A 487,587-nucleotide genomic window follows, 5' to 3' on the forward strand; every position below is an offset into this window, starting at 1 on the left:
ATCTGAGACCTCACAACACCGCTCCCGGATGGGCTCGAACCTCCAACCTTTCAGTTAACAGCCGAACGCGCTAACCATTGAGCCACGGAAGCTCAGAAATTCAAGGGTTGTCAGGTATTGTGGAAAAACTTTGACTTTTTACGTTACATTTGAGATCTCACAACACCGCTCCCGGGTGGGCTCGAACGACCAACCTTTCGGTTAACAGCCGAACGCGCTAACCATTGACCCACGGAAGCTCAGAAATTAAATGGTTGTCAGGTATTGTGGAAAAACTTTGACTTTTTACGTCACATCTGAGACCTCACAACACCGCTCTCGGATGGGCTCGAACCACCAACCATTCGGTTAACAGCCGAACGCACTAAGCATTGCGCCACGGAAAATTAGAATTTAAAATGTTTTCATGTATTGTGGAAAAACTTTGGCTTTTTACGTTCCTTCTGAGATCTCACAACACCGCTCCCGGGTGGGCTCGAACGACCAACCTTTCGGTTAACAGATGAACGCGAACACCGTTGCGCAACGGAAGCCCAAAAATTATATCGTCGTCAGGTATTGTGGAAAAACTTTGACTTTTTACGTCACATCTGAGACCTCACAACACCGCTCCCGGATGGGCTCGAACCTCCAACCTTCCAGTTAACAGCCGAACGCGCTAACCATTGAGCCACGGAAGCTCAGAAATTCAATGGTTGTCAGGTATTGTGGAAAAACTTTGACTTTTTACGTCACATCTGAGACCTCACAACACCGCTCCCGGATGGGCTCGAACAACCAACCTTTCGGTTAACAGCCGAACGCACTAAGCATTGCGCCACGGAAGCTTAGAATTTAAAATGTTGTCAGGTATTGTGGAAAAACTTTGACTTTTTACGTTACATTTGATATCTCACAACACCGCTCCCGGGTGGGCTCGAACGACCAACCTTTCGATTAACAGCCGAACGCCATAACCATTGAGCCACGGAAGCTCAGAAATTAAATGGTTGTCAGGTATTGTGGAAAAACTTTGACTTTTTACGTCACATCTGAGACCTCACAACACCGCTCCCGGATGGGCTCGAACCACCAACCATTCGGTTAACAGCCGAACGCACTAAGCATTGCGCCACGGAAAATTAGGATTTAAAATGTTTTCATGTATTGTGGAAAACTTATGACTTTTTACGCTACATCTGAGACCCCACAACACCGCTCCCGGGTGGGCCCGAACCACCAACCTTTCGGTTAACAGATGAACGCGATAACCGTTGCGTAACGGAAGCCCAAAAATTATATCGTCGTCAGGTATTGTGGAAAAACTTTGACTTTTTACGTCACATCTGAGACCTCAACACCGCTCCCAGATGGGCTCGAACCACCAACCATTCGGTTAACAGCCGAACGCACTAAGCATTGCGCCACGGAAAATTAGGATTTAAAATGTTTTCATGTATTGTGGAAAACTTATGACTTTTTACGCTACATCTGAGACCCCACAACACCGCTCCCGGGTGGGCCCGAACCACCAACCTTTCGGTTAACAGATGAACGCGATAACCGTTGCGTAACGGAAGCCCAAAAATTATATCGTCGTCAGGTATTGTGGAAAAACTGACTTTTTACGTCACATCTGAGACCTCACAACACCGCTCCCGGATGGGCTCGAACCACCAACCTTTCGGTTAACAGCCGAACGCACTAAGCATTGCGCCACGGAAGCTTAGAATTTAAAATGTTGTCAGGTATTGTGGAAAAACTTTGACTTTTTACGTTACATTTGATATCTCACAACACCGCTCCCGGGTGGGCTCGAACGACCAACCTTTCGGTTAACAGATGAACGCGATAACCGTTGCGTAACGGAAGCCCAAAAATTATATCGTCGTCAGGTATTGTGGAAAAACTTTGACTTTTTACGTCACATCTGAGACCTCAACACCGCTCCCAGATGGGCTCGAACCACCAACCATTCGGTTAACAGCCGAACGCACTAAGCATTGCGCCACGGAAAATTAGGATTTAAAATGTTTTCATGTATTGTGGAAAACTTATGACTTTTTACGCTACATCTGAGACCCCACAACACCGCTCCCGGGTGGGCCCGAACCACCAACCTTTCGGTTAACAGATGAACGCGATAACCGTTGCGTAACGGAAGCCCAAAAATTATATCGTCGTCAGGTATTGTGGAAAAACTGACTTTTTACGTCACATCTGAGACCTCACAACACCGCTCCCGGATGGGCTCGAACCACCAACCTTTCGGTTAACAGCCGAACACACTAAGCATTGCGCCACGGAAGCTTAGAATTTAAAATGTTGTCAGGTATTGTGGAAAAACTTTGACTTTTTACGTTACATTTGATATCTCACAACACCGCTCCCGGGTGGGCTCGAACGACCAACCTTTCGATTAACAGCCGAACGCGCTAACCATTGAGCCACGGAAGCTCAGAAATTAAATGGTTGTCAGGTATTGTGGAAAAACTTTGACTTTTTACGTCACATCTGAGACCTCACAACACCGCTCCCAGATGGGCTCGAACCACCAACCATTCGGTTAACAGCCGAACGCACTAAGCATTGCGCCACGGAAAATTAGGATTTAAAATGTTTTCATGTATTGTGGAAAACTTATGACTTTTTACGCTACATCTGAGACCCCACAACACCGCTCCCGGGTGGGCCCGAACCACCAACCTTTCGGTTAACAGATGAACGCGATAACCGTTGCGTAACGGAAGCCCAAAAATTATATCGTCGTCAGGTATTGTGGAAAAACTGACTTTTTACGTCACATCTGAGACCTCACAACACCGCTCCCGGATGGGCTCGAACCACCAACCTTTCGGTTAACAGCCGAACACACTAAGCATTGCGCCACGGAAGCTTAGAATTTAAAATGTTGTCAGGTATTGTGGAAAAACTTTGACTTTTTACGTTACATTTGATATCTCACAACACCGCTCCCGGGTGGGCTCGAACGACCAACCTTTCGATTAACAGCCGAACGCGCTAACCATTGAGCCACGGAAGCTCAGAAATTAAATGGTTGTCAGGTATTGTGGAAAAACTTTGACTTTTTACGTCACATCTGAGACCTCACAACACCGCTCCCAGATGGGCTCGAACCACCAACCATTCGGTTAACAGCCGAACGCACTAAGCATTGCGCCACGGAAAATTAGGATTTAAAATGTTTTCATGTATTGTGGAAAACTTATGACTTTTTACGCTACATCTGAGACCCCACAACACCGCTCCCGGGTGGGCCCGAACCACCAACCTTTCGGTTAACAGATGAACGCGATAACCGTTGCGTAACGGAAGCCCAAAAATTATATCGTCGTCAGGTATTGTGGAAAAACTGACTTTTTACGTCACATCTGAGACCTCACAACACCGCTCCCGGATGGGCTCGAACCACCAACCTTTCGGTTAACAGCCGAACACACTAAGCATTGCGCCACGGAAGCTTAGAATTTAAAATGTTGTCAGGTATTGTGGAAAAACTTTGACTTTTTACGTTACATTTGATATCTCACAACACCGCTCCCGGGTGGGCTCGAACGACCAACCTTTCGGTTAACAGATGAACGCGATAACCGTTGCGTAACGGAAGCCCAAAAATTATATCGTCGTCAGGTATTGTGGAAAAACTTTGACTTTTTACGTCACATCTGAGACCTCAACACCGCTCCCAGATGGGCTCGAACCACCAACCATTCGGTTAACAGCCGAACGCACTAAGCATTGCGCCACGGAAAATTAGGATTTAAAATGTTTTCATGTATTGTGGAAAACTTATGACTTTTTACGCTACATCTGAGACCCCACAACACCGCTCCCGGGTGGGCCCGAACCACCAACCTTTCGGTTAACAGATGAACGCGATAACCGTTGCGTAACGGAAGCCCAAAAATTATATCGTCGTCAGGTATTGTGGAAAAACTGACTTTTTACGTCACATCTGAGACCTCACAACACCGCTCCCGGATGGGCTCGAACCACCAACCTTTCGGTTAACAGCCGAACACACTAAGCATTGCGCCACGGAAGCTTAGAATTTAAAATGTTGTCAGGTATTGTGGAAAAACTTTGACTTTTTACGTTACATTTGATATCTCACAACACCGCTCCCGGGTGGGCTCGAACGACCAACCTTTCGGTTAACAGATGAACGCGATAACCGTTGCGTAACGGAAGCCCAAAAATTATATCGTCGTCAGGTATTGTGGAAAAACTTTGACTTTTTACGTCACATCTGAGACCTCAACACCGCTCAAAGATGGGCTCGAACCACCAACCATTCGGTTAACAGCCGAACGCACTAAGCATTGCGCCACGGAAAATTAGGATTTAAAATGTTTTCATGTATTGTGGAAAACTTATGACTTTTTACGCTACATCTGAGACCCCACAACACCGCTCCCGGGTGGGCCCGAACCACCAACCTTTCGGTTAACAGATGAACGCGATAACCGTTGCGTAACGGAAGCCCAAAAATTATATCGTCGTCAGGTATTGTGGAAAAACTGACTTTTTACGTCACATCTGAGACCTCACAACACCGCTCCCGGATGGGCTCGAACCACCAACCTTTCGGTTAACAGCCGAACACACTAAGCATTGCGCCACGGAAGCTTAGAATTTAAAATGTTGTCAGGTATTGTGGAAAAACTTTGACTTTTTACGTTACATTTGATATCTCACAACACCGCTCCCGGGTGGGCTCGAACGACCAACCTTTCGATTAACAGCCGAACGCGCTAACCATTGAGCCACGGAAGCTCAGAAATTAAATGGTTGTCAGGTATTGTGGAAAAACTTTGACTTTTTACGCTACATCTGAGACCCCACAACACCGCTCCCGGGTGGGCCCGAACCACCAACCTTTCGGTTAACAGATGAACGCGATAACCGTTGCGTAACGGAAGCCCAAAAATTATATCGTCGTCAGGTATTGTGGAAAAACTTTGACTTTTTACGTCACATCCGAGACCTCAACACCGCTCCCAGATGGGCTCGAACCACCAACCTTTCAGTTAACAGCCGAACGCGATAACCATTGAGCCAAGGAAGCTCAGAAATTCAATGGTTGTCAGGTATTGTGGAAAAACTTTGACTTTTTACGTCACATCTGAGAACTCACAACACCGCTCCCGTATGGGCTCGAACCACCAACCTTTCGGTTAACAGCCGAACGCGCTAACCATTGCGCCACGGAATCCCAAAAATTAAATGGCCGTCAGGTATTGTGGAAAAACTTTGACTTTTTACGTTACATTTGATATCTCACAACACCGCTCCCGGGTGGTCTCGAACGACCAACCTTTCGGTTAACAGCCGAACGCGCTAACCATTGAGCCACGGAAGCTCAGAAATTAAATGGTTGTCAGGTATTGTGGAAAAACTTTGACTTTTTACGTCACATCTGAGACCTCACAACACCGCTCCCGGATGGGCTCGAACCACCAACCATTCGGTTAACAGCCGAACGCACTAAGCATTGCGCCACGGAAAATTAGAATTTAAAATGTTTTCATGTATTGTGGAAAAACTTTGGCTTTTTACGTTCCTTCTGAGATCTCACAACACCGCTCCCGGGTGGGCCCGAACCACCAACCTTTCGGTTAAAAGATGAACGCGATAACCGTTGCGCAACGGAAGCCCAATAATTATATCGTCGTCAGGTATTGTGGAAAATCTTTGACTTTTTACGTCACATCTGAGACCTCACAACACCGCTCCCGGATGGGCTCGAACCACCAACCTTTCAGTTAACAGCCGAACGCGCTAACCATTGAGCCACGGAAGCTCAGAAATTCAATGGTTGTCAGGTATTGTGGAAAAACTTTGTCTTTTTACGTCACATCTGAGACCTCACAACACCGCTCCCGTATGGGCTCGAACCACCAACCTTTCGGTTAACAGCCGAACGCGCTAACCATTGCGCCACGGAAGCAAAAAAATTAAATGGCCGTCAGGTATTGTGGAAAAACTTTGACTTTTTAAGTCACATATGAGACTCCACAACACCGCTCCGGGATGGGCTCGAACCACCAACCTTTCGGTTACCAGCCGAACGCACTAAGCATTGCGCCATGGAAGCTTAGAATTTAAAATGTTGTCAGGTATTGTGGAAAAACTTTGGCTTTTTACGTTCCTGAGATCTCACAACACCGCTCCCGGGTGGCCCGAACCACCAACCTTTCGGTTAACAGATGAACGCGATAACCGTTGCGCAACGGAAGCCCAAAAATTATATCGTCGTCAGGTATTGTGGAAAAACTTCGACTTTTTACGTCACATCTGAGACCTCACAACACCGCTCCCGGATGGGCTCGAACCTCCAACCTTTCAGTTAACAGCCGAACGCGCTAACCATTGAGCCACGGAAGCTCAGAAATTCAAGGGTTGTCAGGTATTGTGGAAAAACTTTGACTTTTTACGTTACATTTGAGATCTCACAACACCGCTCCCGGGTGGGCTCGAACGACCAACCTTTCGGTTAACAGCCGAACGCGCTAACCATTGACCCACGGAAGCTCAGAAATTAAATGGTTGTCAGGTATTGTGGAAAAACTTTGACTTTTTACGTCACATCTGAGACCTCACAACACCGCTCTCGGATGGGCTCGAACCACCAACCATTCGGTTAACAGCCGAACGCACTAAGCATTGCGCCACGGAAAATTAGAATTTAAAATGTTTTCATGTATTGTGGAAAAACTTTGGCTTTTTACGTTCCTTCTGAGATCTCACAACACCGCTCCCGGGTGGGCCCGAACCACCAACCTTTCGGTTAAAAGATGAACGCGATAACCGTTGCGCAACGGAAGCCCAATAATTATATCGTCGTCAGGTATTGTGGAAAATCTTTGACTTTTTACGTCACATCTGAGACCTCACAACACCGCTCCCGGATGGGCTCGAACCACCAACCTTTCAGTTAACAGCCGAACGCGCTAACCATTGAGCCACGGAAGCTCAGAAATTCAATGGTTGTCAGGTATTGTGGAAAAACTTTGTCTTTTTACGTCACATCTGAGACCTCACAACACCGCTCCCGTATGGGCTCGAACCACCAACCTTTCGGTTAACAGCCGAACGCGCTAACCATTGCGCCACGGAAGCCCAAAAATTAAATGGCCGTCAGGTATTGTGGAAAAACTTTGACTTTTTAAGTCACATATGAGACTCCACAACACCGCTCCGGGATGGGCTCGAACCACCAACCTTTCGGTTACCAGCCGAACGCACTAAGCATTGCGCCATGGAAGCTTAGAATTTAAAATGTTGTCAGGTATTGTGGAAAAACTTTGGCTTTTTACGTTCCTGAGATCTCACAACACCGCTCCCGGGTGGCCCGAACCACCAACCTTTCGGTTAACAGATGAACGCGATAACCGTTGCGCAACGGAAGCCCAAAAATTATATCGTCGTCAGGTATTGTGGAAAAACTTCGACTTTTTACGTCACATCTGAGACCTCACAACACCGCTCCCGGATGGGCTCGAACCTCCAACCTTTCAGTTAACAGCCGAACGCGCTAACCATTGAGCCACGGAAGCTCAGAAATTCAAGGGTTGTCAGGTATTGTGGAAAAACTTTGACTTTTTACGTTACATTTGAGATCTCACAACACCGCTCCCGGGTGGGCTCGAACGACCAACCTTTCGGTTAACAGCCGAACGCGCTAACCATTGACCCACGGAAGCTCAGAAATTAAATGGTTGTCAGGTATTGTGGAAAAACTTTGACTTTTTACTACACATCTGAGACCTCACAACACCGCTCTCGGATGGGCTCGAACCACCAACTATTCGGTTAACAGCCGAACGCACTAAGCATTGCGCCACGGAAGCTTAGAATTTAAAATGTTGTCAGGTATTGTGGAAAAACTTTTATATTCTGGGTTACAGCTGACACCTCACAACACCGCTCCCAGATGGGCTCGAAGCTCCAGACTTTCAGTTCACAGCCGAACGCGCTAACCATTGAGCCACGGAAGCTCAGAAATTCAATGGTTGTCAGGTATTGTGGAAAAACTTTGACTTTTTACGTTACATTTGAGATCTCACAACACCGCTCCCGGGTGGGCTCGAACGACCAACCTTTCTGTTAACAGCCGAACGCGCTAACCATTGACCCACGGAAGCTCAGAAATTAAATGGTTGTCAGGTATTGTGGAAAAACTTTGACTTTTTACGTCACATCTGAGACCTCACAACACCGCTCTCGGATGGGCTCGAACCACCAACCATTCGGTTAACAGCCGAACGCACTAAGCATTGCGCCACGGAAAATTAGAATTTAAAATGTTGTCATGTATTGTGGAAAACTTATGACTTTTTACGCTACATCTGAGACCCCACAACACCTCTCCCGGGTGGGCCCGAACCACCAACCTTTCGGTTAACAGCCGATTGCGCTAACCATTGCGCCACGGAAGCCCAAAAAAAATGTTCGTCAGGTATTGTGGAAAAATTTTGACTTTTTACGTCACATATGAGACTCCACAACACCGCTCCGGGATGGGCTCGAACCACCAACCTTTCGGTTAACAGCCGAATGCGCTAACCATTGCGCCACGGAAGCCCAAATAATAAATGTTCGTCAGGTATTGTGGGAAAACTTTGACTTTTTACGTCACATCTGAGGCCTCACAACACCGCTCCCGGGTGGGCTCGAACCACCGACCTTTCGGTTAACAGCCGAACGCACTAAGCATTGCGCCATGGAAGCTTAGAATTTAAAATGTTGTCAGGTATTGTGGAAAAACTTTGGCTTTTTACGTTCCTTCTGAGATCTCACAACACCACTCCCGGGTGGGCCTGAACCACCAACCTTTCGGTTAACAGATGAGCGCGATAACCGTTGCGCAACGGAAGCCCAATAATTATATCGTCGTCAGGTATTGTGGAAAAACTTTGACTTTTTACGTCACATCTGAGACCTCACAACACCGCTCCCGGATGGGCTCGAACCACCAACCTTTCAGTTAACAGCCGAACGCGCTAACCATTGAGCCACGGAAGCTCAGAAATTCAATGGTTGTCAGGTATTGTGGAAAAACTTTGTCTTTTTACGTCACATCTGAGACCTCACAACACCGCTCCCGTATGGGCTCGAACCACCAACCTTTCGTTTAACAGCCGAACGCGCTAAACATTGCGCCACGGAAGCCCAAAAATTAAATGGCCGTCAGGTATTGTGGAAAAACTTTGACTTTTTACGTCACATATGAGACTCCACAACACCGCTCCGGGATGGGCTCGAACCACCAACCTTTCGGTTAACAGCCGAACGCACTAAGCATTGCGCCATGGAAGCTTAGAATTTAAAATGTTGTCAGGTATTGAGGAAAAACTTTGGCTTTTTACGTTCCTGAGATCTCACAACACCGCTCCCGGGTGGCCCGAACCACCAACCTTTCGGTTAACAGATGAACGCGATAACCGTTGCGCAACGGAAGCCCAAAAATTATATCGTCGTCAGGTATTGTGGAAAAACTTCGACTTTTTACGTCACATCTGAGACCTCACAACACCGCTCCCGGATGGGTCGAACCTCCAACCTTTCAGTTAACAGCTGAACGCGCAAACCATTGCGCCACGGAAGCCCAAAAATTAAATGTTCGTCAGGTATTGTGGAAAAACTCTGACTTTTTACGTTACAACTGATACCTCACAACACCGCTTCCAGGTGGGCTCGAACCACCAACCTTTCGGTTAACAGATGAACGCGATAACCGTTGCGCAACGGAATCCCAAAAATTATATCGTCGTCAGGTATTGTGGAAAAACTTTGACTTTTTACGTCACATCTGAGACTTCACAACACCGCTCCCGGGTGGGTTCGAACCACCAACCTATTGGTTAACAGCCGAACGCGCTAACCATTGAGGCACGGAAGCTCAGAAATTCAATGGTTGTCAGGTATTGTGGAAAACTTTGACTTTTTACGTCACATCTGAGACCTCACAACACCGCTCCCGGATGGGCTCGAACCACCAACCATTCGGTTAACAGCCGAACGCACTAAGCATTGCGCCACGGAAAATTAGAATTCAAAATGTTTTCATGTATTGTGGAAAACTTATGACTTTTTACGCTACATCTGAGACCCCACAACACCGCTCCCGGGTGGGCCCGAACCACCAACCTTTCGGTTAACAGATGAACGCGATAACCGTTGCGTAACGGAAGCCCAAAAATTATATCGTCGCCAGGTATTGTGGAAAAACTTCGACTTTTTACGTCACATCTGAGACCTCAACACCGCTCCCAGATGGGCTCGAACCACCAACCTTTCAGTTAACAGCCGAACGCGCTAACCATTGAGCCAAGGAAGCTCAGAAATTCAATGGTTGTCAGGTATTGTGGAAAAACTTTGACTTTTAACGTCACATCTGAGAACTCACAACACCGCTCCCGTATGGGCTCGAACCACCAACCTTTCGGTTAACAGCCGAACGCGCTAACCATTGCGCCACGGAAGCCCAAAAATTAAATGTCCGTCAGGTATTGTGGAAAAACTTTGACTTTTTACGTCACATCTGAGGCCTCACAACACCGCTCCCGGGTGGGCTCGAACGACCAACCTTTCGGTTAACAGCCGAACGCGCTAACCATTGACCCACGGAAGCTCAGAAATTAAATGGTTGTCAGGTATTGTGGGAAAACTTTGACTTTTTACGTCACATCTGAGACCTCACAACACCGCTCTCGGATGGGCTCGAACCACCAACCATTCGGTTAACAGCCGAACGCACTAAGCATTGCGCCACGGAAAATTAGAATTTAAAATGTTGTCATGTATTGTGGAAAACTTATGACTTTTTACGCTACATCTGAGACCCCACAACACATCTCCCGGGTGGGCCCGAACCACCAACCTTTCGGTTAACAGCCGATTGCGCTAACCATTGCGCCACGGAAGCCCAAAAAAAAATGTTCGTCAGGTATTGTGGAAAAATTTTGACTTTTTACGTCACATATGAGACTCCACAACACCGCTCCGGGATGGGCTCGAACCACCAACCTTTCGGTTAACAGCCGAATGCGCTAACCATTGCGCCACGGAAGCCCAAAAAAAAATGTTCGTCAGGTATTGTGGGAAAACTTTGACTTTTTACGTCACATCTGAGGCCTCACAACACCGCTCCCGGGTGGGCTCGAAACACCGACCTTTCGGTTAACAGCCGAACGCACTAAGCATTGCGCCATGGAAGCTTAGAATTTAAAATGTTGTCAGGTATTGGGGAAAAATTTTGGCTTTTTACGTTCGTTCTGAGATCTCACAACACCGCTCCCGGGTGGCCCGAACCACCAACCTTTCGGTTAACAGATGAACGCGATAACCGTTGCGCAACGTAATCCCAAAAATTATATCGTCGTCAGGTATTGTGGAAAAACTTCGACTTTTTACGTCACATCTGAGACCTCACAACACCGCTCCCGGATGGGCTCGAACCTCCAACCTTTCAGTTAACAGCCGAACGCGCTAACCATTGCGCCACGGAAGCTTAGAATTTAAAATGTTGTCAGGTATTGTGGAAAAACTTTGACTTTTTACGTTACATTTGATATCTCACAACACCGCTCCCGGGTGGGCTCGAACGACCAACCTTTCGGTTAACAGCCGAACGCGCTAACCATTGAGCCACGGAAGCTCAGAAATTAAATGGTTGTCAGGTATTGTGGAAAAACTTTGACTTTTTACGTCACATCTGAGACCTCACAACACCGCTCCCGGATGGGCTCGAACCACCAACCTTTCGGTTAACAGATGAACGCGATAACCGTTGCGCAACGGAAGCCCAAAAATTATATCGTCGTCAGGTATTGTGGAAAAACTTTGACTTTTTACGTCACATCTGAGACCTCACAACACCGCTCCCGGACGGGCTCGAACCTCCAACCTTTCAGTTAACAGCCGAACGCGCTAACCATTGAGCCACGGAAGTTCAGAAATTCAATGGTTGTCAGGTATTGTGGAAAAACTTTGACTTTTTACGTCACATCTGAGACCTCACAACACCGCTCCCGGATGGGCTCGAACCACCAACCTTTCGGTTAACAGCCGAACGCACTAAGCATTGCGCCACGGAAGCTTAGAATTTAAAATGTTGTCAGGTATTGTGGAAAAACTTTGACTTTTTACGTTACATTTGATATCTCACAACACCGCTCCCGGGTGGGCTCGAACGACCAACCTTTCGGTTAACAGCCGAACGCGCTAACCATTGAGCCACGGAAGCTCAGAAATTAAATGGTTGTCAGGTATTGTGGAAAAACTTTGACTTTTTACGTCACATCTGAGACCTCACAACACCGCTCCCGGATGGGCTCGAACCACCAACCTTTCGGTTAACAGCCGAACGTGCTAACCATTGCGCCAAGGAAGCCCAAAAATTAAATGGCCGTCAGGTACTGTGGAAAAACTTTGACTTTTTACGTCACATATGAGACTCCACAACACCGCTCCGGGATGGGCTCGAACCACCAACCTTTCGGTTAACAGCCGAATGCGCTAACCATTGCGCCACGGAAGCCCAAAAAATAAATGTTCGTCAGGTATTGTGGGAAAACTTTGGCTTTTTACGTTCCTTCTGAGATCTCACAACACCGCTCCCGGGTGGCCCGAACCACCAACCTTTCGGTTAACAGATGAACGCGATAACCGTTGCGCAACGTAATCCCAAAAATTATATCGTCGTCAGGTATTGTGGAAAAACTTCGACTTTTTACGTCACATCTGAGACCTCACAACACCGCTCCCGGATGGGCTCGAACCTCCAACCTTTCAGTTAACAGCCGAACGCGCTAACCATTGCGCCACGGAAGCTTAGAATTTAAAATGTTGTCAGGTATTGTGGAAAAACTTTGACTTTTTACGTTACATTTGATATCTCACAACACCGCTCCCGGGTGGGCTCGAACGACCAACCTTTCGGTTAACAGCCGAACGCGCTAACCATTGAGCCACGGAAGCTCAGAAATTAAATGGTTGTCAGGTATTGTGGAAAAACTTTGACTTTTTACGTCACATCTGAGACCTCACAACACCGCTCCCGGATGGGCTCGAACCACCAACCTTTCGGTTAACAGATGAACGCGATAACCGTTGCGCAACGGAAGCCCAAAAATTATATCGTCGTCAGGTATTGTGGAAAAACTTTGACTTTTTACGTCACATCTGAGACCTCACAACACCGCTCCCGGACGGGCTCGAACCTCCAACCTTTCAGTTAACAGCCGAACGCGCTAACCATTGAGCCACGGAAGTTCAGAAATTCAATGGTTGTCAGGTATTGTGGAAAAACTTTGACTTTTTACGTCACATCTGAGACCTCACAACACCGCTCCCGGATGGGCTCGAACCACCAACCTTTCGGTTAACAGCCGAACGCACTAAGCATTGCGCCACGGAAGCTTAGAATTTACAACGTTGTCAGGTATTGTGGAAAAACTTTGACTTTTTACGTCACATCTGAGACCTCACAACACCGCTCCCGGATGGGCTCGAACCACCAACCTTTCGGTTAACAGCCGAACGCACTAAGCATTGCGCCACGGAAGCTTAGAATTTAAAATGTTGTCAGGTATTGTGGAAAAACTTTGACTTTTTACGTTACATTTGATATCTCACAACACCGCTCCCGGGTGGGCTCGAACGACCAACCTTTCGGTTAACAGCCGAACGCGCTAACCATTGAGCCACGGAAGCTCAGAAATTAAATGGTTGTCAGGTATTGTGGAAAAACTTTGACTTTTTACGTCACATCTGAGACCTCACAACACCGCTCCCGGATGGGCTCGAACCACCAACCTTTCGGTTAACAGCCGAACGTGCTAACCATTGCGCCAAGGAAGCCCAAAAATTAAATGGCCGTCAGGTACTGTGGAAAAACTTTGACTTTTTACGTCACATATGAGACTCCACACCACCGCTCCGGGATGGGCTCGAACCACCAACCTTTCGGTTAACAGCCGAATGCGCTAACCATTGCGCCACGGAAGCCCAAAAAATAAATGTTCGTCAGGTATTGTGGGAAAACTTTGGCTTTTTACGTTCCTTCTGAGATCTCACAACACCGCTCCCGGGTGGCCCGAACCACCAACCTTTCGGTTAACAGATGAACGCGATAACCGTTGCGCAACGGAAGCCCAAAAATTATATCGTCGTCAGGTATTGTGGAAAAACTTTGACTTTTTACGTCACATCTGAGACCTCACAACACCGCTCCCGGATGGGCTCGAACCTCCAACCTTTCAGTTAACAGCCGAACGCGCTAACCATTGAGCCACGGAAGCTCAGAAATTAAATGGTTGTCAGGTATGGTGGGAAAACTTTGAATTTTTAAGTCACATCTGAGACCTCACAACACCGCTTCCGGACGGGCTCGAACCACCAACCTTTCGGTTAACAGCCGAAAGCACTAAGCATTGTGCCACGGAAAATTAGAATTTAAAATGTTGTCATGTATTGTGGACGTATATGTGACGTAAAAAGTCAAAGTTTTTCCACAATACCTGACGGCCATTTAATTTTTGGGCTTCCGTGGCGCAATGGTTAGCGCGTTCGGCTTTTAAACGAATGGTTGGTGGTTCGAGCCCATCCGGGAACGGTGTTGTGAGGTCTCAGATGTGACGTAAAAAGTCAAAGTTTTTCCACAATACCTGACAACCATTGAATTTCTGAGCTTCCGTGGCTCAATGGTTAGCGCGTTCGGCTGTTAACTGAAAGGTTGGAGGTTCGAGCCCATCCGGGAGCGGTGTTGTGAAGTCTCAGATGTGACGTAAAAAGTCAAAGTTTTTCCACAATACCTGACGACGATATAATTTTTGGGATTCCGTTGCGCAACGGTTATCGCGTTCATCTGTTAACCGAAAGGTTGGTGGTTCGAGCCCACCTGGAAGCGGTGTTGTGAGGTATCAGTTGTAACGTAAAAAGTCAGAGTTTTTCCACAATACCTGACGAACATTTAATTTTTGGGCTTCCGTGGCGCAATGGTTTGCGCGTTCAGCTGTTAACCGAAAGTTTCGTGGTTCGAGCCCACCCGGGATAGGTGTTGTGGGGTCTCAGATCTACCGTGAAAAGTCATAACTTTTCCACAATACCTGACAACCATTTAATTTCTGAGCTTCAGTGGCTCAATGGTTGGCCCGTTCGGCTGTTGGCCAATAGGTTGGTGGTTCGAGCCCACTCGGGAGAGGTGTTGTGGGGTCTCAGATGTAGCGTGAAAAGTCATAACTTTTCCACAATACCTAACAACTATTTAATTTCTGAGCTTCCGTGGCTCAATGGTTGGCGCGTTCAGCTGTTAACCGAAAGTTTGGTGGTTCGAGCCCACCCGGGATAGGTGTTGTGGGGTCTCAGATCTACCGTGAAAAGTCATAACTTTTCCACAATACCTGACAACCATTTAATTTCTGAGCTTCAGTGGCTCAATGGTTGGCCCGTTCGGCTGTTGGCCAATAGGTTGGTGGTTCGAGCCCACCCGGGAGAGGTGATGTGGGGTCTCAGATGTAGCGTGAAAAGTCATAACTTTTTCACAATACCTGAAAAACATTTAATTTCTGAGTTTCCGTGGCTCAATGGTTAGCGCGTTCGGCTGTTAACCAATAGGTTGGTGGTTTGAACCCACCCGGGAGCGGTGTTGTGAGGTCTCTGATGTGACGTAAAAAGTCAAAGTTTTTCCAAAATACCTGACGACCATATCATTTTTGGGCTTCCGTGTGGCAATGGTTAGCGCGCTCAGCTGTTATTCAAAAGGTTGGTGGTTCGAGCCCACCTTGGTGCGGTGTTGTGAGGTATCAGTTGTAACGTAAAAAGTCAGAGTTTTTCCACAATACCTGACGAACATTTAATTTTTGGGCTTCCGTGGCGCAATGGTTAGCGCGTACAGCTGTTAACCAAAAGGTTCGTGGTTCGAGCCCACCCGGGATAGGTGTTGTGGGGTCTCAGATCTACCGTGAAAAGTCATAACCTTTCCACAATACCTGACAACCTTTTAATTTCTGAGCTTCCGTGGCGCAATGGTTAGCGCGTTCGTCTGTTAACCAATAGGGTGGTGGTTCGAGCCCACCCGGGAGAGGTGTTGTGGGGTCTCAGATGTAGCGTGAAAAGTCATAACTTTTCCACATTACCTAACAACTATTTATTTTCTGAGCTTCCGTGGCTCAATGGTTGGCGTGTTCGGCTGTTGACCAATAGGTTGGTGGTTCGAGCCCACCCGGGAGAGGTGTTGTGGGGTCTCAGATGTAGCGTAAAAAGTCAAAACTTTTCCACAATACGTGACAACCATTTAATTTCTGAGCTTCCGTGGCGCAATGGTTAGCGCGTTCAGCTGTTAACCGAAAGGTTGGTGTTTCGAGCCCACCCGGGAGAGATGTTGTGGGGTCTCAGATGTAGCGTGAACAGTCATAACTTTTCCACAATACCTGACAACCATTTAATTTCTGAGCTTCCGTAGCTCAATGGTTAGCGCGTTCGGCTGTTATCCAATAGGTTGGTGGTTCGAGCCCACGCGCTAACCATTGCGCCACGGAAGCCCAAAAATTAAATGTTCGTCAGGTATTGTGGAAAAACTCTGACCTTTTACGTTACATCTGAGACCTCACAACACCGCTCCCAGGTGGGCTCGAACCACCAACCTTTTGAATAACAGCTGAGCGCGCTAACCATTGCGCCACGGAAGCCCAAAAATGATATGGTCGTCAGGTATTGTGGAAAAACTTTGACTTTTTACGTCACATCAGAGCCCTCACAACACCGCTCCCGGGTGGGCTCGAACCACCAACCTATTGGTTAACAGCCGAACGCGCTAACCATTGAGCCACGGAAACTCAAAAAAATGTTTTTCAGGTATTGTGGAAAAGTTATGACTTTTCACGGTACATCTGAGACCCCACAACACCTCTCCCGGGTGGGCTCGAACCACCAACCTATTGGTTAACAGACGAACGCGCTAACCATTGAGCCACGGAAACTCAGAAATTAAATGTTTTTCAGGTATTGTGGAAAAGTTATGACTTTTCACGGTAGATCTGAGACCCCACAACACCTATCCCGGGTGGGCTCGAACCACCAACCTTTCGGTTAACAGCTGAACGCGCTAACCATTGCGCCACGGAAGCCCAAAAATTAAATGGTCGTCAGGTATTGTGGAAAAACTCTGACTTTTTACGTTACATCTGATACCTCACAACACCGCTCCCAGGTGGGCTCGAACCACCAACCTTTTGAATAAGAGCTGACTGCGCTAACCATTGCCACACGGAAGCCCAAAAATGATATGGTCGTCAGGTATTGTGGAAAAACTTTGACTTTTTACGTCACATCAGAGACCTCACAACACCGCTCCCGGATGGTTTCGTACCACCAACCTTTCGGTTAACAGCCGAACGCGCTAACCATTGCGCCACGGAAGCCCAAAAATTAAATGGTCGTCAGGTATTGTGGAAAAACTTTGGCTTTTTATGTTACATTTGAGATCCCAAAACACCGCTCCCGGGTGGGCTCGAACCACCAACCTATTGGTTTACAGCCGAACGCGCAAACCATTGAGCCACGGAAACTCAGAAATTAAATGTTTTTCAGGTATTGTGGAAAAGTTATGACTTTTCACGCTACATCTGAGACCCCACAACACCTCTCCCGGGTGGGCTCGAACCACCAACCTATTGGTTAACAGCCGAACGCGCTAACCATTGAGCCACGGAAACTCAGAAATCAAATGTTTTTCAGGTATTGTGGAAAAGTTATGACTTTTCACGGTACATCTGAGACCCCACAACACCTCTCCCGGGTGGGCTCGAACCACCAACCTATTGGTTAACAGACGAACGCGCTAACCATTGAGCCACGGAAACTCAGAAATTAAATGTTTTTCAGGTATTGTGGAAAAACTTTGGCTTTTTATGTTACATTTGAGATCCCAAAACACCGCTCCCGGGTGGGCTCGAACCACCAACCTATTGGTTTACAGCCGAACGCGCAAACCATTGAGCCACGGAAACTCAGAAATTAAATGTTTTTCAGGTATTGTGGAAAAGTTATGACTTTTCACGCTACATCTGAGACCCCACAACACCTCTCGCGGGTGGGCTCGAACCACCAACCTATTGGTCAACAGCCGAACGCGCAAACCATTGAGCCACGGAAACTCAGAAATTAAATGTTTTTCAGGTATTGTGGAAAAGTTATGACTTTTCACGCTACATCTGAGACCCCACAACACCTCTCCCGGGTGGGCTCGAACCACCAACCTATTGGTTAACAGCCGAACGCGCTAACCATTGAGCCACGGAAACTCAGAAATCAAATGTTTTTCAGGTATTGTGGAAAAGTTATGACTTTTCACGGTACATCTGAGACCCCACAACACCTCTCCCGGGTGGGCTCGAACCACCAACCTATTGGTTAACAGACGAACGCGCTAACCATTGAGCCACGGAAACTCAGAAATTAAATGTTTTTCAGGTATTGTGGAAAAACTTTGGCTTTTTATGTTACATTTGAGATCCCAAAACACCGCTCCCGGGTGGGCTCGAACCACCAACCTATTGGTTTACAGCCGAACGCGCAAACCATTGAGCCACGGAAACTCAGAAATTAAATGTTTTTCAGGTATTGTGGAAAAGTTATGACTTTTCACGCTACATCTGAGACCCCACAACACCTCTCGCGGGTGGGCTCGAACCACCAACCTATTGGTCAACAGCCGAACGCGCAAACCATTGAGCCACGGAAACTCAGAAATTAAATGTTTTTCAGGTATTGTGGAAAAGTTATGACTTTTCACGGTACATCTGAGACCCCACAACACCTCTCGCGGGTGGGCTCGAACCACCAACCTATTGGTCAACAGCCGAACGCGCCAACCATTGAGCCACGGAAACTCAGAAATTAAATGTTTTTCAGGTATTGTGGAAAAGTTATGACTTTTCACGCTACATCTGAGACCCCACAACACCTCTCGCGGGTGGGCTCGAACCACCAACCTATTGGTTAACAGACGAACGCGCTAACCATTGAGCCACGGAAACTCAGAAATTAAATGTTTTTCAGGTATTGTGGAAAAACTTTGGCTTTTTATGTTACATTTGAGATCCCAAAACACCGCTCCCGGGTGGGCTCGAACCACCAACCTATTGGTTTACAGCCGAACGCGCAAACCATTGAGCCACGGAAACTCAGAAATTAAATGTTTTTCAGGTATTGTGGAAAAGTTATGACTTTTCACGCTACATCTGAGACCCCACAACGCCTCTCGCGGGTGGGCTCGAACCACCAACCTATTGGTCAACAGCCGAACGCGCCAACCATTGAGCCACGGAAACTCAGAAATTAAATGTTTTTCAGGTATTGTGGAAAAGTTATGACTTTTCACGCTACATCTGAGACCCCACAACATCTCTCCCGGGTGGGCTCGAAACACCAACCTTTCGGTTAACAGCTGAACGCGCTAAACATTGCGCCACGGAAGCTCAGAAATTAAATGGTTGTCACATATTGTGGAAAAGCTTTGACTTTTTACGTTACATTTGAGACCTCACAACACGGTTCCCAGGTGTACTCGAACCACCAACCTTTTGAATAACAGCTGAACGCGCAAACCATTGCGCCACGGAAGCTCAAAAATGATATGGTCGTCAGGTATTGTGGAAAAACTTTGACTTTTTACGTCACATCAGAGACCTCCCAAGTACTGACTGCGCTCGACGCTGCTTAACTTCGGTGATCGGACGAGAACCGGTGTTTTCAGAGTGATATGGCCGTTGCCGAGAGTGCTAGTTAATAATTCGAATTTAAATTAAGTGAGACAAATTAACCTTCATCTTTTAAAACATTAACAAAAAGAAAATATGTTTGCTTTTTTCATATCTATTGGAATTTAAAAGAGGAAAAAAAAGTGATAATGCCAACGGCACGCAGTGTTCCTAAGTGGTCACCCTCCCAAGTACTGACTGCGCTCGACGCTGCTAAACTTCTGTGATCGGACGAGAACCGGTGTTTTCAGCGTGATATGGCCGTTGCCGAGAGTGCTAGATAATAATTTGAATTTAATTAACCTTCATCTTTATAAAACAATAACAAAAAGATGATATGTTTGGTTTTTTCATATCTGGTGGAATTTAAAAGAGGAAACAAAAAGGAAAAAGCCAACGGCACGCAGTGTTCCCAAGTACTGACTGCGCTCGACGCTGCTTAACTATGGTGATCGGACGAGAAACGGTGTTTTCAGTGTGATATGGCTGTTGCCAAGAGTGCTAGTTAATAATTCGAATTTAAATTAAGTGAGACAAATTAACCTTCATCTTTTTAAAACAATAACAAAAAAAAAATATGTTTGCTTTTTTCATATCTATTGGAATTTAAAAGAGAAAAAAAGTGAAAAACCTAACGGCACGCAGTGTTCCTAAGTGGTCTCCCTCCCAAGTACTGACTGCGCCCGACGCTGCTTAACTTCGGTGATCGGTCGAGAAACGGTGTATTCTGCGTGATATGGCCGTTGCCGAGAGTGCTAGTTAATAATTTGAATTTATTTAACCTTCATCTTTATAAAACTAAAACAAAAAGAAGATATGTTTGCTTTTTTCATATCTGGTGGAATTTTATAGAGGAGGAAAAATGGAAAAAGCCAACGGCACGCTGTGTTACCAAGTACTGACTGCGCTCGACGCTGCTTAACTATGGTGATCGGACGAGAAACGGGGTTTTCAGTGTGATATGGCCGTTGCCAAGAGTGCTAGTTAATAATTCGAATTTAAATTAAGTGAGACAAATTAACCTTCATCTTTTTAAACAATAACAAAATGAAGATATGTTTGGTTTTTTCATATCTATTGGAATTTAAAAGAGAAAAAAAGTGAAAAACCTAACGGCACGCAGTGTTCCTAAGTGGTCTCCCTCCCAAGTACTGACTGCGCCCGACGCTGCTTAACTTCGGTGATCGGTCGAGAAACGGTGTATTCTGCGTGATATGGCCGTTGCCAAGAGTGCTAGTTAATAATTTGAATTTATTTAACCTTCATCTTTATAAAACTAAAACAAAAAGAAGATATGTTTGCTTTTTTCATATCTGGTGGAATTTTAAAGAGGAAAAAAAATGGAAAAAGCCAACGGCACGCTGTGTTACCAAGTACTGACTGCGCTCGACGCTGCTTAACTATGGTGATCGGACGAGAAACGGTGTTTTCAGTGTGATATGGCCGTTGCCAAGAGTGCTAGTTAATAATTCGAATTTAAATTAAGTGAGACAAATTAACCTTCATCTTTTTAAACAATAACAAAATGAAGATATGTTTGGTTTTTTCATATCTGGTGGAATTTAAAAAGGAAACAAAAGAAAAAGCCAACGGCACGCACTGTTCCCAAGCACTGACTGCGCTCGACGCTGCTTAACTTCGGTGATCAGACGAGAACCGGTGTTTTTAGCATGATATGGCCGTTGCCGAGAGTGCTAGTTAATAATTCGAATTTAAATTAAGTGAAACAAATTAACCTTCATCTTTTTAAAACAATAACAAAAAGATAATATGTTTGCTTTTTTCATATCTATTGGAATTTAAAAGAGGAAAAAAAAGTCAAAAACCAAAGGAACACAGTGCTCCTAAGTGATCTCCCTCCCAAGTACTGCCTGCACTCGACGCTGCTCAACTTCGGTGATCGGACGAGAAACGGTGTATTCAGAGTTATATGGCCGTTGCCGAGAGTGCTAGTTAATTTGAATTTAATTAACCTTCATCTTTATAAAACAATAACAAAAAGAAGATATGTTTGCTTTTTTCATATCTGGTGGAATTTTAAAGAGGAAACAAAAAGGAAAAAGCCAACGGCACGCTGTGTTACCAAGTACTGACTGCGCTCGACGCTGCTTAACTATGGTGATCGGACGAGAAACGGTGTTTTCAGTGTGATATGGCTGTTGCCAAGAGTGCTAGTTAATAATTCGAATTTAAATTAAGTGAGACAAATTAACCTTCATCTTTTTAAAACAATAACAAAAAGAAAATATGTTTGCTTTTTCATATCTATTGGAATTTAAAAGAGAAAAAAAAGTGAAAAAGCTAACGGCACGCAGTGTTCCTAAGTGGTCTCCCTCCCAAGTACTGACTGCGCCCGACGCTGCTTAACTTCGGTGATCGGACGAGAAACGGTGTATTCAGCGTGATATGGCCGTTGCCGAGAGTGCTAGTTAATAATTTGAATTTATTTAACCTTCATCTTTATAAAACAATAACAAAAAGATGATATGTTTGGTTTTTTCATATCTGGTGGAATTTAAAAGAGGAAACAAAAAGGAAAAAGCCAACGGCACGCAGTGTTCCCAAGTACCGACTGCGCTCGACGCTGCTTAACTTCGGTGATCGGACGAGAACCGGTGTTTTCAGAGTGATATGGCCGTTGCCGAGAGTGCTAGTTAATAATTCGAATTTAAATTAAGTGAGACAAATTAACCATCATCTTTTTAAAACAATAACAAAAAGAAAATATGTTTGCTTTTTTCATATCTATTGGAATTTAAAAGACAAAAAAAGTGAAAAAGCTAACGGAACGCAGTGTTCCTAAGTGGTCTCCCTCCCAAGTACTGACTGCGCCCGACGCTGCTTAACTTCGGTGATCGGACTAGAAACGGTGTATTCAGCGTGATATGGCCGTTGCCGAGAGTGCTAGTTAATAATTTGAATTTTTTAACCTTCATCTTTATAAAACAATAACAAAAAGAAGATATGTTTGCTTTTTTCATATCTGGTGGAATTTGAAAGAGGAAACAAAAAGGAAAAAGCCTACGGCACGCTGTGTTACCAAGTACTGACTGCGCTCGACGCTGCTTAACTATGGTGATCGGACGAGAAACGGTGTTTTCAGTGTGATATGGCTGTTGCCAAGAGTGCTAGTTAATAATTCGAATTTAAATTAAGTGAGACAAATTAACCTTCATCTTTTTAAAACAATAACAAAAAAAAATATGTTTGCTTTTTTCATATCTATTGGAATTTAAAAGAGAAAAAAAGTGAAAAACCTAACGGCACGCAGTGTTCCTAAGTGGTCTCCCTCCCAAGTACTGACTGCGCCCGACGCTGCTTAACTTCGGTGATCGGTCGAGAAACGGTGTATTCTGCGTGATATGGCCGTTGCCGAGAGTGCTAGTTAATAATTTGAATTTATTTAACCTTCATCTTTATAAAACTAAAACAAAAAGAAGATATGTTTGCTTTTTTCATATCTGGTGGAATTTTAAAGAGGAAAAAAAATGGAAAAAGCCAACGGCACGCTGTGTTACCAAGTACTGACTGCGCTCGACGCTGCTTAACTATGGTGATCGGACGAGAAACGGTGTTTTCAGTGTGATATGGCCGTTGCCAAGAGTGCTAGTTAATAATTCGTATTTAAATTAAGTGAGACAAATTAACCTTCATCTTTTTAAACAATAACAAAATGAAGATATGTTTGGTTTTTTCATATCTGGTGGAATTTAAAAGAGGAAACAAAAGAAAAAGCCAACGGCACGCACTGTTCCCAAGCACTGACTGCGCTCGACGCTGCTTAACTTCGGTGATCGGACGAGAACCGGTGTTTTTAGCATGATATGGCCGTTGCCGAGAGTGCTAGTTAATAATTCGAATTTAAATTAAGTGAAACAAATTAACCTTCATCTTTTTAAAACAATAACAAAAAGATAATATGTTTGCTTTTTTCATATCTATTGGAATTTAAAAGAGGAAAGAAAAGTCAAAAACCAAAGGAACACAATGCTCCTAAGTGGTGTCCCTCCCAAGTACTGACTGCACTCGACGCTGCTCAACTTCGGTGATCGGACGAGAAACGGTGTATTCAGAGTTATATGGCCGTTGCCGAGAGTGCTAGTTAATTTGAATTTAATTAACCTTCATCTTTATAAAACAATAACAAAAAGAAGATATGTTTGGTTTTTTCATATCTGGTGGAATTTAAAAGAGGAAACAAAAGAAAAAGCCAACGGCACGCACTGTTCCCAAGCACTGACTGCGCTCGACGCTGCTTAACTTCGGTGATCGGACGAGAACCGGGGTTTTCAGCGTGATATGGCTTTTTTCATATCTATTGGAATTTAAAAGAGAAAAAAAAAGTGAAAAAGCTAACGGCACGCAGTGTTCCTAAGTGGTCTCCCTCCCAAGTACTGACTGCGCTCGACGCTGCTTAACTTCGGTAATCGGACGAGAAACGGTGTATTCAGCGTAGAAATCGCTGAACGCGCTAACCATTGCGCCACGGAAGCCCAAAAATTAAATGTTCGTCAGGTATTGTGGAAAGACTCTGACTTTTTACGTTACATATGAGACTTCACAACACCGCTCACGGGTGGGCTTGAACCACCAACCTTTCGGTTAACAGATGAACGTGCTAGCCATTGCGCCACGGAAGCCTAAAAATTAAATGTCGTCAGGTATTGTTGAAAAACTTCGTCTTTTGAAGTTACATTTGAGACCTCACAACACCGCTCCCAGGTGGGCTCGAACCACCAACCTTTCGATTAACAGCCGAACGCGCTAACCATTGAGCCACAGAAGCTCAGAAATTAAATGGTTGTCAGGTCTTGTGGAAAACTTATGACTTTTTACGCTACATCTTAGACCCCACAACACCTCTCCCGGGTGGGCTGGAACCACCAACCTTTCGGTTAACAGCCGAATGCGCTAACCATTGCGCCACGGAAGCCCAAAAAATAAATGTTCGTCAGGTATTGTGGGAAAACTTTGACTTTTTACGTCACATCTGAGGCCTCACAACACCGCTCCCGGGTGGGTTCGAACCACCGACCTTTCGGTTAACAGCCGAACGCACTAAGCATTGCGCCATGAAAGCTTAGAATTTAAAATGTTGTCAGGTATTGTGGAAAAACTTTGACTTTTTACGTTACATTTGATATCTCATAACACCGCTCCCGGGTGGGCTCGAACCACCAACCATTCGGTTAACAGCCGAACGCACTAAGCATTGCGCCACGGAAAATTAGAATTTAAAATGTTTTCATGTATTGTGGAAAACTTATGACTTTTTACGCTACATCTGAGATCTCACAACACCGCTCCCGGGTGGGCCCGAACCACCAACCTTTCGGTTAACAGATGAACGCGATAACCGTTGCGCAACGGAAGCCCAAAAATTATTATATAAAAAAGACTTGGTTTGCCCAAGCCTTAAAAACAAAACGATAAGAGTTTTTCCAGTTGTCTGAAGCGCGGATATTATTTTTTTTCTATTGAATTTTAAGGACAATCCGTATTTTACTACTCTTTAGAATTTAATTCAATCGCCTGATTTTACTGCTAATGGATTAGTTTCCTATAAATTAATTGAAATAAAAAATTACTTATCTCAGATTTTTCAACAACAATTCCATTTTCCGGAAACATTTTATCATGAAATTTTCTCTTTTCAATGAAGAACGTACTTTAATTTTCAAATAATACTCTCATTAATAATGTATTATATGCGGTCTTTTCGAATACAAAAGGGGGCTGTTATCACCTTTCTTATATTTGATAAAGGGGTTCGTTTCCTCTTTCAGCACAGTCACAATTATTGAACTGTGTATATCAGTACTTGTGGGGAAGATTTTAGAAGTGTTGGTTGAGTTGCTATTTAGTTGACAACATTATGAAAACTTGATGTGTTTAAAACCTTTTGAAAGGAAAATTCTCGGAAATTTAAAAAAAAGAGTCAATTTGATTAAATTTACACGATATCCCTCAAAATAATAAATGCATGATAAAAAGTATCAGGAAAATGGAATTGTTGTTGAAAAATCTGAGATAAGTAATTTTTTATTTCAATTAATTTATAGGAAACTAATCCATTAGCAGTAAAATCAGGCGATTGAATTAAATTCTAAAGAGTAGTAAAATACGGATTGTCCTTAAAATTCAATAGAAAAAAAATAATATCCGCGCTTCAGACAACTGGAAAAACTCTTATCGTTTTGTTTTTAAGGCTTGGGCAAACCAAGTCTTTTTTATATAATATCTGTTCCTTCAGCCTTAATTTGTATTAATCCATTATAAAAATAATAATATGCTTGTCAAACTTCATTAATTCGATGTTCCAGTAAGATGTTCGTGAGCATATTGGCTCACTCCAAGTGCCTCTCATTATTTTATGGGAAAGATTAAAATTTTAAATTATTTGGCAGGGGAGTGTAAATTAATTCACCATAGATAGGCGGGTGGTAACTTATTTCATATAAAAAGGCGGTTGGTGACTCAATTAAGTTTAGTTGACCTTTTTGTATAGATTTAAAAAAAAAAGTTATTTCTAAACCACGCGCCAGCACGCGCACATTTCATTGAAAGTTTGTTATTTAAGAATTTCCTAAGATTCTTCATCAAAAATAGACAACGAGCTTTCCAAGACTCGAACCTGCAATGTTTTGCTTCGAATGCAAACGCGTTATCCATTACGCCACAAGCCCGTACTTCATAACAATAAAATTATCCAAGCATAGTATTTATAGGATTATTTCATTTATGTTGAATAAAAGATCTGTAAAAATAAACACCGATCTTGCCAGGACTCGAACCTGCAATCTTCTGCTCCAGAGGCAGACGCGTTATCCTATGCGCCACAAACCCGATAAAGGCTGAACAAAATGCTATGCAAACAGTGTAATATATGTAACGGTTTTACCATGATTTATAAATTAATTAAAATAAAATACTTAGACTTAATTGTTCTTAATCAAACTTCAGAAGTTCAACATTCTATAAATGCTTAATAATTCAAAAGTGTTCCGAACCTTAACTTCGCAGTAGATTCTGAGTTATTCGATGGAGTGGACCACCAAAAATCCCATACTTTTTCTATGGGACGCTAAGCCTAAAATCTGTGAATTATTTCTTTAACATTACGGGAGGGTGTGGGTTCTTATCTAGAAGGGCCTACCGGCCCTCTAGAATATCGTCGTCAGGTATTGTGGAAAAACTGACTTTTTACGTTACATTTGATATCTCACAACACCGCTCCCGGGTGGGCTCGAACGACCAACCTTTCGGTTAACAGCCGAACGCGCTAACCATTGCGCCACGGAAGCCCAAAAAATAAATGTTCGTCAGGTATTGTGGGAAAACTTTGACTTTTTACGTCACATCTGAGGCCTCACAACACCGCTCCCGGGTGGGCTCGAACCACCAACCATTCGGTTAACAGCCGAACGCACTAAGCATTGCGCCACGGAAAATTAGAATTTAAAATGTTTTCATGTATTGTGGAAAACTTATGACTTTTTACGCTACATCTGAGATCTCACAACACCGCTCCCGGGTGGGCCCGAACCACCAACCTTTCGGTTAACAGATGAACGCGATAACCGTTGCGCAACGGAAGCCCAAAAATTATATCGTCGTCAGGTATTGTGGAAAAACTTTGACTTTTTACGTTACATTTGATATCTCACAACACCGCTCCCGGGTGGGCTCGAACGACCAACCTTTCGGTTAACAGCCGAACGCGCTAACCATTGCGCCACGGAAGCCCAAAAAATAAATGTTCGTCAGGTATTGTGGGAAAACTTTGACTTTTTACGTCACATCTGAGGCCTCACAACACCGCTCCCGGGTGGGCTCGAACCACCGACCTTTCGGTTAACAGCCGAACGCACTAAGCATTGCGCCATGGAAGCTTAGAATTTAAAATGTTGTCAGGTATTGTGGAAAAACTTTGGCTTTTTACGTTCCTTCTGAGATCTCACAACACCGCTCCCGGGTGGCCCGAACCACCAACCTTTCGGTTAAAAGATGAACGCGATAACCGTTGCGCAACGGAAGCCCAAAAATTAAATGGTTTTCAGGTATTGTGGAAAAACTTTGACTTTTTACGTCACATCTGAGACCTCACAACACCGCTCCCGGATGGGCTCGAACCTCCAACCTTTCAGTTGACAGCCGAACGCGCTAACCATTGAGCCACGGAAGTTCCGAAATTCAATGGTTGTCAGGTATTGTGGAAAAACTTTGACTTTTTACGTCACATCTGAGACCTCACAACACCGCTCCCGGATGGGCTCGAACCACCAACCTTTCGGTTAACAGCCGAACGCACTAAGCATTGCGCCACGGAAGCTTAGAATTTATAACGTTGTCAGGTATTGTGGAAAAACTTTGACTTTTTACGTTACATTTGATATCTCACAACACCGCTCCCGGGTGGGCTCGAACGACCAACCTTTCGGTTAACAGCCGAACGCGCTAACCATTGAGCCACGGAAGCTCAGAAATTAAATGGTTTTCAGGTATGGTGGGAAAACTTTGACTTTTTAAGTCACATCTGAGACCTCACAACACCGCTCCCGGATGGGCTCGAACCACCAACCTTTCGGTTAACAGCCGAAAGCACTAAGCATTGCGCCACGGAAAATTAGAATTTAAAATGTTGTCATGTATTGTGGACGTATATGTGACGTAAAAAGTCAAAGTTTTTCCACATTACCTGACGGCCATTTAATTTTTGGGCTTCCGTGGCGCAATGGTTAGCGCGTTCGGCTGTTAAACGAAAGGTTGGTGGTTCGAGCCCATACGGGAGCGGTGTTGTGAGGTCTCAGATATGACGTAAAAAGACAAAGTTTTTCCACAATACCTGACAACCATTGAATTTCTGAGCTTCCGTGGCCCAATGGTTAGCGCGTTCGGCTGTTAACTGAAAGGTTGGTGGTTCGAGCCCATCCGGGAGCGGTGTTGTGAGGTCTCAGATGTGACGTAAAAAGTCAAAGTTTTTCCACAATACCTGACGACGATATAATTTTTGGGCTTCCGTTGCGCAACGGTTATCGCGTTCATCTGTTAACCGAAAGGTTGGTGGTTCGGGCCCACCCGGGAGCGGTGTTGTGAGATCTCAGAAGGAACGTAAAAAGCCAAAGTTTTTCTACAATACCTGACAACATTTTAAATTTTAAGCTTCCATGGCGCAATGGTTAGCGAGTTCGGCTGTTAACCGAAAGGTTGGTGGTTCGAGCCCATACGGGAGCGGTGTTGTGAGTTCTCAGATGTGACGTAAATCCAAAGTTTTTCCACAATACCTGACAACCATTGAATTTCTGAGCTTCCTTGGCTCAATGGTTAGCGCGTTCGGCTGTTAACTGAAAGGTTGGTGGTTCGAGCCCATCTGGGAGCGGTGTTGAGGTCTCAGATGTGACGTAAAAAGTCAAAGTTTTTCCACAATACCTGACGACGATATAATTTTTGGGCTTCCGTTACGCAACGGTTATCGCGTTCATCTGTTAACCGAAAGGTTGGTGGTTCGGGCCCACCCGGGAGCGGTGTTGTGAGGTCTCAGATGTGACGTAAAAAGTCAAAGTTTTTCCACAATACCTGACAACCATTTAATTTCTGAGCTTCCGTGGCTCAATGGTTAGCGCGTTCGGCTGTTAACCGAAAGGTTGGTCGTTCGTGCCCACCCGGGAGCGGTGTTGTGAGGTCTCTGATGTGACGTAAAAAGTCAAAGTTTTTCCACAATACCTGACGACCATATCATTTTTGGGCTTCCGTGTGGCAATGGTTAGCGCGCTCAGCTGTTATTCAAAAGGTTGGTGGTTCGAGCCCACCTGGGAGCGGTGTTGTGAGGCATCAGATGTAACGTAAAAAGTCAGAGTTTTTCCACAATACCTCACGAACATTTAATTTTTGGGCTTCCGTGGCGCAATGGTTAGCGCGTTCAGTTAATAACCGAAAGGTTGGTGGTTCGAGCTCACCCGGGAGAGGTGTTGTGGGGTCTCAGATGTAGCGTGAAAAGTCATAACTTTTCCACAATACCTAACAACTATTTAATTTCTGAGTTTCCGTGGCTCAATGGTTGGCGCGTTCGGCTGTTGACCAATAGGTTGGTGGTTCGGGCCCACCCGGGAGAGGTGTTGTGGGGTCTCAGATGTAGCGTGAAAAGTCATAACTTTTCCACAATACCTGAAAAACATTTAATTTCTGAGTTTCCGTGGCTCAATGGTTTGCGCGTTCGGCTGTTGACCAATAGGTTGGTGGTTCGAGCCCACCCGGGAGCGGTGTTTTGGGATCTCAAATGTAACATAAAAAGCCAAAGTTTTTCCACAATACCTGACGACCATTTAATTTTTGGGCTTCCGTGGCGCAATGGTTAGCGCGTTCGGCTGTTAACCGAAACGTTGGTGGTACGAAACCATCCGGGAGCGGTGTTGTGAGGTCTCTGATGTGACGTAAAAAGTCAAAGTTTTCCCACAATACCTGACGACCATATCATTTTTGGGCTTCCGTGTGGCAATGGTTAGCGCGCTCAGCTGTTATTCAAAAGGTTGGTGGTTCGAGCCCACCTGGGAGCGGTGTTGTGAGGTATCAGATGTAACGTAAAAAGTCAGAGTTTTTCCACAATACCTGACGAACATTTAATTTTTGGGCTTCCGTGGCGCAATGGTTAGCGCGTTCAGCGTCTCAGATGTAGCGTACAAAGTCATAAGTTTTCCACAATACATGACAACATTTTAAATTCTAATTTTCCTTAATGCAATGCTTAGTGTGTTCGGCTGTTAACCGAAAGGTTGGTGGTTCGAGCCCTTCTTGGAGCGGTGTTGTGTGGTCTCAGATGTGACGTAAAAAGTCAAAGTTTTTCCACAATACCTGACAACCCTATAATTTCTGAGCTTCCGTGGCTCAATGATTAGCGCGGTCGGCTGTTAACCGAAAGGTTGGTCGTTCGAGCCCACCCGGGAGCGGTGTTGTGAGATCTCAAATGTAACGTAAAAAGTAAAAGTTTTTCCACAATACCTGACAACATTTTAAATTCTAAGCTTCCATGGCGCAATGGTTAGCGCATTCGGCTGTTAACCGAAAGGTTGGTGGTTCGAGCCCACCCGGGAGAGGTGTTGTGGGGTCTCAGATGTAGCGTGAAAAGTCATAAGTTTTCCACAATACCTGAAAAACATTTAATTTCTGAGTTTCCGTGGCTCAATGGTTTGCGCGTTCGGCTGTAAACCAATAGGTTGGTGGTTCGAGCCCACCCGGGAGCGGTGTTTTGGGATCTCAAATGTAACATAAAAAGCCAAAGTTTTTCCACAATACCTGACGACCATTTAATTTTTGGGCTTCCGTGGCGCAATGGTTAGCGCGTTCGGCTGTTAACCGAAAGGTTGGTGGTACGAAACCATCCGGAAGCGGTGTTGTGAGGTCTCTGATGTGACGTAAAAAGTCAAAGTTTTCCCACAATACCTGACGACCATATCATTTTTGGGCTTCCGTGTGGCAATGGTTAGCGCGCTCAGCTGTTATTCAAAAGTTTGGTGGTTCGAGCCCACCTGGGAGCGGTGTTGTGAGGTATCAGATGTAACGTAAAAAGTCAGAGTTTTTCCACAATACCTGACGAACATTTAATTTTTGGGCTTCCGTGGCGCAATGGTTAGCGCGTTCAGCGTCTCAGATGTAGCGTACAAAGTCATAAGTTTTCCACAATACATGACAACATTTTAAATTCTAATTTTCCTTAATGCAATGCTTAGTGTGTTCGGCTGTTAACCGAAAGGTTGGTGGTTCGAGCCCTTCTTGGAGCGGTGTTGTGTGGTCTCAGATGTGACGTAAAAAGTCAAAGTTTTTCCACAATACCTGACAACCCTATAATTTCTGAGCTTCCGTGGCTCAATGATTAGCGCGGTCGGCTGTTAACCGAAAGGTTGGTCGTTCGAGCCCACCCGGGAGCGGTGTTGTGAGATCTCAAATGTAACGTAAAAAGTAAAAGTTTTTCCACAATACCTGACAACATTTTAAATTCTAAGCTTCCATGGCGCAATGGTTAGCGCATTCGGCTGTTAACCGAAAGGTTGGTGGTTCGAGCCCACCCGGGAGAGGTGTTGTGGGGTCTCAGATGTAGCGTGAAAAGTCATAAGTTTTCCACAATACCTGAAAAACATTTAATTTCTGAGTTTCCGTGGCTCAATGGTTTGCGCGTTCGGCTGTAAACCAATAGGTTGGTGGTTCGAGCCCACCCGGGAGCGGTGTTTTGGGATCTCAAATGTAACATAAAAAGCCAAAGTTTTTCCACAATACCTGACGACCATTTAATTTTTGGGCTTCCGTGGCGCAATGGTTAGCGCGTTCGGCTGTTAACCGAAAGGTTGGTGGTACGAAACCATCCGGAAGCGGTGTTGTGAGGTCTCTGATGTGACGTAAAAAGTCAAAGTTTTCCCACAATACCTGACGACCATATCATTTTTGGGCTTCCGTGTGGCAATGGTTAGCGCGCTCAGCTGTTATTCAAAAGTTTGGTGGTTCGAGCCCACCTGGGAGCGGTGTTGTGAGGTATCAGATGTAACGTAAAAAGTCAGAGTTTTTCCACAATACCTGACGAACATTTAATTTTTGGGCCTCCGTGGCGCAATGGTTAGCGCGTTCAGCGTCTCAGATGTAGCGTACAAAGTCATAAGTTTTCCACAATACATGACAACATTTTAAATTCTAATTTTCCTTAATGCAATGCTTAGTGTGTTCGGCTGTTAACCGAAAGGTTGGTGGTTCGAGCCCATCCGGGAGCGGTGTTGTGTGGTCTCAGATGTGACGTAAAAAGTCAAAGTTTTTCCACAATACCTGACAACCCTATAATTTCTGAGCTTCCGTGGCTCAATGATTAGCGCGGTCGGCTGTTAACCGAAAGGTTAATCGTTCGAGCCCACCCGGGAGCGGTGTTGTGAGATCTCAAATGTAACGTAAAAAGTCAAAGTTTTTCCACAATACCTGACAACATTTTAAATTCTAAGCTTCCGTGGCGCAATGCTTAGTGCGTTCGGCTGTTAACCGAAAGGTTGGTGGTTCGAGCCCATCCGGGAGCGGTGTTGTGAGGTCTCAGATGTGACGTGAAAAGTAAAAGTTTTTCCACAATACCTGACAACATTTTAAATTCTAAGCTTCCATGGCGCAATGGTTAGCGCATTCGGCTGTTAACCGAAAGGTTGGTGGTTCGAGCCCATCCCGGAGCGGTTTTGTGGAGTCTCAGACGTGACGTAAAAAGTCAAAGTTTTTCCACAATACCTATTGGATGTGGAACATATTGGACTATAACCTACTCAAAGGACATCCCCGTATCTCTAGTAGAACCTGAGTTATGGCATGTTTTTGAACATTTCGCTTAATTACTCGGCCCATGCTTGTCGTAGCACTAAGTTTATAGTATGGATGGATGGGCGGACAAATTGGATTATAACACACTCAAAGGACATCCCTGTATCTCTTGTAGAACCAGAGGGTAAACGAGTGCGAGAGGGTGGGTTAGCTAAACGAGTGCGACAGGGTGGGGTTAGCTAAACGTGTGCGACAGGGAGGGTTAGCTAAACGAGTGCGACAGGGTGGGTTAGCTAAACGAGTGCGACAGGGTGGGTTAGCTAAACGAGTGCGACAGAGTGGGTTAGCTAAACGAGTGCGACAGGGTGGGTTAGCTAAACGAATGCGACAGGGTGGGTTAGCTAAACGAGTGCGACAGGGTAGGTTAGCTAAACGAGTGCGACAGGGTGGGTTAGCTAAACGAATGCGACAGGGTGGGTTAGCTAAACGAGTGCGACAGGGTGGGTTTAGCCAAACGAGAGAGCCATGTTTGTCGTAGCCGTAAGCTTTTATTAAGGGTGGATGGGGGACAAATTGGACTATAACATACTCAAATGACATCCCCGTATCTCTAGTAAAACCAGAGTTATGGCATGTTTTTGAACATTTCGCTTAATTACTCGGCCCATGCTTGTCGTAGCACTTAGTTTATAGTATGGTTGGATGGGCGGACAAATTGGATTATAACACACTCAAAGGACATCCCTGTATCTCTTGTAAAACCAGAGGGTAAACGAGTGCGAGAGGGTGGGTTAGCTAAACGAGTGCGACAGGGTGGGGTTAGCTAAACGTGTGCGACAGGGTTGGTTAGCTAAACGAGTGCCACAGGGTGGGTTAGCTAAACGAGTGCGACAGGGTGGGTTAGCTAAACGAGTGCGACAGGGTGGGTTAGCTAAACGAGTGCGACAGGGTGGGTTAGCTAAACGAGTGCGACAGGGTGGGTTAGCTAAACGAGTGCGACAGGGTTGGTTAGCTAAACGAGTGCCACATTGTGGGTTAGCTAAACAAGTGCGACAGGGTGGGTTAGCTAAACGAGTGCGACAGGGTTGGTTAGCTAAACGAGTGCGACAGGGTTGGTTAGCTAAACGAGTGCGACAGGGTGGGTTAGCTAATCGAGTGCGACAGGGTGGGTTAGCTAAACGAGTGCGACAGGGTGGGTTAGCTAAACGAGTGCCACAGGGTGGGTTAGCTAAACGAGTGCGACAGGGTGGGTTAGCTAAACGAGTGCGACAGGGTGGGTTAGCTAAACGAGTGCGACAGGGTGGGTTAGCTAAACGAGTGCGACAGAGTGGGTTAGCTAAACGAGTGCGACAGGGTGGGTTAGCTAAACGAGTGCGACAGGGTGGGTTAGCTAAACGAGTGCGACAGGGTGGGTTAGCTAAACGAGTGCGACAGGGTGGGTTAGCTAAACGAGTGCGACAGGGTGGGTTTAGCCAAACGAGAGAGCCATGTTTGTCGTAGCCGTAAGCTTTTATTAAGGGTGGATGGGGGACAAATTGGACTATAACATACTCAAATGACATCCCCGTATCTCTAGTAAAACCAGAGTTATGGCATGTTTTTGAACATTTCGCTTAATTACTCGGCCCATGCTTGTCGTAGCACTTAGTTTATAGTATGGTTGGATGGGCGGACAAATTGGATTATAACACACTCAAAGGACATCCCTGTATCTCTTGTAGAACCAGAGGGTAAACGAGTGCGAGAGGGTGGGTTAGCTAAACGAGTGCGACAGGGTGGGGTTAGCTAAACGTGTGCGACAGGGTTGGTTAGCTAAACGAGTGCCACAGGGTGGGTTAGCTAAACGAGTGCGACAGGGTGGGTTAGCTAAACGAGTGCGACAGGGTGGGTTAGCTATACGAGTGCGACAGGGTGGGTTAGCTAAACGAGTGCGACAGGGTGGGTTAGCTAAACGAGTGCGACAGGGTTGGTTAGCTAAACGAGTGCGACAGGGTTGGTTAGCTAAACGAGTGTCACTGGGTGGGTTAGCTAAACAAGTGCGACATTGTGGGTTAGCTAAACGAGTGCGACAGGGTGGGTTAGCTAAACGAGTGCGACAGGGTGGGTTAGCTAAACGAGTGCGACAGGGTGGGTTTAGCCAAACGAGAGAGCCATGTTTGTCGTAGCCGTAAGCTTTTATTAAGGGTGGATGGGGGACAAATTGGACTATAACATACTCAAATGACATCCCCGTATCTCTAGTAAAACCAAAGTTACGAGCCTCCAAAATAAAGTGTAATGTTAATCCTATGGAGTGTATGTTCACGAACATTTTGCTTAATTACTCGGCCCTGATTTCCCTGAATTTTCCCTGAGGTTTTTGTCAACTATTTATTTCCCTGATTTTTCCAGATTTTCCCGGTTTTCCAGGTTTGTATGAGCCCTGATTCGAAATAAATTTATATTTTTGTTGTGGCTCGTTTTGTGAAGGAAAAATAGGGCAGATTTCAGAAGAATGCTTCGACTAGTGTAGAAGTTGCAGGTGAGTTCTCCTTGTTTGTCATTCAATGGTACTAATTACGTTGTTAGTTTATAATATTGAATATCGGTAATGGTATGGAAATGGTTCTCTGCTATATTTGATTTCGGTAATGGTTGGAAATGAGATAACGTTTCTTAATCGGGAATGGGAATGGTTGGTATTTGGAAACCACGGATCGGTAACGTATGGGGAGGTTGATGAAATCTATGGGTGGAATTGGTAAACAAAAATTTGAACAAGAGTGGTATGGAAATGGTAACGTTTGAAACTGAAATGCAGCTCTCTAAACCTTAGAGTATATCGTAGTGGTATCTATGCTCCTTGGTTTTCCGTTCCAAAACTTCCGTTGGCTGGGATCTCCGTCGAAAAGAAAAATGGCGATATGGTGGACGTAGAAACACGTTGCAATTCTTATATTAAAGATACTGGGAATAAATTTGTCCAAATCGTTTTAATTTAACCACGGAATTCTCACTCACACATATCACAACAAAACATCATTGACGATCGTTTAAATGTTTTGTAGAAAACTAGAAACCCCGACTAAAAGCCAACTTCTTAGCCAAGGCTTAATTTACACCGTTCCGACAGGAGCAGACGTGAGCCATTTTCGCTCCCAAAATCACAAGATAAAAATAGTTCTAAACCGGATGTGTGTAAGTTAATGCGCGTGGGCGCTAAAAAATGGGGTAACTATTTCTTTGGGAGTTAAGCGGTGTATGAATCCGCTGAGCTTTACGGCGAAAATTTGTTGTTACGGGCTTTTTAACCAGTTTCGTACTTCGGGTTATTATGAACTCGTGGTGGGACAAAGTTCAACTCCGGTACTAGCAAACGCAAAAACTAAACGCTAGTTCAGCATAACCAAAAACTAAACAGAAATTCGTTTACTGATCATAAACAAAACTACTAAAACATAGCACCAGCGATAGCGATTAAATGAAATCCAAAACTTATTTACTTGAAAAGTATTAATGTTCATCAAAATAATATCAAAAATAAACATAAGCAAATTATCATCTTAAAAACAGATCAAGAGCAGCGCTATCCAGTTAACTGTAACCTAAACTAAAGTCCACACGAATAATCAATCATTATATGGACTAACAAGATTATGATACTTTACGAAATCATTTTTTAAAAAAATAGACTCTAGTCTTTAAACATATTAACCACAATACATAAAAAGAATAGAACAAAACACAAAATTTACAGAGCGCTCTAAATTAACTTCGAAGTGAATTCACATTAATCCATTTACTTTTTAATAACCCTACGCGTAACTAGATCTCTAGGTCGTAGTACTCTACTATCACTAAGATCATCACGATCATCCTGATCGTCATTATCGAATGGTTTAATTTCATTGTTTCCTATTAAACCTATACTGGTAAGGTGACTATCATTTTTCCGTTTAGTCGGTACCGAAATTTTGTCACCATTACCCGAATGCGTACTGTCAGCCTCGTAACCCTGCGCAAGGGCTGATACTGCCAGCCTTTGTCTTTCGACGTACGGTTTTAGCTCTGAAACATGATATGTTCCAGGCAATTCTTTGCCATTTGGGTGAGCCAACCTGTACGTTAGTTTTGATAACTTTTTCGAAATTTTAAAGGGACCTTCGTACTTATCCGCTAATTTCTTACTAAAGTCATCCGCAGCGCTGGATAAAAAATGTGTTTTACGTAACACAAAATTTCCATCCTGGAACTCGAAATCACGATGACTTCGGTCATAGTACGCTTTTTGCTTTTGTTGAGCAATTTTAATGCGGTCTTTAGCCTTTTCAACAGCTTCCTCCACTACCGAAGCTACTCTGAGACCATAAAAACTCTCAGTCTCAGGCACTAAATATTCTTCCGGATTTTTATCTTTCAGAACGCTACTGGCCGTTCTCAGTTCGCGACCAAACATCAAGAACGCAGGGGTGTATCCTGTCGTCTCTTGACGAGCGGTCCTAATAGCCATGGCGAACTGGGAAATGCCTTTGTCCTAATCTTTGTGATTATCCTCTACATAGGATACTACCATAGTTCCTATGATTCTATTAAACCTTTCTGTTAGGTTACCCTGAGATGAATATAAAGACGTATAGCGTTGTTTGACCTGCAACGTCTCGAAAACCTTTTTGAAAATACGAGAAACAAACTGTCGGCCATTGTCGCTTACTACGCAGGTGGGCAATCCAAATCGCGTAAAAATGTCACCGATAAGATGACGCTCAATAGGCTTAGTAGTAGCGGGCCTTAACGGGAATATCGCCACCCATTTGGTTAAGGTGTCTGACACCACTTATCATTTTCTAAATATTGAAAAATCGCGCTCATTTCTTTGTCGTTACGCTGTGCTTGTATAATGTCGTCGCGGTCAAACTTGACTAATACCGGGCTAGAATGAGGGGTGCTAGATGTTATTGCACTAAGAATACCTATATCACAGTCGGAGTTACGCGTTAATTGTTCAACCCTATTTAGGATCCTTAATTGTTCAACTACCGCTGAAGTTTCGGTATGCTCGTCTTGTTCCGGTACCCGCGAGAGGTCGTCAGCTACAACACTATCTTTGCCGGGTATATGGTTTACGGTGAAATCAAAAGCTTGTAGCCTTGCGTTCCACCTGGCAAATTTGCCGGTGGGGTCTCGCGCGCGGTAAAGCCAGCGTATTGCACTGTGATCGGTAAAAACTTCAAATTTTGACCCTTTATGTATGGGCGGAACTTCTCTACTGCCCAGACGACAGCTAAACATTCCCGCTCAGTCGTGGAATATTTTCTTTCCGTGTCGCTAAGTGAGCGGCTAGCGAATTGGACGAAGTGTCGCTTTCCCTTTATTTTCTGCGACAGCACTGCTTCCAATCCAAGGTAGGAAGCGTCCGTGTGTAGTATGAAGGGCTGTGTATAGTCCGTTGAACTTAACACTGAGGCCGACGACAATTCTTTCTTCAAGGTATAAAGGTACGTCCGCACTAGGCGTAAATTTTCGCTCGCCACGCTACGTACGCTACGCTCGCCACGCACGCATTGTTACGTAAAAAGTCAGTGTTTTTCCACAATACCTGACGAACATTTAATTTTTGGGCTTCTGTGGCGCAATGGTTAGCGCGTTCAGCTGTTAACCGAAAGGTTGGTGGTTCGAGCCCACCCGGGAGAGGTGTTGTGGGGTCTCAGATGTAGCGTGAAAAGTCATAACTTTTCTACAATAACTGACAACCATTTAATTTCTGAGCTTCCGTGGCTCAAAGGTTAGCGCGTTCGGCTGTTAACCGAAAGGTTGGTGGTACGAGCCCGTCCGGGAGCGGTGTTGTGAGGTGTCAGATGTAACCCAAAATATAAATGTTATTCCACAATACCTGAAGACCACTTAATTTTTGGGCTTCCGTTGCGCAATGGATTGCGCGTTCGGCTGTTAACAGAAAGGTTGGTGGTTCGAGCACACCCGGGAGCGGTGCTGTGAGGTCTCAGATGTTACGTAAAAAGTCAGTGTTTTTCCACAATACCTGACGAACATTTAATTTTTGGGCTTCCGTTGCGCAATGGTTATCGCGTTCAGCTGTTAACCGAAAGGTTGGTGGTTCGAGCCGACCCGGGAGCGGTGTTGTGAGGTCTCACATGTAACGTAAAAAGTCAGTGTTTTTGCACAATACCTGACGAACGTTTAATTTTTGGGCTTCCGTGGCGCAATGGTTAGCGCGTATAGCTGTTAACCGAAAGGTTGGTGGTTCGAGCCCACCCGGGATAGATGTTGTGGGGTCTCAGATGTAGCGTAAAAAGGCATAAGTTTTCCACAATACCTGACAAACATTTAATTTCTGAGCTTCCGTGACTCAATGGTTAGCGCGTTCGGCTGTTAACCGAAAAGTTGGTGGTTCGAGCCCACCCGGGAGCGGTGTTGTGAGAAATCAAATGTAACGTAAAAAGCCAAAGTTTTTCAACAATACTTGACGACCATTTAATTTTTGGGCTTCCTTGGTGCAATGGTTAGCGCGTTCGGCTGTTAACCGAAAGGTTGTTAGTTCGAGCCCATCCGGGAGCGGTGTTGTGAGGTCTCAGATGTAACGTAAAAATTCAGGGTTTTTCCACAATACCAGGCGAACATTTAATATTTGGGCTTCCGTTGCGCAATGGTTATCGCGTTCGGCTGTTAACCGAAAGGTTGGTGGTTCGAGCCCACCCGGGAACGGTGTTGTGAGGTCTCAGATGTAACGTGAAAAGTCAGTGTTTTTGCACAATAAATGACGAACGTTTAATTTTTGGGCTTCCGTGGCGCAATGGTTAGCGCGTATAGCTGTTAACCGAAAGGTTTTTGGTTCGAGCCCACCCGGGATAGATGTTGTGGGGTCTCAGATGTAGCGTAAAAAGGCATAAGTTTTCCACAATACCTGACAAACATTTAATTTCTGAGCTTCCGTGACTCAATGGTTAGCGCGTTCGGCTGTTAACCGAAAAGTTGGTGGTTCGAGCCCACCCGGGAGCGGTGTTGTGAGAAATCAAATGTAACGTAAAAAGCCAAAGTTTTTCAACAATACTTGACGACCATTTAATTTTTGGGCTTCCTTGGTGCAATGGTTAGCGTGTTCGGCTGTTAAACGAAAGGTTGTTAGTTCGAGCCCATCCGGGAGCGGTGTTGTGAGGTCTCAGATGTAACGTAAAAATTCAGGGTTTTTCCACAATACCAGGCGAACATTTAATATTTGGGCTTCCGTTGCGCAATGGTTATCGCGTTCGGCTGTTAACCGAAAGGTTGGTGGTTCGAGCCCACCCGGGAGCGGTGTTGTGAGGTCTCAGATGTAACGTAAAAAGTCAGTGTTTTTGCACAATACCTGACGAACGTTTAATTTTTGGGCTTCCGTGGCGCAATGGTTAGCGCGTTCGGCTGTTAACCGAAAGGTTGGTGGTTCGAGCCCACCCGGGAGAGATGTTGTGGGGTCTCAGATGTAGCGTAAAAAGTCATAAGTTTTCCACAATACCTGACAATTATTTATTTTCTGAGCTTCCGTGGCTCAATGGTTAGCGCGTTCGGATGTTAACCGAAAAGTTGGTGGTTCGAGCCCACCCGGGAGCGGTGTTGTGAGATATCTAATGTAACGTAAAAAGCCAAAGTTTTTCAACAATACTTGACGACCATTTAATTTTTGGGCTTCCGTGGTGCAATGGTTAGCGCGTTCGGCTGTTAACGGAAAGGTTGTTAGTTCGAGCCCATCCGGGAGTGGTGTTGTGAGGTCTCAGATGTAACGTAAAAAGTCAAAGTTTTTCCACAATACCTGACGTTCAGTTAATTTTTGGGCTTCCGTTGCGCAATGGTTATCGCGTTCGGCTGTTAACCGAAAGGTTGGTGGTTCGAGTCCATCCGGGAGCGGTGTTGTGGGGTCTCAGATGTAGCGTAAAAAGTCATAAGTTTTCCACAATATCTGACAACCATTTAATTTCTGAGCTTCCGTGGCTCAATGGTTAGCGCGTTCGGCTATTAACCGAAAGGTTGGTGGGTCAAGCCCACCCGGGAGCGGTGGTGCGAGATCTCAAATGTAACGTAAAAAGCCAAAGTTTTTCAGCAATACCTGACGACCATTTAATTTTTGGGCTTCCGTGGCGCAATGGTTAGCGCGTTCGGCTGTTAACCGAAAGGTTGGTGGTTCGAGCCCATCCGTGAGCGGTGTTGTGACGTCTCAGATGTGACGTAAAAAGTCAAAGTTTTTCCACAATACCTGACGTCCATTTAATATTTGGGCTTCCGTTGCGCAATGGTTATCGCGTTCAGCTGTTAACCGAAAGGTTGGTGGTTCGAGCCCACCCGGGAGCGGTGTTGTGAGGTCTCAGATGTAACGTAAAAAGTCAGTGTTTTTGCACAATACCTGACGAACGTTTAATTTTTGGGCTTCCGTGGCGCAATGGTTAGCGCGTATAGCTGTTAACCGAAAGGTTGGTGGTTCGAGCCCACCCGGGATAGATGTTGTGGGGTCTCAGATGTAGCGTAAAAAGGCATAAGTTTTCCACAATACCTGACAAACATTTAATTTCTGAGCTTCCGTGACTCAATGGTTAGCGCGTTCGGCTGTTAACCGAAAAGTTGGTGGTTCGAGCCCACCCGGGAGCGGTGTTGTGAGAAATCAAATGTAACGTAAAAAGCCAAAGTTTTTCAACAATACTTGACGACCATTTAATTTTTGGGCTTCCTTGGTGCAATGGTTAGCGCGTTCGGCTGTTAACCGAAAGGTTGTTAGTTCGAGCCCATCCGGGAGCGGTGTTGTGAGGTCTCAGATGTAACGTAAAAATTCAGGGTTTTTCCACAATACCAGGCGAACATTTAATATTTGGGCTTCCGTTGCGCAATGGTTATCGCGTTCGGCTGTTAACCGAAAGGTTGGTGGTTCGAGCCCACCCGGGAACGGTGTTGTGAGGTCTCAGATGTAACGTGAAAAGTCAGTGTTTTTGCACAATACCTGACGAACGTTTAATTTTTGGGCTTCCGTGGCGCAATGGTTAGCGCGTATAGCTGTTAACCGAAAGGTTGGTGGTTCGAGCCCACCCGGGATAGATGTTGTGGGGTCTCAGATGTAGCGTAAAAAGGCATAAGTTTTCCACAATACCTGACAAACATTTAATTTCTGAGCTTCCGTGACTCAATGGTTAGCGCGTTCGGCTGTTAACCGAAAAGTTGGTGGTTCGAGCCCACCCGGGAGCGGTGTTGTGAGAAATCAAATGTAACGTAAAAAGCCAAAGTTTTTCAACAATACTTGACGACCATTTAATTTTTGGGCTTCCTTGGTGCAATGGTTAGCGTGTTCGGCTGTTAAACGAAAGGTTGTTAGTTCGAGCCCATCCGGGAGCGGTGTTGTGAGGTCTCAGATGTAACGTAAAAATTCAGGGTTTTTCCACAATACCAGGCGAACATTTAATATTTGGGCTTCCGTTGCGCAATGGTTATCGCGTTCGGCTGTTAACCGAAAGGTTGGTGGTTCGAGCCCACCCGGGAGCGGTGTTGTGAGGTCTCAGATGTAACGTAAAAAGTCAGTGTTTTTGCACAATACCTGACGAACGTTTAATTTTTGGGCTTCCGTGGCGCAATGGTTAGCGCGTTCGGCTGTTAACCGAAAGGTTGGTGGTTCGAGCCCACCCGGGAGAGATGTTGTGGGGTCTCAGATGTAGCGTAAAAAGTCATAAGTTTTCCACAATACCTGACAATTATTTATTTTCTGAGCTTCCGTGGCTCAATGGTTAGCGCGTTCGGATGTTAACCGAAAAGTTGGTGGTTCGAGCCCACCCGGGAGCGGTGTTGTGAGATATCAAATGTAACGTAAAAAGCCAAAGTTTTTCAACAATACTTGACGACCATTTAATTTTTGGGCTTCCGTTGCGCAATGGTTATCGCGTTCGGCTGTTAACCGAAAGGTTGGTGGTTCGAGTCCATCCGGGAGCGGTGTTGTGGGGTCTCAGATGTAGCGTAAAAAGTCATAAGTTTTCCACAATATCTGACAACCATTTAATTTCTGAGCTTCCGTGGCTCAATGGTTAGCGCGTTCGGCTATTAACCGAAAGGTTGGTGGGTCAAGCCCACCCGGGAGCGGTGGTGCGAGATCTCAAATGTAACGTAAAAAGCCAAAGTTTTTCAGCAATACCTGACGACCATTTAATTTTTGGGCTTCCGTGGCGCAATGGTTAGCGCGTTCGGCTGTTAACCGAAAGGTTGGTGGTTCGAGCCCATCCGTGAGCGGTGTTGTGACGTCTCAGATGTGACGTAAAAAGTCAAAGTTTTTCCACAATACCTGACGTCCATTTAATATTTGGGCTTCCGTTGCGCAATGGTTATCGCGTTCAGCTGTTAACCGAAAGGTTGGTGGTTCGAGCCCACCCGGGAGCGGTGTTGTGAGGTCTCAGATGTAACGTAAAAAGTCAGTGTTTTTGCACAATACCTGACGAACGTTTAATTTTTGGGCTTCCGTGGCGCAATGGTTAGCGCGTATAGCTGTTAACCGAAAGGTTGGTGGTTCGAGCCCACCCGGGATAGATGTTGTGGGGTCTCAGATGTAGCGTAAAAAGGCATAAGTTTTCCACAATACCTGACAAACATTTAATTTCTGAGCTTCCGTGACTCAATGGTTAGCGCGTTCGGCTGTTAACCGAAAAGTTGGTGGTTCGAGCCCACCCGGGAGCGGTGTTGTGAGAAATCAAATGTAACGTAAAAAGCCAAAGTTTTTCAACAATACTTGACGACCATTTAATTTTTGGGCTTCCTTGGTGCAATGGTTAGCGCGTTCGGCTGTTAACCGAAAGGTTGTTAGTTCGAGCCCATCCGGGAGCGGTGTTGTGAGGTCTCAGATGTAACGTAAAAATTCAGGGTTTTTCCACAATACCAGGCGAACATTTAATATTTGGGCTTCCGTTGCGCAATGGTTATCGCGTTCGGCTGTTAACCGAAAGGTTGGTGGTTCGAGCCCACCCGGGAGCGGTGTTGTGAGGTCTCAGATGTAACGTAAAAAGTCAGTGTTTTTGCACAATACCTGACGAACGTTTAATTTTTGGGCTTCCGTGGCGCAATGGTTAGCGCGTTCGGCTGTTAACCGAAAGGTTGGTGGTTCGAGCCCACCCGGGAGAGATGTTGTGGGGTCTCAGATGTAGCGTAAAAAGTCATAAGTTTTCCACAATACCTGACAATTATTTATTTTCTGAGCTTCCGTGGCTCAATGGTTAGCGCGTTCGGATGTTAACCGAAAAGTTGGTGGTTCGAGCCCACCCGGGAGCGGTGTTGTGAGATATCAAATGTAACGTAAAAAGCCAAAGTTTTTCAACAATACTTGACGACCATTTAACTTTTGGGCTTCCGTGGTGCAATGGTTAGCGCGTTCGGCTGTTAACGGAAAGGTTGTTAGTTCGAGCCCATCCGGGAGCGGTGTTGTGAGGTCTCAGATGTAACGTAAAAAGTCAAAGTTTTTCCACAATACCTGACGTTCAGTTAATTTTTGGGCTTCCGTTGCGCAATGGTTATCGCGTTCGGCTGTTAACCGAAAGGTTGGTGGTTCGAGTCCATCCGGGAGCGGTGTTGTGGGGTCTCAGATGTAGCGTAAAAAGTCATAAGTTTTCCACAATATCTGACAACCATTTAATTTCTGAGCTTCCGTGGCTCAATGGTTAGCGCGTTCGGCTATTAACCGAAAGGTTGGTGGGTCAAGCCCACCCGGGAGCGGTGTTGTGACGTCTCAGATGTGACGTAAAAAGTCAAAGTTTTTCCACAATACCTGACGTCCATTTAATATTTGGGCTTCCGTTGCGCAATGGTTATCGCGTTCAGCTGTTAACCGAAAGGTTGGTGGTTCGAGCCCACCCGGGAGCGGTGTTGTGAGGTCTCAGATGTAACGTAAAAAGTCAGTGTTTTTGCACAATACCTGACGAACGTTTAATTTTTGGGCTTCCGTGGCGCAATGGTTAGCGCGTATAGCTGTTAACCGAAAGGTTGGTGGTTCGAGTTCACCCGGGATAGATGTTGTGGGGTCTCAGATATAGCGTAAAAAGGCATAAGTTTTCCACAATACCTGACAAACATTTAATTTCTGAGCTTCCGTGACTCAATGGTTAGCGCGTTCGGCTGTTAACCGAAAAGTTGGTGGTTCGAGCCCACCCGGGAGCGGTGTTGTGAGAAATCAAATGTAACGTAAAAAGCCAAAGTTTTTCAACAATACTTGACGACCATTTAATTTTTGGGCTTCCGTGGTGCAATGGTTAGCGCGTTCGGCTGTTAACCGAAAGGTTGTTAGTTCGAGCCCATCCGGGAGCGGTGTTGTGAGGTCTCAGATGTAACGTAAAAATTCAGGGTTTTTCCACAATACCAGGCGAACATTTAATATTTGGGCTTCCGTTGCGCAATGGTTATCGCGTTCGGCTGTTAACCGAAAGGTTGGTGGTTCGAGCCCACCCGGGAGCGGTGTTGTGGGGTCTCAGACGTAGCGTAAAAAGTCATAAGTTTTCCACAATACCTGACAATTATTTATTTTCTGAGCTTCCGTGGCTCAATGGTTAGCGCGTTCGGATGTTAACCGAAAAGTTGGTGGTTCGAGCCCACCCGGGAGCGGTGTTGTGAGATATCAAATGTAACGTAAAAAGCCAAAGTTTTTCAACAATACTTGACGACCATTTAATTTTTGGGCTTCCGTGGTGCAATGGTTAGCGCGTTCGGCTGTTAACCGAAAGCTTGGTGGTTCGAGCCCATCCGGGAGCGGTGTTGTGGGGTCTCAGATGTAGCGTAAAAAGTCATAAGTTTTCCACAATACCTGACAACCATTTAATTTCTGAGCTTCCGTGGCTCAATGGTTAGTGCGTTCGGCTGTTAACCGAAAAGTTGGTGGTTCGAGCCCACCCGGGAGCGGTGTTGTGAGATATCAAATATAACGTAAAAAGCCAAAGTTTTTCAACAATACTTGACGACCATTTAATTTTTGGGCTTCCATGGTGCAATGGTTAGCGCGTTCGGCTGTTAACCGAAAGGTTGTTAGTTCGAGCCCATACGGGAGCGGTGTTGTGAGGTCTCAGATGTAACGTAAAAAGTCAAAGTTTTTCCACAATACCTGACGTCCATTTAATTTTTGGGCTTCCGTTGCGCAATGGTTATCGCGTTCGGCTGTTAACCGAAAGCTTGGTGGTTCGAGCCCATCCGGGAGCGGTGTTGTGGGGTCTCAGATGTAGCGTAAAAAGTCATAAGTTTTCCACAATACCTGACAACCATTTAATTTCTGAGCTTCCGTGGCTCAATGGTTAGTGCGTTCGGCTGTTAACCGAAAAGTTGGTGGTTCGAGCCCACCCGGGAGCGGTGTTGTGAGATATCAAATATAACGTAAAAAGCCAAAGTTTTTCAACAATACTTGACGACCATTTAATTTTTGGGCTTCCATGGTGCAATGGTTAGCGCGTTCGGCTGTTAACCGAAAGGTTGTTAGTTCGAGCCCATCCGGGAGCGGTGTTGTGAGGTCTCAGATGTAACGTAAAAAGTCATTGTTTTTCCACAATACCTGACGAACATCTAATTTTTGGGCTTCCGTGGCGCAATGGTTAGCGCGTTAAGCTGTTATCCGAAAGGTTGGTGGTTCAAGCTCACCCAGGAGTGGTGTTGTGGGGTCTCAGATGTAGCGTAAAAAGTCATAAGTTTTCCACAATACCTGACAGCCATTGAATTTCTGAGCTTCCGTGGCGCAATGGTTAGCGCGTTCGGCTGTTAACCGAAAGGTTGGTGGTTCGAGCCCACCCGGTAGCGGTGTTGTGAGATATCAAATGTAACGTAAAAAGCCAAAGTTTTTCAACAATACTTGACGACCATTTAATTTTTGGGCTTCCTTGGTGCAATGGTTAGCGCGTTCGGCTGTTAACCGAAAGGTTGTTAGTTCGAGCCCATCCGGGAGCGGTGTTGTGAGGTCTCAGATGTAACGTAAAAATTCAGGGTTTTTCCACAATACCAGGCGAACATTTAATATTTGGGCTTCCGTTGCGCAATGGTTATCGCGTTCGGCTGTTAACCGAAAGGTTGGTGGTTCGAGCCCACCCGGGAGCGGTGTTGTGAGGTCTCAGATGTAACGTAAAAAGTCAGTGTTTTTGCACAATACCTGACGAACGTTTAATTTTTGGGCTTCCGTGGCGCAATGGTTAGCGCGTTCGGCTGTTAACCGAAAGGTTGGTGGTTCGAGCCCACCCGGGAGAGATGTTGTGGGGTCTCAGATGTAGCGTAAAAAGTCATAAGTTTTCCACAATACCTGACAATTATTTATTTTCTGAGCTTCCGTGGCTCAATGGTTAGCGCGTTCGGATGTTAACCGAAAAGTTGGTGGTTCGAGCCCACCCGGGAGCGGTGTTGTGAGATATCAAATGTAACGTAAAAAGCCAAAGTTTTTCAACAATACTTGACGACCATTTAACTTTTGGGCTTCCGTGGTGCAATGGTTAGCGCGTTCGGCTGTTAACGGAAAGGTTGTTAGTTCGAGCCCATCCGGGAGCGGTGTTGTGAGGTCTCAGATGTAACGTAAAAAGTCAAAGTTTTTCCACAATACCTGACGTTCAGTTAATTTTTGGGCTTCCGTTGCGCAATGGTTATCGCGTTCGGCTGTTAACCGAAAGGTTGGTGGTTCGAGTCCATCCGGGAGCGGTGTTGTGGGGTCTCAGATGTAGCGTAAAAAGTCATAAGTTTTCCACAATATCTGACAACCATTTAATTTCTGAGCTTCCGTGGCTCAATGGTTAGCGCGTTCGGCTATTAACCGAAAGGTTGGTGGGTCAAGCCCACCCGGGAGCGGTGGTGCGAGATCTCAAATGTAACGTAAAAAGCCAAAGTTTTTCAGCAATACCTGACGACCATTTAATTTTTGGGCTTCCGTGGCGCAATGGTTAGCGCGTTCGGCTGTTAACCGAAAGGTTGGTGGTTCGAGCCCATCCGTGAGCGGTGTTGTGACGTCTCAGATGTGACGTAAAAAGTCAAAGTTTTTCCACAATACCTGACGTCCATTTAATATTTGGGCTTCCGTTGCGCAATGGTTATCGCGTTCAGCTGTTAACCGAAAGGTTGGTGGTTCGAGCCCACCCGGGAGCGGTGTTGTGAGGTCTCAGATGTAACGTAAAAAGTCAGTGTTTTTGCACAATACCTGACGAACGTTTAATTTTTGGGCTTCCGTGGCGCAATGGTTAGCGCGTATAGCTGTTAACCGAAAGGTTGGTGGTTCGAGCCCACCCGGGAGCGGTGTTGGTGGGTCTCAGACGTAGCGTAAAAAGTCATAAGTTTTCCACAATACCTGACAATTATTTATTTTCTGAGCTTCCGTGGCTCAATGGTTAGCGCGTTCGGATGTTAACCGAAAAGTTGGTGGTTCGAGCCCACCCGGGAGCGGTGTTGTGAGATATCAAATGTAACGTAAAAAGCCAAAGTTTTTCAACAATACTTGACGACCATTTAATTTTTGGGCTTCCGTGGTGCAATGGTTAGCGCGTTCGGCTGTTAACGGAAAGGTTGTTAGTTCGAGCCCATACGGGAGCGGTGTTGTGAGGTCTCAGATGTAACGTAAAAAGTCAAAGTTTTTCCACAATACCTGACGTCCATTTAATTTTTGGGCTTCCGTTGCGCAATGGTTATCGCGTTCGGCTGTTAACCGAAAGCTTGGTGGTTCGAGCCCATCCGGGAGCGGTGTTGTGGGGTCTCAGATGTAGCGTAAAAAGTCATAAGTTTTCCACAATACCTGACAACCATTTAATTTCTGAGCTTCCGTGGCTCAATGGTTAGTGCGTTCGGCTGTTAACCGAAAAGTTGGTGGTTCGAGCCCACCCGGGAGCGGTGTTGTGAGATATCAAATATAACGTAAAAAGCCAAAGTTTTTCAACAATACTTGACGACCATTTAATTTTTGGGCTTCCATGGTGCAATGGTTAGCGCTTTCGGCTGTTAACCGAAAGGTTGTTAGTTCGAGCCCATCCGGGAGCGGTGTTGTGAGGTCTCAGATGTAACGTAAAAAGTCATTGTTTTTCCACAATACCTGACGAACATCTAATTTTTGGGCTTCCGTGGCGCAATGGTTAGCGCGTTAAGCTGTTATCCGAAAGGTTGGTGGTTCAAGCTCACCCAGGAGTGGTGTTGTGGGGTCTCAGATGTAGCGTAAAAAGTCATAAGTTTTCCACAATACCTGACAGCCATTGAATTTCTGAGCTTCCGTGGCGCAATGGTTAGCGCGTTCGGCTGTTAACCGAAAGGTTGGTGGTTCGAGCCCACCCGGGAGCGGTGTTGTGAGATATCAAATGTAACGTAAAAAGCCAAAGTTTTTCAACAATACTTGACGACCATTTAATTTTTGGGCTTCCGTGGTGCAATGGTTAGCGCGTTCGGCTGTTAACGGAAAGGTTGTTAGTTCGAGCCCATACGGGAGCGGTGTTGTGAGGTCTCAGATGTAACGTAAAAAGTCAAAGTTTTTCCACAATACCTGACGTCCATTTAATTTTTGGGCTTCCGTTGCGCAATGGTTATCGCGTTCGGCTGTTATCCGAAAGGTTGGTGGTTCGAGCCCACCCGGGAGAGATGTTGTGGGGTCTCAGATGTAGCGTAAAAAGTCATAAGTTTTCCACAATACCTGACAATTATTTATTTTCTGAGCTTCCGTGGCTCAATGGTTAGCGCGTTCGGATGTTAACCGAAAAGTTGGTGGTTCGAGCCCACCCGGGAGCGGTGTTGTGAGATATCAAATGTAACGTAAACAGCCAAAGTTTTTCAACAATACTTGACGACCATTTAACTTTTGGGCTTCCGTGGTGCAATGGTTAGCGCGTTCGGCTGTTAACGGAAAGGTTGTTAGTTCGAGCCCATCCGGGAGCGGTGTTGTGAGGTCTCAGATGTAACGTAAAAAGTCAAAGTTTTTCCACAATACCTGACGTTCAGTTAATTTTTGGGCTTCCGTTGCGCAATGGTTATCGCGTTCGGCTGTTAACCGAAAGGTTGGTGGTTCGAGTCCATCCGGGAGCGGTGTTGTGGGGTCTCAGATGTAGCGTAAAAAGTCATAAGTTTTTCCACAATACCTGACGTCCATTTAATATTTGGGCTTCCGTTGCGCAATGGTTATCGCGTTCAGCTGTTAACCGAAAGGTTGGTGGTTCGAGCCCACCCGGGAGCGGTGTTGTGAGGTCTCAGATGTAACGTAAAAAGTCAGTGTTTTTGCACAATACCTGACGAACGTTTAATTTTTGGGCTTCCGTGGCGCAATGGTTAGCGCGTATAGCTGTTAACCGAAAGGTTGGTGGTTCGAGCCCACCCGGGAGCGGTGTTGGTGGGTCTCAGACGTAGCGTAAAAAGTCATAAGTTTTCCACAATACCTGACAATTATTTATTTTCTGAGCTTCCGTGGCTCAATGGTTAGCGCGTTCGGATGTTAACCGAAAAGTTGGTGGTTCGAGCCCACCCGGGAGCGGTGTTGTGAGATATCAAATGTAACGTAAAAAGCCAAAGTTTTTCAACAATACTTGACGACCATTTAATTTTTGGGCTTCCGTGGTGCAATGGTTAGCGCGTTCGGCTGTTAACGGAAAGGTTGTTAGTTCGAGCCCATACGGGAGCGGTGTTGTGAGGTCTCAGATGTAACGTAAAAAGTCAAAGTTTTTCCACAATACCTGACGTCCATTTAATTTTTGGGCTTCCGTTGCGCAATGGTTATCGCGTTCGGCTGTTAACCGAAAGCTTGGTGGTTCGAGCCCATCCGGGAGCGGTGTTGTGGGGTCTCAGATGTAGCGTAAAAAGTCATAAGTTTTCCACAATACCTGACAACCATTTAATTTCTGAGCTTCCGTGGCTCAATGGTTAGTGCGTTCGGCTGTTAACCGAAAAGTTGGTGGTTCGAGCCCACCCGGGAGCGGTGTTGTGAGATATCAAATATAACGTAAAAAGCCAAAGTTTTTCAACAATACTTGACGACCATTTAATTTTTGGGCTTCCATGGTGCAATGGTTAGCGCTTTCGGCTGTTAACCGAAAGGTTGTTAGTTCGAGCCCATCCGGGAGCGGTGTTGTGAGGTCTCAGATGTAACGTAAAAAGTCATTGTTTTTCCACAATACCTGACGAACATCTAATTTTTGGGCTTCCGTGGCGCAATGGTTAGCGCGTTAAGCTGTTATCCGAAAGGTTGGTGGTTCAAGCTCACCCAGGAGTGGTGTTGTGGGGTCTCAGATGTAGCGTAAAAAGTCATAAGTTTTCCACAATACCTGACAGCCATTGAATTTCTGAGCTTCCGTGGCGCAATGGTTAGCGCGTTCGGCTGTTAACCGAAAGGTTGGTGGTTCGAGCCCACCCGGTAGCGGTGTTGTGAGATATCAAATGTAACGTAAAAAGCCAAAGTTTTACAACAATACTTGACGACCATTTAGTTTTTGGGCTTCCGTGGCGCAATGGTTAGCGCGTTCGGCTGTTAACCGAAAGGTTGTTAGTTTGAGCCCATCCGGGAGCGGTGTTGTGAGGTCTCAGATGTAAGGAAAAAAGTCATTGTTTTTCCACAATACCTGACGAACATCTAATTTTTGGGCTTCCGTGGCGCAATGGTTAGTGCGTTCAGCTGTTAACCGAAAGCTTGGTGGTTCAAGCTCACCCAGGAGAGGTGTTGTGGGGTCTCAGATGTAGCGTAAAAAGTCAAAGGTTTTCCACAATACCTGACAACCATTGTATTTCTGAGCTTCCGTGGTGCAATGGTTAGCGCGTTCGGCTGTTAACCGAAAGGTTGGTGGTTCGAGCCCACCCGGGAGCGTTGTTGTGAGATATCAAATGTAACGTAAAAAGCCAAAGTTTTTCAACAATACTTGACGACCATTTAATTTTCGGGCTTCCGTGGTGCAATGGTTAGCGCGTTCGGCTTTTATCCGAAAGGTTGTTAGTTCGAGACAATCCCGGAGCGGTGGCGTGAGGTTATCAGGTCAAAATATCGAAAATAAAATGTCGAATGCTGAAAAAGCATGTTGATTTCGTCGAAACAAACAATAGCGAAATGCAATTATAGCGAAAACAACAACAGTGAAATGCAATAATAGCGATAGCAAGGTTAGCGAAGTGCAACAATATCGAGAACATAAACAACGAAATGAAATATTGAAGAGAACAACAATAGCGAATTTCTTACGGTACCTTAAAATATTTTTAACAATGCATACGTACTCTATACTAAAAGATAAAACACCGAATAATCCCCCGTAACAGGAAATGCAAAAATGAGGGTATACGGACTAAATACCCCCAAGACAAAAGAACCCCGGTCATAATCCCCCATTTTTGAAAACTTACAAAATCCCCGCTTTCTCATGACAAAATCCCCCGGTCATTTTTCCCCCTATCCGAGGAAAGAGTACAAAACCCCCCACGCTCTAGACAAAATCCTCCAGTCATAATCCCCCGACAGTGTTTAATAAAAAGGTCGTAAAAAATACAATATCAAAATTATCTAAAACACTAGCAGAGTCAGCGATCTGGTGGCATAGTGGATAAGGCGTTGAACAGCGGAGTGAAGGATGGTGGGTTCGTTTCGCCGAAGGTAAATAAATATTATTAAAATACAATTTGACTTATTTCAAATTAATTTTGGACTTTCATTCAGTTCTAGGGCAAAAATAGGTGTACGTAAAAGTTATTAGCGTAAATATGGTGAAAATTTGCCAATACGAAACATTTTTTCTTTGAATTGGTTAATTGGTAGTGTCAATGACATGCAATATTTACGTTGGATTAGGTTAGGTTTTGTTCGGTTAGGTTGGGTTATGTTAGGTTCGATTGGATTAGGTTAGGTTGGTTAGGTTAGGTTAGTAATATTTTATAAATAACTTTAATATTTTACGCATTTTCCAAAATATTGTATTTTATTTTCATTGACTTCCCAAAATAATATGCCTTATCCAAAATATTGTTGTTTATCTCCAATGACTTCCCAAAATAATATGCCTTTTCCAAAATATTGTTGTTTATCTTCATTGACTTCCCAAAATAATATGCCTTTTCCAATATATTGTTGTTTATCTTCAATGACTTCCCAAAATAATATGCCTTTTCCAAAATAATGTGGTTTATCTTCATTGACTTCCCAAAATAATATGCTTTTTCCAAAATAATATGCCTTTTCCAAAATATTGTTCTTTATCTTCATTGAGTTCCCAAAATAATATGCCTTTCCAAAATAATATGGTTTATCTTCATTAACTTTCCAAAATAATATGCCTTTTCCAAAATATTGTTGTTTATCTTCATGGACTTCAAAGATAATATGCTTTTTCCAAAATATTCTTGATTATCTTCATTCACTTTCCAAAATGATATGCCTTTTCCAAAATATTGTTCTTTATCTTCATTCACTTCCCAAAATAATATGCTTTTTTCAAAATATTGTTGATTATTTTCATTCACTTCACAAAATATTATGCCTATTCTAAAATATTGTTCTTTATCCTCATTCACTTCCCAAAATAATATGCTTTTTTCAAAATATTGTAGATTATTTTCATTCACTCCCCAAAATATTATGCCTATTCCAAAATATTGTTGTGAATCTTCATTGACTTCCCAAAATAATATGCCTTTTCCAAAATATTGTTGTTTATCTTCATTGACTTCCCAAAATAATATGCTTTTCTCAAAATATTGTTGGTTATCTTCATTCACTTCCCAAAATAATATGCTTTTTCCAAAATATTGTTGATTATTTTCATTCACCTCCCAAAATATTATGCCTTTTCCAAAATATTGTTGTGTATCTTAATTGACTTCCCAAAATAATATGCCTTTTCCAAAATATTGTTGTTTATCTTCATTGACTTCCCATAATAACATGCCTTTTCCAAAAAATTACATTTTATATTTCCTTCCGATATAACATTTCTCCTTTTTGCATAATAATGTTCTTTATTTTATATACTTAATATAATAGAGATTTCCCTCCCTGTCAATCACAGTTTGGTGGGAATTTGTCCTGGGGCTCGGGGGCATTTGAAGTGTGGCCTGGGGGGGGAATTGTCCGGGGGATTTTGTCGCCTACGAGAGGGGATTATGTCCATTTTTTCTCTTATGGTGGGATTTAGCTCTGAAGAAGCTTTCGACGGTCTTTAAGCTATGATTTCAAAAGGTTCTCGAAACAGTCTAGACCATTAATGGCGGGCTGCATTATAGTTTGAGGATTACTCGACCAATGCTTTGATTATGTTATAATAAAGATGCTATCTTCATCGCATGTGCATTCAATTTGGTAGTTTTCGAATTTTTACTACTTTATATTAGGTTTCGTTGTAAAGGTATTTAGCTGTTATTAAGTTCGCTAAAAATGTATTTAGCGTTTAACGATTTCAAGGTAATTGTAATTCGCTAACTTTGCTATCGCTATAAAGATATTTCGCTATTATTGCATTTCGCTGTTTTTGTTTTCGCTATTTTGACCGTCGATATTGTGCCTTCGACATTTTGGATTTCGCTATTTTGACCTACAAGCGTTGTGAGGTCTCAGATGTAACGTAAAAAGTCAGGGTTTTTCCACAATACCAGACGAACATTTAATTTTTGGGCTTCCGTTGCGCAATGGTTAGCGCGTTCGGCTGTCAACCGAAAGGTTGGTGGTTCGAGCACACCCGGGAGCGGTGCTGTGAGGTTTCAGATGTTACGTAAAAAGTCAAAGTTTTTCCACAATACCTGACGACCATTTAATATCTGAGCTTCCGTGGCTCAATGAAATTCGCGTTCGGCTTTTAACCGATAGTTTGGTGGTTCTAGCCCATCCGGGAGCGGTATTGTGAGGTCTCAGATGTAACGTAAAAAGTCAGAGTTTTTCCACAATAAAAGACGAACGTGAAATTTTTGGGCTTCCGTTGCGCAATGGTTAGCGCGTTCGGCTGTTAACCGAAAGGTTGGTGGTTCGAGCCCATCAGGGAGCGCTGTTGTGAGGTCTCAGATGTAACGTAAAAAGTCTGTGTTTTTCCACAATGCCTGACGAACATCTAATTTTTGGGCTTCCGTGGCGCAATGGTTAGCGCGTTCAGCTGTTAACCGAAAGGTTGGTGGTTCGAGCACACCCGGGAGCGGTGCTGTGAGGTTTCAGATGTTACGTAAAAAGTCAAAGTTTTTCCACAATACCTGACGACCATTTAATATCTGAGCTTCCGTGGCTAAAAACATTGAGCTACGACAAACAGGGGCCGAGTACTTAAGCAAAACGTAAAGAAACAAACCCCCTCCATAGGAAATGAGTTAGACTATACTTTGCAGGCTCGTAACTCTGTTTCTACTGGAGATACGGGGATGTCCTTTGAGTATGTTATAGTCCAATTTGTCCCCCATCTAACCATACTAATAACATTGAGCTACGACAAACAGTAGTCGAGTAATTAAGCTAATCGTAAACAAACAAACCCCTCCATAGGAAATACATTAGACTAAATTCTGGAGGCTCGTAACTCTGGTTCTACCAGAGATACGGGGATGTAAATAATGTGACCTTGACACAAATGTTCGGATAATTATAAAAAAAAACTTCGCGGTTTCGAACCTGTGGCCTTCCGGGAGTGAGGCGGATGCGATAACCGCTACACTAAAGATATGTTATTATTTTTAATCGAAAGAACACGGTCAAGTAATCAAGCAATACGTGAACAAACAAACCCCTCCATAGAAAATGCATTAGACTATACTTTGCAGGCTCGTAACTCTGTTTCTACTGGAGATACGGGGATGTCCTTTGAGTATGTTATAGTCCAATTTGTCCCCCATCTAGTCATACTAAAAACATTGAGCTACGACAAACAAAGGCCGAGTAATTAAGCTAAACGTAAACAAACAACCCGTCCATAGGAAATGCATTAGACTATACTTTGCAGGCTCGTAACTCTGTGTCTACTAGAGATACGGGGATGTCCTTAGGATATGTTATAGTCCAAATTGTCCCCCATCTAACCATACTAAAAACATTGAGCTACGACAAACAGGGGCCGAGATATTAAGCAAAATGTTCGTCAACTTTGGTATCGTCTCACTTATTTTTATTATGTTACTTATGATATTTGCACTAAACTTTGGAGGCTCATAACTCTTGTTCTACAAGAGATACTGGGATCTCCTTTGGATATGTTATAGTACTCTTTGCTCCCCATACAAGGATACTTTAAACTTGAGGCTACCTGAATATCGTCGTCAACTTATTTTTTGTCTCACTTATTGTTCGAAGGTTACTTTTGATTTTTGAAAATAAACTTTGCAGGCTCGTAACTCTGTTTCTACTGGAGATACGGGGATGTCCTTTGAGTATGTTATAGACCAATTTGTCCCCCATCTAGCCATATTAAGAATTTGGGCTACGACAAACAGTAGTCGAGTAATTAAGCTAATCGTAAAAAACAAACCCCTCCATAGGAAATACATTAGACTAAATTCTGGAGGCTCGTAACTCTGGTTCTACCAGAGATACGGAGATGTAAATAATGTGACCATGACACAAATGTTCGGATAGTTATAAAGGTCTTTGCATGTTCCAAGCAAAAAAAAAAAACTTCGCGGTTTCTAACCTATGGCCTTCCGGGAGTGAGGCGGATGCGATAACCGCTACACTAAAGCTATGTTATTATTTTTAATCGAAAGAACAGGGTCAAGTAACTAAGCAATACGTGAACAAACAAACACCTCCATAGAAAATGCATTAGACTATACTTTGCAGGCCCATAACTCCGTGTATACTAGAGATACCGGGATGCCCTTAGGATATGTTATAGTCCAATTTGTCCTTCATCTAACCATACTAAAAACTTTGGGCTACGACAAACGTGGGCCGAGTACTTAAGCAAAACGTAAAGAAACAAACCCCCTCCATAGGAAATGAGTTAGACTATACTTTGCAGGCTCGTAACTCTGTTTCTGTTGGAGATACGGGGATGTCCTTTGAGTATATTATAGTCCAATTTGTCCCCCATCTAACCATACTAAAAACATTGAGCTACGACAAACAGTAGTTGAGTAATTAAGCTAATCGTAAACAAACAAACCCCTCCATAGGAAATACATTAGACTAAATTCTGGAGGCTCGTAACTCTGGTTCTACCAGAGATACGGGGATGTAAATAATGTGACCTTGACACAAATGTTCGGATAATTATAAAGGTCTTTGCATGTTCTAAGCAAAAAAAAAACTTCGCGGTTTCGAACCTGTGGCCTTCCGGGAGTGAGGCGGATGCGATAACCGCTACACTAAAGATATGTTATTATTTTTAATCGAAAGAACACGGTCAAGTAATCAAGCAATACGTGAACAAACAAACCCCTCCATAGAAAATGCATTAGACTATACTTTGCAGGCTCGTAACTCTGTTTCTACTGGAGATACGGGGATGTACTTTGAGTATGTTATAGTCCAATTTGTCCCCCATCTAACCATACTAAAACATTGAGCTACGACAAACAAAGGCCGAGTAATTAAGCTAAACGTAAACAAACAACCCGTCCATAGGAAATGCATTAGACTATACTTTGCAGGCCCATAACTCTGTGTCTACTAGAGATACGGGGATGTCCTTAGGATATGTTATAGTCCAAATTGTCCCCCATCTAACCATACTAAAAACATTGAGCTACGACAAACAGGGGCCGAGATATTAAGCAAAATGTTCGTCAACTTTGGTATCGTCTCACTTATTTTTATTATGTTACTTATGATATTTGCACTAAACTTTGGAGGCTCATAACTCTTGTTCTACAAGAGATACTGGGATCTCCTTTGGATATGTTATAGTACTCTTTGCTCCCCATACAAGGATACTTTAAACTTGAGGCTACCTGAATATCGTCGTCAACTTATTTTTTGTCTCACTTATTGTTCGAAGGTTACTTTTGATTTTTGAAAATAAACTTTGCAGGCTCGTAACTCTGTTTCTACTAGAGATACGGGGATGTCCTTTGAGTATGTTATAGACCAATTTGTCCCCCATCTAGCCATACTAAGAATTAGGGCTACGACAAACAGTAGTCGAGTAATTAAGCTAATCGTAAACAAACAAACCCCTCCATAGGAAATACATTAGACTAAATTCTGGAGGCTCGTAACTCTGGTTCTACCAGAGATACGGAGATGTAAATAATGTGACCATGACACAAATGTTCGGATAGTTATAAAGGTCTTTGCATGTTCCAAGCAGAAAAAAAAAAAAAACTTCGCGGTTTCTAACCTGTGGCCTACCGGGAGTGAGGCGGATGCGATAACCGCTACACTAAAGCTATGTTATTATTTTTAATCGAAAGAACACGGTCAAGTAATCAAGCAATACGTGAACAAACAAACCCCTCCATAGAAAATGCATTAGACTATACTTTGCAGGCTCGTAACTCTGTTTCTACTGGAGATACGGGGATGTACTTTGAGTATGTTATAGTCCAATTTGTCCCCCATCTAGTCATACTAAAAACATTGAGCTACGACAAACAAAGGCCGAGTAATTAAGCTAAACGTAAACAAACAACCCGTCCATAGGAAATGCATTAGACTATACTTTGCAGGCTCGTAACTCTGTGTCTACTAGAGATACGGGGATGTCCTTAGGATATGTTATAGTCCAAATTGTCCCCCATCTAACCATACTAAAAACATTGAGCTACGACAAACAGGGGCCGAGATATTAAGCAAAATGTTCGTCAACTTTGGTATCGTCTCACTTATTTTTATTATGTTACTTATGATATTTGCACTAAACTTTGGAGGCTCATAACTCTTGTTCTACAAGAGATACTGGGATCTCCTTTGGATATGTTATAGTACTCTTTGCTCCCCATACAAGGATACTTTAAACTTGAGGCTACCTGAATATCGTCGTCAACTTATTTTTTGTCTCACTTATTGTTAGAAGGTTACTTTTGATTTTTGAAAATAAACTTTGCAGGCTCGTAACTCTGTTTCTACTGGAGATACGGGGATGTCCTTTGAGTGTGTTCTTGACCAATTTGTCCCCCATCTAGCCATACTAAGAATTAGGGCTACGACAAACAGTAGTCGAGTAATTAAGCTAATCGTAAACAAACAAACCCCTCCATAGGAAATACATTAGACTAAATTCTGGAGGCTCGTAACTCTGGTTCTACCAGAGATACGGGGATGTAAATAATGTGACCTTGACACAAATGTTCGGATAATTATAAAGGTCTTTGCATGTTCTAAGCAAAAAAAAACTTCGCGGTTTCGAACCTGTGGCCTTCCGGGAGTGAGGCGGATGCGATAACCGCTACACTAAAGATATGTTATTATTTTTAATCGAAAGAACACGGTCAAGTAATCAAGCAATACGTGAACAAACAAACCCCTCCATAGAAAATGCATTAGACTATACTTTGCAGGCTCGTAACTCTGTTTCTACTGGAGATACGGGGATGTACTTTGAGTATGTTATAGTCCAATTTGTCCCCCATCTAACCATACTAAAAACATTGAGCTACGACAAACAAAGGCCGAGTAATTAAGCTAAACGTAAACAAACAACCCGTCCATAGGAAATGCATTAGACTATATTTGCAGGCCCATAACTCTGTGTCTACTAGAGATACGGGGATGTCCTTAGGATATGTTATAGTCCAAATTGTCCCCCATCTAACCATACTAAAAACATTGAGCTACGACAAACAGGGGCCGAGATATTAAGCAAAATGTTCGTCAACTTTGGTATCGTCTCACTTATTTTTATTATGTTACTTATGATATTTGCACTAAACTTTGGAGGCTCATAACTCTTGTTCTACAAGAGATACTGGGATCTCCTTTGGATATGTTATACTACTCTTTGCTCCCCATACAAGGATACTTTAAACTTGAGGCTACCTGAATATCGTCGTCAACTTATTTTTTGTCTCACTTATTGTTCGAAGGTTACTTTTGATTTTTGAAAATAAACTTTGCAGGCTCGTAACTCTGGTTCTACCAAAGATACGGAGATGTAAATAATGTGACCATGACACAAATGTTCGGATAGTTATAAAGGTCTTTGCATGTTCCAAGCAAAAAAAAAAAAAAAAACTTCGCGGTTTCTAACCTGTGGCCTTCCGGGAGTGAGGCGGATGCGATAACCGCTACACTAAAGCTATGTTATTATTTTTAATCGAAAGAACACGGTCAAGTAATCAAGCAATACGTGAACAAACAAACCCCTCCATAGAAAATGCATTAGACTATACTTTGCAGGCTCGTAACTCTGTTTCTACTGGAGATACGGGGATGTACTTTTAGTATGTTATAGTCCAATTTGTCCCCCATCTAGTCATACTAAAAACATTGAGCTACGACAAACAAAGGCCGAGTAATTAAGCTAAACGTAAACAAACAACCCGTCCATAGGAAATGCATTAGACTATACTTTGCAGGCTCGTAACTCTGTGTCTACTAGAGATACGGGGATGTCCTTAGGATATGTTATAGTCCTAATTGTCCCCCATCTAACCATACTAAAAACATTGAGCTACGACAAACAGGGGCCGAGTACTTAAGCAAAACGTAAAGAAACAAACCCCCTCCATAGGAAATGAGTTAGACTATACTTTGCAGGCTCGTAACTCTGTTTCTACCAGAGATACGGGGATGTAAATAATGTGACCTTGACACAAATGATCGGATAATTATAAAAAAAAACTTCGCGGTTTCGAACCTGTGGCCTTCCGGGAGTGAGGCGGATGCGATAACCGCTACACTAAATATATGTTATTATTTTTAATCGAAAGAACAGGGTCAAGTAATTAAGCAATACGTGAACAAACAAACCCCTCCATAGAAAATGCATTAGACTATACTTTGCAGGCTCGTAACTCTATTTCTACTGGAGATACGGGGATGTCCTTTGAGTATGTTATAGTCCAATATGTTCCCCATCTAACCATACTAAAAACATTGAGCTACGACAAACAGTAGTCGAGTAATTAAGCTAATCGTAAACAAACAAACCCCTCCATAGGAAATACATTAGACTAAATTCTAGAGGCTCGTAACTCTGGTTCTACCAGAGATACGGGGATGTAAATAATGTGACCTTGACCCAAATGTTCGGATAGTTATAAAGGTCTTTGCATGATCCAAGCAAAAAAAAAAAAAACTTCGCGGTTTCGAACCTGTGGCCTTCCGGGAGTGAGACGGATGCGATAACCGCTACACTAAAGCTATGTTATTATTTTTAATCGAAAGAACAGGGTCAAGTGATTTAGCATTACGTGAACAAACAAACACCTCCATAGAAAATGCATTAGACTATATTTTGCAGGCCCATAACTCCGTGTCTACTAGAGATACCGTGATGTCCTTAGGATATGTTATTGTCCAATTTGTCCTTCATGTAACCATACTAAAAACTTTGGGCTACGACAAACAGGGGCCGAGTACTTAAGCAAAACGTAAAGAAACAAACCCCCTCCATAGGAAATGAGTTAGACTACACTTTGCAGGCTCGTAACTCTGTTTCTACCAGAGATACGGGGATGTAAATAATGTGACCTTGACACAAATGATCGGATAATTATAAAAAAAAACTTCGCGGTTTCGAACCTGTGGCCTTCCGGGAGTGAGGCGGATGCGATAACCGCTACACTAAAGATATGTTATTATTTTTAATCGAAAGAACAGGGTCAAGTAATTAAGCAATACGTGAACAAACAAACCCCTCCATAGAAAATGCATTAGACTACACTTTGCAGGCTCGTAACTCTGTTTCTACTGGAGATTTTGGGATGTCCTTTGAGTATGTTATAGTCCAATTTGTCCCCCATCTAACCATTCTAAAAACATTGAGCTACGAAAAACAGGGGCCGAGTAATTAAGCTAAACGTAAACAAACAACCCGTCCATAGCAAATGCATTACACTATACTTTGCAGGCCCATAACTCTGTGTCTACTAGAGATACGGGGATGTTCTTAGGATTTGTTATAGTCCAAATTGTCCCCCATCTAACCATACTAAAAACATTGAGCTAGGACAAACAGGGTCCGAGATTTTAAGCAAAATGTTCGTCAACTTTGGTATCGTCTCACTTATTTTTATTATGTTACTTATGATTTTTGCACTAAACTTTGGAGGCTCATAACTCTTGTTCTACAAGAGATACTGGGATCTCCTTTGGATATGTTATAGTACTCTTTGCTCCCCATACAAGGATACTTTAAACTTGAGGCTACCTCAATATCGTCGTCAACTTATTTTTTGTCTCACTTATTGTTAGAAGGTTACTTTTGATTTTTGAAAATAAACTTTGCAGGCTCGTAACTCTGTTTCTACTGGAGATAAGGGGATGTCCTTTGAGTATGTTATAGACCAATTTGTCCCCCATCTAGCCATACTAAGAATTAGGGCTACGACAGACAGTAGTCGAGTAATTAAGCTAATCGTAAACAAACGAACCCCTCCATAGGAAATATATTAGACTAAATTCTGGAGGCTCGTAACTCTGGTTCTTCCAGAGATACGGGGATGTAAATAATGTGACCTTGACACAAATGTTCGGATAATTATAAAGGTCTTTGCATGTTCCAAGCCAAAAAAAAAAACTTCGCGGTTTCGAACCTGTGGCCTTCCGGGAGTGATGCGGATGCGATAACCGCTACACTAAATATATGTTATTATTTTTAATCGAAAGAACAGGGTCAAGTAATTAAGCAATACGTGAACAAACAAACCCCTCCATAGAAAATGCATTAGACTATACTTTGCAGGCTCGTAACTCTATTTCTACTGGAGATACGGGGATGTCCTTTGGGTATGTTATAGTCCAATATGTTCTCCATCTAACCATACTAAAAACATTGAGCTACGACAAACAGGGGCCGAGTAATTAAGCTAAACGTAAACAAACAACCCGTCCATAGGAAATACATTAGACTAAATTCTGGAGGCTCGTAACTCTGGTTCTACCAGAGATACGGGGATGTAAATAATGTGACCTTGACACAAATGTTCGGATAATTATAAAAAAAAACTTCGCGGTTTCGAACCTGTTTCTTTCCGGGAGTGAGGCGGATGCGATAACCGCTACACTAAAGATATGTTGTTATTTTTAATCGAAAGAACAGGGTCAAGTAATTAAGCAATACGTGAACAAAAAAACCCCTCCTTAGAAAATGCATTAGACTATACTTTGCAGGCTCGTAACTCTGTTTCTACTGGAGATACGGGGATGTCCTTTGAGTATGTTATAGTCCAATTTGTCCCCCATCTAACCATACTAAAAACATTGAGCTACGACAAACAGTAGTCGAGTAATTAAGCTAATCGTAAACAAACAAACCCCTCCATAGGAAATGCATTAGACTATACTTTGCAGGCTCGTAACTCTGTTTCCACTGGAGATACGGGGATGTCCTTTGAGTATGTTATAGTCCAATTTGTCCCTCATCTAACCATACTAAGAATTAGGGCTACGACAAACAGTAGTCGAGTATTTAAGCTAATTGTAAACAAACAAACCCCTCCATAGGAAATACATTAGACTAAATTCTGGAGGCTCGTAACTCTGGTTCTACCAGAGATACGGGGATGTAAATAATGTGACCTTGACACAAATGTTCGGATAATTATAAAGGTCTTTGCATGTTCCAAGCAAAAAAAAAATCTTCGCGGTTTCGAACCTGTGGCCTTCCGAGAATGAGGCGGATGCGATAACCGCTACACTAAAGATATGTTATTATTTTTAATCGAAAGAACAGGGTCAAGTAATTAAGCAATACGTGAACAAACAAACCCCTCCATAGAAAATGCATTAGACTATACTTTGCAGGCTCGAAACTCTGTTTCTACTGGAGATACGGGGATGTCCTTTGAGTATGTTATAGTCCAATTTGTCCCCCATCTAACCATACTAAAAACATTGAGCTACGACAAACAGTAGTCGAGTAATTTAGCTAATCCTAAACAAACAAACCCCTCCATAGGAAATCCATTAGACTAAATTCTGGAGGCTCGTAACTCTGGTTCTACCAGAGATACGGGGATGTAAATAATGTGACCTTGACACAAATGTTCGGATAATTATAAAGGTCTTTGCATGTTCCAAGCAAAAAAAAACTTCGCGGTTTCGAACCTGTGGCCTTCCGAGAGTGAGGCGGATGCGATAACCGCTACACTAAAGATATGTTATTATTTTTAATCGAAAGAACAGGGTCAAGTAATTAAGCAATACGTGAACAAACAAACCCCTCCATAGAAAATGCATTAGACTATACTTTGCAGGCTCGTAACTCTGTTTCTACTGGAGATACGGGGATGTCCTTTGAGTATGTTATAGTCCAATTTGTCCCCCATCTAACCATACTAAAAACATTGAGCTACGACAAACAGTAGTCGAGTAATTAAGCTAATCGTAAACAAACAAACCCCTCCATAGGAAATGCATTAGACTATACTTTGCAGGCTCGTAACTCTGTTTCCACTGGAGATACGGGGATGTCCTTTGAGTATGTTATAGTCCAATTTGTCCCTCATCTAACCATACTAAGAATTAGGGCTACGACAAACAGTAGTCGAGTATTTAAGCTAATTGTAAACAAACAAACCCCTCCATAGGAAATACATTAGACTAAATTCTGGAGGCTCGTAACTCTGGTTCTACCAGAGATACGGGGATGTAAATAATGTGACCTTGACACAAATGTTCGGATAATTATAAAGGTCTTTGCATGTTCCAAGCAAAAAAAAAAAACTTCGCGGTTTCGAACCTGTGGCCTTCCGAGAATGAGGCGGATGCGATAACCGCTACACTAAAGATATGTTATTATTTTTAATCGAAAGAACAGGGTCAAGTAATTAAGCAATACGTGAACAAACAAACCCCTCCATAGAAAATGCATTAGACTATACTTTGCAGGCTCGAAACTCTGTTTCTACTGGAGATACGGGGATGTCCTTTGAGTATGTTATAGTCCAATTTGTCCCCCATCTAACCATACTAAAAACATTGAGCTACGACAAACAGTAGTCGAGTAATCAAGCTAATCCTAAACAAACAAACCCCTCCATAGGAAATCCATTAGACTAAATTCTGGAGGCTCGTAACTCTGGTTCTACCAGAAATACGGGGATGTAAATAATGTGACCTTGACACAAATGTTCGGATAATTATAAAGGTCTTTGCATGTTCCAAGCAAAAAAAAAACTTCGCGGTTTCGAACCTGTGGCCTTCCGAGAGTGAGGCGGATGCGATAACCGCTACACTAAAGATATGTTATTATTTTTAATCGAAAGAACAGGGTCAAGTAATTAAGCAATACGTGAACAAACAAACCCCTCCATAGAAAATGCATTAGACTATACTTTGCAGGCTCGTAACTCTGTTTCTACTGGAGATACGGGGATGTCCTTCGAGTATGTTATAGTCCAATTTGTCCCCCATCTAACCATACTAAAAACATTGAGCTACGACAAACAGTAGTCGAGTAATTAAGCTAATCGTAAACAAACAAACCCCTCCATAGGAAATGCATTAGACTATACTTTGCAGGCTCGTAACTCTGTTTCCACTGGAGATACGGGGATGTCCTTTGAGTATGTTATAGTCCAATTCGTCCCTCATCTAACCATACTAAAAACATTGAGCTACGACAAACAGGGGCCGAGTAATTAAGCTAAACGTAAACAAACAACCCGTCCATAGGAAATGCATTAGACTATATTTTGCAGGCCCATAACTCTGTGTCTACTAGAGATACGGGGATGTCCTTAGGATATGATATAGTCCAAATTGTCCCCCATCTAATCATACTAAAAACATTGAGCTACGACAAACAGGGGCCGAGATATTAAGCAAAATGTTCGTCAACTTTGGTATCGTCTCACTTATTTTTATTATGTTACTTATGATTTTTGCACTAAACTTTGGAGGCTCATAACTCTTGTTCTACAAGAGATACTGGGATCTCCTTTGGATATGTTATAGTACTCTTTGCTCCCCATACCAGGATACTTTAAACTTGAGGCTACCTCAATATCGTCGTCAACTTACTTTTTGTCTCACTTATTGTTAGAAGGTTACTTTTGATTTTTGGAAATATACTTTGCAGGCTCGTAACTCTGTTTCTACTGGAGATACGGGGATGTCCTTAGAGTATGTTATAGACCAATTTGTCCCCCATCTAGCCATACTAAGAATTAGGGCTACGACAAACAGTAGTCGAGTATTTAAGCTAATTGTAAACAAACAAACCCCTCCATAGGAAATACATTAGACTAAATTCTGGAGGCTCGTAACTCTGGTTCTACCAGAGATACGGGGATGTAAATAATGTGACCTTGACACAAATGTTCGGATAATTATAAAGGTCTTTGCATGTTCCAAGAAAAAAAAAACTTCGCGGTTTCGAACCTGTGGCCTTCCGAGAATGAGGCGGATGCGATAACCGCTACACTAAAGATATGTTATTATTTTTAATCGAAAGAACAGGGTCAAGTAATTAAGCAATACGTGAACAAACAAACCCCTCCATAGAAAATGCATTAGACTATACTTTGCAGGCTCGTAACTCTGTTTCTACTGGAGATACGGGGATGTCCTTTGAGTATGTTATAGTCCAATTTGTCCCCCATCTAACCATACTAAAAACATTGAGCTACGACAAACAGTAGTCGAGTAATTAAGCTAATCCTAAACAAACAAACCCCTCCATAGGAAATGCATTAGACTATACTTTGCAGGCTCGTAACTCTGTTTCCACTGGAGATACGGGGATGTCCTTTGAGTATGTTATAGTCCAATTTGTCCCTCATCTAACCATACTAAAAACATTGAGCTACGACAAACAGGGGCCGAGTAATTAAGCTAAACGTAAACAAACAACCCGTCCATAGGAAATGCATTAGACTATATTTTGCAGGCCCATAACTCTGTGTCTACTAGAGATACGGGGATGTCCTTAGGATATGATATAGTCCAAATTGTCCCCCATCTAACCATACTAAAAACATTGAGCTACGACAAACAGGGGCCGAGATATTAAGCAAAATGTTCGTCAACTTTGGTATCGTCTCACTTATTTTTATTATGTTACTTATGATTTTTGCACTAAACTTTGGAGGCTCATAACTCTTGTTCTACAAGAGATACTGGGATCTCCTTTGGATATGTTATAGTACTCTTTGCTCCCCATACCAGGATACTTTAAACTTGAGGCTACCTCAATATCGTCGTCAATTTACTTTTTGTCTCACTTATTGTTAGAAGGTTACTTTTGATTTTTGAAAATATACTTTGCAGGCTCGTAACTCTGTTTCTACTGGAGATACGGGGATGTCCTTAGAGTATGTTATAGACCAATTTGTCCCCCATCTAGCCATACTAAGAATTAGGGCTACGACAAACAGTAGTCGAGTATTTAAGCTAATTGTAAACAAACAAACCCCTCCATAGGAAATACATTAGACTAAATTCTGGAGGCTCGTAACTCTGGTTCTACCAGAGATACGGGGATGTAAATAATGTGACCTTGACCCAAATGTTCGGATAGTTATAAAGGTCTTTGCATGATCCAAGCAAAAAAAAAAAAAACTTCGCGGTTTCGAACCTGTGGCCTTCCGGGAGTGAGACGGATGCGATAACCGCTACACTAAAGCTATGTTATTATTTTTAATCGAAAGAACAGGGTCAAGTGATTAAGCATTACGTGAACAAACAAACACCTCCATAGAAAATGCATTAGACTATATTTTGCAGGCCCATAACTCCGTGTCTACTAGAGATACCGTGATGTCCTTAGGATATGTTATTGTCCAATTTGTCCTTCATGTAACCATACTAAAAACTTTGGGCTACGACAAACAGGGGCCGAGTACTTAAGCAAAACGTAAAGAAACAAACCCCCTCCATAGGAAATGAGTTAGACTACACTTTGCAGGCTCGTAACTCTGTTTCTACCAGAGATACGGGGATGTAAATAATGTGACCTTGACACAAATGATAGGATAATTATAAAAAAAAACTTCGCGGTTTCGAACCTGTGGCCTTCCGGGAGTGAGGCGGATGCGATAACCGCTACACTAAAGATATGTTATTATTTTTAATCGAAAGAACAGGGTCAAGTAATTAAGCAATACGTGAACAAACAAACCCCTCCATAGAAAATGCATTAGACTATACTTTGCAGGCTCGTAACTCTATTTCTACTGGAGATACGGGGATGTCCTTTGGGTATGTTATAGTCCAATATGTTCTCCATCTAACCATACTAAAAACATTGAGCTACGACAAACAGGGGCCGAGTAATTAAGCTAAACGTAAACAAACAACCCGTCCATAGGAAATACATTAGACTAAATTCTGGAGGCTCGTAACTCTGGTTCTACCAGAGATACGGGGATGTAAATAATGTGACCTTGACACAAATGTTCGGATAATTATAAAAAAAAACTTCGCGGTTTCGAACCTGTGGCTTTCCGGGAGTGAGGCGGATGCGATAACCGCTACACTAAAGATATGTTGTTATTTTTAATCGAAAGAACAGGGTCAAGTAATTAAGCAATACGTGAACAAAAAAACCCCTCCTTAGAAAATGCATTAGACTATACTTTGCAGGCTCGTAACTCTGTTTCTACTGGAGATACGGGGATGTCCTTTGAGTATGTTATAGTCCAATTTGTCCCCCATCTAACCATACTAAAAACATTGAGCTACGACAAACAGTAGTCGAGTAATTAAGCTAATCGTAAACAAACAAACCCCTCCATAGGAAATCCATTAGACTAAATTCTGGAGGCTCGTAACTCTGGTTCTACCAGAGATACGGGGATGTAAATAATGTGACCTTGACACAAATGTTCGGATAATTATAAAAAAAAACTTCGCGGTTTCGAACCTGTGGCTTTCCGGGAGTGAGGCGGATGCGATAACCGCTACACTAAAGATATGTTGTTATTTTTAATCGAAAGAACAGGGTCAAGTAATTAAGCAATACGTGAACAAAAAAACCCCTCCTTAGAAAATGCATTAGACTATACTTTGCAGGCTCGTAACTCTGTTTCTACTGGAGATACGGGGATGTCCTTTGAGTATGTTATAGTCCAATTTGTCCCCCATCTAACCATACTAAAAACATTGAGCTACGACAAACAGTAGTCGAGTAATTAAGCTAATCGTAAACAAACAAACCCCTCCATAGGAAATGCATTAGACTATACTTTGCAGGCTCGTAACTCTGTTTCCACTGGAGATACGGGGATGTCCTTTGAGTATGTTATAGTCCAATTTGTCCCTCATCTAACCATACTAAGAATTAGGGCTACGACAAACAGTAGTCGAGTATTTAAGCTAATTGTAAACAAACAAACCCCTCCATAGGAAATACATTAGACTAAATTCTGGAGGCTCGTAACTCTGGTTCTACCAGAGATACGGGGATGTAAATAATGTGACCTTGACACAAATGTTCGGATAATTATAAAGGTCTTTGCATGTTCCAAGCAAAAAAAAACTTCGCGGTTTCGAACCTGTGGCCTTCCGAGAGTGAGGCGGATGCGATAACCGCTACACTAAAGATATGTTATTATTTTTAATCGAAAGAACAGGGTCAAGTAATTAAGCAATACGTGAACAAACAAACCCCTCCATAGAAAATGCATTAGACTATACTTTGCAGGCTCGTAACTCTGTTTCTACTGGAGATACGGGGATGTCCTTTGAGTATGTTATAGTCCAATTTGTCCCCCATCTAACCATACTAAAAACATTGAGCTACGACAAACAGTAGTCGAGTAATTAAGCTAATCGTAAACAAACAAACCCCTCCATAGGAAATGCATTAGACTATACTTTGCAGGCTCGTAACTCTGTTTCCACTGGAGATACGGGGATGTCCTTTGAGTATGTTATAGTCCAATTTGTCCCTCATCTAACCATACTAAGAATTAGGGCTACGACAAACAGTAGTCGAGTATTTAAGCTAATTGTAAACAAACAAACCCCTCCATAGGAAATACATTAGACTAAATTCTGGAGGCTCGTAACTCTGGTTCTACCAGAGATACGGGGATGTAAATAATGTGACCTTGACACAAATGTTCGGATAATTATAAAGGTCTTTGCATGTTCCAAGCAAAAAAAAAAAACTTCGCGGTTTCGAACCTGTGGCCTTCCGAGAATGAGGCGGATGCGATAACCGCTACACTAAAGATATGTTATTATTTTTAATCGAAAGAACAGGGTCAAGTAATTAAGCAATACGTGAACAAACAAACCCCTCCATAGAAAATGCATTAGACTATACTTTGCAGGCTCGTAACTCTGTTTCTACTGGAGATACGGGGATGTCCTTTGAGTATGTTATAGTCCAATTTGTCCCCCATCTAACCATACTAAAAACATTGAGCTACGACAAACAGGGGCCGAGTAATTAAGCTAAACGTAAACAAACAACCCGTCCTTAGGAAATGCATTAGACTATACTTTGCAGGCCCATAACTCTGTGTCTACTAGAGATACGGGGATGTCCTTAGGATATGTTATAGTCCAATTTGTCCCCCATCTAACCATACTAAAAACATTGAGCTACGACAAACAGTAGTCGAGTAATTAAGCTAATCGTAAACAAACAAACCCCTCCATAGGAAATGCATTAGACTATACTTTGCAGGCTCGTAACTCTGTTTCCACTGGAGATGCGGGGATGTCCTTTGAGTATGTTATAGTCCAATTTGTCCCCCATCTAACCATACTAAAAACATTGAGCTACGACAAACAGGGGCCGAGTAATTAAGCTAAACGTAAACAAACAACCCGTCCTTAGGAAATGCATTAGACTATACTTTGCAGGCCCATAACTCTGTGTCTACTAGAGATACGGGGATGTCCTTAGGATATGTTATAGTCCAAATTGTCCCCCATTTAACCATACTAAAAACATTGAGCTACGACAAACAAGGGCCGAGATATTAAGCAAAATGTTCGTCAACTTTGGTATCGTCTCACTTATTTTTATTATGTTACTTATGATTTTTGCACTAAACTTTGGAGGCTCATAACTCTTGTTCTACAAGAGATACTGGGATCTCCTTTGGATATGTTATAGTACTCTTTGCTCCCCATACAAGGATACTTTAACCTTGAGGCTACCTCAATATCGTCGTCAACTTATTTTTTGTCTCACTTATTGTTAGAAGGTTACTTTTGATTTTTGAAAATAAACTTTGCAGCCTCGTAACTCTGTTTCTACTGGAGATACGGGGATGTCCTTTGAGTATGTTATAGACCAATTTGTCCCCCATCTAGCCATACTAAGAATTAGGGCTACGACAAACAGTAGTCGAGTAATTAAGCTAATCGTAAACAAACAAACCCCTCCATAGGAAATACATTAGACTAAATTCTGGAGGCTCGTAACTCTGGTTCTACCAGAGATACGGGGATGTAAATAATGTGACCTTGACACAAATGTTCGGATAATTATAAAAAAAAACTTCGCGGTTTCGAACCTGTGGCCTTCCGGGAGTGAGGCGGATGCGATAACCGCTACACTAAAGATATGTTATTATTTTTAATCGAAAGAACAGGGTCAAGTAATTAAGCAATACGTGAACAAACAAACCCCTCCATAGAAAATGCATTAGACTATACTTTGCAGGCTCGTAACTCTGTTTCTACTGTAGATACGGGGATGTCCTTTGAGTATGCTATAGTAAAATTTGTCCCCCATCTAACCATACTAAAAACATTGAGCTACGACAAACAGTAGTCGAGTAATTAAGCTAATCGTAAACAAACAAACCCCTCCATAGGAAATGCATTAGACTATACTTTGCAGGCTCGTAACTCTGTTTCCACTGGAGATACGGGGATGTCCTTTGAGTATGTTATAGTCCAATTTGTCCCTCATCTAACCATACTAAGAATTAGGGCTACGACAAACAGTAGTCGAGTATTTAAGCTAATTGTAAACAAACAAACCCCTCCATAGGAAATACATTAGACTAAATTCTGGAGGCTCGTAACTCTGGTTCTACCAGAGATACGGGGATGTAAATAATGTGACCTTGACACAAATGTTCGGATAATTATAAAGGTCTTTGCATGTTCCAAGCAAAAAAAAACTTCGCGGTTTCGAACCTGTGGCCTTCCGAGAGTGAGGCGGATGCGATAACCGCTACACTAAAGATATGTTATTATTTTTAATCGAAAGAACAGGGTCAAGTAATTAAGCAATACGTGAACAAACAAACCCCTCCATAGAAAATGCATTAGACTATACTTTGCAGGCTCGTAACTCTGTTTCTACTGGAGATACGGGGATGTCCTTTGAGTATGTTATAGTCCAATTTGTCCCCCATCTAACCATACTAAAAACATTGAGCTACGACAAACAGTAGTCGAGTAATTAAGCTAATCGTAAACAAACAAACCCCTCCATAGGAAATGCATTAGACTATACTTTGCAGGCTCGTAACTCTGTTTCCACTGGAGATACGGGGATGTCCTTTGAGTATGTTATAGTCCAATTTGTCCCTCATCTAACCATACTAAGAATTAGGGCTACGACAAACAGTAGTCGAGTATTTAAGCTAATTGTAAACAAACAAACCCCTCCATAGGAAATACATTAGACTAAATTCTGGAGGCTCGTAACTCTGGTTCTACCAGAGATACGGGGATGTAAATAATGTGACCTTGACACAAATGTTCGGATAATTATAAAGGTCTTTTTATGTTCCAAGCAAAAAAAAAAAACTTCGCGGTTTCGAACCTGTGGCCTTCCGAGAATGAGGCGGATGCGATAACCGCTACACTAAAGATATGTTATTATTTTTAATCGAAAGAACAGTGTCAAGTAATTAAGCAATACGTGAACAAACAAACCCCTCCATAGAAAATGCATTAGACTATACTTTGCAGGCTCGTAACTCTGTTTCTACTGGAGATACGGGGATGTCCTTCGAGTATGTTATAGTCCAATTTGTCCCCCATCTAACCATACTAAAAACATTGAGCTACGACAAACAGTAGTCGAGTAATTAAGCTAATCCTAAACAAACAAACCCCTCCATAGGAAATGCATTAGACTATACTTTGCAGGCTCGTAACTCTGTTTCCACTTTAGATACGGGGATGTCCTTTGAGTATGTTATAGTCCAATTTGTCCCTCATCTAACCATACTAAAAACATTGAGCTACGACAAACAGGGGCCGAGTAATTAAGCTAAACGTAAACAAACAACCCGTCCATAGGAAATGCATTAGACTATATTTTGCAGGCCCATAACTCTGTGTCTACTAGAGATACGGGGATGTCCTTAGGATATGATATAGTCCAAATTGTCCCCCATCTAACCATACTAAAAACATTGAGCTACGACAAACAGGGGCCGAGTAATTAAGCTAAACGTAAACAAACAACCCGTCCTTAGGAAATGCATTAGACTATACTTTGCAGGCCCATAACTCTGTGTCTACTAGAGATACGGGGATGTCCTTAGGATATGTTATAGTCCAAATTGTCCCCCATTTAACCATACTAAAAACATTGAGCTACGACAAACAAGGGCCGAGATATTAAGCAAAATGTTCGTCAACTTTGGTATCGTCTCACTTATTTTTATTATGTTACTTATGATTTTTGCACTAAACTTTGGAGGCTCATAACTCTTGTTCTACAAGAGATACTGGGATCTCCTTTGGATATGTTATAGTACTCTTTGCTCCCCATACAAGGATACTTTAACCTTGAGGCTACCTCAATATCGTCGTCAACTTATTTTTTGTCTCACTTATTGTTAGAAGGTTACTTTTGATTTTTGAAAATAAACTTTGCAGCCTCGTAACTCTGTTTCTACTGGAGATACGGGGATGTCCTTTGAGTATGTTATAGACCAATTTGTCCCCCATCTAGCCATACTAAGAATTAGGGCTACGACAAACAGTAGTCGAGTAATTAAGCTAATCGTAAACAAACAAACCCCTCCTTAGGAAATACATTAGACTAAATTCTGGAGGCTCGTAACTCTGGTTCTACCAGAGATACGGGGATGTAAATAATGTGACCTTGACACAAATGTTCGGATAATTATAAAAAAAAACTTCGCGGTTTCGAACCTGTGGCCTTCCGGGAGTGAGGCGGATGCGATAACCGCTACACTAAAGATATGTTATTATTTTTAATCGAAAGAACAGGGTCAAGTAATTAAGCAATACGTGAACAAACAAACCCCTCCATAGAAAATGCATTAGACTATACTTTGCAGGCTCGTAACTCTGTTTCTACTGTAGATACGGGGATGTCCTTTGAGTATGCTATAGTAAAATTTGTCCCCCATCTAACCATACTAAAAACATTGAGCTACGACAAACAGTAGTCGAGTAATTAAGCTAATCCTAAATAAACAAACCCCTCCATAGGAAATCCATTAGACTAAATTCTGGAGGCTCGTAACTCTGGTTCTACCAGAGATACGGGGATGTAAATAATGTGACCTTGACACAAATGTTCGGATAATTATAAAAAAAAACTTCGCGGTTTCGAACCTGTGGCCTTCCGGGAGTGAGGCGGATGCGATAACCGCTACACTAAAGATATGTTATTATTTTTAATCGAAAGAACAGGGTCAAGTAATAAAGCAATACGTGAACAAAAAAACCCCTCCTTAGAAAATGCATTAGACTATACTTTGCAGGCTCGTAACTCTGTTTCTACTGGAGATACGGGGATGTCCTTTGAGTATGTTATAGTCCAATTTATCCCCCATTTAATTATACTAAAAACATTGAGCTACGACAAACAGGGGCCGAGTAATTAAGCTAAACGTAAACAAACAACCCGTCCATAGGAAATGCATTAGACTATACTTTGCAGGCCCATAACTCTGTGTCTACTAGAGATACGGGGATGTCCTTAGGATATGTTATAGTCCAAATTGTCCCCCATCTGACCATACTAAAAACTTTGGGCTACGACAAACAGGGACCGAGTACTTAAGCAAAACGTAACGAAACAAACCCCCTCCATAGGAAATGCATTAGACTATACTTTGCAGGCTCGTAACTCTGTTTCTACTGGAGATGCGGGGATGTCCTTTGAGTATGTTATTGTCCAATTTGTCCCCCATCTAACCATACTAAAAACTTTGGGCTACGACAAACAGGGGCCGAGTACTTAAGCAAAACGTAAAGAAACAAACCCCCTCCATAGGAAATGCATTAGACTATACTTTGCAGGCCCATAACTCTGTGTCTACTAGAGATACGGGGATGTCCTTAGGATATGTTATAGTCCAAATTGTCCCCCTTCTAACCATACTAAAAACTTTGGGTTACGACAAACAGGGGCCAAGTACTTAAGCAAAACGTAACGAAACAAACCCCCTCCATAGGAAATGCATTAGACTATACTTTGCAGGCCCATAACTCTGTGTCTACTAGAGATACGGGGATGTCCTTAGGATATGTTATAGTCCAAATTGTCCCCCTTCTAACTATACTAAAAACTTTGGGTTACGACAAACAGGGGCCGAGTACTTAAGCAAAACGTAACGAAACAAACCCCCTCCATAGGAAATGCATTAGACTATACTTTGCAGGATCGTAACTCTGTTTCTACTGGAGATACGAGGATGTCCTTAAGATATGTTATAGTCCAAATTGTCCCCCATCTAACCATACTAAAAACTTTGGGCTACGACAAACAGGGGCCGAGTAATTAAGCTAAACGTAAACAAACAACCCCTCCGTAGGAAATGCATTAGACTATATTTTGCAGGCTCGTAACTCTGTTTCTACTGGAGATACGGGGATGTCCTTTGATTATGTTTTAGTCCAATTTGTCCCCCATCTAACCATACTAAAAACATTGAGCTACGACAAACAGGGGCCGAGATATTAAGCAAAATGTTCGTCAACTTTGGTATCGTCTCACTTATTTTTATTATGTTACTTATGATTTTTGCACTAAACTTTGGAGGCTCATAACTCTTGTTCTACAAGAGATACTGGGATCTCCTTTGGATATGTTATAGTACTCTTTGCTCCCCATACAAGGATACTTTAAACTTGAGGCTACCTCAATATCGTCGTCAACTTACTTTTTGTCTCACTTATTGTTAGATGGTTACTTTTGATTTTTGAAAATAAACTTTGCAGGCTCGTAACTATGTTTCTACTGGAGATACGGGGATGTCCTTTGAGTATGTTATAGACCAATTTGTCCCCCATCTAGCCATACTAAGAATTAGGGCTACGACAAACAGTAGTCGAGTAATTAAGCTAATCGTAAACAAACAAACCCCTCCATAGGAAATACATTAGACTAAATTCTGGAGGCTCGTAACTCTGGTTCTACCAGAGATACGTGGATGTAAATAATGTGACCTTGACACAAATGTTCGGATAATTATAAAAAAAACTTCGCGGTTTCGAACCTGTGGCCTTCCGGGAGTGAGGCGGATGCGATAACCGCTACACTAAAGATATGTTATTATTTTTAATCGAAAGAACAGGGTCAAGTAATTAAGCAATACGTGAACAAACAAACCCCTCCATAGTAAATGCATTAGACTATACTTATGAGCCTCCAAAGTTTAGTGCAAAAATCATAAGTAACATAATAAAAATAAGTGAGACGATACCAAAGTTGACGAACATTTTGCTTAATATCTCGGCCCCTGTTTGTCGTAGCTCAATGTTTTTAGTATGGTTAGATGGGGGACAAATTGGACTAAAATATAATCAAAGGATATCCCCGTATCTCCAGTAGAAACAGAGTTACGAGCCTGCAAAGTATAGTCTAATGCATTTCCTATGGAGGGGGTTTGTTTCGTTACGTTTTGCTTAAGTACTCGGTCCCTGTTCGTCGTAGCCCAAAGTTTTTAGTATGGTTAGATGGGGGACAATTTGGACTATAACATATCCTAAGGACATCCCCGTATCTCTAGTAGACACAGAGTTATGGGTCTGCAAATTATAGTCTAATGCATTTCCTATGGACGGTTTGTTTGTTTACGTTTAGCTTAATTACTCGGCCCCTGTTTGTCGTAGCTCAATGTTTTTAGTATGGTTAGATGAAGGACAAATTGGACTAAAACATACTAAAAGGACATCTCCGTATCTCCAGTAGAAACAGAGTTACGAGCCTGCAAAGTATAGTCTAATGCATTTTCTATGGAGGGGTTTGTTTGTTCACGTATTGCTAAATTACTTGACCCTGTTCTTTCGATTAAAAATAATAACATATCTTTAGTGTAGCGGTTATCGCATCCGCCTCACTCCCGGAAGGCCACAGGTTCGAAACCGCGAAGTTTTTTTTTATAATTATCCGAACATTTGTGTCAAGGTCACATTATTTACATCCCCGTATCTCTGGTAGAACCAGAGTTACGAACCTCCAGAATTTAGTCTAATGTATTTCCTATGGAGGGGTTTGTTTGTTTACGATTAGCTTAATTACTCGACTACAGTTTGTCGTAGCCCTAATTCTTTGTATGGCTAGATGGGGGACAAATTGGTCTATAACATACTCAAAGGACATCCCCGTATCTCCAGTAGAAACAGAGTTACGAGCCTGCAAAGTATATTTTCAAAAATCAAAAGTAACCATCTAACAATAAGTGAGACAAAAAGTAAGTTGACGACGATATTGAGGTAGCCTCAAGTTTAAAGTATCCTTGTATGGGGAGCAAAGAGTACTATAACATATCCAAAGGAGATCCCAGTATCTCTTGTAGAACAAGAGTTATGAGCCTCCAAAGTTTAGTGCAAAAATCATAAGTAACATAATAAAAATAAGTGAGACGATACCAAAGTTGACGAACATTTTGCTTAATATCTCGGCCCCTGTTTGTCGTAGCTCAATGTTTTTAGTATGGTTAGATGGGGGACAATTTGGACTATATCACATCCTAAGGACATCCCCGTATCTCTAGTAGACACAGAGTTATGGGCCTGCAAAGTATAGTCTAATGCATTTCCTATGGACGGGCTGTTTGTTTACGTTTAGCTTAACTACTCGGCCCCTGTTTGTCGTAGCTCAATGTTTTTAGTATGGTTAGATGAAGGACAAATTGGACTATAACATATCCTAAGGACATCCCGGTATCTCTAGTAGACACAGAGTTATGGGCCTGCAAAGTATAGTCTAATGCATTTCCTATGGACGGGTTGTTTGTTTACGTTTAGCTTAATTACTAGGCCCCTGTTTGTCGTAGCTCAATGTTTTAGTATGGTTAGATGGGGGACAAATTGGACTATAACATACTCAAAGGACATCCCCGTATCTCCAGTGGAAAGAGAGTTACGAGCCAGCAAAATATAGTCTAACTCATTTCCTATGGAGGGGGTTTGTTTCTTTACGTTTTGCTTAAGTACTCGGCCCCTGTTTGTCGTAGCCCAAAGTTTTTAGTATGGTTAGATGAAGGACAATTTGGACTATAACATATCCTAAGGACATCTCCGTATCTCTAGTAGACACAGAGTTATGGGCCTGCAAAGCATAGTCTAATGCATTTCCTTTGGACGGGTTGTTTGTTTACGTTTAGCTTAATTACTCGGCCCCTGTTTGTCGTAGCTCAATGTTTTTAGTATGGTTAGATGAAGGACAAATTGGACTAAAACATACTAAAAGGACATCTCCGTATCTCCAGTAGAAACAGAGTTACGAGCCTGCAAAGTATAGTCTAATGCATTTTCTATGGAGGGGTTTGTTTGTTCCAGTATTGCTTAATTACTTGACCCTGTTCTTTCGATTAAAAATAATAACATATCTTTAGTGTAGCGGTTATCGCATCCGCCTCACTCCCGGAAGGCCACAGGTTCGAAACCGCGAAGGTTTTTTTATAATTATCCGAACATTTGTGTCAAGGACACATTATTTACATCCCCGTATCTCTGGTAGAACCAGAGTTACGAACCTCCAGAATTTAGTCTTATGTATTTCCTATGGAGGGGTTTGTTTGTTTACGATTAGCTTAATTACTCGACTACAGTTTGTCGTAGCCCTAATTCTTTGTATGGCTAGATGGGGGACAAATTGGTCTATAACATACTCAAAGGACATCCCCGTATCTCCAGTAGAGACAGAGTTACGAGCCTGCAAAGTATATTTTCAAAAATCAAAAGTAACCATCTAACAATAAGTGAAACAAAAAGTAAGTTGACGACGATATTGAGGTAGCCTCAAGTTTAAAGTATCCTTGTATGGGGAGCAAAGAGTACTATAACATATCCAAAGGAGATCCCAGTATCTCTTGTAGAACAAGAGTTATGAGCCTCCAAAGTTTAGTGCAAAAATCATAAGTAACATAATAAAAATAAGTGAGACGATACCAAAGTTGACGAACATTTTGGCCTATATCTCGGCCCCTGTTTGTCGTAGCTCAATGTTTTTAGTATGGTTAGATGGGGGACAATTTGGACTATATCACATCCTAAGGACATCCCCGTATCTCTAGTAGACACAGAGTTATGGGCCTGCAAAGCATAGTCTAATGCATTTCCTTTGGACGGGTTGTTTGTTTACGTTTAGCTTAATTACTCGGCCCCTGTTTGTCGTAGCCCAAAGTTTTTAGTATGGTTAGATGAAGGACAAATTGGACTATAACATATCCTAAGGACATCCCGGTATCTCTAGTAGACACAGAGTTATGGGCCTGCAAAGCATAGTCTAATGCATTTCCTATGGACGGGTTGTTTGTTTACGTTTAGCTTAATTACTCGGCCCCTGTTTGTCGTAGCTCAATGTTTTTAGTATGGTTAGATGGGGGACAAATTGGACTAAAACATACTAAAAGGACATCCCCGTATCTCCAGTAGAAACAGAGTTACGAGCCTGCAAAATATAGTCTAATGCATTTTCTATGGAGGGGTTTGTTTGTTCACGTATTGCTTAATTACTTGACCCTGTTCTTTCGATTAAAAATAATAACATATCTTTAGTGTAGCGGTTATCGCATCCGCCTCACTCCCGGAAGGCCACAGGTTCGAAACCGCGAAGTTTTTTTTTATAATCATCCGAACATTTGTGTCAAGGTCACATTATTTACATCCCCGTATCTCTGGTAGAACCAGAGTTACGAGCCTCCAGAATTTAGTCTAATGTATTTCCTATGGAGGGGTTTGTTTGTTTACGATTAGCTTAATTACTCGACTACAGTTTGTCGTAGCCCTAATTCTTTGTATGGCTAGATGGGGGACAAATTGGTCTATAACATACTCAAAGGACATCCCCGTATCTCCAGTAGAGACAGAGTTACGAGCCTGCAAAGTATATTTTCAAAAATCAAAAGTAACCATCTAACAATAAGTGAAACAAAAAGTAAGTTGACGACGATATTGAGGTAGCCTCAAGTTTAAAGTATCCTTGTATGGGGAGCAAAGAGTACTATAACATATCCAAAGGAGATCCCAGTATCTCTTGTAGAACAAGAGTTATGAGCCTCCAAAGTTTAGTGCAAAAATCATAAGTAACATAATAAAAATAAGTGAGACGATACCAAAGTTGACGAACATTTTGGCCTATATCTCGGCCCCTGTTTGTCGTAGCTCAATGTTTTTAGTATGGTTAGATGGGGGACAATTTGGACTATATCACATCCTAAGGACATCCCCGTATCTCTAGTAGACACAGAGTTATGGGCCTGCAAAGCATAGTCTAATGCATTTCCTTTGGACGGGTTGTTTGTTTACGTTTAGCTTAATTACTCGGCCCCTGTTTGTCGTAGCCCAAAGTTTTTAGAATGGTTAGATGAAGGACAAATTGGACTATAACATATCCTAAGGACATCCCGGTATCTCTAGTAGACACAGAGTTATGGGCCTGCAAAGCATAGTCTAATGCATTTCCTATGGACGGGTTGTTTGTTTACGTTTAGCTTAATTACTCGGCCCCTGTTTGTCGTAGCTCAATGTTTTTTGTATGGTTAGATGGGGGACAAATTGGACTAAAACATACTAAAAGGACATCCCCGTATCTCCAGTAGAAACAGAGTTACGAGCCTGCAAAATATAGTCTAATGCATTTTCTATGGAGGGGTTTGTTTGTTCACGTATTGCTTAATTACTTGACCCTGTTCTTTCGATTAAAAATAATAACATATCTTTAGTGTAGCGGTTATCGCATCCGCCTCACTCCCGGAAGGCCACAGGTTCGAAACCGCGAAGTTTTTTTTTATAATCATCCGAACATTTGTGTCAAGGTCACATTATTTACATCCCCGTATCTCTGGTAGAACCAGAGTTACGAGCCTCCAGAATTTAGTCTAATGTATTTCCTATGGAGGGGTTTGTTTGTTTACGATTAGCTTAATTACTCGACTACAGTTTGTCGTAGCCCTAATTCTTTGTATGGCTAGATGGGGGACAAATTGGTCTATAACATACTCAAAGGACATCCCCGTATCTCCAGTAGAAACAGAGTTACGAGCCTGCAAAGTATATTTTCAAAAATCAAAAGTAACCATCTAACAATAAGTGAGACAAAAAGTAAGTTGACGACGATATTGAGGTAGCCTCAAGTTTAAAGTATCCTTGTATGGGGAGCAAAGAGTACTATAACATATCCAAAGGAGATCCCAGTATCTCTTGTAGAACAAGAGTTATGAGCCTCCAACGTTTAGTGCAAAAATCATAAGTAACATAATAAAAATAAGTGAGACGATACCAAAGTTGACGAACATTTTGGCCTATATCTCGGCCCCTGTTCGTCGTAGCTCAATGTTTTTAGCATGGTTAGATGGGGGACAATTTGGACTATATCACATCCTAAGGACATCCCCGTATCTCTAGTAGACACAGAGTTATGGGCCTGCAAAGTATAGTCTAATGCATTTCCTATGGACGGGCTGTTTGTTTACGTTTAGCTTAACTACTCGGCCCCTGTTTGTCGTAGCTCAATGTTTTTAGTATGGTTAGATGAAGGACAAATTGGACTATAACATATCCTAAGGACATCCCGGTATCTCTAGTAGACACAGAGTTATGGGCCTGCAAAGTATAGTCTAATGCATTTCCTATGGACGGGTTGTTTGTTTACGTTTAGCTTAATTACTCGGCCCCTGTTTGTCGTAGCTCAATGTTTTTAGTATGGTTAGATGGGGGACAAATTGGACTATAACATACTCAAAGGACATCCCCGTATCTCCAGTGGAAACAGAGTTACGAGCCTGCAAAATATAGTCTAACTCATTTCCTATGGAGGGGGTTTGTTTCTTTACGTTTTGCTTAAGTACTCGGCCCCTGTTTGTCGTAGCCCAAAGTTTTTAGTATGGTTAGATGAAGGACAAATTGGACTATAACATATCCTAAGGACATCCCGGTATCTCTAGTAGACACAGAGTTATGGGCCTGCAAAGTATAGTCTAATGCATTTCCTATGGACGGGTTGTTTGTTTACGTTTAGCTTAATTACTCGGCCCCTGTTTGTCGTAGCTCAATGTTTTTAGTATGGTTAGATGGGGGACAAATTGGACTAAAACATACTAAAAGGACATCCCCGTATCTCCAGTAGAAACAGAGTTACGAGCCTGCAAAGTATAGTCTAATGCATTTTCTATGGAGGGGTTTGTTTGTTCACGTATTGCTTAATTACTTGACCCTGTTCTTTCGATTAAAAATAATAACATATCTTTAGTGTAGCGGTTATCGCATCCGCCTCACTCCCGGAAGGCCACAGGTTCGAAACCGCGAAGTTTTTTTTTATAAGTATCCGAACATTTGTGTCAAGGTCACATTATTTACATCCCCGTATCTCTGGTAGAACCAGAGTTACGAGCCTCCAGAATTTAGTCTAATGTATTTCCTATGGAGGGGTTTGTTTGTTTACGATTAGCTTAATTACTCGACTACAGTTTGTCGTAGCCCTAATTCTTTGTATGGCTAGATGGGGGACAAATTGGTCTATAACATACTCAAAGGACATCCCCGTATCTCCAGTAGAAACAGAGTTACGAGCCTGCAAAGTATATTTTCAAAAATCAAAAGTAACCATCTAACAATAAGTGAGACAAAAAGTAAGTTGACGACGATATTGAGGTAGCCTCAAGTTTAAAGTATCCTTGTATGGGGAGCAAAGAGTACTATAACATATCCAAAGGAGATCCCAGTATCTCTTGTAGAACAAGAGTTATGAGCCTCCAAAGTTTAGTGCAAAAATCATAAGTAACATAATAAAAATAAGTGAGACGATACCAAAGTTGACGAACATTTTGCTTAATATCTCGGCCCCTGTTTGTCGTAGCTCAATGTTTTTAGTATGGTTAGATGAAGGACAATTTGGACTATAACATATCCTAAGGACATCCCCGTATCTCTAGTAGACACAGAGTTATGGGCCTGCAAAGCATAGTCTAATGCATTTCCTTTGGACGGGTTGTTTGTTTACGTTTAGCTTAATTACTCGGCCCCTGTTTGTCGTAGCTCAATGTTTTTAGTATGGTTAGATGAAGGACAAATTGGACTATAACATATCCTAAGGACATCCCGGTATCTCTAGTAGACACAGAGTTATGGGCCTGCAAAGTATAGTCTAATGCATTTCCTATGGACGGGTTGTTTGTTTACGTTTAGCTTAATTACTCGGCCCCTGTTTGTCGTAGCTCAATGTTTTTAGTATGGTTAGATGGGGGACAAATTGGACTAAAACATACTAAAAGGACATCCCCGTATCTCCAGTAGAAACAGAGTTACGAGCCTGCAAAGTATAGTCTAATGCATTTTCTATGGAGGGGTTTGTTTGTTCACGTATTGCTTAATTACTTGACCCTGTTCTTTCGATTAAAAATAATAACATATCTTTAGTGTAGCGGTTATCGCATCCGCCTCACTCCCGGAAGGCCACAGGTTCGAAACCGCGAAGTTTTTTTTTATAATTATCCGAACATTTGTGTCAAGGTCACATTATTTACATCCCCGTATCTCTGGTAGAACCAGAGTTACGAGCCTCCAGAATTTAGTCTAATGTATTTCCTATGGAGGGGTTTGTTTGTTTCCGATTAGCTTAATTACTCGACTACAGTTTGTCGTAGCCCTAATTCTTTGTATGGCTAGATGGGGGACAAATTGGTCTATAACATACTCAAAGGACATCCCCGTATCTCCAGTAGAAACAGAGTTACGAGCCTGCAAAGTATATTTTCAAAAATCAAAAGTAACCATCTAACAATAAGTGAGACAAAAAGTAAGTTGACGACGATATTGAGGTAGCCTCAAGTTTAAAGTATCCTTGTATGGGGAGCAAAGAGTACTATAACATATCCAAAGGAGATCCCAGTATCTCTTGTAGAACAAGAGTTATGAGCCTCCAAAGTTTAGTGCAAAAATCATAAGTAACATAATAAAAATAAGTGAGACGATACCAAAGTTGACGAACATTTTGCTTAATATCTCGGCCCCTGTTTGTCGTAGCTCAATGTTTTTAGTATGGTTAGATGGGGGACAATTTGGATTATATCACATCCTAAGGACATCCCCGTATCTCTAGTAGACACAGAGTTATGGGCCTGCAAAGTATAGTCTAATGCATTTCCTATGGACGGGCTGTTTGTTTACGTTTAGCTTAACTACTCGGCCCCTGTTTGTCGTAGCTCAATGTTTTTAGTATGGTTAGATGGGGGACAAATTGGACTATAACATACTCAAAGGACATGCCCGTATCTCCAGTGGAAACAGAGTTACGAGCCTGCAAAATATAGTCTAACTCATTTCCTATGGAGGGGGTTTGTTTCTTTACGTTTTGCTTAAGTACTCGGCCCCTGTTTGTCGTAGCCCAAAGTTTTTAGTATGGTTAGATGAAGGACAATTTGGACTATAACATATCCTAAGGACATCCCCGTATCTCTAGTAGACACAGAGTTATGGGCCTGCAAAGCATAGTCTAATGCATTTCCTTTGGACGGGTTGTTTGTTTACGTTTAGCTTAATTACTCGGCCCCTGTTTGTCGTAGCTCAATGTTTTTAGTATGGTTAGATGAAGGACAAATTGGACTATAACATATCCTAAGGACATCGCGGTATCTCTAGTAGACACAGAGTTATGGGCCTGCAAAGTATAGTCTAATGCATTTCCTATGGACGGGTTGTTTGTTTACGTTTAGCTTAATTACTCGGCCCCTGTTTGTCGTAGCTCAATGTTTTTAGTATGGTTAGATGGGGGACAAATTGGACTAAAACATACTAAAAGGACATCCCCGTATCTCCAGTAGAAACAGAGTTACGAGCCTGCAAAGTATAGTCTAATGCATTTTCTATGGAGGGGTTTGTTTGTTCACGTATTGCTTAATTACTTGACCCTGTTCTTTCGATTAAAAATAATAACATATCTTTAGTGTAGCGGTTATCGCATCCGCCTCACTCCCGGAAGGCCACAGGTTCGAAACCGCGAAGTTTTTTTTTATAATTATCCGAACATTTGTGTCAAGGTCACATTATTTACATCCCCGTATCTCTGGTAGAACCAGAGTTACGAGCCTCCAGAATTTAGTCTAATGTATTTCCTATGGAGGGGTTTGTTTGTTTACGATTAGCTTAATTACTCGACTACAGTTTGTCGTAGCCCTAATTCTTTGTATGGCTAGATGGGGGACAAATTGGTCTATAACATACTCAAAGGACATCCCCGTATCTCCAGTAGAAACAGAGTTACGAGCCTGCAAAGTATATTTTCAAAAATCAAAAGTAACCATCTAACAATAAGTGAGACAAAAAGTAAGTTGACGACGATATTGAGGTAGCCTCAAGTTTAAAGTATCCTTGTATGGGGAGCAAAGAGTACTATAACATATCCAAAGGAGATCCCAGTATCTCTTGTAGAACAAGAGTTATGAGCCTCCAAAGTTTAGTGCAAAAATCATAAGTAACATAATAAAAATAAGTGAGACGATACCAAAGTTGACGAACATTTTGCTTAATATCTCGGCCCCTGTTTGTCGTAGCTCAATGTTTTTAGTATGGTTAGATGAAGGACAATTTGGACTATAACATATCCTAAGGACATCCCCGTATCTCTAGTAGACACAGAGTTATGGGCCTGCAAAGCATAGTCTAATGCATTTCCTTTGGACGGGTTGTTTGTTTACGTTTAGCTTAATTACTCGGCCCCTGTTTGTAGTAGCTCAATGTTTTTAGTATGGTTAGATGAAGGACAAATTGGACTATAACATATCCTAAGGACATCCCGGTATCTCTAGTAGACACAGAGTTATGGGCCTGCAAAGTATAGTCTAATGCATTTCCTATGGACGGGTTGTTTGTTTACGTTTAGCTTAATTACTCGGCCCCTGTTTGTCGTAGCTCAATGTTTTTAGTATGGTTAGATGGGGGACAAATTGGACTAAAACATACTAAAAGGACATCCCCGTATCTCCAGTAGAAACAGAGTTACGAGCCTGCAAAGTATAGTCTAATGCATTTTCTATGGAGGGGTTTGTTTGTTCACGTATTGCTTAATTACTTGACCCTGTTCTTTCGATTAAAAATAATAACATATCTTTAGTGTAGCGGTTATCGCATCCGCCTCACTCCCGGAAGGCCACAGGTTCGAAACCGCGAAGTTTTTTTTATAATTATCCGAACATTTGTGTCAAGGTCACATTATTTACATCCCCGTATCTCTGGTAGAACCAGAGTTACGAGCCTCCAGAATTTAGTCTAATGTATTTCCTATGGAGGGGTTTGTTTGTTTACGATTAGCTTAATTACTCGACTACAGTTTGTCGTAGCCCTAATTCTTTGTACGGCTAGATGGGGGACAAATTGGTCTATAACATACTCAAAGGACATCCCCGTATCTCCAGTAGAAACAGAGTTACGAGCCTGCAAAGTATATTTTCAAAAATCAAAAGTAACCATCTAACAATAAGTGAGACAAAAAGTAAGTTGACGACGATATTGAGGTAGCCTCAAGTTTAAAGTATCCTTGTATGGGGAGCAAAGAGTACTATAACATATCCAAAGGAGATCCCAGTATCTCTTGTAGAACAAGAGTTATGAGCCTCCAAAGTTTAGTGCAAAAATCATAAGTAACATAATAAAAATAAGTGAGACGATACCAAAGTTGACGAACATTTTGCTTAATATCTCGGCCCCTGTTTGTCGTAGCTCAATGTTTTTAGTATGGTTAGATGGGGGACAATTTGGATTATATCACATCCTAAGGACATCCCCGTATCTCTAGTAGACACAGAGTTATGGGCCTGCAAAGTATAGTCTAATGCATTTCCTATGGACGGGCTGTTTGTTTACGTTTAGCTTAACTACTCGGCCCCTGTTTGTCGTAGCTCAATGTTTTTAGTATGGTTAGATGGGGGACAAATTGGACTATAACATACTCAAAGGACATCCCCGTATCTCCAGTGGAAACAGAGTTACGAGCCTGCAAAATATAGTCTAACTCATTTCCTATGGAGGGGGTTTGTTTCTTTACGTTTTGCTTAAGTACTCGGCCCCTGTTTGTCGTAGCCCAAAGTTTTTAGTATGGTTAGATGAAGGACAATTTGGACTATAACATATCCTAAGGACATCCCCGTATCTCTAGTAGACACAGAGTTATGGGCCTGCAAAGCATAGTCTAATGCATTTCCTTTGGACGGGTTGTTTGTTTACGTTTAGCTTAATTACTCGGCCCCTGTTTGTCGTAGCTCAATGTTTTTAGTATGGTTAGATGAAGGACAAATTGGACTATAACATATCCTAAGGACATCGCGGTATCTCTAGTAGACACAGAGTTATGGGCCTGCAAAGTATAGTCTAATGCATTTCCTATGGACGGGTTGTTTGTTTACGTTTAGCTTAATTACTCGGCCCCTGTTTGTCGTAGCTCAATGTTTTTAGTATGGTTAGATGGGGGACAAATTGGACTAAAACATACTAAAAGGACATCCCCGTATCTCCAGTAGAAACAGAGTTACGAGCCTGCAAAGTATAGTCTAATGCATTTTCTATGGAGGGGTTTGTTTGTTCACGTATTGCTTAATTACTTGACCCTGTTCTTTCGATTAAAAATAATAACATATCTTTAGTGTAGCGGTTATCGCATCCGCCTCACTCCCGGAAGGCCACAGGTTCGAAACCGCGAAGTTTTTTTTTATAATTATCCGAACATTTGTGTCAAGGTCACATTATTTACATCCCCGTATCTCTGGTAGAACCAGAGTTACGAGCCTCCAGAATTTAGTCTAATGTATTTCCTATGGAGGGGTTTGTTTGTTTACGATTAGCTTAATTACTCGACTACAGTTTGTCGTAGCCCTAATTCTTTGTATGGCTAGATGGGGGACAAATTGGTCTATAACATACTCAAAGGACATCCCCGTATCTCCAGTAGAAACAGAGTTACGAGCCTGCAAAGTATATTTTCAAAAATCAAAAGTAACCATCTAACAATAAGTGAGACAAAAAGTAAGTTGACGACGATATTGAGGTAGCCTCAAGTTTAAAGTATCCTTGTATGGGGAGCAAAGAGTACTATAACATATCCAAAGGAGATCCCAGTATCTCTTGTAGAACAAGAGTTATGAGCCTCCAAAGTTTAGTGCAAAAATCATAAGTAACATAATAAAAATAAGTGAGACGATACCAAAGTTGACGAGCATTTTGCTTAATATCTCGGCCCCTGTTTGTCGAAGCTCAATGTTTTTAGTATGGTTAGATGGGGGACAATTTGGATTATATCACATCCTAAGGACATCCCCGTATCTCTAGTAGACACAGAGTTATGGGCCTGCAAAGTATAGTCTAATGCATTTCCTATGGACGGGCTGTTTGTTTACGTTTAGCTTAACTACTCGGCCCCTGTTTGTCGTAGCTCAATGTTTTTAGTATGGTTAGATGGGGGACAAATTGGACTATAACATACTCAAAGGACATCCCCGTATCTCCAGTGGAAACAGAGTTACGAGCCTGCAAAATATAGTCTAACTCATTTCCTATGGAGGGGGTTTGTTTCTTTACGTTTTGCTTAAGTACTCGGCCCCTGTTTGTCGTAGCCCAAAGTTTTTAGTATGGTTAGATGAAGGACAATTTGGACTATAACATATCCTAAGGACATCCCCGTATCTCTAGTAGACACAGAGTTATGGGCCTGCAAAGCATAGTCTAATGCATTTCCTTTGGACGGGTTGTTTGTTTACGTTTAGCTTAATTACTCGGCCCCTGTTTGTCGTAGCTCAATGTTTTTAGTATGGTTAGATGAAGGACAAATTGGACTATAACATATCCTAAGGACATCGCGGTATCTCTAGTAGACACAGAGTTATGGGCCTGCAAAGTATAGTCTAATGCATTTCCTATGGACGGGTTGTTTGTTTACGTTTAGCTTAATTACTCGGCCCCTGTTTGTCGTAGCTCAATGTTTTTAGTATGGTTAGATGGGGGACAAATTGGACTAAAACATACTAAAAGGACATCCCCGTATCTCCAGTAGAAACAGAGTTACGAGCCTGCAAAGTATAGTCTAATGCATTTTCTATGGAGGGGTTTGTTTGTTCACGTATTGCTTAATTACTTGACCCTGTTCTTTCGATTAAAAATAATAACATATCTTTAGTGTAGCGGTTATCGCATCCGCCTCACTCCCGGAAGGCCACAGGTTCGAAACCGCGAAGTTTTTTTTATAATTATCCGAACATTTGTGTCAAGGTCACATTATTTACATCCCCGTATCTCTGGTAGAACCAGAGTTACGAGCCTCCAGAATTTAGTCTAATGTATTTCCTATGGAGGGGTTTGTTTGTTTACGATTAGCTTAATTACTCGACTACAGTTTGTCGTAGCCCTAATTCTTTGTATGGCTAGATGGGGGACAAATTGGTCTATAACATACTCAAAGGACATCCCCGTATCTCCAGTAGAAACAGAGTTACGAGCCTGCAAAGTATATTTTCAAAAATCAAAAGTAACCATCTAACAATAAGTGAGACAAAAAGTAAGTTGACGACGATATTGAGGTAGCCTCAAGTTTAAAGTATCCTTGTATGGGGAGCAAAGAGTACTATAACATATCCAAAGGAGATCCCAGTATCTCTTGTAGAACAAGAGTTATGAGCCTCCAAAGTTTAGTGCAAAAATCATAAGTAACATAATAAAAATAAGTGAGACGATACCAAAGTTGACGAACATTTTGCTTAATATCTCGGCCCCTGTTTGTCGTAGCTCAATGTTTTTAGTATGGTTAGATGGGGGACAATTTGGATTATATCACATCCTAAGGACATCCCCGTATCTCTAGTAGACACAGAGTTATGGGCCTGCAAAGTATAGTCTAATGCATTTCCTATGGACGGGCTGTTTGTTTACGTTTAGCTTAACTACTCGGCCCCTGTTTGTCGTAGCTCAATGTTTTTAGTATGGTTAGATGGGGGACAAATTGGACTATAACATACTCAAAGGACATCCCCGTATCTCCAGTGGAAACAGAGTTACGAGCCTGCAAAATATAGTCTAACTCATTTCCTATGGAGGGGGTTTGTTTCTTTACGTTTTGCTTAAGTACTCGGCCCCTGTTTGTCGTAGCCCAAAGTTTTTAGTATGGTTAGATGAAGGACAATTTGGACTATAACATATCCTAAGGACATCCCGGTATCTCTAGTAGACACAGAGTTATGGGCCTGCAAAGTATAGTCTAATGCATTTCCTATGGACGGGTTGTTTGTTTACGTTTAGCTTAATTACTCGGCCCCTGTTTGTCGTAGCTCAATGTTTTTAGTATGGTTAGATGGGGGACAAATTGGACTAAAACATACTAAAAGGACATCCCCGTATCTCCAGTAGAAACAGAGTTACGAGCCTGCAAAGTATAGTCTAATGCATTTTCTATGGAGGGGTTTGTTTGTTCACGTATTGCTTAATTACTTGACCCTGTTCTTTCGATTAAAAATAATAACATATCTTTAGTGTAGCGGTTATCGCATCCGCCTCACTCCCGGAAGGCCACAGGTTCGAAACCGCGAAGTTTTTTTTTATAATTATCCGAACATTTGTGTCAAGGTCACATTATTTACATCCCCGTATCTCTGGTAGAACCAGAGTTACGAGCCTCCAGAATTTAGTCTAATGTATTTCCTATGGAGGGGTTTGTTTGTTTACGATTAGCTTAATTACTCGACTACAGTTTGTCGTAGCCCTAATTCTTTGTATGGCTAGATGGGGGACAAATTGGTCTATAACATACTCAAAGGACATCCCCGTATCTCCAGTAGAAACAGAGTTGCGAGCCTGCAAAGTATATTTTCAAAAATCAAAAGTAACCATCTAACAATAAGTGAGACAAAAAGTAAGTTGACGACGATATTGAGGTAGCCTCAAGTTTAAAGTATCCTTGTATGGGGAGCAAAGAGTACTATAACATATCCAAAGGAGATCCCAGTATCTCTTGTAGAACAAGAGTTATGAGCCTCCAAAGTTTAGTGCAAAAATCATAAGTAACATAATAAAAATAAGTGAGACGATACCAAAGTTGACGAACATTTTGCTTAATATCTCGGCCCCTGTTTGTCGTAGCTCAAAGTTTTTAGTATGGTTAGATGGGGGACAATTTGGATTATATCGCATCCTAAGGACATCCCCGTATCTCTAGTAGACACAGAGTTATGGGCCTGCAAAGTATAGTCTAATGCATTTCCTATGGACGGGCTGTTTGTTTACGTTTAGCTTAACTACTCGGCCCCTGTTTGTCGTAGCTCAATGTTTTTAGTATGGTTAGATGGGGGACAAATTGGACTATAACATACTCAAAGGACATCCCGTATCTCCAGTGGAAACAGAGTTACGAGCCTGCAAAATATAGTCTAACTCATTTCCTATGGAGGGGGTTTGTTTCTTTACGTTTTGCTTAAGTACTCGGCCCCTGTTTGTCGTAGCCCAAAGTTTTTAGTATGGTTAGATGAAGGACAATTTGGACTATAACATATCCTAAATACATCCCCGTATCTCTAGTAGACACAGAGTTATGGGCCTGCAAAGTATAGTCTAATGCATTTCCTATGGACGGGCTGTTTGTTTACGTTTAGCTTAACTACTCGGCCCCTTTTTGTCGTAGCTCAATGTTTTTAGTATGGTTAGATGAAGGACAAATTGGACTATAACATATCCTAAGGACATCCCCGTATCTCTAGTAGACACAGAGTTATGGGCCTGCAAAGCATAGTCTAATGCATTTCCTTTGGACGGGTTGTTTGTTTACGTTTAGCTTAATTACTCGGCCCCTGTTTGTCGTAGCTCAATGTTTTTAGTATGGTTAGATGGGGGACAAATTGGACTAAAACATACTAAAAGGACATCCCCGTATCTCCAGTAGAAACAGAGTTACGAGCCTGCAAAATATAGTCTAACTCATTTCCTATGGAGGGGGTTTGTTTCTTTACGTTTTGCTTAAGTACTCGGCCCCTGTTTGTCGTAGCCCAAAGTTTTTAGTATGGTTAGATGAAGGACAATTTGGACTATAACATATCCTAAGGACATCCCCGTATCTCTAGTAGACACAGAGTTAGGGGCCTGCAAAGCATAGTCTAATGCATTTCCTTTGGACGGTTGTTTGTTTACGTTTAGCTTAATTACTCGGCCCCTGTTTGTCGTAGCTCAATGTTTTTAGTATGGTTAGATGAAGGACAAATTGGACTAAAACATACTAAAAGGACATCCCCGTATCTCCAGTAGAAACAGAGTTACGAGCCTGCAAAGTATATTTTCAAAAATCAAAAGTAACCATCTAACAATAAGTGAGACAAAAAGTAAGTTGACGACGATATTGAGGTAGCCTCAAGTTTAAAGTATCCTTGTATGGGGAGCAAAGAGTACTATAACATATCCAAAGGAGATCCCAGTATCTCTTGTAGAACAAGAGTTATGAGCCTCCAAAGTTTAGTGCAAAAATCATAAGTAACATAATAAAAATAAGTGAGACGATACCAAAGTTGACGAACATTTTGCTTAATATCTCGGCCCCTGTTTGTCGTAGCTCAATAATTTTAGTATGGTTAGATGGGGGACAATTTGGATTATATCACATCCTAAGGACATCCCCGTATCTCTAGTAGACACAGAGTTATGGGCCTGCAAAGTATAGTCTAATGCATTTCCTATGGACGGGCTGTTTGTTTACGTTTAGCTTAACTACTCGGCCCCTGTTTGTCGTAGCTCAATGTTTTTAGTATGGTTAGATGAAGGACAATTTGGACTATAACATATCCTAAGGACATCCCCGTATCTCTAGTAGGCACAGAGTTATGGGCCTGCAAAGCATAGTCTAATGCATTTCCTTTGGACGGGTTGTTTGTTTACGTTTAGCTTAATTACTCGGCCCCTGTTTGTCGTAGCTCAATGTTTTTAGTATGGTTAGATGAAGGACAAATTGGACTAAAACATACTAAAAGGACATCCCCGTATCTCCAGTAGAAACAGAGTTACGAGCCTGCAAAGTATAGTCTAATGCATTTTCTATGGAGGGGTTTGTTTGTTCACGTATTGCTTAATTACTTGACCCTGTTCTTTCGATTAAAAATAATAACATATCTTTAGTGTAGCGGTTATCGCATCCGCCTCACTCCCGGAAGGCCACAGGTTCGAAACCGCGAAGTTTTTTTTTATAATTATCCGAACATTTGTGTCAAGGTCACATTATTTACATCCCCGTATCTCTGGTAGAACCAGAGTTACGAGCCTCCAGAATTTAGTCTAACTCATTTCCTATGGAGGGGGTTTGTTTCTTTACGTTTTGCTTAAGTACTCGGCCCCTGTTTGTCGTAGCCCAAAGTTTTTAGTATGGTTAGATGAAGGACAATTTGGACTATAACATATCCTAAGGACATCCCCGTATCTCTAGTAGACACAGAGTTAGGGGCCTGCAAAGCATAGTCTAATGCATTTCCTTTGGACGGTTGTTTGTTTACGTTTAGCTTAATTACTCGGCCCCTGTTTGTCGTAGCTCAATGTTTTTAGTATGGTTAGATGAAGGACAAATTGGACTAAAACATACTAAAAGGACATCCCCGTATCTCCAGTGGAAACAGAGTTACGAGCCTGCAAAATATAGTCTAACTCATTTCCTATGGAGGGGGTTTGTTTCTTTACGTTTTGCTTAAGTACTCGGCCCCTGTTTGTCGTAGCCCAAAGTTTTTAAAATGGTTAGATGAAGGACAATTTGGACTATAACATATCCTAAGGAGATCTCCGTATCTCTAGTAGACACAGAGTTATGGGCCTGCAAAGCATAGTCTAATGCATTTCCTTTGGACGGGTTGTTTGTTTACGTTTAGCTTAATTACTCGGCCCCTGTTTGTCGTAGCTCAATGTTTTTAGTATGGTTAGATGAAGGACAAATTGGACTATAACATATCCTAAGGACATCCCCGTATCTCTAGTAGACACAGAGTTATGGGCCTGCAAAGCATAGTCTAATGCATTTCCTTTGGACGGGTTGTTTGTTTACGTTTAGCTTAATTACTCGGCCCCTGTTTGTAGTAGCTCAATGTTTTTAGTATGGTTAGATGGGGGACAAATTGGACTAAAACATACTAAAAGGACATCCCCGTATCTCCAGAGGAAACAGAGTTACGAGCCTGCAAAGTATAGTCTAATGCATTTTCTATGGAGGGGTTTGTTTGTTCACGTATTGCTTAATTACTTGACCCTGTTCTTTCGATTAAAAATAATAACATATCTTTAGTGTAGCGGTTATCGCATCCGCCTCACTCCCGGAAGGCCACAGGTTCGAAACCGCGAAGTTTTTTTTTATAATTATCCGAACATTTGTGTCAAGGTCACATTATTTACATCCCCGTATCTCTGGTAGAACCAGAGTTACGAGCCTCCAGAATTTAGTCTAATGTATTTCCTATGGAGGGGTTTGTTTGTTTACGATTAGCTTAATTACTCGACTACAGTTTGTCGTAGCCCTAATTCTTTGTATGGCTAGATGGGGGACAAATTGGTCTATAACATACTCAAAGGACATCCCCGTATCTCCAGTAGAAACAGAGTTACGAGCCTGCAAAGTATATTTTCAAAAATCAAAAGTAACCATCTAACAATAAGTGAGACAAAAAGTAAGTTGACGACGATATTGAGGTAGCCTCAAGTTTAAAGTATCCTTGTATGGGGAGCAAAGAGTACTATAACATATCCAAAGGAGATCCCAGTATCTCTTGTAGAACAAGAGTTATGAGCCTCCAAAGTTTAGTGCAAAAATCATAAGTAACATAATAAAAATAAGTGAGACGATACCAAAGTTGACGAACATTTTGCTTAATATCTCGGCCCCTGTTTGTCGTAGCTCAATGTTTTTAGTATGGTTAGATGGGGGACAATTTGGATTATATCGCATCCTAAGGACATCCCCGTATCGCTAGTAGACACAGAGTTATGGGCCTGCAAAGTATAGTCTAATGCATTTCCTATGGACGGGCTGTTTGTTTACGTTTAGCTTAACTACTCGGCCCCTGTTTGTCGTAGCTCAATGTTTTTAGTATGGTTAGATGGGGGACAAATTGGACTATAACATACTCAAAGGACATCCCGTATCTCCAGTGGAAACAGAGTTACGAGCCTGCAAAATATAGTCTAACACATTTCCTATGGAGGGGGTTTGTTTCTTTACGTTTTGCTTAAGTACTCGGCCCCTGTTTGTCGTAGCCCAAAGTTTTTAGTATGGTTAGATGAAGGACAATTTGGACTATAACATATCCTAAATACATCCCCGTATCTCTAGTAGACTCAGAGTTATGGGCCTGCAAAGTATAGTCTAATGCATTTCCTATGGACGGGCTGTTTGTTTACGTTTAGCTTAACTACTCGGCCCCTTTTTGTCGTAGCTCAATGTTTTTAGTATGGTTAGATGAAGGACAAATTGGACTATAACATATCCTAAGGACATCCCCGTATCTCTAGTAGACACAGAGTTAGGGGCCTGCAAAGCATAGTCTAATGCATTTCCTTTGGACGGTTGTTTGTTTACGTTTAGCTTAATTACTCGGCCCCTGTTTGTCGTAGCTCAATGTTTTTAGTATGGTTAGATGAAGGACAAATTGGACTAAAACATACTAAAAGGACATCCCCGTATCTCCAGTAGAAACAGAGTTACGAGCCTGCAAAGTATATTTTCAAAAATCAAAAGTAACCATCTAACAATAAGTGAGACAAAAAGTAAGTTGACGACGATATTGAGGTAGCCTCAAGTTTAAAGTATCCTTGTATGGGGAGCAAAGAGTACTATAACATATCCAAAGGAGATCCCAGTATCTCTTGTAGAACAAGAGTTATGAGCCTCCAATGTTTAGTGCAAAAATCATAAGTAACATAATAAAAATAAGTGAGACGATACCAAAGTTGACGAACATTTTGCTTAATATCTCGGCCCCTGTTTGTCGTAGCTCAATGTTTTTAGTATGGTTAGATGGGGGACAATTTGGATTATATCACATCCTAAGGACATCCCCTTATCTCTAGTAGACACAGAGTTATGGGCCTGCAAAGTATAGTCTAATGCATTTCCTATGGACGGGCTGTTTGTTTACGTTTAGCTTAACTACTCGGCCCCTGTTTGTCGTAGCTCAATGTTTTTAGTATGGTTAGATGAAGGACAATTTGGACTATAACATATCCTAAGGACATCCCCGTATCTCTAGTAGACACAGAGTTATGGGCCTGCAAAGCATAGTCTAATGCATTTCCTTTGGACGGGTTGTTTGTTTACGTTTAGCTTAATTACTCGGCCCCTGTTTGTCGTAGCTCAATGTTTTTAGTATGGTTAGATGAAGGACAAATTGGACTAAAACATACTAAAAGGACATCCCCGTATCTTAAGTAGAAACAGAGTTACGAGCCTGCAAAGTATAGTCTAATGCATTTTCTATGGAGGGGTTTGTTTGTTCACGTATTGCTTAATTACTTGACCCTGTTCTTTCGATTAAAAATAATAACATATCTTTAGTGTAGCGGTTATCGCATCCGCCTCACTTTCGGAAGGCCACAGGTTCGAAACCGCGAAGTTTTTTTTTATAATTATCCGAACATTTGTGTCAAGGTCACATTATTTACATCCCCGTATCTCTGGTAGAACCAGAGTTACGAGCCTCCAGAATTTAGTCTAATGTATTTCCTATGGAGGGGTTTGTTTGTTTACGATTAGCTTAATTACTCGACTACAGTTTGTCGTAGCCCTAATTCTTTGTATGGCTAGATGGGGGACAAATTGGTCTATAACATACTCAAAGGACATCCCCGTATCTCCAGTAGAAACAGAGTTACGAGCCTGCAAAGTATATTTTCAAAAATCAAAAGTAACCATCTAACAATAAGTGAGACAAAAAGTAAGTTGACGACGATATTGAGGTAGCCTCAAGTTTAAAGTATCCTTGTATGGGGAGCAAAGAGTACTATAACATATCCAAAGGAGATCCCAGTATCTCTTGTAGAACAAGAGTTATGAGCCTCCAAAGTTTAGTGCAAAAATCATAAGTAACATAATAAAAATAAGTGAGACGATACCAAAGTTGACGAACATTTTGCTTAATATCTCGGCCCCTGTTTGTCGTAGCTCAATGTTTTTAGTATGGATAGATGGGGGACAATTTGGATTATATCAAATCCTAAGGACATCCCCGTATCTCTAGTAGACACAGAGTTATGGGCCTGCAAAGTATAGTCTAATGCATTTCCTATGGACGGGCTGTTTGTTTACGTTTAGCTTAACTACTCGGCCCCTGTTTGTCGTAGCTCAATGTTTTTAGTATGGTTAGATGGGGGACAAATTGGACTATAACATACTCAAAGGACATCCCCGTATCTCCAGTGGAAACAGAGTTACGAGCCTGCAAAATATAGTCTAACTCATTTCCTATGGAGGGGGTTTGTTTCTTTACGTTTTGCTTAAGTACTCGGCCCCTGTTTGCCGTAGCCCAAAGTTTTTAGTATGGTTAGATGAAGGACAATTTGGACTATAACATATCCTAAGGACATCCCCGTATCTCTAGTAGACACAGAGTTATGGGCCTGCAAAGCATAGTCTAATGCATTTCCTTTGGACGGGTTGTTTGTTTACGTTTAGCTTAATTACTCGGCCCCTGTTTGTCGTAGCTCAATGTTTTTAGTATGGTTAGATGGGGGACAAATTGGACTAAAACATACTAAAAGGACATCCCCGTATCTCCAGTAGAAACAGAGTTACGAGCCTGCAAAGTATAGTCTAATGCATTTTCTATGGAGGGGTTTGTTTGTTCACGTATTGCTTAATTACTTGACCCTGTTCTTTCGATTAAAAATAATAACATATCTTTAGTGTAGCGGTTATCGCATCCGCCTCACTCCCGGAAGGCCACAGGTTCGAAACCGCGAAGTTTTTTTTTATAATTATCCGAACATTTGTGTCAAGGTCACATTATTTACATCCCCGTATCTCTGGTAGAACCAGAGTTACGAGCCTCCAGAATTTAGTCTAATGTATTTCCTATGGAGGGGTTTGTTTGTTTACGATTAGCTTAATTACTCGACTACAGTTTGTCGTAGCCCTAATTCTTTGTATGGCTAGATGGGAGACAAATTGGTCTATAACATACTCAAAGGACATCCCCGTATCTCCAGTAGAAACAGAGTTACGAGCCTGCAAAGTATATTTTCAAAAATCAAAAGTAACCATCTAACAATAAGTGAGACAAAAAGTAAGTTGACGACGATATTGAGGTAGCCTCAAGTTTAAAGTATCCTTGTATGGGGAGCAAAGAGTACTATAACATATCCAAATTAGATCCCAGTATCTCTTGTAGAACAAGAGTTATGAGCCTCCAAAGTTTAGTGCAAAAATCATAAGTAACATAATAAAAATAAGTGAGACGATACCAAAGTTGACGAACATTTTGCTTAATATCTCGGCCCCTGTTTGTCGTAGCTCAATGTTTTTAGTATGGTTAGATGGGGGACAATTTGGATTATATCACATCCTAAGGACGTCCCCGTATCTCTAGTAGACACAGAGTTATGGGCCTGCAAAGTATAGTCTAATGCATTTCCTATGGACGGGCTGTTTGTTTACGTTTAGCTTAACTACTCGGCCCCTGTTTGTCGTAGCTCAATGTTTTTAGTATGGTTAGATGGGGGACAATTTGGATTATATCACATCCTAAGGACATCCCCGTATCTCTAGTAGACACAGAGTTATGGGCTTGCAAAGTATAGTCTAATGCATTTCCTATGGACGGGCTGTTTGTTTACGTTTAGCTTAACTACTCGGCCCCTGTTTGTCGTAGCTCAATGTTTTTAGTATGGTTAGATGGGGGACAAATTGGACTATAACATACTCAAAGGACATCCCCGTATCTCCAGTGGAAACAGAGTTACGAGCCTGCAAAATATAGTTAACTCATTTCCTATGGAGGGGGTTTGTTTCTTTACGTTTTGCTTAAGTACAAGGCCCCTGTTTGTCGTAGCCCAAAGTTTTTAGTATGGTTAGATGAAGGACAATTTGGACTATTACATATCCTAAGGACATCCCCGTATCTCTAGTAGACACAGAGTTATGGGCCTGCAAAGCATAGTCTAATGCATTTCCTTTGGACGGGTTGTTTGTTTACTTTTAGCTTAATTACTCGACCCCTGTTTGTCGTAGTTCAATGTTTTTAGTATGGTTAGATGGGGGACAAATTGGACTATAACATACTCAAAGGACATCCCCGTATCTCCAGTGGAAACAGAGTTACGAGCCTGCAAAATATATTTAACTCATTTCCTATGGAGGGGGTTTGTTTCTTTACGTTTTGCTTAAGTACAAGGCCCCTGTTTGTCGTAGCCCAAAGTTTTTAGTATGGTTAGATGAAGGACAATTTGGACTATAACATATCCTAAGGACATCCCCGTATCTCTAGTAGACACAGAGTTATGGGCCTGCAAAGCATAGTCTAATGCATTTCCTTTGGACGGGTTGTTTGTTTACGTTTAGCTTAATTACTCGACCCCTGTTTGTCGTAGTTCAATGTTTTTAGTATGGTTAGATGGGGGGCAAATTGGACTATAACATACTCAAAGGACATCCCCGTATCTCCAGTGGAAACAGAGTTACGAGCCTGCAAAATATAGTCTAACTCATTTCCTATGGAGGGGGTTTGTTTCTTTACGTTTTGCTTAAGTACTCGGCCCCTGCTTGTCGTAGCCCAAAGTTTTTAGTATGGTTAGATGAAGGACAATTTGGACTATAACATATCCTAAGGACATCCCCGTATCTCTAGTAGACACAGAGTTATGGGCCTGCAAAGCATAGTCTAATGCATTTCCTTTGGACGGGTTGTTTGTTTACGTTTAGCTTAATTACTCGGCCCCTGTTTGTCGTAGCTCAATGTTTTTATTATGGTAAGATGGAGGACAATTTGGACTATAACATTTCCTAAGGACATCCCCGTATCTCTAGTAGACACAGAGTTATGGGTCTGCAATTTATAGTCTAATGCATTTCCTATGGACGGTTTGTTTGTTTACGTTTAGCTTAATTACTCGGCCCCTGTTTGTCGTAGCTCAATGTTTTTAGTATGGTTAGATGGGGGACAAATTGGACTACAACATACTAAAAGGACATCCCCGTATCTCCAGTAGAAACAGAGTTACGAGCCTGCAAAGTATAGTCTAATGCATTTTCTATGGAGGGGTTTGTTTGTTCACGTATTGCTTAATTACTTGACCCTGTTCTTTCGATTAAAAATAATAACATATCTTTAGTGTAGTGGTTATCGCATCCGCCTCACTCCCGGAAGGCCACAGGTTCGAAACCGCGAAGTTTTTTTTTATAATTATCCGAACATTTGTGTCAAGGTCACATTATTTACATCCCCGTATCTCTGGTAGAACCAGAGTTACGAGCCTCCAGAATTTAGTCTAATGTATTTCCTATGGAGGGGTTTGTTTGTTTACGATTAGCTTAATTACTCGACTACTGTTTGTCGTAGCCCTAATTCTTAGTATGGCTAGATGGGGGACAAATTGGTCTATAACATACTCAAAGGACATCCCCGTATCTCCAGTAGAAACAGAGTTACGAGCCTGCAAAGTATATTTTCAAAAATCAAAAGTAACCTTCTAACAATAAGTGAGACAAAAAGTAAGTTGACGACGATATTGAGGTAGCCTCAAGTTTAAAGTATCCTTGTATGGGGAGCAAAGAGTACTATAACATATCCAAAGGAGATACCAGTACCTCTTGTAGAACAAGAGATATGAGCCTCGAACGTTTAGTGCAAAAATCATAAGTAACATAATAAAAATAAGTGAGACGATACCAAAGTTGACGAACATTTTGCTTAATATCTCGGCCCCTGTTTGTCGTAGCTCAATGTTTTTAGTATGGTTAGATGGGGGACAATTTGGACTATATCACATCCTAAGGACATCCCCGTATCTCTAGTAGACACAGAGTAATGGGCCTGCAAAGTATAGTCTAATGCATTTCCTATGGACGGGTTGTTTGTTTACGTTTAGCTTAATTACTCGGCCCCTGTTTGTCGTAGCTCAATGTTTTTAGTATGGTTAGATGGGGGACAAATTGGACTATAACATACTCAAAGGACATCCCCGTATCTCCAGTAGAAACAGAGTTACGAGCCTGCAAAGTATAGTCTAATGCATTTCCTATGGAGGGGGTTTGTTTCGTTACGTTTTGCTTAAGTACTCGGCCCCTGTTTGTCGTAGCCCAAAGTTTTTAGTATGGTTAGATGGGGGACAATTTGGACTAAAACATACTCAAAGGACATCCCCTATCTCCAGTAGAAACAGAGTTACGAGCCTGCAAAATATAGTCTAATGCATTTCCTACGGAGGGGTTGTTTGTTTACGTTTAGCTTAATTACTCGGCCCCTGTTTGTCGTAGCCCAAAGTTTTTAGTATGGTTAGATGTGGGACAATTTGGACTACAACATACTAAAAGGACATCCCAGTATCTCCAGTAGAAACAGAGTTACGAGCCTGCAAAGTATAGTCTAATGCATTTTCTATGGAGGGGTTTGTTTGTTCACGTATTGCTTAATTACTTGACCGTGTTCTTTCGATTAAAAATAATAACATATCTTTAGTGTAGCGGTTATCGCATCCGCCTCACTCCCGGAAGGCCACAGGTTCGAAACCGCGAAGTTTTTTTTTTTGCTTGGAACATGCAAAGACCTTTATAATTATCCGAACATTTGTGTCAAGGTCACATTATTTACATCCCCGTATCTCTGGTAGAACCAGAGTTACGAGGCTGCAAAGTTTATTTTCAAAAATCAAAAGTAACCTTCTAACAATAAGTGAGACAAAAATAAGTTGACGACGATATTGAGGTAGCCTCAAGTTTAAAGTATCCTTGTATGGGGAGCAAAGAGTACTATAACATATCCAAAGGAGATCCCAGTATCTCTTGTAGAACAAGAGTTATGAGCCTCCAAAGTTTAGTGCAAAAATCATAAGTAACATAATAAAAATACCAGAGATACGGGGATGTAAATAATGTGACCTTGACACAAATGATCGGATAATTATAAAAAAAAACTTCGCGGTTTCGAACCTGTGGCCTTCCGGGAGTGAGGCGGATGCGATAACCGCTACACTAAAGATATGTTATTATTTTTAATCGAAAGAACAGGGTCAAGTAATTAAGCAATACGTGAACAAACAAACCCCTCCATAGAAAATGCATTAGACTATACTTTGCAGGCTCGTAACTCTGATTCTACTGGAGATTTGGGGATGTCCTTTAAGTATGTTATAGTCCAATTTGTCCCCCATCTAACCATACTAAAAACATTGAGCTACGACAAACAGGGGCCGAGATATTAAGCAAAATGTTCGTCAACTTTGGTATCGTCTCACTTATTTTTATTATGTTACTTATGATTTTTGCACTAAACTTTGGAGGCTCATAACTCTTGTTCTACAAGAGATACTGGGATCTCCTTTGGATATGTTATAGTACTCTTTGCTCCCTATACAAGGATACTTTAAACTTGAGGCTACCTCAATATCGTCGTCAACTTATTTTTTTGTCTCACTTATTGTTAGAAGGTTACTTTTGATTTTTGAAAATAAACTTTGCAGGCTCGTAACTCTGTTTCTACTGGAGATACGGGGATGTCCTTTGAGTATGTTATAGTCCAATTTGTCCCCCATCTAACCATACTAAAAACATTGAGGTACGACAAACAGTAGTCGAGTAATTAAGCTAATCGTAAACAAACAAACCCCTCCATAGGAAATGCATTAGACTATACTTTGCAGGCCCATAACTCTGTGTCTACTAGAGATACGGGGATGTCCTTAGGATATGTTATAGTCCAAATTGTCCCCCATCTAACCATACTAAAAACTTTGGGCTACGACAAACAGGGGCCGAGTACTTAAGCAAAACGTAACGAAACAAACCCCCTCCATAGGAAATGCATTAGACTATACTTTGCAGGCTCGTAACTCTGTTTCTACTGGAGATACGGGGATGTCCTTTGAGTATGTTATAGTCCAATTTGTCCCCCATCTAACCATACTAAAAATATTGAGCTACGACAAACAGGGGCCGAGTAATTAAGCTAAACGTAAACAAACAACCCCTCCGTAGGAAATGCATTAGACTATATTTTGCAGGCTCGTAACTCTGTTTCTACTGGAGATACGGGGATGTCTTTGAGTATGTTTTAGTCCAATTTGTCCCCCATCTAACCATACTAAAAACATTGAGCTACGACAAACAGGGGCCGAAAAATTAAGCTAAACGTAAACAAACAACCCCTCCATAGTAAATGCATTAGACTATACTTTGCAGGCCCATAACTCTGTGTCTACTAGAGTTACGGGGATGTCCTTAGGATATGTTATAGTCCAAATTGTCCCTCTTCTAACCATACTAAAAACTTTGGGTTACGACAAACAGGGCCGAGTACTTAAGCAAAACGTAACGAAACAAACCCCCTCCATAGGAAATGCATTAGACTATACTTTGCAGGATCGTAACTCTGTTTCTACTGGAGATACGAGGATGTCCTTAGGATATGTTATAGTCCAAATTGTCCTCCATCTAACCATACTAAAAACTTTGGGCTACGAAAAACAGGGGCCGAGTAATTAAGCTAAACGTAAACAAACAACCCCTCCGTAGGAAATGCATTAGACTATATTTTGCAGGCTCGTAACTCTGTTTCTACTGGAGATACGGGGATGTCCTTTGAGTATATTTTAGTCCAAATTGTCCCCCATCTAACCATACTAAAAACTTTGGGCTACGACAAACAGGGGCCGAGTACTTAAGCAAAACGTAACGAAACAAACCCCGTCCATAGGAAATGCATTAGACTATAGTTTGCAGGCTCGTAACTCTGTTTCTACTGGAGATACGGGAATGTCCTTTGAGTATGTTATAGTCCAATTTGTCCCCCATCTAACCATACTAAAAACATTGAGCTACGACAAACAGGGGCCGAGTAATTAAGCTAAACGTAAACAAACAAAACCTCCATAGGAAATGCATTAGACTATATTTTGCAGGCCCATAACTCTGTGTCTACTAGAGATACGGGGATGTCCTTAGGATATGTTATAGTCTAAATTGTCCTTCATCTAACCATACTAAAAACTTTGGGCTATGACAAACAGGGGCCGAGTACTTAAGCAAAACGTAAAGAAACAAACCCCCTCCATAGGAAATGAGTTAGACTATATTTTGCAGGCTCGTAACTCTGTTTCCACTGGAGATACGGGGATGTCCTTTGAGTATGTTATAGTCCAATTTGTCCCCCATCTAACCATACTAAAAACATTGAGCTACGACAAACAGGGGCCGAGTAATTAAGCTAAACGTAAACAAACAACCCGTCCATAGGAAATGCATTAGACTATACTTTGCAGGCCCATAACTCTGTGTCTACTAGAGATACCGGGATGTCCTTAGGATATGTTATAGTCCAATTTGTCCTTCATCTAACTATACTAAAAACATTGAGCTACGACAAACAGGGGCCGAGTAATTAAGCTAAACGTAAACAAACAAAACGTCCATAGGAAATGCATTAGACTATACTTTGCTGGCCCATAACTCTGTGTCTACTAGAGATACGGGGATGTCCTTAGGATGTGATATAGTCCAAATTCTCCCCCATCTAACCATACTTAAAACATTGAGCTACGACAAACAGGGGCCGAGATATTAAGCAAAATGTTCGTCAACTTTGGTATCGTCTCACTTATTTTTATTATGTTACTTATGATTTTTGCACTAAACTTTGGAGGCTCATAACTCTTGTTCTACAAGAGATACTGGGATCTCCTTTGGATATGTTATAGTACTCTTTGCTCCCCATACAAGGATACTTTAAACTTGAGGCTACCTCAATATCGTCGTCAACTTATTTTTTGTCTCACTTATTGTTAGAAGGTTACTTTTGATTTTTGAAAATAAACTTTGCAGGCTCGTAACTCTGGTTCTACCAGAGATACGGGGATGTAAATAATGTGACCTTGACACAAATGTTCGGATAATTATAAAGGTCTTTGCATGTTCCAAGCAAAAAAAAAAACTTCGCGGTTTCGAACCTGTGGCCTTCCGGGAGTGAGGCGGATGCGATAACCGCTACACTAAAGATATGCTATTATTTTTAATCGAAAGAACAGGGTCAAGTAATTAAGCAATACGTGAACAAACAAACCCCTCCATAGAAAATGCATTAGACTATACTTTGCAGGCTCGTAACTCTGTTTCTACTGTAGATACGGCAATGTCCTTTGAGTATGTTATATTCCAATTTGTCCCCCATCTAACCATACTAAAAACATTGAGCTACGACAAACAGGGGCTGAGTAATTAAGCTAAACGTAAACAAACAACCAGTCCAAAGGAAATGCATTAGACTATGCTTTGCAGGCCCATAACTCTGTGTCTACTAGAGATACGGGGATGTCCTTAGGATATGTTATAGTCTAAATTGTCCTTCATCTAACCATACTAAAAACTTTGGGCTATGACAAACAGGGGCCGAGTACTTAAGCAAAACGTAAAGAAACAAACCCCCTCCATAGGAAATGAGTTAGACTATATTTTGCAGGCTCGTAACTCTGTTTCCACTGGAGATACGGGGATGTCCTTTGAGTATGTTATAGTCCAATTTGTCCCCCATCTAACCATACTAAAAACATTGAGCTACGACAAACAGGGGCCGAGTAATTAAGCTAAACGTAAACAAACAACCCGTCCATAGGAAATGCATTAGACTATACTTTGCAGGCCCATAACTCTGTGTCTACTAGAGATACCGGGATGTCCTTAGGATATGTTATAGTCCAATTTGTCCTTCATCTAACTATACTAAAAACATTGAGCTACGACAAACAGGGGCCGAGTAATTAAGCTAAACGTAAACAAACAAAACGTCCATAGGAAATGCATTAGACTATACTTTGCAGGCCCATAACTCTGTGTCTACTAGAGATACGGGGATGTCCTTAGGATATGTTATAGTCCAATTTGTCCTTCATCTAACTATACTAAAAACATTGAGCTACGACAAACAGGGGCCGAGTAATTAAGCTAAACGTAAACAAACAAAACGTCCATAGGAAATGCATTAGACTATACTTTGCAGGCCCATAACTCTGTGTCTACTAGAGATACGGGGATGTCCTTAGGATGTGATATAGTCCAAATTCTCCCCCATCTAACCATACTTAAAACATTGAGCTACGACAAACAGGGGCCGAGATATTAAGCAAAATGTTCGTCAACTTTGGTATCGTCTCACTTATTTTTATTATGTTACTTATGATTTTTGCACTAAACTTTGGAGGCTCATAACTCTTGTTCTACAAGAGATACTGGGATCTCCTTTGGATATGTTATAGTACTCTTTGCTCCCCATACAAGGATACTTTAAACTTGAGGCTACCTGAATATCGTCGTCAACTTATTTTTTGTCTCACTTATTGTTAGAAGGTTACTTTTGATTTTTGAAAATAAACTTTGCAGGCTCGTAACTCTGGTTCTACCAGAGATACGGGGATGTAAATAATGTGACCTTGACACAAATGTTCGGATAATTATAAAGGTCTTTGCATGTTCCAAGTAAAAAAAAAAACTTCGCGGTTTCGAACCTGTGGCCTTCCGGGAGTGAGGCGGATGCGATAACCGCTACACTAAAGATATGCTATTATTTTTAATCGAAAGAACAGGGTCAAGTAATTAAGCAATTCGTGAACAAACAAACCCCTCCATAGAAAATGCATTAGACTATACTTTGCAGGCTCGTAACTCTGTTTCTACTGTAGATACGGCAATGTCCTTTGAGTATGTTATATTCCAATTTGTCCCCCATCTAACCATACTAAAAACATTGAGCTACGACAAACAGGGGCCGAGTAATTAAGCTAAACGTAAACAAACAACCCGTCCAAAGGAAATGCATTAGACTATGCTTTGCAGGCCCATAACTCTGTGTCTACTAGAGATACGGGGATGTCCTTAGGATATGTTATAGTCCAAATTGTCCTTCATCTAACCATACTAAAAACTTTGGGCTTTGACAAACAGGGGCCGAGTACTTAAGCAAAACGTAAAGAAACAAACCCCCTCCATAGGAAATGAGTTAGACTATATTTTGCAGGCTCGTAACTCTGTTTCCACTGGAGATACGGGGATGTCCTTTGAGTATGTTATAGTCCAATTTGTCCCCCATCTAACCATACTAAAAACATTGAGCTACGACAAACAGGGGCCGAGTAATTAAGCTAAACGTAAACAAACAACCCGTCCATAGGAAATGCATTAGACTATACTTTGCAGGCCCATAACTCTGTGTCTACTAGAGATACCGGGATGTCCTTAGGATATGTTATAGTCCAATTTGTCCTTCATCTAACTATACTAAAAACATTGAGCTACGACAAACAGGGGCCGAGTAATTAAGCTAAACGTAAACAAACAAAACGTCCATAGGAAATGCATTAGACTATACTTTGCAGGCCCATAACTCTGTGTCTACTAGAGATACGGGGATGTCCTTAGGATATGTTATAGTCCAATTTGTCCTTCATCTAACTATACTAAAAACATTGAGCTACGACAAACAGGGGCCGAGTAATTAAGCTAAACGTAAACAAACAAAACGTCCATAGGAAATGCATTAGACTATACTTTGCAGGCCCATAACTCTGTGTCTACTAGAGATACGGGGATGTCCTTAGGATGTGATATAGTCCAAATTCTCCCCCATCTAACCATACTTAAAACATTGAGCTACGACAAACAGGGGCCGAGATATTAAGCAAAATGTTCGTCAACTTTGGTATCGTCTCACTTATTTTTATTATGTTACTTATGATTTTTGCACTAAACTTTGGAGGCTCATAACTCTTGTTCTACAAGAGATACTGGGATCTCCTTTGGATATGTTATAGTACTCTTTGCTCCCCATACAAGGATACTTTAAACTTGAGGCTACCTGAATATCGTCGTCAACTTATTTTTTGTCTCACTTATTGTTAGAAGGTTACTTTTGATTTTTGAAAATAAACTTTGCAGGCTCGTAACTCTGGTTCTACCAGAGATACGGGGATGTAAATAATGTGACCTTGACACAAATGTTCGGATAATTATAAAGGTCTTTGCATGTTCCAAGTAAAAAAAAAAACTTCGCGGTTTCGAACCTGTGGCCTTCCGGGAGTGAGGCGGATGCGATAACCGCTACACTAAAGATATGCTATTATTTTTAATCGAAAGAACAGGGTCAAGTAATTAAGCAATTCGTGAACAAACAAACCCCTCCATAGAAAATGCATTAGACTATACTTTGCAGGCTCGTAACTCTGTTTCTACTGTAGATACGGCAATGTCCTTTGAGTATGTTATATTCCAATTTGTCCCCCATCTAACCATACTAAAAACATTGAGCTACGACAAACAGGGGCCGAGTAATTAAGCTAAACGTAAACAAACAACCCGTCCAAAGGAAATGCATTAGACTATGCTTTGCAGGCCCATAACTCTGTGTCTACTAGAGATACGGGGATGTCCTTAGGATATGTTATAGTCCAAATTGTCCTTCATCTAACCATACTAAAAACTTTGGGCTTTGACAAACAGGGGCCGAGTACTTAAGCAAAACGTAAAGAAACAAACCCCCTCCATAGGAAATGAGTTAGACTATATTTTGCAGGCTCGTAACTCTGTTTCCACTGGAGATACGGGGATGTCCTTTGAGTATGTTATAGTCCAATTTGTCCCCCATCTAACCATACTAAAAACATTGAGCTACGACAAACAGGGGCCGAGTAATTAAGCTAAACGTAAACAAACAACCCGTCCATAGGAAATGCATTAGACTATACTTTGCAGGCCCATAACTCTGTGTCTACTAGAGATACCGGGATGTCCTTAGGATATGTTATAGTCCAATTTGTCCTTCATCTAACTATACTAAAAACATTGAGCTACGACAAACAGGGGCCGAGTAATTAAGCTAAACGTAAACAAACAAAACGTCCATAGGAAATGCATTAGACTATACTTTGCAGGCCCATAACTCTGTGTCTACTAGAGATACGGGGATGTCCTTAGGATATGTTATAGTCCAATTTGTCCTTCATCTAACTATACTAAAAACATTGAGCTACGACAAACAGGGGCCGAGTAATTAAGCTAAACGTAAACAAACAAAACGTCCATAGGAAATGCATTAGACTATACTTTGCAGGCCCATAACTCTGTGTCTACTAGAGATACGGGGATGTCCTTAGGATGTGATATAGTCCAAATTCTCCCCCATCTAACCATACTTAAAACATTGAGCTACGACAAACAGGGGCCGAGATATTAAGCAAAATGTTCGTCAACTTTGGTATCGTCTCACTTATTTTTATTATGTTACTTATGATTTTTGCACTAAACTTTGGAGGCTCATAACTCTTGTTCTACAAGAGATACTGGGATCTCCTTTGGATATGTTATAGTACTCTTTGCTCCCCATACAAGGATACTTTAAACTTGAGGCTACCTGAATATCGTCGTCAACTTATTTTTTGTCTCACTTATTGTTAGAAGGTTACTTTTGATTTTTGAAAATAAACTTTGCAGGCTCGTAACTCTGGTTCTACCAGAGATACGGGGATGTAAATAATGTGACCTTGACACAAATGTTCGGATAATTATAAAGGTCTTTGCATGTTCCAAGTAAAAAAAAAAACTTCGCGGTTTCGAACCTGTGGCCTTCCGGGAGTGAGGCGGATGCGATAACCGCTACACTAAAGATATGCTATTATTTTTAATCGAAAGAACAGGGTCAAGTAATTAAGCAATTCGTGAACAAACAAACCCCTCCATAGAAAATGCATTAGACTATACTTTGCAGGCTCGTAACTCTGTTTCTACTGTAGATACGGCAATGTCCTTTGAGTATGTTATATTCCAATTTGTCCCCCATCTAACCATACTAAAAACATTGAGCTACGACAAACAGGGGCCGAGTAATTAAGCTAAACGTAAACAAACAACCCGTCCAAAGGAAATGCATTAGACTATGCTTTGCAGGCCCATAACTCTGTGTCTACTAGAGATACGGGGATGTCCTTAGGATATGTTATAGTCCAAATTGTCCTTCATCTAACCATACTAAAAACTTTGGGCTTTGACAAACAGGGGCCGAGTACTTAAGCAAAACGTAAAGAAACAAACCCCCTCCATAGGAAATGAGTTAGACTATATTTTGCAGGCTCGTAACTCTGTTTCCACTGGAGATACGGGGATGTCCTTTGAGTATGTTATAGTCCAATTTGTCCCCCATCTAACCATACTAAAAACATTGAGCTACGACAAACAGGGGCCGAGTAATTAAGCTAAACGTAAACAAACAACCCGACCATAGGAAATGAGTTAGACTATATTTTGCAGGCTCGTAACTCTGTTTCCACTGGAGATACGGGGATGTCCTTTGAGTATGTTATAGTCCAATTTGTCCCCCATCTAACCATACTAAAAACATTGAGCTACGACAAACAGGGGCCGAGTAATTAAGCTAAACGTAAACAAACAACCCGACCATAGGAAATGCATTAGACTATGCTTTGCAGGCCCATAACTCTGTGTCTACTAGAGATACGGGGATGTCCTTAGGATATGTTATAGTCCAAATTGTCCTTCATCTAACCATACTAAAAACTTTGGGCTATGACAAACAGGGGCCGAGTACTTAAGCAAAACGTAAAGAAACAAACCCCCTCCATAGGAAATGAGTTAGACTATAATTTGCAGGCTCGTAACTCTGTTTCCACTGGAGATACGGGGATGTCCTTTGAGTATGTTATAGTCCAATTTGTCCCCCATCTAACCATACTAAAAACATTGAGCTACGACAAACAGGGGCCGAGTAATTAAGCTAAACGTAAACAAACAACCCGACCATAGGAAATGCATTAGACTATACTTTGCAGGCCCATAACTCTGTGTCTACTAGAGATACCGGGATGTCCTTAGGATATGTTATAGTTCAAATTGTCCTTCATCTAACCATACTAAACACTTTGGGCTATGACAAACAGGGGCCGAGTACTTAAGCAAAACGTAAAGAAACAAACCCCCTCCATAGGAAATGAGTTAGACTATATTTTGCAGGCTCGTAACTCTGTTTCCACTGGAGATACGGGGATGTCCTTTGAGTATGTTATAGTCCAATTTGTCCCCCATCTAACCATACTAAAAACATTGAGCTACGACAAACAGGGGCCGAGTAATTAAGCAAAACGTAACGAAACAAACCCCCTCCATAGGAAATGCATTAGACTATACTTTGCAGGATCGTAACTCTGTTTCTACTGGAGATACGAGGATGTCCTTAGGATATGTTATAGTCCAAATTGTCCTCCATCTAACCATACTAAAAACTTTGGGCTACGAAAAACAGGGGCCGAGTAATTAAGCTAAACGTAAACAAACAACCCCTCCGTAGGAAATGCATTAGACTATATTTTGCAGGCTCGTAACTCTGTTTCTACTGGAGATACGGGGATGTCCTTTGAGTATATTTTAGTCCAAATTGTCCCCCATCTAACCATACTAAAAACTTTGGGCTACGACAAACAGGGGCCGAGTACTTAAGCAAAACGTAACGAAACAAACCCCGTCCATAGGAAATGCATTAGACTATAGTTTGCAGGCTCGTAACTCTGTTTCTACTGGAGATACGGGAATGTCCTTTGAGTATGTTATAGTCCAATTTGTCCCCCATCTAACCATACTAAAAACATTGAGCTACGACAAACAGGGGCCGAGTAATTAAGCTAAACGTAAACAAACAAAACCTCCATAGGAAATGCATTAGACTATATTTTGCAGGCCCATAACTCTGTGTCTACTAGAGATACGGGGATGTCCTTAGGATATGTTATAGTCTAAATTGTCCTTCATCTAACCATACTAAAAACTTTGGGCTATGACAAACAGGGGCCGAGTACTTAAGCAAAACGTAAAGAAACAAACCCCCTCCATAGGAAATGAGTTAGACTATATTTTGCAGGCTCGTAACTCTGTTTCCACTGGAGATACGGGGATGTCCTTTGAGTATGTTATAGTCCAATTTGTCCCCCATCTAACCATACTAAAAACATTGAGCTACGACAAACAGGGGCCGAGTAATTAAGCTAAACGTAAACAAACAACCCGTCCATAGGAAATGCATTAGACTATACTTTGCAGGCCCATAACTCTGTGTCTACTAGAGATACCGGGATGTCCTTAGGATATGTTATAGTCCAATTTGTCCTTCATCTAACTATACTAAAAACATTGAGCTACGACAAACAGGGGCCGAGTAATTAAGCTAAACGTAAACAAACAAAACGTCCATAGGAAATGCATTAGACTATACTTTGCTGGCCCATAACTCTGTGTCTACTAGAGATACGGGGATGTCCTTAGGATGTGATATAGTCCAAATTCTCCCCCATCTAACCATACTTAAAACATTGAGCTACGACAAACAGGGGCCGAGATATTAAGCAAAATGTTCGTCAACTTTGGTATCGTCTCACTTATTTTTATTATGTTACTTATGATTTTTGCACTAAACTTTGGAGGCTCATAACTCTTGTTCTACAAGAGATACTGGGATCTCCTTTGGATATGTTATAGTACTCTTTGCTCCCCATACAAGGATACTTTAAACTTGAGGCTACCTCAATATCGTCGTCAACTTATTTTTTGTCTCACTTATTGTTAGAAGGTTACTTTTGATTTTTGAAAATAAACTTTGCAGGCTCGTAACTCTGGTTCTACCAGAGATACGGGGATGTAAATAATGTGACCTTGACACAAATGTTCGGATAATTATAAAGGTCTTTGCATGTTCCAAGCAAAAAAAAAAACTTCGCGGTTTCGAACCTGTGGCCTTCCGGGAGTGAGGCGGATGCGATAACCGCTACACTAAAGATATGCTATTATTTTTAATCGAAAGAACAGGGTCAAGTAATTAAGCAATACGTGAACAAACAAACCCCTCCATAGAAAATGCATTAGACTATACTTTGCAGGCTCGTAACTCTGTTTCTACTGTAGATACGGCAATGTCCTTTGAGTATGTTATATTCCAATTTGTCCCCCATCTAACCATACTAAAAACATTGAGCTACGACAAACAGGGGCTGAGTAATTAAGCTAAACGTAAACAAACAACCAGTCCAAAGGAAATGCATTAGACTATGCTTTGCAGGCCCATAACTCTGTGTCTACTAGAGATACGGGGATGTCCTTAGGATATGTTATAGTCTAAATTGTCCTTCATCTAACCATACTAAAAACTTTGGGCTATGACAAACAGGGGCCGAGTACTTAAGCAAAACGTAAAGAAACAAACCCCCTCCATAGGAAATGAGTTAGACTATATTTTGCAGGCTCGTAACTCTGTTTCCACTGGAGATACGGGGATGTCCTTTGAGTATGTTATAGTCCAATTTGTCCCCCATCTAACCATACTAAAAACATTGAGCTACGACAAACAGGGGCCGAGTAATTAAGCTAAACGTAAACAAACAACCCGTCCATAGGAAATGCATTAGACTATACTTTGCAGGCCCATAACTCTGTGTCTACTAGAGATACCGGGATGTCCTTAGGATATGTTATAGTCCAATTTGTCCTTCATCTAACTATACTAAAAACATTGAGCTACGACAAACAGGGGCCGAGTAATTAAGCTAAACGTAAACAAACAAAACGTCCATAGGAAATGCATTAGACTATACTTTGCAGGCCCATAACTCTGTGTCTACTAGAGATACGGGGATGTCCTTAGGATGTGATATAGTCCAAATTCTCCCCCATCTAACCATACTTAAAACATTGAGCTACGACAAACAGGGGCCGAGATATTAAGCAAAATGTTCGTCAACTTTGGTATCGTCTCACTTATTTTTATTATGTTACTTATGATTTTTGCACTAAACTTTGGAGGCTCATAACTCTTGTTCTACAAGAGATACTGGGATCTCCTTTGGATATGTTATAGTACTCTTTGCTCCCCATACAAGGATACTTTAAACTTGAGGCTACCTGAATATCGTCGTCAACTTATTTTTTGTCTCACTTATTGTTAGAAGGTTACTTTTGATTTTTGAAAATAAACTTTGCAGGCTCGTAACTCTGGTTCTACCAGAGATACGGGGATGTAAATAATGTGACCTTGACACAAATGTTCGGATAATTATAAAGGTCTTTGCATGTTCCAAGTAAAAAAAAAAACTTCGCGGTTTCGAACCTGTGGCCTTCCGGGAGTGAGGCGGATGCGATAACCGCTACACTAAAGATATGCTATTATTTTTAATCGAAAGAACAGGGTCAAGTAATTAAGCAATTCGTGAACAAACAAACCCCTCCATAGAAAATGCATTAGACTATACTTTGCAGGCTCGTAACTCTGTTTCTACTGTAGATACGGCAATGTCCTTTGAGTATGTTATATTCCAATTTGTCCCCCATCTAACCATACTAAAAACATTGAGCTACGACAAACAGGGGCCGAGTAATTAAGCTAAACGTAAACAAACAACCCGTCCAAAGGAAATGCATTAGACTATGCTTTGCAGGCCCATAACTCTGTGTCTACTAGAGATACGGGGATGTCCTTAGGATATGTTATAGTCCAAATTGTCCTTCATCTAACCATACTAAAAACTTTGGGCTTTGACAAACAGGGGCCGAGTACTTATGCAAAACGTAAAGAAACAAACCCCCTCCATAGGAAATGAGTTAGACTATATTTTGCAGGCTCGTAACTCTGTTTCCACTGGAGATACGGGGATGTCCTTTGAGTATGTTATAGTCCAATTTGTCCCCCATCTAACCATACTAAAAACATTGAGCTACGACAAACAGGGGCCGAGTAATTAAGCTAAACGTAAACAAACAACCCGTCCATAGGAAATGCATTAGACTATACTTTGCAGGCCCATAACTCTGTGTCTACTAGAGATACCGGGATGTCCTTAGGATATGTTATAGTCCAATTTGTCCTTCATCTAACTATACTAAAAACATTGAGCTACGACAAACAGGGGCCGAGTAATTAAGCTAAACGTAAACAAACAAAACGTCCATAGGAAATGCATTAGACTATACTTTGCAGGCCCATAACTCTGTGTCTACTAGAGATACGGGGATGTCCTTAGGATATGTTATAGTCCAATTTGTCCTTCATCTAACTATACTAAAAACATTGAGCTACGACAAACAGGGGCCGAGTAATTAAGCTAAACGTAAACAAACAAAACGTCCATAGGAAATGCATTAGACTATACTTTGCAGGCCCATAACTCTGTGTCTACTAGAGATACGGGGATGTCCTTAGGATGTGATATAGTCCAAATTCTCCCCCATCTAACCATACTTAAAACATTGAGCTACGACAAACAGGGGCCGAGATATTAAGCAAAATGTTCGTCAACTTTGGTATCGTCTCACTTATTTTTATTATGTTACTTATGATTTTTGCACTAAACTTTGGAGGCTCATAACTCTTGTTCTACAAGAGATACTGGGATCTCCTTTGGATATGTTATAGTACTCTTTGCTCCCCATACAAGGATACTTTAAACTTGAGGCTACCTGAATATCGTCGTCAACTTATTTTTTGTCTCACTTATTGTTAGAAGGTTACTTTTGATTTTTGAAAATAAACTTTGCAGGCTCGTAACTCTGGTTCTACCAGAGATACGGGGATGTAAATAATGTGACCTTGACACAAATGTTCGGATAATTATAAAGGTCTTTGCATGTTCCAAGTAAAAAAAAAAACTTCGCGGTTTCGAACCTGTGGCCTTCCGGGAGTGAGGCGGATGCGATAACCGCTACACTAAAGATATGCTATTATTTTTAATCGAAAGAACAGGGTCAAGTAATTAAGCAATTCGTGAACAAACAAACCCCTCCATAGAAAATGCATTAGACTATACTTTGCAGGCTCGTAACTCTGTTTCTACTGTAGATACGGCAATGTCCTTTGAGTATGTTATATTCCAATTTGTCCCCCATCTAACCATACTAAAAACATTGAGCTACGACAAACAGGGGCCGAGTAATTAAGCTAAACGTAAACAAACAACCCGTCCAAAGGAAATGCATTAGACTATGCTTTGCAGGCCCATAACTCTGTGTCTACTAGAGATACGGGGATGTCCTTAGGATATGTTATAGTCCAAATTGTCCTTCATCTAACCATACTAAAAACTTTGGGCTTTGACAAACAGGGGCCGAGTACTTATGCAAAACGTAAAGAAACAAACCCCCTCCATAGGAAATGAGTTAGACTATATTTTGCAGGCTCGTAACTCTGTTTCCACTGGAGATACGGGGATGTCCTTTGAGTATGTTATAGTCCAATTTGTCCCCCATCTAACCATACTAAAAACATTGAGCTACGACAAACAGGGGCCGAGTAATTAAGCTAAACGTAAACAAACAACCCGTCCATAGGAAATGCATTAGACTATACTTTGCAGGCCCATAACTCTGTGTCTACTAGAGATACCGGGATGTCCTTAGGATATGTTATAGTCCAATTTGTCCTTCATCTAACTATACTAAAAACATTGAGCTACGACAAACAGGGGCCGAGTAATTAAGCTAAACGTAAACAAACAAAACGTCCATAGGAAATGCATTAGACTATACTTTGCAGGCCCATAACTCTGTGTCTACTAGAGATACGGGGATGTCCTTAGGATATGTTATAGTCCAATTTGTCCTTCATCTAACTATACTAAAAACATTGAGCTACGACAAACAGGGGCCGAGTAATTAAGCTAAACGTAAACAAACAAAACGTCCATAGGAAATGCATTAGACTATACTTTGCAGGCCCATAACTCTGTGTCTACTAGAGATACGGGGATGTCCTTAGGATGTGATATAGTCCAAATTCTCCCCCATCTAACCATACTTAAAACATTGAGCTACGACAAACAGGGGCCGAGATATTAAGCAAAATGTTCGTCAACTTTGGTATCGTCTCACTTATTTTTATTATGTTACTTATGATTTTTGCACTAAACTTTGGAGGCTCATAACTCTTGTTCTACAAGAGATACTGGGATCTCCTTTGGATATGTTATAGTACTCTTTGCTCCCCATACAAGGATACTTTAAACTTGAGGCTACCTGAATATCGTCGTCAACTTATTTTTTGTCTCACTTATTGTTAGAAGGTTACTTTTGATTTTTGAAAATAAACTTTGCAGGCTCGTAACTCTGGTTCTACCAGAGATACGGGGATGTAAATAATGTGACCTTGACACAAATGTTCGGATAATTATAAAGGTCTTTGCATGTTCCAAGTAAAAAAAAAAACTTCGCGGTTTCGAACCTGTGGCCTTCCGGGAGTGAGGCGGATGCGATAACCGCTACACTAAAGATATGCTATTATTTTTAATCGAAAGAACAGGGTCAAGTAATTAAGCAATTCGTGAACAAACAAACCCCTCCATAGAAAATGCATTAGACTATACTTTGCAGGCTCGTAACTCTGTTTCTACTGTAGATACGGCAATGTCCTTTGAGTATGTTATATTCCAATTTGTCCCCCATCTAACCATACTAAAAACATTGAGCTACGACAAACAGGGGCCGAGTAATTAAGCTAAACGTAAACAAACAACCCGTCCAAAGGAAATGCATTAGACTATGCTTTGCAGGCCCATAACTCTGTGTCTACTAGAGATACGGGGATGTCCTTAGGATATGTTATAGTCCAAATTGTCCTTCATCTAACCATACTAAAAACTTTGGGCTTTGACAAACAGGGGCCGAGTACTTAAGCAAAACGTAAAGAAACAAACCCCCTCCATAGGAAATGAGTTAGACTATATTTTGCAGGCTCGTAACTCTGTTTCCACTGGAGATACGGGGATGTCCTTTGAGTATGTTATAGTCCAATTTGTCCCCCATCTAACCATACTAAAAACATTGAGCTACGACAAACAGGGGCCGAGTAATTAAGCTAAACGTAAACAAACAACCCGACCATAGGAAATGAGTTAGACTATATTTTGCAGGCTCGTAACTCTGTTTCCACTGGAGATACGGGGATGTCCTTTGAGTATGTTATAGTCCAATTTGTCCCCCATCTAACCATACTAAAAACATTGAGCTACGACAAACAGGGGCCGAGTAATTAAGCTAAACGTAAACAAACAACCCGACCATAGGAAATGCATTAGACTATGCTTTGCAGGCCCATAACTCTGTGTCTACTAGAGATACGGGGATGTCCTTAGGATATGTTATAGTCCAAATTGTCCTTCATCTAACCATACTAAAAACTTTGGGCTATGACAAACAGGGGCCGAGTACTTAAGCAAAACGTAAAGAAACAAACCCCCTCCATAGGAAATGAGTTAGACTATAATTTGCAGGCTCGTAACTCTGTTTCCACTGGAGATACGGGGATGTCCTTTGAGTATGTTATAGTCCAATTTGTCCCCCATCTAACCATACTAAAAACATTGAGCTACGACAAACAGGGGCCGAGTAATTAAGCTAAACGTAAACAAACAACCCGACCATAGGAAATGCATTAGACTATACTTTGCAGGCCCATAACTCTGTGTCTACTAGAGATACCGGGATGTCCTTAGGATATGTTATAGTTCAAATTGTCCTTCATCTAACCATACTAAACACTTTGGGCTATGACAAACAGGGGCCGAGTACTTAAGCAAAACGTAAAGAAACAAACCCCCTCCATAGGAAATGAGTTAGACTATATTTTGCAGGCTCGTAACTCTGTTTCCACTGGAGATACGGGGATGTCCTTTGAGTATGTTATAGTCCAATTTGTCCCCCATCTAACCATACTAAAAACATTGAGCTACGACAAACAGGGGCCGAGTAATTAAGCAAAACGTAACGAAACAAACCCCCTTAATAGGAAATGCATTAGACTATACTTTGCAGGATCGTAACTCTGTTTCTACTGGAGATACGAGGATGTCCTTAGGATATGTTATAGTCCAAATTGTCCTCCATCTAACCATACTAAAAACTTTGGGCTACGAAAAACAGGGGCCGAGTAATTAAGCTAAACGTAAACAAACAACCCCTCCGTAGGAAATGCATTAGACTATATTTTGCAGGCTCGTAACTCTGTTTCTACTGGAGATACGGGGATGTCCTTTGAGTATATTTTAGTCCAAATTGTCCCCCATCTAACCATACTAAAAACTTTGGGCTACGACAAACAGGGGCCGAGTACTTAAGCAAAACGTAACGAAACAAACCCCGTCCATAGGAAATGCATTAGACTATAGTTTGCAGGCTCGTAACTCTGTTTCTACTGGAGATACGGGAATGTCCTTTGAGTATGTTATAGTCCAATTTGTCCCCCATCTAACCATACTAAAAACATTGAGCTACGACAAACAGGGGCCGAGTAATTAAGCTAAACGTAAACAAACAAAACCTCCATAGGAAATGCATTAGACTATATTTTGCAGGCCCATAACTCTGTGTCTACTAGAGATACGGGGATGTCCTTAGGATATGTTATAGTCTAAATTGTCCTTCATCTAACCATACTAAAAACTTTGGGCTATGACAAACAGGGGCCGAGTACTTAAGCAAAACGTAAAGAAACAAACCCCCTCCATAGGAAATGAGTTAGACTATATTTTGCAGGCTCGTAACTCTGTTTCCACTGGAGATACGGGGATGTCCTTTGAGTATGTTATAGTCCAATTTGTCCCCCATCTAACCATACTAAAAACATTGAGCTACGACAAACAGGGGCCGAGTAATTAAGCTAAACGTAAACAAACAACCCGTCCATAGGAAATGCATTAGACTATACTTTGCAGGCCCATAACTCTGTGTCTACTAGAGATACGGGGATGTCCTTAGGATATGTTATAGTCTAAATTGTCCTTCATCTAACCATACTAAAAACTTTGGGCTATGACAAACAGGGGCCGAGTACTTAAGCAAAACGTAAAGAAACAAACCCCCTCCATAGGAAATGAGTTAGACTATATTTTGCAGGCTCGTAACTCTGTTTCCACTGGAGATACGGGGATGTCCTTTGAGTATGTTATAGTCCAATTTGTCCCCCATCTAACCATACTAAAAACATTGAGCTACGACAAACAGGGGCCGAGTAATTAAGCTAAACGTAAACAAACAACCCGTCCATAGGAAATGCATTAGACTATACTTTGCAGGCCCATAACTCTGTGTCTACTAGAGATACCGGGATGTCCTTAGGATATGTTATAGTCCAATTTGTCCTTCATCTAACTATACTAAAAACATTGAGCTACGACAAACAGGGGCCGAGTAATTAAGCTAAACGTAAACAAACAAAACGTCCATAGGAAATGCATTAGACTATACTTTGCAGGCCCATAACTCTGTGTCTACTAGAGATACGGGGATGTCCTTAGGATATGTTATAGTCCAATTTGTCCTTCATCTAACTATACTAAAAACATTGAGCTACGACAAACAGGGGCCGAGTAATTAAGCTAAACGTAAACAAACAAAACGTCCATAGGAAATGCATTAGACTATACTTTGCAGGCCCATAACTCTGTGTCTACTAGAGATACGGGGATGTCCTTAGGATGTGATATAGTCCAAATTCTCCCCCATCTAACCATACTTAAAACATTGAGCTACGACAAACAGGGGCCGAGATATTAAGCAAAATGTTCGTCAACTTTGGTATCGTCTCACTTATTTTTATTATGTTACTTATGATTTTTGCACTAAACTTTGGAGGCTCATAACTCTTGTTCTACAAGAGATACTGGGATCTCCTTTGGATATGTTATAGTACTCTTTGCTCCCCATACAAGGATACTTTAAACTTGAGGCTACCTGAATATCGTCGTCAACTTATTTTTTGTCTCACTTATTGTTAGAAGGTTACTTTTGATTTTTGAAAATAAACTTTGCAGGCTCGTAACTCTGGTTCTACCAGAGATACGGGGATGTAAATAATGTGACCTTGACACAAATGTTCGGATAATTATAAAGGTCTTTGCATGTTCCAAGTAAAAAAAAAAACTTCGCGGTTTCGAACCTGTGGCCTTCCGGGAGTGAGGCGGATGCGATAACCGCTACACTAAAGATATGCTATTATTTTTAATCGAAAGAACAGGGTCAAGTAATTAAGCAATTCGTGAACAAACAAACCCCTCCATAGAAAATGCATTAGACTATACTTTGCAGGCTCGTAACTCTGTTTCTACTGTAGATACGGCAATGTCCTTTGAGTATGTTATATTCCAATTTGTCCCCCATCTAACCATACTAAAAACATTGAGCTACGACAAACAGGGGCCGAGTAATTAAGCTAAACGTAAACAAACAACCCGTCCAAAGGAAATGCATTAGACTATGCTTTGCAGGCCCATAACTCTGTGTCTACTAGAGATACGGGGATGTCCTTAGGATATGTTATAGTCCAAATTGTCCTTCATCTAACCATACTAAAAACTTTGGGCTTTGACAAACAGGGGCCGAGTACTTAAGCAAAACGTAAAGAAACAAACCCCCTCCATAGGAAATGAGTTAGACTATATTTTGCAGGCTCGTAACTCTGTTTCCACTGGAGATACGGGGATGTCCTTTGAGTATGTTATAGTCCAATTTGTCCCCCATCTAACCATACTAAAAACATTGAGCTACGACAAACAGGGGCCGAGTAATTAAGCTAAACGTAAACAAACAACCCGACCATAGGAAATGAGTTAGACTATATTTTGCAGGCTCGTAACTCTGTTTCCACTGGAGATACCGGGATGTCCTTTGAGTATGTTATAGTCCAATTTGTCCCCCATCTAACCATACTAAAAACATTGAGCTACGACAAACAGGGGCCGAGTAATTAAGCTAAACGTAAACAAACAACCCGACCATAGGAAATGCATTAGACTATGCTTTGCAGGCCCATAACTCTGTGTCTACTAGAGATACGGGGATGTCCTTAGGATATGTTATAGTCCAAATTGTCCTTCATCTAACCATACTAAAAACTTTGGGCTATGACAAACAGGGGCCGAGTACTTAAGCAAAACGTAAAGAAACAAACCCCCTCCATAGGAAATGAGTTAGACTATAATTTGCAGGCTCGTAACTCTGTTTCCACTGGAGATACGGGGATGTCCTTTGAGTATGTTATAGTCCAATTTGTCCCCCATCTAACCATACTAAAAACATTGAGCTACGACAAACAGGGGCCGAGTAATTAAGCTAAACGTAAACAAACAACCCGACCATAGGAAATGCATTAGACTATACTTTGCAGGCCCATAACTCTGTGTCTACTAGAGATACCGGGATGTCCTTAGGATATGTTATAGTTCAAATTGTCCTTCATCTAACCATACTAAACACTTTGGGCTATGACAAACAGGGGCCGAGTACTTAAGCAAAACGTAAAGAAACAAACCCCCTCCATAGGAAATGAGTTAGACTATATTTTGCAGGCTCGTAACTCTGTTTCCACTGGAGATACGGGGATGTCCTTTGAGTATGTTATAGTCCAATTTGTCCCCCATCTAACCATACTAAAAACATTGAGCTACGACAAACAGGGGCCGAGTAATTAAGCTAAACGCAAACAAACAACCCGACCATAGGAAATGCATTAGACTATACTTTGCAGGCCCATAACTCTGTGTCTACTAGAGATACCGGGATGTCCTTAGGATATGTTATAGTCCAATTTATCCTTCATCTAACCATACTAAAAACATTGAGCTACGACAAACAGGGGCCGAGTAATTAAGCTAAACGTAAACAAACAAAACGTCCATAGGAAATGCATTAGACTATACTTTGCAGGCCCATAACTCTGTGTCTACTAGAGATACGGGGATGTCCTTAGGATGTGATATAGTCCAAATTCTCCCCCATCTAACCATACTAAAAACATTGAGCTACGACAAACAGGGGCCGAGATATTAAGCAAAATGTTCGTCAACTTTGGTATCGTCTCACTTATTTTTATTATGTTACTTATGATTTTTGCACTAAACTTTGGAGGCTCATAACTCTTGTTCTACAAGAGATACTGGGATCTCCTTTGGATATGTTATAGTACTCTTTGCTCCCCATACAAGGATACTTTAAACTTGAGGCTACCTCAATATCGTCGTCAACTTATTTTTTGTCTCACTTATTGTTAGAAGGTTACTTTTGATTTTTGAAAATAAACTTTGCAGGCTCGTAACTCTGGTTCTACCAGAGATACGGGGATGTAAATAATGTGACCTTGACACAAATGTTCGGATAATTATAAAGGTCTTTGCATGTTCCAAGTAAAAAAAAAAACTTCGCGGTTTCGAACCTGTGGCCTTCCGGGAGTGAGGCGGATGCGATAACCGCTACACTAAAGATATGCTATTATTTTTAATCGAAAGAACAGGGTCAAGTAATTAAGCAATTCGTGAACAAACAAACCCCTCCATAGAAAATGCATTAGACTATACTTTGCAGGCTCGTAACTCTGTTTCTACTGTAGATACGGCAATGTCCTTTGAGTATGTTATATTCCAATTTGTCCCCCATCTAACCATACTAAAAACATTGAGCTACGACAAACAGGGGCCGAGTAATTAAGCTAAACGTAAACAAACAACCCGTCCAAAGGAAATGCATTAGACTATGCTTTGCAGGCCCATAACTCTGTGTCTACTAGAGATACGGGGATGTCCTTAGGATATGTTATAGTCCAAATTGTCCTTCATCTAACCATACTAAAAACTTTGGGCTTTGACAAACAGGGGCCGAGTACTTAAGCAAAACGTAAAGAAACAAACCCCCTCCATAGGAAATGAGTTAGACTATATTTTGCAGGCTCGTAACTCTGTTTCCACTGGAGATACGGGGATGTCCTTTGAGTATGTTATAGTCCAATTTGTCCCCCATCTAACCATACTAAAAACATTGAGCTACGACAAACAGGGGCCGAGTAATTAAGCTAAACGTAAACAAACAACCCGTCCAAAGGAAATGCATTAGACTATGCTTTGCAGGCCCATAACTCTGTGTCTACTAGAGATACGGGGATGTCCTTAGGATATATTATAGTCCAAATTGTCCTTCATCTAACCATACTAAAAACATTGAGCTACGACAAACAGGGGCCGAGTAATTAAGCTAAACGTAAACAAACAAAACGTCCATAGGAAATGCATTAGACTATACTTTGCAGGCCCATAACTCTGTGTCTACTAGAGATACGGGGATGTCCTTAGGATGTGATATAGTCCAAATTCTCCCCCATCTAACCATACTAAAAACATTGAGCTACGACAAACAGGGGTCGAGATATTAAGCAAAATGTTCGTCAACTTTGGTATCGTCTCACTTATTTTTATTATGTTACTTATGATTTTTGCACTAAACTTTGGAGGCTCATAACTCTTGTTCTACAAGAGATACTGGGATCTCCTTTGGATATGTTATAGTACTCTTTGCTCCCCATACAAGGATACTTTAAACTTGAGGCTACCTCAATATCGTCGTCAACTTATTTTTTGTCTCACTTATTGTTAGAAGGTTACTTTTGATTTTTGAAAATAAACTTTGCAGGCTCGTAACTCTGGTTCTACCAGAGATACGGGGATGTAAATAATGTGACCTTGACACAAATGTTCGGATAATTATAAAGGTCTTTGCATGTTCCAAGCAAAAAAAAAACTTCGCGGTTTCGAACCTGTGGCCTTCCGGGAGTGAGGCGGATGCGATAACCGCTACACTAAAGATATGCTATTATTTTTAATCGAAAGAACAGGGTCAAGTAATTAAGCAATACGTGAACAAACAAACCCCTCCATAGAAAATGCATTAGACTATAATTTGCAGGCTCGTAACTCTGTTTCTACTGTAGATACGGCAATGTCCTTTGAGTATGTTATATTCCAATTTGTCCCCCATCTAACCATACTAAAAACATTGAGCTACGACAAACAGGGGCCGAGTAATTAAGCTAAACGTAAACAAACAACCCGTCCAAAGGAAATGCATTAGACTATGCTTTGCAGGCCCATAACTCTGTGTCTACTAGAGATACGGGGATGTCCTTAGGATATGTTATAGTCCAAATTGTCCTTCATCTAACCATACTAAAAACTTTGGGCTTTGACAAACAGGGGCCGAGTACTTAAGCAAAACGTAAAGAAACAAACCCCCTCCATAGGAAATGAGTTAGACTATATTTTGCAGGCTCGTAACTCTGTTTCCACTGGAGATACGGGGATGTCCTTTGAGTATGTTATAGTCCAATTTGTCCCCCATCTAACCATACTAAAAACATTGAGCTACGACAAACAGGGGCCGAGTAATTAAGCTAAACGTAAACAAACAACCCGTCCAAAGGAAATGCATTAGACTATGCTTTGCAGGCCCATAACTCTGTGTCTACTAGAGATACGGGGATGTCCTTAGGATATATTATAGTCCAAACTGTCCTTCATCTAACCATACTAAAAACATTGAGCTACGACAAACAGGGGCCGAGTAATTAAGCTAAACGTAAACAAACAAAACGGCCATAGGAAATGCATTAGACTATACTTTGCAGGCCCATAACTCTGTGTCTACTAGAGATACGGGGATGTCCTTAGGATGTGATATAGTCCAAATTCTCCCCATCTAACCATACTAAAAACATTGAGCTACGACAAACAGGGGTCGAGATATTAAGCAAAATGTTCGTCAACTTTGGTATCGTCTCACTTATTTTTATTATGTTACTTATGATTTTTGCACTAAACTTTGGAGGCTCATAACTCTTGTTCTACAAGAGATACTGGGATCTCCTTTGGATATGTTATAGTACTCTTTGCTCCCCATACAAGGATACTTTAAACTTGAGGCTACCTCAATATCGTCGTCAACTTATTTTTTGTCTCACTTATTGTTAGAAGGTTACTTTTGATTTTTGAAAATAAACTTTGCAGGCTCGTAACTCTGGTTCTACCAGAGATACGGGGATGTAAATAATGTGACCTTGACACAAATGTTCGGATAATTATAAAGGTCTTTGCATGTTCCAAGCAAAAAAAAAACTTCGCGGTTTCGAACCTGTGGCCTTCCGGGAGTGAGGCGGATGCGATAACCGCTACACTAAAGATATGCTATTATTTTTAATCGAAAGAACAGGGTCAAGTAATTAAGCAATACGTGAACAAACAAACCCCTCCATAGAAAATGCATTAGACTATACTTTGCAGGCTCGTAACTCTGTTTCTACTGTAGATACGGCAATGTCCTTTGAGTATGTTATATTCCAATTTGTCCCCCATCTAACCATACTAAAAACATTGAGCTACGACAAACAGGGGCCGAGTAATTAAGCTAAACGTAAACAAACAACCCGTCCAAAGGAAATGCATTAGACTATGCTTTGCAGGCCCATAACTCTGTGTCTACTAGAGATACGGGGATGTCCTTAGGATATGTTATAGTCCAAATTGTCCTTCATCTAACCATACTAAAAACTTTGGGCTATGACAAACAGGGGCCGAGTACTTAAGCAAAACGTAAAGAAACAAACCCCCTCCATAGGAAATGAGTTAGACTATATTTTGCAGGCTCGTAACTCTGTTTCCACTGGAGATACGGGGATGTCCTTTGAGTATGTTATATTCCAATTTGTCCCCCATCTAACCATACTAAAAACATTGAGCTACGACAAACAGGGGCCGAGTAATTAAGCTAAACGTAAACAAACTACCCGTCCAAAGGAAATGCATTAGACTATGCTTTGCAGGCCCATAACTCTGTGTCTACTAGAGATACGGGGATGTCCTTAGGATATGTTATAGTCCAAATTGTCCTTCATCTAACCATACTAAAAACTTTGGGCTATGACAAACAGGGGCCGAGTACTTAAGCAAAACGTAAAGAAACAAACCCCCTCCATAGGAAATGAGTTAGACTATATTTTGCAGGCTCGTAACTCTGTTTCCACTGGAGATACGGGGATGTCCTTTGAGTATGTTATAGTCCAATTTGTCCCCCATCTAACCATACTAAAAACATTGAGCTACGACAAACAGGGGCCGAGTAATTAAGCTAAACGTAAACAAACAAAACGTCCATAGGAAATGCATTAGACTATACTTTGCAGGCCCATAACTCTGTGTCTACTAGAGATACGGGGATGTCCTTAGGATGTGATATAGTCCAAATTCTCCCCCATCTAACCATACTAAAAACATTGAGCTACGACAAACAGGGGCCGAGATATTAAGCAAAATGTTCGTCAACTTTGGTATCGTCTCACTTATTTTTATTATGTTACTTATGATTTTTGCACTAAACTTTGGAGGCTCATAACTCTTGTTCTACAAGAGATACTGGGATCTCCTTTGGATATGTTATAGTACTCTTTGCTCCCCATACAAGGATACTTTAAACTTGAGGCTACCTCAATATCGTCGTCAACTTATTTTTTGTCTCACTTATTGTTAGAAGGTTACTTTTGATTTTTGAAAATAAACTTTGCAGGCTCGTAACTCTGGTTCTACCAGAGATACGGGGATGTAAATAATGTGACCTTGACACAAATGTTCGGATAATTATAAAGGTCTTTGCATGTTCCAAGCAAAAAAAAAAACTTCGCGGTTTCGAACCTGTGGCCTTCCGGGAGTGAGGCGGATGCGATAACCGCTACACTAAAGATATGCTATTATTTTTAATCGAAAGAACAGGGTCAAGTAATTAAGCAATACATGAACAAACAAACCCCTCCATAGAAAATGCATTAGACTATACTTTGCAGGCTCGTAACTCTGTTTCTACTGTAGATACGGCAATGTCCTTTGAGTATGTTATATTCCAATTTGTCCCCCATCTAACCATACTAAAAACATTGAGCTACGACAAACAGGGGCCGAGTAATTAAGCTAAACGTAAACAAACAACCCGTCCAAAGGAAATGCATTAGACTATGCTTTGCAGGCCCATAACTCTGTGTCTACTAGAGATACGGGGATGTCCTTAGGATATGTTATAGTCCAAATTGTCCTTCATCTAACCATACTAAAAACTTTGGGCTATGACAAACAGGGGCCGAGTACTTAAGCAAAACGTAAAGAAACAAACCCCCTCCATAGGAAATGAGTTAGACTATATTTTGCAGGCTCGTAACTCTGTTTCCACTGGAGATACGGGGATGTCCTTTGAGTATGTTATATTCCAATTTGTCCCCCATCTAACCATACTAAAAACATTGAGCTACGACAAACAGGGGCCGAGTAATTAAGCTAAACGTAAACAAACTACCCGTCCAAAGGAAATGCATTAGACTATGCTTTGCAGGCCCATAACTCTGTGTCTACTAGAGATACGGGGATGTCCTTAGGATATGTTATAGTCCAAATTGTCCTTCATCTAACCATACTAAAAACTTTGGGCTATGACAAACAGGGGCCGAGTACTTAAGCAAAACGTAAAGAAACAAACCCCCTCCATAGGAAATGAGTTAGACTATATTTTGCAGGCTCGTAACTCTGTTTCCACTGGAGATACGGGGATGTCCTTTGAGTATGTTATAGTCCAATTTGTCCCCCATCTAACCATACTAAAAACATTGAGCTACGACAAACAGGGGCCGAGTAATTAAGCTAAACGTAAACAAACAAAACGTCCATAGGAAATGCATTAGACTATACTTTGCAGGCCCATAACTCTGTGTCTGCTAGAGATACGGGGATGTCCTTAGGATGTGATATAGTCCAAATTCTCCCACATCTAACCATACTAAAAACATTGAGCTACGACAAACAGGGGCCGAGATATTAAGCAAAATGTTCGTCAACTTTGGTATCGTCTCACTTATTTTTATTATGTTACTTATGATTTTTGCACTAAACTTTGGAGGCTCATAACTCTTGTTCTACAAGAGATACTGGGATCTCCTTTGGATATGTTATAGTACTCTTTGCTCTCCATACAAGGATACTTTAAACTTGAGGCTACCTCAATATCGTCGTCAACTTATTTTTTGTCTCACTTATTGTTAGAAGGTTACTTTTGATTTTTGAAAATAAACTTTGCAGGCTCGTAACTCTGGTTCTACCAGAGATACGGGGATGTAAATAATGTGACCTTGACACAAATGTTCGGATAATTATAAAGGTCTTTGCATGTTCCAAGCAAAAAAAAAACTTCGCGGTTTCGAACCTGTGGCCTTCCGGGAGTGAGGCGGATGCGATAACCGCTACACTAAAGATATGCTATTATTTTTAATCGAAAGAACAGGGTCAAGTGATTAAGCAATACGTGAACAAACAAACCCCTCCATAGAAAATGCATTAGACTATACTTTGCAGGCTCGTAACTCTGTTTCTACTGTAGATACGGCAATTTCCTTTGAGTATGTTATATTCCAATTTGTCCCCCATCTAACCATACTAAAAACATTGAGCTACGACAAACAGGGGCCGAGTAATTAAGCTAAACGTAAACAAACAACCCGTCCAAAGGAAATGCATTAGACTATGCTTTGCAGGCCCATAACTCTGTGTCTACTAGAGATACGGGGATGTCCTTAGGATATGTTATAGTCCAAATTGTCCTTCATCTAACCATACTAAAAACTTTGGGCTACGACAAACAGGGGCCGAGTACTTAAGCAAAACGTAAAGAAACAAACCCCCTCCATAGGAAATGAGTTAGACTATATTTTGCAGGCTCGTAACTCTGTTTCCACTGGAGATACGGTGATGTCCTTTGAGTATGTTATAGTCCAATTTGTCCCCCATCTAACCATACTAAAAACATTGAGCTACGACAAACAGGGGCCGAGTAATTAAGCTAAACGTAAACAAACAAAACGTCCATAGGAAATGCATTAGACTATACTTTGCAGGCCCATAACTCTGTGTCTACTAGAGATACCGGGATGTCCTTAGGATATGTTATAGTCCAATTTGTCCTTCATCTAACCATACTAAAAACATTGAGCTACGACAAACAGGGGCCGAGTAATTAAGCTAAACGTAAACAAACAAAACGTCCATAGGAAATGCATTAGACTATACTTTGCAGGCCCATAACTCTGTGTCTACTAGAGATACCGGGATGTCCTTAGGATATGTTATAGTCCAATTTGTCCTTCATCTAACCATACTAAAAACATTGAGCTACGACAAACAGGGGCCGAGTAATTAAGCTAAACGTAAACAAACAACCCGTCCATAGGAAATGCATTAGACTATACTTTGCAGGCCCATTACTCTGTGTCTACTAGAGATACGGGGATGTCCTTAGGATGTGATATAGTCCAAATTGTCCCCCTTCTAACCATACTAAAAACATTGAGCTACGACAAACAGGGGCCGAGATATTAAGCAAAATGTTCGTCAACTTTGGTATCGTCTCACTTATTTTTATTATGTTACGTATGATTTTTGCACTAAACTTTGGAGGCTCATAACTCTTGTTCTACAAGAGGTACTGGGATCTCCTTTGGATATGTTATAGTACTCTTTGCTCTCCATACAAGGATTCTTTAAACTTGAGGCTACCTCAATATCGTCGTCAACTTACTTTTTGTCTCACTTATTGTTAGAAGGTTACTTTTGATTTTTGAAAATATACTTTGCAGGCTCGTAACTCTGTTTCTACTGGAGATACGGGGATGTCCTTTGAGTATATTATAGACCAATTTGTCCCCCATCTAGCCATACTAAGAATTAGGGCTACGACAAACAGTAGTCGAGTAATTAAGCTAATCGTAAACAAACAAACCCCTCCATAGGAAATACATTAGACTAAATTCTGGAGGCTCGTAACTCTGGTTCTACCAGAGATACGGGGATGTAAATAATGTGACCTTGACACAAATGTTCGGATAATTATAAAAAAAACTTCGCGGTTTCGAACCTGTGGCCTTCCGGGAGTGAGGCGGATGCGATAACCGCTACACTAAAGATATGTTATTATTTTTAATCGAAAGAACAGGGTCAAGTAATTAAGCATTACGTGAACAAACAAACCCCTCCTTAGAAAATGCATTAGACTATACTTTGCAGGCTCGTAACTCTGTTTCTACTGTAGATACGGCGATGTCCTTTGAGTATGTTATATTCCAATTTGTCCCCCATCTAACCATACTAAAAACATTGAGCTACGACAAACAGGGGCCGAGTAATTAAGCTAAACGTAAACAAACAACCCGTCCAAAGGAAATGCATTAGACTATGCTTTGCAGGCCCATAACTCTGTGTCTACTAGAGATACGGGGATGTGCTTAGGATGTGATATAGTCCAAATTGTCCCCCATCTAACCATACTAAAAACATTGAGCTACGACAAACAGGGGCCGAGATATTAAGCAAAATGTTCGTCAACTTTGGTATCGTCTCACTTATTTTTATTATGTTACTTATGATTTTTGCACTAAACTTTGGAGGCTCATAACTCTTGTTCTACAAGAGATACTGGGATCTCCTTTGGATATGTTATAGTACTCTTTGCTCTCCATACAAGGATACTTTAAACTTGAGGCTACCTCAATATCGTCGTCAACTTATTTTTTGTCTCACTTATTGTTAGAAGGTTACTTTTGATTTTTGAAAATAAACTTTGCAGGCTCGTAACTCTGGTTCTACCAGAGATACGGGGATGTAAATAATGTGACCTTGACACAAATGTTCGGATAATTATAAAAAAAACTTCGCGGTTTCGAACCTGTGGCCTTCCGGGAGTGAGGCGGATGCGATAACCGCTACACTAAAGATATGCTATTATTTTTAATCGAAAGAACAGGGTCAAGTAATTAAGCAATACGTGAACAAACAAACCCCTCCATAGAAAATGCATTAGACTATACTTTGCAGGCTCGTAACTCTGTTTCTACTGTAGATACGGCAATTTCCTTTGAGTATGTTATATTCCAATTTGTCCCCCATCTAACCATACTAAAAACATTGAGCTACGACAAACAGGGGCCGAGTAATTAAGCTAAACGTAAACAAACAAAACGTCCATAGGAAATGCATTAGACTATACTTTGCAGGCCCATAACTCTGTGTCTACTAGAGATACCGGGATGTCCTTAGGATATGTTATAGTCCAATTTGTCCTTCATCTAACCATACTAAAAACATTGAGCTACGACAAACAGGGGCCGAGTAATTAAGCTAAACGTAAACAAACAACCCGTCCATAGGAAATGCATTAGACTATACTTTGCAGGCCCATTACTCTGTGTCTACTAGAGATACGGGGACGTCCTTAGGATGTGATATAGTCCAAATTGTCCCCCATCTAACCATACTAAAAACATTGAGCTACGACAAACAGGGGCCGAGATATTAAGCAAAATGTTCGTCAACTTTGGTATCGTCTCACTTATTTTTATTATGTTACTTATGATTTTTGCACTAAACTTTGGAGGCTCATAACTCTTGTTCTACAAGAGGTACTGGGATCTCCTTTGGATATGTTATAGTACTCTTTGCTCTCCATACAAGGATACTTTAAACTTGAGGCTACCTCAATATCGTCGTCAACTTACTTTTTGTCTCACTTATTGTTAGAAGGTTACTTTTGATTTTTGAAAATATACTTTGCAGGCTCGTAACTCTGTTTCTACTGGAGATACGGGGATGTCCTTTGAGTATATTATAGACCAATTTGTCCCCCATCTAGCCATACTAAGAATTAGGGCTACGACAAACAGTAGTCGAGTAATTAAGCTAATCGTAAACAAACAAACCCCTCCATAGGAAATATATTAGACTAAATTCTGGAGGCTCGTAACTCTGGTTCTACCAGAGATACGGGGATGTAAATAATGTGACCTTGACACAAATGTTCGGATAATTATAAAAAAAACTTCGCGGTTTCGAACCTGTGGCCTTCCGGGAGTGAGGCGGATGCGATAACCGCTACACTAAAGATATGTTATTATTTTTAATCGAAAGAACAGGGTCAAGTAATTAAGCATTACGTGAACAAACAAACCCCTCCTTAGAAAATGCATTAGACTATACTTTGCAGGCTCGTAACTCTGTTTCTACTGTAGATACGGCGATGTCCTTTGAGTATGTTATATTCCAATTTGTCCCCCATCTAACCATACTAAAAACATTGAGCTACGACAAACAGGGGCCGAGTAATTAAGCTAAACGTAAACAAACAACCCGTCCAAAGGAAATGCATTAGACTATGCTTTGCAGGCCCATAACTCTGTGTCTACTAGAGATACGGGGATGTCCTTAGGATATGTTATAGTCCAAATTGTCCTTCATCTAACCATACTAAAAACTTTGGGCTACGACAAACAGGGGCCGAGTAATTAAGCTAAACGTAAACAAACAACCCGTCCGTAGGAAATGCATTAGACTATACTTTGCAGGCCCATAACTCTGTGTCTACTAGAGATACCGGGATGTCCTTAGGATATGTTATAGTCCAATTTGTCCTTCATCTAACCATACTAAAAACATTGAGCTACGACAAACAGGGGCCGAGTAATTAAGCTAAACGTAAACAAACAACCCGTCCATAGGAAATGCATTAGACTATACTTTGCAGGCCCATAACTCTGTGTCTACTAGAGATACGGGGATGTGCTTAGGATGTGATATAGTCCAAATTGTCCCCCATCTAACCATACTAAAAACATTGAGCTACGACAAACAGGGGCCGAGATATTAAGCAAAATGTTCGTCAACTTTGGTATCGTCTCACTTATTTTTATTATGTTACTTATGATTTTTGCACTAAACTTTGGAGGCTCATAACTCTTGTTCTACAAGAGATACTGGGATCTCCTTTGGATATGTTATAGTACTCTTTGCTCTCCATACAAGGATACTTTAAACTTGAGGCTACCTCAATATCGTCGTCAACTTACATTTTGTCTCACTTATTGTTAGAAGGTTACTTTTGATTTTTGAAAATATACTTTGCAGGCTCGTAACTCTGTTTCTACTGGAGATACGGGGATGTCCTTTGAGTATGTTATAGACCAATTTGTCCCCCATCTAGCCATACTAAGAATTAGGGCTACGACAAACAGTAGTCGAGTAATTAAGCTAATCGTAAACAAACAAACCCCTCCATAGGAAATACATTAGACTAAATTCTGGAGGCTCGTAACTATGGTTCTACCAGAGATACGGAGATGTAAATAATGTGACCTTGACACAAATGTTCGGATAATTATAAAAAAAACTTCGCGGTTTCGAACCTGTGGCCTTCCGGGAGTGAGGCGGATGCGATAACCGCTACACTAAAGATATGTTATTATTTTTAATCGAAAGAACAGGGTCAAGTAATTAAGCAATACATGAACAAACAAACCCCTCCTTAGAAAATGCATTAGACTATACTTTGCAGGCTCGTAACTCTGTTTCTACTGTAGATACGGCGATGTCCTTTGAGTATGTTATATTCCAATTTGTCCCCCATCTAACCATACTAAAAACATTGAGCTACGACAAACAGGGGCCGAGTAATTAAGCTAAACGTAAACAAACAACCCGTCCAAAGGAAATGCATTAGACTATGCTTTGCAGGCCCATAACTCTGTGTCTACTAGAGATACGGGGATGTCCTTAGGATATGTTATAGTCCAAATTGTCCTTCATCTAACCATACTAAAAACTTTGGGCTACGACAAACAGGGGCCGAGTAATTAAGCTAAACGTAAACAAACAACCCGTCCATAGGAAATGCATTAGACTATACTTTGCAGGCCCATAACTCTGTGTCTACTAGAGATACCGGGATGTCCTTAGGATATGTTATAGTCCAATTTGTCCTTCATCAAACCATACTAAAAACATTGAGCTACGACAAACAGGGGCCGAGTAATTAAGCTAAACGTAAACAAACAACCCGTCCATAGGAAATGCATTAGACCATACTTTGCAGGCCCATAACTCTGTGTCTACTAGAGATACGGGGATGTGCTTAGGATGTGATATAGTCCAAATTGTCCCCCATCTAACCATACTAAAAACATTGAGCTACGACAAACAGGGGCCGAGATATTAAGCAAAATGTTCGTCAACTTTGGTATCGTCTCACTTATTTTTATTATGTTACTTATGATTTTTGCACTAAACTTTGGAGGCTCATAACTCTTGTTCTACAAGAGATACTGGGATCTCCTTTTGATATGTTATAGTACTCTTTGCTCCCCATACAAGGATACTTTAAACTTGAGGCTACCTCAATATCGTCGTCAACTTATTTTTTGTCTCACTTATTGTTAGAAGGTTACTTTTGATTTTTGAAAATAAACTTTGCAGGCTCGTAACTCTGGTTCTACCAGAGATACGGGGATGTAAATAATGTGACCTTGACACAAATGTTCGGATAATTATAAAGGTCTTTGCATGTTCCAAGCAAAAAAAAAAACTTCACGGTTTCGAACCTGTGGCCTTCCGGGAGTGAGGCGGATACGATAACCGCTACACTAAAGATATGTTATTATTTTTAATCGAAAGAACAGGGTCAAGTAATTAAGCAATACGTGAACAAACAAACCCCTCCATAGAAAATGCATTAGACTATACTTTGCAGGCTCGTAACTCTGTTTCTACTGTAGATACGGCGATGTCCTTTGAGTATGTTATATTCCAATTTGTCCCCCATCTAACCATACTAAAAACATTGAGCTACGACAAACAGGGGCCGAGTAATTAAGCTAAACGTAAACAAACAACCCGTCCAAAGGAAATGCATTAGACTATGCTTTGCAGGCCCATAACTCTGTGTCTACTAGAGATACGGGGATGTCCTTAGGATATGTTATAGTCCAAATTGTCCTTCATCTAACCATACTAAAAACTTTGGGCTACGACAAACAGGGGCCGAGTAATTAAGCTAAACGTAAACAAACAACCCGTCCATAGGAAATGCATTAGACTATACTTTGCAGGCCCATAACTCTGTGTCTACTAGAGATACCGGGATGTCCTTAGGATATGTTATAGTCCAATTTGTCCTTCATCAAACCATACTAAAAACATTGAGCTACGACAAACAGGGGCCGAGTAATTAAGCTAAACGTAAACAAACAACCCGTCCATAGGAAATGCATTAGACCATACTTTGCAGGCCCATAACTCTGTGTCTACTAGAGATACGGGGATGTGCTTAGGATGTGATATAGTCCAAATTGTCCCCCATCTAACCATACTAAAAACATTGAGCTACGACAAACAGGGGCCGAGATATTAAGCAAAATGTTCGTCAACTTTGGTATCGTCTCACTTATTTTTATTATGTTACTTATGATTTTTGCACTAAACTTTGGAGGCTCATAACTCTTGTTCTACAAGAGATACTGGGATCTCCTTTTGATATGTTATAGTACTCTTTGCTCCCCATACAAGGATACTTTAAACTTGAGGCTACCTCAATATCGTCGTCAACTTATTTTTTGTCTCACTTATTGTTAGAAGGTTACTTTTGATTTTTGAAAATAAACTTTGCAGGCTCGTAACTCTGGTTCTACCAGAGATACGGGGATGTAAATAATGTGACCTTGACACAAATGTTCGGATAATTATAAAGGTCTTTGCATGTTCCAAGCAAAAAAAAAAACTTCACGGTTTCGAACCTGTGGCCTTCCGGGAGTGAGGCGGATACGATAACCGCTACACTAAAGATATGTTATTATTTTTAATCGAAAGAACAGGGTCAAGTAATTAAGCAATACGTGAACAAACAAACCCCTCCATAGAAAATGCATTAGACTATACTTTGCAGGCTCGTAACTCTGTTTCTACTGTAGATACGGCGATGTCCTTTGAGTATGTTATATTCCAATTTGTCCCCCATCTAACCATACTAAAAACATTGAGCGACGACAAACAGGGGCCGAGTAATTAAGCTAAACGTAAACAAACAACCCGTCCAAAGGAAATGCATTAGACTATGCTTTGCAGGCCCATAACTCTGTGTCTACTAGAGATACGGGGATGTCCTTAGGATATGTTATAGTCCAAATTGTCCTTCATCTAACCATACTAAAAACTTTGGGCTATGACAAACAGGGGCCGAGTACTTAAGCAAAACGTAAAGAAACAAACCCCCTCCATAGGAAATGAGTTAGACTATATTTTGCAGGCTCGTAACTCTGTTTCCACTGGAGATACGGGGATGTCCTTTGAGTATGTTATAGTCCAATTGGTCCCCCATCTAACCATACTAAAAACATTGAGCTACGACAAACAGGGGCCGAGTAATTAAGCTAAACGTAAACAAACAAAACGTCCATAGGAAATGCATTAGACTATACTTTGCAGGCCCATAACTCTGTGTCTACTAGAGATACGGGAATGTCCTTAGGATGTGATATAGTCCAAATGCTCCCCCATCTAACCATACTAAAAACATTGAGCTACGACAAACAGGGGCCGAGATATTAAGCAAAATGTTCGTCAACTTTGGTATCGTCTCACTTATTTTTATTATGTTACTTATGATTTTTGCACTAAACTTTGGAGGCTCATAACTCTTGTTCTACAAGAGATACTGGGATCTCCTTTGGATATGTTATAGTACTCTTTGCTCCCCATACAAGGATACTTTAAACTTGAGGCTACCTCAATATCGTCGTCAACTGTAGCGTTAATCTTTAACTTTAAGGCAACCCCTTCGTAGCAATGCAAGACCACCTTTATATCTGAATCATCAAACTTATATAACCTTTAGTTTTACCTTTCTTATCTTAACTTTATGTCTGATTGCATCCGGAGCTCCTATGCTACAAATAACTTCTACTTAATCATCCGAGTTCCCTTCGCTTACCCTGGCACTATTAGGGGGTAGCGAGTTCATGAAATAACTCTTAGGGTATATAGGCTTATGTTAAAAGAACACTCTTTGGTTACCAATGAAATCTTCCTCTTTTAATGACATCTTAAACTTAGCACTTAAACTTGAACATAGCATGCAGTAACTTTTGGACTTAACTTTAAAATAACTAATTACAAATTAAAACATTTTATCAACTTAAACCCCCATGCAAAACCCTTCCAAAATAAACATAAACATAACAACAATCCCCTCCAAAATAAACAAAAACAAAATTGTACTCAATCCATCTTTCCTGGCAACCCTGGTTTATTGTTTCGCTTTCGCGTCATCGGTTCCGCACTCTCTGTATCTTGGCGAACGCGCAATCGCGATTCTTTCGAAATCTTCTTCTTTTTAAATCATCTGTACGAGCTCGCTTCTTGGCCTCTTCGTTGTTAGCCCAATGCTTGGGTCCTATCAAGAAGTCGAAGTTCCGACATTGAAGTTTATTCTCGGGTCAAACGGGAGAACCCTCGTTCCTAGCTTCTTCCATTGATTTCTGGTCCAGACTCTCGATTCTCTTCCAAGTCCTCCGTTTTAAAACCTTGACCCACGTGGTTACTTTTGGGACCCGGATTGACCCTTGGCCAATTAACGTTAGCCACTTTCAAGACCCGGATGGTAGGTGGCCAATAAAAATATTTAGCAGCTTCCCGCGTGTTAAACGTTTGACCCGAAGGTCAGCGTCCCTGTTCGGGCGCCAGAAAACCGCGACTCAATGTCGTACCAGAGGTTAGCGTCGGTGTCAGGGTGCCAGAAAACCGCGACTTAATGTCGTACCAGGTATCGCCCACAAAAATCACACAGAACAAATAATAAAATCAAGAACTTTGACAAGTTCCCAAAAATACCTAACAATATATACACTCTTTCAAATTGATGACCTTTGTGAGGTCCATTGGTAACCTTGTGTGAGGGGAACAAAAATAAGTGTAGCGGGCAATTATCTTACGGCGAGGATCTGGGCAGGACAAAGAAAACTCGGTAGAATTGAAGAGAAAGGGGCAAATAGAATTCGGCCGCGAAACTACCTGGACCCGTTCCCATACATTCTGAAAAAGATGCCGCCGCCATGGCGCGACAAATGAAAGAGACATAGGGTTAAGCTTCTCCCTGGCGACCAGCGCTCGGGTCAGTTCTTAACCCCATACCTCGGTGTACGTTCTTATAAGTTTGATAAATGTGACAAGTTAATGATGGTGCCTGCGAACAGAATTTCTTTGAACTTATGGTTGAAGCTAAAACTAGGGATTGAATATTGCCTGCACTAACTAAAAATAACCTAAAATTCCACTATTGTAAAATATTTTATAAAAAACTTATCCCATACATGAAAACTTATTAAAAACTGGCACTACAACTCTCCCCCACTTAGTGTCACACGTCCTCGTGAGACCTTATTATGAGACAAGCACTTATCCACTAACACCCCATACTGATGTGAGGCCGTAAACAAATCATAATAATAGAAACATAACCTACTCAAAATGGCCATAGATAACCTTGAAAATCCAAAAATCATATATATATCAAGTGAATTAAATTTACGATCGATCAATATGTACAGGTGCACCATTTACGAAAACAAAACTAACTACCACTATCGAAAACCTAAATATTTATCCTATCATGAACCGAACTGAGACAGGAAAAAAAAATTATTTAAACTTGTTTCTTGCGCAATACTTTAACTCTACCCGTTATCGGATCTCTCGGTCTTAACGTTCGACCTGATGCGGTGACGGAATTTTTGGAGTTCTCGTCATCCGAACTATCTTTATCACTGAGCGTTTCTAGATCGTCATCTAGTAGCTTATGCTCAGTGCGCTCAACGTAAGGCTTTAGATTTGATACTTTGTAGGTTGCTTTAAGCATTTTTCCTAACAAAGTTTCTAACCTATACGTGTGAGGTGAAAGCTTTTCCGCAATTCGGTATGGACCGTCGTATCTTTTATCTAACTTTGCGGAATAATTATTGCCAGCACTCGATTGGAAATGGGTTTTCCGTAGGACGGTATCACCTTCATTAAATTCGAAGTTTCTATGATGCTGGTCATAATAATCTTTTTGTCGGCTTTGCGCCTTTTTAACCTTCTCACGAGCGAGTTCCAGGGCTTTGTTTACCCGTTTAACTACCTTTAACCCATCGATTTTCTCTACTTCTGGATCTAAGAATTGATCTGGGTCTTTCTCGTCAATCAAACTTGTAGCCGTTCTAATTTCTCGGCCAAACATAAGAGACGCGGGCGTTAAGCCCGTCGTCTCCTGCGGAGCTGTTCTTAATGCCATCGCGAATTGCTGGAGGTATCTGTCCCAATCCCTCTGTTCGTTACCCTCGATAAACTTTGCGATAAGGGTTCCTATAGTGCGATTATATCTTTCAACCAAACCATTACTTTGTGGCGAATACAAGGATGTAAATCGCTGTTTAATTTGTAATTTCTCAAAAACTTGTTTCATTAACTTTGCAACGAAACAGGAACCATTATCGCTAACTATGCAGGATGGTAAACCAAACCGCGTGAAAATATCATCAATGAGATGATTAACTATGGGTTTCGTGGATGCATTACGCAGTGGTATAATTTCTACCCATTTTGTTAGGTAGTCAGTGACCACCAGAATATATTTAAATCCTCTCTTACTGCGTGGGAAGGGACCTTTTAAATCCATGGAGATGACCTCCCATAGTTCGCTTACATCACTAGGTTTCATAAGCCCTGCGGGCAGCAAATTCGGTACCTTATGGGTTTGACACTTTTTACAAGATCTTATATAATTTATTACGTCTAAGGTCAATCCTGGCCATGTAAATTGGCTTTTTACCCTTCTTACGGTTTTCTTAACCCCTAAATGACCTGCGCTGGGTATATCGTGATTTAAATGTAACACCCGTGCCCTAAGGGACTCCGGTACCCAAATCTTGAAACTGTCCCACCCGTTTGAAAATTTTTCTATAACTTTGTATAAAATATTTTCACGGATATCACAGAGTGGCGCCACTTTCTCAACCCAGACCTGCAGCTCTTGCTGGGCAGGTACTGTATTTTCTTCTAGGTACGCTATTAGAGCGCCTAACCGTTCATCGCCCCTTTGTGCCTTAACCATCTCCTCCCTATCGAAACGAACTATGGTCGGCTCAGCTTTTCGTAAGGCGGAGATGTGCCCTTCCGGGTGGTCTTCTTCATGTAACCTACTTAACGCGTCTGCAGTCACGTTAGATTTACCCGGAATGTGATGAATTGTAAAATCAAAGGCTTGTAAATAGTTATTCCACCGGGCAAACTTTCCCGTTGGATCTGGAGCGGTATGGAGCCATTTGATTGCACTATGATCCGTGTATAACTCAAACTTGGTGCCATCTATGTAAGGCCTAAACTTCTCAATCGCCCATCTGACACCCAAACACTCCCTTTCGGTGGTCGAATAATTTCGCTCAGCTGCACTTAACGAACAACTGGCGAATTGCACCACGTGCTTTTCCCCATCTATATTCTGTGATAACACGGCTCCTAGACCGGTGTTTGAAGCATCCGTATGGATTATAAACGGATAATCGTAATTGGGGGAGCTAAGAAGTGGTGCTGAAGACAGACATGTCTTTAACTTATTAAATGCCTGTTCATGAATATCTTTCCATTTAAATACGGCGTCTTTATGTAACAGGGCGTTTAAGGGATCCGCTATCTTTGAAAAGTTTTCGATAAATCTTCGGTAGTAGCTAGCCATACCTAAGAATCGCCTTAATTGTTTGACGTTACATGGGGTTGGATAGCCACTCATGGTAAAGGTTTTCTCGGGGTCAACCTTAATGCCTAAATTATTTACCAGGTGACCCAAAATCCTGCATTCCTTCCGGCAAAAATTGGTTTTGGAAGCCTTTACCGTTAACCCCGCTTTAGCTAGTCTATTAAATACTTCCTCCAAGGTTCTCATGTGCGTCTTAAAGTCTCCAGAGGCGATGATCAAATCATCTAAATATGCACAAACACCCATTCCATATAAATCTCCAAACAAGTTATTAACCATTCTTTGGAATGTCGCTGGTGCCGTTGTGAGTCCGAACATGAGAACCTTGGGTCGGAACAAACCCCTATGTGTTACCAAGGCGGCTATATCCCTGTGAGCTTCGTGCAGTGGTACTTGCCAGTATCCACTGGTCATATCCAAGGTCGTTATATACTTTGGTTTTTGGATGCTATCCAAGATATCATCTATTCTAGCCATGGGGTACGCATCCCTTCGCGTTATGCTATTGATCTTTCGGTAATCCACACATAAACGAAATCCTCCATCTTTCTTAGATACCATAATTACCGGCGAAGCCCATGGTCCATCTGATGGTTCTATAATATCCTCATCTAACATATCTTGAATTAAAACATCCATTTGGGCTCGTTTAGCAGGGGAGTATCTATAAGGGGCACTTGCTATTGGGTGGTGGTTTCCTATATCTATATAATGTTCAATACACTTGGTTTTTCCCGGAAAAGTGGAGAAAATTGATTCATAGTTTGATACTAAGTTTTCTAGGATTTGTTTTTCATTTGGTTCTAGTGGTGCTCTGGATAGAGCATCGGAAATCCCTTCATAATCTATTCTGGTATTCTGAGGACGACCTAAACCCAACGGCGCGGATGATAAGGCATAAATCTTCCCTGCTTCTTCTATCTCATTCTTAAACTTAAAAACTTCATCTTCCCTATCTGACCACTTAAATCTTCCCTTACCAAAATCCGCTATCATACCTGTCGCTCCTAAAATATCGCGTCCTAGAACACACTCATAAGCTATATTCGATACATAAACTGCTTGAAAATCTAATTGTTTTCTTGGCAATCCGAAAGTTAAATTTACGGTCCCCTCAATAGATACTAATGACCCGTCTGGCTGTTCCAATGCTGAAATCTTATTGGTGGTCTTATAACCTAACTTCTCTATCAATGGCTTAAGTGCGCTGTTAATTATTGTATGAGTTGAGCCACTATCAACTAATGCCTGACACGGTATGGTCCCTAAAAATATATGTAGAAAATCCCGACCACCATTTAAAAGATCCTCTACAGTCGGCCATATCTCCCCCGTGTCGGCCCCTTCTTCCTTTATTGTTTGGGCGCGGACGAACCCACGGCTCGACTTTGGGTGTCCGCGTTTTCGTTTCCCGACTTTGGGTGCTGCCTTTCCACCCTGGGATTCTTACACCATGGTGCCTTGTGCCCATATTGTTGGCAATTATAACATTGTACATCGGCGTTATAATAACTTCCTCCACCCTGAATAGGCTTGTTTTCTACCCTAGGTTTGTTTATTCTACAATTATTGGCTGTGTGCCCCTTTTTCCCACATGATTGACAGGTAGGAGTGAAACTAGGAGTTTGAGGGTTTAAAGGTTTTGCCCCCTCAGTCCTGTTAATAACAACCTCACTTACGTTTCTCTGCTTCCCAACACAGCGCTCAACGTTTGAAGCGTCGTCGATTAGTTCGCGAACACTTTCTATATGCTTTAACTTAATATAACCCTGGAGTTCTATTCTTAAGTTACGGTAAATATACCTTATCTGTTCTTTTGGATCGGGCTGTTTGTTCAACTGACCTATAAGTTTCAGCATTGCGGTGGCATAATCGGCCACCGACTCTAGCGGTTTTTGAACTCTTAAAGCCATTTTATCCTTTATCAGCTCGTCAGCCCCCTCTCTTTCAAACTCTTTTCTTAATCTTTTCTCGAAATCATCCCACGTTGTAAATACTCTACTTCTGTCAAATGCCTCCGTATAGTACCAGTCAGAGGCGGGTCCCATCAACATGCTAGGGATCCACCTTTGTACAAAAGTAGTCTCATCTATATTATATGTCATCATCATTTGCCTGGCACGGCGTAAAAAATCCTTTGGACCCGCATCGGTGGGGTTACCGAGAAACTGTACGGGAGCTGTCACCGGGGCAGACAAAGGGATCATGGGGGGACTGACTAAACTTTGTTGCGGCGCGTTGACCGTCGCTAGACTACCTGTCGTGGACGGCAGTGGGCTCATTGACGGTGGCAAGACATTTCCTCCCCCCTGGGGTAAAATCGGGTTGGTAGGGACCATCCCTATACTTGAAGAATTCGCGGCTACCCCTGTTCCCCCCGTAGCGAGACTAGGGGTGGTTTGATTTGGCGCGCTTAGCGCCGGGGCTGTGTTATTATTTACTAGCGTCCTAATATCGTTAGCTTGCTGAACCTGTTGATCTACAATCGTGTTAATCTTTAACATTAATTGGTTGAATAAAGCCATACTGACGAACTGTGTATTAGGGTTTCCCCCTGTTACAGTTGGCTGTAAAGCACTTTGGTTTTGGGATGCAATGGGTGGATTTATAACATTTCCTCCCGTTGTCCCAGTTGCTGTTATTCTACTTGGAGAGTTACTCCTTGAAGTGGCCGGACTAGCAAAAGCCGGGGAGGTGTTCCCCGTGAGAGGTTGATTTGTACCATTCATATCTGCGCGTTGTGTGTAACGATTACGTCGCGCCCTTTTTTGAGCTTCCGATAAGTCAACACTAAACCTCGAATAAATATCTTTGCTCATCAATCTATCCTGTTTCAACTATATCCTAATCTTTTCAACAATTTACAGTAAAATTTAAGAAAGAGAGAAAAAAAAATTTGGATACGAAAAAAAATTCAAAGCATAACTCAGCCTGTAAACATTGATCTTATCGCCTTTGTTATTTATCTTTAACTTCTTATACCCTATATCTTAAACTATAAACTCGATGAACCTTATCCCGGCTGGGCCCCCAATTTGTAGCGTTAATCTTTAACTTTAAGGCAACCCCTTCGTAGCAATGCAAGACCACCTTTATATCTGAATCATCAAACTTATATAACCTTTAGTTTTACCTTTCTTATCTTAACTTTATGTCTGATTGCATCCGGAGCTCCTATGCTACAAATAACTTCTACTTAATCATCCGAGTTCCCTTCGCTTACCCTGGCACTATTAGGGGGTAGCGAGTTCATGAAATAACCCTTAGGGTATATAGGCTTATGTTAAAAGAACACTCTTTGGTTACCAATGAAATCTTCCTCTTTTAATGACATCTTAAACTTAGCACTTAAACTTGAACATAGCATGCAGTAACTTTTGGACTTAACTTTAAAATAACTAATTACAAATTAAAACATTTTATCAACTTAAACCCCCATGCAAAACCCTTCCAAAATAAACATAAACATAACAACAATCCCCTCCAAAATAAACAAAAACAAAATTGTACTCAATCCATCTTTCCTGGCAACCCTGTTTTATTGTTTCGCTTTCGCGTCATCGGTTCCGCACTCTCTGTATCTTGGCGAACGCGCAATCGCGATTCTTTCGAAATCTTCTTCTTTTTAAATCATCTGTACGAGCTCGCTTCTTGGCCTCTTCGTTGTTAGCCCAATGCTTGGGTCCTATCAAGAAGTCGAAGTTCCGACAGTGAAGTTTATTCTCGGGTCAAACGGGAGAACCCTCGTTCCTAGCTTCTTCCACTGATTTCTGGTCCAGACTCTCGATTCTCTTCCAAGTCCTCCGTTTTAAAACCTTGACCCACGTGGTTACTTTTGGGACCCGGATTGACCCTTGGCCAATTAACGTTAGCCACTTTCAAGACCCGGATGGTAGGTGGCCAATAAAAATATTTAGCAGCTTCCCGCGTGTTAAACGTTTGACCCGAAGGTCAGCGTCCCTGTTCGGGCGCCAGAAAACCGCGATTCAATGTCGTACCAGAGGTTAGCGTCGGTGTCAGGGTGCCAGAAAACCGCGACTTAATGTCGTACCAGGTATCGCCCACAAAAATCACACAGAACAAATAATAAAATCAAGAACTTTGACAAGTTCCCAAAAATACCTAACAATATATACACTCTTTCAAATTGATGACCTTTGTGAGGTCCATTGGTAACCTTGTGTGAGGGGAACAAAAATAAGTGTAGCGGGCAATTATCTTACGGCGAGGATCTGGGCAGGACAAAGAAAACTCGGTAGAATTGAAGAGAAAGGGGCAAATAGAATTCGGCCGCGAAACTACCTGGACCCGTTCCCATACATTCTAAAAAAGATGCCGCCGCCATGGCGCGACAAATGAAAGAGACATAGGGTTAAGCTTCTCCCTGGCGACCAGCGCTCGGGTCAGTTCTTAACCCCATACCTCGGTGTACGTTCTTATAAGTTTGATAAATGTGACAAGTTAATAATGGTGCCTGCGAACAGAATTTCTTTGAACTTATGGTTGAAGCTAAAACTAGGGATTGAATATTGCCTGCACTAACTAAAAATAACCTAAAATTCCACTATTGTAAAATATTTTATAAAAAACTTATCCCATACATGAAAACTTATTAAAAACTGGCACTACACAACTTATTTTTTGTCTCACTTATTGTTAGAAGGTTACTTTTGATTTTTGAAAATAAACTTTGCAGGCTCGTAACTCTGGTTCTACCAGAGATACGGGGATGTAAATAATGTGACCTTGACACAAATGTTCGGATAATTATAAAGGTCTTTGCATGTTCCAAGCAAAAAAAAAAACTTCGCGGTTTCGAACTTGTGGCCTTCCGGGAGTGAGGCGGATGCGATAACCGCTACACTAAAGATATGCTATTATTTTTAATCGAAAGAACAGGGTCAAGTAATTAAGCAATACGTGAACAAACAAACCCCTCCATAGAAAATGCATTAGACTATACTTTGCAGGCTCGTAACTCTGTTTCTACTGTAGATACGGCAATGTCCTTGGAGTATGTTATATTCCAATTTGTCCCCCATCTAACCATACTAAAAACATTGAGCTACGACAAACAGGGGCCGAGTAATTAAGCTAAACGTAAACAAACAACCCGTCCAAAGGAAATGCATTAGACTATGCTTTGCAGGCCCATAACTCTGTGTCTACTAGAGATACGGGGATGTCCTTAGGATATGTTATAGTCCAAATTGTCCTTCATCTAACCATACTAAAAACTTTGGGCTATGACAAACAGGGGCCGAGTACTTAAGCAAAACGTAAAGAAACAAACCCCCTCCATAGGAAATGAGGTAGACTATATTTTGGAGGCTCGTAACTCTGTTTCCACTGGAGATACGGGGATGTCCTTTGAGTATGTTATAGTCCAATTTGTCCCCCATCTAACCATACTAAAAACATTGAGCTACGACAAACAGGGGCCGAGTAATTAAGCTAAACGTAAACAAACAACCCGTCCATAGGAAATGCATTAGACTATACTTTGCAGGCCCATAACTCTGTGTCTACTAGAGATACCGGGATGTCCTTAGGATATGTTATAGTCCAATTTGTCCTTCATCTAACCATACTAAAAACATTGAGCTACGACAAACAGGGGCCGAGTAATTAAGCTAAACGTAAACAAACAAAACGTCCATAGGAAATGCATTAGACTATACTTTGCAGGCCCATAACTCTGTGTCTACTAGAGATACGGGGATGTCCTTAGGATGTGATATAGTCCAAATTCTCCCCCATCTAACCATACTAAAAACATTGAGCTACGACAAACAGGGGCCGAGATATTAAGCAAAATGTTCGTCAACTTTGGTATCGTCTCACTTATTTTTATTATGTTACTTATGATTTTTGCACTAAACTTTGGAGGCTCATAACTCTTGTTCTACAAGAGATACTGGGATCTCCTTTGGATATGTTATAGTACTCTTTGCTCCCCATACAAGGATACTTTAAACTTGAGGCTACCTCAATATCGTCGTCAACTTATTTTTTGTCTCACTTATTGTTAGAAGGTTACTTTTGATTTTTGAAAATAAACTTTGCAGGCTCGTAACTCTGGTTCTACCAGAGATACGGGGATGTAAATAATGTGACCTTGACACAAATGTTCGGATTATTATAAAGGTCTTTGCATGTTCCAAGCAAAAAAAAAAACTTCGCGGTTTCGAACCTGTGGCCTTCCGGGAGTGAGGCGGATGCGATAACCGCTACACTAAAGATATGCTATTATTTTTAATCGAAAGAACAGGGTCAAGTAATTAAGCAATACGTGAACAAACAAACCCCTCCATAGAAAATGCATTAGACTATACTTTGCAGGCTCGTAACTCTGTTTTTACTGTAGATACGGCAATGTCCTTTGAGTATGTTATATTCCAATTTGTCCCCCATCTAACCATACTAAAAACATTGAGCTACGACAAACAGGGGCCGAGTAATTAAGCTAAACGTAAACAAACAACCCGTCCAAAGGAAATGCATTAGACTATGCTTTGCAGGCCCATAACTCTGTGTCTACTAGAGATACGAGGATGTCCTTAGGATATGTTATAGTCCAAATTGTCCTTCATCTAACCATACTAAAAACTTTGGGCTATGACAAACAGGGGCCGAGTACTTAAGCAAAACGTAAAGAAACAAACCCCCTCCATAGGAAATGAGTTAGACTATATTTTGGAGGCTCGTAACTCTGTTTCCACTGGAGATACGGGGATGTCCTTTGAGTATGTTATAGTCCAATTTGTCCCCCATCTAACCATACTAAAAACATTGAGCTACGACAAACAGGGGCCGAGTAATTAAGCTAAACGTAAACAAACAACCCGTCCATAGGAAATGCATTAGACTATACTTTGCAGGCCCATAACTCTGTGTCTACTTGAGATACCGGGATGTCCTTAGGATATGTTATAGTCCAATTTGTCCTTCATCTAACCATACTAAAAACATTGAGCTACGACAAACAGGGGCCGAGTAATTAAGCTAAACGTAAACAAACAAAACGTCCATAGGAAATGCATTAGACTATACTTTGCAGGCCCATAACTCTGTGTCTACTAGAGATACGGGGATGTCCTTAGGATGTGATATAGTCCAAATTCTCCCCCATCTAACCATACTAAAAACATTGAGCTACGACAAACAGGGGCCGAGATATTAAGCAAAATGTTCGTCAACTTTGGTATCGTCTCACTTATTTTTATTATGTTACTTATGATTTTTGCACTAAACTTTGGAGGCTCATAACTCTTGTTCTACAAGAGATACTGGGATCTCCTTTGGATATGTTATAGTACTCTTTGCTCCCCATACAAGGATACTTTAAACTTGAGGCTACCTCAATATCGTCGTCAACTTATTTTTTGTCTCACTTATTGTTAGAAGGTTACTTTTGATTTTTGAAAATAAACTTTGCAGGCTCGTAACTCTGGTTCTACCAGAGATACGGGGATGTAAATAATGTGACCTTGACACAAATGTTCGGATAATTATAAAGGTCTTTGCATGTTCCAAGCAAAAAAAAAAACTTCGCGGTTTCGAACCTGTGGCCTTCCGGGAGTGAGGCGGATGCGCTAACCGCTACACTTAAGATATGTTATTATTTTTAATCGAAAGAACAGGGTCAAGTAATTAAGCAATACGTGAACAAACAAACCCCTCCATAGAAAATGCATTAGACTATACTTTGCAGGCTCGTAACTCTGTTTCTACTGTAGATACGGCGATGTCCTTTGAGTATGTTATATTCCAATTTGTCCCCCATCTAACCATACTAAAAACATTGAGCTACGACAAACAGGGGCCGAGTAATTAAGCTAAACGTAAACAAACAACCCGTCCAAAGGAAATGCATTAGACTATGCTTTGCAGGCCCATAACTCTGTGTCTACTAGAGATACGGGGATGTCCTTAGGATATGTTATAGTCCAAATTGTCCTTCATCTAACCATACTAAAAACTTTGGGCTACGACAAACAGGGGCCGAGTACTTAAGCAAAACGTAAAGAAACAAACCCCCTCCATAGGAAATGAGTTAGACTATATTTTGCAGGCTCGTAACTCTGTTTCCACTGGAGATACGGGGATGTCCTTTGAGTATGTTATAGTCCAATTTGTCCCCCATCTAACCATACTAAAAACATTGAGCTACGACAAACAGGGGCCGTGTAAGTAAGCTAAACGTAAACAAACAACCCGTCCATAGGAAATGCATTAGACTATACTTTGCAGGCCCATAACTCTGTGTCTACTAGAGATACGGGGATGTCCTTAGGATGTGATATAGTCCAAATTGTCCCCCATCTAACCATACTAAAAACATTGAGCTACGACAAACAGGGGCCAAGATATTAAGCAAAATGTTCGTCAACTTTGGTATCGTCTCACTTATTTTTATTATGTTACTTATGATTTTTGCACTAAACTTTGGAGGCTCATAACTCTTGTTCTACAAGAGATACTGGGATCTCCTTTGGATATGTTATAGTACTCTTTGCTCCCCATACAAGGATACTTTAAACTTGAGGCTACCTCAATATCGTCGTCAACTTATTTTTTGTCTCACTTATTGTTAGAAGGTTACTTTTGATTTTTGAAAATAAACTTTGCAGGCTCGTAACTCTGGTTCTACCAGAGATACGGGGATGTAAATAATGTGACCTTGACACAAATGTTCGGATAATTATAAAGGTCTTTGCATGTTCCAAGCAAAAAAAAAACTTCGCGGTTTCGAACCTGTGGCCTTCCGGGAGTGAGGCGGATGCGATAACCGCTACACTAAAGATATGCTATTATTTTTAATCGAAAGAACAGGGTCAAGTAATTAAGCAATACGTGAACAAACAAACCCCTCCATAGAAAATGCATTAGACTATACTTTGCAGGCTCGTAACTCTGTTTCTACTGTAGATACGGCAATGTCCTTTGAGTATGTTATATTCCAATTTGTCCCCCATCTAACCATACTAAAAACATTGAGCTACGACAAACAGGGGCCGAGTAATTAAGCTAAACGTAAACAAACAACCCGTCCAAAGGAAATGCATTAGACTATGCTTTGCAGGCCCATAACTCTGTGTCTACTAGAGATACGGGGATGTCCTTAGGATATGTTATAGTCCAAATTGTCCTTCATCTAACCATACTAAAAACTTTGGGCTATGACAAACAGGGGCCGAGTACTTAAGCAAAACGTAAAGAAACAAACCCCCTCCATAGGAAATGAGTTAGACTATATTTTGCAGGCTCGTAACTCTGTTTCCACTGGAGATACGGGGATGTCCTTTGAGTATGTTATATTCCAATTTGTCCCCCATCTAACCATACTAAAAACATTGAGCTACGACAAACAGGGGCCGAGTAATTAAGCTAAACGTAAACAAACTACCCGTCCAAAGGAAATGCATTAGACTATGCTTTGCAGGCCCATAACTCTGTGTCTACTAGAGATACGGGGATGTCCTTAGGATATGTTATAGTCCAAATTGTCCTTCATCTAACCATACTAAAAACTTTGGGCTATGACAAACAGGGGCCGAGTACTTAAGCAAAACGTAAAGAAACAAACCCCCTCCATAGGAAATGAGTTAGACTATATTTTGCAGGCTCGTAACTCTGTTTCCACTGGAGATACGGGGATGTCCTTTGAGTATGTTATAGTCCAATTTGTCCCCCATCTAACCATACTAAAAACATTGAGCTACGACAAACAGGGGCCGAGTAATTAAGCTAAACGTAAACAAACAAAACGTCCATAGGAAATGCATTAGACTATACTTTGCAGGCCCATAACTCTGTGTCTACTAGAGATACGGGGATGTCCTTAGGATGTGATATAGTCCAAATTCTCCCCCATCTAACCATACTAAAAACATTGAGCTACGACAAACAGGGGCCGAGATATTAAGCAAAATGTTCGTCAACTTTGGTATCGTCTCACTTATTTTTATTATGTTACTTAGGATTTTTGCACTAAACTTTGGAGGCTCATAACTCTTGTTCTACAAGAGATACTGGGATCTCCTTTGGATATGTTATAGTACTCTTTGCTCCCCATACAAGGATACTTTAAACTTGAGGCTACCTCAATATCGTCGTCAACTTATTTTTTGTCTCACTTATTGTTAGAAGGTTACTTTTGATTTTTGAAAATAAACTTTGCAGGCTCGTAACTCTGGTTCTACCAGAGATACGGGGATGTAAATAATGTGACCTTGACACAAATGTTCGGATAATTATAAAGGTCTTTGCATGTTCCAAGCAAAAAAAAAAACTTCGCGGTTTCGAACCTGTGGCCTTCCGGGAGTGAGGCGGATGCGATAACCGCTACACTAAAGATATGCTATTATTTTTAATCGAAAGAACAGGGTCAAGTAATTAAGCAATACATGAACAAACAAACCCCTCCATAGAAAATGCATTAGACTATACTTTGCAGGCTCGTAACTCTGTTTCTACTGTAGATACGGCAATGTCCTTTGAGTATGTTATATTCCAATTTGTCCCCCATCTAACCATACTAAAAACATTGAGCTACGACAAACAGGGGCCGAGTAATTAAGCTAAACGTAAACAAACTACCCGTCCAAAGGAAATGCATTAGACTATGCTTTGCAGGCCCATAACTCTGTGTCTACTAGAGATACGGGGATGTCCTTAGGATATGTTATAGTCCAAATTGTCCTTCATCTAACCATACTAAAAACTTTGGGCTATGACAAACAGGGGCCGAGTACTTAAGCAAAACGTAAAGAAACAAACCCCCTCCATAGGAAATGAGTTAGACTATATTTTGCAGGCTCGTAACTCTGTTTCCACTGGAGATACGGGGATGTCCTTGAGTATGTTATAGTCCAATTTGTCCCCCATCTAACCATACTAAAAACATTGAGCTACGACAAACAGGGGCCGAGTAATTAAGCTAAACGTAAACAAACAAAACGTCCATAGGAAATGCATTAGACTATACTTTGCAGGCCCATAACTCTGTGTCTACTAGAGATACGGGGATGTCCTTAGGATGTGATATAGTCCAAATTCTCCCCCATCTAACCATACTAAAAACATTGAGCTACGACAAACAGGGGCCGAGATATTAAGCAAAATGTTCGTCAACTTTGGTATCGTCTCACTTATTTTTATTATGTTACTTATGATTTTTGCACTAAACTTTGGAGGCTCATAACTCTTGTTCTACAAGAGATACTGGGATCTCCTTTGGATATGTTATAGTACTCTTTGCTCCCCATACAAGGATACTTTAAACTTGAGGCTACCTCAATATCGTCGTCAACTTATTTTTTGTCTCACTTATTGTTAGAAGGTTACTTTTGATTTTTGAAAATAAACTTTGCAGGCTCGTAACTCTGGTTCTACCAGAGATACGGGGATGTAAATAATGTGACCTTGACACAAATGTTCGGATAATTATAAAGGTCTTTGCATGTTCCAAGCAAAAAAAAAAACTTCGCGGTTTCGAACCTGTGGCCTTCCGGGAGTGAGGCGGATGCGATAACCGCTACACTAAAGATATGCTATTATTTTTAATCGAAAGAACAGGGTCAAGTAATTAAGCAATACAAGAACAAACAAACCCCTCCATAGAAAATGCATTAGACTATACTTTGCAGGCTCGTAACTCTGTTTCTACTGTAGATACGGCAATGTCCTTTGAGTATGTTATATTCCAATTTGTCCCCCATCTAACCATACTAAAAACATTGAGCTACGACAAACAGGGGCCGAGTAATTAAGCTAAACGTAAACAAACAACCCGTCCAAAGGAAATGCATTAGACTATGCTTTGCAGGCCCATAACTCTGTGTCTACTAGAGATACGGGGATGTCCTTAGGATATGTTATAGTCCAAATTGTCCTTCATCTAACCATACTAAAAACTTTGGGCTATGACAAACAGGGGCCGAGTACTTAAGCAAAACGTAAAGAAACAAACCCCCTCCATAGGAAATGAGTTAGACTATATTTTGCAGGCTCGTAACTCTGTTTCCACTGGAGATACGGGGATGTCCTTGAGTATGTTATAGTCCAATTTGTCCCCCATCTAACCATACTAAAAACATTGAGCTACGACAAACAGGGGCCGAGTAATTAAGCTAAACGTAAACAAACAACCCGTCCATAGGAAATGCATTAGACTATACTTTGCAGGCCCATAACTCTGTGTCTACTAGAGATACCGGGATGTCCTTAGGATATGTTATAGTCCAATTTGTCCTTCATCTAACCATACTAAAAACATTGAGCTACGACAAACAGGGGCCGAGTAATTAAGCTAAACGTAAACAAACAAAACGTCCATAGGAAATGCATTAGACTATACTTTGCAGGCCCATAACTCTTTGTCTACTAGAGATACGGGGATGTCCTTAGGATGTGATATAGTCCAAATTCTCCCCCATCTAACCATACTAAAAGCATTGAGCTACGACAAACAGGGGCCGAGATATTAAGCAAAATGTTCGTCAACTTTGGTATCGTCTGACTTATTTTTATTATGTTACTTATGATTTTTGCACTAAACTTTGGAGGCTCATAACTCTTGTTCTACAAGAGATACTGGGATCTCCTTTGGATATGTTATAGTACTCTTTGCTCTCCATACAAGGATACTTTAAACTTGAGGCTACCTCAATATCGTCGTCAACTTATTTTTTGTCTCACTTATTGTTAGAAGGTTACTTTTGATTTTTGAAAATAAACTTTGCAGGCTCGTAACTCTGGTTCTACCAGAGATACGGGGATGTAAATAATGTGACCTTGACACAAATGTTCGGATAATTATAAAGGTCTTTGCATGTTCCAAGCAAAAAAAAAAACTTCGCGGTTTCGAACCTGTGGCCTTCCGGGAGTGAGGCGGATGCGATAACCGCTACACTAAAGATATGCTATTATTTTTAATCGAAAGAACAGGGTCAAGTGATTAAGCAATACGTGAACAAACAAACCCCTCCATAGAAAATGCATTAGACTATACTTTGCAGGCTCGTAACTCTGTTTCTACTGTAGATACGGCAATTTCCTTTGAGTATGTTATATTCCAATTTGTCCCCCATCTAACCATACTAAAAACATTGAGCTACGACAAACAGGGGCCGAGTAATTAAGCTAAACGTAAACAAACAACCCGTCCAAAGGAAATGCATTAGACTATGCTTTGCAGGCCCATAACTCTGTGTCTACTAGAGATACGGGGATGTCCTTAGGATATGTTATAGTCCAAATTGTCCTTCATCTAACCATACTAAAAACTTTGGGCGACGACAAACAGGGGCCGAGTACTTAAGCAAAACGTAAAGAAACAAACCCCCTCCATAGGAAATGAGTTAGACTATATTTTGCAGGCTCGTAACTCTGTTTCCACTGGAGATACGGGGATGTCCTTTGAGTATGTTATAGTCCAATTTGTCCCCCATCTAACCATAATAAAAACATTGAGCTACGACAAACAGGGGCCGAGTAATTAAGCTAAACGTAAACAAACAACCCGTCCATAGGAAATGCATTAGACTATACTTTGCAGGTCCATAACTCTGTGTCTACTAGAGATACCGGGATGTCCTTAGGATATGTTATAGTCCAATTTGTCCTTCATCTAACCATACTAAAAACATTGAGCTACGACAAACAGGGGCCGAGTAATTAAGCTAAACGTAAACAAACAAAACGTCCATAGGAAATGCATTAGACTATACTTTGCAGGCCCATAACTCTGTGTCTGCTAGAGATACGGGGATGTCCTTAGGATGTGATATAGTCCAAATTCTCCCACATCTAACCATACTAAAAACATTGAGCTACGACAAACAGGGGCCGAGATATTAAGCAAAATGTTCGTCAACTTTGGTATCGTCTCACTTATTTTTATTATGTTACTTATGATTTTTGCACTAAACTTTGGAGGCTCATAACTCTTGTTCTACAAGAGATACTGGGATCTCCTTTGGATATGTTATAGTACTCTTTGCTCTCCATACAAGGATACTTTAAACTTGAGGCTACCTCAATATCGTCGTCAACTTATTTTTTGTCTCACTTATTGTTAGAAGGTTACTTTTGATTTTTGAAAATAAACTTTGCAGGCTCGTAACTCTGGTTCTACCAGAGATACGGGGATGTAAATAATGTGACCTTGACACAAATGTTCGGATAATTATAAAGGTCTTTGCATGTTCCAAGCAAAAAAAAAACTTCGCGGTTTCGAACCTGTGGCCTTCCGGGAGTGAGGCGGATGCGATAACCGCTACACTAAAGATATGCTATTATTTTTAATCGAAAGAACAGGGTCAAGTGATTAAGCAATACGTGAACAAACAAACCCCTCCATAGAAAATGCATTAGACTATACTTTGCAGGCTCGTAACTCTGTTTCTACTGTAGATACGGCAATTTCCTTTGAGTATGTTATATTCCAATTTGTCCCCCATCTAACCATACTAAAAACATTGAGCTACGACAAACAGGGGCCGAGTAATTAAGCTAAACGTAAACAAACAACCCGTCCAAAGGAAATGCATTAGACTATGCTTTGCAGGCCCATAACTCTGTGTCTACTAGAGATACGGGGATGTCCTTAGGATATGTTATAGTCCAAATTGTCCTTCATCTAACCATACTAAAAACTTTGGGCGACGACAAACAGGGGCCGAGTACTTAAGCAAAACGTAAAGAAACAAACCCCCTCCATAGGAAATGAGTTAGACTATATTTTGCAGGCTCGTAACTCTGTTTCCACTGGAGATACGGGGATGTCCTTTGAGTATGTTATAGTCCAATTTGTCCCCCATCTAACCATAATAAAAACATTGAGCTACGACAAACAGGGGCCGAGTAATTAAGCTAAACGTAAACAAACAACCCGTCCATAGGAAATGCATTAGACTATACTTTGCAGGTCCATAACTCTGTGTCTACTAGAGATACCGGGATGTCCTTAGGATATGTTATAGTCCAATTTGTCCTTCATCTAACCATACTAAAAACATTGAGCTACGACAAACAGGGGCCGAGTAATTAAGCTAAACGTAAACAAACAAAACGTCCATAGGAAATGCATTAGACTATACTTTGCAGGCCCATAACTCTGTGTCTGCTAGAGATACGGGGATGTCCTTAGGATGTGATATAGTCCAAATTCTCCCACATCTAACCATACTAAAAACATTGAGCTACGACAAACAGGGGCCGAGATATTAAGCAAAATGTTCGTCAACTTTGGTATCGTCTCACTTATTTTTATTATGTTACTTATGATTTTTGCACTAAACTTTGGAGGCTCATAACTCTTGTTCTACAAGAGATACTGGGATCTCCTTTGGATATGTTATAGTACTCTTTGCTCTCCATACAAGGATACTTTAAACTTGAGGCTACCTCAATATCGTCGTCAACTTATTTTTTGTCTCACTTATTGTTAGAAGGTTACTTTTGATTTTTGAAAATAAACTTTGCAGGCTCGTAACTCTGGTTCTACCAGAGATACGGGGATGTAAATAATGTGACCTTGACACAAATGTTCGGATAATTATAAAGGTCTTTGCATGTTCCAAGCAAAAAAAAAACTTCGCGGTTTCGAACCTGTGGCCTTCCGGGAGTGAGGCGGATGCGATAACCGCTACACTAAAGATATGCTATTATTTTTAATCGAAAGAACAGGGTCAAGTAATTAAGCAATAAGTGAACAAACAAACCCCTCCATAGAAAATGCATTAGACTATACTTTGCAGGCTCGTAACTCTGTTTCTACTGTAGATACGGCAATTTCCTTTGAGTATGTTATATTCCAATTTGTCCCCCATCTAACCATACTAAAAACATTGAGCTACGACAAACAGGGGCCGAGTAATTAAGCTAAACGTAAACAAACAACCCGTCCAAAGGAAATGCATTAGACTATGCTTTGCAGGCCCATAACTCTGTGTCTACTAGAGATACGGGGATGTCCTTAGGATATGTTATAGTCCAAATTGTCCTTCATCTAACCATACTAAAAACTTTGGGCGACGACAAACAGGGGCCGAGTACTTAAGCAAAACGTAAAGAAACAAACCCCCTCCATAGGAAATGAGTTAGACTATATTTTGCAGGCTCGTAACTCTGTTTCCACTGGAGATACGGGGATGTCCTTTGAGTATGTTATAGTCCAATTTGTCCCCCATCTAACCATAATAAAAACATTGAGCTACGACAAACAGGGGCCGAGTAATTAAGCTAAACGTAAACAAACAACCCGTCCATAGGAAATGCATTAGACTATACTTTGCAGGTCCATAACTCTGTGTCTACTAGAGATACCGGGATGTCCTTAGGATATGTTATAGTCCAATTTGTCCTTCATCTAACCATACTAAAAACATTGAGCTACGACAAACAGGGGCCGAGTAATTAAGCTAAACGTAAACAAACAAAACGTCCATAGGAAATGCATTAGACTATACTTTGCAGGCCCATAACTCTGTGTCTGCTAGAGATACGGGGATGTCCTTAGGATGTGATATAGTCCAAATTCTCCCACATCTAACCATACTAAAAACATTGAGCTACGACAAACAGGGGCCGAGATATTAAGCAAAATGTTCGTCAACTTTGGTATCGTCTCACTTATTTTTATTATGTTACTTATGATTTTTGCACTAAACTTTGGAGGCTCATAACTCTTGTTCTACAAGAGATACTGGGATCTCCTTTGGATATGTTATAGTACTCTTTGCTCTCCATACAAGGATACTTTAAACTTGAGGCTACCTCAATATCGTCGTCAACTTATTTTTTGTCTCACTTATTGTTAGAAGGTTACTTTTGATTTTTGAAAATAAACTTTGCAGGCTCGTAACTCTGGTTCTACCAGAGATACGGGGATGTAAATAATGTGACCTTGACACAAATGTTCGGATAATTATAAAGGTCTTTGCATGTTCCAAGCAAAAAAAAACTTCGCGGTTTCGAACCTGTGGCCTTCCGGGAGTGAGGCGGATGCGATAACCGCTACACTAAAGATATGCTATTATTTTTAATCGAAAGAACAGGGTCAAGTGATTAAGCAATACGTGAACAAACAAACCCCTCCATAGAAAATGCATTAGACTATACTTTGCAGGCTCGTAACTCTGTTTCTACTGTAGATACGGCAATTTCCTTTGAGTATGTTATATTCCAATTTGTCCCCCATCTAACCATACTAAAAACATTGAGCTACGACAAACAGGGGCCGAGTAATTAAGCTAAACGTAAACAAACAACCCGTCCAAAGGAAATGCATTAGACTATGCTTTGCAGGCCCATAACTCTGTGTCTACTAGAGATACGGGGATGTCCTTAGGATATGTTATAGTCCAAATTGTCCTTCATCTAACCATACTAAAAACTTTGGGCGACGACAAACAGGGGCCGAGTACTTAAGCAAAACGTAAAGAAACAAACCCCCTCCATAGGAAATGAGTTAGACTATATTTTGCAGGCTCGTAACTCTGTTTCCACTGGAGATACGGGGATGTCCTTTGAGTATGTTATAGTCCAATTTGTCCCCCATCTAACCATAATAAAAACATTGAGCTACGACAAACAGGGGCCGAGTAATTAAGCTAAACGTAAACAAACAACCCGTCCATAGGAAATGCATTAGACTATACTTTGCAGGTCCATAACTCTGTGTCTACTAGAGATACCGGGATGTCCTTAGGATATGTTATAGTCCAATTTGTCCTTCATCTAACCATACTAAAAACATTGAGCTACGACAAACAGGGGCCGAGTAATTAAGCTAAACGTAAACAAACAAAACGTCCATAGGAAATGCATTAGACTATACTTTGCAGGCCCATAACTCTGTGTCTGCTAGAGATACGGGGATGTCCTTAGGATGTGATATAGTCCAAATTCTCCCACATCTAACCATACTAAAAACATTGAGCTACGACAAACAGGGGCCGAGATATTAAGCAAAATGTTCGTCAACTTTGGTATCGTCTCACTTATTTTTATTATGTTACTTATGATTTTTGCACTAAACTTTGGAGGCTCATAACTCTTGTTCTACAAGAGATACTGGGATCTCCTTTGGATATGTTATAGTACTCTTTGCTCTCCATACAAGGATACTTTAAACTTGAGGCTACCTCAATATCGTCGTCAACTTATTTTTTGTCTCACTTATTGTTAGAAGGTTACTTTTGATTTTTGAAAATAAACTTTGCAGGCTCGTAACTCTGGTTCTACCAGAGATACGGGGATGTAAATAATGTGACCTTGACACAAATGTTCGGATAATTATAAAGGTCTTTGCATGTTCCAAGCAAAAAAAAAACTTCGCGGTTTCGAACCTGTGGCCTTCCGGGAGTGAGGCGGATGCGATAACCGCTACACTAAAGATATGCTATTATTTTTAATCGAAAGAACAGGGTCAAGTAATTAAGCAATAAGTGAACAAACAAACCCCTCCATAGAAAATGCATTAGACTATACTTTGCAGGCTCGTAACTCTGTTTCTACTGTAGATACGGCAATTTCCTTTGAGTATGTTATATTCCAATTTGTCCCCCATCTAACCATACTAAAAACATTGAGCTACGACAAACAGGGGCCGAGTAATTAAGCTAAACGTAAACAAACAACCCGTCCAAAGGAAATGCATTAGACTATGCTTTGCAGGCCCATAACTCTGTGTCTACTAGAGATACGGGGATGTCCTTAGGATATGTTATAGTCCAAATTGTCCTTCATCTAACCATACTAAAAACTTTGGGCTACGACAAACAGGGGCCGAGTACTTAAGCAAAACGTAAAGAAACAAACCCCCTCCATAGGAAATGAGTTAGACTATATTTTGCAGGCTCGTAACTCTGTTTCCACTGGAGATACGGTGATGTCCTTTGAGTATGTTATAGTCCAATTTGTCCCCCATCTAACCATACTAAAAACATTGAGCTACGACAAACAGGGGCCGAGTAATTAAGCTAAACCTAAACAAACAAAACGTCCATAGGAAATGCATTAGACTATACTTTGCAGGCCCATAACTCTGTGTCTACTAGAGATACCGGGATGTCCTTAGGATATGTTATAGTCCAATTTGTCCTTCATCTAACCATACTAAAAACATTGAGCTACGACAAACAGGGGCCGAGTAATTAAGCTAAACGTAAACAAACAAAACGTCCATAGGAAATGCATTAGACTATACTTTGCAGGCCCTTAACTCTGTGTCTACTAGAGATACCGGGATGTCCTTAGGATATGTTATAGTCCAATTTGTCCTTCATCTAACCATACTAAAAACATTGAGCTACGACAAACAGGGGCCGAGTAATTAAGCTAAACGTAAACAAACAACCCGTCCATAGGAAATGCATTAGACTATACTTTGCAGGCCCATTACTCTGTGTCTACTAGAGATACGGGGATGTCCTTAGGATGTGATATAGTCCAAATTGTCCCCCATCTAACCATACTAAAAACATTGAGCTACGACAAACAGGGGCCGAGATATTAAGCAAAATGTTCGTCAACTTTGGTATCGTCTCACTTATTTTTATTATGTTACGTATGATTTTTGCACTAAACTTTGGAGGCTCATAACTCTTGTTCTACAAGAGGTACTGGGATCTCCTTTGGATATGTTATAGTACTCTTTGCTCTCCATACAAGGATACTTTAAACTTGAGGCTACCTCAATATCGTCGTCAACTTACTTTTTGTCTCACTTATTGTTAGAAGGTTACTTTTGATTTTTGAAAATATACTTTGCAGGCTCGTAACTCTGTTTCTACTGGAGATACGGGGATGTCCTTTGAGTATATTATAGACCAATTTGTCCCCCATCTAGCCATACTAAGAATTAGGGCTACGACAAACAGTAGTCGAGTAATTAAGCTAATCGTAAACAAACAAACCCCTCCATAGGAAATACATTAGACTAAATTCTGGAGGCTCGTAACTCTGGTTCTACCAGAGATACGGGGATGTAAATAATGTGACCTTGACACAAATGTTCGGATAATTATAAAAAAAACTTCGCGGTTTCGAACCTGTGGCCTTCCGGGAGTGAGGCGGATGCGATAACCGCTACACTAAAGATATGTTATTATTTTTAATCGAAAGAACAGGGTCAAGTAATTAAGCATTACGTGAACAAACAAACCCCTCCTTAGAAAATGCATTAGACTATACTTTGCAGGCTCGTAACTCTGTTTCTACTGTAGATACGGCGATGTCCTTTGAGTATGTTATATTCCAATTTGTCCCCCATCTAACCATACTAAAAACATTGAGCTACGACAAACAGGGGCCGAGTAATTAAGCTAAACGTAAACAAACAACCCGTCCAAAGGAAATGCATTAGACTATGCTTTGCAGGCCCATAACTCTGTGTCTACTAGAGATACGGGGATGTGCTTAGGATGTGATATAGTCCAAATTGTCCCCCATCTAACCATACTAAAAACATTGAGCTACGACAAACAGGGGCCGAGATATTAAGCAAAATGTTCGTCAACTTTGGTATCGTCTCACTTATTTTTATTATGTTACTTATGATTTTTGCACTAAACTTTGGAGGCTCATAACTCTTGTTCTACAAGAGATACTGGGATCTCCTTTGGATATGTTATAGTACTCTTTGCTCTCCATACAAGGATACTTTAAACTTGAGGCTACCTCAATATCGTCGTCAACTTATTTTTTGTCTCACTTATTGTTAGAAGGTTACTTTTGATTTTTGAAAATAAACTTTGCAGGCTCGTAACTCTGGTTCTACCAGAGATACGGGGATGTAAATAATGTGACCTTGACACAAATGTTCGGATAATTATAAAAAAAACTTCGCGGTTTCGAACCTGTGGCCTTCCGGGAGTGAGGCGGATGCGATAACCGCTACACTAAAGATATGCTATTATTTTTAATCGAAAGAACAGGGTCAAGTAATTAAGCAATACGTGAACAAACAAACCCCTCCATAGAAAATGCATTAGACTATACTTTGCAGGCTCGTAACTCTGTTTCTACTGTAGATACGGCAATTTCCTTTGAGTATGTTATATTCCAATTTGTCCCCCATCTAACCATACTAAAAACATTGAGCTACGACAAACAGGGGCCGAGTAATTAAGCTAAACGTAAACAAACAAAACGTCCATAGGAAATGCATTAGACTATACTTTGCAGGCCCATAACTCTGTGTCTACTAGAGATACCGGGATGTCCTTAGGATATGTTATAGTCCAATTTGTCCTTCATCTAACCATACTAAAAACATTGAGCTACGACAAACAGGGGCCGAGTAATTAAGCTAAACGTAAACAAACAACCCGTCCATAGGAAATGCATTAGACTATACTTTGCAGGCCCATTACTCTGTGTCTACTAGAGATACGGGGATGTCCTTAGGATGTGATATAGTCCAAATTGTCCCCCATCTAACCATACTAAAAACATTGAGCTACGACAAACAGGGGCCGAGATATTAAGCAAAATGTTCGTCAACTTTGGTATCGTCTCACTTATTTTTATTATGTTACGTATGATTTTTGCACTAAACTTTGGAGGCTCATAACTCTTGTTCTACAAGAGGTACTGGGATCTCCTTTGGATATGTTATAGTACTCTTTGCTCTCCATACAAGGATACTTTAAACTTGAGGCTACCTCAATATCGTCGTCAACTTACTTTTTGTCTCACTTATTGTTAGAAGGTTACTTTTGATTTTTGAAAATATACTTTGCAGGCTCGTAACTCTGTTTCTACTGGAGATACGGGGATGTCCTTTGAGTATATTATAGACCAATTTGTCCCCCATCTAGCCATACTAAGAATTAGGGCTACGACAAACAGTAGTCGAGTAATTAAGCTAATCGTAAACAAACAAACCCCTCCATAGGAAATACATTAGACTAAATTCTGGAGGCTCGTAACTCTGGTTCTACCAGAGATACGGGGATGTAAATAATGTGACCTTGACACAAATGTTCGGATAATTATAAAAAAAACTTCGCGGTTTCGAACCTGTGGCCTTCCGGGAGTGAGGCGGATGCGATAACCGCTACACTAAAGATATGTTATTATTTTTAATCGAAAGAACAGGGTCAAGTAATTAAGCATTACGTGAACAAACAAACCCCTCCTTAGAAAATGCATTAGACTATACTTTGCAGGCTCGTAACTCTGTTTCTACTGTAGATACGGCGATGTCCTTTGAGTATGTTATATTCCAATTTGTCCCCCATCTAACCATACTAAAAACATTGAGCTACGACAAACAGGGGCCGAGTAATTAAGCTAAACGTAAACAAACAACCCGTCCAAAGGAAATGCATTAGACTATGCTTTGCAGGCCCATAACTCTGTGTCTACTAGAGATACGGGGATGTGCTTAGGATGTGATATAGTCCAAATTGTCCCCCATCTAACCATACTAAAAACATTGAGCTACGACAAACAGGGGCCGAGATATTAAGCAAAATGTTCGTCAACTTTGGTATCGTCTCACTTATTTTTATTATGTTACTTATGATTTTTGCACTAAACTTTGGAGGCTCATAACTCTTGTTCTACAAGAGATACTGGGATCTCCTTTGGATATGTTATAGTACTCTTTGCTCTCCATACAAGGATACTTTAAACTTGAGGCTACCTCAATATCGTCGTCAACTTACTTTTTGTCTCACTTATTGTTAGAAGGTTACTTTTGATTTTTGAAAATATACTTTGCAGGCTCGTAACTCTGTTTCTACTGGAGATACGGGGATGTCCTTTGAGTATGTTATAGACCAATTTGTCCCCCATCTAGCCATACTAAGAATTAGGGCTACGACAAACAGTAGTCGAGTAATTAAGCTAATCGTAAACAAACAAACCCCTCCATAGGAAATACATTAGACTAAATTCTGGAGGCTCGTAACTATGGTTCTACCAGAGATACGGAGATGTAAATAATGTGACCTTGACACAAATGTTCGGATAATTATAAAAAAAACTTCGCGATTTCGAACCTGTGGCCTTCCGGGAGTGAGGCGGATGCGATAACCGCTACACTAAAGATATGTTATTATTTTTAATCGAAAGAACAGGGTCAAGTAATTAAGCAATACATGAACAAACAAACCCCTCCTTAGAAAATGCATTAGACTATACTTTGCAGGCTCGTAACTCTGTTTCTACTGTAGATACGGCGATGTCCTTTGAGTATGTTATATTCCAATTTGTCCCCCATCTAACCATACTAAAAACATTGAGCTACGACAAACAGGGGCCGAGTAATTAAGCTAAACGTAAACAAACAACCCGTCCAAAGGAAATGCATTAGACTATGCTTTGCAGGCCCATAACTCTGTGTCTACTAGAGATACGGGGATGTCCTTAGGATATGTTATAGTCCAAATTGTCCTTCATCTAACCATACTAAAAACTTTGGGCTACGACAAACAGGGGCCGAGTAATTAAGCTAAACGTAAACAAACAACCCGTCCATAGGAAATGCATTAGACTATACTTTGCAGGCCCATAACTCTGTGTCTACTAGAGATACCGGGATGTCCTTAGGATATGTTATAGTCCAATTTGTCCTTCATCAAACCATACTAAAAACATTGAGCTACGACAAACAGGGGCCGAGTAATTAAGCTAAACGTAAACAAACAACCCGTCCATAGGAAATGCATTAGACCATACTTTGCAGGCCCATAACTCTGTGTCTACTAGAGATACGGGGATGTGCTTAGGATGTGATATAGTCCAAATTGTCCCCCATCTAACCATACTAAAAACATTGAGCTACGACAAACAGGGGCCGAGATATTAAGCAAAATGTTCGTCAACTTTGGTATCGTCTCACTTATTTTTATTATGTTACTTATGATTTCTGCACTAAACTTTGGAGGCTCATAACTCTTGTTCTACAAGAGATACTGGGATCTCCTTTGGATATGTTATAGTACTCTTTGCTCCCCATACAAGGATACTTTAAACTTGAGGCTACCTCAATATCGTCGTCAACTTATTTTTTGTCTCACTTATTGTTAGAAGGTTACTTTTGATTTTTGAAAATAAACTTTGCAGGCTCGTAACTCTGGTTCTACCAGAGATACGGGGATGTAAATAATGTAACCTTGACACAAATGTTCGGATAATTATAAAGGTCTTTGCATGTTCCAAGCAAAAAAAAAAACTTCGCGGTTTCGAACCTGTGGCCTTCCGGGAGTGAGGCGGATGCGCTAACCGCTACACTAAAGATATGTTATTATTTTTAATCGAAAGAACAGGGTCAAGTAATTAAGCAATACGTGAACAAACAAACCCCTCCATAGAAAATGCATTAGACTATACTTTGCAGGCTCGTAACTCTGTTTCTACTGTAGATACGGCGATGTCCTTTGAGTATGTTATATTCCAATTTGTCCCCCATCTAACCATACTAAGAACATTAAGCTACGACAAACAGGGGCCGAAAAATTAAGCTAAACGTAAACAAACAACCCCTCCATAGTAAATGCATTAGACTATGCTTTGCAGGCCCATAACTCTGTGTCTACTAGAGATACGGGGATGTCCTTAGGATATGTTATAGTCCAAATTGTCCTTCATCTAACCATACTAAAAACTTTGGGCTATGACAAACAGGGGCCGAGTACTTAAGCAAAACGTAAAGAAACAAACCCCCTCCATAGGAAATGAGTTAGACTATATTTTGCAGGCTCGTAACTCTGTTTCCACTGGAGATACGGGGATGTCCTTTGAGTATGTTATAGTCCAATTGGTCCCCCATCTAACCATACTAAAAACATTGAGCTACGACAAACAGGGGCCGAGTAATTAAGCTAAACGTAAACAAACAAAACGTCCATAGGAAATGCATTAGACTATACTTTGCAGGCCCATAACTCTGTGTCTACTAGAGATACGGGAATGTCCTTAGGATGTGATATAGTCCAAATTCTCCCCCATCTAACCATACTAAAAACATTGAGCTACGACAAACAGGGGCCGAGATATTAAGCAAAATGTTCGTCAACTTTGGTATCGTCTCACTTATTTTTATTATGTTACTTATGATTTTTGCACTAAACTTTGGAGGCTCATAACTCTTGTTCTACAAGAGATACTGGGATCTCCTTTGGATATGTTATAGTACTCTTTGCTCCCCATACAAGGATACTTTAAACTTGAGGCTACCTCAATATCGTCGTCAACTGTAGCGTTAATCTTAAACTTTAAGGCAACCCCTTCGTAGCAATGCAAGACCACCTTTATATCTGAATCATCAAACTTATATAACCTTTAGTTTTACCTTTTTTATCTTAACTTTATGTCTGATTGCATCCGGAGCTCCTATGCTACAAATAACTTCTACTTAATCATCCGAGTTCCCTTCGCTTACCCTGGCACTATTAGGGGGTAGCGAGTTCATGAAATAACTCTTAGGGTATATAGGCTTATGTTAAAAGAACACTCTTTGGTTACCAATGAAATCTTCCTCTTTTAATGACATCTTAAACTTAGCACTTAAACTTGAACATAGCATGCAGTAACTTTTGGACTTAACTTTAAAATAACTAATTACAAATTAAAACATTTTATCAACTTAAACCCCCATGCAAAACCCTTCCAAAATAAACATAAACATAACAACAATCCCCTCCAAAATAAACAAAAACAAAATTGTACTCAATCCATCTTTCCTGGCAACCCTGGTTTATTGTTTCGCTTTCGCGTCATCGGTTCCGCACTCTCTGTATCTTGGCGAACGCGCAATCGCGATTCTTTCGAAATCTTCTTCTTTTTAAATCATCTGTACGAGCTCGCTTCTTGGCCTCTTCGTTGTTAGCCCAATGCTTGGGTCCTATCAAGAAGTCGAAGTTCCGACATTGAAGTTTATTCTCGGGTCAAACGGGAGAACCCTCGTTCCTAGCTTCTTCCATTGATTTCTGGTCCAGACTCTCGATTCTCTTCCAAGTCCTCCGTTTTAAAACCTTGACCCACGTGGTTACTTTTGGGACCCGGATTGACCCTTGGCCAATTAACGTTAGCCACTTTCAAGACCCGGATGGTAGGTGGCCAATAAAAATATTTAGCAGCTTCCCGCGTGTTAAACGTTTGACCCGAAGGTCAGCGTCCCTGTTCGGGCGCCAGAAAACCGCGATTCAATGTCGTACCAGAGGTTAGCGTCGGTGTCAGGGTGCCAGAAAACCGCGACTTAATGTCGTACCAGGTATCGCCCACAAAAATCACACAGAACAAATAATAAAATCAAGAACTTTGACAAGTTCCCAAAAATACCTAACAATATATACACTCTTTCAAATTGATGACCTTTGTGAGGTCCATTGGTAACCTTGTGTGAGGGGAACAAAAATAAGTGTAGCGGGCAATTATCTTACGGCGAGGATCTGGGCAGGACAAAGAAAACTCGGTAGAATTGAAGAGAAAGGGGCAAATAGAATTCGGCCGCGAAACTACCTGGACCCGTTCCCATACATTCTGAAAAAGATGCCGCCGCCATGGCGCGACAAATGAAAGAGACATAGGGTTAAGCTTCTCCCTGGCGACCAGCGCTCGGGTCAGTTCTTAACCCCATACCTCGGTGTACGTTCTTATAAGTTTGATAAATGTGACAAGTTAATGATGGTGCCTGCGAACAGAATTTCTTTGAACTTATGGTTGAAGCTAAAACTAGGGATTGAATATTGCCTGCACTAACTAAAAATAACCTAAAATTCCACTATTGTAAAATATTTTATAAAAAACTTATCCCATACATGAAAACTTATTAAAAACTGGCACTACAACTCTCCCCCACTTAGTGTCACACGTCCTCGTGAGACCTTATTATGAGACAAGCACTTATCCACTAACACCCCATACTGATGTGAGGCCGTAAACAAATCATAATAATAGAAACATAACCTACTCAAAATGGCCATAGATAACCTTGAAAATCCAAAAATCATATATATATCAAGTGAATTAAATTTACGATCGATCAATATGTACAGGTGCACCATTTACGAAAACAAAACTAACTACCACTATCGAAAACCTAAATATTTATCCTATCATGAACCGAACTGAGACAGGAAAAAAAAATTATTTAAACTTGTTTCTTGCGCAATACTTTAACTCTACCCGTTATCGGATCTCTCGGTCTTAACGTTCGACCTGATGCGGTGACGGAATTTTTGGAGTTCTCGTCATCCGAACTATCTTTATCACTGAGCGTTTCTAGATCGTCATCTAGTAGCTTATGCTCAGTGCGCTCAACGTAAGGCTTTAGATTTGATACTTTGTAGGTTGCTTTAAGCATTTTTCCTAACAAAGTTTCTAACCTATACGTGTGAGGTGAAAGCTTTTCCGCAATTCGGTATGGACCGTCGTATCTTTTATCTAACTTTGCGGAATAATTATTGCCAGCACTCGATTGGAAATGGGTTTTCCGTAGGACGGTATCACCTTCATTAAATTCGAAGTTTCTATGATGCTGGTCATAATAATCTTTTTGTCGGCTTTGCGCCTTTTTAACCTTCTCACGAGCGAGTTCCAGGGCTTTGTTTACCCGTTTAACTACCTTTAACCCATCGATTTTCTCTACTTCTGGATCTAAGAATTGATCTGGGTCTTTCTCGTCAATCAAACTTGTAGCCGTTCTAATTTCTCGGCCAAACATAAGAGACGCGGGCGTTAAGCCCGTCGTCTCCTGCGGAGCTGTTCTTAATGCCATCGCGAATTGCTGGAGGTATCTGTCCCAATCCCTCTGTTCGTTACCCTCGATAAACTTTGCGATAAGGGTTCCTATAGTGCGATTATATCTTTCAACCAAACCATTACTTTGTGGCGAATACAAGGATGTAAATCGCTGTTTAATTTGTAATTTCTCAAAAACTTGTTTCATTAACTTTGCAACGAAACAGGAACCATTATCGCTAACTATGCAGGATGGTAAACCAAACCGCGTGAAAATATCATCAATGAGATGATTAACTATGGGTTTCGTGGATGCATTACGCAGTGGTATAATTTCTACCCATTTTGTTAGGTAGTCAGTGACCACCAGAATATATTTAAATCCTCTCTTACTGCGTGGGAAGGGACCTTTTAAATCCATGGAGATGACCTCCCATAGTTCGCTTACATCACTAGGTTTCATAAGCCCTGCGGGCAGCAAATTCGGTACCTTATGGGTTTGACACTTTTTACAAGATCTTATATAATTTATTACGTCTAAGGTCAATCCTGGCCATGTAAATTGGCTTTTTACCCTTCTTACGGTTTTCTTAACCCCTAAATGACCTGCGCTGGGTATATCGTGATTTAAATGTAACACCCGTGCCCTAAGGGACTCCGGTACCCAAATCTTGAAACTGTCCCACCCGTTTGAAAATTTTTCTATAACTTTGTATAAAATATTTTCACGGATATCACAGAGTGGCGCCACTTTCTCAACCCAGACCTGCAGCTCTTGCTGGGCAGGTACTGTATTTTCTTCTAGGTACGCTATTAGAGCGCCTAACCGTTCATCGCCCCTTTGTGCCTTAACCATCTCCTCCCTATCGAAACGAACTATGGTCGGCTCAGCTTTTCGTAAGGCGGAGATGTGCCCTTCCGGGTGGTCTTCTTCATGTAACCTACTTAACGCGTCTGCAGTCACGTTAGATTTACCCGGAATGTGATGAATTGTAAAATCAAAGGCTTGTAAATAGTTATTCCACCGGGCAAACTTTCCCGTTGGATCTGGAGCGGTATGGAGCCATTTGATTGCACTATGATCCGTGTATAACTCAAACTTGGTGCCATCTATGTAAGGCCTAAACTTCTCAATCGCCCATCTGACACCCAAACACTCCCTTTCGGTGGTCGAATAATTTCGCTCAGCTGCACTTAACGAACAACTGGCGAATTGCACCACGTGCTTTTCCCCATCTATATTCTGTGATAACACGGCTCCTAGACCGGTGTTTGAAGCATCCGTATGGATTATAAACGGATAATCGTAATTGGGGGAGCTAAGAAGTGGTGCTGAAGACAGACATGTCTTTAACTTATTAAATGCCTGTTCATGAATATCTTTCCATTTAAATACGGCGTCTTTATGTAACAGGGCGTTTAAGGGATCCGCTATCTTTGAAAAGTTTTCGATAAATCTTCGGTAGTAGCTAGCCATACCTAAGAATCGCCTTAATTGTTTGACGTTACATGGGGTTGGATAGCCACTCATGGTAAAGGTTTTCTCGGGGTCAACCTTAATGCCTAAATTATTTACCAGGTGACCCAAAATCCTGCATTCCTTCTGGCAAAAATTGGTTTTGGAAGCCTTTACCGTTAACCCCGCTTTAGCTAGTCTATTAAATACTTCCTCCAAGGTTCTCATGTGCGTCTTAAAGTCTCCAGAGGCGATGATCAAATCATCTAAATATGCACAAACACCCATTCCATATAAATCTCCAAACAAGTTATTAACCATTCTTTGGAATGTCGCTGGTGCCGTTGTGAGTCCGAACATGAGAACCTTGGGTCGGAACAAACCCCTATGTGTTACCAAGGCGGCTATATCCCTGAGAGCTTCGTGCAGTGGTACTTGCCAGTATCCACTGGTCATATCCAAGGTCGTTATATACTTTGGTTTTTGGATGCTATCCAAGATATCATCTATTCTAGCCATGGGGTACGCATCCCTTCGCGTTATGCTATTGATCTTTCGGTAATCCACACATAAACGAAATCCTCCATCTTTCTTAGATACCATAATTACCGGCGAAGCCCATGGTCCATCTGATGGTTCTATAATATCCTCATCTAACATATCTTGAATTAAAACATCCATTTGGGCTCGTTTAGCAGGGGAGTATCTATAAGGGGCACTTGCTATTGGGTGGTGGTTTCCTATATCTATATAATGTTCAATACACTTGGTTTTTCCCGGAAAAGTGGAGAAAATTGATTCATAGTTTGATACTAAGTTTTCTAGGATTTGTTTTTCATTTGGTTCTAGTGGTGCTCTGGATAGAGCATCGGAAATCCCTTCATAATCTATTCTGGTATTCTGAGGACGACCTAAACCCAACGGCGCGGATGATAAGGCATAAATCTTCCCTGCTTCTTCTATCTCATTCTTAAACTTAAAAACTTCATCTTCCCTATCTGACCACTTAAATCTTCCCTTACCAAAATCCGCTATCATACCTGTCGCTCCTAAAATATCGCGTCCTAGAACACACTCATAAGCTATATTCGATACATAAACTGCTTGAAAATCTAATTGTTTTCTTGGCAATCCGAAAGTTAAATTTACGGTCCCCTCAATAGATACTAATGACCCGTCTGGCTGTTCCAATGCTGAAATCTTATTGGTGGTCTTATAACCTAACTTCTCTATCAATGGCTTAAGTGCGCTGTTAATTATTGTACACAGAAAAAAATGTGTTAGGAAATTGAACACAATCTCTGAACATCTTCATGCAACACTCTCCTATACATGTTCAAAAATGAGAACATGTTCAAATAGAAATCTGTTCTTTTTTCTAATGTATTCAAGCCATTTTGTGTTTGATTTTGAACGCCTTTTTATTTAAGTGTTCTGCCTCTGAACATGTCAATTATGCAGAAAATGTGTTCAGGAGCTGAACACAATCCCTGAACACCTTCATGCGACTCTCTCTACTATACATGTTCAAAAATGAGCACATGTTTAAGTGAAAATATGTTCACTTTCTAAAGTGTTCAAGACGATTTTTGTTTCGGTTTTGAACGTCTTTTACGTGTTAAGCATACACTCTAAGAAAATGGGGTGCGCTTTAACACCTTTAAAAGTAGTTTGGGTCCAAATTTGACATCATTACAGGTGTTCATTTACACCCCTGAAAGGGTTTAATAACACTTATTGAGCAATTGGTGCTATAAATTGGCGCAACAGAGGTGCAGTTTAACACCTTTTTAACTCTTATATCGAACTAAAACTTAATTTTTACTCTCACATGAGTGTTGTGCAATTCCTTAAAGGGTGAGGCATAGCGCCTTTCAGAGTGTCGCATAACACCATTCAGAGTGTCTCATAACACCTTTCAGAGTGTCTCATTAACACCTTTCAGAGTGTCTCATTACACCTTTCAGAGTGTCTCATTACACCTTTCAGAGTATCGCATAACACCTTTCAGAGTGTCTCATCACCTTTCAGAGTGTCTCATAACACCTTTCAGAGTGTCTCATTACACCTTTCAGAGTGTATCATAACACCTTTCAGAGTGTCTCATAACACCTTTCAGAGTGTCTCATAACACCTTTCAGAGTGTCGCATAACACCTTTCAGAGTGTCGCATAACACCTTTCAGAGTGTCTCATTACACCTTTCAGAGTGTATCATAACACCTTTCAGAGTGTCTCATAACACCTTTCAGAGTGTCTCATAACACCTTTCAGAGTGTCTCATAACACCTTTCAGAGTGTCGCATAACACCTTTCAGAGTGTCGCATAACACCTTTCAGAGTGTCGCATATCACCTTTCAGAGTGTCTCATAACACCTTAAAGAGTGGGTGATTTATTAGCAATCAGTGCTATATTCACAGCAAGGTTCCACTTTGAGTTAAATTAAGAGGAAAGTTCTTACATGCAGAACTATACCGCTTTAAGCAATGCTTGCAGGGCCGGATTAAGAGGGGGGCGAGGGGGCACTGGCCCCCGGGCGCAAGTCTTGTTGGGGGCGGATAGAGTTAAACTATTCCCCCTTAGGGACATTTGCTGTTCTGTTTTTTCCGACTTAAGGGGGCGGCCCCCGGTGCAAAATTGCTTAATCCGGCCCTGAATGCTAGTTCTCGCATGCAGTGTGAAACTGCATAAAATAGGCCACTTGTTCGACTTTAAATCGAGCATAAAACTGCATGAAAAGTTGGTAATTTTTAGCGACTTAATAGCCTCTGAAAAAGGCAGAAAGTTTTTAATTAGTATAATTTCATCGGGTATTAAGTTGGTTTTGGAGGCCATAATATCCAAGCAGTAGACATAGACGTACTCCTTAAATTTACTAATCTCTTTTCACTAAGAATTTTTCGAGCACCAGAAACGCGTTTGACCTAATCTACTCTACAATATTTAAAAAAATTTCATTTTCTACTCTAATGCTTCTCAAAATAAAGATAAGACATGTCACAAAAGTTGGCGTCTATAGTCGCCCTACTAACATAGTCTCGTTTTTTTAGTGTCGCACAATACTTTTAAGAGTATCGCTTAACACTTTCAAGAGTGCAGTAGCGTTGCTAGGGTTTGAAATTTGGGGGGGGGGTTTAAGTTTATTATTCGTATATTAAAGATTTACAAACTGTTATTGATAAAGAGAACGGAACCGATCAGTTAGTGACTATGAGACAAATGTGGATGAAAGAATTTCACTCGTCTTTTATAAGTTCAGTTTCTGTTTGCTTTTACTACTGTTTGATATTGAAATTCATCTCTACAAAGATGAAACTGAACGAACTTATCATAATAATTTTTTACACTATATTGCTACAAAATTTTAGGGGATACGAGCAATTTTTTGGTAGAGTTTACGGATTATTTTAAGGGGGCTAACTTTGAAATTTTAGGTGCGCTAAAGCCCCCAAAAAGACTTAGCGACGCCACTGCAAGAGTGTCGCATAACGCTTTTAAGAGTGTCACCTAACACGTTTCAGAGTGTCGCCTAACACGTTTAGCAGTGTTTTACAAAAGTACAATACCCTCTGATTACGAATTTCTTTGTTAATTATATTTAAAGGATAAAAATATATTCTTTCATGAATATCATCTTTAAAAAATGCTTAACAATCAAGTTTTTCAATAATTTTTACTGTTTGGATTGACTTTAATATTAAAACATTAATGAAAATTAAAGAACTTATTTTAAAAAACCCGCAGTACTATAATTTTCCATTTTTAATTTCAAAACGGTTTTTAAAAGTTTTATTTTACATCGAATTTACACCTTAAATTGGCCCCACAAAAAATAAAGGTAATAAAACTCTCTTTGGGTGTTTTTACGGTGTAAAAAATGTGTTTTCTTAAATTACACTTCCCTTTCTTAGAGTGTACGAACATGTTAAGTACAGTCGCCACAATTAAAAACTTTCTCTCTCGCGACGTCTTGTTTCAACAATAAGCCGCAAATTATTGATCTGATACAATTGTTAAAAAAACTTATCGTATATTGTTGTTTTAATAAAGATTTGCGGCTTATTGTTGAAACAAGACGTCGCGAGAAAGAAAGTTTTTAATTGCGGCGACTGTACCTCTCTCATTCTACAGTCCAAGAGAGATATGTACGAGAATTTCTTACTTGTAATTAATAATTAATAGGTATTACTGTACTGAGGTTTAAGTTATTTTGCTAGTAAAAGGACTATTAAGTATTGAAATTTATTTTTGTCACGTAATAGTTACTTAAAACTTACCCACGAAAAGGATTACACCTTTAATATTCTGAAGGGCCAAGGCTCAAAAATCCTGCCCAAAAAATATGTGCTGTTACTTTCGGGATCGGTTTTCTTATTAGCACTTTAGCAGCAGTAAAGGTTGCAGACGAATTTTAGGGAATATTAAAATTTCCCAAACATAAGTAAATGGTCTCTCCTCCCTGATGCAATTGCAAAAATGCTTTGTCAGAGAGTTCGTCTCATCGTCTGCGCTTTGCCAAGAAACGTTTTCAAGGCGTAGTTTAATTAAATTCACATTCCAAATATTTATTATTTAAAAATATGCTTACAAGTCTGGGGATTATTTTAGAGGGTTCTAAGTTTGAAATTTGGGGCGGGGCTAAATAGGGGGCTATACCCCCCCCCCCGAAAAAAGGCCTAGCGACGCCACTGATTCATTGAATTGTATAATTACTTCAAGTTTAAATTCATTCTTGGGCGACAAAGAAAAACCATGGATATAAAGAATGCGCGTGAGGAAATAGGTTTTCACGCTATATGATAAGCAACTTCCTATCTCTGACGGGACCTTATTCGATGTATACTCTGTTCCAGCTTTAGTCGTCATCACGCACAAAGCTACGTTACATAGAGATCTAGCTTAGAGTGTGCTGAGAACCAAAGCTGGAACAGAGTATATATCGAATAAGCTTCGTCGAAGTACGCCTTCAACTACAAGGTTACAGAACATGAAAACAAATGATCGCGTTCGCTGTTCCTAAATTTTTAACGCGTTCATTGTGAAAGTGTTAAGATTTTGTGTTCAACTGTTACAATTTTTTCAAATAGAAACAAAAATTAGAAGTTGAGCGCCAAAATTAAGCGAAGTGTTCAATAAATTACACTTTTTCATCACTTAAACATATCAAGAAACCAAAATCTGATTTTTGAACACTAAAATGTGTTCAAATCTTTAACACACTTTTTTCTGTGTATGAGTTGAGCCACTATCAACTAATGCCTGACACGGTATGGTCCCTAAAAATATATGTAGAAAATCCCGACCACCATTTAAAAGATCCTCTACAGTCGGCCATATCTCCCCCGTGTCGGCCCCTTCTTCCTTTATTGTTTGGGCGCGGACGAACCCACGGCTCGACTTTGGGTGTCCGCGTTTTCGTTTCCCGACTTTGGGTGCTGCCTTTCCACCCTGGGATTCTTACACCATGGTGCCTTGTGCCCATATTGTTGGCAATTATAACATTGTACATCGGCGTTATAATAACTTCCTCCACCCTGAATAGGCTTGTTTTCTACCCTAGGTTTGTTTATTCTACAATTATTGGCTGTGTGCCCCTTTTTCCCACATGATTGACAGGTAGGAGTGAAACTAGGAGTTTGAGGGTTTAAAGGTTTTGCCCCCTCAGTCCTGTTAATAACAACCTCACTTACGTTTCTCTGCTTCCCAACACAGCGCTCAACGTTTGAAGCGTCGTCGATTAGTTCGCGAACACTTTCTATATGCTTTAACTTAATATAACCCTGGAGTTCTATTCTTAAGTTACGGTAAATATACCTTATCTGTTCTTTTGGATCGGGCTGTTTGTTCAACTGACCTATAAGTTTCAGCATTGCGGTGGCATAATCGGCCACCGACTCTAGCGGTTTTTGAACTCTTAAAGCCATTTTATCCTTTATCAGCTCGTCAGCCCCCTCTCTTTCAAACTCTTTTCTTAATCTTTTCTCGAAATCATCCCACGTTGTAAATACTCTACTTCTGTCAAATGCCTCCGTATAGTACCAGTCAGAGGCGGGTCCCATCAACATGCTAGGGATCCACCTTTGTACAAAAGTAGTCTCATCTATATTATATGTCATCATCATTTGCCTGGCACGGCGTAAAAAATCCTTTGGACCCGCATCGGTGGGGTTACCGAGAAACTGTACGGGAGCTGTCACCGGGGCAGACAAAGGGATCATGGGGGGACTGACTAAACTTTGTTGCGGCGCGTTGACCGTCGCTAGACTACCTGTCGTGGACGGCAGTGGGCTCATTGACGGTGGCAAGACATTTCCTCCCCCCTGGGGTAAAATCGGGTTGGTAGGGACCATCCCTATACTTGAAGAATTCGCGGCTACCCCTGTTCCCCCCGTAGCGAGACTAGGGGTGGTTTGATTTGGCGCGCTTAGCACCGGGGCTGTGTTATTATTTACTAGCGTCCTAATATCGTTAGCATGCTGAACCTGTTGATCTACAATCGTGTTAATCTTTAACATTAATTGGTTGAATAAAGCCATACTGACGAACTGTGTATTAGGGTTTCCCCCTGTTACAGTTGGCTGTAAAGCACTTTGGTTTTGGGATGCAATGGGTGGATTTATAACATTTCCTCCCGTTGTCCCAGTTGCTGTTATTCTACTTGGAGAGTTACTCCTTGAAGTGGCCGGACTAGCAAAAGCCGGGGAGGTGTTCCCCGTGAGAGGTTGATTTGTACCATTCATATCTGCGCGTTGTGTGTAACGATTACGTCGCGCCCTTTTTTGAGCTTCCGATAAGTCAACACTAAACCTCGAATAAATATCTTTGCTCATCAATCTATCCTGTTTCAACTATATCCTAATCTTTTCAACAATTTACAGTAAAATTTAAGAAAGAGAGAAAAAAAAATTTGGATACGAAAAAAAATTCAAAGCATAACTCAGCCTGTAAACATTGATCTTATCGCCTTTGTTATTTATCTTTAACTTCTTATACCCTATATCTTAAACTATAAACTCGATGAACCTTATCCCGGCTGGGCCCCCAATTTGTAGCGTTAATCTTTAACTTTAAGGCAACCCCTTCGTAGCAATGCAAGACCACCTTTATATCTGAATCATCAAACTTATATAACCTTTAGTTTTACCTTTCTTATCTTAACTTTATGTCTGATTGCATCCGGAGCTCCTATGCTACAAATAACTTCTACTTAATCATCCGAGTTCCCTTCGCTTACCCTGGCACTATTAGGGGGTAGCGAGTTCATGAAATAACCCTTAGGGTATATAGGCTTATGTTAAAAGAACACTCTTTGGTTACCAATGAAATCTTCCTCTTTTAATGACATCTTAAACTTAGCACTTAAACTTGAACATAGCATGCAGTAACTTTTGGACTTAACTTTAAAATAACTAATTACAAATTAAAACATTTTATCAACTTAAACCCTTATGCAAAACCCTTCCAAAATAAACATAAACATAACAACAATCCCCTCCAAAATAAACAAAAACAAAATTGTACTCAATCCATCTTTCCTGGCAACCCTGGTTTATTGTTTCGCTTTCGCGTCATCGGTTCCGCACTCTCTGTATCTTGGCGAACGCGCAATCGCGATTCTTTCGAAATCTTCTTCTTTTTAAATCATCTGTACGAGCTCGCTTCTTTGCCTCTTCGTTGTTAGCCCAATGCTTGGGTCCTATCAAGAAGTCGAAGTTCCGACATTGAAGTTTATTCTCGGGTCAAACGGGAGAACCCTCGTTCCTAGCTTCTTCCATTGATTTCTGGTCCAGACTCTCGATTCTCTTCCAAGTCCTCCGTTTTAAAACCTTGACCCACGTGGTTACTTTTGGGACCCGGATTGACCCTTGGCCAATTAACGTTAGCCACTTTCAAGACCCGGATGGTAGGTGGCCAATAAAAATATTTAGCAGCTTCCCGCGTGTTAAACGTTTGACCCGAAGGTCAGCGTCCCTGTTCGGGCGCCAGAAAACCGCGATTCAATGTCGTACCAGAGGTTAGCGTCGGTGTCAGGGTGCCAGAAAACTGCGACTTAATGTCGTACCAGGTATCGCCCACAAAAATCACACAGAACAAATAATAAAATCAAGAACTTTGACAAGTTCCCAAAAATACCTAACAATATATACACTCTTTCAAATTGATGACCTTTGTGAGGTCCATTGGTAACCTTGTGTGAGGGGAACAAAAATAAGTGTAGCGGGCAATTATCTTACGGCGAGGATCTGGGCAGGACAAAGAAAACTCGGTAGAATTGAAGAGAAAGGGGCAAATAGAATTCGGCCGCGAAACTACCTGGACCCGTTCCCATACATTCTAAAAAAGATGCCGCCGCCATGGCGCGACAAATGAAAGAGACATAGGGTTAAGCTTCTCCCTGGCGACCAGCGCTCGGGTCAGTTCTTAACCCCATACCTCGGTGTACGTTCTTATAAGTTTGATAAATGTGACAAGTTAATAATGGTGCCTGCGAACAGAATTTCTTTGAACTTATGGTTGAAGCTAAAACTAGGGATTGAATATTGCCTGCACTAACTAAAAATAACCTAAAATTCCACTATTGTAAAATATTTTATAAAAAACTTATACCATACATGAAAACTTATTAAAAACTGGCACTACACAACTTATTTTTTGTCTCACTTATTGTTAGAAGGTTACTTTTGATTTTTGAAAATAAACTTTGCAGGCTCGTAACTCTGGTTCTACCAGAGATACGGGGATGTAAATAATGTGACCTTGACACAAATGTTCGGATTATTATAAAGGTCTTTGCATGTTCCAAGCAAAAAAAAAAACTTCGCGGTTTCGAACCTGTGGCCTTCCGGGAGTGAGGCGGATGCGATAACCGCTACACTAAAGATATGCTATTATTTTTAATCGAAAGAACAGGGTCAAGTAATTAAGCAATACGTGAACAAACAAACCCCTCCATAGAAAATGCATTAGACTATACTTTGCAGGCTCGTAACTCTGTTTTTACTGTAGATACGGCAATGTCCTTTGAGTATGTTATATTTCAATTTGTCCCCCATCTAACCATACTAAAAACATTGAGCTACGACAAACAGGGGCCGAGTAATTAAGCTAAACGTAAACAAACAACCCGTCCAAAGGAAATGCATTAGACTATGCTTTGCAGGCCCATAACTCTGTGTCTACTAGAGATACGAGGATGTCCTTAGGATATGTTATAGTCCAAATTGTCCTTCATCTAACCATACTAAAAACTTTGGGCTATGACAAACAGGGGCCGAGTACTTAAGCAAAACGTAAAGAAACAAACCCCCTCCATAGGAAATGAGTTAGACTATATTTTGGAGGCTCGTAACTCTGTTTCCACTGGAGATACGGGGATGTCCTTTGAGTATGTTATAGTCCAATTTGTCCCCCATCTAACCATACTAAAAACATTGAGCTACGACAAACAGGGGCCGAGTAATTAAGCTAAACGTAAACAAACAACCCGTCCATAGGAAATGCATTAGACTATACTTTGCAGGCCCATAACTCTGTGTCTACTTGAGATACCGGGATGTCCTTAGGATATGTTATAGTCCAATTTGTCCTTCATCTAACCATACTAAAAACATTGAGCTACGACAAACAGGGGCCGAGTAATTAAGCTAAACGTAAACAAACAAAACGTCCATAGGAAATGCATTAGACTATACTTTGCAGGCCCATAACTCTGTGTCTACTAGAGATACGGGGATGTCCTTAGGATGTGATATAGTCCAAATTCTCCCCCATCTAACCATACTAAAAACATTGAGCTACGACAAACAGGGGCCGAGATATTAAGCAAAATGTTCGTCAACTTTGGTATCGTCTCACTTATTTTTATTATGTTACTTATGATTTTTGCACTAAACTTTGGAGGCTCATAACTCTTGTTCTACAAGAGATACTGGGATCTCCTTTGGATATGTTATAGTACTCTTTGCTCCCCATACAAGGATACTTTAAACTTGAGGCTACCTCAATATCGTCGTCAACTTATTTTTGTCTCACTTATTGTTAGAAGGTTACTTTTGATTTTTGAAAATAAACTTTGCAGGCTCGTAACCCTGTGTCTACTAGAGATACGGGGATGTCCTTAGGATGTGATATAGTCCAAATTCTCCCCCATCTAACCATACTAAAAACATTGAGCTACGACAAACAGGGGCCGAGATATTAAGCAAAATGTTCGTCAACTTTGGTATCGTCTTACTTATTTTTATTATGTTACTTATGATTTTTGCACTAAACTTTGGAGGCTCATAACTCTTGTTCTACAAGAGATACTGGGATCTCCTTTGGATATGTTATAGTACTCTTTGCTCCCCATACAAGGATACTTTAAACTTGAGGCTACCTCAATATCGTCGTCAACTTATTTTTTGTCTCACTTATTGTTAGAAGGTTACTTTTGATTTTTGAAAATAAACTTTGCAGGCTCGTAACTCTGGTTCTACCAGAGATACGGGGATGTAAATAATGTGACCTTGACACAAATGTTCGGATAATTATAAAGGTCTTTGCATGTTCCAAGCAAAAATAAAACTTCGCGGTTTCGAACCTGTGGCCTTCCGGGAGTGAGGCGGATGCGATAACCGCTACACTAAAGATATGCTATGATTTTTAATCGAAAGAACAGGGTCAAGTAATTAAGCAATACGTGAACAAACAAACCCCTCCATAGAAAATGCATTAGACTATACTTTGCAGGCTCGTAACTCTGTTTCTACTGTAGATACGGCAATGTCCTTTGAGTATGTTATATTCCAATTTGTCCCCCATCTAACCATACTAAAAACATTGAGCTACGACAAACAGGGGCCGAGTAATTAAGCTAAACGTAAACAAACAACCCGTCCAAAGGAAATGCATTAGACTATGCTTTGCAGGCCCATAACTCTGTGTCTACTAGAGATACGGGGATGTCCTTAGGATATGTTATAGTCCAAATTGTCCTTCATCTAACCATACTAAAAACTTTGGGCTATGACAAACAGGGGCCGAGTACTTAAGCAAAACGTAAAGAAACAAACCCCCTCCATAGGAAATGAGTTAGACTATATTTTGGAGGCTCGTAACTCTGTTTCCACTGGAGATACGGGGATGTCCTTTGAGTATGTTATAGTCCAATTTGTCCCCCATCTAACCATACTAAAAACATTTAGCTACGACAAACAGGGGCCGAGTAATTAAGCTAAACGTAAACAAACAACCCGTCCATAGGAAATGCATTAGACTATACTTTGCAGGCCCATAACTCTGTGTCTACTTGAGATACCGGGATGTCCTTAGGATATGTTATAGTCCAATTTGTCCTTCATCTAACCATACTAAAAACATTGAGCTACGACAAACAGGGGCCGAGTAATTAAGCTAAACGTAAACAAACAAAACGTCCATAGGAAATGCATTAGACTATACTTTGCAGGCCCATAACTCTGTGTCTACTAGAGATACGGGGATGTCCTTAGGATGTGATATAGTCCAAATTCTCCCCCATCTAACCATACTAAAAACATTGAGCTACGACAAACAGGGGCCGAGATATTAAGCAAAATGTTCGTCAACTTTGGTATCGTCTCACTTATTTTTATTATGTTACTTATGATTTTTGCACTAAACTTTGGAGGCTCATAACTCTTGTTCTACAAGAGATACTGGGATCTCCTTTGGATATGTTATAGTACTCTTTGCTCCCCATACAAGGATACTTTAAACTTGAGGCTACCTCAATATCGTCGTCAACTTATTTTTTGTCTCACTTATTGTTAGAAGGTTACTTTTGATTTTTGAAAATAAACTTTGCAGGCTCGTAACTCTGGTTCTACCAGAGATACGGGGATGTAAATAATGTGACCTTGACACAAATGTTCGGATAATTATAAAGGTCTTTGCATGTTCCAAGCAAAAATAAAACTTCGCGGTTTCGAACCTGTGGCCTTCCGGGAGTGAGGCGGATGCGATAACCGCTACACTAAAGATATGCTATGATTTTTAATCGAAAGAACAGGGTCAAGTAATTAAGCAATACGTGAACAAACAAACCCCTCCATAGAAAATGCATTAGACTATACTTTGCAGGCTCGTAACTCTGTTTCTACTGTAGATACGGCAATGTCCTTTGAGTATGTTATATTCCAATTTGTCCCCCATCTAACCATACTAAAAACATTGAGCTACGACAAACAGGGGCCGAGTAATTAAGCTAAACGTAAACAAACAACCCGTCCAAAGGAAATGCATTAGACTATGCTTTGCAGGCCCATAACTCTGTGTCTACTAGAGATACGGGGATGTCCTTAGGATATGTTATAGTCCAAATTGTCCTTCATCTAACCATACTAAAAACTTTGGGCTATGACAAACAGGGGCCGAGTACTTAAGCAAAACGTAAAGAAACAAACCCCCTCCATAGGAAATGAGTTAGACTATATTTTGGAGGCTCGTAACTCTGTTTCCACTGGAGATACGGGGATGTCCTTTGAGTATGTTATAGTCCAATTTGTCCCCCATCTAACCATACTAAAAACATTTAGCTACGACAAACAGGGGCCGAGTAATTAAGCTAAACGTAAACAAACAACCCGTCCATAGGAAATGCATTAGACTATACTTTGCAGGCCCATAACTCTGTGTCTACTAGAGATACGGGGATGTCCTTAGGATGTGATATAGTCCAAATTGTCCCCCATCTAACCATACTAAAAACATTGAGCTACGACAAACAGGGGCCGAGATATTAAGCAAAATGTTCGTCAACTTTGGTATCGTCTCACTTATTTTTATTATGTTACTTATGATTTTTGCACTAAACTTTGGAGGCTCATAACTCTTGTTCTACAAGAGATACTGGGATCTCCTTTGGATATGTTATAGTACTCTTTGCTCCCCATACAAGGATACTTTAAACTTGAGGCTACCTCAATATCGTCGTCAACTTATTTTTTGTCTCACTTATTGTTAGAAGGTTACTTTTGATTTTTGAAAATAAACTTTGCAGGCTCGTAACTCTGGTTCTACCAGAGATACGGGGATGTAAATAATGTGACCTTGACACAAATGTTCGGATAATTATAAAGGTCTTTGCATGTTCCAAGCAAAAAAAAAAACTTCGCGGTTTCGAACCTGTGGCCTTCCGGGAGTGAGGCGGATGCGCTAACCGCTACACTTAAGATATGTTATTATTTTTAATCGAAAGAACAGGGTCAAGTAATTAAGCAATACGTGAACAAACAAACCCCTCCATAGAAAATGCATTAGACTATACTTTGCAGGCTCGTAACTCTGTTTCTACTGTAGATACGGCGATGTCCTTTGAGTATGTTATATTCCAATTTGTCCCCCATCTAACCATACTAAAAACATTGAGCTACGACAAACAGGGGCCGAGTAATTAAGCTAAACGTAAACAAACAACCCGTCCAAAGGAAATGCATTAGACTATGCTTTGCAGGCCCATAACTCTGTGTCTACTAGAGATACGGGGATGTCCTTAGGATATGTTATAGTCCAAATTGTCCTTCATCTAACCATACTAAAAACTTTGGGCTACGACAAACAGGGGCCGAGTACTTAAGCAAAACGTAAAGAAACAAACCCCCTCCATAGGAAATGAGTTAGACTATATTTTGCAGGCTCGTAACTCTGTTTCCACTGGAGATACGGGGATGTCCTTTGAGTATGTTATAGTCCAATTTGTCCCCCATCTAACCATACTAAAAACATTGAGCTACGACAAACAGGGGCCGTGTAAGTAAGCTAAACGTAAACAAACAACCCGTCCATAGGAAATGCATTAGACTATACTTTGCAGGCCCATAACTCTGTGTCTACTAGAGATACGGGGATGTCCTTAGGATGTGATATAGTCCAAATTGTCCCCCATCTAACCATACTAAAAACATTGAGCTACGACAAACAGGGGCCGAGATATTAAGCAAAATGTTCGTCAACTTTGGTATCGTCTCACTTATTTTTATTATGTTACTTATGATTTTTGCACTAAACTTTGGAGGCTCATAACTCTTGTTCTACAAGAGATACTGGGATCTCCTTTGGATATGTTATAGTACTCTTTGCTCCCCATACAAGGATACTTTAAACTTGAGGCTACCTCAATATCGTCGTCAACTTACTTTTTGTCTCACTTATTGTTAGAAGGTTACTTTTGATTTTTGAAAATATACTTTGCAGGCTCGTAACTCTGTTTCTACTGGAGATACGGGGATGTCCTTTGAGTATGTTATAAACCAATTTGTCCCCCATCTAGCCATACTAAGAATTACGGCTACGACAAACTGTAGTCGAGTAATTAAGCTAATCATAAACAAACAAACCCCTCCATAGGAAATACATTAGACTAAATTCTGGAGGCTCGTAACTCTGGTTCTACCAGAGATACGGGGATGTAAATAATGTGACCTTGACACAAATGTTCGGATAATTAAAAAAAAAAATTCGCGGTTTCGAACCTGTGGCCTTCCGGGAGTGAGGCGGATGCGATAACCGCTACACTAAAGATATGTTATTATTTTTAATCGAAAGAACACGGTCAAGTAATTAAGCAATACGTGAACAAACAAACCCCTCCATAGAAAATGCATTAGACTATACTTTGCAGGCTCGTAACTCTGTTTCTACTGGAGATACGGGGATGTCCTTTTAGTATGTTGTAGCCCAATTTGTCCCCCATCTAACCATACTAAAACATTGAGCTACGACAAACAGGGGCCGAGTAATTAAGCTAAACGTAAACAAACAACCCGTCCATAGGAAATGCATTAGACTATACTTTGCAGGCCCATAACTCTGTGTCTACTAGAGATACCGGGATGTCCTTAGGATATGTTATAGTCCAATTTGTCCTTCATCTAACCATACTAAAAACATTGAGCTACGACAAACAGGGGCCGAGATATTAAGCAAAATGTTCGTCAACTTTGGTATCGTCTCACTTATTTTTATTATGTTACTTATGATTTTTGCACTAAACTTTGGAGGCTCATAACTCTTGTTCAACAAGAGATACTGGGATCTCCTTTGGATATGTTATAGTACTCTTTGCTCCCCATACAAGGATACTTTAAACTTGAGGCTACCTCAATATCGTCGTGAACTTATTTTTTGTCTCACTTATTGTTAGAAGGTTACTTTTGATTTTTGAAAATAAACTTTGCAGGCTCGTAACTCTGGTTCTACCAGAGATACGGGGATGTAAATAATGTGACCTTGACACAAATGTTCGGATAATTATAAAGGTCTCTGCATGTTCCAAGCAAAAAAAAAACTTCGCGGTTTCGAACCTGTGGCCTTCCGGGAGTGAGGCGGATGCGATAACCGCTACACTAAAGATATGCTATTATTTTTAATCGAAAGAACAGGGTCAAGTAATTAAGCAATACGTGAACAAACAAACCCCTCCATAGAAAATGCATTAGACTATAATTTGCAGGCTCGTAACTCTGTTTCTACTGTAGATACGGCAATGTCCTTTGAGTATGTTATATTCCAATTTGTCCCCCATCTAACCATACTAAAAACATTGAGCTACGACAAACAGAGGCCGTGTAATTAAGCTAAACGTAAACAAACAACCCGTCCAAAGGAAATGCATTAGACTATGCTTTGCAGGCCCATAACTCTGTGTCTACTAGAGATACGGGGATGTCCTTAGGATATGTTATAGTCCAAATTGTCCTTCATCTAACCATACTAAAACCTTTGGGCTACGACAAACAGGGGCCGAGTAATTAAGCTAAACGTAAACAAACAACCCGTCCAAAGGAAATGCATTAGACTATGCTTTGCAGGCCCATAACTCTGTGTCTACTAGAGATACGGGGATGTCCTTAGGATATGTTATAGTCCAAATTGTCCTTCATCTAACCATACTAAAACCTTTGGGCTACGACAAACAGGGGCCGAGTAATTAAGCTAAACGTAAACAAACAACCCGTCCATAGGAAATGCATTAGACTATACTTTGCAGGCCCATAACTCTGTGTCTACTAGAGATACCGGGATGTCCTTAGGATATGTTATAGTCCAATTTGTCCTTCATCTAACCTTACTAAAAACATTGAGCTACGACAAACAGGGGCCGAGTAATTAAGCTAAACGTAAACAAACAACCCGTCCATAGGAAATGCATTAGACTATAATTTGCAGGCCCATAACTCTGTGTCTACTAGAGATACGGGGATGTGCTTAGGATGTGATATAGTCCAAATTGTCCCCCATCTAACCATACTAAAAACATTGAGCTACGACAAACAGGGGCCGAGATATTAAGCAAAATGTTCGTCAACTTTGGTATCGTCTCACTTATTTTTATTATGTTACTTATGATTTTTGCACTAAACTTTGGAGGCTCATAACTCTTGTTCTACAAGAGATACTGGGATCTCCTTTGGATATGTTATAGTACTCTTTGCTCCCCATACAAGGATACTTTAAACTTGAGGCTACCTCAATATCGTCGTCAACTTATTTTTTGTCTCACTTATTGTTAGAAGGTTACTTTTGATTTTTGAAAATAAACTTTGCAGGCTCGTAACTCTGGTTCTACCAGAGATACGGGGATGTAAATAATGTGACCTTGACACAAATGTTCGGATAATTATAAAGGTCTTTGCATGTTCCAAGCAAAAAAAAAAACTTCGCGGTTTCGAACCTGTGGCCTTCCGGGAGTGAGGCGGATGCGCTAACCGCTACACTAAAGATATGTTATTATTTTTAATCGAAAGAACAGGGTCAAGTAATTAAGCAATACGTGAACAAACAAACCCCTCCATAGAAAATGCATTAGACTATACTTTGCAGGCTCGTAACTCTGTTTCTACTGTAGATACGGCGATGTCCTTTGAGTATGTTATATTCCAATTTGTCCCCCATCTAACCATACTAAAAACATTGAGCTACGACAAACAGGGGCCGAGTAATTAAGCTAAACGTAAACAAACAACCCGTCCAAAGGAAATGCATTAGACTATGCTTTGCAGGCCCATAACTCTGTGTCTACTAGAGATACGGGGATGTCCTTAGGATATGTTATAGTCCAAATTGTCCTTCATCTAACCATACTAAAAACTTTGGGCTACGACAAACAGGGGCCGAGTACTTAAGCAAAACGTAAAGAAACAAACCCCCTCCATAGGAAATGAGTTAGACTATATTTTGCAGGCTCGTAACTCTGTTTCCACTGGAGATACGGGGATGTCCTTTGAGTATGTTATAGTCCAATTTGTCCCCCATCTAACCATACTAAAAACATTGAGCTACGACAAACAGGGGCCGTGTAAGTAAGCTAAACGTAAACAAACAACCCGTCCATAGGAAATGCATTAGACTATACTTTGCAGGCCCATAACTCTGTGTCTACTAGAGATACGGGGATGTCCTTAGGATGTGATATAGTCCAAATTGTCCCCCATCTAACCATACTAAAAACATTGAGCTACGACAAACAGGGGCCGAGATATTAAGCAAAATGTTCGTCAACTTTGGTATCGTCTCACTTATTTTTATTATGTTACTTATGATTTTTGCACTAAACTTTGGAGGCTCATAACTCTTGTTCTACAAGAGATACTGGGATCTCCTTTGGATATGTTATAGTACTCTTTGCTCCCCATACAAGGATACTTTAAACTTGAGGCTACCTCAATATCGTCGTCAACTTACTTTTTGTCTCACTTATTGTTAGAAGGTTACTTTTGATTTTTGAAAATATACTTTGCAGGCTCGTAACTCTGTTTCTACTGGAGATACGGGGATGTCCTTTGAGTATGTTATAAACCAATTTGTCCCCCATCTAGCCATACTAAGAATTACGGCTACGACAAACTGTAGTCGAGTAATTAAGCTAATCATAAACAAACAAACCCCTCCATAGGAAATACATTAGACTAAATTCTGGAGGCTCGTAACTCTGGTTCTACCAGAGATACGGGGATGTAAATAATGTGACCTTGACACAAATGTTCGGATAATTAAAAAAAAAACTTCGCGGTTTCGAACCTGTGGCCTTCCGGGAGTGAGGCGGATGCGATAACCGCTACACTAAAGATATGTTATTATTTTTAATCGAAAGAACACGGTCAAGTAATTAAGCAATACGTGAACAAACAAACCCCTCCATAGAAAATGCATTAGACTATACTTTGCAGGCTCGTAACTCTGTTGCTACTGGAGATACGGGGATGTCCTTTTAGTATGTTGTAGCCCAATTTGTCCCCCATCTAACCATACTAAAAACATTGAGCTACGACAAACAGGGGCCGAGTAATTAAGCTAAACGTAAACAAACAACCCGTCCAAAGGAAATGCAATAGACTATGCTTTGCAGGCCCATAACTCTGTGTCTACTAGAGATACGGGGATGTCCTTAGGATATGTTATAGTCCAAATTGTCCTTCATCTAACCATACTAAAAACTTTGGGCTACGACTACACTGTAAAAAATAATGGTGCATTCTTACACCATATATGCTGTTTTTTTCGGTGCCAAAATTGACACCATTTAAGGTGTACTTCAACACCATTTTTATGATAAATTCACGCCTTTTACAAATATTATTTTTTTTTTTTTTTTGCTCTGGGTCCGGGACAAGGCTAGGGCTTGGTGCCATATAGCCAGTTTTTTGTAGTTAGATCAGGTGGAGGCGGAGCTTCTGTTTAAAGATCGCCAGCGATGGAGCGGAAGCGATCTCTTGGGGCAGCTTGTTCCAGGGAGTGATGACACGACGAAAGAATGAGAATTTGACAGAGTTTCGTTTTGAGTGGGGGAGATGTAGTTTCAGGGTATTCCCACGCATGATGGTTGATTTCATTGAGGCGAAATAAGATTGGTCTGGTTGTTGCAATATTTTGTATAAGACCACAAGGTCGAGGTATAATCTGCGAGTTTGTAAATTGGGCCACTTTAAAGCCGATAGGCGGTCAGACCGTTGTAAATCGCGAAGTTGAAACGGGAGTTTGGACGCTCTCGCTTGAACATTGTCAAGGAGAGTGATATCTTGGATGAGGTACGGGTTCCATATACATGAGGCGGACTCCAGTATGGGGCGGATGAAAGTGTTGTATAGGAAGGTGTAGCTGCTCAAGTTTAACCCCGGAAGTTTAGCACGGATCACCGCATTTAAGGAGTTGGCTCGTTTGCATAATGAGGTAACGTGGTTATGGAAATTTAGGTTGGGCGTGATAATTACCCCGAGGTCGCGATGCTCCACTACCCGTTTAATGTTAACGCCTGAGAGGAAGTAGGGGGATGGGTCACTCATTCTTACCGGACCATTAGTGTGAGGTAGGGCTCGAAATAAGTACTACGCTTTATACTAAAAATCATTTATTTTTATCTTCACGAAAGTTTTAAAGTTATCATGCGACTATATTCGACGGTTAGTGTACCCGAACTGCCTATTTCTTGTTATTTTCCTCTCTCTCGTTCTCTTGGGGGTTTTCCCTAGTAGTTTTCGAAGAGAGCGACTATACAATGGGTACCCAGCCCATGGTTCCTTTTTATAAAAACATCGCCCCTAACTTACTTTTAAAGGGGTAAAGAAGAGAGAGGGGAATTGAGGGTGACAGTTCGGCCATCCTGCCTTTGGGTGTCCCACACAAACACATGATAAACATATTATTCAAAATCCAAAATGAAAATTATTAACAAGAGAATGATAGGGTAAAATCAATACATAAAAAGAGATATTTAAGAGACAATCATTAATAGAAAACAAGAGGGGGTTTTTTTTTTTAAATCAATGTTGTGTTAATTCTTACTGAACACAGTTACCGTATCTAACTGGAGCGCGAACTACCCGTTTCCCAGGGGCCCTATTCGTCGTCACGCGCGTCACTTCGTCTTCACTAGTTGGATCTGTACTATCAACCGCAGGATTTGAGTTACTAAGATGCTCATCGTCATCATGTTCGGTTTCTGACAGTTCGGACACGTTTCCTTCACTGTCATAATCGTAGTCCTCATCGTGTTCGATTCCGCCGAGGTCTGCTAAGTCCTCGTAGTCCCGCGCTTGAAACGGTTTTATGTGTTGCGCATGAACTGCGAATACGCGATGTCGTCTCTTTCCCCGGCACGATGGGATATCCTCGACTTGGAAGGTAGTATTGCCAATAGGCTTAACCACCTGGAAAGGCCCACGATACTTATCTAGTAGTTTTTTTGCGTGGCCCTTTTGTCCTCGGAAGTTCCGGACCATTACTAATTGACCTGGTTGAAATTCTTCAACCTCGCGATGATGACTGTCGTATTGTTCCTTCTGTCGTTCTTGTTGATGTAGTATGGCTTCCCGGGCTATTCGGCGAAGCTCGAATAACCGAGACAGCGTTTCTTCTGGCGAATTGTTTTCTATTGGCAGGTCTGGTAATCGGTTTTCACCTGGCAAGACTGGGATTCTCCCATAAAGAAGTTGGAATGGGGTTATTCCTGTTGTTGATTGTAAGGATGTATTCATTGCAAAGGCGGCAAAGGGTGCATAGTCATCCCAGTCACGGTGCTGTTGGTTAACGTAAGCCGATATGATATCAATGATTGTCTTATTTGCTCTTTCGGTCAATCCGTTAGCCTGGGGGTGATAGGCTGAAGTTGTGGCGTGTTGGATCCCAAACGATTCCAACGCTTTTCCAGTTTCGGCTGATAAAAATGACGATCCTCTGTCGCTTATAATTTTTCGTGGAGTCCCGTGACGGAGTACGATATCTCGCGTGATAAAGTCAACTACATGACGGGATTCGGTGGAAGGTACTGCCTTAACTTCAACCCATTTCGAGAGGTAGTCCATCATTACAATTAAGTGTTTATTCCCCTTTGAGGTTGTAGGCAAGGGTCCTAAATGATCAATACCGATCATTTCAAATGGTTGGGTCGGGGGAGTTATAGGTTTCAGAAGACCGGCAGGTTTTACTGGAGGAACCTTTCTCATCTGGCACCTTACGCAAGAATCCACGTAGCGTTTGACTGTTTTTCGACATTTTGGCCACCAATATCGCTCGGTCACTTTCCCAAGTGTCTTTTCGAAGCCCAGGTGCCCGGATGTTGGTTGATCATGCGTCATATCTAGAATGTCCCGTCGAAGGGGCGGCGGAATGACCAAAAGGTACCGACGACCGTGTTTGTAAGGGTTTTCTTTATAAAGAATCCCATTCTTCAGATAATATCCAGACGCGTCATTTTCTAGTGGTACCTTATATTCGTAGTGAGCGTACAGGGCGTTGATAATTTTAGCTAGTTTTGGTAGGCTTTGTTGGGCGAGGGCTATTTCGTTAGTAGTATAGGTCTTCGTCGGGTTTGATGTTATTATGGTGTTGACGAATTGTAAAACCCCAAAAGTTATGTCCTGCTCTTCTTCAAACCCGGGTTTTCTAACTGGTAAACGGGAGAGGGCGTCGGCGTTGCGGTTCAGTTTTCCAGCTCGATGGACAATTTCATACGGTTCATATTCCTCGAGGGTGATAGACCAGCGAGCGAACTTATTATTCTGATTCCTCTTTGTTTTCAGCCATTGTAACGCGCTTGCATCCGAAACTATGGTGAATGGTCGACCGTATATGTAAGGTCTGAAGCGCTGGACGGCTTCAATAACTGCCAGACATTCCAGTTCACTTGCGTGATACCTCTCTTCATGATTATTGAGGCGCTTGGATTCGTAAGCAATAACTCGTTCCTGACCGAGGTCGTTGAACTGTACTAAAATAGCGGCCAGACCTTTTCCGCTTGCGTCCGTATGTATTTCGATACGGTCAGATTCGGAGAAGTGTCCCAAAATCGGTGGGCGAAGCAGGGCTTTCTTCAGATCTTGGAACGCGGCTTCTTGAGGTTCTTTCCACTCCCAGGCTTGTGCTTTTCTTAGAAGTTGCGACAGGGCTGAAGCGCGCGACGAGTAATCGGCGATGAACCGGCGGTAGTATCCAGTCAGGCCTAAAAATGCCCTAATGTCTTTGACGCACCGAGGCGTCGGGTACGAACTAATTGCTTTTAGTTTATTTTTATCTGGTTTAATTCCCTCGGCGTTGATAACGTGACCTAGGAATGTAATTTCGTCGGACCCGAATAAGCATTTCTCTGGTTTCAAAGTTAGACCGGCGTCTCTTAGGGCCAACAATACTAGTTCGAGGCGTTTGATTTGTTCTTCAAAGGTCTCCGAATAAACGACGATATCGTCAAGGTAGACAAGTGCCATGGTCCATTTCAGAGGACCCAATACTCTGTCCATAAGGCGTTGGAATGTAGATGGGGCATTACATAGGCCGAATGGCATGCGTTGAAATTCGAAGAGACCGTCAGAAGTTATGAAGGCGGTCTTTTCGGTATCCTCCGGCGCTACTGGCACTTGCCAATATCCTGATCGTAGGTCAAGCGAGGTGAAATAGCGAGATCCCCCGAGTTTATCAAGTGTATCATCCATCCTAGGTAGGGGATATACATCTTTTTTTGTTGCGGCATTGACATTCCTAAAATCTACGCAAAAACGCCATTCGCCATTCTTCTTCTTGACCAAAATAACGGGACTGGACCACGGACTTAAGGATGGTTTAATAATATTTGCCTTTAGCATTTCTTCGACTTGTTCCTTAATTATTTTCCTTTCCGCGGGTGCAACGCGGTAAGCGTGTTGATGGATTGGGGCGTGATCCCCGGTATTTATGGAGTGATGTATTAACTCGGTTTTTCCGATCGTTTCAGAGTCAAGGGAGAAGCAATCTTGGTATTGCTCGAGGAGTTCCATTAATTTTTGTTTCTCCAATTCAGTCAAATTTTCTCCAAATTGTAGGTATTGTTTGAGCTGTTTTCTCTCTTTTCCGTTTAAGTGCGTGGTATCAAGTGACGGGTTAGAGGTGTTGTCTAGATTAAAGGAGCAGCAACTTAAAACAGGGGCGGTCCCCTTCTGGTAGACCTCCGTTACTTCCGCTATATGATCCCCTCGATTGAGTTTAAGAGCATGATTGGATGGGTTAACAATGAAAATGGGTACTGTATTACTCTCGACAGTGACTATGGATCCGGGGACGATGAATTCTTTTCCTTTGGCGTAATTAGTATGAGGTACCGTTACAACTTCAGTTCCCGGATTTGTAAGTATCTTTCGATCGATAGTTTCTCCGTAAACAATCATTCCGGAGTTGGCCGGTATATTAGTGCGATCAACTAATAAGATGGGTAGAGTAGGTATTTCCTTCGTAGATGTGTTACTCGGAACTGTTCGCGGCTGTTCTTTAGGGTCCTCACGAGTAATGGTGATCTCTTTTGGTACCCGATTTAGATCCCAATAGGCTGGATCACTAGGGGGCAAGGTCTCTAATCGTGAGTCGATCGGGGGTCTGTTCTTCTGTTTGGGGCTATCTAAGTAGTTTATACATTTTTGGATTGTATTAGAATAATCTTCGTTAACTTGTTTCGGTTGTTCTAGCAGCTCCTTTGACTCAGTTAAATAAGGCAGAAGTCGAGTCGCGCGTTGGTTATTTAAATCTAGGCAAAAGCCATCACTTTTGAACGCTAGTGTTACCTCATTCTCACAAAGCCAGTCTATCCCCAACAACATTGGGAAAAGTAAATCCTTAATTACGAGGAATTGCACTGACGTAAATAATTGGTCTGATTCAATCGCTATTTGTAGTTTGATAGTAGAAGTCGGCATTAAAGAGCCACGGTCAAAGCCAACTAAAGCCGGTCCGTCCCAAGGTTCTTTGAGGTTCGAAAGGTTATATTGGTCTATTAATTCTTCACTAATTACACACCGAGCCGCTCCGGTATCAATAAGACAGTTTATACCCTCGCTTGCCGTTCCGAAGATTTTAACTAATACAGTAGGAGCTGAGAAAGAGGGCGCTACTATTACAATAGGGACTTTGGTTTCTTCTCCTGGCCCTGCCCTCACATGGGGCCAGGTCGGTCGTTTCCCGAGAACGGGTTGTTGTTTGGATGTCGATGCCCTTCAGTGGGGGTAGAAAATCGTCCCCCATTCCTGGAATCCGAATATGGTGCTTGAGCGCGTGTGTTTTGATCGTTACTTTGGTTATAAGAAGGCTTGTTTTGAGACCCGTATCGGGGGCCATTTTGACTATAGTGGGGGTAGTCCTGATAATTCCGGTACAGTCCGGATTGGTTGTTGTTGTACCACCCGGGTTGTCGGTAAAAGCAATCTCGATACACGTGCCCGTTTCTTCGACAGTAGTCACAATGGGGAATTTGGGGGTTATTTTTGAAATAGCTTTGGCGATTCTCGGTTCTTTCTCGTCCTTGAGAGGCTTGCTTTAAATCGGCTATTTCATTTTTCATTGTTTTGACTTCCGCCATCATTTCTTTAAGAAGTTCCTGAGTGGATTCTTCAGGTTTACTTAAATTAGGTTTAATAGATTCTTCGGCCGAGGAGGGTGCAATGGGGTTTACTGGAAGGTAGTGAGTGAAAGGGTTGAACCCATTTGGGAGTAAAGGGTTACCGGACGCTAAGCCTTGTACCGTGGAATTTTCATAGAGCTGCGGTGTTTTTCCTAAGGCTGCTTGACTAGTGTGTATGTATGATGCATATTGCTGTGCCATTATCGATTGCATTATGGGGTTAGTTTCAGACCTTTGATTTAATCGGTCCGACATTTCTAGCGAATTCGCAATACTCTGAAGGGCGTCATAAGTATTGATAGTGCTAATGGCGGCTTTCATGATTGCAGCGTGAGAGCGGTTTACCATTCCTATGATTACAGAGTTTATATTGGCCTCTACATCAACGCTGCCGGCTTTACGGCATAGTTCCAACTTGGCGAAAAGATAGGCTGAAAATGGTTCGCCAGGCCATTGTTTCCGCGCCCTCATATCAAGCATCCATTCTTCTGCCGTTTTATCTTCGGGAAACGCTCTCTTAAACCCATCGACCCATGAGACCCACGTGGTCAGTTGAGCCCCTAAGGCCCTTTGCCAATTGTAAGCCGTACTGAACTCGGCGAAGTAGCCGGGTGCTGCCATTAATTTATAGTTTTCATCCCAATTTAATTGTTTAGCTACCCTTTCAAATCTTTCGAGCCAATCCGTAGCCGCTTCTCCCGGCATTCCATTAAATTTGGGAACGTTTAAATTCCCATTATTAAAAGTATGAGGCGATACATTCAAGGGCACGTTTGTGGCGGCTTTTGTTGCGGCTTGCGCGTGATTTTGGTCGTTATTTTTCTTGAGCGCGTTAACTAATTGGTTTACGGACGCCATATACTGAGCTAAAGCTGCTGGACTCACCCCTTCACCTTCCGCCATTTTCTTGTTATTTTTCTTGGTCCCTTCTCGTGTTGTTATAAGCTCCAACGGGTTTTTTCTGGTTACCGAGCGAGTGAGGACCTTTGTTGAAAGCGCGGCTTTGTCTGTTTCCTCCACGATGACGGTTTAATTAATGCAATAACTATATTAAGGTTGGAACCGTAACAGAGCGATTTTCTACCCCACTTCTGACACCAATTTGTGAGGTAGGGCTCGAAATAAGTACTACGCTTTATACTAAAAATCATTTATTTTTATCTTCACGAAAGTTTTAAAGTTATCATGCGACTATATTCGACGGTTAGTGTACCCGAACTGCCTATTTCTTGTTATTTTCCTCTCTCTCGTTCTCTTGGGGGTTTTCCCTAGTAGTTTTCGAAGAGAGCGACTATACAATGGGTACCCAGCCCATGGTTCCTTTTTATAAAAACATCGCCCCTAACTTACTTTTAAAGGGGTAAAGAAGAGAGAGGGGAATTGAGGGTGACATTAGTGACACTAAGTAGAACAGTTTTGAGTTCATTGAATTTGAGACCATTAAGGCGCGACCACAAGTCAAGGTTAAGTAAGTCTGATTGTAAGTGTTGGACATCGTTAAAAGAGGAAATAGATCGATACAACTTTAGGTCATCTGCGTAGAGACTGCAATGTGATTTTAAGGCCTGAGGGATGTCGTTGATATAAACTAAAAATAGTAAAGGGCCAAGGACACTGCCCTGGGGAACTCCACTTCGAACTGGTAGGGGGTCACTTAAAGTATGTTCGACACGTACCCGCTGAATACGATCCGAAAGAAAGGCCGTATGAACGAAATATTAGGCATTTATGCACCATTTATAGTGCTTTTTAACATCTTTTTCAGGAAATCTTTTGAACTCTAATATTACTACTTAGTTTAATGGTGTTAAATGTAGGCAAAGTTACGCCACGTATATCACATTACTACACCAAATGAAGTGAAGGTGTTAAATATTTTTTCTATATTTAGCACCACGTTTAAGGTGTAAAACAAAGCCATTAATACACCATTTCAAGTCTCTGTTCACTCCATTTCAAAGCCCTATTTACTCCATTTCAGAGCATTATTTACTCCATTTCAAAGCCCTATTTAATCCATTTCAAAGCCCTATTTAATCCATTTCAAAGCCCTATTTACTCCATTTCAAAGCCCTAGCTATTTACTCAACTTCAAAGCCCTAGCTATTTACTCCATTTCAAAGCCCTATTTACTCCATTTCAAAGCCCTATTTACTCCATTTCAAAGCCCTAGCTATTTACTCCATTTCAAAGCCCTAGCTATTTACTCCATTTCAAAGCCCAATTTACTCCATTTCAAAGCCCTATTTACTCCATTTCAAAGCGACTATTTACTCCATTTCAAAGCCCTATTTACTCCATTTCAGAGCCCTATTTACTCCATTTCCAAGCGGCTATTTACTCCATTTCAAACCCCTATTTATTCCATTTCAAACCCCTATTTACTCCATTTCAAACCCCTATTTACTCCATTTCAAACCCCTATTTACTCCATTTCAAACCCCTATTTACTCCATTTCAATGCCCTATTTACTCCGTTTCAATGCCCTATTTACTCCGTTTCAATGCCCTATTTACTCCATTTCAAAGCCCTATTTACTCCATTTAAAAGCCATATTTACTCCATTTAAAAGCCATATTTACTCCATTTCAAACCCCAATTTACTCCATTTCAAACCCCAATTTACTCCATTTCAAATCCACATTTACACCATTTCAAACCCATATTTACACCGTTTCAAACCCATATTTACACCGTTTCAAGCCCCTATTTTCACCGTTTCAAACCCCTATTTACTCCATTTCAAGTCCCCTTTTAACAATTTCAAGCCCCTGTTCACCCCATTCCAAGTTGATTTTACTACGGCAATTAACAGATTGTCTTCCATTCGGCTGAAAAACCCCGCAATTTGGCGGTTTTGGATTCGGTATATTATGATTAAAAGTTCCCGATGGAAATACAGTAATTCTCGGGAACACGAACACTCTATACCCGAGATAATCTGATTATCTAATGAAGGTTGAGTGGTTAGGTAAAATGAGCAATAATTCCATGTATTTTTTTAAATATTAAGCAAAATTTAGAGTTTAGAAGAACGAAATATTTTCCAATCGAAGAAATTTACCTTGATAAAGCGATTAGCAAATTGTTATATTTAAGTCATATGCATTATGTAACACTGTAATGAAGTTTGAACATAGAATGAGTACCCAAAATCTATTTTCTAACGTAACATAGTTCATCTATATAATAATAATCTGTCACCGATAAAATGTTTATTATCATTGAAATGGTTTTTCAATTTTTAGCATTTATAGGATATGAATATATGCATACGCTTATTATCACGAGGTCAAATGCTTAATTTAGGAACCGTAGGTCTCAAAGACGCCTAAGCAAAACTAACCTATGCCTTTCCTAACCCTAATCTGATCTATAAAACAAGCAATATTTTGGAAAAAGAAGATGCTTATTCTTCAAAATCCTTAATTAATATAACGTTATTGTTCAAGGACCTAAAGAAATGGAGCATTTCTTCGAATAGGCCCGCTTTTATGAAGCTAGATTCCCACTCCAAGGAAAAGACGACGGAAACCCGGCAGAAAGGGGTTCGACCGACGGAATTTCCGTTCGGTCGGGCGTAAGTTGTGTTCTATTTTTTCGGTCGTGTTCGGCGTTACGCCGGTGTCTCAGCCAATGAAATTATCCCACTGACAACGTCATAAATTTCAAGACCACACGCACACGCGAGATCGATTGATAGCCGCCACTTTTTGTGGTTGACCAAGGCTTATCGGAAACATGTCACCAAGAAATAAAAATTAAATTAACGGAAGTAAAAAGAGATAAGATGTTAATAAGGAAAAGTTTACTGAGGAAGCTAGAAAATATCCCTTCTAGTACGATCCAAGCGACAAGGGGACAAAGAGTGTGAAATAGATGTTGAGGAAACAACTCAAATCTGTCACGTGACCCAAAAATATCTACCGCCAAACTGAAAATTCAGTCGTAGTTTGAACGGTCTACCGCCGGACGCCAGCGTAAGTTAAAATTCTTACCGTTGGCTGTGTGATTTCCGCCGGTTTTTTTCGGTCGAGTGGGAATCTAGTTTAATGCCTAAGAAAGAAAGGTGTTGCTTTAAAAAGTAACATGTGCTCTTTATTAATACCGATCTGACTCCATTAGTTGTTACCCAAGAGAGATCATTTGGATAATTTTAACGGCATTAACTTATGGTCGTGTTCATTCACACAAAATGATATAATAGAAAAGCCTTCAACGTGTATATACACAATAGGAAAGGTAGTGAAGTCCCACCGAACACGTCAATAATGATCCCAGTAAATGGGGTGAATAGGGGTTTGAAATGGGCAAATAGTGAGAAGAAATGGGGTAAATAAAGACTTGAAAAGAGGTGAATAGGGGTTTTGCAATGGTGTAAATAGGGCTTGAAATAAGGTATACACTTTAAATGGTCTAAATTTAGACTTGAAATGGGTTACATTTAGACTTGAAATGGGGTAAATATAGATTTGAAATGGGATAAATAAGGACTTGAAATGAGGTAAATAGGAGTTTTCAATGGCGTAAAAGGTTTAAAATGAGGTAAATATAAGGAATTGAAATGAGGTAAATAGGGGTTTTGCAATAGTGAAAATAGGACAAGAAATGGGGTAATTATAGAATTGAAATGTGGTAAATATAGGCTTGAAATGTAGTAGATATGGAGTTAAAATGGGGTGAATAGGGACTTTAAATGGGATAAATATAGATTTGAAATTGGGTAAATAGGAGTTTCGCAATGGTGTAAATAAAACTGGAAAAGGGGTAAATAGGGACTTTAAAGGGGTAAATAAGGGTTTTGCAATGGTGTAAATAGGGGTTTTGCAATGGTGTAAATAGGGGTTTTGCAATAGTGTAAATAGGGGTTTTGCAATGGTGTAAATAGGGGTTTTGCAATGGTGTAAATAGGGGTTTTGCAATGGTATAAATAGGGGTTTTGCAATGGTGTAAATAGGGGTTTTGCAATAGTGTAAATAGGGGTTTTGCAATGGTGTAAATAGGGGTTTTGCAATGGTGTAAATAGGGTTTTGCAATGGTGTAAATAGGGGTTTTGCAATGGTGTAAATATGGGTTTTGCAATGGTGTAAATAGGGGTTTTGCAATGGTGTAAATAGGGATTTTGCAATGGTGTAAATAGGGCTTGGAATGGGGTAAATATAGACTTGAAATGGTGTAAATATGGACTTGAAATGAAGTGAATAGGGGTTTGCAATGGTGTAAATATGGCTGGAAAAGGGGTAAATAAGGGTTTTGCAATGGTGTAAATAGGGGTTTTGCAATGGTGTAAATAAGGCTTGAAAAGGTGTAAATAGGGGTTTTGCAATGGTGTAAATAGGGGTTTTGCAATGGTGTCAATAGGGGTTTTGCAATGGTGTAAATAGGGGTTTTGCAATAGTGTAAATAGGGGTTTTGCAATGGTGTAAATAGGGGTTTTGCAATGGTGTAAATAGGGTTTTGCAATGGTGTAAATAGGGGTTTTGCAATGGTGTAAATATGGGTTTTGCAATGGTGTAAATAGGGGTTTTGCAATGGTGTAAATAGGGATTTTGCAATGGTGTAAATAGGGCTTGGAATGGGGTAAATATAGACTTGAAATGGTGTAAATATGGACTTGAAATGAAGTGAATAGGGGTTTGCAATGGTGTAAATATGGCTGGAAAAGGGGTAAATAAGGGTTTTGCAATGGTGTAAATAGGGGTTTTGCAATGGTGTAAATAAGGCTTGAAAAGGTGTAAATAGGGGTTTTGCAATGGTGTAAATAGGGGTTTTGCAATGGTGTCAATAGGGGTTTTGCAATGGTGTAAATAGGGGTTTTGCTATAGTGTAAATAGGGATTTTGCAATGGTGTAAACGGGGCTTGAAATGGGGTAAATATGGACTTGAAATGGTGTAAATATGGACTTGAAATGAGGTGAATAGGGGTTTGCAATGGTGTAAATGGGGTAAATATAGACTTGGAATGGGCTAATTAAGGACTTAAAATGGGGCAAATAGGGGTTTGCAAAGGTGTATTTTCGTATTATTTTAACACCATTTAATGGTATAATCGAAGGTGTTATTTTAATCCATTTGTGTATAATTTGAGCAACTTTTATTGAATGATGTTTTATGAATCCGTTTTTTGCACCATTCATTTTCGCTAATGGTGTTTGTAAAATATCGCACTATTTTCATACAATTTCAACACATTGTCAAGGTGTACAAATACTGCGGAATAAATTTTACACAACTACAACACTTTTTAGGTACCTTAATTTAGAGTGCATAACTCCATTTTCACTTTATTTCACCATCTTTTATGAGTCTTGCTCACCTTTACGAGGATGAGGTTTCTTCAGTCGTTTCTTACACCTTCTATTTAAGCGAAAGGTGTTTAAAAGATAACTCCATTTTCACATTATTTCAACATCTTTTTAAGGGCCTGCGAAGGTGTTATTTTATATCAATTGCGCACCTTTCCAAGGATGAGGTTTTTTCCGCACTTATTTACACCTTCTATTTAAGCCAATGTTGTTCAAAACATAACTCTATTTTCACATTATTTGAACAACTTTTATATGGGCCTTGCGAAGGTGTTATTTTATATCGTTTGGGTATCATTTGTGCGCCTTTTAATGAATGAGGCTTTTTCAACCCTTATTCACACCGATTATTTAAGCGAATGGTGTTTAAAAAATATCTTTTTTTTGTCTCACTTATTGTTAGAAGGTTACTTTTGATTTTTGAAAATAAATTTTGCAGGCTCGTAACTCTGTTTCTACTGGAGATACGGGGATGTCCTTTGAGTATGTTATAGTCCAATTTGTCCCCCATCTAACCATACTAAAAACATTGAGCTACGACAAACAGTAGTCGAGTAATTAAGCTAATCGTAAACAAACAAACCCCTCCATAGGAAATGCATTAGACTATACTTTGCAGGCCCATAACTCTGTGTCTACTAGAGATACGGGGATGTCCTTAGGATATGTTATAGTCCAAATTGTCCCCCATCTAACCATACTAAAAACTTTGGGCTACGACAAACAGGGGCCGAGTACTTAAGCAAAACGTAACGAAACAAACCCCCTCCATAGGAAATGCATTAGACTATACTTTGCAGGCTCGTAACTCTGTTTCTACTGGAGATACGGGGATGTCCTTTGAGTATGTTATAGTCCAATTTGTCCCCCATCTAACCATACTAAAAATATTGAGCTACGACAAACAGGGGCCGAGTAATTAAGCTAAACGTAAACAAACAACCCCTCCGTAGGAAATGCATTAGACTATATTTTGCAGGCTCGTAACTCTGTTTCTACCGGAGATACGGGGATGTCTTTTGAGTATGTTTTAGTCCAATTTGTCCCCCATCTAACCATACTAAAAACATTAAGCTACGACAAACAGGGGCCGAAAAATTAAGCTAAACGTAAACAAACAACCCCTCCATAGTAAATGCATTAGACTATACTTTGCAGGCCCATAACTCTGTGTCTAGTAGAGATACGGGGATGTCCTTAGGATATGTTATAGTCCAAATTGTCCCTCTTCTAACCATACTAAAAACTTTGGGTTACGACAAACAGGGGCCGAGTACTTAAGCAAAACGTAACGAAACACACCCCCTCCATAGGAAATGCATTAGACTATACTTTGCAGGATCGTAACTCTGTTTCTACTGGAGATACGAGGATGTCCTTAGGATATGTTATAGTCCAAATTGTCCTCCATCTAACCATACTAAAAACTTTGGGCTACGACAAACAGGGGCCGAGTAATTAAGCTAAACGTAAACAAACAACCCCTCCGTAGGAAATGCATTAGACTATATTTTGCAGGCTCGTAACTCTGTTTCTACTGGAGATACGGGGATGTCATTTGAGTATGTTTTAGTCCAAATTGTCCCCCATCTAACCTTACTAAAAATATTGAGCTACGACAAACAGGGGCCGAGTAATTAAGCTAAACGTAAACAAACAACCCGTCCATAGGAAATGCATTAGACTATACTATGCAGGCCCATAACTCTGTGTCTACTAGAGATACGGGGATGTCCTTAGGATGTGATATAGTCCAAATTGTCCTCCATCTAACCATACTAAAAACATTGAGCTACGACAAACTAGGGCCGAGATATTAAGCAAAATGTTCGTCAACTTTGGTATCGTCTCACTTATTTTTATTATGTTACTAATGATTTTTGCACTAAACTTTGGAGGCTCATAACTCTTGTTCTACAAGAGATACTGGGATCTCCTTTGGATATGTTATAGTACTCTTTGCTCCCCATACAAGGATACTTTAAACTTGAGGCTACCTCAATATCGTCGTCAACTGTAGCGTTAATCTTTAACTTTAAGGCAACCCCTTCGTAGCAATGCAAGACCACCTTTATATCTGAATCATCAAACTTATATAACCTTTAGAGAGAATAGTAAGCCTCGATACCCGCGGGCAGCGCAGGGGGGGATGAATTTTTTTTCCCCCATGGTTTATACCCGCGAAGGGGGGGACGAATTTTTGCCCCCATGCCTCCATCCCCGGAGGGGGGTTGGTGTGTCTCCCCCTCACCTCCTCCACCCGAAGGGTGGAGGTTGTTCTTGAGTGTATGCTCTCTCTTTGCGCTAAGTTCCATTTTTTTTTATTCTGACTTTCACTTTCTCTTTACCCAGCCCGATACCCGCAAGAGCGCTGTGAAGGCTGGAGAGTTTTTTTTCTCTCTCTCCCTGACTTTCACCGTCTCTTTCCCTTTGACCGTCTCTTTATTTTTACGCTTGCGAATGTACTAGCCTAGCGGCGCGAGAGCGCTGTGAAGGAGAGTTTTTTTTTCCTCTCTCTTTTTTTCCTCTTCTCCTTTACATGTGCAAAGCGGGGGAATGCGTGTACAACCATAGCGGCTCGCGTTTTCTCTCCGAATAGCACTGAAATGTTATAGGAATATATCTCTCGGGTTCCTCTTCTCCGTTACGCGTGCAAAGCGGGGGAATGCCTGTACAAGCCTAGGAATTTCTATCCCAACGTTTTTTTAATTTTACACGGAATTTTAATTCCGGTAATATTTTTTTTTTAAAGCGGGGTATTTTTTTTTTTACTTTTGCAATATGTATAAATCAAGAGGCGTTAAATATTTTATCCATGTTTTATTTGTCTATATATAATTTTAAATATTTTATCCATGTTTTATTTGTATATATATATATAATTTTAAATATTTTATCCATGTTTTATTTGTATATATATATATAATTTTAAATAGAAAAAAATTGAAAGATTAAAGGCCTGTTTGTAAATGAACATCATTTGCTACAGCTCTGAGGAAACGCTTTTGCCTAAACCGGTCTAGGACTCCCTCATTGGGGGTACCCGCTCTCCCCTTGAAATAGTCGGTGATAGCGGCATTGAGACTAAAAATAGAAAGAAAAGATATTAGGGATCCATCTTTAAAAAAATAATGCTAATTAACTTACGAGCCCGAGCGAGACGTGTTAACGTAAACCGGCATAGGGTTTCCGGGAGTGGGTGTTATGTCAACGAATGGTATGAGTCGAAAACTCAACTCCCGGAAGACAACGTCGTCCTCGCGGAGATCAAAACCATGTCCGAGATTCTCCGCGCGAATCCTCACTAAGTCCTTATGGACATCAGCAAGGATCCTATTAAAAAATGTTTGAATATAGCCATTAAAGTTTTAAAAAATATAGAGACTTTACCTGAAGAGGCTGCAATCATTTGGCAGATGTTCATTTACTCTCGGCGGGTTTTCCTGGGGTTGATGTGGGGGTGGCTGACGCTGTTGATGTGGGGGTGGCTGACGCTGTTGCCACTCGTAAAAATTTTGTCTCGGGTCCTCCTCGTCGTCCGTGTATAAAAGAACATCGTCAATATGACTGTACGCCCTAATAAGTTCAAAAGTTAGTCTTTCCACGATTTCAGAAAAAAAAACAGTATGCTCACATGATAATGGTGGATGATGTTCTGGCCGAAGCTAAACCGAGAATGATTTTAGTATTGGGAAAATCTCCGTATATATAGTATGGAGGGGGACCGTTGAAACCCAGACACTATTAACCCCCCCTTATAATATACAAAAACGGTTTCTTACCTTTGGGGGCTAGGGGCGGGAAATTGAATAGCCCCCCCGAGACGCGGATATTTATGTTATCGAAAAAGCCCTAGATCTACCATCTGTTGGGCGAGCACCCCGTAGGCGACTTTGTCGAGGAACAGTTTCGCCCGACGTATGTCGTGCTCGGTTGCTCTCCGAACGGACGCGGCGTCAATCACGCCGTCAGCATCAACCTCCCCCTCGGATTCCCTGTATATTCGGGCTCTCCTTTTAAAAAACTTTAAGATGGCCGTATTGAGACTGTAAAGAAAAAAGAAATTAGAAATGGTCTTAAAAAAGAAAAAAAACTATATAACTTACAAGCCGGAATAACAGTTAGCTATGTTTAAGGGCTGTTCCTCGACTAGGGGTGCCCCCTCTAGGGGCTCTACAGGGAATACCATGAAACCCAACAGGGTTTGACCCAGGGCTTCGATAACATAATTTGTCTCGACCGAGTACACTTGTTCGATGGCCGGGCGTACTTCGTTGTTGGCAAGCCATTCTTCTTCCTCGGCCTCCTGACGGATCTGGGCTAAGATCCTGATCAAATTTTATGGAGGAAATATAGCTACTAAAAAATAGGAGAAAACATGGAATGTTTACCGTTGGATGTTGCAATCCAATGGCGTAGGATCTTCATCATCCTCATCCAATTCCTCATCCAATTCCTCATTCTCCCATTCCTCCTCCCCTCCCTCCTCCCCTCCTTCCACCACCACTTCCTCTAGTTCAGCTAGAGGAAAAGGCTCTTCTTCCAAAGGTTCATCTTGGACAGGTGGGTTTAGGAATTCAAATACCTCATTCCCAAACGGTAAAGGGTTGGGTGCCCTAAATAACAAAAAAACTTATTCTATGGTTTCAGGAGAAAAAACATTATACTCACATGTTGAAAGTTTGGTGCAGGATTTAGTCTTAGTAGTAGTGGTTCGTCAGTGTTTAGGCTGAGAGTGATTTTTGTATTGGGTAAATTGCCGTATTTATAGAAACCATGGAGAAACCGGGGGGGGTTCTTTTAGTCTCCGACGCTCTTTCTATATACCCCTATACAAAAACCTTATGATCTTTCCAATATTCAAAAGTTGTTATTGAAGCAAACGAGACCCCAAAATAATAAAAGTCTAGACCCTCTCACAATCCTAAAAATCAAACAAGAATTTGACCCAGACTTCAAATGATTTCTAACGATAATAACACATTCCTAGCCGATTTCCATGTACCCTAGCTTTCAATACATTAATAAAAACAAGTCTAGACGCGGTCACATTCCTAAAAAACAGAATTTGACCCCGAGTTCAAATGATTTCTAACGATAATAATAACACCGATTTCCATGTACCCTTGCCGCATGTCTTTCAATACATTAATAATAAAAGTCTAGACCCTCTCACAATCCTAAAAAAAAACAAGAATTTGACCCAGACTTCAAATGATTTCTACCGATAATAACAACACATTCCTAGCCGATTTCCATGTACCCTAGCTTTCAATACATTAATAAAAACAAGTCTAGACGCGGTCACATTCCTAAAAAACAAGAATTTGACCCCGAGTTCAAATGATTTCTAACGATAATAACACAATCCTAGCCGATTTCTTTGTAGACTAGTTAATGTTGTCCACAATGCTTTAGAAACGTCTTGTTATGGTCCTATAAATATATATGCCTATCCAGATCAAATGACAAAAATTACGTTTTAAAAAATTTATTTCAATACAAATTTACACCAGGCCAAAAAGATTGACAACGCTTATACGTTTCTTTAAATAAGAAGTTTGAGACATTAATATATTAAATATATTATACGATTGAAAATCAAAACTTATTCCGCGTTCCTTTAATCTACTTTCAAAAGCCATTAATATTTTATACGGTGAAACGTACGAGCCAAAATATGATAGTACACGATCAAAATTAATATGATCTTCAATTTCTTCGAAAGAAAAGAATTCACCGTAATCTATGTGTAATATTTTATATATGGTAATAAGTTCAGCGCAGATCAAATCACCAAGTAATAAATACACCTGTTCGTTCGATACAAGCTTTTTCACATGTTCATTAATATATGGCATTAATCGATTTAACTCGCTTGCTTCTGAAGCGTTCAATGTGAAGTCGATACTGTCTCCACCCCTGATATTCGTTTCCAGCTTTAGATTGTTAAAGGTTGCGTGTGCTGATGTCGAAGATAATGGAGTATCGGCAAAAATAGCGTCGTATGATGTGGGTTCTTGGCAACTTGTCCATCCGCTAAGCGGACCAATTTTGGATGCAAAAGCTTGCCAGGTGTCAACATCAAAGCGAAACGTGGACAAATCTGGTTCTTTCTGGCATATTCTAATCTCTATATTGAGATCAGACGTGAATCCGAAAGATAGAAATACTTCTCCCAAATGAAATCTCGAATTGATTTTACGAGGTTTGGACGGTAGTTTTCGTTTACGAAAATTATCAACTTCCATTCTTATCTTAAAAAAAGCAACCGTTGCTATTATACCAAGCGAGCGCCCAAAACTGTTACGCAAAAATTCTACTTACAATTCAAGCGACCTTCTTATTCGACTGTCAAAATCAAAGTGAGCCCTAACATGGCTTATGTCTTCATTCTTTAGAGGGGGGGGGGGTTAGTTCTAGTTTAAGGTTGGCTTCTTTCATATAGGGTAAACATGTCTGGGCAAAGATTTGTTCTTGTTAGAGTTTAGTTTTGGGGAGAGAGGGGAGAAGGGGGTTTAGTTCTAGTTAGAGTTTAGTTTTGGGGAGAGAGGGGGAGTTCTAGTTAGAGTTTAGTTTTGGGGAGAGAGGGGGGGTGGCAGTTCTAGTTAGAGTTTGGTTTTGGGGAGAGAGGGTGGGTGGCAGTTCTAGTTTAAGGTTGGCCTCTTTCATATAGGGTAAACAGGCCTGGACGAAACTGCGTTGGTCGGTTCTTGTTATAGCACGGGTTCTTTAGAGGGAGAGAGGGGGGATGTATCTAAAAAAGATTACATTTTTGCTTCGTAAAAAGCCGTTACGTACAACATGTGGGGGGAGGTGGGGGGGGTAAGGTGAGTGTTATGACCTATATAAGGCAATATGTTGAGTATGCAAAACTCATTCTCTACTTCAGAGTTATAAAGTAAAGACGAATAGCATAGTCTCGCTTTTAGAAAAGTTTTACAAAACCTGCCCGGACACGTCTTGATTTGAAAGGTAACGTATTTTTATATTCTTTTTTGTTTTCCATGGGGATAGCATTTAACGTAAGTTTTTTTTTTACTATAAAAACGCGTAAAGATGGATCAAGAATCTATTTTATTCGAGATCGAGGAATTGGCCGCGTTACGACCATGGCCAATTAAGAAAATTTACGCTTTTTTCTTTAATTTATGTACATTTCTCAAACTTAACCCAGCTACAGTCGGGGAAATTTTACCGCCTTTTTTTTATAATAGAGGATACGCTATTCTTGAAACATTTACAGACATATTTAAATATATGTTAAGCGTACCGCGTGAACCCGAACAATGCCGCAACGCGGAAGAGTTGGACACACTCTATAATAATGTGCCTTTAGCGTATCGTGATCTATATAGGGCCCGTTTCGAACAAAGAGCGTTAGAAATAAATCAACGCGATATAGACGCTCAAGAATCTATTTTATTAGAGATCGAGTCGTTGGTTGTTTCGCGACCTTGGCCCATTGAGAAAATCTACGCTTTTTTCTTTGATTTATGTACAGTACTCAAACTTAACCCAGCTACAGTCGGGGAAATATTACCGCCATTTTTGTCAAATAGAGGATACGCTATTCTTGAAACATTTACAGACATATTTAAATATATGTTAAGCGTACCGCGTGAGCCTGAACAATGCCGCGACATTAAAGAGTTGGAAACATTCTTTAATAATCTACCTTTAACGTGTAGTGAGCAATATATGGCTCGTTTCGAAAAAAGGGCGTTTGACATAGGTCAACGCGATATAGACGAAATGCAAGCTGAAAATCTACTAGTGGATGAGCAAGATGAAAACATGATTAAAGCTTTTAACATTTTCGAAAAGGAAGAATCAATTGTGCGGGAATTTGAATCTTCCCAGAATGATCGTATAGCTCGCGACTTTTTAAACAATAATCCAGAGCTGGGTTTCGCCTCTCAAAACGATTTCGCCTCTATAGATTTTTCGGGTCTTAGTAATTTCCCTGACCAATCTGGAGGCGGAGCGAGGGGGGCAGTTATGACGCCAATAGATTCTCTACCTCACTGTGAAATTACGGATCAAAGAGTGCAAATGTACCCTAGATTTAACCTAACGGGTCTCGAAATCACCGTAAGAATAACTAATAATTTGGTTGAAGGCTTAGCCAATATTGTCCAGGCCGTTCTTAATAGATTAGCTCCATCTGATATGATTCAGATAACGGCCGAAAGTTTAAGCTTGCCAAACAGGGGCGAGATATCACTCTCATTTCGTAGAGCTGACCAATTGGACTCTAAATCTGTTTTAGATGAGATAGAGTCAGTTTTATACGATGAAGAGTTTGAAAGATTCTTTTTGGGACCCATCGTCTTAAAATTTCACGTGGTGAGAATCCCGGTAGAAGGGTTTGACCGTGCTGCTCCCAAAGGAGTGCGGTCCTTTGATATCTTTTCTCGTGACTCTCGAGGAATTATCAGGATAGTGAACAATGATAATCTGTGTCTAGCGAGAGCGATTTCCGTGGCAATTGCGCATTCGGAACATAAGAAAAACCCGACTAATATCGCGCTTAAAAACAAATTTAAGTCGATTTCGTACACACGAGCGGATAGAGGCGATACGGCCTCTCAACGAGATGCCGCTATAGAGCTTTGCCGCAAAGCTAAAGTTAACCCGAAAGACTGCGGTAAAGTAGAATCTATACAAAAATTTAAAGCCGAATTAGCGCAATATAATATATTAATATATATTTTTAAAAATAATTTGCCCGAGTTGATTTTGGGGGAAATCGACATTGACGACAATAGACCTCGTTTGATATTAATTAATCAAAATAGACATTACAACGTCGTCACGTCTTTAAGACCTTTGTTCGGGATGGACCATTACTGTGAAAATTGTCTGGTAGGATTTAGAAACAAGAGAGATCATAGTTGCAATCTTTATTGTTACAATTGTTTACGAGATCAAACTTGTACGGGTGCTGACCGAGCGTGTGACAAATGTCTCAAGGTTTTCAAAGGAGATGAATGTTTTAATTATCATAAACAAGATGGTGTAGACGGGAAGAGTATTTGCGCGCAACTATTTCACTGCAAACAATGTTTCACGCAAATAAATTTATTTAAGCGTAAAAATCAGCCCCATACGTGCTGTGAGACCTATTGTTCTGTGTGCAGTAGATACACTCCCAGTCCACACTATTGTTACGTTCAGGTAATTAAAGAAGAACCTCCTAAAGTTCGCCAAGCTAAGAAACAGAAAGTTGTCCCTGATTTGCTTTATATTTTTTATGATTTTGAAGCGATTCAGATATTAGAATCTGAGGAAAAAAAAGGGGCGTTAGTCCACCAGCCTCTCCTTTGCGTATCAGAGATGGTATGCGAAAGTTGTATCGATGTGCCCGAGGCTGGTTTCGTCTGCGGGAAATGTGGGTCACTAGGTCCGAGACAGAGAGTTTTTGAAGGAGCAAACCCTGTTTCAAATTTTTTAGCTTTTCTAAGAACATTAGCCTCTGTCAAGAAGGTAACTTTATTGGCTCATAATGCTAGCGGATACGATAATCAGTTTCTATTGCGAGAGATTATGGCTCTAGGCGAAGAATTTAAACCTAACTGCATAATTAACGGCACTAAAATTATAAATTTAACTGTCTTTAATTTAAATTTCCTTGACTCTTTCAATTTTATCTCCGTACCACTCTCTAAATTCGCCGCCACTTTCGGCTTAGAAGATGCGGCAAAGGGTTATTTCCCTCATTTTTTTATTTAACGTGGTTAAAGATCACGTCTTCGACCTTAATAATCAATTAGCAACAAATTATGTCTTAGAAAACCAAATGCCTCCTCCAGAAGCTTACGGGTCGGAAAATTTAACCTCCAAAAATCTCAAAGAGTTTATGGAGTGGTACGATAAACAAATTGAGGAGAAAAAAGGCTTTAATTTTCTGGAGGAATTAAAGTTTTATTGCATCAAGGATGTTGTGATATTAAAGTTAGGTTGTCTAGCTTTTAGAAAAATTTTCTTGGACATTGCCCAGGTGGAACCTTTCCAGGTCGCGTGTACTATAGCCGGTTTGTGTAGCTGGGTATACAGGAGACACTTTATGGATAAAGATTCTATAGGCATTATTCCTCATAACCTCTATAGAATGGTTGATAATCAGTCACTTGTGGCTATAGAATGGTTATCCTGGTATGCTCACGAAAACGGCGTAAATATACAGTCTGCGTTTAACGGCTCTGAAGCCAAAGTTTTGAAAATGAAAGTGGACGGCCTTTGTGATAAAGATGTTCTAGAGTTTAACGGGTGTTATTTCCATGGTTGCCCCAAATGCTACAAAGTCAACCGTAACCAATCTTTGCAAGGTGATCCTGGTCAAACCTTGAACACCTTGTACGTCAGAACTTTAAAAAAGAAGGAACGAATCGAGAAAGCGGGTTTTAAAGTAATAACGAAGTGGGAATGTGATTGGACTAAAGATAAAACCGATAATCCGGCTATTGGTGTTTTTCTGGAAGCAGAAAACATTAAAGAAAAAGTACGCGAACCTTTAAATCCTCGCGATGCCTTTTTTGGTGGAAGAACGTCGGTACTTAAACTATACCATAAAGTATCCGGCAGCGAGAAAATGCATTACGTTGACGTAACTAGTCTCTATCCTTTCGTCAACAAGAGAAAGAAGCTGCCAGTCGGGCACCCAGAAATTTTACTGGATAATATTCCCGACATTTTCACATTCGATGGATTTCTGAAATGCGAAGTTTTGCCGCCAATTGGCCTCTTTCACCCTGTTTTGCCCACAAGGTTAAACAATAAATTAGTTTTCACTCTTTGCCGGGAGTGTGCCTTGAAACGTTTCCAAGGAGACTGTCGCCATTCCGACGAAGAGCGAAAACTAATCGGCACTTGGGTGATTGATGAACTTCGTGCCGCTGTAAATCGGGGTTATGTTATCCTAAAAAAGATAGAGGCCTGGAAATACAAGGTGCGACAATATAACCCTGAAACTGGCGAGGCCGGCTTGTTTCAAAAATACGTTGATTCGTTCCTTCTTCATAAGCAGACGGCTAGTGGTTACCCCTCGAATTGCGTTACCCCCGAGGAACGTGACAATTATATTAAAAATTTTAAAATTAGAGAGGGGGTACTTTTAGACCCAGTCAAGATTAAAAGAAACGAAGGGTTGCGTAGCGTAGCAAAACTTGCCTTGAATAGTCTTTGGGGTAAATTCGGGGAAAGAGTGAAACCAACCAAAACGGAAATTATCAAAGAACCCCGCAGACTTTACGAACTCTTAAGTAACCCGGATGTTGAAGTAAAAAGCGTTTTAACCATAAATGAAGAAACGCTGCTAGTCAAATGGGTTCCTACGACTGAGGCCGACGTTGTTTTGAAGCATACCAACGTCTCTATAGCCTGCTATACAACGGCCATGGCCCGTCTTTGTTTATTAGAATATCTGGAAATTGTCGGGGATAAATGCTTTTACTACGATACAGATTCTCTTGTGTACATGTCCCCCCTGGGAATACCGCTAATAGAAACTGGTAACTTTCTGGGTGAAATGACCAACGAATTGGAAGGTTATGGTAAAAACGCCTACATTGATACCTTTGTCAGTGGAGGATGCAAAAACTATAGTTATTGGGTAACAGATCCAGACTCTGGCAAAAGGTTCAATACAACCAAAGTCAAAGGGTTTCGTCTTAATGTCTCTAACGAGAAACTAGTCAATCACGAAACTTTAAAAGGATTACTAGGCGTTGATTTAGACAAACCCCTTTTGCCCATAACTGTTCCAATTCCGAGACACATTTCGAGGCTTCCCAATCACACGCTTGTCTCTATAGACACTCACAAAGTTTATAGAGCCACGGTCGATAAAATCCGTATACTAGACAATTTCAAAACAGTCCCCTATGGCTACCAGAACCCAACTTAATTTATTAACTAATTTATTGATTTATTTATTTATTAATTTAAAACTAATTTATTAATTTAAAACTAATTTAAAACTAATTTATTAATTTAAAACTAATTTAAAACTAATTTATTAATTTATTGACTAATTTATTAATTTATTTTTTTAAAAGTGTATATTGTATATTTAAAATAAAAAAAATTTTAAACTGATTTTGTTCCTTTTTTTCCCGCGCTTCCTGTCATACGCGCTTCCCTGTCATACGCGACACGCGGCGCGTTTCCTTGCTATGCACGACGCGATCATTTCCGCGACACGAAGAAGAAGAAGAAGAAGAAGAAGAAGAAGAAGAAGAAGAAGAAGAAGAAGAAGAAGAAGAAGAAGAAGAAGAAGAAGAAGAAGAAGACGAAGACGCGCGCGACCCCTATATTAACGTTTGGCCACTTAAAGTTTAATTTATTTAAGCTCGAGAGCTCGGAGAACAATGATTCCCTTTTATCATCTGTGTACCATAACGGTAAATGGACCGAGTGGGGCTGGAAAGACGTTTCTTTGCGAAAGAATCATTAAAAATCATCGGGAAATGTTTGAACCCAATATCGCTGAAATTATTTTCTATTATTCAGAATATCAACCATTTTACGGCAGGTTGAAAGGTTTGGTTGTCTTTAAGGAAGGTTTGCCGGATATGAACGAGTACGACGGCTCTCGAAATTGTCTTCTAGTAATAGACGATTTAATGGATCAGAACAAATCAGGTTTGATCGGTTCAATTTTTACCAAGTTTAGTCATCATCGTAATTTAAGCGTGCTATATTTAACTCAAAATCTTTATCATAAATCCAGCGATGCTAGGGACATAAGTTTAAACACAAATTATTTGATACTGTTCAAGCAGGTTAGAGATAAATTGCAAATAAATTATCTAGCTAGACAAATGTACCCGCGTAACCCGAAATTTTTAATGGAGAGTTACATGGACGCTACTGAACAACCTCATTCGTATTTGCTATTAGATTTTAAGCAAAACTGTCCCGAAGATTATAGGGTTAGAACAAACATATTTCCCGATGAGATCATGGTAGTGTACGTGCCCAAAAAGAGATAAATAAGACTCGTATCATACACGAGCATTCATTTGAATTATGAAACGCCGTGCGATTACATCACAGCGAGACGTTCTCGCCCTCTTGAGTAAACTTAAAAAAGGACCTAGACACGCCTTTATAAGATCCGCGGATAAAGGTTTAATAGACGCTATATCAGAATTAGTTTTAAATACGCTACACGGAAACGTGAAATTGAATTTGGCTCAAAGAAGTAGGCTATACAGGTATAAGAATAACCTACGCAAAATAGCTAGTAAAAGAATAGCTTGGAAAAAGAAAAGGGCTATTTTATCGAACCAAAAGGGAGAAGGTCTTTTTTCTTTACTCGTACCGCTTCTTTCCTCGGTTATCGGAGCTTTTAGTTCGTAATGTACCATAAAATGACCTTGGTACCCTTGAATGAACGGCAAATACCGTCTCAATCCGCTATTCAACACGCTGATACTCTAAAGACAGATGTTATGCAAGAATTGAATAGGGAGATGCAAACGGTTTTAAACAACAAATCGTTAGACGATCGCTCCAAATGGATTATGTACCAACAGCTAGTCCAAAGGTACAATAACGTTTCTCGAGAAATCGTGCCGGATCCGACCGAAAAATGGATTGACATGTTCCCCCTCAAATATAAGGGGAGAGCAAAGAAGGTTTTTACTCAGTTGCAATCGCTTGGAGAGACCTTAAGGTGGTCGAAAGAAGGAAGAGTCTTTGTAAACGGACGAGAGATCAAAAATTCTGACATAGCGCAGTTAGTATACCATTACATTACCCCCCTTAAAGAAATACCCGAAGGCTGGAGCGATTTTCATAGCATTGTAAAAGAAATTGAAGGACCAAAAAACGCCGTCTCTCCCGAACCAGTCCCCATCCTTCCCCCTCCTCCTCTCCTTCATCTCACTTCCCCGCCAAAAAGAACGCCCTTAAAGAGACGGCTAAGAAATTACAATAAAGAAAATTCAAGTGGGGCTCGTTACGTTACGAAAAGGAAATCTTCTTCTTCTATAATACCAAAATGGCTGAGCTTCAACCCAACAACACCGAAAAATTAAAAACCATATACTATGATCCTTCTAACCCCGCTTCGTTTTCAGGAATAGACGCTTTACATCGAGCTGTTAAAGATGATGGTATATCGAAAGCGGAAGTAATTTCGTTTTTGGAAAGTTCCACCCCGTATACTTTGCATAAAACGGCTCGTAAAAAGTTTAAGAGACGACAAATTATAGTTCACAATATTGGTGATTTGTACCAAATAGACTTGGTTGACATGCGATCCTTGGCCAAAGATAATGATAACTACACGTTTCTATTGACGTGTATAGATTGTTTTAGTAGAAAACTATGGGTCGTGCCTTTACTACGTAAGACGGGAAAAGAAGTTGTTAGAGCCTTAGCTCTTATATTCAAAGACCAAATACCGATTAGAATAGAAACGGATAAAGGGAAGGAATTTTTGAATTCCTCGGTCAGAAAATTTCTCAAAGAAAAGGGGGTTAAATTCTTTACAACCGAGAATGACGTCCACCACGCCCCCATTGTAGAAAGAGTGAATAGAACGCTAAAGTCTCGCATGTTTAAACTGTTTACCCATCTCCATACTAGAAGGTATATCGACCACCTACGAGATATAGTGTCGGCGTATAACGGCGCTTGGCATAGTACTATTAAGATGACGCCGAATAACGTTAAGCCAACCAATATATTAGAAGTGTATAGAAATATTTACGGGACTGAAAACAAAGGACAGAAAAAACGCCCTCCTCCCCGAATAAAAGTGGGTGATTACGTTAGGGTTAGCAAAGTAAAAATGGTTTTTGAAAAGGGTTACGAAGCCAATTACTCCACCGAAGTTTTCCAAGTTGATTTTATCGGAACTGCCCGTGATCCAGTGATTTACAAGTTAAAGGATCTGGAAGGAAACCCTATAAGTGGCGTGTTCTATCGCGAAGAGGTTCAGAAAACGGTTAAACCTGAAAGGTTCAACATTGAAAAAATTATAAAGCGGCGAAAAAGGCGCGGAAAATTGGAGTTATTAGTATCTTGGGAAGGTTACCCGAAAACCCAAACCTCTTGGGTTCGTGGAGAAGATGTCGAATCAATCGTTTTACCTAACCCTACCAAGTAACGTCAACGGCTCGTTATTTCCCGATAATACCAGGGCGCATTACTGTACCAAGCTACCTAACCCTATTCATTTAAATGGAAAATGGGAAGTGTCTCTAGTAGATATAATGTATACGTCTACTTTTTACAACGTGCCAAGGCCTAAGGAAGAACGTGATGTTAGCTTTCATAACGTTTCCAGATACGGGAGCAAATATACAGTAGGGGAGGTAGTCGATGGAAAGAAAAGAGAGAGAAAAAGTAAAGACGCTAGGCGGGAGACCATAGTTGCGCCCGACGTTCCCCCGGGGTTTTACAAGTCTATAGAACATTTAATAAACGTCATAAATAATTCGTTTGACAAAAATGGCCCATCACCGCGGCTGATTTACGATAACGTAACCGGGCACATTACTATAAACCAACCTGAAAAATTATTGAAACCTTATTTAAAATTCGAAAAACCCATTGCCGAAATACTGGGATACGATGAAGCTAGCGAATGTATCGGTCGTAGCGAAAGACCCTCTAATTTGAATTACCACGTTCCGGACCAGTTATTTATCTATTTAAATATCGCTAGCGATCAGATTGTAGGCGACCACTCGGTTCCTTTACTACGGATCGTTTCGGTTGATGCCAAGAAACCATACGGGTCTCAAATATTTCAAACCTTTACCAATCCTCATTACGTACCCGTTGGTAAAAATTACTTTGATATCATCGAAGTTAATATAAGGAATAGTTTAGGGGAACCGGCGCCATTTGAATACGGGAGCTTAACGGTTAAACTACACTTGCGATGCCTAAGCCCGACGTCTTAGAAAGGCGAGAATGTTGCTACAAGCAATATTACAATAATCAAGCGGGAAACGGAACCGGAAGTTATTATATAGGGACTAACCCTAATTTGAAAGGACATGGGATAGGATCGTTCTTCCAAGGCTTAGCAAGGTTTGTTAGGCCTTTGCTTACAAGCGGTGCCAAATTCCTCGGCAGAAAAGCCGTTAGTACAGGGACCAAAATTTTCAGTGACGTAGTATCGGGCAAGGATATTAAAGAGGCTGCTAAGAAAAGAGTAACGGAAACTTTAGATGATATTAGAACACAGCATGGGGGAGGGGGGAAACGTCGCAGACGTAAAAAGCCCTTGAAACGAAAACGGGCTCAAAGTAAAAAAGGTATAAAACGAGCGGCTACCAGGAAAATAAAGCCAGTTCGCCGTCGTATACCCTACAGGTCAAGACGACACGATATATTCTCCTAAACATGTTTCAAGCGACAATATCTGAGCTGGACTTTTTCGAATCTGTCCCGATTCAAACATCGGTAGAATCGGCCAAATATGTTTGCTATCGACCTATTTCGGTTTTGGATGGAGACTCTCAGATTGAATTTTACGTTCCTGGAAATGGTGAAGAATATATTGACGCCTCTCTAACTATGCTTTATGTTCGAGCTAAAATAGTACATACGGACGGTACCGATATCGATGACACAGATAACGTAGCGCCCGTCAACAATTTTTTACATTCGCTCTGGGATACGGTAGAAGTAACCGCCAATGATACGCCTATTTCATCTTCAACCGGAAACTACGCCTTCAAAGCCTATCTAGAAACATTGCTAAACTATGGAGGAGACGCGAAAAAATCTCATTTAACTTCTTCTTTATGGCATAAAGACACGGCTGGGAAAATGGCTTCTGCAACTGAAAACCAGGGACATCTTGTTAGGAAAGAGCTAGCAAAGGGTTCGAAACAGATTGAAATGTACGGAGCCCTACACGCTGATATGTTTAACGTTTCAAAATTCATACCCAATGGCGTTAGTCTTAGAGTCAGGATGACCCGAAATAAACCAGGCTTTGTTTTGCTCGGAGCTCCTCCCCCCGGTGGCGTATGGTACAAACACGAAATACTCGAAGCAGGTTTATATATTCGTAAAGTGCGAGTAGCCCCTCGAGTAATGCTAGCTTTGGAATCGGCTTGGACTAAAGCCACGGCAAAATATCCATTCACTAGGACAGAAGTGAAAGTTTTTACCATTTCGGCAAATATTCAAAAAACTACTATAGATAACGTATATTTAGGGGTTTTACCAAACAGATTAACAGCGGGTTTAGTAACTCATAACTCGTATAACGGCAAATTGAGTTGGAACCCTTTCGACTTCCAAAACTTTAACGTGAATTATATTAATCCGATTATCGGCTCGGAACAAGTACTCGCTAAGCCTTTGCGACCAAATTTCAAAAAGGGTCTTTATACTAGATCATATTATTCTCTGTTTACCGGATCTGGTACTCATTACAAAGACGATGGCAACGAAATATCTATGAAGGAGTATCCCAAAGGTTATACGCTTTACTGTTTTGATTTGACTCAAGATGGTACCGCGTCAGATATAAATCATTACAACCCTATACGACAAGGACAATTGCGACTTGAACTCGGGTTCGAAGAACCAGTACCCGAAACGCTGAGTTTGATCGTTTATTCAGAATTTCAAAGTTTAATGCACATAGATCATAATAGAACAGTCGTTGTAGATTCGCCATGAACGCTTCAACCATAAGAAGGGTTTTGAGATACACCCGCGGTTTCATGGGCGTATACCCGCGCGATGTTCTACCCAAATATATCCTTCGATACCCGGCTTCCATTGTTATAAATCTAGATAATCACAAAGGAAACGGTAGTCATTGGATTTGTCTCTATATCGATGGGAATAAACAATGTTATTATTTTGATTCTTTGGGTTTGGGTCCCTTGACAGAAGATATTAAAACATTTATGAGAGAAAATTCTACGAAACTAAAATATAATAGGAGGGCTTTGCAGCCCCCCGACAGTTCCGCTTGCGGTATATACTGCGTTGTATACATTATGCACAGAACGAGGAGAAGAAGCACAAACATGTTTTTCAAGAAATTTAAGAGGGATCCGTGGATGAATGACGTCATCATTTCCAACCTCTATAAGAGAACCACGCCCTCCCACTGAATTCTCTTACCCAATCCCGACTCGGTATTAGACCGTGTTATGACGTCAGCCGTTCCAGCCTCTATAAGAGAAACACACACCCCGTGAATTCTCGTATCCAATCCCGACTCGGTTGGTGTTATGACGTCAACCAATCTCTATAAAAGAAGCCCTACGGTCGTTAGAGGATTCATATCTACTCCCGGCTCGGTTTTAAACAGTCACCCACAGACTCGCTGCTAGTTATTATTATGAAGTCCGCCGTTATTGAATTAGAATACCTGAACGGACGCACTCGTAGTGATGGCAGCACGGACATTATCGTGAAAGAATTGGCCATAACAACCATCGAGGCCAAGCCGGCTACCGTTTCCTGGACATTCGCGCCGCCGTACAATAAATCACACGTCTCGATTTCAAAACAACGGCAAAACCAGTGGGTTTCGCGTAATCTGCACCGATTGGACTGGAATGCCGGTTTGACCTCATACGCCAAACTCGACGATTGCCTCGCCGCCGGTCTACAGGGGGTCGACCTAATCTTTTCAAAGGGTGACGAAAAAGTCACCTTTCTCTCTGACCGTCTCAACAGAACGGTTCACGACTTGAACGACTTCAAGTGTCCGAAAGCCACGACCGCGGACATCATTTCTCTTCCCGTACGGTGCTTGTACCCTCACCCCGTCGGTGAGCACCGAACGGCTTGCGCCTTTGACAAGGCTTTAATTTACGCCTTATGGGCGCACTCTAACAAGGCCGAAATTAATATTTCGTGCAATCTAGATATCCTTAATGATATTTACATGTAAAAAAAATGAATAAATGTATTTTTTCCTTTAAAAATGATTTTATTTTTTCAACATACACATATTACAGCTTGAAAACAGATTCTCTGAAGGGGGGAGGACATGTCTGGTCGTGTTATTTGCAGACGAGTGACGTAAACAACATTTGTAAAGGGGGGTGAGAGGCTCATAGCAGGGATGGCGAACGGGTCTGGGCCCGAATTATCTTTAATCTTGGGGGGATCCATTTGGTTCGAATGTCGTAAACAACTTTGTATACAAAGAACGTCTGCGTGGCTGGCTGACAAGTCTGGGCATGATTGATAGGGGAGAGAGAGGGTGGGGGGCAGTTCTAGTTATAGGTTTAGTTTGGTGGTATGGGGGGTGGGATGGGGGTCGGCTCTTGATATAGTTTGAGTTTAGTTAAAGTTTAGTTTTTGGTGCGGGGGGAGGGCGAACGGGTCTGGGCATGAATTATTTTAGCCGCTAGGGGAGGGATCCATTTGGTTCGAATGTCGTAAACAACTATGTATACAAAGAACGTCTGAGGGGCTGGCTGGCTGACAAGTCTGGGCATGATTGATAGGGGAGAGAGAGAGGGTGGGGGAGCAGTTCTAGTTCTTGTTATAGGTTTAGTTTGGTGGTATGGGGGGGTGGGGTGGGGGTCGGCTCTTGATATAGTTTGAGTTTAGTTAAAGTTAAAGTTTAGGGGTGTGGGGGGAGGGCGAACGGGTCTGGGCATGAATTATTATTTTAGCCGCTAGGGGGGTGTTGTACATGTTGAATTATATAAGCAAACGGAAAAGATCGTTGGGTTTCATAACTAGTATGAACACCGAGGCGAAAAGACGTGAAAGTTTCCATCGCTGGAAGGGTCCGTATACAAACCCCCGAGATCTAGCTAGAGACGGATTTTTTTATTTATATACGTATGGTCACGATACCGTAGAGTGTTATTTTTGTCACGGTATATTAAACGATTGGAAAATTCGGGATTCTGTGCACGAAGAACACAAACGTCATTTTCCTAGTTGTCCCTTCATCCGCGGACTTCCAACAAACAACGTACCGATCGAAGACGACAAGGGTCACGACGTACCACCCACCGCCCGCTCTGATTATATGGAGTTTCGCATTCCAAAGTCTGTCATTCAAAAGGCAATTTTGGATACCTACGTCCAAGAAATTTTCAGCGACCCCAAGAACCGCGAGATGTTGAATACGACATGAATTCGGAAGAAGCCCGTTTAAAAACTTTCCAATCGTGGCCGTCGCTTTACGTTGATGCAGCCGAACTAGCGCGAGACGGGTTTTATTTAGGCCGTAGAGATACCTTCAGATGTTTCTTTTGCCATGGTACTCTTCAAGTATGGACAAACTCGGAATCGGTAAACGATAAACATAGACAATTGTACCCAGACTGTCCATACATTTTCGGGCAACAAACGCTAGTCCACACGGACCATACCTTCAGATGTTTCTTTTGCCACGGCACTCTTCAAGTATGGACAACCTCGGAATCGGTACGCGATAAACATAGACAATTGTACCCTGACTGCCCCTTCATTCTTGGAAAACGGACGCTCAATGTGCCTATCGAAGTAGACGTTACTTCGGAAAAAGATGACTATATCTGTCTTATCAAGAAAAGACGAATTTAAAAGACTCTTACAATGGTGAAAAAAAAGGTTACTTTTTGCCCTTTTACCGTAATATATAAAATACCTTACGAGGATCGTTTTAACTATTATTATATCGATAAATTGCATTTTAATGAACGCATCCGTAATATTAATACTTTACTAGAAAAAATGCTTTATGTAAAAAAAATAAAACATGGATAAAATATTTAACGCCTCTTGATTTATACATATTGCAAAAGTAAAAAAAAAAATGCCCCGCTTTAAAAAAAAATATTACCGGAATTAAAATTCCGTGTAAAATTAAAAAAACGTTGGGATAGAAATTCCTAGGCTTGTACAGGCATTCCCCCGCTTTGCACGCGTAACGGAGAAGAGGAACCCGAGAGATATATTCCTATAACATTTCAGTGCTATTCGGAGAGAAAACGCGAGCCTCTATGGTTGTACACGCATTCCCCCGCTTTGCACATGTAAAGGAGAAGAGGAAAAAAAGAGAGAGGAAAAAAAAACTCTCCTTCACAGCGCTCTCGCGCCGCTAGGCTAGTACATTCGCAAGCGTAAAAATAAAGAGACGGTCAAAGGGAAAGAGACGGTGAAAGTCAGGGAACCAAGAGAGAGAGAGAAAAAAAACTCTCCAGCCTTCACAGCGCTCTTGCGGGTATCGGGCTGGGTAAAGAGAAAGTGAAAGTCAGAATAAAAAAAAATGGAACTTAGCGCAAAGAGAGAGCATACACTCAAGAACAACCTCCACCCTTCAGGTGGAGGAGGTGAGGGGGAGACACACCAACCCCCCTCCGGGGATGGAGGCATGGGGGCAAAAATTCGTCCCCCCCTTCGCGGGTATAAACCATGGGGGAAAAAAATTCATCCCCCCCTGCGCTGCCCGCGGGTGTCGAGGCTTACTATTCTCTCTTTAGTTTTACCTTTCTTATCTTAACTTTATGTCTGATTGCATCCGGAGCTCCTATGCTACAAATAACTTCTACTTAATCATCCGAGTTCCCTTCGCTTACCCTGGCACTATTAGGGGGTAGCGAGTTCATGAAATAACTCTTAGGGTATATAGGCTTATGTTAAAAGAACACTCTTTGGTTACCAATGAAATCTTCCTCTTTTAATGACATCTTAAACTTAGCACTTAAACTTGAACATAGCATGCAGTAACTTTTGGACTTAACTTTAAAATAACTAATTACAAATTAAAACATTTTATCAACTTAAACCCCCATGCAAAACCCTTCCAAAATAAACATAAACATAACAACAATCCCCTCCAAAATAAACAAAAACAAAATTGTACTCAATCCATCTTTCCTGGCAACCCTGGTTTATTGTTTCGCTTTCGCGTCATCGGTTCCGCACTCTCTGTATCTTGGCGAACGCGCAATCGCGATTCTTTCGAAATCTTCTTCTTTTTAAATCATCTGTACGAGCTCGCTTCTTGGCCTCTTCGTTGTTAGCCCAATGCTTGGGTCCTATCAAGAAGTCGAAGTTCCGACATTGAAGTTTATTCTCGGGTCAAACGGGAGAACCCTCGTTCCTAGCTTCTTCCATTGATTTCTGGTCCAGACTCTCGATTCTCTTCCAAGTCCTCCGTTTTAAAACCTTGACCCACGTGGTTACTTTTGGGACCCGGATTGACCCTTGGCCAGTTAACGTTAGCCACTTTCAAGACCCGGATGGTAGGTGGCCAATAAAAATATTTAGCAGCTTCCCGCGTGTTAAACGTTTGACCCGAAGGTCAGCGTCCCTGTTCGGGCGCCAGAAAACCGCGACTCAATGTCGTACCAGAGGTTAGCGTCGGTGTCAGGGTGCCAGAAAACCGCGACTTAATGTCGTACCAGGTATCGCCCACAAAAATCACACAGAACAAATAATAAAATCAAGAACTTTGACAAGTTCCCAAAAATACCTAACAATATATACACTCTTTCAAATTGATGACCTTTGTGAGGTCCATTGGTAACCTTGTGTGAGGGGAACAAAAATAAGTGTAGCGGGCAATTATCTTACGGCGAGGATCTGGGCAGGACAAAGAAAACTCGGTAGAATTGAAGAGAAAGGGGCAAATAGAATTCGGCCGCGAAACTACCTGGACCCGTTCCCATACATTCTAAAAAAGATGCCGCCGCCATGGCGCGACAAATGAAAGAGACATAGGGTTAAGCTTCTCCCTGGCGACCAGCGCTCGGGTCAGTTCTTAACCCCATACCTCGGTGTACGTTCTTATAAGTTTGATAAATGTGACAAGTTAATGATGGTGCCTGCGAACAGAATTTCTTTGAACTTATGGTTGAAGCTAAAACTAGGGATTGAATATTGCCTGCACTAACTAAAAATAACCTAAAATTCCACTATTGTAAAATATTTTATAAAAAACTTATCCCATACATGAAAACTTATTAAAAACTGGCACTACAACTCTCCCCCACTTAGTGTCACACGTCCTCGTGAGACCTTATTATGAGGCAAGCACTTATCCACTAACACCCCATACTGATGTGAGGCCGTAAACAAATCATAATAATAGAAACATAACCTACTCAAAATGGCCATAGATAACCTTGAAAATCCAAAAATCATATATATATCAAGTGAATTAAATTTACGATCGATCAATATGTACAGGTGCACCATTTACGAAAACAAAACTAACTACTACTATCGAAAACCTAAATATTTATCCTATCATGAACCGAACTGAGACAGGAAAAAAAAATTATTTAAACTTGTTTCTTGCGCAATACTTTAACCCTACCCGTTATCGGATCTCTCGGTCTTAACGTTCGACCTGATGCGGTGACGGAATTTTTGGAGTTCTCGTCATCCGAACTATCTTTATCACTGAGCGTTTCTAGATCGTCATCTAGTAGCTTATGCACAGTGCGCTCAACGTAAGGCTTTAGATTTGATACTTTGTAGGTTGCTTTAAGCATTTTTCCTAACAAAGTTTGTAACCTATACGTGTGAGGTGAAAGCTTTTCCGCAATTCGGTATGGACCGTGGTATCTTTTATCTAACTTTGCGGAATAATTATTGCCAGCACTCGATTGGAAATGGGTTTTCCGTAGGACGGTATCACCTTCATTAAATTCGAAGTTTCTATGATGCTGGTCATAATAATCTTTTTGTCGGCTTTGCGCCTTTTTAACCTTCTCACGAGCGAGTTCCAGGGCTTTGTTTACCCGTTTAACTACCTTTAACCCATAGATTTGCTCTACTTCTGGATCTAAGAATTGATCTGGGTCTTTCTCGTCAATCAAACTTGTAGCCGTTCTAATTTCTCGGCCAAACATAAGAGACGCGGGCGTTAAGCCCGTCGTCTCCTGCGGAGCTGTTCTTAATGCCATCGCGAATTGCTGGAGGTATCTGTCCCAATCCCTCTGTTCGTTACCCTCGATAAACGTTGCGATAAGGGTTCCTATAGTGCGATTATATCTTTCAACCAAACCATTACTTTGTGGCGAATGCAAGGATGTAAATCGCTGTTTAATTTGTAATTTCTCAAAAACTTGTTTCATTAACTTTGCAACGAAACAGGAACCATTATCGCTAACTATGCAGGATGGTAAACCAAACCGCGTGAAAATATCATCAATGAGATGATTAACTATGGGTTTCGTGGATGCATTACGCAGTGGTATAATTTCTACCCATTTTGTTAGGTAGTCAGTGACCACCAGAATATATTTAAATCCTCTCTTACTGCGTGGGAAGGGACCTTTTAAATCCATGGAGATGACCTCCCATGGTTCGCTTACATCACTAGGTTTCATAAGCCCTGCGGGCAGCAAATTCGGTACCTTATGGGTTTGACACTTTTTACAAGATCTTATATAATTTATTACGTCTAAGGTCAATCCTGGCCATGTAAATTGGCTTTTTACCCTTCTTACGGTTTTCTTAACCCCTAAATGACCTGCGCTGGGTATATCGTGATTTAAATGTAACACCCGAGCCCTAAGGGACTCCGGTACCCAAATCTTGAAACTGTCCCACCCGTTTGAAAATTTTTCTATAACTTTGTATAAAATATTTTCACGGATATCACAGAGTGGCGCCACTTTCTCAACCCAGACCTGCAGCTCTTGCTGGGCAGGTACTGTATTTTCTTCTAGGTACGCTATTAGAGCGCCTAACCGTTCATCGCCCCTTTGTGCCTTAACCATCTCCTCCCTATCGAAACGAACTATGGTCGGCTCAGCTTTTCGTAAGGCGGAGATGTGCCCTTCCGGGTGGTCTTCTTCATGTAACCTACTTAACGCGTCTGCAGTCACGTTAGATTTACCCGGAATGTGATGAATTGTAAAATCAAAGGCTTGTAAATAGTTATTCCACCGGGCAAACTTTCCCGTTGGATCTGGAGCGGTATGGAGCCATTTGATTGCACTATGATCCGTGTATAACTCAAACTTGGTGCCATCTATGTAAGGCCTAAACTTCTCAATCGCCCATCTGACACCCAAACACTCCCTTTCGGTGGTCGAATAATTTCGCTCAGCTGCACTTAACGAACAACTGGCGAATTGCACCACGTGCTTTTCCCCATCTATATTCTGTGATAACACGGCTCCTAGACCGGTGTTTGAAGCATCCGTATGGATTATAAACGGATAATCGTAATTGGGGGAGCTAAGAAGTGGTGCTGAAGACAGACATGTCTTTAACTTATTAAATGCCTGTTCATGAATATCTTTCCATTTAAATACGGGGTCTTTATGTAACAGGGCGTTTAAGGGATCCGCTATCTTTGAAAAGTTTTCGATAAATCTTCGGTAGTAGCTAGCCATACCTAAGAATCGCCTTAATTGTTTGACGTTACATGGGGTTGGATAGCCACTCATGGTAAAGGTTTTCTCGGGGTCAACCTTAATGCCTAAATTATTTACCAGGTGACCCAAAATCCTGCATTCCTTCTGGCAAAAATTGGTTTTGGAAGCCTTTACCGTTAACCCCGCTTTAGCTAGTCTATTAAATACTTCCTCCAAGGTTCTCATGTGCGTCTTAAAGTCTCCAGAGGCGATGATCAAATCATCTAAATATGCACAAACACCCATTCCATATAAATCTCCAAACAAGTTATTAACCATTCTTTGGAATGTCGCTGGTGCCGATGTGAGTCCGAACATGAGAACCTTGGGTCGGAACAAACCCCTATGTGTTACCAAGGCGGCTATATCCCTGTGAGCTTCGTGCAGTGGTACTTGCCAGTATCCACTGGTCATATCCAAGGTCGTTATATACTTTGGTTTTTGGATGCTATCCAAGATATCATCTATTCTAGCCATGGGGTACGCATCCCTTCGCGTTATGCTATTGATCTTTCGGTAATCCACACATAAACGAAATCCTCCATCTTTCTTAGATACCATAATTACCGGCGAAGCCCATGGTCCATCTGATGGTTCTATAATATCCTCATCTAACATATCTTGAATTAAAACATCCATTTGGGCTCGTTTAGCAGGGGAGTATCTATAAGGGGCACTTGCTATTGGGTGGTGGTTTCCTATATCTATATAATGTTCAATACACTTGGTTTTTCCCGGAAAAGTGGAGAAAATTGATTCATAGTTTGATACTAAGTTTTCTAGGATTTGTTTTTCATTTGGTTCTAGTGGTGCTCTGGATAGAGCATCGGAAATCCCTTCATAATCTATTCTGGTATTCTGAGGACGACCTAAACCCAACGGCGCGGATGATAAGGCATAAATCTTCCCTGCTTCTTCTATCTCATTCTTAAACTTAAAAACTTCATCTTCCCTATCTGACCACTTAAATCTTCCCTTACCAAAATCCGCTATCATACCTGTCGCTCCTAAAATATCGCGTCCTAGAACACACTCATAAGCTATATTCGATACATAAACTGCTTGAAAATCTAATTGTTTTCTTGGCAATCCGAAAGTTAAATTTACGGTCCCCTCAATAGATACTAATGACCCGTCTGGCTGTTCCAATGCTGAAATCTTATTGGTGGTCTTATAACCTAACTTCTCTATCAATGGCTTAAGTGCGCTGTTAATTATTGTATGAGTTGAGCCACTATCAACTAATGCCTGACACGGTATGGTCCCTAAAAATATATGTAGAAAATCCCGACCACCATTTAAAAGATCCTCTACAGTCGGCCATATCTCCCCCGTGTCGGCCCCTTCTTCCTTTATTGTTTGGGCGCGGACGAACCCACGGCTCGACTTTGGGTGTCCGCGTTTTCGTTTCCCGACTTTGGGCGCTGCCTTTCCACCCTGGGATTCTTACACCATGGTGCCTTGTGCCCATATTGTTGGCAATTATAACATTGTACATCGGCGTTATAATAACTTCCTCCACCCTGAATAGGCTTGTTTTCTACCTTAGGTTTGTTTATTCTACAATTATTGGCTGTGTGCCCCTTTTTCCCACATGATTGACAGGTAGGAGTGAAACTAGGAGTTTGAGGGTTTAAAGGTTTTGCCCCCTCAGTCCTGTTAATAACAACCTCACTTACGTTTCTCTGCTTCCCAACACAGCGCTCAACGTTTGAAGCGTCGTCGATTAGTTCGCGAACACTTTCTATATGCTTTAACTTAATATAACCCTGGAGTTCTATTCTTAAGTTACGGTAAATATACCTTATCTGTTCTTTTGGATCGGGCTGTTTGTTCAACTGACCTATAAGTTTCAGCAATGCGGTGGCATAATCGGCCACCGACTCTAGCGGTTTTTGAACTCTTAAAGCCATTTTATCCTTTATCAGCTCGTCAGCCCCCTCTCTTTCAAACTCTTTTCTTAATCTTTTCTCGAAATCATCCCACGTTGTAAATACTCTACTTCTGTCAAATGCCTCCGTATAGTACCAGTCAGAGGCGGGTCCCATCAACATGCTAGGGATCCACCTTTGTACAAAAGTAGTCTCATCTATTCTACAGGGCCGGTAGGCCCTTGTAGATATGACATGACACCCTTCCGTAATGTTAAAGAAAAAGTCACACCTTTTAGGGTTAGCGTCCCATAGAAAAAGCATTAAAAAATTTTCGGTTTTTTAACGAAATGGTCATAGGTCATACGGGAAAAGTATAGCGAAGTTAGTTTTCGGAATACTTCTAAATTAACAAGCATTTATTAAATGGGAAACTTACGTGTTTCGATTTTTAATTAATGAATTCTAATTTTTGTAATTTAACTAATTAAGATAGTACGTCAAAAAATTACTTTTGGGCCAGAAGTCAGCCTAACCTTATAGCACGCTTAAACCTAATTCTACATTTCGTTCTCGTTGACAACTAGAAGGGCCTAGGTTTGTGGGTGCTAACAAGTTACGTTGACATATTTCAAATGTTGGCTTTCTTGCTGATTTTCCTAATTTCTTAGCAGTGGACGCTAACAAATTACTTTGGTATTTCAACCGAGCTTGAGCACCTTTATATGTATTTTCTAATTAACTGTAGCACCCTTAATAAGAAATACGTCGTTATCAGGTCGAATTTTCGTCTAGAAAAGTAATTCAGGTAAATAATTACAGTTAACAGAGGTTTTTATATCATTTAAAGTAAGTTTTTGAACGTTCTTTACGGCCAAGGCTTAAGTTGTATAGACTAATAGCACCCCATCTTATTTCCCCATAGAGCTTAATACAGTCGAAGGCAGAGGGCTGCCATTACCCTATTTTAGTTACTCTTTAAAGATTATTAAAAAGGCTGATTTCCAGCTCTCATTTTTTTTTTTGGAATCCTGTGTATAGTCTGCTCAATTTTATGCTAGAAACATAGCCTAACCGGGTTAACACTAGGCTTTTTATGCTGTATTTACCGTGTGCGCTTCCAATAAATGGCATACCTATTCAAATTATTAACGTGTTGAAATAAAGATAATGCTTTTCACCCTGTGAAAAGATCGAAAACTTCAAAATACTACTCGTAAGATGACAAAAAGTTTAATATGTTTTCCCTACTGCAGAGTCGTGATGTTTACGTTAGCGCAGCTTAACTATTTGTTACCAACAGTGGATTTTGTTAATTCATAAATATAAGTAACAGTGGTGCTGATTAATCCAGGAGGACAGTGTCGTTATGTAATTTAATTAGTCAAATAATTTCCATGTTTACATCAGCGCAGATTTTTCCAACGTAACCACGTCAGCAACGGAGGGTTACGTTGTTGGCTATCTCCACAGTTCACATTTATTTGTCTAAATTGCTATGAATTGTTTAGGTATTTAATTTAATTACTGTTATTGAAGCCAAAGTTGCTAAACTATAGAATCACATCATTCATTAACATATGTTATAGATGATTTTTATGTTACCGCAAATTTAGCACGTGGTATGATAAAAGTTTAACACATTGTGTTGGCAAGAATGAAAAACTCTTCTAAACTTTATAATTAAGGTGATTTGAAACTCATTTTATAAGCTAAATCAACACTGCCAAACCTCAATCCTTCATTAATTTCATCTTAATTATGTATAATTAACGTTAATTTAAACATGAAATATACATATTTGGATGAGAACTCGAGTAACTTTGAAATAAAATACTTAATTAAGATTAAAACTGCACAAGCTGTTAGTATAGCCCCATGTTTTCTATCTCATACTTAGTTAATTTAAATTATCTTTAAAGTACATTAATAGGCGCGAAATTTGAAAGTTTAAGGTAAAATAAGAGTCAAAACCCACTAAAAATTGCAATTAAGGTTAAGTATATATTGAAAGTCATTTATAACCTAAATGTACACTGCCGAAATACAATCTTACGTTAATTTTAAATCAATTAAATATAATTAACGTGAAATTAAACCAAAAATATTCATTTTTTGGATAAAAAGCTCAAATAACTTTTAAATAAACTGTTTAATTAAGATTAAAACTACCCAAGCCGTTGGTAAATCCCAATGTTTTCTATTTCACACTTCTGTTAATTTCAACTATGTTTAAAGTAGATTAATTGGCGCGAAATTCAAAAGTTTAGGGTAAAATAATGACTGTGGCAAAAATGTTAAACTGCACAAAATATTCCAATTAGGGTAAAAAATTCCAATAAATTATACTTTTAAGCTTAATCCACTCTCCCGAACTGCGCTCAAATTAAGATTAAAACAACGCAAGTTTTTCGCACAGCCACAGATGTTTCCTATTTCGCTTTCGAATTAATTTAATTCATCATTAAAATACATCAAAAGCGCATACATATTTTAGAGTAATTGCAATTAAAGTTAATATTTCATTGAAACTTGTATTATAAACTAAATCCACACTAGATAAACCGTTAAATTAAACTTAATTAAGTATAATTAATGTGAAATTAACCCAAAACACGAATGTTTTTGGTAAATTCATGGATACCTTATAATTAAACTAACAAATTATAATTAAAACTACACTTATCTTTCACTCAGCCTCCATTTTCCTGTTTAATTCTTACACTTAAAAAATTTAAAATCATTTTTCCCATATTGAAAAGAGAGCCATTGAAAAGGCGCGAAATTTAAAAGTGTTTTGGGGGGAGGGGGCGGGGGTACAGTTTGTGTGCCTTTTTAACAGGAGTATTGTTACAATTGTAACACTACAGACCTTGTATTTCTAATGGAACCGGCAATACCGCAACGCTGAGCCGAAAAACCAGGATGGTAATTGTTTGGACCTATCGGGTGAGGACATTGGAGCACCAAAAACATACCGCGGTGTCACTTGTTGAACGTTAAAGCGACCTTCATCACTTTAAATCCCATGACCTGCTCAATCTGGCAATCTTTGAAAACTCAACTTTGAGGTACTTCCGGTCCCTTTTGATATACAGGGTCTTCAGTGTAGGAGCTAAGTAGTAGAATTACAGTAGTTGGTCTCGTTTCCTAGCAAAATGCCAACCTGTTCTAACCAGGACAAATTGGACAGGATGTTTTTTTGGGTGAAGGTCGCAGTAACGTTCAACTAAAGGCAGTGCTTTATGCCGAACGGTTTCCACACCGACAACATCCGGTGCGAAGCACCTTTTCCGACATTGGCGAGCACCTTCGTGATTTCGGTAGTGCAAGATCATGAACGTAGAAGAGACTGTATAGTCTGTAATGAGGATATAGATTTTGACATCGTAGCACGTTTTGAAGCCAATTCATGCTAATAGTAGAGCGGTGGAACAAGAAGTTGCACTAAGCCATTCTACTGTTTGTGCCAGTTAACAAGGGCATCATTACTGGCATTATCATACCCCCTACATCAAGCCTTAACGGACGAGGATTTCCCAAGACGGCAATACCATTAGTCTTACCATGCGTCATGAGTTTACTGCTTGCAAATGTATTGCAAGACATGGACAGTCGTCTGGAAGATTGCCTAAACCACAATGGTAGAAACGTCGAATATTTACGTTGAGGTGTTTACCAAACAGTTAAGAGGTTGCAATTTGAGGCCCACGTTCTAAGACTAATCGTAGGACAGTGCTTTAAAATATTTTGTTGCATTCTCCAGTATTCTTTTTGTACCTTGTCACTCGTTGTCACTTGCATACAATAAAACATGAATTCTAAACATTTATTTACACCCTGTATAATTTAGTATGACATCACCCGTTGGCAGTATTGGGGGTTGTACATAAAGGAAGCTGTTAATCTGATCTCGACACCACTGTATACGTATACAGTGTACGAAACAAATATTTTTCTTCCATATTTCAAATACCGTCGTTTTTAAGCTTCTTTCATAAATAAAGTGCAACATTATATGCTTATCGAAATCAATGTTATTGGATATAAGTTAAATGTAATTAACGATACTGAAGTACTTCTTTAAGCAATTAGAAATAGATCAACCCCAAATGTATGACGGTAAAGCAAACATAATTATTCAAAATTTAATTACATTAAGACTGAAGTAACAGATATTATAAAAAAAACGTCTTGGTTTGGACCAAGGCCGAAAAAACAAACGATATGTGTGAGGTTTATCAATTGGCTGAAGTTTCAGATATTGCAATTTTTTTAGTTATTTTTATCCATTTAATCCTTAATCAATATTAAATTCAATCAACTGATTTTACTGTTAATCGATCTATTCCCTCTAAATTAATTGAAAAAATTACATATCTACGCTTTTTCAAGAACAATTACATTTTCCGAAAACATTTTATCATGAAATTAATTATTTTGAAGGGATTTCGTGTAAGCACTTGACGGACATAGTTTTAATTGTTGCTGGCTTGACAAATTTTCAAGTTTGCATCAAAAAAAAAAACTTAAAGTGTTAGCGACATAATTTTCGTCACCCACAAACTTAAAATGCTAAAAAAATCCTTGAAAAATCTAGTTTATTATGATTTGTATTTGGTTTCGTAGAAATTAGTAAAATTGCAATCAAAGTTTAGTGTTTGGAAAAGGCCTAGTTAAAATTTTGTTTCGCTTTATGACGTAGTAAGGAGAAACTTTCACTCTTGATGTCGCTCACGTGACGCCTATAAGTGTCTCAGCGACGCGTTAAGCCTATTTTATTCAGATTCGCGCGGCATTGGTATACTCGGGAGTCTCGGGCGCGCGCGCTTGGCTTTTCCGCGAGATGCCGTGAGTGACGTAGCAAGGAGAAAACCCGCCAAAAATCTTCTCCGCAAATTTGCTTTTGCCCCCCAAATTTCAAGTTTTCAAAGTGTTTTTTCTGTGTTTTCCTTCATATTTAAATATTAATCAAGCATATTTTTGGAATCAGAAGAGTTTATACTCTCAAAAAAGTAAGGTTTTCTTTAGATTTGAGATAATTTTTAAATTACGTCGCTATTCCTTTAAATCGGTAAGTTGCTAAGAAGACTGATGTTAAAAAAAATATGATAATTTAAATTTATTTTGTTCAGACTAGTTAATAAACGAATGCCGTATACTTAAGACAAAGCAACATCGTTTATCCTGTGAGGTTTTTGTTAGTAAGTAGCTATCTGTAGCACTGGAAAAATATGATATCGGTATAAATATAACCAAAGGTATAGGTAAAGATTACATAAAAAGAAATACGTTTCAGTACCAATGGCTTTTGTATTCATTTCCATTCATTACCAGTTAAACGAAGAAGGTCACACTTAACTTAACCCCCCCCCCCCCCAAGAAAGTATAAAGTACGAAGATGAAAATTGCAGTGCAACCTTTCTTTCACAGTCGCGACATTAGAAATGTAGCATTTCGATATACGAAATTAAATGTATGAATTCGTGCAACACCCTGGTTTGGCATCCACTATTAAATATTTACATCTTCCTTTCGAATTATGTCAAAGTTCGCTTGGCCTTTTTAGACACAGTATTTCAAATATTCAATATTAAATCCCTCAACACGTACTCCCTTCAAAATAATTAATTTCATGATAAAATGTTTTCGGAAAATGTAATTGTTCTTGAAAAAGCGTAGATATGTAATTTTTTCAATTAATTTAGAGGGAATAGATCGATTAACAGTAAAATCAGTTGATTGAATTTAATATTGATTAAGGATTAAATGGATAAAAATAACTAAAAAAATTGCAATATCTGAAACTTCAGCCAATTGATAAACCTCACACATATCGTTTGTTTTTTCGGCCTTGGTCCAAACCAAGACGTTTTTTTTATAATATTATATGTCATCATCATTTGCCTGGCACGGCGTAAAAAATCCTTTGGACCCGCATCGGTGGGGTTACCGAGAAACTGTACGGGAGCTGTCACCGCGGCAGACAAAGGGATCATGGGGGGACTGACTAAACTTTGTTGCGGCGCGTTGACCGTCGCTAGACTACCTGTCGTGGACGGCAGTGGGCTCATTGACGGTGGCAAGACATTTCCTCCCCCCTGGGGTAAAATCGGGTTGGTAGGGACCATCCCTATACTTGAAGAATTCGCGGCTACCCCTGTTCCCCCCGTAGCGAGACTAGGGGTGGTTTGATTTGGCGCGCTTAGCACCGGGGCTGTGTTATTATTTACTAGCGTCCTAATATCGTTAGCTTGCTGAACCTGTTGATCTACAATCGTGTTAATCTTTAACATTAATTGGTTGAATAAAGCCATACTGACGAACTGTGTATTAGGGTTTCCCCCTGTTACAGTTGGCTGTAAAGCACTTTGGTTTTGGGATGCAATGGGTGGATTTATAACATTTCCTCCCGTTGTCCCAGTTGCTGTTATTCTACTTGGAGAGTTACTCCTTGAAGTGGCCGGACTAGCAAAAGCCGGGGAGGTGTTCCCCGTGAGAGGTTGATTTGTACCATTCATATCTGCGCGTTGTGTGTAACGATTACGTCGCGCCCTTTTTTGAGCTTCCGATAAGTCAACACTAAACCTCGAATAAATATCTTTGCTCATCAATCTATCCTGTTTCAACTATATCCTAATCTTTTCAACAATTTACAGTAAAATTTAAGAAAGAGAGAAAAAAAAATTTGGATACGAAAAAAATTCAAAGCATAACTCAGCCTGTAAACATTGATCTTATCGCCTTTGTTATTTATCTTTAACTTCTTATACCCTATATCTTAAACTATAAACTCGATGAACCTTATCCCGGCTGGGCCCCCAATTTGTAGCGTTAATCTTTAACTTTAAGGCAACCCCTTCGTAGCAATGCAAGACCACCTTTATATCTGAATCATCAAACTTATATAACCTTTAGTTTTACCTTTCTTATCTTAACTTTATGTCTGATTGCATCCGGAGCTCCTATGCTACAAATAACTTCTACTTAATCATCCGAGTTCCCTTCGCTTACCCTGGCACTATTAGGGGGTAGCGAGTTCATGAAATAACTCTTAGGGTATATAGGCTTATGTTAAAAGAACACTCTTTGGTTACCAATGAAATCTTCCTCTTTTAATGACATCTTAAACTTAGCACTTAAACTTGAACATAGCATGCAGTAACTTTTGGACTTAACTTTAAAATAACTAATTACAAATTAAAACATTTTATCAACTTAAACCCCCATGCAAAACCCTTCCAAAATAAACATAAACATAACAACAATCCCCTCCAAAATAAACAAAAACAAAATTGTACTCAATCCATCTTTCCTGGCAACCCTGGTTTATTGTTTCGCTTTCGCGTCATCGGTTCCGCACTCTCTGTATCTTGGCGAACGCGCAATCGCGATTCTTTCGAAATCTTCTTCTTTTTAAATCATCTGTACGAGCTCGCTTCTTGGCCTCTTCGTTGTTAGCCCAATGCTTGGGTCCTATCAAGAAGTCGAAGTTCCGACATTGAAGTTTATTCTCGGGTCAAACGGGAGAACCCTCGTTCCTAGCTTCTTCCATTGATTTCTGGTCCAGACTCTCGATTCTCTTCCAAGTCCTCCGTTTTAAAACCTTGACCCACGTGGTTACTTTTGGGACCCGGATTGACCCTTGGCCAATTAACGTTAGCCACTTTCAAGACCCGGATGGTAGGTGGCCAATAAAAATATTTAGCAGCTTCCCGCGTGTTAAACGTTTGACCCGAAGGTCAGCGTCCCTGTTCGGGCGCCAGAAAACCGCGACTCAATGTCGTACCAGAGGTTAGCGTCGGTGTCAGGGTGCCAGAAAACCGCGACTTAATGTCGTACCAGGTATCGCCCACAAAAATCACACAGAACAAATAATAAAATCAAGAACTTTGACAAGTTCCCAAAAATACCTAACAATATATACACTCTTTCAAATTGATGACCTTTGTGAGGTCCATTGGTAACCTTGTGTGAGGGGAACAAAAATAAGTGTAGCGGGCAATTATCTTACGGCGAGGATCTGGGCAGGACAAAGAAAACTCGGTAGAATTGAAGAGAAAGGGGCAAATAGAATTCGGCCGCGAAACTACCTGGACCCGTTCCCATACATTCTAAAATAGATGCCGCCGCCATGGCGCGACAAATGAAAGAGACATAGGGTTAAGCTTCTCCCTGGCGACCAGCGCTCGGGTCAGTTCTTAACCCCATACCTCGGTGTACGTTCTTATAAGTTTGATAAATGTGACAAGTTAATAATGGTGCCTGCGAACAGAATTTCTTTGAACTTATGGTTGAAGCTAAAACTAGGGATTGAATATTGCCTGCACTAACTAAAAATAACCTAAAATTCCACTATTGTAAAATATTTTATAAAAAACTTATCCCATACATGAAAACTTATTAAAAACTGGCACTACACAACTTATTTTTTGTCTCACTTATTGTTAGAAGGTTACTTTTGATTTTTGAAAATAAACTTTGCAGGCTCGTAACTCTGGTTCTACCAGAGATACGGGGATGTAAATAATGTGACCTTGACACAAATGTTCGGATAATTATAAAGGTCTTTGCATGTTCCAAGCAAAAAAAAAAACTTCGCGGTTTCGAACCTGTGGCCTTCCGGGAGTGAGGCGGATGCGATAACCGCTACACTAAAGATATGCTATTATTTTTAATCGAAAGAACAGGGTCAAGTAATTAAGCAATACGTGAACAAACAAACACCTCCATAGAAAATGCATTAGACTATACTTTGCAGGCTCGTAACTCTGTTTCTACTGTAGATACGGCAATGTCCTTTGAGTATGTTATATTCCAATTTGTCCCCCATCTAACCATACTAAAAACATTGAGCTACGATAAACAGGGGCCGAGTAATTAAGCTAAACGTAAACAAACAACCCGTCCAAAGGAAATGCATTAGACTATGCTTTGCAGGCCCATAACTCTGTGTCTACTAGAGATACGGGGATGTCCTTAGGATATGTTATAGTCCAAATTGTCCTTCATCTAACCATACTAAAAACTTTGGGCTATGACAAACAGGGGCGGAGTACTTAAGCAAAACGTAAAGAAACAAACCCCCTCCATAGGAAATGAGTTAGACTATATTTTGCAGGCTCGTAACTCTGTTTCCACTGGAGATACGGGGATGTCCTTTGAGTATGTTATAGTCCAATTTGTCCCCCATCTAACCATACTAAAAACATTAAGCTACGACAAACAGGGGCCGAGTAATTAAGCTAAACGTAAACAAACAACCCGTCCATAGGAAATGCATTAGACTATACTTTGCAGGCCCATAACTCTGTGTCTACTAGAGATACCGGGATGTCCTTAGGATATGTTACAGTCCAATTTGTCCTTCATCTAACTATACTAAAAACATTGAGCTACGACAAACAGGGGCCGAGTAATTAAGCTAAACGTAAACAAACAAAACGTCCATAGGAAATGCATTAGACTATACTTTGCAGGCCCATAACTCTGTGTCTACTAGAGATACGGGGATGTCCTTAGGATGTGATATAGTCCAAATTGTCCTCCATCTAACCATACTAAAAACATTGAGCTACGACAAACTAGGGCCGAGATATTAAGCAAAATGTTCGTCAACTTTGGTATCGTCTCACTTATTTTTATTATGTTACTTATGATTTTTGCACTAAACTTTGGAGGCTCATAACTCTTGTTCTACAAGAGATACTGGGATCTCCTTTGGATATGTTATAGTACTCTTTGCTCCCCATACAAGGATACTTTAAACTTGAGGCTACCTCAATATCGTCGTCAACTTATTTTTTGTCTCAGTTATTGTTAGAAGGTTACTTTTGATTTTTGAAAATAAACTTTGCAGGCTCGTAACTCTGGTTCTACCAGAGATACGGGGATGTAAATAATGTGACCTTGACACAAATGTTCGGATAATTATAAAGGTCTTTGCATGTTCCAAGCAAAAAAAAAACTTCGCGGTTTCGAACCTGTGGCCTTCCGGGAGTGAGGCGGATGCGATAACCGCTACACTAAAGATATGCTATTATTTTTAATCGAAAGAACAGGGTCAAGTAATTAAGCAATACGTGAACAAACAAACACCTCCATAGAAAATGCATTAGACTATACTTTGCAGGCTCGTAACTCTGTTTCTACTGTAGATACGGCAATGTCCTTTGAGTATGTTATATTCCAATTTGTCCCCCATCTAACCATACTAAAAACATTGAGCTACGATAAACAGGGGCCGAGTAATTAAGCTAAACGTAAACAAACAACCCGTCCAAAGGAAATGCATTAGACTATGCTTTGCAGGCCCATAACTCTGTGTCTACTAGAGATACGGGGATGTCCTTAGGATATGTTATAGTCCAAATTGTCCTTCATCTAACCATACTAAAAACTTTGGGCTATGACAAACAGGGGCGGAGTACTTAAGCAAAACGTAAAGAAACAAACCCCCTCCATAGGAAATGAGTTAGACTATATTTTGGAGGCTCGTAACTCTGTTTCCACTGGAGATACGGGGATGTCCTTTGAGTATGTTATAGTCCAATTTGTCCCCCATCTAACCATACTAAAAACATTGAGCTACGACAAACAGGGGCCGAGTAATTAAGCTAAACGTAAACAAACAACCCGTCCATAGGAAATGCATTAGACTATACTTTGCAGGCCCATAACTCTGTGTCTACTTGAGATACCGGGATGTCCTTAGGATATGTTATAGTCCAATTTGTCCTTCATCTAACCATACTAAAAACATTGAGCTACGACAAACAGGGGCCGAGTAATTAAGCTAAACGTAAACAAACAAAACGTCCATAGGAAATGCATTAGACTATACTTTGCAGGCCCATAACTCTGTGTCTACTAGAGATACGGGGATGTCCTTAGGATGTGATATAGTCCAAATTGTCCTCCATCTAACCATACTAAAAACATTGAGCTACGACAAACTAGGGCCGAGATATTAAGCAAAATGTTCGTCAACTTTGGTATCGTCTCACTTATTTTTATTATGTTACTTATGATTTTTGCACTAAACTTTGGAGGCTCATAACTCTTGTTCTACAAGAGATACTGGGATCTCCTTTGGATATGTTATAGTACTCTTTGCTCCCCATACAAGGATACTTTAAACTTGAGGCTACCTCAATATCGTCGTCAACTTATTTTTTGTCTCACTTATTGTTAGAAGGTTACTTTTGATTTTTGAAAATAAACTTTGCAGGCTCGTAACTCTGGTTCTACCAGAGATACGGGGATGTAAATAATGTGACCTTGACACAAATGTTCGGATAATTATAAAGGTCTTTGCATGTTCCAAGCAAAAAAAAAACTTCGCGGTTTCGAACCTGTGGCCTTCCGGGAGTGAGGCGGATGCGATAACCGCTACACTAAAGATATGCTATTATTTTTAATCGAAAGAACAGGGTCAAGTAATTAAGCAATACGTGAACAAACAAACACCTCCATAGAAAATGCATTAGACTATACTTTGCAGGCTCGTAACTCTGTTTCTACTGTAGATACGGCAATGTCCTTTGAGTATGTTATATTCCAATTTGTCCCCCATCTAACCATACTAAAAACATTGAGCTACGATAAACAGGGGCCGAGTAATTAAGCTAAACGTAAACAAACAACCCGTCCAAAGGAAATGCAGTAGACTATGCTTTGCAGGCCCATAACTCTGTGTCTACTAGAGATACGGGGATGTCCTTAGGATATGTTATAGTCCAAATTGTCCTTCATCTAACCATACTAAAAACTTTGGGCTATGACAAACAGGGGCGGAGTACTTAAGCAAAACGTAAAGAAACAAACCCCCTCCATAGGAAATGAGTTAGACTATATTTTGCAGGCTCGTAACTCTGTTTCCACTGGAGATACGGGGATGTCCTTTGAGTATGTTATAGTCCAATTTGTCCCCCATCTAACCATACTAAAAACATTAAGCTACGACAAACAGGGGCCGAGTAATTAAGCTAAACGTAAACAAACAACCCGTCCATAGGAAATGCATTAGACTATACTTTGCAGGCCCATAACTCTGTGTCTACTAGAGATACCGGGATGTCCTTAGGATATGTTACAGTCCAATTTGTCCTTCATCTAACCATACTAAAAACATTGAGCTACGACAAACAGGGGCCGAGTAATTAAGCTAAACGTAAACAAACAAAACGTCCATAGGAAATGCATTAGACTATACTTTGCAGGCCCATAACTCTGTGTCTACTAGAGATACGGGGATGTCCTTAGGATGTGATATAGTCAAAATTCTCCCCCATCTAACCATACTAAAAACATTGAGCTACGACAAACAGGGGTCGAGATATTAAGCAAAATGTTCGTCAACTTTGGTATCGTCTCACTTATTTTTATTATGTTACTTATGATTTTTGCACTAAACTTTGGAGGCTCATAACTCTTGTTCTACAAGAGATACTGGGATCTCCTTTGGATATGTTATAGTACTCTTTGCTCCCCATAGAAGGATACTTTAAACTTGAGGCTACCTCAATATCGTCGTCAACTTATTTTTTGTCTCACTTATTGTTAGAAGGTTACTTTTGATTTTTGAAAATAAACTTTGCAGGCTCGTAACTCTGGTTCTACCAGAGATACGGGGATGTAAATAATGTGACCTTGACACAAATGTTCGGATAATTATAAAGGTCTTTGCATGTTCCAAGCAAAAAAAAAAAACTTCGCGGTTTCGAACCTGTGGCCTTCCGGGAGTGAGGCGGATGCGATAACCGCTACACTAAAGATATGCTATTATTTTTAATCGAAAGAACAGGGTCAAGTAATTAAGCAATACGTGAACAAACAAACACCTCCATAGAAAATGCATTAGACTATACTTTGCAGGCTCGTAACTCTGTTTCTACTGTAGATACGGCAATGTCCTTTGAGTATGTTATATTCCAATTTGTCCCCCATCTAACCATACTAAAAACATTGAGCTACGACAAACAGGGGCCGAGTAATTAAGCTAAACGTAAACAAACAACCCGTCCAAAGGAAATGCATTAGACTATGCTTTGCAGGCCCATAACTCTGTGTCTACTAGAGATACGGGGATGTCCTTAGGATATGTTATAGTCCAAATTGTCCTTCATCTAACCATACTAAAAACTTTGGGCTATGACAAACAGGGGCGGAGTACTTAAGCAAAACGTAAAGAAACAAACCCCCTCCATAGGAAATGAGTTAGACTATATTTTGCAGGCTCGTAACTCTGTTTCCACTGGAGATACGGGGATGTCCTTTGAGTATGTTATAGTCCAATTTGTCCCCCATCTAACCATACTAAAAACATTAAGCTACGACAAACAGGGGCCGAGTAATTAAGCTAAACGTAAACAAACAACCCGTCCATAGGAAATGCATTAGACTATACTTTGCAGGCCCATAACTCTGTGTCTACTAGAGATACCGGGATGTCCTTAGGATATGTTACAGTCCAATTTGTCCTTCATCTAACCATACTAAAAACATTGAGCTACGACAAACAGGGGCCGAGTAATTAAGCTAAACGTAAACAAACAAAACGTCCATAGGAAATGCATTAGACTATACTTTGCAGGCCCATAACTCTGTGTCTACTAGAGATACGGGGATGTCCTTAGGATGTGATATAGTCAAAATTCTCCCCCATCTAACCATACTAAAAACATTGAGCTACGACAAACAGGGGTCGAGATATTAAGCAAAATGTTCGTCAACTTTGGTATCGTCTCACTTATTTTTATTATGTTACTTATGATTTTTGCACTAAACTTTGGAGGCTCATAACTCTTGTTCTACAAGAGATACTGGGATCTCCTTTGGATATGTTATAGTACTCTTTGCTCCCCATAGAAGGATACTTTAAACTTGAGGCTACCTCAATATCGTCGTCAACTTATTTTTAGTCTCACTTATTGTTAGAAGGTTACTTTTGATTTTTGAAAATAAACTTTGCAGGCTCGTAACTCTGGTTCTACCAGAGATACGGGGATGTAAATAATGTGACCTTGACACAAATGTTCGGATAATTATAAAGGTCTTTGCATGTTCCAAGCAAAAAAAAAAACTTCGCGGTTTCGAACCTGTGGCCTTCCGGGAGTGAGGCGGATGCGATAACCGCTACACTAAAGATATGCTATTATTTTTAATCGAAAGAACAGGGTCAAGTAATTAAGCAATACGTGAACAAACAAACACCTCCATAGAAAATGCATTAGACTATACTTTGCAGGCTCGTAACTCTGTTTCTACTGGAGATACGGGGATGTCCTTTGAGTATGTTATAGTCCAATTTGTCCCCCATCTAACCATACTAAAAACATTAAGCTACGACAAACAGGGGCCGAGTAATTAAGCTAAACGTAAACAAACAACCCGTCCATAGGAAATGCATTAGACTATAATTTGCAGGCCCATAACTCTGTGTCTACTAGAGATACCGGGATGTCCTTAGGATATGTTACAGTCCAATTTGTCCTTCATCTAACCATACTAAAAACATTGAGCTACGACAAACAGGGGCCGAGTAATTAAGCTAAACGTAAACAAACAAAACGTCCATAGGAAATGCATTAGACTATACTTTGCAGGCCCATAACTCTGTGTCTACTAGAGATACGGGGATGTCCTTAGGATGTGATATAGTCCAAATTCTCCCCCATCTAACCATACTAAAAACATTGAGCTACGACAAACAGGGGTCGAGATATTAAGCAAAATGTTCGTCAACTTTGGTATCGTCTCACTTATTTTTATTATGTTACTTATGATTTTTGCACTAAACTTTGGAGGCTCATAACTCTTGTTCTACAAGAGATACTGGGATCTCCTTTGGATATGTTATAGTACTCTTTGCTCCCCATACAAGGATACTTTAAACTTGAGGCTACCTCAATATCGTCGTCAACTTATTTTTTGTCTCACTTATTGTTAGAAGGTTACTTTTGATTTTTGAAAATAAACTTTGCAGGCTCGTAACTCTGGTTCTACCAGAGATACGGGGATGTAAATAATGTGACCTTGACACAAATGTTCGGATAATTATAAAGGTCTTTGCATGTTCCAAGCAAAAAAAAAAACTTCGCGGTTTCGAACCTGTGGCCTTCCGGGAGTGAGGCGGATGCGATAACCGCTACACTAAAGATATGCTATTATTTTTAATCGAAAGAACAGGGTCAAGTAATTAAGCAATACGTAAACAAACAAACACCTCCATAGAAAATGCATTAGACTATACTTTGCAGGCTCGTAACTCTGTTTCTACTGTAGATACGGCAATGTCCTTTGAGTATGTTATATTCCAATTTGTCCCCCATCTAACCATACTAAAAACATTGAGCTACGACAAACAGGGGCCGAGTAATTAAGCTAAACGTAAACAAACAAACCGTCCAAAGGAAATGCATTAGACTATGCTTTGCAGGAACATAACTCTGTGTCTACTAGAGATACGGGGATGTCCTTAGGATATGTTATAGTCCAAATTGTCCTTCATCTAACCATACTAAAAACTTTGGGCTATGACAAACAGAAGCCGAGTACTTAAGCAAAACGTAAAGAAACAAACCCCCTCCATAGGAAATGAGTTAGACTATATTTTGCAGGCTCGTAACTCTGTTTCCACTGGAGATACGGGGATGTCCTTTGAGTATGTTATAGTCCAATTTGTCCCCCATCTAACCATACTAAAAACATTGAGCTACGACAAACAGGGGCCGAGTAATTAAGCTAAACGTAAACAAACAACCCGACCATAGGAAATGCATTAGACTATACTTTGCAGGCCAATAACTCTGTGTCTACTAGAGATACCGGGATGTCCTTAGGATATGTTATAGTCCAATTTGTCCTTCATCTAACCATACTAAAAACATTGAGCTACGACAAACAGGGGCCGAGTAATTAAGCTAAACGTAAACAAACAAAACGTCCATAGGAAATGCATTAGACTATACTTTGCAGGCCCATAACTCTGTGTCTACTAGAGATACGGGGATGTCCTTAGGATGTGATATAGTCCAAATTCTCCCCCATCTAACCATACTAAAAACATTGAGCTACGACAAACAGGGGCCGAGATATTAAGCAAAATGTTCGTCAACTTTGGTATCGTCTCACTTATTTTTATTATGTTACTTATGATTTTTGCACTAAACTTTGGAGGCTCATAACTCTTGTTCTACAAGAGATACTGGGATCTCCTTTGGATATGTTATAGTACTCTTTGCTCCCCATACAAGGATACTTTAAACTTGAGGCTACCTCAATATCGTCGTCAACTTATTTTTTGTCTCACTTATTGTTAGAAGGTTACTTTTGATTTTTGAAAATAAACTTTGCAGGCTCGTAACTCTGGTTCTACCAGAGATACGGGGATGTAAATAATGTGACCTTGACACAAATGTTCGGATAATTATAAAGGTCTTTGCATGTTCCAAGCAAAAAAAAAAAAACTTCGCGGTTTCGAACCTGTGGTATTCCGGGAGTGAGGCGGATGCGATAACCGCTACACTAAAGATATGCTATTATTTTTATCGAAAGAACAGGGTCAAGTAATTAAGCAATACGTGAACAAACAAACACCTCCATAGAAAATGCATTAGACTATACTTTGCAGGCTCGTAACTCTGTTTCTACTGTAGATACGGCAATGTCCTTTGAGTATGTTATATTCCAATTTGTCCCCCATCTAACCATACTAAAAACATTGAGCTACGACAAACAGGGGCCGAGTAATTAAGCTAAACGTAAACAAACAACCCGTCCAAAGGAAATGCATTAGACTATGCTTTGTAGGCCCATAACTCTGTGTCTACTAGAGATAAGGGGATGTCCTTAGGATATGTTATAGTCCAAATTGTCCTTCATCTAACCATACTAAAAACTTTGGGCTATGACAAACAGGGGCCGAGTACTTAAGCAAAACGTAAAGAAACAAACCCCCTCCATAGGAAATGAGTTAGACTATATTTTGCAGGCTCGTAACTCTGTTTCCACTGGAGATACGGGGATGTCCTTTGAGTATGTTATAGTCCAATTTGTCCCCCATCTAACCATTTTAAAAACATTGAGCTACGACAAACAGGGGCCGAGTAATTAAGCTAAACGTAAACAAACAACCCGACCATAGGAAATGCATTAGACTATACTTTGCAGGCCCATAACTCTGTGTCTACTAGAGATACCGGGATGTCCTTAGGATATGTTATAGTCCAATTTGTCCTTCATCTAACCATACTAAAAACATTGAGCTACGACAAACAGGGGCCGAGTAATTAAGCTAAACGTAAACAAACAAAACGTCCATAGGAAATGCATTAGACTATACTTTGCAGGCCCATAACTCTGTGTCTACTAGAGATACGGGGATGTCCTTAGGATGTGATATAGTCCAAATTCTCCCCCATCTAACCATACTAAAAACATTGAGCTACGACAAACAGGGGCCGAGATATTAAGCAAAATGTTCGTCAACTTTGGTATCGTCTCACTTATTTTTATTATGTTACTTATGATTTTTGCACTAAACTTTGGAGGCTCATAACTCTTGTTCTACAAGAGATACTGGGATCTCCTTTTGATATGTTATAGTACTCTTTGCTCCCCATACAAGGATACTTTAAACTTGAGGCTACCTCAATATCGTCGTCAACTTATTTTTTGTCTCACTTATTGTTAGAAGGTTACTTTTGATTTTTGAAAATAAACTTTGCAGGCTCGTAACTCTGGTTCTACCAGAGATACGGGGATGTAAATAATGTGACCTTGACACAAATGTTCGGATAATTATAAAGGTCTTTGCATGTTCCAAGCAAAAAAAAAAACTTCGCGGTTTCGAACCTGTGGCCTTCCGGGAGTGAGGCGGATGCGATAACCGCTACACTAAAGATATGCTATTATTTTTAATCGAAAGAACAGGGTCAAGTAATTAAGCAATACGTGAACAAACAAACCCCTCCATAGAAAATGCATTAGACTATACTTTGCAGGCTCGTAACTCTGTTTCTACTGTAGATACGGCAATGTCCTTTGAGTATGTTATATTCCAATTTGTCCCCCATCTAACCATACTAAAAACATTGAGCTACGACAAACAGGGGCCGAGTAATTAAGCTAAACGTAAACAAACAACCCGTCCAAAGGAAATGCATTAGACTATGCTTTGCAGGCCCATAACTCTGTGTCTACTAGAGATACGGGGATGTCCTTAGGATATGTTATAGTCCAAATTGTCCTTCATCTAACCATACTAAAAACTTTGGGCTATGACAAACAGGGGCCGAGTACTTAAGCAAAACGTAAAGAAACAAACCCCCTCCATAGGAAATGAGTTAGACTATATTTTGCAGGGTCGTAACTCTGTTTCCACTGGAGATACGGGGATGTCCTTTGAGTATGTTATAGTCCAATTTGTCCCCCATCTAACCATACTAAAAACATTGAGCTACGACAAACAGGGGCCGAGTAATTAAGCTAAACGTAAACAAACAACCCGACCATAGGAAATGCATTAGACTATACTTTGCAGGCCCATAACTCTGTGTCTACTAGAGATACGGGGATGTCCTTAGGATGTGATATAGTCCAAATTCTCCCCCATCTAACCATACTAAAAACATTGAGCTACGACAAACAGGGGCCGAGATATTAAGCAAAATGTTCGTCAACTTTGGTATCGTCTCACTTATTTTTATTATGTTACTTATGATTTTTGCACTAAACTTTGGAGGCTCATAACTCTTGTTCTACAAGAGATACTGGGATCTCCTTTGGATATGTTATAGTACTCTTTGCTCCCCATACAAGGATACTTTAAACTTGAGGCTACCTCAATATCGTCGTCAACTTATTTTTTGTCTCACTTATTGTTAGAAGGTTACTTTTGATTTTTGAAAATAAACTTTGCAGGCTCGTAACTCTGGTTCTACCAGAGATACGGGGATGTAAATAATGTGACCTTGACACAAATGTTCGGATAATTATAAAGGTCTTTGCATGTTCCAAGCAAAAAAAAAAACTTCGCGGTTTCGAACCTGTGGCCTTCCGGGAGTGAGGCGGATGCGATAACCGCTACACTAAAGATATGCTATTATTTTTAATCGAAAGAACAGGGTCAAGTAATTAAGCAATACGTGAACAAACAAACCCCTCCATAGAAAATGCATTAGACTATACTTTGCAGGCTCGTAACTCTGTTTCTACTGTAGATACGGCAATGTCCTTTGAGTATGTTATATTCCAATTTGTCCCCCATCTAACCATACTAAAAACATTGAGCTACGACAAACAGGGGCCGAGTAATTAAGCTAAACGTAAACAAACAACCCGTCCATAGGAAATGCATTAGACTATACTTTGCAGGCCCATAACTCTGTGTCTACTAGAGATACCGGGATGTCCTTAGGATATGTTATAGTCCAATTTGTCCTTCATCTAACCATACTAAAAACATTGAGCTACGACAATTAGGGGCCGAGTAATTAAGCTAAACGTAAACAAACAAAACGTCCATAGGAAATGCATTAGACTATACTTTGCAGGCCCATAACTCTGTGTCTACTAGAGATACGGGGATGTCCTTAGGATGTGATATAGTCCAAATTCTCCCCCATCTAACCATACTAAAAACATTGAGCTACGACAAACAGGGGCCGAGATATTAAGCAAAATGTTCGTCAACTTTGGTATCGTCTCACTTATTTTTATTATGTTACTTATGATTTTTGCACTAAACTTTGGAGGCTCATAACTCTTGTTCTACAAGAGATACTGGGATCTCCTTTGGATATGTTATAGTACTCTTTGCTCCCCATACAAGGATACTTTAAACTTGAGGCTACCTCAATATCGTCGTCAACTTATTTTTTGTCTCACTTATTGTTAGAATGTTACTTTTGATTTTTGAAAATAAACTTTGCAGGCTCGTAACTCTGGTTCTACCAGAGATACGGGGATGTAAATAATGTGACCTTGACACAAATGTTCGGATAATTATAAAGGTCTTTGCATGTTCCAAGCAAAAAAAAAAACTTCGCGGTTTCGAACCTGTGGCCTTCCGGGAGTGAGGCGGATGCGATAACCGCTACACTAAAGATATGCTATTATTTTTAATCGAAAGAACAGGGTCAAGTAATTAAGCAATACGTGAACAAACAAACCCCTCCATAGAAAATGCATTAGACTATACTTTGCAGGCTCGTAACTCTGTTTCTACTGTAGATACGGCAATGTCCTTTGAGTATGTTATATTCCAATTTGTCCCCCATCTAACCATACTAAAAACATTGAGCTACGACAAACAGGGGCCGAGTAATTAAGCTAAACGTAAACAAACTACCCGTCCAAAGGAAATGCATTAGACTATGCTTTGCAGGCCCATAACTCTGTGTCTACTAGAGATACGGGGATGTCCTTAAGATATGTTATAGTCCAAATTGTCCTTCATCTAACCATACTAAAAACTTTGGGCTATGACAAACAGGGGCCGAGTACTTAAGCAAAACGTAAAGAAACAAACCCCCTCCATAGGAAATGAGTTAGACTATATTTTGCAGGCTCGTAACTCTGTTTCCACTGGAGATACGGGGATGTCCTTTGAGTATGTTATAGTCCAATTTGTCCCCCATCTAACCATACTAAAAACATTGAGCTACGACAAACAGGGGCCGAGTAATTAAGCTAAACGTAAACAAACAACCCGACCATAGGAAATGCATTAGACTATACTTTGCAGGCCCATAACTCTGTGTCTACTAGAGACACGAAGAATTCCTTAGGATGTGATATAGTCCAAATTCTGCCCCATCTAACCATACTAAAAACATTGAGCTACGACAAACAGGGGCCGAGATATTAAGCAAAATGTTCGTCAACTTTGGTATCGTCTCACTTATTTTTATTATGTTACTTATGATTTTTGCACTAAACTTTGGAGGCTCATAACTCTTGTTCTACAAGAGATACTGGGATCTCCTTTGGATATGTTATAGTACTCTTTGCTCCCCATACAAGGATACTTTAAACTTGAGGCTACCTCAATATCGTCGTCAACTTATTTTTTGTCTCACTTATTGTTAGAAGGTTACTTTTGATTTTTGAAAATAAACTTTGCAGGCTCGTAACTCTGGTTCTACCAGAGATACGGGGATGTAAATAATGTGACCTTGACACAAATGTTCGGATAATTATAAAGGTCCTTCATCTAACCATACTAAAAACTTTGGGCTATGACAAACAGGGGCCGAGTACTTAAGCAAAACGTAAAGAAACAAACCCCCTCCATAGGAAATGAGTTAGACTATATTTTGCAGGCTCGTAACTCTGTTTCCACTGGAGATACGGGGATGTCCTTTGAGTATGTTATAGTCCAATTTGTCCCCCATCTAACCATACTTAAAACATTGAGCTACGACAAACAGGGGCCGAGTAATTAAGCTAAACGTAAACAAACAACCCGTCCATAGGAAATGCATTAGACTATAAACAATAACAAAAAGAAGATATGTTTGCTTTTTTCATATCTGGTGGAATTTAAAAGAGGAAAAAAAAGTGAAAAAGCCAACGGCACGCAGTGTTCCTAAGTGGTCTCCCTCCCAAGTACTGACTGCGCTCGACGCTGCTTAACTTGGTGATCGGACGAGAACCGGTGTATTCAGCGTGATATGGCCGTTGCCGAAAGTGCTAGTTAATAATTTGAATTTAATTCACCTTCATCTTTATAAAACAATAACATAAAGAAGATATGTTTGCTTTTTTCATATCTGGTGAAAATTTAAAGAGGAAACAAAAAGGAAAAAGCCAACGGCACGCAGTACTCCCACGTACTGAGTGCGCTCGACGCTGCTTAACTTCGGTGATCGGACGAGAACCGGTGTATTCAGCGTGTTATGGCCGTTGCCGAGAGTGCTAGTTAATAATTCGAATTTAAATTAAGTGAGACAAATTAACCTTCATCTTTTTAAAACAATAACACAAAGAAAATATGTTTGCTTTTTTCATATCTATTGGAATTTAAAAGAGGTAAAGAAAGTGAAAAAGCCAACGGCACGCAGTGTTCCTAAGTGGTCTCCCTCCCAAGTACTGACTGCGCTCGACGCTGCTTAACTTCGGTGGTCGGACGAGAACCGGTGTATTCTGCGTGATATGGCCGTTGCCGAGAGTGCTAGTTAATAATTTGAATTTAATTAACCTTCATTTTTATAAAACAATAACAAAAAGAAGATATGTTTGCATTTTTCATATCTGGTGGATTTTAAAAGAGGAAACAAAAAGGAAAAAGCTAACGGCACGCAGTGTTCCCAAGTACTTTCTGCGCTCGACGCTGCTTAACTTCGGTGATCGGACGAGAACCGTCGTTTTCAGCGTGACATGGCCGTTGCCGAGAGTGCTAGTTAATAATTCGAATTTAAATTAAGTGAGACAAATTAACCTTCATCTTTTTAAAACAATAACAAAAAGAAAATATGTTTGCTTTTTTCATATCTATTGGAATTTAAAAGAGGGAAAAAAAGTGAAAAAGCCAACGGCACGCAGTGTTCCTAAGTGGTCTCCCTCCCAAGAACTGACTGCGCTCGACGCTGCTTAACTTCGGTGATCGGACGAGAACCGGTGTTTTCAGCATGATATGGCCGTTGCCGAGAGTGCTAGTTTATAATTTGAATTTAATTAACCTTCATTTTTATAAAACAATAACAAAAAGAAGATATGTTTGCTTTTTTCATATCTCGTGAAAATTAAAAGAGGAAACAAAAAAGAAAAAGCCAACGGCACGCAGTACTCCCACATACTGAGTGCGCTCGACGCTGCTTAACTTCGGTGATCGGACGAGAACCGGTGTATTCAGCGTGTTATGGCCGTTGCCGAGAGTGCTAGTTAATAATTCGAATTTAAATTAAGTGAGACAAATTAACCTTCATCTTTTTAAAACAATAACACAAAGAAAATATGTTTGCTTTTTTCATATCTATTGGAATTTAAAAGAGGTAAAGAAAGTGAAAAAGCCAACGGCACGCAGTGTTCCTAAGTGGTCTCCCTCCCAAGTACTGACTGCGCTCGACGCTGCTTAACTTCGGTGGTCGGACGAGAACCGGTGTATTCTGCGTGATATGGCCGTTGCCGAGAGTGCTAGTTAATAATTTGAATTTAATTAACCTTCATTTTTATAAAACAATAACAAAAAGAAGATATGTTTGCATTTTTCATATCTGGTGGATTTTAAAAGAGGAAACAAAAAGGAAAAAGCTAACGGCACGCAGTGTTCCCAAGTACTTTCTGCGCTCGACGCTGCTTAACTTCGGTGATCGGACGAGAACCGTCGTTTTCAGCGTGACATGGCCGTTGCCGAGAGTGCTAGTTAATAATTCGAATTTAAATTAAGTGAGACAAATTAACCTTCATCTTTTTAAAACAATAACAAAAAGAAAATATGTTTGCTTTTTTCATATCTATTGGAATTTAAAAGAGGGAAAAAAAGTGAAAAAGCCAACGGCACGCAGTGTTCCTAAGTGGTCTCCCTCCCAAGAACTGACTGCGCTCGACGCTGCTTAACTTCGGTGATCGGACGAGAACCGGTGTTTTCAGCATGATATGGCCGTTGCCGAGAGTGCTAGTTTATAATTTGAATTTAATTAACCTTCATTTTTATAAAACAATAACAAAAAGAAGATATGTTTGCTTTTTTCATATCTGGTGAAAATTAAAAGAGGAAACAAAAAAGAAAAAGCCAACGGCACGCAGTACTCCCACATACTGAGTGCGCTCGACGCTGCTTAACTTCGGTGATCGGACGAGAACCGGTGTATTCAGCGTGTTATGGCCGTTGCCGAGAGTGCTAGTTAATAATTCGAATTTAAATTAAGTGAGACAAATTAACCTTCATCTTTTTAAAACAATAACACAAAGAAAATATGTTTGCTTTTTTCATATCTATTGGAATTTAAAAGAGGTAAAGAAAGTGAAAAAGCCAACGGCACGCAGTGTTCCTAAGTGGTCTCCTCAAGTACTGACTGCGCTCGACGCTGCTTAACTTCGGTGGTCGGACGATAACCGGTGTATTCAGCGTGATATGGCCGTTGCCGAGAGTGCTAGTTAATAATTTGAATTTAATTAACCTTCATTTTTATAAAACAATAACAAAAAGAAGATATGTTTGCTATTTTCATATCTGGTGGAATTTAAAACAGGAAATAAAAAGGAAAAAGCTAACGGCACGCAGTGTTCCCAAGTACTGACTGCGCTCGACGCTGCTTAACTTCAATGATCGGACGAGAACCGTCGTTTTCAGCGTGATATGGCCGTTGCCGAGAGTGCTAGTTAATAATTCGAACTTAAATTAAGTGAGACAAATTAACCTTCATCTTTTTAAAACAATAACAAAAAGAAAATATGTTTGCTTTTTTCATATCTATTGGAATTTAAAAGACAAAAAAAGTGAAAAAGATAACGGCAAGCAGTGTTCCTAAGTGGTCTCCCTCCCAAGTACTGACTTCGCACGACGCTGCATAACTTCGGTGATCGGACGAGAACCGGTGTATTCTGCGTGATATGGCCGTTGCCGAGAGTGCTAGTTAATAATTTGAATTTAATTAACCTTCATTTTTATAAAACAATAACAAAAAGAAGATATGTTTGCTTTTTTCATATCTGGTGGAATTTAAAGAGGAAACAAAAAGGAAAAACCCAACGGCACGCAGTGTTCCCAAGTACTTTCTGCGCTCGACGCTGCTTAACTTCGGTGATCGGACGAGAACCGTCGTTTTCAGCATGATATGGCCGTTGCCGAGAGTGCTAGTTAATAATTCGAATTTAAATTAAGTGAGACAAATTAACCTTCATCTTTTTAAAACAATAACAAAAAGAAAATATGTTTGCTTTTTTCATATCTATTGGAATTTAAAAGAGGAAAAAAAAGTGAAAAAGCCAACGGCACGCAGTGTTCCTAAGTGGTCTCCCTCCCAAGTACTGACTGCGCTCGACGCTGCTTAACTTCGGTGATCGGACGAGAACCGGTGTTTTCAGCATGATATGGTCGTTGCCGAGAGTGTTAGTTAATAATTTGAATTTAATTCATCTCATCTTTATAAAACAATAACAAAAAGAAGATATGTTTGCTTTTTTCATATCTGGTGGAAATTAAAAGAGGAAACAAAAAGGAAAAAGCCAACGGCACGCAGTGTTCCCAAGTACTGACTGCGCTCGACGCTGCTTAACTTCGGTGATCGGACGAGAACCGTCGTTTTCAGCGTGATATGGCCGTTACCGAGAGTGCTAGTTAATAATTCGAATTTAAATTAAGTGAGACAAATTAACCTTCATCTTTTTAAAACAATAACAAAAAGAAAATATGTTTGCTTTTTTCATATCTATTGGAATTTAAAAGACAAAAAAAAGTGAAAAAGCTAACGGCAAGCAGTGTTCCTAAGTGGTCTCCCTCCCAAGTACTGACTTCGCACGACGCTGCATAAATTCGGTGATCGGACGAGAACCGGTGTATTCTGCGTGATATGGCCGTTGCCGAGAGTGCTAGTTAATAATTCGAATTTAAATTAAGTGAGACAAATTAACCTTCATCTTTTTAAAACAATAACAAAAAGAAAATATGTTTGCTTTTTTCATATCTATTGGAATTTAAAAGACAAAAAAAAGTGAAAAAGCTAACGGCAAGCAGTGTTCCTAAGTGGTCTCCCTCCCAAGTACTGACTTCGCACGACGCTGCATAACTTCGGTGATCGGACGAGAACTGGTGTATTCTGCGTGATATGGCCGTTGCCGAGAGTGCTAGTTAATAATTTGAATTTAATTAACCTTCATTTTTATAAAACAATAACAAAAAGAAGATATGTTTGCTTTTTTCATATCTGGTGGAATTTAAAAGAGGAAACAAAAAGGAAAAAGCCAACAGCACGCAGTGTTCCCAAGTACTGACTGCGCTCGACGCTGCTTAACTTCGGTGATCGGACGAGAACCGTCGTTTTCAGCGTGATATGGCCGTTGCCGAGAGTGCTAGTTAATAATTCGAACTTAAATTAAGTGAGACAAATTAACCTTCATCTTTTTAAAACAATAACAAAAAGAAAATATGTTTGCTTTTTTCATATCTATTGGAATTTAAAAGACAAAAAAAAAGTGAAAAAGCTAACGGCAAGCAGTGTTCCTAAGTGGTCTCCCTCCCAAGTACTGACTTCGCACGACGCTGCATAAATTCGGTGATCGGACGAGAACCGGTGTATTCTGCGTGATATGGCCGTTGCCGAGAGTGCTAGTTAATAATTCGAATTTAAATTAAGTGAGACAAATTAACCTTCATCTTTTTAAAACAATAACAAAAAGAAAATATGTTTGCTTTTTTCATATCTATTGGAATTTAAAAGACAAAAAAAAGTGAAAAAGCTAACGGCAAGCAGTGTTCCTAAGTGGTCTCCCTCCCAAGTACTGACTTCGCACGACGCTGCATAACTTCGGTGATCGGACGAGAACTGGTGTATTCTGCGTGATATGGCCGTTGCCGAGAGTGCTAGTTAATAATTTGAATTTAATTAACCTTCATTTTTATAAAACAATAACAAAAAGAAGATATGTTTGCTTTTTTCATATCTGGTGGAATTTAAAAGAGGAAACAAAAAGGAAAAAGCCAACGGCACGCAGTGTTCCCAAGTACTGACTGCGCTCGACGCTGCTTAACTTCGGTGATCGGACGAGAACCGTCGTTTTCAGCGTGATATGGCCGTTGCCGAGAGTGCTAGTTAATAATTCGAATTTAAATTAAGTGAGAGAAATTAACCTTCATCTTTTTAAAACAATAACAAAAAGAAAATATGTTTGCTTTTTTCATATCTATTGGAATTTAAAAGAGGAAAAAAAAGTGAAAAAGCCAACGGCACGCAGTGTTCCTAAGTGGTCTCCCTCCCAAGTACTGACTGCGCTCGACGCTGCTTAACTTCGGTGATCGGACGAGAACCGGTGTTTTCAGCATGATACGGCCGTTGCCGAGAGTGCTAGTTAATAATTTGAATTTAATTCATCTCATCTTTATAAAACAATAACAGAAAGAAGATATGTTTGCTTTTTTCATATCTGGTGGAAATTATAAAAAAACGTCTTGGTTTGGACCAAGGCCGAAAAAACAAACGATATGTGTGAGGTTTATCAATTGGCTGAAGTTTCAGATATTGCAATTTTTTTAGTTAAATCAATATTAAATTCAATCAACTGATTTTACTCTTAATCGATCTATTCCCTCTAAATTTATTCAAAAAATAGCATATCTCCGCTTTTTCAAGAACAATTCCATTTTCCGAAAACATTTTATCATGAAATTAATTATTTTGAAGGGAGTACGTGTTGAGGAATTTAATATTGAATATTTGAAATACTGTGTCTAAAAAGACCAAGCGAACTTTGACATAATTCGAAAGGAAGATGTAAATATTTAATAGTGGATGCCAAACCAGGGTGTTGCACGAATTCATACATTTAATTTAGTATATCGAAATGCTACATTTCTAATGTCGCGACTGTGAAAGAAAGATTGCACTGCAATTTCTCTCTTCGTACTTTATACTTTCTTGGGGGGGGGGGTTAAGTTAAGTGTGACCTTCTTCGTTTAACTGGTAATGAATGGAAATGAATACAAAAGCCATTGGTACTGAAACGTATTTCTTTTTATGTAATCTTTACCTATACCTTTGGTTATATTTATACCGATATCAAATTTTTCCAGTGCTACAGATAGCTACCTTTTACAAAAACCTCACAGGATAAACGATGTTGCTTTGTCTTAAGTATACGGCATTCGTTTATTAACTAGTTTGAACAAAATAAATTTAAATTATCATATTTTTTTAACATCAGTCTTCTTAGCAACTTACCGATTTAAATTTTTTTTTGGTGCAAACTTGAAAATTTGTCAAGCCAGCAACAATTAAAACTATGTCCGTCAAGGTGCTTACACGAAATCCCTTCAAAATAATTAATTTCATGATAAAATGTTTTCGGAAAATGTAATTGTTCTTGAAAAAGCGGAGATATGCTATTTTTTGAATAAATTTAGAGGGAATAGATCGATTAAGAGTAAAATCAGTTGATTGAATTTAATATTGATTTAACTAAAAAAATTGCAATATCTGAAACTTCAGCCAATTGATAAACCTCACACATATCGTTGGTTTTTTCGGCCTTGGTCCAAACCAAGACGTTTTTTTATAATATCTGTCACTTCAGTCTTAATGTAATTAAATTACCGTCATACATTTGGGGTTGATCTATTTCTAATTGCTTAAAGAAGTACTTCAGTATCGTTAATTACATTTAACTTATATCCAATAACATTGATTTCGATAAGCATATAATGTTGCACTTTATTTATGAAAGAAGCTTAAAAACGACGGTATTTCAAATATGGAAGAAAAATATTTGTTTCGTACACTGTACACTGTATACATATACAGTGGTGTCGAGATCAGACCAACAGCTTCCTTTATGTACAACCCCCAATACTGCCAACGGGTGATGTCATACTAAATTATACAGGGTGTAAATAAATGTTTAGAACTCATGTTTTATTGTATGCAAGTGACAACGAGAATACTGGAGAATGCAACAAACTATTTTAAAGCACTGTCCTACGATTAGTCTTAGAACGTAGGCCTCAAATTACAACCTCTTAACTGTTTGGTAAACACCTCAACGTAAATATTCGACGTTTCTACCATTGTGGTTTAGGCACTCTTCCAGACGACTGTCCATGTCTTGCAATACATTTGCAAGCAGTAAACTCATGACGCATGGTAAGACTAATGGTATTGCCGTCTTACGAAATCCTCGTCCGTTAAGGCTTGATGTAGGGGGAATGATAATGCCGGTAATGATGCCCTTGTAAACTGGCACAAACAGTAGAATGGCTTAGTGCAACTTCTTGTTCCACCGCTCTACTATTAGCATGAATTGGCTTCAAAACGTGCTACGATGTCAAAATCTATATCCTCATTACAGACTATACAGTCTCTTCTACGTTCACGATCTTGCACTACCGAAATCACGAAGGTGCTCGCCAATGTTGGAAAAGGTGCTTCGCACCGGAAGTTGTCGGTGTGGAAACCGTTCGGCATAAAGCACTGCCTTTAGTTGAACGTTACTGCGACCTTCACCCAAAATAAACATCCTGTCAAATTTGTCCTGGTTGGAATAGGTTGGCATTTTGCTAGGAAACGAGACTGACTACTGTAATTCTACTACTTAAAGGGCTCCTTCGGACCCTTAGACACATGGCCCCGCGGATTTCCGAACCCCTCTACCTAGCCAGAGAGAGGGAGAGTACTGAGGAAGATCGTCTATGAAGAGGGGATGGAAATCCGCGGGGCCATGTGTCTAAGGGTCCGAAGGAGCCCTTTAACTCCCACACTGAAGACCATGTATATGAAAAGGGACCGGAAGTACCTCAAAGTTGAGTTTTCAAAGATTGTCAGATTGAGCAGGTCATGGGATTTAAAGTGATGAAGGTCGCTTTAACGTTCAACAAGTGACACCGCGGTATGTTTTTGGTGCTCCAATGTCCTCACCCGATAGGTCCAAACAATTACCATCCCGGTTTTTCGGCCCAGCGTTGCGGTATTGCTGGTCCCATTAGAAATACAAGGTCTGTACTGTTACAATTGTAACAATACTCCTGTTAAAAAGGCACACATACTGTACCCCCCCCTCCCCCCAAAAACACTTTTAAATTTCGCGCCTATTCAATAGCTCTCTTTTCAATATGGGAAAAATGATTTTAAAAGACAATTTATTTAAGTGTAAGAATTAAACAGGAAAATGGAGGCTGAGTGAAAGATAAGTGTAGTTTTAATTATAATTTGTTAGTTTAATTATAAGGTATCCATGAACTTACCAAAAACATTCCTGTTTTGGGTTAATTTCACATTAATTATACTTGATTAAGTTTAATTTAACGGTGTGGATTTAGTTTATAATACAAGTTTCAATGAAATAATAACTTTAATTGCAATTACTCTAAAATATGTATGCGCTTTTGATGCATTTTTATGATGAATTAAATTAATTCGAAAGTGAAATAGGAAACATCTGTGGCTGTGCGAAAAACTTGTGTTGTTTTAATCTTAATTTGAGCGCAGTTCGGGAGAGTCGATTAAGCTTAAAAGTATAATTTATTGGAATTTTTTACCCTAATTGGAACGTTTTGTGCAGTTTAACATTTTTGCCACAGTCATTATTTTACCCTAAACTTTTGAATTTCGCGCCAATTAATGTACTTTAAACATAGTTGAAATTAACTGAAGTGTGAAATAGAAAACATCGGGATTTACCAACGGCTTGGGTAGTTTTAATCTTAATTAAACAGTTTATTTAAAAGTTATTTGAGCTTTTAATCCAAAAAATGAATATTTTTGGTTTAATTTCACGTTAATTATATTTAATTGATTTAAAATTAACGTAGGATTGTGTTTCGGCAGTGTACATTTAGGTTATAAATGACTTTCAATATATACTTAACCTTAATTGCAATTTTTAGTGGGTTTTGACTCTTATTTTACCTTAAACTTTCGAATTTCGCGCCTATTAATGTACTTTAAAGATAATTTAAATTAACTAAGTATGAGATAGAAAACATGGGGCTATACTAACAGCTTGTGCAGTTTTAATCTTAATTTAGTATTTTCTTTCAAAGTTACTCGAGTTCTCATCCAAATATGTATATTTCATGTTTAAATTCACGTTAATTATACATAATTAAGTTGAAATTAATGAAGGATTGAGGTTTGGCAGTGTTGATTTAGCTTATAAAATGAGTTTCAAATCACCTTAATTGTAAAGTTTAGAAGAGTTTTTCATTCTTGCCAACACAATGTGTTCAATTTTTATCATACCACGTGCTAAATTTGCGGTAACATAAAGATCATCTATAACATATGTTAATGAATGATGTGATTCTATAGTTTAGCAACTTTGGCTTCAATAACAGTAATTAAATTAAATACCTAAACAATTCATAGCAATTTAGACAAATAAACAAACGGCAATGTGAACTGTGGAGATAGCCAACAACGTAACCCTCCGTTGCTGACGTGGTTACGTTGGAAAAATCAGCGCCAATGAAAACATGGAAATTATTTGACTAATTAAATTACATAACGACACTGTCCTCCTGGATTAATCAGCACCACTGTTACTTATATTTATGAATTAACAAAATCCACTGTTGGTAACAAACAGTTAAACTGCGCTAACGTAAACACCACGACTCTATAACTGCCGTAACGAAAACATATTAAACTTTTTGTCATCTTACCAGTAGTATTTTGAACTTTTCGATCTTTTCACAGGGTGTAAAGCACTATCTTCATTTCAACACGTTAATAATTTGAATAGGTATGCCATTTTTTACATCAAATTGGAAGCGCAACGGTAAATACAGCATAAAAAACCTAGGGTTAACCCGGTTAGGCCATGTTTCTAGCATAAAATTGAGCAGACTATACATATACAGGATTCCAAAACAAATGAGAGCCGGAAATCAGCCTTTTTAATAATCTTCAAAGAAAGAGGAAAGACACTATATGAGACTATAATTACATAGAGTAACTAAAATAGGGTAATGGCAGCCCTCTGCCTTCGACTGTATTAAGCTCTATGAGGAAATAACATGGGGTGCCATTAGTCTATACAACTTAAGCCTTGGCCGTAAAGAACGTCGAAAAGCTTACTTTAAATGATATAAAAACTTCTATTAACTGTAATTATTTACCTGAATTACTTTTCTAGACGAAAATTCGACCTGATGACGACGTATTTCTTATTAAGGGTGCTACAGTTAATTAGAAAATACATATAAAGGTGCTCAAGCTCGGATGAAATACCAGCGTCTACTGCTAAGAAATTAGGAAAATCAGCAAGAAACCCAACATTTGAAATTTGTCAACGTAACTTGTTAGCACCCACAAACCTAGGCCCTTCTAGTTGTCAACGAGAACGAAATGAAGAAATAGGTTTAAGAGCGCTATAAGGTTAGGCTGACATCTGACCCAAAAGTAATTTTTTGACGTACTATCTTAATTAGTTAAATAACAAAAATTAGAATTCATTAACTAAAAATCGAAACAGGGAAGTTTCTCATTTAAGAAATGCTTGCTAATTTAGAAGTATTCCGAAAACTAACTTCGCTATACTTTTTCCGTATGTCCTATGACCATTTCGTTAATTAAACGAAAATTTTTTAATGCTTTTTCTATGGGACGCTAACCCTAAAAACTGTGAATTTTCCTTTAACATTACGGAAGGGTGTCATGTCATATCTACAAGGGCCTACCGGCCCTGTAGAATCATGTCATATCTACAAGGGCCTACCGGCCCTGTGGAATTAAAAGAGGAAACAAAAAGGAAAAAGCCAACGGCACGCAGTGTTCCCAAGTACTGACTGCGCTCGACGCTGGTTAACTTCGGTGATCGGACGAGAACCGTCGTTTTCAGCGTGATATGGCCGTTGCCGAGAGTGCTAGTTAATAATTCGAACTTAAATTAAGTGAGACAAATTAACCTTCATCTTTTTAAAACAATAACAAAAAGAAAATATGTTTGCTTTTTTCATATCTATTGGAATTTAAAAGACAAAAAAAAAGTGAAAAAGCTAACGGCAAGCAGTGTTCCTAAGTGGTCTCCCTCCCAAGTACTGACTTCGCACGACGCTGCATAACTTCGGTGATCGGACGAGAACCGGTGTATTCTGCGTGATATGGCCGTTGCCGAGAGTGCTAGTTAATAATTTGAATTTAATTAACCTTCATTTTTATAAAACAATAACAAAAAGAAGATATGTTTGCTTTTTTCATATCTGGTGGAATTTAAAGAGGAAACAAAAAGGAAAAAGCCAACGGCACGCAGTGTTCCCAAGTACTTTCTGCGCTCGACGCTGCTTAACTTCGGTGATCGGACGAGACCGTCGTTTTCAGCGTGATATGGCCGTTGCCGAGAGTGCTAGTTAATAATTCGAATTTAAATTAAGTGAGAGAAATTAACCTTCATCTTTTTAAAACAATAACAAAAAGAAATTATGTTTGCTTTTTTCATATCTATTGGAATTTAAAAGACAAAAAAAAGTGAAAAAGCTAACGGCAAGCAGTGTTCCTAAGTGGTCTCCCTCCCAAGTACTGAATTCGCACGACGCTGCTTAACTTCGGTGATCGGACGAGAACCGGTGTTTTCAGCATGATACGGCCGTTGCCGAGAGTGCTAGTTAATAATTTGAATTTAATTCATCTCATCTGTATAAAACAATAACAGAAAGAAGATATGTTTGCTTTTTTCATATCTGGTGGAAATTAAAAGAGGAAACAAAAAGGAAAAAGCCAACGGCACGCAGTGTTCCCAAGTACTGACTGCGCTCGACGCTGCTTAACTTCGGTGATCGGACGAGAACCGGTGTTTTCAGCATGATATGGCCGTTGCCGAGAGTGCTAGTTAATAATTCGAATTTAAATTAAGTGAGACAAATTAACCTTCATCTTTTTAAAACAATAACAAAAAGAAAATATGTTTGCTTTTTTCATATCTATTGGAATTTAAAAGACAAAAAAAAGTGAAAAAGCTAACGGCAAGCAGTGTTCCTAAGTGGTCTCCCTCCCAAGTACTGACTGCGCTCCACGCTGCTTAACTTCGGTGATCGGACGAGAACCGGTGTATTCAGCGTGATATGGCCGTTGCCGAGAGTGCTAGTTAATAATTTGAATTTAATTCACCTTGATCTTTATAGAACACTAACAAAAAGAAGATATAATTGCTTTTTTCATATCTGGTGGAAATTAAAAGAGGAAACAAAAAGGAAAAAGAAAACGGCACGCAGTGTTCCCAAGTACTGACTGCGCTCGACGCTGCTTAACTTCGGTGATCGGACGTGAACCGGTGTATTCAGCGTGATATGGCCGTTGCCATGAGTGCTTGTTAATAATTTGAATTTATTTAACCTTCATCTTTATAAAACAATAACAAAAAGAAGATATGTTTGCTTTTTTCATATCTGGTGGAATTTAAAACAGGAAACAAAAAGGAAAAAGCTAACGGCACGCAGTGTTCCCAAGTACTGACTGCGCTCGACGCTGCTTAACTTCGGTGATCGGACGTGAACCGGTGTATTCAGCGTGATATGGCGGTTGCCGAGAGTGCTAGTTAATAATTCGAATTTAATTCATCTCATCTTTATAAAACAATAACAAAAAGAAGATATGTTTGCTTTTTTCATATCTGGTGGAAATTAAAAAAGGAAACAAAAAGGAAAAAGTTAAGGGCACGCAGTGTTCCCAAGTGCTGACTGCGCTCGACGTTGCTTAACTTCGGTGATCGGACGAGAACCGTCGTTTTCAGCGTGACATGGCCGTTGCCGAGAGTGCTAGTTAATAATTCGAATTTAATTCATCTCATCTTTATAAAACAATAACAAAAAGAAGATATGTTTGCTTTTTTCATATCTGGTGGAAATTAAAAGAGGAAACAAAAAGGAAAAAGAAAACGGCACGCAGTGTTCCCAAGTACTGACTGCGCTCGACGCTGCTTAACTTCGGTGATCGGACGTGAACCGGTGTATTCAGCGTGATATGGCGGTTGCCGAGAGTGCTAGTTAATAATTCGAATTTAATTCATCTCATCTTTATAAAACAATAACAAAAAGAAGATATGTTTGCTTTTTTCATATCTGGTGGAAATTAAAAAAGGAAACAAAAAGGAAAAAGCTAAGGGCACGCAGTGTTCCCAAGTGCTGACTGCGCTCGACGTTGCTTAACTTCGGTGATCGGACGAGAACCGTCGTTTTCAGCGTGACATGGCCGTTGCCGAGAGTGCTAGTTAATAATTCGAATTTAATTCATCTCATCTTTATAAAACAATAACAAAAAGAAGATATGTTTGCTTTTTTCATATCTGGTGGAAATTAAAAGAGGAAACAAAAAGGAATAAGCCAACGGCACGCTGTGTTCCCAAGTACTGACTGCGCTCGACGCTGCTTAACTTCGGTGATTGGAAGAGAACCGTCGTTTTCAGCGTGATATGGCCGTTGCCGAGAGTGCTAGTTAGTAATTCGAATTTAAATTAAGTGAGACAAATTATCCTTCATCTTTTTAAAACAATAACAAAAAGAAAATATGTTTGCTTTTTTCATATCTATTGGAATTTAAAAGAGGAAAAAAAAGTGAATAATTTGAATTTAATTCACCTTCATTTTTATAAAACAATAACAAAAAGAAGATATGTTTGCTTTTTTCATATCTGGTGGAAATTAAAAGAGGAAACAAAAAGAAAAAGCCAAAGGCACGCAGTGTTCCCAAGTACTGACTGCGCTCGACGCTGCTTAACTTCGGTGATCGGACGAGAACCGGTGTATTCAGCGTGATATGGCCGTTGCCGAGAGTGCTAGTTAATAATTTGAATTTTATTAACCTTCATCTTTATAAAACAATAACAAAAAGAAGATATGCTTGCTTTTTTCATATCTGGTGGAATTTGAAACAGGAAACAAAAAGGAAAAAGCTAACGGCACGCAGTGTTCCCAAGTACTGACTGCGCTCGACGCTGCTTAACTTCGGTGATCGGACGAGAACCGGGTTTTCAGCATGATATGGCCGTTGCCGAGAGTGCTAGTTAATAATTCGAATTTAAATTAAGTGAGACAAATTAACCTTCATCTTTTTAAAACAATAACAAAATGAAAATATGTTTGCTTTTTTCATATCTATTGGATTTTAAAAGAGGAAAAAAAAGTGAAAAAGCCAACGGCACGCAGTGTTCCTAAGTGTTCTCCCTCCCAAGTACTGACTGCGCTCGACGCTGCTTAACTACGGTGATCGGACGAGAACCGGTGTATTCAGCGTGATATGCCCGTTGCTGAGAGTGGTAGTTAATAATTTGAATTTAATTCACCTTCATCTTTATAAAACAATAACAAAACGAAGATATGTTTGCTTTTTTCATATCTGGTGGAAATTAAAAGAGGAAACAAAAAGGAAAAAGCCAACGGCACGCAGTGTTCCCAAGTACTGACTGCGCTCGACGCTGCTTAACTTCGGTGATCGGACGTGAACCGGTGTATTCAGCGTGATATGGCCGTTGCCGAGAGTGCTAGTTAATAATTTGAATTTAATTCACCTTCATCTTTATAAAACAATAACAAAAAGAAGATATGTTTGCTTTTTTCATATCTGGTGGAAATTAAAAGAGGAAACAAAAAGAAAAAGCCAAAGGCACGCAGTGTTCCCAAGTACTGACTGCGCTCGACGCTGCTTAACTTCGGTGATCGGACGAGAACCGGTGTATTCAGCGTGATATGGCCGTTGCCGAGAGTGCTAGTTAATAATTTGAATTTAATTAACCTTCATCTTTATAAAACAATAACAAAAAGAAGATATGCTTGCTTTTTTCGTATCTGGTGGAATTTGAAACAGGAAACAAAAAGGAAAAAGCTAACGGCACGCAGTGTTCCCAAGTACTGACTGCGCTCGACGCTGCTTAACTTCAGTGATCGGACGAGAACCGGGTTTTCAGCATGATATGGCCGTTGCCGAGAGTGCTAGTTAATAATTCGAATTTAAATTAAGTGAGACAAATTAACCTTATCTTTTTAAAACAATAACAAAATGAAAATATGTTTGCTTTTTTCATATCTATTGGATTTTAAAAGAGGAAAAAAAAGTGAAAAAGCCAACGGCACGCAGTGTTCCTAAGTGTTCTCCCTCCCAAGTACTGACTGCGCTCGACGTTGCTTAACTTCGGTGATCGGACGAGAACCGGTGTATTCAGCGTGATATGGCCGTTGCCGAGAGTGCTAGTTAATAATTTGAATTTAATTCACCTTCATCTTTATAAAACAATAACAAAAAGAAGATATGTTTGCTTTTTTCATATCTGGTGGAAATTAAAAGAGGAAACAAAAAGAAAAAGCCAACGGCACGCAGTGTTCCCAAGTACTGACTGCGCTCGACGCTGCTTAACTTCGGTGATCGGACGAGAACCGGTGTATTCAGCGTGATATGGCCGTTGCCGAGAGTGCTAGTTAATAATTTGAATTTAATTCACCTTCATCTTTATAAAACAATAACAAAAAGAAGATATGTTTGCTTTTTTCATATCTGGTGGAAATTAAAAGAGGAAACAAAAAGAAAAAGCCAAAGGCACGCAGTGTTCCCAAGTACTGACTGCGCTCGACGCTGCTTAACTTCGGTGATCGGACGAGAACCGGTGTATTCAGCGTGATATGGCCGTTGCCGAGAGTGCTAGTTAATAATTTGAATTTAATTAACCTTCATCTTTATAAAACAATAACAAAAAGAAGATATGCTTGCTTTTTTCATATCTGGTGGAATTTGAAACAGGAAACAAAAAGGAAAAAGCTAACGGCACGCAGTGTTCCCAAGTACTGACTGCGCTCGACGCTGCTTAACTTCGGTGATCGGACGAGAACCGAGTTTTCAGCATGATATGGCCGTTGCCGAGAGTGCTAGTTAATAATTCGAATTTAAATTAAGTGAGACAAATTAACCTTCATCTTTTTAAAACAATAACAAAATGAAAATATGTTTGCTTTTTTCATATCTATTGGATTTTAAAAGAGGAAAAAAAAGTGAAAAAGCCAACGGCACGCAGTGTTCCTAAGTGTCTCCCTCCCAAGTACTGACTGCGCTCGACGCTGCTTAACTACGGTGATCGGACGAGAACCGGTGTATTCAGCGTGATATGCCCGTTGCTGAGAGTGGTAGTTAATAATTTGAATTTAATTCACCTTCATCTTTATAAAACAATAACAAAACGAAGATATGTTTGCTTTTTTCATATCTGGTGGAAATTAAAAGAGGAAACAAAAAGGAAAAAGCCAACGGCACGCAGTGTTCCCAAGTACTGACTGCGCTCGACGCTGCTTAACTTCGGTGATCCGACGTGAACCGGTGTATTCAGCGTGATATGGCCGTTGCCGAGAGTGCTAGTTAATAATTTGAATTTAATTCACCTTCATTTTTATAAAACAATAACAAAAAGAAGATATGTTTGCTTTTTTCATATCTGGTGGAAATTAAAAGAGGAAACAAAAAGAAAAAGCCAAAGGCACGCAGTGTTCCCAAGTACTGACTGCGCTCGACGCTGCTTAACTTCGGTGATCGGACGAGAACCGGTGTATTCAGCGTGATATGGCCGTTGCCGAGAGTGCTAGTTAATAATTTGAATTTAATTAACCTTCATCTTTATAAAACAATAACAAAAAGAAGATATGCTTGCTTTTTTCATATCTGGTGGAATTTGAAACAGGAAACAAAAAGGAAAAAGCTAACGGCACGCAGTGTTCCCAAGTACTGACTGCGCTCGACGCTGCTTAACTTCGGTGATCGGACGAGAACCGGGTTTTCAGCATGATATGGCCGTTGCCGAGAGTGCTAGTTAATAATTCGAATTTAAATTAAGTGAGACAAATTAACCTTCATCTTTTTAAAACAATAACAAAATGAAAATATGTTTGCTTTTTTCATATCTATTGGATTTTAAAAGAGGAAAAAAAAGTGAAAAAGCCAACGGCACGCAGTGTTCCTAAGTGTTCTCCCTCCCAAGTACTGACTGCGCTCGACGCTGCTTAACTACGGTGATCGGACGAGAACCGGTGTATTCAGCGTGATATGCCCGTTGCTGAGAGTGGTAGTTAATAATTTGAATTTAATTCACCTTCATCTTTATAAAACCATAACAAAACGAAGATATGTTTGCTTTTTTCATATCTGGTGGAAATTAAAAGAGGAAACAAAAAGGAAAAAGCCAACGGCACGCAGTGTTCCCAAGTACTGACTGCGCTCGACGCTGCTTAACTTCGGTGATCGGACGTGAACCGGTGTATTCAGCGTGATATGGCCGTTGCCGAGAGTGCTAGTTAATAATTTGAATTTAATTCACCTTCATCTTTATAAAACAATAACAAAAAGAAGATATGTTTGCTTTTTTCATATCTGGTGGAAATTAAAAGAGGAAACAAAAAGAAAAAGCCAACGGCACGCAGTGTTTCCAAGTACTGACTGCGCTCGACGCTGCTTAACTTCGGTGATCGGACGAGAACCGGTGTATTCAGCGTGATATGGCCGTTGCCGAGAGTGCGAGTTAATAATTTGAATTTAATTCACCTTCATCTTTATAAAACAATAACAAAAAGAAGATATGTTTGCTTTTTTCATATCTGGTGGAAATTAAAAGAGGAAACAAAAAGAAAAAGCCAAAGGCACGCAGTGTTCCCAAGTACTGACTGCGCTCGACGCTGCTTAACTTCGGTGATCGGACGAGAACCGGTGTATTCAGCGTGATATGGCCGTTGCCGAGAGTGCTAGTTAATAATTTGAATTTAATTAACCTTCATCTTTATAAAACAATAACAAAAAGAAGATATGCTTGCTTTTTTCGTATCTGGTGGAATTTGAAACAGGAAACAAAAAGGAAAAAGCTAACGGCACGCAGTGCTCCCAAGTACTGACTGCGCTCGACGCTGCTTAACTTCAGTGATCGGACGAGAACCGGGTTTTCAGCATGATATGGCCGTTGCCGAGAGTGCTAGTTAATAATTCGAATTTAAATTAAGTGAGACAAATTAACCTTCATCTTTTTAAAACAATAACAAAATGAAAATATGTTTGCTTTTTTCATATCTATTGGATTTTAAAAGAGGAAAAAAAAGTGAAAAAGCCAACGGCACGCAGTGTTCCTAAGTGTTCTCCCTCCCAAGTACTGACTGCGCTCGACGCTGCTTAACTTCGGTGATCGGACGAGAACCGGTGTATTCAGCGTGATATGGCCGTTGCCGAGAGTGCTAGTTAATAATTTGAATTTAATTCACCTTCATCTTTATAAAACAATAACAAAAAGAAGATATGTTTGCTTTTTTCATATCTGGTGGAAATTAAAAGAGGAAACAAAAAGAAAAAGCCAACGGCACGCAGTGTTCCCAAGTACTGACTGCGCTCGACGCTGCTTAACTTCGGTGATCGGACGAGAACCGGTGTATTCAGCGTGATATGGCCGTTGCCGAGAGTGCTAGTTAATAATTTGAATTTAATTCACCTTCATCTTTATAAAACAATAACAAAAAGAAGATATGTTTGCTTTTTTCATATCTGGTGGAAATTAAAAGAGGAAACAAAAAGAAAAAGCCAAAGGCACGCAGTGTTCCCAAGTACTGACTGCGCTCGACGCTGCTTAACTTCGGTGATCGGACGAGAACCGGTGTATTCAGCGTGATATGGCCGTTGCCGAGAGTGCTAGTTAATAATTTGAATTTAATTAACCTTCATCTTTATAAAACAATAACAAAAAGAAGATATGCTTGCTTTTTTCATATCTGGTGGAATTTGAAACAGGAAACAAAAAGGAAAAAGCTAACGGCACGCAGTGTTCCCAAGTACTGACTGCGCTCGACGCTGCTTAACTTCGGTGATCGGACGAGAACCGAGTTTTCAGCATGATATGGCCGTTGCCGAGAGTGCTAGTTAATAATTCGAATTTAAATTAAGTGAGACAAATTAACCTTCATCTTTTTAAAACAATAACAAAATGAAAATATGTTTGCTTTTTTCATATCTATTGGATTTTAAAAGAGGAAAAAAAAGTGAAAAAGCCAACGGCACGCAGTGTTCCTAAGTGTCTCCCTCCCAAGTACTGACTGCGCTCGACGCTGCTTAACTACGGTGATCGGACGAGAACCGGTGTATTCAGCGTGATATGCCCGTTGCTGAGAGTGGTAGTTAATAATTTGAATTTAATTCACCTTCATCTTTATAAAACAATAACAAAACGAAGATATGTTTGCTTTTTTCATATCTGGTGGAAATTAAAAGAGGAAACAAAAAGGAAAAAGCCAACGGCACGCAGTGTTCCCAAGTACTGACTGCGCTCGACGCTGCTTAACTTCGGTGATCCGACGTGAACCGGTGTATTCAGCGTGATATGGCCGTTGCCGAGAGTGCTAGTTAATAATTTGAATTTAATTCACCTTCATTTTTATAAAACAATAACAAAAAGAAGATATGTTTGCTTTTTTCATATCTGGTGGAAATTAAAAGAGGAAACAAAAAGAAAAAGCCAAAGGCACGCAGTGTTCCCAAGTACTGACTGCGCTCGACGCTGCTTAACTTCGGTGATCGGACGAGAACCGGTGTATTCAGCGTGATATGGCCGTTGCCGAGAGTGCTAGTTAATAATTTGAATTTAATTAACCTTCATCTTTATAAAACAATAACAAAAAGAAGATATGCTTGCTTTTTTCATATCTGGTGGAATTTGAAACAGGAAACAAAAAGGAAAAAGCTAACGGCACGCAGTGTTCCCAAGTACTGACTGCGCTCGACGCTGCTTAACTTCGGTGATCGGACGAGAACCGGGTTTTCAGCATGATATGGCCGTTGCCGAGAGTGCTAGTTAATAATTCGAATTTAAATTAAGTGAGACAAATTAACCTTCATCTTTTTAAAACAATAACAAAATGAAAATATGTTTGCTTTTTTCATATCTATTGGATTTTAAAAGAGGAAAAAAAAGTGAAAAAGCCAACGGCACGCAGTGTTCCTAAGTGTTCTCCCTCCCAAGTACTGACTGCGCTCGACGCTGCTTAACTACGGTGATCGGACGAGAACCGGTGTATTCAGCGTGATATGCCCGTTGCTGAGAGTGGTAGTTAATAATATGAATTTAATTCACCTTCATCTTTATAAAACCATAACAAAACGAAGATATGTTTGCTTTTTTCATATCTGGTGGAAATTAAAAGAGGAAACAAAAAGGAAAAAGCCAACGGCACGCAGTGTTCCCAAGTACTGACTGCGCTCGACGCTGCTTAACTTCGGTGATCGGACGTGAACCGGTGTATTCAGCGTGATATGGCCGTTGCCGAGAGTGCTAGTTAATAATTTGAATTTAATTCACCTTCATCTTTATAAAACAATAACAAAAAGAAGATATGTTTGCTTTTTTCATATCTGGTGGAAATTAAAAGAGGAAACAAAAAGAAAAAGCCAACGGCACGCAGTGTTTCCAAGTACTGACTGCGCTCGACGCTGCTTAACTTCGGTGATCGGACGAGAACCGGTGTATTCAGCGTGATATGGCCGTTGCCGAGAGTGCGAGTTAATAATTTGAATTTAATTCACCTTCATCTTTATAAAACAATAACAAAAAGAAGATATGTTTGCTTTTTTCATATCTGGTGGAAATTAAAAGAGGAAACAAAAAGAAAAAGCCAAAGGCACGCAGTGTTCCCAAGTACTGACTGCGCTCGACGCTGCTTAACTTCGGTGATCGGACGAGAACCGGTGTATTCAGCGTGATATGGCCGTTGCCGAGAGTGCTAGTTAATAATTTGAATTTAATTAACCTTCATCTTTATAAAACAATAACAAAAAGAAGATATGCTTGCTTTTTTCGTATCTGGTGGAATTTGAAACAGGAAACAAAAAGGAAAAAGCTAACGGCACGCAGTGCTCCCAAGTACTGACTGCGCTCGACGCTGCTTAACTTCAGTGATCGGACGAGAACCGGGTTTTCAGCATGATATGGCCGTTGCCGAGAGTGCTAGTTAATAATTCGAATTTAAATTAAGTGAGACAAATTAACCTTCATCTTTTTAAAACAATAACAAAATGAAAATATGTTTGCTTTTTTCATATCTATTGGATTTTAAAAGAGGAAAAAAAAGTGAAAAAGCCAACGGCACGCAGTGTTCCTAAGTGTTCTCCCTCCCAAGTACTGACTGCGCTCGACGCTGCTTAACTTCGGTGATCGGACGAGAACCGGTGTATTCAGCGTGATATGCCCGTTGCTGAGAGTGGTAGTTAATAATTTGAATTTAATTCACCTTCATCTATATAAAACAATAACAAAACGAAGATATGTTTGCTTTTTTCATATCTGGTGGAAATTAAAAGAGGAAACAAAAAGGAAAAGCCAACGGCACGCAGTGTTCCCAAGTACTGACTGCGCTCGACGCTGCTTAACTTCGGTGATTGGAAGAGAACCGTCGTTTTCAGCGTGATATGGCCGTTGCCGAGAGTGCTAGTTAATAATTCGAATTTAAATTAAGCGAGACAAATTATCCTTCATCTTTTTAAAACAATAACAAAATGAAAATATGTTTGCTTTTTTCATATCTATTGGAATTTAAAAGAGGAAAAAAAAGTGAAAAAGCCAACGGCACGCAGTGTTCCTAAGGTGCGTTCTCAAGCGAGCGAGAATATGAAGCTTACGCGTCAAGCTTAGGTAGAAATTGAAAACCGGTTCTCGCCGGCAGATTTTGAATTCAGCTTCCGCTCTCATCTTCATCGCGATTTTCTCGCGCGGCCGTTCACATACACGCCGAGGAAAAGTTTAAAAAGTCCGCGTTTCGCGCATCTTGACTGCCAGGGCGCGCGACGGTTTTGGTTTTTGGTATTCTGCAAAGATGGCCGTTAGTAAAAATAGACGTTTTTCTCTCTTGCTGTTGAAAAAGTTTCTATTATTGAAAAAGAAACGAGAGATCAGAGAAAATCTGGAAAAAAATAGGAGAAGAAAAGATCGTCGGTGCTGGGTGCACCCCATTTGGGAAAATAGGAAAGTTGAAGGGTACTTTCATACTCTGGTAAGTGAATGCCAAGGCTTAAAAACATGTAAACAAAGCTATAGCTAGCTATAGCTATACCAATCACACTTTCAACTTTTCAAACAAGGGTGACTTATTTTCAGCTAAATAATATGAGGATTTATGACCATTCATATTTCCATAACTTTCTGAGGATGTCGCCAGAAGTTTTTGATAAATTAGTTGGAATGTTAGCAAGCTCCCTGAAGAAATATCCTCCGTCTAGAGAACCACTTTCACCAGCCCATCGTTTAGCCATTACTCTACGGTAATTTATTTAATTGAAGTATATACTTTTAAGATTTGACATCTTATTATGTGTTTCTTAGCTTTTTGGCCACTGGTGATAGCATTATGAGCACCGCCTATGGTTTTCGAATTGGCAAATCGACGTGTCACTACGTGATTAAAGAAACTTGCGATGCTCTATGGAACGTTTTGCAACCATTGTACCTCGCGGTAAAGTTTTGCTAAGACTTTAAACTTGACAGCCAATATTAAGTAATGATGATTTTTAAAGACCCCAACTGCGGCAATATGGAGAGAAGCGGCCCAACGGTTTGGTCGCCTATGGCAGTACCCCAATTGTGTTGGAGCAGTAGATGGAAAGCATGTGGCTATCAAACAGCCTGCGAAAACGGGGTCAATGTTCTATAATTATAAAGTACGTATCTTTTTTACTAGATAAATTCACACAAAATAATCTTCTAAACAAAAATATATGTTTCTGTTGGAAAAGGGTACAAATTCCATAGTCCTCATGGCTGTTGTGGACGCAGAATACAAGTTCTTGGCAGTAGATGTAGGAGCCTACGGGTCAAGCTCCGATGGCGGAATATTTAAATCGTCTGAAATTGGCCAAGCCTTAGATAAAGGAACATTGGGCATACCGGGATTGTCTACTTTACCAAGAAGTAACATTCGAGTACCCCATGTATTGTTGGGTGATGAAGCGTTCCAGCTTAGGACCGATTTTCTCCAACCTTACCCTGGAAGAAATTTAGACTCGAAGAAAAGGGTTTTTAACTACAGGCTTAGCAGAGCCAGACGTTGCAGCGAGAATGCATTTGGGATACTTGGAGCCAGATGGCAGGTTTACCATCGAACAATAAACTTTACCCCAGACAACACTGATAGAGTTGTGAAAGCAACGGTTGCGCTTCACAATTTCTTAATGACTACGGAGCAGGGTCAAAAGAAAAAAAGCAGGGTGTATTGCCCACCAGGATACGTTGATTTCACAAATAAACAAGGAACATTTTGTTATGGCACATGGAACGATGAGCCTGGGAATAGTTTTTCTGATATTGCTTGCTCAACAGCACGAAATTCCAGCTACGAAGCGACATTAGTTCGTCAAAAATACACCGACTATTTTTGGAGTGAGGAGGAAGAAGTTCCCTGGCAATGGGAGATGCCTGGGGTTACTAATCCCCGAAATCAAGATTAAATATAAAAAATGCAAAGGATAATTTTGCCTCTAACGAGAGTCCAAGCCGGCTCATTTCCTATCCGCGGCCGTTTCTAAATCGTGAACGCTCGCAAACAATGACGACAATCCGAAATAGGCGAACATTGTATGAGTTTAAGATTAATTAAATATAAAAAATGCAAAGGAATTTCATTTTTAAAATCAATTTATTTGAGCACGACTTGACAAAATAAATAATTTAGTTTACAGACACGTGAAATTATAATTTTCCATATTTACAAATTTAGTTTTCAGAATTATCTGCTTCCGTTTTTTCAGCATATTCATATAGAGTTTGAAGTAATTGGAACTCACATCTGGACTTGTACTTTGCCCCAACATGTCTCAACAAAACAGCAATATATTTACCAAATTTTTCTTCATCGTCATCTTGGGCAGTTGTTTGCTTCAATAATCTAGAATATGTTTCCATCCATTTAATCAGGATCCCATAGATAAAACCAAATATTTCTTTCTCAATTTAATTCCACGTACTCATCAACAACTGAAATTTCCCTATCTAACGTATTTGAATGCGGGGCACTCTCTGTTGTTTTGCGTTTCTTGGGTGCGGTGTTAGATTTTGGTTTGTTCTTTGAGGTTCCTGGTTCAGTTGGATCTAAAGCATCATTTTCCTCAATCTCGATATCGATACCGCCTTGCCCCAGGTTTGACAGAATCTTTTAACAACCAAAAATTACAATTGTAACAATCTTAGGATTGAAGGAACTTGAACAGAATATGCCAGAAAGAAAATTTTTAAGGTAATACCTCGAACGCAGCTGCATTATCGGCTTCCTCGGATGTCCTATTTAGGCTATTTTCATTTCTTTTCGCCATGGGAATGTCATCTGGCTGAACATTAGATGATGTGCTAGATAAGTTGGAAAATATAATGAGAACTCCTAACAAGCTTTCAGTTATGTCCTGAAATTACTCTCTCTTGGCAACCGTGTCCTTCAAAAAGAGCATTTGTTTGAAGTAGGGCCATTTGACCAACGAAATATCGCTGTCTTCCAAGTATTCTTGACCCGATTTTTTCACTGAAACTGCGTGGAAGTTTACTCTGAACTGGTCCTTCAGATATTTCCAAGTTGTCTTAGCGTCTTTCTCTACAGTGAAAAGTTCGCATTTTATTTATTCATACTAGACAATTTAAATGTCACTATTCTTTACTTACTTGGAATGCCAGTTTCCACGCTAACATTCTCCCATGCGGCTTCTACAGTATCCCTTTCCTTATGGGCCGGAAGGAATCTATCCCATAAAACATTATTGTTTCTCACTGATTAAATTAAGGCTTCTTTTTTCTCTATTTCTTTCTGTCTTTCTTCCGCTTTCATTTGCTTCACCTTTTCTTTCATGGACTTCATAGTTAAATAAAACTTAACAACTGAACCAATTGCACGCTAATTTTTATTAACAGAAACTTATATAAATTTCGGGACTATCTGTCAGTTTTAGCGCCAAGCCGTTAAATTTTAAATTTTGAAGTTTCTATTGGATAATAATTGTCACGTGTTGTTTTGCGATAAAAAAAGCGGCGAGAAAATCAAACACTTTTTGATCGTGTTTGACCCGAGCTGACTGCGACAATCAGCTCCATCTATCGGCAAAAAGCACGTAAAAGTAATCTTCTCGCAAATATGTGAACGAGGGCGCGAGAATCAGTTTCAAAAATCAGCTTCATGCGTGCGCGATCCGCCTCGACTTTATGGCTTTCTCGCTCGTTTGAGAACGCACCTTAAGTGGTCTCCCTCCCAAGTACTGCCTGCGCTCGACGCTGCTTAACTTCATTGATCGGACGAGAACCGGTGTATTCAGCGTGATATGGCCGTTGCCGAGAGTGCTAGTTAATAATTTGAATTTAATTCACCTTCATCTTTATAGAACACTAACAAAAAGAAGATATGTTTGCTTTTTTCATATCTGGTGGAAATTAAAAGAGGAAACAAAAAGGAAAAAGAAAACGGCACGCAGTGTTCCCAAGTACTGACTGCGCTCGACGCTGCTTAACTTCGGTGATCGGACGTGAACCGGTGTATTCAGCGTGATATGGCGGTTGCCGAGAGTGCTAGTTAATAATTCGAATTTAATTCATCTCATCTTTATAAAACAATAACAAAAAGAAGATATGTTTGCTTTTTTCATATCTGGTGGAAATTAAAAGAGGAAACAAAAAGGAAAAAGCTAAGGGCACGCAGTGTTCCCAAGTGCTGACTGCGCTCGACGCTGCTTAACTTCGGTGATCGGACGAGAACCGTCGTTTTCAGCGTGATATGGCCGTTGCCGAGAGTGCTAGTTAATAATTCGAATTTAATTCATCTCATCTTTATAAAACAATAACAAAAAGATGATATGTTTGCTTTTTTCATTTCGGTGGAAATTAAAAGAGGAAACAAAAAGGAAAAAGCCAACGGCACGCAGTGTTCCCAAGTATTGACTGCGCTCGACGCTGCTTAACTTCGGTGATTGGAAGAGAACCGTCGTTTTCAGCGTGATATGGCCGTTGCCGAGAGTGCTAGTTAATAATTCTAATTTAAATTAAGTGAGACAAATTATCCTTCATCTTTTTAAAACAATAACAAAAAGAAAATATGTTTGCTTTTTTCATATCTATTGGAATTTAAAAGAGGAAAAAAAAGTGAAAAAGCCAACGGCACGCAGTGTTCCTAAGTGTTCTCCCTCCCAAGTACTGACTGCGCTCGACGCTGCTTAACTTCGGTGATTGGAAGAGAACCGTCGTTTTCAGCGTGATATGGCCGTTGCCGAGAGTGCTAGTTAATAATTCGAATTTAAATTAAGTGAGACAAATTATCCTTCATCTTTTTAAAACAATAACAAAAAGAAAATATGTTTGCTTTTTTCATATCTGGCGGAATTTAAAAGAGGAAACAAAAAGGAAAAAGCCAACGGCACGCAGTGTTCCCAAGTACTGACTGCGCTCGACGCTGCTTAACTTCGGTGATCGGACGAGAACCGGTGTTTTCAGCATGATATGGCCGTTGCCGAGAGTGCTAGTTAATAATTCGAATTTAAATTAAGTGAGACAAATTAACCTTCATCTTTTTAAAACAATAACAAAAAGAAAATATGTTTGCTTTTTTCATATCTATTGGAATTTAAAAGAGGAAAAAAAAGTGAAAAAGCCAACGGCACGCAGTGTTCCTAAGTGGTCTCCCTCCCAAGCGCTGCCTGCGCTCGACGCTGCTTAACTTCGGTGATCGGACGAGAACCGGTGTATTCAGCGTGATATGGCCGTTGCCGAGAGTGCTAGTTAATAATTTGAATTTAATTAACCTTCATCTTTATAAAAACAATAACAAAAAGAAGATATGCTTGCTTTTTTCATATCTGGTGGAATTTGAAACAGGAAACAAAAAGGAAAAAGCTAACGGCACGCAGTGTTCCCAAGTACTGACTGCGCTCGACGCTGCTTAACTTCGGTGATCGGACGAGAACCGGTGTTTTCAGCATGATATGGCCGTTGCCGAGAGTGCTAGTTAATAATTCGAATTTAAATTAAGTGAGACAAATTAACCTTCATCTTTTTAAAACAATAACAAAATGAAAATATGTTTGCTTTTTTCATATCTATTGGATTTTAAAAGAGGAAAAAAAAGTGAAAAAGCCAATGGCACGCAGTGTTCCTAAGTGTTCTCCCTCCCAAGTACTGACTGCGCTTGACGCTGCTTAACTTCGGTGATCGGACGTGACCCGGTGTATTCAGCGTGATATGGCCGTTGCCGAGAGTGCTAGTTAATAATTTGAATTTAATTAACCTTCATCTTTATAAAACAATAACAAAAGAAGATATGTTTGCTTTTTTCATATCTGGTGGAATTTAAAAGAGGAAACAAAAAGGAAAAAGCCAACGGCACGCAGTGTTCCCAAGTACTGACTGCGCTCGACGCTGCTTAACTTCGGTGATTGGAAGAGAACCGTCGTTTTCAGCGTGATATGGCCGTTGCCGAGAGTGCTAGTTAATAATTCGAATTTAAATTAAGTGAGACAAATTATCCTTCATCTTTTTAAAACAATAACAAAAAGAAAATAAGTTTGCTTTTTTCATATCTGGCGGAATTTAAAAGAGGAAACAAAAAGGAAAAAGCCAACGGCACGCAGTGTTCCCAAGTACTGACTGCGCTCGACGCTGCTTAACTTCGGTGATCGGACGAGAACCGGTGTTTTCAGCATGATATGGCCGTTGCCGAGAGTGCTAGTTAATAATTCGAATTTAAATTAAGTGAGACAAATTAACCTTCATCTTTTTAAAACAATAACAAAAAGAAAATATGTTTGCTTTTTTCATCTCTATTGGAATTTATAAGAGGAAAAAAAAGTGAAAAAGCCAACGGCACGCAGTGTTCCTAAGTGGTCTCCCTCCCAAGCACTGCCTGCGCTCGACGCTGCTTAACTTCGGTGATCGGACGAGAACCGGTGTATTCAGCGTGATATGGCCGTTGCCGAGAGTGGTAGTTAATAATTTGAATTTAATTAACCTTCATCTTTATAAAACAATAACAAAAAGAAGATATGCTTGCTTTTTTCATATCTGGTGGAATTTGAAACAGGAAACAAAAAGGAAAAAGCTAACGGCACGCAGTGTTCCCAAGTACTGACTGCGCTCGACGCTGCTTAACTTCGGTAATCGGACGAGAACCGGTGTTTTCAGCATGATATGGCCGTTGCCGAGAGTGCTAGTTAATAATTCGAATTTAAATTAAGTGAGACAAATTAACCTTCATCTTTTTAAAACAATAACAAAAAGAAAATATGTTTGCTTTTTTCATATCTATTGGAATTTAAAAGACAAAAAAAAGTGAAAAAGCTAACGGCAAGCAGTGTTCCTAAGTGGTCTCCCTCCCAAGTACTGACTGCGCTCGACGCTGCTTAACTTCGGTGATCGGACGAGAACCGGTGTATTCAGCGTGATATGGCCGTTGCCGAGAGTGCTAGTTAATAATTTGAATTTAATTCACCTTCATCTTTATAAAACAATAACAAAAAGAAGATATGTTTGCTTTTTTCATATCTGGTGGAAATTAAAAGAGGAAACAAAAAGAAAAAGCCAACGGCACGCAGTGTTCCCGAGTGCTGACTGCGCTCGACGCTGCTTAACTTCGGTGATCGGACGAGAACCGGTGTTTTCAGCGTGATATGGCCGTTGCCGAGAGTGCTAGTTAATAATTTGAATTTAATTAACCTTCATCTTTATAAAACAATAACAAAAGAAGATATGTTTGCTTTTTTCATATCTGGTGGAATTTAAAAGAGGAAACAAAAAGGAAAAAGCCAACGGCACGCAGTGTTCCCAAGTACTGACTGCGCTCGACGCTGCTTAACTTAGGTGATTGGAAGAGAACCGTCGTTTTCAGCGTGATATGGCCGTTGCCGAGAGTGCTAGTTAATACTTCTAATTTAAATTAAGTGAGACAAATTATCCTTCATCTTTTTAAAACAATAACAAAAAGAAAATATGTTTGCTTTTTTCATATCTATTGGAATTTAAAAGAGGAAAAAAAAGTGAAAAAGCCAACGGCACGCAGTGTTCCTAAGTGTTCTCCCTCCCAAGTACTGACTGCGCTCGACGCTGCTTAACTTCGGTGATTGGAAGAGAACCGTCGTTTTCAGCGTGATATGGCCGTTGCCGAGAGTGCTAGTTAATAATTCGAATTTAAATTAAGTGAGACAAATTATCCTTCATCTTTTTAAAACAATAACAAAAAGAAAATAAGTTTGCTTTTTTCATATCTGGCGGAATTTAAAAGAGGAAACAAAAAGGAAAAAGCCAACGGCACGCAGTGTTCCCAAGTACTGACTGCGCTCGACGCTGCTTAACTTCGGTGATCGGACGAGAACCGGTGTTTTCAGCATGATATGGCCGTTGCCGAGAGTGCTAGTTAATAATTCGAATTTAAATTAAGTGAGACAAATTAACCTTCATCTTTTGAAAACAATAACAAAAAGAAAATATGTTTGCTTTTTTCATCTCTATTGGAATTTAAAAGAGGAAAAAAAAGTGAAAAAGCCAACGGCACGCAGTGTTCCTAAGTGGTCTCCCTCCCAAGCACTGCCTGCGCTCGACGCTGCTTAACTTCGGTGATCGGACGAGAACCGGTGTATTCAGCGTGATATGGCCGTTGCCGAGAGTGCTAGTTAATAATTTGAATTTAATTAACCTTCATCTTTATAAAACAATAACAAAAAGAAGATATGCTTGCTTTTTTCATTTCTGGTGGAATTTGAAACAGGAAACAAAAAGGAAAAAGCTAACGGCACGCAGTGTTCCCAAGTACTGACTGCGCTCGACGCTGCTTAACTTCGGTAATCGGACGAGAACCGGTGTTTTCAGCATGATATGGCCGTTGCCGAGAGTGCTAGTTAATAATTCGAATTTAAATTAAGTGAGACAAATTAACCTTCATCTTTTTAAAACAATAACAAAAAGAAAATATGTTTGCTTTTTTCATCTCTATTGGAATTTAAAAGAGGAAAAAAAAGTGAAAAAGCCAACGGCACGCAGTGTTCCTAAGTGGTCTCCCTCCCAAGCACTGCCTGCGCTCGACGCTGCTTAACTTCGGTGATCGGACGAGAACCGGTGTATTCAGCGTGATATGGCCGTTGCCGAGAGTGCTAGTTAATAATTTGAATTTAATTCACCTTCATCTTTATAAAACAATAACAAAAAGAAGATATGTTTGCTTTTTTCATATCTGGTGGAAATTAAAAGAGGAAACAAAAAGAAAAAGCCAACGGCACGCAGTGTTCCCGAGTGCTGACTGCGCTCGACGCTGCTTAACTTCGGTGATCGGACGAGAACCGGTGTTTTCAGCATGATATGGCCGTTGCCGAGAGTGCTAGTTAATGATTCGAATTTAAATTAAGTGAGACAAATTAACCTTCACCTTTTTAAAGCAACAACAAAATGAAAATATGTTTGCTTTTTTCATATCTATTGGATTTTAAAAGAGGAAAAAAAGTGACAAAGCCAACGGCACGCAGTGTTCCTAAGTGGTCTCCCTCCCAAGTACTGACTGCGCTCGACGCTGCTTAACTTCGGTGATCGGACGAGAACCGGTGTTTTCAGCGTGATATGGCCGTTGCCGAGAGTGCTAGTTAATAATTTGAATTTAATTAACCTTCATCTTTATAAAACAATAACAAAAGAAGATATGTTTGCTTTTTTCATATCTGGTGGAATTTAAAAGAGGAAACAAAAAGGAAAAAGCCAACGGCACGCAGTGTTCCCAAGTACTGACTGCGCTCGACGCTGCTTAACTTAGGTGATTGGAAGAGAACCGTCGTTTTCAGCGTGATATGGCCGTTGCCGAGAGTGCTAGTTAATAATTCTAATTTAAATTAAGTGAGACAAATTATCCTTCATCTTTTTAAAACAATAACAAAAAGAAAATATGTTTGCTTTTTTCATATCTATTGGAATTTAAAAGAGGAAAAAAAAGTGAAAAAGCCAACGGCACGCAGTGTTCCTAAGTGTTCTCCCTCCCAAGTACTGACTGCGCTCGACTCTGCCTAACTTCGGTGATTGGAAGAGAACCGTCGTTTTCAGCGTGATATGGCCGTTGCCGAGAGTGCTAGTTAATAATTCGAATTTAAATTAAGTGAGACAAATTATCCTAAATCTTTTTAAAACAATAACAAAAAGAAAATAAGTTTGCTTTTTTCATATCTGGCGGAATTTAAAAGAGGAAACAAAAAGGAAAAAGCCAACGGCACGCAGTGTTCCCAAGTACTGACTGCGCTCGACGCTGCTTAACTTCGGTGATCGGACGAGAACCGGTGTTTTCAGCATGATATGGCCGTTGCCGAGAGTGCTAGTTAATAATTCGAATTTAAATTAAGTGAGACAAATTAACCTTCATCTTTTTAAAACAATAACAAAAAGAAAATATGTTTGCTTTTTTCATCTCTATTGGAATTTAAAAGAGGAAAAAAAAGTGAAAAAGCCAACGGCACGCAGTGTTCCTAAGTGGTCTCCCTCCCAAGCACTGCCTGCGCTCGACGCTGCTTAACTTCGGTGATCGGACGAGAACCGGTGTATTCAGCGTGACATGGCCGTTGCCGAGAGTGCTAGTTAATAATTTGAATTTAATTAACCTTCATCTTTATAAAACAATAACAAAAAGAAGATATGCTTGCTTTTTTCATTTCTGGTGGAATTTGAAACAGGAAACAAAAAGGAAAAAGCTAACGGCACGCAGTGTTCCCAAGTACTGACTGCGCTCGACGCTGCTTAACTTCGGTAATCGGACGAGAACCGGTGTTTTCAGCATGATATGGCCGTTGCCGAGAGTGCTAGTTAATAATTCGAATTTAAATTAAGTGAGACAAATTAACCTTCATCTTTTTAAAACAATAACAAAAAGAAAATATGTTTGCTTTTTTCATCTCTATTGGAATTTAAAAGAGGAAAAAAAAGTGAAAAAGCCAACGGCACGCAGTGTTCCTAAGTGGTCTCCCTCCCAAGCACTGCCTGCGCTCGACGCTGCTTAACTTCGGTGATCGGACGAGAACCGGTGTATTCAGCGTGATATGGCCGTTGCCGAGAGTGCTAGTTAATAATTTGAATTTAATTCACCTTCATCTTTATAAAACAATAACAAAAAGAAGATATGTTTGCTTTTTTCATATCTGGTGGAAATTAAAAGAGGAAACAAAAAGAAAAAGCCAACGGCACGCAGTGTTCCCGAGTGCTGACTGCGCTCGACGCTGCTTAACTTCGGTGATCGGACGAGAACCGGTGTATTCAGCGTGATATGGCCGTTGCCGTGAGTGCTAGTTAATAATTTGAACTTATTTAACCTTCATCTTTATAAAACAATAACCAAAAGAAGATATGTTTGCTTTTTTCATATCTGGTGGAATTTAAAACAGGAAACAAAAAGGAAAAAGCTAACGGCACGCAGTGTTCCCAAGTACTGACTGCGCTCGACGCTGCTTAACTTCGGTGATCGGACGAGAACCGGTGTTTTCAGCATGATATGGCCGTTGCCGAGAGTGCTAGTTAATAATTCGAATTTAAATTAAGTGAGACAAATTAACCTTCATCTTTTTAAAACAATAACAAAATGAAAATATGTTTGCTTTTTTCATATCTATTGGATTTTAAAAGAGGAAAAAAAAGTGAAAAAGCCAACGGCACGCAGTGTTCCTAAGTGTTCTCCCTCCCAAGTACTGACTGCGCTTGACGCTGCTTAACTTCGGTGATCGGACGTGAACCGGTGTATTCAGCGTGATATGGCCGTTGCCGAGAGTGCTAGTTAATAATTTGAATTTAATTCACCTTCATCTTTATAAAACAATAACCAAAAGAAGATATGTTTGCTTTTTTCATATCTGGTGGAATTTAAAACAGGAAACAAAAAGGAAAAAGCTAACGGCACGCAGTGTTCCCAAGTACTGACTGCGCTCGACGCTGCTTAACTTCGGTGATCGGACGTGAACCGGTGTATTCAGCGTGATATGGCCGTTGCCGAGAGTGCTAGTTAATAATTTGAATTTAATTAACCTTCATCTTTATAAAACAATAACAAAAAGAAGATATGTTTGCTTTTTTCATATTTGGTGGAATTTAAAAGAGGAAACAAAAAGGAAAAAGCTAACGGCACGCAGTGTTCCCAAGTACTGACTGCGCTCGACGCTGCTTAACTTCGGTGATCGGACGAGAACCGGTGTTTTCAGCATGATATGGCCGTTGCCGAGAGTGCTAGTTAATAATTCGAATTTAAATTAAGTGAGACAAATTAACCTTCATCTTTTTAAAACAATAACATAATGAAAATATGTTTGCTTTTTTCATATCTATTGGAATTAAAAAGAGGAAAAAAAAGTGAAAAAGCCAACGGCACGCAGTGTTCCTAAGTTTTCTCCCTCCCAAGTACTGACTGCGCTCGACGCTGCTTAACTTCGGTGACCAGACGAGAACCGGTGTATTCAGCGTGATATGGCCGTTGCTGAGAGTGGTAGTTAATAATTTGAATTTAATTCACCTTCATCTTTATAAAATAATAACAAAAAGAAGATATGTTTGCTTTTTTCATATCTGGTGGAAATTAAAAGAGGAAACAAAAAGGAAAAAGCCAACGGCACGCAGTGTTCCCAAGTACTGACTGCGCTCGACGCTGCTTAACTTCGGTGATCGGACGTGAACCGGTGTATTCAGAGTGATATGGCCGTTGCCGAGAGTGCTAGTTAATAATTTGAATTTAATTAACCTTCATTTTTATAAAACAATAACAAAAAGAAGATATGTTTGCTTTTTTCATATCTGGTGGAATTTAAAACAGGAAACAAAAAGGAAAAAGCTAACGGCACGCAGTGTTCCCAAGTACTGACTGCGCTCGACGCTGCTTAACTTCGGTGATCGGACGAGAACCGGTGTTTTCAGCATGATATGGCCGTTGCCGAGAGTGCTAGTTAATAATTCGAATTTAAATTAAGTGAGACAAATTAACCTTCATCTTTTTAAAACAATAACAAAATGAAAATATGTTTGCTTTTTTCATATCTATTGGATTTTAAAAGAGGAAAAAAAAGTGAAAAAGCCAACGGCACGCAGTGTTCCTAAGTGTTCTCCCTCCCAAGTACTGACTGCGCTCGACGCTGCTTAACTTCGGTGATCGGACGAGAAGCGGTGTTTTCAGCATGATATGGCCGATGCCGAGAGTGCTAGTTAATAATTTGAATTTAATTCATCTCATCTTTATAAAACAATTTCAAAATGAAGATATGTTTGCTTTTTTCATATCTGGTGGAAATTAAAAGAGGAAACACAAAGGAAAAAGCCAACGGCACGCAGTGTTCCCAAGTACTGACTGCGCTCGACGCTGCTTAACTTCGGTGATCGGACGAGAACCGGTGTTTTCAGCATGATATGGCCGTTGCCGAGAGTGCTAGTTAATAATTCGAATTTAAATTAAGTGAGACAAATTAACCTTCATCTTTTTAAAACAATAACATAATGAAAATATGTTTGCTTTTTTCATATCTATTGGAATTTAAAAGAGGAAAAAAAAGTGAAAAAGCCAACGGCACGCAGTGTTCCTTAGTGGTCTCCCTCCCAAGTACTGACTGCGCTCGACGCTGCTTAACTTCGGTGATCGGACGAGAACCGGTGTATTCAGCGTGATATGGCCGTTGCTGAGAGTGGTAGTTAATAATTTGAATTTAATTCACCTTCATCTTTAAAAAACACTAACAAAAAGAAGATATGTTTGCTTTTTTCATATCTGGTGGAATTTAAAACAGGAAACAAAAAGGAAAAAGCTAACGGCACGCAGTGTTCCTAAGTACTGACTGCGCTCGACGCTGCTTAACTTCGGTGATCGGACGAGAACCGGTGTTTTCAGCATGATATGGCCGTTGCCGAGAGTGCTAGTTAATAATTCGAATTTAATTAACCTTCATTTTTATAAAACAATAACAAAAAGAAGATATGTTTGCTTTTTTCATATCTGGTGGAATTTAAAACAGGAAACAAAAAGGAAAAAGCTAACGGCACGCAGTGTTCCCAAGTACTGACTGCGCTCGACGCTGCTTAACTTCGGTGATCGGACGAGAACCGGTGTTTTCAGCATGATATGGCCGTTGCCGAGAGTGCTACTTAATAATTCGAATTTAAATTAAGTGAGACAAATTAACCTTCATCTTTTTAAAACAATAACAAAATGAAAATATGTTTGCTTTCTTCATATCTATTGGATTTTAAAAGAGGAAAAAAAAGTGAAAAAGCCAACGGCACGCAGTGTTCTTAATTGTTCTCCCTCCCAAGTACTGACTGCGCTCGACGCTGCTTAACTTCGGTGATCGGACGAGAACCGGTGTATTCAGCGTGATTTGGCCGTTGCCGAGAGTGCTAGTTAATAATTTGAATTTAATTAACCTTCATTTTTATAAAACAATAACAAAAAGAAGATATGTTTGCTTTTTTCATATCTGGTGGAATTTAAAACAGGAAACAAAAAGGAAAATCTAACGGCACGCAGTGTTCCCAAGTACTGACTGCGCTCGACGCTGCTTTACTTCGGTGATCAGACGAGAACCGGTGTATTCAGCGTGATATGGCCGTTGCCGAGAGTGCTAGTTAATAATTTGAATTTAATTAACCTTCATCTTTATAAAACAATAACAAAAAGAAGATATGTTTGCTTTTTTCATATCTATTGGATTTTAAAAGAGGAAAAAAAAGTGAAAAAGCCAACGGCACGCAGTGTTCCTAAGTGGTCTCCCTCCCAAGTACTGACTGCGCTTGACGCTGCTTAACTTCGGTGATCGGACGTGAACCGGTGTATTCAGCGTGATATGGCCGTTGGTGAGAGTGGTAGTTAATAATTTGAATTTAATTCACCTTCATCTTTATAAAACAATAACAAAAAGAAGATATGTTTGCTTTTTTCATATCTGGTGGAAATTAAAAGAGGAAACAAAAAGGAAAAAGCCAACGGCACGCAGTGTTCCCAAGTACTGACTGCGCTCGACGCTGCTTAACTTCGGTGATCGGACGAGAACCGGTGTATTCAGCGTGATATGGCCGTTGCCGAGAGTGCTAGTTAATAATTTGAATTTAATTAACCTTCATCTCTATAAAACCATAACAAAAAGAAGATATGTTTGCTTTTTTCATATCTGGTGGAATTTAAAAGAGGATACAAAAAGGAAAAAGCTAACGGCACGCAGTGTTCCCACGTACTGACTGCGCTCGAGGCTGCTTAACTTCGGTGATCGGACGTGAACCGGTGTTTTCAGCATGATATGGCCATTGCCGAGAGTGCTTGTTAATAATTCGAATTTAAATTAAGTGAGACAAATTAACCTTCATCTTTTTAAAACAATAACAAAAAGAAAATATGTTTGCTTTTTTCATATCTATTGGAATTTAAAAGAGGAAAAAAAAAGTGAAAAAGCCAACGGCACGCAGTGTTCCTAAGTGGTCTCCCTCCCATACTGACTGCGCTCGACGCTGCTTAACTTCGATGATCGGACGAGAACCGGTGTTTTCAGCATGATATGGCCGTTGCCGAGAGTGCTAGTTAATAATTTGAATTTAATTCATCTCATCTTTATAAAACAATAACAAAAAGAAGATATGTTTGCTTTTTTCATATACGGTGGAATTTAAAAGAGGAAACAAAAAGGAAAAACCCAACGGCACGCAGTGTTCCCAAGTACTGACTGCGCTCGACGCTGCTTAACTTCGGTGATCGGACGAGAACCGGTGTTTTCAGCATGATATGGCCGTTGCCGAGAGTGCTAGTTAATAATTTGAATTTATTTCACCTTCATCTTTATAAAACAATAACTAAAAGAAGATATGTTTGCTTTTTTCATATCTGGTGGAAATTAAAAGAGGAAACAAAAAGAAAAAGCCAACGGCACGCAGTGTTCCCAAGTACTGACTGCGCTCGACGCTGCTTTACTTCGGTGATCGGACGAGAACCGGTGTATTCAGCGTGATATGGCCGTTGCCGAGAGTGGTAGTTAATAATTTGAATTTAATTCACCTTCATCTTTATAAAACAATAACAAAAAGAAGATAGGTTTGCTTTTTTCATATCGGGTGGAAATTAAAAGAGGAAACAAAAAGGAAAAAGCCAACGGCACGCAGTGTTCCCAAGTACTGACTGCGCTCGACGCTGCTTAACTTCGGTGATCGGACGTGAACCGGTGTATTCAGCGTGATATTGCCGTTGCCGAGAGTGCTAGTTAATGATTTGAATTTAATTAACCTTCATTTTTATAAAACAATAACAAAATGAAGATATTTTTGCTTTTTTCATATCTGGTGGAATTTAAAAGAGGAAACAAAAAGGAAAAAGCTAACGGCACGCAGTGTTCCCAAGTACAGACTGCGCTCGACGCTGCTTAACTTCGGTGATCGGACGAGAACCGGTGTATTCAGCGTGATATGGCCGTTGCCGAGAGTGCTAGTTAATAATTTGAATTTAATTAACCTTCATCTTTATAAAACAATAACAAAAAGAAGATATGTTTGCTTTTTTCATATCTATTGGATTTTAAAAGAGGAAAAAAAAGTGAAAAAGCCAACGGCACGCAGTGTTCCTAAGTGGTCTCCCTCCCAAGTACTGACTGCGCTTGACGCTGCTTAACTTCGGTGATCGGACGTGAACCGGTGTATTCAGCGTGATATGGCCGTTGGTGAGAGTGGTAGTTAATAATTTGAATTTAATTCACCTTCATCTTTATAAAACAATAACAAAAAGAAGATATGTTTGCTTTTTTCATATCTGGTGGAAATTAAAAGAGGAAACAAAAAGGAAAAAGCCAACGGCACGCAGTGTTCCCAAGTACTGACTGCGCTCGACGCTGCTTAACTTCGGTGATCGGACGAGAACCGGTGTATTCAGCGTGATATGGCCGTTGCCGAGAGTGCTAGTTAATAATTTGAATTTAATTAACCTTCATCTCTATAAAACCATAACAAAAAGAAGATATGTTTGCTTTTTTCATATCTGGTGGAATTTAAAAGAGGATACAAAAAGGAAAAAGCTAACGGCACGCAGTGTTCCCACGTACTGACTGCGCTCGAGGCTGCTTAACTTCGGTGATCGGACGTGAACCGGTGTTTTCAGCATGATATGGCCATTGCCGAGAGTGCTTGTTAATAATTCGAATTTAAATTAAGTGAGACAAATTAACCTTCATCTTTTTAAAACAATAACAAAAAGAAAATATGTTTGCTTTTTTCATATCTATTGGAATTTAAAAGAGGAAAAAAAAAGTGAAAAAGCCAACGGCACGCAGTGTTCCTAAGTGGTCTCCCTCCCATACTGACTGCGCTCGACGCTGCTTAACTTCGATGATCGGACGAGAACCGGTGTTTCAGCATGATATGGCCGTTGCCGAGAGTGCTAGTTAATAATTTGAATTTAATTCATCTCATCTTTATAAAACAATAACAAAAAGAAGATATGTTTGCTTTTTTCATATACGGTGGAATTTAAAAGAGGAAACAAAAAGGAAAAACCCAACGGCACGCAGTGTTCCCAAGTACTGACTGCGCTCGACGCTGCTTAACTTCGGTGATCGGACGAGAACCGGTGTTTTCAGCATGATATGGCCGTTGCCGAGAGTGCTAGTTAATAATTTGAATTTATTTCACCTTCATCTTTATAAAACAATAACTAAAAGAAGATATGTTTGCTTTTTTCATATCTGGTGGAAATTAAAAGAGGAAACAAAAAGAAAAAGCCAACGGCACGCAGTGTTCCCAAGTACTGACTGCGCTCGACGCTGCTTTACTTCGGTGATCGGACGAGAACCGGTGTATTCAGCGTGATATGGCCGTTGCCGAGAGTGGTAGTTAATAATTTGAATTTAATTCACCTTCATCTTTATAAAACAATAACAAAAAGAAGATACGTTTGCTTTTTTCATATCGGGTGGAAATTAAAAGAGGAAACAAAAAGGAAAAAGCCAACGGCACGCAGTGTTCCCAAGTACTGACTGCGCTCGACGCTGCTTAACTTCGGTGATCGGACGTGAACCGGTGTATTCAGCGTGATATTGCCGTTGCCGAGAGTGCTAGTTAATGATTTGAATTTAATTAACCTTCATTTTTATAAAACAATAACAAAATGAAGATATTTTTGCTTTTTTCATATCTGGTGGAATTTAAAAGAGGAAACAAAAAGGAAAAAGCTAACGGCACGCAGTGTTCCCAAGTACAGACTGCGCTCGACGCTGCTTAACTTCGGTGATCGGACGAGAACCGGTGTATTCAGCGTGATATGGCCGTTGCCGAGAGTGCTAGTTAATAATTTGAATTTAATTAACCTTCATCTTTATAAAACAATAACAAAAAGAAGATATGTTTGCTTTTTTCATATCTATTGGATTTTAAAAGAGGAAAAAAAAGTGAAAAAGCCAACGGCACGCAGTGTTCCTAAGTGGTCTCCCTCCCAAGTACTGACTGCGCTTGACGCTGCTTAACTTCGGTGATCGGACGTGAACCGGTGTATTCAGCGTGATATGGCCGTTGGTGAGAGTGGTAGTTAATAATTTGAATTTAATTCACCTTCATCTTTATAAAACAATAACAAAAAGAAGATATGTTTGCTTTTTTCATATCTGGTGGAAATTAAAAGAGGAAACAAAAAGGAAAAAGCCAACGGCACGCAGTGTTCCCAAGTACTGACTGCGCTCGACGCTGCTTAACTTCGGTGATCGGACGAGAACCGGTGTATTCAGCGTGATATGGCCGTTGCCGAGAGTGCTAGTTAATAATTTGAATTTAATTAACCTTCATCTCTATAAAACCATAACAAAAAGAAGATATGTTTGCTTTTTTCATATCTGGTGGAATTTAAAAGAGGATACAAAAAGGAAAAAGCTAACGGCACGCAGTGTTCCCACGTACTGACTGCGCTCGAGGCTGCTTAACTTCGGTGATCGGACGTGAACCGGTGTTTTCAGCATGATATGGCCATTGCCGAGAGTGCTTGTTAATAAATCGAATTTAAATTAAGTGAGACAAATTAACCTTCATCTTTTTAAAACAATAACAAAAAGAAAATATGTTTGCTTTTTTCATATCTATTGGAATTTAAAAGAGGAAAAAAAAAGTGAAAAAGCCAACGGCACGCAGTGTTCCTAAGTGGTCTCCCTCCCATACTGACTGCGCTCGACGCTGCTTAACTTCGATGATCGGACGAGAACCGGTGTTTTCAGCATGATATGGCCGTTGCCGAGAGTGCTAGTTAATAATTTGAATTTAATTCATCTCATCTTTATAAAACAATAACAAAAAGAAGATATGTTTGCTTTTTTCATATACGGTGGAATTTAAAAGAGGAAACAAAAAGGAAAAACCCAACGGCACGCAGTGTTCCCAAGTACTGACTGCGCTCGACGCTGCTTAACTTCGGTGATCGGACGAGAACCGGTGTTTTCAGCATGATATGGCCGTTGCCGAGAGTGCTAGTTAATAATTTGAATTTATTTCACCTTCATCTTTATAAAACAATAACTAAAAGAAGATATGTTTGCTTTTTTCATATCTGGTGGAAATTAAAAGAGGAAACAAAAAGAAAAAGCCAACGGCACGCAGTGTTCCCAAGTACTGACTGCGCTCGACGCTGCTTTACTTCGGTGATCGGACGAGAACCGGTGTATTCAGCGTGATATGGCCGTTGCCGAGAGTGGTAGTTAATAATTTGAATTTAATTCACCTTCATCTTTATAAAACAATAACAAAAAGAAGATACGTTTGCTTTTTTCATATCGGGTGGAAATTAAAAGAGGAAACAAAAAGGAAAAAGCCAACGGCACGCAGTGTTCCCAAGTACTGACTGCGCTCGACGCTGCTTAACTTCGGTGATCGGACGTGAACCGGTGTATTCAGCGTGATATTGCCGTTGCCGAGAGTGCTAGTTAATGATTTGAATTTAATTAACCTTCATTTTTATAAAACAATAACAAAATGAAGATATTTTTGCTTTTTTCATATCTGGTGGAATTATAAGAGGAAACAAAAAGGAAAAAGCTAACGGCACGCAGTGTTCCCAAGTACTGACTGCGCTCGACGCTGCTTAACTTCGGTGATCGGACGAGAACCGGTGTATTCAGCGTGATATGGCCGTTGCTGAGAGTGGTAGTTAATAATTTGAATTTAATTCACCTTCATCTTTATAAAACAATAACATAAAGAAGATATGTTTGCTTTTTTCATATCTGGTGGAAATTAAAAGAGGAAACAAAAAGGAAAAAGCCAACGGCACGCAGTGTTCCCAAGTACTGACTGCGCTCGACGCTGCTTAACTTCGGTGATCGGACGAGAACCGGTGTATTCAGCGTGATATGGCCGTTGCCGAGAGTGCTAGTTAATAATTTGAATTTAATTAACCTTCATCTCTATAAAACCACAACAAAAAGAAGATATGTTTGCTTTTTTCATATCTGGTGGAATTTAAAAGAGGAAACAAAAAGGAAAAAGCTAACGGCACGCAGTGTTCCCACGTACTGACTGCGCTCGAGGCTGCTTAACTTCGGTGATCGGACGTGAACCGGTGTTTTCAGCATGATATGGCCGTTGCCGAGAGTGATTGTTAATAATTCGAATTTAAATTAAGTGAGACAAATTAACCTTCATCTTTTTAAAACAATAACAAAAAGAAAATATGTTTGCTTTTTTCATATCTATTGGAATTTAAAAGAGGAAAAAAAGTGAAAAAGCCAACGGCACGCAGTGTTCCTAAGTGGTCTCCCTCCCATACTGACTGCGCTCGACGCTGCTTAACTTCGATGATCGGACGAGAACCGGTGTTTTCAGCATGATATGGCCGTTGCCGAGAGTGCTAGTTAATAATTTGAATTTAATTCATCTCATCTTTATAAAACAATAACAAAAAGAAGATATGTTTGCTTTTTTCATATACGGTGGAATTTAAAAGAGGAAACAAAAAGGAAAAACCCAACGGCACGCAGTGTTCCCAAGTACTGACTGCGCTCGACGCTGCTTAACTTCGGTGATCGGACGAGAACCGGTGTTTTTAGCATGATATGGCTGTTGCCGAGAGTGCTAGTTAATAATTTGAATTTATTTCACCTTCATCTTTATAAAACAATAACTAAAAGAAGATATGTTTGCTTTTTTCATATCTGGTGGAAATTAAAAGAGGAAACAAAAAGAAAAAGCCAACGGCACGCAGTGTTCCCAAGTACTGACTGCGCTCGACGCTGCTTTACTTCGGTGATCGGACGAGAACCGGTGTATTCAGCGTGATATGGCCGTTGCCGAGAGTGGTAGTTAATAATTTGAATTTAATTCACCTTCATCTTTATAAAACAATAACAAAAAGAAGATATGTTTGCTTTTTTCATATCGGGTGGAAATTAAAAGAGGAAACAAAAAGGAAAAAGCCATCGGCACGCAGTGTTCCCAAGTACTGACTGCGCTCGACGCTGCTTAACTTCGGTGATCGGACGTGAACCGGTGTATTCAGCGTGATATTGCCGTTGCCGAGAGTGCTAGTTAATGATTTGAATTTAATTAACCTTCATTTATATAAAACAATAACAAAAAGAAGATATTTTTGCTTTTTTCATATCTGGTGGAATTTAAAAGAGGAAACAAAAAGGAAAAAGCTAACGGCACGCAGTGTTCCCAAGTACTGACTGCGCTCGACGCTGCTTAACTTCGGTGATCGGACGAGAACCGGTGTATTCAGCGTGATATTGCCGTTGCCGAGAGTGCTAGTTAATGATATGAATTTAATTAACCTTCATCTTTATAAAACAATTTCAAAATGAAGATATGTTTGCTTTTTTCATATCTGGTGGAAATTAAAAGAGGAAACACAAAGGAAAAAGCCAACGGCACGCAGTGTTCCCAAGTACTGACTGCGCTCGACGCTGCTTAACTTCGGTGATCGGACGAGAACCGGTGTTTTCAGCATGATATGGCCGTTGCCGAGAGTGCTAGTTAATAATTCGAATTTAAATTAAGTGAGACAAATTAACCTTCATCTTTTTAAAACAATAACATAATGAAAATATGTTTGCTTTTTTCATATCTATTGGAATTTAAAAGAGGAAAAAAAAGTGAAAAAGCCAACGGCACGCAGTGTTCCTAAGTTTTCTCCCTCCCAAGTACTGACTGCGCTCGACGCTGCTTAACTTCGGTGACCAGACGAGAACCGGTGTATTCAGCGTGATATGGCCGTTGCTGAGAGTGGTAGTTAATAATTTGAATTTAATTCACCTTCATCTTTATAAAATAATAACAAAAAGAAGATATGTTTGCTTTTTTCATATCTGGTGGAAATTAAAAGAGGAAACAAAAAGGAAAAAGCCAACGGCACGCAGTGTTCCCAAGTACTGACTGCGCTCGACGCTGCTTAACTTCGGTGATCGGACGTGAACCGGTGTATTCAGAGTGATATGGCCGTTGCCGAGAGTGCTAGTTAATAATTTGAATTTAATTAACCTTCATTTTTATAAAACAATAACAAAAAGAAGATATGTTTGCTTTTTTCATATCTGGTGGAATTTAAAACAGGAAACAAAAAGGAAAAAGCTAACGGCACGCAGTGTTCCCAAGTACTGACTGCGCTCGACGCTGCTTAACTTCGGTGATCGGACGAGAACCGGTGTTTTCAGCATGATATGGCCGTTGCCGAGAGTGCTAGTTAATAATTCGAATTTAAATTAAGTGAGACAAATTAACCTTCATCTTTTTAAAACAATAACAAAATGAAAATATGTTTGCTTTTTTCATATCTATTGGATTTTAAAAGAGGAAAAAAAAGTGAAAAAGCCAACGGCACGCAGTGTTCCTAAGTGTTCTCCCTCCCAAGTACTGACTGCGCTCGACGCTGCTTAACTTCGGTGATCGGACGAGAAGCGGTGTTTTCAGCATGATATGGCCGATGCCGAGAGTGCTAGTTAATAATTTGAATTTAATTCATCTCATCTTTATAAAACAATTTCAAAATGAAGATATGTTTGCTTTTTTCATATCTGGTGGAAATTAAAAGAGGAAACACAAAGGAAAAAGCCAACGGCACGCAGTGTTCCCAAGTACTGACTGCGCTCGACGCTGCTTAACTTCGGTGATCGGACGAGAACCGGGGTTTTCAGCATGATATGGCCGTTGCCGAGAGTGCTAGTTAATAATTCGAATTTAAATTAAGTGAGACAAATTAACCTTCATCTTTTTAAAACAATAACATAATGAAAATATGTTTGCTTTTTTCATATCTATTGGAATTTAAAAGAGGAAAAAAAAGTGAAAAAGCCAACGGCACGCAGTGTTCCTTAGTGGTCTCCCTCCCAAGTACTGACTGCGCTCGACGCTGCTTAACTTCGGTGATCGGACGAGAACCGGTGTATTCAGCGTGATATGGCCGTTGCTGAGAGTGGTAGTTAATAATTTGAATTTAATTCACCTTCATCTTTAAAAAACACTAACAAAAAGAAGATATGTTTGCTTTTTTCATATCTGGTGGAATTTAAAACAGGAAACAAAAAGGAAAAAGCTAACGGCACGCAGTGTTCCTAAGTACTGACTGCGCTCGACGCTGCTTAACTTCGGTGATCGGACGAGAACCGGTGTTTTCAGCATGATATGGCCGTTGCCGAGAGTGCTAGTTAATAATTCGAATTTAATTAACCTTCATTTTTATAAAACAATAACAAAAAGAAGATATGTTTGCTTTTTTCATATCTGGTGGAATTTAAAACAGGAAACAAAAAGGAAAAAGCTAACGGCACGCAGTGTTCCCAAGTACTGACTGCGCTCGACGCTGCTTAACTTCGGTGATCGGACGAGAACCGGTGTTTTCAGCATGATATGGCCGTTGCCGAGAGTGCTACTTAATAATTCGAATTTAAATTAAGTGAGACAAATTAACCTTCATCTTTTTAAAACAATAACAAAATGAAAATATGTTTGCTTTCTTCATATCTATTGGATTTTAAAAGAGGAAAAAAAAGTGAAAAAGCCAACGGCACGCAGTGTTCTTAATTGTTCTCCCTCCCAAGTACTGACTGCGCTCGACGCTGCTTTACTTCGGTGATCGGACGAGAACCGGTGTATTCAGCGTGATATGGCCGTTGCCGAGAGTGCTAGTTAATAATTTGAATTTAATTAACCTTCATCTTTATAAAACAATAACAAAAAGAAGATATGTTTGCTTTTTTCATATCTATTGGATTTTAAAAGAGGAAAAAAAAGTGAAAAAGCCAACGGCACGCAGTGTTCCTAAGTGGTCTCCCTCCCAAGTACTGACTGCGCTTGACGCTGCTTAACTTCGGTGATCGGACGTGAACCGGTGTATTCAGCGTGATATGGCCGTTGGTGAGAGTGGTAGTTAATAATTTGAATTTAATTCACCTTCATCTTTATAAAACAATAACAAAAAGAAGATATGTTTGCTTTTTTCATATCTGGTGGAAATTAAAAGAGGAAACAAAAAGGAAAAAGCCAACGGCACGCAGTGTTCCCAAGTACTGACTGCGCTCGACGCTGCTTAACTTCGGTGATCGGACGAGAACCGGTGTATTCAGCGTGATATGGCCGTTGCCGAGAGTGCTTGTTAATAATTCGAATTTAAATTAAGTGAGACAAATTAACCTTCATCTTTTTAAAACAATAACAAAAAGAAAATATGTTTGCTTTTTTCATATCTATTGGAATTTAAAAGAGGAAAAAAAGTGAAAAAGCCAACGGCACGCAGTGTTCCTAAGTGGTCTCCCTCCCATACTGACTGCGCTCGACGCTGCTTAACTTCGATGATCGGACGAGAACCGGTGTTTTCAGCATGATATGGCCGTTGCCGAGAGTGCTAGTTAATAATTTGAATTTAATTCATCTCATCTTTATAAAACAATAACAAAAAGAAGATATGTTTGCTTTTTTCATATACGGTGGAATTTAAAAGAGGAAACAAAAAGGAAAAACCCAACGGCACGCAGTGTTCCCAAGTACTGACTGCGCTCGACGCTGCTTAACTTCGGTGATCGGACGAGAACCGGTGTTTTTAGCATGATATGGCTGTTGCCGAGAGTGCTAGTTAATAATTTGAATTTATTTCACCTTCATCTTTATAAAACAATAACTAAAAGAAGATATGTTTGCTTTTTTCATATCTGGTGGAAATTAAAAGAGGAAACAAAAAGAAAAAGCCAACGGCACGCAGTGTTCCCAAGTACTGACTGCGCTCGACGCTGCTTTACTTCGGTGATCGGACGAGAACCGGTGTATTCAGCGTGATATGGCCGTTGCCGAGAGTGGTAGTTAATAATTTGAATTTAATTCACCTTCATCTTTATAAAACAATAACAAAAAGAAGATATGTTTGCTTTTTTCATATCGGGTGGAAATTAAAAGAGGAAACAAAAAGGAAAAAGCCATCGGCACGCAGTGTTCCCAAGTACTGACTGCGCTCGACGCTGCTTAACTTCGGTGATCGGACGTGAACCGGTGTATTCAGCGTGATATTGCCGTTGCCGAGAGTGCTAGTTAATGATTTGAATTTAATTAACCTTCATTTATATAAAACAATAACAAAAAGAAGATATTTTTGCTTTTTTCATATCTGGTGGAATTTAAAAGAGGAAACAAAAAGGAAAAAGCTAACGGCACGCAGTGTTCCCAAGTACTGACTGCGCTCGACGCTGCTTAACTTCGGTGATCGGACGTGAACCGGTGTATTCAGCGTGATATGGCCGTTGCCGAGAGTGTTAGTTAATAATTTGAATTTAATTAACCTTCATCTCTATAAAACAATAACAAAAAGAAGATATGTTTGCTTTTTTCATATCTGGTGGAAATTAAAAGAGGAAACAAAAAGGAAAAAGCCAACGGCACGCAGTGTTCCCAAGTACTGACTGCGCTCGACGCTGCTTAACTTCGGTGATCGGACGAGAACCGGTGTATTCAGCGTGATATTGCCGTTGCCGAGAGTGCTAGTTAATGATATGAATTTAATTAACCTTCATTTTTATAAAACAATAACAAAAAGAAGATATTTTTGCTTTTTTCATATCTGGTGGAATTTAAAAGAGGAAACAAAAAGGAAAAAGCTAACGGCACGCAGTGTTCCCAAGTACTGACTGCGCTCGACGCTGCTTAACTTCGGTGATCGGACGTGAACCGGTGTATTCAGCGTGATATGGCCGTTGCCGAGAGTGTTAGTTAATAATTTGAATTTAATTAACCTTCATCTCTATAAAACAATAACAAAAAGAAGATATGTTTGCTTTTTTCATATCTGGTGGAATTTAAAAGAGGAAACAAAAAGGAAAAACCCAACGGCACGCAGTGTTCCCAAGTACTGACTGCGCTCGACGCTGCTTAACTTCGGTGATCGGACGAGAACCGGTGTTTTTAGCATGATATGGCTGTTGCCGAGAGTGCTAGTTAATAATTTGAATTTATTTCACCTTCATCTTTATAAAACAATAACTAAAAGAAGATATGTTTGCTTTTTTCATATCTGGTGGAAATTAAAAGAGGAAACAAAAAGAAAAAGCCAACGGCACGCAGTGTTCCCAAGTACTGACTGCGCTCGACGCTGCTTTACTTCGGTGATCGGACGAGAACCGGTGTATTCAGCGTGATATGGCCGTTGCCGAGAGTGCTAGTTAATGATTTGAATTTAATTAACCTTCATTTTTATAAAACAATAACAAAAAGAAGATATTTTTGCTTTTTTCATATCTGGTGGAATTTAAAAGAGGAAACAAAAAGGAAAAAGCTAACGGCACGCAGTGTTCCCAAGTACTGACTGCGCTCGACGCTGCTTAACTTCGGTGATCGGACGTGAACCGGTGTATTCAGCGTGATATGGCCGTTGCCGAGAGTGTTAGTTAATAATTTGAATTTAATTAACCTTCATCTCTATAAAACAATAACAAAAAGAAGATATGTTTGCTTTTTTCATATCTGGTGGAAATTAAAAGAGGAAACAAAAAGGAAAAAGCCAACGGCACGCAGTGTTCCCAAGTAATGACTGCGCTCGACGCTGCTTAACTTCGGTGATCGGACGAGAACCGGTGTATTCAGCGTGATATTGCCGTTGCCGAGAGTGCTAGTTAATGATTTGAATTTAATTAACCTTCATTTTTATAAAACAATAACAAAAAGAAGATATTTTTGCTTTTTTCATATCTGGTGGAATTTAAAAGAGGAAACAAAAAGGAAAAAGCTAACGGCACGCAGTGTTCCCAAGTACTGACTGCGCTCGACGCTGCTTAACTTCGGTGATCGGACCGTGAACCGGTGTATTCAGCGTGATATGGCCGTTGCCGAGAGTGTTAGTTAATAATTTGAATTTAATTAACCTTCATCTCTATAAAACAATAACAAAAAGAAGATATGTTTGCTTTTTTCATATCTGGTGGAAATTAAAAGAGGAAACAAAAAGGAAAAAGCCAACGGCACGCAGTGTTCCCAAGTACTGACTGCGCTCGAGGCTGCTTAACTTCGGTGATCGGACGTGAACCGGTGTTTTCAGCATGATATGGCCGTTGCCGAGAGTGCTTGTTAATAATTCGAATTTAAATTAAGTAAGACAAATTAACCTTCATCTTTTTAAAACAACAACAAAAAGAAAATATGTTTGCTTTTTTCATATCTATTGGAATTTAAAAGAGGAAAAAAAAGTGAAAAAGCCAACGGCACGCAGTGTTCCTAAGTGGTCTCCCTCCCATACTGACTGCGCTCGACGCTGCTTAACTTCGGTGATCGGACGAGAACCGGGGTTTTCAGCATGATATGGCCGTTGCCGAGAGTGCTAGTTAATAATTTGAATTTATTTCACCTTCATCTTTATAAAACAATAACTAAAAGAAGATATGTTTGCTTTTTTCATATCTGGTGGAAATTAAAAGAGGAAACAAAAAGAAAAAGCCAACGGCACGCAGTGTTCCCAAGTACTGACTGCGCTCGACGCTGCTTAACTTCGGTGATCGGACGAGAACCGGTGTATTCAGCGTGATATTGCCGTTGCCGAGAGTGCTAGTTAATGATTTGAATTTAATTAACCTTCATTTTTATAAAACAATAACAAAAAGAAGATATTTTTGCTTTTTTCATATCTGGTGGAATTTAAAAGAGGAAACAAAAAGGAAAAAGCTAACGGCACGCAGTGTTCCCAAGTACTGACTGCGCTCGACGCTGCTTAACTTCGGTGACCGGACGTGAACCGGTGTATTCAGCGTGATATGGCCGTTGCCGAGAGTGTTAGTTAATAATTTGAATTTAATTAACCTTCATCTCTATAAAACAATAACAAAAAGAAGATATGTTTGCTTTTTTCATATCTGGTGGAAATTAAAAGAGGAAACAAAAAGGAAAAAGCCAACGGCACGCAGTGTTCCCAAGTAATGACTGCGCTCGACGCTGCTTAACTTCGGTGATCGGACGAGAACCGGTGTATTCAGCGTGATATTGCCGTTGCCGAGAGTGCTAGTTAATGATTTGAATTTAATTAACCTTCATTTTTATAAAACAATAACAAAAAGAAGATATTTTTGCTTTTTTCATATCTGGTGGAATTTAAAAGAGGAAACAAAAAGGAAAAAGCTAACGGCACGCAGTGTTCCCAAGTACTGACTGCGCTCGACGCTGCTTAACTTCGGTGATCGGACCGTGAACCGGTGTATTCAGCGTGATATGGCCGTTGCCGAGAGTGTTAGTTAATAATTTGAATTTAATTAACCTTCATCTCTATAAAACAATAACAAAAAGAAGATATGTTTGCTTTTTTCATATCTGGTGGAAATTAAAAGAGGAAACAAAAAGGAAAAAGCCAACGGCACGCAGTGTTCCCAAGTACTGACTGCGCTCGACGCTGCTTAACTTCGGTGATCGGACGAGAACCGGTGTATTCAGCGTGATATTGCCGTTGCCGAGAGTGCTAGTTAATGATTTGAATTTAATTAACCTTCATTTTTATAAAACAATAACAAAAAGAAGATATTTTTGCTTTTTTCATATCTGGTGGAATTTAAAAGAGGAAACAAAAAGGAAAAAGCTAACGGCACGCAGTGTTCCCAAGTACTGACTGCGCTCGACGCTGCTTAACTTCGGTGACCGGACGTGAACCGGTGTATTCAGCGTGATATGGCCGTTGCCGAGAGTGTTAGTTAATAATTTGAATTTAATTAACCTTCATCTCTATAAAACAATAACAAAAAGAAGATATGTTTGCTTTTTTCATATCTGGTGGAAATTAAAAGAGGAAACAAAAAGGAAAAAGCCAACGGCACGCAGTGTTCCCAAGTACTGACTGCGCTCGAGGCTGCTTAACTTCGGTGATCGGACGTGAACCGGTGTTTTCAGCATGATATGGCCGTTGCCGAGAGTGCTTGTTAATAATTCGAATTTAAATTAAGTGAGACAAATTAACCTTCATCTTTTTAAAACAACAACAAAAAGAAAATATGTTTGCTTTTTTCATATCTATTGGAATTTAAAAGAGGAAAAAAAAGTGAAAAAGCCAACGGCACGCAGTGTTCCTAAGTGGTCTCCCTCCCATACTGACTGCGCTCGACGCTGCTTAACTTCGGTGATCGGACGAGAACCGGGGTTTTCAGCATGATATGGCCGTTGCCGAGAGTGCTAGTTAATAATTTGAATTTATTTCACCTTCATCTTTATAAAACAATAACTAAAAGAAGATATGTTTGCTTTTTTCATATCTGGTGGAAATTAAAAGAGGAAACAAAAAGAAAAAGCCAACGGCACGCAGTGTTCCCAAGTACTGACTGCGCTCGACGCTGCTTTACTTCGGTGATCGGACGAGAACCGGTGTATTCAGCGTGATATGGCCGTTGCCGAGAGTGGTAGTTAATAATTTGAATTTAATTCACCTTCATCTTTATAAAACAATAACAAAAAGAAGATATGTTTGCTTTTTTCATATCTGGTGGAATTTTAAAGAGGAAACAAAAAGGAAAAAGCTAACGGCACGCAGTGTTCCCACGTACTGACTGCGCTCGAGGCTGCTTAACTTCGGTGATCGGACGTGAACCGGTGTTTTCAGCATGATATGGCCGTTGCCGAGAGTGCTTGTTAATAATTCGAATTTAAATTAAGTGAGACAAATTAACCTTCATCTTTTTAAAACAACAACAAAAAGAAAATATGTTTGCTTTTTTCATATCTATTGGAATTTAAAAGAGGAAAAAAAAGTGAAAAAGCCAACGGCACGCAGTGTTCCTAAGTGGTCTCCCTCCCATACTGACTGCGCTCGACGCTGCTTAACTTCGGTGATCGGACGAGAACCGGGGTTTTCAGCATGATATGGCCGTTGCCGAGAGTGTTAGTTAATAATTTGAATTTATTTCACCTTCATCTTTATAAAACAATAACTAAAAGAAGATATGTTTGCTTTTTTCATATCTGGTGGAAATTAAAAGAGGAAACAAAAAGAAAAAGCCAACGGCACGCAGTGTTCCCAAGTACTGACTGCGCTCGACGCTGCTTTACTTCGGTGATCGGACGAGAACCGGTGTATTCAGCGTGATATGGCCGTTGCCGAGAGTGGTAGTTAATAATTTGAATTTAATTCACCTTCATCTTTATAAAACAATAACAAAAAGAAGATATGTTTGCTTTTTTCATATCTGGTGGAATTTTAAAGAGGAAACAAAAAGGAAAAAGCTAACGGAACGCAGTGTTCCCACGTACTGACTGCGCTCGAGGCTGCTTAACTTCGGTGATCGGACGTGAACCGGTGTTTTCAGCATGATATGGCCGTTGCCGAGAGTGCTTGTTAATAATTCGAATTTAAATTAAGTGAGACAAATTAACCTTCATCTTTTTAAAACAACAACAAAAAGAAAATATGTTTGCTTTTTTCATATCTATTGGAATTTAAAAGAGGAAAAAAAAGTGAAAAAGCCAACGGCACGCAGTGTTCCTAAGTGGTCTCCCTCCCATACTGACTGCGCTCGACGCTGCTTAACTTCGGTGATCGGACGAGAACCGGGGTTTTCAGCATGATATGGCCGTTGCCGAGAGTGCTAGTTAATAATTTGAATTTATTTCACCTTCATCTTTATAAAACAATAACTAAAAGAAGATATGTTTGCTTTTTTCATATCTGGTGGAAATTAAAAGAGGAAACAAAAAGAAAAAGCCAACAGCACGCAGTGTTCCCAAGTACTGACTGCGCTCGACGCTGCTTTACTTCGGTGATCGGACGAGAACCGGTGTATTCAGCGTGATATGGCCGTTGCCGAGAGTGGTAGTTAATAATTTGAATTTAATTCACCTTCATCTTTATAAAACAATAACAAAAAGAAGATATGTTTGCTTTTTTCATATCTGGTGGAATTTTAAAGAGGAAACAAAAAGGAAAAAGCTAACGGCACGCAGTGTTCCCACGTACTGACTGCGCTCGACGCTGCTTAACTTCGGTGATCGGACAAGAACCGGTGTTTTCAGCATGATATGGCCGTTGCCGAGAGTGCTAGTTAATAATTCGAATTTAAATTAAGTGAGACAAATTCACCTTCATCTTTATAAAACAATAACAAAAAGAAGATATGTTTGCTTTTTTCATATCTGGTGGAAATTAAAAGAGGAAACAAAAAGGAAAAAGCCAACGGCACGCAGTGTTCCCAAGTACTGACTGCGCTCGACGCTGCTTAACTTCGGTGATCGGACGTGAACCGGTGTATTCAGCGTGATATGGCCGTTGCCGAGAGTGCTAGTTAAAAATTTGAATTTAATTAACCTTCATTTTTATAAAACAATAACAAAAAGAAGATATGTTTGCTTTTTTCAGATCTGGTGGAATTTAAAACAGGAAACAAAAAGGAAAAAGCTAACGGCACGCAGTGTTCCCAAGTACTGACTGCGCTCGACGCTGCTTAACTTCGGTGATCGGACGAGAACCGGTGTTTTCAGCATGATATGGCCGTTGCCGAGAGTGCTAGTTAATAATTCGAATTTAAATTAAGTGAGACAAATTAACCTTCATCTTTTTAAAACAATAACAAAATGAAAATATGTTTGCTTTTTTCATATCTATTGGATTTTAAAAGAGGAAAAAAAAGTGAAAAAGCCAACGGCACGCAGTGTTCCTAAGTGTTCTCCCTCCCAAGTACTGACTGCGCTCAACGCTGCTTAACTTCGGTGATCGGACGAGAACCGGTGTATTCAGCGTGATATGGCCGTTGCTGAGAGTGGTAGTTAATAATTTGAATTTAATTCACCTTCATCTTTATAAAACAATAACAAAAAGAAGATATGTTTGCTTTTTTCATATCTGGTGGAAATTAAAAGAGGAAACAAAAAGGAAAAAGCCAACGGCACGCAGTGTTCCCAAGTACTGACTGCGCTCGACGCTGCTTAACTTCGGTGATCGGACGAGAACCGGTGTTTTCAGCATGATATGGCCGATGCCGAGAGTGCTAGTTAATAATTTGAATTTATTTCACCTTCATCTTTATAAAACAATAACTAAAAGAAGATATGTTTGCTTTTTTCATATCTGGTGGAAATTAAAAGAGGAAACAAAAAGAAAAAGCCAACGGCACGCAGTGTTCCCAAGTACTGACTGCGCTCGACGCTGCTTTACTTCGGTGATCGGACGAGAACCGGTGTATTCAGCGTGATATGGCCGTTGCCGAGAGTGGTAGTTAATAATTTGAATTTAATTCACCTTCATCTTTATAAAACAATAACAAAAAGAAGATATGTTTGCTTTTTTCATATCTGGTGGAATTTTAAAGAGGAAACAAAAAGGAAAAAGCTAACGGCACGCAGTGTTCCCACGTACTGACTGCGCTCGAGGCTGCTTAACTTCGGTGATCGGACGTGAACCGGTGTTTTCAGCATGATATGGCCGTTGCCGAGAGTGCTTGTTAATAATTCGAATTTAAATTAAGTGAGACAAATTAACCTTCATCTTTTTAAAACAACAACAAAAAGAAAATATGTTTGCTTTTTTCATATCTATTGGAATTTAAAAGAGGAAAAAAAAGTGAAAAAGCCAACGGCACGCAGTGTTCCTAAGTGGTCTCCCTCCCATACTGACTGCGCTCGACGCTGCTTAACTTCGGTGATCGGACGAGAACCGGGGTTTTCAGCATGATATGGCCGTTGCCGAGAGTGCTAGTTAATAATTTGAATTTATTTCACCTTCATCTTTATAAAACAATAACTAAAAGAAGATATGTTTGCTTTTTTCATATCTGGTGGAAATTAAAAGAGGAAACAAAAAGAAAAAGCCAACAGCACGCAGTGTTCCCAAGTACTGACTGCGCTCGACGCTGCTTTACTTCGGTGATCGGACGAGAACCGGTGTATTCAGCGTGATATGGCCGTTGCCGAGAGTGGTAGTTAATAATTTGAATTTAATTCACCTTCATCTTTATAAAACAATAACAAAAAGAAGATATGTTTGCTTTTTTCATATCTGGTGGAATTTTAAAGAGGAAACAAAAAGGAAAAAGCTAACGGCACGCAGTGTTCCCACGTACTGACTGCGCTCGACGCTGCTTAACTTCGGTGATCGGACAAGAACCGGTGTTTTCAGCATGATATGGCCGTTGCCGAGAGTGCTAGTTAATAATTCGAATTTAAATTAAGTGAGACAAATTCACCTTCATCTTTATAAAACAATAACAAAAAGAAGATATGTTTGCTTTTTTCATATCTGGTGGAAATTAAAAGAGGAAACAAAAAGGAAAAAGCCAACGGCACGCAGTGTTCCCAAGTACTGACTGCGCTCGACGCTGCTTAACTTCGGTGATCGGACGTGAACCGGTGTATTCAGCGTGATATGGCCGTTGCCGAGAGTGCTAGTTAATAATTTGAATTTAATTAACCTTCATTTTTATAAAACAATAACAAAAAGAAGATATGTTTGCTTTTTTCATATCTGGTGGAATTTAAAACAGGAAACAAAAAGGAAAAAGCTAACGGCACGCAGTGTTCCCAAGTACTGACTGCGCTCGACGCTGCTTAACTTCGGTGATCGGACGAGAACCGGTGTTTTCAGCATGATATGGCCGTTGCCGAGAGTGCTAGTTAATAATTCGAATTTAAATTAAGTGAGACAAATTAACCTTCATCTTTTTAAAACAATAACAAAATGAAAATATGTTTGCTTTTTTCATATCTATTGGATTTTAAAAGAGGAAAAAAAAAGTGAAAAAGCCAATGGCACGCAGTGTTCCTAAGTGTTCTCCCTCCCAAGTACTGACTGCGCTCAACGCTGCTTAACTTCGGTGATCGGACGAGAACCGGTGTATTCAGCGTGATATGGCCGTTGCTGAGAGTGGTAGTTAATAATTTGAATTTAATTCACCTTCATCTTTATAAAACAATAACAAAAAGAAGATATGTTTGCTTTTTTCATATCTGGTGGAAATTAAAAGAGGAAACAAAAAGGAAAAAGCCAACGGCACGCAGTGTTCCCAAGTACTGACTGCGCTCGACGCTGCTTAACTTCGGTGATCGGACGAGAACCGGTGTTTTCAGCATGATATGGCCGATGCCGAGAGTGCTAGTTAATAATTTGAATTTAATTCATCTCATCTTTATAAAACAATTTCAAAATGAAGATATGTTTGCTTTTTTCATATCTGGTGGAAATTTAAAGAGGAAACACAAAGGAAAAAGCCAACGGCACGCAGTGTTCCCAAGTACTGACTGCGCTCGACGCTGCTTAACTTCGGTGATCGGACGAGAACCGGTGTTTTCAGCATGATATGGCCGTTGCCGAGAATGCTAGTTAATAATTCGAATTTAAATTAAGTGAGACAAATTCACCTTCATCTTTATAAAACAATAACAAAAAGAAGATATGTTTGCTTTTTTCATATCTGGTGGAAATTAAAAGAGGAAACAAAAAGGAAAAAGCCAACGGCACGCAGTGTTCCCAAGTACTGACTGCGCTCGACGCTGCTTAACTTCGGTGATCGGACGTGAACCGGTGTATTCAGCGTGATATGGCCGTTGCCGAGAGTGCTAGTTAATAATTTGAATTTAATTACCCTTCATTTTTATAAAACAATAACAAAAAGAAGATATGTTTGCTTTTTTCATATCTGGTGGAATTTAAAACAGGAAACAAAAAGGAAAAAGCCAACGGCACGCAGCGTTCCCAAGTACTGACTGCGCTCGACGCTGCTTAACTTCGGTGATCGGACGAGAACCGGTGTTTTCAGCATGATATGGCCGTTGCCGAGAGTGCTAGTTAATAATTCTAATTTAAATTAAGTGAGACAAATTAACCTTCATCTTTTTAAAACAATAACTAAATGAAAATATGTTTGCTTTCTTCATATCTATTGGATTTTAAAAGAGGAAAAAAAAGTGAAAAAGCCAACGGCACGCAGTGTTCCTAAGTGTTCTCCCTCCCAAGTACTGACTGCGCTCAACGCTGCTTAATTTCGGTGATCGGACGAGAACCGGTGTATTCAGCGTGATATGGCCGTTGCTGAGAGTGGTAGTTAATAATTTGAATTTAATTCACCTTCATCTTTATAAAACAATAACAAAAAGAAGATATGTTTGCTTTTTTCATATCTGGTGGAAATTAAAAGAGGAAACAAAAAGGAAAAAGCCAACGGCACGCAGTGTTCCCAAGTACTGACTGCGCTCGACGCTGCTTAACTTCGGTGATCGGACGAGAACCGGTGTTTTCAGCATGATATGGCCGATGCCGAGAGTGCTAGTTAATAATTTGAATTTAATTCATCTCATCTTTATAAAACAATTTCAAAATGAAGATATGTTTGCTTTTTTCATATCTGGTGGAAATTAAAAGAGGAAACACAAAGGAAAAAGCCAACGGCACGCAGTGTTCCCAAGTACTGACTGCGCTCGACGCTGCTTAACTTCGGTGATCGGACGTGAACCGGTGTATTCAGCGTGATATGGCCGTTGCCGAGAGTGCTAGTTAATAATTTGAATTTAATTAACCTTCATCTCTATAAAACAATAAAAAAAGAAGATACGTTTGCTTTTTTCATATCTATTGGAATTTAAAAGAGGAAACAAAAAGGAAAAAGCTAACGGCACGCAGTGTTCCCACGTACTGACTGCGCTCGAGGCTGCTTAACTTCGGTGATCGGACGTGAACCGGTGTTTTCAGCATGATATGGCCGTTGCCGAGAGTGCTTGTTAATAATTCGAATTTAAATTAAGTGAGACAAATTAACCTTCATCTTTTTAAAACAATAACAAAATGAAAATTTGTTTGCTTTTTTCATATCTATTGGATTTTAAAAGAGGAAAAAGAAGTGAAAAAGCCAACGGCACGCAGTGTTCCTAAGTGTTCTCCCTCCCAAGTACTGACTGCGCTCGACGCTGCTTAACTTCGGTGATCGGAGGAGAACCGTCGTTTTCTGCGTGATATGGCCGTTGCCGAGAGTGCTAGTTAATAATTCGAATTTAATTCATCTCATCTTTATAAAACAATAACAAAAAGAAGATATGTTTGCTTTTTTCATATCTGGTGGAAATTAAAAGAGGAAACAAAAAGGAAAAAGCCAACGGCACGCAGTGTTCCGAAGTACTGACTGCGCTCGACGCTGCTTAACTTCGGTGATCGGACGAGAACCGTCGTTTTCAGCGTGATATGGCCGTTGCCGAGAGTGCTAGTTAATAATTCGAATTTAAACTAAGTGAGACAATTTAACCTTCATCTTTTTAAAACAATAACAAAAAGAAAATATGTTTGCTTTTTTCATATCTATTGGAATTTAAAAGAGGAAAAAAAGTGAAAAAGCCAACGGCACGAAGTGTTCCTAAGTGGTCTCCCTCCCAAGTACTGACTGCGCTCGACGCTGCTTAACTTCGGTGATCGGACGTGAACCGGTGTTTTCAGCATGATATGGCCGATGCCGAGAGTGCTAGTTAATAATTTGAATTTAATTCATCTCATATTTATAAAACAATTTCAAAAAGAAGATATGTTTGCTTTTTTCATATCTGGTGGAAATTAAAAGAGGAAACACAAAGGAAAAAGCCAACGGCACGCAGTGTTCCCAAGTACTGACTGCGCTCGAAGCTGCTTAACTTCGGTGATCGGACGAGAACCGGTGTATTCAGCGTGATATGGCCGTTGCCGAGAGTGCTAGTTAATAATTTGAATTTAATTAACCTTCATCTCTATAAAACAATAACAAAAAGAAGATATGTTTGCTTTTTTCATATCTGGTGGAATTTAAAAGAGGAAACAAAAAGGAAAAAGCTAACGGCACGCAGTGTTCCCACGTACTGACTGCGCTCGAGGCTGCTTAACTTCGGTGATCGGACGAGAACCGGTGTTTTCAGCATGATATGGCCGTTGCCGAGAGTGCTTGTTAATAATTCGAATTTAAATTAAGTGAGACAAATTAACCTTCATCTTTTTAAAACAATAACAAAATGAAAATTTGTTTGCTTTTTTCATATCTATTGGATTTTAAAAGAGGAAAAAGAAGTGAAAAAGCCAACGGCACGCAGTGTTCCTAAGTGTTCTCCCTCCCAAGTACTGACTGCGCTCGACGCTGCTTAACTTCGGTGATCGGAGGAGAACCGTCGTTTTCTGCGTGATATGGCCGTTGCCGAGAGTGCTAGTTAATAATTCGAATTTAATTCATCTCATCTTTATAAAACAATAACAAAAAGAAGATATGTTTGCTTTTTTCATATCTGGTGGAAATTAAAAGAGGAAACAAAAAGGAAAAAGCCAACGGCACGCAGTGTTCCCAAGTACTGACTGCGCTCGACGCTGCTTAACTTCGGTGATCGGACGTGAACCGGTGTATTCAGCGTGATATGGCCGTTGCCGAGAGTGCTAGTTAATAATTTGAATTTAATTAACCTTCATTTTTATAAAACAATAACAAAAAGAAGATATGTTTGCTTTTTTCATATCTGGTGGAATTTAAAACAGGAAACAAAAAGGAAAAAGCTAACGGCACGCAGTGTTCCCAAGTACTGACTGCGCTCGACGCTGCTTAACTTCGGTGATCGGACGAGAACCGGTGTTTTCAGCATGATATGGCCGTTGCCGAGAGTGCTAGTTAATAATTCGAATTTAAATTAAGTGAGACAAATTAACCTTCATCTTTTTAAAACAATAACAAAATGAAAATATGTTTGCTTTTTTCATATCTATTGGATTTTAAAAGAGGAAAAAAAAAGTGAAAAAGCCAACGGCACGCAGTGTTCCTAAGTGTTCTCCCTCCCAAGTACTGACTGCGCTCAACGCTGCTTAACTTCGGTGATCGGACGAGAACCGGTGTATTCAGCGTGATATGGCCGTTGCTGAGAGTGGTAGTTAATAATTTGAATTTAATTCACCTTCATCTTTATAAAACAATAACAAAAAGAAGATATGTTTGCTTTTTTCATATCTGGTGGAAATTAAAAGAGGAAATAAAAAGGAAAAAGCCAACGGCACGCAGTGTTCCCAAGTACTGACTGCGCTCGACGCTGCTTAACTTCGGTGATCGGACGAGAACCGGTGTTTTCAGCATGATATGGCCGATGCCGAGAGTGCTAGTTAATAATTTGAATTTAATTCATCTCATCTTTATAAAACAATTTCAAAATGAAGATATGTTTGCTTTTTTCATATCTGGTGGAAATTTAAAGAGGAAACACAAAGGAAAAAGCCAACGGCACGCAGTGTTCCCAAGTACTGACTGCGCTCGACGCTGCTTAACTTCGGTGATCGGACGAGAACCGGTGTTTTCAGCATGATATGGCCGTTGCCGAGAATGCTAGTTAATAATTCGAATTTAAATTAAGTGAGACAAATTCACCTTCATCTTTATAAAACAATAACAAAAAGAAGATATGTTTGCTTTTTTCATATCTGGTGGAAATTAAAAGAGGAAACAAAAAGGAAAAAGCCAACGGCACGCAGTGTTCCCAAGTACTGACTGCGCTCGACGCTGCTTAACTTCGGTGATCGGACGTGAACCGGTGTATTCAGCGTGATATGGCCGTTGCCGAGAGTGCTAGTTAATAATTTGAATTTAATTACCCTTCATTTTTATAAAACAATAACAAAAAGAAGATATGTTTGCTTTTTTCATATCTGGTGGAATTTAAAACAGGAAACAAAAAGGAAAAAGCCAACGGCACGCAGCGTTCCCAAGTACTGACTGCGCTCGACGCTGCTTAACTTCGGTGATCGGACGAGAACCGGTGTTTTCAGCATGATATGGCCGTTGCCGAGAGTGCTAGTTAATAATTCTAATTTAAATTAAGTGAGACAAATTAACCTTCATCTTTTTAAAACAATAACAAAATGAAAATATGTTTGCTTTCTTCATATCTATTGGATTTTAAAAGAGGAAAAAAAAGTGAAAAAGCCAACGGCACGCAGTGTTCCTAAGTGTTCTCCCTCCCAAGTACTGACTGCGCTCAACGCTGCTTAATTTCGGTGATCGGACGAGAACCGGTGTATTCAGCGTGATATGGCCGTTGCTGAGAGTGGTAGTTAATAATTTGAATTTAATTCACCTTCATCTTTATAAAACAATAACAAAAAGAAGATATGTTTGCTTTTTTCATATCTGGTGGAAATTAAAAGAGGAAACAAAAAGGAAAAAGCCAACGGCACGCAGTGTTCCCAAGTACTGACTGCGCTCGACGCTGCTTAACTTCGGTGATCGGACGAGAACCGGTGTTTTCAGCATGATATGGCCGATGCCGAGAGTGCTAGTTAATAATTTGAATTTAATTCATCTCATCTTTATAAAACAATTTCAAAATGAAGATATGTTTGCTTTTTTCATATCTGGTGGAAATTAAAAGAGGAAACACAAAGGAAAAAGCCAACGGCACGCAGTGTTCCCAAGTACTGACTGCGCTCGACGCTGCTTAACTTCGGTGATCGGACGTGAACCGGTGTATTCAGCGTGATATGGCCGTTGCCGAGAGTGCTAGTTAATAATTTGAATTTAATTAACCTTCATCTCTATAAAACAATAAAAAAAGAAGATACGTTTGCTTTTTTCATATCTATTGGAATTTAAAAGAGGAAACAAAAAGGAAAAAGCTAACGGCACGCAGTGTTCCCACGTACTGACTGCGCTCGAGGCTGCTTAACTTCGGTGATCGGACGTGAACCGGTGTTTTCAGCATGATATGGCCGTTGCCGAGAGTGCTTGTTAATAATTCGAATTTAAATTAAGTGAGACAAATTAACCTTCATCTTTTTAAAACAATAACAAAATGAAAATTTGTTTGCTTTTTTCATATCTATTGGATTTTAAAAGAGGAAAAAGAAGTGAAAAAGCCAACGGCACGCAGTGTTCCTAAGTGTTCTCCCTCCCAAGTACTGACTGCGCTCGACGCTGCTTAACTTCGGTGATCGGAGGAGAACCGTCGTTTTCTGCGTGATATGGCCGTTGCCGAGAGTGCTAGTTAATAATTCGAATTTAATTCATCTCATCTTTATAAAACAATAACAAAAAGAAGATATGTTTGCTTTTTTCATATCTGGTGGAAATTAAAAGAGGAAACAAAAAGGAAAAAGCCAACGGCACGCAGTGTTCCGAAGTACTGACTGCGCTCGACGCTGCTTAACTTCGGTGATCGGACGAGAACCGTCGTTTTCAGCGTGATATGGCCGTTGCCGAGAGTGCTAGTTAATAATTCGAATTTAAACTAAGTGAGACAATTTAACCTTCATCTTTTTAAAACAATAACAAAAAGAAAATATGTTTGCTTTTTTCATATCTATTGGAATTTAAAAGAGGAAAAAAAGTGAAAAAGCCAACGGCACGAAGTGTTCCTAAGTGGTCTCCCTCCCAAGTATTGACTGCGCTCGACGCTGCTTAACTTCGGTGATCGGACGTGAACCGGTGTTTTCAGCATGATATGGCCGATGCCGAGAGTGCTAGTTAATAATTTGAATTTAATTCATCTCATATTTATAAAACAATTTCAAAAAGAAGATATGTTTGCTTTTTTCATATCTGGTGGAAATTAAAAGAGGAAACACAAAGGAAAAAGCCAACGGCACGCAGTGTTCCCAAGTACTGACTGCGCTCGAAGCTGCTTAACTTCGGTGATCGGACGAGAACCGGTGTATTCAGCGTGATATGGCCGTTGCCGAGAGTGCTAGTTAATAATTTGAATTTAATTAACCTTCATCTCTATAAAACAATAACAAAAAGAAGATATGTTTGCTTTTTTCATATCTGGTGGAATTTAAAAGAGGAAACAAAAAGGAAAAAGCTAACGGCACGCAGTGTTCCCACGTACTGACTGCGCTCGAGGCTGCTTAACTTCGGTGATCGGACGAGAACCGGTGTTTTCAGCATGATATGGCCGTTGCCGAGAGTGCTTGTTAATAATTCGAATTTAAATTAAGTGAGACAAATTAACCTTCATCTTTTTAAAACAATAACAAAATGAAAATTTGTTTGCTTTTTTCATATCTATTGGATTTTAAAAGAGGAAAAAGAAGTGAAAAAGCCAACGGCACGCAGTGTTCCTAAGTGTTCTCCCTCCCAAGTACTGACTGCGCTCGACGCTGCTTAACTTCGGTGATCGGAGGAGAACCGTCGTTTTCTGCGTGATATGGCCGTTGCCGAGAGTGCTAGTTAATAATTCGAATTTAATTCATCTCATCTTTATAAAACAATAACAAAAAGAAGATATGTTTGCTTTTTTCATATCTGGTGGAAATTAAAAGAGGAAACAAAAAGGAAAAAGCCAACGGCACGCAGTGTTCCGAAGTACTGACTGCGCTCGACGCTGCTTAACTTCGGTGATCGGACGAGAACCGTCGTTTTCAGCGTGATATGGCCGTTGCCGAGAGTGCTAGTTAATAATTCGAATTTAAACTAAGTGAGACAATTTAACCTTCATCTTTTTAAAACAATAACAAAAAGAAAATATGTTTGCTTTTTTCATATCTATTGGAATTTAAAAGAGGAAAAAAAAGTGAAAAAGCCAACGGCACGAAGTGTTCCTAAGTGGTCTCCCTCCCAAGTACTGACTGCGCTCGACGCTGCTTAACTTCGGTGATCGGACGTGAACCGGTGTTTTCAGCATGATATGGCCGATGCCGAGAGTGCTAGTTAATAATTTGAATTTAATTCATCTCATATTTATAAAACAATTTCAAAAAGAAGATATGTTTGCTTTTTTCATATCTGGTGGAAATTAAAAGAGGAAACACAAAGGAAAAAGCCAACGGCACGCAGTGTTCCCAAGTACTGACTGCGCTCGAAGCTGCTTAACTTCGGTGATCGGACGAGAACCGGTGTATTCAGCGTGATATGGCCGTTGCCGAGAGTGCTAGTTAATAATTTGAATTTAATTAACCTTCATCTCTATAAAACAATAACAAAAAGAAGATATGTTTGCTTTTTTCATATCTGGTGGAATTTAAAAGAGGAAACAAAAAGGAAAAAGCTAACGGCACGCAGTGTTCCCACGTACTGACTGCGCTCGAGGCTGCTTAACTTCGGTGATCGGACGAGAACCGGTGTTTTCAGCATGATATGGCCGTTGCCGAGAGTGCTAGTTAATAATTCGAATTTAAATTAAGTGAGACAAATTAACCTTCATCTTTTTAAAGCAATAACAAAATGAAAATATGTTTGCTTTTTTCATATCTATTGGATTTTAAAAGAGGAAAAAAAGTGACAAAGCCAACAGCACGCAGTGTTCCTAAGTGGTCTCCCTCCCAAGTACTGACTTCGCACGACGCTGCTTAACTTCGGTGATCGGACGAGAACCGGTGTATTCAGCGTGATATGGCCGTTGCCGAGAGTGCTAGTTAATAATTTGAATTTAATTAACCTTCATTTTTATAAAACAATAACAAAAAAAAGATATGTTTGCTTTTTTTATATCTGGTGGAATTTAAAACAGGAAACAAAAAGGAAAAAGCTAACGGCACGCAGTGTTCCCAAGTACTGACTGCGCTCGACGCTGCTTAACTTCGGTGATCGGACGAGAACCGGTGTATTCAGCGTGATATGGCCGTTGCCGAGAGTGCTAGTTAATAATTTGAATTTAATTAACCTTCATCTCTATAAAACAATAACAAAAAGAAGATATGTTTGCTTTTTTCATATCTGGTGGAATTTAAAAGAGGAAACAAAAAGGAAAAAGCTAACGGCACGCAGTGTTCCCACGTACTGACTGCGCTCGAGGCTGCTTAACTTCGGTGATCGGACGTGAACCGGTGTTTTCAGCATGATATGGCCGTTGCCGAGAGTGCTTGTTAATAATTCGAATTTAAATTAAGTGAGACAAATTAACCTTCATCTTTTTAAAACAATAACAAAATGAAAATTTGTTTGCTTTTTTCATATCTATTGGATTTTAAAAGAGGAAAAAGAAGTGAAAAAGCCAACGGCACGCAGTGTTCCTAAGTGTTCTCCCTCCCAAGTACTGACTGCGCTCGACGCTGCTTAACTTCGGTGATCGGAGGAGAACCGTCGTTTTCTGCGTGATATGGCCGTTGCCGAGAGTGCTAGTTAATAATTCGAATTTAATTCATCTCATCTTTATAAAACAATAACAAAAAGAAGATATGTTTGCTTTTTTCATATCTGGTGGAAATTAAAAGAGGAAACAAAAAGGAAAAAGCCAACGGCACGCAGTGTTCCGAAGTACTGACTGCGCTCGACGCTGCTTAACTTCGGTGATCGGACGAGAACCGGTGTTTTCAGCATGATATGGCCGTTGCCGAGAGTGCTAGTTAATAATTCGAATTTAAACTAAGTGAGACAATTTAACCTTCATCTTTTTAAAACAATAACAAAAAGAAAATATGTTTGCTTTTTTCATATCTATTGGATTTTAAAAGAGGAAAAAAAGTGACAAAGCCAACAGCACGCAGTGTTCCTAAGTGGTTACCCTCCCAAGTACTGACTGCGCTCGACGCTGCTTAACTTCGGTGATCGGACGAGAACCGGTGTTTTCAGCATGATATGGCCGTTGCCGAGAGTGCTAGTTAATAATTTGAATTTAAATTAAGTGAGACAAATTAACCTTCATCTTTTTAAAACAATAACAAAAAGAAAATATGTTTGTTTTTTGTTCATATCTATTGGAATTTAAAAGAGGAAAAAAAAGTGAAAAAGCCAACGGCACGCAGTGTTCCTAAGTGGTCTCCCTCCCATACTGACTGCGCTCGACGCTGCTTAACTTCGATGATCGGACGAGAACCGGTGTTTTCAGCATGATATGGCCGTTGCCGAGAGTGCTAGTTAATAATTTGAATTTAATTCATCTCATCTTTATAAAACAATAACAAAAAGAAGATATGTTTGCTTTTTTCATATACGGTGAAATTTAAAAGAGGAAACAAAAAGGAAAAACCCAACGGCACGCAGTGTTCCCAAGTACTGACTGCGCTCGACGCTGCTTAACTTCGGTGATCGGACGAGAACCGGTGTTTTCAGCATGATATGGCCGTTGCCGAGAGTGCTAGTTAATAATTTGAATTTATTTCACCTTCATCTTTATAAAACAATAACTAAAAGAAGATATGTTTGCTTTTTTCATATCTGGTGGAAATTAAAAGTGGAAACAAAAAGTAAAAGCCAACGGCACGCAGTGTTCCCAAGTACTGACTGCGCTCGACGCTGCTTAACTTCGGTGATCGGACGAGAACCGGTGTATTCAGCGTGATATGGCCGTTGCCGAGAGTGCTAGTTAATAATTTGAATTTAATTAACCTTCATCTTTATAAAACAATAACAAAAAGAAGATATGTTTGCTTTTTCCATATCTGGTGGAATTTAAAACAGGAAACAAAAAGGAAAAAGCTAACGGCACCCAGTGTTCCCAAGTACTGACTGCGCTCGACGCTGCTTAACTTCGGTGATCGGACGAGAACCGGTGTTTTCAGCATTATATGGCCGTTGCCGAGAGTGCTAGTTAATAATTCGAATTTAAATTAAGTGAGACAAAATGACCTTCATCTTTTTAAAACAATAACAAAATGAAAATATGTTTGCTTTTTTCATATCTATTGGATTTTAAAAGAGGAAAAAAAAGTGAAAAAGCCAACGGCACGCAGTTTTCCTAAGTGTTCTCCCTCCCAAGTACTGACTGCGCTCGACGCTGCTTAACTTCGGTGATCGGACGAGAACCGGTGTATTCAGCGTGATATGGCCGTTGCCGAGAGTGGTAGTTAATAATTTGAATTTAATTCACCTTCATCTTTATAAAACAATAACAAAAAGAAGATATGTTTGCTTTTTTCATATCGGGTGGAAATTAAAAGAGGAAACAAAAAGGAAAAACCAACGGCACGCAGTGTTCCCAAGTACTGACTGCGCTCGACGCTGCTTAACTTCGGTGATCGGACGTGAACCGGTGTATTCAGCGTGATATTGCCGTTGCCGAGAGTTCTAGTTAATGATTTGAATTTAATTAACCTTCATTTTTATAAAACAATAACAAAAAGAAGATATTTTTGCTTTTTTCATATCTGGTGGAATTTAAATAGGAAACAAAAAGGAAAAAGCTAACGGCACGCAGTGTTCCCAAGTACTGACTGCGCTCGACGCTGCTTAACTTCGGTGATCGGACGTGAACCGGTGTATTCAGCGTGATATGGCCGTTGCCGAGAGTGCTAGTTAATAATTTGAATTTAATTAACTTTCATCTTTATAAATCAATAACAAAAAGAAGATATGTTTGCTTTTTTCATATCCGGTGGAATTTAAAAGAGGAAACAAAAAGGAAAAAGCTAACGGCACGCAGTGTTCCCACGTACTGACTGCGCTCGACGCTGCTTAACTTCGGTGATCGGACGAGAACCGGTGTTTTCAGCATGATATGGCCGTTGCCGAGAGTGCTAGTTAATAATTCGAATTTAAATTAAGTGAGACAAATTAACCTTCACCTTTTTAAAGCAACAACAAAATGAAAATATGTTTGCTTTTTTCATATCTATTGGATTTTAAAAGAGGAAAAAAAGTGACAAAGCCAACGGCACACAGTGTTCCTAAGTGGTCTCCCTCCCAAGTACTGACTGCGCTCGACGCTGCTTAACTTCGGTGATCGGACGAGAACCGGTGTTTTCAGCATGATATGGCCGTTGCCGAGAGTGCTAGTTACTAATTCGAATTTAAATTAAGTGAGACAAATTAACCTTCATCTTTTTAAAACAATAACAAAATGAAAATATGTTTGCTTTTTTCATATCTATTGGATTTTAAAAGAGGAAAAAAAAGCGAAAAAGCCAACGACACGCAGTGTTCCTAAGTGGTCTCCCTCCCAAGTACTGACTGCACTCAACGCTGCTTAACTTCGGTGATCGGACGAGAACCGGTGTATTCAGCGTGATATGGCCGTTGCCGAGAGTGCTAGTTAATAATTTGAATTTAATTCACCTTCATCTTTATAAAACAATAACAAAAAGAAGATATGTTTGCTTTTTTCATATCGGGTGGAAATTAAAAGAGGAAAGAAAATGGAAAAAGCCAACGGCACGCAGTGTTCCCAAGTACTGACTGCGCTCGACGCTGCTTAACGTCGGTGATCGGACGAGAACCGGTGTATTCAGCGTGATATGGCCGTTTCCGAGAGTGATAGTTAATAATTTGAATTTAATTAACCTTCATCTATATAAAACAATAACAGAAAGAAGATATGTTTGCTTTTTTCATATATGGTGGAATTTAAAAGAGGAAACAAAAAGGAAAAAGCTAACGGCACGCAGTGATCCCACGTACTGACTGCGCTCAACGCTGCTTAACTTCGGTGATCGGACGAGAACCGGTGTTTTCAGCATGATATGGCCGTTGCCGAGAGTGCTAGTTAATAATTCGAATTTAATTTATCTCATCTTTATAAAACAATAACAAAAAGAAGATATGTTTGCTTTTTTCATATCTGGTGGAAATTAAAAGAGGAAACAAAAAGGAAAAAGCCAACGGCACGCAGTGTTCCGAAGTACTGACTGCGCTCGACGCTGCTTAACTTCGGTGATCGGACGAGAACCGTCGTTTTCAGCGTGATATGGCCGTTGCCGAGAGTGCTAGTTAATAATTCGAATTTAAATTAAGTGAGACAAATTAACCTTCATCTTTTTAAAACAATAACAAAAAGAAAATTAGTTTGCTTTTTTCATATCTATTGGAATTTAAAAGACAAAAAAAAGTCAAAAAGCTAACGGCAAGCATTGTTCCTAAGTGGTCTCCCTCCCAAGTACTGACTGCGCTCGACGCTGCTTAACGTCGGTGATCGGACGAGAACCGGTGTATTCAGCGTGATATGGCCGTTTCCGAGAGTGCTAGTTAATAATTTGAATTTAATTAACCTTCATCTTTATAAAACAATAACAAAAAGAAGATATGTTTGCTTTTTCATATATGGTGGAATTTTAAAGAGGAAACAAAAAGGAAAAAGCTAACGGCACGCAGTGATCCCACGTACTGACTGCGCTCGACGCTGCTTAACTTCGGTGATCGGACGAGAACCGGTGTTTTCAGCATGATATGGCCGTTGCCGAGAATGCTAGTTAATAATTCGAAATTAAATTAAGTGAGACAAATTAACCTTCATCTTTTTAAAACAATAACAAAAAGAAAATATGTTTGCTTTTTTCATATCTATTGGAATTTAAAAGAGGAAAAAAAGTGAAAAAGCCAACGGCACGCAGTGTTCCTAAGTGGTCTCCCTCCCAAGTACTGACTGCGCTCGACGCTGCTTAACTTCGGTGATCGGACGAGAACCGGTGTTTTCAGCATGATATGGCCGTTGCCGAGAGTGCTAGTTACTAATTCGAATTTAAATTAAGTGAGACAAATTAACCTTCATCTTTTTAAAACAATAACAAAATGAAAATATGTTTGCTTTTTTCATATCTATTGGATTTTAAAAGAGGAAAAAAAAGCGAAAAAGCCAACGACACGCAGTGTTCCTAAGTGGTCTCCCTCCCAAGTACTGACTGCACTCAACGCTGCATAACTTCGGTGATCGGACGAGAACCGGTGTATTCAGCGTGATATGGCCGTTGCCGAGAGTGCTAGTTAATAATTTGAATTTAATTCACCTTCATCTTTATAAAACAATAACAAAAAGAAGATATGTTTGCTTTTTTCATATCGGGTGGAAATTAAAAGAGGAAAGAAAATGGAAAAAGCCAACGGCACGCAGTGTTCCCAAGTACTGACTGCGCTCGACGCTGCTTAACGTCGGTGATCGGACGAGAACCGGTGTATTCAGCGTGATATGGCCGTTTCCGAGAGTGATAGTTAATAATTTGAATTTAATTAACCTTCATCTATATAAAACAATAACAGAAAGAAGATATGTTTGCTTTTTTCATATATGGTGGAATTTAAAAGAGGAAACAAAAAGGAAAAAGCTAACGGCACGCAGTGATCCCACGTACTGACTGCGCTCAACGCTGCTTAACTTCGGTGATCGGACGAGAACCGGTGTTTTCAGCATGATATGGCCGTTGCCGAGAGTGCTAGTTAATAATTCGAATTTAATTTATCTCATCTTTATAAAACAATAACAAAAAGAAGATATGTTTGCTTTTTTCATATCTGGTGGAAATTAAAAGAGGAAACAAAAAGGAAAAAGCCAACGGCACGCAGTGTTCCGAAGTACTGACTGCGCTCGACGCTGCTTAACTTCGGTGATCGGACGAGAACCGTCGTTTTCAGCGTGATATGGCCGTTGCCGAGAGTGCTAGTTAATAATTCGAATTTAAATTAAGTGAGACAAATTAACCTTCATATTTTTAAAACAATAACAAAAAGAAAATTAGTTTGCTTTTTTCATATCTATTGGAATTTAAAAGACAAAAAAAAGTCAAAAAGCTAACGGCAAGCATTGTTCCTAAGTGGTCTCCCTCCCAAGTACTGACTGCGCTCGACGCTGCTTAACGTCGGTGATCGGACGAGAACCGGTGTATTCAGCGTGATATGGCCCTTTCCGAGAGTGCTAGTTAATAATTTGAATTTAATTAACCTTCATCTTTATAAAACAATAACAAAAAGAAGATATGTTTGCTTTTTCATATATGGTGGAATTTTAAAGAGGAAACAAAAAGGAAAAAGCTAACGGCACGCAGTGATCCCACGTACTGACTGCGCTCGACGCTGCTTAACTTCGGTGATCGGACGAGAACCGGTGTTTTCAGCATGATATGGCCGTTGCCGAGAATGCTAGTTAATAATTCGAAATTAAATTAAGTGAGACAAATTAACCTTCATCTTTTTAAAACAATAACAAAAAGAAAATATGTTTGCTTTTTTCATATCTATTGGAATTTAAAAGAGGAAAAAAAGTGAAAAAGCCAACGGCACGCAGTGTTCCTAAGTGGTCTCCCTCCCAAGTACTGACTGCGCTCGACGCTGCTTAACTTCGGTGATCGGACGAGAACCGGTGTTTTCAGCATGATATGGCCGTTGCCGAGAGTGCTAGTTAATAATTTGAATTTAATTCATCTCATCTTTATAAAACAATAAAAAAAAAAGATATGTTTGCTTTTTTCATATCTGGTGAAAATTAAAAGAGGAAACACAAAGGAAAAAGCCAACGGCACGCAGTGTTCCCAAGTACTGACTGCGCTCGACGCTGCATAACTTCGGTGATCGGACGAGAACCGGTGTATTCAGCGTGATATGGCTGTTGCCGAGAGTGCTAGTTAATAATTTGAATTTAATTAACCTTCATCTTTATAAAACAATAACAAAAAGAAGATATGTTTGATTTTTTCATATCTGGTGGAATTTAAAAGAGGAAACAAAAAGGAAAAAGCCAACGGCACGCAGTGTTCCCAAGTACTGACTGCACTCGACGCTGCTTAACTTCGGTGATCGGACGAGAACCGGTGTTTTCAGCATGATATGGCCGTTGCCGAGAGTGCTAGTTAAAAATTCGAATTTAAATTAAGTGAGACAAATTAACCTTCATCTTTTTAAAACAATAAAAAAAATGAAAATATGTTTGCTTTTTTCATATCTATTGGATTTTAAAAGAGGAAAAAAAAGTGAAAAAGCCAACGGCACGCAGTGTTCCTAAGTGGTCTCCCTCCCAAGTGCTGACTGCGCTCGACGCTGCTTAACATCGGTGATTTGACGAGAACCGGTGTATTAAGCATGATATGGCCGTTGCCGAGAGTGCTAGTTAATAATTTGAATTTAATTAACCTTCATCTTTATAAAACAATAACAAAATGAAGATGTGTTTGCTTTTTTCATATCTGGTGGAATTTAAAAGAGGAAACAAAAAGGAAAAAGCCAACGGCACGCAGTGTTCCGAAGTACTGACTGCGCTCGACGCTGCTTAACTTCGGTGATCGGACGAGAACCGTCGTTTTCAGCGTGATATGGCCGTTGCCGAGAGTGCTAGTTAATAATTCGAATTTAAATTAAGTGAGACAAATTAACCTTCATCTTTTTAAAACAATAACAAAAAGAAAATTAGTTTGCTTTTTTCATATCTATTGGAATTTAAAAGACAAAAAAAAGTCAAAAAGCTAACGGCAAGCATTGTTCCTAAGTGGTCTCCCTCCCAAGTACTGACTGCGCTCGACGCTGCTTAACGTCGGTGATCGGACGAGAACCGGTGTATTCAGCGTGATATGGCCGTTTCCGAGAGTGCTAGTTAATAATTCGAATTTAAATTAAGTGAGACAAATTAACCTTCATCTTTTTAAAACAATAACAAAAAGAAAATATGTTTGCTTTTTTCATATCTATTGGAATTTAAAAGAGGAAAAAAAGTGAAAAAGCCAACGGCACGCAGTGTTCCTAAGTGGTCTCCCTCCCAAGTACTGACTGCGCTCGACGCTGCTTAACTTCGGTGATCGGACGAGAACCGGTGTTTTCAGCATGATATGGCCGTTGCCGAGAGTGCTAGTTAATAATTTGAATTTAATTCATCTCATCTTTATAAAACAATAAAAAAAAGATATGTTTGCTTTTTTCATATCTGGTGAAAATTAAAAGAGGAAACACAAAGGAAAAAGCCAACGGCACGCAGTGTTCCCAAGTACTGACTGCGCTCGACGCTGCATAACTTCGGTGATCGGACGAGAACCGGTGTATTCAGCGTGATATGGCTGTTGCCGAGAGTGCTAGTTAATAATTTGAATTTAATTAACCTTCATCTTTATAAAACAATAACAAAAAGAAGATATGTTTGATTTTTTCATATCTGGTGGAATTTAAAAGAGGAAACAAAAAGGAAAAAGCCAACGGCACGCAGTGTTCCCAAGTACTGACTGCACTCGACGCTGCTTAACTTCGGTGATCGGACGAGAACCGGTGTTTTCAGCATGATATGGCCGTTGCCGAGAGTGCTAGTTAATAATTCGAATTTAAATTAAGTGAGACAAATTAACCTTCATCTTTTTAAAACAATAAAAAAAATGAAAATATGTTTGCTTTTTTCATATCTATTGGATTTTAAAAGAGGAAAAAAAAGTGAAAAAGCCAACGGCACGCAGTGTTCCTAAGTGGTCTCCCTCCCAAGTGCTGACTGCGCTCGACGCTGCTTAACATCGGTGATTTGACGAGAACCGGTGTATTAAGCATGATATGGCCGTTGCCGAGAGTGCTAGTTAATAATTTGAATTTAATTAACCTTCATCTTTATAAAACAATAACAAAATGAAGATATGTTTGATTTTTTCATATCTGGTGGAATTTAAAAGAGGAAACAAAAAGGAAAAAGCCAACGGCACGCAGTGTTCCCAAGTACTGACTGCACTCGACGCTGCTTAACTTCGGTGATCGGACGAGAACCGGTGTTTTCAGCATGATATGGCCGTTGCCGAGAGTGCTAGTTAATAATTCGAATTTAAATTAAGTGAGACAAATTAACCTTCATCTTTTTAAAACAATAAAAAAAATGAAAATATGTTTGCTTTTTTCATATCTATTGGATTTTAAAAGAGGAAAAAAAAGTGAAAAAGCCAACGGCACGCAGTGTTCCTAAGTGGTCTCCCTCCCAAGTGCTGACTGCGCTCGACGCTGCTTAACATCGGTGATTTGACGAGAACCGGTGTATTAAGCATGATATGGCCGTTGCCGAGAGTGCTAGTTAATAATTTGAATTTAATTAACCTTCATCTTTATAAAACAATAACAAAATGAAGATATGTTTGCTTTTTTCATATCTGGTGGAATTTAAAAGAGGAAACAAAAAGGAAAAAGCCAACGGCACGCAGTGTTCCGAAGTACTGACTGCGCTCGACGCTGCTTAACTTCGGTGATCGGACGAGAACCGTCGTTTTCACCGTGATATGGCCGTTGCCGAGAGTGCTAGTTAATAATTCGAATTTAAATTAAGTGAGACAAATTAACCTTCATCTTTTTAAAACAATAACAAAAAGAAAATATGTTTGCTTTTTTCATATCTATTGGAATTTAAAAGAGGAAAAAAAGTGAAAAAGCCAACGGCACGCAGTGTTCCTAAGTGGTCTCCCTCCCAAGTACTGACTGCGCTCGACGCTGCTTAACTTCGGTGATCGGACGAGAACCGGTGTTTTCAGCATGATATGGCCGTTGCCGAGAGTGCTAGTTAATAATTTGAATTTAATTCATCTCATCTTTATAAAACAATAAAAAAAAAAGATATGTTTGCTTTTTTCATATCTGGTGAAAATTAAAAGAGGAAATACAAAGGAAAAAGCCAACGGCACGCAGTGTTCCCAAGTACTGACTGCGCTCGACGCTGCATAACTTCGGTGATCGGACGTGAACCGGTGTATTCAGCGTGATATGGCTGTTGCCGAGAGTGCTAGTTAATAATTTGAATTTAATTAACCTTCATCTTTATAAAACAATAACAAAAAGAAGATATGTTTGATTTTTTCATATCTGGTGGAATTTAAAAGAGGAAACAAAAAGGAAAAAGCCAACGGCACGCAGTGTTCCCAAGTACTGACTGCGCTCGACGCTGCTTAACTTCGGTGATCGGACGAGAACCGGTGTTTTCAGCATGATATGGCCGTTGCCGAGAGTGCTAGTTTATAATTCGAATTTAAATGAAGTGAGAAAAATTAACCTTCATCTTTTTAAAACAATAACAAAATGAAAATATGTTTGCTTTTTTCATATCTATTGGATTTTAAAAGAGGAAAAAAATGTGAAAAAGCCAACGACACGCAGTGTTCCTAAGTGGTCTCCCTCTCAAGTAATGACTGCACTCAACGCTGCTTAACTTCGGTGATCGGACGAGAACCGGTGTATTCAGCGTGATATGGCCGTTGCCGAGAGTGCTAGTTAATAATTTGAATTTAATTCACCTTCATCTTTATAAAACAATAACAAAATGAAGATATGTTTGCTTTTTTCATATCTGGTGGAATTTAAAAGAGGAAACATAAAAGAAAAAGCCAACGGCACGCAGTGTTCCCAAGTACTGACTGCGCTCGACGCTGCTTAACTTCGGTGATCGGACGAGAACCGGTGTTTTCAGCATGATATGGCCGTTGCCGAGAGTGCTAGTTAATAATTCGAATTTAAATTAAGTGAGACAAATTAACCGTCATCTTTTTAAAACAATAAAAAAATGAAAATATGTTTGCTTTTTTCATATCTATTGGATTTTAAAAGAGGAAAAAAAAGTGAAAAAGCCAACGGCACGCAGTGTTCCTAAGTGGTCTCCCTCCCAAGTACTGACTGCGCTCGACGCTGCTTAACATCGGTGATTTGACGAGAACCGGTGTATTAAGCATGATATGGCCGTTGCCGAGAGTGCTAGTTAATAATTTGAATTTAATTAACCTTCATCTTTATAAAACAATAACAAAATGAAGATATGTTTGCTTATTTCATATCTGGTGGAATTTAAAAGAGGAAACATAAAGGAAAAAGCTAACGGCACGCAGTGTTCCCAAGTACTGACTGCGCTCGACGCTGCTTAACTTCGGTGATCGGACGAGAACCGGTGTTTTCAGCATGATATGGCCGTTGCCGAGAGTGCTAGTTAATAATTCGAATTTAAATTAAGTGAGACAAATTAACCGTCATCTTTTTAAAACAATAAAAAAATGAAAATATGTTTGCTTTTTTCATATCTATTGGATTTTAAAAGAGGAAAAAAAAAGTGAAAAAGCCAACGACACGCAGTGTTCCTAAGTGGTCTCCCTCCCAGGTACTGACTGCACTCAACGCTGCTTAACTTCGGTGATCGGACGAGAACCGGTGTATTCAGCGTGATATGGCCGTTGCCGAGAGTGCTAGTTAATAATTTGAATTTAATTCACCTTCATCTTTATAAAACAATAACAAAAAGAAGATATGTTTGCTTTTTTCATATCTGGTGGAATTTAAAAGAGGAAACAAAAAGGAAAAAGCCAACGGCACGCAGTGTTCCCAAGTACTGACTGCGCTCGACGCTGCTTAACTTTGGTGATCGGACGAGAACCGGTGTATTCAGCGTGATATGGCCGTTGCCGAGAGTGCTAGTTAATAATTCGAATTTAATTAACGTTCATCTTTATAAAACAATAACAAAATGAAGATATGTTTGCTTTTTTCATATCTGGTGGAATTTAAAAGAGGAAACATAAAGGAAAAAGCCAACGGCACGCAGTGTTTCCAAGTACTGACTGCGCTCGACGCTGCTTAACTTCGGTGATCGGACGAGAACCGGTGTTTTCAGCATGATATGGCCGTTGCCGAGAGTGCTACTTAATAATTCGAATTTAAATTAAGTGAGACAAATTAACCTTCATCTTTTTAAAACAATAAAAAAATGAAAGTATGTTTGCTTTTTTCATATCTATTGGATTTTAAAAGAGGAAAAAAAGTGAAAAAGCCAACGGCACGCAGTGTTCCTAAGTGGTCTCCCTCCCAAGTACTGACTGCGCTCGACGCTGCTTAACATCGGTGATTTGACGAGAACCGGTGTATTAAGCGTGATATGGTCGTTGCCGAGAGTTCTAGTTAATAATTTGAATTTAATTCACCTTCATCTTTATAAAACAATAACAAAAAGAAGATATGTTTGCTTTTTTCATATCTGGTGGAATTTAAAAGAGGAAACAAAAAGGAAAAAGCCAACGGCACGCAGTGTTCCCAAGTACTGACTGCGCTCGACGCTGCTTAACTTTGGTGATCGGACGAGAACCGGTGTATTCAGCGTGATATGGCCGTTGCCGAGAGTGCTAGTTAATAATTCGAATTTAATTAACGTTCATCTTTATAAAACAATAACAAAATGAAGATATGTTTGCTTTTTTCATATCTGGTGGAATTTAAAAGAGGAAACATAAAGGAAAAAGCCAACGGCACGCAGTGTTTCCAAGTACTGACTGCGCTCGACGCTGCTTAACTTCGGTGATCGGACGAGAACCGGTGTTTTCAGCATGATATGGCCGTTGCCGAGAGTGCTACTTAATAATTCGAATTTAAATTAAGTGAGACAAATTAACCTTCATCTTTTTAAAACAATAAAAAAATGAAAGTATGTTTGCTTTTTTCATATCTATTGGATTTTAAAAGAGGAAAAAAAGTGAAAAAGCCAACGGCACGCAGTGTTCCTAAGTGGTCTCCCTCCCAAGTACTGACTGCGCTCGACGCTGCTTAACATCGGTGATTTGACGAGAACCGGTGTATTAAGCGTGATATGGTCGTTGCCGAGAGTTCTAGTTAATAATTTGAATTTAATTCACCTTCATCTTTATAAAACAATAACAAAAAGAAGATATGTTTGCTTTTTTCATATCTGGTGGAATTTAAAAGAGGAAACAAAAAGGAAAAAGCCAACGGCACGCAGTGTTCCCAAGTACTGACTGCGCTCGACGCTGCTTAACTTTGGTGATCGGACGAGAACCGGTGTATTCAGCGTGATATGGCCGTTGCCGAGAGTGCTAGTTAATAATTCGAATTTAATTAACGTTCATCTTTATAAAACAATAACAAAATGAAGATATGTTTGCTTTTTTCATATCTGGTGGAATTTAAAAGAGGAAACATAAAGGAAAAAGCCAACGGCACGCAGTGTTTCCAAGTACTGACTGCGCTCGACGCTGCTTAACTTCGGTGATCGGACGAGAACCGGTGTTTTCAGCATGATATGGCCGTTGCCGAGAGTGCTACTTAATAATTCGAATTTAAATTAAGTGAGACAAATTAACCTTCATCTTTTTAAAACAATAAAAAAATGAAAGTATGTTTGCTTTTTTCATATCTATTGGATTTTAAAAGAGGAAAAAAAGTGAAAAAGCCAACGGCACGCAGTGTTCCTAAGTGGTCTCCCTCCCAAGTACTGACTGCGCTCGACGCTGCTTAACATCGGTGATTTGACGAGAACCGGTGTATTAAGCGTGATATGGTCGTTGCCGAGAGTTCTAGTTAATAATTTGAATTTAATTCACCTTCATCTTTATAAAACAATAACAAAAAGAAGATATGTTTGCTTTTTTCATATCTGGTGGAATTTAAAAGAGGAAACAAAAAGGAAAAAGCCAACGGCACGCAGTGTTCCCAAGTACTGACTGCGCTCGACGCTGCTTAACTTCGGTGATCGGACGAGAACCGGTGTATTCAGCGTGATATGGCCGTTGCCGAGAGTGCTAGTTAATAATTTGAATTTAATTAACCTTCATCTTTATAAAACAATAACAAAATGAAGATATGTTTGCTTTTTTCATATCTGGTGGAATTTAAAAGAGGAAACATAAAGGAAAAAGCTAACGGCACGCAGTGTTAACAAGTACTGACTGCGCTCGATGCTGCTTAACTTCGGTGATCGGACGAGAACCGGTGTTTTCAGCATGATATGGCCGTTGCCGAGAGTGCTAGTTAATAATTCTAATTTAAATTAAGTGTGACAAATTAACCTTCATCTTTTTAAAACAATAACAAAATGAAAATATGTTTGCTTTTTTCATATCTATTGGATTTTAAAAGAGGAAAAAAAAGTGAAAAAGCCAACGACACGCAGTGTTCCTAAGTGGTCTCCCTCCCAGGTACTGACTGCACTCAACGCTGCTTAACTTCGGTGATCGGACGAGAACCGGTGTATTCAGCGTGATATGGCCGTTGCCGAGAGTGCTAGTTAATAATTTGAATTTAATTCACCTTCATCTTTATAAAACAATAACAAAAAGAAGATATGTTTGCTTTTTTCATATCTGGTGGAATTTAAAAGAGGAAACAAAAAGGAAAAAGCCAACGGCACGCAGTGTTCCCAAGTACTGACTGCGCTCGACGCTGCTTAACTTCGGTGATCGGACGAGAACCGGTGTATTCAGCGTAATATGGCCGTTGCCGAGAGTGCTAGTTAATAATTTGAATTTAATTCACCTTCATCTTTATAAAACAATAACAAAAAGAAGATATGTTTGCTTTTTTCATATCTGGTGGAAATTAAAAGAGGAAACAAAAAGGAAAAAGCCAACGGCACGCAGTGTTCCCAAGTACTGACTGCGCTCGACGCTGCTTAACTTCGGTGATCGGACGAGAACCGGTGTATTCAGCGTGATATGGCCGTTGCCGAGAGTGCTAGTTAATAATTTGAATTTAATTAACCTTCATCTTTATAAAACAATAACAAAATGAAGATATGTTTGCTTTTTTCATATCTGGTGGAATTTAAAAGAGGAAACATAAAGGAAAAAGCTAACGGCACGCAGTGTTCCCAAGTACTGACTGCGCTCGACGCTGCTTAACTTCGGTGATCGGACGAGAACCGGTGTTTTCAGCATGATATGGCCGTTGCCGAGAGTGCTAGTTATTAATTCGAATTTAAATTAAGTGAGACAAATTAACCTTCATCTTTTTAAAACAATAAAAAAATTAAAATATGTTTGCTTTTTTCATATCTATTGGATTTTAAAAGAGGAAAAAAAAGTGAAAAAGCCAACGGCACGCAGTGTTCCTAAGTGGTCTCCCTCCCAAGTACTGACTGCGCTCGACGCTGCTTAACATCGGTGATTTGACGAGAACCGGTGTATTAATCGTGATATGGTCGTTGCCGAGAGTTCTAGTTAAAAATTTGAATTTAATTCACCTTCATCTTTATAAAACAATAACAAAAAGAAGATATGTTTGCTTTTTTCATATCTGGTGGAATTTAAAAGAGGAAACAAAAAGGAGAAAGCCAACGGCACGCATTGTTCCCAAGTACTGACTGCGCTCGACGCTGCTTAACTTCGGTGATCGGACGAGAACCGGTGTATTCAGCGTGATATGGCCGTTTCCGAGAGTGCTAGTTAATAATTTGAATTTAATTAACCTTCATCTTTATAAAACAATAACAAAATGAAGATATGTTTGCTTTTTTCATATCTGGTGGAATTTAAAAGAGGAAACATAAAGGAAAAAGCTAACGGCACGCAGTGTTCCCAAGTACTGACTGCGCTCGATGCTGCTTAACTTCGGTGATCGGACGAGAACCGGTGTTTTCAGCATGATATGGCCGTTGCCGAGAGTGCTAGTTAATAATTCGAATTTAAATTAAGTGTCACAAATTAACCTTCATCTTTTTAAAACAATAACAAAATGAAAATATGCTTGCTTTTTTGATATCTATTGGATTTTAAAAGAGGAAAAAAAAGTGAAAAAGCCAACGACACGCAGTGTTCCTAAGTGGTCTCCCTCCCAAGTACTGACTGCACTCAATGCTGCTTAACTTCGGTGATCGGACGAGAACCGGTGTATTCAGTGTGATATGGCCGTTGCCAAGAGTGCTAGTTAATAATTTGAATTTAATTCACCTTCATCTTTATAAAACAATAGCAAAAAGAAGATATGTTTGCTTTTTTCATATCTGGTGGAATTTAAAAGAGGAAACAAAAAGGAAAAAGCCAACGGCACGCAGTGTTCCCAAGTACTGACTGCGCTCGACGCTGCTTAACTTCGGTGATCGGACGAGAACCGGTGTATTCAGCGTGATATGGCCGTTGCCGAGAGTGCTAGTTAATAATTTGAATTTAATTAACCTTCATCTTTATAAAACAATAACAAAATGAAGATATGTTTGCTTTTTTCATATCTGGTGGAATTTAAAAGAGGAAACATAAAGGAAAAAGCTAACGGCACGCAGTGTTAACAAGTACTGACTGCGCTCGATGCTGCTTAACTTCGGTGATCGGACGAGAACCGGTGTTTTCAGCATGATATGGCCGTTGCCGAGAGTGCTAGTTAATAATTCTAATTTAAATTAAGTGTGACAAATTAACCTTCATCTTTTTAAAACAATAACAAAATGAAAATATGTTTGCTTTTTTCATATCTATTGGATTTTAAAAGAGGAAAAAAAAGTGAAAAAGCCAACGACACGCAGTGTTCCTAAGTGGTCTCCCTCCCAGGTACTGACTGCACTCAACGCTGCTTAACTTCGGTGATCGGACGAGAACCGGTGTATTCAGCGTGATATGGCCGTTGCCGAGAGTGCTAGTTAATAATTTGAATTTAATTCACCTTCATCTTTATAAAACAATAACAAAAAGAAGATATGTTTGCTTTTTTCATATCTGGTGGAATTTAAAAGAGGAAACAAAAAGGAAAAAGCCAACGGCACGCAGTGTTCCCAAGTACTGACTGCGCTCGACGCTGCTTAACTTCGGTGATCGGACGAGAACCGGTGTATTCAGCGTAATATGGCCGTTGCCGAGAGTGCTAGTTAATAATTTGAATTTAATTCACCTTCATCTTTATAAAACAATAACAAAAAGAAGATATGTTTGCTTTTTTCATATCTGGTGGAAATTAAAAGAGGAAACAAAAAGGAAAAAGCCAACGGCACGCAGTGTTCCCAAGTACTGACTGCGCTCGACGCTGCTTAACTTCGGTGATCGGACGAGAACCGGTGTATTCAGCGTGATATGGCCGTTGCCGAGAGTGCTAGTTAATAATTTGAATTTAATTAACCTTCATCTTTATAAAACAATAACAAAATGAAGATATGTTTGCTTTTTTCATATCTGGTGGAATTTAAAAGAGGAAACATAAAGGAAAAAGCTAACGGCACGCAGTGTTCCCAAGTACTGACTGCGCTCGACGCTGCTTAACTTCGGTGATCGGACGAGAACCGGTGTTTTCAGCATGATATGGCCGTTGCCGAGAGTGCTAGTTATTAATTCGAATTTAAATTAAGTGAGACAAATTAACCTTCATCTTTTTAAAACAATAAAAAAATTAAAATATGTTTGCTTTTTTCATATCTATTGGATTTTAAAAGAGGAAAAAAAAGTGAAAAAGCCAACGGCACGCAGTGTTCCTAAGTGGTCTCCCTCCCAAGTTCTGACTGCGCTCGACGCTGCTTAACATCGGTGATTTGACGAGAACCGGTGTATTAATCGTGATATGGTCGTTGCCGAGAGTTCTAGTTAAAAATTTGAATTTAATTCACCTTCATCTTTATCAAACAATAACAAAAAGAAGATATGTTTGCTTTTTTCATATCTGGTGGAATTTAAAAGAGGAAACAAAAAGGAGAAAGCCAACGGCACGCATTGTTCCCAAGTACTGACTGCGCTCGACGCTGCTTAACTTCGGTGATCGGACGAGAACCGGTGTATTCAGCGTGATATGGCCGTTTCCGAGAGTGCTAGTTAATAATTTGAATTTAATTAACCTTCATCTTTATAAAACAATAACAAAATGAAGATATGTTTGCTTTTTTCATATCTGGTGGAATTTAAAAGAGGAAACATAAAGGAAAAAGCTAACGGCACGCAGTGTTCCCAAGTACTGACTGCGCTCGATGCTGCTTAACTTCGGTGATCGGACGAGAACCGGTGTTTTCAGCATGATATGGCCGTTGCCGAGAGTGCTAGTTAATAATTCGAATTTAAATTAAGTGTCACAAATTAACCTTCATCTTTTTAAAACAATAACAAAATGAAAATATGCTTGCTTTTTTGATATCTATTGGATTTTAAAAGAGGAAAAAAAAGTGAAAAAGCCAACGACACGCAGTGTTACTAAGTGGTCTCCCTCCCAAGTACTGACTGCACTCAATGCTGCTTAACTTCGGTGATCGGACGAGAACCGGTGTATTCAGTGTGATATGGCCGTTGCCGAGAGTGCTAGTTAATAATTTGAATTTAATTCACCTTCATCTTTATAAAACAATAGCAAAAAGAAGATATGTTTGCTTTTTTCATATCTGGTGGAATTTAAAAGAGGTAACAAAAAGGAAAAAGCCAACGGCACGCAGTGTTCCCAAGTACTGACTGCGCTCGACGCTGCTTAACTTCGGTGATCGGACGAGAACCGGTGTTTTCAGCATGATATGGCCGTTGCCGAGAGTGCTAGTTAATAATTCGAATTTAATTCACCTTCATCTTTATAAAACAATAACAAAAAGAAGATATGTTTGCTTTTTTCATATCTAGTGGAATTTAAAAGAGGAAACAAAAAGGAAAAAGCCAACGGCACGCAGTGTTCCCAAGTACTGACTGCGCTCGACGCTGCTTAACTTCGGTGATCGGACGAGAACCGGTGTATTCAGCGTGATATGGCCGTTGCCGAGAGTGCTAGTTAATAATTCGAATTTAATTAACGTTCATCTTTATAAAACAATAACAAAATGAAGATATGTTTGCTTTTTTCATATCTGGTGGAATTTAAAAGAGGAAACATAAAGGAAAAAGCCAACGGCACGCAGTGTTCCCAAGTACTGACTGCGCTCGACGCTGCTTAACTTCGGTGATCGGACGAGAACCGGTGTATTCAGCGTGATATGGCCGTTGCCGAGAGTGCTAGTTAATAATTCGAATTTAATTAACGTTCATCTTTATAAAACAATAACAAAAAGAAGATATGTTTGCTTTTTTCATATCTAGTGGAATTTAAAAGAGGAAACAAAAAGGAAAAAGCCAACGGCACGCAGTGTTCCCAAGTACTGACTGCGCTCGACGCTGCTTAACTTCGGTGATCGGACGAGAACCGGTGTATTCAGCGTGATATGGCCGTTGCCGAGAGTGCTAGTTAATAATTCGAATTTAATTAACGTTCATCTTTATAAAACAATAACAAAATGAAGATATGTTTGCTTTTTTCATATCTGGTGGAATTTAAAAGAGGAAACATAAAGGAAAAAGCCAACGGCACGCAGTGTTCCCAAGTACTGACTGCGCTCGACGCTGCTTAACTTCGGTGATCGGACGAGAACCGGTGTATTCAGCGTGATATGGCCGTTGCCGAGAGTGCTAGTTAATAATTCGAATTTAATTAACGTTCATCTTTATAAAACAATAACAAAAAGAAGATATGTTTGCTTTTTTCATATGTAGTGGAATTTAAAAGAGGAAACAAAAAGGAAAAAGCCAACGGCACGCAGTGTTCCCAAGTACTGACTGCGCTCGACGCTGCTTAACTTCGGTGATCGGACGAGAACCGGTGTATTCAGCGTGATATGGCCGTTGCCGAGAGTGCTAGTTAATAATTCGAATTTAATTAACGTTCATCTTTATAAAACAATAACAAAATTAAAATATGTTTGCTTTTTTCATATCTATTGAATTTTAAAAGAGGAAAAAAAAGTGAAAAAGCCAACGGCACGCAGTGTTCCTAAGTGGTCTCCCTCCCAAGTACTGACTGCGCTCGACGCTGCTTAACATCGGTGATTTGACGAGAACCGGTGTATTAATCGTGATATGTTCGTTGCCGAGAGTTCTAGTTAAAAATTTGAATTTAATTCACCTTCATCTTTATAAAACAATAACAAAAAGAAGATATGTTTGCTTTTTTCATATCTGGTGGAATTTAAAAGAGGAAACAAAAAGGAGAAAGCCAACGGCACGCATTGTTCCCAAGTACTGACTGCGCTCGACGCTGCTTAACTTCGGTGATCGGACGAGAACCGGTGTATTCAGCATGATATGGCCGTTGCCGAGAGTGCTAGTTAATAATTCGAATTTAAATTAAGTGTCACAAATTAACCTTCATCTTTTTAAAACAATAACAAAATGAAAATATGCTTGCTTTTTTGATATCTATTGGATTTTAAAAGAGGAAAAAAAAGTGAAAAAGCCAACGACACGCAGTGTTCCTAAGTGGTCTCCCTCCCAAGTACTGACTGCACTCAATGCTGCTTAACTTCGGTGATCGGACGAGAACCGGTGTATTCAGTGTGATATGGCCGTTGCCGAGAGTGCTAGTTAATAATTTGAATTTAATTCACCTTCATCTTTATAAAACAATAGCAAAAAGAAGATATGTTTGCTTTTTTCATATCTGGTGGAATTTAAAAGAGGAAACAAAAAGGAAAAAGCCAACGGCACGCAGTGTTCCCAAGTACTGACTGCGCTCGACGCTGCTTAACTTCGGTGATCGGACGAGAACCGGTGTTTTCAGCATGATATGGCCGTTGCCGAGAGTGCTAGTTAATAATTCGAATTTAATTCACCTTCATCTTTATAAAACAATAACAAAAAGAAGATATGTTTGCTTTTTTCATATCTAGTGGAATTTAAAAGAGGAAACAAAAAGGAAAAAGCCAACGGCACGCAGTGTTCCCAAGTACTGACTGCGCTCGACGCTGCTTAACTTCGGTTATCGGACGAGAACCGGTGTATTCAGCGTGATATGGCCGTTGCCGAGAGTGCTAGTTAATAATTCGAATTTAATTAACGTTCATCTTTATAAAACAATAACAAAAAGAAGATATGTTTGCTTTTTTCATATCTAGTGGAATTTAAAAGAGGAAACAAAAAGGAAAAAGCCAACGGCACGCAGTGTTCCCAAGTACTGACTGCGCTCGACGCTGCTTAACTTCGGTGATCGGACGAGAACCGGTGTATTCAGCGTGATATGGCCGTTGCCGAGAGTGCTAGTTAATAATTCGAATTTAATTAACGTTCATCTTTATAAAACAATAACAAAATGAAGATATGTTTGCTTTTTTCATATCTGGTGGAATTTAAAAGAGGAAACATAAAGGAAAAAGCCAACGGCACGCAGTGTTCCCAAGTACTGACTGCGCTCGACGCTGCTTAACTTCGGTGATCGGACGAGAACCGGTGTTTTCAGCATGATATGGCCGTTGCCGAGAGTGCTAGTTAATAATTCGAATTTAAATTAAGTGAGACAAATTAACCTTCATCTTTTTAAAACAATAAAAAAATGAAAATATGTTTGCTTTTTTCATATCTATTGGATTTTAAAAGAGGAAAAAAAAGTGAAAAAGCCAACGGCACGCAGTGTTCCTAAGTGGTCTCCCTCCCAAGTACTGACTGCGCTCGACGCTGCTTAACATCGGTGATTTGACGAGAACCGGTGTATTAAGCGTGATATGGTCGTTGCCGAGAGTTCTAGTTAATAATTTGAATTTAATTCACCTTCATCTTTATAAAACAATAACAAAAAGAAGATATGTTTGCTTTTTTCATATCTGGTGGAATTTAAAAGAGGAAACAAAAAGGAAAAGGCCAACGGCACGCATTGTTCCCAAGTACTGACTGCGCTCGACGCTGCTTAACTTCGGTGATCGGACGAGAACCGGTGTATTCAGCGTGATATGGCCGTTGCCGAGAGTGCTAGTTAATAATTCGAATTTAATTTACCTTCATCTTTATGAAACAATAACAAAAAGATGATATGTTTGCTTTGTTCATATCTAGTGGAATTTAAAAGAGGAAACAAAAAGGAAAAAGCCAACGGCACGCAGTGTTCCCAAGTACTGACTGCGCTCGACGCTGCTTAACTTCGGTGATCGGACGAGAACCGGTGTTTTCAGCATGATATGGCCGTTGCCGAGAGTGCTAGTTAATAATTCGAATTTAAATTAAGTGAGACAAATTAACCTTCATCTTTTTAAAACAATAAAAAAATGAAAGTATGTTTGCTTTTTTCATATCTATTGGATTTTAAAAGAGGAAAAAAAGTGAAAAAGCCAACGGCACGCAGTGTTCCTAAGTGGTCTCCCTCCCAAGTACTGACTGCGCTCGACGCTGCTTAACATCGGTGATTTGACGAGAACCGGTGTATTAAGCGTGATATGGTCGTTGCCGAGAGTTCTAGTTAATAATTTGAATTTAATTCACCTTCATCTTTATAAAACAATAACAAAAAGAAGATATGTTTGCTTTTTTCATATCTGGTGGAATTTAAAAGAGGAAACAAAAAGGAAAAAGCCAACGGCACGCAGTGTTCCCAAGTACTGACTGCGCTCGACGCTGCTTAACTTCGGTGATCGGACGAGAACCGGTGTTTTCAGCATGATATGGCCGTTGCCGAGAGTGCTAGTTAATAATTCGAATTTAATTCACCTTCATCTTTATAAAACAATAACAAAAAGAAGATATGTTTGCTTTTTTTATATCTAGTGGAATTTAAAAGAGGAAACAAAAAGGAAAAAGCCAACGGCACGCAGTGTTCCCAAGTACTGACTGCGCTCGACGCTGCTTAACTTCGGTGATCGGACGAGAACCGGTGTATTCAGCGTGATATGGCCGTTGCCGAGAGTGCTAGTTAATAATTTGAATTTAATTAACCTTCATCTTTATAAAACAATAAGAAAATGAAGATATGTTTGCTTTTTTCATATCTGGTGGAATTTAAAAGAGGAAGCATAAAGGAAAAAGCTAACGGCACGCAGTGTTCCCAAGTACTGACTGCGCTCGATGCTGCTTAACTTCGGCGATCGGACGAGAACCGGTGTTTTCAGCATGATATGGCCGTTGCCGAGAGTGCTAGTTAATAATTCGAATTTAAATTAAGTGAGACAAATTAACGTTCATCTTTTTAAAACAATAACAAAATGAAAATATGCTTGCTTTTTTCATATCTATTGGATTTTAAAAGAGGAAAAAAAAGTGAAAAAGCCAACGACACGCAGTGTTCCTAAGTGATCTCCCTCCCAAGTACTGACTGCACTCAATGCTGCTTAACTTCGGTGATCGGACGAGAACCGGTGTATTCAGTGTGATATGGCCGTTGCCGAGAGTGCTAGTTAATAATTTGAATTTAATTCACCTTCATCTTTATAAAACAATAGCAAAAAGAAGATATGTTTGCTTTTTTCATATCTGGTGGAATTTAAAAGAGGAAACAAAAAGGAAAAAGCCAACGGCACGCAGTGTTCCCAAGTACTGACTGCGCTCGACGCTGCTTAACTTCGGTGATCGGACGAGAACCGGTGTTTTCAGCATGATATGGCCGTTGCCGAGAGTGCTAGTTAATAATTCGAATTTAATTCACCTTCATCTTTATAAAACAATAACAAAAAGAAGATATGTTTGCTTTTTTATATCTAGTGGAATTTAAAAGAGGAAACAAAAAGGAAAAAGCCAACGGCACGCAGTGTTCCCAAGTACTGACTGCGCTCGACTCTGCTTAACTTCGGTGATCGGACGAGAACCGGTGTATTCAGCGTGATATGGCCGTTGCCGAGAGTGCTAGTTAATAATTTGAATTTAATTAACCTTCATCTTTATAAAACAATAAGAAAATGAAGATATGTTTGCTTTTTTCATATCTGGTGGAATTTAAAAGAGGAAGCATAAAGGAAAAAGCTAACGGCACGCAGTGTTCCCAAGTACTGACTGCGCTCGATGCTGCTTAACTTCGGCGATCGGACGAGAACCGGTGTTTTCAGCATGATATGGCCGTTGCCGAGAGTGCTAGTTAATAATTCGAATTTAAATTAAGTGAGACAAATTAACGTTCATCTTTTTAAAACAATAAAAAAATGAAAATATGTTTGCTTTTTTCATATCTATTGGATTTTAAAAGAGGAAAAAAAAGTGAAAAAGCCAACGGCACGCAGTGTTCCTAAGTGGTCTCCCTCCCAAGTACTGACTGCGCTCGACGCTGCTTAACTTCGGGGATCGGACGAGAACCGGTGTATTCAAGGTGATATGGCCGTTGCCGAGAGTTCTAGTTAATAATTTGAATTTAATTCACCTTCATCTTTATAAAACAATAACACAAAGAAGATATGTTTGCTTTTTTCATATCTGGTGGAATTTAAAAGAGGAAACAAAAAGGAGAAAGCCAACGGCACGCATTGTTCCCAAGTACTGACGGCGCTCGACGCTGCTTAACTTCGGTGATCGGACGAGAACCGGTGTATTCAGCGTGATATGGCCGTTGCCGAGAGTGCTAGTTAATAATTTGAATTTAATTAACCTTCATCTTTATAAAACAATAACAAAATGAAGATATGTTTGCTTTTTTCATATCTGGTGGAATTTAAAAGAGGAAGCATAAAGGAAAAAGCTAACGGCACGCAGTGTTCCCAAGTACTGACTGCGCTCGATGCTGCTTAACTTCGGTGATCGGACGAGAACCGGTGTATTCAGCGTGATATGGCCGTTGCCGAGAGTGCTAGTTAATAATTTGAATTTAATTAACCTTCATCTCTATAAAACAATAACAAAAAGAAGATATGTTTGCTTTTTTCATATCTGGTGGAATTTAAAAGAGGAAACAAAAAGGCAAAAGCTAACGGCACGCAGTGTTCCCACGTACTGACTGCGCTCGACGCTGCTTAACTTCGGTGATCGGACGAGAACCGGTGTTTTCAGCATGATATGGCCGTTGCCGAGAGTGCTAGTTAATAATTCGAATTTAAATTAAGTGAGACAAATTAACCTTCATCTTTTCTAAAGCAATAACAAAATGAAAATATGTTTGCTTTTTTCATATCTATTGGATTTTAAAAGAGGATAAAAAGTGACAAAGCCAACGGCACGCAGTGTTCCTAAGTGGTCTCCCTCCCAAGTACTGACTGCGCTCGACGCTGCTTAACTTCGGTGATCGGACGAGAACCGGTGTTTTCAGCATGATATGGCCGTTGCCGAGAGTGCTAGTTAATAATTTGAATTTAATTCATCTCATCTTTATAAAACAATAACAAAAAGAAGATATGTTTGCTTTTTTCATATCTGGTGGAAATTAAAAGAGGAAACACGAAGGAAAAAGCCAACGGCACGCAGTGTTCCCAAGTACTGACTGCGCTCGATGCTGCTTAACTTCGGCGATCGGACGAGAACCGGTGTTTTCAGCATGATATGGCCGTTGCCGAGAGTGCTAGTTAATAATTCGAATTTAAATTAAGTGAGACAAATTAACGTTCATCTTTTTAAAACAATAAAAAAATGAAAATATGTTTGCTTTTTTCATATCTATTGGATTTTAAAAGAGGAAAAAAAAGTGAAAAAGCCAACGGCACGCAGTGTTCCTAAGCGGTCTCCCTCCCAAGTACTGACTGCGCTCGACGCTGCTTAACTTCGGGGATCGGACGAGAACCGGTGTATTCAGCGTGATATGGCCGTTGCCGAGAGTTCTAGTTAATAATTTGAATTTAATTCACCTTCATCTTTATAAAACAATAACAAAAAGAAGATATGTTTGCTTTTTTCATATCTGGTGGAATTTAAAAGAGGAAACAAAAAGGGGAAAGCCAACGGCACGCATTGTTCCCAAGTACTGACTGCGCTCGACGCTGCTTAACTTCGGTGATCGGACGAGAACCGGTGTATTCAGCGTGATATGGCCGTTGCCGAGAGTGCTAGTTAATAATTTGAATTTAATTCACCTTCATCTTTATAAAACAATAACAAAAAGAAGATATGTTTGCTTTTTTCATATCTGGTGGAAATTAAAAGAGGAAACAAAAAGGAAAAAGCCAACGGCACGCAGTGTTCCCAAGTACTGACTGCGCTCGACGCTGCTTAACTTCGGTGATCGGACGAGAACCGGTGTATTCAGCGTGATATGGCCGTTGCCGAGAGTGCTAGTTAATAATTTGAATTTAATTAACCTTCATCTTTATAAAACAATAACAAAATGAAGATATGTTTGCTTTTTTCATATCTGGTGGAATTTAAAAGAGGAAACATAAAGGAAAAAGCTAACGGCACGCAGTGTTCCCAAGTACTGACTGCGCTCGACGCTGCTTAACTTCGGTGATCGGACGAGAACCGGTGTTTTCAGCATGATATGGCCGTTGCCGAGAGTGCTAGTTAATAATTCGAATTTAAATTAAGTGTCACAAATTAACCTTCATCTTTTTAAAACAATAACAAAATGAAAATATGCTTGCTTTTTTCATATCTATTGGATTTTAAAAGAGGAAAAAAAAGTGAAAAAGCCAACGACACGCAGTGTTCCTAAGTGGTCTCCCTCCCAAGTACTGACTGCACTCAATGCTGCTTAACTTCGGTGATCGGACGAGAACCGGTGTATTCAGTGTGATATGGCCGTTGCCGAGAGTGCTAGTTAATAATTTGAATTTAATTCACCTTCATCTTTATAAAACAATAGCAAAAAGAAGATATGTTTGCTTTTTTCATATCTGGTGGAATTTAAAAGAGGAAACAAAAAGGAAAAAGCCAACGGCACGCAGTGTTCCCAAGTACTGACTGCGCTCGACGCTGCTTAACTTCGGTGATCGGACGAGAACCGGTGTTTTCAGCATGATATGGCCGTTGCCGAGAGTGCTAGTTAATAATTCGAATTTAATTCACCTTCATCTTTATAAAACAATAACAAAAAGAAGATATGTTTGCTTTTTTTATATCTAGTGGAATTTAAAAGAGGAAACAAAAAGGAAAAAGCCAACGGCACGCAGTGTTCCCAAGTACTGACAGCGCTCGACGCTGCTTAACTTCGGTGATCGGACGAGAACCGGTGTATTCAGCGTGATATGGCCGTTGCCGAGAGTGCTAGTTAATAATTTGAATTTAATTAACCTTCATCTTTATAAAACAATAAGAAAATGAAGATATGTTTGCTTTTTTCATATCTGGTGGAATTTAAAAGAGGAAGCATAAAGGAAAAAGCTAACGGCACGCAGTGTTCCCAAGTACTGACTGCGCTCGATGCTGCTTAACTTCGGCAATCGGACGAGAACCGGTGTTTTCAGCATGATATGGCCGTTGCCGAGAGTGCTAGTTAATAATTCGAATTTAAATTAAGTGAGACAAATTAACGTTCATCTTTTTAAAACAATAAAAAAATGAAAATATGTTTGCTTTTTTCATATCTATTGGATTTTAAAAGAGGAAAAAAAAGTGAAAAAGCCAACGGCACGCAGTGTTCCTAAGTGGTCTCCCTCCCAAGTACTGACTGCGCTCGACGCTGGTTAACTTCGGGGATCGGACGAGAACCGGTGTATTCAGCGTGATATGGCCGTTGCCGAGAGTGCTAGTTAATAATTTGAATTTAATTCACCTTCATCTTTATAAAACAATAACAAAAAGAAGATATGTTTGCTTTTTTCATATCTGGTGGAAATAAAAAGAGGAAACAAAAAGGAAAAAGCCAACGGCACGCAGTGTTCCCAAGTACTGACTGCGCTCGACGCTGCTTAACTTCGGTGATCGGACGAGAACCGGTGTATTCAGCGTGATATGGCCGTTGCCGAGAGTGCTAGTTAATAATTTGAATTTAATTAACCTTCATCTTTATAAAACAATAACAAAATGAAGATATGTTTGCTTTTTTCATATCTGGTGGAATTTAAAAGAGGAAGCATAAAGGAAAAAGCTAACGGCACGCAGTGTTCCCAAGTACTGACTGCGCTCGATGCTGCTTAACTTCGGTGATCGGACGAGAACCGGTGTTTTCAGCATGATATGGCCGTTGCCGAGAGTGCTAGTTAATAATACGAATTTAAATTAAGTGTGACAAATTAACCTTCATCTTTTTAAAACAATAACAAAATGAAAATATGTTTGCTTTTTTCATATCTATTGGATTTTAAAAGAGGAAAAAAAAGTGAAAAAGCCAACGACACGCAGTGTTCCTAAGTGGTCTCCCTCCCAAGTACTGACTGCACTCAACGCTGCTTAACTTCGGTGATCGGACGAGAACCGGTGTATTCAGCGTGATATGGCCGTTGCCGAGAGTGCTAGTTTATAATTTGAATTTAATTCACCTTCATCTTTATAAAACAATAACAAAAAGAAGATATGTTTGCTTTTTTCATATCTGGTGGAATTTAAAAGAGGAAACAAAAAGGAAAAAGCCAACGGCACGCAGTGTTCCCAAGTACTGACTGCGCTCGACGCTGCTTAACTTCGTTGATCGGACGAGAACCGGTGTTTTCATTATGATATGGCCGTTGCCGAGAGTGCTAGTTAATAATTCGAATTTTATTCACCTTCATCTTTATAAAACAATAACAAAAAGAAGATATGTTTGCTTTTTTCATATCTAGTGGAATTTAAAAGAGGAAACAAAAAGGAAAAAGCCAACGGCACGCAGTGTTCCCAAGTACTGACTGCGCTCGACGCTGCTTAACTTCGGTGATCGGACGAGAACCGGTGTATTAAGCGCGATATGGCTGTTGCCGAGAGTTCTAGTTAATAATTTGAATTTAATTCACCTTCATCTTTATAAAACAATAACAAAAAGAAGATATGTTTGCTTTTTTCATATCTGGTGGAAATAAAAAGAGGAAACAAAAAGGAAAAAGCCAACGGCACGCAGTGTTCCCAAGTATTGACTGCGCTCGACGCTGCTTAACTTCGGTGATCGGACGAGAACCGGTGTATTCAGCGTGATATGGCCGTTGCCGAGAGTGCTAGTTTATAATTTGAATTTAATTAACCTTCATCTTTATAAAACAATAACAAAATGAAGATATGTTTGCTTTTTTCATATCTGGTGGAATTTAAAAGAGGAAGCATAAAGGAAAAAGCTAACGGCACGCAGTGTTCCCAAGTACTGACTGCGCTCGATGCTGCTTAACTTCGGTGATCGGACGAGAACCGGTGTTTTCAGCATGATATGGCCGTTGCCGAGAGTGCTAGTTAATAATACGAATTTAAATTAAGTGTGACAAATTAACCTTCATCTTTTTAAAACAATAACAAAATGAAAATATGTTTGCTTTTTTCATATCTATTGGATTTTAAAAGAGGAAAAAAAAGTGAAAAAGCCAACGACACGCAGTGTTCTTAAGTGGTCTCCCTCCCAAGTACTGACTGCACTCAACGCTGCTTAACTTCGGTGATCGGACGAGAACCGGTGTATTCAGCGTGATATGGCCGTTGCCGAGAGTGCTAGTTTATAATTTGAATTTAATTCACCTTCATCTTTATAAAACAATAACAAAAAGAAGATATGTTTGCTTTTTTCATATCTGGTGGAATTTAAAAGAGGAAACAAAAAGGAAAAAGCCAACGGCACGCAGTGTTCCCAAGTACTGACTGCGCTCGACGCTGCTTAACTTCGTTGATCGGACGAGAACCGGTGTTTTCATTATGATATGGCCGTTGCCGAGAGTGCTAGTTAATAATTCGAATTTTATTCACCTTCATCTTTATAAAACAATAACAAAAAGAAGATATGTTTGCTTTTTTCATATCTAGTGGAATTTAAAAGAGGAAACAAAAAGGAAAAAGCCAACGGCACGCAGTGTTCCCAAGTACTGACTGCGCTCGACGCTGCTTAACTTCGGTGATCGGACGAGAACCGGTGTATTCAGCGTGATATGGCCGTTGCCGAGAGTGTTGGTTAATAATTTGAATTTAATTCACCTTCATCTTTATAAAACAATAACAAAATGAAGATATGTTTGCTTTTTTCATATCTGGTGGAATTTAAAAGAGGAAACATAAAGGAAAAAGCTAACGGCACGCAGTGTTCCCAAGTACTGACTGCGCTCGACGCTGCTTAACTTCGGTGATCGGACGAGAACCGGTGTTTTCAGCATGATATGGCCGTTGCCGAGAGTGCTAGTTAATAATTCGAATTTAAATTAAGTGAGACAAATTAACCTTCATCTTTTTAAAACAATAAAAAAATGAAAATATGTTTGGTTTTTTCATATCTATTGGATTTTAAAAGAGGAAAAAAAAGTGAAAAAGCCAACGGCACGCAGTGTTCCTAAGTGGTCTCCCTCCCAAGTACTGACTGCGCTCGACATTGCTTAACTTCGGTGATTTGACGAGAACCGGTGTATTAAGCGTGATATGGCTGTTGCCGAGAGTTCTAGTTAATAATTTGAATTTAATTCACCTTCATCTTTATAAAACAATAACAAAAAGAAGATATGTTTGCTTTTTTCATATCTGGTGGAATTTAAAAGAGGAAACAAAAAGGAAAAAGCCAACGGCACGCAGTGTTCCCAAGTACTGACTGCGCTCGACGCTGCTTAACTTCGGTGATCGGACGAGAACCGGTGTATTCAGCGTGACATGGCCGTTGCCGAGAGTGCTAGTTAATAATTTGAATTTAATTAACCTTCCTCTTTATAAAACCATAACAAAAAGAAGATATGTTTGTTTTTTTCATATCTGGTGGAAATTAAAAGAGGAAACAAAAAGGAAAAAGCCAACGGCACGCAGTGTTCCCAAGTACTGACTGCGCTCGACGCTGCTTAACTTCGGTGATCGGACGAGAACCAGTGTATTCAGCGTGATATGGCCGTTGCCGAGAGTGCTAGTTAATAATTTGAATTTAATTAACCTTCATCTTTATAAAACAATAACAAAATGAAGATAAGTTTGCTTTTTTCATATCTGGTGGAATTTAAAAGAGGAAACATAAAGGAAAAAGATAACGGCACGCATTGTTCCCAAGTACTGACTGCGCTCGACGCTGCTTAACTTCGGTGATCGGACGAGAACCGGTGTTTTCAGCATGATATGGCCGTTGCCGAGAGTGCTAGTTAATAATTCGAATTTAAATTAAGTGAGACAAATTAACCATCATCTTTTTAAAACAATAAAAAAATGAAAATATGTTTGGTTTTTTCATATCTATTGGATTTTAAAAGAGGAAAAAAAAGTGAAAAAGCCAACGGCACGCAGGGTTCCTAAGTGGTCTCCCTCCCAAGTACTGACTGCGCTCGACATTGCTTAACTTCGGTGATTTGACGAGAACCGGTGTATTAAGCGTGATATGGCTGTTGCCGAGAGTTCTAGTTAATAATTTGAATTTAATTCACCTTCATCTTTATAAAACAATAACAAAAAGAAGATATGTTTGCTTTTTTCATATCTGGTGGAATTTAAAAGAGGAAACAAAAAGGAAAAAGCCAACGGCACGCAGTGTTCCCAAGTACTGACTGCGCTCGACGCTGCTTAACTTCGGTGATCGGACGAGAACCGGTGTATTAAGCGTGATATGGCTGTTGCCGAGAGTTCTAGTTAATAATTTGAATTTAATTCACCTTCATCTTTATAAAACAATAACAAAAAGAAGATATGTTTGCTTTTTTCATATCTGGTGGAAATAAAAAGAGGAAACAAAAAGGAAAAAGCCAACGGCACGCAGTGTTCCCAAGTACTGACTGCGCTCGACGCTGCTTAACTTCGGTGATCGGACGAGAACCGGTGTATTCAGCGTGATATGGCCGTTGCCGAGAGTGCTAGTTTATAATTTGAATTTAATTAACCTTCATCTTTATAAAACAATAACAAAATGAAGATATGTTTGCTTTTTTCATATCTGGTGGAATTTAAAAGAGGAAGCATAAAGGAAAAAGCTAACGGCACGCAGTGTTCCCAAGTACTGACTGCGCTCGATGCTGCTTAACTTCGGTGATCGGACGAGAACCGGTGTTTTCAGCATGATATGGCCGTTGCCGAGAGTGCTAGTTAATAATACGAATTTAAATTAAGTGTGACAAATTAACCTTCATCTTTTTAAAACAATAACAAAATGAAAATATGTTTGCTTTTTTCATATCTATTGGATTTTAAAAGAGGAAAAAAAAGTGAAAAAGCCAACGACACGCAGTGTTCCTAAGTGGTCTCCCTCCCAAGTACTGACTGCACTCAACGCTGCTTAACTTCGGTGATCGGACGAAAACCGGTGTATTCAGCGTGATATGGCCGTTGCCGAGAGTGCTAGTTTATAATTTGAATTTAATTCACCTTCATCTTTATAAAACAATAACAAAAAGAAGATATGTTTGCTTTTTTCATATCTGGTGGAATTTAAAAGAGGAAACAAAAAGGAAAAAGCCAACGGCACGCAGTGTTCCCAAGTACTGACTGCGCTCGACGCTGCTTAACTTCGTTGATCGGACGAGAACCGGTGTTTTCATTATGATATGGCCGTTGCCGAGAGTGCTAGTTAATAATTCGAATTTTATTCACCTTCATCTTTATAAAACAATAACAAAAAGAAGATATGTTTGCTTTTTTCATATCTAGTGGAATTTAAAAGAGGAAACAAAAAGGAAAAAGCCAACGGCACGCAGTGTTCCCAAGTACTGACTGCGCTCGACGCTGCTTAACTTCGGTGATCGGACGAGAACCGGTGTATTCAGCGTGATATGGCCGTTGCCGAGAGTGTTGGTTAATAATTTGAATTTAATTCACCTTCATCTTTATAAAACAATAACAAAATGACGATATGTTTGCTTTTTTCATATCTGGTGGAATTTAAAAGAGGAAACATAAAGGAAAAAGCTAACGGCACGCAGTGTTCCCAAGTACTGACTGCGCTCGACGCTGCTTAACTTCGGTGATCGGACGAGAACCGGTGTTTTCAGCATGATATGGCCGTTGCCGAGAGTGCTAGTTAATAATTCGAATTTAAATTAAGTGAGACAAATTAACCTTCATCTTTTTAAAACAATAAAAAAATGAAAATATGTTTGGTTTTTTCATATCTATTGGATTTTAAAAGAGGAAAAAAAAGTGAAAAAGCCAACGGCACGCAGTGTTCCTAAGTGGTCTCCCTCCCAAGTACTGACTGCGCTCGACATTGCTTAACTTCGGTGATTTGACGAGAACCGGTGTATTAAGCGTGATATGGCTGTTGCCGAGAGTTCTAGTTAATAATTTGAATTTAATTCACCTTCATCTTTATAAAACAATAACAAAAAGAAGATATGTTTGCTTTTTTCATATCTGGTGGAATTTAAAAGAGGAAACAAAAAGGAAAAAGCCAACGGCACGCAGTGTTCCCAAGTACTGACTGCGCTCGACGCTGCTTAACTTCGGTGATCGGACGAGAACCGGTGTATTCAGCGTGACATGGCCGTTGCCGAGAGTGCTAGTTAATAATTTGAATTTAATTAACCTTCCTCTTTATAAAACCATAACAAAAAGAAGATATGTTTGTTTTTTTCATATCTGGTGGAAATTAAAAGAGGAAACAAAAAGGAAAAAGCCAACGGCACGCAGTGTTCCCAAGTACTGACTGCGCTCGACGCTGCTTAACTTCGGTGATCGGACGAGAACCAGTGTATTCAGCGTGATATGGCCGTTGCCGAGAGTGCTAGTTAATAATTTGAATTTAATTAACCTTCATCTTTATAAAACAATAACAAAATGAAGATAAGTTTGCTTTTTTCATATCTGGTGGAATTTAAAAGAGGAAACATAAAGGAAAAAGATAACGGCACGCATTGTTCCCAAGTACTGACTGCGCTCGACGCTGCTTAACTTCGGTGATCGGACGAGAACCGGTGTTTTCAGCATGATATGGCCGTTGCCGAGAGTGCTAGTTAATAATTCGAATTTAAATTAAGTGAGACAAATTAACCATCATCTTTTTAAAACAATAAAAAAATGAAAATATGTTTGGTTTTTTCATATCTATTGGATTTTAAAAGAGGAAAAAAAAGTGAAAAAGCCAACGGCACGCAGGGTTCCTAAGTGGTCTCCCTCCCAAGTACTGACTGCGCTCGACATTGCTTAACTTCGGTGATTTGACGAGAACCGGTGTATTAAGCGTGATATGGCTGTTGCCGAGAGTTCTAGTTAATAATTTGAATTTAATTCACCTTCATCTTTATAAAACAATAACAAAAAGAAGATATGTTTGCTTTTTTCATATCTGGTGGAAATTAAAAGAGGAAACAAAAAGGAAAAAGCCAACGGCACGCAGTGTTCCCAAGTACTGACTGCGCTCGACGCTGCTTAACTTCGGTGATCGGACGAGAACCGGTGTATTCAGCGTGACATGGCCGTTGCCGAGAGTGCTAGTTAATAATTTGAATTTAATTAACCTTCCTCTTTATAAAACCATAACAAAAAGAAGATATGTTTGTTTTTTTCATATCTGGTGGAAATTAAAAGAGGAAACAAAAAGGAAAAAGCCAACGGCACGCAGTGTTCCCAAGTACTGACTGCGCTCGACGCTGCTTAACTTCGGTGATCGGACGAGAACCAGTGTATTCAGCGTGATATGGCCGTTGCCGAGAGTGCTAGTTAATAATTTGAATTTAATTAACCTTCATCTTTATAAAACAATAACAAAATGAAGATAAGTTTGCTTTTTTCATATCTGGTGGAATTTAAAAGAGGAAACATAAAGGAAAAAGATAACGGCACGCATTGTTCCCAAGTACTGACTGCGCTCGACGCTGCTTAACTTCGGTGATCGGACGAGAACCGGTGTTTTCAGCATGATATGGCCGTTGCCGAGAGTGCTAGTTAATAATTCGAATTTAAATTAAGTGAGACAAATTAACCTTCATTTTTTAAAACAATAAAAAAATGAAAATATGTTTGGTTTTTTCATATCTATTGGATTTTAAAAGAGGAAAAAAAAGTGAAAAAGCCAACGGCACGCAGTGTTCCTAAGTGGTCTCCCTCCCAAGTACTGACTGCGCTCGACATTACTTAACTTCGGTGATTTGACGAGAACCGGTGTATTAAGCGTGATATGGCTGTTGCCGAGAGTTCTAGTTAATAATTTGAATTTAATTCACCTTCATCTTTATAAAACAATAACAAAAAGAAGATATGTTTGCTTTTTTCATATCTGGTGGAATTTAAGAGAGGAAACAAAAAGGAAAAAGCCAACGGCACGCAGTGTTCCCAAGTACTGACTGCGCTCGACGCTGCTTAACTTCGGTGATCGGACGAGAACCGGTGTATTCAGCGTGATATGGCCGTTGCCGAGAGTGCTAGTTAATAATTTGAATTTAATTCACCTTCATCTTTATAAAACAATAACAAAAAGAAGATATGTTTGCTTTTTTCATATCTGGTGGAAATTAAAAGAGGAAACAAAAAGGAAAAAGCCAACGGCACGCAGTGTTCCAAAGTACTGACTGCGCTCGACGCTGCTTAACTTCGGTGATCGGACGAGAACCGGTGTATTCAGCGTGATATGGCCGTTGCCGAGAGTGCTAGTTAATAATTTGAATTTAATTAACCTTCATCTTTATTAAACAATAACAAAAGGAAGATATGTTTAATTTTTTCATATCTGGTGGAAATTAAAAGAGGAAACAAAAAGGAAAAAGCCAACGAGACGCAGTGTTCCCAAGTACTGACTGCGCTCGACGCTGCTTAACTTCGGTGATCGGACGAGAACCGGTGTATTCAGCTTGACATGGCCGTTGCCGAGAGTGCTAGTTAATAATTTGAATTTAATTAACCTTCCTCTTTATAAAACAATAACAAAAAGAAGATATGTTTGCTTTTTTCATATCTGGTGGAAATTAAAAGAGGAAACAAAAAGGAAAAAGCCAACGGCACGCAGTGTTCCCAAGGACTGACTGCGCTCGACGCTGCTTAACTTCGGTGATCGGACGAGAACCAGTGTATTCAGCGTGATATGGCCGTTGCCGAGAGTGCTAGTTAATAATTTGAATTTAATTAACCTTCATCTTTATAAAACAATAACAAAATGAAGATAAGTTTGCTTTTTTCATATCTGGTGGAATTTGAAAGAGGAAACATAAAGGAAAAAGATAACGGCACGCATTGTTCCCAAGTACTGACTGCGCTCGACGCTGCTTAACTTCGGTGATCGGACGAGAACCGGTGTTTTCAGCATGATATGGCCGTTGCCGAGAGTGCTAGTTAATAATTCGAATTTAAATTAAGTGAGACAAATTAACCTTCATCTTTTTAAAACAATAAAAAAATGAAAATATGTTTGCTTTTTTCATATCTATTGGATTTTAAAAGAGGAAAAAAAAGTGAAAAAGCCAACTGCACGCAGTGTTCCTAAGTGGTCTCCCTCCCAAGTACTGACTGCGCTCGACGCTGCTTAACTTCGGTGATTTGACGAGAACCGGTGTATTAAGCGTGATATGGCCGTTGCCGAGAGTTCTATTTAATAATTTGAATTTAATTCACCTTCATCTTTATAAAACAATAACAAAAAGAAGATATGTTTGCTTTTTTTCATATCTGGTGGAATTTAAAAGAGGAAACAAAAAGGAAAAAGCCAACGGCACGCAGTGTTCCCAAGTACTGACTGCGCTCGACGCTGCTTAACTTCGGTGATCGGACGAGAACCAGTGTATTCAGCGTGATATGGCCGTTGCCGAGAGTGCTAATTAATAATTTGAATTTAATTAACCTTCATCTTTATAAAACAATAACAAAATGAAGATAAGTTTGCTTTTTTCATATCTGGTGGAATTTAAAAGAGGAAACATAAAGGAAAAAGATAACGGCACGCATTGTTCCCAAGTACTGACTGCGCTCGACGCTGCTTAACTTCGGTGATCGGACGAGAACCGGTGTTTTCAGCATGATATGGCCGTTGCCGAGAGTGCTAGTTAATAATTCGAATTTAAATTAAGTGAGACAAATTAACCTTCATCTTTTTAAAACAATAAAAAAATGAAAATATGTTTCGTTTTTTCATATCTATTGGATTTTAAAAGAGGAAAAAAAAGTGAAAAAGCCAACGGCACGCAGTGTTCCTAAGTGGTCTCCCTCCCAAGTACTGACTGCGCTCGACATTGCTTAACTTCGGTGATTTGACGAGAACCGGTGTATTAAGCGTGATATGGCTGTTGCCGAGAGTTCTAGTTAATAATTTGAATTTAATTCACCTTCATCTTTATAAAACAATAACAAAAAGAAGATATGTTTGCTTTTTTCATATCTGGTGGAATTTAAAAGAGGAAACAAAAAGGAAAAAGCCAACGGCACGCAGTGTTCCCAAGTACTGACTGCGCTCGACGCTGCTTAACTTCGGTGATCGGACGAGAACCGGTGTATTCAGCGTGATATGGCCGTTGCCGAGAGTGCTAGTTAATAATTTGAATTTAATTCACCTTCATCTTTATAAAACAATAACAAAAAGAAGATATGTTTGCTTTTTTCATATCTGGTGGAAATTAAAAGAGGAAACAAAAAGGAAAAAGCCAACGGCACGCAGTGTTCCCAAGTACTGACTGCGCTCGACGCTGCTTAACTTCGGTGATCGGACGAGAACCGGTGTATTCAGCGTGATATGGCCGTTGCCGAGAGTTCTATTTAATAATTTGAATTTAATTCACCTTCATCTTTATAAAACAATAACAAAAAGAAGATATGTTAGCTTTTTTTCATATCTGGTGGAATTTAAAAGACGAAACATAAAGGAAAAAGCCAACGGCACGCAGTGTTCCCAAGTACTGACTGCGCTCGACGCTGCTTAACTTCGGTGATCGGACGAAAACCAGTGTATTCAGCGTGATATGGCCGTTGCCGAGAGTGCTAATTAATAATTTGAATTTAATTAACCTTCATCTTTATAAAACAATAACAAAATGAAGATAAGTTTGCTTTTTTCATATCTGGTGGAATTTAAAAGAGGAAACATAAAGGAAAAAGATAACGGCACGCATTGTTCCCAAGTACTGACTGCGCTCGACGCTGCTTAACTTCGGTGATCGGACGAGAACCGGTGTTTTCAGCATGATATGGCCGTTGCCGAGAGTGCTAGTTAATAATTCGAATTTAAATTAAGTGAGACAAATTAACCTTCATCTTTTTAAAACAATAAAAAAATGAAAATATGTTTCGTTTTTTCATATCTATTGGATTTTAAAAGAGGAAAAAAAAGTGAAAAAGCCAACGGCACGCAGTGTTCCTAAGTGGTCTCCCTCCCAAGTACTGACTGCGCTCGACATTGCTTAACTTCGGTGATTTGACGAGAACCGGTGTATTAAGCGTGATATGGCTGTTGCCGAGAGTTCTAGTTAATAATTTGAATTTAATTCACCTTCATCTTTATAAAACAATAACAAAAAGAAGATATGTTTGCTTTTTTCATATCTGGTGGAATTTAAAAGAGGAAACAAAAAGGAAAAAGCCAACGGCACGCAGTGTTCCCAAGTACTGACTGCGCTCGACGCTGCTTAACTTCGGTGATCGGACGAGAACCGGTGTATTCAGCGTGATATGGCCGTTGCCGAGAGTGCTAGTTAATAATTTGAATTTAATTCACCTTCATCTTTATAAAACAATAACAAAAAGAAGATATGTTTGCTTTTTTCATATCTGGTGGAAATTAAAAGAGGAAACAAAAAGGAAAAAGCCAACGGCACGCAGTGTTCCCAAGTACTGACTGCGCTCGACGCTGCTTAACTTCGGTGATCGGACGAGAACCAGTGTATTCAGCGTGATATGGCCGTTGCCGAGAGTGCTAGTTAATAATTTGAATTTAATTAACCTTCATCTTTATAAAACAATAACAAAATGAAGATAAGTTTGCTTTTTTCATATCTGGTGGAATTTAAAAGAGGAAACATAAAGGAAAAAGATAACGGCACGCATTGTTCCCAAGTACTGACTGCGCTCGACGCTGCTTAACTTCGGTGATCGGACGAGAACCGGTGTATTCAGCGTGATATGGCCGTTGCCGAGAGTGCTAGTTTATAATTTGAATTTAATTCACCTTCATCTTTATAAAACAATAACAAAAAGAAGATATGTTTGCTTTTTTCATATCTGGTGGAAATTAAAAGAGGAAACAAAAAGGAAAAAGCCAACGGCACGCAGTGTTCCCAAGTACTGACTGCGCTCGACGCTGCTTAACTTCGGTGATCGGACGAGAACCAGTGTATTCAGCGTGATATGGCCGTTGCCGAGAGTGCTAGTTAATAATTTGAATTTAATTAACCTTCATCTTTATAAAACAATAACAAAATGAAGATAAGTTTGCTTTTTTCATATCTGGTGGAATTTAAAAGAGGAAACATAAAGGAAAAAGATAACGGCACGCATTGTTCCCAAGTACTGACTGCGCTCGACGCTGCTTAACTTCGGTGATCGGACGAGAACCGGTGTATTCAGCGTGATATGGCCGTTGCCGAGAGTGCTAGTTTATAATTTGAATTTAATTCACCTTCATCTTTATAAAACAATAACAAAAAGAAGATATGTTTGCTTTTTTCATATCTGGTGGAAATTAAAAGAGGAAACAAAAAGGAAAAAGCCAACGGCACGCAGTGTTCCCAAGTACTGACTGCGCTCGACGCTGCTTAACTTCGGTGATCGGACGAGAACCGGTGTATTCAGCGTGATATGGCCGTTGCCGAGAGTTCTATTTAATAATTTGAATTTAATTCACCTTCATCTTTATAAAACAATAACAAAAAGAAGATATGTTAGCTTTTTTTCATATCTGGTGGAATTTAAAAGACGAAACAAAAAGGAAAAAGCCAACGGCACGCAGTGTTCCCAAGTACTGACTGCGCTCGACGCTGCTTAACTTCGGTGATCGGACGAAAACCAGTGTATTCAGCGTGATATGGCCGTTGCCGAGAGTGCTAATTAATAATTTGAATTTAATTAACCTTCATCTTTATAAAACAATAACAAAATGAAGATAAGTTTGCTTTTTTCATATCTGGTGGAATTTAAAAGAGGAAACATAAAGGAAAAAGATAACGGCACGCATTGTTCCCAAGTACTGACTGCGCTCGACGCTGCTTAACTTCGGTGATCGGACGAGAACCGGTGTTTTCAGCATGATATGGCCGTTGCCGAGAGTGCTAGTTAATAATTCGAATTTAAATTAAGTGAGACAAATTAACCTTCATCTTTTTAAAACAATAAAAAAATGAAAATATGTTTCGTTTTTTCATATCTATTGGATTTTAAAAGAGGAAAAAAAAGTGAAAAAGCCAACGGCACGCAGTGTTCCTAAGTGGTCTCCCTCCCAAGTACTGACTGCGCTCGACATTGCTTAACTTCGGTGATTTGACGAGAACCGGTGTATTAAGCGTGATATGGCTGTTGCCGAGAGTTCTAGTTAATAATTTGAATTTAATTCACCTTCATCTTTATAAAACAATAACAAAAAGAAGATATGTTTGCTTTTTTCATATCTGGTGGAATTTAAAAGAGGAAACAAAAAGGAAAAAGCCAACGGCACGCAGTGTTCCCAAGTACTGACTGCGCTCGACGCTGCTTAACTTCGGTGATCGGACGAGAACCGGTGTATTCAGCGTGATATGGCCGTTGCCGAGAGTGCTAGTTAATAATTTGAATTTAATTCACCTTCATCTTTATAAAACAATAACAAAAAGAAGATACGTTTGCTTTTTTCATATCTGGTGGAAATTAAAAGAGGAAACAAAAAGGAAAAAGCCAACGGCACGCAGTGTTCCCAAGTACTGACTGCGCTCGACGCTGCTTAACTTCGGTGATCGGACGAGAACCAGTGTATTCAGCGTGATATGGCCGTTGCCGAGAGTGCTAGTTAATAATTTGAATTTAATTAACCTTCATCTTTATAAAACAATAACAAAATGAAGATAAGTTTGCTTTTTTCATATCTGGTGGAATTTAAAAGAGGAAACATAAAGGAAAAAGATAACGGCACGCATTGTTCCCAAGTACTGACTGCGCTCGACGCTGCTTAACTTCGGTGATCGGACGAGAACCGGTGTATTCAGCGTGATATGGCCGTTGCCGAGAGTGCTAGTTTATAATTTGAATTTAATTCACCTTCATCTTTATAAAACAATAACAAAAAGAAGATATGTTTGCTTTTTTCATATCTGGTGGAAATTAAAAGAGGAAACAAAAAGGAAAAAGCCAACGGCACGCAGTGTTCCCAAGTACTGACTGCGCTCGACGCTGCTTAACTTCGGTGATCGGACGAGAACCGGTGTTTTCAGCATGATATGGCCGTTGCCGAGAGTGCTAGTTAATAATTCGAATTTAAATTAAGTGAGACAAATTAACCTTCATCTTTTTAAAACAATAAAAAAATGAAAATATGTTTGCTTTTTTCATATCTATTGGATTTTAAAAGAGGAAAAAAAAGTGAAAAAGCCAACTGCACGCAGTGTTCCTAAGTGGTCTCCCTCCCAAGTACTGACTGCGCTCGACGCTGCTTAACTTCGGTGATTTGACGAGAACCGGTGTATTAAGCGTGATATGGCCGTTGCCGAGAGTTCTATTTAATAATTTGAATTTAATTCACCTTCATCTTTATAAAACAATAACAAAAAGAAGATATGTTTGCTTTTTTTCATATCTGGTGGAATTTAAAAGAGGAAACAAAAAGGAAAAAGCCAACGGAACGCAGTGTTCCCAAGTACTGACTGCGCTCGACGCTGCTTAACTTCGGTGATCGGACGAGAACCAGTGTATTCAGCGTGATATGGCCGTTGCCGAGAGTGCTAATTAATAATTTGAATTTAATTAACCTTCATCTTTATAAAACAATAACAAAATGAAGATAAGTTTGCTTTTTTCATATCTGGTGGAATTTAAAAGAGGAAACATAAAGGAAAAAGATAACGGCACGCATTGTTCCCAAGTACTGACTGCGCTCGACGCTGCTTAACTTCGGTGATCGGACGAGAACCGGTGTTTTCAGCATGATATGGCCGTTGCCGAGAGTGCTAGTTAATAATTCGAATTTAAATTAAGTGAGACAAATTAACCTTCATCTTTTTAAAACAATAAAAAAATGAAAATATGTTTCGTTTTTTCATATCTATTGGATTTTAAAAGAGGAAAAAAAAGTGAAAAAGCCAACGGCACGCAGTGTTCCTAAGTGGTCTCCCTCCCAAGTACTGACTGCGCTCGACATTGCTTAACTTCGGTGATTTGACGAGAACCGGTGTATTAAGCGTGATATGGCTGTTGCCGAGAGTTCTAGTTAATAATTTGAATTTAATTCACCTTCATCTTTATAAAACATTAACAAAAAGAAGATATGTTTGCTTTTTTCATATCTGGTGGAATTTAAAAGAGGAAACAAAAAGGAAAAAGCCAACGGCACGCAGTGTTCCCAAGTACTGACTGCGCTCGACGCTGCTTAACTTCGGTGATCGGACGAGAACCGGTGTATTCAGCGTGATATGGCCGTTGCCGAGAGTGCTAGTTAATAATTTGAATTTAATTCACCTTCATCTTTATAAAACAATAACAAAAAGAAGATATGTTTGCTTTTTTCATATCTGGTGGAAATTAAAAGAGGAAACAAAAAGGAAAAAGCCAACGGCACGCAGTGTTCCCAAGAACTGACTGCGCTCGACGCTGCTTAACTTCGGTGATCGGACGAGAACCAGTGTATTCAGCGTGATATGGCCGTTGCCGAGAGTGCTAGTTAATAATTTGAATTTAATTAACCTTCATCTTTATAAAACAATAACAAAATGAAGATAAGTTTGCTTTTTTCATATCTGGTGGAATTTAAAAGAGGAAACATAAAGGAAAAAGATAACGGCACGCATTGTTCCCAAGTACTGACTGCGCTCGACGCTGCTTAACTTCGGTGATCGGACGAGAACCGGTGTATTCAGCGTGATATGGCCGTTGCCGAGAGTGCTAGTTTATAATTTGAATTTAATTCACCTTCATCTTTATAAAACAATAACAAAAAGAAGATATGTTTGCTTTTTTCATATCTGGTGGAAATTAAAAGAGGAAACAAAAAGGAAAAAGCCAACGGCACGCAGTGTTCCCAAGTACTGACTGCGCTCGACGCTGCTTAACTTCGGTGATCGGACGAGAACCGGTGTTTTCAGCATGATATGGCCGTTGCCGAGAGTGCTAGTTAATAATTCGAATTTAAATTAAGTGAGACAAATTAACCTTCATCTTTTTAAAACAATAAAAAAATGAAAATATGTTTGCTTTTTTCATATCTATTGGATTTTAAAAGAGGAAAAAAAAGTGAAAAAGCCAACTGCACGCAGTGTTCCTAAGTGGTCTCCCTCCCAAGTACTGACTGCGCTCGACGCTGCTTAACTTCGGTGATTTGACGAGAACCGGTGTATTAAGCGTGATATGGCCGTTGCCGAGAGTTCTATTTAATAATTTGAATTTAATTCACCTTCATCTTTATAAAACAATAACAAAAAGAAGATATGTTTGCTTTTTTTCATATCTGGTGGAATTTAAAAGAGGAAACAAAAAGGAAAAAGCCAACGGCACGCAGTGTTCCCAAGTACTGACTGCGCTCGACGCTGCTTAACTTCGGTGATCGGACGAGAACCAGTGTATTCAGCGTGATATGGCCGTTGCCGAGAGTGCTAATTAATAATTTGAATTTAATTAACCTTCATCTTTATAAAACAATAACAAAATGAAGATAAGTTTGCTTTTTTCATATCTGGTGGAATTTAAAAGAGGAAACATAAAGGAAAAAGATAACGGCACGCATTGTTCCCAAGTACTGACTGCGCTCGACGCTGCTTAACTTCGGTGATCGGACGAGAACCGGTGTTTTCAGCATGATATGGCCGTTGCCGAGAGTGCTAGTTAATAATTCTAATTTAAATTAAGTGAGACAAATTAACCTTCATCTTTTTAAAACAATAAAAAAATGAAAATATGTTTCGTTTTTTCATATCTATTGGATTTTAAAAGAGGAAAAAAAAGTGAAAAAGCCAACGGCACGCAGTGTTCCTAAGTGGTCTCCCTCCCAAGTACTGACTGCGCTCGACATTGCTTAACTTCGGTGATTTGACGAGAACCGGTGTATTAAGCGTGATATGGCTGTTGCCGAGAGTTCTAGTTAATAATTTGAATTTAATTCACCTTCATCTTTATAAAACAATAACAAAAAGAAGATATGTTTGCTTTTTTCATATCTGGTGGAATTTAAAAGAGGAAACAAAAAGGAAAAAGCCAACGGCACGCAGTGTTCCCAAGTACTGACTGCGCTCGACGCTGCTTAACTTCGGTGATCGGACGAGAACCGGTGTATTCAGCGTGATATGGCCGTTGCCGAGAGTGCTAGTTAATAATTTGAATTTAATTCACCTTCATCTTTATAAAACAATAACAAAAAGAAGATATGTTTGCTTTTTTCATATCTGGTGGAAATTAAAAGAGGAAACAAAAAGGAAAAAGCCAACGGCACGCAGTGTTCCCAAGAACTGACTGCGCTCGACGCTGCTTAACTTCGGTGATCGGACGAGAACCGGTGTATTCAGCGTGATATGGCCGTTGCCGAGAGTGCTAGTTAATAATTTGAATTTAATTAACCTTCATCTTTATTAAACAATAACAAAAGGAAGATATGTTTAATTTTTTCATATCTGGTGGAAATTAAAAGAGGAAACAAAAAGGAAAAAGCCAACGAGACGCAGTGTTCCCAAGTACTGACTGCGCTCGACGCTGCTTAACTTCGGTGATCGGACGAGAACCGGTGTATTCAGCGTGACATGGCCGTTGCCGAGAGTGCTAGTTAATAATTTGAATTTAATTAACCTTCCTCTTTATAAAACAATAACAAAAAGAAGATATGTTTGCTTTTTTCATATCTGGTGGAAATTAAAAGAGGAAACAAAAAGGAAAAAGCCAACGGCACGCAGTGTTCCCAAGTACTGACTGCGCTCGACGCTGCTTAACTTCGGTGATCGGACGAGAACCAGTGTATTCAGCGTGATATGGCCGTTGCCGAGAGTGCTAGTTAATAATTTGAATTTAATTCACCTTCATCTTTATAAAACAATAACAAAAAGAAGATATGTTTGCTTTTTTCATATCTGGTGGAAATTAAAAGAGGAAACAAAAAGGAAAAAGCCAACGGCACGCAGTGTTCCCAAGAACTGACTGCGCTCGACGCTGCTTAACCTCGGTGATCGGACGAGAACCGGTGTATTCAGCGTGATATGGCCGTTGCCGAGAGTGCTAGTTAATAATTTGAATTTAATTAACCTTCATCTTTATTAAACAATAACAAAAGGAAGATATGTTTAATTTTTTCATATCTGGTGGAAATTAAAAGAGGAAACAAAAAGGAAAAAGCCAACGAGACGCAGTGTTCCCAAGTACTGACTGCGCTCGACGCTGCTTAACTTCGGTGATCGGACGAGAACCGGTGTATTCAGCGTGACATGGCCGTTGCCGAGAGTGCTAGTTAATAATTTGAATTTAATTAACCTTCCTCTTTATAAAACAATAACAAAAAGAAGATATGTTTGCTTTTTTCATATCTGGTGGAAATTAAAAGAGGAAACAAAAAGGAAAAAGCCAACGGCACGCAGTGTTCCCAAGTACTGACTGCGCTCGACGCTGCTTAACTTCGGTGATCGGACGAGAACCAGTGTATTCAGCGTGATATGGCCGTTGCCGAGAGTGCTAGTTAATAATTTGAATTTAATTAACCTTCATCTTTATAAAACAATAACAAAATGAAGATAAGTTTGCTTTTTTCATATCTGGTGGAATTTAAAAGAGGAAACATAAAGGAAAAAGATAACGGCACGCATTGTTCCCAAGTACTGACTGCGCTCGATGCTGCTTAACTTCGGTGATCGGACGAGAACCGGTGTATTCAGCGTGATATGGCCGTTGCCGAGAGTGCTAGTTTATAATTTGAATTTAATTCACCTTCATCTTTATAAAACAATAACAAAAAGAAGATATGTTTGCTTTTTTCATATCTGGTGGAAATTAAAAGAGGAAACAAAAAGGAAAAAGCCAACGGCACGCAGTGTTCCCAAGTACTGACTGCGCTCGACGCTGCTTAACTTCGGTGATCGGACGAGAACCGGTGTTTTCAGCATGATATGGCCGTTGCCGAGAGTGCTAGTTAATAATTCGAATTTAAATTAAGTGAGACAAATTAACCTTCATCTTTTTAAAACAATAAAAAAATGAAAATATGTTTGCTTTTTTCATATCTATTGGATTTTAAAAGAGGAAAAAAAAGTGAAAAAGCCAACTGCACGCAGTGTTCCTAAGTGGTCTCCCTCCCAAGTACTGACTGCGCTCGACGCTGCTTAACTTCGGTGATTTGACGAGAACCGGTGTATTAAGCATGATATGGCCGTTGCCGAGAGTTCTATTTAATAATTTGAATTTAATTCACCTTCATCTTTATAAAACAATAACAAAAAGAAGATATGTTTGCTTTTTTTCATATCTGGTGGAATTTAAAAGAGGAAACAAAAAGGAAAAAGCCAACGGCACGCAGTGTTCCCAAGTACTGACTGCGCTCGACGCTGCTTAACTTCGGTGATCGGACGAGAACCGGTGTATTCAGCGTGATATGGCCGTTGCCGAGAGTGCTAGTTAATAATTTGAATTTAATTCACCTTCATCTTTATAAAACAATAACAAAAAGAAGATATGTTTGCTTTTTTCATATCTGGTGGAAATTAAAAGAGGAAACAAAAAGGAAAAAGCCAACGGCACGCAGTGTTCCCAAGTACTGACTGCGCTCGACGCTGCTTAACTTCGGTGATCGGACGAGAACCGGTGTATTCAGCGTGATATGGCCGTTGCCGAGAGTGCTAGTTAATAATTTGAATTTAATTAACCTTCATCTTTATAAAACAATAACAAAATGAAGATATGTTTGCTTTTTTCATATCTGGTGGAATTTAAAAGAGGAAACATAAAGGAAAAAGCTAACGGCACGCAGTGTTCCCAAGTACTGACTGCGCTCGACGCTGCTTAACTTCGGTGATCGGACGAGAACCGGTGTTTTCAGCATGATATGGCCGTTGCCGAGAGTGCTAGTTAATAATTCGAATTTAAATTAAGTGAGACAAATTAACCTTCATCTTTTTAAAACAATAAAAATATGAAAATATGTTTGCTTTTTTCATATCTATTGGATTTTAAAAGAGGAAAAAAAGTGAAAAAGCCAACGGCACGCAGTGTTCCTAAGTGGTCTCCCTCCCAAGTACTGACTGCGCTCGACGCTGCTTAACTTCGGTGATTTGACGAGAACCGGTGTATTAAGCGTGATATGGCCGTTGCCGAGAGTTCTAGTTAATAATTTGAATTTAATTCACCTTCATCTTTATAAAACAATAACAAAAAGAAGATATGTTTGCTTTTTTCATATCTGGTGGAATTTAAAAGAGGAAACAAAAAGGAAAAAGCCAACGGCAAGTACTGACTGCGCTCGACGCTGCTTAACTTCGGTGATCGGACGAGAACCGGTGTATTCAGCGTGATATGGCCGTTGCCGAGAGTGCTAGTTAATAATTTGAATTTAATTAACCTTCATCTTTATTAAACAATAACAAAAGGAAGATATGTTTAATTTTTTCATATCTGGTGGAAATTAAAAGAGGAAACAAAAAGGAAAAAGCCAACGAGACGCAGTGTTCCCAAGTACTGACTGCGCTCGACGCTGCTTAACTTCGGTGATCGGACGAGAACCGGTGTATTCAGCGTGACATGGCCGTTGCCGAGAGTGCTAGTTAATAATTTGAATTTAATTAACCTTCCTCTTTATAAAACAATAACAAAAAGAAGATATGTTTGCTTTTTTCATATCTGGTGGAAATTAAAAGAGGAAACAAAAAGGAAAAAGCCAACGGCACGCAGTGTTCCCAAGTACTGACTGCGCTCGACGCTGCTTAACTTCGGTGATCGGACGAGAACCAGTGTATTCAGCGTGATATGGCCGTTGCCGAGAGTGCTAGTTAATAATTTGAATTTAATTAACCTTCATCTTTATAAAACAATAACAAAATGAAGATAAGTTTGCTTTTTTCATATCTGGTGGAATTTAAAAGAGGAAACATAAAGGAAAAAGATAACGGCACGCATTGTTCCCAAGTACTGACTGCGCTCGACGCTGCTTAACTTCGGTGATCGGACGAGAACCGGTGTTTTCAGCATGATATGGCCGTTGCCGAGAGTGCTAGTTAATAATTCGAATTTAAATTAAGTGAGACAAATTAACCTTCATCTTTTTAAAACAATAAAAAAATGAAAATATGTTTGCTTTTTTCATATCTATTGGATTTTAAAAGAGGAAAAAAAAGTGAAAAAGCCAACTGCACGCAGTGTTCCTAAGTGGTCTCCCTCCCAAGTACTGACTGCGCTCGACGCTGCTTAACTTCGGTGATTTGACGAGAACCGGTGTATTAAGCGTGATATGGCCGTTGCCGAGAGTTCTATTTAATAATTTGAATTTAATTCACCTTCATCTTTATAAAACAATAACAAAAAGAAGATATGTTTGCTTTTTTTCATATCTGGTGGAATTTAAAAGAGGAAACAAAAAGGAAAAAGCCAACGGCACGCAGTGTTCCCAAGTACTGACTGCGCTCGACACTGCTTAACTTCGGTGATCGGACGAGAACCGGTGTATTCAGCGTGATATGGCCGTTGCCGAGAGTGCTAGTTAATAATTTGAATTTAATTCACCTTCATCTTTATAAAACAATAACAAAAAGAAGATATGTTTGCTTTTTTCATATCTGGTGGAAATTAAAAGAGGAAACAAAAAGGAAAAAGCCAACGGCACGCAGTGTTCCCAAGTACTGACTGCGCTCGACGCTGCTTAACTTCGGTGATCGGACGAGAACCGGTGTATTCAGCGTGATATGGCCGTTGCCGAGAGTGCTAGTTAATAATTTGAATTTAATTAACCTTCATCTTTATAAAACAATAACAAAATGAAGATATGTTTGCTTTTTTCATATCTGGTGGAATTTAAAAGAGGAAACATAAAGGAAAAAGCTAACGGCACGCAGTGTTCCCAAGTACTGACTGCGCTCGACGCTGCTTAACTTCGGTGATCGGACGAGAACCGGTGTTTTCAGCATGATATGGCCGTTGCCGAGAGTGCTAGTTAATAATTCGAATTTAAATTAAGTGAGACAAATTAACCTTCATCTTTTTAAAACAATAAAAATATGAAAATATGTTTGCTTTTTTCATATCTATTGGATTTTAAAAGAGGAAAAAAAGTGAAAAAGCCAACGGCACGCAGTGTTCCTAAGTGGTCTCCCTCCCAAGTACTGACTGCGCTCGACGCTGCTTAACTTCGGTGATTTGACGAGAACCGGTGTATTAAGCGTGATATGGCCGTTGCCGAGAGTTCTAGTTAATAATTTGAATTTAATTCACCTTCATCTTTATAAAACAATAACAAAAAGAAGATATGTTTGCTTTTTTCATATCTGGTGGAATTTAAAAGAGGAAACAAAAAGGAAAAAGCCAACGGCAAGTACTGACTGCGCTCGACGCTGCTTAACTTCGGTGATCGGACGAGAACCGGTGTATTCAGCGTGACATGGCCGTTGCCGAGAGTGCTAGTTAATAATTTGAATTTAATTCACCTTCATCTTTATAAAACAATAACAAAAAGAAGATATGTTTGCTTTTTTCATATCTGGTGGAAATAAAAAAAGAGGAAACAAAAAGGAAAAAGCCAACGGCACGCAGTGTTCCCAAGTACTGACTGCGCTCGACGCTGCTTAACTTCGGTGATCGGATGAGAACCGGTGTATTCAGCGTGATATGGCCGTTGCCGAGAGTGCTAGTTAATAATTTGAATTTAATTAACCTTCATCTTTATAAAACAATAACAAAATGAAGATATGTTTGCTTTTTTCATATCTGGTGGAATTTAAAAGAGGAAACATAAAGGAAAAAGCTAACGGCACGCAGTGTTCCCAAGTACTGACTGCGCTCGACGCTGCTTAACTTCGGTGATCGGACGAGAACCGGTGTTTTCAGCATGATATGGCCGTTGCCGAGAGTGCTAGTTAATAATTCGAGTTTAAATTAAGTGAGACAAATTAACCTTCATCTTTTTAAAACAATAAAAAAATTAAAATATGTTTGCTTTTTTCATATCTATTGATTTTAAAAGAGGAAAAAAAAGTGAAAAAGCCAACGACACGCAGTGTTCCCCCTCCCAAGTACTGACTGCACTCAACGCTGCTTAACTTCGGTGATCGGACGAGAACCGGTGTATTCAGCGTGATATGGCCGTTGCCGAGAGTGCTAGTTAATAATTTGAATTTAATTCACCTTCATCTTTATAAAACAATAACAAAAAGAAGATATGTTTGCTTTTTTCATATCTGGTGGAATTTAAAAGAGGAAACAAAAACGAAAAAGCCAACGGCACGCAGTGTTCCCCAAGTACTGACTGCGCTCGACGCTGCTTAACTTCAGTGATCGGACGAGAACCGGTGTTTTCAGCATGATATGGCCGTTGCCGAGAGTGCTAGTTAATAATTCGAATTTAAATTAAGTGAGACAAATTAACCTTCATCTTTTTAAAACAATAAAAATATGAAAATATGTTTGCTTTTTTCATATCTATTGGATTTTAAAAGAGGAAAAAAAGTGAAAAAGCCAACGGCACGCAGTGTTCCTAAGTGGTCTCCCTCCCAAGTACTGACTGCGCTCTACGCTGCTTAACTTCGGTGATTTGACGAGAACCGGTGTATTAAGCGTGATATGGCCGTTGCCGAGAGTTCTAGTTAATAATTTGAATTTAATTCACCTTCATCTTTATAAAACAATAACAAAAAGAAGATATGTTTGCTTTTTTCATATCTGGTGGAATTTAAAAGAGGAAACAAAAAGGAAAAAGCCAACGGCACGCAGTGTTCCCAAGTACTGACTGCGCTCGACGCTGCTTAACTTCGGTGATCGGATGAGAACCGGTGTATTCAGCGTGATATGGCCGTTGCCGAGAGTGCTAGTTAATAATTTGAATTTAATTAACCTTCATCTTTATAAAACAATAACAAAATGAAGATATGTTTGCTTTTTTCATATCTGGTGGAATTTAAAAGAGGAAACATAAAGGAAAAAGCTAACGGCACGCAGTGTTCCCAAGTACTGACTGCGCTCGACGCTGCTTAACTTCGGTGATCGGACGAGAACCGGTGTTTTCAGCATGATATGGCCGTTGCCGAGAGTGCTAGTTAATAATTCGAGTTTAAATTAAGTGAGACAAATTAACCTTCATCTTTTTAAAACAATAAAAAAATTAAAATATGTTTGCTTTTTTCATATCTATTGATTTTAAAAGAGGAAAAAAAAGTGAAAAAGCCAACGACACGCAGTGTTCCCCCTCAAAAGTACTGACTGCACTCAACGCTGCTTAACTTCGGTGATCGGACGAGAACCGGTGTATTCAGCGTGATATGGCCGTTGCCGAGAGTGCTAGTTAATAATTTGAATTTAATTCACCTTCATCTTTATAAAACAATAACAAAAAGAAGATATGTTTGCTTTTTTCATATCTGGTGGAATTTAAAAGAGGAAACAAAAACGAAAAAGCCAACGGCACGCAGTGTTCCCCAAGTACTGACTGCGCTCGACGCTGCTTAACTTCAGTGATCGGACGAGAACCGGTGTTTTCAGCATGATATGGCCGTTGCCGAGAGTGCTAGTTAATAATTCGAATTTAAATTAAGTGAGACAAATTAACCTTCATCTTTTTAAAACAATAAAAATATGAAAATATGTTTGCTTTTTTCATATCTATTGGATTTTAAAAGAGGAAAAAAAGTGAAAAAGCCAACGGCACGCAGTGTTCCTAAGTGGTCTCCCTCCCAAGTACTGACTGCGCTCGACGCTGCTTAACTTCGGTGATTTGACGAGAACCGGTGTATTAAGCGTGATATGGCCGTTGCCGAGAGTTCTAGTTAATAATTTGAATTTAATTCACCTTCATCTTTATAAAACAATAACAAAAAGAAGATATGTTTGCTTTTTTCATATCTGGTGGAATTTAAAAGAGGAAACAAAAAGGAAAAAGCCAACGGCAAGTACTGACTGCGCTCGACGCTGCTTAACTTCGGTGATCGGACGAGAACCGGTGTATTCAGCGTGATATGGCCGTTGTTGAGAGTGCTAGTTAATAATTTGAATTTAATTCACCTTCATCTTTATAAAACAATAACAAAAAGAAGATATGTTTGCTTTTTTCATATCTGGTGGAAATTAAAAGAGGAAACAAAAAGGAAAAAGCCAACGGCACGCAGTGTTCCCAAGTACTGACTGCGCTCGACGCTGCTTAACTTCGGTGATCGGATGAGAACCGGTGTATTCAGCGTGATATGGCCGTTGCCGAGAGTGCTAGTTAATAATTTGAATTTAATTAACCTTCATCTTTATAAAACAATAACAAAATGAAGATATGTTTGCTTTTTTCATATCTGGTGGAATTTAAAAGAGGAAACATAAAGGAAAAAGCTAACGGCACGCAGTGTTCCCAAGTACTGACTGCGCTCGACGCTGCTTAACTTCGGTGATCGGACGAGAACCGGTGTTTTCAGCATGATATGGCCGTTGCCGAGAGTGCTAGTTAATAATTCGAGTTTAAATTAAGTGAGACAAATTAACCTTCATCTTTTTAAAACAATAAAAAAATTAAAATATGTTTGCTTTTTTCATATCTATTGATTTTAAAAGAGGAAAAAAAAAGTGAAAAAGCCAACGACACGCAGTGTTCCCCCTCCCAAGTACTGACTGCACTCAACGCTGCTTAACTTCGGTGATCGGACGAGAACCGGTGTATTCAGCGTGATATGGCCGTTGCCGAGAGTGCTAGTTAATAATTTGAATTTAATTCACCTTCATCTTTATAAAACAATAACAAAAAGAAGATATGTTTGCTTTTTTCATATCTGGTGGAATTTAAAAGAGGAAACAAAAACGAAAAAGCCAACGGCACGCAGTGTTCCCAAGTACTGACTGCGCTCGACGCTGCTTAACTTCGGTGATCGGACGAGAACCGGTGTTTTCAGCATGATATGGCCGTTGCCGAGAGTGCTAGTTAATAATTTGAATTTAATTAACCTTCATCTTTATAAAACAATAACAAAAAGAAGATATGTTTGCTTTTTTCATATCTGGTGGAAATTAAAAGAGGAAACAAAAAGGAAAAAGCCAACGGCACGCAGTGTTCCCAAGTACTGACTGCGCTCGACGCTGCTTAACTTCGGTGATCGGACGAGAACCAGTGTATTCAGCGTGATATGGCCGTTGCCGAGAGTGCTAGTTAATAATTTGAATTTAATTAACCTTCATCTTTATAAAACAATAACAAAATGAAGATATGTTTGCTTTTTTCATATCTGGTGGAATTTAAAAGAGGAAACATAAAGGAAAAAGCTAACGGCACGCAGTGTTCCCAAGTACTGACTGCGCTCGACGCTGCTTAACTTCGGTGATCGGACGAGAAACGGTGTTTTCAGCATGATATGGCCGTTTCCGAGAGTGCTAGTTAATAATTCGAATTTAAATTAAGTGAGACAAATTAACCTTCATCTTTTTAAAACAATAAAAAAATGAAAATATGTTTGCTTTTATCATATCTATTGGATTTTAAAAGAGGAAAAAAAAGTGAAAAAGCCAACGGCACGCAGTGTTCCTAAGTGGTCTCCCTCCCAAGTACTGGCTGCGCTCGACGCTGCTTAACTTCGGTGATTTGACGAGAACCGGTGTATTAAGCGTGATATGGCCGTTGCCGAGAGTTCTAGTTAATAATTTGAATTTAATTCACCTTCATCTTTATAAAGCAATAACAAAAAGAAGATATGTTTGCTTTTTTCATATCTGGTGGAATTTAAAAGAGGAAACAAAAAGGAAAAAGCCAACGGCACGCAGTGTTCCCAAGTACTGACTGTGCTCGACGCTGCTTAACTTCGGTGATCGGACGAGAACCGGTGTATTCAGCGTGATATGGCCGTTGCCGAGAGTGCTAGTTAATAATTTGAATTTAATTAACCTTCCTCTTTATAAAACAATAACAAAAAGAAGATATGTTTGCTTTTTTCATATCTGGTGGAATTAAAAGAGGAAACAAAAAGGAAAAAGCCAACGGCACGCAGTGTTCCCAAGTACTGACAGCGCTCGACGCTGCTTAACTTCGGTGATCGGACGAGAACCGGTGTATTCAGCGTGATATGGCCGTTGCCGAGAGTGCTAGTTAATAATTTTAATTTAATTAACCTTCATCTTTATAAAACAATAACAAAAAGAAGATATGTTTGATTTTTTCATATCTGGTGGAATTTAAAAGAGGAAACAAAAAGGAAAAAGCCAACGGCACGCAGTGTTCCCGAGTACTGACTGCGCTCGACGCTGCTTAACTTCGGTGATCGGACGAGAACCGGTGTTTTCAGCATGATATGGCCGTTGCCGAGAGTGCTAGTTAATAATTCGAATTTAAATTAAGTGAGACAAATTAACCTTCATCTTTTTAAAACAATAACAAAATGAAAATATGTTTGCTTTTTTCATATCTATTGGATTTTATAAGAGGAAAAAAAAGTGAAAAAGCCAACGACACGCAGTGTTCCTAAGTGGTCTCCCTCCCAAATACTGACTGCACTCAACGCTGCTTAACTTCGGTGATCGGACGAGAACCGGTGTATTCAGCGTGATATGGCCGTTGCCGAGAGTGCTAGTTAATAATTTGAATTTAATTCACCTTCATCTTTATAAAACCATAACAAAAAGGAAGATATGTTTGCTTTTTTCATATCTAGTGGAATTTAAAAGAAGAAACAAAAAGGAAAAAGCTAACAACACGCAGTGTTCCCAAGTACTGACTGCGCTCGACGCTGCTTAACTTCGGTGATCGGACGAGAACCGGTGTTTTCAGCATGATATGGCCCTTGCCGAGAGTGCTAGTTAATAATTCGAATTTAAATTAAGTGAGACAAATTAACCTTCATCTTTTTAAAACAATAACAAAAGGAAAATATGTTTGCTTTTTTCATATCTATTGGATTTTAAAAGAGGAAAAAAAAGTGAAAAAGCCAACGGCACGCAGTGTTCCTAAGTGGTCTCCCTCCCAAGTACTGACTGCGCTTGAAGCGGCTTAACTTCGGTGATCGGACGAGAACCGGTGTATTCAGCGTGATATGGCCGTTGCCGAGAGTGCCAGTTAATAATTTGAATTTAATTCACCTTGATCTTTATAAAACAATAACAAAAAGAAGATATGTTTGCTTTTTTCATATCTGGTGGAAATTAAAAGTGGAAACAAAAAGGAAAAAGCCAACGGCACGCAGTGTTCCCAAGTACTGACTGCGCTCGACGCTGCTTAACTTCGGTGATCGGACGAGAACCGGTGTATTCAGCGTGATATGGCCGTTGCCGAGAGTGCTAGTTAATAATTTGAATTTAATTAACCTTCATCTTTATAAAACAATAACAAAAAGAAGATATGTTTGATTTTTTCATATCTGGTGGAATTTAAAAGAGGAAGCAAAAAGGAAAAAGCCAACGGCACGCAGTGTTCCCAAGTACTGACTGCGCTCGACGCTGCTTAACTTCGGTGATCGGACGAGAACCGGTGTATTCAGCGTGATATGTCCGTTGCCGTGAGTGCTAGTTAATAATTTGAATTTAATTAACCTTCCTCTTTATAAAACAATAACAAAAAGAAGATATGTTTGCTTTTTTCATATCTGGTGGAATTAAAAGAGGAAACAAAAAGGAAAAAGCCAACGGCACGCAGTGTTCCCAAGTACTGCCTGCGCTCGACGCTGCTTAACTTCGGTGATCGGACGAGAACCGGTGTATTCAGCGTGATATGGCCGTTGCCGAGAGTGCTAGTTAATAATTTGGATTTAATTCACCTTCATCTTTATAAAACCATAACAAAAAGGAAGATATGTTTGCTTTTTTCATATCTGGTGGAAATTAAAAGAGGAAACAAAAAGGAAAAAGCCAACGGCACGCAGTGTTCCTAAGTACTGACTGCGCTCGACGCTGCTTAACTTCGGTGATCGGACGAGAACCGGTGTTTTCAGCATGATATGGCCGTTGCCGAGAGTGCTAGTTAATAATTCGAATTTAATTCACCCTCATCTTTATAAAACAATAACAAAAAGAAGATATGTTTGCTTTTTTCATATCTGGTGGAAATTAAAAGAGGAAACAAAAAGGAAAAAGCCAACGGCACGCAGTGTTCCCAAGTAATGACTGCGCTCGACGCTGCTTAACTTCGGTGATCGGACGAGAACCGGTGTATTCAGCGTGATATGGCCGTTGCCGAGAGTGCTAGTTAATAATTTGAATTTAATTCACCTTGATCTTTATAAAACAATAACAAAAAGAAGATATGTTTGCTTTTTTCATATCTGGTGGAAATTAAAAGAGGAAACAAAAAGGAAAAAGCCAACGGCACGCAGTGTTCCCAAGTACTGACTGCGCTCGACGCTGCTTAACTTCGGTGATCGGACGAGAACCGCTGTATTCAGCGTGATATGGCCGTTGCCGAGAGTGCTAGTTAATAATTTGAATTTAATTAACCTTCATCTTTATAAAACAATAACAAAAAGAAGATATGTTTGATTTTTTCATATCTGGTGGAATTTAAAAGAGGAAGCAAAAAGGAAAAAGTCAACGGCACGCAGTGTTCCCAAGTACTGACTGCGCTCGACGCTGCTTAACTTCGGTGATCGGACGAGAACCGGTGTATTCAGCGTGATATGGCCGTTGCCGAGAGTGCTAGTTAATAATTTGAATTTAATTAACCTTCCTCTTTATAAAAATATAACAAAAAGAAGATATGTTTGCTTTTTTCATATCTGGTGGAATTAAAAGAGGAAACAAAAAGGAAAAAGCCAACGGCACGCAGTGTTCCCAAGTACTGACTGCGCTCGACGCTGCTTAACTTCGGTGATCGGACGAGAACCGGTGTTTTCAGCATGATATGGCCGTTGCCGAGAGTGCTAGTTAATAATTCGAATTTAAATTAAGTGAGACAAATTAACCTTCATCTTTTTAAAACAATAACAAAATGAAAATATGTTTGCTTTTTTCATATCTAATGGATTTTATAAGAGGAAAAAAAGTGAAAAAGCCAACGACACGCAGTGTTCCTAAGTGGTCTCCCTCCCAAGTACTGACTGCACTCAACGCTGCTTAACTTCGGTGATCTGACGAGAACCAGTGTATTCAGCGTGATATGGCCGTTGCCGAGAGTGCTAGTTAATAATTTGAATTTAATTCACCTTGATCTTTATAAAACAAGAACAAAAAGAAGATATGTTTGCTTTTTTCATATCTGGTGGAAATTAAAAGAGGAAACAAAAAGGAAAAAGCCAACGGCACGCAGTGTTCCCAAGTACTGACTGCGCTCGACGCTGCTTAACTTTGGTGATCGGACGAGAACCGGTGTATTCAGCGTGATATGGCCGTTGCCGAGAGTGCTAGTTAATAATTTGAATTTAATTAACCTTCATCTTTATAAAACAATAACTAAAAGAAGATATGTTTGATTTTTTCATATCTGGTGGAATTTAAAAGAGGAAGCAAAAAGGAAAAGCCAACGGCACGCAGTGTTCCCAAGTACTGACTGCGCTCGACGCTGCTTAACTTCGGTGATCGGACGAGAACCGGTGTATTCAGCGTGATATGGCCGTTGCCGAGAGTGCTAGTTAATAATTTGAATTTAATTAACCTTCCTCTTTATAAAAATATAACAAAAAGAAGATATGTTTGCTTTTTTCATATCTGGTGGAATTAAAAGAGGAAACAAAAAGGAAAAAGCCAACGGCACGCAGTGTTCCCAAGTACTGACTGCGCTCGACGCTGCTTAACTTCGGTGATCGGACGAGAACCGGTGTTTTCAGCATGATATGGCCGTTGCCGAGAGTGCTAGTTAATAATTCGAATTTAAATTAAGTGAGACAAATTAACCTTCATCTTTTTAAAACAATAACAAAATGAAAATATGTTTGCTTTTTTCATATCTAATGGATTTTATAAGAGGAAAAAAAAGTGAAAAAGCCAACGACACGCAGTGTTCCTAAGTGGTCTCCCTCCCAAGTACTGACTGCACTCAACGCTGCTTAACTTCGGTGATCGGACGAGAACCAGTTTATTCAGCGTGATATGGCCGTTGCCGAGAGTGCTAGTTAATAATTTGAATTTAATTAACCTTCATCTTTATAAAACAATAACAAAAAGAAGATATGTTTGCTTTTTTCATATCTGGTGGAAATTAAAAGAGGAAACAAAAAGGAAAAAGCCAACGGCACGCAGTGTTCCCAAGTACTGACTGCGCTCAACGCTGCTTAACTTCGGTGATCGGACGAGAACCGGTGTATTCAGCGTGATATGGCCGTTGCCGAGAGTGCTAGTTAATAATTTGAATTTAATTAACCTTCATCTTTATAAAACAATAACAAAAAGAAGATATGTTTGATTTTTTCATATCTGGTGGAATTTAAAAGAGGAAGCAAAAAGGAAAAAGCCAACGGCACGCAGTGTTCCCAAGTACTGACTGCGCTCGACGCTGCTTAACTTCGGTGATCGGATGAGAACCGGTGTATTCAGCGTGATATGGCCGTTGCCGAGAGTGCTAGTTAATAATTTGAATTTAATTAACCTTCCTCTTTATAAAAATATAACAAAAAGAAGATATGTTTGCTTTTTTCATATCTGGTGGAATTAAAAGAGGAAACAAAAAGGAAAAAGCCAACGGCACGCAGTGTTCCCAAGTACTGACTGCGCTCGACACTGCTTAACTTCGGTGATCGGACGAGAACCGGTGTTTTCAGCATGATATGGCCGTTGCCGAGAGTGCTAGTTAATAATTCGAATTTAAATTAAGTGAGACAAATTAACCTTCATCTTTTTAAAACAATAACAAAATGAAAATATGTTTGCTTTTTTCATATCTATTGGATTTTATAAGAGGAAAAAAAAGTGAAAAAGCCAACGACACGCAGTGTTCCTAAGTGGTCTCCCTCCCAAGTACTGACTGCACTCAACGCTGCTTAACTTCGGTGATCGGACGAGAACCAGTGTATTCAGCGTGATATGGCCGTTGCCGAGAGTGCTAGTTAATAATTTGAATTTAATTCACCTTGATCTTTATAAAACAATAACAAAAAGAAGATATGTTTGCTTTTTTCATATCTGGTGGAAATTAAAAGAGGAAACAAAAAGGAAAAAGCCAACGGCACGCAGTGTTCCCAAGTACTGACTGCGCTCGACGCTGCTTAACTTCGGTGATCGGACGAGAACCGGTGTATTCAGCGTGATATGGCCGTTGCCGAGAGTGCTAGTTAATAATTTGAATTTAATTAACCTTCATCTTTATAAAACAATAACAAAAAGAAGATATGTTTGATTTTTTCATATCTGGTGGAATTTAAAAGAGGAAGCAAAAAGGAAAAAGCCAACGGCACGCAGTGTTCCCAAGTACTGACTGCGCTCGACGCTGCTTAACTTCGGTGATCGGACGAGAACCGGTGTATTCAGCGTGATATGGCCGTTGCCGAGAGTGCTAGTTAATAATTTGAATTTAATTAACCTTCCTCTTTATAAAAATATAACAAAAAGAAGATATGTTTGCTTTTTTCATATCTGGTGGAATTAAAAGAGGAAACAAAAAGGAAAAAGCCAACGGCACGCAGTGTTCCCAAGTACTGACTGCGCTCGACACTGCTTAACTTCGGTGATCGGACGAGAACCGGTGTTTTCAGCATGATATGGCCGTTGCCGAGAGTGCTAGTTAATAATTCGAATTTAAATTAAGTGAGACAAATTACCCTTCATCTTTTTAAAACAATAACAAAATGAAAATATGTTTGCTTTTTTCATATCTATTGGATTTTATAAGAGGAAAAAAAAGTGAAAAAGCCAACGACACGCAGTGTTCCTAAGTGGTCTCCCTCCCAAGTACTGACTGCACTCAACGCTGCTTAACTTCGGTGATCGGACGAGAACCAGTGTATTCAGCGTGATATGGCCGTTGCCGAGAGTGCTAGTTAATAATTTGAATTTAATTCACCTTGATCTTTATAAAACAATAACAAAAAGAAGATATGTTTGCTTTTTTCATATCTGGTGGAAATTAAAAGAGGAAACAAAAAGGAAAAAGCCAACGGCACGCAGTGTTCCCAAGTACTGACTGCGCTCGACGCTGCTTAACTTCGGTGATCGGACGAGAACCGGTGTATTCAGCGTGATATGGCCGTTGCCGAGAGTGCTAGTTAATAATTTGAATTTAATTAACCTTCATCTTTATAAAACAATAACAAAAAGAAGATATGTTTGATTTTTTCATATCTGGTGGAATTTAAAAGAGGAAGCAAAAAGGAAAAAGCCAACGGCACGCAGTGTTCCCAAGTACTGACTGCGCTCGACGCTGCTTAACTTCGGTGATCGGACGAGAACCGGTGTATTCAGCGTGATATGGCCGTTGCCGAGAGTGCTAGTTAATAATTTGAATTTAATTAACCTTCCTCTTTATAAAAATATAACAAAAAGAAGATATGTTTGCTTTTTTCATATCTGGTGGAATTAAAAGAGGAAACAAAAAGGAAAAAGCCAACGGCACGCAGTGTTCCCAAGTACTGACTGCGCTCGACGCTGCTTAACTTCGGTGATCGGACGAGAACCGGTGTTTTCAGCATGATATGGCCGTTGCCGAGAGTGCTAGTTAATAATTCGAATTTAAATTAAGTGAGACAAATTAACCTTCATCTTTTTAAAACAATAACAAAATGAAAATATGTTTGCTTTTTTCATATCTAATGGATTTTATAAGAGGAAAAAAAAGTGAAAAAGCCAACGACACGCAGTGTTCCTAAGTGGTCTCCCTCCCAAGTACTGACTGCACTCAACGCTGCTTAACTTCGGTGATCGGACGAGAACCAGTTTATTCAGCGTGATATGGCCGTTGCCGAGAGTGCTAGTTAATAATTTGAATTTAATTAACCTTCATCTTTATAAAACAATAACAAAAAGAAGATATGTTTGCTTTTTTCATATCTGGTGGAAATTAAAAGAGGAAACAAAAAGGAAAAAGCCAACGGCACGCAGTGTTCCCAAGTACTGACTGCGCTCAACGCTGCTTAACTTCGGTGATCGGACGAAAACCGGTGTATTCAGCGTGATATGGCCGTTGCCGAGAGTTCTAGTTAATAATTTGAATTTAATTCACCTTCATCTTTATAAAACCATAACAAAAAGGAAGATATGTTTGCTTTTTTCATATCTGGTGGAATTTAAAAGAAGAAACAAAAAGGAAAAAGCTAACAACACGCAGTGTTCCCAAGTACTGACTGCGCTCGACGCTGCTTAACTTCGGTGATCGGACGAGAACCGGTGTATTCAGCGTGATATGGCCGTTGCCGAGAGTGCTAGTTAATAATTTGAATTTAATTAACCTTCATCTTTATAAAACAATAACAAAAAGAAGATATGTTTGCTTTTTTCATATCTGGTGGAATTTAAAAGAGGAAACAAAAAGGATAAAGCTAACAACACGCAGTGTTCCCAAGTACTGACTGCGCTCGACGCTGCTTAACTTCGGTGATCGGACGAGAACCGGTGTTTTCAGCATGATATGGCCCTTGCCGAGAGTGCTAGTTAATAATTCGAATTTAAATTAAGTGAGACAAATTAACCTTCATATTTTTAAAACAATAACAAAATGAAAATATGTTTGCTTTTTTCATATCTATTGGATTTTAAAAGAGGAAAAAAAAGTGATAAAGCCAACGGCACGCAGTGTTCCTAAGTGGTCTCCCTCCCAAGTACTGACTGCGCTTGAAGCTGCTTAACTTCGGTGATCGGACGAGAACCGGCGTTTTCAGCATGATATGGCCGTTGCCGAGAGTGTAAGTTAATAATTTGAATTTAATTCATCTCATCTTTATAAAATAATAACAAAAAGAAGATATGTTTGCTTTTTTCATATCTGGTGGAATTTAAAAGAGGAAACAAAAAGGAAAAAGCTAACGGCACGCAGTGTTCCCACGAACTGACTGCGCTCGACGCTGCTTAACTTCGGTGATCGGACGAGAACCGGTGTTTTCAGCATGCTATGGCCGCTGCCGAGAGTGCTAGTTAATAATTCGAATTTAAATTAAGTGAGACAAATTAACCTTCATCTTTTTAAAGCAATATCAAAATGAAAATATGTTTGCTTTTTTCATATCAATTGGATTTTAAAAGAGGAAAAAAAGTGACAAAGCCAACGGCACGCAGTGTTCCTAAGTGGTCTCCCTCCCAAGTACTGACTGCGCTCGACGCTGCTTAACTTCGGTGATCGGACGAGAACCGGTGTATTCAGCGTGATATGGCCGTTGCCGAGAGTTCTAGTTAATAATTTGAATTTAATTCACCTTCATCTTTATAAAACCATAACAAAAAGGAAGATATGTTTGCTTTTTTCATATCTGGTGGAATTTAAAAGAGGAAACAAAAAGGATAAAGCTAACAACACGCAGTGTTCCCAAGTACTGACTGCGCTCGACGCTGCTTAACTTCGGTGATCGGACGAGAACCGGTGTTTTCAGCATGATATGGCCCTTGCCGAGAGTGCTAGTTAATAATTCGAATTTAAATTAAGTGAGACAAATTAACCTTCATATTTTTAAAACAATAACAAAATGAAAATATGTTTGCTTTTTTCATATCTATTCGATTTTAAAAGAGGAAAAAAAAAGTGAAAAAGCCAACGGCACGCAGTGTTCCTAAGTGGTCTCCCTCCCAAGTACTGACTGCGCTTGAAGCTGCTTAACTTCGGTGATCGGAGGAGAACCGGCGTTTTCAGCATGATATGGCCGTTGCCGAGAGTGTAAGTTAATAATTTGAATTTAGTTCATCTCATCTTTATAAAACAATAACAAAAAGAAGATATGTTCGCTTTTTTATATCTGGTGGAATTTAAAAGAGGAAACAAAAAGGAAAAAGCTAACGGCACGCAGTGTTCCCACGTACTGACTGCGCTCGACGCTGCTTAACTTCGGTGATCGGACGAGAACCGGTGTTTTCAGCATGATATGGCCGCTGCTGAGAGTGCTAGTTAATAATTCGAATTTAAATTAAGTGAGACAAATTAACCTTCATCTTTTTAAAGCAATAACAAAATGAAAATATGTTTGCTTTTTTCATATCAATTGGATTTTAAAAGAGGAAAAAAAGTGACAAAGCCAACGGCACGCAGTGTTCCTAAGTGGTCTCCCTCCCAAGTACTGACTGCGCTCGACGCTGCTTAACTTCGGTGATCAGACGAGAACCGGTGTTTTCAGCATGATATGGCCGTTGCCGAGAGTGCTAGTTAATAATTTGATTTTAATTCATCTCATCTTTATAAAACAATAACAAAAAGAAGATATGTTTGCTTTTTTCATATCTGGTGGAAATTAAAAGAGGAAACACAAAGGAAAAAGCCAACGGCACGCAGTGTTCCCAAGTACTGACTGCGCTCGACGCTGCTTAACTTCGGTGATCGGACGAGAACCGGTGTATTCAGCGTGATATGGCCGTTGCCGAGAGTGCTAGTTAATAATTTGAATTTAATTAACCTTCATCTCTATAAAACAATAACAAAAAGAAGATATGTTTGCTTTTTTCATATCTGGTGGAATTTAAAAGATGAAACAAAAAGGCAAAAGCTAACGGCACGCAGTGTTCCCACGTACTGACTGCGCTCGACGCTGCTTAACTTCGGTGATCGGACGAGAAGCGGTGTTTTCAGCATGATATGGCCGTTGCCGAGAGTGCTAGTTAATAATTCGAATTTAAATTAAGTGAGACAAATTAACCTTCATCTTTTCTAAAGCAATAACAAAATGAAAATATGTTTGCTTTTTTCATATCTATTGGATTTTAAAAGAGGAAAAAAAAGTGAAAAAGCCAACGGCACGCAGTGCTCCTAAGTGGTCTCCCTCCCAAGTACTGACTGCGCTTAAAGCTGCTTAACTTCGGTGATCGGACGAGAACCGGCGTTTTCAGCATGATATGGCCGTTGCCGAGAGTGTAAGTTAATAATTTGAATTTAATTCATCTCATCTTTATAAAACAATAACAAAAAGAAGATATGTTTGCTTTTTTCATATCTGGTGGAAATTAAAAGAGGAAACGCAAAGGAAAAAGCCAACGGCACGCAGTGTTCCCAAGTACTGACTGCGCTCGACGCTGCTTAACTTCGGTGATCGGACGAGAACCGGTGTATTCAGCGTGATATGGCCGTTGCCGAGATCGCTAGTTAATAATTTGAATTTAATTAACCTTCATCTCTATAAAACAATAACAAAAAGAAGATATGTTTGCTTTTATCATATCTGGTGGAATTTAAAAGAGGAAACAAAAAGGAAAAAGCTAACGGCACGCAGTGTTCCCACGTACTGACTGCGCTCGACGCTGCTTAACTTCGGTGATCGGACGAGAACCGGTGTTTTCAGCATGATATGGCCGTTGCCGAGAGTGCTAGTTAATAATTCGAATTTAAATTAAGTGAGACAAATTAACCTTCATCTTTTTAAAGCAATAACAAAATGAAAATATGTTTGCTTTTTTCATATCAATTGGATTTTAAAAGAGGAAAAAAAGTGACGAAGCCAACGGCACGCAGTGTTCCTAAGTGGTCTCCCTCCCAAGTACTGACTGCGCTTAAAGCTGCTTAACTTCGGTGATCGGACGAGAACCGGCGTTTTCAGCATGATATGGCCGTTGCCGAGAGTGTAAGTTAATAATTTGAATTTAATTCATCTCATCTTTATAAAACAATAACAAAAAGAAGATATGTTTGCTTTTTTCATATCTGGTGGAAATTAAAAGAGGAAACGCAAAGGAAAAAGCCAACGGCACGCAGTGTTCCCAAGTACTGACTGCGCTCGACGCTGCTTAACTTCGGTGATCGGACGAGAACCGGTGTATTCAGCGTGATATGGCCGTTGCCGAGATCGCTAGTTAATAATTTGAATTTAATTAACCTTCATCTCTATAAAACAATAACAAAAAGAAGATATGTTTGCTTTTTTCATATCTGGTGGAATTTAAAAGAGGAAACAAAAAGGAAAACGCTAACGGCACGCAGTGTTCCCACGTACTGACTGCGCTCGACGCTGCTTAACTTCGGTGATCGGACGAGAACCGGTGTTTTCACCATGATATGGCCGCTGCTGAGAGTGCTAGTTAATAATTCGAATTTAAATTAAGTGAGACAAATTAACCTTCATCTTTTTAAAGCAATAACAAAATGAAAATATGTTTGCTTTTTTCATATCAATTGGATTTTAAAAGAGGAAAAAAAGTGACAAAGCCAACGGCACGCAGTGTTCCTAAGTGGTCTCCCTCCCAAGTACTGACTGCGCTCGACGCTGCTTAACTTCGGTGATCAGACGAGAACCGGTGTTTTCAGCATGATATGGCCGTTGCCGAGAGTGCTAGTTAATAATTTGATTTTAATTCATCTCATCTTTATAAAACAATAACAAAAAGAAGATATGTTTGCTTTTTTCATATCTGGTGGAAATTAAAAGAGGAAACACAAAGGAAAAAGCCAACGGCACGCAGTGTTCCCAAGTACTGACTGCGCTCGACGCTGCTCAACTTCGGTGATCGGACGAGAACCGGTGTATTCAGCGTGATATGGCCGTTGCCGAGAGTGCTAGTTAATAATTTGAATTTAATTAACCTTCATCTCTATAAAACAATAACAAAAAGAAGATATGTTTGCTTTTTTCATATCTGGTGGAATTTAAAAGATGAAACAAAAAGGCAAAAGCTAACGGCACGCAGTGTTCCCACGTACTGACTGCGCTCGACGCTGCTTAACTTCGGTGATCGGACGAGAAGCGGTGTTTTCAGCATGATATGGCCGTTGCCGAGAGTGCTAGTTAATAATTCGAATTTAAATTAAGTGAGACAAATTAACCTTCATCTTTTCTAAAGCAATAACAAAATGAAAATATGTTTGCTTTTTTCATATCTATTGGATTTTAAAAGAGGAAAAAAAAGTGAAAAAGCCAACGGCACGCAGTGCTCCTAAGTGGTCTCCCTCCCAAGTACTGACTGCGCTTAAAGCTGCTTAACTTCGGTGATCGGACGAGAACCGGCGTTTTCAGCATGATATGGCCGTTGCCGAGAGTGTAAGTTAATAATTTGAATTTAATTCATCTCATCTTTATAAAACAATAACAAAAAGAAGATATGTTTGCTTTTTTCATATCTGGTGGAAATTAAAAGAGGAAACGCAAAGGAAAAAGCCAACGGCACGCAGTGTTCCCAAGTACTGACTGCGCTCGACGCTGCTTAACTTCGGTGATCGGACGAGAACCGGTGTATTCAGCGTGATATGGCCGTTGCCGAGATCGCTAGTTAATAATTTGAATTTAATTAACCTTCATCTCTATAAAACAATAACAAAAAGAAGATATGTTTGCTTTTTTCATATCTGGTGGAATTTAAAAGAGGAAACAAAAAGGAAAAAGCTAACGGCACGCAGTGTTCCCACGTACTGACTGCGCTCGACGCTGCTTAACTTCGGTGATCGGACGAGAACCGGTGTTTTCAGCATGATATGGCCGTTGCCGAGAGTGCTAGTTAATAATTCGAATTTAAATTAAGTGAGACAAATTAACCTTCATCTTTTTAAAGCAATAACAAAATGAAAATATGTTTGCTTTTTTCATATCAATTGGATTTTAAAAGAGGAAAAAAAGTGACGAAGCCAACGGCACGCAGTGTTCCTAAGTGGTCTCCCTCCCAAGTACTGACTGCGCTCGACGCTGATTAACTTCGGTGATCAGACGAGAACCGGTGTTTTCAGCATGATATGGCCGTTGCCGAGAGTGCTAGTTAATAATTTGATTTTAATTCATCTCATCTTTATAAAACAATAACAAAAAGAAGATATGTTTGCTTTTTTCATATCTGGTGGAAATTAAAAGAGGAAACACGAAGGAAAAAGCCAACGGCACGCAGTGTTCCCAAGTACTGACTGCGCTCGACGCTGCTTAACTTCGGTGATCGGACGAGAACCGGTGTATTCAGCGTGATATGGCCGTTGCCGAGAGTGCTAGTTAATAATTTGAATTTAATTAACCTTCATCTCTATAAAACAATAACAAAAAGAAGATATGTTTGCTTTTTTCATATCTGGTGGAATTTAAAAGAGGAAACAAAAAGGCAAAAGCTAACGGCACGCAGTGTTCCCACGTACTGACTGCGCTCGACGCTGCTTAACTTCGGTGATCGGACGAGAACCGGTGTTTTCAGCATGATATGGCCGTTGCCGAGAGTGCTAGTTAATAATTCGAATTTAAATAAAGTGAGACAAATTAACCTTCATCTTTTCTAAAGCAATAACAAAATGAAAATATGTTTGCTTTTTTCATATCTATTGGATTTTAAAAGAGGAAAAAAAGTGACAAAGCCAACGGCTCGCAGTGTTCCTAAGTGGTCTCCCTCCCAAGTACTGACTGCGCTTGACGCTGCTTAACTTCGGTGATCGGACGAGAACCGGTGTTTTCAGCATGATATGGCCGTTGCCGAGAGTGCTAGTTAATAATTTGAATTTAATTCATCTCATCTTTATAAAACAATAACAAAAAAAAGATATGTTTGCTTTTTTCATATCTGGTGGAAATTAAAAGAGGAAACACGAAGGAAAAAGCCAACGGCACGCAGTGTTCCCAAGTACTGACTGCGCTCGACGCTGCTTAACTTCGGTGATCGGACGAGAACCGGTGTATTCAGCGTGATATGGCAGTTGCCGAGAGTGCTAGTTAATAATTTGAATTTAATTCACCTTCATCTTTATAAAACCATAACAAAAATGAAGATATGTTTGCTTTTTTCATATCTGGTGGAATTTAAAAGAAGAAACAAAAAGGAAAAAGCTAACAACACGCAGTGTTCCCAAGTACTGACTGCGCTCGACGCTGCTTAACTTCGGTGATCGGACGAGAACCGGTGTATTCAGCGTGATATGGCCGTTGCCGAGAGTGCTAGTTAATAATTTGAATTTAATTAACCTTCATCTTTATAAAACAATAACAAAAAGAAGATATGTTTGCTTTTTTCATATCTGGTGGAATTTAAAAGAGGAAACAAAAAGGATAAAGCTAACAACACGCAGTGTTCCCAAGTACTGACTGCGCTCGACGCTGCTTAACTTCGGTGATCGGACGAGAACCGGCGTTTTCAGCATGATATGGCCGTTGCCGAGAGTGTAAGTTAATAATTTGAATTTAATTCATCTCATCTTTATAAAACAATAACAAAAAGAAGATATATTTGCTTTTTTCATATCTGGTGGAAATTAAAAGAGGAAACAAAAAGGAAAAAGCTAACGGCACGCAGTGTTCCCACGTACTGACTGCTCTCGACGCTGCTTAACTTCGGTGATCGGACGAGAACCGGTGTTTTCAGCATGATATGGCCGCTGCCGAGAGTGCTAGTTAATAATTCGAATTTAAATTAAGTGAGACAAATTAACCTTCATCTTTTTAAAGCAATAACAAAATGAAAATATGTTTGCTTTTTTCATATCAATTGGATTTTAAAAGAGGAAAAAAAGTGACAAAGCCAACGGCACGCAGTGTTCCTAAGTGGTCTCCCTCCCAAGTACTGACTGCGCTCGACGCTGCTTAACTTCGGTGATCGGACGAGAACCTGTGTTTTCAGCATGATATGGCCGTTGCCGAGAATGCTAGTTAATAATTTGAATTTAATTCATCTCATCTTTATAAAACAATAACAAAAAGAAGATATGTTTGCTTTTTTCATATCTGGTGGAAATTAAAAGAGGAAACGCAAAGGAAAAAGCCAACGGCACGCAGTGTTCCCAAGTACTGACTGCGCTCGACGCTGCTTAACTTCGGTGATCGGACGAGAACCGGTGTATTCAGCGTGATATGGCCGTTGCCGAGATCGCTAGTTAATAATTTGAATTTAATTAACCTTCATCTCTATAAAACAATAACAAAAAGAAGATATGTTTGCTTTTTTCATATCTGGTGGAATTTAAATGAGGAAACAAAAAGGAAAAAGCTAACGGCACGCAGTGTTCCCACGTACTGACTGCGCTCGACGCTGCTTAACTTCGGTGATCGGACGAGAACCGGTGTTTTCAGCATGATATGGCCGTTGCCGAGAGTGCTAGTTAATAATTCGAATTTAAATTAAGTGAGACAAATTAACCTTCATCTTTTCTAAAGCAATAACAAAATGAAAATATGTTTGCTTTTTTCATATCTATTGGATTTTAAAAGAGGAAAAAAAGTGACAAAGCCAACGGCACGCAGTGTTCCTAAGTGGTCTCCCTCCCAAGTACTGACTGCGCTCGACGCTGCTTAACTTCGGTGATCGGACGAGAACCGGTGTTTTCAGCATGATATGGCCGTTGCCGAGAGTGCTAGTTAATAATTTGAATTTAATTCATCTCATCTTTATAAAACAATAACAAAAAGAAGATATGTTTGCTTTTTTCATATCTGGTGGAAATTAAAAGAGGAAACACGAAGGAAAAAGCCAACGGCACGCAGTGTTCCCAAGTACTGACTGCGCTCGACGCTGCTTAACTTCGGTGATCGGACGAGAACCGGTGTATTCAGCGTGATATGGCCGTTGCCGAGAGTGCTAGTTAATAATTTGAATTTAATTCACCTTCATCTTTATAAAACCATAACAAAAAGGAAGATATGTTTGCTTTTTTCACATCTGGTGGAATTTAAAAGAAGAAACAAAAAGGAAAAAGCTAACAACACGCAGTGTTCCCAAGTACTGACTGCGCTCGACGCTGCTTAACTTCGGTGATCGGACGAGAACCGGTGTATTCAGCGTGATATGGCCGTTGCCGAGAGTGCTAGTTAATAATTTGAATTTAATTAACCTTCATCTTTATAAAACAATAACAAAAAGAAGATATGTTTGCTTTTTTCATATCTGGTGGAATTTAAAAGAGGAAACAAAAAGGATAAAGCTAACAACACGCAGTGTTCCCAAGTACTGACTGCGCTCGACGCTGCTTAACTTCGGTGATCGGACGAGAACCGGTGTTTTCAGCATGATATGGCCCTTGCCGAGAGTGCTAGTTAATAATTCGAATTTAAATTAAGTGAGACAAATTAACCTTCATATTTTTAAAACAATAACAAAATGAAAATATGTTTGCTTTTTTCATATCTATTGGATTTTAAAAGAGGAAAAAAAAGTGAAAAAGCCAACGGCACGCAGTGTTCCTAAGTGGTCTCCCTCCCAAGTACTGACTGCGCTTGAAGCTGCCTAACTTCGGTGATCGGACGAGAACGGGCGTTTTCAGCATGATATGGCCGTTGCCGAGAGTGTAAGTTAATAATTTGAATTTAATTCATCTCATCTTTATAAAACAATAACAAAAAGAAGATATGTTTGCTTTTTTCATATCTGGTGGAAATTAAAAGAGGAAACAAAAAGGAAAAAGCTAACGGCACGCAGTGTTCCCACGTACTGACTGCGCTCGACGCTGCTTAACTTCGGTGATCGGACGAGAACCGGTGTTTTCAGCATGATATGGCCGCTGCCGAGAGTGCTAGTTAATAATTCGAATTTAAATTAAGTGAGACAAATTAACCTTCATCTTTTTAAAGCAATAACAAAATGAAAATATGTTTGCTTTTTTCATATCAATTGGATTTTAAAAGAGGGAAAAAAGTGACTAAGCCAACGGCACGCAGTGTTCCTAAGTGGTCTCCCTCCCAAGTACTGACTGCGCTCGACGCTGGTTAACTTCGGTGATCGGACGAGAACCTGTGTTTTCAGCATGATATGGCCGTTGCCGAGAGTGCTAGTTAATAATTTGAATTTAATTCATCTCATCTTTATAAAACAATAACAAAAAGAAGATATGTTTGCTTTTTTCATATCTGGTGGAAATTAAAAGAGGAAACACAAAGGAAAAAGCCAACGGCACGCAGTGTTCCCAAGTACTGACTGCGCTCGACGCTGCTTAACTTCGGTGATCGGACGAGAACCGGTGTATTCAGCGTGATATGGCCGTTGCCGAGAGTGCTAGTTAATAATTTGAATTTAATTAACTTTCATCTCTATAAAACAATAACAAAAAGAAGATATGTTTGCTTTTTTCATATCTGGTGGAATTTAAAAGAGGAAAAAAAAGGCAAAAGCTAACGGCACGCAGTGTTCCCACGTACTGACTGCGCTCGACGCTGCTTAACTTCGGTGATCGGACGAGAACCGGTGTTTTCAGCATGATATGGCCGTTGCCGAGAGTGCTAGTTAATAATTCGAATTTAAATTAAGTGAGACAAATTAACCTTCATCTTTTCTAAAGCAATAACAAAATGAAAATATGTTTGCTTTTTTCATATCTATTGGATTTTAAAAGAGGAAAAAAAAGTGAAAAAGCCAACGGCACGCAGTGTTCCTAAGTGGTCTCCCTCCCAAGTACTGACTGCGCTTAAAGCTGCTTAACTTCGGTGATCGGACGAGAACCGGCGTTTTCAGCATGATATGGCCGTTGCCGAGAGTGTAAGTTAATAATTTGAATTTAATTCATCTCATCTTTATAAAACAATAACAAAAAGAAGATATGTTTGCTTTTTTCATATCTGGTGGAAATTAAAAGAGGAAACGCAAAGGAAAAAGCCAACGGCACGCAGTGTTCCCAAGTACTGACTGCGCTCGACGCTGCTTAACTTCGGTGATCGGACGAGAACCGGTGTATTCAGCGTGATATGGCCGTTGCCGAGATCGCTAGTTAATAATTTGAATTTAATTAACCTTCATCTCTATAAAACAATAACAAAAAGAAGATATGTTTGCTTTTTTCATATCTGGTGGAATTTAAAAGAGGAAACAAAAAGGAAAAAGCTAACGGCACGCAGTGTTCCCACGTACTGACTGCGCTCGACGCTGCTTAACTTCGGTGATCGGACGAGAACCGGTGTTTTCAGCATGATATGGCCGTTGCCGAGAGTGCTAGTTAATAAGTCGAATTTAAATTAAGTGAGACAAATTAACCTTCATCTTTTTAAAGCAATAACAAAATGAAAATATGTTTGCTTTTTTCATATCAATTGGATTTTAAAAGAGGAAAAAAAGTGACAAAGCCAACGGCACGCAGTGTTCCTAAGTGGTCTCCCTCCCAAGTACTGACTGCGCTCGACGCTGCTTAACTTCAGTGATCAGACGAGAACCGGTGTTTTCAGCATGATATGGCCGTTGCCGAGAGTGCTAGTTAATAATTTGATTTTAATTCAACTCATCTTTATAAAACAATAACAAAAAGAAGATATGTTTGCTTTTTTCATATCTGGTGGAAATTAAAAGAGGAAACACGAAGGAAAAAGCCAACGGCACGCAGTGCTCCCAAGTACTGACTGCGCTCGACGCTGCTTAACTTCGGTGATCGGACGAGAACCGGTGTATTCAGCGTGATATGGCCGTTGCCGAGAGTGCTAGTTAATAATTTGAATTTAATTAACCTTCATCTCTATAAAACAATAACAAAAAGAAGATATGTTTGCTTTTTTCATATCTGGTGGAATTTAAAAGAGGAAACAAAAAGGCAAAAGCTAACGGCACGCAGTGTTCCCACGTACTGACTGCGCTCGACGCTGCTTAACTTCGGTGATCGGACGAGAACCGGTGTTTTCAGCATGATATGGCCGTTGCCGAGAGTGCTAGTTAATAATTCGAATTTAAATTAAGTGAGACAAATTAACCTTCATCTTTTTAAGAAAATAACAAAAAGAAAATATGTTTGCTTTTTTCATATCTATTGGAATTTAAAAGAAGAAAAAAAAGTGAAAAAACCAACAGCACGCAGTGTTCCTAAGTGGTCTCCCTCCCATATTGACTGCGCTGGACCCTGCTTAACTTCGGTGATCGGACGAGAACCAGTGTTTTCAGCATGATATGGCCGTTGCCGAGAGTGCTAGCTAATAATTTGAATTTAATTCATCTCATCTTTATAAAACAATAACAAAAAGAAGATATGTTTGCTTTTTTCATATCTGGTGGAAATTAAAAGAGGAAACACAAAGGAAAAAGCCAACGGCACGCAGTGTTCCCAAGTACTGACTGCGCTCGACGCTGCTTAACTTCGGTGATCGGACGAGAACCGGTGTATTCAGCGTGATATGGCCGTTGCCGAGAGTGCTAGTTAATAATTTGAATTTAATTAACCTTCATCTCTATAAAACAATAACAAAAAGAAGATATGTTTGCTTTTTTCATATCTGGTGGAATTTAAAAGAGGAAACAAAAAGGCAAAAGCTAACGGCACGCAGTGTTCCCACGTACTGACTGCGCTCGACGCTGCTTAACTTCGGTGATCGGACGAGAACCGGTGTTTTCAGCATGATATGGCCGTTGCCGAGAGTGCTAGTTAATAATTCGAATTTAAATTAAGTGAGACAAATTAACCTTCATCTTTTCTAAAGCAATAACAAAATGAAAATATGTTTGCTTTTTTCATATCTATTGGATTTTAAAAGAGGAAAAAAAAGTGAAAAAGCCAACGGCACGCAGTGTTCCTAAGTGGTCTCCCTCCCAAGTACTGACTGCGTTTAAAGCTGCTTAACTTCGGTGATCGGACGAGAACCGGCGTTTTTAGCATGATATGGCCGTTGCCGAGAGTGTAAGTTAATAATTTGAATTTAATTCATCTCATCTTTATAAAACAATAACAAAAAGAAGATATGTTTGCTTTTTTCATATCTGGTGGAAATTAAAAGAGGAAACGCAAAGGAAAAAGCCAACGGCACGCAGTGTTCCCAAGTACTGACTGCGCTCGACGCTGCTTAACTTCGGTGATCGGACGAGAACCGGTGTATTCAGCGTGATATGGCCTTTGCCGAGATCGCTAGTTAATAATTTGAATTTAATTAACCTTCATCTCTATAAAACAATAACAAAAAGAAGATATGTTTGCTTTTTTCATATCTGGTGGAATTTAAAAGAGGAAACAAAAAGGAAAAAGCTAACGGCACGCAGTGTTCCCACGTACTGACTGCGCTCGACGCTGCTTAACTTCGGTGATCGGACGAGAACCGGTGTTTTCAGCATGATATGGCCGTTGCCGAGAGTGCTAGTTAATAATTCGAATTTAAATTAAGTGAGACAAATTAACCTTCATCTTTTTAAAGCAATAACAAAATGAAAATATGTTTGCTTTTTTCATATCAATTGGATTTTAAAAGAGGAAAAAAAGTGACAAAGCCAACGGCACGCAGTGTTCCTAAGTGGTCTCCCTCCCAAGTACTGACTGCGCTCGACGCTGCTTAACTTCGGTGATCAGACGAGAACCGGTGTTTTCAGCATGATATGGCCGTTGCCGAGAGTGCTAGTTAATAATTTGATTTTAATTCATCTCATCTTTATAAAACAATAACAAAAAGAAGATATGTTTGCTTTTTTCATATCTGATGGAAATTAAAAGAGGAAACACGAAGGAAAAAGCCAACGGCACGCAGTGTTCCCAAGTACTGACTGCGCTCGACGCTGCTTAACTTCGGTGATCGGACGAGAACCGGTGTATTCAGCGTGATATGGCCGTTGCCGAGAGTGCTAGTTAATAATTTGAATTTAATTAACCTTCATCTCTATAAAACAATAACAAAAAGAAGATATGTTTGCTTTTTTCATATCTGGTGGAATTTAAAAGAGGAAACAAAAAGGCAAAAGCTAACGGCACGCAGTGTTCCCACGTACTGACTGCGCTCGACGCTGCTTAACTTCGGTGATCGGACGAGAACCGGTGTTTTCAGCATGATATGGCCGTTGCCGAGAGTGCTAGTTAATAATTCGAATTTAAATTAAGTGAGACAAATTAACCTTCATCTTTTCTAAAGCAATAACAAAATGAAAATATGTTTGCTTTTTTCATATCTATTGGATTTTAAAAGAGGATAAAAAGTGACAAAGCCAACGGCACGCAGTGTTCCTAAGTGGTCTCCCTCCCAAGTACTGACTGCGCTCGACGCTGCTTAACTTCGGTGATCGGACGAGAACCGGTGTTTTCAGCATGATATGGCCGTTGCCGAGAGTGCTAGTTAATAATTTGAATTTAATTCATCTCATCTTTATAAAACAATAACAAAAAGAAGATATGTTTGCTTTTTTCATATCTGGTGGAAATTAAAAGAGGAAACACGAAGGAAAAAGCCAACGGCACGCAGTGTTCCCAAGTACTGACTGCGCTCGACGCTGCTTAACTTCGGTGATCGGACGAGAACCGGTGTATTCAGCGTGATATGGCCGTTGCCGAGAGTGCTAGTTAATAATTTGAATTTAATTAACCTTCATCTCTATAAAACAATAACAAAAAGAAGATATGTTTGCTTTTTTCATATCTGGTGGAATTTAAAAGAGGAAACAAAAAGGCAAAAGCTAACGGCACGCAGTGTTCCCACGTACTGACTGCGCTCGACTCTGCTTAACTTCGGTGATCGGACGAGAACCGGTGTTTTCAGCATGATATGGCCGTTGCCGAGAGTGCTAGTTAATAATTCGAATTTAAATTAAGTGAGACAAATTAACCTTCATCTTTTCTAAAGCAATAACAAAATGAAAATATGTTTGCTTTTTTCATATCTATTGGATTTTAAAAGAGGATAAAAAGTGACAAAGCCAACGGCACGCAGTGTTCCTAAGTGGTCTCCCTCCCAAGTACTGACTGCGCTCGACGCTGCTTAACTTCGGTGATCGGACGAGAACCGGTGTTTTCAGCATGATATGGCCGTTGCCGAGAGTGCTAGTTAATAATTTGAATTTAATTCATCTCATCTTTATAAAACAATAACAAAAAGAAGATATGTTTGCTTTTTTCATATCTGGTGGAAATTAAAAGAGGAAACACGAAGGAAAAAGCCAACGGCACGCAGTGTTCCCAAGTACTGACTGCGCTCGACGCTGCTTAACTTCGGTGATCGGACGAGAACCGGTGTATTCAGCGTGATATGGCCGTTTCCGAGAGTGCTAGTTAATAATTTGAATTTAATTCACCTTCATCTTTATAAAACCATAACAAAAAGGAAGATATGTTTGCTTTTTTCATATCTGGTGGAATTTAAAAGAAGAAACAAAAAGGAAAAAGCTAACAACACGCAGTGTTCCCAAGTACTGACTGCGCTCGACGCTGCTTAACTTCGGTGATCGGACGAGAACCGGTGTATTCAGCGTGATATGGCCGTTGCCGAGAGTGCTAGTTAATAATTTGAATTTAATTAACCTTCATCTTTATAAAACAATAACAAAAGGAAGATATGTTTAATTTTTTCATATCTGGTGGAAATTAAAAGAGGAAACAAAAAGGAAAAAGCCAACGAGACGCAGTGTTCCCAAGTACTGACTGCGCTCGACGCTGCTTAACTTCGGTGATCGGACGAGAACCGGTGTATTCAGCGTGACATGGCCGTTGCCGAGAGTGCTAGTTAATAATTTGAATTTAATTAACCTTCCTCTTTATAAAACAATAACAAAAAGAAGATATGTTTGCTTTTTTCATATCTGGTGGAAATTAAAAGAGGAAACAAAAAGGAAAAAGCCAACGGCACGCAGTGTTCCCAAGTACTGACTGCGCTCGACGCTGCTTAACTTCGGTGATCGGACGAGAACCAATGTATTCAGCGTGATATGGCCGTTGCCGAGAGTGCTAGTTAATAATTTGAATTTAATTAACCTTCATCTTTATAAAACAATAACAAAATGAAGATAAGTTTTGTTTTTTCATATCTGGTGGAATTTAAAAGAGGAAACATAAAGGAAAAAGATAACGGCACGCATTGTTTCCAAGTACTGACTGCGCTCGACGCTGCTTAACTTCGGTGATCGGACGAGAACCGGTGTTTTCAGCATGATATGGCCGTTGCCGAGAGTGCTAGTTAATAATTCGAATTTAAATTAAGTGAGACAAATTAACCTTCATCTTTTTAAAACAATAAAAAAATGAAAATATGTTTGCTTTTTTCATATCTATTGGATTTTAAAAGAGGAAAAAAAAGTGAAAAAGCCAACGGCACGCAGTGTTCCTAAGTGGTCTCCCTCCCAAGTACTGACTGCGCTCGACGCTGCTTAACTTCGGTGATCAGACGAGAACCGGTGTTTTCAGCATGATATGGCCGTTGCCGAGAGTGCTAGTTAATAATTTGATTTTAATTCATCTCATCTTTATAAAACAATAACAAAAAGAAGATATGTTTGCTTTTTTCATATCTGGTGGAAATTAAAAGAGGAAACACGAAGGAAAAAGCCAACGGCACGAAGTGTTCCCAAGTACTGACTGCGCTCGACGCTGCTTAACTTCGGTGATCGGACGAGAACCGGTGTATTCAGCGTGATATGGCCGTTGCCGAGAGTGCTAGTTAATAATTTGAATTTAATTAACCTTCATCTCTATAAAACAATAACAAAAAGAAGATATGTTTGCTTTTTTCATATCTGGTGGAATTTAAAAGAGGAAACAAAAAGGCAAAAGCTAACGGCACGCAGTGTTCCCACGTACTGACTGCGCTCGACGCTGCTTAACTTCGGTGATCGGACGAGAACCGGTGTTTTCAGCATGATATGGCCGTTGCCGAGAGTGCTAGTTAATAATTCGAATTTAAATTAAGTGAGACAAATTAACCTTCATCTTTTCTAAAGCAATAACAAAATGAAAATATGTTTGCTTTTTTCATATCTATTGGATTTTAAAAGAGGAAAAAAAGTGACAAAGCCAACGGCACGCAGTGTTCCTAAGTGGTCTCCCTCCCAAGTACTGACTGCGCTCGACGCTGCTTAACTTCGGTGATCGGACGAGAACCGGTGTTTTCAGCATGATATGGCCGTTGCCGAGAGTGCTAGTTAATAATTTGAATTTAATTCATCTCATCTTTATAAAACAATAACAAAAAGAAGATATGTTTGCTTTTTTCATATCTGGTGGAAATTAAAAGAGGAAACACGAAGGAAAAAGCCAACGGCACGCAGTGTTCCCAAGTACTGACTGCGCTCGACGCTGCTTAACTTCGGTGATCGGACGAGAACCGGTGTATTCAGCGTGATATGGCCGTTGCCGAGAGTGCTAGTTAATAATTTGAATTTAATTCACCTTCATCTTTATAAAACCATAACAAAAAGGAAGATATGTTTGCTTTTTTCATATCTGGTGGAATTTAAAAGAAGAAACAAAAAGGAAAAAGCTAACAACACGCAGTGTTCCCAAGTACTGACTGCGCTCGACGCTGCTTAACTTCGGTGATCGGACGAGAACCGGTGTTTTCAGCATGATATGGCCGTTGCCGAGAGTGCTAGTTAATAATTTGAATTTAATTAACCTTCATCTCTATAAAACAATAACAAAAAGAAGATATGTTTGCTTTTTTCATATCTGGTGGAATTTAAAAGAGGAAACAAAAAGGCAAAAGCTAACGGCACGCAGTGTTCCCACGTACTGACTGCGCTCGACGCTGCTTAACTTCGGTGATCGGACGAGAATCGGTGTTTTCAGCATGATATGGCCGTTGCCGAGAGTGCTAGTTAATAATTCGAATTTAAATTAAGTGAGACAAATTAACCTTCATCTTTTCTAAAGCAATAACAAAATGAAAATATGTTTGCTTTTTTCATATCTATTGGATTTTAAAAGAGGAAAAAAAAGTGAAAAAGCCAACGGCACGCAGTGTTCCTAAGTGGTCTCCCTCCCAAGTACTGACTGCGCTTAAAGCTGCATAACTTCGGTGATCGGACGAGAACCGGCGTTTTCAGCATGATATGGCCGTTGCCGAGAGTGTAAGTTAATAATTTGAATTTAATTCATCTCATCTTTATAAAACAATAACAAAAAGAAGATATGTTTGCTTTTTTCATATCTGGTGGAAATTAAAAGAGGAAACGCAAAGGAAAAAGCCAACGGCACGCAGTGTTCCCAAGTACTGACTGCGCTCGACGCTGCTTAACTTCGGTGATCGGACGAGAACCGGTGTATTCAGCGTGATATGGCCGTTGCCGAGAGTGCTAGTTAATAATTCGAATTTAAATTAAGTGAGACAAATTAACCTTCATCTTTTCTAAAGCAATAACAAAATGAAAATATGTTTGCTTTTTTCATATCTATTGGATTTTAAAAGAGGAAAAAAAGTGACAAAGCCAACGGCACGCAGTGTTCCTAAGTGGTCTCCCTCCCAAGTACTGACTGCGCTCGACGCTGCTTAACTTCGGTGATCGGACGAGAACCGGTGTTTTCAGCATGATATGGCCGTTGCCGAGAGTGCTAGTTAATAATTCGAATTTAAATTAAGTGAGACAAATTAACCTTCATCTTTTTAAAACAATAACAAAAAGAAAATATGTTTGCTTTTTTCATATCTATTGGAATTTAAAAGAAGAAAAAAAAGTGAAAAAACCAACGGCACGCAGTGTTCCTAAGTGGTCTCCCTCCCATACTGACTGCGCTCGACCCTGCTTAACTTCGGTGATCGGACGAGAACCGGTGTTTTCAGCATGATATGGCCGTTGCCGAGAGTGCTAGTTAATAATTTGAATTTAATTCATCTCATCTTTATAAAACAATAACAAAAAGAAGATATGTTTGCTTTTTTCATATCTGGTGGAAATTAAAAGAGGAAACACAAAGGAAAAAGCCAACGGCACGCAGTGTTCCCAAGTACTGACTGCGCTCGACGCTGCTTAACTTCGGTGATCGGACGAGAACCGGTGTATTCAGCGTGATATGGCCGTTGCCGAGAGTGCTAGTTAATAATTTGAATTTAATTCACCTTCATCTTTATAAAACCATAACAAAAAGGAAGATATGTTTGCTTTTTTCATATCTGGTGGAATTTAAAAGAAGAAACAAAAAGGAAAAAGCTAACAACACGCAGTGTTCCCAAGTACTGACTGCGCTCGACGCTGCTTAACTTCGGTGATCGGACGAGAACCGGTGTTTTCAGCATGATATGGCCGTTGCCGAGAGTGCTAGTTAATAATTTGAATTTAATTAACCTTCATCTCTATAAAACAATAACAAAAAGAAGATATGTTTGCTTTTTTCATATCTGGTGGAATTTAAAAGAGGAAACAAAAAGGCAAAAGCTAACGGCACGCAGTGTTCCCACGTACTGACTGCGCTCGACGCTGCTTAACTTCGGTGATCGGACGAGAATCGGTGTTTTCAGCATGATATGGCCGTTGCCGAGAGTGCTAGTTAATAATTCGAATTTAAATTAAGTGAGACAAATTAACCTTCATCTTTTCTAAAGCAATAACAAAATGAAAATATGTTTGCTTTTTTCATATCTATTGGATTTTAAAAGAGGAAAAAAAAGTGAAAAAGCCAACGGCACGCAGTGTTCCTAAGTGGTCTCCCTCCCAAGTACTGACTGCGCTTAAAGCTGCATAACTTCGGTGATCGGACGAGAACCGGCGTTTTCAGCATGATATGGCCGTTGCCGAGAGTGTAAGTTAATAATTTGAATTTAATTCATCTCATCTTTATAAAACAATAACAAAAAGAAGATATGTTTGCTTTTTTCATATCTGGTGGAAATTAAAAGAGGAAACGCAAAGGAAAAAGCCAACGGCACGCAGTGTTCCCAAGTACTGACTGCGCTCGACGCTGCTTAACTTCGGTGATCGGACGAGAACCGGTGTATTCAGCGTGATATGGCCGTTGCCGAGAGTGCTAGTTAATAATTCGAATTTAAATTAAGTGAGACAAATTAACCTTCATCTTTTCTAAAGCAATAACAAAATGAAAATATGTTTGCTTTTTTCATATCTATTGGATTTTAAAAGAGGAAAAAAAGTGACAAAGCCAACGGCACGCAGTGTTCCTAAGTGGTCTCCCTCCCAAGTACTGACTGCGCTCGACGCTGCTTAACTTCGGTGATCGGACGAGAACCGGTGTTTTCAGCATGATATGGCCGTTGCCGAGAGTGCTAGTTAATAATTCGAATTTAAATTAAGTGAGACAAATTAACCTTCATCTTTTTAAAACAATAACAAAAAGAAAATATGTTTGCTTTTTTCATATCTATTGGAATTTAAAAGAAGAAAAAAAAGTGAAAAAACCAACGGCACGCAGTGTTCCTAAGTGGTCTCCCTCCCATACTGACTGCGCTCGACCCTGCTTAACTTCGGTGATCGGACGAGAACCGGTGTTTTCAGCATGATATGGGCGTTGCCGAGAGTGCTAGTTAATAATTTGAATTTAATTCATCTCATCTTTATAAAACAATAACAAAAAGAAGATATGTTTGCTTTTTTCATATCTGGTGGAAATTAAAAGAGGAAACACAAAGGAAAAAGCCAACGGCACGCAGTGTTCCCAAGTACTGACTGCGCTCGACGCTGCTTAACTTCGGTGATCGGACGAGAACCGGTGTATTCAGCGTGATATGGCCGTTGCCGAGAGTGCTAGTTAATAATTTGAATTTAATTAACCTTCATCTCTATAAAACAATAACAAAAAGAAGATATGTTTGCTTTTTTCATATCTGGTGGAATTTAAAAGAGGAAACAAAAAGGCAAAAGCTAACGGCACGCAGTGTTCCCAGGACTGACTGCGCTCGACGCTGCTTAACTTCGGTGATCGGACGAGAACCGGTGTTTTCAGCATGATATGGCCGTTGCCGAGAGTGCTAGTTAATAATTCGAATTTAAATTAAGTGAGACAAATTAACCTTCATCTTTCTAAAGCAATAACAAAATGAAAATATGTTTGCTTTTTTCATATCTATTGGATTTTAAAAGAGGAAAAAAAGTGACAAAGCCAACGGCACGCAGTGTTCCTAAGTGTTCTCCCTCCCAAGTACTGACTGCGCTCGACGCTGCTTAACTTCGGTGATCGGACGAGAACCGGTGTTTTCAGCATGATATGGCCGTTGCCGAGAGTGCTAGTTAATAATTCGAATTTAAATTAAGTGAGACAAATTAACCTTCATCTTTTTAAAACAATAACAAAAAGAAAATATGTTTGCTTTTTTCATATCTATTGGAATTTAAAAGAAGAAAAAAAAGTGAAAAAACCAACGGCACGCAGTGTTCCTAAGTGGTCTCCCTCCCATACTGACTGCGCTCGACGCTGCTTAACTTCGGTGATCGGACGAGAACCGGTGTTTTCAGCATGATATGGCCGTTGCCGAGAGTGCTAGTTAATAATTTGAATTTAATTCATCTCATCTTTATAAAACAATAACAAAAAGAAGATATGTTTGCTTTTTTCATATCTGGTGGAAATTAAAAGAGGAAACACGAAGGAAAAAGCCAACGGCACGCAGTGTTCCCAAGTACTGACTGCGCTCGACGCTGCTTAACTTCGGTGATCGGACGAGAACCGGTGTATTCAGCGTGATATGGCCGTTGCCGAAAGTGCTAGTTAATAATTTGAATTTAATTAACCTTCATCTCTATAAAACAATAACAAAAAGAAGATATGTTTGCTTTTTTCATATCTGGTGGAATTTAAAAGAGGAAACAAAAAGGCAAAAGCTAACGGCACGCAGTGTTCCCAGGACTGACTGCGCTCGACGCTGCTTAACTTCGGTGATCGGACGAGAATCGGTGTTTTCAGCATGATATGGCCGTTGCCGAGAGTGCTAGTTAATAATTCGAATTTAAATTAAGTGAGACAAATTAACCTTCATCTTTTCTAAAGCAATAACAAAATGAAAATATGTTTGCTTTTTTCATATCTATTGGATTTTAAAAGAGGAAAAAAAGTGACAAAGCCAACGGCACGCAGTGTTCCTAAGTGTTCTCCCTCCCAAGTACTGACTGCGCTCGACGCTGCTTAACTTCGGTGATCGGACGAGAACCGGTGTTTTCAGCATGATATGGCCGTTGCCGAGAGTGCTAGTTAATAATTCGAATTTAAATTAAGTGAGACAAATTAACCTTCATCTTTTTAAAACAATAACAAAAAGAAAATATGTTTGCTTTTTTCATATCTATTGGAATTTAAAAGAAGAAAAAAAAGTGAAAAAACCAACGGCACGCAGTGTTCCTAAGTGGTCTCCCTCCCATACTGACTGCGCTCGACGCTGCTTAACTTCGGTGATCGGACGAGAACCGGTGTTTTCAGCATGATATGGCCGTTGCCGAGAGTGCTAGTTAATAATTTGAATTTAATTCATCTCATCTTTATAAAACAATAACAAAAAGAAGATATGTTTGCTTTTTTCATATCTGGTGGAAATTAAAAGAGGAAACAAGAAGGAAAAAGCCAACGGCACGCAGTGTTCCCAAGTACTGACTGCGCTCGACGCTGCTTAACTTCGGTGATCGGACGAGAACCGGTGTATTCAGCGTGATATGGCCGTTGCCGAAAGTGCTAGTTAATAATTTGAATTTAAATAACCTTCATCTCTATAAAACAATAACAAAAAGAAGATATGTTTGCTTTTTTCATATCTGGTGGAATTTAAAAGAGGAAACAAAAAGGCAAAAGCTAACGGCACGCAGTGTTCCCAGGACTGACTGCGCTCGACGCTGCTTAACTTCGGTGATCGGACGAGAACCGGTGTTTTCAGCATGATATGGCCGTTGCCGAGAGTGCTAGTTAATAAATCGAATTTAAATTAAGTGAGACAAATTAACCTTCATCTTTTTAAAGCAATAACAAAATGAAAATATGTTTGCTTTTTTCATATCTATTGGATTTTAAAAGAGGAAAAAAAGTGACAAAGCCAACGGCACGCAGTGTTCCTAAGTGGTCTCCCTCCCATACTGACAGCGCTCGACGCTGCTTAACTTCGGTGATCGGACGAGAACCGGTGTTTTCAGCATGATATGGCCGTTGCCGAGAGTGCTAGTTAATAATTTGAATTTAATTCATCTCATCTTTATAAAACAATAACAAAAAGAAGATATGTTTGCTTTTTTCATATCTGGTGGAAATTAAAAGAGGAAACAAGAAGGAAAAAGCCAACGGCACGCAGTGTTCCCAAGTACTGACTGCGCTCGACGCTGCTTAACTTCGGTGATCGGACGAGAACCGGTGTATTCAGCGTGATATGGCCGTTGCCGAAAGTGCTAGTTAATAATTTGAATTTAAATAACCTTCATCTCTATAAAACAATAACAAAAAGAAGATATGTTTGCTTTTTTCATATCTGGTGGAATTTAAAAGAGGAAACAAAAAGGCAAAAGCTAACGGCACGCAGTGTTCCCAGGACTGACTGCGCTCGACGCTGCTTAACTTCGGTGATCGGACGAGAACCGGTGTTTTCAGCATGATATGGCCGTTGCCGAGAGTGCTAGTTAATAAATCGAATTTAAATTAAGTGAGACAAATTAACCTTCATCTTTTTAAAGCAATAACAAAATGAAAATATGTTTGCTTTTTTCATATCTATTGGATTTTAAAAGAGGAAAAAAAGTGACAAAGCCAACGGCACGCAGTGTTCCTAAGTGGTCTCCCTTCCAAGTACTGACTGCGCTCGACGCTGCTTAACTTCGGTGATCGGACGAGAACCGGTGTTTTTAGCATGATATGGCCGTTGCCGAGAGTGCTAGTTAATAATTCGAATTTAAATTAAGTGAGACAAATTAACCATCTTTTTAAAACAATAACAAAATGAAAATATGTTTGCTTTTTTCATATCTATTGGATTTTAAAAGAGGAAAAAAAAGTGAAAAAGCCAACGACACGCAGTGTTCCTAAGTGGTCTCCCTCCCAAATACTGACTGCACTCAACGCTGCTTAACTTCGGTGGTCGGACGAGAACCGGTGTATTCAGCGTGATATGGCCGTTGCCGAGGGTGCTAGTTAATAATTTGAATTTAATTCACCTTCATCTTTATAAAACAATAACAAAAAGAAGATATGTTTGCTTTTTTCATATCTGGTGGAATTTAAAATAGGAAACGCAAAGGAAAAAGCCAACGGCACGCAGTGTTCCCAAGTACTGACTGCGATCGACGCTGCTTAACTTCGGTGATCGGACGAGAACCGCTGTATTCAGCGTGATATGGCCGTTGCCGAGAGTGCTAGTTAATAATTTGAATTTAATTAACCTTCATCTCTATAAAACAATAACAAAAAGAAGATATGTTTGCTTTTTTCATATCTGGTGGAATTTAAAAGAGGAAACAAAAAGGAAAAAGCTAACGGCACGCAGTGTTCCCAAGTACTGACTGCGCTCGACGCTGCTTAACTTCGGTGATCGGACGAGAACCGGTGTTTTCAGCATGATATGGCCGTTGCCGAGAGTGCTAGTTAATAATTTGAATTTGTTTCACCTTCATCTTTATAAAACAATAACAAAAAGAAGATATGTTTGCTTTTTTCATATCTGGTGGAAATTAAAAGAGGAAACACAAAGGAAAAAGCCAACGGCACGCAGTGTTCCCAAGTACTGACTGCGCTCGACGCTGCTTAACTTCGGTGATCGGACGAGAACCGGTGTATTCAGCGTGATATGGCCGTTGCCGAGAGTACTAGTTAATAATTTGAATTTAATTAACCTTCATCTCTATAAAACAATAACAAAAAGAAGATATGTTTGCTTTTTTCATATCTGGTGGAATTTAAAATAGGAAACGCAAAGGAAAAAGCCAACGGCACGCAGTGTTCCCAAGTACTGACTGCGATCGACGCTGCTTAACTTCGGTGATCGGACGAGAACCGCTGTATTCAGCGTGATATGGCCGTTGCCGAGAGTGCTAGTTAATAATTTGAATTTAATTAACCTTCATCTCTATAAAACAATAACAAAAAGAAGATATGTTTGCTTTTTTCATATCTGGTGGAATTTAAAAGAGGAAACAAAAAGGAAAAAGCTAACGGCACGCAGTGTTCCCAAGTACTGACTGCGCTCGACGCTGCTTAACTTCGGTGATCGGACGAGAACCGGTGTTTTCAGCATGATATGGCCGTTGCCGAGAGTGCTAGTTAATAATTCGAATTTAAATTAAGTGAGACAAATCAACCTTCATCTTTTCTAAAGCAATAACAAAATGAAAATATGTTTGCTTTTTTCATATCTATTGGATTTTAAAAGAGGAAAAAAGTGACAAAGCCAACGGCACGCAGTGTTCCTAAGTGGTCTCCCTCCCAAGTACTGACTGCGCTCGACGTTGCTTAACTTCGGTGATCGGACGAGAACCGGTGTTTTCAGCATGATATGGCCGTTGCCGAGAGTGCTAGTTAATAATTCGAATTTAAATTAAGTGAGAAAAATTAACCTTCATCTTTTTAAAACAATAACAAAAAGAAAATATGTTTGCTTTTTTCATATCTATCGGAATTTAAAAGAAGAAAAAAAAGTGAAAAAACCAACGGCACGCAGTGTTCCTAAGTGGTCTCCCTCCTATATTGACTGCGCTCGACGCTGCTTAACTTCGGTGTTCGGACGAGAACCGGTGTTTTCAGCATGATATGGCCGTTGCCGAGAGTGCTAGTTAATAATTTGAATTTAATTAACCTTCATCTCTATAAAACAATAACAAAAAGAAGATATGTTTGCTTTTTTCATATCTGGTGGAATTTAAAAGAGGAAACAAAAAGGAAAAAGCTAACGGCACGCAGTGTTCCCACGTACTGACTGCGCTCGACGCTGCTTAACTTCGGTGATCGGACGAGAACCGGTGTTTTCAGCATGATATGGCCGTTGCCGAGAGTGCTAGTTAATAATTCGAATTTAAATTAAGTGAGACAAATTAACCTTCATCTTTTTAAAGCAATAACAAAATTAAAATATGTTTGCTTTTTTCATATCTATTGGAATTTAAAAGAGGAAAAAAAAGTGAAAAAGCCAACGGCACGCAGTGTTCCTAAGTGGTCTCCCTCCCATACTGACTGCGCTCGACGCTGCTTAACTTCGGTGATCGGACGAGAACCGGTGTTTTCAGCATGATATGGCCGTTGCCGAGAGTGCTAGTTAATAATTTGAATTTGTTTCACCTTCATCTTTATAAAACAATAACAAAAAGAAGATATGTTTGCTTTTTTCATATCTGGTGGAAATTAAAAGAGGAAACACAAAGGAAAAAGCCAACGGCACGCAGTGTTCCCAAGTACTGACTGCGCTCGACGCTGCTTAACTTCGGTGATCGGACGAGAACCGGTGTATTCAGCGTGATATGGCCGTTGCCGAGAGTACTAGTTAATAATTTGAATTTAATTAACCTTCATCTCTATAAAACAATAACAAAAAGAAGATATGTTTGCTTTTTTCATATCTGGTGGAATTTAAAAGAGGAAACAAAAAGGAAAAAGCTAACGGCACGCAGTGTTCCCACATACTGACTGCGCTCGACGCTGCTTAACTTCGGTGATCGGACGAGAACCGGTGTTTTCAGCATGATATGGCCGTTGCCGAGAGTGCTAGTTAATAATTCGAATTTAAATTAAGTGAGACAAATTAACCTTCATCTTTTTAAAGCAATAACAAAATTAAAATATGTTTGCTTTTTTCATATCTATTGGAATTTAAAAGAGGAAAAAAAAGTGAAAAAGCCAACGGCACGCAGTGTTCCTAAGTGGTCTCCCTCCCATACTGACTGCGCTCGACGCTGCTTAACTTCGGTGATCGGACGAGAACCGGTGTTTTCAGCATGATATGGCCGTTGCCGAGAGTGCTAGTTAATAATTTGAATTTATTTCACCTTCATCTTTATAAAACAATAACAAAAAGAAGATATGTTTGCTTTTTTCATATCTGGTGGAAATTAAAAGAGGAAACACAAAGGAAAAAGCCAACGGCACGCAGTGTTCCCAAGTACTGACTGCGCTCGACGCTGCTTAACTTCGGTGATCGGACGAGAACCGGTGTATTCAGCGTGATATGGCCGTTGCCGAGACTGCTAGTTAATAATTTGAATTTAATTAACCTTCATCTTTATAAAACAATAACAAAAAGAAGATATGTTTGATTTTTTCATATCTGGTGGAATTAAAAAGAGGAAACAAAAAGGAAAAAGCCAACGGCACGCAGTGTTCCCAAGTACTGACTGCGCTCGACGCTGCTTAACTTCGGTGATCGGACGAGAACCGGTGTTTTCAGCATGATATGGCCGTTGCCGAGAGTGCTAGTTAATAATTCGAATTTAAATTAAGTTAGACAAATTAACCTTCATCTTTTTAAAACAATAACAAAATGAAAATATGTTTGCTTTTTTCATATCTATTGGATTTTATAAGAGGAAAAAAAAGTGAAAAAGCCAACGACACGCAGCGTTCCTAAGTGGTCTCCCTCCCAAGTACTGACTGCACTCAACGCTGCTTAACTTCGGTGATCGGACGAGAACCAGTGTATTCAGCGTGATATGGCCGTTGCCGAAAGTGCTAGTTAATAATTTGAATTTAATTCATCTCATCTTTATAAAACAATAACAAAAAGAAGATATGTTTGCTTTTTTCATATCTGGTGGAAATTAAAAGAGGAAACGCAAAGGAAAAAGCCATCGGCACGCAGTGTTCCCAAGTACTGACTGCGCTCGACGCTGCTTAACTTCGGTGATCGGACGAGAACCGGTGTATTCAGCGTGATATGGCCGTTGCCGAGAGTGTTAGTTAATAATTTGAATTTAATTAACCTTCATCTCTATAAAACAATAACAAAAAGAAGATATGTTTGCTTTTTTCATATCTGGTGGAATTTAAAAGAGGAAACAAAAAGGAAAAAGCTAACGGCACGCAGTGTTCCCACGTACTGACTGCGCTCGACGCTGCTTAACTTCGGTGATCGGACGAGAACCGGTGTTTTCAGCATGATATGGCCGTTGCCGAGAGTGCTAGTTAATAATTCGAATTTAAATTAAGTGAGACAAATTAACCTTCATCTTTTTAAAACAATAACAAAAAGAAAATATGTTTGCTTTTTTCATATCTATTGGAATTTTAAAGAAGAAAAAAAAGTGAAAAAGCCAACGGCACGCAGTGTTCCCAAGTACTGCCTGCGCTCGACGCTGCTTAACTTCGGTGATCGGACGAGAACCGGTGTATTCAGCGTGATATGGCCGTTGCCGAGAGTGCTAGTTAATAATATGAATTTAATTCACCTTCATCTTTATAAAACAATAACAAAAAGAAGATATGTTTGCTTTTTTCATATCTGGTGGAATTTAAAATAGGAAACAAAAAGGAAAAACCCAACGGCACGCAGTGTTCCCAAGTACTGACTGCGCTCGACGCTGCTTAACTTCGGTGATCGGACGAGAACCGGTGTTTTCAGCATGATATGGCCATTGCCGAGAGTGCTAGTTAATAATTCGAATTTAAATTAAGTGAGACAAATTAACCTTCATCTTTTTAAAACAATAACAAAATGAAAATATGTTTGCTTTTTTCATATCTATTGGATTTTAAAAGAGGAAAAAAAGTGACAAAGCCAACGGCACGCAGTGTTCCTAAGTGGTCTCCCTCCCATACTGACAGCGCTCGACGCTGCTTAACTTCGGTGATCGGACGAGAACCGGTGTTTTCAGCATGATATGGCCGTTGCCGAGAGTGCTAGTTAATAATTTGAATTTAATTCATCTCATCTTTATAAAACAATAACAAAAAGAAGATATGTTTGCTTTTTTCATATCTGGTGGAAATTAAAAGAGGAAACAAGAAGGAAAAAGCCAACGGCACGCAGTGTTCCCAAGTACTGACTGCGCTCGACGCTGCTTAACTTCGGTGATCGGACGAGAACCGGTGTATTCAGCGTGATATGGCCGTTGCCGAAAGTGCTAGTTAATAATTTGAATTTAAATAACCTTCATCTCTATAAAACAATAACAAAAAGAAGATATGTTTGCTTTTTTCATATCTGGTGGAATTTAAAAGAGGAAACAAAAAGGCAAAAGCTAACGGCACGCAGTGTTCCCAGGACTGACTGCGCTCGACGCTGCTTAACTTCGGTGATCGGACGAGAACCGGTGTTTTCAGCATGATATGGCCGTTGCCGAGAGTGCTAGTTAATAAATCGAATTTAAATTAAGTGAGACAAATTAACCTTCATCTTTTTAAAGCAATAACAAAATGAAAATATGTTTGCTTTTTTCATATCTATTGGATTTTAAAAGAGGAAAAAAAGTGACAAAGCCAACGGCACGCAGTGTTCCTAAGTGGTCTCCCTTCCAAGTACTGACTGCGCTCGACGCTGCTTAACTTCGGTGATCGGACGAGAACCGGTGTTTTTAGCATGATATGGCCGTTGCCGAGAGTGCTAGTTAATAATTCGAATTTAAATTAAGTGAGACAAATTAACCATCTTTTTAAAACAATAACAAAATGAAAATATGTTTGCTTTTTTCATATCTATTGGATTTTAAAAGAGGAAAAAAAAGTGAAAAAGCCAACGACACGCAGTGTTCCTAAGTGGTCTCCCTCCCAAATACTGACTGCACTCAACGCTGCTTAACTTCGGTGGTCGGACGAGAACCGGTGTATTCAGCGTGATATGGCCGTTGCCGAGGGTGCTAGTTAATAATTTGAATTTAATTCACCTTCATCTTTATAAAACAATAACAAAAAGAAGATATGTTTGCTTTTTTCATATCTGGTGGAATTTAAAATAGGAAACGCAAAGGAAAAAGCCAACGGCACGCAGTGTTCCCAAGTACTGACTGCGATCGACGCTGCTTAACTTCGGTGATCGGACGAGAACCGCTGTATTCAGCGTGATATGGCCGTTGCCGAGAGTGCTAGTTAATAATTTGAATTTAATTAACCTTCATCTCTATAAAACAATAACAAAAAGAAGATATGTTTGCTTTTTTCATATCTGGTGGAATTTAAAAGAGGAAACAAAAAGGAAAAAGCTAACGGCACGCAGTGTTCCCAAGTACTGACTGCGCTCGACGCTGCTTAACTTCGGTGATCGGACGAGAACCGGTGTTTTCAGCATGATATGGCCGTTGCCGAGAGTGCTAGTTAATAATTCGAATTTAAATTAAGTGAGACAAATCAACCTTCATCTTTTCTAAAGCAATAACAAAATGAAAATATGTTTGCTTTTTTCATATCTATTGGATTTTAAAAGAGGAAAAAAGTGACAAAGCCAACGGCACGCAGTGTTCCTAAGTGGTCTCCCTCCCAAGTACTGACTGCGCTCGACGTTGCTTAACTTCGGTGATCGGACGAGAACCGGTGTTTTCAGCATGATATGGCCGTTGCCGAGAGTGCTAGTTAATAATTCGAATTTAAATTAAGTGAGAAAAATTAACCTTCATCTTTTTAAAACAATAACAAAAAGAAAATATGTTTGCTTTTTTCATATCTATCGGAATTTAAAAGAAGAAAAAAAAGTGAAAAAACCAACGGCACGCAGTGTTCCTAAGTGGTCTCCCTCCTATATTGACTGCGCTCGACGCTGCTTAACTTCGGTGTTCGGACGAGAACCGGTGTTTTCAGCATGATATGGCCGTTGCCGAGAGTGCTAGTTAATAATTTGAATTTAATTAACCTTCATCTCTATAAAACAATAACAAAAAGAAGATATGTTTGCTTTTTTCATATCTGGTGGAATTTAAAAGAGGAAACAAAAAGGAAAAAGCTAACGGCACGCAGTGTTCCCACGTACTGACTGCGCTCGACGCTGCTTAACTTCGGTGATCGGACGAGAACCGGTGTTTTCAGCATGATATGGCCGTTGCCGAGAGTGCTAGTTAATAATTCGAATTTAAATTAAGTGAGACAAATTAACCTTCATCTTTTTAAAGCAATAACAAAATTAAAATATGTTTGCTTTTTTCATATCTATTGGAATTTAAAAGAGGAAAAAAAAGTGAAAAAGCCAACGGCACGCAGTGTTCCTAAGTGGTCTCCCTCCCATACTGACTGCGCTCGACGCTGCTTAACTTCGGTGATCGGACGAGAACCGGTGTTTTCAGCATGATATGGCCGTTGCCGAGAGTGCTAGTTAATAATTTGAATTTGTTTCACCTTCATCTTTATAAAACAATAACAAAAAGAAGATATGTTTGCTTTTTTCATATCTGGTGGAAATTAAAAGAGGAAACACAAAGGAAAAAGCCAACGGCACGCAGTGTTCCCAAGTACTGACTGCGCTCGACGCTGCTTAACTTCGGTGATCGGACGAGAACCGGTGTATTCAGCGTGATATGGCCGTTGCCGAGAGTACTAGTTAATAATTTGAATTTAATTAACCTTCATCTCTATAAAACAATAACAAAAAGAAGATATGTTTGCTTTTTTCATATCTGGTGGAATTTAAAAGAGGAAACAAAAAGGAAAAAGCTAACGGCACGCAGTGTTCCCACATACTGACTGCGCTCGACGCTGCTTAACTTCGGTGATCGGACGAGAACCGGTGTTTTCAGCATGATATGGCCGTTGCCGAGAGTGCTAGTTAATAATTCGAATTTAAATTAAGTGAGACAAATTAACCTTCATCTTTTTAAAGCAATAACAAAATTAAAATATGTTTGCTTTTTTCATATCTATTGGAATTTAAAAGAGGAAAAAAAAGTGAAAAAGCCAACGGCACGCAGTGTTCCTAAGTGGTCTCCCTCCCATACTGACTGCGCTCGACGCTGCTTAACTTCGGTGATCGGACGAGAACCGGTGTTTTCAGCATGATATGGCCGTTGCCGAGAGTGCTAGTTAATAATTTGAATTTATTTCACCTTCATCTTTATAAAACAATAACAAAAAGAAGATATGTTTGCTTTTTTCATATCTGGTGGAAATTAAAAGAGGAAACACAAAGGAAAAAGCCAACGGCACGCAGTGTTCCCAAGTACTGACTGCGCTCGACGCTGCTTAACTTCGGTGATCGGACGAGAACCGGTGTATTCAGCGTGATATGGCCGTTGCCGAGACTGCTAGTTAATAATTTGAATTTAATTAACCTTCATCTTTATAAAACAATAACAAAAAGAAGATATGTTTGATTTTTTCATATCTGGTGGAATTAAAAAGAGGAAACAAAAAGGAAAAAGCCAACGGCACGCAGTGTTCCCAAGTACTGACTGCGCTCGACGCTGCTTAACTTCGGTGATCGGACGAGAACCGGTGTTTTCAGCATGATATGGCCGTTGCCGAGAGTGCTAGTTAATAATTCGAATTTAAATTAAGTTAGACAAATTAACCTTCATCTTTTTAAAACAATAACAAAATGAAAATATGTTTGCTTTTTTCATATCTATTGGATTTTATAAGAGGAAAAAAAAGTGAAAAAGCCAACGACACGCAGCGTTCCTAAGTGGTCTCCCTCCCAAGTACTGACTGCACTCAACGCTGCTTAACTTCGGTGATCGGACGAGAACCAGTGTATTCAGCGTGATATGGCCGTTGCCGAAAGTGCTAGTTAATAATTTGAATTTAATTCATCTCATCTTTATAAAACAATAACAAAAAGAAGATATGTTTGCTTTTTTCATATCTGGTGGAAATTAAAAGAGGAAACGCAAAGGAAAAAGCCATCGGCACGCAGTGTTCCCAAGTACTGACTGCGCTCGACGCTGCTTAACTTCGGTGATCGGACGAGAACCGGTGTATTCAGCGTGATATGGCCGTTGCCGAGAGTGTTAGTTAATAATTTGAATTTAATTAACCTTCATCTCTATAAAACAATAACAAAAAGAAGATATGTTTGCTTTTTTCATATCTGGTGGAATTTAAAAGAGGAAACAAAAAGGAAAAAGCTAACGGCACGCAGTGTTCCCACGTACTGACTGCGCTCGACGCTGCTTAACTTCGGTGATCGGACGAGAACCGGTGTTTTCAGCATGATATGGCCGTTGCCGAGAGTGCTAGTTAATAATTCGAATTTAAATTAAGTGAGACAAATTAACCTTCATCTTTTTAAAACAATAACAAAAAGAAAATATGTTTGCTTTTTTCATATCTATTGGAATTTTAAAGAAGAAAAAAAAGTGAAAAAGCCAACGGCACGCAGTGTTCCCAAGTACTGCCTGCGCTCGACGCTGCTTAACTTCGGTGATCGGACGAGAACCGGTGTATTCAGCGTGATATGGCCGTTGCCGAGAGTGCTAGTTAATAATATGAATTTAATTCACCTTCATCTTTATAAAACAATAACAAAAAGAAGATATGTTTGCTTTTTTCATATCTGGTGGAATTTAAAATAGGAAACAAAAAGGAAAAACCCAACGGCACGCAGTGTTCCCAAGTACTGACTGCGCTCGACGCTGCTTAACTTCGGTGATCGGACGAGAACCGGTGTTTTCAGCATGATATGGCCATTGCCGAGAGTGCTAGTTAATAATTCGAATTTAAATTAAGTGAGACAAATTAACCTTCATCTTTTTAAAACAATAACAAAATGAAAATATATTTGCTTTTTTCATATCTATTGGATTTTTAAAGAGGAAAAAAAAGTGAAAAAGCCAACGACACGCAGTGTTCCTAAGTGGTCTCCCTCCCAAGTACTGACTGCACTCAACGCTGCTTAACTTCGGTGATCGGACGAGAACCGGTGTATTCAGCGTGATATGGCCGTTGCCGAGAGTGCTAGTTAATAACTTGAATTTAATACACCTTCATCTTTATAAAACAATAACATAAAGAAGATGTGTTTGCTTTTTTCATATCTGGTGGAATTTAAAATAGGAAACAAAAAGGAAAAACCCAACGGCACGCAGTGTTCCCAAGTACTGACTGCGCTCGACGCTGCTTATCTTCGGTGATCGGACGAGAACCGGTGTTTTCAGCATGATATGGCCGTTGCCGAGAGTGCTAGTTAATAATTTGAATTTATTTCACCTTCATCTTTATAAAACAATAACAAAAAGAAGATATGTTTGCTTTTTTCATATCTGGTGGAAATTAAAAGAGGAAACACAAAGGAAAAAGCCAACGGCACGCAGTGTTCCCAAGTACTGACTGCGCTCGACGCTGCTTAACTTCGGTGATCGGACGAGAACCGGTGTTTTCAGCATGATATGGCCGTTGCCGAGAGTGCTAGTTAATAATTTGAATTTATTTCACCTTCATCTTTATAAAAAAATAACAAAAAGAAGATATGTTTGCTTTTTTCATATCTGGTGGAAATTAAAAGAGGAAACACAAAGGAAAAAGCCAACGGCACGCAGTGTTCCCAAGTACTGAACGCGCTCGACGCTGCTTAACTTCGGTGATCGGTCGAGAACCGGTGTATTCAGCGTGATATGGCCGTTGCCGAGAGTGCTAGTTAATAATTTGAATTTAATTAACCTTCATCTCTATAAAATAATAACAAAAAGAAGATATGTTTGCTTTTTTCATATCTGGTGGAATTTAAAAGAGGAAACAAAAAGGAAAAAGCTAACGGCACGCAGTGTTCCCACGTACTGACTGCGCTCGACGCTACTTAACTTCGGTGATCGGACGAGAACCGGTGTTTTCAGCATGATATGGCCGTTGCCGAGAGTGCTAGTTAATAATTCGAATTTAAATTAAGTGAGACAAATCAACCTTCATCTTTTCTAAAGCAATAACAAAATGAAAATATGTTTGCTTTTTTCATATCTATTGGATTTTAAAAGAGGAAAAAAAGTGACAAAGCCAACGGCACGCAGTGTTCCTAAGTGGTCTCCCTCCCAAGTACTGACTGCGCTCGATGTAGCTTAACTTCGGTGATCGGACGAGAACCGGTGTTTTCAGCATGATATGGCCGTTGCCGAGAGTGCTAGTTAATAATTCGAATTTAAATTAAGTGAGACAAATTAACCTTCATCTTTTTAAAACAATAACAAAAAGAAAATATGTTTGCTTTTTTCATATCTATTGGAATTTAAAAGAAGAAAAAAAAGTGAAAAAACCAACGGCACGCAGTGTTCCTAAGTGGTCTCCCTCCCATATTGACTGCGCTCGACGCTGCTTAACTTCGGTGATCGGACGAGAACCGGTGTTTTCAGCATGATATGGCCGTTGCCGAGAGTGCTAGTTAATAATTTGAATTTAATTCATCTCATCTTTATAAAACAATAACAAAAAGAAGATATGTTTGCTTTTTTCATATCTGGTGGAAATTAAAAGAGGAAACACAAAGGAAAAAGCCAACGGCACGCAGTGTTCCCAAGTACTGACTGCGCTCGACGCTGCTAACTTCGGTGATCGGACGAGAACCGGTGTTTTCAGCATGATATGGCCGTTGCCGAGAGTGCTAGTTAATAATTTGAATTTATTTCACCATCATCTTTATAAAACAATAACAAAAAGAAGATATGTTTGCTTTTTTCATATCTGGTGGAAATTAAAAGAGGAAACACAAAGGAAAAAGCCAACGGCACGCAGTGTTCCCAAGTACTGACTGCGCTCGACGCTGCTTAACTTCGGTGATCGGACGAGAACCGGTGTATTCAGCGTGATATGGCCGTTGCCGAGAGTGCTAGTTAATAATTTGAATTTAATTCACCTTCATCTTTATAAAACAATAACAAAAAGAAGATATGTTTGCTTTTTTCATATCTGGTGGAATTTAAAAGAGGAAACAAAAAGGAAAAACCCAACGGCACGCAGTGTTCCCAAGTACTGACTGCGCTCGACGCTGCTTAACTTCGGTGATCGGACGAGATCCGGTGTTTTCAGCATGATATGGCCGTTGCCGAGAGTGCTAGTTAATAATTTGAATTTAATTAACCTTCATCTCTATAAAACAATAACAAAAATAAGATATGTTTGCTTTTTTCATATCTGGTGGAATTTAAAAGAGGAAACAAAAAGGAAAAAGCTAACGGCACGCAGTGTTCCCACGTACTGACTGCGCTCGACGCTGCTTAACTTCGGTGATCGGACGAGAACCGGTGTTTTCAGCATGATATGGCCGTTGCCGAGAGTGCTAGTTAATAATTTGAATTTAATTAACCTTCCTCTTTATAAAACAATAACAAAAAGAAGATATGTTTGTTTTTTTCATATCTGGTGGAATTAAAAGAGGAAACAAAAAGGAAAAAGCCAACGGCACGCAGTGTTCCCAAGTACTGACTGCGCTCGACGCTGCTTAACTTCGGTGATCGGACGAGAACCGGTGTATTCAGCGTGATATGGCCGTTGCCGAGACTGCTAGTTAATAATTTGAATTTAATTAACCTTCATCTTTATAAAACAATAACAAAAAGAAGATATGTTTGATTTTTTCATATCTGGTGGAATTTAAAAGAGGAAACAAAAAGGAAAAAGCCAACGGCAAGTAGTGTTCCCAAGTACTGACTGCGCTCGACGCTGCTTAACTTCGGTGATCGGACGAGATCCGGTGTTTTCAGCATGATATGGCCGTTGCCGAGAGTGCTAGTTAATAATTTGAATTTAATTAACCTTCATCTCTATAAAACAATAACAAAAAGAAGATATGTTTGCTTTTTTCATATCTGGTGGAAATTAAAAGAGGAAACACAAAGGAAAAAGCCAATGGCACGCAGTGTTCCCAAGTACTGACTGCGCTCGACGCTGCTTAACTTCGGTGATCGGACGAGAACCGGTGTTTTCAGCATGATATGGCCGTTGCCGAGAGTGCTAGTTAATAATTTGAATTTATTTCACCTTCATCTTTATAAAACAATAACAAAAAGAAGATATGTTTGCTTTTTTCATATCTGGTGGAAATTAAAAGAGGAAACACAAAGGAAAAAGCCAACGGCACGCAGTGTTCCCAAGTACTGACTGCGCTCGACGCTGCTAACTTCGGTGATCGGACGAGAACCGGTGTTTTCAGCATGATATGGCCGTTGCCGAGAGTGCTAGTTAATAATTTGAATTTATTTCACCTTCATCTTTATAAAACAATAACAAAAAGAAGATATGTTTGCTTTTTTCATATCTGGTGGAATTTAAAAGAGGAAACAAAAAGGAAAAAGCTAACGGCACGCAGTGTTCCCACGTACTGACTGCGCTCGACGCTGCTTAACTTCGGTGATCGGACGAGAACCGGTGTTTTCAGCATGATATGGCCGTTGCCGAGAGTGCTAGTTAATAATTTAAATTTAATTCATCTCATCTTTATAAAACAATAACAAAAAGAAGATATGTTTGCTTTTTTCATATCTGGTGGAAATTAAAAGAGGAAACAAAAAGGAAAAAGCCAACGGCACGCAGTGTTCCCAAGTACTGACTGCGCTCGACGCTGCTTAACTTCGGTGATCGGACGAGAACCGGTGTATTCAGCGTGATATGGCCGTTGCCGAGAGTGCTAGTTAATAATTTGAATTTAATTAACCTTCCTCTTTATAAAACAATAACAAAAAGAAGATATGTTTGCTTTTTTCATATCTGGTGGAATTAAAAGAGGAAACAAAAAGGAAAAAGCCAACGGCACGCAGTGTTCCCAAGTACTGACTGCGCTCGACGCTGCTTAACTTCGGTGATCGGACGAGAACCGGTGTTTTCAGCATGATATGGCCGTTGCCGAGAGTGCTAGTTAATAATTTGAATTTATTTCACCTTCATCTTTATAAAACAATAACAAAAAGAAGATATGTTTGCTTTTTTCATATCTGGTGGAATTTAAAAGAGGAAACAAAAAGGAAAAAGCTAACGGCACGCAGTGTTCCCACGTACTGACTGCGCTCGACGCTGCTTAACTTCGGTGATCGGACGAGAACCGGTGTTTTCAGCATGATATGGCCGTTGCCGAGAGTGCTAGTTAATAATTCGAATTTAAATTAAGTGAGACAAATTAACCTTCATCTTTTTAAAGCAATAACAAAATTAAAATATGTTTGCTTTTTTCATATCTATTGGAATTTAAAAGAGGAAAAAAAAGTGAAAAAGCCAACGGCACGCAGTGTTCCTAAGTGGTCTCCCTCCCATACTGACTGCGCTCGATGCTGCTTAACTTCGGTGATCGGACGAGAACCGGTGTTTTCAGCATGATATGGCCGTTGCCGAGAGTGCTAGTTAATAATTTAAATTTAATTCATCTCATCTTTATAAAACAATAACAAAAAGAAGATATGTTTGCTTTTTTCATATCTGGTGGAAATTAAAAGAGGAAACAAAAAGGAAAAAGCCAACGGCACGCAGTGTTCCCAAGTACTGACTGCGCTCGACGCTGCTTAACTTCGGTGATCGGACGAGAACCGGTGTATTCAGCGTGATATGGCCGTTGCCGAGAGTGCTAGTTAATAATTTGAATTTAATTAACCTTCCTCTTTATAAAACAATAACAAAAAGAAGATATGTTTGCTTTTTTCATATCTATTGGAATTTAAAAGAGGAAAAAAAAGTGAAAAAGCCAACGGCACGCAGTGTTCCTAAGTGGTCTCCCTCCCATACTGACTGCGCTCGATGCTGCTTAACTTCGGTGATCGGACGAGAACCGGTGTTTTCAGCATGATATGGCCGTTGCCGAGAGTGCTAGTTAATAATTTAAATTTAATTCATCTCATCTTTATAAAACAATAACAAAAAGAAGATATGTTTGCTTTTTGCATATCTGGTGGAAATTAAAAGAGGAAACAAAAAGGAAAAAGCCAACGGCACGCAGTGTTCCCAAGTACTGACTGCGCTCGACGCTGCTTAACTTCGGTGATCGGACGAGAACCGGTGTATTCAGCGTGATATGGCCGTTGCCGAGAGTGCTAGTTAATAATTTGAATTTAATTAACCTTCCTCTTTATAAAACAATAACAAAAAGAAGATATGTTTGCTTTTTTCATATCTGGTGGAATTAAAAGAGGAAACAAAAAGGAAAAAGCCAACGGCACGCAGTGTTCCCAAGTACTGACTGCGCTCGACGCTGCTTAACTTCGGTGATCGGACGAGAACCGGTGTATTCAGCGTGATATGGCCGTTGCCGAGACTGCTAGTTAATAATTTGAATTTAATTAACCTTCATCTTTATAAAACAATAACAAAAAGAAGATATGTTTGATTTTTTCATATCTGGTGGAATTTAAAAGAGGAAACAAAAAGGAAAAAGCCAACGGCACGTAGTGTTCCCAAGTACTGACTGCGCTCGACGCTGCTTAACTTCGGTGATCGGACGAGATCCGGTGTTTTCAGCATGATATGGCCGTTGCCGAGAGTGCTAGTTAATAATTTGAATTTAATTAACCTTCATCTCTATAAAACAATAACAAAAAGAAGATATGTTTGCTTTTTTCATATCTGGTGGAAATTAAAAGAGGAAACACAAAGGAAAAAGCCAACGGCACGCAGTGTTCCCAAGTACTGACTGCGCTCGACGCTGCTTAACTTCGGTGATCGGACGAGAACCGGTGTTTTCAGCATGATATGGCCGTTGCCGAGAGTGCTAGTTAATAATTTGAATTTATTTCACCTTCATCTTTATAAAACAATAACAAAAAGAAGATATGTTTGCTTTTTTCATATCTGGTGGAATTTAAAAGAGGAAACAAAAAGGCAAAAGCTAACGGCACGCAGTGTTCCCACGTACTGACTGCGCTCGACGCTGCTTAACTTCGGTGATCGGACGAGAACCGGTGTTTTCAGCATGATATGGCCGTTGCCGAGAGTGCTAGTTAATAATTCGAATTTAAATTAAGTGAGACAAATTAATCTTCATCTTTTCTAAAGCAATAACAAAATGAAAATATGTGTGCTTTTTTCATATCTATTGGATTTTAAAAGAGGAAAAAAAGTGACAAAGCCAACGGCACGCAGTGTTCCTAAGTGTTCTCCCTCCCAAGTACTGACTGCGCTCGACGCTGCTTAACTTCGGTGATCGGACGAGAACCGGTGTTTTCAGCATGATATGGCCGTTGCCGAGAGTGCTAGTTAATAATTCGAATTTAAATTAAGTGAGACAAATTAATCTTCATCTTTTTAAAACAATAACAAAAAGAAAATATGTTTGCTTTTTTCATATCTATTGGAATTTAAAAGAAGAAAAAAAAGTGAAAAAACCAACGGCACGCAGTGTTCCTAAGTGGTCTCCCTCCCATACTGACTGCGCTCGACGCTGCTTAACTTCGGTGATCGGACGAGAACCGGTGTTTTCAGCATGATATGGCCGTTGCCGAGAGTGCTAGTTAATAATTTGAATTTAATTCATCTCATCTTTATAAAACAATAACAAAAAGAAGATATGTTTGCTTTTTTCATATCTGGTGGAAATTAAAAGAGGAAACACGAAGGAAAAAGCCAACGGCACGCAGTGTTCCCAAGTACTGACTGCGCTCGACGCTGCTTAACTTCGGTGATCGGACGAGAACCGGTGTATTCAGCGTGATATGGCCGTTGCCGAAAGTGCTAGTTAATAATTTGAATTTAATTAACCTTCATCTCTATAAAACAATAACAAAAAGAAGATATGTTTGCTTTTTTCATATCTGGTGGAATTTAAAAGAGGAAACAAAAAGGCAAAAGCTAACGGCACGCAGTGTTCCCAGGACTGACTGCGCTCGACGCTGCTTAACTTCGGTGATCGGACGAGAATCGGTGTTTTCAGCATGATATGGCCGTTGCCGAGAGTGCTAGTTAATAATTCGAATTTAAATTAAGTGAGACAAATTAACCTTCATCTTTTCTAAAGCAATAACAAAATGAAAATATGTTTGCTTTTTTCATATCTATTGGATTTTAAAAGAGGAAAAAAAGTGACAAAGCCAACGGCACGCAGTGTTCCTAAGTGTTCTCCCTCCAAAGTACTGACTGCGCTCGACGCTGCTTAACTTCGGTGATCGGACGAGAACCGGTGTTTTCAGCATGATATGGCCGTTGCCGAGAGTGCTAGTTAATAATTCGAATTTAAATTAAGTGAGACAAATTAACCTTCATCTTTTTAAAACAATAACAAAAAGAAAATATGTTTGCTTTTTTCATATCTATTGGAATTTAAAAGAAGAAAAAAAAGTGAAAAAACCAACGGCACGCAGTGTTCCTAAGTGGTCTCCCTCCCATACTGACTGCGCTCGACGCTGCTTAACTTCGGTGATCGGACGAGAACCGGTGTTTTCAGCATGATATGGCCGTTGCCGAGAGTGCTAGTTAATAATTTGAATTTAATTCATCTCATCTTTATAAAACAATAACAAAAAGAAGATATGTTTGCTTTTTTCATATCTGGTGGAAATTAAAAGAGGAAACAAGAAGGAAAAAGCCAACGGCACGCAGTGTTCCCAAGTACTGACTGCGCTCGACGCTGCTTAACTTCGGTGATCGGACGAGAACCGGTGTATTCAGCGTGATATGGCCGTTGCCGAAAGTGCTAGTTAATAATTTGAATTTAAATAACCTTCATCTCTATAAAACAATAACAAAAAGAAGATATGTTTGCTTTTTTCATATCTGGTGGAATTTAAAAGAGGAAACAAAAAGGCAAAAGCTAACGGCACGCAGTGTTCCCAGGACTGACTGCGCTCGACGCTGCTTAACTTCGGTGATCGGACGAGAACCGGTGTTTTCAGCATGATATGGCCGTTGCCGAGAGTGCTAGTTAATAAATCGAATTTAAATTAAGTGAGACAAATTAACCTTCATCTTTTTAAAGCAATAACAAAATGAAAATATGTTTGCTTTTTTCATATCTATTGGATTTTAAAAGAGGAAAAAAAGTGACAAAGCCAACGGCACGCAGTGTTCCTAAGTGTTCTCCCTCCCAAGTACTGACTGCGCTCGACGCTGCTTAACTTCGGTGATCGGACGAGAACCGGTGTTTTCAGCATGATATGGCCGTTGCCGAGAGTGCTAGTTAATAATTCGAATTTAAATTAAGTGAGACAAATTAACCTTCATCTTTTCTAAAGCAATAACAAAATGAAAATATGTTTGCTTTTTTCATATCTATTGGATTTTAAAAGAGGAAAAAAAGTGACAAAGCCAACGGCACGCAGTGTTCCTAAGTGTTCTCCCTCCAAAGTACTGACTGCGCTCGACGCTGCTTAACTTCGGTGATCGGACGAGAACCGGTGTTTTCAGCATGATATGGCCGTTGCCGAGAGTGCTAGTTAATAATTCGAATTTAAATTAAGTGAGACAAATTAACCTTCATCTTTTTAAAACAATAACAAAAAGAAAATATGTTTGCTTTTTTCATATCTATTGGAATTTAAAAGAAGAAAAAAAAGTGAAAAAACCAACGGCACGCAGTGTTCCTAAGTGGTCTCCCTCCCATACTGACTGCGCTCGACGCTGCTTAACTTCGGTGATCGGACGAGAACCGGTGTTTTCAGCATGATATGGCCGTTGCCGAGAGTGCTAGTTAATAATTTGAATTTAATTCATCTCATCTTTATAAAACAATAACAAAAAGAAGATATGTTTGCTTTTTTCATATCTGGTGGAAATTAAAAGAGGAAACAAGAAGGAAAAAGCCAACGGCACGCAGTGTTCCCAAGTACTGACTGCGCTCGACGCTGCTTAACTTCGGTGATCGGACGAGAACCGGTGTATTCAGCGTGATATGGCCGTTGCCGAAAGTGCTAGTTAATAATTTGAATTTAAATAACCTTCATCTCTATAAAACAATAACAAAAAGAAGATATGTTTGCTTTTTTCATATCTGGTGGAATTTAAAAGAGGAAACAAAAAGGCAAAAGCTAACGGCACGCAGTGTTCCCAGGACTGACTGCGCTCGACGCTGCTTAACTTCGGTGATCGGACGAGAACCGGTGTTTTCAGCATGATATGGCCGTTGCCGAGAGTGCTAGTTAATAAATCGAATTTAAATTAAGTGAGACAAATTAACCTTCATCTTTTTAAAGCAATAACAAAATGAAAATATGTTTGCTTTTTTCATATCTATTGGATTTTAAAAGAGGAAAAAAAGTGACAAAGCCAACGGCACGCAGTGTTCCTAAGTGGTCTCCCTCCCATACTGACTGCGCTCGACGCTGCTTAACTTCGGTGATCGGACGAGAACCGGTGTTTTCAGCATGATATGGCCGTTGCCGAGAGTGCTAGTTAATAATTTGAATGAATTTAATTCATCTCATCTTTATAAAACAATAACAAAAAGAAGATATGTTTGCTTTTTTCATATCTGGTGGAAATTAAAAGAGGAAACAAGAAGGAAAAAGCCAACGGCACGCAGTGTTCCCAAGTACTGACTGCGCTCGACGCTGCTTAACTTCGGTGATCGGACGAGAACCGGTGTATTCAGCGTGATATGGCCGTTGCCGAAAGTGCTAGTTAATAATTTGAATTTAAATAACCTTCATCTCTATAAAACAATAACAAAAAGAAGATATGTTTGCTTTTTTCATATCTGGTGGAATTTAAAAGAGGAAACAAAAAGGCAAAAGCTAACGGCACGCAGTGTTCCCAGGACTGACTGCGCTCGACGCTGCTTAACTTCGGTGATCGGACGAGAACCGGTGTTTTCAGCATGATATGGCCGTTGCCGAGAGTGTTAGTTAATAATTCGAATTTAAATTAAGTGAGACAAATTAACCATCTTTTTAAAACAATAACAAAATGAAAATATGTTTGCTTTTTTCATATCTATTGGATTTTAAAAGAGGAAAAAAAAGTGAAAAAGCCAACGACACGCAGTGTTCCTAAGTTTTCTCCCTCAAAAGTACTGACTGCACTCAACGCTGCTTAACTTCGGTGGTCGGACGAGAACCGGTGTATTCAGCGTGATATGGCCGTTGCCGAGGGTGCTAGTTAATAATTTGAATTTAATTCACCTTCATCTTTATAAAACAATAACAAAAAGAAGATATGTTTGCTTTTTTCATATCTGGTGGAATTTAAAATAGGAAACAAAAAGGAAAAACCCAACGGCACGCAGTGTTACCAAGTACTGACTGCGCTCGACGCTACTTAACTTCAGTGATCGGACGAGAACCGGTGTATTCAGCGTGATATGGCCGTTGCCGAGAGTGCTAGTTAATAATTTGAATTTAATTCACCTTCATCTTTATAAAACAATAACAAAAAGAAGTTATGTTTGCTTTTTTCATATCTGGTGGAATTTAAAATAGGAAACGCAAAGGAAAAAGCCAACGGCACGCAGTGTTCCCAAGTACTGACTGCGATCGACGCTGCTTAACTTCGGTGATCGGACGAGAACCGCTGTATTCAGCGTGATATGGCCGTTGCCGAGAGTGCTAGTTAATAATTTGAATTTAATTAACCTTCATCTCTATAAAACAATAACAAAAAGAAGATATGTTTGCTTTTTTCATATCTGGTGGAATTTAAAAGAGGAAACAAAAAGGAAAAAGCTAACGGCACGCAGTGTTCCCAAGTACTGACTGCGCTCGACGCTGCTTAACTTCGGTGATCGGACGAGAACCGGTGTTTTCAGCATGATATGGCCGTTGCCGAGAGTGCTAGTTAATAATTCGAATTTAAATTAAGTGAGACAAATCAACCTTCATCTTTTCTAAAGCAATAACAAAATGAAAATATGTTTGCTTTTTTCAAATCTATTGGATTTTAAAAGAGGAAAAAAGTGACAAAGCCAACGGCACGCAGTGTTCCTAAGTGGTCTCCCTCCCAAGTACTGACTGCGCTCGACGTTGCTTAACTTCGGTGATCGGACGAGAACCGGTGTTTTCAGCATGATATGGCCGTTGCCGAGAGTGCTAGTTAATAATTCGAATTTAAATTAAGTGAGAAAAATTAACCTTCATCTTTTTAAAACAATAACAAAAAGAAAATATGTTTGCTTTTTTCATATCTATCGGAATTTAAAAGAAGAAAAAAAAGTGAAAAAACCAACGGCACACAGTGTTCCTAAGTGGTTTCCCTCCTATATTGACTGCGCTCGACGCTGCTTAACTTCGGTGTTCGGACGAGAACCGGTGTTTCCAGCATGATATGGCCGTTGCCGAGAGTGCTAGTTAATAATTTGAATTTAATTAACCTTCATCTCTATAAAACAATAACAAAAAGAAGATATGTTTGCTTTTTTCATATCTGGTGGAATTTAAAAGAGGAAACAAAAAGGAAAAAGCTAACGGCACGCAGTGTTCCCACGTACTGACTGCGCTCGACGCTGCTTAACTTCGGTGATCGGACGAGAACCGGTGTTTTCAGCATGATATGGCCGTTGCCGAGAGTGCTAGTTAATAATTCGAATTTAAATTAAGTGAGACAAATTAACCTTCATCTTTTTAAAGCAATAACAAAATTAAAATATGTTTGCTTTTTTCATATCTATTGGAATTTAAAAGAGGAAAAAAAAGTGAAAAAGCCAACGGCACGCAGTGTTCCTAAGTGGTCTCCCTCCCATACTGACTGCGCTCGACGCTGCTTAACTTCGGTGATCGGACGAGAACCGGTGTTTTCAGCATGATATGGCCGTTGCCGAGAGTGCTAGTTAATAATTTGAATTTATTTCACCTTCATCTTTATAAAACAATAACAAAAAGAAGATATGTTTGCTTTTTTCATATCTGGTGGAAATTAAAAGAGGAAACACAAAGGAAAAAGCCAACGGCACGCAGTGTTCCCAAGTACTGACTGCGCTCGACGCTGCTTAACTTCGGTGATCGGACGAGAACCGGTGTATTCAGCGTGATATGGCCGTTGCCGAGAGTGCTAGTTAATAATTTGAATTTAATTCACCTTCATCTTTATAAAACAACAACAAAAAGAAGATATGTTTGCTTTTTTCATATCTGGTGGAATTTAAAATAGGAAACAAAAAGGAAAAAGCTAACGGCACGCAGTGTTCCCAAGTACTGACTGCGCTCGACGCTGCTTAACTTCGGTGATCGGACGAGATCCGGTGTTTTCAGCATGATATGGCCGTTGCCGAGAGTACTAGTTAATAATTTGAATTTAATTAACCTTCATCTCTATAAAACAATAACAAAAAGAAGATATGTTTGCTTTTTTCATATCTGGTGGAATTTAAAAGAGGAAACAAAAAGGAAAAAGCTAACGGCACGCAGTGTTCCCACGTACTGACTGCGCTCGACGCTGCTTAACTTCGGTGATCGGACGAGAACCGGTGTTTTCAGCATGATATGGCCGTTGCCGAGAGTGCTAGTTAATAATTCGAATTTAAATTAAGTGAGACAAATTAACCTTCATCTTTTTAAAGCAATAACAAAATTAAAATATGTTTGCTTTTTTCATATCTATTGGAATTTAAAAGAGGAAAAAAAAGTGAAAAAGCCAACGGCACGCAGTGTTCCTAAGTGGTCTCCCTCCCATACTGACTGCGCTCGACGCTGCTTAACTTCGGTGATCGGACGAGAACCGGTGTTTTCAGCATGATATGGCCGTTGCCGAGAGTGCTAGTTAATAATTTGAATTTATTTCACCTTCATCTTTATAAAACAATAACAAAAAGAAGATATGTTTGCTTTTTTCATATCTGGTGGAAATTAAAAGAGGAAACACAAAGGAAAAAGCAAACGGCACGCAGTGTTCCCAAGTACTGACTGCGCTCGACGCTGCTTAACTTCGGTGATCGGACGAGAACCGGTGTATTCAGCGTGATATGGCCGTTGCCGAGAGTGCTAGTTAATAATTTGAATTTAATTCACCTTCATCTTTATAAAACAATAACAAAAAGAAGATATGTTTGCTTTTTTCATATCTGGTGGAATTTAAAATAGGAAACAAAAAGGAAAAACCCAACGGCACGCAGTGTTCCCAAGTACTGACTGCGCTCGACGCTGCTTAACTTCGGTGATCGGACGAGATCCGGTGTTTTCAGCATGATATGGCCGTTGCCGAGAGTACTAGTTAATAATTTGAATTTAATTAACCTTCATCTCTATAAAACAATAACAAAAAGAAGATATGTTTGCTTTTTTCATATCTGGTGGAATTTAAAAGAGGAAACAAAAAGGAAAAAGCTAACGGCACGCAGTGTTCCCACATACTGACTGCGCTCGACGCTGCTTAACTTCGGTGATCGGACGAGAACCGGTGTTTTCAGCATGATATGGCCGTTGCCGAGAGTGCTAGTTAATAATTCGAATTTAAATTAAGTGAGACAAATTAACCTTCATCTTTTTAAAGCAATAACAAAATTAAAATATGTTTGCTTTTTTCATATCTATTGGAATTTAAAAGAGGAAAAAAAAGTGAAAAAGCCAACGACACGCAGCGTTCCTAAGTGGTCTCCCTCCCAAGTACTGACTGCACTCAACGCTGCTTAACTTCGGTGATCGGACGAGAACCAGTGTATTCAGCGTGATATGGCCGTTGCCGAGAGTGCTAGTTAATAATTTGAATTTAATTCATCTCATCTTTATAAAACAATAACAAAAAGAAGATATGTTTGCTTTTTTCATATCTGGTGGAAATTAAAAGAGGAAACGCAAAGGAAAAAGCCATCGGCACGCAGTGTTCCCAAGTACTGACTGCGCTCGACGCTGCTTAACTTCGGTGATCGGACGAGAACCGGTGTATTCAGCGTGATATGGCCGTTGCCGAGAGTGTTAGTTAATAATTTGAATTTAATTAACCTTCATCTCTATAAAACAATAACAAAAAGAAGATATGTTTGCTTTTTTCATATCTGGTGGAATTTAAAAGAGGAAACACAAAGGAAAAAGCCAACGGCACGCAGTGTTCCCAAGTACTGACTGCGCTCGACGCTGCTTAACTTCGGTGATCGGACGAGAACCGGTGTTTTCAGCATGATATGGCCGTTGCCGAGAGTGCTAGTTAATAATTTGAATTTATTTCACCTTCATCTTTATAAAAAAATAACAAAAAGAAGATATGTTTGCTTTTTTCATATCTGGTGGAAATTAAAAGAGGAAACACAAAGGAAAAAGCCAACGGCACGCAGTGTTCCCAAGTACTGAACGCGCTCGACGCTGCTTAACTTCGGTGATCGGTCGAGAACCGGTGTATTCAGCGTGATATGGCCGTTGCCGAGAGTGCTAGTTAATAATTTGAATTTAATTAACCTTCATCTCTATAAAATAATAACAAAAAGAAGATATGTTTGCTTTTTTCATATCTGGTGGAATTAAAAAGAGGAAACAAAAAGGAAAAAGCTAACGGCACGCAGTGTTCCCACGTACTGACTGCGCTCGACGCTACTTAACTTCGGTGATCGGACGAGAACCGGTGTTTTCAGCATGATATGGCCGTTGCCGAGAGTGCTAGTTAATAATTCGAATTTAAATTAAGTGAGACAAATCAACCTTCATCTTTTCTAAAGCAATAACAAAATGAAAATATGTTTGCTTTTTTCATATCTATTGGATTTTAAAAGAGGAAAAAAAGTGACAAAGCCAACGGCACGCAGTGTTCCTAAGTGGTCTCCCTCCCAAGTACTGACTGCGCTCGATGTAGCTTAACTTCGGTGATCGGACGAGAACCGGTGTTTTCAGCATGATATGGCCGTTGCCGAGAGTGCTAGTTAATAATTCGAATTTAAATTAAGTGAGACAAATTAACCTTCATCTTTTTAAAACAATAACAAAAAGAAAATATGTTTGCTTTTTTCATATCTATTGGAATTTAAAAGAAGAAAAAAAAGTGAAAAAACCAACGGCACGCAGTGTTCCTAAGTGGTCTCCCTCCCATATTGACTGCGCTCGACGCTGCTTAACTTCGGTGATCGGACGAGAACCGGTGTTTTCAGCATGATATGGCCGTTGCCGAGAGTGCTAGTTAATAATTTGAATTTAATTCATCTCATCTTTATAAAACAATAACAAAAAGAAGATATGTTTGCTTTTTTCATATCTGGTGGAAATTAAAAGAGGAAACACAAAGGAAAAAGCCAACGGCACGCAGTGTTCCCAAGTACTGACTGCGCTCGACGCTGCTAACTTCGGTGATCGGACGAGAACCGGTGTTTTCAGCATGATATGGCCGTTGCCGAGAGTGCTAGTTAATAATTTGAATTTATTTCACCATCATCTTTATAAAACAATAACAAAAAGAAGATATGTTTGCTTTTTTCATATCTGGTGGAAATTAAAAGAGGAAACACAAAGGAAAAAGCCAACGGCACGCAGTGTTCCCAAGTACTGACTACGCTCGACGCTGCTTTACTTCGGTGATCGGACGAGAACCGGTGTATTCAGCGTGATATGGCCGTTGCCGAGAGTGCTAGTTAATAATTTGAATTTAATTCACCTTCATCTTTATAAAACAATAACAAAAAGAAGATATGTTTGCTTTTTTCATATCTGGTGGAATTTAAAATAGGAAACAAAAAGGAAAAACCCAACGGCACGCAGTGTTCCCAAGTACTGACTGCGCTCGACGCTGCTTAACTTCGGTGATCGGACGAGATCCGGTGTTTTCAGCATGATATGGCCGTTGCCGAGAGTGCTAGTTAATAATTTGAATTTAATTAACCTTCATCTCTATAAAACAATAACAAAAATAAGATATGTTTGCTTTTTTCATATCTGGTGGAATTTAAAAGAGGAAACAAAAAGGAAAAAGCTAACGGCACGCAGTGTTCCCACGTACTGACTGCGCTCGACGCTGCTTAACTTCGGTGATCGGACGAGAACCGGTGTTTTCAGCATGATATGGCCGTTGCCGAGAGTGCTAGTTAATAATTCGAATTTAAATTAAGTGAGACAAATTAACCTTCATCTTTTTAAAGCAATAACAAAATTAAAATATGTTTGCTTTTTTCATATCTATTGGAATTTAAAAGAGGAAAAAAAAGTGAAAAAGCCAACGGCACGCAGTGTTCCTAAGTGGTCTCCCTCCCATACTGACTGCGCTCGATGCTGCTTAACTTCGGTGATCGGACGAGAACCGGTGTTTTCAGCATGATATGGCCGTTGCCGAGAGTGCTAGTTAATAATTTAAATTTAATTCATCTCATCTTTATAAAACAATAACAAAAAGAAGATATGTTTGCTTTTTTCATATCTGGTGGAAATTAAAAGAGGAAACAAAAAGGAAAAAGCCAACGGCACGCAGTGTTCCCAAGTACTGACTGCGCTCGACGCTGCTTAACTTCGGTGATCGGACGAGAACCGGTGTATTCAGCGTGATATGGCCGTTGCCGAGAGTGCTAGTTAATAATTTGAATTTAATTAACCTTCCTCTTTATTAAACAATAACAAAAAGAAGATATGTTTGCTTTTTTCATATCTGGTGGAATTAAAAGAGGAAACAAAAAGGAAAAAGCCAACGGCACGCAGTGTTCCCAAGTACTGACTGCGCTCGACGCTGCTTAACTTCGGTGATCGGACGAGAACCGGTGTATTCAGCGTGATATGGCCGTTGCCGAGACTGCTAGTTAATAATTTGAATTTAATTAACCTTCATCTTTATAAAACAATAACAAAAAGAAGATATGTTTGATTTTTTCATATCTGGTGGAATTTAAAAGAGGAAAAAAAAAGGAAAAAGCCAACGGCAAGTAGTGTTCCCAAGTACTGACTGCGCTCGACGCTGCTTAACTTCGGTGATCGGACGAGATCCGGTGTTTTCAGCAGGATATGGCCGTTGCCGAGAGTGCTAGTTAATAATTTGAATTTAATTAACCTTCATCTCTATAAAACAATAACAAAAAGAAGATATGTTTGCTTTTTTCATATCTGGTGGAAATTAAAAGAGGAAACACAAAGGAAAAAGCCAATGGCACGCAGTGTTCCCAAGTACTGACTGCGCTCGACGCTGCTTAACTTCGGTGATCGGACGAGAACCGGTGTTTTCAGCATGATATGGCCGTTGCCGAGAGTGCTAGTTAATAATTTGAATTTATTTCACCTTCATCTTTATAAAACAATAACAAAAAGAAGATATGTTTGCTTTTTTCATATCTGGTGGAAATTAAAAGAGGAAACACAAAGGAAAAAGCCAACGGCACGCAGTGTTCCCAAGTACTGACTGCGCTCGACGCTGCTAACTTCGGTGATCGGACGAGAACCGGTGTTTTCAGCATGATATGGCCGTTGCCGAGAGTGCTAGTTAATAATTTGAATTTATTTCACCTTCATCTTTATAAAACAATAACAAAAAGAAGATATGTTTGCTTTTTTCATATCTGGTGGAATTTAAAAGAGGAAACAAAAAGGAAAAAGCTAACGGCACGCAGTGTTCCCACGTACTGACTGCGCTCGACGCTGCTTAACTTCGGTGATCGGACGAGAACCGGTGTTTTCAGCATGATATGGCCGTTGCCGAGAGTGCTAGTTAATAATTCGAATTTAAATTAAGTGAGACAAATTAACCTTCATCTTTTTAAAGCAATAACAAAATTAAAATATGTTTGCTTTTTTCATATCTATTGGAATTTAAAAGAGGAAAAAAAAGTGAAAAAGCCAACGGCACGCAGTGTTCCTAAGTGGTCTCCCTCCCATACTGACTGCGCTCGATGCTGCTTAACTTCGGTGATCGGACGAGAACCGGTGTTTTCAGCATGATATGGCCGTTGCCGAGAGTGCTAGTTAATAATTTAAATTTAATTCATCTCATCTTTATAAAACAATAACAAAAAGAAGATATGTTTGCTTTTTTCATATCTGGTGGAAATTAAAAGAGGAAACAAGAAGGAAAAAGCCAACGGCACGCAGTGTTCCCAAGTACTGACTGCGCTCGACGCTGCTTAACTTCGGTGATCGGACGAGAACCGGTGTATTCAGCGTGATATGGCCGTTGCCGAGAGTGCTAGTTAATAATTTGAATTTAATTAACCTTCCTCTTTATAAAACAATAACAAAAAGAAGATATGTTTGCTTTTTTCATATCTGGTGGAATTAAAAGAGGAAACAAAAAGGAAAAAGCCAACGGCACGCAGTGTTCCCAAGTACTGACTGCGCTCGACGCTGCTTAACTTCGGTGATCGGACGAGAACCGGTGTTTTCAGCATGATATGGCCGTTGCCGAGAGTGCTAGTTAATAATTTGAATTTATTTCACCTTCATCTTTATAAAACAATAACAAAAAGAAGATATGTTTGCTTTTTTCATATCTGGTGGAATTTAAAAGAGGAAACAAAAAGGAAAAAGCTAACGGCACGCAGTGTTCCCACGTACTGACTGCGCTCGACGCTGCTTAACTTCGGTGATCGGACGAGAACCGGTGTTTTCAGCATGATATGGCCGTTGCCGAGAGTGCTAGTTAATAATTCGAATTTAAATTAAGTGAGACAAATTAACCTTCATCTTTTTAAAGCAATAACAAAATTAAAATATGTTTGCTTTTTTCATATCTATTGGAATTTAAAAGAGGAAAAAAAAGTGAAAAAGCCAACGGCACGCAGTGTTCCTAAGTGGTCTCCCTCCCATACTGACTGCGCTCGATGCTGCTTAACTTCGGTGATCGGACGAGAACCGGTGTTTTCAGCATGATATGGCCGTTGCCGAGAGTGCTAGTTAATAATTTAAATTTAATTCATCTCATCTTTATAAAACAATAACAAAAAGAAGATATGTTTGCTTTTTTCATATCTGGTGGAAATTAAAAGAGGAAACAAAAAGGAAAAAGCCAACGGCACGCAGTGTTCCCAAGTACTGACTGCGCTCGACGCTGCTTAACTTCGGTGATCGGACGAGAACCGGTGTATTCAGCGTGATATAGCCGTTGCCGAGAGTGCTAGTTAATAATTTGAATTTAATTAACCTTCCTCTTTATAAAACAATAACAAAAAGAAGATATGTTTGCTTTTTTCATATCTGGTGGAATTAAAAGAGGAAACAAAAAGGAAAAAGCCAACGGCACGCAGTGTTCCCAAGTACTGACTGCGCTCGACGCTGCTTAACTTCGGTGATCGGACGAGAACCGGTGTATTCAGCGTGATATGGCCGTTGCCGAGACTGCTAGTTAATAATTTGAATTTAATTAACCTTCATCTTTATAAAACAATAACAAAAAGAAGATATGTTTGATTTTTTCATATCTGGTGGAATTTAAAAGAGGAAACAAAAAGGAAAAAGCCAACGGCACGTAGTGTTCCCAAGTACTGACTGCGCTCGACGCTGCTTAACTTCGGTGATCGGACGAGATCCGGTGTTTTCAGCATGATATGGCCGTTGCCGAGAGTGCTAGTTAATAATTTGAATTTAATTAACCTTCATCTCTATAAAACAATAACAAAAAGAAGATATGTTTGCTTTTTTCATATCTGGTGGAAATTAAAAGAGGAAACACAAAGGAAAAAGCCAACGGCACGCAGTGTTCCCAAGTACTGACTGCGCTCGACGCTGCTTAACTTCGGTGATCGGACGAGAACCGGTGTTTTCAGCATGATATGGCCGTTGCCGAGAGTGCTAGTTAATAATTTGAATTTATTTCACCTTCATCTTTATAAAACAATAACAAAAAGAAGATATGTTTGCTTTTTTCATATCTGGTGGAAATTAAAAGAGGAAACACAAAGGAAAAAGCCAACGGCACGCAGTGTTCCCAAGTACTGACTGCGCTCGACGCTGCTAACTTCGGTGATCGGACGAGAACCGGTGTTTTCAGCATGATATGGCCGTTGCCGAGAGTGCTAGTTAATAATTTGAATTTATTTCACCTTCATCTTTATAAAACAATAACAAAAAGAAGATATGTTTGCTTTTTTCATATCTGGTGGAAAATAAAAGAGGAAACACAAAGGAAAAAGCCAACGGCACGCAGTGTTCCCAAGTACTGACTGCGCTCGACGCTGCTTAACTTCGGTGATCGGACGAGAACCGGTGTATTCAGCGTGATATGGCCGTTGCCGAGAGTGCTAGTTAATAATTTGAATTTAATTCACCTTCATCTTTATAAAACAATAACAAAAAGAAGATATGTTTGCTTTTTTCATATCTGGTGGAATTTAAAATAGGAAACAAAAAGGAAAAACCCAACGGCACGCAGTGTTCCCAAGTACTGACTGCGCTCGACGCTGCTTAACTTCGGTGATCGGACGAGATCCGGTGTTTTCAGCATGATATGGCCGTTGCCGACAGTGCTAGTTAATAATTTAAATTTAATTCATCTCATCTTTATAAAACAATAACAAAAAGAAGATATGTTTGCTTTTTTCATATCTGGTGGAATTAAAAGAGGAAACAAAAAGGAAAAAGACAACGGCACGCAGTGTTCCCAAGTACTGACTGCGCTCGACGCTGCTTAACTTCGGTGATCGGACGAGAACCGGTGTATTCAGCGTGATATGGCCGTTGCCGAGACTGCTAGTTAATAATTCGAATTTAAATTAAGTGAGACAAATTAACCTTCATCTTTTTAAAGCAATAACAAAATTAAAATATGTTTGCTTTTTTCATATCTATTGGAATTTAAAAGAGGAAAAAAAAGTGAAAAAGCCAACGGCACGCAGTGTTCCTAAGTGGTCTCTCTCCCATACTGACTGCGCTCGATGCTGCTTAACTTCGGTGATCGGACGAGAACCGGTGTTTTCAGCATGATATGGCCGTTGCCGACAGTGCTAGTTAATAATTTAAATTTAATTCATCTCATCTTTATAAAACAATAACAAAAAGAAGATATGTTTGCTTTTTTCATATCTGGTGGAAATTAAAAGAGGAAACGCAAAGGAAAAAGCCATCGGCACGAAGTGTTCCCAAGTACTGACTGCGCTCGACGCTGCTTAACTTCGGTGATCGGACGAGAACCGGTGTATTCAGCGTGATATGGCCGTTGCCGAGAGTGTTAGTTAATAATTTGAATTTAATTAACCTTCATCTCTATAAAACAATAACAAAAAGAAGATATGTTTGCTTTTTTCATATCTGGTGGAATTTAAAAGAGGAAACAAAAAGGAAAAAGCTAACGGCACGCAGTGTTCCCACGTACTGACTGCGCTCGACGCTACTTAACTTCGGTGATCGGACGAGAACCGGTGTTTTCAGCATGATATGGCCGTTGCCGAGAGTGCTAGTTAATAATTCGAATTTAAATTAAGTGAGACAAATCAACCTTCATCTTTTCTAAAGCAATAACAAAATGAAAATATGTTTGCTTTTTTCATATCTATTGGATTTTAAAAGAGGAAAAAAAGTGACAAAGCCAACGGCACGCAGTGTTCCTAAGTGGTCTCCCTCCCAAGTACTGACTGCGCTCGATGTAGCTTAACTTCGGTGATCGGACGAGAACCGGTGTTTTCAGCATGATATGGCCGTTGCCGAGAGTGCTAGTTAATAATTCGAATTTAAATTAAGTGAGACAAATTAACCTTCATCTTTTTAAAACAATAACAAAAAGAAAATATGTTTGCTTTTTTCATATCTATTGGAATTTAAAAGAAGAAAAAAAAGTGAAAAAACCAACGGCACGCAGTGTTCCTAAGTGGTCTCCCTCCCATATTGACTGCGCTCGACGCTGCTTAACTTCGGTGATCGGACGAGAACCGGTGTTTTCAGCATGATATGGCCGTTGCCGAGAGTGCTAGTTAATAATTTGAATTTAATTCATCTCATCTTTATAAAACAATAACAAAAAGAAGATATGTTTGCTTTTTTCATATCTGGTGGAAATTAAAAGAGGAAACACAAAGGAAAAAGCCAACGGCACGCAGTGTTCCCAAGTACTGACTGCGCTCGACGCTGCTAACTTCGGTGATCGGACGAGAACCGGTGTTTTCAGCATGATATGGCCGTTGCCGAGAGTGCTAGTTAATAATTTGAATTTATTTCACCATCATCTTTATAAAACAATAACAAAAAGAAGATATGTTTGCTTTTTTCATATCTGGTGGAAATTAAAAGAGGAAACACAAAGGAAAAAGCCAACGGCACGCAGTGTTCCCAAGTACTGACTGCGCTCGACGCTGCTTTACTTCGGTGATCGGACGAGAACCGGTGTATTCAGCGTGATATGGCCGTTGCCGAGAGTGCTAGTTAATAATTTGAATTTAATTCACCTTCATCTTTATAAAACAATAACAAAAAGAAGATATGTTTGCTTTTTTCATATCTGGTGGAATTTAAAATAGGAAACAAAAAGGAAAAACCCAACGGCACGCAGTGTTCCCAAGTACTGACTGCGCTCGACGCTGCTTAACTTCGGTGATCGGACGAGATCCGGTGTTTTCAGCATGATATGGCCGTTGCCGAGAGTGCTAGTTAATAATTTGAATTTAATTAACCTTCATCTCTATAAAACAATAACAAAAATAAGATATGTTTGCTTTTTTCATATCTGGTGGAATTTAAAAGAGGAAACAAAAAGGAAAAAGCTAACGGCACGCAGTGTTCCCACGTACTGACTGCGCTCGACGCTGCTTAACTTCGGTGATCGGACGAGAACCGGTGTTTTCAGCATGATATGGCCGTTGCCGAGAGTGCTAGTTAATAATTCGAATTTAAATTAAGTGAGACAAATTAACCTTCATCTTTTTAAAGCAATAACAAAATTAAAATATGTTTGCTTTTTTCATATCTATTGGAATTTAAAAGAGGAAAAAAAAGTGAAAAAGCCAACGGCACGCAGTGTTCCTAAGTGGTCTCCCTCCCATACTGACTGCGCTCGATGCTGCTTAACTTCGGTGATCGGACGAGAACCGGTGTTTTCAGCATGATATGGCCGTTGCCGAGAGTGCTAGTTAATAATTTAAATTTAATTCATCTCATCTTTATAAAACAATAACAAAAAGAAGATATGTTTGCTTTTTTCATATCTGGTGGAAATTAAAAGAGGAAACAAAAAGGAAAAAGCCAACGGCACGCAGTGTTCCCAAGTACTGACTGCGCTCGACGCTGCTTAACTTCGGTGATCGGACGAGAACCGGTGTATTCAGCGTGATATGGCCGTTGCCGAGAGTGCTAGTTAATAATTTGAATTTAATTAACCTTCCTCTTTATAAAACAATAACAAAAAGAAGATATGTTTGCTTTTTTCATATCTGGTGGAATTAAAAGAGGAAACAAAAAGGAAAAAGCCAACGGCACGCAGTGTTCCCAAGTACTGACTGCGCTCGACGCTGCTTAACTTCGGTGATCGGACGAGAACCGGTGTATTCAGCGTGATATGGCCGTTGCCGAGACTGCTAGTTAATAATTTGAATTTAATTAACCTTCATCTTTATAAAACAATAACAAAAAGAAGATATGTTTGATTTTTTCATATCTGGTGGAATTTAAAAGAGGAAAAAAAAAGGAAAAAGCCAACGGCAAGTAGTGTTCCCAAGTACTGACTGCGCTCGACGCTGCTTAACTTCGGTGATCGGACGAGATCCGGTGTTTTCAGCATGATATGGCCGTTGCCGAGAGTGCTAGTTAATAATTTGAATTTAATTAACCTTCATCTCTATAAAACAATAACAAAAAGAAGATATGTTTGCTTTTTTCATATCTGGTGGAAATTAAAAGAGGAAACACAAAGGAAAAAGCCAATGGCACGCAGTGTTCCCAAGTACTGACTGCGCTCGACGCTGCTTAACTTCGGTGATCGGACGAGAACCGGTGTTTTCAGCATGATATGGCCGTTGCCGAGAGTGCTAGTTAATAATTTGAATTTATTTCACCTTCATCTTTATAAAACAATAACAAAAAGAAGATATGTTTGCTTTTTTCATATCTGGTGGAAATTAAAAGAGGAAACACAAAGGAAAAAGCCAACGGCACGCAGTGTTCCCAAGTACTGACTGCGCTCGACGCTGCTAACTTCGGTGATCGGACGAGAACCGGTGTTTTCAGCATGATATGGCCGTTGCCGAGAGTGCTAGTTAATAATTTGAATTTATTTCACCTTCATCTTTATAAAACAATAACAAAAAGAAGATATGTTTGCTTTTTTCATATCTGGTGGAATTTAAAAGAGGAAACAAAAAGGAAAAAGCTAACGGCACGCAGTGTTCCCACGTACTGACTGCGCTCGACGCTGCTTAACTTCGGTGATCGGACGAGAACCGGTGTTTTCAGCATGATATGGCCGTTGCCGAGAGTGCTAGTTAATAATTCGAATTTAAATTAAGTGAGACAAATTAACCTTCATCTTTTTAAAGCAATAACAAAATTAAAATATGTTTGCTTTTTTCATATCTATTGGAATTTAAAAGAGGAAAAAAAAGTGAAAAAGCCAACGGCACGCAGTGTTCCTAAGTGGTCTCCCTCCCATACTGACTGCGCTCGATGCTGCTTAACTTCGGTGATCGGACGAGAACCGGTGTTTTCAGCATGATATGGCCGTTGCCGAGAGTGCTAGTTAATAATTTAAATTTAATTCATCTCATCTTTATAAAACAATAACAAAAAGAAGATATGTTTGCTTTTTTCATATCTGGTGGAAATTAAAAGAGGAAACAAGAAGGAAAAAGCCAACGGCACGCAGTGTTCCCAAGTACTGACTGCGCTCGACGCTGCTTAACTTCGGTGATCGGACGAGAACCGGTGTATTCAGCGTGATATGGCCGTTGCCGAGAGTGCTAGTTAATAATTTGAATTTAATTAACCTTCCTCTTTATAAAACAATAACAAAAAGAAGATATGTTTGCTTTTTTCATATCTGGTGGAATTAAAAGAGGAAACAAAAAGGAAAAAGCCAACGGCACGCAGTGTTCCCAAGTACTGACTGCGCTCGACGCTGCTTAACTTCGGTGATCGGACGAGAACCGGTGTTTTCAGCATGATATGGCCGTTGCCGAGAGTGCTAGTTAATAATTTGAATTTATTTCACCTTCATCTTTATAAAACAATAACAAAAAGAAGATATGTTTGCTTTTTTCATATCTGGTGGAATTTAAAAGAGGAAACAAAAAGGAAAAAGCTAACGGCACGCAGTGTTCCCACGTACTGACTGCGCTCGACGCTGCTTAACTTCGGTGATCGGACGAGAACCGGTGTTTTCAGCATGATATGGCCGTTGCCGAGAGTGCTAGTTAATAATTCGAATTTAAATTAAGTGAGACAAATTAACCTTCATCTTTTTAAAGCAATAACAAAATTAAAATATGTTTGCTTTTTTCATATCTATTGGAATTTAAAAGAGGAAAAAAAAGTGAAAAAGCCAACGGCACGCAGTGTTCCTAAGTGGTCTCCCTCCCATACTGACTGCGCTCGATGCTGCTTAACTTCGGTGATCGGACGAGAACCGGTGTTTTCAGCATGATATGGCCGTTGCCGAGAGTGCTAGTTAATAATTTAAATTTAATTCATCTCATCTTTATAAAACAATAACAAAAAGAAGATATGTTTGCTTTTTTCATATCTGGTGGAAATTAAAAGAGGAAACAAAAAGGAAAAAGCCAACGGCACGCAGTGTTCCCAAGTACTGACTGCGCTCGACGCTGCTTAACTTCGGTGATCGGACGAGAACCGGTGTATTCAGCGTGATATAGCCGTTGCCGAGAGTGCTAGTTAATAATTTGAATTTAATTAACCTTCCTCTTTATAAAACAATAACAAAAAGAAGATATGTTTGCTTTTTTCATATCTGGTGGAATTAAAAGAGGAAACAAAAAGGAAAAAGCCAACGGCACGCAGTGTTCCCAAGTACTGACTGCGCTCGACGCTGCTTAACTTCGGTGATCGGACGAGAACCGGTGTATTCAGCGTGATATGGCCGTTGCCGAGACTGCTAGTTAATAATTTGAATTTAATTAACCTTCATCTTTATAAAACAATAACAAAAAGAAGATATGTTTGATTTTTTCATATCTGGTGGAATTTAAAAGAGGAAACAAAAAGGAAAAAGCCAACGGCACGTAGTGTTCCCAAGTACTGACTGCGCTCGACGCTGCTTAACTTCGGTGATCGGACGAGATCCGGTGTTTTCAGCATGATATGGCCGTTGCCGAGAGTGCTAGTTAATAATTTGAATTTAATTAACCTTCATCTCTATAAAACAATAACAAAAAGAAGATATGTTTGCTTTTTTCATATCTGGTGGAAATTAAAAGAGGAAACACAAAGGAAAAAGCCAACGGCACGCAGTGTTCCCAAGTACTGACTGCGCTCGACGCTGCTTAACTTCGGTGATCGGACGAGAACCGGTGTTTTCAGCATGATATGGCCGTTGCCGAGAGTGCTAGTTAATAATTTGAATTTATTTCACCTTCATCTTTATAAAACAATAACAAAAAGAAGATATGTTTGCTTTTTTCATATCTGGTGGAAATTAAAAGAGGAAACACAAAGGAAAAAGCCAACGGCACGCAGTGTTCCCAAGTACTGACTGCGCTCGACGCTGCTAACTTCGGTGATCGGACGAGAACCGGTGTTTTCAGCATGATATGGCCGTTGCCGAGAGTGCTAGTTAATAATTTGAATTTATTTCACCTTCATCTTTATAAAACAATAACAAAAAGAAGATATGTTTGCTTTTTTCATATCTGGTGGAAAATAAAAGAGGAAACACAAAGGAAAAAGCCAACGGCACGCAGTGTTCCCAAGTACTGACTGCGCTCGACGCTGCTTAACTTCGGTGATCGGACGAGAACCGGTGTATTCAGCGTGATATGGCCGTTGCCGAGAGTGCTAGTTAATAATTTGAATTTAATTCACCTTCATCTTTATAAAACAATAACAAAAAGAAGATATGTTTGCTTTTTTCATATCTGGTGGAATTTAAAATAGGAAACAAAAAGGAAAAACCCAACGGCACGCAGTGTTCCCAAGTACTGACTGCGCTCGACGCTGCTTAACTTCGGTGATCGGACGAGATCCGGTGTTTTCAGCATGATATGGCCGTTGCCGACAGTGCTAGTTAATAATTTAAATTTAATTCATCTCATCTTTATAAAACAATAACAAAAAGAAGATATGTTTGCTTTTTTCATATCTGGTGGAATTAAAAGAGGAAACAAAAAGGAAAAAGACAACGGCACGCAGTGTTCCCAAGTACTGACTGCGCTCGACGCTGCTTAACTTCGGTGATCGGACGAGAACCGGTGTATTCAGCGTGATATGGCCGTTGCCGAGACTGCTAGTTAATAATTCGAATTTAAATTAAGTGAGACAAATTAACCTTCATCTTTTTAAAGCAATAACAAAATTAAAATATGTTTGCTTTTTTCATATCTATTGGAATTTAAAAGAGGAAAAAAAAGTGAAAAAGCCAACGGCACGCAGTGTTCCTAAGTGGTCTCTCTCCCATACTGACTGCGCTCGATGCTGCTTAACTTCGGTGATCGGACGAGAACCGGTGTTTTCAGCATGATATGGCCGTTGCCGACAGTGCTAGTTAATAATTTAAATTTAATTCATCTCATCTTTATAAAACAATAACAAAAAGAAGATATGTTTGCTTTTTTCATATCTGGTGGAAATTAAAAGAGGAAACGCAAAGGAAAAAGCCATCGGCACGAAGTGTTCCCAAGTACTGACTGCGCTCGACGCTGCTTAACTTCGGTGATCGGACGAGAACCGGTGTATTCAGCGTGATATGGCCGTTGCCGAGAGTGTTAGTTAATAATTTGAATTTAATTAACCTTCATCTCTATAAAACAATAACAAAAAGAAGATATGTTTGCTTTTTTCATATCTGGTGGAATTTAAAAGAGGAAACAAAAAGGAAAAAGCTAACGGCACGCAGTGTTCCCACGTACTGACTGCGCTCGACGCTGCTTAACTTCGGTGATCGGACGAGAACCGGTGTTTTCAGCATGATATGGCCGTTGCCGAGAGTGCTAGTTAATAATTCGAATTTAAATTAAGTGAGACAAATTAACCTTCATCTTTTTAAAACAATAACAAAAAGAAAATATGTTTGCTTTTTTCATATCTATTGGAATTTAAAAGAAGAAAAAAAAGTGAAAAAGCCAACGGCACGCAGTGTTCCCAAGTACTGCCTGCGCTCGACGCTGCTTAACTTCGGTGATCGGACGAGAACCGGTGTATTCAGCGTGATATGGCCGTTGCCGAGAGTGCTAGTTAATAATTTGAATTTAATTCACCTTCATCTTTATAAAACAATAACACAAAGAAGATATGTTTGCTTTTTTCATATCTGGTGGAATTTAAAATAGGAAACAAAAAGGAAAAACCCAACGGCACGCAGTGTTCGCAAGTACTGACTGCGCTCGACGCTGCTTATCTTCGGTGATCGGACGAGAACCGGTGTTTTCAGCATGATATGGCCGTTGCCGAGAGTGCTAGTTAATAATTTGAATTTATTTCACCTTCATCTTTATAAAACAATAACAAAAAGAAGATATGTTTGCTTTTTTCATATCTGGTGGAAATTAAAAGAGGAAACACAAAGGAAAAAGCCAACGGCACGCAGTGTTCCCAAGTACTGACTGCGCTCGACGCTGCTTAACTTCGGTGATCGGACGAGAACCGGTGTTTTCAGCATGATATGGCCGTTGCCGAGAGTGCTAGTTAATAATTTGAATTTATTTCACCTTCATCTTTATAAAACAATAACAAAAAGAAGATATGTTTGCTTTTTTCATATCTGGTGGAAATTAAAAGAGGAAACACAAAGGAAAAACCAACGGCACGCAGTGTTCCCAAGTACTGAACGCGCTCGACGCTGCTTAACTTCGGTGATCGGACGAGAACCGGTGTATTCAGCGTGATATGGCCGTTGCCGAGAGTGCTAGTTAATAATTTGAATTTAATTAACCTTCATCTCTATAAAATAATAACAAAAAGAAGATATGTTTGCTTTTTTCATATCTGGTGGAATTTAAAATAGGAAACAAAAAGGAAAAACCCAACGGCACGCAGTGTTCGCAAGTACTGACTGCGCTCGACGCTGCTTATCTTCGGTGATCGGACGAGAACCGGTGTTTTCAGCATGATATGGCCGTTGCCGAGAGTGCTAGTTAATAATTTGAATTTATTTCACCTTCATCTTTATAAAACAATAACAAAAAGAAGATATGTTTGCTTTTTTCATATCTGGTGGAAATTAAAAGAGGAAACACAAAGGAAAAAGCCAACGGCACGCAGTGTTCCCAAGTACTGACTGCGCTCGACGCTGCTTAACTTCGGTGATCGGACGAGAACCGGTGTTTTCAGCATGATATGGCCGTTGCCGAGAGTGCTAGTTAATAATTTGAATTTATTTCACCTTCATCTTTATAAAACAATAACAAAAAGAAGATATGTTTGCTTTTTTCATATCTGGTGGAAATTAAAAGAGGAAACACAAAGGAAAAAGCCAACGGCACGCAGTGTTCCCAAGTACTGAACGCGCTCGACGCTGCTTAACTTCGGTGATCGGACGAGAACCGGTGTATTCAGCGTGATATGGCCGTTGCCGAGAGTGCTAGTTAATAATTTGAATTTAATTAACCTTCATCTCTATAAAATAATAACAAAAAGAAGATATGTTTGCTTTTTTCATATCTGGTGGAATTTAAAAGAGGAAACAAAAAGGAACAAGTTGGGAAAACCAAAATATTACCTCTCCGAGTCAAACTTATTTACCTAGATATGGAATTATTTCTCTTTTTTGAAGTAAAAATTTACGAAATATTGAAGCAGTATTCCAAGCATAGCGAATATACAGTAAAGCAGACGACATTTTACATCCAATAAGGATAAATCTTCTACACATGGAAATCAGTCAATGGGGAAAAGATCAGGAAATGAAGTCTACGCTTCAGCTGTTTACCGTATATTCTGATAGCTACATTCACAACTGGTTTGTAGTGTAAACACTATCGTCTCGTCTCACCTCAACAATATTCTTAGTATGCCAACATGAATGTTATCGTTAAATAACACCAAAGCTAAATTGTAGCTAGACGCACTGATAGTCAATGCGCACCATAAAGAGAATAAAAAGTCTGTAGCTACTACCCGTTTACCATTAGCCCTTTTACTATTCGAATTGCCACCATGATCTTTTCTTCTTTTATAAAACCTTAACCTTATTATTTAATAGTGTATTTAACTTTCAGCTCACTCTGAACCGTTGATGTCTCTTCATTTCAGACACGAAAATCAAAGCCCAAAGTTTACTTAACCTCAGGCCTCAATTATTTACTCTTTGTTTCACTAAGCCTATTGCGGATGACACTTAATATACCCGCCGGAGTCTAGGTCTTAGCTTTCTTCATGAAATCACTAAACCAAGACTTATTCTATATACAGATGTAGTATAGCTTAAATAATATATAAACAGCCATTTCAAATAACAATATTAAAAAAAATCTTTGGAATATCAAAATGAAACAGAGCTTTAAAGCTACAAAAGTACTAAATGCATCATAATTACGAAAAATACTTCCACATATTCACTTTATATTATGGAAAAAGGGAATATTAAGGTTCTGTATGATTTCTTAACACATCAACACAAGGCTAACTGCTAACGCGACGCACTAGTGTAACAATGGACGGACACACACAGACAAAAACATAGACTGCTTTTTAACTCTTTCCGTATTAATTTTGAGTTGAGAAACAAGATTATCTTTAATATTTAAATAAATATAATTATTTTTAATTATTTTAATCTTCAATAATTAACATTAATAATAGTTAAATCGTTTAAAATAAAGTTATACCTATTATCATCTCAAACTTCGCTAATATTGACGTTTAAAGTGAAGGGTACCCCTCTTGCCCGCTTTCTTCAAATTTTGGGGTATATATACGATTCGTTTCCATTATAATAGTAAGGAAAAAGCGCAATTGCGAAAACCTTTGGTGGCGATCCCACCTTAGGGAGGCTAGACGTTTCTCGTAACCCTAGCTGATCGCCGCGTATATCCTAAAACCAAACGATGATAATGGAGTAGAAGCCAATGAGACAGATTGGTGTCTATGTGGAATAGACGGAAGACCAGTAGATGGTGGTGTTTAGAAGCCAGAATGTACAGACTGGTGTCCAAGTGGAATGGACGAAGAACAGAAGGTGGTGGTGATTAGAAGCCAGTATGTACAGACTGGTGTCCATGTGGGATGGACGAAGATCAAAAGATGGTGGTGATTTGAAGCCAGTAAGTGCAGACTGGTGTCCGTGTGGGATGGACAAAGACCAGAAGATGGTGGTGTGAGAACTCAAGTAGAGGAGCCATTTCCGTGACTGTGAAAGCAGTTCGGAAATGGCGAACACGTTTGCTCCGATTTGGAAACTGCGAACGCGGTCACGTGGGTGTAACAACAGACAGACAGACAGACAGACAGACAGACACACAGACAGACAGACACGATCGTTACAGAACCTCTCCGTGACATACGTCACTCGGAGAGGTAAAAAGCTAACGGCACGCAGTGTTCCCACGTGCTGACTGCGCTCGACGCTGCTTAACTTCGGTGATCGGACGAGAACCGGTGTTTTCAGCATGATATGGCCGTTGCCGAGAGTGCTAGTTAATAATTCGAATTTAAATTAAGTGAGACAAATCAACCTTCATCTTTTCTAAAGCAATAACAAAATGAAAATATGTTTGCTTTTTTCATATCTATTGGATTTTAAAAGAGGAAAAAAAGTGACAAAGCCAACGGCACGCAGTGTTCCTAAGTGGTCTCCCTCCCAAGTACTGACTGCGCTCGACGTAGCTTAACTTCGGTGATCGGACGAGAACCGGTGTTTTCAGCATGATATGGCCGTTGCCGAGAGTGCTAGTTAATAATTCGAATTTAAATTAAGTGAGACAAATTAACCTTCATCTTTTTAAAACAATAACAAAAAGAAAATATGTTTGCTTTTTTCATATCTATTGGAATTTAAAAGAAGAAAAAAAAGTGAAAAAACCAACGGCACGCAGTGTTCCTAAGTGGTTTCCCTCCCATATTGACTGCGCTCGACGCTGCTTAACTTCGGTGATCGGACGAGAACCGGTGTTTTCAGCATGATATGGCCGTTGCCGAGAGTGCTAGTTAATAATTTGAATTTAATTCATCTCATCTTTATAAAACAATAACAAAAAGAAGATATGTTTGCTTTTTTCATATCTGGAGGAAATTAAAAGAGGAAACACAAAGGAAAAAGCCAACGGCACGCAGTGTTCCCAAGTACTGACTGCGCTCGACGCTGCTAACTTCGGTGATCGGACGAGAACCGGTGTTTTCAGCATGATATGGCCGTTGCCGAGAGTGCTAGTTAATAATTTGAATTTATTTCACCTTCATCTTTATAAAACAATAACAAAAAGAAGATATGTTTGCTTTTTTCATATCTGGTGGAAATTAAAAGAGGAAACACAAAGGAAAAAGACAACGGCACGCAGTGTTCCCAAGTACTGACTGCGCTCGACGCTGCTTAACTTCGGTGATCGGACGAGAACCGGTGTATTCAGCGTGATATGGCCGTTGCCGAGAGTGCTAGTTAATAATTTGAATTTAATTCACCTTCATCTTTATAAAACAATAACAAAAAGAAGATATGTTTGCTTTTTTCATATCTGGTGGAATTTAAAATAGGAAACAAAAAGGAAAAACCCAACGGCACGCAGTGTTCCCAAGTACTGACTGCGCTCGACGCTGCTTAACTTCGGTGATCGGACGAGATCCGGTGTTTTCAGCATGATATGGCCGTTGCCGAGAGTGCTAGTTAATAATTTGAATTTAATTAACCTTCATCTCTATAAAACAATAACAAAAAGAAGATATGTTTGCTTTTTTCATATCTGGTGGAATTTAAAAGAGGAAACAAAAAGGAAAAAGCTAACGGCACGCAGTGTTCCCACGTACTGACTGCGCTCGACGCTGCTTAACTTCGGTGATCGGACGAGAACCGGTGTTTTCAGCATGATATGGCCGTTGCCGAGAGTGCTAGTTAATAATTCGAATTTAAATTAAGTGAGACAAATTAACCTTCATCTTTTTAAAGCAATAACAAAATTAAAATATGTTTGCTTTTTTCATATCTATTGGAATTTAAAAGAGGAAAAAAAAGTGAAAAAGCCAACGGCACGCAGTGTTCCTAAGTGGTCTCCCTCCCATACTGACTGCGCTCGATGCTGCTTAACTTCGGTGATCGGACGAGAACCGGTGTTTTCAGCATGATATGGCCGTTGCCGAGAGTGCTAGTTAATAATTTAAATTTAATTCATCTCATCTTTATAAAACAATAACAAAAAGAAGATATGTTTGCTTTTTTCATATCTGGTGGAAATTAAAAGAGGAAACAAAAAGGAAAAAGCCAACGGCACGCAGTGTTCCCAAGTACTGACTGCGCTCGACGCTGCTTAACTTCGGTGATCGGACGAGAACCGGTGTATTCAGCGTGATATGGCCGTTGCCGAGAGTGCTAGTTAATAATTTGAATTTAATTAACCTTCCTCTTTATAAAACAATAACAAAAAGAAGATATGTTTGCTTTTTTCATATCTGGTGGAATTAAAAGAGGAAACAAAAAGGAAAAAGCCAACGGCACGCAGTGTTCCCAAGTACTGACTGCGCTCGACGCTGCTTAACTTCGGTGATCGGACGAGAACCGGTGTATTCAGCGTGATATGGCCGTTGCCGAGACTGCTAGTTAATAATTTGAATTTAATTAACCTTCATCTTTATAAAACAATAACAAAAAGAAGATATGTTTGATTTTTTCATATCTGGTGGAATTTAAAAGAGGAAACAAAAAGGAAAAAGCCAACGGCACGTAGTGTTCCCAAGTACTGACTGCGCTCGACGCTGCTTAACTTCGGTGATCGGACGAGATCCGGTGTTTTCAGCATGATATGGCCGTTGCCGAGAGTGCTAGTTAATAATTTGAATTTAATTAACCTTCATCTCTATAAAACAATAACAAAAAGAAGATATGTTTGCTTTTTTCATATCTGGTGGAAATTAAAAGAGGAAACACAAAGGAAAAAGCCAACGGCACGCAGTGTTCCCAAGTACTGACTGCGCTCGACGCTGCTTAACTTCGGTGATCGGACGAGAACCGGTGTTTTCAGCATGATATGGCCGTTGCCGAGAGTGCTAGTTAATAATTTGAATTTATTTCACCTTCATCTTTATAAAACAATAACAAAAAGAAGATATGTTTGCTTTTTTCATATCTGGTGGAAATTAAAAGAGAAAACACAAAGGAAAAAGCCAACGGCACGCAGTGTTCCCAAGTACTGACTGCGCTCGACGCTGCTAACTTCGGTGATCGGACGAGAACCGGTGTTTTCAGCATGATATGGCCGTTGCCGAGAGTGCTAGTTAATAATTTGAATTTATTTCACCTTCATCTTTATAAAACAATAACAAAAAGAAGATATGTTTGCTTTTTTCATATCTGGTGGAATTTAAAAGAGGAAACAAAAAGGAAAAAGCTAACGGCACGCAGTGTTCCCACGTACTGACTGCGCTCGACGCTGCTTAACTTCGGTGATCGGACGAGAACCGGTGTTTTCAGCATGATATGGCCGTTGCCGAGAGTGCTAGTTAATAATTCGAATTTAAATTAAGTGAGACAAATTAACCTTCATCTTTTTAAAGCAATAACAAAATTAAAATATGTTTGCTTTTTTCATATCTATTGGAATTTAAAAGAGGAAAAAAAGTGAAAAAGCCAACGGCACGCAGTGTTCCTAAGTGGTCTCCCTCCCCAGATGACTGCGCTCGATGCTGCTTAACTTCGGTGATCGGACGAGAACCGGTGTTTTCAGCATGATATGGCCGTTGCCGAGAGTGCTAGTTAATAATTTAAATTTAATTCATCTCATCTTTATAAAACAATAACAAAAAGAAGATATGTTTGCTTTTTTCATATCTGGTGGAAATTAAAAGAGGAAACAAAAAGGAAAAAGCCAACGGCACGCAGTGTTCCCAAGTACTGACTGCGCTCGTTGCTGCTTAACTTCGGTGATCGGACGAGAACCGGTGTATTCAGCGTGATATGGCCGTTGCCGAGAGTGCTAGTTAATAATTTGAATTTAATTAACCTTCCTCTTTATAAAACAATAACAAAAAGAAGATATGTTTGCTTTTTTCATATCTGGTGGAATTAAAAGAGGAAACAAAAAGGAAAAAGCCAACGGCACGCAGTGTTCCCAAGTACTGACTGCGCTCGACGCTGCTTAACTTCGGTGATCGGACGAGAACCGGTGTTTTCAGCATGATATGGCCGTTGCCGAGAGTGCTAGTTAATAATTTGAATTTATTTCACCTTCATCTTTATAAAACAATAACAAAAAGAAGATATGTTTGCTTTTTTCATATCTGGTGGAATTTAAAAGAGGAAACAAAAAGGAAAAAGCTAACGGCACGCAGTGTTCCCACGTACTGACTGCGCTCGACGCTGCTTAACTTCGGTGATCGGACGAGAACCGGTGTTTTCAGCATGATATGGCCGTTGCCGAGAGTGCTAGTTAATAATTCGAATTTAAATTAAGTGAGACAAATTAACCTTCATCTTTTTAAAGCAATAACAAAATTAAAATATGTTTGCTTTTTTCATATCTATTGGAATTTAAAAGAGGAAAAAAAAGTGAAAAAGCCAACGGCACGCAGTGTTCCTAAGTGGTCTCCCTCCCATACTGACTGCGCTCGATGCTGCTTAACTTCGGTGATCGGACGAGAACCGGTGTTTTCATGATGATATGGCCGTTGCCGAGAGTGCTAGTTAATAATTTAAATTTAATTCATCTCATCTTTATAAAACAATAACAAAAAGAAGATATGTTTGCTTTTTTCATATCTGGTGGAAATTAAAAGAGGAAACAAAAAGGAAAAAGCCAACGGCACGCAGTGTTCCCAAGTACTGACTGCGCTCGACGCTGCTTAACTTCGGTGATCGGACGAGAACCGGTGTATTCAGCGTGATATGGCCGTTGCCGAGAGTGCTAGTTAATAATTTGAATTTAATTAACCTTCCTCTTTATAAAACTATAACAAAAAGAAGATATGTTTGCTTTTTTCATATCTGGTGGAATTAAAAGAGGAAACAAAAAGGAAAAAGCCAACGGCACGCAGTGTTCCCAAGTACTGACTGCGCTCGACGCTGCTTAACTTCGGTGATCGGACGAGAACCGGTGTATTCAGCGTGATATGGCCGTTGCCGAGACTGCTAGTTAATAATTTGAATTTAATTAACCTTCATCTTTATAAAACAATAACAAAAAGAAGATATGTTTGATTTTTTCATATCTGGTGGAATTTAAAAGAGGAAACAAAAAGGAAAAAGCCAACGGCACGTAGTGTTCCCAAGTACTGACTGCGCTCGACGCTGCTTAACTTCGGTGATCGGACGAGATCCGGTGTTTTCAGCATGATATGGCCGTTGCCGAGAGTGCTAGTTAATAATTTGAATTTAATTAACCTTCATCTCTATAAAACAATAACAAAAAGAAGATATGTTTGCTTTTTTCATATCTGGTGGAAATTAAAAGAGGAAACACAAAGGAAAAAGCCAACGGCACGCAGTGTTCCCAAGTACTGACTGCGCTCGACGCTGCTTAACTTCGGTGATCGGACGAGAACCGGTGTTTTCAGCATGATATGGCCGTTGCCGAGAGTGCTAGTTAATAATTTGAATTTATTTCACCTTCATCTTTATAAAACAATAACAAAAAGAAGATATGTTTGCTTTTTTCATATCTGGTGGAAATTAAAAGAGGAAACACAAAGGAAAAAGCCAACGGCACGCAGTGTTCCCAAGTACTGACTGCGCTCGACGCTGCTAACTTCGGTGATCGGACGAGAACCGGTGTTTTCAGCATGATATGGCCGTTGCCGAGAGTGCTAGTTAATAATTTGAATTTATTTCACCTTCATCTTTATAAAACAATAACAAAAAGAAGATATGTTTGCTTTTTTCATATCTGGTGGAAAATAAAAGAGGAAACACAAAGGAAAAAGCCAACGGCACGCAGTGTTCCCAAGTACTGACTGCGCTCGACGCTGCTTAACTTCGGTGATCGGACGAGAACCGGTGTATTCAGCGTGATATGGCCGTTGCCGAGAGTGCTAGTTAATAATTTGAATTTAATTCACCTTCATCTTTATAAAACAATAACAAAAAGAAGATATGTTTGCTTTTTTCATATCTGGTGGAATTTAAGATAGGAAACAAAAAGGAAAAACCCAACGGCACGCAGTGTTCCCAAGTACTGACTGCGCTCGACGCTGCTTAACTTCGGGGATCGGACGAGATCCGGTGTTTTCAGCATGATATGGCCGTTGCCGACAGTGCTAGTTAATAATTTAAATTTAATTCATCTCATCTTTATAAAACAATAACAAAAAGAAGATATGTTTGCTTTTTTCATATCTGGTGGAATTAAAAGAGGAAACAAAAAGGAAAAAGCCAACGGCACGCAGTGTTCCCAAGTACTGACTGCGCTCGACGCTGCTTAACTTCGGTGATCGGACGAGAACCGGTGTATTCAGCGTGATATGGCCGTTGCCGAGACTGCTAGTTAATAATTCGAATTTAAATTAAGTGAGACAAATTAACCTTCATCTTTTTAAAGCAATAACAAAATTAAAATATGTTTGCTTTTTTCATATCTATTGGAATTTAAAAGAGGAAAAAAAGTGAAAAAGCCAACGGCACGCAGTGTTCCTAAGTGGTCTCCCTCCCATACTGACTGCGCTCGATGCTGCTTAACTTCGGTGATCGGACGAGAACCGGTGTTTTCAGCATGATATGGCCGTTGCCGACAGTGCTAGTTAATAATTTAAATTTAATTCATCTCATCTTTATAAAACAATAACAAAAAGAAGATATGTTTGCTTTTTTCATATCTGGTGGAATTAAAAGAGGAAACAAAAAGGAAAAAGCCAACGGCACGCAGTGTTCCCAAGTACTGACTGCGCTCGACGCTGCTTAACTTCGGTGATCGGACGAGAACCGGTGTATTCAGCGTGATATGGCCGTTGCCGAGACTGCTAGTTAATAATTTGAATTTAATTAACCTTCATCTTTATAAAACAATAACAAAAAGAAGATATGTTTGATTTTTTCATATCTGGTGGAATTTAAAAGAGGAAACAAAAAGGAAAAAGCCAACGGCACGTAGTGTTCCCAAGTACTGACTGCGCTCGACGCTGCTTATCTTCGGTGATCGGACGAGAACCGGTGTTTTCAGCATGATATGGCCGTTGCCGAGAGTGCTAGTTAATAATTCGAATTTAAATTAAGTTAGACAAATTAACCTTCATCTTTTTAAAACAATAACAAAATGAAAATATATTTGCTTTTTTCATATCTATAGGATTTTTAAAGAGGAAAAAAAAGTGAAAAAGCCAACGACACGCAGCGTTCCTAAGTGGTCTCCCTCCCAAGTACTGACTGCACTCAACGCTGCTTAACTTCGGTGATCGGACGAGAACCAGTGTATTCAGCGTGATATGGCCGTTGCCGAGAGTGCTAGTTAATAATTTGAATTTAATTCATCTCATCTTTATAAAACAATAACAAAAAGAAGATATGTTTGCTTTTTTCATATCTGGTGGAAATTAAAAGAGGAAACGCAAAGGAAAAAGCCATCGGCACGAAGTGTTCCCAAGTACTGACTGCGCTCGACGCTGCTTAACTTCGGTGATCGGACGAGAACCGGTGTATTCAGCGTGATATGGCCGTTGCCGAGAGTGTTAGTTAATAATTTGAATTTAATTAACCTTCATCTCTATAAAACAATAACAAAAAGAAGATATGTTTGCTTTTTTCATATCTGGTGGAATTTAAAAGAGGAAACAAAAAGGAAAAAGCTAACGGCACGCAGTGTTCCCACGTACTGACTGCGCTCGACGCTGCTTAACTTCGGTGATCGGACGAGAACCGGTGTTTTCAGCATGATATGGCCGTTGCCGAGAGTGCTAGTTAATAATTCGAATTTAAATTAAGTGAGACAAATTAACCTTCATCTTTTTAAAACAATAACAAAAAGAAAATATGTTTGCTTTTTTCATATCTATTGGAATTTAAAAGAAGAAAAAAAAGTGAAAAAGCCAACGGCACGCAGTGTTCCCAAGTACTGCCTGCGCTCGACGCTGCTTAACTTCGGTGATCGGACGAGAACCGGTGTATTCAGCGTGATATGGCCGTTGCCGAGAGTGCTAGTTAATAATTTGAATTTAATTCACCTTCATCTTTATAAAACAATAACAAAAAGAAGATATGTTTGCTTTTTTCATATCTGGTGGAATTTAAAATAGGAAACAAAAAGGAAAAACCCAACGGCACGCAGTGTTCGCAAGTACTGACTGCGCTCGACGCTGCTTATCTTCGGTGATCGGACGAGAACCGGTGTTTTCAGCATGATATGGCCGTTGCCGAGAGTGCTAGTTAATAATTTGAATTTATTTCACCTTCATCTTTATAAAACAATAACAAAAAGAAGATATGTTTGCTTTTTTCATATCTGGTGGAAATTAAAAGAGGAAACACAAAGGAAAAAGCCAACGGCACGCAGTGTTCCCAAGTACTGACTGCGCTCGACGCTGCTTAACTTCGGTGATCGGACGAGAACCGGTGTTTTCAGCATGATATGGCCGTTGCCGAGAGTGCTAGTTAATAATTTGAATTTATTTCACCTTCATCTTTATAAAACAATAACAAAAAGAAGATATGTTTGCTTTTTTCATATCTGGTGGAAATTAAAAGAGGAAACACAAAGGAAAAAGCCAACGGCACGCAGTGTTCCCAAGTACTGAACGCGCTCGACGCTGCTTAACTTCGGTGATCGGACGAGAACCGGTGTATTCAGCGTGATATGGCCGTTGCCGAGAGTGCTAGTTAATAATTTGAATTTAATTAACCTTCATCTCTATAAAATAATAACAAAAAGAAGATATGTTTGCTTTTTTCATATCTGGTGGAATTTAAAAGAGGAAACAAAAAGGAAAAAGCTAACGGCACGCAGTGTTCCCACGTACTGACTGCGCTCGACGCTGCTTAACTTCGGTGATCGGACGAGAACCGGTGTTTTCAGCATGATATGGCCGTTGCCGAGAGTGCTAGTTAATAATTCGAATTTAAATTAAGTGAGACAAATTAACCTTCATCTTTTTAAAACAATAACAAAAAGAAAATATGTTTGCTTTTTTCATATCTATTGGAATTTAAAAGAAGAAAAAAAAGTGAAAAAACCAACGGCACGCAGTGTTCCTAAGTGGTTTCCCTCCCATATTGACTGCGCTCGACGCTGCTTAACTTCGGTGATCGGACGAGAACCGGTGTTTTCAGCATGATATGGCCGTTGCCGAGAGTGCTAGTTAATAATTTGAATTTAATTCATCTCATCTTTATAAAACAATAACAAAAAGAAGATATGTTTGCTTTTTCATATCTGGTGGAAATTAAAAGAGGAAACACAAAGGAAAAAGCCTACGGCACGCAGTGTTCCCAAGTACTGACTGCGCTCGACGCTGCTAACTTCGGTGATCGGACGAGAACCGGTGTTTTCAGCATGATATGGCCGTTGCCGAGAGTGCTTGTTAATAATTTGAATTTAATTCACCTTCATCTTTATAAAACAATAACAAAAAGAAGATATGTTTGCTTTTTTCATATCTGGTGGAATTTGAAATAGGAAACAAAAAGGAAAAACCCAACGGCACGCAGTGTTCCCAAGTACTGACTGCGCTCGACGCTGCTTAACTTCGGTGATCGGACGAGATCCGGTGTTTTCAGCATGATATGGCCGTTGCCGAGAGTGCTAGTTAATAATTTGAATTTAATTAACCTTCATCTCTATAAAACAATAACAAAAAGAAGATATGTTTGCTTTTTTCATATCTGGTGGAATTTAAAAGAGGAAACAAAAAGGAAAAAGCTAACGGCACGCAGTGTTCCCACGTACTGACTGCGCTCGACGCTGCTTAACTTCGGTGATCGGACGAGAACCGGTGTTTTCAGCATGATATGGCCTTTGCCGAGAAAGCTAGTTAATAATTCGAATTTAAATTAAGTGAGACAAATTAACCTTCATCTTTTTAAAGCAATAACAAAATTAAAATATGTTTGCTTTTTTCATATCTATTGGAATTTAAAAGAGGAAAAAAAAGTGAAAAAGCCAACGGCACGCAGTGTTCCTAAGTGGTCTCCCTCCCATACTGACTGCGCTCGACGCTGCTTAACTTCGGTGATCGGACGAGAACCGGTGTTTTCAGCATGATATGGCCGTTGCCGAGAGTGCTAGTTAATAATTTGAATTTATTTCACCTTCATCTTTATAAAACAATAACAAAAAGAAGATATGTTTGCTTTTTTCATATCTGGTGGAAATTAAAAGAGGAAACACAAAGGAAAAAGCCAACGACACGCAGTGTTCCCAAGTACTGACTGCGCTCGACGGTGCTTAACTTCGGTGATCGGACGAGAACCGGTGTATTCAGCGTGATATGGCCGTTGCCAAGAGTGCTAGTTAATAATTTGAATTTAATTAACCTTCATCTCTATAAAACAATAACAAAAAGAAGATATGTTTGCTTTTTTCATATCTGTTGGAATTTAAAAGAGAAAACAAAAAGGAAAAAGCTAACGGCACGCAGTGTTCCCAAGTACTGACTGCGCTCGACGCTGCTTAACTTCGGTGATATGACGAGAACCGGTGTTTTCAGCATGATATGGCCGTTGCCGAGAGTGCTAGTTAATAATTCGAATTTAAATTAAGTGAGACAAATTAACCTTCATCTTTTTAAAACAATAACAAAATGAAAATATATTTGCTTTTTTCATATCTATTGGATTTTTAAAGAGGAAAAAAAAGTGAAAAAGCCAACGACACGCAGTGTTCCTAAGTGGTCTCCCTCCCAAGTACTGACTGCACTCAACGCTGCTTAACTTCGGTGATCGGACGAGAACCGGTGTATTCAGCGTGATATGGCCGTTGCCGAGAGTGCTAGTTAATAACTTGAATTTAATTCACCTTCATCTTTATAAAACAATAACAAAAAGAAGATGTGTTTGCTTTTTTCATATCTGGTGGAATTTAAAATAGGAAACAAAAAGGAAAAACCCAACGGCACGCAGTGTTCCCAAGTACTGACTGCGCTCGACGCTGCTTATCTTCGGTGATCGGACGAGAACCGGTGTTTTCAGCATGATATGGCCGTTGCCGAGAGTGCTAGTTAATAATTTGAATTTATTTCACCTTCATCTTTATAAAACAATAACAAAAAGAAGATATGTTTGCTTTTTTCATATCTGGTGGAAATTAAAAGAGGAAACACAAAGGAAAAAGCCAACGACACGCAGTGTTCCCAAGTACTGACTGCGCTCGACGCTGCTTAACTTCGGTGATCGGACGAGAACCGGTGTATTCAGCGTGATATGGCCGTTGCCAAGAGTGCTAGTTAATAATTTGAATTTAATTAACCTTCATCTCTATAAAACAATAACAAAAAGAAGATATGTTTGCTTTTTTCATATCTGGTGGAATTTAAAAGAGGAAACAAAAAGGAAAAAGCTAACGGCACGCAGTGTTCCCAAGTACTGACTGCGCTCGACGCTGCTTAACTTCGGTGATATGACGAGAACCGGTGTTTTCAGCATGATATGGCCGTTGCCGAGAGTGCTAGTTAATAATTCGAATTTAAATTAAGTGAGACAAATTAACCTTCATCTTTTTAAAACAATAACAAAATGAAAATATATTTGCTTTTTTCATATCTATTGGATTTTAAAAGAGGCAAAAAAAAGTGAAAAAGCCAACGACAAGCAGTGTTCCTAAGTGGTCTCCCTCCCAAGTACTGACTGCACTCAACGCTGCTTAACTTCGGTGATCGGACGAGAACCGGTGTATTCAGCGTGATATGGCCGTTGCCGAGAGTGCTAGTTAATAACTTGAATTTAATTCACCTTCATCTTTATAAAACAATAACAAAAAGAAGATATGTTTGCTTTTTTCATATCTGGTGGAATTTAAAATAGGAAACAAAAAGGAAAAACCCAACGGCACGCAGTGTTCCCAAGTACTGCCTGCGCTCGACGCTGCTTAACTTCGGTGATCGGACGAGAACCGGTGTTTTCAGCATGATATGGCCGTTGCCGAGAGTGCTAGTTAATAATTTGAATTTAATTCACCTTCATCTTTATAAAACAATAACAAAAAGAAGATATGTTTGCTTTTTTCATATCTGGTGGAATTTAAAATAGGAAACAAAAAGGAAAAACCCAACGGCACGCAGTGTTCCCAAGTACTGACTGCGCTCGACGCTGCTTATCTTCGGTGATCGGACGAGAACCGGTGTTTTCAGCATGATATGGCCGTTGCCGAGAGTGCTAGTTAATAATTTGAATTTATTTCACCTTCATCTTTATAAAACAATAACAAAAAGAAGATATGTTTGCTTTTTTCATATCTGGTGGAAATTAAAAGAGGAAACACAAAGGAAAAAGCCAACGACACGCAGTGTTCCCAAGTACTGACTGCGCTCGACGGTGCTTAACTTCGGTGATCGGACGAGAACCGGTGTATTCAGCGTGATATGGCCGTTGCCAAGAGTGCTAGTTAATAATTTGAATTTAATTAACCTTCATCTCTATAAAACAATAACAAAAAGAAGATATGTTTGCTTTTTTCATATCTGTTGGAATTTAAAAGAGAAAACAAAAAGGAAAAAGCTAACGGCACGCAGTGTTCCCAAGTACTGACGGCGCTCGACGCTGCTTAACTTCGGTGATATGACGAGAACCGGTGTTTTCAGCATGATATGGCCGTTGCCGAGAGTGCTAGTTAATAATTCGAATTTAAATTAAGTGAGACAAATTAACCTTCATCTTTTTAAAACAATAACAAAATGAAAATATATTTGCTTTTTTCATATCTATTGGATTTTAAAAGAGGAAAAAAAAAGTGAAAAAGCCAACGACACGCAGTGTTCCTAAGTGGTCTCCCTCCCAAGTACTGACTGCACTCAACGCTGCTTAACTTCGGTGATCGGACGAGAACCGGTGTATTCAGCGTGATATGGCCGTTGCCGAGAGTGCTAGTTAATAACTTGAATTTAATTCACCTTCATCTTTATAAAACAATAACAAAAAGAAGATATGTTTGCTTTTTTCATATCTGGTGGAATTTAAAATAGGAAACAAAAAGGAAAAACCCAACGGCACGCAGTGTTCCCAAGTACTGCCTGCGCTCGACGCTGCTTAACTTCGGTGATCGGACGAGAACCGGTGTTTTCAGCATGATATGGCCGTTGCCGAGAGTGCTAGTTAATAATTTGAATTTAATTCACCTTCATCTTTATAAAACAATAACAAAAAGAAGATATGTTTGCTTTTTTCATATCTGGTGGAATTTAAAAAAGGAAACAAAAAGGAAAAACCCAACGGCACGCAGTGTTCCCAAGTACTGACTGCGCTCGACGCTGCTTATCTTCGGTGATCGGACGAGAACCGGTGTTTTCAGCATGATATGGCCGTTGCCGAGAGTGCTAGTTAATAATTTGAATTTATTTCACCTTCATCTTTATAAAACAATAACAAAAAGAAGATATGTTTGCTTTTTTCATATCTGGTGGAAATTAAAAGAGGAAACACAAAGGAAAAAGCCAACGACACGCAGTGTTCCCAAGTACTGACTGCGCTCGACGGTGCTTAACTTCGGTGATCGGACGAGAACCGGTGTATTCAGCGTGATATGGCCGTTGCCAAGAGTGCTAGTTAATAATTTGAATTTAATTAACCTTCATCTCTATAAAACAAAAACAAAAAGAAGATATGTTTGCTTTTTTCATATCTGTTGGAATTTAAAAGAGAAAACAAAAAGGAAAAAGCTAACGGCACGCAGTGTTCCCAAGTACTGACTGCGCTCGACGCTGCTTAACTTCGGTGATATGACGAGAACCGGTGTTTTCAGCATGATATGGCCGTTGCCGAGAGTGCTAGTTAATAATTCGAATTTAAATTAAGTGAGACAAATTAACCTTCATCTTTTTAAAACAATAACAAAATGAAAATATATTTGCTTTTTTCATATCTATTGGATTTTTAAAGAGGAAAAAAAAGTGAAAAAGCCAACGACACGCAGTGTTCCTAAGTGGTCTCCCTCCCAAGTACTGACTGCACTCAACGCTGCTTAACTTCGGAGATCGGACGAGAACCGGTGTATTCAGCGTGATATGGCCGTTGCTGAGAGTGCTAGTTAATAACTTGAATTTAATTCACCTTCATCTTTATAAAACAATAACAAAAAGAAGATGTGTTTGCTTTTTTCATATCTGGTGGAATTTAAAATAGGAAACAAAAAGGAAAAACCCAACGGCACGCAGTGTTCCCAAGTACTGACTGCGCTCGACGCTGCTTATCTTCGGTGATCGGACGAGAACCGGTGTTTTCAGCATGATATGGCCGTTGCCGAGAGTGCTAGTTAATAATTTGAATTTATTTCACCTTCATCTTTATAAAACAATAACAAAAAGAAGATATGTTTGCTTTTTTCATTACTGGTGGAAATTAAAAGAGGAAACACAAAGGAAAAAGACAACGACACGCAGTGTTCCCAAGTACTGACTGCGCTCGACGCTGCTTAACTTCGGTGATCGGACGAGAACCGGTGTATTCAGCGTGATATGGCCGTTGCCAAGAGTGCTAGTTAATAATTTGAATTTAATTAACCTTCATCTCTATAAAACAATAACAAAAAGAAGATATGTTTGCTTTTTTCATATCTGGTGGAATTTAAAAGAGGAAGCAAAAAGGAAAAAGCTAACGGCACGCAGTGTTCCCAAGTACTGACTGCGCTCGACGCTGCTTAACTTCGGTGATATGACGAGAACCGGTGTTTTCAGCATGATATGGCCGTTGCCGAGAGTGCTAGTTAATAATTCGAATTTAAATTAAGTGAGACAAATTAACCTTCATCTTTTTAAAACAATAACAAAATGAAAATATATTTGCTTTTTTCATATCTATTGGATTTTAAAAGAGGAAAAAAAAGTGAAAAAGCCAACGACACGCAGTGTTCCTAAGTGGTCTCCCTCCCAAGTACTGACTGCACTCAACGCTGCTTAACTTCGGTGATCGGACGAGAACCGGTGTATTCAGCGTGATATGGCCGTTGCCGAGAGTGCTAGTTAATAACTTGAATTTAATTCACCTTCATCTTTATAAAACAATAACAAAAAGAAGATATGTTTGCTTTTTTCATATCTGGTGGAATTTAAAATAGGAAACAAAAAGGAAAAACCCAACGGCACGCAGTGTTCCCAAGTACTGACTGCGCTCGACGCTGCTTAACTTCGGTGAGCGGACGAGAACCGGTGTTTTCAGCATGATATGGCCGTTGCCGAGAGTTCTAGTTAATAATTTGAATTTAATTATCCTTCATCTCTATAAAACAATAACAAAAAGAAGATATGTTTGCTTTTTTCATATCTGGTGGAATTTAAAAGAGGAAACAAAAAGGAAAAAGCTAACGGCACGCAGTGTTCCCACGTACTGACTGCGCTCGACGCTGCTTAACTTCGGTGATCGGACGAGAACCGGTGTTTTCAGCATGATATGGCCGTTGCCGAGAGTGCTAGTTAATAATTCGAATTTAAATTAAGTGAGACAAATTAACCTTCATCTTTTTAAAGCAATAACAAAATGAAAATATGTTTGCTTTTTTCATATCTATTGGATTTTAAAAGAGGAAAAAAAGTGACAAAGCCAACGGCACGCAGTGTTCCTAAGTGGTCTCCCTCCCAAGTACTGACTGCGCTCGACGCTGCTTAACTTCGGTGATCGGACGAGAACTGGTGTATTCAGCGTGATGTGGCCGTTGCCGAGAGTGCTAGTTAATAATTTGAATTTAATTCACCTTCATCTTTATAAAACAATAACAAAAAGAAGATATGTTTGCTTTTTTCATATCTGGTGGAATTTAAAATAGGAAACAAAAAGGAAAAACCCAACGGCACGCAGTGTTCCCAAGTACTGACTGCGCTCGACGCTGCTTATCTTCGGTGATCGGACGAGAACCGGTGTTTTCAGCATGATATGGCCGTTGCCGAGAGTGCTAGTTAATAATTTGAATTTAATTATCCTTCATCTCTATAAAACAATATCAAAAAGAAGATATGTTTGCTTTTTTCATATCTGGTGGAATTTAAGAGAGGAAACAAAAAGGAAAAAGCTAACGGCACGCAGTGTTCCCAAGTACTGACTGCGCTCGACGCTGCTTAACTTCGGTGATATGACGAGAACCGGTGTTTTCAGCATGATATGGCCGTTGCCGAGAGTGCTAGTTAATAATTCGAATTTAAATTAAGTGAGACAAATTAACCTTCATCTTTTTAAAACAATAACAAAATGAAAATATATTTGCTTTTTTCATATCTGTTGGAATTTAAAAGACAAAAAAAAGTGAAAAAGCTAACGGCAAGCAGTGTTCCTAAGTGGTATCCCTCCCAAGTAGTGACTGCGCTCGACGCTGCTTAACGTCGGTGATCGGACGAGAACCGGTGTATTCAGCGTGATATGGCCGTTGCCGAGAGTGCTAGTTAATAATTTGAATTTAATTAACCTTCATCTTTATAAAACAATAACAAAAAGAAAATATGTTTGCTTTTTTCATATCTATTGGAATTTAAAAGAGGAAAAAAAAGTGAAAAAGCCAACGGCCGCAGTGTTCCTAAGTGGTCTCCCTCCCAAGTACTGACTGCGCTCGACGCTGCTTAACTTCGGTGATCGGACGAGAACCGGTGTTTTCAGCATGATATGGCCCTTGCCGAAATGTTAGTTAATAATTTGAATTTAATTCATCTCATCTTTATAAAAAAGTAACAAAAAGAAGATATGTTTGCTTTTTTCATATCTGGTGGAAATTAAAAGAGGAAACAAAAAGGAAAAAGCCAACGGCACGCAGTGTTCCCAAGTTCTGACTGCGCTCGACGCTGCTTAACTTCGGTGATCGGACGAGAACCGGTGTTTTCGGCATGATATGGCCGTTGCCGAGAGTGCTAGTTAATAATTTGAATTTAATTCATCTCATCTTTATAAAACAATAAAAAAAGAAGATATGTTTGCTTTTTTCATATCTGGTGGAAATTAAAAGAGGAAACACAAAGGAAAAAATCCAACGGCACGCAGTGTTCCCAAGTACTGACTGCGCTCGACGCTGCTTAACTTCGGTGATTGGACGAGAACCGGTGTATTCAGCGTGATATGGCCGTTGCCGAGAGTGCTAGTTGATAATTTGAATTTAATTAACCTTCATCTTTATAAAACAATAACAAAAAGAAGATATTTTTGCTTTTTTCATATATGGTGGAATTTAAAAGAGGAAACAAAAAGGAAAAAGCTAACGGCACGCAGTGATCCCACGTACTGACTGCGCTCGACGCTGCTTAACTTCGGTGATCGGACGAGAACCGGTGTTTTCAGCATGATATGGCCGTTGCCGAGAATGCTAGTTAGTAATTCGAATTTAAATTAAGTGAGACAAATTAACCTTCATCTTTTTAAAACAATAACAAAAAGAATATATGTTTGCTTTTTTCATATCTATTGGAATTTAAAAGAGGAAAAAAATGTGAAAAAGCCAACGGCACGCAGTGTTCCTAAGTGGTCTCCCTCCCAAGTACTGACTGCGCTCGACGCTGCTTAACTTCGGTGATCGGACGAGAACCGGTGTTTTCAGCATGATATGGCCGTTGCCGAGAATGCTAGTTAATAATTCGAATTTAAATTAAGTGAGACAAATTAACCTTCATCTTTTTAAAACAATAACAAAAGGAATATATGTTTGCTTTTTTCATATCTATTGGAATTTAAAAGAGGAAAAAAATGTGAAAAAGCCAACGGCACGCAGTGTTCCTAAGTGGTCTCCCTCCCAAGTACTGACTGCGCTCGACGCTGCTTAACTTCGGTGATCGGACGAGAACCGGTGTTTTCAGCATGATATGGCCGTTGCCGAGAATGCTAGTTAATAATTCGAATTTAAATTAAGTGAGACAAATTAACCTTCATCTTTTTAAAACAATAACAAAAAGAAAATATGTTTGCTTTTTTCATATCTATTGGAATTTAAAAGAGGAAAAAAATGTGAAAAAGCCAACGGCACGCAGTGTTCCTAAGTGGTCTCCCTCCCAAGTACTGACTGCGCTCGACGCTGCTTAACTTCGGTGATCGGACGAGAACCGGTGTTTTCAGCATGATATGGCCGTTGTCGACAGTGCTAGTTAATAATTTGAATTTAATTCATCTCATCTTTATAAAACAATAACAAAAAGAAGATATGTTTGCTTTTTTCATATCTGGTGGAATTTAAAAGAGGAAACAAAAAGGAAAAAGCTAACGGCACGCAGTGTTCCCACGTACTGACTGCGCTCGACGCTGCTTAACTTCGGTGATCGGACGAGAACCGGTGTTTTCAGCATGATATGGCCGTTGCCGAGAGTGCTAGTTAATAATTCGAATTTAAATTAAGTGAGACAAATTAACCTTCATCTTTTTAAAGCAATAACAAAATGAAAATATGTTTGCTTTTTTCATATCTATTGGATTTTAAAAGAGGAAAAAAAGTGACAAAGCCAACGGCGCGCAGTGTTCCTAAGTGGTCTCCCTCCCAAGTACTGACTGCGCTCGACGCTGCTAAACTTCGGTGATATGACGAGAACCGGTGTTTTCAGCATGATATGGCCGTTGCCGAGAGTGCTAGTTAATAATTCGAATTTAAATTAAGTGAGACAAATTAACCTTCATCTTTTTAAAGCAATAACAAAAAGAAAATTAGTTTGCTTTTTTCATATCTGTTGGAATTTAAAAGACAAAAAAAAGTGAAAAAGCTAACGGCAAGCAGTGTTCCTAAGTGGTATCCCTCCCAAGTAGTGACTGCGCTCGACGCTGCTTAACGTCGGTGATCGGACGAGAACCGGTGTATTCAGCGTGATATGGCCGTTGCCGAGAGTGCTAGTTAATAATTTGAATTTAATTAACCTTCATCTTTATAAAACAATAACAAAAAGAAAATATGTTTGCTTTTTTCATATCTATTGGAATTTAAAAGAGGAAAAAAAAGTGAAAAAGCCAACGGCCGCAGTGTTCCTAAGTGGTCTCCCTCCCAAGTACTGACTGCGCTCGACGCTGCTTAACTTCGGTGATCGGACGAGAACCGGTGTTTTCAGCATGATATGGCCCTTGCCGAAATGTTAGTTAATAATTTGAATTTAATTCATCTCATCTTTATAAAAAAGTAACAAAAAGAAGATATGTTTGCTTTTTTCATATCTGGTGGAAATTAAAAGAGGAAACAAAAAGGAAAAAGCCAACGGCACGCAGTGTTCCCAAGTTCTGACTGCGCTCGACGCTGCTTAACTTCGGTGATCGGACGAGAACCGGTGTTTTCGGCATGATATGGCCGTTGCCGAGAGTGCTAGTTAATAATTTGAATTTAATTCATCTCATCTTTATAAAACAATAAAAAAAGAAGATATGTTTGCTTTTTTCATATCTGGTGGAAATTAAAAGAGGAAACACAAAGGAAAAAATCCAACGGCACGCAGTGTTCCCAAGTACTGACTGCGCTCGACGCTGCTTAACTTCGGTGATTGGACGAGAACCGGTGTATTCAGCGTGATATGGCCGTTGCCGAGAGTGCTAGTTGATAATTTGAATTTAATTAACCTTCATCTTTATAAAACAATAACAAAAAGAAGATATTTTTGCTTTTTTCATATATGGTGGAATTTAAAAGAGGAAACAAAAAGGAAAAAGCTAACGGCACGCAGTGATCCCACGTACTGACTGCGCTCGACGCTGCTTAACTTCGGTGATCGGACGAGAACCGGTGTTTTCAGCATGATATGGCCGTTGCCGAGAATGCTAGTTAGTAATTCGAATTTAAATTAAGTGAGACAAATTAACCTTCATCTTTTTAAAACAATAACAAAAAGAATATATGTTTGCTTTTTTCATATCTATTGGAATTTAAAAGAGGAAAAAAATGTGAAAAAGCCAACGGCACGCAGTGTTCCTAAGTGGTCTCCCTCCCAAGTACTGACTGCGCTCGACGCTGCTTAACTTCGGTGATCGGACGAGAACCGGTGTTTTCAGCATGATATGGCCGTTGCCGAGAATGCTAGTTAATAATTCGAATTTAAATTAAGTGAGACAAATTAACCTTCATCTTTTTAAAACAATAACAAAAGGAATATATGTTTGCTTTTTTCATATCTATTGGAATTTAAAAGAGGAAAAAAATGTGAAAAAGCCAACGGCACGCAGTGTTCCTAAGTGGTCTCCCTCCCAAGTACTGACTGCGCTCGACGCTGCTTAACTTCGGTGATCGGACGAGAACCGGTGTTTTCAGCATGATATGGCCGTTGCCGAGAATGCTAGTTAATAATTCGAATTTAAATTAAGTGAGACAAATTAACCTTCATCTTTTTAAAACAATAACAAAAAGAAAATATGTTTGCTTTTTTCATATCTATTGGAATTTAAAAGAGGAAAAAAATGTGAAAAAGCCAACGGCACGCAGTGTTCCTAAGTGGTCTCCCTCCCAAGTACTGACTGCGCTCGACGCTGCTTAACTTCGGTGATCGGACGAGAACCGGTGTTTTCAGCATGATATGGCCGTTGTCGACAGTGCTAGTTAATAATTTGAATTTAATTCATCTCATCTTTATAAAACAATAACAAAAAGAAGATATGTTTGCTTTTTTCATATCTGGTGGAAATTAAAAGAGGAAACACAAAGGAAAAAGCCAACGGCACGCAGTGTTCCCAAGTACTGACTGCGCTCGACGCTGCTTAACTTCGGTAATCGGACGAGAACCGGTGTTTTCAGCATGATATGGCCGTTGCCGAGAATGCTAGTTAATAATTCGAATTTAAATTAAGTGAGACAAATTAACCTTCATCTTTTTAAAACAATAACAAAAGGAATATATGTTTGCTTTTTTCATATCTATTGGAATTTAAAAGAGGAAAAAAATGTGAAAAAGCCAACGGCACGCAGTGTTCCTAAGTGGTCTCCCTCCCAAGTACTGACTGCGCTCGACGCTGCTTAACTTCGGTGATCGGACGAGAACCGGTGTTTTCAGCATGATATGGCCGTTGCCGAGAATGCTAGTTAATAATTCGAATTTAAATTAAGTGAGACAAATTAACCTTCATCTTTTTAAAACAATAACAAAAAGAAAATATGTTTGCTTTTTTCATATCTATTGGAATTTAAAAGAGGAAAAAAATGTGAAAAAGCCAACGGCACGCAGTGTTCCTAAGTGGTCTCCCTCCCAAGTACTGACTGCGCTCGACGCGGCTTAACTTCGGTGATCGGACGAGAACCGGTGTTTTCAGCATGATATGGCCGTTGCCGAGAGTGCTAGTTAATAATTTGAATTTAATTCACCTTCATCTTTATAAAACAATAACAAAAAGAAGATATGTTTGCTTTTTTCATATATGGTGGAATTTAAAAGAGGACACAAAAAGGAAAAAGCTAACGGCACGCAGTGATCCCACGTACTGACTGCGCTCGACGCTGCTTAACTTCGGTGATCGGACGAGAACCGGTGTTTTCAGCATGATATGGCCGTTGCCGAGAATGCTAGTTAATAATTCGAATTTAAATTAAGTGAGACAAATTAACCTTCATCTTTTTAAAACAATAACAAAAAGAAAATATGTTTGCTTTTTTCATATCAATTGGAATTTAAAAGAGGAAAAAAAAGTGAAAAAGCCAACGGCACGCAGTGTTCCTAAGTGGTCTCCCTCCCAAGTACCGACTGCGCTCGACGCTGCTTAACTTCGGTGATCGGACGAGAACCGGTGTTTTCAGCATGATATGGCCGTTGCCGAGAGTGCTAGTTAATAATTTGAATTTAATTCATCTCATCTTTATAAAACAATAACAAAAAGAAGATATGTTTGCTTTTTTCATATCTGGTGGAAATTAAAAGAGGAAACACAAAGGAAAAAGCCAACGGCACGCAGTGTTCCAAAGTACTGACTGCGCTCGACGCTGCTTAACTTCGGTGATCGGACGAGAACCGGTGTTTTCAGCATGATATGGCCGTTGCCGAGAATGCTAGTTAATAATTCGAATTTAAATTAAGTGAGACAAATTAACCTTCATCTTTTTAAAACAATAACAAAAAGAAAATATGTTTGCTTTTTTCATATCTATTGGAATTTAAAAGAGGAAAAAAATGTGAAAAAGCCAACGGCACGCAGTGTTCCTAAGTGGTCTCCCTCCCAAGTACTGACTGCGCTCGACGCGGCTTAACTTCGGTGATCGGACGAGAACCGGTGTTTTCAGCATGATATGGCCGTTGCCGAGAGTGCTAGTTAATAATTTGAATTTAATTCACCTTCATCTTTATAAAACAATAACAAAAAGAAGATATGTTTGCTTTTTTCATATATGGTGGAATTTAAAAGAGGAAACAAAAAGGAAAAAGCTAACGGCACGCAGTGATCCCACGTACTGACTGCGCTCGACGCTGCTTAACTTCGGTGATCGGACGAGAACCGGTGTTTTCAGCATGATATGGCCGTTGCCGAGAATGCTAGTTAATAATTCGAATTTAAATTAAGTGAGACAAATTAACCTTCATCTTTTTAAAACAATAACAAAAAGAAAATATGTTTGCTTTTTTCATATCAATTGGAATTTAAAAGAGGAAAAAAAAGTGAAAAAGCCAACGGCACGCAGTGTTCCTAAGTGGTCTCCCTCCCAAGTACCGACTGCGCTCGACGCTGCTTAACTTCGGTGATCGGACGAAAACCGGTGTTTTCAGCATGATATGGCCGTTGCCGAGAGTGCTAGTTAATAATTTGAATTTAATTCATCTCATCTTTATAAAACAATAACAAAAAGAAGATATGTTTGCTTTTTTCATATCTGGTGGAAATTAAAAGAGGAAACACAAAGGAAAAAGCCAACGGCACGCAGTGTTCCCAAGTACTGACTGCGCTCGACGCTGCTTAACTTCGGTGATCGGACGAGAACCGGTGTTTTCAGCATGATATGGCCGTTGCCGAGAATGCTAGTTAATAATTCGAATTTAAATTAAGTGAGACAAATTAACCTTCATCTTTTTAACACAATAACAAAAAGAATATATGTTTGCTTTTTACCTCTCCGTGTGACGTAGTCCAGGAGAGGTTCTGTAACGGCCGTGTCTGTCTGTCTGTGTGTGTGTCTGTGTGTCTGTCTGTGTGTCTGTCTGTCCGTTGTTACACCCACGTGACCGCGTTCGCAGTTTGCGTATCGGAGCAAACGTGTTCGCCATTTCCGAACTGCTTTCACAGTCACGGAAATGGCTCCTCTATTCGAGTTCTCACACCACCATCTTCTGGTCTTTGTCCATCCCACACGAACACCAGTCTGTACTTACTGGCTTCTAATCACCCCACCATCTTCTGGTCTTCGTCCATTCCACTTGGACACCAGTCTGTACATACTGGCTTCTAATCACCACCATCTTCTGCTGGTCTTTGTCCATCCCACTTGGACACCAGTCTGTACATACTGGCTCCTAAACACCACCATCCACTGGTCTTCCGTCTACTCCACATAGACACCAATCTGTATCATTGGCTTCTAACACCACCATCCACTGGTCTTCCGTCTATTCCACATAGACACCAATCTGTATCATTGGCTTCTAACACCACCATCCACTGGTCTTCCGTCTATTCCACATAGACACCAATCTGTATCATTGGCTTCTACTCCATTATCATCGTTTGGTTTTAGGATATACGCGGCGATCAGCTAGGGTTACGAGAAACGTCTAGCCTCCCTAAGGTGGGATCGGCCACCAAAGGTTTTCGCAATTGCGCTTTTTCCTTACTATTATAATGGAAACGAATCGTATATATACCCCAAAATCTGAAGAAAGCGGGCAAGAGGGGTACCCTTCACTTTAAACGTCAATATTAGCAAAGTTTGAGATGATAATAGGTATAACTTTATTTTAAACGATTTAACTATTATTAATGTTAATTATTGAAGATTAAAATAATTAGAAATAATTATATTTATTTAATTATTAAAGATAAACCTCTCGTGCAAAGAGAGAGATTATCATTGCCTCCTATATCTACCAAGGCCCGTGCATGCGATATATTTCCTTCATTGCCTCCTATATCTTTCAAGGCCCGTGCATTGTGATATATTTCATTCATTGCCTCCTTTATCTATCAAGGCCCGTGCATTGCGATATATTTTTCAAAACAACAACAAAAATGGGAAGCTCCTCTCAGAAACATAATAATTTCTTTTCTCTGTATATGAAATGAAAATATGGATAATATTGCGCTCCTTCTTTAACGGTATGAATCCTTGCCTGTCTATTAATATTTTACGTAGGAGTAATACGTTTTTAGCGAAGTCTAGAGAGGATAAACATAAGCGAAATTGTTTCGAAAAAAAAAATACTGCTTCCACTAATGGGTTTATACTCCTTGTTACTGTTGTATAGAGTAATCATGATAAAAGCTTAAAAAATACGAGAGGACAGACCTTTTTTATCCTCTTGTTTTATTCTTAATAAGAATATAAAACATTTATTTTTTGATGCTAAGATTGCTTTAAAAAAATCCAAACGGTTAGGCATTGGTAAAAAAGACAAATGATATTTTTCAAATCTAATGAGATAACGCCCACCTAGTTGAAAATTGGCCTTTTTTATCCGCGGGAGCCATTCTTAATGAGAATTTCGATGCTAGTAGGTTGTCAATTAAACTACCGGTATATTATTGTTGTTGGAAATTGGATATTAAGTCAAATTAAGTGGTTGTAAAGAGCCAGCAGGTTTTTGCCACTTCTTTTTGTGAGTATTTGGTTTTTGTATGTAAAATGGAGGAAGATAATGTTGAGAGTAAGGATGAAATGCGGAAGCGCAAAGCGCGGGAAAGGATGAGGGCAAAAAGGTCGACGTTTTCATTGGATACTTAAGTTTATATAATCTTCTCGACACGGAGAGGTAATATTTTGGTTTTCCCAACTTGTTTCATATCTATTGGAATTTAAAAGAGGAAAAAAATGTGAAAAAGCCAACGGCACGCAGTGTTCCTAAGTGGTCTCCCTCCCAAGTACTGACTGCGCTCGACGCTGCTTAACTTCGGTGATCGGACGAGAACCGGTGTTTTCAGCATGATATGGCCGTTGCCGAGAATGCTAGTTAATAATTCGAATTTAAATTAAGTGAGACAAATTAACCATCTTTTTAAAACAATAACAAAAGGAATATATGTTTGCTTTTTTCATATCTATTGGAATTTAAAAGAGGAAAAAAATGTGAAAAAGCCAACGGCACGCAGTGTTCCTAAGTGGTCTCCCTCCCAAGTACTGACTGCGCTCGACGCTGCTTAACTTCGGTGATCGGACGAGAACCGGTGTTTTCAGCATGATATGGCCGTTGCCGAGAATGCTAGTTAATAATTCGAATTTAAATTAAGTGAGACAAATTAACCTTCATCTTTTTAAAACAATAACAAAAAGAAAATATGTTTGCTTTTTTCATATCTATTGGAATTTAAAAGAGGAAAAAAATGTGAAAAAGCCAACGGCACGCAGTGTTCCTAAGTGGTCTCCCTCCCAAGTACTGATTGCGCTCGACGCTGCTTAACTTCGGTGATCGGACGAGAACCGGTGTTTTCAGCATGATATGGCCGTTGCCGAGAATGCTAGTTAATAATTCGAATTTAAATTAAGTGAGACAAATTAACCTTCATCTTTTTAAAACAATAACAAAAAGAAAATATGTTTGCTTTTTTCATATATGGTGGAATTTAAAAGAGGAAACAAAAAGGAAAAAGCTAACGGCACGCAGTGATCCCACGTACTGACTGCGCTCGACGCTGCTTAACTTCGGTGATCGGACGAGAACCGGTGTTTTCAGCATGATATGGCCGTTGCCGAGAATGCTAGTTAATAATTCGAATTTAAATTAAGTGAGACAAATTAACCTTCATCTTTTTAAAACAATAACAAAAAGAAAATATGTTTGCTTTTTTCATATCTATTGGAATTAAAAAGAGGAAAAAAAAGTGAAAAAGCCAACGGCCGCAGTGTTCGAAGTGGTCTCCCTCCCAAGTGATGACTGCGCTCGACGCTGCTTAACTTCGGTGATCGGACGAGAACCGGTGTTTTCAGCATGATATGGCCGTTGTCTAGAGTGCTAGTTAATAATTTGAATTTAATTCATCTCATCTTTATAAAACAATAACAAAAAGAAGATATGTTTGCTTTTTTCATATCTGGTGGAAATTAAAAGAGGAAACACAAAGGAAAAAGCCAACGGCACGCAGTGTCCCCTAGTACTGACTGCGCTCGACGCTGCTTAACTTCGGTGATCGGACGAGAACCGGTGTATTCAGCGTGATATGGCCGTTGCCGAGAGTGCTAGTTAATAATTTGAATTTAATTAACCTTCATCTTTATAAAACAATAACAAAAAGAAGATATGTTTGCTTTTTTCATATATGGTGGAATTTAAAAGAGGAAACAAAAAGGAAAAAGCTAACGGCACGCAGTGATCCCACGTACTGACTGCGCTCGACGCTGCTTAACTTCGGTGATCGGACGAGAACCGGTGTTTTCAGCATGATATGGCCGTTGCCGAGAATGCTAGTTAATAATTCGAATTTAAATTAAGTGAGACAAATTAACCTTCATCTTTTTAAAACAATAACAAAAAGAAAATATGTTTGCTTTTTTCATATCTATTGGAATTTAAAAGAGGAAAAAAAAGTGAAAAAGCCAACGGCCGCAGTGTTCGAAGTGGTCTCCCTCCCAAGTGATGACTGCGCTCGACGCTGCTTAACTTCGGTGATCGGACGAGAACCGGTGTTTTCAGCATGATATGGCCGTTGTCTAGAGTGCTAGTTAATAATTTGAATTTAATTCATCTCATCTTTATAAAACAATAACAAAAAGAAGATATGTTTGCTTTTTTCACATCTGGTGGAAATTAAAAGAGGAAACACAAAGGAAAAAGCCAACGGCACGCAGTGTCCCCTAGTACTGACTGCGCTCGACGCTGCTTAACTTCGGTGATCGGACGAGAACCGGTGTATTCAGCGTGATATGGCCGTTGCCGAGAGTGCTAGTTAATAATTTGAATTTAATTAACCTTCATCTTTATAAAACAATAACAAAAAGAAGATATGTTTGCTTTTTTCATATATGGTGGAATTTAAAAGAGGAAACAAAAAGGAAAAAGCTAACGGCACGCAGTGATCCCACGTACTGACTGCGCTTGACGCTGCTTAACTTCGGTGATCGGACGAGAACCGGTGTTTTCAGCATGATATGGCCGTTGCCGAGAATACTAGTTAATAATTCGAATTTAAATTAAGTGAGACAAATTAACCTTCATCTTTTTAAAACAATAACAAAAAGAAAATATGTTTGCTTTTTTCATATCAATTGGAATTTAAAAGAGGAAAAAAAAGTGAAAAAGCCAACGGCACGCAGTGTTCCTAAGTGGTCTCCCTCCCAAGTACCGACTGCGCTCGACGCTGCTTAACTTCGGTGATCGGACGAGAACCGGTGTTTTCAGCATGATATGGCCGTTGCCGAGAGTGCTAGTTAATAATTTGAATTTAATTCATCTCATCTTTATAAAACAATAACAAAAAGAAGATATGTTTGCTTTTTTCATATCTGGTGGAAATTAAAAGAGGAAACACAAAGGAAAAAGCCAACGGCACGCAGTGTTCCCAAGTACTGACTGCGCTCGACGCTGCTTAACTTCGGTGATCGGACGAGAACCGGTGTTTTCAGCATGATATGGCCGTTGCCGAGAATGCTAGTTAATAATTCGAATTTAAATTAAGTGAGACAAATTAACCTTCATCTTTTTAAAACAATAACAAAAAGAATATATGTTTGCTTTTTTCATATCTATTGGAATTTAAAAGAGGAAAAAAATGTGAAAAAGCCAACGGCACGCAGTGTTCCTAAGTGGTCTCCCTCCCAAGTACTGACTGCGCTCGACGGTGCTTAACTTCGGTGATCGGACGAGAACCGGTGTTTTCAGCATGATATGGCCGTTGCCGAGAATGCTAGTTAATAATTCGAATTTAAATTAAGTGAGACAAATTAACCTTCATCTTTTTAAAACAATAACAAAAGGAATATATGTTTGCTTTTTTCATATCTATTGGAATTTAAAAGAGGAAAAAAATGTGAAAAAGCCAACGGCACGCAGTGTTCCTAAGTGGTCTCCCTCCCAAGTACTGACTGCGCTCGACGCTGCTTAACTTCGGTGATCGGACGAGAACCGGTGTTTTCAGCATGATATGGCCGTTGCCGAGAATGCTAGTTAATAATTCGAATTTAAATTAAGTGAGACAAATTAACCTTCATCTTTTTAAAACAATAACAAAAAGAAAATATGTTTGCTTTTTTCATATCTATTGGAATTTAAAAGAGGAAAAAAAGTGAAAAAGCCAACGGCCGCAGTGTTCGAAGTGGTCTCCCTCCCAAGTACTGACTGCGCTCGACGCTGCTTAACTTCGGTGATCGGACGAGAACCGGTGTTTTCAGCATGATATGGCCGTTGCCGAGAATGCTAGTTAATAATTCGAATTTAAATTAAGTGAGACAAATTAACCTTCATCTTTTTAAAACAATAACAAAAAGAATATATGTTTGCTTTTTTCATATCTATTGGAATTTAAAAGAGGAAAAAAATGTGAAAAAGCCAACGGCACGCAGTGTTCCTAAGTGGTCTCCCTCCCAAGTACTGACTGCGCTCGACGCTGCTTAACTTCGGTGATCGGACGAGAACCGGTGTTTTCAGCATGATATGGCCGTTGCCGAGAATGCTAGTTAATAAATCGAATTTAAATTAAGTGAGACAAATTAACCTTCATCTTTTTAAAACAATAACAAAAAGAAAATATGTTTGCTTTTTTCATATCTATTGGAATTTAAAAGAGGAAAAAAATGTGAAAAAGCCAACGGCACGCAGTGTTCCTAAGTGGTCTCCCTCCCAAGTACTGACTGCGCTTGACGCTGCTTAACTTCGGTGATCGGACGAGAACCCGTGTTTTCAGCATGATATGGCCGTTGCCGAGAGTGCTAGTTAATAATTTGAATTTAATTCACCTTCATCTTTATAAAACAATAACAAAAAGAAGATATGTTTGCTTTTTTCATATATGGTGGAATTTAAAAGAGGAAACAAAAAGGAAAAAGCTAACGGCACGCAGTGATCCCACGTACTGACTGCGCTCGACGCTGCTTAACTTCGGTGATCGGACGAGAACCGGTGTTTTCAGCATGATATGGCCGTTGCCGAGAATGCTAGTTAATAATTCGAATTTAAATTAAGTGAGACAAATTAACCTTCATCTTTTTAAAACAATAACAAAAAGAAAATATGTTTGCTTTTTTCATATCTATTGGAATTTAAAAGAGGAAAAAAAGTGAAAAAGCCAACGGCCGCAGTGTTCGAAGTGGTCTCCCTCCCAAGTACTGACTGCGCTCGACGCTGCTTAACTTCGGTGATCGGACGAGAACCGGTGTTTTCAGCATGATATGGCCGTTGCCGAGAATGCTAGTTAATAATTCGAATTTAAATTAAGTGAGACAAATTAACCTTCATCTTTTTAAAACAATAACAAAAAGAATATATGTTTGCTTTTTTCATATCTATTGGAATTTAAAAGAGGAAAAAAATGTGAAAAAGCCAACGGCACGCAGTGTTCCTAAGTGGTCTCCCTCCCAAGTACTGACTGCGCTCGACGCTGCTTAACTTCGGTGATCGGACGAGAACCGGTGTTTTCAGCATGATATGGCCGTTGCCGAGAATGCTAGTTAATAAATCGAATTTAAATTAAGTGAGACAAATTAACCTTCATCTTTTTAAAACAATAACAAAAAGAAAATATGTTTGCTTTTTTCATATCTATTGGAATTTAAAAGAGGAAAAAAATGTGAAAAAGCCAACGGCACGCAGTGTTCCTAAGTGGTCTCCCTCCCAAGTACTGACTGCGCTTGACGCTGCTTAACTTCGGTGATCGGACGAGAACCCGTGTTTTCAGCATGATATGGCCGTTGCCGAGAGTGCTAGTTAATAATTTGAATTTAATTCACCTTCATCTTTATAAAACAATAACAAAAAGAAGATATGTTTGCTTTTTTCATATATGGTGGAATTTAAAAGAGGAAACAAAAAGGAAAAAGCTAACGGCACGCAGTGATCCCACGTACTGACTGCGCTCGACGCTGCTTAACTTCGGTGATCGGACGAGAACCGGTGTTTTCAGCATGATATGGCCGTTGCCGAGAATGCTAGTTAATAATTCGAATTTAAATTAAGTGAGACAAATTAACCTTCATCTTTTTAAAACAATAACAAAAAGAAAATATGTTTGCTTTTTTCATATCTATTGGAATTTAAAAGAGGAAAAAAAGTGAAAAAGCCAACGGCCGCAGTGTTCGAAGTGGTCTCCCTCCCAAGTACTGACTGCGCTCGACGCTGCTTAACTTCGGTGATCGGACGAGAACCGGTGTTTTCAGCATGATATGGCCGTTGCCGAGAATGCTAGTTAATAATTCGAATTTAAATTAAGTGAGACAAATTAACCTTCATCTTTTTAAAACAATAACAAAAAGAATATATGTTTGCTTTTTTCATATCTATTGGAATTTAAAAGAGGAAAAAAATGTGAAAAAGCCAACGGCACGCAGTGTTCCTAAGTGGTCTCCCTCCCAAGTACTGACTGCGCTCGACGCTGCTTAACTTCGGTGATCGGACGAGAACCGGTGTTTTCAGCATGCTATGGCCGTTGCCGAGAGTGCTAGTTAATAATTTGAATTTAATTCACCTTCATCTTTATAAAACAATAACAAAAAGAAGATATGTTTGCTTTTTTCATATATGGTGGAATTTAAAAGAGGAAACAAAAAGGAAAAAGCTAACGGCACGCAGTGATCCTACGTACTGACTGCGCTCGACGCTGCTTAACTTCGGTGATCGGACGAGAACCGGTGTTTTCAGCATGATATGGCCGTTGCCGAGAATGCTAGTTAATAATTCGAATTTAAATTAAGTGAGACAAATTAACCTTCATCTTTTTAAAACAATAACAAAAAGAAAATATGTTTGCTTTTTTCATATCTATTGGAATTTAAAAGAGGAAAAAAAAGTGAAAAAGCCAACGGCCGCAGTGTTCGAAGTGGTCTCCCTCCCAAGTACTGACTGCGCTCGACGCTGCTTAACTTCGGTGATCGGACAAGAACCGGTGTTTTCAGCATGATATGGCCGTTGTCTAGAGTGCTAGTTAATAATTTGAATTTAATTCATCTCATCTTTATAAAACAATAACAAAAAGAAGATATGTTTGCTTTTTACCTCTCCGAGTGACGTATGTCACGGAGAGGTTCTAATTTCGACGTGTCTGCGTCTGCATACGATTGACAAGTGGGGATTCTGACAATCTTTTCACCCACATAGTGGGGACCCGACTTACATGTGGGGACATTTTAAAGTCCTCACATGTAAGTAATTAGATAAATGATATAATTAGACTAATTAGAGCCCAAATTAATTTTTTTGAAAAAGTCCCCACTTGTAAGGTACTTGGGTTTTTCACATTACAAGTGGGGACCATGGAAATTAACACATATCCGAGAGATGTCGCCAGAGGTTTTCACACACCCGGGTACCCAGTTGTACGAAATGAGGACCATATGGTCTCTTCGGCGTACATGTGGGGGCTCAAAAATGGGTTTTCATTACAATAAGCACAGATAGATGTCGCTACTTTAGAAATACAAAATATACATTATTCAGCGATAACAATATAAAATCTTGTATCTCACACACAGACCGAACGGTGATTTTTTCATAATTTAATTACACTTGACGTACGAAAACTACTTTTCCTAATTCTTTAGGCGTCATTAAATTAACTTCGTTTAAATATTAACTCGATTTAAAAAACTGTATGTCCCCAGATGTACATTAAAAAGATGGCCAAGTCCCCACATTTTAAAATGGGACTAACGTTACATATAATGTAAATTTCATCATAATTATCAATATTTTAATTAAAAAAAGTTAATTAAAATGAATTTTGAAAACATGTATTTTAACGACCCCACCTGTCCGTTGAAATGACAGCGAAGGTCCCCACTTGTAAAATTTTCGAGTTTAAAAAAATATCTTCAAATATTTGAAGGAACCGTAAAGATCCTATTTCTAAAATTTCATCATAATAATCTATATTTTAATTACAAAAGTATAATATACATGAAATTTGAAAATGTGTGTTTAATAGACCCCACTTGTCAGTTGAAATGACAGTGAAGGTCCCCACTTGAAAATTTATCGAGTGTGAAAAATGAAATTGAAATACTTGTTGAAACCATATAGGCTTTGACACTAATTCAAAATCTAATAATTTATACACAAATGTCCCCAGATATAAGGTAGGAAGACGGTTTAGGTCCCCACTTGTAAACCTGAAATTAGCTCAAAACTTTAGTGTTAAGCTAGAAATAGGACTGATTGCTTAAATTTCATTTTGATAATCAATATTTTAAATATAAAATTATAATATACATGAAATTTGAAAATGTGTGTTTAAAAGACCCCACTTGTCAGTTGAAATGACAGTGAAGGTCCCCACTTGTAAATTTATCGAGTGTGAAAAATGAAATTGAAATACTTGATGAAACCATATAGGCTTTGACACTAATTCAAAATCTAATAATTTATACACAAATGTCCCCAGATATAAGGTAGGATGATGGTTTAGGTCCCCACTTGTAAACCTGAAATTAGCTCAAAACTTAAGTGTTAAGATAGAAATAGGACTGATTACTTAAATTTCATTCTGATAATCAATATTTTAACTATAAAATTATAATATACATGAAATTTGAAAATGTGTGTTTAAAAGACCCCACTTGTCAGTTGAAATGACAGCCAAGGTCCCCACTTGTAAATTTATCAAGTGTGAAAAATTATCTTGAAATACTTGATGTAACCATATGGGCTTTGACACTAATTCAAAATCTAAAAATTTATACACAAATGTCCCCAGATATAAGGTAGGAAGACGGTTTAGGTCCCCACTTGTAAACCTGAAATTAGCTCAAAACTTAGGTGTTAAGCTAGAAATAGGACTGATTACTTAAATTTCATTCTGATAATCAATATTTTAACTATGAAATTATAATATACATGAAATTAGATAAATTGTGTTTAATAGAAACCACTTGTCTGTTGAAATACCTAAAACAATCGTATAGAGTTTGACACAAATTCAAAATCTAAGCGTTTGTTAAGAATTCTCCCCAAATATATTGGGAGGAACTCATAGATTTCATCTGCTTGGAATCTTAAACAGCCGTGTTCTGGGTCTTTCTGCGTCAATTAATGGGGGCAGGTGTAGAAGTCGACACTCGTGACGTCATGCATAATGAATATTGACATTAACCTGATATTGACATAGATAGAATCCTGCTCTGAGATTCCCGCGACCTATTAGCACCGAACCCTAATGTAAACAAATTCACTTAGCGTGTGCTGAACGAGTAAACCTTGGGTTTTATATAATTTTTAAGTTTTAATTTATGGAGTTTAAGTTGAGGTTCGTCTTAAGTCAATGCCTAACTTTCTCTTTAAGCTCAATTTTCACCATTCTTAATATTTTTATTTTTTTGTTTTAATGGCTAAACATTTGTTGATAGCAGAAGAAGTTTTTTGTGTAAGAGTATGAGTTATTTAGTGTTTGCGAGAGGAGGATGTATTTTGTTGTTTGATAGATTAGATTCATTTTTTCCTGTGATTTTATTGATTTGAATGGCGAGGAAGGGTTTTTGTAAATAAATTTTTAAACCGTTCTATGGCAACTTATTATGATTATTCTTATATACTCTGATCCAGCATTGGTTATCAGCACTAGCCAAACTAGGTCTCTATGTAACTACGAACAAATATTTTTTTCAGTATAGATAGATTTCACACATGGAGAATTCATACCATTTACACCAGGAGACCGGGCTATCTGGCGGACAAAAACCCGTTTGCTTTTGTCCTCCAGCTAGCCCGTCTTCCTTGTGTAAATGGTATGAATCCTCCATGTGTGAAAACTATCTATACAGAATATCGCGTTTTAAAATCCTAAATATTAGTATTGCTTTCTTCTGTTGGCAGTACGCAAAAACCTACCTCACATAGCGACCTAGCATTGCGCGTACTGACAACCGAAGCTGGAACAGTGTATATATCGCATCAGCTGCCGTCGGAGATAAGGAGTAGAGCGAGGGGTCGGACGTTTTGGATAAAATGTCCGGGATTTCGAAATTCAATTTGATTTCTTCGGGTATCGTTTGATTTAGTCGGATTTTGTTTCATTTCAAGATTCGATAAAATCCCACGGATTTTGTTAGATTTTCCCTGTTATTTCCACGGATTTTGAGATATTTCCTGTGATTTCCTTGGATTCTGAGACTTTTTCTTGGATTTCGTGAATTTTGTAATGGACTTCGCGAATTCTTTACTGATTTTGTGATTTTTTTACTAATTTTTTCATTCTGTTATTTCGTTACCGATTTTGTGATTTCGTTATTTCGTTACTGATATTGTGATTTCGTTACTTCGTTACTGATTTTGTGATTTCGTTACTGATTTCGGTTTTTTTGTTAGATTTCGAAATCAGCGAAATAAGTTTGAATTGTTGCCGGATTTGTGATTTTGTTATTGTTTTCGGATTTCTTAAGTTTGATTTCGTGAATGGCCGACCCCTCGGAGTCGACTATCCTATAGCGAGAAAACAATTTTTCTCACGCGTTTATGATTTCCCAACAAAACGAGAGGAGAGAGTCTTGTCTGGTTGCCATCCATAATCCCTTATGACAGTGCAGATAATGTGGGGGAGAATTATACACCTTCTGTTTTGTTCTGCCAACTACGGTTGGTTCTTTACATGTACATGAAGGAAACAATTGGAAATCGGGTTTGGGGTAGGAGGGGTGTTCAAAGACTGGTAAAAAAGGAGACAGAAGTAGATTACCGTGGCGCGAAAACTTTATTTTTGAATTTCGGCTCTAATTTCCAGAAAATTTATGGTTGAAATGTATTTGTTATTATCTGGGAGAGTTTCTTATTGTGTTTGATAAGGCTAAATATGTTTAAAATTATATTATGGGCTTGTTGAAAAAAATTTAACATATAGTCGTAGCTTTAAGTTCATTTACTTCTGAGGAGAAAATCTGCGTGATGAATTGTAGGCGGATTTATATATAATGACAATACATGAAAGGGACAAAATAGTTCCGATAACAGAGACAGATAGCAACACTTGACGTGGGGCCTTTGGGACTTGGGCTAAATATATTTTTGAAAGTGGACAAGCAAGTTTCACTCTTCGGTTCTCTTTGGGTACATTTTGGGTTTCTCAACCGAAGGTTTACGAATAACTAAACACGTGGACACTGCAGGCTTGTGTTATGTGACTTCAGGGCCGTCGAGAAAGGGGGGCAATTCGGCCATTTTCCCGGGGCCCGCACCTCTTGGAGGCCCTGCCTGGTCTCGACCTTTGTTAATTCTAGTGCATAATGGTTGTAAAAGTATAAGTATAGAACTTATAAAAAATGTTTTTTTTCAACTGAGTTTAAAGGGACTGTAAAGTTGTCAGCGGACCGCTGAATTTGTTTTGAATAAGCACCCTCCCTAAAAATCATTTACATCAACAGCTGATGTAAAACGCGTCAAAGAGGAATTATTTCGTAAATTTAAAGCGGTTCCTAACGCCAGGTTAATTTTTTTGGGAGCCTCCCCAAACAGCGTTTCTCCAATTCCCACTTCCGAGAGTCCGAAATTCCACAGCGTTTGCTAGAAGCAGCGATCGTACCAATAGAAAAGGAGCTGGGATTCAGGGTGAGCCAACATGAGCCAAGATTTTCTACTGGTGCGCGGGCAAAATGGCTGACTATTATTAAAGTCCCATAGAGCCTTCGCCCCCGCTGCCACTCTAGTTGCTACGCCCCTGCTGGGATTGCCTCAATTGTATCATCTGCGGGATAAGGCTCAATAACAAAAAAAAAAGGAAAATTCCTTAACATGGGGCGGGGGGGGGGTGACGTCAATAATGACTTTTCAAAAATAAAAATTCAACGGTCTGCTGACCTTTTTACAGACCCTTTAAACATTGAAAGGCCAAAAAGAGAATAAAGAGTGCTAGTTTTGAAACTTGAGAATTCTCTTAAATTCTTCTCATTCCATTACTCGCCCGTTTTCTCAAAAAGCATGAGTCACTTAAAGTAAAATATAAACGGAGGTTCAAGTTTTGTTTCTCTCGAGAAAAACCCTACACGGAAAACGTCAACATTTTTACAGTGGTTTCTATACTGCGGACAATCGGGCAGGCATAAATATTATTAAATATTTCATAAGCCAATAAGTCATATACCAACAGCTTTCTAATTTTAAAGCTGATTTATGTAACCACGCTTGCGATATTTATAAACTCGCCCCACGTGGCCATAAAAGCCTTGGCTATAACTAAGAATAAACTACACTTTTCCTTAGCTTCAATCATACTTTATTAAACAAACTAATTAAATAATAATTAAATGCCACTTGCATTATATAATTAAAGAACTAAACATAATTACTAATAATAAGGATGAAGTCCAATCCTAGGGCAAAGCCCTTCACTCGAGCGACTACTACATCTTAGTAGTAAAGGAGAACTGACTTTATGTCATAAGCAGACGATGCTTATATAGTACGGGGAAAGGTCAGAGGTAACTCAGTGTGTTAATCCTCTATGTAACCGCACACCCCTGGAGTAGAAACCCAGGAGGTCCCTTGATTATTTCGGGAGGTTACATCCCCCCAGACGACAAGATTTGGACTTCATCGGTAGAAAATTTAAATATATAAATCTTTCAAAGTTAAACATAATAACATAGTAATTAACTTTAAATAATGTAACAGATAGTTAAAAGATTCCAGTTAACTAGCATACTAGGTTAATCATTTAAAGTTATAAATAAATTGACGAAAGCAGGAACTGTAGCATCGGTTGGCTCGTCCTAGCTTTCTCATCCTCGCATGGTAGAATACGTCCAGTCAGATCTGAAGCAGCCGTATCAGACGATATTGTTGAGGAAGTCTCCGCAGATTGGTGGTGCATGCTTCCACCGTTCGTTGAAGAACTTGACTCAGGATCGTCCTCTGTAGGCGTTGATTGCAGACTGTAGTTTCTTCTCTTAAGGGAATGTCCCGTCGAGATAAGCCAAGTACTTAAACTTGCTTCTGAAGAAGTTCAGTATGAGTTGAACATTGTGATCGCAGTGAATTGTTGTAAAGGAAGGTTTTGAGCGACCCTCAGACTCAATAGTGCATGTCACGGCTAGTCCAATCCGTAGTGCGGAACCGCAACGTTACTACCCTAACTTTACTCTAACAACTAATTACTACAAACTCCGATCACACTAAGGCTTAGCATAGCCAAAGCAAAGTTACAATAACCTAGGACCCGTCGGTCCTGGCAAGCTCGCCATTTATGTAACCACGCTTGCGATATTTATAAACTCGCCCCACGTGGCCATAAAAGCGTTGGCTATAACTAAGAATAAACTACACTTTTCCTTAGCTTCAATCATACTTTATTAAACAAACTAATTAAATAATAATTAAATGCCACTTGCATTATATAATTAAAGAACTAAACATAATTACTGATAATAAGGATGAAGTCCAATCCTAGGGCAAAGCCCTTCACTCGAGCGACTACTACATCTTAGTAGTAAAGGAGAACTGACTTTATGTCATAAGCAGACGATGCTTATATAGTACGGGGAAAGGTCAGAGGTAACTCAGTGTGTTAATCCTCTATGTAACCGCACACCCCTGGAGTAGAAACCCAGGAGGTCCCTTGATTATTTCGGGAGGTTACATTATTATGGGTTTAGGAAAAGTAGTCTAATAATAAGTAGTCTAACAACACAACAAGTAGTACGGAGAGCGTCTCAGAGTCGCTCATAAATGGGTTGCTTAATTATAACTCGATATTTTGTGAGATAAAATTAAAGAAACCTAAAGAACTTCTAAACAAATTATCCGTACAAAAACAATAACTCGTAAAAATATGACAAGCTTCGGTCTGGACCTGTTAGACGTAAAATGTTCTGAAATACCATTCACAGCCAAGTTTTAAATAAAATTTTGTTCAGTTCCTTTATATCAGGCATATCTTCACTTGGTTATCTCATTTTTGATGTGCTGTAGAGACGAGACAAAATTTTTTTGTGTATAAAATTCTAAAATATTTATATGAAAATTGGTCGTACATCTGATATCAGAACTTTAACGGTGTAGCAGTTTCAAAGCAAAGCTTTGCGTATATTTGCGCGTTAGTTATTCCGTTAGGATCTCACTTCTTTTCATAGGTATAATTTTTAAAGTGAGAACTAGAAAAATATATCAAGAAATTTCAGTATTTTTAAATTTTTCCTTACTTTATATATATAATGCAAAATAAATCCCAAATTTTATTTTTCTTCGTCTTCTAGAAGTACCTTAGTTTTCATGATCGGACGGCCAGTGAGTGAAACAATGGAAATTTGATTTAAATTATTTATTAAACTATATTAGGTTCAAATTTGTAATTTGGCGATAGAGGTAGGCACAATAAGTTAGTGCAATTTCAGAATTTCACCATTAACCAAAACGAAGATACCAGGGCTTAAAAGTGCCTAAGTAAGGAGTATTTGGAGTGCTTTATGCAAGTGCACGGAATGCTTAAGTTGGTGGACCCGCAGCTCTGAACCCAGATATTTTCCCTCCCAAAGAGTTGGTAAATTTTTCCAGATGCCCGACACATAACCATTCCCGGGGCCCGCAAATCTCTCGACGGCTCTTTGTGACTTTAGAGTCGCGTATAAGTGTCTTCATCGCTATCGACGTTAATCTCTATTGAAAAGGAGAATTAATTGTTGCAACTAATTGGACGAATTATGGGTTTAATATAGCTTCTGGAAGGCTTCTGGTTTGGTCGCATTTATTTTGAAATTCCCTCACAATATGTTAATTTTGGACTAATTACACAAATTTAGTATAATCCTGATTAATTAAAGTGTCGTTTAAATGGAAACTGGTTCCAAGCTTAATTGGAATTATTGCAGACATTTGTGAGATATCAATGTTGGATTAATTACTTTTAGATGGCGAATCATTCTCAAATAAGAAAACAAGGGGTAATTTAATTTTTATCGGTTATGCCAGCTAATCCACCTTTTTCCCTATGGTTGGAAGTTGGGGCTATCTTGGGATTCGTGGAGAGCATTAACGGGAAGAAAATCAAGAAATTCGTCTGTCGTATGCTACAGCTGCAGCCGACAGAGGAATTTCTTCCCGTACCTCTCCTCCACGAATCCCGAGATAAGCCTATGTTCTGGCTATAGGGAATAAGGTGGATCATAAGTTAATATCATGTGTTCGATAAGTATGAAACTTATGCCAGAGACTAACTTAGAGCTATCGAGAACGACGCGAGCATTGAGTGCAGTCCATCTTCCTATTTAGTCTGTGGTAAGCCTTGGACAGAATCTATGACGTTTTACCAGCTTCACTTCAAGACAAGCTCTCAGTTACCAGTGACAAACTTATGGAACATGCTAATGCCCTTATGGTGGATTGAAATTATTAATAAGTAATAATTCGGATTCAAAATAAATTAGGCAAATTGAAGCGTTTAAATAGTTTTTAAAGCCATAATTGATTACTCGAGACTCAATCGCCAATCAATGCCTAGAGATGGAAAGTTCAAACAGAGAACTTCGAACGGTATGAGTCGTAGGATTTAAAATATTTGTAATAAATGCTGGCGCGATGTATCTATTCTGAATAATTGAGGATCCTACCTTTGTTATCTATTATATTTTGACTCTGGAAGGTCTAGAATTACAGCTCTAAATGAATAGACTCAAAGGGTAGAAAAACTTTGTTTCAATCGTATTTAGAAAGTGTGGTTTAAATATTTAATAGACTTCTTTTCAAGTAATTGTTAAAATTACAAGGGAGGTAAATTAAAAGAACTAAGACAATTTTAAAGCAAAATATTTAGTGGTTACAAATAATTTTCTTTTCAAGCCATTTGTTATTTTGAAATATCGATAAATTTAAGAATGAAAACACCGTTATAAAGAAATTTGTTATAAATAAGTAAAACAACGTTAATAAAATACAATGCCATACCAATTCTTCTCGAAGTTTTTGGCAATATCATTCGTATTTAGCTTGTTTAACATCTCTAGTCTTAAATTTATATGTTCTAGCATCATAGAATTAATTAAGGTTTCTTTTATTAGCCTGTAATAACAAAAAGCTTCAATAGTAGGAAAATGTTTAGCGCAATCGCGCTAGTGAAAATTGTTTGCATCTTATAAAACCTCAAAAAAACATGAATGCCTCTAATATAAAATTGCATGCTAAGCTGTGCTAATAACTGTAAACAATTATAAATAGCAATTAGAAAAATGTTTTTTAACTAATTAATTAGCCAATTAGCAATTAGGCATAAAATAATTAAATTCAATGATAAATTAGTCATAAATTTTTAAACCAAAAAAATTACTATTTCAAATTTCTAATTAATTACCTGTATAAATAGGGTCAAAAAAGAAACTGTAAGTAACAAATAACGCCTTAAAAGTGCCCATAGACTTCCTACTCCGCCTTTGGTAATGCATTTAATGTTTTCGATAAAGGGGTATGGAAGCCTAAAATGTATTATTCTCGAGAAATGAGCCAAGCCTCGAAACTTCCGTCATGCTAAATTTAGTTTCATTTCATAATTTTTCTTGCCACTGCTCCTAAAACGGACTCCGGAGTTTTAAATCCATGCGCACTGCTATTAATTCAAGAGGGAAAAATCATGATCGAAATACGGGAGTTACGATTTACGAAAGAGTCATAGTTTTCACTGTGAAACGGAGAGAGAGGAAACAGTGGGTGGGTTAACAATTTTGTTCCCCCCTCGCTACTGGTAGTGGGATGCATTCTCTCTCGTTTAGATGAAACTCGATTTTTTTACTTCAAATCGTCGAAAGAGATTAATTGAAAATCCAATTGGCTAATTAGCCAAAACTAAATCTAATTAATTTTAAAATAGATAAATGCCTTTCCGATGCACACTTATTATAATTATTTCTCAATTAGCTGTAAATTAATTAAAATTCAATTACCATTTTCAATCAGTGAAAAATGCCAATTAATTAGATTTTTAAATAGCTAACTAATTAATTAGCACAGCTCGGATATCTTGTATCTCTTTCCCCCGAGTAAAATCTATGTTTAGCAACTATACTCAGAGTTTGAGCGGTATCTCTTTCCCCGAGTAAAATCTTTGTTTAGCAACTATACTCAGACTTTGAGCGGTATCTCTTTTCCCCGAGTAAAATAATTGTTTAGCAACTATACTCAGAGTTTGAGCGAAATCTCAAGAATTCTCGGTTTGGAAATCATCAATATATTTTTGAAATTAACGTAACCATCGATTCATCATTTTCTGATTTAGGGTAAAAACTGACATACATTTCTCACGTAATTACCTTGATATTTCGGTGCTTCAGGATAGTTGTGAGAGTCAACTAATAGAATAAATGGAAAATTTTCTTTAGTATTTTTTAACACTCAAAAAACTTACAAGTGGGGCCTTCACTGTCATTTCAACAGATACGTGGGGTCTTTTAATCAAAATTTTCAAATTTCATGTATATTATAATTTTATAGCTAAAATATTGATTATCAGAATGAAATTTAAATAATCAGTCCTATTTCTAGCTTAACACTTAAGTTTTGAGCTAATTTCAGGTTTACAAGTGGGGACCTAAACCGTCTTCCAACCTTATATCTGGGGACATTTGTGTATAAATTATTAGATTTTGAATTAGTGTCGAAGCCTATATGGTTCCATAAGGTATTTCATTTTTCACACTCGATAAATTTACAAGTGGGGACCTTCACCGTCATTTCAACAGACAAGTGGGGTCTTTTAAACACACATTTTCTAATTTCATGTATATTTTAATTTTATAGTTTAAATATTGATTATTATAATGAAATTTAAGTAATCGGACCTTTTAAAGGCTTAACACTTAAGTTTTGAGCTAATTTCAGGTTTACAAGTGGGGACCTAAACCGTCTTCCAACCTTATATCTGGGGACATTTGTGTATAAAATATTAGATTTTGAATTAGTGTCGAAGCCTATATGGTTCCATAAGGTATTTCAATTTCATTTTTCAAACTCGATAAATTTACAAGTGGGGACCTTCACTGTCATTTCAACAGACAAGTGGGGTCTTTTAAACACACATTATCAAATTTCATGTATATTATAATTTTATAGTTAAAATATTGATTATCAGAATGAAATTTAAGTAATCAGTCCTATTTTTAGCTTAACACTTAAGTTTTGAGCTAATTTCAGGTTTACAAGTGGGGACCTAAACCGTCTTCCAACCTTATATCTGGGGACATTTGTGTATAAATTATTAGGTTTTGAATTAGTGTCAAGGCCCCTATGGTTCCATCAAGTATTTCAATTTCATTTTTCACACTCGATAAATTTACAAGTGGGGACCTTCACCGTCATTTCAACAGACAAGTGGGGTCTTTTAAACACACATTTTCTAATTTCATGTATATTTTAATTTTATAGTTTAAATATTGATTATTATAATGAAATTTAGGTAATCGGAACTTTTAAAGGCTTAACACTTAAGTTTTGAGCTAATTTCAGGTTTACAAGTGGGGACCTAAACCGTCTTCCAACCTTATATCTGGGGACATTTGTGTATAAATTATTAGATTTTGAATTAGTGTCGAAGCCTATATGGTTCCATCAGGTATTTCAATTTCATTTTTCACACTCGATAAATTTACAAGTGGGGACCTTCACCGTCATTTCAACAGACAAGTGGGGTCTTTTAAACACACATTATCAAATTTCATGTATATTATAATTTTATAGTTTAAATATTGATTATTATAATGAAATTTAGGTAATCGGACCTTTTAAAGGATTAACACTTAAGTTTTGAGCTAATTTCAGGTTTACAAGTGGGGACCTAAACCGTCTTCCAACCTTATATCTGGGGACATTTGTGTATAAATTATTAGGTTTTGAATTAGTGTCAAAGCCTATATGGTTCCATCAAGTATTTCAATTTCATTTTTCACTCTCGATAAATTTACAAGTGGGGACCTTCACAGTCATTTCAACAGACAAGTGGGGTCTTTTAAACACACATTTTCAAATTTCATGTATATTATAATTTTATAGTTAAAATATTGATTACCAGAATGAAATTTAAGTAATCAGTCCTATTTTTAGCTTAACACTTAAGTTTTGAGCTAATTTCAGGTTTACAAGTGGGGACCTAAACCGTCTTCCAACCTTATATCTGGGGACATTTGTGTATAAATTATTAGATTTTGAATTAGTGTCGAAGCCTATATGGTTCCATCAGGTATTTCAATTTCATTTTTCACACTCGATAAATTAACAAGTGGGGACCTTCACTGTCATTTCAACAGACAAATGGGGTCTTTTAAACACACATTATCAAATTTCATGTATATTATAATTTTATAGTTAAAATATTGATTATCAGAATGAAATTTAAGTAATCAGTCCTATTTTTAGCTTAACACTTAAGTTTTGAGCTAATTTCAGGTTTACAAGTGGGGACCTAAACCGTCTTCCAACCTTATATCTGGGTACATTTGTGTATAAATTATTAGGTTTTGAATTAGTGTCAAGGCCCCTATGGTTCCATCAAGTATTTCAATTTCATTTTTCACACTCGATAAATTTACAAGTGGGGACCTTCACCGTCATTTCAACAGACAAGTGGGGTCTTTTAAACACACATTTTCTAATTTCATGTATATTTTAATTTTATAGTTTAAATATTGATTATTATAATGAAATTTAGGTAATCGGAACTTTTAAAGGCTTAACACTTAAGTTTTGAGCTAATTTCAGGTTTACAAGTGGGGACCTAAACCGTCTTCCAACCTTATATCTGGGGACATTTGTGTATAAATTATTAGATTTTGAATTAGTGTCGAAGCCTATATGGTTCCATCAGGTATTTCAATTTCATTTTTCACACTCGATAAATTTACAAGTGGGGACCTTCACCGTCATTTCAACAGACAAGTGGGGTCTTTTAAACACACATTATCAAATTTCATGTATATTATAATTTTATAGTTTAAATATTGATTATTATAATGAAATTTAGGTAATCGGACCTTTTAAAGGATTAACACTTAAGTTTTGAGCTAATTTCAGGTTTACAAGTGGGGACCTAAACCGTCTTCCAACCTTATATCTGGGGACATTTGTGTATAAATTATTAGGTTTTGAATTAGTGTCAAAGCCTATATGGTTCCATCAAGTATTTCAATTTCATTTTTCACTCTCGATAAATTTACAAGTGGGGACCTTCACAGTCATTTCAACAGACAAGTGGGGTCTTTTAAACACACATTTTCAAATTTCATGTATATTATAATTTTATAGTTAAAATATTGATTACCAGAATGAAATTTAAGTAATCAGTCCTATTTTTAGCTTAACACTTAAGTTTTGAGCTAATTTCAGGTTTACAAGTGGGGACCTAAACCGTCTTCCAACCTTATATCTGGGGACATTTGTGTATAAATTATTAGATTTTGAATTAGTGTCGAAGCCTATATGGTTCCATCAGGTATTTCAATTTCATTTTTCACACTCGATAAATTAACAAGTGGGGACCTTCACTGTCATTTCAACAGACAAATGGGGTCTTTTAAACACACATTATCAAATTTCATGTATATTATAATTTTATAGTTAAAATATTGATTATCAGAATGAAATTTAAGTAATCAGTCCTATTTTTAGCTTAACACTTAAGTTTTGAGCTAATTTCAGGTTTACAAGTGGGGACCTAAACCGTCTTCCAACCTTATATCTGGGTACATTTGTGTATAAATTATTAGGTTTTGAATTAGTGTCAAGGCCCCTATGGTTCCATCAAGTATTTCAATTTCATTTTTCACACTCGATAAATTTACAAGTGGGGACCTTCACCGTCATTTCAACAGACAAGTGGGGTCTTTTAAACACACATTTTCTAATTTCATGTATATTTTAATTTTATAGTTTAAATATTGATTATTATAATGAAATTTAGGTAATCGGAACTTTTAAAGGCTTAACACTTAAGTTTTGAGCTAATTTCAGGTTTACAAGTGGGGACCTAAACCGTCTTCCAACCTTATATCTGGGGACATTTGTGTATAAATTATTAGATTTTGAATTAGTGTCGAAGCCTATATGGTTCCATCAGGTATTTCAATTTCATTTTTCACACTCGATAAATTTACAAGTGGGGACCTTCACCGTCATTTCAACAGACAAGTGGGGTCTTTTAAACACACATTATCAAATTTCATGTATATTATAATTTTATAGTTTAAATATTGATTATTATAATGAAATTTAGGTAATCGGACCTTTTAAAGGATTAACACTTAAGTTTTGAGCTAATTTCAGGTTTACAAGTGGGGACCTAAACCGTCTTCCAACCTTATATCTGGGGACATTTGTGTATAAAATATTAGATTTTGAATTAGTGTCGAAGCCTATATGGTTCCATAAGGTATTTCAATTTCATTTTTCAAACTCGATAAATTTACAAGTGGGGACCTTCACTGTCATTTCAACAGACAAGTGGGGTCTTTTAAACACACATTTTCAAATTTCATGTATATTATAATTTTATAGTTAAAATATTGATTATCAGAATGAAATTTAAGTAATCAGTCCTATTTTTAGCTTAACACTTAAGTTTAGAGCTAATTTCAGGTTAACAAGTGGGGACCTAAACCGTCTTCCAACCTTATATCTGGGGACATTTGTGTATAAATTATTAGATTTTGAATTAGTGTCGAAGCCTATATGGTTCCATCAGGTATTTCAATTTCATTTTTCACACTCGATAAATTTACAAGTGGGGACCTTCACCGTCATTTCAACAGACAAGTGGGGTCTTTTAAACACACATTATCAAATTTCATGTATATTATAATTTTATAGTTTAAATATTGATTATTATAATGAAATTTAGGTAATCGGACCTTTTAAAGGATTAACACTTAAGTTTTGAGCTAATTTCAGGTTTACAAGTGGGGACCTAAACCGTCTTCCAACCTTATATCTGGGGACATTTGTGTATAAATTATTAGGTTTTGAATTAGTGTCAAAGCCTATATGGTTCCATCAAGTATTTCAATTTCATTTTTCACACTCAATAAATTTACAAGTGGGGACCTTCACAGTCATTTCAACAGACAAGTGGGGTCTTTTAAACACACATTTTCAAATTTCATGTATATTATAATTTTATAGTTAAAATATTGATTATCAGAATGAAATTTAAGTAATCAGTCCTATTTTTAGCTTAACACTTAAGTTTTGAGCTAATTTCAGGTTTACAAGTGGGGACCTAAACCATCTTCCAACCTTATATCTGGGGACATTTGTGTATAAAATATTAGATTTTGAATTAGTGTCGAAGCCTATATGGTTCCATAAGGTATTTCAATTTCATTTTTCACACTCGATAAATTTACAAGTGGGGACCTTCACTGTCATTTCAACAGACAAGTGGGGTCTTTTAAACACACATTATCAAATTTCATGTATATTATAATTTTATAGTTAAAATATTGATTATCAGAATGAAATTTAAGTAATCAGTCCTATTTTTAGCTTAACACTTAAGTTTTGAGCTAATTTCAGGTTTACAAGTGGGGACCTAAACCGTCTTCCAACCTTATATCTGGGGACATTTGTGTATAAATTATTAGGTTTTGAATTAGTGTCAAAGCCTATATGGTTCCATCAAGTATTTCAATTTCATTTTTCACACTCGATAAATTTACAAGTGGGGACCTTCACCGTCATTTCAACAGACAAGTGGGGTCTTTTAAACACACATTTTCAAATTTCATGTATATTATAATTTTATAGTTAAAATATTGATTATCAGAATGAAATTTAAGTAATCAGTCCTATTTTTAGCTTAACACTTAAGTTTTGAGGTAATTTCAGGTTTACAAGTGGGGACCTAAACCGTCTTCCAACCTTATATCTGGGGACATTTGTGTATAAAATATTAGATTTTGAATTAGTGTCGAAGCCTATATGGTTCCATAAGGTATTTCAATTTCATTTTTCACACTCGATAAATTTACAAGTGGGGACCTTCACTGTCATTTCAACAGACAAGTGGGGTCTTTTAAACACACATTATCAAATTTCATGTATATTATAATTTTATAGTTAAAATATTGATTATCAGAATGAAATTTAAGTAATCAGTCCTATTTTTAGCTTAACACTTAAGTTTTGAGCTAATTTCAGGTTTACAAGTGGGGACCTAAACCGTCTTCCAACCTTATATCTGGGGACATTTGTGTATAAATTATTAGGTTTTGAATTAGTGTCAAGGCCCCTATGGTTCCATCAAGTATTTCAATTTCATTTTTCACACTCGATAAATTTACAAGTGGGGACCTTCACCGTCATTTCAACAGACAAGTGGGGTCTTTTAAACACACATTTTCTAATTTCATGTATATTTTAATTTTATAGTTTAAATATTGATTATTATAATGAAATTTAGGTAATCGGAACTTTTAAAGGCTTAACACTTAAGTTTTGAGCTAATTTCAGGTTTACAAGTGGGGACCTAAACCGTCTTCCAACCTTATATCTGGAGACATTTGTGTATAAATTATTAGATTTTGAATTAGTGTCGAAGCCTATATGGTTCCATCAGGTATTTCAATTTCATTTTTCACACTCGATAAATTAACAAGTGGGGACCTTCACTGTCATTTCAACAGACAAATGGGGTCTTTTAAACACACATTATCAAATTTCATGTATATTATAATTTTATAGTTAAAATATTGATTATCAGAATGAAATTTAAGTAATCAGTCCTATTTTTAGCTTAACACTTAAGTTTTGAGCTAATTTCAGGTTTACAAGTGGGGACCTAAACCGTCTTCCAACCTTATATCTGGGGACATTTGTGTATAAATTATTAGGTTTTGAATTAGTGTCAAAGCCTATATGGTTCCATCAAGTATTTCAATTTCATTTTTCACACTCGATAAATTTACA

General features: G+C 39.6%; 3 protein-coding genes, 2 long non-coding RNA genes, 50 other non-coding genes and 735 pseudogenes across 55 annotated transcripts; 8 read left to right on the forward strand and 782 right to left on the reverse strand.

Moving 5' to 3' along the window:
• Positions 1–19,916: 19,916 nt before the first annotated feature.
• Positions 19,917–20,035, reverse strand: LOC149698625 (5S ribosomal RNA; annotated as a pseudogene).
• Positions 20,036–20,395: 360 nt separating this feature from the next.
• On the reverse strand, positions 20,396–20,514 carry LOC149698626 (5S ribosomal RNA; annotated as a pseudogene).
• A 359-nt stretch (positions 20,515–20,873) lies between these two features.
• Positions 20,874–20,992, reverse strand: LOC149698627 (5S ribosomal RNA; annotated as a pseudogene).
• Positions 20,993–22,065: 1,073 nt separating this feature from the next.
• LOC149698628 (5S ribosomal RNA) lies at positions 22,066–22,184 on the reverse strand (annotated as a pseudogene).
• Positions 22,185–22,306: 122 nt separating this feature from the next.
• Positions 22,307–22,409, reverse strand: LOC149698629 (5S ribosomal RNA; annotated as a pseudogene).
• Positions 22,410–22,544: 135 nt separating this feature from the next.
• LOC149698630 (5S ribosomal RNA) lies at positions 22,545–22,663 on the reverse strand (annotated as a pseudogene).
• A 358-nt stretch (positions 22,664–23,021) lies between these two features.
• LOC149698631 (5S ribosomal RNA) lies at positions 23,022–23,140 on the reverse strand (annotated as a pseudogene).
• Positions 23,141–29,658: 6,518 nt separating this feature from the next.
• TRNAI-AAU (transfer RNA isoleucine (anticodon AAU)) lies at positions 29,659–29,731 on the forward strand. Its single transcript has one exon. It is a non-coding gene; the product is annotated as a tRNA-Ile (tRNA).
• Positions 29,732–40,990: 11,259 nt separating this feature from the next.
• On the forward strand, positions 40,991–41,063 carry TRNAN-AUU (transfer RNA asparagine (anticodon AUU)). The gene has a single exon. It is a non-coding gene; the product is annotated as a tRNA-Asn (tRNA).
• A 1,985-nt stretch (positions 41,064–43,048) lies between these two features.
• Positions 43,049–43,121, forward strand: TRNAN-AUU (transfer RNA asparagine (anticodon AUU)). The gene has a single exon. It is a non-coding gene; the product is annotated as a tRNA-Asn (tRNA).
• A 1,544-nt stretch (positions 43,122–44,665) lies between these two features.
• On the forward strand, positions 44,666–44,738 carry TRNAN-AUU (transfer RNA asparagine (anticodon AUU)). Its single transcript has one exon. It is a non-coding gene; the product is annotated as a tRNA-Asn (tRNA).
• Positions 44,739–47,752: 3,014 nt separating this feature from the next.
• On the forward strand, positions 47,753–47,825 carry TRNAN-AUU (transfer RNA asparagine (anticodon AUU)). The gene has a single exon. It is a non-coding gene; the product is annotated as a tRNA-Asn (tRNA).
• A 1,397-nt stretch (positions 47,826–49,222) lies between these two features.
• TRNAN-GUU (transfer RNA asparagine (anticodon GUU)) lies at positions 49,223–49,295 on the forward strand. The gene has a single exon. It is a non-coding gene; the product is annotated as a tRNA-Asn (tRNA).
• Positions 49,296–54,582: 5,287 nt separating this feature from the next.
• TRNAD-GUC (transfer RNA aspartic acid (anticodon GUC)) lies at positions 54,583–54,655 on the forward strand. The gene has a single exon. It is a non-coding gene; the product is annotated as a tRNA-Asp (tRNA).
• Positions 54,656–204,337: 149,682 nt separating this feature from the next.
• LOC149698639 (uncharacterized) lies at positions 204,338–205,644 on the reverse strand. Its single transcript, XM_089867218.1, has 5 exons — positions 205,615–205,644; positions 205,467–205,497; positions 205,223–205,408; positions 204,980–205,165; positions 204,338–204,916 (listed from the first exon to the last, which is right to left on the reverse strand). Coding segments are annotated over exons 2-5 (507 nt in total). The 5' UTR covers positions 205,469–205,497; positions 205,615–205,644; the 3' UTR covers positions 204,338–204,783.
• Positions 205,645–205,670: 26 nt separating this feature from the next.
• Positions 205,671–206,737, reverse strand: LOC149698640 (uncharacterized). The gene is made up of 4 exons (XM_089867265.1): positions 206,504–206,737; positions 206,224–206,448; positions 205,939–206,160; positions 205,671–205,878 (listed from the first exon to the last, which is right to left on the reverse strand). Coding segments are annotated over exons 1-4 (657 nt in total). The 5' UTR covers positions 206,506–206,737.
• Positions 206,738–229,250: 22,513 nt separating this feature from the next.
• LOC149698641 (uncharacterized) lies at positions 229,251–232,857 on the forward strand. The gene is made up of 2 exons (XR_016382076.1): positions 229,251–232,096; positions 232,180–232,857. It is a non-coding gene; the product is annotated as an uncharacterized LOC149698641 (long non-coding RNA).
• A 17,739-nt stretch (positions 232,858–250,596) lies between these two features.
• LOC149698642 (5S ribosomal RNA) lies at positions 250,597–250,714 on the reverse strand (annotated as a pseudogene).
• Positions 250,715–251,076: 362 nt separating this feature from the next.
• On the reverse strand, positions 251,077–251,195 carry LOC149698643 (5S ribosomal RNA; annotated as a pseudogene).
• A 362-nt stretch (positions 251,196–251,557) lies between these two features.
• On the reverse strand, positions 251,558–251,676 carry LOC149698644 (5S ribosomal RNA; annotated as a pseudogene).
• A 362-nt stretch (positions 251,677–252,038) lies between these two features.
• Positions 252,039–252,157, reverse strand: LOC149698645 (5S ribosomal RNA; annotated as a pseudogene).
• Positions 252,158–252,519: 362 nt separating this feature from the next.
• On the reverse strand, positions 252,520–252,638 carry LOC149698646 (5S ribosomal RNA; annotated as a pseudogene).
• A 362-nt stretch (positions 252,639–253,000) lies between these two features.
• Positions 253,001–253,116, reverse strand: LOC149698647 (5S ribosomal RNA; annotated as a pseudogene).
• A 360-nt stretch (positions 253,117–253,476) lies between these two features.
• On the reverse strand, positions 253,477–253,595 carry LOC149698648 (5S ribosomal RNA; annotated as a pseudogene).
• Positions 253,596–253,956: 361 nt separating this feature from the next.
• Positions 253,957–254,075, reverse strand: LOC149698649 (5S ribosomal RNA; annotated as a pseudogene).
• A 121-nt stretch (positions 254,076–254,196) lies between these two features.
• On the reverse strand, positions 254,197–254,299 carry LOC149698650 (5S ribosomal RNA; annotated as a pseudogene).
• A 136-nt stretch (positions 254,300–254,435) lies between these two features.
• Positions 254,436–254,554, reverse strand: LOC149698651 (5S ribosomal RNA; annotated as a pseudogene).
• A 136-nt stretch (positions 254,555–254,690) lies between these two features.
• On the reverse strand, positions 254,691–254,809 carry LOC149698652 (5S ribosomal RNA; annotated as a pseudogene).
• Positions 254,810–254,931: 122 nt separating this feature from the next.
• On the reverse strand, positions 254,932–255,034 carry LOC149698653 (5S ribosomal RNA; annotated as a pseudogene).
• Positions 255,035–255,171: 137 nt separating this feature from the next.
• Positions 255,172–255,290, reverse strand: LOC149698654 (5S ribosomal RNA; annotated as a pseudogene).
• Positions 255,291–255,426: 136 nt separating this feature from the next.
• On the reverse strand, positions 255,427–255,545 carry LOC149698655 (5S ribosomal RNA; annotated as a pseudogene).
• Positions 255,546–255,667: 122 nt separating this feature from the next.
• LOC149698656 (5S ribosomal RNA) lies at positions 255,668–255,770 on the reverse strand (annotated as a pseudogene).
• Positions 255,771–255,907: 137 nt separating this feature from the next.
• Positions 255,908–256,026, reverse strand: LOC149698657 (5S ribosomal RNA; annotated as a pseudogene).
• Positions 256,027–259,435: 3,409 nt separating this feature from the next.
• Positions 259,436–260,138, reverse strand: LOC149698658 (uncharacterized). The gene is made up of 2 exons (XR_016382077.1): positions 260,030–260,138; positions 259,436–259,951 (listed from the first exon to the last, which is right to left on the reverse strand). It is a non-coding gene; the product is annotated as an uncharacterized LOC149698658 (long non-coding RNA).
• Positions 260,139–261,433: 1,295 nt separating this feature from the next.
• Positions 261,434–261,536, reverse strand: LOC149698659 (5S ribosomal RNA; annotated as a pseudogene).
• Positions 261,537–261,673: 137 nt separating this feature from the next.
• On the reverse strand, positions 261,674–261,792 carry LOC149698660 (5S ribosomal RNA; annotated as a pseudogene).
• A 359-nt stretch (positions 261,793–262,151) lies between these two features.
• On the reverse strand, positions 262,152–262,270 carry LOC149698661 (5S ribosomal RNA; annotated as a pseudogene).
• Positions 262,271–262,391: 121 nt separating this feature from the next.
• Positions 262,392–262,494, reverse strand: LOC149698662 (5S ribosomal RNA; annotated as a pseudogene).
• Positions 262,495–262,630: 136 nt separating this feature from the next.
• LOC149698663 (5S ribosomal RNA) lies at positions 262,631–262,749 on the reverse strand (annotated as a pseudogene).
• Positions 262,750–262,871: 122 nt separating this feature from the next.
• LOC149698664 (5S ribosomal RNA) lies at positions 262,872–262,974 on the reverse strand (annotated as a pseudogene).
• Positions 262,975–263,544: 570 nt separating this feature from the next.
• Positions 263,545–263,647, reverse strand: LOC149698665 (5S ribosomal RNA; annotated as a pseudogene).
• Positions 263,648–264,336: 689 nt separating this feature from the next.
• On the reverse strand, positions 264,337–264,439 carry LOC149698666 (5S ribosomal RNA; annotated as a pseudogene).
• Positions 264,440–264,800: 361 nt separating this feature from the next.
• On the reverse strand, positions 264,801–264,919 carry LOC149698667 (5S ribosomal RNA; annotated as a pseudogene).
• A 122-nt stretch (positions 264,920–265,041) lies between these two features.
• LOC149698668 (5S ribosomal RNA) lies at positions 265,042–265,144 on the reverse strand (annotated as a pseudogene).
• A 121-nt stretch (positions 265,145–265,265) lies between these two features.
• Positions 265,266–265,368, reverse strand: LOC149698669 (5S ribosomal RNA; annotated as a pseudogene).
• Positions 265,369–265,728: 360 nt separating this feature from the next.
• Positions 265,729–265,847, reverse strand: LOC149698670 (5S ribosomal RNA; annotated as a pseudogene).
• Positions 265,848–265,968: 121 nt separating this feature from the next.
• Positions 265,969–266,071, reverse strand: LOC149698671 (5S ribosomal RNA; annotated as a pseudogene).
• A 121-nt stretch (positions 266,072–266,192) lies between these two features.
• LOC149698672 (5S ribosomal RNA) lies at positions 266,193–266,295 on the reverse strand (annotated as a pseudogene).
• A 361-nt stretch (positions 266,296–266,656) lies between these two features.
• Positions 266,657–266,774, reverse strand: LOC149698673 (5S ribosomal RNA; annotated as a pseudogene).
• A 122-nt stretch (positions 266,775–266,896) lies between these two features.
• Positions 266,897–266,999, reverse strand: LOC149698674 (5S ribosomal RNA; annotated as a pseudogene).
• A 121-nt stretch (positions 267,000–267,120) lies between these two features.
• Positions 267,121–267,223, reverse strand: LOC149698675 (5S ribosomal RNA; annotated as a pseudogene).
• Positions 267,224–267,584: 361 nt separating this feature from the next.
• Positions 267,585–267,703, reverse strand: LOC149698676 (5S ribosomal RNA; annotated as a pseudogene).
• A 122-nt stretch (positions 267,704–267,825) lies between these two features.
• LOC149698677 (5S ribosomal RNA) lies at positions 267,826–267,928 on the reverse strand (annotated as a pseudogene).
• A 121-nt stretch (positions 267,929–268,049) lies between these two features.
• LOC149698678 (5S ribosomal RNA) lies at positions 268,050–268,152 on the reverse strand (annotated as a pseudogene).
• Positions 268,153–268,273: 121 nt separating this feature from the next.
• Positions 268,274–268,376, reverse strand: LOC149698679 (5S ribosomal RNA; annotated as a pseudogene).
• Positions 268,377–268,737: 361 nt separating this feature from the next.
• On the reverse strand, positions 268,738–268,856 carry LOC149698680 (5S ribosomal RNA; annotated as a pseudogene).
• Positions 268,857–268,977: 121 nt separating this feature from the next.
• On the reverse strand, positions 268,978–269,080 carry LOC149698681 (5S ribosomal RNA; annotated as a pseudogene).
• A 121-nt stretch (positions 269,081–269,201) lies between these two features.
• Positions 269,202–269,304, reverse strand: LOC149698682 (5S ribosomal RNA; annotated as a pseudogene).
• Positions 269,305–269,665: 361 nt separating this feature from the next.
• On the reverse strand, positions 269,666–269,783 carry LOC149698683 (5S ribosomal RNA; annotated as a pseudogene).
• A 122-nt stretch (positions 269,784–269,905) lies between these two features.
• Positions 269,906–270,008, reverse strand: LOC149698684 (5S ribosomal RNA; annotated as a pseudogene).
• Positions 270,009–270,129: 121 nt separating this feature from the next.
• Positions 270,130–270,232, reverse strand: LOC149698685 (5S ribosomal RNA; annotated as a pseudogene).
• A 361-nt stretch (positions 270,233–270,593) lies between these two features.
• On the reverse strand, positions 270,594–270,712 carry LOC149698686 (5S ribosomal RNA; annotated as a pseudogene).
• A 122-nt stretch (positions 270,713–270,834) lies between these two features.
• Positions 270,835–270,937, reverse strand: LOC149698687 (5S ribosomal RNA; annotated as a pseudogene).
• Positions 270,938–271,058: 121 nt separating this feature from the next.
• Positions 271,059–271,161, reverse strand: LOC149698688 (5S ribosomal RNA; annotated as a pseudogene).
• Positions 271,162–271,282: 121 nt separating this feature from the next.
• Positions 271,283–271,385, reverse strand: LOC149698689 (5S ribosomal RNA; annotated as a pseudogene).
• A 361-nt stretch (positions 271,386–271,746) lies between these two features.
• Positions 271,747–271,865, reverse strand: LOC149698690 (5S ribosomal RNA; annotated as a pseudogene).
• Positions 271,866–274,279: 2,414 nt separating this feature from the next.
• LOC149698691 (uncharacterized) lies at positions 274,280–275,801 on the reverse strand. Its single transcript, XM_089867251.1, has 5 exons — positions 275,310–275,801; positions 275,067–275,241; positions 274,901–275,003; positions 274,625–274,809; positions 274,280–274,545 (listed from the first exon to the last, which is right to left on the reverse strand). Exons 2-5 carry the CDS (start codon positions 275,099–275,101, stop codon positions 274,374–274,376), a joined length of 495 nt encoding a protein of 164 aa, XP_089723377.1. The 5' UTR covers positions 275,102–275,241; positions 275,310–275,801; the 3' UTR covers positions 274,280–274,373.
• Positions 275,802–276,093: 292 nt separating this feature from the next.
• Positions 276,094–276,196, reverse strand: LOC149698692 (5S ribosomal RNA; annotated as a pseudogene).
• Positions 276,197–276,780: 584 nt separating this feature from the next.
• On the reverse strand, positions 276,781–276,899 carry LOC149698693 (5S ribosomal RNA; annotated as a pseudogene).
• A 137-nt stretch (positions 276,900–277,036) lies between these two features.
• LOC149698694 (5S ribosomal RNA) lies at positions 277,037–277,139 on the reverse strand (annotated as a pseudogene).
• Positions 277,140–277,276: 137 nt separating this feature from the next.
• On the reverse strand, positions 277,277–277,395 carry LOC149698695 (5S ribosomal RNA; annotated as a pseudogene).
• Positions 277,396–277,518: 123 nt separating this feature from the next.
• On the reverse strand, positions 277,519–277,621 carry LOC149698696 (5S ribosomal RNA; annotated as a pseudogene).
• Positions 277,622–277,758: 137 nt separating this feature from the next.
• On the reverse strand, positions 277,759–277,877 carry LOC149698697 (5S ribosomal RNA; annotated as a pseudogene).
• A 361-nt stretch (positions 277,878–278,238) lies between these two features.
• Positions 278,239–278,341, reverse strand: LOC149698698 (5S ribosomal RNA; annotated as a pseudogene).
• Positions 278,342–278,478: 137 nt separating this feature from the next.
• LOC149698699 (5S ribosomal RNA) lies at positions 278,479–278,597 on the reverse strand. Its single transcript, XR_016382261.1, has one exon. It is a non-coding gene; the product is annotated as a 5S ribosomal RNA (ribosomal RNA).
• A 122-nt stretch (positions 278,598–278,719) lies between these two features.
• On the reverse strand, positions 278,720–278,822 carry LOC149698700 (5S ribosomal RNA; annotated as a pseudogene).
• A 136-nt stretch (positions 278,823–278,958) lies between these two features.
• LOC149698701 (5S ribosomal RNA) lies at positions 278,959–279,077 on the reverse strand (annotated as a pseudogene).
• Positions 279,078–279,198: 121 nt separating this feature from the next.
• LOC149698702 (5S ribosomal RNA) lies at positions 279,199–279,301 on the reverse strand (annotated as a pseudogene).
• A 361-nt stretch (positions 279,302–279,662) lies between these two features.
• On the reverse strand, positions 279,663–279,781 carry LOC149698703 (5S ribosomal RNA; annotated as a pseudogene).
• A 137-nt stretch (positions 279,782–279,918) lies between these two features.
• LOC149698704 (5S ribosomal RNA) lies at positions 279,919–280,021 on the reverse strand (annotated as a pseudogene).
• A 137-nt stretch (positions 280,022–280,158) lies between these two features.
• LOC149698705 (5S ribosomal RNA) lies at positions 280,159–280,277 on the reverse strand. Its single transcript, XR_016382262.1, has one exon. It is a non-coding gene; the product is annotated as a 5S ribosomal RNA (ribosomal RNA).
• Positions 280,278–280,399: 122 nt separating this feature from the next.
• On the reverse strand, positions 280,400–280,502 carry LOC149698706 (5S ribosomal RNA; annotated as a pseudogene).
• Positions 280,503–280,639: 137 nt separating this feature from the next.
• LOC149698707 (5S ribosomal RNA) lies at positions 280,640–280,758 on the reverse strand. Its single transcript, XR_016382264.1, has one exon. It is a non-coding gene; the product is annotated as a 5S ribosomal RNA (ribosomal RNA).
• A 121-nt stretch (positions 280,759–280,879) lies between these two features.
• Positions 280,880–280,982, reverse strand: LOC149698708 (5S ribosomal RNA; annotated as a pseudogene).
• Positions 280,983–281,118: 136 nt separating this feature from the next.
• LOC149698709 (5S ribosomal RNA) lies at positions 281,119–281,237 on the reverse strand. Its single transcript, XR_016382391.1, has one exon. It is a non-coding gene; the product is annotated as a 5S ribosomal RNA (ribosomal RNA).
• A 361-nt stretch (positions 281,238–281,598) lies between these two features.
• LOC149698710 (5S ribosomal RNA) lies at positions 281,599–281,717 on the reverse strand (annotated as a pseudogene).
• A 137-nt stretch (positions 281,718–281,854) lies between these two features.
• On the reverse strand, positions 281,855–281,957 carry LOC149698711 (5S ribosomal RNA; annotated as a pseudogene).
• Positions 281,958–282,094: 137 nt separating this feature from the next.
• LOC149698712 (5S ribosomal RNA) lies at positions 282,095–282,213 on the reverse strand (annotated as a pseudogene).
• Positions 282,214–282,335: 122 nt separating this feature from the next.
• On the reverse strand, positions 282,336–282,438 carry LOC149698713 (5S ribosomal RNA; annotated as a pseudogene).
• Positions 282,439–282,575: 137 nt separating this feature from the next.
• LOC149698714 (5S ribosomal RNA) lies at positions 282,576–282,694 on the reverse strand. The gene has a single exon (XR_016382265.1). It is a non-coding gene; the product is annotated as a 5S ribosomal RNA (ribosomal RNA).
• A 121-nt stretch (positions 282,695–282,815) lies between these two features.
• On the reverse strand, positions 282,816–282,918 carry LOC149698715 (5S ribosomal RNA; annotated as a pseudogene).
• Positions 282,919–283,040: 122 nt separating this feature from the next.
• Positions 283,041–283,143, reverse strand: LOC149698716 (5S ribosomal RNA; annotated as a pseudogene).
• Positions 283,144–283,280: 137 nt separating this feature from the next.
• Positions 283,281–283,399, reverse strand: LOC149698717 (5S ribosomal RNA; annotated as a pseudogene).
• Positions 283,400–283,521: 122 nt separating this feature from the next.
• On the reverse strand, positions 283,522–283,624 carry LOC149698718 (5S ribosomal RNA; annotated as a pseudogene).
• Positions 283,625–283,746: 122 nt separating this feature from the next.
• LOC149698719 (5S ribosomal RNA) lies at positions 283,747–283,849 on the reverse strand (annotated as a pseudogene).
• A 137-nt stretch (positions 283,850–283,986) lies between these two features.
• Positions 283,987–284,105, reverse strand: LOC149698720 (5S ribosomal RNA; annotated as a pseudogene).
• Positions 284,106–284,227: 122 nt separating this feature from the next.
• On the reverse strand, positions 284,228–284,330 carry LOC149698721 (5S ribosomal RNA; annotated as a pseudogene).
• A 122-nt stretch (positions 284,331–284,452) lies between these two features.
• On the reverse strand, positions 284,453–284,555 carry LOC149698722 (5S ribosomal RNA; annotated as a pseudogene).
• A 137-nt stretch (positions 284,556–284,692) lies between these two features.
• LOC149698723 (5S ribosomal RNA) lies at positions 284,693–284,811 on the reverse strand (annotated as a pseudogene).
• Positions 284,812–284,932: 121 nt separating this feature from the next.
• Positions 284,933–285,035, reverse strand: LOC149698724 (5S ribosomal RNA; annotated as a pseudogene).
• Positions 285,036–285,172: 137 nt separating this feature from the next.
• LOC149698725 (5S ribosomal RNA) lies at positions 285,173–285,291 on the reverse strand (annotated as a pseudogene).
• A 122-nt stretch (positions 285,292–285,413) lies between these two features.
• LOC149698726 (5S ribosomal RNA) lies at positions 285,414–285,516 on the reverse strand (annotated as a pseudogene).
• Positions 285,517–285,638: 122 nt separating this feature from the next.
• LOC149698727 (5S ribosomal RNA) lies at positions 285,639–285,741 on the reverse strand (annotated as a pseudogene).
• Positions 285,742–285,878: 137 nt separating this feature from the next.
• Positions 285,879–285,997, reverse strand: LOC149698728 (5S ribosomal RNA; annotated as a pseudogene).
• A 346-nt stretch (positions 285,998–286,343) lies between these two features.
• Positions 286,344–286,462, reverse strand: LOC149698729 (5S ribosomal RNA). The gene has a single exon (XR_016382367.1). It is a non-coding gene; the product is annotated as a 5S ribosomal RNA (ribosomal RNA).
• Positions 286,463–286,584: 122 nt separating this feature from the next.
• Positions 286,585–286,687, reverse strand: LOC149698730 (5S ribosomal RNA; annotated as a pseudogene).
• A 363-nt stretch (positions 286,688–287,050) lies between these two features.
• LOC149698731 (5S ribosomal RNA) lies at positions 287,051–287,167 on the reverse strand (annotated as a pseudogene).
• A 121-nt stretch (positions 287,168–287,288) lies between these two features.
• Positions 287,289–287,391, reverse strand: LOC149698732 (5S ribosomal RNA; annotated as a pseudogene).
• Positions 287,392–287,512: 121 nt separating this feature from the next.
• LOC149698733 (5S ribosomal RNA) lies at positions 287,513–287,615 on the reverse strand (annotated as a pseudogene).
• A 122-nt stretch (positions 287,616–287,737) lies between these two features.
• On the reverse strand, positions 287,738–287,840 carry LOC149698734 (5S ribosomal RNA; annotated as a pseudogene).
• Positions 287,841–287,962: 122 nt separating this feature from the next.
• On the reverse strand, positions 287,963–288,065 carry LOC149698735 (5S ribosomal RNA; annotated as a pseudogene).
• Positions 288,066–288,187: 122 nt separating this feature from the next.
• Positions 288,188–288,306, reverse strand: LOC149698736 (5S ribosomal RNA). Its single transcript, XR_016382368.1, has one exon. It is a non-coding gene; the product is annotated as a 5S ribosomal RNA (ribosomal RNA).
• Positions 288,307–288,428: 122 nt separating this feature from the next.
• Positions 288,429–288,531, reverse strand: LOC149698737 (5S ribosomal RNA; annotated as a pseudogene).
• Positions 288,532–288,894: 363 nt separating this feature from the next.
• Positions 288,895–289,010, reverse strand: LOC149698738 (5S ribosomal RNA; annotated as a pseudogene).
• Positions 289,011–289,131: 121 nt separating this feature from the next.
• Positions 289,132–289,234, reverse strand: LOC149698739 (5S ribosomal RNA; annotated as a pseudogene).
• A 121-nt stretch (positions 289,235–289,355) lies between these two features.
• LOC149698740 (5S ribosomal RNA) lies at positions 289,356–289,458 on the reverse strand (annotated as a pseudogene).
• A 122-nt stretch (positions 289,459–289,580) lies between these two features.
• Positions 289,581–289,683, reverse strand: LOC149698741 (5S ribosomal RNA; annotated as a pseudogene).
• Positions 289,684–289,805: 122 nt separating this feature from the next.
• LOC149698742 (5S ribosomal RNA) lies at positions 289,806–289,908 on the reverse strand (annotated as a pseudogene).
• A 122-nt stretch (positions 289,909–290,030) lies between these two features.
• Positions 290,031–290,149, reverse strand: LOC149698743 (5S ribosomal RNA). The gene has a single exon (XR_016382369.1). It is a non-coding gene; the product is annotated as a 5S ribosomal RNA (ribosomal RNA).
• A 122-nt stretch (positions 290,150–290,271) lies between these two features.
• LOC149698744 (5S ribosomal RNA) lies at positions 290,272–290,374 on the reverse strand (annotated as a pseudogene).
• Positions 290,375–290,737: 363 nt separating this feature from the next.
• Positions 290,738–290,854, reverse strand: LOC149698745 (5S ribosomal RNA; annotated as a pseudogene).
• A 121-nt stretch (positions 290,855–290,975) lies between these two features.
• Positions 290,976–291,078, reverse strand: LOC149698746 (5S ribosomal RNA; annotated as a pseudogene).
• Positions 291,079–291,199: 121 nt separating this feature from the next.
• LOC149698747 (5S ribosomal RNA) lies at positions 291,200–291,302 on the reverse strand (annotated as a pseudogene).
• A 122-nt stretch (positions 291,303–291,424) lies between these two features.
• LOC149698748 (5S ribosomal RNA) lies at positions 291,425–291,527 on the reverse strand (annotated as a pseudogene).
• Positions 291,528–291,648: 121 nt separating this feature from the next.
• LOC149698749 (5S ribosomal RNA) lies at positions 291,649–291,750 on the reverse strand (annotated as a pseudogene).
• A 123-nt stretch (positions 291,751–291,873) lies between these two features.
• LOC149698750 (5S ribosomal RNA) lies at positions 291,874–291,976 on the reverse strand (annotated as a pseudogene).
• Positions 291,977–292,337: 361 nt separating this feature from the next.
• LOC149698751 (5S ribosomal RNA) lies at positions 292,338–292,454 on the reverse strand (annotated as a pseudogene).
• Positions 292,455–292,799: 345 nt separating this feature from the next.
• On the reverse strand, positions 292,800–292,902 carry LOC149698752 (5S ribosomal RNA; annotated as a pseudogene).
• A 122-nt stretch (positions 292,903–293,024) lies between these two features.
• LOC149698753 (5S ribosomal RNA) lies at positions 293,025–293,127 on the reverse strand (annotated as a pseudogene).
• Positions 293,128–293,249: 122 nt separating this feature from the next.
• On the reverse strand, positions 293,250–293,352 carry LOC149698754 (5S ribosomal RNA; annotated as a pseudogene).
• A 122-nt stretch (positions 293,353–293,474) lies between these two features.
• Positions 293,475–293,577, reverse strand: LOC149698755 (5S ribosomal RNA; annotated as a pseudogene).
• A 137-nt stretch (positions 293,578–293,714) lies between these two features.
• LOC149698756 (5S ribosomal RNA) lies at positions 293,715–293,833 on the reverse strand (annotated as a pseudogene).
• Positions 293,834–293,955: 122 nt separating this feature from the next.
• LOC149698757 (5S ribosomal RNA) lies at positions 293,956–294,058 on the reverse strand (annotated as a pseudogene).
• A 122-nt stretch (positions 294,059–294,180) lies between these two features.
• Positions 294,181–294,283, reverse strand: LOC149698758 (5S ribosomal RNA; annotated as a pseudogene).
• Positions 294,284–294,420: 137 nt separating this feature from the next.
• LOC149698759 (5S ribosomal RNA) lies at positions 294,421–294,539 on the reverse strand (annotated as a pseudogene).
• Positions 294,540–294,660: 121 nt separating this feature from the next.
• On the reverse strand, positions 294,661–294,763 carry LOC149698760 (5S ribosomal RNA; annotated as a pseudogene).
• A 137-nt stretch (positions 294,764–294,900) lies between these two features.
• LOC149698761 (5S ribosomal RNA) lies at positions 294,901–295,019 on the reverse strand (annotated as a pseudogene).
• Positions 295,020–295,141: 122 nt separating this feature from the next.
• Positions 295,142–295,244, reverse strand: LOC149698762 (5S ribosomal RNA; annotated as a pseudogene).
• A 122-nt stretch (positions 295,245–295,366) lies between these two features.
• Positions 295,367–295,469, reverse strand: LOC149698763 (5S ribosomal RNA; annotated as a pseudogene).
• Positions 295,470–295,606: 137 nt separating this feature from the next.
• On the reverse strand, positions 295,607–295,725 carry LOC149698764 (5S ribosomal RNA; annotated as a pseudogene).
• A 122-nt stretch (positions 295,726–295,847) lies between these two features.
• LOC149698765 (5S ribosomal RNA) lies at positions 295,848–295,966 on the reverse strand. Its single transcript, XR_016382370.1, has one exon. It is a non-coding gene; the product is annotated as a 5S ribosomal RNA (ribosomal RNA).
• A 122-nt stretch (positions 295,967–296,088) lies between these two features.
• LOC149698766 (5S ribosomal RNA) lies at positions 296,089–296,191 on the reverse strand (annotated as a pseudogene).
• Positions 296,192–296,327: 136 nt separating this feature from the next.
• On the reverse strand, positions 296,328–296,444 carry LOC149698767 (5S ribosomal RNA; annotated as a pseudogene).
• A 345-nt stretch (positions 296,445–296,789) lies between these two features.
• LOC149698768 (5S ribosomal RNA) lies at positions 296,790–296,892 on the reverse strand (annotated as a pseudogene).
• A 122-nt stretch (positions 296,893–297,014) lies between these two features.
• On the reverse strand, positions 297,015–297,117 carry LOC149698769 (5S ribosomal RNA; annotated as a pseudogene).
• A 122-nt stretch (positions 297,118–297,239) lies between these two features.
• LOC149698770 (5S ribosomal RNA) lies at positions 297,240–297,342 on the reverse strand (annotated as a pseudogene).
• Positions 297,343–297,464: 122 nt separating this feature from the next.
• LOC149698771 (5S ribosomal RNA) lies at positions 297,465–297,567 on the reverse strand (annotated as a pseudogene).
• A 122-nt stretch (positions 297,568–297,689) lies between these two features.
• LOC149698772 (5S ribosomal RNA) lies at positions 297,690–297,792 on the reverse strand (annotated as a pseudogene).
• A 346-nt stretch (positions 297,793–298,138) lies between these two features.
• On the reverse strand, positions 298,139–298,241 carry LOC149698773 (5S ribosomal RNA; annotated as a pseudogene).
• A 122-nt stretch (positions 298,242–298,363) lies between these two features.
• On the reverse strand, positions 298,364–298,466 carry LOC149698774 (5S ribosomal RNA; annotated as a pseudogene).
• Positions 298,467–298,588: 122 nt separating this feature from the next.
• LOC149698775 (5S ribosomal RNA) lies at positions 298,589–298,691 on the reverse strand (annotated as a pseudogene).
• A 122-nt stretch (positions 298,692–298,813) lies between these two features.
• On the reverse strand, positions 298,814–298,917 carry LOC149698776 (5S ribosomal RNA; annotated as a pseudogene).
• Positions 298,918–299,039: 122 nt separating this feature from the next.
• On the reverse strand, positions 299,040–299,142 carry LOC149698777 (5S ribosomal RNA; annotated as a pseudogene).
• Positions 299,143–299,279: 137 nt separating this feature from the next.
• On the reverse strand, positions 299,280–299,396 carry LOC149698778 (5S ribosomal RNA; annotated as a pseudogene).
• Positions 299,397–299,517: 121 nt separating this feature from the next.
• LOC149698779 (5S ribosomal RNA) lies at positions 299,518–299,620 on the reverse strand (annotated as a pseudogene).
• Positions 299,621–299,742: 122 nt separating this feature from the next.
• LOC149698780 (5S ribosomal RNA) lies at positions 299,743–299,845 on the reverse strand (annotated as a pseudogene).
• Positions 299,846–299,967: 122 nt separating this feature from the next.
• Positions 299,968–300,070, reverse strand: LOC149698781 (5S ribosomal RNA; annotated as a pseudogene).
• A 122-nt stretch (positions 300,071–300,192) lies between these two features.
• On the reverse strand, positions 300,193–300,296 carry LOC149698782 (5S ribosomal RNA; annotated as a pseudogene).
• A 122-nt stretch (positions 300,297–300,418) lies between these two features.
• LOC149698783 (5S ribosomal RNA) lies at positions 300,419–300,521 on the reverse strand (annotated as a pseudogene).
• Positions 300,522–300,643: 122 nt separating this feature from the next.
• LOC149698784 (5S ribosomal RNA) lies at positions 300,644–300,746 on the reverse strand (annotated as a pseudogene).
• Positions 300,747–300,868: 122 nt separating this feature from the next.
• Positions 300,869–300,971, reverse strand: LOC149698785 (5S ribosomal RNA; annotated as a pseudogene).
• A 137-nt stretch (positions 300,972–301,108) lies between these two features.
• On the reverse strand, positions 301,109–301,225 carry LOC149698786 (5S ribosomal RNA; annotated as a pseudogene).
• A 121-nt stretch (positions 301,226–301,346) lies between these two features.
• On the reverse strand, positions 301,347–301,449 carry LOC149698787 (5S ribosomal RNA; annotated as a pseudogene).
• A 362-nt stretch (positions 301,450–301,811) lies between these two features.
• On the reverse strand, positions 301,812–301,928 carry LOC149698788 (5S ribosomal RNA; annotated as a pseudogene).
• Positions 301,929–302,049: 121 nt separating this feature from the next.
• Positions 302,050–302,152, reverse strand: LOC149698789 (5S ribosomal RNA; annotated as a pseudogene).
• A 362-nt stretch (positions 302,153–302,514) lies between these two features.
• LOC149698790 (5S ribosomal RNA) lies at positions 302,515–302,631 on the reverse strand (annotated as a pseudogene).
• A 121-nt stretch (positions 302,632–302,752) lies between these two features.
• On the reverse strand, positions 302,753–302,855 carry LOC149698791 (5S ribosomal RNA; annotated as a pseudogene).
• A 362-nt stretch (positions 302,856–303,217) lies between these two features.
• LOC149698792 (5S ribosomal RNA) lies at positions 303,218–303,320 on the reverse strand (annotated as a pseudogene).
• Positions 303,321–303,442: 122 nt separating this feature from the next.
• LOC149698793 (5S ribosomal RNA) lies at positions 303,443–303,545 on the reverse strand (annotated as a pseudogene).
• A 137-nt stretch (positions 303,546–303,682) lies between these two features.
• LOC149698794 (5S ribosomal RNA) lies at positions 303,683–303,801 on the reverse strand (annotated as a pseudogene).
• Positions 303,802–303,923: 122 nt separating this feature from the next.
• Positions 303,924–304,026, reverse strand: LOC149698795 (5S ribosomal RNA; annotated as a pseudogene).
• A 121-nt stretch (positions 304,027–304,147) lies between these two features.
• Positions 304,148–304,250, reverse strand: LOC149698796 (5S ribosomal RNA; annotated as a pseudogene).
• A 362-nt stretch (positions 304,251–304,612) lies between these two features.
• On the reverse strand, positions 304,613–304,729 carry LOC149698797 (5S ribosomal RNA; annotated as a pseudogene).
• Positions 304,730–304,850: 121 nt separating this feature from the next.
• LOC149698798 (5S ribosomal RNA) lies at positions 304,851–304,953 on the reverse strand (annotated as a pseudogene).
• A 362-nt stretch (positions 304,954–305,315) lies between these two features.
• Positions 305,316–305,418, reverse strand: LOC149698799 (5S ribosomal RNA; annotated as a pseudogene).
• A 122-nt stretch (positions 305,419–305,540) lies between these two features.
• On the reverse strand, positions 305,541–305,643 carry LOC149698800 (5S ribosomal RNA; annotated as a pseudogene).
• A 138-nt stretch (positions 305,644–305,781) lies between these two features.
• Positions 305,782–305,900, reverse strand: LOC149698801 (5S ribosomal RNA; annotated as a pseudogene).
• Positions 305,901–306,022: 122 nt separating this feature from the next.
• LOC149698802 (5S ribosomal RNA) lies at positions 306,023–306,125 on the reverse strand (annotated as a pseudogene).
• A 121-nt stretch (positions 306,126–306,246) lies between these two features.
• LOC149698803 (5S ribosomal RNA) lies at positions 306,247–306,349 on the reverse strand (annotated as a pseudogene).
• Positions 306,350–306,486: 137 nt separating this feature from the next.
• Positions 306,487–306,589, reverse strand: LOC149698804 (5S ribosomal RNA; annotated as a pseudogene).
• Positions 306,590–306,711: 122 nt separating this feature from the next.
• On the reverse strand, positions 306,712–306,814 carry LOC149698805 (5S ribosomal RNA; annotated as a pseudogene).
• Positions 306,815–306,951: 137 nt separating this feature from the next.
• LOC149698806 (5S ribosomal RNA) lies at positions 306,952–307,070 on the reverse strand (annotated as a pseudogene).
• Positions 307,071–307,192: 122 nt separating this feature from the next.
• On the reverse strand, positions 307,193–307,295 carry LOC149698807 (5S ribosomal RNA; annotated as a pseudogene).
• Positions 307,296–307,416: 121 nt separating this feature from the next.
• LOC149698808 (5S ribosomal RNA) lies at positions 307,417–307,519 on the reverse strand (annotated as a pseudogene).
• Positions 307,520–307,880: 361 nt separating this feature from the next.
• Positions 307,881–307,999, reverse strand: LOC149698809 (5S ribosomal RNA; annotated as a pseudogene).
• A 121-nt stretch (positions 308,000–308,120) lies between these two features.
• Positions 308,121–308,223, reverse strand: LOC149698810 (5S ribosomal RNA; annotated as a pseudogene).
• A 136-nt stretch (positions 308,224–308,359) lies between these two features.
• LOC149698811 (5S ribosomal RNA) lies at positions 308,360–308,478 on the reverse strand (annotated as a pseudogene).
• Positions 308,479–308,599: 121 nt separating this feature from the next.
• LOC149698812 (5S ribosomal RNA) lies at positions 308,600–308,702 on the reverse strand (annotated as a pseudogene).
• A 122-nt stretch (positions 308,703–308,824) lies between these two features.
• Positions 308,825–308,927, reverse strand: LOC149698813 (5S ribosomal RNA; annotated as a pseudogene).
• Positions 308,928–309,064: 137 nt separating this feature from the next.
• LOC149698814 (5S ribosomal RNA) lies at positions 309,065–309,183 on the reverse strand (annotated as a pseudogene).
• Positions 309,184–309,304: 121 nt separating this feature from the next.
• Positions 309,305–309,407, reverse strand: LOC149698815 (5S ribosomal RNA; annotated as a pseudogene).
• A 122-nt stretch (positions 309,408–309,529) lies between these two features.
• On the reverse strand, positions 309,530–309,632 carry LOC149698816 (5S ribosomal RNA; annotated as a pseudogene).
• A 138-nt stretch (positions 309,633–309,770) lies between these two features.
• LOC149698817 (5S ribosomal RNA) lies at positions 309,771–309,889 on the reverse strand (annotated as a pseudogene).
• Positions 309,890–310,011: 122 nt separating this feature from the next.
• On the reverse strand, positions 310,012–310,114 carry LOC149698818 (5S ribosomal RNA; annotated as a pseudogene).
• Positions 310,115–310,235: 121 nt separating this feature from the next.
• LOC149698819 (5S ribosomal RNA) lies at positions 310,236–310,338 on the reverse strand (annotated as a pseudogene).
• Positions 310,339–310,475: 137 nt separating this feature from the next.
• On the reverse strand, positions 310,476–310,578 carry LOC149698820 (5S ribosomal RNA; annotated as a pseudogene).
• Positions 310,579–310,700: 122 nt separating this feature from the next.
• LOC149698821 (5S ribosomal RNA) lies at positions 310,701–310,803 on the reverse strand (annotated as a pseudogene).
• A 137-nt stretch (positions 310,804–310,940) lies between these two features.
• On the reverse strand, positions 310,941–311,059 carry LOC149698822 (5S ribosomal RNA; annotated as a pseudogene).
• A 122-nt stretch (positions 311,060–311,181) lies between these two features.
• Positions 311,182–311,284, reverse strand: LOC149698823 (5S ribosomal RNA; annotated as a pseudogene).
• A 121-nt stretch (positions 311,285–311,405) lies between these two features.
• Positions 311,406–311,508, reverse strand: LOC149698824 (5S ribosomal RNA; annotated as a pseudogene).
• A 361-nt stretch (positions 311,509–311,869) lies between these two features.
• On the reverse strand, positions 311,870–311,988 carry LOC149698825 (5S ribosomal RNA; annotated as a pseudogene).
• Positions 311,989–312,109: 121 nt separating this feature from the next.
• On the reverse strand, positions 312,110–312,212 carry LOC149698826 (5S ribosomal RNA; annotated as a pseudogene).
• A 136-nt stretch (positions 312,213–312,348) lies between these two features.
• LOC149698827 (5S ribosomal RNA) lies at positions 312,349–312,467 on the reverse strand (annotated as a pseudogene).
• A 121-nt stretch (positions 312,468–312,588) lies between these two features.
• On the reverse strand, positions 312,589–312,691 carry LOC149698828 (5S ribosomal RNA; annotated as a pseudogene).
• Positions 312,692–312,813: 122 nt separating this feature from the next.
• Positions 312,814–312,916, reverse strand: LOC149698829 (5S ribosomal RNA; annotated as a pseudogene).
• Positions 312,917–313,053: 137 nt separating this feature from the next.
• On the reverse strand, positions 313,054–313,172 carry LOC149698830 (5S ribosomal RNA; annotated as a pseudogene).
• Positions 313,173–313,293: 121 nt separating this feature from the next.
• Positions 313,294–313,396, reverse strand: LOC149698831 (5S ribosomal RNA; annotated as a pseudogene).
• Positions 313,397–313,533: 137 nt separating this feature from the next.
• On the reverse strand, positions 313,534–313,652 carry LOC149698832 (5S ribosomal RNA; annotated as a pseudogene).
• A 121-nt stretch (positions 313,653–313,773) lies between these two features.
• On the reverse strand, positions 313,774–313,876 carry LOC149698833 (5S ribosomal RNA; annotated as a pseudogene).
• Positions 313,877–313,998: 122 nt separating this feature from the next.
• LOC149698834 (5S ribosomal RNA) lies at positions 313,999–314,101 on the reverse strand (annotated as a pseudogene).
• Positions 314,102–314,237: 136 nt separating this feature from the next.
• Positions 314,238–314,356, reverse strand: LOC149698835 (5S ribosomal RNA). The gene has a single exon (XR_016382237.1). It is a non-coding gene; the product is annotated as a 5S ribosomal RNA (ribosomal RNA).
• A 122-nt stretch (positions 314,357–314,478) lies between these two features.
• LOC149698836 (5S ribosomal RNA) lies at positions 314,479–314,581 on the reverse strand (annotated as a pseudogene).
• A 362-nt stretch (positions 314,582–314,943) lies between these two features.
• On the reverse strand, positions 314,944–315,062 carry LOC149698837 (5S ribosomal RNA; annotated as a pseudogene).
• A 121-nt stretch (positions 315,063–315,183) lies between these two features.
• Positions 315,184–315,286, reverse strand: LOC149698838 (5S ribosomal RNA; annotated as a pseudogene).
• A 136-nt stretch (positions 315,287–315,422) lies between these two features.
• Positions 315,423–315,541, reverse strand: LOC149698839 (5S ribosomal RNA). Its single transcript, XR_016382192.1, has one exon. It is a non-coding gene; the product is annotated as a 5S ribosomal RNA (ribosomal RNA).
• Positions 315,542–315,680: 139 nt separating this feature from the next.
• On the reverse strand, positions 315,681–315,797 carry LOC149698840 (5S ribosomal RNA; annotated as a pseudogene).
• Positions 315,798–315,918: 121 nt separating this feature from the next.
• Positions 315,919–316,021, reverse strand: LOC149698841 (5S ribosomal RNA; annotated as a pseudogene).
• A 121-nt stretch (positions 316,022–316,142) lies between these two features.
• LOC149698842 (5S ribosomal RNA) lies at positions 316,143–316,245 on the reverse strand (annotated as a pseudogene).
• Positions 316,246–316,607: 362 nt separating this feature from the next.
• LOC149698843 (5S ribosomal RNA) lies at positions 316,608–316,726 on the reverse strand (annotated as a pseudogene).
• A 121-nt stretch (positions 316,727–316,847) lies between these two features.
• Positions 316,848–316,950, reverse strand: LOC149698844 (5S ribosomal RNA; annotated as a pseudogene).
• A 121-nt stretch (positions 316,951–317,071) lies between these two features.
• Positions 317,072–317,174, reverse strand: LOC149698845 (5S ribosomal RNA; annotated as a pseudogene).
• A 122-nt stretch (positions 317,175–317,296) lies between these two features.
• LOC149698846 (5S ribosomal RNA) lies at positions 317,297–317,399 on the reverse strand (annotated as a pseudogene).
• A 136-nt stretch (positions 317,400–317,535) lies between these two features.
• LOC149698847 (5S ribosomal RNA) lies at positions 317,536–317,654 on the reverse strand. The gene has a single exon (XR_016382206.1). It is a non-coding gene; the product is annotated as a 5S ribosomal RNA (ribosomal RNA).
• A 137-nt stretch (positions 317,655–317,791) lies between these two features.
• LOC149698848 (5S ribosomal RNA) lies at positions 317,792–317,910 on the reverse strand (annotated as a pseudogene).
• Positions 317,911–318,032: 122 nt separating this feature from the next.
• LOC149698849 (5S ribosomal RNA) lies at positions 318,033–318,135 on the reverse strand (annotated as a pseudogene).
• Positions 318,136–318,481: 346 nt separating this feature from the next.
• Positions 318,482–318,584, reverse strand: LOC149698850 (5S ribosomal RNA; annotated as a pseudogene).
• A 136-nt stretch (positions 318,585–318,720) lies between these two features.
• LOC149698851 (5S ribosomal RNA) lies at positions 318,721–318,839 on the reverse strand (annotated as a pseudogene).
• A 360-nt stretch (positions 318,840–319,199) lies between these two features.
• LOC149698852 (5S ribosomal RNA) lies at positions 319,200–319,318 on the reverse strand. The gene has a single exon (XR_016382100.1). It is a non-coding gene; the product is annotated as a 5S ribosomal RNA (ribosomal RNA).
• Positions 319,319–319,455: 137 nt separating this feature from the next.
• LOC149698853 (5S ribosomal RNA) lies at positions 319,456–319,574 on the reverse strand (annotated as a pseudogene).
• A 122-nt stretch (positions 319,575–319,696) lies between these two features.
• On the reverse strand, positions 319,697–319,799 carry LOC149698854 (5S ribosomal RNA; annotated as a pseudogene).
• Positions 319,800–320,145: 346 nt separating this feature from the next.
• LOC149698855 (5S ribosomal RNA) lies at positions 320,146–320,248 on the reverse strand (annotated as a pseudogene).
• Positions 320,249–320,384: 136 nt separating this feature from the next.
• Positions 320,385–320,503, reverse strand: LOC149698856 (5S ribosomal RNA; annotated as a pseudogene).
• Positions 320,504–320,863: 360 nt separating this feature from the next.
• LOC149698857 (5S ribosomal RNA) lies at positions 320,864–320,982 on the reverse strand. The gene has a single exon (XR_016382101.1). It is a non-coding gene; the product is annotated as a 5S ribosomal RNA (ribosomal RNA).
• Positions 320,983–321,327: 345 nt separating this feature from the next.
• On the reverse strand, positions 321,328–321,430 carry LOC149698858 (5S ribosomal RNA; annotated as a pseudogene).
• A 138-nt stretch (positions 321,431–321,568) lies between these two features.
• Positions 321,569–321,687, reverse strand: LOC149698859 (5S ribosomal RNA; annotated as a pseudogene).
• Positions 321,688–321,809: 122 nt separating this feature from the next.
• LOC149698860 (5S ribosomal RNA) lies at positions 321,810–321,912 on the reverse strand (annotated as a pseudogene).
• A 136-nt stretch (positions 321,913–322,048) lies between these two features.
• Positions 322,049–322,167, reverse strand: LOC149698861 (5S ribosomal RNA; annotated as a pseudogene).
• A 136-nt stretch (positions 322,168–322,303) lies between these two features.
• LOC149698862 (5S ribosomal RNA) lies at positions 322,304–322,422 on the reverse strand. The gene has a single exon (XR_016382102.1). It is a non-coding gene; the product is annotated as a 5S ribosomal RNA (ribosomal RNA).
• A 343-nt stretch (positions 322,423–322,765) lies between these two features.
• Positions 322,766–322,868, reverse strand: LOC149698863 (5S ribosomal RNA; annotated as a pseudogene).
• Positions 322,869–323,006: 138 nt separating this feature from the next.
• LOC149698864 (5S ribosomal RNA) lies at positions 323,007–323,125 on the reverse strand (annotated as a pseudogene).
• A 122-nt stretch (positions 323,126–323,247) lies between these two features.
• On the reverse strand, positions 323,248–323,350 carry LOC149698865 (5S ribosomal RNA; annotated as a pseudogene).
• Positions 323,351–323,488: 138 nt separating this feature from the next.
• On the reverse strand, positions 323,489–323,607 carry LOC149698866 (5S ribosomal RNA; annotated as a pseudogene).
• A 122-nt stretch (positions 323,608–323,729) lies between these two features.
• On the reverse strand, positions 323,730–323,832 carry LOC149698867 (5S ribosomal RNA; annotated as a pseudogene).
• A 136-nt stretch (positions 323,833–323,968) lies between these two features.
• On the reverse strand, positions 323,969–324,087 carry LOC149698868 (5S ribosomal RNA). The gene has a single exon (XR_016382103.1). It is a non-coding gene; the product is annotated as a 5S ribosomal RNA (ribosomal RNA).
• Positions 324,088–324,432: 345 nt separating this feature from the next.
• LOC149698869 (5S ribosomal RNA) lies at positions 324,433–324,535 on the reverse strand (annotated as a pseudogene).
• Positions 324,536–324,672: 137 nt separating this feature from the next.
• Positions 324,673–324,791, reverse strand: LOC149698870 (5S ribosomal RNA; annotated as a pseudogene).
• A 122-nt stretch (positions 324,792–324,913) lies between these two features.
• Positions 324,914–325,016, reverse strand: LOC149698871 (5S ribosomal RNA; annotated as a pseudogene).
• A 137-nt stretch (positions 325,017–325,153) lies between these two features.
• Positions 325,154–325,272, reverse strand: LOC149698872 (5S ribosomal RNA; annotated as a pseudogene).
• Positions 325,273–325,394: 122 nt separating this feature from the next.
• On the reverse strand, positions 325,395–325,497 carry LOC149698873 (5S ribosomal RNA; annotated as a pseudogene).
• Positions 325,498–325,635: 138 nt separating this feature from the next.
• On the reverse strand, positions 325,636–325,754 carry LOC149698874 (5S ribosomal RNA; annotated as a pseudogene).
• Positions 325,755–325,876: 122 nt separating this feature from the next.
• On the reverse strand, positions 325,877–325,979 carry LOC149698875 (5S ribosomal RNA; annotated as a pseudogene).
• A 122-nt stretch (positions 325,980–326,101) lies between these two features.
• On the reverse strand, positions 326,102–326,204 carry LOC149698876 (5S ribosomal RNA; annotated as a pseudogene).
• A 136-nt stretch (positions 326,205–326,340) lies between these two features.
• LOC149698877 (5S ribosomal RNA) lies at positions 326,341–326,459 on the reverse strand (annotated as a pseudogene).
• Positions 326,460–326,581: 122 nt separating this feature from the next.
• LOC149698878 (5S ribosomal RNA) lies at positions 326,582–326,684 on the reverse strand (annotated as a pseudogene).
• Positions 326,685–326,806: 122 nt separating this feature from the next.
• LOC149698879 (5S ribosomal RNA) lies at positions 326,807–326,909 on the reverse strand (annotated as a pseudogene).
• Positions 326,910–327,045: 136 nt separating this feature from the next.
• On the reverse strand, positions 327,046–327,164 carry LOC149698880 (5S ribosomal RNA; annotated as a pseudogene).
• Positions 327,165–327,286: 122 nt separating this feature from the next.
• On the reverse strand, positions 327,287–327,389 carry LOC149698881 (5S ribosomal RNA; annotated as a pseudogene).
• A 122-nt stretch (positions 327,390–327,511) lies between these two features.
• Positions 327,512–327,614, reverse strand: LOC149698882 (5S ribosomal RNA; annotated as a pseudogene).
• A 136-nt stretch (positions 327,615–327,750) lies between these two features.
• LOC149698883 (5S ribosomal RNA) lies at positions 327,751–327,869 on the reverse strand (annotated as a pseudogene).
• Positions 327,870–327,991: 122 nt separating this feature from the next.
• On the reverse strand, positions 327,992–328,094 carry LOC149698884 (5S ribosomal RNA; annotated as a pseudogene).
• Positions 328,095–328,216: 122 nt separating this feature from the next.
• LOC149698885 (5S ribosomal RNA) lies at positions 328,217–328,319 on the reverse strand (annotated as a pseudogene).
• Positions 328,320–328,456: 137 nt separating this feature from the next.
• Positions 328,457–328,575, reverse strand: LOC149698886 (5S ribosomal RNA; annotated as a pseudogene).
• Positions 328,576–328,697: 122 nt separating this feature from the next.
• LOC149698887 (5S ribosomal RNA) lies at positions 328,698–328,800 on the reverse strand (annotated as a pseudogene).
• A 122-nt stretch (positions 328,801–328,922) lies between these two features.
• LOC149698888 (5S ribosomal RNA) lies at positions 328,923–329,025 on the reverse strand (annotated as a pseudogene).
• Positions 329,026–329,147: 122 nt separating this feature from the next.
• LOC149698889 (5S ribosomal RNA) lies at positions 329,148–329,250 on the reverse strand (annotated as a pseudogene).
• Positions 329,251–329,387: 137 nt separating this feature from the next.
• Positions 329,388–329,506, reverse strand: LOC149698890 (5S ribosomal RNA; annotated as a pseudogene).
• Positions 329,507–329,628: 122 nt separating this feature from the next.
• LOC149698891 (5S ribosomal RNA) lies at positions 329,629–329,731 on the reverse strand (annotated as a pseudogene).
• A 122-nt stretch (positions 329,732–329,853) lies between these two features.
• On the reverse strand, positions 329,854–329,956 carry LOC149698892 (5S ribosomal RNA; annotated as a pseudogene).
• A 137-nt stretch (positions 329,957–330,093) lies between these two features.
• LOC149698893 (5S ribosomal RNA) lies at positions 330,094–330,212 on the reverse strand (annotated as a pseudogene).
• A 122-nt stretch (positions 330,213–330,334) lies between these two features.
• On the reverse strand, positions 330,335–330,437 carry LOC149698894 (5S ribosomal RNA; annotated as a pseudogene).
• Positions 330,438–330,559: 122 nt separating this feature from the next.
• Positions 330,560–330,662, reverse strand: LOC149698895 (5S ribosomal RNA; annotated as a pseudogene).
• A 137-nt stretch (positions 330,663–330,799) lies between these two features.
• On the reverse strand, positions 330,800–330,918 carry LOC149698896 (5S ribosomal RNA; annotated as a pseudogene).
• A 122-nt stretch (positions 330,919–331,040) lies between these two features.
• On the reverse strand, positions 331,041–331,143 carry LOC149698897 (5S ribosomal RNA; annotated as a pseudogene).
• A 122-nt stretch (positions 331,144–331,265) lies between these two features.
• Positions 331,266–331,368, reverse strand: LOC149698898 (5S ribosomal RNA; annotated as a pseudogene).
• Positions 331,369–331,490: 122 nt separating this feature from the next.
• On the reverse strand, positions 331,491–331,593 carry LOC149698899 (5S ribosomal RNA; annotated as a pseudogene).
• A 137-nt stretch (positions 331,594–331,730) lies between these two features.
• On the reverse strand, positions 331,731–331,849 carry LOC149698900 (5S ribosomal RNA; annotated as a pseudogene).
• Positions 331,850–331,971: 122 nt separating this feature from the next.
• LOC149698901 (5S ribosomal RNA) lies at positions 331,972–332,074 on the reverse strand (annotated as a pseudogene).
• A 122-nt stretch (positions 332,075–332,196) lies between these two features.
• LOC149698902 (5S ribosomal RNA) lies at positions 332,197–332,299 on the reverse strand (annotated as a pseudogene).
• Positions 332,300–332,436: 137 nt separating this feature from the next.
• On the reverse strand, positions 332,437–332,555 carry LOC149698903 (5S ribosomal RNA; annotated as a pseudogene).
• A 122-nt stretch (positions 332,556–332,677) lies between these two features.
• Positions 332,678–332,780, reverse strand: LOC149698904 (5S ribosomal RNA; annotated as a pseudogene).
• A 122-nt stretch (positions 332,781–332,902) lies between these two features.
• Positions 332,903–333,005, reverse strand: LOC149698905 (5S ribosomal RNA; annotated as a pseudogene).
• A 122-nt stretch (positions 333,006–333,127) lies between these two features.
• Positions 333,128–333,230, reverse strand: LOC149698906 (5S ribosomal RNA; annotated as a pseudogene).
• A 122-nt stretch (positions 333,231–333,352) lies between these two features.
• Positions 333,353–333,455, reverse strand: LOC149698907 (5S ribosomal RNA; annotated as a pseudogene).
• Positions 333,456–333,577: 122 nt separating this feature from the next.
• LOC149698908 (5S ribosomal RNA) lies at positions 333,578–333,680 on the reverse strand (annotated as a pseudogene).
• Positions 333,681–333,802: 122 nt separating this feature from the next.
• Positions 333,803–333,905, reverse strand: LOC149698909 (5S ribosomal RNA; annotated as a pseudogene).
• A 122-nt stretch (positions 333,906–334,027) lies between these two features.
• Positions 334,028–334,146, reverse strand: LOC149698910 (5S ribosomal RNA; annotated as a pseudogene).
• A 122-nt stretch (positions 334,147–334,268) lies between these two features.
• Positions 334,269–334,371, reverse strand: LOC149698911 (5S ribosomal RNA; annotated as a pseudogene).
• Positions 334,372–334,508: 137 nt separating this feature from the next.
• Positions 334,509–334,627, reverse strand: LOC149698912 (5S ribosomal RNA; annotated as a pseudogene).
• A 122-nt stretch (positions 334,628–334,749) lies between these two features.
• Positions 334,750–334,852, reverse strand: LOC149698913 (5S ribosomal RNA; annotated as a pseudogene).
• A 122-nt stretch (positions 334,853–334,974) lies between these two features.
• LOC149698914 (5S ribosomal RNA) lies at positions 334,975–335,077 on the reverse strand (annotated as a pseudogene).
• Positions 335,078–335,199: 122 nt separating this feature from the next.
• LOC149698915 (5S ribosomal RNA) lies at positions 335,200–335,302 on the reverse strand (annotated as a pseudogene).
• Positions 335,303–335,424: 122 nt separating this feature from the next.
• Positions 335,425–335,527, reverse strand: LOC149698916 (5S ribosomal RNA; annotated as a pseudogene).
• A 137-nt stretch (positions 335,528–335,664) lies between these two features.
• On the reverse strand, positions 335,665–335,783 carry LOC149698917 (5S ribosomal RNA; annotated as a pseudogene).
• Positions 335,784–335,905: 122 nt separating this feature from the next.
• Positions 335,906–336,008, reverse strand: LOC149698918 (5S ribosomal RNA; annotated as a pseudogene).
• A 122-nt stretch (positions 336,009–336,130) lies between these two features.
• On the reverse strand, positions 336,131–336,233 carry LOC149698919 (5S ribosomal RNA; annotated as a pseudogene).
• Positions 336,234–336,369: 136 nt separating this feature from the next.
• LOC149698920 (5S ribosomal RNA) lies at positions 336,370–336,488 on the reverse strand (annotated as a pseudogene).
• Positions 336,489–336,610: 122 nt separating this feature from the next.
• Positions 336,611–336,713, reverse strand: LOC149698921 (5S ribosomal RNA; annotated as a pseudogene).
• Positions 336,714–336,835: 122 nt separating this feature from the next.
• LOC149698922 (5S ribosomal RNA) lies at positions 336,836–336,938 on the reverse strand (annotated as a pseudogene).
• A 122-nt stretch (positions 336,939–337,060) lies between these two features.
• Positions 337,061–337,163, reverse strand: LOC149698923 (5S ribosomal RNA; annotated as a pseudogene).
• A 137-nt stretch (positions 337,164–337,300) lies between these two features.
• Positions 337,301–337,419, reverse strand: LOC149698924 (5S ribosomal RNA; annotated as a pseudogene).
• Positions 337,420–337,541: 122 nt separating this feature from the next.
• Positions 337,542–337,644, reverse strand: LOC149698925 (5S ribosomal RNA; annotated as a pseudogene).
• A 121-nt stretch (positions 337,645–337,765) lies between these two features.
• Positions 337,766–337,868, reverse strand: LOC149698926 (5S ribosomal RNA; annotated as a pseudogene).
• A 122-nt stretch (positions 337,869–337,990) lies between these two features.
• Positions 337,991–338,093, reverse strand: LOC149698927 (5S ribosomal RNA; annotated as a pseudogene).
• A 137-nt stretch (positions 338,094–338,230) lies between these two features.
• On the reverse strand, positions 338,231–338,349 carry LOC149698928 (5S ribosomal RNA; annotated as a pseudogene).
• A 122-nt stretch (positions 338,350–338,471) lies between these two features.
• Positions 338,472–338,574, reverse strand: LOC149698929 (5S ribosomal RNA; annotated as a pseudogene).
• A 122-nt stretch (positions 338,575–338,696) lies between these two features.
• LOC149698930 (5S ribosomal RNA) lies at positions 338,697–338,799 on the reverse strand (annotated as a pseudogene).
• A 122-nt stretch (positions 338,800–338,921) lies between these two features.
• Positions 338,922–339,024, reverse strand: LOC149698931 (5S ribosomal RNA; annotated as a pseudogene).
• Positions 339,025–339,161: 137 nt separating this feature from the next.
• On the reverse strand, positions 339,162–339,280 carry LOC149698932 (5S ribosomal RNA). Its single transcript, XR_016382104.1, has one exon. It is a non-coding gene; the product is annotated as a 5S ribosomal RNA (ribosomal RNA).
• Positions 339,281–339,401: 121 nt separating this feature from the next.
• LOC149698933 (5S ribosomal RNA) lies at positions 339,402–339,504 on the reverse strand (annotated as a pseudogene).
• A 137-nt stretch (positions 339,505–339,641) lies between these two features.
• Positions 339,642–339,760, reverse strand: LOC149698934 (5S ribosomal RNA; annotated as a pseudogene).
• A 122-nt stretch (positions 339,761–339,882) lies between these two features.
• Positions 339,883–339,985, reverse strand: LOC149698935 (5S ribosomal RNA; annotated as a pseudogene).
• A 122-nt stretch (positions 339,986–340,107) lies between these two features.
• LOC149698936 (5S ribosomal RNA) lies at positions 340,108–340,210 on the reverse strand (annotated as a pseudogene).
• A 122-nt stretch (positions 340,211–340,332) lies between these two features.
• On the reverse strand, positions 340,333–340,435 carry LOC149698937 (5S ribosomal RNA; annotated as a pseudogene).
• A 137-nt stretch (positions 340,436–340,572) lies between these two features.
• Positions 340,573–340,691, reverse strand: LOC149698938 (5S ribosomal RNA; annotated as a pseudogene).
• Positions 340,692–340,813: 122 nt separating this feature from the next.
• On the reverse strand, positions 340,814–340,916 carry LOC149698939 (5S ribosomal RNA; annotated as a pseudogene).
• A 122-nt stretch (positions 340,917–341,038) lies between these two features.
• On the reverse strand, positions 341,039–341,141 carry LOC149698940 (5S ribosomal RNA; annotated as a pseudogene).
• Positions 341,142–341,263: 122 nt separating this feature from the next.
• LOC149698941 (5S ribosomal RNA) lies at positions 341,264–341,366 on the reverse strand (annotated as a pseudogene).
• A 137-nt stretch (positions 341,367–341,503) lies between these two features.
• LOC149698942 (5S ribosomal RNA) lies at positions 341,504–341,622 on the reverse strand (annotated as a pseudogene).
• A 122-nt stretch (positions 341,623–341,744) lies between these two features.
• Positions 341,745–341,847, reverse strand: LOC149698943 (5S ribosomal RNA; annotated as a pseudogene).
• Positions 341,848–341,969: 122 nt separating this feature from the next.
• On the reverse strand, positions 341,970–342,072 carry LOC149698944 (5S ribosomal RNA; annotated as a pseudogene).
• Positions 342,073–342,209: 137 nt separating this feature from the next.
• Positions 342,210–342,328, reverse strand: LOC149698945 (5S ribosomal RNA; annotated as a pseudogene).
• A 347-nt stretch (positions 342,329–342,675) lies between these two features.
• On the reverse strand, positions 342,676–342,778 carry LOC149698946 (5S ribosomal RNA; annotated as a pseudogene).
• A 122-nt stretch (positions 342,779–342,900) lies between these two features.
• LOC149698947 (5S ribosomal RNA) lies at positions 342,901–343,003 on the reverse strand (annotated as a pseudogene).
• Positions 343,004–343,125: 122 nt separating this feature from the next.
• On the reverse strand, positions 343,126–343,228 carry LOC149698948 (5S ribosomal RNA; annotated as a pseudogene).
• A 137-nt stretch (positions 343,229–343,365) lies between these two features.
• Positions 343,366–343,484, reverse strand: LOC149698949 (5S ribosomal RNA; annotated as a pseudogene).
• Positions 343,485–343,831: 347 nt separating this feature from the next.
• LOC149698950 (5S ribosomal RNA) lies at positions 343,832–343,934 on the reverse strand (annotated as a pseudogene).
• Positions 343,935–344,056: 122 nt separating this feature from the next.
• On the reverse strand, positions 344,057–344,159 carry LOC149698951 (5S ribosomal RNA; annotated as a pseudogene).
• A 137-nt stretch (positions 344,160–344,296) lies between these two features.
• LOC149698952 (5S ribosomal RNA) lies at positions 344,297–344,415 on the reverse strand (annotated as a pseudogene).
• Positions 344,416–344,537: 122 nt separating this feature from the next.
• LOC149698953 (5S ribosomal RNA) lies at positions 344,538–344,640 on the reverse strand (annotated as a pseudogene).
• A 122-nt stretch (positions 344,641–344,762) lies between these two features.
• Positions 344,763–344,865, reverse strand: LOC149698954 (5S ribosomal RNA; annotated as a pseudogene).
• Positions 344,866–344,987: 122 nt separating this feature from the next.
• On the reverse strand, positions 344,988–345,090 carry LOC149698955 (5S ribosomal RNA; annotated as a pseudogene).
• Positions 345,091–345,227: 137 nt separating this feature from the next.
• On the reverse strand, positions 345,228–345,346 carry LOC149698956 (5S ribosomal RNA; annotated as a pseudogene).
• A 122-nt stretch (positions 345,347–345,468) lies between these two features.
• LOC149698957 (5S ribosomal RNA) lies at positions 345,469–345,571 on the reverse strand (annotated as a pseudogene).
• Positions 345,572–345,693: 122 nt separating this feature from the next.
• Positions 345,694–345,796, reverse strand: LOC149698958 (5S ribosomal RNA; annotated as a pseudogene).
• Positions 345,797–345,918: 122 nt separating this feature from the next.
• Positions 345,919–346,021, reverse strand: LOC149698959 (5S ribosomal RNA; annotated as a pseudogene).
• Positions 346,022–346,158: 137 nt separating this feature from the next.
• On the reverse strand, positions 346,159–346,277 carry LOC149698960 (5S ribosomal RNA; annotated as a pseudogene).
• A 347-nt stretch (positions 346,278–346,624) lies between these two features.
• Positions 346,625–346,727, reverse strand: LOC149698961 (5S ribosomal RNA; annotated as a pseudogene).
• A 122-nt stretch (positions 346,728–346,849) lies between these two features.
• On the reverse strand, positions 346,850–346,952 carry LOC149698962 (5S ribosomal RNA; annotated as a pseudogene).
• A 137-nt stretch (positions 346,953–347,089) lies between these two features.
• Positions 347,090–347,208, reverse strand: LOC149698963 (5S ribosomal RNA; annotated as a pseudogene).
• A 122-nt stretch (positions 347,209–347,330) lies between these two features.
• Positions 347,331–347,433, reverse strand: LOC149698964 (5S ribosomal RNA; annotated as a pseudogene).
• Positions 347,434–347,555: 122 nt separating this feature from the next.
• Positions 347,556–347,658, reverse strand: LOC149698965 (5S ribosomal RNA; annotated as a pseudogene).
• A 122-nt stretch (positions 347,659–347,780) lies between these two features.
• Positions 347,781–347,883, reverse strand: LOC149698966 (5S ribosomal RNA; annotated as a pseudogene).
• A 137-nt stretch (positions 347,884–348,020) lies between these two features.
• On the reverse strand, positions 348,021–348,139 carry LOC149698967 (5S ribosomal RNA; annotated as a pseudogene).
• A 122-nt stretch (positions 348,140–348,261) lies between these two features.
• On the reverse strand, positions 348,262–348,364 carry LOC149698968 (5S ribosomal RNA; annotated as a pseudogene).
• Positions 348,365–348,486: 122 nt separating this feature from the next.
• Positions 348,487–348,589, reverse strand: LOC149698969 (5S ribosomal RNA; annotated as a pseudogene).
• A 122-nt stretch (positions 348,590–348,711) lies between these two features.
• LOC149698970 (5S ribosomal RNA) lies at positions 348,712–348,814 on the reverse strand (annotated as a pseudogene).
• A 136-nt stretch (positions 348,815–348,950) lies between these two features.
• Positions 348,951–349,069, reverse strand: LOC149698971 (5S ribosomal RNA; annotated as a pseudogene).
• Positions 349,070–349,191: 122 nt separating this feature from the next.
• Positions 349,192–349,294, reverse strand: LOC149698972 (5S ribosomal RNA; annotated as a pseudogene).
• A 122-nt stretch (positions 349,295–349,416) lies between these two features.
• Positions 349,417–349,519, reverse strand: LOC149698973 (5S ribosomal RNA; annotated as a pseudogene).
• A 347-nt stretch (positions 349,520–349,866) lies between these two features.
• Positions 349,867–349,969, reverse strand: LOC149698974 (5S ribosomal RNA; annotated as a pseudogene).
• Positions 349,970–350,091: 122 nt separating this feature from the next.
• Positions 350,092–350,194, reverse strand: LOC149698975 (5S ribosomal RNA; annotated as a pseudogene).
• Positions 350,195–350,331: 137 nt separating this feature from the next.
• Positions 350,332–350,450, reverse strand: LOC149698976 (5S ribosomal RNA; annotated as a pseudogene).
• Positions 350,451–350,573: 123 nt separating this feature from the next.
• Positions 350,574–350,676, reverse strand: LOC149698977 (5S ribosomal RNA; annotated as a pseudogene).
• Positions 350,677–350,798: 122 nt separating this feature from the next.
• LOC149698978 (5S ribosomal RNA) lies at positions 350,799–350,901 on the reverse strand (annotated as a pseudogene).
• A 137-nt stretch (positions 350,902–351,038) lies between these two features.
• Positions 351,039–351,157, reverse strand: LOC149698979 (5S ribosomal RNA; annotated as a pseudogene).
• Positions 351,158–351,279: 122 nt separating this feature from the next.
• LOC149698980 (5S ribosomal RNA) lies at positions 351,280–351,382 on the reverse strand (annotated as a pseudogene).
• Positions 351,383–351,504: 122 nt separating this feature from the next.
• Positions 351,505–351,607, reverse strand: LOC149698981 (5S ribosomal RNA; annotated as a pseudogene).
• A 123-nt stretch (positions 351,608–351,730) lies between these two features.
• On the reverse strand, positions 351,731–351,833 carry LOC149698982 (5S ribosomal RNA; annotated as a pseudogene).
• Positions 351,834–351,955: 122 nt separating this feature from the next.
• On the reverse strand, positions 351,956–352,058 carry LOC149698983 (5S ribosomal RNA; annotated as a pseudogene).
• Positions 352,059–352,195: 137 nt separating this feature from the next.
• On the reverse strand, positions 352,196–352,314 carry LOC149698984 (5S ribosomal RNA; annotated as a pseudogene).
• Positions 352,315–352,436: 122 nt separating this feature from the next.
• Positions 352,437–352,539, reverse strand: LOC149698985 (5S ribosomal RNA; annotated as a pseudogene).
• Positions 352,540–352,661: 122 nt separating this feature from the next.
• Positions 352,662–352,764, reverse strand: LOC149698986 (5S ribosomal RNA; annotated as a pseudogene).
• Positions 352,765–352,886: 122 nt separating this feature from the next.
• On the reverse strand, positions 352,887–352,989 carry LOC149698987 (5S ribosomal RNA; annotated as a pseudogene).
• A 122-nt stretch (positions 352,990–353,111) lies between these two features.
• LOC149698988 (5S ribosomal RNA) lies at positions 353,112–353,214 on the reverse strand (annotated as a pseudogene).
• A 122-nt stretch (positions 353,215–353,336) lies between these two features.
• On the reverse strand, positions 353,337–353,439 carry LOC149698989 (5S ribosomal RNA; annotated as a pseudogene).
• A 122-nt stretch (positions 353,440–353,561) lies between these two features.
• LOC149698990 (5S ribosomal RNA) lies at positions 353,562–353,664 on the reverse strand (annotated as a pseudogene).
• Positions 353,665–353,787: 123 nt separating this feature from the next.
• Positions 353,788–353,890, reverse strand: LOC149698991 (5S ribosomal RNA; annotated as a pseudogene).
• A 122-nt stretch (positions 353,891–354,012) lies between these two features.
• Positions 354,013–354,115, reverse strand: LOC149698992 (5S ribosomal RNA; annotated as a pseudogene).
• A 137-nt stretch (positions 354,116–354,252) lies between these two features.
• LOC149698993 (5S ribosomal RNA) lies at positions 354,253–354,371 on the reverse strand (annotated as a pseudogene).
• A 122-nt stretch (positions 354,372–354,493) lies between these two features.
• Positions 354,494–354,596, reverse strand: LOC149698994 (5S ribosomal RNA; annotated as a pseudogene).
• A 122-nt stretch (positions 354,597–354,718) lies between these two features.
• Positions 354,719–354,821, reverse strand: LOC149698995 (5S ribosomal RNA; annotated as a pseudogene).
• A 122-nt stretch (positions 354,822–354,943) lies between these two features.
• Positions 354,944–355,046, reverse strand: LOC149698996 (5S ribosomal RNA; annotated as a pseudogene).
• Positions 355,047–355,168: 122 nt separating this feature from the next.
• On the reverse strand, positions 355,169–355,271 carry LOC149698997 (5S ribosomal RNA; annotated as a pseudogene).
• Positions 355,272–355,408: 137 nt separating this feature from the next.
• On the reverse strand, positions 355,409–355,527 carry LOC149698998 (5S ribosomal RNA; annotated as a pseudogene).
• Positions 355,528–355,650: 123 nt separating this feature from the next.
• On the reverse strand, positions 355,651–355,753 carry LOC149698999 (5S ribosomal RNA; annotated as a pseudogene).
• Positions 355,754–355,875: 122 nt separating this feature from the next.
• On the reverse strand, positions 355,876–355,978 carry LOC149699000 (5S ribosomal RNA; annotated as a pseudogene).
• A 137-nt stretch (positions 355,979–356,115) lies between these two features.
• On the reverse strand, positions 356,116–356,234 carry LOC149699001 (5S ribosomal RNA; annotated as a pseudogene).
• A 122-nt stretch (positions 356,235–356,356) lies between these two features.
• Positions 356,357–356,459, reverse strand: LOC149699002 (5S ribosomal RNA; annotated as a pseudogene).
• A 122-nt stretch (positions 356,460–356,581) lies between these two features.
• Positions 356,582–356,684, reverse strand: LOC149699003 (5S ribosomal RNA; annotated as a pseudogene).
• A 122-nt stretch (positions 356,685–356,806) lies between these two features.
• On the reverse strand, positions 356,807–356,909 carry LOC149699004 (5S ribosomal RNA; annotated as a pseudogene).
• Positions 356,910–357,031: 122 nt separating this feature from the next.
• Positions 357,032–357,134, reverse strand: LOC149699005 (5S ribosomal RNA; annotated as a pseudogene).
• Positions 357,135–357,271: 137 nt separating this feature from the next.
• LOC149699006 (5S ribosomal RNA) lies at positions 357,272–357,390 on the reverse strand (annotated as a pseudogene).
• A 123-nt stretch (positions 357,391–357,513) lies between these two features.
• On the reverse strand, positions 357,514–357,616 carry LOC149699007 (5S ribosomal RNA; annotated as a pseudogene).
• A 122-nt stretch (positions 357,617–357,738) lies between these two features.
• LOC149699008 (5S ribosomal RNA) lies at positions 357,739–357,841 on the reverse strand (annotated as a pseudogene).
• Positions 357,842–357,978: 137 nt separating this feature from the next.
• LOC149699009 (5S ribosomal RNA) lies at positions 357,979–358,097 on the reverse strand (annotated as a pseudogene).
• A 122-nt stretch (positions 358,098–358,219) lies between these two features.
• On the reverse strand, positions 358,220–358,322 carry LOC149699010 (5S ribosomal RNA; annotated as a pseudogene).
• Positions 358,323–358,444: 122 nt separating this feature from the next.
• LOC149699011 (5S ribosomal RNA) lies at positions 358,445–358,547 on the reverse strand (annotated as a pseudogene).
• Positions 358,548–358,669: 122 nt separating this feature from the next.
• Positions 358,670–358,772, reverse strand: LOC149699012 (5S ribosomal RNA; annotated as a pseudogene).
• Positions 358,773–358,894: 122 nt separating this feature from the next.
• On the reverse strand, positions 358,895–358,997 carry LOC149699013 (5S ribosomal RNA; annotated as a pseudogene).
• Positions 358,998–359,119: 122 nt separating this feature from the next.
• LOC149699014 (5S ribosomal RNA) lies at positions 359,120–359,222 on the reverse strand (annotated as a pseudogene).
• A 122-nt stretch (positions 359,223–359,344) lies between these two features.
• LOC149699015 (5S ribosomal RNA) lies at positions 359,345–359,447 on the reverse strand (annotated as a pseudogene).
• Positions 359,448–359,569: 122 nt separating this feature from the next.
• LOC149699016 (5S ribosomal RNA) lies at positions 359,570–359,672 on the reverse strand (annotated as a pseudogene).
• A 122-nt stretch (positions 359,673–359,794) lies between these two features.
• On the reverse strand, positions 359,795–359,897 carry LOC149699017 (5S ribosomal RNA; annotated as a pseudogene).
• Positions 359,898–360,019: 122 nt separating this feature from the next.
• LOC149699018 (5S ribosomal RNA) lies at positions 360,020–360,122 on the reverse strand (annotated as a pseudogene).
• A 137-nt stretch (positions 360,123–360,259) lies between these two features.
• On the reverse strand, positions 360,260–360,378 carry LOC149699019 (5S ribosomal RNA; annotated as a pseudogene).
• A 123-nt stretch (positions 360,379–360,501) lies between these two features.
• On the reverse strand, positions 360,502–360,604 carry LOC149699020 (5S ribosomal RNA; annotated as a pseudogene).
• Positions 360,605–360,726: 122 nt separating this feature from the next.
• Positions 360,727–360,829, reverse strand: LOC149699021 (5S ribosomal RNA; annotated as a pseudogene).
• A 122-nt stretch (positions 360,830–360,951) lies between these two features.
• On the reverse strand, positions 360,952–361,054 carry LOC149699022 (5S ribosomal RNA; annotated as a pseudogene).
• A 136-nt stretch (positions 361,055–361,190) lies between these two features.
• Positions 361,191–361,309, reverse strand: LOC149699023 (5S ribosomal RNA; annotated as a pseudogene).
• Positions 361,310–361,643: 334 nt separating this feature from the next.
• LOC149699024 (5S ribosomal RNA) lies at positions 361,644–361,746 on the reverse strand (annotated as a pseudogene).
• Positions 361,747–361,868: 122 nt separating this feature from the next.
• LOC149699025 (5S ribosomal RNA) lies at positions 361,869–361,971 on the reverse strand (annotated as a pseudogene).
• Positions 361,972–362,093: 122 nt separating this feature from the next.
• Positions 362,094–362,196, reverse strand: LOC149699026 (5S ribosomal RNA; annotated as a pseudogene).
• Positions 362,197–362,333: 137 nt separating this feature from the next.
• Positions 362,334–362,452, reverse strand: LOC149699027 (5S ribosomal RNA; annotated as a pseudogene).
• A 123-nt stretch (positions 362,453–362,575) lies between these two features.
• Positions 362,576–362,678, reverse strand: LOC149699028 (5S ribosomal RNA; annotated as a pseudogene).
• A 122-nt stretch (positions 362,679–362,800) lies between these two features.
• LOC149699029 (5S ribosomal RNA) lies at positions 362,801–362,903 on the reverse strand (annotated as a pseudogene).
• A 122-nt stretch (positions 362,904–363,025) lies between these two features.
• Positions 363,026–363,128, reverse strand: LOC149699030 (5S ribosomal RNA; annotated as a pseudogene).
• A 136-nt stretch (positions 363,129–363,264) lies between these two features.
• Positions 363,265–363,383, reverse strand: LOC149699031 (5S ribosomal RNA; annotated as a pseudogene).
• Positions 363,384–363,719: 336 nt separating this feature from the next.
• LOC149699032 (5S ribosomal RNA) lies at positions 363,720–363,822 on the reverse strand (annotated as a pseudogene).
• A 122-nt stretch (positions 363,823–363,944) lies between these two features.
• Positions 363,945–364,047, reverse strand: LOC149699033 (5S ribosomal RNA; annotated as a pseudogene).
• A 136-nt stretch (positions 364,048–364,183) lies between these two features.
• LOC149699034 (5S ribosomal RNA) lies at positions 364,184–364,292 on the reverse strand (annotated as a pseudogene).
• Positions 364,293–364,414: 122 nt separating this feature from the next.
• LOC149699035 (5S ribosomal RNA) lies at positions 364,415–364,518 on the reverse strand (annotated as a pseudogene).
• Positions 364,519–364,654: 136 nt separating this feature from the next.
• Positions 364,655–364,773, reverse strand: LOC149699036 (5S ribosomal RNA; annotated as a pseudogene).
• Positions 364,774–364,895: 122 nt separating this feature from the next.
• On the reverse strand, positions 364,896–364,998 carry LOC149699037 (5S ribosomal RNA; annotated as a pseudogene).
• Positions 364,999–365,120: 122 nt separating this feature from the next.
• LOC149699038 (5S ribosomal RNA) lies at positions 365,121–365,223 on the reverse strand (annotated as a pseudogene).
• A 136-nt stretch (positions 365,224–365,359) lies between these two features.
• Positions 365,360–365,468, reverse strand: LOC149699039 (5S ribosomal RNA; annotated as a pseudogene).
• Positions 365,469–365,590: 122 nt separating this feature from the next.
• LOC149699040 (5S ribosomal RNA) lies at positions 365,591–365,694 on the reverse strand (annotated as a pseudogene).
• Positions 365,695–365,830: 136 nt separating this feature from the next.
• LOC149699041 (5S ribosomal RNA) lies at positions 365,831–365,949 on the reverse strand (annotated as a pseudogene).
• Positions 365,950–366,283: 334 nt separating this feature from the next.
• LOC149699042 (5S ribosomal RNA) lies at positions 366,284–366,386 on the reverse strand (annotated as a pseudogene).
• Positions 366,387–366,508: 122 nt separating this feature from the next.
• LOC149699043 (5S ribosomal RNA) lies at positions 366,509–366,611 on the reverse strand (annotated as a pseudogene).
• A 137-nt stretch (positions 366,612–366,748) lies between these two features.
• LOC149699044 (5S ribosomal RNA) lies at positions 366,749–366,857 on the reverse strand (annotated as a pseudogene).
• A 122-nt stretch (positions 366,858–366,979) lies between these two features.
• LOC149699045 (5S ribosomal RNA) lies at positions 366,980–367,082 on the reverse strand (annotated as a pseudogene).
• Positions 367,083–367,204: 122 nt separating this feature from the next.
• LOC149699046 (5S ribosomal RNA) lies at positions 367,205–367,307 on the reverse strand (annotated as a pseudogene).
• Positions 367,308–367,669: 362 nt separating this feature from the next.
• On the reverse strand, positions 367,670–367,788 carry LOC149699047 (5S ribosomal RNA; annotated as a pseudogene).
• Positions 367,789–367,910: 122 nt separating this feature from the next.
• On the reverse strand, positions 367,911–368,013 carry LOC149699048 (5S ribosomal RNA; annotated as a pseudogene).
• A 121-nt stretch (positions 368,014–368,134) lies between these two features.
• LOC149699049 (5S ribosomal RNA) lies at positions 368,135–368,237 on the reverse strand (annotated as a pseudogene).
• Positions 368,238–368,359: 122 nt separating this feature from the next.
• LOC149699050 (5S ribosomal RNA) lies at positions 368,360–368,462 on the reverse strand (annotated as a pseudogene).
• Positions 368,463–368,599: 137 nt separating this feature from the next.
• LOC149699051 (5S ribosomal RNA) lies at positions 368,600–368,718 on the reverse strand (annotated as a pseudogene).
• A 363-nt stretch (positions 368,719–369,081) lies between these two features.
• LOC149699052 (5S ribosomal RNA) lies at positions 369,082–369,200 on the reverse strand (annotated as a pseudogene).
• A 122-nt stretch (positions 369,201–369,322) lies between these two features.
• Positions 369,323–369,425, reverse strand: LOC149699053 (5S ribosomal RNA; annotated as a pseudogene).
• Positions 369,426–369,547: 122 nt separating this feature from the next.
• On the reverse strand, positions 369,548–369,650 carry LOC149699054 (5S ribosomal RNA; annotated as a pseudogene).
• Positions 369,651–369,771: 121 nt separating this feature from the next.
• On the reverse strand, positions 369,772–369,874 carry LOC149699055 (5S ribosomal RNA; annotated as a pseudogene).
• Positions 369,875–369,997: 123 nt separating this feature from the next.
• On the reverse strand, positions 369,998–370,100 carry LOC149699056 (5S ribosomal RNA; annotated as a pseudogene).
• Positions 370,101–370,222: 122 nt separating this feature from the next.
• Positions 370,223–370,325, reverse strand: LOC149699057 (5S ribosomal RNA; annotated as a pseudogene).
• A 122-nt stretch (positions 370,326–370,447) lies between these two features.
• On the reverse strand, positions 370,448–370,550 carry LOC149699058 (5S ribosomal RNA; annotated as a pseudogene).
• A 122-nt stretch (positions 370,551–370,672) lies between these two features.
• LOC149699059 (5S ribosomal RNA) lies at positions 370,673–370,775 on the reverse strand (annotated as a pseudogene).
• A 121-nt stretch (positions 370,776–370,896) lies between these two features.
• Positions 370,897–370,999, reverse strand: LOC149699060 (5S ribosomal RNA; annotated as a pseudogene).
• Positions 371,000–371,135: 136 nt separating this feature from the next.
• On the reverse strand, positions 371,136–371,254 carry LOC149699061 (5S ribosomal RNA; annotated as a pseudogene).
• A 122-nt stretch (positions 371,255–371,376) lies between these two features.
• On the reverse strand, positions 371,377–371,479 carry LOC149699062 (5S ribosomal RNA; annotated as a pseudogene).
• A 121-nt stretch (positions 371,480–371,600) lies between these two features.
• On the reverse strand, positions 371,601–371,703 carry LOC149699063 (5S ribosomal RNA; annotated as a pseudogene).
• A 121-nt stretch (positions 371,704–371,824) lies between these two features.
• On the reverse strand, positions 371,825–371,927 carry LOC149699064 (5S ribosomal RNA; annotated as a pseudogene).
• Positions 371,928–372,064: 137 nt separating this feature from the next.
• On the reverse strand, positions 372,065–372,183 carry LOC149699065 (5S ribosomal RNA; annotated as a pseudogene).
• A 122-nt stretch (positions 372,184–372,305) lies between these two features.
• On the reverse strand, positions 372,306–372,408 carry LOC149699066 (5S ribosomal RNA; annotated as a pseudogene).
• A 122-nt stretch (positions 372,409–372,530) lies between these two features.
• On the reverse strand, positions 372,531–372,633 carry LOC149699067 (5S ribosomal RNA; annotated as a pseudogene).
• A 121-nt stretch (positions 372,634–372,754) lies between these two features.
• On the reverse strand, positions 372,755–372,857 carry LOC149699068 (5S ribosomal RNA; annotated as a pseudogene).
• A 137-nt stretch (positions 372,858–372,994) lies between these two features.
• LOC149699069 (5S ribosomal RNA) lies at positions 372,995–373,113 on the reverse strand (annotated as a pseudogene).
• Positions 373,114–373,235: 122 nt separating this feature from the next.
• On the reverse strand, positions 373,236–373,338 carry LOC149699070 (5S ribosomal RNA; annotated as a pseudogene).
• Positions 373,339–373,460: 122 nt separating this feature from the next.
• On the reverse strand, positions 373,461–373,563 carry LOC149699071 (5S ribosomal RNA; annotated as a pseudogene).
• Positions 373,564–373,684: 121 nt separating this feature from the next.
• On the reverse strand, positions 373,685–373,787 carry LOC149699072 (5S ribosomal RNA; annotated as a pseudogene).
• Positions 373,788–373,924: 137 nt separating this feature from the next.
• LOC149699073 (5S ribosomal RNA) lies at positions 373,925–374,043 on the reverse strand (annotated as a pseudogene).
• A 122-nt stretch (positions 374,044–374,165) lies between these two features.
• LOC149699074 (5S ribosomal RNA) lies at positions 374,166–374,268 on the reverse strand (annotated as a pseudogene).
• Positions 374,269–374,390: 122 nt separating this feature from the next.
• On the reverse strand, positions 374,391–374,493 carry LOC149699075 (5S ribosomal RNA; annotated as a pseudogene).
• A 121-nt stretch (positions 374,494–374,614) lies between these two features.
• LOC149699076 (5S ribosomal RNA) lies at positions 374,615–374,717 on the reverse strand (annotated as a pseudogene).
• A 137-nt stretch (positions 374,718–374,854) lies between these two features.
• Positions 374,855–374,973, reverse strand: LOC149699077 (5S ribosomal RNA; annotated as a pseudogene).
• Positions 374,974–375,095: 122 nt separating this feature from the next.
• On the reverse strand, positions 375,096–375,198 carry LOC149699078 (5S ribosomal RNA; annotated as a pseudogene).
• Positions 375,199–375,321: 123 nt separating this feature from the next.
• LOC149699079 (5S ribosomal RNA) lies at positions 375,322–375,424 on the reverse strand (annotated as a pseudogene).
• A 362-nt stretch (positions 375,425–375,786) lies between these two features.
• Positions 375,787–375,905, reverse strand: LOC149699080 (5S ribosomal RNA; annotated as a pseudogene).
• A 360-nt stretch (positions 375,906–376,265) lies between these two features.
• LOC149699081 (5S ribosomal RNA) lies at positions 376,266–376,384 on the reverse strand. The gene has a single exon (XR_016382085.1). It is a non-coding gene; the product is annotated as a 5S ribosomal RNA (ribosomal RNA).
• A 364-nt stretch (positions 376,385–376,748) lies between these two features.
• On the reverse strand, positions 376,749–376,867 carry LOC149699082 (5S ribosomal RNA; annotated as a pseudogene).
• Positions 376,868–377,226: 359 nt separating this feature from the next.
• Positions 377,227–377,345, reverse strand: LOC149699083 (5S ribosomal RNA). The gene has a single exon (XR_016382181.1). It is a non-coding gene; the product is annotated as a 5S ribosomal RNA (ribosomal RNA).
• A 121-nt stretch (positions 377,346–377,466) lies between these two features.
• On the reverse strand, positions 377,467–377,569 carry LOC149699084 (5S ribosomal RNA; annotated as a pseudogene).
• A 363-nt stretch (positions 377,570–377,932) lies between these two features.
• Positions 377,933–378,051, reverse strand: LOC149699085 (5S ribosomal RNA; annotated as a pseudogene).
• A 121-nt stretch (positions 378,052–378,172) lies between these two features.
• On the reverse strand, positions 378,173–378,275 carry LOC149699086 (5S ribosomal RNA; annotated as a pseudogene).
• Positions 378,276–378,397: 122 nt separating this feature from the next.
• LOC149699087 (5S ribosomal RNA) lies at positions 378,398–378,500 on the reverse strand (annotated as a pseudogene).
• Positions 378,501–378,636: 136 nt separating this feature from the next.
• LOC149699088 (5S ribosomal RNA) lies at positions 378,637–378,755 on the reverse strand (annotated as a pseudogene).
• Positions 378,756–378,876: 121 nt separating this feature from the next.
• On the reverse strand, positions 378,877–378,979 carry LOC149699089 (5S ribosomal RNA; annotated as a pseudogene).
• A 361-nt stretch (positions 378,980–379,340) lies between these two features.
• LOC149699090 (5S ribosomal RNA) lies at positions 379,341–379,459 on the reverse strand. Its single transcript, XR_016382182.1, has one exon. It is a non-coding gene; the product is annotated as a 5S ribosomal RNA (ribosomal RNA).
• Positions 379,460–379,580: 121 nt separating this feature from the next.
• Positions 379,581–379,683, reverse strand: LOC149699091 (5S ribosomal RNA; annotated as a pseudogene).
• Positions 379,684–380,046: 363 nt separating this feature from the next.
• LOC149699092 (5S ribosomal RNA) lies at positions 380,047–380,165 on the reverse strand (annotated as a pseudogene).
• A 121-nt stretch (positions 380,166–380,286) lies between these two features.
• LOC149699093 (5S ribosomal RNA) lies at positions 380,287–380,389 on the reverse strand (annotated as a pseudogene).
• A 122-nt stretch (positions 380,390–380,511) lies between these two features.
• Positions 380,512–380,614, reverse strand: LOC149699094 (5S ribosomal RNA; annotated as a pseudogene).
• A 136-nt stretch (positions 380,615–380,750) lies between these two features.
• Positions 380,751–380,869, reverse strand: LOC149699095 (5S ribosomal RNA; annotated as a pseudogene).
• Positions 380,870–380,990: 121 nt separating this feature from the next.
• On the reverse strand, positions 380,991–381,093 carry LOC149699096 (5S ribosomal RNA; annotated as a pseudogene).
• Positions 381,094–381,215: 122 nt separating this feature from the next.
• LOC149699097 (5S ribosomal RNA) lies at positions 381,216–381,318 on the reverse strand (annotated as a pseudogene).
• A 137-nt stretch (positions 381,319–381,455) lies between these two features.
• LOC149699098 (5S ribosomal RNA) lies at positions 381,456–381,574 on the reverse strand (annotated as a pseudogene).
• A 121-nt stretch (positions 381,575–381,695) lies between these two features.
• On the reverse strand, positions 381,696–381,798 carry LOC149699099 (5S ribosomal RNA; annotated as a pseudogene).
• A 123-nt stretch (positions 381,799–381,921) lies between these two features.
• LOC149699100 (5S ribosomal RNA) lies at positions 381,922–382,024 on the reverse strand (annotated as a pseudogene).
• A 585-nt stretch (positions 382,025–382,609) lies between these two features.
• On the reverse strand, positions 382,610–382,728 carry LOC149699101 (5S ribosomal RNA; annotated as a pseudogene).
• A 121-nt stretch (positions 382,729–382,849) lies between these two features.
• Positions 382,850–382,952, reverse strand: LOC149699102 (5S ribosomal RNA; annotated as a pseudogene).
• Positions 382,953–383,074: 122 nt separating this feature from the next.
• LOC149699103 (5S ribosomal RNA) lies at positions 383,075–383,177 on the reverse strand (annotated as a pseudogene).
• A 137-nt stretch (positions 383,178–383,314) lies between these two features.
• On the reverse strand, positions 383,315–383,433 carry LOC149699104 (5S ribosomal RNA). The gene has a single exon (XR_016382105.1). It is a non-coding gene; the product is annotated as a 5S ribosomal RNA (ribosomal RNA).
• A 121-nt stretch (positions 383,434–383,554) lies between these two features.
• LOC149699105 (5S ribosomal RNA) lies at positions 383,555–383,657 on the reverse strand (annotated as a pseudogene).
• A 123-nt stretch (positions 383,658–383,780) lies between these two features.
• LOC149699106 (5S ribosomal RNA) lies at positions 383,781–383,883 on the reverse strand (annotated as a pseudogene).
• Positions 383,884–384,245: 362 nt separating this feature from the next.
• LOC149699107 (5S ribosomal RNA) lies at positions 384,246–384,364 on the reverse strand (annotated as a pseudogene).
• Positions 384,365–384,485: 121 nt separating this feature from the next.
• LOC149699108 (5S ribosomal RNA) lies at positions 384,486–384,588 on the reverse strand (annotated as a pseudogene).
• A 136-nt stretch (positions 384,589–384,724) lies between these two features.
• LOC149699109 (5S ribosomal RNA) lies at positions 384,725–384,843 on the reverse strand (annotated as a pseudogene).
• Positions 384,844–384,964: 121 nt separating this feature from the next.
• On the reverse strand, positions 384,965–385,067 carry LOC149699110 (5S ribosomal RNA; annotated as a pseudogene).
• Positions 385,068–385,188: 121 nt separating this feature from the next.
• Positions 385,189–385,291, reverse strand: LOC149699111 (5S ribosomal RNA; annotated as a pseudogene).
• A 138-nt stretch (positions 385,292–385,429) lies between these two features.
• Positions 385,430–385,548, reverse strand: LOC149699112 (5S ribosomal RNA; annotated as a pseudogene).
• A 121-nt stretch (positions 385,549–385,669) lies between these two features.
• On the reverse strand, positions 385,670–385,772 carry LOC149699113 (5S ribosomal RNA; annotated as a pseudogene).
• Positions 385,773–385,894: 122 nt separating this feature from the next.
• On the reverse strand, positions 385,895–385,997 carry LOC149699114 (5S ribosomal RNA; annotated as a pseudogene).
• A 136-nt stretch (positions 385,998–386,133) lies between these two features.
• On the reverse strand, positions 386,134–386,252 carry LOC149699115 (5S ribosomal RNA; annotated as a pseudogene).
• Positions 386,253–386,373: 121 nt separating this feature from the next.
• On the reverse strand, positions 386,374–386,476 carry LOC149699116 (5S ribosomal RNA; annotated as a pseudogene).
• Positions 386,477–386,598: 122 nt separating this feature from the next.
• Positions 386,599–386,701, reverse strand: LOC149699117 (5S ribosomal RNA; annotated as a pseudogene).
• Positions 386,702–387,076: 375 nt separating this feature from the next.
• On the reverse strand, positions 387,077–387,179 carry LOC149699118 (5S ribosomal RNA; annotated as a pseudogene).
• Positions 387,180–387,301: 122 nt separating this feature from the next.
• Positions 387,302–387,404, reverse strand: LOC149699119 (5S ribosomal RNA; annotated as a pseudogene).
• Positions 387,405–387,542: 138 nt separating this feature from the next.
• On the reverse strand, positions 387,543–387,661 carry LOC149699120 (5S ribosomal RNA; annotated as a pseudogene).
• Positions 387,662–387,782: 121 nt separating this feature from the next.
• On the reverse strand, positions 387,783–387,885 carry LOC149699121 (5S ribosomal RNA; annotated as a pseudogene).
• Positions 387,886–388,007: 122 nt separating this feature from the next.
• Positions 388,008–388,110, reverse strand: LOC149699122 (5S ribosomal RNA; annotated as a pseudogene).
• Positions 388,111–388,246: 136 nt separating this feature from the next.
• Positions 388,247–388,365, reverse strand: LOC149699123 (5S ribosomal RNA). Its single transcript, XR_016382183.1, has one exon. It is a non-coding gene; the product is annotated as a 5S ribosomal RNA (ribosomal RNA).
• A 121-nt stretch (positions 388,366–388,486) lies between these two features.
• Positions 388,487–388,589, reverse strand: LOC149699124 (5S ribosomal RNA; annotated as a pseudogene).
• Positions 388,590–388,711: 122 nt separating this feature from the next.
• On the reverse strand, positions 388,712–388,814 carry LOC149699125 (5S ribosomal RNA; annotated as a pseudogene).
• Positions 388,815–388,951: 137 nt separating this feature from the next.
• Positions 388,952–389,070, reverse strand: LOC149699126 (5S ribosomal RNA). The gene has a single exon (XR_016382106.1). It is a non-coding gene; the product is annotated as a 5S ribosomal RNA (ribosomal RNA).
• A 121-nt stretch (positions 389,071–389,191) lies between these two features.
• LOC149699127 (5S ribosomal RNA) lies at positions 389,192–389,294 on the reverse strand (annotated as a pseudogene).
• A 362-nt stretch (positions 389,295–389,656) lies between these two features.
• Positions 389,657–389,775, reverse strand: LOC149699128 (5S ribosomal RNA). Its single transcript, XR_016382107.1, has one exon. It is a non-coding gene; the product is annotated as a 5S ribosomal RNA (ribosomal RNA).
• Positions 389,776–389,896: 121 nt separating this feature from the next.
• On the reverse strand, positions 389,897–389,999 carry LOC149699129 (5S ribosomal RNA; annotated as a pseudogene).
• A 123-nt stretch (positions 390,000–390,122) lies between these two features.
• LOC149699130 (5S ribosomal RNA) lies at positions 390,123–390,225 on the reverse strand (annotated as a pseudogene).
• Positions 390,226–390,347: 122 nt separating this feature from the next.
• Positions 390,348–390,450, reverse strand: LOC149699131 (5S ribosomal RNA; annotated as a pseudogene).
• A 122-nt stretch (positions 390,451–390,572) lies between these two features.
• LOC149699132 (5S ribosomal RNA) lies at positions 390,573–390,675 on the reverse strand (annotated as a pseudogene).
• Positions 390,676–390,797: 122 nt separating this feature from the next.
• Positions 390,798–390,900, reverse strand: LOC149699133 (5S ribosomal RNA; annotated as a pseudogene).
• Positions 390,901–391,037: 137 nt separating this feature from the next.
• Positions 391,038–391,156, reverse strand: LOC149699134 (5S ribosomal RNA). The gene has a single exon (XR_016382184.1). It is a non-coding gene; the product is annotated as a 5S ribosomal RNA (ribosomal RNA).
• Positions 391,157–391,277: 121 nt separating this feature from the next.
• On the reverse strand, positions 391,278–391,380 carry LOC149699135 (5S ribosomal RNA; annotated as a pseudogene).
• Positions 391,381–391,502: 122 nt separating this feature from the next.
• LOC149699136 (5S ribosomal RNA) lies at positions 391,503–391,605 on the reverse strand (annotated as a pseudogene).
• Positions 391,606–391,742: 137 nt separating this feature from the next.
• Positions 391,743–391,861, reverse strand: LOC149699137 (5S ribosomal RNA). Its single transcript, XR_016382109.1, has one exon. It is a non-coding gene; the product is annotated as a 5S ribosomal RNA (ribosomal RNA).
• A 121-nt stretch (positions 391,862–391,982) lies between these two features.
• LOC149699138 (5S ribosomal RNA) lies at positions 391,983–392,085 on the reverse strand (annotated as a pseudogene).
• A 123-nt stretch (positions 392,086–392,208) lies between these two features.
• LOC149699139 (5S ribosomal RNA) lies at positions 392,209–392,311 on the reverse strand (annotated as a pseudogene).
• A 363-nt stretch (positions 392,312–392,674) lies between these two features.
• LOC149699140 (5S ribosomal RNA) lies at positions 392,675–392,793 on the reverse strand (annotated as a pseudogene).
• Positions 392,794–392,914: 121 nt separating this feature from the next.
• On the reverse strand, positions 392,915–393,017 carry LOC149699141 (5S ribosomal RNA; annotated as a pseudogene).
• Positions 393,018–393,154: 137 nt separating this feature from the next.
• Positions 393,155–393,273, reverse strand: LOC149699142 (5S ribosomal RNA). The gene has a single exon (XR_016382110.1). It is a non-coding gene; the product is annotated as a 5S ribosomal RNA (ribosomal RNA).
• A 137-nt stretch (positions 393,274–393,410) lies between these two features.
• On the reverse strand, positions 393,411–393,527 carry LOC149699143 (5S ribosomal RNA; annotated as a pseudogene).
• A 121-nt stretch (positions 393,528–393,648) lies between these two features.
• On the reverse strand, positions 393,649–393,751 carry LOC149699144 (5S ribosomal RNA; annotated as a pseudogene).
• Positions 393,752–393,874: 123 nt separating this feature from the next.
• On the reverse strand, positions 393,875–393,977 carry LOC149699145 (5S ribosomal RNA; annotated as a pseudogene).
• A 363-nt stretch (positions 393,978–394,340) lies between these two features.
• Positions 394,341–394,459, reverse strand: LOC149699146 (5S ribosomal RNA; annotated as a pseudogene).
• Positions 394,460–394,580: 121 nt separating this feature from the next.
• Positions 394,581–394,683, reverse strand: LOC149699147 (5S ribosomal RNA; annotated as a pseudogene).
• A 137-nt stretch (positions 394,684–394,820) lies between these two features.
• Positions 394,821–394,939, reverse strand: LOC149699148 (5S ribosomal RNA). The gene has a single exon (XR_016382111.1). It is a non-coding gene; the product is annotated as a 5S ribosomal RNA (ribosomal RNA).
• Positions 394,940–395,076: 137 nt separating this feature from the next.
• On the reverse strand, positions 395,077–395,193 carry LOC149699149 (5S ribosomal RNA; annotated as a pseudogene).
• Positions 395,194–395,314: 121 nt separating this feature from the next.
• On the reverse strand, positions 395,315–395,417 carry LOC149699150 (5S ribosomal RNA; annotated as a pseudogene).
• Positions 395,418–395,539: 122 nt separating this feature from the next.
• On the reverse strand, positions 395,540–395,641 carry LOC149699151 (5S ribosomal RNA; annotated as a pseudogene).
• A 136-nt stretch (positions 395,642–395,777) lies between these two features.
• LOC149699152 (5S ribosomal RNA) lies at positions 395,778–395,896 on the reverse strand (annotated as a pseudogene).
• A 137-nt stretch (positions 395,897–396,033) lies between these two features.
• On the reverse strand, positions 396,034–396,150 carry LOC149699153 (5S ribosomal RNA; annotated as a pseudogene).
• A 121-nt stretch (positions 396,151–396,271) lies between these two features.
• On the reverse strand, positions 396,272–396,374 carry LOC149699154 (5S ribosomal RNA; annotated as a pseudogene).
• Positions 396,375–396,735: 361 nt separating this feature from the next.
• LOC149699155 (5S ribosomal RNA) lies at positions 396,736–396,854 on the reverse strand (annotated as a pseudogene).
• A 137-nt stretch (positions 396,855–396,991) lies between these two features.
• LOC149699156 (5S ribosomal RNA) lies at positions 396,992–397,108 on the reverse strand (annotated as a pseudogene).
• A 121-nt stretch (positions 397,109–397,229) lies between these two features.
• On the reverse strand, positions 397,230–397,332 carry LOC149699157 (5S ribosomal RNA; annotated as a pseudogene).
• Positions 397,333–397,454: 122 nt separating this feature from the next.
• On the reverse strand, positions 397,455–397,556 carry LOC149699158 (5S ribosomal RNA; annotated as a pseudogene).
• Positions 397,557–397,692: 136 nt separating this feature from the next.
• On the reverse strand, positions 397,693–397,809 carry LOC149699159 (5S ribosomal RNA; annotated as a pseudogene).
• Positions 397,810–397,930: 121 nt separating this feature from the next.
• LOC149699160 (5S ribosomal RNA) lies at positions 397,931–398,033 on the reverse strand (annotated as a pseudogene).
• Positions 398,034–398,155: 122 nt separating this feature from the next.
• LOC149699161 (5S ribosomal RNA) lies at positions 398,156–398,257 on the reverse strand (annotated as a pseudogene).
• A 136-nt stretch (positions 398,258–398,393) lies between these two features.
• On the reverse strand, positions 398,394–398,512 carry LOC149699162 (5S ribosomal RNA; annotated as a pseudogene).
• Positions 398,513–398,646: 134 nt separating this feature from the next.
• Positions 398,647–398,765, reverse strand: LOC149699163 (5S ribosomal RNA; annotated as a pseudogene).
• Positions 398,766–398,887: 122 nt separating this feature from the next.
• On the reverse strand, positions 398,888–398,990 carry LOC149699164 (5S ribosomal RNA; annotated as a pseudogene).
• A 122-nt stretch (positions 398,991–399,112) lies between these two features.
• On the reverse strand, positions 399,113–399,215 carry LOC149699165 (5S ribosomal RNA; annotated as a pseudogene).
• Positions 399,216–399,337: 122 nt separating this feature from the next.
• LOC149699166 (5S ribosomal RNA) lies at positions 399,338–399,440 on the reverse strand (annotated as a pseudogene).
• Positions 399,441–399,562: 122 nt separating this feature from the next.
• Positions 399,563–399,665, reverse strand: LOC149699167 (5S ribosomal RNA; annotated as a pseudogene).
• Positions 399,666–399,787: 122 nt separating this feature from the next.
• LOC149699168 (5S ribosomal RNA) lies at positions 399,788–399,890 on the reverse strand (annotated as a pseudogene).
• Positions 399,891–400,026: 136 nt separating this feature from the next.
• Positions 400,027–400,145, reverse strand: LOC149699169 (5S ribosomal RNA; annotated as a pseudogene).
• Positions 400,146–400,282: 137 nt separating this feature from the next.
• Positions 400,283–400,399, reverse strand: LOC149699170 (5S ribosomal RNA; annotated as a pseudogene).
• A 122-nt stretch (positions 400,400–400,521) lies between these two features.
• LOC149699171 (5S ribosomal RNA) lies at positions 400,522–400,624 on the reverse strand (annotated as a pseudogene).
• A 137-nt stretch (positions 400,625–400,761) lies between these two features.
• On the reverse strand, positions 400,762–400,878 carry LOC149699172 (5S ribosomal RNA; annotated as a pseudogene).
• Positions 400,879–401,000: 122 nt separating this feature from the next.
• Positions 401,001–401,103, reverse strand: LOC149699173 (5S ribosomal RNA; annotated as a pseudogene).
• Positions 401,104–401,225: 122 nt separating this feature from the next.
• Positions 401,226–401,328, reverse strand: LOC149699174 (5S ribosomal RNA; annotated as a pseudogene).
• A 137-nt stretch (positions 401,329–401,465) lies between these two features.
• On the reverse strand, positions 401,466–401,582 carry LOC149699175 (5S ribosomal RNA; annotated as a pseudogene).
• Positions 401,583–401,704: 122 nt separating this feature from the next.
• LOC149699176 (5S ribosomal RNA) lies at positions 401,705–401,807 on the reverse strand (annotated as a pseudogene).
• A 122-nt stretch (positions 401,808–401,929) lies between these two features.
• Positions 401,930–402,032, reverse strand: LOC149699177 (5S ribosomal RNA; annotated as a pseudogene).
• Positions 402,033–402,169: 137 nt separating this feature from the next.
• On the reverse strand, positions 402,170–402,288 carry LOC149699178 (5S ribosomal RNA; annotated as a pseudogene).
• Positions 402,289–402,409: 121 nt separating this feature from the next.
• LOC149699179 (5S ribosomal RNA) lies at positions 402,410–402,512 on the reverse strand (annotated as a pseudogene).
• Positions 402,513–402,634: 122 nt separating this feature from the next.
• LOC149699180 (5S ribosomal RNA) lies at positions 402,635–402,737 on the reverse strand (annotated as a pseudogene).
• Positions 402,738–402,874: 137 nt separating this feature from the next.
• Positions 402,875–402,977, reverse strand: LOC149699181 (5S ribosomal RNA; annotated as a pseudogene).
• Positions 402,978–403,099: 122 nt separating this feature from the next.
• LOC149699182 (5S ribosomal RNA) lies at positions 403,100–403,202 on the reverse strand (annotated as a pseudogene).
• Positions 403,203–403,338: 136 nt separating this feature from the next.
• LOC149699183 (5S ribosomal RNA) lies at positions 403,339–403,455 on the reverse strand (annotated as a pseudogene).
• A 121-nt stretch (positions 403,456–403,576) lies between these two features.
• On the reverse strand, positions 403,577–403,679 carry LOC149699184 (5S ribosomal RNA; annotated as a pseudogene).
• Positions 403,680–403,801: 122 nt separating this feature from the next.
• On the reverse strand, positions 403,802–403,903 carry LOC149699185 (5S ribosomal RNA; annotated as a pseudogene).
• Positions 403,904–404,039: 136 nt separating this feature from the next.
• On the reverse strand, positions 404,040–404,158 carry LOC149699186 (5S ribosomal RNA; annotated as a pseudogene).
• Positions 404,159–404,292: 134 nt separating this feature from the next.
• On the reverse strand, positions 404,293–404,411 carry LOC149699187 (5S ribosomal RNA; annotated as a pseudogene).
• A 122-nt stretch (positions 404,412–404,533) lies between these two features.
• Positions 404,534–404,636, reverse strand: LOC149699188 (5S ribosomal RNA; annotated as a pseudogene).
• A 122-nt stretch (positions 404,637–404,758) lies between these two features.
• Positions 404,759–404,861, reverse strand: LOC149699189 (5S ribosomal RNA; annotated as a pseudogene).
• A 136-nt stretch (positions 404,862–404,997) lies between these two features.
• On the reverse strand, positions 404,998–405,116 carry LOC149699190 (5S ribosomal RNA; annotated as a pseudogene).
• A 137-nt stretch (positions 405,117–405,253) lies between these two features.
• On the reverse strand, positions 405,254–405,370 carry LOC149699191 (5S ribosomal RNA; annotated as a pseudogene).
• A 122-nt stretch (positions 405,371–405,492) lies between these two features.
• LOC149699192 (5S ribosomal RNA) lies at positions 405,493–405,595 on the reverse strand (annotated as a pseudogene).
• Positions 405,596–405,732: 137 nt separating this feature from the next.
• LOC149699193 (5S ribosomal RNA) lies at positions 405,733–405,849 on the reverse strand (annotated as a pseudogene).
• Positions 405,850–405,971: 122 nt separating this feature from the next.
• Positions 405,972–406,074, reverse strand: LOC149699194 (5S ribosomal RNA; annotated as a pseudogene).
• A 122-nt stretch (positions 406,075–406,196) lies between these two features.
• Positions 406,197–406,299, reverse strand: LOC149699195 (5S ribosomal RNA; annotated as a pseudogene).
• Positions 406,300–406,436: 137 nt separating this feature from the next.
• LOC149699196 (5S ribosomal RNA) lies at positions 406,437–406,553 on the reverse strand (annotated as a pseudogene).
• Positions 406,554–406,675: 122 nt separating this feature from the next.
• On the reverse strand, positions 406,676–406,778 carry LOC149699197 (5S ribosomal RNA; annotated as a pseudogene).
• Positions 406,779–406,900: 122 nt separating this feature from the next.
• Positions 406,901–407,003, reverse strand: LOC149699198 (5S ribosomal RNA; annotated as a pseudogene).
• A 137-nt stretch (positions 407,004–407,140) lies between these two features.
• Positions 407,141–407,259, reverse strand: LOC149699199 (5S ribosomal RNA; annotated as a pseudogene).
• Positions 407,260–407,380: 121 nt separating this feature from the next.
• On the reverse strand, positions 407,381–407,483 carry LOC149699200 (5S ribosomal RNA; annotated as a pseudogene).
• Positions 407,484–407,605: 122 nt separating this feature from the next.
• On the reverse strand, positions 407,606–407,708 carry LOC149699201 (5S ribosomal RNA; annotated as a pseudogene).
• A 137-nt stretch (positions 407,709–407,845) lies between these two features.
• Positions 407,846–407,948, reverse strand: LOC149699202 (5S ribosomal RNA; annotated as a pseudogene).
• A 122-nt stretch (positions 407,949–408,070) lies between these two features.
• LOC149699203 (5S ribosomal RNA) lies at positions 408,071–408,173 on the reverse strand (annotated as a pseudogene).
• A 137-nt stretch (positions 408,174–408,310) lies between these two features.
• Positions 408,311–408,429, reverse strand: LOC149699204 (5S ribosomal RNA; annotated as a pseudogene).
• Positions 408,430–408,551: 122 nt separating this feature from the next.
• Positions 408,552–408,654, reverse strand: LOC149699205 (5S ribosomal RNA; annotated as a pseudogene).
• Positions 408,655–408,776: 122 nt separating this feature from the next.
• On the reverse strand, positions 408,777–408,879 carry LOC149699206 (5S ribosomal RNA; annotated as a pseudogene).
• Positions 408,880–409,001: 122 nt separating this feature from the next.
• On the reverse strand, positions 409,002–409,104 carry LOC149699207 (5S ribosomal RNA; annotated as a pseudogene).
• Positions 409,105–409,466: 362 nt separating this feature from the next.
• Positions 409,467–409,585, reverse strand: LOC149699208 (5S ribosomal RNA; annotated as a pseudogene).
• A 137-nt stretch (positions 409,586–409,722) lies between these two features.
• On the reverse strand, positions 409,723–409,839 carry LOC149699209 (5S ribosomal RNA; annotated as a pseudogene).
• Positions 409,840–410,184: 345 nt separating this feature from the next.
• Positions 410,185–410,287, reverse strand: LOC149699210 (5S ribosomal RNA; annotated as a pseudogene).
• A 122-nt stretch (positions 410,288–410,409) lies between these two features.
• LOC149699211 (5S ribosomal RNA) lies at positions 410,410–410,512 on the reverse strand (annotated as a pseudogene).
• A 122-nt stretch (positions 410,513–410,634) lies between these two features.
• Positions 410,635–410,737, reverse strand: LOC149699212 (5S ribosomal RNA; annotated as a pseudogene).
• Positions 410,738–410,858: 121 nt separating this feature from the next.
• LOC149699213 (5S ribosomal RNA) lies at positions 410,859–410,961 on the reverse strand (annotated as a pseudogene).
• A 347-nt stretch (positions 410,962–411,308) lies between these two features.
• Positions 411,309–411,411, reverse strand: LOC149699214 (5S ribosomal RNA; annotated as a pseudogene).
• A 346-nt stretch (positions 411,412–411,757) lies between these two features.
• On the reverse strand, positions 411,758–411,860 carry LOC149699215 (5S ribosomal RNA; annotated as a pseudogene).
• A 121-nt stretch (positions 411,861–411,981) lies between these two features.
• LOC149699216 (5S ribosomal RNA) lies at positions 411,982–412,084 on the reverse strand (annotated as a pseudogene).
• A 121-nt stretch (positions 412,085–412,205) lies between these two features.
• On the reverse strand, positions 412,206–412,308 carry LOC149699217 (5S ribosomal RNA; annotated as a pseudogene).
• A 122-nt stretch (positions 412,309–412,430) lies between these two features.
• On the reverse strand, positions 412,431–412,533 carry LOC149699218 (5S ribosomal RNA; annotated as a pseudogene).
• A 137-nt stretch (positions 412,534–412,670) lies between these two features.
• On the reverse strand, positions 412,671–412,787 carry LOC149699219 (5S ribosomal RNA; annotated as a pseudogene).
• Positions 412,788–412,908: 121 nt separating this feature from the next.
• LOC149699220 (5S ribosomal RNA) lies at positions 412,909–413,011 on the reverse strand (annotated as a pseudogene).
• A 122-nt stretch (positions 413,012–413,133) lies between these two features.
• Positions 413,134–413,250, reverse strand: LOC149699221 (5S ribosomal RNA; annotated as a pseudogene).
• Positions 413,251–413,371: 121 nt separating this feature from the next.
• LOC149699222 (5S ribosomal RNA) lies at positions 413,372–413,474 on the reverse strand (annotated as a pseudogene).
• Positions 413,475–413,595: 121 nt separating this feature from the next.
• LOC149699223 (5S ribosomal RNA) lies at positions 413,596–413,698 on the reverse strand (annotated as a pseudogene).
• A 122-nt stretch (positions 413,699–413,820) lies between these two features.
• On the reverse strand, positions 413,821–413,923 carry LOC149699224 (5S ribosomal RNA; annotated as a pseudogene).
• Positions 413,924–414,045: 122 nt separating this feature from the next.
• Positions 414,046–414,148, reverse strand: LOC149699225 (5S ribosomal RNA; annotated as a pseudogene).
• Positions 414,149–414,270: 122 nt separating this feature from the next.
• Positions 414,271–414,373, reverse strand: LOC149699226 (5S ribosomal RNA; annotated as a pseudogene).
• A 137-nt stretch (positions 414,374–414,510) lies between these two features.
• Positions 414,511–414,629, reverse strand: LOC149699227 (5S ribosomal RNA; annotated as a pseudogene).
• A 137-nt stretch (positions 414,630–414,766) lies between these two features.
• Positions 414,767–414,883, reverse strand: LOC149699228 (5S ribosomal RNA; annotated as a pseudogene).
• A 121-nt stretch (positions 414,884–415,004) lies between these two features.
• On the reverse strand, positions 415,005–415,107 carry LOC149699229 (5S ribosomal RNA; annotated as a pseudogene).
• A 361-nt stretch (positions 415,108–415,468) lies between these two features.
• LOC149699230 (5S ribosomal RNA) lies at positions 415,469–415,587 on the reverse strand (annotated as a pseudogene).
• Positions 415,588–415,724: 137 nt separating this feature from the next.
• Positions 415,725–415,841, reverse strand: LOC149699231 (5S ribosomal RNA; annotated as a pseudogene).
• Positions 415,842–415,962: 121 nt separating this feature from the next.
• On the reverse strand, positions 415,963–416,065 carry LOC149699232 (5S ribosomal RNA; annotated as a pseudogene).
• A 122-nt stretch (positions 416,066–416,187) lies between these two features.
• Positions 416,188–416,289, reverse strand: LOC149699233 (5S ribosomal RNA; annotated as a pseudogene).
• A 136-nt stretch (positions 416,290–416,425) lies between these two features.
• LOC149699234 (5S ribosomal RNA) lies at positions 416,426–416,544 on the reverse strand (annotated as a pseudogene).
• A 137-nt stretch (positions 416,545–416,681) lies between these two features.
• On the reverse strand, positions 416,682–416,800 carry LOC149699235 (5S ribosomal RNA; annotated as a pseudogene).
• Positions 416,801–416,937: 137 nt separating this feature from the next.
• Positions 416,938–417,054, reverse strand: LOC149699236 (5S ribosomal RNA; annotated as a pseudogene).
• Positions 417,055–417,175: 121 nt separating this feature from the next.
• On the reverse strand, positions 417,176–417,278 carry LOC149699237 (5S ribosomal RNA; annotated as a pseudogene).
• A 122-nt stretch (positions 417,279–417,400) lies between these two features.
• Positions 417,401–417,502, reverse strand: LOC149699238 (5S ribosomal RNA; annotated as a pseudogene).
• A 136-nt stretch (positions 417,503–417,638) lies between these two features.
• LOC149699239 (5S ribosomal RNA) lies at positions 417,639–417,755 on the reverse strand (annotated as a pseudogene).
• Positions 417,756–417,880: 125 nt separating this feature from the next.
• Positions 417,881–417,983, reverse strand: LOC149699240 (5S ribosomal RNA; annotated as a pseudogene).
• A 122-nt stretch (positions 417,984–418,105) lies between these two features.
• On the reverse strand, positions 418,106–418,207 carry LOC149699241 (5S ribosomal RNA; annotated as a pseudogene).
• Positions 418,208–418,341: 134 nt separating this feature from the next.
• LOC149699242 (5S ribosomal RNA) lies at positions 418,342–418,460 on the reverse strand (annotated as a pseudogene).
• Positions 418,461–418,807: 347 nt separating this feature from the next.
• LOC149699243 (5S ribosomal RNA) lies at positions 418,808–418,910 on the reverse strand (annotated as a pseudogene).
• A 122-nt stretch (positions 418,911–419,032) lies between these two features.
• LOC149699244 (5S ribosomal RNA) lies at positions 419,033–419,135 on the reverse strand (annotated as a pseudogene).
• A 136-nt stretch (positions 419,136–419,271) lies between these two features.
• Positions 419,272–419,390, reverse strand: LOC149699245 (5S ribosomal RNA; annotated as a pseudogene).
• Positions 419,391–419,527: 137 nt separating this feature from the next.
• LOC149699246 (5S ribosomal RNA) lies at positions 419,528–419,644 on the reverse strand (annotated as a pseudogene).
• Positions 419,645–419,766: 122 nt separating this feature from the next.
• On the reverse strand, positions 419,767–419,869 carry LOC149699247 (5S ribosomal RNA; annotated as a pseudogene).
• Positions 419,870–420,006: 137 nt separating this feature from the next.
• LOC149699248 (5S ribosomal RNA) lies at positions 420,007–420,123 on the reverse strand (annotated as a pseudogene).
• Positions 420,124–420,245: 122 nt separating this feature from the next.
• On the reverse strand, positions 420,246–420,348 carry LOC149699249 (5S ribosomal RNA; annotated as a pseudogene).
• Positions 420,349–420,470: 122 nt separating this feature from the next.
• On the reverse strand, positions 420,471–420,573 carry LOC149699250 (5S ribosomal RNA; annotated as a pseudogene).
• Positions 420,574–420,695: 122 nt separating this feature from the next.
• On the reverse strand, positions 420,696–420,798 carry LOC149699251 (5S ribosomal RNA; annotated as a pseudogene).
• A 137-nt stretch (positions 420,799–420,935) lies between these two features.
• LOC149699252 (5S ribosomal RNA) lies at positions 420,936–421,052 on the reverse strand (annotated as a pseudogene).
• A 122-nt stretch (positions 421,053–421,174) lies between these two features.
• Positions 421,175–421,277, reverse strand: LOC149699253 (5S ribosomal RNA; annotated as a pseudogene).
• Positions 421,278–421,399: 122 nt separating this feature from the next.
• On the reverse strand, positions 421,400–421,502 carry LOC149699254 (5S ribosomal RNA; annotated as a pseudogene).
• Positions 421,503–421,624: 122 nt separating this feature from the next.
• On the reverse strand, positions 421,625–421,727 carry LOC149699255 (5S ribosomal RNA; annotated as a pseudogene).
• A 137-nt stretch (positions 421,728–421,864) lies between these two features.
• LOC149699256 (5S ribosomal RNA) lies at positions 421,865–421,983 on the reverse strand (annotated as a pseudogene).
• A 121-nt stretch (positions 421,984–422,104) lies between these two features.
• On the reverse strand, positions 422,105–422,207 carry LOC149699257 (5S ribosomal RNA; annotated as a pseudogene).
• A 122-nt stretch (positions 422,208–422,329) lies between these two features.
• LOC149699258 (5S ribosomal RNA) lies at positions 422,330–422,432 on the reverse strand (annotated as a pseudogene).
• Positions 422,433–422,554: 122 nt separating this feature from the next.
• Positions 422,555–422,657, reverse strand: LOC149699259 (5S ribosomal RNA; annotated as a pseudogene).
• A 362-nt stretch (positions 422,658–423,019) lies between these two features.
• LOC149699260 (5S ribosomal RNA) lies at positions 423,020–423,138 on the reverse strand (annotated as a pseudogene).
• A 137-nt stretch (positions 423,139–423,275) lies between these two features.
• On the reverse strand, positions 423,276–423,392 carry LOC149699261 (5S ribosomal RNA; annotated as a pseudogene).
• Positions 423,393–423,737: 345 nt separating this feature from the next.
• On the reverse strand, positions 423,738–423,840 carry LOC149699262 (5S ribosomal RNA; annotated as a pseudogene).
• Positions 423,841–423,962: 122 nt separating this feature from the next.
• Positions 423,963–424,065, reverse strand: LOC149699263 (5S ribosomal RNA; annotated as a pseudogene).
• Positions 424,066–424,187: 122 nt separating this feature from the next.
• LOC149699264 (5S ribosomal RNA) lies at positions 424,188–424,290 on the reverse strand (annotated as a pseudogene).
• Positions 424,291–424,427: 137 nt separating this feature from the next.
• Positions 424,428–424,544, reverse strand: LOC149699265 (5S ribosomal RNA; annotated as a pseudogene).
• Positions 424,545–424,665: 121 nt separating this feature from the next.
• Positions 424,666–424,768, reverse strand: LOC149699266 (5S ribosomal RNA; annotated as a pseudogene).
• A 121-nt stretch (positions 424,769–424,889) lies between these two features.
• Positions 424,890–424,992, reverse strand: LOC149699267 (5S ribosomal RNA; annotated as a pseudogene).
• Positions 424,993–425,339: 347 nt separating this feature from the next.
• On the reverse strand, positions 425,340–425,442 carry LOC149699268 (5S ribosomal RNA; annotated as a pseudogene).
• Positions 425,443–425,788: 346 nt separating this feature from the next.
• Positions 425,789–425,891, reverse strand: LOC149699269 (5S ribosomal RNA; annotated as a pseudogene).
• A 137-nt stretch (positions 425,892–426,028) lies between these two features.
• LOC149699270 (5S ribosomal RNA) lies at positions 426,029–426,145 on the reverse strand (annotated as a pseudogene).
• A 121-nt stretch (positions 426,146–426,266) lies between these two features.
• Positions 426,267–426,369, reverse strand: LOC149699271 (5S ribosomal RNA; annotated as a pseudogene).
• A 121-nt stretch (positions 426,370–426,490) lies between these two features.
• LOC149699272 (5S ribosomal RNA) lies at positions 426,491–426,593 on the reverse strand (annotated as a pseudogene).
• Positions 426,594–426,715: 122 nt separating this feature from the next.
• Positions 426,716–426,818, reverse strand: LOC149699273 (5S ribosomal RNA; annotated as a pseudogene).
• A 137-nt stretch (positions 426,819–426,955) lies between these two features.
• LOC149699274 (5S ribosomal RNA) lies at positions 426,956–427,072 on the reverse strand (annotated as a pseudogene).
• A 121-nt stretch (positions 427,073–427,193) lies between these two features.
• Positions 427,194–427,296, reverse strand: LOC149699275 (5S ribosomal RNA; annotated as a pseudogene).
• A 121-nt stretch (positions 427,297–427,417) lies between these two features.
• LOC149699276 (5S ribosomal RNA) lies at positions 427,418–427,520 on the reverse strand (annotated as a pseudogene).
• A 122-nt stretch (positions 427,521–427,642) lies between these two features.
• On the reverse strand, positions 427,643–427,745 carry LOC149699277 (5S ribosomal RNA; annotated as a pseudogene).
• Positions 427,746–427,867: 122 nt separating this feature from the next.
• Positions 427,868–427,970, reverse strand: LOC149699278 (5S ribosomal RNA; annotated as a pseudogene).
• A 346-nt stretch (positions 427,971–428,316) lies between these two features.
• On the reverse strand, positions 428,317–428,419 carry LOC149699279 (5S ribosomal RNA; annotated as a pseudogene).
• Positions 428,420–428,541: 122 nt separating this feature from the next.
• On the reverse strand, positions 428,542–428,644 carry LOC149699280 (5S ribosomal RNA; annotated as a pseudogene).
• A 120-nt stretch (positions 428,645–428,764) lies between these two features.
• Positions 428,765–428,867, reverse strand: LOC149699281 (5S ribosomal RNA; annotated as a pseudogene).
• A 137-nt stretch (positions 428,868–429,004) lies between these two features.
• Positions 429,005–429,121, reverse strand: LOC149699282 (5S ribosomal RNA; annotated as a pseudogene).
• A 121-nt stretch (positions 429,122–429,242) lies between these two features.
• On the reverse strand, positions 429,243–429,345 carry LOC149699283 (5S ribosomal RNA; annotated as a pseudogene).
• A 362-nt stretch (positions 429,346–429,707) lies between these two features.
• Positions 429,708–429,826, reverse strand: LOC149699284 (5S ribosomal RNA; annotated as a pseudogene).
• Positions 429,827–429,963: 137 nt separating this feature from the next.
• On the reverse strand, positions 429,964–430,080 carry LOC149699285 (5S ribosomal RNA; annotated as a pseudogene).
• Positions 430,081–430,425: 345 nt separating this feature from the next.
• Positions 430,426–430,528, reverse strand: LOC149699286 (5S ribosomal RNA; annotated as a pseudogene).
• Positions 430,529–430,650: 122 nt separating this feature from the next.
• LOC149699287 (5S ribosomal RNA) lies at positions 430,651–430,753 on the reverse strand (annotated as a pseudogene).
• A 122-nt stretch (positions 430,754–430,875) lies between these two features.
• LOC149699288 (5S ribosomal RNA) lies at positions 430,876–430,978 on the reverse strand (annotated as a pseudogene).
• Positions 430,979–431,115: 137 nt separating this feature from the next.
• Positions 431,116–431,232, reverse strand: LOC149699289 (5S ribosomal RNA; annotated as a pseudogene).
• A 121-nt stretch (positions 431,233–431,353) lies between these two features.
• On the reverse strand, positions 431,354–431,456 carry LOC149699290 (5S ribosomal RNA; annotated as a pseudogene).
• Positions 431,457–431,577: 121 nt separating this feature from the next.
• LOC149699291 (5S ribosomal RNA) lies at positions 431,578–431,680 on the reverse strand (annotated as a pseudogene).
• Positions 431,681–432,027: 347 nt separating this feature from the next.
• LOC149699292 (5S ribosomal RNA) lies at positions 432,028–432,130 on the reverse strand (annotated as a pseudogene).
• A 346-nt stretch (positions 432,131–432,476) lies between these two features.
• Positions 432,477–432,579, reverse strand: LOC149699293 (5S ribosomal RNA; annotated as a pseudogene).
• A 137-nt stretch (positions 432,580–432,716) lies between these two features.
• On the reverse strand, positions 432,717–432,833 carry LOC149699294 (5S ribosomal RNA; annotated as a pseudogene).
• Positions 432,834–432,954: 121 nt separating this feature from the next.
• Positions 432,955–433,057, reverse strand: LOC149699295 (5S ribosomal RNA; annotated as a pseudogene).
• A 121-nt stretch (positions 433,058–433,178) lies between these two features.
• On the reverse strand, positions 433,179–433,281 carry LOC149699296 (5S ribosomal RNA; annotated as a pseudogene).
• Positions 433,282–433,403: 122 nt separating this feature from the next.
• Positions 433,404–433,506, reverse strand: LOC149699297 (5S ribosomal RNA; annotated as a pseudogene).
• Positions 433,507–433,643: 137 nt separating this feature from the next.
• Positions 433,644–433,760, reverse strand: LOC149699298 (5S ribosomal RNA; annotated as a pseudogene).
• A 121-nt stretch (positions 433,761–433,881) lies between these two features.
• LOC149699299 (5S ribosomal RNA) lies at positions 433,882–433,984 on the reverse strand (annotated as a pseudogene).
• A 121-nt stretch (positions 433,985–434,105) lies between these two features.
• On the reverse strand, positions 434,106–434,208 carry LOC149699300 (5S ribosomal RNA; annotated as a pseudogene).
• Positions 434,209–434,330: 122 nt separating this feature from the next.
• On the reverse strand, positions 434,331–434,433 carry LOC149699301 (5S ribosomal RNA; annotated as a pseudogene).
• Positions 434,434–434,555: 122 nt separating this feature from the next.
• LOC149699302 (5S ribosomal RNA) lies at positions 434,556–434,658 on the reverse strand (annotated as a pseudogene).
• Positions 434,659–435,004: 346 nt separating this feature from the next.
• Positions 435,005–435,107, reverse strand: LOC149699303 (5S ribosomal RNA; annotated as a pseudogene).
• A 122-nt stretch (positions 435,108–435,229) lies between these two features.
• LOC149699304 (5S ribosomal RNA) lies at positions 435,230–435,332 on the reverse strand (annotated as a pseudogene).
• A 120-nt stretch (positions 435,333–435,452) lies between these two features.
• LOC149699305 (5S ribosomal RNA) lies at positions 435,453–435,555 on the reverse strand (annotated as a pseudogene).
• Positions 435,556–435,692: 137 nt separating this feature from the next.
• Positions 435,693–435,809, reverse strand: LOC149699306 (5S ribosomal RNA; annotated as a pseudogene).
• Positions 435,810–435,930: 121 nt separating this feature from the next.
• LOC149699307 (5S ribosomal RNA) lies at positions 435,931–436,033 on the reverse strand (annotated as a pseudogene).
• Positions 436,034–436,155: 122 nt separating this feature from the next.
• On the reverse strand, positions 436,156–436,258 carry LOC149699308 (5S ribosomal RNA; annotated as a pseudogene).
• Positions 436,259–436,395: 137 nt separating this feature from the next.
• On the reverse strand, positions 436,396–436,498 carry LOC149699309 (5S ribosomal RNA; annotated as a pseudogene).
• Positions 436,499–436,620: 122 nt separating this feature from the next.
• On the reverse strand, positions 436,621–436,723 carry LOC149699310 (5S ribosomal RNA; annotated as a pseudogene).
• Positions 436,724–436,845: 122 nt separating this feature from the next.
• On the reverse strand, positions 436,846–436,948 carry LOC149699311 (5S ribosomal RNA; annotated as a pseudogene).
• A 121-nt stretch (positions 436,949–437,069) lies between these two features.
• LOC149699312 (5S ribosomal RNA) lies at positions 437,070–437,172 on the reverse strand (annotated as a pseudogene).
• Positions 437,173–437,294: 122 nt separating this feature from the next.
• On the reverse strand, positions 437,295–437,397 carry LOC149699313 (5S ribosomal RNA; annotated as a pseudogene).
• A 122-nt stretch (positions 437,398–437,519) lies between these two features.
• On the reverse strand, positions 437,520–437,622 carry LOC149699314 (5S ribosomal RNA; annotated as a pseudogene).
• A 122-nt stretch (positions 437,623–437,744) lies between these two features.
• Positions 437,745–437,847, reverse strand: LOC149699315 (5S ribosomal RNA; annotated as a pseudogene).
• A 2,187-nt stretch (positions 437,848–440,034) lies between these two features.
• LOC149699316 (5S ribosomal RNA) lies at positions 440,035–440,153 on the reverse strand (annotated as a pseudogene).
• A 137-nt stretch (positions 440,154–440,290) lies between these two features.
• Positions 440,291–440,407, reverse strand: LOC149699317 (5S ribosomal RNA; annotated as a pseudogene).
• Positions 440,408–440,752: 345 nt separating this feature from the next.
• LOC149699318 (5S ribosomal RNA) lies at positions 440,753–440,855 on the reverse strand (annotated as a pseudogene).
• Positions 440,856–440,977: 122 nt separating this feature from the next.
• On the reverse strand, positions 440,978–441,080 carry LOC149699319 (5S ribosomal RNA; annotated as a pseudogene).
• A 122-nt stretch (positions 441,081–441,202) lies between these two features.
• On the reverse strand, positions 441,203–441,305 carry LOC149699320 (5S ribosomal RNA; annotated as a pseudogene).
• A 137-nt stretch (positions 441,306–441,442) lies between these two features.
• LOC149699321 (5S ribosomal RNA) lies at positions 441,443–441,559 on the reverse strand (annotated as a pseudogene).
• A 121-nt stretch (positions 441,560–441,680) lies between these two features.
• On the reverse strand, positions 441,681–441,783 carry LOC149699322 (5S ribosomal RNA; annotated as a pseudogene).
• A 121-nt stretch (positions 441,784–441,904) lies between these two features.
• On the reverse strand, positions 441,905–442,007 carry LOC149699323 (5S ribosomal RNA; annotated as a pseudogene).
• A 122-nt stretch (positions 442,008–442,129) lies between these two features.
• On the reverse strand, positions 442,130–442,232 carry LOC149699324 (5S ribosomal RNA; annotated as a pseudogene).
• A 122-nt stretch (positions 442,233–442,354) lies between these two features.
• LOC149699325 (5S ribosomal RNA) lies at positions 442,355–442,457 on the reverse strand (annotated as a pseudogene).
• Positions 442,458–442,803: 346 nt separating this feature from the next.
• LOC149699326 (5S ribosomal RNA) lies at positions 442,804–442,906 on the reverse strand (annotated as a pseudogene).
• A 136-nt stretch (positions 442,907–443,042) lies between these two features.
• On the reverse strand, positions 443,043–443,159 carry LOC149699327 (5S ribosomal RNA; annotated as a pseudogene).
• Positions 443,160–443,280: 121 nt separating this feature from the next.
• On the reverse strand, positions 443,281–443,383 carry LOC149699328 (5S ribosomal RNA; annotated as a pseudogene).
• A 121-nt stretch (positions 443,384–443,504) lies between these two features.
• LOC149699329 (5S ribosomal RNA) lies at positions 443,505–443,607 on the reverse strand (annotated as a pseudogene).
• A 122-nt stretch (positions 443,608–443,729) lies between these two features.
• LOC149699330 (5S ribosomal RNA) lies at positions 443,730–443,832 on the reverse strand (annotated as a pseudogene).
• Positions 443,833–443,969: 137 nt separating this feature from the next.
• LOC149699331 (5S ribosomal RNA) lies at positions 443,970–444,086 on the reverse strand (annotated as a pseudogene).
• A 121-nt stretch (positions 444,087–444,207) lies between these two features.
• LOC149699332 (5S ribosomal RNA) lies at positions 444,208–444,310 on the reverse strand (annotated as a pseudogene).
• A 121-nt stretch (positions 444,311–444,431) lies between these two features.
• On the reverse strand, positions 444,432–444,534 carry LOC149699333 (5S ribosomal RNA; annotated as a pseudogene).
• Positions 444,535–444,656: 122 nt separating this feature from the next.
• On the reverse strand, positions 444,657–444,759 carry LOC149699334 (5S ribosomal RNA; annotated as a pseudogene).
• Positions 444,760–444,881: 122 nt separating this feature from the next.
• LOC149699335 (5S ribosomal RNA) lies at positions 444,882–444,984 on the reverse strand (annotated as a pseudogene).
• Positions 444,985–445,330: 346 nt separating this feature from the next.
• On the reverse strand, positions 445,331–445,433 carry LOC149699336 (5S ribosomal RNA; annotated as a pseudogene).
• A 122-nt stretch (positions 445,434–445,555) lies between these two features.
• On the reverse strand, positions 445,556–445,658 carry LOC149699337 (5S ribosomal RNA; annotated as a pseudogene).
• A 120-nt stretch (positions 445,659–445,778) lies between these two features.
• On the reverse strand, positions 445,779–445,881 carry LOC149699338 (5S ribosomal RNA; annotated as a pseudogene).
• A 136-nt stretch (positions 445,882–446,017) lies between these two features.
• Positions 446,018–446,134, reverse strand: LOC149699339 (5S ribosomal RNA; annotated as a pseudogene).
• A 120-nt stretch (positions 446,135–446,254) lies between these two features.
• Positions 446,255–446,357, reverse strand: LOC149699340 (5S ribosomal RNA; annotated as a pseudogene).
• A 122-nt stretch (positions 446,358–446,479) lies between these two features.
• Positions 446,480–446,582, reverse strand: LOC149699341 (5S ribosomal RNA; annotated as a pseudogene).
• Positions 446,583–446,719: 137 nt separating this feature from the next.
• On the reverse strand, positions 446,720–446,838 carry LOC149699342 (5S ribosomal RNA; annotated as a pseudogene).
• A 121-nt stretch (positions 446,839–446,959) lies between these two features.
• On the reverse strand, positions 446,960–447,062 carry LOC149699343 (5S ribosomal RNA; annotated as a pseudogene).
• Positions 447,063–447,184: 122 nt separating this feature from the next.
• LOC149699344 (5S ribosomal RNA) lies at positions 447,185–447,287 on the reverse strand (annotated as a pseudogene).
• A 137-nt stretch (positions 447,288–447,424) lies between these two features.
• On the reverse strand, positions 447,425–447,527 carry LOC149699345 (5S ribosomal RNA; annotated as a pseudogene).
• Positions 447,528–447,649: 122 nt separating this feature from the next.
• Positions 447,650–447,752, reverse strand: LOC149699346 (5S ribosomal RNA; annotated as a pseudogene).
• A 122-nt stretch (positions 447,753–447,874) lies between these two features.
• LOC149699347 (5S ribosomal RNA) lies at positions 447,875–447,977 on the reverse strand (annotated as a pseudogene).
• Positions 447,978–448,099: 122 nt separating this feature from the next.
• LOC149699348 (5S ribosomal RNA) lies at positions 448,100–448,202 on the reverse strand (annotated as a pseudogene).
• A 122-nt stretch (positions 448,203–448,324) lies between these two features.
• On the reverse strand, positions 448,325–448,427 carry LOC149699349 (5S ribosomal RNA; annotated as a pseudogene).
• Positions 448,428–448,564: 137 nt separating this feature from the next.
• LOC149699350 (5S ribosomal RNA) lies at positions 448,565–448,681 on the reverse strand (annotated as a pseudogene).
• Positions 448,682–449,025: 344 nt separating this feature from the next.
• LOC149699351 (5S ribosomal RNA) lies at positions 449,026–449,128 on the reverse strand (annotated as a pseudogene).
• A 362-nt stretch (positions 449,129–449,490) lies between these two features.
• LOC149699352 (5S ribosomal RNA) lies at positions 449,491–449,607 on the reverse strand (annotated as a pseudogene).
• A 122-nt stretch (positions 449,608–449,729) lies between these two features.
• Positions 449,730–449,832, reverse strand: LOC149699353 (5S ribosomal RNA; annotated as a pseudogene).
• A 362-nt stretch (positions 449,833–450,194) lies between these two features.
• Positions 450,195–450,313, reverse strand: LOC149699354 (5S ribosomal RNA; annotated as a pseudogene).
• A 122-nt stretch (positions 450,314–450,435) lies between these two features.
• Positions 450,436–450,538, reverse strand: LOC149699355 (5S ribosomal RNA; annotated as a pseudogene).
• Positions 450,539–450,660: 122 nt separating this feature from the next.
• On the reverse strand, positions 450,661–450,763 carry LOC149699356 (5S ribosomal RNA; annotated as a pseudogene).
• Positions 450,764–451,126: 363 nt separating this feature from the next.
• Positions 451,127–451,245, reverse strand: LOC149699357 (5S ribosomal RNA; annotated as a pseudogene).
• A 122-nt stretch (positions 451,246–451,367) lies between these two features.
• Positions 451,368–451,470, reverse strand: LOC149699358 (5S ribosomal RNA; annotated as a pseudogene).
• Positions 451,471–451,592: 122 nt separating this feature from the next.
• LOC149699359 (5S ribosomal RNA) lies at positions 451,593–451,695 on the reverse strand (annotated as a pseudogene).
• A 122-nt stretch (positions 451,696–451,817) lies between these two features.
• LOC149699360 (5S ribosomal RNA) lies at positions 451,818–451,920 on the reverse strand (annotated as a pseudogene).
• A 363-nt stretch (positions 451,921–452,283) lies between these two features.
• LOC149699361 (5S ribosomal RNA) lies at positions 452,284–452,402 on the reverse strand (annotated as a pseudogene).
• A 122-nt stretch (positions 452,403–452,524) lies between these two features.
• On the reverse strand, positions 452,525–452,627 carry LOC149699362 (5S ribosomal RNA; annotated as a pseudogene).
• A 122-nt stretch (positions 452,628–452,749) lies between these two features.
• On the reverse strand, positions 452,750–452,852 carry LOC149699363 (5S ribosomal RNA; annotated as a pseudogene).
• Positions 452,853–452,974: 122 nt separating this feature from the next.
• On the reverse strand, positions 452,975–453,077 carry LOC149699364 (5S ribosomal RNA; annotated as a pseudogene).
• A 362-nt stretch (positions 453,078–453,439) lies between these two features.
• On the reverse strand, positions 453,440–453,558 carry LOC149699365 (5S ribosomal RNA; annotated as a pseudogene).
• Positions 453,559–453,680: 122 nt separating this feature from the next.
• On the reverse strand, positions 453,681–453,783 carry LOC149699366 (5S ribosomal RNA; annotated as a pseudogene).
• A 122-nt stretch (positions 453,784–453,905) lies between these two features.
• On the reverse strand, positions 453,906–454,008 carry LOC149699367 (5S ribosomal RNA; annotated as a pseudogene).
• Positions 454,009–454,370: 362 nt separating this feature from the next.
• LOC149699368 (5S ribosomal RNA) lies at positions 454,371–454,489 on the reverse strand (annotated as a pseudogene).
• A 122-nt stretch (positions 454,490–454,611) lies between these two features.
• Positions 454,612–454,714, reverse strand: LOC149699369 (5S ribosomal RNA; annotated as a pseudogene).
• A 122-nt stretch (positions 454,715–454,836) lies between these two features.
• On the reverse strand, positions 454,837–454,939 carry LOC149699370 (5S ribosomal RNA; annotated as a pseudogene).
• Positions 454,940–455,075: 136 nt separating this feature from the next.
• On the reverse strand, positions 455,076–455,194 carry LOC149699371 (5S ribosomal RNA; annotated as a pseudogene).
• A 122-nt stretch (positions 455,195–455,316) lies between these two features.
• LOC149699372 (5S ribosomal RNA) lies at positions 455,317–455,419 on the reverse strand (annotated as a pseudogene).
• A 361-nt stretch (positions 455,420–455,780) lies between these two features.
• Positions 455,781–455,899, reverse strand: LOC149699373 (5S ribosomal RNA; annotated as a pseudogene).
• Positions 455,900–456,021: 122 nt separating this feature from the next.
• Positions 456,022–456,139, reverse strand: LOC149699374 (5S ribosomal RNA; annotated as a pseudogene).
• Positions 456,140–456,483: 344 nt separating this feature from the next.
• On the reverse strand, positions 456,484–456,586 carry LOC149699375 (5S ribosomal RNA; annotated as a pseudogene).
• Positions 456,587–456,948: 362 nt separating this feature from the next.
• On the reverse strand, positions 456,949–457,067 carry LOC149699376 (5S ribosomal RNA). The gene has a single exon (XR_016382112.1). It is a non-coding gene; the product is annotated as a 5S ribosomal RNA (ribosomal RNA).
• A 137-nt stretch (positions 457,068–457,204) lies between these two features.
• Positions 457,205–457,323, reverse strand: LOC149699377 (5S ribosomal RNA). The gene has a single exon (XR_016382113.1). It is a non-coding gene; the product is annotated as a 5S ribosomal RNA (ribosomal RNA).
• Positions 457,324–457,460: 137 nt separating this feature from the next.
• LOC149699378 (5S ribosomal RNA) lies at positions 457,461–457,579 on the reverse strand. The gene has a single exon (XR_016382092.1). It is a non-coding gene; the product is annotated as a 5S ribosomal RNA (ribosomal RNA).
• Positions 457,580–457,700: 121 nt separating this feature from the next.
• LOC149699379 (5S ribosomal RNA) lies at positions 457,701–457,803 on the reverse strand (annotated as a pseudogene).
• Positions 457,804–457,939: 136 nt separating this feature from the next.
• LOC149699380 (5S ribosomal RNA) lies at positions 457,940–458,058 on the reverse strand (annotated as a pseudogene).
• Positions 458,059–458,194: 136 nt separating this feature from the next.
• On the reverse strand, positions 458,195–458,313 carry LOC149699381 (5S ribosomal RNA; annotated as a pseudogene).
• Positions 458,314–458,435: 122 nt separating this feature from the next.
• Positions 458,436–458,553, reverse strand: LOC149699382 (5S ribosomal RNA; annotated as a pseudogene).
• Positions 458,554–458,897: 344 nt separating this feature from the next.
• Positions 458,898–459,000, reverse strand: LOC149699383 (5S ribosomal RNA; annotated as a pseudogene).
• Positions 459,001–459,362: 362 nt separating this feature from the next.
• Positions 459,363–459,481, reverse strand: LOC149699384 (5S ribosomal RNA). The gene has a single exon (XR_016382114.1). It is a non-coding gene; the product is annotated as a 5S ribosomal RNA (ribosomal RNA).
• Positions 459,482–459,618: 137 nt separating this feature from the next.
• Positions 459,619–459,737, reverse strand: LOC149699385 (5S ribosomal RNA). The gene has a single exon (XR_016382115.1). It is a non-coding gene; the product is annotated as a 5S ribosomal RNA (ribosomal RNA).
• Positions 459,738–459,874: 137 nt separating this feature from the next.
• Positions 459,875–459,993, reverse strand: LOC149699386 (5S ribosomal RNA). Its single transcript, XR_016382093.1, has one exon. It is a non-coding gene; the product is annotated as a 5S ribosomal RNA (ribosomal RNA).
• A 121-nt stretch (positions 459,994–460,114) lies between these two features.
• LOC149699387 (5S ribosomal RNA) lies at positions 460,115–460,217 on the reverse strand (annotated as a pseudogene).
• Positions 460,218–460,354: 137 nt separating this feature from the next.
• Positions 460,355–460,473, reverse strand: LOC149699388 (5S ribosomal RNA). The gene has a single exon (XR_016382116.1). It is a non-coding gene; the product is annotated as a 5S ribosomal RNA (ribosomal RNA).
• A 137-nt stretch (positions 460,474–460,610) lies between these two features.
• Positions 460,611–460,729, reverse strand: LOC149699389 (5S ribosomal RNA; annotated as a pseudogene).
• A 362-nt stretch (positions 460,730–461,091) lies between these two features.
• On the reverse strand, positions 461,092–461,210 carry LOC149699390 (5S ribosomal RNA). Its single transcript, XR_016382268.1, has one exon. It is a non-coding gene; the product is annotated as a 5S ribosomal RNA (ribosomal RNA).
• A 121-nt stretch (positions 461,211–461,331) lies between these two features.
• Positions 461,332–461,434, reverse strand: LOC149699391 (5S ribosomal RNA; annotated as a pseudogene).
• A 137-nt stretch (positions 461,435–461,571) lies between these two features.
• On the reverse strand, positions 461,572–461,690 carry LOC149699392 (5S ribosomal RNA; annotated as a pseudogene).
• Positions 461,691–462,052: 362 nt separating this feature from the next.
• LOC149699393 (5S ribosomal RNA) lies at positions 462,053–462,171 on the reverse strand (annotated as a pseudogene).
• Positions 462,172–462,292: 121 nt separating this feature from the next.
• LOC149699394 (5S ribosomal RNA) lies at positions 462,293–462,395 on the reverse strand (annotated as a pseudogene).
• A 2,019-nt stretch (positions 462,396–464,414) lies between these two features.
• On the reverse strand, positions 464,415–464,533 carry LOC149699395 (5S ribosomal RNA). Its single transcript, XR_016382117.1, has one exon. It is a non-coding gene; the product is annotated as a 5S ribosomal RNA (ribosomal RNA).
• A 134-nt stretch (positions 464,534–464,667) lies between these two features.
• LOC149699396 (5S ribosomal RNA) lies at positions 464,668–464,786 on the reverse strand. The gene has a single exon (XR_016382118.1). It is a non-coding gene; the product is annotated as a 5S ribosomal RNA (ribosomal RNA).
• A 137-nt stretch (positions 464,787–464,923) lies between these two features.
• LOC149699397 (5S ribosomal RNA) lies at positions 464,924–465,042 on the reverse strand. Its single transcript, XR_016382204.1, has one exon. It is a non-coding gene; the product is annotated as a 5S ribosomal RNA (ribosomal RNA).
• A 377-nt stretch (positions 465,043–465,419) lies between these two features.
• LOC149699398 (5S ribosomal RNA) lies at positions 465,420–465,536 on the reverse strand (annotated as a pseudogene).
• Positions 465,537–465,657: 121 nt separating this feature from the next.
• Positions 465,658–465,760, reverse strand: LOC149699399 (5S ribosomal RNA; annotated as a pseudogene).
• A 362-nt stretch (positions 465,761–466,122) lies between these two features.
• Positions 466,123–466,239, reverse strand: LOC149699400 (5S ribosomal RNA; annotated as a pseudogene).
• Positions 466,240–466,360: 121 nt separating this feature from the next.
• LOC149699401 (5S ribosomal RNA) lies at positions 466,361–466,463 on the reverse strand (annotated as a pseudogene).
• A 362-nt stretch (positions 466,464–466,825) lies between these two features.
• On the reverse strand, positions 466,826–466,944 carry LOC149699402 (5S ribosomal RNA). Its single transcript, XR_016382269.1, has one exon. It is a non-coding gene; the product is annotated as a 5S ribosomal RNA (ribosomal RNA).
• A 121-nt stretch (positions 466,945–467,065) lies between these two features.
• Positions 467,066–467,168, reverse strand: LOC149699403 (5S ribosomal RNA; annotated as a pseudogene).
• Positions 467,169–467,305: 137 nt separating this feature from the next.
• LOC149699404 (5S ribosomal RNA) lies at positions 467,306–467,424 on the reverse strand (annotated as a pseudogene).
• Positions 467,425–467,561: 137 nt separating this feature from the next.
• LOC149699405 (5S ribosomal RNA) lies at positions 467,562–467,680 on the reverse strand. Its single transcript, XR_016382120.1, has one exon. It is a non-coding gene; the product is annotated as a 5S ribosomal RNA (ribosomal RNA).
• A 136-nt stretch (positions 467,681–467,816) lies between these two features.
• Positions 467,817–467,933, reverse strand: LOC149699406 (5S ribosomal RNA; annotated as a pseudogene).
• Positions 467,934–468,070: 137 nt separating this feature from the next.
• On the reverse strand, positions 468,071–468,189 carry LOC149699407 (5S ribosomal RNA). The gene has a single exon (XR_016382121.1). It is a non-coding gene; the product is annotated as a 5S ribosomal RNA (ribosomal RNA).
• A 137-nt stretch (positions 468,190–468,326) lies between these two features.
• Positions 468,327–468,445, reverse strand: LOC149699408 (5S ribosomal RNA; annotated as a pseudogene).
• Positions 468,446–468,806: 361 nt separating this feature from the next.
• On the reverse strand, positions 468,807–468,923 carry LOC149699409 (5S ribosomal RNA; annotated as a pseudogene).
• Positions 468,924–469,060: 137 nt separating this feature from the next.
• LOC149699410 (5S ribosomal RNA) lies at positions 469,061–469,179 on the reverse strand. Its single transcript, XR_016382122.1, has one exon. It is a non-coding gene; the product is annotated as a 5S ribosomal RNA (ribosomal RNA).
• A 137-nt stretch (positions 469,180–469,316) lies between these two features.
• On the reverse strand, positions 469,317–469,435 carry LOC149699411 (5S ribosomal RNA; annotated as a pseudogene).
• Positions 469,436–469,796: 361 nt separating this feature from the next.
• Positions 469,797–469,913, reverse strand: LOC149699412 (5S ribosomal RNA; annotated as a pseudogene).
• A 137-nt stretch (positions 469,914–470,050) lies between these two features.
• Positions 470,051–470,169, reverse strand: LOC149699413 (5S ribosomal RNA; annotated as a pseudogene).
• A 362-nt stretch (positions 470,170–470,531) lies between these two features.
• On the reverse strand, positions 470,532–470,648 carry LOC149699414 (5S ribosomal RNA; annotated as a pseudogene).
• Between the last annotated feature and the right edge of the window lie 16,939 nt (positions 470,649–487,587).

This window comes from Phalangium opilio, unplaced genomic scaffold, assembly GCF_054372755.1.
Source record: "Phalangium opilio isolate 3A_F unplaced genomic scaffold, DU_Popi_V2 ptg000019l_1, whole genome shotgun sequence".
NCBI lineage: Eukaryota > Metazoa > Arthropoda > Arachnida > Opiliones > Phalangiidae > Phalangium > Phalangium opilio.

Bases quoted from the DNA above. Each gene is read 5' to 3' on its own strand.
- LOC149698639 (XM_089867218.1), bottom strand. The intron at 205,166-205,222 runs GTAAAGTCTCTA...ATTTTTTAATAG, and splicing joins AATGATTGCAGCCTCTTCAG to GATCCTTGCTGATGTCCATA. The intron at 204,917-204,979 runs GTAAGTTAATTA...TTCTATTTTTAG, and splicing joins AACACGTCTCGCTCGGGCTC to TCTCAATGCCGCTATCACCG.
- LOC149698691 (XM_089867251.1), bottom strand. From the start codon at position 275,101: ATGCTCTTTTTGAAGGACACGGTTGCCAAGAGAGA. The intron at 275,004-275,066 runs GTAATTTCAGGA...CAACTTATCTAG, and splicing joins GACACGGTTGCCAAGAGAGA to CACATCATCTAATGTTCAGC. The intron at 274,546-274,624 runs GTACGTGGAATT...AACATATTCTAG, and splicing joins GAAATTTCAGTTGTTGATGA to ATTATTGAAGCAAACAACTG.
- LOC149698640 (XM_089867265.1), bottom strand. The intron at 206,161-206,223 runs GTAAACATTCCA...AAATTTGATCAG, and splicing joins TTGGATTGCAACATCCAACG to GATCTTAGCCCAGATCCGTC. The intron at 205,879-205,938 runs GTAAGTTATATA...TTTTCTTTACAG, and splicing joins GCTAACTGTTATTCCGGCTT to TCTCAATACGGCCATCTTAA.